General features: G+C 41.4%; 13 protein-coding genes and 2 long non-coding RNA genes across 45 annotated transcripts in view; 5 read left to right on the top strand and 10 right to left on the bottom strand.

Annotated features, from left to right (window-relative positions):
* Positions 1 to 59531: 59531 nt before the first annotated feature.
* TOMM20 (translocase of outer mitochondrial membrane 20) lies at positions 59532 to 66846 on the bottom strand. 2 transcript variants are annotated; one of them, XM_083830086.1, is made up of 5 exons: positions 66595 to 66846; positions 62268 to 62314; positions 61463 to 61544; positions 61043 to 61185; positions 59532 to 59944 (listed from the first exon to the last, which is right to left on the bottom strand). In XM_083830086.1, exons 1-5 carry the CDS (start codon positions 66716 to 66718, stop codon positions 59900 to 59902), a joined length of 441 nt encoding a protein of 146 aa, XP_083686212.1. In that variant the 5' UTR covers positions 66719 to 66846; the 3' UTR covers positions 59532 to 59899. The 2 variants fall into 2 exon arrangements, with proteins under 2 accessions (XP_083686212.1, XP_083686213.1); XM_083830087.1 differs by lacking the exon at positions 66595 to 66846 and adding an exon at positions 65046 to 65136.
* Positions 66847 to 67096: 250 nt separating this feature from the next.
* RBM34 (RNA binding motif protein 34) lies at positions 67097 to 74425 on the bottom strand. Its single transcript, XM_083830078.1, has 11 exons — positions 74323 to 74425; positions 74073 to 74202; positions 73337 to 73476; positions 72061 to 72265; positions 71403 to 71462; positions 70778 to 70821; positions 70227 to 70310; positions 69975 to 70038; positions 69849 to 69891; positions 68158 to 68276; positions 67097 to 67438 (listed from the first exon to the last, which is right to left on the bottom strand). Exons 1-11 carry the CDS (start codon positions 74358 to 74360, stop codon positions 67163 to 67165), a joined length of 1203 nt encoding a protein of 400 aa, XP_083686204.1. The 5' UTR covers positions 74361 to 74425; the 3' UTR covers positions 67097 to 67162.
* A 1731-nt stretch (positions 74426 to 76156) lies between these two features.
* On the bottom strand, positions 76157 to 163688 carry ARID4B (AT-rich interaction domain 4B). Of its 3 annotated transcripts, none has more exons than XM_083830072.1 (24): positions 163367 to 163688; positions 162298 to 162359; positions 133826 to 133936; positions 129129 to 129194; positions 128437 to 128527; positions 124104 to 124183; positions 122108 to 122199; positions 119857 to 119995; positions 116333 to 116412; positions 115293 to 115366; positions 114329 to 114474; positions 109480 to 109552; positions 108872 to 108966; positions 107692 to 107789; positions 107206 to 107473; positions 106013 to 106185; positions 96379 to 96627; positions 89472 to 89556; positions 88427 to 88619; positions 86154 to 87362; positions 84144 to 84257; positions 81346 to 81561; positions 78954 to 79100; positions 76157 to 77931 (listed from the first exon to the last, which is right to left on the bottom strand). In XM_083830072.1, exons 2-24 carry the CDS (start codon positions 162301 to 162303, stop codon positions 77801 to 77803), a joined length of 3936 nt encoding a protein of 1311 aa, XP_083686198.1. In that variant the 5' UTR covers positions 162304 to 162359; positions 163367 to 163688; the 3' UTR covers positions 76157 to 77800. The 3 variants fall into 3 exon arrangements, with proteins under 3 accessions (XP_083686198.1, XP_083686197.1, XP_083686199.1); XM_083830071.1 differs by having other exon boundaries at positions 119857 to 119965; positions 163367 to 163663; XM_083830073.1 differs by lacking the exon at positions 96379 to 96627 and having other exon boundaries at positions 163367 to 163663.
* Positions 163689 to 163986: 298 nt separating this feature from the next.
* On the top strand, positions 163987 to 183188 carry GGPS1 (geranylgeranyl diphosphate synthase 1). 4 transcript variants are annotated; one of them, XM_083830080.1, is made up of 4 exons: positions 163987 to 164145; positions 167902 to 167994; positions 177213 to 177283; positions 182057 to 183188. In XM_083830080.1, exons 2-4 carry the CDS (start codon positions 167928 to 167930, stop codon positions 182816 to 182818), a joined length of 900 nt encoding a protein of 299 aa, XP_083686206.1. In that variant the 5' UTR covers positions 163987 to 164145; positions 167902 to 167927; the 3' UTR covers positions 182819 to 183188. The 4 variants fall into 4 exon arrangements, with proteins under 4 accessions (XP_083686206.1, XP_083686208.1, XP_083686205.1 ...); XM_083830079.1 differs by having other exon boundaries at positions 164133 to 164326; XM_083830081.1 differs by lacking the exon at positions 163987 to 164145 and adding an exon at positions 164358 to 165926.
* A 6349-nt stretch (positions 183189 to 189537) lies between these two features.
* LOC310897001 lies at positions 189538 to 191951 on the bottom strand. The gene is made up of 2 exons (XR_014581971.1): positions 191345 to 191951; positions 189538 to 189710 (listed from the first exon to the last, which is right to left on the bottom strand). It is a non-coding gene; the product is annotated as an uncharacterized lncRNA (long non-coding RNA).
* Positions 191952 to 191961: 10 nt separating this feature from the next.
* Positions 191962 to 215225, top strand: TBCE (tubulin folding cofactor E). Its single transcript, XM_083830074.1, has 16 exons — positions 191962 to 192272; positions 193844 to 193928; positions 202593 to 202782; positions 204923 to 205007; positions 205724 to 205823; positions 207232 to 207334; positions 208247 to 208323; positions 208631 to 208726; positions 210100 to 210164; positions 210254 to 210318; positions 210788 to 210940; positions 211389 to 211542; positions 212060 to 212128; positions 213108 to 213167; positions 214526 to 214617; positions 214861 to 215225. The coding sequence occupies exons 1-16, from the start codon at positions 191984 to 191986 to the stop codon at positions 214951 to 214953; spliced, it is 1776 nt and encodes a 591-aa protein (XP_083686200.1). The 5' UTR covers positions 191962 to 191983; the 3' UTR covers positions 214954 to 215225.
* B3GALNT2 (beta-1,3-N-acetylgalactosaminyltransferase 2) lies at positions 213722 to 245807 on the bottom strand. 3 transcript variants are annotated; one of them, XM_083830076.1, is made up of 12 exons: positions 245560 to 245807; positions 235085 to 235232; positions 233692 to 233792; positions 232379 to 232572; positions 230734 to 230829; positions 225047 to 225157; positions 224384 to 224462; positions 222972 to 223152; positions 221161 to 221286; positions 217202 to 217361; positions 216760 to 216816; positions 213722 to 216388 (listed from the first exon to the last, which is right to left on the bottom strand). In XM_083830076.1, exons 1-12 carry the CDS (start codon positions 245660 to 245662, stop codon positions 216254 to 216256), a joined length of 1491 nt encoding a protein of 496 aa, XP_083686202.1. In that variant the 5' UTR covers positions 245663 to 245807; the 3' UTR covers positions 213722 to 216253. The 3 variants fall into 3 exon arrangements, with proteins under 3 accessions (XP_083686202.1, XP_083686203.1, XP_083686201.1); XM_083830077.1 differs by having other exon boundaries at positions 222972 to 223155; positions 235085 to 235178; positions 245560 to 245805; XM_083830075.1 differs by having other exon boundaries at positions 222972 to 223155; positions 245560 to 245805.
* Positions 245808 to 258149: 12342 nt separating this feature from the next.
* GNG4 (G protein subunit gamma 4) lies at positions 258150 to 271206 on the bottom strand. 3 transcript variants are annotated; one of them, XM_083830084.1, is made up of 4 exons: positions 270987 to 271102; positions 265197 to 265278; positions 264946 to 265051; positions 258150 to 258826 (listed from the first exon to the last, which is right to left on the bottom strand). In XM_083830084.1, exons 3-4 carry the CDS (start codon positions 265039 to 265041, stop codon positions 258698 to 258700), a joined length of 225 nt encoding a protein of 74 aa, XP_083686210.1. In that variant the 5' UTR covers positions 265042 to 265051; positions 265197 to 265278; positions 270987 to 271102; the 3' UTR covers positions 258150 to 258697. The 3 variants fall into 3 exon arrangements, with proteins under 3 accessions (XP_083686210.1, XP_083686209.1, XP_083686211.1); XM_083830083.1 differs by lacking the exon at positions 265197 to 265278 and having other exon boundaries at positions 270987 to 271206; XM_083830085.1 differs by lacking the exons at positions 265197 to 265278; positions 270987 to 271102 and adding an exon at positions 270652 to 270832.
* Positions 271207 to 273217: 2011 nt separating this feature from the next.
* On the bottom strand, positions 273218 to 358273 carry LYST (lysosomal trafficking regulator). Of its 3 annotated transcripts, none has more exons than XM_083830070.1 (53): positions 358247 to 358273; positions 341853 to 341937; positions 340378 to 340576; positions 337560 to 337650; positions 332929 to 335011; positions 330330 to 331356; positions 328600 to 328761; positions 327781 to 327937; positions 326333 to 326559; positions 324921 to 324987; positions 323960 to 324069; positions 322529 to 322952; positions 321246 to 321390; positions 320317 to 320490; positions 319582 to 319742; positions 317974 to 318164; positions 316278 to 316523; positions 314517 to 314690; positions 313425 to 313574; positions 312641 to 312778; positions 311707 to 311905; positions 309981 to 310112; positions 307019 to 307643; positions 306369 to 306546; positions 305427 to 305596; positions 304143 to 304373; positions 303021 to 303187; positions 302386 to 302538; positions 300774 to 300965; positions 299998 to 300176; positions 298625 to 298831; positions 297140 to 297316; positions 296591 to 296667; positions 295522 to 295710; positions 294635 to 294780; positions 294463 to 294559; positions 293755 to 293816; positions 293302 to 293357; positions 292104 to 292256; positions 291526 to 291770; positions 290790 to 290856; positions 289382 to 289538; positions 288842 to 288982; positions 288256 to 288473; positions 286601 to 286831; positions 285298 to 285487; positions 282577 to 282713; positions 281677 to 281775; positions 278979 to 279118; positions 278604 to 278701; positions 276871 to 277027; positions 276588 to 276659; positions 273218 to 275308 (listed from the first exon to the last, which is right to left on the bottom strand). In XM_083830070.1, exons 3-53 carry the CDS (start codon positions 340567 to 340569, stop codon positions 275170 to 275172), a joined length of 11400 nt encoding a protein of 3799 aa, XP_083686196.1. In that variant the 5' UTR covers positions 340570 to 340576; positions 341853 to 341937; positions 358247 to 358273; the 3' UTR covers positions 273218 to 275169. The 3 variants fall into 3 exon arrangements, with proteins under 3 accessions (XP_083686196.1, XP_083686194.1, XP_083686195.1); XM_083830068.1 differs by lacking the exon at positions 358247 to 358273 and adding an exon at positions 358085 to 358220; XM_083830069.1 differs by lacking the exon at positions 358247 to 358273 and adding an exon at positions 357728 to 357829.
* Positions 358274 to 360719: 2446 nt separating this feature from the next.
* Positions 360720 to 393251, bottom strand: LOC310897600. Its single transcript, XR_014582413.1, has 4 exons — positions 388535 to 393251; positions 365046 to 367546; positions 363280 to 364774; positions 360720 to 362790 (listed from the first exon to the last, which is right to left on the bottom strand). It is a non-coding gene; the product is annotated as an uncharacterized lncRNA (long non-coding RNA).
* A 5311-nt stretch (positions 393252 to 398562) lies between these two features.
* On the bottom strand, positions 398563 to 459907 carry NID1 (nidogen 1). Of its 8 annotated transcripts, none has more exons than XM_083828109.1 (23): positions 459605 to 459907; positions 455142 to 455441; positions 453767 to 453996; positions 452737 to 453161; positions 451555 to 451704; positions 450046 to 450297; positions 448739 to 448939; positions 446881 to 447126; positions 445818 to 445961; positions 444159 to 444287; positions 440776 to 440919; positions 439908 to 440030; positions 432435 to 432659; positions 431652 to 431824; positions 429541 to 429667; positions 424459 to 424630; positions 422336 to 422493; positions 420783 to 420906; positions 419556 to 419668; positions 412705 to 417983; positions 406932 to 410911; positions 404815 to 406188; positions 398563 to 401402 (listed from the first exon to the last, which is right to left on the bottom strand). In XM_083828109.1, exons 1-20 carry the CDS (start codon positions 459845 to 459847, stop codon positions 417862 to 417864), a joined length of 3801 nt encoding a protein of 1266 aa, XP_083684235.1. In that variant the 5' UTR covers positions 459848 to 459907; the 3' UTR covers positions 398563 to 401402; positions 404815 to 406188; positions 406932 to 410911; positions 412705 to 417861. The 8 variants fall into 8 exon arrangements, with proteins under 8 accessions (XP_083684235.1, XP_083684237.1, XP_083684236.1 ...); XM_083828111.1 differs by having other exon boundaries at positions 406932 to 407029; positions 410755 to 417983; XM_083828110.1 differs by having other exon boundaries at positions 410755 to 417983.
* A 20103-nt stretch (positions 459908 to 480010) lies between these two features.
* GPR137B (G protein-coupled receptor 137B) lies at positions 480011 to 504690 on the top strand. The gene is given in 9 exon segments (XM_083828138.1): positions 480011 to 480082; positions 480084 to 480104; positions 480106 to 480552; positions 489291 to 489340; positions 494288 to 494510; positions 498283 to 498436; positions 500298 to 500422; positions 502932 to 503056; positions 504084 to 504690. Coding segments are annotated over 9 exon segments (1314 nt in total). The 5' UTR covers positions 480011 to 480025; the 3' UTR covers positions 504196 to 504690.
* Positions 504691 to 506871: 2181 nt separating this feature from the next.
* On the bottom strand, positions 506872 to 539681 carry ERO1B (endoplasmic reticulum oxidoreductase 1 beta). 3 transcript variants are annotated; one of them, XM_083828135.1, is made up of 16 exons: positions 539380 to 539681; positions 535314 to 535433; positions 531962 to 532045; positions 530615 to 530656; positions 523399 to 523481; positions 521450 to 521523; positions 518725 to 518845; positions 518593 to 518639; positions 517810 to 517821; positions 515906 to 515932; positions 515223 to 515315; positions 514813 to 515059; positions 513950 to 514019; positions 512698 to 512784; positions 511322 to 511455; positions 506872 to 510470 (listed from the first exon to the last, which is right to left on the bottom strand). In XM_083828135.1, exons 1-16 carry the CDS (start codon positions 539461 to 539463, stop codon positions 510410 to 510412), a joined length of 1386 nt encoding a protein of 461 aa, XP_083684261.1. In that variant the 5' UTR covers positions 539464 to 539681; the 3' UTR covers positions 506872 to 510409. The 3 variants fall into 3 exon arrangements, with proteins under 3 accessions (XP_083684261.1, XP_083684263.1, XP_083684262.1); XM_083828137.1 differs by lacking the exon at positions 517810 to 517821; XM_083828136.1 differs by lacking the exons at positions 515906 to 515932; positions 517810 to 517821 and having other exon boundaries at positions 515223 to 515348.
* Positions 539682 to 539847: 166 nt separating this feature from the next.
* EDARADD (EDAR associated via death domain) lies at positions 539848 to 565549 on the top strand. 6 transcript variants are annotated; one of them, XM_083828148.1, is made up of 7 exons: positions 539848 to 539997; positions 540517 to 540630; positions 552042 to 552103; positions 553684 to 553723; positions 556792 to 556880; positions 559907 to 559952; positions 562483 to 565549. In XM_083828148.1, the coding sequence occupies exons 3-7, from the start codon at positions 552101 to 552103 to the stop codon at positions 562857 to 562859; spliced, it is 555 nt and encodes a 184-aa protein (XP_083684274.1). In that variant the 5' UTR covers positions 539848 to 539997; positions 540517 to 540630; positions 552042 to 552100; the 3' UTR covers positions 562860 to 565549. The 6 variants fall into 6 exon arrangements, with proteins under 6 accessions (XP_083684274.1, XP_083684272.1, XP_083684273.1 ...); XM_083828146.1 differs by having other exon boundaries at positions 552045 to 552103; XM_083828147.1 differs by having other exon boundaries at positions 539914 to 540676; positions 552045 to 552103.
* Positions 565550 to 566927: 1378 nt separating this feature from the next.
* Positions 566928 to 576716, top strand: part of LGALS8 (galectin 8) — a 12273-nt gene continuing 2484 nt past the window's right edge. Inside the window, exons 1-7 of one of the 5 annotated variants that reach the window (XM_083828141.1) lie at positions 566928 to 566949; positions 569390 to 569526; positions 572638 to 572726; positions 573440 to 573650; positions 574308 to 574424; positions 575723 to 575779; positions 575855 to 575881. In XM_083828141.1, the coding sequence (XP_083684267.1) occupies positions 569485 to 569526; positions 572638 to 572726; positions 573440 to 573650; positions 574308 to 574424; positions 575723 to 575779; positions 575855 to 575881 (543 nt within the window). In that variant the 5' untranslated portion in view covers positions 566928 to 566949; positions 569390 to 569484. Of the gene's footprint in view, positions 566950 to 567015; positions 567174 to 569373; positions 569527 to 572637; positions 572727 to 573439; positions 573651 to 574307; positions 574425 to 575722; positions 575780 to 575854; positions 575882 to 576716 lie in introns of those variants that run through there. The other 4 variants (XM_083828139.1, XM_083828142.1, XM_083828143.1 and 1 more) reach the window with 4 other exon arrangements.

Genomic DNA, 576716 nt, shown 5'->3' on the forward strand with positions numbered 1-576716 from the left:
AGCTTTCAATTTTAATCACAAATTATTTTCATGGCAGCCCACAGTAAAATTAAAACAAGTGTCACAAGACAAAGAGGCCTTACTTCGGTTTACAAGTTTCATGCAACATCCTTTGGGGGTTCAATTCCAGGAAAAGCAAATCGGCAGCTCAGATAAAGCCGATGCAGCTCTGAGCTCCGCGAGCACGGGGTGCCATTGGCTCCTCGCGCACTGCGGTGCGAGCGAGCGGTTAGCTGCACATGCCGGTGCCTCCGGCTGGTACAGGCAGTGGTTTGCATGTGGCTGTGTCCAGGGGTGCGCTTTTATAAACGTCACCACAGGTAGCACATCCCTCCCTCTGGCTGACCAATCCTGGCAGGCAAGTCGCTTACAAACAGCTTATGCCAGGCTCCCCGGTACCAGCGGGGTAGGCCGGGTGACCAAGCTATGTCGATGGCTAGGAGTCTGCCCGTGTTCCCATCCATACAGACCTGTGCTCGCCCTGTGGTCTGGGTGCTACCTGGCACCCTGAGGTCTCCCCTCAGACACCCTCTCCTCTGCAGGTGATGGGTTATTTTTCAGAAGTCAGGCACTGGAATGGGTTGCCCAGGGAGGTGGTGGAGTCACTGTCCCTGGGGGTGTTCAAGGAAAGGTTGGAGGTGGTGCTTAGGGACATGGCTTAGTGGGTGACATTGGTGGTAGGGTGATGGTTGGACCAGATCAGCTGAGCACACCCTCAGCAGGCGACTTGCTCTGGCTGATGCACAGAGAGCTCCCTCCCTCCCCAAAAAGCCTCTCCAGACAATGCCAGACGGAGTGCCCGTTTTGCGGACTCTCACATAATCCGTTTTTCCTGCAAAAGCAACAGAGCAGCATGGGTTTCGGCAGTGAGCACACCAGTGCTCTGCCTGGGCTCCATCCCGCTCACAGCATCTCAGCTCCCCCAGTGCTCGTCGATCAGCAGAAGCGAGGCTCCACCTCACCTCATCCCTTTTCCCACTCTGTTCCTGGTGGCTACCAAGGGCAGATGTTTGTACCTCCCTCTTCCCAAAAATACAGTGGGAACGTTCCTTGCATGCTGGAAGTGTCCTCAGCCTGGGAGGTGTCCTCAGCAAAACAGGGCCACCGAGCCCAGTGCTGCAGGGCAGAGGGAAGCAAATGGCAGAGAGGAGCAACAGGGATGGATTTTCACCCACACCCCACAGCCATGATCACCAAACCTTCGAGATAAGTGAAAAATTCATGCACCACTTGGAGGTCCCATTTAATCCACCTCAGCCCAAAGGAAAGCTTTGAACCTGGGCTTCAAATCATGCTACCTGCTAGACAAGAAAGGCATTAAGAACGAGCAGGATTGAGCAGAAGAAGCAAAGAAGGCTGCTTTGGACACTCCAGTGAGCTTCCAGTCTCTTCCCTAGCAGAGAAGGTCAGCGAGGCTGCAGACTGGACCACCAGTATAGCTGAATTTTTCCCACTAATTGTAGTTTCCACTGGCACAAAATCATGGAATCGTAGAATATCCCGCTTTGGAAGGGACCCACAAGGTCATCGAGACATACTCTATGTTAATACATTCCACTTGCATTAAAATCACATCACCTTCTTTTATTTTTTGTGTTTTTATTATAGAATATAAATTAAAATGTCCAAAACAAAACAAAAAAAAAAAGTAATTCCAAAATGAAATTCTGAAATAAAGTGCCTCGTTCCAACCAGACAAAAAGGGAGCATTTCATACAAAATAATTTGGTCTGTATATTTTTCTAAACAAAATTGTATCACAACCAATGCAATCCTATCAAGACCATTTGTATTTATAAAATGGTATTTTTGCAATAAAAAAATATACTTTGGCAAAGCGTTCAGCTGGCTTTATTAGCATCATTAAGAATCCTCTCGCATTTCCTTATTTTTCAGCAGCTAGCGAGGAGGTATGTTCAGAATTTCATTGTTTGAAAATGAGGCAATAAATAAAATAAAAAATAAAGAGTAATTTGTACTCCCATAATGGCTTCCTCTCCAAAGCTTCGAAGCAGTTTACAAAAAAAAAAAAAAAAAAGAAGAAAAAAAAAACAACATGATTTAACTGCCCCTCTTGTAATGTAGTTATTCCCCCTTTTCATAGCTGGGAAAAACATCTCTTGAGAGAATCTCTGCTCATTTCAGATGTCTGCGTTCAGAGAGCCAGGAGCCTGATTTACCACGGTTTATTGTGCTTAGACTCAGTGAATACGGTAGGTGCTCAGTATTTCTAGCAATAAGACCACAGGCATCTCAAGGCAGCTCTCCCAAACTGCTGGAATCTGCTGGCGATCTGGAGTGAATGTGGAAAGCTGGAAGCTGAGCCCATGTCCCCCAGCCCCAGGCTTCTCTCCAGATCCCAGGACGCAGCAGGCCAGAGGCAGTGCTTGCTACCTTGCACTAGCTTTTCCAAACACAGATGGGATGGATATTTTGTGCGTTTTATTAAGCAGGAAGAAGTGCTCTATGCAGAACCACGTTAATTGCTTGACCGGCTCGGTTCTCTTTTGCCCTTTGCTCTTTTTCCATTGCATTCCTGTTGGTCTACATTTAAAGACAGAGGAGAATTCCTGGTATTTAAAAACTTTTTAATGTTTTCTGGTGCCAAATATGACAGACATCTATGCAGTTATGGAGAAGGCAGGAAAGCAGGGCTGGTTCTGGGGAAGAAATGTTTCTTTCATTTCCTTCCCTCTCTAATGTTGGTGGATATTAATTTTAAACCTTGCTGGCACTCCACCATAAGGAGAGTGAAAGATCTTGTTCTTTCATCCAAACCAGTATCAAATCGGTGTAGCTCTACATTTAAAGCAACCCCACCAAGTCATTTAGTCCCAAAAAGGACGACGGCTTTCATGGCAACACAGAATTTGCCATATTATATGTAGTGGACGACAGGATCACAAGTCTTACTGCTTTATTCCAGAAGTGGCCCATACTTCATCCTGTGCTTCAGAGAAGGATGAAAGGCCTCCATAACGCATCCTAAACATAACCATATGGAAACATCTTGTAGAATTTTAAAAAGCATAAGCAAATAGGGTCCTACAGAAATACTAGGAAACTGTGGCATTCATTTCTGAAATCTCAGAGGGATTAACGGAGCGATTATACTGCCCATAGTTTCCTACAGCAGGGAAGCATTCTTCTGCTGTATTCCACACACAGTGACGAGGAGGACTTTTCGGCACAGAAAACACAGGACAGAATGCAAAAATATCCCGGTGCCCAAACCTGCCAAAAATCAAACCCTTAACCTGTTTGCAATGGAGGCAGTCCTGGATCGGGTCTGTACCTTCAGCGTTGTACAATGACAGTAGCCATAAAGATTCAGAATGAGCACGAGGACCGGTGAGGCCATTAATAACCGTAATAAATGCTGTTCTGCATGAGGAAAACACTTACCCAAGGAATAAAAACAATCATTTTAGAATACGTTATGTCCTCTGTGAAATTCCCACCGCATTTGCACAACGCCACGGCAATTAAGGAGCATCTCCCCGTGCCAGCGAGCAGGCTGCCGTCCCCCCGTGCTGCCAGATGTTGCTCGGGGCATCGGGAGGGCTCCGAACAGGGCTGCTCCTGCCCGTCAGAGCCCCCACGTTGCCTCTCCTGCTCACACCTTCTCCCCCCCCGGGTGGTAAACACAGCTCTCGCTTTGCCAGCTGGTGGGGTTACTCCTTTGCGGGACAGCCTCGCGGGCCGGCGTGCTGCTGCCGAGGTGCTGCAGGGTGTTGCACAGCTCAGAAACCAGCCACGGTTGTGTAATGATAGCCTACCGCCGCCAGCCAACTGAGGACTGTGTCAGGCCGGCACGAAAACAAGCCTGGGAGCTAAAGGAGGGAAGATTAAAGCAAAGAAGCAGCATGTTTTTTAATTGTGCCTTAGAATTTCTAATCTAGTTAATGGCCCTTCTAGCCCATCTTGTGTAAAGAAACGAGCATGTGGCATGTACTGAAGGAGGATCAACACTGACACACCGACAGATGCGCTTATTGGCACAAGAGACTTGATTATTTCTTGGACTGGGTTTTTTTACTTGCAAGCTAGCCAGCAGCAACTTGCTTTTTTGGAGGGGAAGGGAAGGATCAAACAATCGCTGCAGAGGGATATTAGTTCCCTGGCACTCAATCTTCTTCCATTATAGACTCTTTGCTCAAACAAGAGACAATGCTGCCGTTCCTTCCCCCTGACTCACTGGCAACCCTTTATCCATCTCTGTTTTGCTGCTTTGGAGATTTTTTTGGCAGGAGCCTGATCAGCCTAGCCTGCCTTTTTATCCTCTGTCTCTGCACTTCCAACACTTGTGTGTCCTTCATCGTTCCCCTGAGCTCCTCCGTGCAGTGGAGGACTGCAAGTTACCAAAGTACCCAAAAGTTAAACACAGCCAGCTTGATACCGCGCAGTTTTTCACGCCTGCTTGAGGAGTACACCGAGGGAACACCGTGGCAAAGCCCCCTGAGCACGTGTGGACCCATGCAGTGAGCGGCTGTCCGACAGGAGGGACTCAGCTAAGGGCTGACAGCACGCAGAGGAGAGCCAGGTCTCAGAAGAGCCGTCCCACTGGTGACGGAGAGCTGCCCGCGGGAGGGAGACCAGAGGAATTCGGGATGACCGAATCCTGGGTTGCTGGAAGGGGGGGGTTGCAAAACCCCCTGGAGCCTGGCCAGGACACCGGAGGCAATGTCTCAACAAACAGCACTCGAGGAGGCACGGGAGCTTTCACCATGCTTGTGCCCTGCTGCCGTTCTCAGGTTTTTCCCAGCATCCAAGCTAGATGTTAGCAGAGGCGGACTCACACACACCTCCTGCCTAGAGCACAGCTCTACTGCCATGGGACTGTGCTTCTCGTTAAGCCTTTTCCTCCTTTCCCTCTCCTTCCCTTCCCTTCTCCCACACACCGCACTGCTGTGCCCTGTCCCCGGCTGCCTCGCCTTCACCCTGCCCAGCGGGTGAATCCCCACCACTTCCCTAAAGCAAACAGACAGGAATGCCCCCAGCCAAAACCCTCTTAACCCAGAGGGGCAAACCCAGCGAGGAAGAGAGCAATTCACGCACCTACAGGTGAGACTGCCATCAAATATCTGCATAGGAAAGAGGCTAGCCACTTGAAGGGGTGAGAAATAGGGGCACCCATGTCACTGCCCCCCAGGGGCCAGCCAGCCCCCCACGGTGTGGGTGCACAGGTCCCACATTTGCCCCATCTGTCTGCATCGAAAACTGCAGGCATGAATGGCAGCAAAACCATCATCCTTCCTGCAGGCCGAGCAGGGGGCACCAGCTCTCCACCAGCCCTGCAGACCCAGACCCCTGGCTCAGCTCCCGCCCCCACAGAGGCAGGACAGCCCATCCTTGGCCACCAGCCCGCTTGAATCTGGGTCCTTCAGGTCCAAAGCAAGTAACTGCTGGTTCCTGGTGGGGCTGGGGAGTGACCAATGGGGCCAGGAGCAAAACCAGACTGGAGGCTTCAAGCCTGAGTGGCCTGAGGAGGGGGAGAAGGAGGAGGAGGAGGAGGAGAGGAGGAGGAAGAGGAAGGAAACACCATTCTCCAGAGAAGGAGTGCAGCAGGGGTAGCAGAAAGCACACAATCAGGTTCATGGTTGCCAGTAAAAACGGTTCCCTATGAACTTAAGAGATCCTTTCTTGTGCCAGCCATAACTAGCTTCAGCCTCCTGGTGACTCCTGGTGCTCACCCAGAGGTACACTTTCATTTGCACAAACCCAGGGACAGCCACACATCTTGAGATCGCAAAATGATGTGGATTGAAAAGCCCCAAAAAGCTGATTCCTGCCTCAGCGGGGACACTGCTCTCCAGAAATATAGAATATTCCTCCCAAAGCTCCCTGACAGACATGAGTCCATCGGGGGGAAAGGATAAGCTGGACAGTAAAATAGTGTAACTGTCTGTTAATGCCATTCGGGATGCTGTTGAAAGAATTTTGGAACAACCGTGAGACTTTTTGGATGCTCAAACACTGAATGAGTCAAAAAATCATCTGTGTCCTACAGAGAAACATTTTAGAAAACAAAGCAGTTGGCTTCTAGCAACATGATGTAACCTTGGTTTTTCCTCCCCTTATTGTAAGTGCATCTCTGGGTGTTTGCTTTTAAAGCTGTATCCATTAATAATGTGCCTTTATATTTATTTAGAGATATGTCAAACAAGGAGCGCTTATCCGTAGCCCCAGGCAACCCAACAATTTTAATATATAAACAGCTATATAAATGAGTCTTATAATTGTCCAACAAAAGCTTCAGCAACAAAGAATCCCATCTGCGCACCGTCTCTTCTCAGGATGCTCAAAATTCAGCATCCACTTCAGCAGCCAAGGAGAATAAATAAGCTTTCCAAGGGAACCAGCTCAGGTTATTACAGACCAAATGAAGGAACAAGGTGTTTGTCTTTTTTTAACTTAAAAAAAAATAATAATCAGAAATGGAAAAACATGGGCCAGATTTTCAAGCAAACTCGACACATTGCCTGCCTAAATTACCCTCACATGCAAGTGCATGAAAATGCATCGTTCCCCTGGTCATTTGCCTGAACTGCATCCACATTTTCCTCAGATGCCTCCTTGAGCACGACACAACACGCATGAGCAGCCTCCCCAGCCTCTCAGAAATCAGAGCATGGGCACGCTGGTGGGAACAGAGGAAACACCTGCATTCCTCTGCAGCAAAAACGCAGCCAAAATAATGATGAGTCTGAGTGAAGCCTGACTGAACGTAAAGGTCAGGGTGCCGGGACGTGGCAGAGCGCAGGGGGTTCCTCACGAAGCTTGGCAGGGGGGATCCTTATCCCCTTATGCTTTTTACATGCATTTCAGCTGGGGAAAAAAAAGCCAAGTGAAAATAAGCAACCATTTTTGGCTTCTGCTGCAGTCCTTAGGTGGGGGACTAAGCACCGCTGGTTACCCGTTAGCTTTACCTATAGCCGCAGGGCGCGTAGCAGGGCTGCAGGAGGTGACAGCACATCTGTCCTCCATGGGCATTAAACATGCCCTGTGTAGGGCCAGCCGCTGCTTCAGGCCAAACCCTGCTCTCCTGCTCTCTTCCGGCCAGCCCAGAGCTGGGGGATCCCCTGTTTTCTGTGGGGAGTTGCCACTGATGTCCCAGGGGAGCACCACGCGCCAGAGGAGAGCGCCGACAAGGATGCTCTTCCTATGATCCGAAAGCCTCTTTTCCTAGCTGGGAGCTGCATGTGAAAACATTATAACAAAGCACCGCAAGAGAGAAAGGGAGGAAAGCCCTCAAGAGCTCAGTTCAGACGCCTTCATGTTTTAATCCTCCCCCCTCCTCCTGTCCAATGCCCAAAGGAAAAAATAACGAGCTTGGAAGGGCCCTTCCCAGCGCGAATCCCCGCTCCTCCCTTCCGGCTCCCCCCTCCAGAGGAAAAGCCCTTTGAAGGCCTCCTTGGGGGCGGAGGTGAGGATGTCTGCTTTGCCTCTCCGCGTGCTGCTCTTCCTCTCCTGGCTCTTCTGGCACCCACGGAGGAACAAGGCAGGGCTGGAGCCCGGTCCTGCCGCTGGAGCCCCCGGCCCCCTCCCCACCGCCTTTCTGCCCCTCGCTCGGGCTCCCACAAACAAATCCCTGTTCAGAGCAGCATCGCAGCGCGCTCAACTTGTCCCCAAGTGCAACCCTTCGAGTCTGAACAGCTCTGCTGGCTCCTGCCTTGGGCAAGGTTTCAGTTTCCCTGTGGCTTGATGACGTGATTTGGGCAGGATTTATGAGGCTTACAAAAAAGCACAATTAAATCTAATGGGCAATGGAGGGGATTTTTTTTCCTTGCTCTCTTTTCATTGCTGGCTTCTAGGACCAAGGCAATGAGTTGGCAAAAGCATGCCATGTTGGCCGGAGCCTGAATTTCTAGCCAAAAAACTTTGCTCCAAGCCCAGTTAAATTAATTTCCTAAAGTTTTTTAAATATTTTCTGTAAGCTGGCTGAGAAGCCACTGACGTTTTGGTTGAATAGCAATCAGGATACAGTGCTCGGGATCCTTATGGACCAAGCGCGTCGCGGCTGCATCTCCACCACAGCCTGCAGCCTGAGAGGAAAGCAGCTTCACGGCAATGCCTCGGGAGGTACAGAGATGTGAGGGGGAGGCTGAAATGTCCTCTCCGTGGGGAGAGGAGCTGGAGCTGTCCCTTAGGGAAAGGACACGTGCCACGTGCTCAGAGAAGGGACGAACCCAAACCGAGAGGAAGGAGCGTGGCCTTGACTGGAAACCATGCACACTGAGAAAGGCGAAGCCTCGATCCCAGCTTTGCACTTTTACCCCCGTCCAATAACTAATAACTTGCCGTTTTGGAACCGGTTCAGCTGTGTCATTTCAGGTAAGGCAGGCTGTTGTTTTCGAGGCACCGGCGCTGTAAATCCCCGAGGAGGAGGGTCCCCACAGGGGTCAGGCCTCACACGTGCTCGTCCACCCGCACGTGCACCATGTGCCTCACTTTCTCCTGTGGAAACTTAAATTCAGCTCTCATGTGCTGCTTTTCTTACTCCAAAACAAAGGTCAAACAGAAAGCACGCAGCTTGGTTTTATCTGTGGAGAAATGCAGCCATCACGCTTTCCAAAAACATCAGCAAATTCTGTGCAGCCCGGGCCGGACCCTTCAGCAAAAAAGTGCGCTTTGCCCAGGTGCTTGGCTGGCAACGCAAGGAGGGTGGCAGCCCACTCAGATTATGTACTTATTTCTTGGTACATCACTGAAAAAGAGTGAGGGGGAAAAAAAAAAAAGAAAAAAAAAAAAAACAAACTTCAGCCTAGCACAAGAGGAAATGAAAAGGGAAACTTTGAGATTTCTCATCTCTCCAGAAAGCCCCGCGGCCGGTTGCAGAACTTTGTCATCACAACTGCTCGGCCTGCGGTTCGCAGCACCACGATCCCGGCAGGCTTTGCACCAGCTCAATCATTATATCAATAAGGAAGTACAATCACTTAACCACAAAGCCAGTTTCTTTTCTAAGCCCTCATGTTGCCTTAGAAGGTTTTTAAACAAGACGCTTTCCTGTTTTTGAAACCTGGGCATCCGTATGGTTTGCAGGTTACTCAAACAACCTTATCATTTGAAGCAACCCTGGCATGAATTTCAAAACTGCTCACTGCGGTGCTCCCCTCCCCTCTCCACACATATCTATTTACTCACAGGGATCCTTATTTACAGTGTCTTCTTGCCAACTGCTGACACAGAAGAAAAAAACCCTTGGTTACACATTAAGCTTTATCGTTGGATTGTTTGTGCCAGACAGTGTCCAAACACGGCTCGCTGACTGACCTCACCTTCGGGCCGGCCACACAGGAGGGAAATGTCTGTCACGAGCCTCTTGCAGGGGCAGGGCTCCCTTCTCACCACCGCCGTGTTAGTCCCCCTCTCACCTTCATCTGGCCTACACGGGCCGTTCAAGGAGCACGCAGTTTTGTTTTCAGAACACGCAATGGGGTAGAGCTTGTTCCTTGCAAGACTGTTCAAGGAGGAATTACCAGAAGGAGAGAGGTGCTGGCAAATGTGAGGCACAGCGAGGGCTGTCTGTAGGAAAAATCCTGACCTAAAATTTATACAGCGTGCAAGTCAAAGCCAATTATTCTACTGAAAACGGGAAAACAAAGAGGACCGTGATACAAGAATGAGCTGTGCAGAGGATCTGGAAAATCCAGAAATTAGCTTCAATATGCCTGTTTTGCACAGCAGCTTTGGAAAGATCTGCCAAACGTAACAGTTTCATTTGACAGTCATCTTCTGGCTTAACTTCTGAGCTGGCCGGTGGCCATTTCGTATTGCACAATAAATGCCTGCAAAATTAATCATAAACTCCCTGCCTGGAACTCCCAGTGCTGCTCTCCTGAAGGGTACCTGCAGGCTCTCAGACGCACTGCCAGCAGCTCCACGTCTGTTTTCATTAATGGCCCAGCCAGCCAGGACAAACCGTCACAAAAACAACCCATGAACTTTATTCTTCCTCTCCTGCCTCTGCACTCTGCTGGCCAAGCCACCTACCTTTGCATATGCTTCATGGCACCCACATGACGGTGGTGGCACAGGCACGCATCTGAGCCTCACACTATGCAGCCTTCCTTGTCACAGTTAACACTCAGCTTGTGAGGAAAGTCATGCGATCAGGGCCAAAGAACCGAGAGCTGCCTTCTGAAGTAGATACCCCGATCCTCTTGGTGGAGTACATTTACAAGCACTGCCTCAGGAAGGGTGCAACAACATCCCGGTGCTGCAGTACTGCCCGAATGCCCCACTTCTGCCAGAGGGCTCCGGCTCCAGCAGCTTCAAACCTGCAGGGGCCTCCATGCGGAAGCCTCCAGGACCAGGGTGCAGACTTGCTGTGCAGTTTTTTCTGTGAATCTAATTGAATTGTTCATTTGGGAAACGAAAAAAAAAAAAAAGAAAGAATGAATTGCATTCCGGTTATTTTAATTAGTTCCTCCTATTTAGTGCTCCTTGCCAACAGACTAAATTGAATTGATCACACAAACGCCCCAGCAAAATACAAAGAAACCAAGTAGGATTTAAACATCTCCAGAAGAGAGAAAGAATGTATTTTCCTAACATCCCCCAAACCTACTTAATAACAAAACACTAAGGAATAAAATAAATGTGATTAAAACCAGAGATAGCAAGCAGCACACATTTTATTGCTATGTTTTCACTTCTTATTTCTTTTTAACAAGGATAAAAATTAACTTGTGCAACCTCAGCCAGGAAGTGAGTGGATCTTTGAACTCTGCCATCTGGCTAGTGGAATCTGTATTTTCGCCGCCTCGGGTTACAGGTTAATCCTGCCAATTCTGATTATTTGTAGAGGTAGCTGGCCTCTCAGAAGCTTTTATAGTCCCTGTCATGGAGAAGGCTGCTGCTGAGCAAAACATATGCACAAATCGCTGGGGTTATTGTGGCAGGGACATTGAGGAGGGAGGAGAGGAAAAGAGAAAAACCACCACCATCAAAAAAAAAAAAAAAAAAAGGACGCCAACAGTTCTGGCTAATCTAAAATTATCCTTTTCATTACAAGAGAAGACGTTGCAACATGCGCTAGCGCCTTTGCCTCACCCTGCAAGTCAGCACAGACAGGAAGGCTGCGCGCGCCCCGCTCGTGGTGGAAGCCGAGCTCGAGCATGCCCAGCAGCTGGGGAGCCCCACGTGATGACAACAGCATCCAGCTCCATCTGGTGATGTGCTCCGGCCCCCCCGGGCACTTTTCCATCTAGCCTTGCAAGCAGCTGGATCAATTTACTCTAGCCTACGGTGCACTGCACAGGCACAGACTGAAATTATTACTCATGGAAATCCCCTCTGTTTCAGCGCTTTGAACAAGGCATCAGGTAGCTTTCAAGCTCCTGACAATTAATGGCCTTTGGTGGAGGGAGAGCAGCGCAAACACGCTGGAAGCTATGGGTTTCAAAACAGCTTGCTTAGTTTCTAGTAAATTAAAGGGAGTGGGTGGTTGAGGCACACAGTAATATTATCCAGTGCAGTGTGGTCTTCATTGACGTCAGCCGGACATTTTTTTCTCTTTCTCTCTGTCTGCCTGAAAGAGGCACGGGGAGGTTAGCTTTGTGACAACAGCATGGCTCACACGGCCCGGAGAACCTCCAGGTTTCCATCAACAAGGCCGGAGCACAGATGCTACCGTACGGCAAATTAGCAATACGAAAATATATGCAAGTCATTTCAGACGAGGAAAAAAGCTGCTGGAAACAGAAATCATGAGGGCTTACTGTACGTATCTCTCTTCATGTTGCATGATTAACTGTTCTGACTAAGACAACGCTCTTCCTGTGGCTAAGAACACATCCTCCTCTCAGATTTTGCTTGAAATAGCATATTTGACCATGACCCCTCCCCACAACTACTGTGCCCGTCCCAGCGTAGTTTTGTGGTGTCTATGACTGTGTTTTCTTAGTGTCACAGATCTCGTTGTTTTTCTCTGAGGCCTCCGCACTGTAGGCTGGATTCATCGTACAATAGCTGCCAGCCTCGCATTGAAAGTATGCCAAGAAGTTCAGCAGAAATTTTTTCTGATGCTCGCAGCAAACTTCTGGAAATGTGATTTCTGTGTGTGAGCATGCGCAGGGATGCGCTTGCAATGTTTTCGTGCACCACTACTTGTATACTAAATAAAAGCTGGCTGGTCAGCAAATAAAAGGATGCACAACAGTGAAGAAAAGTGTTGCAGGTAGGAAAACAGACCCACCCCAGGCCCCAGATACCATATTCCCAATGAAATACAACACTGCAGTGCCTACATTTTCTGTGTGGGAAAAGAAAGAAAAAAAAGAAAAAAAGAAACACAAAGAATATTCAGGCCAGAAATTTTTTAGGGTCACAAAAGACAAAGGGGACTTCTTTATAACAAAAATGTGTACTAAAGCTGCTCTGCCAGGTTCTGACTCAACACAGACACATGCATACTTGTCAAAGTGGAAGATTTTTCCAGTAATCTAGTGGACTGAATGAGCTCATCGTGACCCACTGAGCAAGTTTTCTTAATACTCATTTTGAGCAAGGGAACGGCTTTGACTGGTGTTTGCACTCACTTGACTTTTCCCCTCTTCCCAAACTTTTGTTCCTTTCATAAACCACCCTTTCCATCAGGCTTTTCTTACTAAAGAGCCATTTTTTCCTCAGTGGGGCCATGGAACCTAAGTAAATATCCTTGAACCATCAAAAACCAGCTGCATTAATGAAACAACACCGCAGGCACTGTTGAATTGCAGAATCACCAAGACAAGCAAGGGAAAAGAGGGTTGTCCAGGGAAGCTGAGGTGTGTGGTCATTCCCCACAACCCCACAAAGACAGACAGTAGGACACCATGCAGACGGATGAGGGGTACGTATGAAAGTGGAAGATCATGACTCACTGCAAACAAACTACATGGCCTTTGACTTTGGCACCTTCTTGTCCTTTCATGTCCCCAACTACTGATTTCCTTGTGGTCATCTGTGCAGCCTGGTGCCACTCTGCCTGCTCTTCTGAGGGGCTTTTTTGGATGCTTTCTTAAACTATGAAACTGAAATTTGAGGGTATGCACGCTGCTGCAAACATTGAGGAAAAGGTCTTGAACGAAGTCATATTTGGCAGGGAAACTACAATTCCCTTGGGGCCACAGCCACAGGCTGGGCCTTGCTGTGAACTCCGCACCGCCTCGCGCTCCTGCCTTCGGGGAACTAGTCACAGATCGCTGCAGATAAGCGTTGCACAACACCCATCTGCTCTGCAGAGGTGCCTTCTGAGGTCCCTCGGACTGAGCTGTCCCTCAGGATTCATTCTCAGCCTTTATCAGTGCATTTTGGAGAAAAAAAAAAAAAAGCAAACACAGGGAATTAGGAGCTGCCCACAGTTATGAATCCGCAAGGTGGTGCCCACAGGTTAACACAGCCTGTATCCCCAAGCTGCTGCTCCTCAGCGTTAGCCACCAACCCATGCTCCCTTCTTGCACCGTCTCATCAAGGCCCGTGCATCAGTGCCCCAGCTGAGTGTGCCCAAAACTCAGCTGTGGCCGTAACGGCCCCCAGCGCCATTTGCCCAGCCAGGGTAGATGAGGCTGAAAGGAAATCCACAGGGGTTCTCCAGTTCTACTTTTCAGCTGTGTTTTGAAATATGGTCAAGCCCTGGCCACGCCGATCTGCAGAGCTATCTTCGGACAGCATTTGGTCACCGCACCACGTGAAAGCAGAGCTCAAGCCCAGGTTTTATGTTCTAAGTAAGGATGAGAAAAATAGCCCGGCTTGTTCAGTTGGGGCTGAGGCTGCCAACGTACAGTGGTTTCGTGACACAGGCTCTGGCGGCAGCTGCCAGCTCGTTTCGCACCAGCCACCAAACAGCCAACAGCAGCCATGGGTCTGAGCCCCCCACCCTGCAAAGGTGGGCGCAAGACCTTCGTGTGCAGCAGTGCCCTGTCACCCCCTGGATAAATGTGAGTGGAAATGTTAAAGGTCCCGTGAGCCTGTCCCCTGGAAAACGTCTTTTGTGGTCGCCTCCAATGAACTCTGGTGCGAGGCACGCAGCTGTGGAGGGCTGCACATCTCACCCTGTAACCAGACCCTTCCTTACAGAAACGCTATGAATTGTTATGACCATTGCTCTCATCCTTTACAGAGCCGGCAGCGAGATTTCCAAGATAGTATTTTTGTGCCCAAATAAAGGTCAGGGTTCCAGCTATGATAAATCAGGGCCGGTTAGTGGGCAGGTTCAGCTGACAGAGTCATCTGATCTGCGCAGCTGTGCATGAGCCCTGAACCAGTTCCCTTCTCGTGTCCTTTTCAGGCCAGGCACAAAGCTCGGGGACATCTGTTAGTTCCTGAATTACAGCGTGCAGGCAGTAACGGACGTGCCCTGCTCTGGTGAGCCTGTGTTTGTTATTTTCTAGGCTTTGCATCGGCTGCGCACACACAGCTGGACCGCACCTTCCGGTCACTGAGCCTGCCGCATGCAGCTGCTGGAGTGAATGGAGAGATCGTGAGTGTGCGGCTACCCTACCAAAAAATAAAAATAAAGGAAGACATTTGCATTTCCTCTTTTCTGTCTTGCTAAATCCTTCCCTTCGAGAAATTATGCAAAGCTCTGCTGAAGCAGCACCGTACCTGCCACGAGCGCGGCAGGCACAGCCCCGGGGAGGCTCCGAGTCACCCCGTGCACCTCCATGCCGCCCACATCACCTGGAAAACTTCACAGCATTCCAAGGACAGCCAAAAGCTTTGCTCTGTCAGCCCAACGCACAGGTTGCGTGCCAGAGGGACGCAGCCAGCAATGCCGTGGTGCTGCTCACACCCAGCAGAAGCGCCCTGGGACCTGGGACAGCCGCAGGAGCCCTGTTGGCATTCATTTCTGCAGGAATACGGCATCAGCCTGCGTCCTGCTGAGTCCCCCTGCCCTGCTGCCCTCGCCCCTGGGGTTGCTTGCACATCCCTGCAGGAAGACCTCTGCCCATTGCACTGGCACTGAATCATCACCAGCAACGGCCGCTCGCCCCGGCAGGAAACCGCAGGGTGCCAGACCTTGCGCGGGCGCGCTGCCGTGCCTGGCCGCCCCGGCTGATGACACCGCCGGGACAAGTTGGGCCCTGCCACCGAAATCTGCCGCCCCCCCCCCCTCAAGGTTCCCTGGAAAGCTGCATCACTGTGACCTTTTCAGAGAAATCTGTCCCCAAGTTTGGGCTCCCCACACTTAAGCATGTTCCTTGTAAGCTATTTGGGTCTGCTTAAAAGAAACAGTAAAAAGTCCCAGAGACTCAGAAATTGTAAAGACACAGTGGAAAAAAAAAAAAAGAAAAAAAAAGAAAAAAGAAAAAAAACCTTAGAGCATGTGAGCACCTCTCCCAGCCATACACAAATCGCTTCCATATTTCATAAGTTTTGAACAGCAGGCATATAAGCTTTGTAAATCAGTGAGTCTGGCCCTGAAGTCATCCAAAACTCGTGATCAAACACTTCTGAGTATTTGAGATGCAGGCGACATCAGTCTCCAAAGGGTTCCTTCATCTAAGTCAGCGAAAAGGTATGAATTTTTATCGCAGAACAGCAGAGGCCCTGGAAACTTGTGCAAAGAAACACGATGCAAAATGGCGACACCCACACACAGTCCCCTCAGCATAAACAAGAAGCAAAACAGCCTCCATTTTCCGTACCTGAGGCTTGAAGTGACCCGTCTGAACCGTGCACAAAAACTCCACGGCCTGTGATGTCCCAGTTCCAGGAACAAAATCTGTCCCTCAGTCTCAGTGCCCTCAGCCCCATGGCACCCGCAGCCCTCTCACCCCGGCTGCAGGCGGCAGGCATGGTGCGGGCGTGAGGCTGAGGCCTGCTGCCCTCTGCGTACTTCCACAGCCCCCCTTGCCGTGGTGAGGGGTGGGCTTCTGCCAGCACTGCTGGACTGCTGCCAGCCACACTTCGGTGTGTTGGTGTCGCCTGGCACCATTTCAAGGCACTGTCCCAGAAGGCCGGACCCTGGCCACTACCAGGGGAGCCCAGGTTTGCTCACTTCCAGCAGTGGTCACAAGTGTGGCATCTCCAAGAGCCAGTCATGCAGCCCAATAGGAGCAGATCTGTGGGGGCAAAGCACCTGCGACAGAGGACCTGACATCGATGTAGCACGCAGGCTGGGGGGTTACTTCGGACAAACTGCATCTGGCCCTGTGGGCTGTGCTGGGAAGCAGTCAGGGTGCTCCTGGAGAGCATCTTCCAGATTGGTCTCCTGCACAAGGAATGAAGCCCATGTACTCTGGGACCACCCCACAGGGTGGTCCAAAGCAGAATACACGGGAACAACAAGGAGGTGCACCCCAAACCAGAGTGCTTGCCCCACCGCTGCCAGCCCCACCACTTCCCTCTGCCACGCAAGACAGGAGGCAGGAGCAGGAGCATGCTGTGGCACGGGCTGCCCTATCCTCCACGAGGAGACGGTGGCTGCAGGGGCTGGCGTGCGGCCTGGGCAGCTCCAGCCAAGAGCTGCGAGAAGGATATGAAACCTCGTCATTGTGAAAGCAGGAGGTGACAGTTCATGCTACGGCAAGGGGCTCCGGGGTGGTTTCACCATCAGCACGAGAGGCACGGCCATCTCCACCGGCCAGGGCAGCTACGGCACTGCCAGGATATCCCCCTCCAGGACTCAGCACCCAGCTCACCGCTGGGAGATAACACCCTTGAGGCTGTGGGGCTGAGGCTGAGATGCCTCCTGGCAGGAGAGCACCAGGGTTAGGTTTAAGGAGGGAGCAGTACTTCGTCTGAAGCATTGTCACAGTAGTAGGAGCAGATACCCTGTGGTTAGGCAACTACCTTAAAATCATTCTCAAGTGAGGCTCGGATAAAAACGGAAGTCTCAATTTATAAAATCCAGACTAAGCAGCAGTTGCAGAAGTTTATGGGACCTGTCCATATAGAACAGCAAAGATCCTGATGCCTCTACCTGCCTGGCACGCTCAGCCTGCAGCACCCACGCACGACACCTGATGCTTTCCCAGCTGCGTCCCCATTCATGTGCCACCTGGTTTCCTAAGCTGTCCTGGGACCTCCTGGGACAGTCCACACCTCCAGACATAAAAGGTTTCTCCTTTCCATCACACCACTCTCCAGCTGCACAGACCTGGTGTCTGGTTAGTGCCCTCAGGCATGCTGGAATAGGGCAGTTGCAGAGAAAAACGTGTTGGACTGAAACAGGGTAGGAAATATTGGTCAGTCACAGGGCATAAATATTTAAGAACATGCATCAAAGCAATGCAATGAGGATGAAAGGGATTAATGCTTTGTTTTTGGAGACCTACAGGACTTGCCATGTATTTGGCTTTATAGGAAAGCACAAAGACAGGAAGATAAAGGCAGACACTCGTGACAGGGACGGTGATGTAAAATCAGGAAGGTGCCAGGCAGGGCTAGTTGTGAGTGTCATGAAAACAGCAGGGCCATCTCAAGCAGCCAGATGCCCATGAAATGTTATTTTTGGACACCACTTCAGAACCGAGCTAGAGGGAAGTGTGACATTTACTGAGTCGCCTCCACCACTTCCTGCAACACCTGGAGCTTACTCTAAGGGCTCTCATTTAGATACTGAGAATTTGCTCACTGCTCAGGCTGAAAATAACACAGTTTACTTTCATTTTTTTCTGCAAAGCTCTGCTGAAACCATGAGTTGTGATGCAACAGTCTCCAGTGCAGATCCCGCCACCATGTGCTGTTCACACGGCATGATGAAAGAGGGATTTAACAGCCGTCAGTTATCTGTGGCTTTTCCCAGGAGGTCACCAGCAGCGTGTTACCGCGTCCTCCTTGGATCCAGCAACCAGCTATAAGACTTTCTTTTTCAAAGCCGCCTGAACTGTGCTGCATCCTGAACCCCAGTTGAGCTTCTCGCCGTTTCCTCTGACTGCACAGTGAGCTGTGGCCTCCCCAACCCCAAGCACATGCAGCAGTGCCTGCAGCATAAGCTGAAACTGTTTCGAAGGACAACTCTGAGCCTCTGCCTCCGTGAAGGGCCACTTGGCTCTCTGGTGGCCCTGCCTGCTCCTGCCAGAGCCCTCCGGGGGGGTCCGAGTGCACAGCTCTGAAATGCAAGCAACTCCCATGAGGAGATGAAAAGAAAACCCAATCCTAGTTTTTAAATAGATATATTTATTTGGTTTCATTTTTTTATTTATTCCTATTCATTTCTTCTGCTTTCAAACATTCCCCTTGCTGGGAATGTGAAACTCTGATGAATTCATAGTGTATGAAACCATTTGGCTTTAACCCCTCACCTCTGTTTTGATTTTTAGTCTATTAATAGGGAAAGAACAGATTTTCCACCTTGGTATTAGAGAAATTGCACAGCGTTTCACACACATCTGATTCAGAAACATTTGCAGGGTTTCTTTCAGAAGCCAAAGCTGGATAACAAACATTTTGGCCTTACGGAGACATAATCTTTCATTAAATATAGTCATGGCTGCAGAGGATCAGCCACTGAAACCCGCAGGCAGGGCAGCTATTGAAACAACTGCTCGGACAGGATATGACATGTGAATGTTTAGTCTGTGTGGGGGAAAAAAAAAAAAAAAGAAACAAGGAAAAATAGAAAAAAGTCATCAAATCCTAACTTCTGGCGAACGGCCAAGAGTTTTTCGTACCGTGTGGAAATGTTGAAGGTGAAAGAGGAGCAGGGTTTCTCCTCATGCACCACCCTGGCCTGTGAAGCGGTGCGTGCGGAAGGACTCTGGGCCGCAGAGGCGCGGGTGCCCGCGCAGCCACGCACGTGTCCCGCTCGTTTTCCTGCACCGCCACAGAGCCCATAGCACGAGTGAGGGATCTCACACGCCTGTTCCAAGCTCACCCCGCCCTGACCTGGTCTGCCCCAGGATCCTGCCCGTGGGGAGCTGCCTGTGGTAACAGGACATTGAACAAAGGGTATTTGCGCATCCTCTGCTTCTGCACCGGAGGGCCTGCAGAGCTACCTGACGTGCTCTCCAAGAAGCCAAGGTGCAGGAAGTCAGCCAGCTAGCCGAGCACAGGATCCAAGGGAAACCGGACAACAGGAATCCTTTAGAAATGAGCATTCAGGTCATGGGGGTGCAAAGTCTAACGGGCTATAAGTGAGGCTTGGCCACAGAATTGCGGGGAAAGGATGAAAAACATTCCTTTCTTATGAAATACACAATTTCCTCATAGGCAATTCCACTTTAGAGTTGGGTGGGAGTAAAAAGCACAAGGCTGTCTGAAGAGAGCTGCAAAACCACACTGCTCAGCCTGTGCGTTTTGATCACAGCCCCCCTGAGACCTGCTGCGGAGCGGCCCTGCTGCATGGCAGTGCAACGAGGGAAGAGCGCTCGCGGAGCGAAGAGCAAACCTGCTGGTGCGGAGACTTTGTAAACGCTCCAGCTGCTCCGGTGCTTTGGGCAGAATCTAAATGTGAGGGGAGAGTTCGGTTGTTTTAAATCTCCCCTTGGTTGCTTTAGTCTGCGATAGTGACTAAAAGGCACGGAGAAATGTAATATGGACAAAAGTTTGCCTATTAAAAATGAATAAATCATCGTTGTGTGGAGCCTCCAGGGCCTCAGAGGTTTCATACAGGTATACAACTGGACATTCAGCGCTGAAAAATGAGGCTGGGCAGAGCAGAACAAAATTATCTTCTTTCCAGCTGGACCTATTTTGCAGCCTGTCAGTCTGCCATGCTGAACGGGAGAGAGGAAAAACCAGTTGTGACGTGTACCCAACTAAGATCTTCCGATCAATTTTTTTTTTTTCTTCTCTTTCTACTGGTAAACCTGGGAATTATGTGTAGCCAGCCCTTGAAAATCCAGTGCAGGTGAAGGTTGTTCGTGAAACATGATGAGGAGAGGGCTGTTGTGTACGATTGTGCTTCCTTTCTCGTGGGCCTGGCTGGAAGAGGCATGCTGCACCTTTAATGGAAGATGAGATTAATCACCGAGGAGATGCAGATGCAAGAAAGAGGGTCTCTTGAGGAGCTTGCAGCTGCATTTCCATTCCACCCCTAGCCCAGCACCTGCCCCACAGGTCTGCAGGGACCTGAAATACGTGGAGCTGCAGGGGCAGGGCTGGGTGCTGGAGTCGGAAAGTGCCTTCCATGCTGGGAAGGCTCTCGTCCACCACCGTGTTCTTCACAAAACTGCAAGAAATGGTAATTTATAGTAAATCCTTCCTGATTAAAGACCATAAAGCTCTGTAGTTAATCAAGCTGATTAAACGAATCAAACTTGTTAAGAATGGTTTTATCAAAACATTTACATTTCTGCAGAGCAGAGATTCATTTGCCTTTGCATTGCAAAATACACAGGTTGCCATGAGAGGATGAAGAAGAGGGCTGGGAACATTAACCATGTGAAACGCCAAGCCGCCTCCCCCCGTCTCTCCCGGTGTTCATTTAAACAAAGGGACTCCCCAGGCCATTAATTTCGTCACCCTGCCGGGTATCTTCTAACTTCTGGAAACAGAGACCTCGCTTACCCACAGCAAGAGGCTTTCCTCACACACGGGGACTTCATCGCCAAGCCAAAGTGCTGCAGAAGGTCCTGTGGGGGCAGAACCCCTTTCCTAACCCATGGTGTCCCCCCATGGCAAGCGTCCAAGCAGCGTGGTGGCCTCCTCTCTCAGGTCTGTAGAAGAAACATGTCTCGTAGAGTACACAACACAAACATTTCCATAGCTGTCTGGAAGATTAAAGTAACTTAGCTAGGAATCCGTTCCTTCTATATAAATCTGCTCAGCTTCAGTCCCAGCAGAGATAGGCCCAATAAAGGCCTTGGCTGCCTAACTTCTAAATTTAGACACTCAAACCTCCTCTTCAGCTGTCACCTAACCCTGGCGAGGCATTCCTCTGTGGGGCACCAAAACTAAGGTCCCTCCGACATCTTACGTCCTTCAGAGCAGAGCTGAGCAGGTGGTGGCGAGGTCCCACGTAGCTGCACCACCTCAGGACCCACCACCGATGTGTCCCCCAGGAGCCTCACCTGGCAGGGCTGAGCTGGCCACACTGTGCACGGATAGACTGACCTGTGAGGGCTGGCCACAGACAGAGCCAGCATCCAGGGTTTTATCGTGGAGGGAGAAGGGCATCTCTCACAGCCCACCACACCTACTTTAGGATCGGGAAGCAACCTGTGGAGGTGGCTGACTGGAGGACAAGTGCTGATGGAGGGACTTACGCTGAACACCTCACTTCTTGGCAGCTGCAGTACAGTGGTCCTCCAATATTCCCAGAGACATGGACCCAACGGGATAAGGAACCACGTCCAGGAGCAGGGTGTCAAACCCCACAGCAGCAGGCACGCCTGTCTGCCGGCACAGCAGCCATCACGGGCAGTCAGGGACCTGCACACAGGTGGTTTTCAGGTCCCTCTCAAATACTTAGCCCACTTCACTGATGGGCTTTCTTTGCTGCTGCTGCCTGCTGATATCCACCAACTGGAAGGCAGTGCTGCGTCTGCCCCGCGCTGTCCTGCACCGTGAGGACTTGAACAGTGAGACCGCAGGAGCCAGGCTAAAGCGACAGTGGGAAAGTGCCTCCCCTTTTCTCTCCAAGAGCATGTTCCAGGGGAAGATCTGCAGATTCAGCATCTTACAGCCAGTTCTGCTAAGGCAAAGACAAACTTGGCATCGGCACTCTATCTTCCATGCCATATGCTTTATTCATTCGAGAGTTGTTTTTCCTGCAGGGGAGGGCGGATTGGCAGGTATGGAAAGAAATTCATTAAAATAACTTTGGCTGGTTCTTCATGCTGGCCACCATCTCCGTTTTGATTTTTAATTCTCATGCCCAGAACAATCCTGAAACAAAGACATCCTCTCTGGGAGCATGACAGATACTCGCAAAAGGAGTGTCCGAAAGGCTGTGCTCCTTGGGCTACAGCTCATGGCTGCTGTATTTCTAAAGAGAGTGGTAGAAACCAAGAGGTTGATAATAAAAGTCACACGTATTATGAAACCACATACACTGACACGCAGTGCAACAACCTGGGCATTGGTAAAGGTACCTTATCTGCTTATGTGCAAGCCACTTGCCTCGTTTTGCAACAACAGGTTTCTCGGAGAATGTTTGCACTGAGTTACCTATTCCATTTTGCACTGCTTGCCAGATAAATGGGATCCTTTTCAATGGAAAAACAGACATTTGATTATTTTAGGTTCAGGGATTCTGGCCAATTTCTCCCCAAAGTGGCTAGGGCTGAATAGCCGAAGAAAATGTATGCACTTAAACTTAATGGGGCTTAAACACTGCAAGTAACAACACAGAAAGGGACAGAAGCCTGAGGGGCAGCAGAAATCTCCAGGACCAGGACTTTAATACTCAGAGAAACTGCCAGAGGTCTTGATAGCAGCCATTGTGAATGTATGTGCATGTTCTGCTCTTTAAATGTACACATTATTTTCAGTTTAAAAGCTTGCATTCATTCTCAGATTTCTGTGATCTTTCTGCACCAAATGGCTTCCAGGTCTCTCCATAGGCTGTAGTCAGTTTTTATTCACCCCTATAAAACAAAGATTTAAAGGATTCAGACCTCAAAAGGAGAAAAATTAACATGACAGCCACAGGCAAACCGGGTTGGCTCCCACAGCTTTGGAGCAGCTTCCAGTTCCCTGCTTAAGGCAATGGTACTGGGAACTGCCTGCAGAACCCCCTTTGCCTCTGCCTTCTCCTGGCTGGGAGGTTAGGTCCAAAACCCAGTGGATTTTCACCTCTGTTGCCTGCAGGAAAGAAGTAGCTCAAAAGGCTTCTTAAGGAAAATAAAATCTGCATGGACATCTTAGTGAATGCTCTTCAAGCAGCATGTGTTTTGCAGCCTGGGCTTGTGTGTCACTTGCAGACTACCTTGAAATTGGCTTCTTTCATGTCCTAATGCACTTGGAATATAAAGATGAAGCATCACCTGCACACACAAAGTGCATATGTCATTCCAAAGCTTTCACCCATCCAAACGCTCAGCTCTTAAAACCCCTGCCTGAGCTGAGGCAGAGCACATCAGTGCCCAGGACAGCAGAGGGCTGGGCAGAGCCTTGCTCTCCATTTCCAAGCCCCGTCCCTTGCTCACAGCCACAGCACCCATCAGCCTGTCGAGTGCAGAGTGCTGTGAGTACCCAGTGGGGCTGTAAATGAGAAGAAATCCTTTCCCAGGCTGCAGAAATAACAACCTGCAAAGCATTTCTTTTTCCGAAAGGATCATTTTGGATTTAGTAACGAGGAAGGGAAGAGTGCCTGAGCTTTGGTTTCTTGTTATGATTTCAGTCTCATAAACAATCTTTCTGAGATAGGGGATTGGGAAGGAAAACAGCATCTAAAAGCTCCTGCCCGGAATGTGGGCAATGCAAGGAAACACATTTGGACAAATAACCTGCAGCAGCTGCTGAAAAGGGCCTAGCACAGGGATAAGAGTAGGCAGCGAATTAGATGCTGGTTTATAAAATAAGATGGCCTGATTTTGACTTGCAGAGAGGTGAAGAGCATCATACAAAAGAGCAGAAGGAAGATGGTTCCTCCCTCTGCAGGCACTCGCATGCCAAAGAGATATTGGCAAACTGGGTGGTGTTCAGTACAGAACAACAACTGAATCACTAAAGGAAAGATTAAATAACAAAATATTGCAGTTTGGGTGAATAAATCCCTAAGAGGCTGATACAATCATTTGAAGGTATCAACATTCAGGGGCGAGTGCTGTTTACACAGCTCCCCATGAAGCGTAGAGAGAAAGGAAAACTCTTCTTCCTGCAGAGAAACGCGGAGGGGCAGCGAGTGCTGCCAGCCCCGTCACCCTCTGAACCCCAAACCCAGCCCCTGCTGGGTGCAGAGGCTGTGGGGTGAGGGGGCTGCATCCCCTGGGCCGCTCGTGGTGACAGTGACGAGGGCTCGGAGCAGAGCCACACTGTGCTGCACCAGCACCGCCACCCCCTGCACCTCCTCCTTCCACGGACAAGGGTCTGGTCCTGCTCCCCTGCTGCATTGCAAATATCTGGGTGCCCTCATGAGCAGAGGTGGGCTCTGTCCATGAGGTGGGCTCTGTCCATGAGACGGGCTTACCAGGGGTCAGCAGTGGGTGGCGAGAGGTCCTCCTTCGAGATCGACCACTGATCAGGGGCTGGTCTTCTGGAAGAAGCCCCTCGGATGCTCCATGCCTGCTCTCTATGGAGAAGGACGGCGCTGATCAGCACATTAAGCCTGAGGCCTCCACACGTTGTGCCTCCAGCCCCAGCTGCCTCCCCGCTGGCCGATTTTGACACCGGCAGGATTGTGGATGTTACGCTGGAAGTGCACAAGGCACAGCTGGGTTTGTTATTTGTGCTACGTGTAACACACGTGCATGCAGCTAGACACGGCCAAGCTCCCACCAATAGCTTAGGACACGTGTTTGAAGTTTTTCCCTCTCCTTTTCCCACGAATGTGAGGGAAAGACAAATCCCATGTGTTTCTCTTCATGTTTTACCATCGTTTGCCCGTACCACACAGCTACCCAAAGGGGTAGTGGTGAGATATCACGAGGACAAGTACATCTTTCCTTCTGGAGCCATCCACAGTGCCAAAGTGTCATTTTGCCCTGTGAGCGCTGCCTGCAGTTAAAATTGGTTAACGCATCCTATTAATGACTGCTTTCCGTTACTCACAGCTTTGCCAAAGCTCAGTTGCTCGAGCTGAAATACTCTGTGCTGGAAGTCTGCCTCAGGCGGGCTCTTTTGGTAATTTTTAGTTAAAATAATTCAACTGTCTCCCAGAATGAGATTAGCAAGATATATGTTAGCTTGCTCTGTTCAAACAGAGAGATTAAGTGCCTCGGTCTTCAGAGACCGGCACTGGTACTTAGCCAGGGAAGGGGGATCTGCCTTTGCGATCGTTGGAAGTTTCCCCACCTGTGCCCAAGGTACTCGCTGCACACACCTTCACTCTGCACGTGCCTGACGGGGGCTTGCTCGAGCTTGGCAGGTGATTTATCCGAGGGCTGCTCTGGTCGTGCTCCAGCCCAGGGATGCGGAGCAGAGAGCGATGCAGTCGGCATCACCAAGCGCTGCTGGGGTCCTGCCTCCGGAGCAGAGTAACCGGGAGTGCTAGCAGACCATCAGCCTGCGCTGAGGGAGCAGGCAGGATGGTCGCAGCCCTTGCCGGTGGGCTCCCCGTGCTTTTGCTGACAACAGAGGGCTGCCACGCGGCAGAAATCCCTGGGTCTGCCGCATCCGATGCTCTGCAGGAGGTACAGCCTGGTGGGGCGAGATACCCCCAGACCTGCCTCCTCCTGCTCCTCCTCGCCCCTCCAGCCTGCCTTCTGCCTCAGCCCAGCTCCCACGTCCAGCTCCACGCCTGCCGCCTGTCCCCTGCCCTGGCTCGCGCTGCACCTCGGCCCTCCCCGTACTCAACCGGCCCTCCCCTGCATTGCACAGGCAGCACCCGAGAGCATCTCCAGGCTCTGGTCCCCAGCAGGGCAGCGCCCCTGTCCCGCAGAAACCTTTCATCTCAAAGAGCAGCCGCTCCTCACCCACGGCGCGGGGCTGCAGCACGCCTACTGCGCGCGAGTCAGCGATTTAGCCGCCAGACTTGAACAAGTCTCCACTGAACAAAAGTGCCTTCAGAGAATCCAGCTCCTACCTCTAAGAGGTTTCTGTTGAGTGCCTGAGATCTGAGGCTGTTGGGTTTTTTCCTAAGGTTTCTTAGCTCAAGTTTTTTTTTCCCCTGTGAAGAACAACCAAAGGCACATTCCTGATATCTGCCAAATCTCAAGTCTCTGCTCCAAAGGCAGAAAGTGCTAGGGCTTCTCAACTGATCGTTTTAAGAACATGTTTGAATATGAAGAAAGAAAAATGTTTCTCTCATCTCTTTCTTGTAAGCAAGCAAAAACACTTTTGCTGAAGCTTCCCAAACGCATTCAGACCGAGACCGATACCCAGCACAGAACATGTCAGCGGAGCGGTGAGCTGCTGAGGTCTGCAGGCCTTGTAGGCAGGTAAACATTTGGTCTTACAACAAGAAACACTGGGCAGCCTCAAAAACAGAGAGAGGCACCAAAGTTGTCGATCACATGCCGTTTAATCTGAAATTGTGCTGAGCCAGGAGCGGAGATGAACAGACAATGGGTGACTTGCTGGAAACCCCCCGGATTCGGGACTGCCTTTGCAGTTGACGAGAAGGCCTGGGTGAGCGCGGCGGTGGCCCTGGCAGAGCAGCGAGGGGGCAGAGCCCTGCTGGGACCAAGAGGCAGCCTGGGCTCAGCCGTGCACCCCCCACAAGGTCCCTCCTGCCAAAACAGGTCCTCTTGCCTGCCCCACAGTCCCTTCGGGGCGCCCCAGCTCCCCCCATGTGGCACCTGCCAAATTTCCCCTCTCCCGGCTCCACAGACAGCTTTGCCCACCGCCGACCCCAGGCGATGGCACGTCACACTGCCGCTCATCGTGCCCCTCTTCCACGGCCGTGCCACGACGCCATGAGAACAGGAACACGCTCGGTTGCTGATTTTTGCTGACAGCCGACAGAAAGGAGCAGAGGGGGCAGTGCAGGGAGGAAGGCACGGGGGTGTTTTTCTTTCTGTGCTTTTGATTTTGCCTGGGAAGTCCAGAAAAGCTGCCACTGCCTCGTGCAAGGCAGCAGGGCCGGGTGGGCAGCCCACGAGCCCGGCACTGCAGCACGAGGTGCGGTGGCCATGCTCCATGCAGGGAGCCCATGTGCATGGTTTCATGCAAAATAAATTAATAAATAAATAAATGAATAATCCATCCTCCTCACTCGTTTCTGCTCTCCAACCCCTCCCCATGTGTCTTCTGCCATTCTACCTCCCGCTCCTTTCCCCTCTCCACGCTTTCCATCCCCGTGGAGCAGGACCAGCACACCACGTGCCGATGAGCAGCGTGCAAGGCAGGGCTGCAGCAAACGCCTCGCCAAGCCCAGCCAGCGGCCCCGGCGCCCCTTCCTCCCCCCTGCCAAGTTCACACGGTTTAGTATGCGAGCTTCCTGCCGCCTGCCCAGTCAGCTCGCTATTCATAGGCAAACTGCACTCCTCCGTTTGGCTCCCGAAGAAGAATAAGTATAAAAAGCACTGAACGTCTCGCTGCTGAGCCAGCAGGAAACTCAAACTGCTCCGAGCATGGGAACCAAGAGAACCGCTGCGGCTAGCACAACAGGTATTGTTTGGGAGGAAATCCCTGCAGCAGACACAACTGCCTACGCACACACACATACACTTAATACATATATGTATGTGCTTAGTAAGGGTACAGAAAAGGGGAAGGCTGAGGAAGTGCAAGCGGGCTGAAGAATAGATCAGCAGTTATGTCCAAGGCAGGGTAAGAGAGCTGCTCAGCCAAGCCAAACAGCTGCCTCACTATCCCCGTAACTGATCTGTGAACCATGGGGGAGCTCAGGGCAAAGCGATGTCTCTGGGCTTGGTCTCTTGACCTCGGTTCTTGACAGGTCTTGCTGTGTGCCTGGTTTTGTTTGCATCAGGAGTGAGCTCATGAAGCAAATCTCCCAGCTGTGCGCACTTGCCATGTTTCGATTGCCATTGGGGAGTGTGTGTTTTTTTTTTTAGCTGGATTCCTCTTGAACAAAACGAAAGCAGAAGGTGGGCTCCAGGGGTGCACCTCCTGCACTCCAGCCACTAATGAACATCCAGTCCTTGGGAACCAGGACAGAGGTACCTGATGTAAATCCCCGGACACAGCAAATCCTCAGCACCAGACATCTGCCTCTAGAGATCTGTTCCCACTGCATCACACCAACTGCTAACATAGACACAGTCTGTCCATGTTAAAATGGAGTGAAAAAAAAAAAAAAAGAAAAAAAAAAAAAGAGAAGGAAGAAGAAGAAGCTTGAATTAAATAATTTCGTTTTTCACCAAAAAGGGAATAAAAGCTGTGGTTAAACAGCTCACAAACCCCATATTCACAAGGAGTCCTAACATTTGAGTTTGACAAGACTATGGTGATCTAGAAGCATCTGAACGATACCTGCCTTAAGGTCTTTCTGGACAGAGATACTCTCAGGAAATAAATCCAAGAACAACAGGTCATCCCACCCAACTCAGCATCCCCTGCAGCCATTTCGAGGAGCAACAGCTGTGAAAACCTCAGGTAAGACAATGTGTGACCCCACATCTCGTGACCATAAGGAGATGGCTAGAAGAGCAACACACATGCCTTGGAAAGTGAGAAAGCAAGCAGAATGAAAGAGCCAAGCCTCAAGTCAACATTAAAACATGCCAGTGACAGATCACCCGTATAGGATTGATCTTTGTTTCCCAAATACTCCAGACTGAATGGTGTTATGAAGACCACCAGCCAGAAGCTCAGCATTTACGTACAGCCACACATCTGAACTGCCCTAACCTTTCTGCATCAGGATTTTACTCTCTGGAGTCAGCTGTGAAAGTCAGATCTGGACTGAGATCCAACGTCCTCAAACGGCTCCTTTTGGGGGAGAAGAGGGGAGTTGGCCCGGGGTTGTGTCCTAGCCCCTCTCTATTCACAGGACTAGGTGAAGGAGCATCTGTGCAACTGAGGTCATTCCTTTCATAACGTTAGCCAGTTTAGGGGTAGGAAAACTCAATGCAGTCTTGTTTTGGATAAACACCAAAAAGCATTTTGGGAATCTGGCCGAAACAAGTTGATTCTCCAGAGTCCATAACACAAGTGGAAAATGTGGGTAAGAGCTTACCTCTGCTATTAGCAGCTTTCCTGTAAAAGGTTTTTCCTGTGCTGTATGGGAGCTCCGAGGTACGTGGGGGCCTGTGCAGTGCCCCCTCTCTGGAAACCCACTGCAAAGTCAGGAGCTTGCTCGGGGGAGGAGGACCTGAGCTCTCATCCCCAGGCTCCCAGAGAAGTCCCTGCAAAATGCCCGCAGCTAACACCATGCAAAATGCCCTCAGACCCCTGCAGGTCCTGATGAGCATTCAGGGGCTGAGCATTCAGGGGCTGAGCAGGGGGCAAGGCAGCTGGTTTGTGCACAGATAGGCCGGGATGTACAGAGACTGAGCAGCCAAATGGAGTCAAGAATGGAAAAGTGCTCAGCCCTTCCTGGCAGAAGGGACAGTGCAGGAGATGTCAGGCTGTCCCACCAGAGCTCCTCCTTGCCACCACCACCTGGAAGAACACAAAGCAGTGCCCGGGGAGCAGCAGCACCTTGATTGCCTAGCTTGCCAGCAGCACAGACAGCCATGACCAGGTCCCGGCTGGCAGCCGACGGGATGTCTGTCAGCAGCGCCAGGGAGAAAGGCCCCGCGTGTTTGCCGGTGTTTGTTAGGGGAGCCCAAGTCAGGGAACAAAACTGCGGAGCAAGACAATACTTCTAATTCGAAGGGGAACATTTCTTCCTCCATTAATTATTTCCCATGCTATTCCTGGCGGTGACCTTCGCTGGGAAGGAAAAAAAAAATCCCATTTGTTTATGTATCTTTTATCCAATTTCCTATACTAAAGCCTCTGGCTAGAATGAGTCACATTTATACCAGCTATCACATTATATTATGCTCTATTGGTGCTGCTACCTGTCTTCCCTTCCTCACCATTAGGGTTTGTTAGCATTAGAACAGGCAATTTGCAGCTACATTTAAAGATTACCTGCCTCGGCGGTGGTGCCCATCTGTGGAAGTAATACCATGAGGATTACATTCGAGGCTGTTGGCAAGCCGCCCCGGCTTGAAGGGAAATCATCCTGCTTCTGTGCAGGGAAGCATTTGCCTGTTGCAGAGCAGGTGCCTCTTCTCTGGCTGCTCACAATGAAATCCTTGGTGTACACCACTGGCCCCTCATGCAGCCACTCACCCACTTAGAGCTTTCTAGTGGGGCGACCCTCATGGTTCTCCTTCGGCATCAGCCCAAGCTCCTCCTCCAAGCAATGTACAGGGTTGGGAAGGAGCTCCAGCATGGAAAGTTCTACAAGTCACCTTCCCATTTACACCCCTCCTAGAGGACTTCCCACGGAAGCAAGTGAGCTGGTCCTTGGTCTCCCATTTCATTTACACTTTTTTCTTCCTCTGCTGTATAAATGATGGCTGAAACACACACATGCTCACAAAGCATCATCACCTTTCACATAAGGGGCACTTGCACGCAGGTTAGCTCCCAGACATATTTCTTGTTTTTTTCCATTGTGCATTTGGACTGTGGCAATGGTTGAAATCTCCTGTCAAAACTGAAGCCATGCCATGCCCAAAGATGCAGAAATGCCCAGGCAGCCCTATAACTGAAATGCTTCTAGCCTAAAAGTGAAGTTGGCAAAAGTCTAAAAGAAAAATGGTATCATTAGGGGTTGTAACATAACACAGTACCTGGAAAAGAGGTTGATCTTCATCCCACAGAATCCCCTGGAGTCCTAGTCAAAATGCAAGCATGCCAAAGAGACTGAACATTTTACTCAGACCCATCTTTTTGTATCCCACACAAATGTTGCAGTTATGCTTCCTCCATTGCCAAGAAACCCATGACGTGCAGCACGATGATGGGACAAATGCTGGTTCCAAATTCAGGGCTGAGGACTCATCCATTTCTGATGCTCATGGCATCCCAGGTAAGCCCGTGAAGTACGTACAAAATTCTTTTTTTAAGCAAAACAGCATCATGTACCTTAGTGTAAAAGCAACTGAACTATGGCAAATTGCAACAAGAGTGGCAAAAAGCAGGAGGGAAGGAAAACTTAAGGGTACTATATAAAAGTATTTTTATTCTGCTGGCATCCATGGAAGAGGCCATGGTCTGGAAAGGGCAAAATGTTTTCAACAGTCATTGTTCTTGCCAGTGCAGGTCTACTTGCTTTTCTGTGACGTGAGAACTAATCACTGTGCTTGAGGTAAACCACTTTCAGGTATCAAATTAAACAAATAAACCAATAAGGCACAAGAAAATAAGTAAGGTTTTTTTTTCTTTAAATTTACTGCTGCTGCTGCTTTCATTATACCACAGGCATGGAATATTTTCAGTACCTTTTCCTTATCTGGAAATAATAGATATGCACTACCTTCTGATGCAAAACCACCTCTTGACATTTGTAAGCTTTGTTGATAGAGGAAAGGAGGCACACAGGACCTCCTAAGCAAGATTTTATTCACAGGTACAAATCTTTATTCAGTGATGAATGAATCCTTTCAGAAATGCTAATATCAGCACTTACACAGCGTGGCCAAAGTAAACAGCAAACGGTTGGTTCATTATTCTTTTTGGATCCTTTGCCAATTTGCAGTTCTTCAGAATTAGTGTTGAAAAAGGCACTGTTTTGTTGGAAAAGAATGAAAATGCATTTCTGAACTAAACTCTACTGATGGGAATAGATGACGCACCAGCCCCAAGAGAGGGCTTCCCTGTGAACCCGACCAGGGTGAGAGGAGGAGGGGCAGTAAGGAGATGGAGCATTTCGATAACTTGGATCATATCTGACTGCTTGCATTCCCCCAGGAGATTTACTACTACTTCTGAAAGCAGCAGCCAAAAATATGCTTTGATGTATCTTTTATCTAGGGCTATCTAAATACCATCTTGATAAATTGCATTTGCGCAATTGAAGCACTGAAACAGAGAGGGTTTATGTTCCCCCTTCTACCATAGGCTCTTGGTGTGTCCTTGGAGAGGCAATAGGGATTGGTGTGCCTTATGAGTTGCAGTAAACTGGAAGCTGGCAAATGTCCCAATTTTCAAGAAGGGTAAGAAAGAAGACCCTGGTAATTACAGGTCTGTCAGTCTCACTTCAGTGCCTGGTAAAATTACAGAGAAGATTATTCTGGGAGTTACTGAAAAACACTTGAAAGACAACAGTCATTGGTCATAGTCAACACAGGTTCACAAGGGGACAGTGCTGTTTAACAAACTTATTTTCCTTTTATGACAAGGTTACCCATCTAGCTGACCAAGGGAAGCCAGTAGATGTGATCTTTTTGGATTTCAGCAAAGCTTTCAGTATTGGTTCTCACAGTATCCTTCTGGACAAAATGTCCAGCATACAGCTAGACAAATACAAAATACGACAGGTGAACAATTGTCTGATGGGTTGGGTTCAAAGGGTTATAGTAAATGGGGTTACACCAGGCTGGCAGCCAGTTACTAGTGGGGTTCCCCAGGGCTCCATTTTTGAGCCAGTTCTCTTTAATGTTTTTATAAAAGATCTGGACACAGGACTGGAATACATACTCAGTAAGTTTGCAGATAATAGTAAATTAGGAGGAGCTGCTGACTCCCTTGCAGGAAGAGAGGCCTTGCAGAGCGATCTTAACAAATTAGAGGGCTGGGCAATTACCAACCACAAGAAGTTTAACAAGAGCAAGTGCTGGATTCTGCAACTGGGAAAGGACAACCCTGGCTATACGTACAGGCTGAGGGACAAGAGTGTCCAAAGGAGGGCTACAAAGATAAAGGATCTAGAGGGCAAGATGTATGAGCAGCAGCTGAGGTCCCTTGGTTTGCTCAGCCCAGAGCAGAGCAGGCTGAGGGGAGGCCTCATGGCGGCCTGCAGCTCCCTCACGAGGGGAGCGGAGGGGCAGGCGCTGAGCTCTGCTCTCTGGGGACAGCGACAGGACCTGAGCATGGAGCTGTGTCAGGGGAGGTTCAGGCTGGATGCTAGGAAAAAGGTCTTCACCGAGAGGGTGGTTGGGTACGGGAGTAGGTTGCCCAGGGCTGTGGTAGCACCAAGCCTGTCAGAGTTCAAAAAGCATTTAAACTCTCTCAGATGTATGGTTTAATTTTAGATAGTCCTGTAGTGACCAAGGAGCTGGACTTGATGATCCTTGCGGGTCCCTTTCAGCTCAGGATATTCTGTAACTCACCTGGGCCCCTGCCAGCCAAGCGGGGGAGAAACCACTTCCCTGCATGGCCAGCTGGAAGGAAGCTGTGCATCGTGAGATGGACAGCTCCTGCAACACTGAGTCCTCCTGAAACCAATGAAAACAAATTGACACTACTCAGATGCTAGCCGCCCTAAAATTAATCATATGATTCACTAGGAAACAAATTCTTCAGTTTAAAAGTTACCAGCAACAGTTGTCTCTTCTGGGCCTACTGCTCCCACAGAAGAGCCAAATAAAAGACCATTTGAAAGGTCATTGCTCGTTTTAACGTAAAGCAACTGGCTTTGCTTTGACTGCAGAGGAATGTGACTTAAATTAGGCCGGCTGACTGTGCTGAAGAGGATTACAGTTTCTCACATGTTCCTTAGCATAGCCCAACCACGGATGGTGACCTCTCTGGCTAAAACCATAGGAGGACATTCAACCCTGCCCTTGGGTATTTGCGCCCCTGAAGAGAAAATAGATGGAAACGGAGTTGCCAGAAGAAGCTATTGAGGGCATCAACAGGATTCCAGCAAAAAACCCAACTTCCTCAGATCAAAGAGGATGATTATTTCTCATTCTTCACCTTCCTCTGCCCTCAGGTAACTGAGTGCTGCTGGATTCAGCTGGGGAAGAAAGGGGGATGGAGCAGGAAGAGGTGATCTTTTTTGTTAAGGGAACATATACAACAAATAACAGCTGCAAAGGCTCCCCGGGGTATTGAAGACATTATAATTCGGGGGTTTTCTTCCCCAAATCAGACTTTAATGGGAAGCAACTTTCACCCTTTCTAAAGGAGCACTCTATACAGTAAGCTTGTTAAGCTTGGAAAGTGCTTTAGGAGCCCCTGGGATGAAAGGTGCTCTAGGAATGAAAGCTGATATTTACGATTATTGCTTGAAAGGAACAGAGAGGAACACTAATGTAAAATATGAATGGCTGCTAGTGCTAAAAAACGTGTTGTTGACTTTGTGCCAGGGAAGATAGTTCCAGCTCTCCAACCTGGATGACAAGGATTTAGGAGGTGCAAGAAGTGGAAGAGACTCCTGCAAATAACAGCAAACACCAACAGGCGTGATATGTAGGGCAAATAGGTGTCTTGTGGGTTTTTCTTTTCTTCCTCCTAAAGTGCAGGCCATATGATCTCTTTCACCCCAACTCAACCATCCAAAACAGGCACCCATTAACCACTACAGTAAGTACTGCTGCCCTGCACTCCTTTTAAAGGAGGAACCTCCTGATCCCTTAGGACAGAAGGGGAGAGACATATCCTTTGCAAGTGATCATATGTAATGGATTGGCCTGAGTAGACTCATATCTAATCTCACTTAACGTACTACAAAGCAGAATCAACTCCAGACTAATGTAAATTAAACTTCTCTGTTTTAGAAAGCTATGAGAGAAGACAATAAGGCTATCATGCTCTGCTCCTGCAAACACTACCTGTACGCTCTCAGCTTGCATAAATCTCTTCTGCTGATTTCACACTGGGCATCTGGCTCCCTGCTGGAGCACTCCACAGCTCTCAGGGAGGATGTTTTTCCATACAGTACCGGTACTGAGAAATCTTCTCCTTAGTCTGCAGGTCTTCCATTTTTTCCCTGACAAAAGCTAAAAGAAAATCCTTAGAAAGATTTCTGCTTCTTCAGTTCTTCAAAAACAAGCTCAGAAGTGACTGCAGAAGAAACCTTCACAGCAAAAACCCACAGGATCTCAAGAAGTGATTTTTTTTTAAATATAGCAGAGAACACAGCATGCACAAGAGGCTGAAAGCTAATACATACCATACACATTTAAATTAGATATAAGGTGCCTTTTTTTTTTTTAACAAGTGAGTGTGATTAACCACAGCAATGAATTATCAAAAAAGGCTGCCTTCTCCAGATCTCAGGCTTCAAATGAAGATGGGATGCCTTTCAGATGCACACTGTCTCTAGGGACAGAGAGTCCATGCATTATCGCCCTACCCAGGCTGGCAATCCTCTAGATCACTCTGGGCAAGTCTGTAAACCCCTCCATGCACCATTTTCATACTTACTAACATGCATACGCCACTTGCCAGCTAGGATAGCCCTGTGAAAACTTGCCCTGGGTCACTGGAGCCATGCCTCCCACTCTGGAGAAGCAGTTTCACCGAACCAACACCAAAGGGACTGGATGTACCAGCAGCCCCTTGCTGGTGCACAGCCACCGCGCTGGTGCAGCGTAAAGGGAGCGAAGGGAAAAACCCCCAAGAGCCCCGTGCAGTGTGTACTGCTGCTCACAACTCCTTGCACCCCAGCAGGGACTGGGGTGCAGGGCACTCCTGCCAGCTCCTCTCCCTCCACGCTGTTCCCGTTTTAGGCACAGCCTAATGCTGATGAGTCTGTATTAGAAATAACAGAAAGTCCTTGGCCTTTTTTTTTTTTCTTTTCCTTTTCCCTGGAGCTATTTAGGCCAGCTCTGGCTGATCGTGCTTTCTAACTTAGACTCAGTCACTGCCATGGCAACCATTTCAACACGCAGTTCACAGACTGCCTCTGAGATGTACAGCCCCTCTGAGAAACACGTACACCTTGATGCTTCACGAGAGGCATTAAGAGAGGAGAACTATCATCTGCTACACTGACACATTTTTTTCTACCGTCTTACCTCTGGCAGCTCTGAATAGCTCATCACTTCTGTCCCCATTCCCTCCCCCCAAAATAGGTTCTTTAAAAATTGGCACAGATTTATGAAGATGAAAGAGAAAGGTGTAGGAAGGGAAATGCACTTGGAAATTCCACTCTCTGGCATCCAAACTCACCCGTGCAAGAATGCGGCAAAGCCTGTCCTATTGCTGCTTTGAAGGAAATCCTGTTTTGCTCTGTTGTGTCACCATGGAAAGGGAGAAAGCTTCTGGGGCTTGCTTTCGGTTTTGCTCAAACCCCAGGAGAGATGGCAGCCAGGAAGCAGGGTGGGTGCTGCTCTTCCCTGTTTGCAAAATATTCCGGCTGTTTACAAACACAACTGTCCTGCAGCATGCAAAACCAGATCTGTGCTTGTCCACATGCAGGGAGCAAGACTCAGACGGCACCGGCAAAGCATCTGTCTGGAACATTTGCACCCACTTTCCCAACTGCCAGCTCCGAGGACCTTGCTCAATATCGAGTAACTAGGTTTGCTTTTGACTAGACGTGATGCCTGGTCCTGACACCCGGCTGGCAGAGGAAGGTGCTGCAGCGAGGTGCTGCACCGTGTCTGCCGTGCTGGTTACCAGCCACAGATCATTTATTCTGCTCACACGTAACATGCTCTTCTCCCCGGTGCAGTCAGAGAGGAGGCTCTGACTGCTAGCATCGCAGTATAAAAAAAATCCTTATTCATTTCTGTATGTAATTGTGGCTGCCCTGTGGAAGAACCTGACTGCACATCTTGAATGTTTTCTTTTATGTGCTTATGTGTGTAGGTTTCAAATACATATGTATATAGTGCGTGTAGTGTCATGCTGACCCTGATCAGGTGTAATTACACCATCTGTTCCTTTCTTCCCACCTTTTTCTGCATTTATATCACTGTCCACTGTCAGCTTCTTGTGGCCAGCAGCCACAAGCAAGACCTGACCCCACCCTACCACCTACTTGCCATTAGGCAAGAAAAATGCTTCTGCTACTGACCAAGGGAGAGGAGAAATCCAGGTGCACCCACAAACAAACACAAGTCAGTGCACCCAAAGTAACCTGGGTGAAACCTCTGATTTCAGTTTGAATGTACCGCCCAGTCCCCTGATGTCAGCCATAAGAGAGCACCCTCAAACACGATTCTTCACACTGCTATTTTCTGTAGGAACAAAATTTGACAGAGACAGACCAGAGACAGCAGCAGTCCCTAAGGCAGGCAGATAAATCTGAACCAGTAGGTAAATAATATATTGCACTTGCCTTTGCCCTGTTATTTTAATGCATGCACATGCAGGCACACACGCTATTTCATAAGCCCTGCATATGCACTTCTCAATCAAGTATCACTTATATATACCATCTTCCACTGAAATCAAACCTCTGAGATGGCTGAAGTTAGGAAACACGTAGTATGCTCAGAGAGAAACATCATGTATAGTCTAGCAAATCTCGGGGACTTCTCGACTGCGAATAGACTGCCTGGGGGACCCAGAGCCTCAGCTGTCCTTTCTAATCTGCTACCTAAAGTCAAGACCAAGGTTGGCAGGAGGAAAATATAGGACACAAGCTTTTAGCCCACATATTTTAACGTTAATGCATTCCTGTAACTATAATAAGCACGGACAAAATTATGATAGCTGTGAGACTGGGAATACTGTCTTTATGGCATGTGTATACCATTGGCCTGATACTTCACCGAGTCAAACTCCTACAAATCACTGCAATGACTTTTGCCACACTCCACTTTCCCAGCGTGTCCTCTTCTGGCAGCCTCTCACTCCTCTGTGCATAAGGAAGTACTCTTAGCCCTTGTTAGAGAGGGCACAGGGACAATGGCTAGAAGTGAAGCTGGAAGAGTCTTCCCTTTCCCATATCCCACATAAGGTAACTTGTAACAGACAGACTGGCAGCATCTAGAGCAGAAAATCAAAGCAGTGAACCAGGGCACAGGCAGAGGAACTCGGCCGTCCCTACCTCCAGCCCTCAGCACAGCTCTGGACAGTTTTTGCCCAGGCCACCAAATGCTCCCCACAGCATTCCCAAGCACAGTTCAGGAGTTAGCATGGGTAAGGGACTGCCCCAGTGGGTAGTTTGTATGTGGCCACGGGATTTAGGAGGGCACGAGGGTTTATCTGTACCACCGCGGACGGTGTTCTTCAGCCAGAGCGCAGCTCCTGCCCCTGCCACCCTACTAGCACAGACACCGCCGTTACACCCACGTGCCACCAAGGCCTGTGCCTCGGGCTTCAGCCAGCCACCCAGTTGACCTGCCTCTGTTTTGATGAAACTGGGACACGTCCCTGAGCCAGCTGCGCAAACTCTCTCCTCCACTTTGCTCCAGTGCAAAGTCCAATGAGCCAACTTCAGCTACAGGTGGCTCGGACCGGCACGCTTGACGCTGTAGAGGAGAAGTGGAGAAGTGCTGACAGAGTCCGTGCCACCCCCCAGCTGGGCACCGAACCTTCCCGGGCAGCATCTCACCCTGCTTTGCCCCACCAGCACAAAGCCCACCGGCTGAGCTTAACCCTCAGTGGCTCCTGGGCGTACCTGAGTCATAGACAGGGGTCAAGCGGTGCTGTGCTTCCTGATGGCCAGGCCAGCCGTTCAGGCTGGTCACAGGTCCACCCTTCCTCTCTTCTGTGAACATAAACCACACCATTCAATGGCAGGAGAGCAGCAACGTTCGCTTATTTTGTTTTCACGCAGCAGTCTAGGCAGCGTGGCTTCTTCTCTCCACGGTACCGAGTTGAGGAAAGCCGTGCAGAAACCCACATCGTGCACTCTGCCCATTTGCTTTGGAATCCAGTGTTAGGAGTTGTCCTGCTTTCCGTCAGGAAATTTAGAGGATGTTTCTTACTTGTACTTACAAAATACCAAGGTCCTGTTATGCTCCAAGGGAGGGCGCTGGCACGGGCGAGAGCTCAGGACTGTTCCACTGGGGCAATTCCCATCTTCCCAAGCATATCAGCAGAGATTGCAGACAAAAGCAAACATTGCAAAAATCTGTTTGAGTTAAAGCACAGAAACTGCTTGAGTGGGTTTTAACCCTTTTTCTTCTTCCTAATAATGAGCTTTTTCTTTTTTTTTTTTTTTTTACAAGCACGCTCCTGGAATGAGAAGCCTCATAGTTTGGGGATATGTTCACGCTGGGAACATTCACGTGACCTTTCAGATCACATTCCTCCTATTTATAAGAGTATTAGTCATCAGCTTAGAGAGCAGAACTAATACCATGTTTGTTAAATGACTAAATGTGCACTATGAATAACCAGCGGTGGGTATTTAAAACCACAGCTCTATCCAAGAGCACACAGAGAATCCACAGCTAGCACATGTTTAGACAAAGTGCAAATAATAACACTGCACGTAAAATACATCTGAAAGGCAGTTTGAAGGCAGTTCCCCCGCAGGAAACAAGGGCTAAATTCACTGAATAGATTGTTTTCCAGAGATAGCTCACCTAGTTATCCATATAGCAGAGCTGGCAACAGAGCATGACAGCTGAGGAATGAAATGCGATGGAGCACAACTCCCCTGTGCTGGAGCCTGGCCACGACGCTACGCAGAAAATGTCGGGAGCGTCCTGCTGTAAGTTTGCAACTCTGTCACTGGCAACCCCGAGGTTTAGGAGCTCTGAATAATGCCCAACTTGCTAACTAACATTGCTCAACTTAGCTTGAGGGAAAGCGCAATACAAACCGTGTTCACTATTAGCCCCGACACGTTTGCAAGTCCCAGCCAATGTGAGCAAGCTTTCCACATCCCAGGCCCTACCAGTGCCTGCAGCACGCTGCCACAAGCACTATCAGTTCCTGGGGCAGGAGGCATGGCACCTGCCAGGCACCCAGGGCTTCCCTGCTCTGTGTGTGCTGTGTGGGAAGCACTTTGCAGAATGAGATGAATGCAGTCAGTGCACTCGGACCACTCTGGTGAAACCAAACGAGAGCAGGTATCTGGCAGGAGCACATCTGGAGGAGAGGAAGAGTGAAGGACAAAGACATGGGAGGAACAGGAAGGTGGAAAGTACAGACAGCACCATGAAAAATGGAGAGAGACAGCAAGCTACGTGCGCTCCCTAAAGGGAACACAAGCACACTGGGGCTGTGAGAGCTCCAGGTTTCTGACGGGGGGATAAGTGGAAGTGGGAATACCGGTGCAAGGAATTTAGGAGGACTCTGAAGAATGATGTGCTGTAACACGAAGAACTGCAGGACCTGAGCTCCCACCTGCTCCTCAGTTTAGTGCTGATGTCCAGTGAGGCACTGCCACGCTGCATGGGATGGCGTTGTGAGGACACTGGGGCACCTGGGTGCACCACGCTCCTGGCCAAACCTTCCTGGGGCGAGGACAGACATTACCAGCAAGAGGCACGTGGCTGCAGCCACGTGGCAGCTTCAGGGAGCCGCCCCCTGCCAGCAAACCTTTGTGGTGTCAACACAGCCAGAGGGAAGAAAACGCCACGCTGCAGGCCGCGGCCGAAAGGCTTGGTGGGAGCGTGGCAGCTAAAGGTGCAAATATCACTTCCTTATTGCAGCCTCCGCGAGCGGCCCTGCCTGTGCAACACAGACGATGTTTTGAATGGCAGTGAATCATCTTGTAATCACGGCTGGTGTGTCCCGGCCTCGGTGTATCACCAGGCCCTCCTCTGGGTCAAGCAATCACTTGAGGGTGAATCATCGCCGCACAGGTTTCTCCTGGCGCAGGCGGGCACGGCAGCGAGCAGAGCTGCCTGCAGCCTGCATCAGCCAGGCCGACCGAACGGGCTCTCACCGTCCTGCCCCGCAGCCCAGGGGGCCCACGGGGCTGCTGCCTGCGGTGAAGTATCACGGACCCGGCAGCACGGAGAGCCCCGCAGACGATGTGCTGGGCTGGGCTCTGGGCAGGAGTCAGGCAGCAAACCACTAACCGCCGAAGTGATCACTGTTTCTTCAAAACCTGCTCGCCTGTCACAAGGTTGGCGCTTCTCCAGGTTAGATCAGTGTCGGCAGCGAGCCGGGGACCCCCGTCACAGAATCACTGAGGCCAGGAGGGACCCGAGGAGGTCACCTGGTCCGGGACCCCACTCCAAGCCAGGCTGTGAGCGCCCCGCTACTTGTCCAAGGTCTGAAACACCAACACTGCAGAGAAGGGAACCCCATGCAAGCCAAGGGAGCACGTCCAGGTATGGGGCCCAGCCGAAGAGAGAGCACGAAGGGAGAAAACAGCAGCGCCAGGTAGTACCAGAGGGCTGCAGGACAGACAGAATAAACTGAGGGGAAGAGCAGCAAAACCATCGGGGGAAGGACAGACAGCACGTTTGCTTTTTCTGCAGACAAAATGGAGGCTGGAAGGGTGGCATGCGGGCACTTCTGCTTTCTCCCTGCTCGCTGCACGTGCCGCAGGGCTCCTGCAGCACGAAGGAGCCACCTCCTGACACCAGCGAAGCCCAGGCTGCTGGACGGGGCAGCCAGGCCTGGCCCCACCTCGCCTGCCCAGCCCTCGGGAGGCTGGAGGCAAGGGGTAACCCTCACTCGTGTCTGGGCCAGGTGGGGGAAGGGTTTGCCAGGTCTCACCCCCACCCTGTTGCTAATATCAAGTAATAATAGTATTTAGCACTTCCATAATTACCTTTGCACTCTGGTATCACAGGCACAGCTGAATTGGAAGTCATTAAGATCATTATAATGGGCTTCAGTGGATCCTTTCAGTTGGAGGCATTATTTAGCCAGGCCTCATTTTCGTGGTTATATCTGAATAAGCACTATGCATTGAGGTGAGGTTCACAGATGAGACACTCCTGCATAAAGGCAGTCTCCTACTTGCAAAAGCAGAGTAATGTCATTATGCATCATGTTTCACCAGACTTCAAAATGCCGAGGAAGGTAAGTCAGGTTGTAACCAGCTCCACCTATGACTTGTAAGAGCTGCGAGGCTCTTCCCATGGACTGGCACTTGGGAAAGGTCTGCTGTGAGCTCCTACACATGGCAGTCATTTCTCAGCAGCCGCCGTTCTGGAGGCTTTGGCTGGTCAATACAAGTAGCCACCACAAGCAGGTGTCAGCTCAGCAGTTCTTCCCCTCTTGGTAAGGAGGAAGGAGCAGGAGGCCAGCAGCCCTGGGAGCACCTTGCACGGGGAACAGGAGAAGCGTGCTGACCCAGTGAAGGTGCTGGCAGAGAGCTGGGCTGCTGCCCTGAGCTCAGGCGGAGGGGCACATGGACATGAGACAGTGCTGGACTGGCTGCTGCTGGGGCTGGTGAGCAGAAGTGTGGTCAGGGCCCCCTGGCAAAGAGGGACCTACTGATCCTACGTCTATTCTTGGGCATGCTTCTTTGTATGGCCTTTAAATAAGGAAGTATTAAGTGCCCCTTTAATTGTGGGCACCTCATTTCCCTGTTCAGAAATGCAAATAAAGGCACTTAACTTCTCCCATTTTTGTTTGTCGTTTATATTTTGGCTGGGAATCCCTTGGGAAAACATCAAGGGTTTCTAGGTGTTCCTGTCTTATTAATAATAAAAGTAATGTGCTGGTTTTGTCATTAGAGAAGAAGGAAATGTTAGCAGACGGAACAAGCACTTGTACTGCAATTTCTTATGTTTAGAAAAAGAACAAAAAGATAATGGAGCGTAAGACTTTGACCAAGAGCAAAGGTAAAATCACAGCGGCTGACTCAGTGCAACAGAAAGGACTTAACATAGTTGGCAACATTTCAGCCTTCTCAGGAACTTGAACATGGGAATATGTTAAAAGCAGTATAACATATCCACAATACCAGCATGAAAATAAAGGTAACTGTTAGGCAAAAGCATTATTTTCAATAGTATGAAAGTATTTCTAGCACAAGCACAAACTTGGGTTTGTTTGTTGGTATTCAGTTACTGTCAACATTGCAAATAAGTACAACCAACCCAGAGAATCCAGCCCTGCACCGCTGTCCCCAAACACAGAGAAAATGTCAGTTGCTCTCCTAATGTTCTTGTGACTGAACTGTTCAATCCATTCCCCAGAAACAAGTGAAAACACAAGACCCAAACAAGCTTCAGTGCAGTTTAGAAATGCAGCTGAGGCACAAAGCTGCAGCTCTACTTGAAGACAAGCTAGCTGTTATAGAAAAAATATAAAAACCATCGAAAAGCAGTGATATTTCCTGAGCTCTGGCTGTATCTACACTGTAAAGGAGTTTCCCATGCTGTTTCCTTAATTAGCACAAATATGCTGACAACCTTCTCCATGCTGAAATCAAGCCATAGGCCACTAAAAAGTTTATCTATCTGTGCATCCAAATTTACCACGTGCTGAGCCGACATGTTCCAATGCTGTAATCAGTACCCAGATTATAACATAGCTTTGTCATGCATCCAGTTGCTGCAACAGACTTTGATGTCCCAATATGAAACCTATTTGTCCTGCAGTCAGCAAATACAGAAAGTGCCAATATATACATTCGATGTTTTGCAGGTGCTGGGACTGTGTGCTGGCACTTACTGGATCATGTTGACCACCGCGTGAATTTAAAAATATGACCCAGTTGAATTAGAGAAATAGCATGATCTGAAGGCCAGATTCTAATCTTATTTAATCTGAAATAAACATGGAATAACTCATTCGGCATCCAGTAATTTACTCTGGTTTCACCATGGAGTGATCAAGGCCACTGTTATCTCTTTACACAGTTTGACCTGAGTTTAGTCCTGTCAACAGGACATGTTATAATACGATCATGCGGCAGTCAAACAGAAAAGACAGCATGCCAATACGGTAAATATTGTAGTACCAGCCCTGGGGAAGAGTTTAGCAACCTTGTGACAGGTAGGGTTTAAATGTGTGAACCCTGAGCCTCGCTCCCGAGACAATTTTTGCTTTGTTGGTAATGCAGCTGGCAGGACTAATTCCAAAAGCAATTTATGCCTGGCCAGCTCATAGCTAATTCTGAGTGAAAGCTGTGACAGCTAACGCTGTTTCCTCCCGGCCAAGGCAGCCAATTTTCTGGGACTGGTTCGGTAAGGTTGCTGCCTGCTGCCTGGACAGGGCCCTGCAATGTGCGGGTGTGACCGGTCGGAGCCCTCCTCCCAGCCCCAGCTGTCCTGCAGCGGTGCTCCCCCGGCGCCCTGCACCGCGGCTTCCAGGAATCCACCTCCGTTGCTGCTGGTCTGTGGCGTCACGGCCCAGATCTTCCCAGAATCGCTTGGCACCGGCGTGGCCAGACAGCATGGCAGGTGGCCCTGCCAACAGAGCTGCTGCTTGGAAAATCTGCCCTGTGGACGTAAGCTGAGCATCTCACCATCACCCGCTGTACCTCTTTTAGCTGGATACAAGGTCACAGTTGTGAGAGTAACATCAATGTGTCTTTGATGACAATGACATACATTACCCATAGTTTCTTGCCAAAAAGAAAAAGAATGCCAGAAAGTGATGCCCCGTGAAGAACAAATTAGATCTCATCCTGTATCCCTTCACCCTCAGAGAAGGGCTTTGAATGTCACTGACTTCGGAGCTGAAACTGTCACCCGGCCCACAACGAATGAAGCCAGGGTGACAGCTAGATTCGTTGCCTGCCTGCTGAGGGAGCTGTTTTCTTCCCTGTTTTATTTCAGGCCATTTTATCCGTTTCAATAATTGCTCTTCAGTACCACAGAGCAGCTTTAGGACACAAACTTGATGCCATGCTGAGATGAAATCCGAAACTACTGGAAGCCCGGGCCTAGGCAGAGCAAGTTGCATGATTCAGTAATGCAGACTAAGCCGAGCAGAGTCTCCTCTTCCCAACCCCATTCCTTCTCCCTGAAAGACAGTTTGCATGTTTTACCCGAATGGAAGCCCCAACCTACGCATCAAGAAAACTTGCCTGCTCTGGGCTGTGCGTCAGCACGAGCCAGAGGCTGTAAGTCAGACAGCAAGCAGGCAGTCAGCTCACTCAGGAAGGCTTCCCCGAGGTTCCCCATTGTGCTAAAGCAGCAGAAAAAAAAACATTCACCCCAAGACTGACATACCTTTGCCTCCCACGGAGCTCAGTACAGATCACGATTGCTCATATTTAGAGAACAGAACCCTGCAAGCCTAATATCATTTACACTGGTTTTACATGGGTTTCTTTGCCTCCTTTGGAAATACCCCATCTTTCTTTGGTGTTGCCAAGATCAAACCTGGCTCAGTCAGCAACTCTGAGCACTGTTAAGATCTGAGTCTTTCTTCCCCGAGAAAAGGCCAAAAGCTGCTCTTCCTCTCGCTCAGTTACTTCCCACCAAAAACATAGTTTGAGAAGCTCACAACAGGAAGGCACAGGCAGCTTGGAGCCTGCAGACCATTCACTGAACACAGGCAAGCGCCACACAAACTTGCCCCGCAGCCCCACTGCTGGTGGGCCTGACCAGGAGGAACCACCAACACAAGTGAAAGCTTCCACAGTCCCCTTTCTCTGGAGGGTTTCTGCTGCACTGCCATGGCTAAACTGATGATTTAGGATGTTGAGGTCTTCCCCTCTAGAAATAACTCCATAAGCACCACACTTGGCACGTACTGCACTGGAGCTGGCATCCTGTTTTCTAGCCCTTGCCATGGCAGCTTAAAAGAAGTTTCAGCCCGCGCCCTGGTTATAAACTCAGCTCAGAAAAACACCAGGTTTTAGTTTGCTGGCAGAAGGCCAACAGGCCTGACCTTGATCATTAGCTGTACAGGCATTACACTAAAGAACTAGAGTGCTAAGACAGAAAATGCACAAGACTGATGGCTTGAGAGCAGTCCAGGCCCATTTCTTACCCCACGGGCAATGCTGTGACCAGTGAACATACCACGACATGCTACACAGGGAAAATCTCCTTCCCTGACAGTGCGCAACCCTGTGCTGTGGTACAAGCCTGGAGCAAGGATGTACAGAGAGCTTTGGAGGCAGGATTGCTCATTTATTTATCACAAAACTCAGATGAAGTTGTACGACTTATATTGCTATAGGGCAAGGAGTGGAGGCAGACAGACAGACTTTTTACATTTCCAGTAGACTCATTTTAGCAACTGATGACATATGGGAACAGGATTCTCCAAATTTCCCTTAGCTCAAGAAAATGAACTCATATTTCCCCATGTCTCATTAGTTCTGCAGTCAGCTCCTGAACCTAGTCAGGCGCTATTTAAAGCCCCAGGCCCCATATGCCTCTCAGCTAGTTCTTCCCTGTGCCTTGCCCCCAAAGGGAACAAGACCCTAGTTTTGGGAAATCATTTTCCATAGAAGCTGGCTGAAACGTCTCTGTTCTTCCCCCAGAAATTAGGTGTGTCTAGAGCGAGGGGCTTGAATTTACCAGATCTCAAAGAAATAAGCTGCTTATGCAGGTGAAATTTGATAGAGATAGTGGAAATAAATGGCAGCTCGATATTTGAGGAGTTTCTGTACGCTGTTTCGCTTGCGTCTACTAGTCCACAGGTGCCCTACAAGCTAAAGATATTTCAGCTGACTTGTTTTTTCATGCCACCCTCACACATTTCTAAAAGCATCTCTGCAGATCACATGCCAGCAGGTACTGACTTGCTTGCACACAGCCCTTGCAGTGACTGTGCCGCACACACGCTGCGCAGGTGAGCCCTGCAATGCTGCCTGTGGATGCGGAGCCATCGCCCCACCCGCGCGGTCACGTTCTCCTCCGCGTAACCCCTGGTACGGCCCTGCGCAACGCCCGGCTGCTTTCAGATGGAAGCCTGCTCTCCCTCTCCTCCGCCCCTCTGAGCTCAGCAATCGGGAGCACGGAGGAAAACTCGTGGCCACGTAAGCTCGGGATGAGCAAACAGCCAGCCCACGCTCTGTCCGGCAGCGCTGATGCCAGGTTACGCGGGGACATGGCAGCAGAGCCCACATACCGCTGCTGGGCTGCGAGCACTTCAGATCCGACTGACTCGACTCAGGAGACCGAAATATAAACAGTACTTTTCTGGGAGGAGCGGCTCGCATCCAAATACTCCCCCATCTTAGTCACAGGTTGAAATAAATAAATAAACAGAGGCCTACTAATCTCGCAGCTGGCCCGCTCGCAGCCATGTGACTGGCGCCAGCCCGCACCCTGAGGTGAAATATGGGCCCAAAGGCCGGCTCCTGGCTTCGGGCAGCCCAATGGCACAGGCGGGACGTGAGGCAGCCCCTAACTGGGCAGGCGTAAGGGAACACCCACCCGGCAGAAGGCAGAGCCCAGCTGCACGCCACCTGCTCCATCGCACTTACATCAGGGAAATACTGAGGGGGGCCAGGACGCATTTAACCTAGAAATCCTCCTGTGACCACGTGGACCCGAGGTGAAGCAGAGCAGACCCGGGGCCGCTCTCCATCCCGCGCAGAGCAAAGGAAGCAGGGGCCACCGCGCTGTGGGGACCGGGGGACCAGGAGGATGGAGGCGATGGCTGCCTCCTTCCTCATCCCTCGGTGAGTGCTGGGAGCCAGGAGGGAACCGTGGGGCAGCATCAGTCCAGATTTGCTCTGCTTCTTGTCCTCCTTCCCGCAGCATCTGCAGTACGGAGAGCTAAGCGGACCTTGGGTCAGCACAGCACAGCACTCACTGTGCTGCCTCGTGCGCTGCGAGTCTGGCCCAAGCTCCCGCGCGTGCATGAAACACAATCCCGGCATCAAATGTATTCCTCCTCTTAATCCAAGCTAGAAATGGTTCCTCAGCCTACAACCTCACTAGGCTACATTAAAACATCTAAGTATAACCAGGAATGCAGCTGGAGGAAAACTTCAGGACATTTAAGCATAGGGTGAGCAACCACGAACATATATTTTTATAAGAGCTATCCCAATGGGCTCCGAGAGCTAAGTACAGTATATCTGCCTGTTGCTAATTATATTTACTGTGGTTTTTTTTTCATGCTGAAGATGAGTCAGAAAAAGAAAAAAGTCCTTTATTGTTGTGGAAGCAGAAGGATGTCTCCTGAGGGTGTATGTAATGCACTACTGTCACGGCATGACAATGGAAAAACTGACTGCTGAGCCAACCAAACCCCCATAAATACCTAATGATATCTCTTCTGGCCCAGATTTCCTGCAAGTCGGTGCCTGAACTGCATACAGAATGACAATCAATATGAAAGGATCTCTCTTCTCAACAGAGGCAGAATTTAAGAGCCCAGCTGAGCATTATATTCCCGTTCATACAAAGAGATCCTTTCAGAAGTCTGTCACAATAACCTAAAGGTGGTGATCCAGCAAAAACACTACCAGGCCTCTCCTCACCCTCTCCTCAACGCCTCCCACCATTAACACGGAGAACTGGCTTCAACGAGCAGGCATCATTATTAATTACAGCATTGTTATGCAAACAAAGCGTGCCTAGAGATGCATCAGGTCTGCATTCACATGGGACAAGAGCAAAATCTTCTTCCTTTTTCTTCCTCTTCTTCTGGCGTGGGTAACTCCACCACCTCGTTTAATCAGCTTGGAAGGCGGCCGAGCCAAGCACCTGACCCAGTTATAGGTATGTGCACAGGGACAGCGAGCCCATTGTGAGAAAACAAGGCCTTAGCACATTTCTCTGGCCGCCTGCCAGCCTCAGCACATTGGGCAAGTGACTCTGCCCGGCCACCGCGGTTACATCAGTCACCACCACCTCCCTGGATGTCATGGCACAGGAAGCGGCTGCCAGGAGAGAGCGAGGCAGCCACTGGGTTTTGAAACTGGCTTTCCAAAAAAACATTACAACACCCTTGCTGATTTCCAGTGGGTTTGTTCAGTTCCTCCCTTCCCGTGGAGACCACACGGATGTTGAAAGGGCATTTCACCCTGCCATCGAAAGGCAGGCTTTTGGGGCCGTTTCCCAGTTTACAGCGAGGGCCAGAACCAAACTCACAAGCTGCTATTTAGGGGAAAGAAACACAGATACACTTTTATTTTTTTGCAGAGAGCAAGAGTCTGTGCTGCTCCTTCCCAGCACAACCGGGAGGCAGGGCTGGAAGGCTCCTTCCCAGTGACTACAAAGCCCCCGCTGACCTCTTCCCCCTGCCCTGCTCCCCGCAGGCAGCTCAGACGGGTGCTCCCTGCCTTCCTGAGGCACCGGGTCCCAGAGGCGCAGGCTGGGACTGACAGCACCAGGGATGCGCGCGCCGCCTCGGACAAGGCTGGCTGGAGCAGCGCCGCTGGCAGAGCCCACAGCCAAATTCCACCCTCGGCTATTGCCCAAATGTAAATTTAGGGCAACTCCCCTCCACAGCGGTGACCCGGGACTTGTCCTGTGGGAGGGAGCAGAGCAGAATTTGGACAAAGAGATGGTGCTTTAGGACAACCATTCAGGGCTCGGGTGTGAGCACAATCACCTTATAAGAGAGCAAAATTGGCAAATGAAAATATTGCTCCTGGCACGCGAGTACTTCCATATTGATTCAACACTTAAAAATGCACTGAAGTGCGGATGCCCTTTCTTCAAACCCTCCAGCAAATTCACTTTCTCTCTTGGCACTCTCTCTCTCTCCTCACTCCTCAGCTAGTTTACCCTGATGGCAACAGCTCCTACCTACATCAGCTTCTCAACTGCTGGACCCCGCTGATCTCTGTGCTGCCTCCTCTCGTTCCCTTTTCTGCTTCACCTCCTATTTAAAGTGCTTCTAGAGGAGGAGCTGAAAGTTCTCCCCTTCCAAAACAACTGCTCTGCAACATAATACACCACAGGCCTGATTATCCTAGCGAAAGTAGGGAGAAATCCTTGCTGAGGTCTTGGTCTGGGAGGGGACACACAGTCATGCCTCACGCTGCTCACCTGCCCTGGCCCTGCCTGCCCTGGGACAGGAGCCCCTGCAGGACTGCAAGCTGGCCAAGTCGGGGTAGCTGTTCTCAAGTCAGAGGCTCCGCAACGATTATTTGGCTTCAACATATCATATGACTTTGTTCTTCGAGTTACATTTTAACTGAGAAAGTTTAACAAGTATGACTTATGGGCTTCTAAAATTGGCAGCAGAAAAATGAGCTGAGGAAGTCATGGAAAAAAACCACAAGCGAAGCCATTCCATGTTATGCACAATTTCTGGGCTCTTTTTCCAATCTTCTGTTTTTTTGGACGGTGGAAAATATTTTCCAGCTACACAGGCCTGGCCTCACTGAGTACGTATTTATGCCAAGTTTATAAAAAGCAGCTGCAGACAGGGTTGAATGAAAGGATTACACTGCTGTCTGTCTTCCAGAAGGTGCTTCAGTTCACACCCTGTCCCACAGAGTGAGGCTCGTTTCTCAAATCTCCACGAATTTACGTAAAGAGGGACAAAATTTGAGCCTTGCAATAAGAACAAGTATGGCTGTGCATGTGAACGGGCATGGGTGTATGCATATCTACCTACCGAGCTAGCAGTGGTTCCTAGCTGCTGCTGTTTTGGGCTTTCAGTGCTAGAAGTTTACCACTGTTCCTCAGACCTCTTTGCACCCTGCAGCCCAGTCCATCTTCCATGAATACAGTGATGGGGAGAGGCCTTCCAGGCTCAGGACCCTGGTTTTGGTGTACAGCTGCCGCCTGCTTCACGTATACCTGCTCTCAAGCTGCTCCCGCTGAAATTCAGGCTTCACCAACCTCACGTACACCGAGGCTGCCAGGTTTTGAGTCCAAGAGGGATCACTGTAATCATGCAGCCTGACCTCCTCCACAGCACACTGCCACAGAATTTCAATCTGGAGCCTGCACAGCGGAGGCATAACCTTAATTTTCAGCCGTGTCTTGTCAGAGCCTTGGCCTGATACACCAGTCAGCAGAGGAGAGTTACAAATAATTCTTCACTCTCCTAAGCAGAATAGCTCCAGGGGAGGGGGGGAGGGCTGCAGGGAGGACACAAAATGAAAGTAAATGGAAATAGAAAAGGTAAGGTAGGTGGTAAACTGCAGATCGTATATTACAGATCCGTACCCTGCTGTTTTTGCAGTCGAGTATCTTAGAATAACAGCACTGAGAACGACAGCGTTACATCAGGAATATCGGTCAAGACAATATTTCCTGGCAATTGTTTGAGAAATGCTTTTCTCACAGCTAATTGCTCCCAAGAGGCTGTGTTTTCTCTGTTTTTAGAAGGCGAGCGATTAAGAAAGAAGGTTTTTAAACCTCTGCACCCTGCTGTGGGACAAAGAACTAAGGGGGGGAAAAAAAAGGCAAAAAGAAAGAAAAGAGAGAGGCACAACAGCTGTAATGTTCTATGAAATGATTTTGTTCTGTTCTCTTGCCGGGGTGGTGGGTGCAATCATCAGTTTGGCAGAGATAAATACAGAAAAGCAAGAATGTTACAGGGACGGGGAGCCCCAGCTCGCAGAGTACCACATTGCCATCTAGCGGCACAGGCTCTGGCCGGCCCGAGCACCTGGGGCTCTGCAGGCTTCCACAGCTCTGCCCCCGTGCCTGTGTGCGCAGCAGGCACCTATGTGAAAATGGGGCCGAGTTTCCTTTCAGCGCTTTACAGCCGAGCTGGACAACTGCAAAACTGCTCGGTCTATAAACGGTAGGTGTAGGGAGGCGAGGCGAAAAGGGAAAAATGCCCCCAAGAGGAAGTTTAAGACCAACTTGGCTTTGCTGTGAAAAGCTGGTGTTTACACCGAGGCCTGCAGATTCGTGTTGCCCACTGCTGCCACACACAGAGCTACAGCAGCCTCATCACGTTCTCTGATTGTCGTATGGAAGTCTGCAGCAAGACAACGGGTTGGCAGGAACTACCTTGTTCCAAGGTGACGGGCACGAATCTAGAGCTGATGCCTTATACCCAACCGCATCGGACCAAATACCTCAGCACCACGTGCTCTGACGCTAGCCCCTACGGTTTAACTCCATTAAGTGCCTCGCTGATGACACACTTCCTTTTTATTCTGAAATGAACACAAGTGTTAGCCTCTCAACACTGAAAAAAGAAAAGCCAAAAAAGTCCCTCAAAGAACAAAAGAAAGGCACTCAACCTTTGGAAGACACCCAGCAAATTGATTATTTTGTGTGACCTTCACGTGGCAAGTTGAAAAGAAAAAGCAGCTTGGTCCATGTGAATTCTGATGTTCACTGCGAGATGTGAAGCTGGAAAGTTCCGGCCACAGCAGAACCCCGCTTATCTAGGAAGCAAAACCAGTCCTAGTGCCTGAACTCCACCAGAAGAGACCATCATTTTGGGGAGCAATGGAAGAAGCCTTGCATCAGGAATCCAAGACCGCCCACAGAACTCTGCCTTTTGGCAAAGTGCTTTCTGCTCTTGCACTTCCCACTGGAAATATATGACCACTATCGCACCTTAAATGAGATGAAAGGTGATTAGCAGAAGATTGCATTTGGCCCTGGCGCGAGGAATGGTATGTCTAGCTAATCATTAGCTCCGTGTCTTTGGTCCCTGGATCCCGTGAGGCTTCCCCGGAGCACAGCTGTTCTGTTTATGCCCTAAATAGCCATATTAATGAAGGTGATATTCTGTCATAGTAGCAAAAATAGCCTTCTTTGCAAAGAAAGGAAAATGCAGTTAAGTTCCCCAAAACAAATATAATGCATGCTGCTCCAGTAAATCAGTCTTACAGCAGCCCTTCCTCAAAAGCCCAGAGGGAGAACATATAGGAATACTTTGATGACTACGAATGCTACAATGACCTATGAATACTTTGTAGAGTATTTACAAAGTCCCTCCTGAATCAATCAACAGCAGAGGTTATGTTGTCACCCCCTGAGATCAAGCATGCAAGATCTGGAACATAACCAGAAGTTGGGGAGGCAGAATTTGAACAGTAAATTTTAAAAAAGGTGAGGTCATGAAGGAACCTGAGCCTGAGCCACTGCTGGTTGTGAGACTGCAATCCGTTTTCTTAAAACTTTTATTTAAAATCAGGGAGACACCTGCTTTTATCGAAAACATGCTGCCCAAGGTAGGAGACATTGACTAGAAAAAGATCTACAGCATGATGACAGATATTACCAGGCCTGCTGGAAGCTTCTGAGGGCAGCCCAGCATTCTCTCCTCTGAGACTTGGCAGAGTCTCATAACAAACACCATCCTGGAAACAACGAAAATGAAGGGAGGGATTCTACAGAGAAGTCAGTTGTTTTCTCTGCTTTGCATTTTACGACAAAAAGCATGGGAAGAATACTGCCCTAGTATCGATAAATTCCATCCTAGGGCCTCTGTGTGCTCTAGAAAACCAATTTAAATTATCAGCACTTACTTCCATGGTTGCCCAGAGAAGCCAAGGTACCGAAGTGCTTAGTCCAAGCTCTCACTAAGAACCAGACAGCCTGTTGGTTCGTGAAGGTGGCAGGTCACACCAGCCTGATATCTGACCTTCTGCCCATAGCACACAGCCAGCTCCTTTCAGGCATATACTTCTGTCCTTCCCAGGTACCATCTCAAAAGCAGAAAAAGGAGGATACAGCCATCCTGGTCAACAGATAACACCTGCTCTGACCACGAGGCTTTTGAGTGCCAGAAGTAAGTTTTAAGAAGGCCGCTTTATTTTTAAGGATGGGCCAACTAGCCAAGACTGGGCTACAACTTTCTCACAGTAAGTACCCCTCCAGTTTTCAAACATTTCATCAGGTCCTCATGCATTTTCAGTTTGTGATCCAACATATAAGATGGATGTTGGCTCACTGCACTGCTTTCTGATCTGTATGCTTTATTTATGCTTGCTTAATACCTATGTCCCAGCTTTCCTTTTTGCATGATGGGGTTGCCAAATTTAAGACACTATGGCATAGACTGATTAGTAGCTTTTGACAACACAGTCACAGTTCCTTTTGAAGTTGCTACCAAACAGCTAGCCAAATTTTTTGAAAGATTGCTGCTTACATTTGCAATGCAGAAGCTGCTTACAAATTGCAGGAATGCCAGCAGAATAATTAACCCAGTGCTGACAGTCCGTGTTACTTTATTGCAGTTTGAGGGGGGTTGTGCTTCAGATCTTTTCAGCCATAAAGAGTGTCTAATCCTTTGGTGTTTCAGTAGGTTTCATTATTTACAAGCAAGTCTACAGTTGGCTGAGGTCTGATTTTTCCTACTTTTACTCAACCAGTCTAAAAATAACGTGATGTAGAAAAGGAGCAAGTTTTAGAGCTTTGTACACAATTCAGACCAACAACACACCCACCCAGTAACTACCAAACCAATCAGACTATCCTAAACCTTACCTTATCCCTCCATGTGTCACTGTCCCAAAGTCCTGATCTTGATTGCTTAGGTTTCCATGAGGAAGGGACCATGCAGGGTAAGTTACAGGATCAGGACGGCAGACTGCGAGCTTGCAGAAGCACAGACTTCATCTTGGCAGATTCTTCAGAGTGCCACACACATCTCTGCTGATACAGAAGTAATAATAATATTTTCATGCTAAAAATTCTGCCAGCGCTAACGGCCAGTAGATGACATCCCTACAGAGAAGTTAAAAAGGACCCTTGGTCTTGTCAGACAACTTCTAACATAAGCCAAGGGGGCTGATGTTAAAGCTCAGGACTTTAGATGGAGAGATAAAAGCACACGAAATGTAAAACAAATAGCAACCCCTCACGGTTATGCAAATTCAGCCGAGTGTCACGGCAAACACCCAACCTGGAGGAACTTGATAAACATGGGGGCTGCAACCTGGGGACAGACAGGGCTTCTCTTCTTTATATATGCAAAAGCTTCCATGTCCTGAACTCTAGGAGCTGGGAGTCTTCACTGCGGTAACTTACAGGACCGGGCAGTTACATAACGTCAGGTCAACGCGTGGCGAAAGTAAATTTCCGTCAAAACCAAACATCGTTCCCACCGATAACGAGACACTGCTAGGAATCGATTAGGCATGTACTATCAGTTAGAAACACCACAGGAGACTTTCTCAAAGAACGTGCTTGCTCAGGAATCCCTTTTCTCCATTTCTCTGTTTAATTAGTCATTGCATTATAATTAACAAATCCATGCAATAATCATTGTCATTTTAATCATCACAGCAGAAAGTACATTACTTCTAATTAAACAATATTAAATACAACAAAAGATGCTAACCAGGTTGTTTCAGAGCTCCAGGAAATGCTCTTTTACATACGTGCCAAAACAGGCAAAGTTTAGTTTGTTACAGCAAATTTCTGTATCTTCCAGGCTACCTTACAGGGTGTAACACATCCAGATTGACCTAGGGAAGGAGGAGAAGCCTGGTGTGCAGAGACGATATCTTTTATTGAACAGCTCTACTTCTCTAGGTACTTGCTATGTTTTAAGCAGACTCCTAAGTATTTTTAATAACCAGTTAAATGCCCAGAAATATGTTGACTGACAACTACAGAGGCTGAAAACTTCCATTTACGTATACAGCACCAACATACACTTTCCCCTGCAAACACACCCCAAGAAGCACAGAGAAACCACTTCTGAAGCGCGGGAATAGTTAAGATTTGGTCACAAGCCAAGGTGCCACTATGCTACAAAGAGCTGCCTCCTCGGCATCAGAGAGGCCCCACCAGCTCACTTCATGTCAGCTACGGGATTGCCACAGCGCAAGGAGATTTTGCCATCTTAGGCTGAATTTCAACCAGCAACAAAACCGCATCCCATTACCAACTTATAACATCTTACCCCTTTTCTATTTTTTTTTTTAGGGGGTGGGAATAGCCCTCCTCTCACAGCCCATCTCAGACAGTGCAACTCCAGGCTTAAGCTGGAGAATTTCTCCTCCACCCCTACTGCAGGTAACAGGAGCTCTCCTTTCACTCCTTTTTCAAAGCTCATTCAGAAAAACTACACCTGGGCAGGGGGAACTCAGCTCTGACATGCCGGGGAAGGAGATGCAGTTGCGTGTTGCAGAGCTTAAGCTGCACAATGTAGCTGGTTTATCTATATACCTGGTTTGGGTTGAGGGATGGAAGGGAAACCTTTCTCTTCATGTAACCACAACAAACAAAACACACAGGATTTAAAGTGCCAAAATTAGGTATCGGTAGAAACATCTGCCACTGCTGCCCCAGTGACCCTGTCTCATACACCGCACCAAATTTGTCTGGACAAAATGCTGCATTGCATCACCCCACGAGACGCAAAGATTCTTAAAATCAGGATTTTGCAGGGCAAGCTTGCACAGACAACGTGCAAAACTGCCCTCTGCTGTTTAGATTCAGACCTGCTCCAATAAACGATAGCGTGAGCAAATTCGGATTTTATAGTCACGAGGGTCCAAGCTGTGAAAAGATGCAGAACTAGCCGGCAGAAGCTGTTTTCTGCCTCCATGCAGAGTAGAAATTTCATGCTTGGAAGCCACTCAAACTGTCTCACAGCACGGACCGTCCAGGCGGATTTACAGGCTGCAGCAACGCCGTTCTAGCTGCAACACTGCCCCATTCAGCAACCACCAGAGCGGGCGAGCACTAACGGACATCCCAAAGGTAAGGAGTCAAGAACATCCTCAGTGTGCAAGGGAAACGCTGGTAATCGTCAGCGAGGGCTGCAGGACATGCATTTATTAACCCATGAAATCAAGGCCTGACCTTTACAGAACAGGAACTGGAAGGACATCTGTGTAGTCCAAAGCTTATAGCACACAGAACTTGTGAGAACTCGTGATTATCAGGTTACAGCAGTGATCAGAAAACACAGAGTAGTGACCTTACCGAAAGATAGTAAATAATCTGCAAAGCGAGCACCTGTATGTCCCTATTGCAGGGAAAGAAGGGAAAACCCTGACTTTTTTTTTTAAGCACAAATGGAAAGCTCTGTACTTTGAAAAAATTGCCCATTGTTAAGTTCTAGTCTAGACGGTTGGGTACAGAAACACGGCACAAGGGCCAGCTGCTCTCTGTGGCTTCACTCACGCATTCACACACAGCACGCGGCGATTCCTGCCCTCTGAGAACAGCTTCAGATGTCCACACCTTCTCTGGGAAGCTCTGTTTGGGTACAACTGCAGAAAGCAAGTAGTTACCTCCACCACAAACTCAGTTTCTGGAGTGGCTATGATGAAAGCTACTCCAGTCTTTATGAACGAAGCACAGGTTTCAGCTCTCTGCAAGACACTCTTTGGGTCAGATCTGACTGCTGTGCAGACAGGCTGTTTTTTTGGTCACTGCCCAAATGAGACCATAACCTACACTGGACAGAGTAAACACGCAAATTGAAAAACAAAGCAAGATTTAGGTACAACAGAAGCCTTGAAGAAATGATTCTCTTCACATCAACCCTTTTCATATCTGTATATGTTTAAAAACTCAGAAGCTTGGGTGTACAGTACAACGTGCCTTTGAAATACTCACTAAAAGCACTTAGTGACCACTTCAAAGATTCCCTTGAAGTTTCACTCATATTAATTTTAACACAATGGTCATGCAGGGCCAGTGTCAAGCCTAAGAGACTTTAAACAGACCATCAACAGATGTACAAATAGAATTTTAGAAAGATTCTTCTGGGTGCATAAATAGCTTGAGCTTTGATGATGACTGGCTGGCTGGCTGCCTCCTACACAGCAGGGCTGGGACTTCTCCATTTTTCAAGTTAAAGGCAACAATATTATTCTGTCATTCCCCAGGGTAAGGAAATTAGGGCCAGATGATTCAGTGTGTGCCTGATCACTCTGGTTTTGGATTCGATCCCATTATCTAAAAAACTTAATGGTGAGACATCAAACAAAGGTAGTCCTGCATGATCATAAAACTAGCTGTTTTTTGTTGGTTTTGGGGTTTTTTTTTGGCTATAAAAGCTGCCTGAGAAGCCCATAACTGATGACAGGAGACTTCTCAACATAAAACTAACAGACCTCTGATCTCCTTTATGAGGAATCCTTTGAGGGGAGAGCCACAGAATGGAGGACGGCTCTTCTCTGGGAGAAAGAATAGTAGCTTTACCTGCAGTGAAGATTACAGATATTATCACCAGGAACTCTGAGCTCACCAGCAGCAAATCCTGCAATAGTTCATGTCCACCTTTTTTTAATTTTGCACAGGCAAAAAGAAAGAGTATTATTATGCACAGCTAAATGCAACAACATCCATCAGTACCACTGCACTTCCAGTGACCGGCTCCTTAGCTTATGTCTGAAACCAGTCCTAAGTTACAGCCTCCTACATCTGCGGGCTGTGCATGCTAGCGACACCAGTGGCAGCCCGCCACTGTTGGAGAAACAGCAAATTCCCATTCTAGACAGTATCTTCAAGTCTTCACAGTTTGTAGAGTTTTAGCTCATCAGATTTTGGAAACAAAAAAAACTAAGCCTTAGTAAAAGGATTCAACATCCCCACCCTATCAGACAAGGCACTCAAATCAGGTGTCAGAGCTTCCATTAGCTTACTAAGCAAGTACTTTTGGATTATAAGATTTGCGACTGTATCTGTACTTCTTAAGGCTTCATTTAAAACTACGTTATCTGAAATATCTAACTTTTCAGGATCAAGAAAACTAAAAAGGTTTAGAGTAACATGGGTGTCTAAAACAATTATTAAAGCAATGAACATTTGCAAACACAATCAGACAATCATCAAGTCTTCCATCAAAATCAAAGAACTGACATACAGATGTGCTAAAATATACTTAGTTCAGGAAAGCATTGCTGTAAGCTAAACCGTGAATTCAAACTGGCAACATTATACCAGAGCGTAGAAAGCTATTCGGGTTTGAAGGAAGGGTATCTTACGCTGTTTGGGTTTTAAGGCAGTTTGATTTACCTTGCATTTAAAAGATGAACAAAAAAGATATTACACTGAAATGACCACCGCCAGCAAGGATAGAAGGTAAATATGGGAACAGTTCTGACAGCATAATCTACGAATTTTTCCTAACTCTTCAAATTAAGAAGTAAAAGGCAAACTCCTCCAAAAAGCCCAAATGCACCGCATAAACACAGAACCTGCTGCAACTTTTTAGTTTTTTTATTAAATATTTTAGGTGCAGAATAACTTTGTCCCTCTAAACCAAAGAAAAGAGGAAAACAGTCATCGTCACCTGAAGATTACGGCTACTATGTTTTACCTCTACCTTATGCTACCTGAACAACTCAAGCACAACAGAAAGACTAAATTACAGCCGGCTATTCTAGAAGTTTTTGTTCATACCAGCCATGAGCCCCAGTATTTGTCCCACTACAGAAATTTTCAACAGCAGCTGAAATCTTGGGACACTCTATTTTCACGGGGTTAGTGGGGAAATATCTCCATAACAAATTGAATTGTCCAATCTGACAGACTCAGCAAAAGTCATTTGCACTCCTAAACTCTGGTGTCTGACTGCTAGATGACCACGAACTATCCACTCAACCTCTCAAAAATTCCGTACTAAGCAATTTCTGAAACTTTGAGACCTGTTTTGGAAGAATCTGCCTTTACAGAAACTTAAAGCAGGCTGAAATGAGACAGAAATAAATGGAAATGTTAACTAAAGTGCATTCAGAATATCGCTTCTGTTTGGACTACACCATCTAGTACCTTACTAGTAATGTATTGGCATCACAATCACAAACTGTCAGCTGGTCTGTAGGACAAACACCCTAAAGCTAAGTCACCGTGCTGAAATGTAAAGCTACATTTTTAATTGTTTCTTCTGCCACCTGAGTGGCCGTAGCACAAAACCAGAAAGTGGTAGAAGCTAGTCTGCTTTAATTTGAAATTTAGAGCATCCTACCCATGGAAAACGAGCACGAGTATTCTTTTGAAAGCACATTTGAGTCTATATGTTATTTGTCTCCTTTTCACTGTGTACTGAATCTTTACATGTTTCTAATTCCAGTAGCTTTAGCTAGTTTAGCCTGTTTATCAACATCTTACCTGTGTTACTTGTATCAGTCCAAAAATTTTAAAGGCAAGTGCCAAAGACTGTTAACAACCGTTTTCTATGGTCTTGAAAACTAGAGACTGAAATGTTAATTATCTTATAAAATGTTTCAGGCTTTCGGAAAACCAATCATTGTGCTCTTAAAATCTTTCCAAGGTTCTACTCCTAGCAGCTTTATTTCAGACACCTGCACTAACAGAGCTTTCCTGTTGGGCAGATACAGTTTTGCCTTGCATCACAACAGGTGTTATCGCACCTGACAAACAGATGTGTCATTCTTTCTGCAGCCAGTCACCTAGTACCATTCTGATTTGCATCTCTTTTTAAAGTGACCAGCTACAGCTTTAATGATCACACACCTATTTTTTTTTGAGAAATTACACGAGGTTTTTAATTAAAAGCATTGGAAGACCAGCCATAACATTAAAAATAAATTTTAATGTTAAGTCATTTTTAGATCATTTGCTCTGACACCCAAATGTTCTGAAATTTAAAGTAGTACTATAGGGACACACAAGTGCAGATAAATCTTTATTGCCATAACTTTGCTTTGTTTTTTTCAAAAATGAGCATTGGGTTTTCAATAGGTTGTAGTTTTATGTCTTTATATGTACAACATTACAACTGCATATTTTAATAATGAAGTTAGTGATACTTTGATAACTCAACACAGTGTATTTATAAAATGAATTCTTATCAAAATACACTTTTCACTGGGGTAATAAATAAAATCCTGCGAAACCCACCTACACAAAGTTAATTTTAACTCTGGTAGAACCCGATGTGGTACACAGTCCATTAACTATTATGTTTGCCCCTTTATCCCCCTACTGATGCTCATCTTCTGGGGTAAGAAAACACTTTTTCCCCCTGTTGTGGTGTGACCTCATTCAACATCATCTTCAGCCAAGCACTGTGCACTTACAATTCTCTGTAAGAAGGAGAAAAACTCATTCACAATTACATAAAATTGACAGTAGGCAACTGATTATCAACAACGTAATTTTACACTGAAAATTAAGCAGTGTAACTACTGAGCAAACTGATTAATCTGTTAAAAATTGTAATCTATTTGACAAAAGGTTTTGAAGCCAGTTCTGTAGAAATTATATACCGTGCAATACCAACCAAAGCCAAAGTCAGATAAATAATATCTTGTCAGCCTCAAGTGATGACCTCTGTGTGGTTTTTGGCACTGTTCTCTCATGAAACTTTTTTGCTCCATTGCTTCCCCAGACCTTTACATCTTGTGTATCCGGTGCTTTTCAGTGCTAACGATATGGACCTTAACCTGAAACGTTACCAGGCCTGAGCTGTAACGACAGCTGACTGATAAACAGCACTGAGTCTCTGCCTTACGTGAGGTAACATCACGAGGGAGCTCCCTTGCACTTCCAGAAGGCAAAACTTCTATTATTTATTTTAGAACAGACTCGCTTGCTAGCATATTATCAACATTACTTGCACAGTACCACAGTTTAAAAAGAGAGGGCATTTTACACACCTAGCTACCAGCACTTTTGTTATCAGGAACGCCACTAAGCTTCCAAAACTGTCATGTGGTATTAGTTAACATCCCGTGTTGACAGCTGGCCCAGAAGCAATAGTGTAGCAGAAACAACAGATCCATTCTGATAGACTTTTATAGCACTTACAGGTACTTATATGTAATTAAAAAACTGAAAATCAAGACCCAGTGCAAGAAAGGTATCGCTTTTCTGACATGCGACTTCTATCTGGAAAACAGTGGATCTGCTTATACACTAAGATGCCTGTAGATGTCTCTGCTTTGGAAGAGCTTACCATACCCTATGCATAAGAAAAGTTTTCCGTTTTGCCCTGCTTGCTATCAATGCTGCATGATATCTTCATAAATATTTTTAAATGTTTTAGGTTAAAGACCTTCTTTTAATCTAACTGAACTATACAAAAACCACGTTACCAAAAACAATACTCAAGGCTGATGTAGTTGATGACAGAAGAAGTTTAATTAGTTTTCAACCTCAACAACGGGGAATGTTTCACATACCTGGCTTATTGTAGGGAGCTTAGTTAGAAGCATCTGAAACACTGGTGGTGGAAGAGTCTGCTGTAGAACTTGTAGTAGCTGCTGCGGCTGTCCACACACAGCAATGGCATTGGTCAAGTGATCAACACCTTTCTCATATTCACCTGCACGACAAATCATGTTTTGAAATCAAACTTCTTCCAAAGGATGAAGTATTTACATAAAGCATTCATCAACAGTGCATTACTTAGAATCAATCTGTGCGTTTCTTTTCTCCTCCCTTGTTGACGCTTCTCAACACAGAAGGTTAGAAACGAGCAACCAGATTTTCTTAGCTAAATCTGACTCCCAAAAGACCTTAGTGTACAGAAATCATTTTCTAGAAAAAATTAAGAAAAATTATTTTTACAACTTACCCTTCAAAAAAATTTATGCTATTACCTTGAGCTAGTAGTTCCTCGCCAAGCTGGATCTCCTCAAGAAAAAACTTCTGAACTGCTTCAGCATCTTTCAGATCAGGCAACTGTAACACACACAGTAAAACTGAAGCTGGCCCTTAAACATTAGTTAATAATTTAGCAGAAAACATTCTCAACTGAAACCAAACATGCGCAACCACACTTTTACACTGAAACTCACAAAATAAATTAAAAGTATCACCATCAAGTTAAACTTACGCAGAATGTTTTTGAAAATCAGACTCAAGTCTCAAACCACTGCATCGCGCATTCACAGAGGGACAGAGTCCGAAATACCTCTACTCAGTTTATTATGTATAAAGTTTCATAGCAAATAAAAATTCTAAGTAATGTTCATTGCAACTATTAAAATCAGTTAAGATATATTTAACTCTTCTTAAAGGATCCATTGGCAATAAGGAAAAAGAGAAGCAGGTCAAATTCTTACAGCAAAAAACTCCCAAATTCAGCTGTAGCTGTATCCCATCAATGGCTTTTAAATCTGAGAAGTACTTATGGGCATACTACAAAGAGGAAAACACCTTCAAGTCACACAGGAAATGTTATACTTTCTAGTACTAGGCCTCTATTTCACTTGAAAAGGGAACAATCGTTTCATATGGTTATTTGTGAAATTTTAAAAATATCTAAAGACTGCATATTTGCAGAAGTGTTTGTAATGCCAGAGCTGAAACAGACAAGCTACCCTTTAAACAAATTTCACAAATAAACCTGGTATAAATGAAACATCTTTCAAAATAGCACTGCGTTATTGAGCACAGTATTACCTTGGAAAGCCCTGCTCTCTCTTTGGCAAGCTTCTGTTTCTTCCTTCCTGTAAGAATAAAAATATCATATGTTTTTAATTTGCAATTTAAAAAGTCTTCAGATTATAGTTCTAAACAGTGAACAAGTCAAAGTTATTTTCGAAATAAGAAACGGGGAACATATTCCAAGCACTGAAGACTGAACACAAGATTGCAACCCACTCTCTGCAACAGAATATTATTTAGAGGCCTAAGGAGGGCTGGCGCTGACACACGGACTCAAAACAACAGTCCTTCTGGTGGCTTTGGTACACACCAACCGCACAGGGCCTGTAGGAGGGCATACCTCGTGCGCTACACAAGCGCTGGGAAGTAAAGGGAACCAGACTAACACAAGATTTCTCTACGTGACTTTCTAGCAACCACGAGACACGGAAGAGCCGCTATCTAACCTTGAGCCGCTTTCGCTTGGAAATACACGGAGCACCACCAAGAGAAGCTTTAGCAGGTGGCAGCACATACGTGTACTTTCCCAGCTGTTTCGCAATAGCACGGGCTTGGGAACTAGTCAAAGAGGTGGCAGCATCTCACCACCCTGCTGCAAAAGCCATACGAACGCATACGTTCCTGAAATTAAATACCCAAGGAGAGCAAATGTTTACAGATGGAACAAACATTTACAGACTTAATCATCCAACCTGAAGGCATAACGTTGATCTGCAACAGAAAACTGTAGCACTCCAGCACAACTAGTGTAATTAAAATGATATATCGCTTGCTTTTAATGCAGTTAGGCAGGTATAGCAATACTTTATGGCAGCAGTTATTCATGCCAAGAATAATTGTCCCAATATAATTACCGCAATTCGAGGGATTTTCTTAGAATATTTTTTGTCATTTGGTTCATCAACTGAAGTAATTACACCAACGTAACTTTTAAATGCAACCCGTGGTTAAATAACTGTACTCTTACTATTTGTCCTCAAAGTCTGCTCTGTGAACACCTACACTGATGAAGAAGAGCTGTCACACAGTCCTGATTTGTCTTCTGAGACACTTTCACACGCTGGAAACACTTCCAAGTAATATGACTGCAAGTTTTAATGGTTAAGAATTTGAGACTGTCCACATGAAGGACACAATCAGGAACCCCTTCCCTAGCACTGACAATGCGATGTCTGAAATTTATGGACTAGGTCAAGCATGCTTTTTATAAAGGGAATTCATGTTTTAACTACGTGGATCACCCCTGTATTTTCTATGATGCCCTAATAACCTTTCGTACTTCAGTTTCTACAATATGTTGACCTGTGTATACTATTCTGCAACATCATACACAGCAGTATTTTGTGTCATACAGAATCCTAGCTCAGTACAATTAAATGATTATAATTGTTTGCAATATTAAAGACAAATTTGTCTTTTGAAAGTTTTGAAAGTGCCTTCGGTTGGCCCACTTCAAGTTTGTGTAACTTAATGCTTTAGGAAAACTTGAAACTGCACTATACCATATACAGGCATGCCAGTTTTCCTAATACACTCAGTCTCAAAGATGAAATCAAAATGAGGAAAAGAAATACAACTGGAATGTTTCACTATAAAAATAAGCCACAGTGCAGCTGTAGTGCATTCAGGAAAAACATCATTGAAAGTACACAAGGAAACTGTGCTTTCTTGACAATTTCTAAAAATTACATCTACTATCAGTCACCAGGTTAAGCATTCAGAGATAAAGAAATAAGGACATACACTGGCAACTACAAATTTTTAATAAAAGCTTTTGACTGCTGATCACAAACGTATGAAATCACACACTTTAACCAAAGACTAATGTAGAAGAGTGTTAAGAATCGCCAAGATTCTAAGATTTAACATCATTGATCTACAGAATTTTTGAGGTCTGACTACCGTGCAATTTTTCTTACTTTTTTTTAAAAATGTGTTTTACAGGGCTTTTTATAAGTTCACTAGCTAAAAGAATTAAAAAAAAAAAAATAGCTCTGAAGTATATGCAGGAATTCCTCCCACACTAGTTTCCAAAACTAAATTTAAAATATCTTCAGAACAAGAGCCAAAAGTTACATTTAAAATACATCAGAAAAAAGCAGTGGCTCAGGGAAGGAGGGAGAAAGAAGAGCAACTTTCTGTTTTACCTCAAGGATCTGCAAGAAAAGGAAAAACCTCCTTCTTTTCTAAAGACATCATTGCAATCTAAAAAGGGGAGGGACAAAGCCTTAGCCATCTTCCACGCAAGGAACTTTAGGTGCAACAGAGATCCACGTGCACCCATCCAAAACCAGCTCTCAAACAGCACGGGACTCGCAGGTTTTTCAGGCACAGCTCTTGCGTATGGGAAAAAATGTTTCAAATGCAAACCAGCAGACAACCTGATGCTCGGGCATGATTTGCAAAAATCCCGAGCTGCACCAGCAGCTTCGTGACCAGTCCCACAGCACCGACCCAAATCTCTTTGCCTCTCTGGCTCCCAGCTGTGAAGCCTGCCTCCTGTGCTCCTCTCTCTCAGGGGAGCACAGCAGGCAGAAGGTGCCCCGAGCCCCAGCTGAACCATGAGACCCTACCTGCACGCAGAGCAGTTGCGCTTCGTGTATTCAGGAACAAGAACAGTAAACACATGTAAAATCTTATCATCTTAAACTAAAGCTGCAGAAACTAGCCAGCTCCAGATGTTCACAGCATTACAATCTTCTGGTCCCAAGATTAAATACAATTAAGTATCAGAACTAGGAACACAATTAAAATAAGAGCACTATACCTACTAAATAAGCAAGATTAAGACACCTGGAAAACCGAAGTCCACGCATTCTTGGAGACTCCCTTTTTTTTTTTTCCTGAAACCTGAATCCAGGCACTTCATTTTTACTATGGGATTTCCCAACGCAGTCTTTAGCCCTAGCACAGCCCAAACAAAAGGATGTAAAATGTAACTGGGATAGCAAAATAGTATCAGATCTTCCTTTGTCTGCCAGTGTTTGAACAAATAGAACCTGCAATCGGATGACACACAGGAGCCCTGGTCCCTCTTGAAGTTTGGTGACACTGCATTACAGAGGCTGAAGAGCAATCTTTTCCTAAAAATGCTTATCCGCTCTAAAGATGGTTTCCACATTTTTTTAATACAATGCTCCCGCTGTTGCCTGAGAAGCAGTACATCCTCATCCAAGGAATGGCTGCTGCACCGGACCCTGCTTTTGCCAAAAATTTCAGACTGAGCATTACCATCCAACGGCAAAAATGCTGTAACGATCTGGTCACTGATAACACTACAGAAGCATCCAAACTGCACAAACAGTTACAGTATTACGTCCTGAATATTATCTAAAGCCTTACTACTAGAAGCAGCCCAGTGTGTCATGCTGAAGGATCTGAGGTCTTTCAGTTAAGTCCTCCAAATAACAGCCACCTCTTACCAAACCACTTTTAAAGAAAAAGTAAGTTCTTAATCCCAGCAAGGCCCCCAGCACAATTTTTAGAGCCAGCCTAAGGTTTATTCAGAATGTTACTTGGCAGAAGCCCACCTAATGAAAACAACAGGATGCAAAAATCACTTTCGATGTTTCTGTAAGAAATCTTATGTAACGCAGTATCCTCTCTTCTACACGGCCGATTACACTGTCGAAACCTAGATTTCTGCTGTGAGCCAAACACCAGCTCACTATACTAAAAACTGCCAGCGTCTGCCTTGCACTACAGGGTGAGAAGTGCTGGGAGGCCACACCGCCGCCGTGCTGCCGTGGTGCTCCCCGCGTGAGCGCTGCCTCTTCCATCGATGAGGCTGCAGTCGTGTCGGGTTTGCTTGTGGGAAGTTTACCTCGGTAGTCGTTTCTGGCAACTGCAGCAATTTCTGCTCGGCTCAGTCGTTACAGGGTGACCACCCTTACTGCCACGGCAGGAAGGACCCAGCACGCGGCCTGGGCGCCTCGGGGAGCTGACGCAGCCGCACGCAGGAAGCCCACGGCCGCCGAGACGCGGAACCAGTGTCGAGGACGTGAAATAACGGGGAGCCACGGGCGGGGAGCCCCACGTTTTGGATGGATCCCCGTTTTCCTCTGGCATTCGTTCTTATCCTGGCGGCCAGCACCGAGGCCACCAGGAGGGTTAGGAATGCGGCGGGTGCGAGCTGCACCACTACCCCCCCCCCCCCCCCATCGGGGCCCCCCGCGCTGCAGGCGGCGGTGCCTCAGGACGCCCCCCGCCCCCCCTCCTCCCCCGCCGCCGTTTCCCGCCGGCGGGAGGGCGCCGCGCGGCCGCCACGTGCCGGGCCTGGGCGGGAAGGGCCGCAACGGCGGGGCGGCGCCGCCAGCGCCCGTTGCGCGGTGCGGACACTCACGCTCCCGCAGCCGGCTCTTGAAGTTGGGGTCGCTGCGCCGCTTGCGGTCGAAGTAGATGCAGTACCCGATGAAGAGCGCCCCGCAGAGCCCCGCGGCGATGGCGCTGGTCCTGCCCACCATCATGGCGCGGCGCCCACGGACGGCCCCGCCGGCCCCGCCGAGCTCCGCAGGCACCTTGGGCCGGGCGGGCAGCGGAAGGCGACGCCGCGACGCGCTTCCGCCGCCTCACCCCGCGTCATCGGCCGCCGCCGCCCCGCCCCGCCACGCATGCGCGGCCGGCGGGCTCCGGGCGGCGCCGGGGGCGGGTGGCGGAGCGGCCGCGGGCGGGCGGGGCCCCGCACCCTGACGGGCAGCTCGCAGGGACGGCCCCACGCACCGGGGGGATGGGGGGGGCACGGCCCCGTGTCCGTACTGCAGACACCGCTCGCCCTCAGGAGCCCAAAGCCCGGAGGCTGCAGCCGGGGTGAAGGCTGACAGCAGCCGCGGCACCGCACCAAACGCCTCTGTTCACAGGTTTTATTAAAAACACGCCACGGCTTTACACGCCTCGCTGGGCTGTGCGACAGGCTATTTGTTTTTCCCAACTTTCTTCTTGGTAACGCTTTTTTTCAGTCTCTTTGTTTTGGTGCTCTTTTTTGACGGGACTGCCTTTTCACCCACAAACGAGTTGTTAGAGACGCCCTTGGTTTTTGACGCGGCGCGAGCTCTGTCCTTAGGGCCACGCGGCTGGTTTGGAGCTCGCTGCGGGGCTTTCCCCTTCTCAACGCAGCGCTTCACTCGCACCTTCCTTCCCATCAGATCGGAGTCGTTGAGTTTCAGAGCGAGATGCACGGCATCCGTATTCTACGAGAACAGACATCCGCCTTAACAGCAGCGTGCTTCCAGCTGATGACTTCCAAACAAACGGCTGCCTTTCCTTAATCCCCGTAGGCAGGGTTTTACAGCTGAGAGCACCCAAACTGCTCCTTTTACTAAACAACAGGCATCTCTGCTCAGAAACACGAGCACACCTACACAGCCTGTGCACCGAGGCATACATTCTTGAAAATGAGCTCTGAAACAGCTTACACAAGTTGTGAAAGACAGACAGAAAGAAGGAGAAACTGGTAAAAAAGGTCTTGGGCTGCAGGAGATAAACTAAGGAAGATGAGGCCGGGAGAAAAGTACGAGAAAGCCAGCCATACAGAACCTAAATGGGCAGAACTAGCCACAGAACTGGCAGGAGAAAAGAATTCCACTTATATTTTGAAACATAAGAAATGGGAGAATGTTGCAGATACGCCAAGTGAACTCATCTTTTCCTCCTTTAAATCTTTCCCTTAAAGGTCATTTCTTTAACCCCAATATTTTGTAGCTTTTCTTTGTACTTTACCTAAAATAGTTTGCTTTGCATGTGCTTCCAGGGAACTGGTCTTCCAAGCTACTTTTAAGGTAAAAACCAATGCTACCATGTATCATCGTATACATATCCAAAATAGCAAAAGGTCAGAAAAGGCCATAAAAGCAAATCCCAGCTCAGATTTTGAAGTGCCCAGTGTCCTGAGCACGCCATACATACGTACCTCGAAGAGAATGTAGCCAAAGCCCTTCCCCATGCCGGTCTGCCTGTCTCTCACAATTCGCACTGCTACCACATCTCCGCAGTCAGCAAAGTGTTCTCTCACGGCATCATCGCTGATGTCTGCAGGCAAGCATGATAAAACAGACGTCTCCTCAATCAAAGAGACAACTTTAAAAGCCTGGCCCACATCCAAATATTTTATATTTACCAATTTAGGTACACTATATATATATTTAGATAGAAAATTTTATGTATCAGTGCATAAGTATTGGCGGTTCAGAAAAATACCAGCCAGTTAACAATGCAGACTTTATAAAGGGCTGTTTGCTTTGACACTCACTGATTCGCTAGCTTTGAAGTGTACAATACAAATCACAAAGGAGAATGAAGGCAAAGAACAAAAGATTTTTTTAAAAATAATTTCATTTATGATTTGAAAATACTGGAAATTAAGATTCAAGCAACATTTTTGTAGTTCCTTCTTATGCCAGAATCTATTTCTAAGAGTTAATAACTGATGACACCGAGCTTCAGCTGGCAGTTCTTGAAGCCTAACGCTCACTGACCTGGACAGGGGAGATGGGATTAATACTACCGAGCCTCACGTGTGGCCATTACCAGCATTCTCAGTCTCATACTTTTGCAACCAGAAAGGCATGGTTTAGTACTGTTACATCACACCTGGGTTACTCTCTTTTCTGTACAGCTACACTTCACCCTGTGTAAGTCCCTTTACACAGCCATAATCACATCTGTGCTACGGGAGGGTCTGAATTTAACGGTACAGGTTTAGCTGCAACAATGGGACGTCAGTGTGCCGAGAACAGTTCAAGGTGCTGAAGTCATTTCCAGAGCACTGCGAACGTCCAAACTGTTCTTTTCTGCAGGAGGCACGGGAGCACAGACAGCACTGACACAAGCTGCACACAGCAGAGTAATGTCACCAAACTCAGATTTATCACCTCTCAGATTTTCAGGCAGGTCACATTTTAGGCTGAAGCCCCAAATCCATCTATTTCAGCACGACCATGAGCAGTATGTGACACTGGTTCTGTGTCAGGTCATCAGCGCGGGACATGCCTTCACCCTGCATACTTACACACCCACACCATCCCAAAGCAAGACGCTCATCCCAAGCATCCCGACTCCATCAATACCCTCGTGCGGACCACACCGGACAGCGATCCCTTCACCTACTCAGAAGCAGCTGAATACTCATTAAGCACTCACCCGAACCGTACAGCAAGCCCCTCCGCAACAACCCATTGCCAACAGCTGCCGGGACAGAGCCACTCATCTTGTGGCTCACAGACAGCATCAAGACTAGCCCTAACTATGTGTCGTTTGGAAGAGGTTCACAAACAAGTTCCAGCGCACATCTGACGGTTTATTAAGCTATGGCTCTATGCAGTTCGGTCATATTTACGGAACATCTAGTAATGACGAGAAATAAAAGTGCTTGTAGTTCTACAAATGTAACAGAAGAAAACAATTCATCTGCAGCACTTGCTGGAAACTTACCCCATTAGGTGTTTTAGTCAAAATATAAAAGTACTGTTTTAAAAATTCCAGTAAGTGATATTTAGCTACCTAAACAAGATACCCTGAAACAACAATAAATTAAGAAAATCCTAATGTCAACATATTCCAAAAAGTGTTAAATAATGAGGTATGAAAATCCATTTTACTTACCATATGAGAGATTTCCCAAGAATACAGAACGTTTATTGTCATGCTAAAGAAAACAAGGAAGAGGTAAGACGCTATGTTATTTGTTATAGCAAAAAACAGAAAATGACTTTCAGACACACTACTCACCAAACTGTTTTTTGATGCAATGTCAACTCTGATGTGAAATCCGCTAGCAATTTCTGTTCCGTTTCTTTTGGAGTCAAAAGAAAAAGGTAATATTTAATTTACAAGGTCCTTGCACAGTATTCTTCCACAAGCAAATTTACTTTCTAAGTTTGAAAAAAAATATATTTTAATTCAAGCAAAAGAGAGGAGGCAGTTTAAATTTATCCTTTCACACTCTGCACTTGCAACATGAGGACCAAAACCAAGACTTACTTTTTTAGAGCTTTAATGGCGTCACATTCTTCCTTAAATACAACATAAGCATTAATGTACTTCACTTTAGGGTGAATCTTACGCCTGGAACAGGAAAAAGACACACATTTAAATAATTCTGAGATATTGTGCAGCACACAAGCACTTCCTGTTAAACATGTTTATATCTCCTCTGTTTTGCACACAGGAGCAAACTGAATTCTCTTAAAGGTTGAGAAGCTCCTTATGTCCAAGGAAGTCCCATTGTACATCTTGGCTTCTATTTGCACCCAGATTGAGCGTCCTCAGTGCAGAAATACACACAAAGGAATTAAAGACAATTTCTGCACTTATATTTTCGCAAGGAGGTAGGCAACCTAACAATTAATTACTTACTGCTATACTGGGCACATAATTCCTTTTTACTTCTCAAAAAACTTGCATACACACAAAGGTAATTTCAAAAGTCAAAGAAACAAAAGAAAAAAATGAATATAGCTAAATATGTAAGAACATTTAAAAATCATTTTTGCCTTAAAAAATAAAGCATGAAACTCACAAGCAGAACCTACTTTATTGCTGCTAACTTTTTGGATAAAGTGTCTTCTGCTGGAACCTTTAAAATAAAAAGAGCTTATGTTAACTGGCCCCAGTGTCAATTTATCTCAAATGTTTGCTCTCAAAGAAGAAGTCAAAGAGGTTCCATTCCCACCCAGAGTAATAAAGCCAGTACACGGAGCAGATGATGTAAATGGCTATTCTCAGAGACGATCTAGAAACACCTCAAAATTACATAGCTGGCTTTAACCTGATCTGCTATGTTTCTTGAGTTCCAAGACAATTATCTTCAACTGTTTTACCCAGTACAGTGAGTCACAATCAATATTCCTTAGCTCCTGTAATTTAAGAACACCTAAACAATACCTTAGTTAACCCCCCAGTAATACAGGCATACTGCTGGGACAGAAAATACAGCTCCGATCGTACAAACTGCTGTTACACGATGAGTACAATGTGATGAAAGGAAAGACGCACCTGTGGTGCCTCTCCAAGTGGTAAAGTCTCCAAGGCTTCTTCTAATGGTAAAATGTACCCACCCAAACCTGCTTCTGAATTAATAAGTGTACAACCCTTATGAACACTATCCTGTAAGGTCACAAAAGTAAATACCATGTAACCTCGGAAGAAATAACGTACCACAGAACGGAATCGAATGGATTCTATTTGTCCATATTCTTTAAAAAGAGATTTCAGCATCTGAAAGGAAAACATTACAGATATTCAATGTATTTCTGCATCCTGATAACAACAATTACTGTTGAACACTTACTTATTAGTAAGATTTTTACACTATTTTTATTTCAATCATACAAGGTATGTTACTGGGCTACTAAAAATAAACAAGCTTCTGTGTTTCCTGTGGCAGCATCTTATTTTACAGACTGACAAAACTGAATTCACACCCCTAAGTATAAATTTAGGTATAGGAAGGTATAAATTTAAAATATTTTACGCAACCATCTGAAGTATTATTTATATTCAAAATTAGAAGCAGATTCAAGCTTTGTACTTGCAGTTCTCATTTATTAAGTAATATTTAATTGAAAAAGAAATCAACCAAAAGAAATCTTCTACTTAAGAAAGAGCAACTGCAGCCACTGCTGTAAAAAGCTCAACCCCAGTAAACCAGAAGAGGCTGCCTCTAATGGCTTCTGATGAGCGTTATTTCCTACTTTCACAAAAAGCAATTTTAGTCACAAGCACGTATGTGTTCTCATGAGGAAACATTCCCTTAAACTAAGGTAACTTTCACAAGCCTTTTCATTCTTTCAGCTGCCAGAATCCACTCACGTACCTGAGCAGTGGAGTTGACAGGTAGGTTTCCAACAAACACTGTTCTTTTGTTTTTTATCATTTCTTCTGCCTCATTTTTTTTCTTTTGTTGTTTTAGAGTTTCTGAATTAACACCACTTTTGGCAATGGCACGAGAAGCCCGTTTCACTTTGCTTTGAAATAGTTTTTGCTCCTCTTCTTCATCTGCCTGTTCTAAAGCACTCTCCCTTTTCAGAAAAAGACAAGCAAATTATAATTGATGGGGAAAAAAACAGGACATTTGAGGTAAAAGAACTGAAGCCTCCAAGACAGGAATTTTAACTTAAAATTTTAAATGATTATGTTCAACGTAAAATTTCAAACATTTTTGCCTATTATGCATTACATAAACATAGTTTTCTATAATATGGAACGGTCAGGTATCTGCTGCCCCAGAGCATGGGGCACGGAGCACTATTATGTGTAATTAAGAAAGAATTCAGAAGTACATTGTTTTGTTTAAAAATGAAGGGAAAGAAATCATCTTTGTACACCAGAAATAAGAAAACATTTTATTCTTTCTGGCATCCACAGCACTCACAACAATCTTTTGGGATCCATCACTAACAGATTTCTACACAAACTTGCCAAAACAGCATGAACAATAACCAAGAAGGCTACTGGCATGAAAACAACAAAGAAATTATTTTGTTTCTTGGGCATGAAAAATGCAACAGTATCAGAGACATGGTATTAGCCTCAAGAGCTATAACCAAACGAACGTCAATATGCAGGAACTGAACAGAGACTAGCTTCCCGCTTGAGTCGACAGCACCTCGCTTGCCCTGCATGTTTAAGGGAACGGACAGCTACCAACAGAGCAGCTCTGCATCGCAGCAGAAGCCAGCACTAAGGACAATGAGCTCTGGCTGCACCTTGCTCTTACTGAAAACACCTCTGCTCCTTTGCCTGCAGGACTGCTGGATAAAGGCAACTACAGCTCGAAAGCATCACCTCGTACCAGAGAGGACAACAGTATCTACATCTCCACCCTACAGCCCTGTTAGCTCTCTAACAGCAGTTCTGCATTCCACAGACCTAGGACCTACCTCTGACAAGAAGCTGAAGTATTTATCACCTTCTGGTGCAAGCTATGGGACGCTGCCACAAGCTTCTTCAAAGCCATCTTCTTAAACTCAAGGTTGAGATTAACAGTAGACTAAAACTTTCTTGTTTCACTAAACTTGTAATGTTATGATTAATCTAGATGGATTTTTTTCTTTAATCCTACTTTAAGAAGGTATCACCTATTCACCTACCTGTTTGCCAACTTTTTCCCTGCTTTTGAAAGTTCCTTTTTTCTTGTTTTCTTCACTTTTATAGGAGGTTCTTGCCTGTTAGATGAGCTCTGATCTTCTGATGCTTTCTCCACTTCTGGACGCTTTCTCTTCTTATTTTCCTTAAAAAAAGTTAAAAGAAATTAACTTGAAAAACAAAATTCCTACGATTATTGTATGAGTTATGATTTATTCAGAACGCTACTAAGCGAAGGCATTAACTGTGCAAGAAGAGGTGCTTCCTGCATCCAGACCTGTCACCCACGCTCCCTCGTGGCAGCGTTTCTACCCTGTTGGAATCACCACGACGGCTGCTTGTGGTGAAATCAGCAGGAGGGGTTGTGCTCCAACAAGTCGCCCCGTCTGACCACAGGAAGGCGGTGTAAGCCACCTGACCCCCTTGGGAAAGCGCCTGCCGCGCTGCCCGGCCAGCACACGAGGTCTGTAGCTGTACAGCGCGAGGAAGCACGGCACAGAGCAGACCTGCGCTCCGCGGGGGCTGGACGCGGTGCTTAGGGACACGGTTCAGTGGGTGACAGCGGTAGCAGGGGGTCGGTTGGACCAGGTGATCTTGGCGGTCTTTTCCGACCCTAACAATCCTACGACAAACCCTGTGGCGCCCGTCGCCGCCACACAAACACGCCGCCACACAAACACGCCGCCACACCAAGGCGCCCCCAGCAAGCCGCCCGGCTCCCACCCCCGTGGAGGAACTCACCCTGGGCACGGCCACCAGCACGGGCGGCGGGGCGGCGGCGCGGAAGAGGCTGTCCAGCGGCCGCGCCGCCGCCCCGGTGCCGGGGAAGAGGCTGCCGAGCACCTGCCCCACCACGTACTCGCCGCCGGCCCTGCGCGGGAGGGGAGCGGCGTTAACGGCCGCCGCCAACGGCCAACGGCCGCCGCGCGAGCGGCTGAGGGGGGGGGGGGAAGGGGAGGGGAGGGGGGGGGTAAGGCGCGCGCTGACGCACCCGGGCAACGGCTCCGCGGCTCCCCGGGACGCCGCCATGGCTGCGGCGAGTCGAAGGGCTGGGGGGTGCGTCACTTCCGGCGGGAGGGGGCGGAGCCGCGAGGGGGAAGATGGCGGGGGGGCGGCGTGAGGGGCGGGGGGGCGGCAGGCAGTGACGGGGTTATGGAAGGGGCAGGGCCCTGGGCAGCTGGCCGAAATAGGTACCTTATGGGGATCTTTTCCCACAGCTTTTCTTCCTAAAGCATGACTTCAATGCTACAAGGCGCGACAGCAATAAGGACGGAGCAGAAAACCGCACGCCACGTAAAGGCTGAAGGGGCCGCTGCAAAGGGGCAGCGGGGGCTGCCCTGCGCGCGTTGGCCTGTCAGGTCTGCCTCACGGGTCAGCACGGCCCGAACCATCGAAACACCAAAAGTACCCTGGAGACGCGTTCAGCTGACTGCTAGCGGAGACGTGTAATTGCTGACGCGCGACAAAAGGCACAGACAGGCTCCAGGAGCTCGGAGTTTGAGGCAGAGAAGGAAATGGGATGGCGTGACAGGAACTGCACAGCACACCCGCGGCTATTCTCAGCGTGACCAAACACGAGGCACAGCACACATCTGTCACCCAGCCGAGGCGTGAAGCCTAAGCAAGGGGTAGTTTTGCCTCTAAGGTCACCCTCGGAGCAGGCACTCCAGGGTACAGGTACGTGTTCTCGCTCAGCTTTAAGCACAGTGTGACTGCCGAGCAGGAAGCGCACCCATGCTTAAGCTGCATTGCAATATACCACCCGAAAAGAAGCTCAGATTTCACTTACTGGAAACTTGGACAAATTTGCCTAGCTAAACAGCCTGGCAAAGGAATCTTCATTTGTAACCACCGGGACATAAGTAACACAAACCATTTGCAAACACTTCACAGAAGAGGTGCAATATAAAACACCCAGAGCTGATTTTGATGACTCATTAAACCGCACGCAAGACACACAAAATTAAACAATCCCTGTAATAAAGAACAGCAAAAATCCCTATTTATGCAAAAACTTTCAACTTAATTTAGCAGTGGGGAAGCTAGGGGAGGTGGCTGATGAGGAGCCTCTCCACTATTCCATTTTACAGAAGTAAACAAACCCCCCCAGAGAGCAGGAGTGAATGACTTGTATCAAAGTGAAAGTGCTGGCACTGAGACAGGCTGACCCAGAACCAGCAGCGAGGGGGAGGCTGAGTGCACTCAGTTGCCCAAATGCAGTTTCCAGTCACATCACCGGCTGCGCCTCCTGGGACTGCAGGCAGAACTGAACTACTACAACTCTGATTTCTGTATTATTAAAAAATTACTCCCAGCAGTCTCAGATCACTGCTCATTATGAACCAAGTGTCCAAAGCTTATCAGTCATTTATCATCCTCACTGGTAATCCATCATTTTGCAGGTGCAACAGTATTTTGGTCAGCTGAATGAAGGCCAGGTGTGGTATAAGCAGATATAACTAAAGACTTCATTCACGTTTCACTTCTACCGTATCAGAACTTAACCAGTTATTAGAAGTCAGCAAGTATCTCCAGGAGCTCTCTTATTCATTGCCAAGCTACCTGAATTAACACGAACCAAAGCTCATCTTTATTTCAACTGATTCCGCTTTAATGATGTCAATGGGCGAAGCTCTCCTGTTCTGCTGAAAGAGATTAATTTGAGCCCACTGCTAAGAGGAAAACAGGGCCAATGTACCTGGTCTATCTCATTTTCGTATGGTTATTAGCAAATGGTATTTGATATGGTGTAAACTAATTCTGCAGCTTGGTGTCACTTCAAATGAACACATTACAGTTACTTAATTAAACTGTTAGAAACAAAATCAGGGATTCACAAACTATGGCATTTTATTTCAGAGGCCTTTGCTTACATTTGTACAATATATTACATAATTCTCCATTTTCTGCAGAACCTAATATATATTTTATAGCTTTTTTCTATAAGCTTTTCCTTCAATGTTTGTCAACAAATTTTTACAGTCCTGTACAATTCTGAATACTTTGAAACCATTTTCAATAAAATCAGTTAACCTTAAGCACACACTACGAAGACTGAAAATGCTTTTCTTAGAAAAGTCAAATGTAAAGGATTCTGACACTCTAGCATCTACAAACAAAATGCTTTGAATTCTTACATGTTGTATTGCCAGAAAACAAAGAAAAACATGCCAGCCCCTATTTCCCCAGCCAAAAGAAGTACACAGAACTACAATTAAAACAGTAAAACAATCTGTACAATAAAGTACTGTGTATTAACAGTGCCAGGTATTAAATAGCTTGAATGAACACTTCCGCAATATACAAATGTCTTACAAAGGTATATAATTAACAGGAGAGAGCTTGGGATTCATACAACATAAAATCAATACAAGTGAAAACAGTTTGAAGTTGGTTTTGGAATTTGTACAAGGCATTTAAAAAATTAAATGTCTACCACTCAGCTAGCTATTTATTTTAAAAACAACTACCCTTTTGTGGCAGTGTTCATATCAGCAACCACAAATTATAACCTCACACCTTACTCGGTCTTGAAGTCCTCTCCTTGAAGCTCGTAATAAAATAAGCATTACAAATGAAATATTTGTTGCTTTAAGGGAAAAGAAACATTTACAAGAAAACACAAAAATATAACTGTTATAATCCATTATGAATAAATATACACTTTAAACTGGCTAAATACAATCTTTATACATTAAGATTTAATACAGTTTGTTAGCCATTTTCTTCCTTTTTCATAATGTATTTTATCAAAATTAAAAAAAAATACTGTTTTATAGAAAAATGGCAAAGTACAGTAGTTTCATTCCAATTAACGGGCCATTAAAACCCAGAGTAACCTATTTAAGCCTAATTCAAACCTGTAAACATTAGTCAGTTTTGTTTGTTTGTTTTTAAAGGAATCCTTGTATTTGGTTATCAGGACTGATGTCAAACATCCTAACTGCAGGTTTTGAATTGAATACATGTGCTTGACGTATACAATTAAGCCACTATAAGGTGACTTAGCAGTTAAAAAACAATTAGCTTGTACAAATGAAAATAGGTTCAATATTTGTCATAAATAAATGGAAAAATATCAAATGTTCCAGCTTTAACAAAATACCAGGGAATACATGTACAGTAAGCCTTACCACATTTATTTAGATCAACCCAACAACTATATGCTTATTGTACTGTCTCTACAGGCAGTGAACAGCCTCCATTTGCCACAGTGGAAGGCCTTCGAGTCACTGGACTTACAATTCCCAGACAAGTTGGAAACAATTATTGCTTGAGGAAAAGCAGTTTGTTGTACTTTTTCTTCATAAAAGTGCACTTAAGTGCAAAGTTAGCTTGTCAAGAAACAACTTTAAATACAAAATAGTGCTTGTCTGAATTTTGTGCCACTGTGCAGTATAAAAAAAATCAAAAAAAAAGAGTGGCCCTCAGCAGCCATTAAGTGCAAAGTGCTTTGGCAAGTCCTGCTGTCACCTGCACTCAACTGACATTCCATTCTGTGATGAACTGGACATAGATGGCTCTGCTAACGTTAACATAACCGCAGCCGTAATGGAACTAGAGGAAGGTGATGAGGAGGAAGATGACGTAGTAGCAGCACCTGCACGGGAACGACAAGACACAGGTTTCACAAATTTACAAATTAAGCAGTAAAAAGGTTTACCCATTCAGTGACAAGGACTTGTGTATGCTGACTCCAGCATCTCATGTGTAATAATTAAAAATACCTCTGTTTCCTAGCTGTTGTGGGCAATACTCCGAAAGACAAGTTAGGCTAGGTGCAAGAAAGCACAACATTGCCCCTTGCAGCCCTGGTTCACTAATCACCCAGACAGAGGATGCCAGAAGCCATTCCTCCCCACGAGCACACTGAACAGCTCCCTTTTCTCCGCAAATGTGCGCTGGCAGGGCCTTGTCCCAGCACTGAACCTGCCCAGACAGACGGCTCTGGCAACCAAGCAGCAACTGCAGTGCCCATATAAAGGCTGCAGCACCCCTGAGTCTTACTATACGTGGCATTTCAGCCTCTTATAATCAGTGTGCAGTTAAATATGCAGATAAAATGAGATGTGAAGAAAATCTTCTTAATGCTGTCAGAAGCAGGAACACTAGAACATTACTTACAGAAATAAAACAGCTTCAGGGGAACAAGAGAGTTTACTTGATGGTTTCCTTTAGACTCAAATCACTTATGCTAAGGTGAGAGCCTTAACTAGACACAAGAAATATTATAGTAAGCTGTAGTACAAGTTGAAGAAAAGTAATATTATTCAGAACCTCAAGATGCTTTGTCCACAGCTTAGAAAAGTTTATTAAACTCATTTTTTCCCGTGTAAAGTAGCTCTGCTTAAATAAAATAGATTGCCTGCCTTTTAATGTGCCGTGTCCCCCCCCCCCCCCCAGGTTTAGTTAAATATCACTGAATACCTGAATTATATCTTCTAAAGATAATAAAATAATCATATACAGTGTTTAAAATAAAATTACATGGAAAAATAACACAACCAAACCCAGACTCCTAATGGCACACATCTTCCTAAAAAATATCCAATTCTTACCTACACCTTAATAGCATGACATGTGACAGCCCTCTCAAAGAAGTAGTTATGTCCCAGCACTTACTTTCCCGCTCCTTTTTCTTTAAGCGCTTTCTTCTTCGGTCAATGGAAGCCACCTCAGATTTTAAGGACAGGTAATGTTTCCTGATTTCCTGCAATTTTTCTTGAAGAACAGTTATGCGTTCTGCACTAGTCAAATTTTCCAAGTCAGCTGTAAATTAAACAATCTCTGTTAATTACTGTATTGCAGCACTTCCAAAAGCTTCTTGAACATCAGTGAAGTGAGAAGTACTCAAATCTTACTGACATGCTTTGACACAGCAGACAGCACATCCAAACACAGCAACAGCAACTGCTGTTTATTACCACAAACATTTATTTTTTTTAAGTGATACCACCAACAGATGCACTATTTTTTTAATAAAGGGAGTAGGAGGAGAAAATGCATACATTCCTCTCCACAAAGGAGTGGCAAATAAATAGAGACATAGTGGAAACATAGGGGCCAAAATAAGCTTTGAGCCTGTTGCTCTGAGTCCTTGCTAGAGCTCTGTTTGATCTAATACACCAGGAAGGTCAGTCTTGCCTGACTTGCCTTGCTCTTTACAAAACAAACACGTTACAACAGGAGTTAGAAGAGCTGTGGGTTGGTTCTCATCTAAATCCATGGCATATGGGCCATAAGGTACAACGAGATCAGGTCTCTTCTCTCCAGTATCTCATGTGGGGACATGGACACAGGCAGCAGAGGAGCTGCATTCAGGCTGTTCCCAGCTGGGAGCTCTTCCCAGTGTGGCGCACACCTGCGGGGAGCCCAGCCAGGAAGAACCACCTGGGTCCAGTCCCCTTCAGCCACAGGTAAGCCGTGCTGTACACACTCCATTCAAAGACATTTAAGAATCATTTAATACATTGTGGGCCACATGAAGCTAGCACCAAAGGACCAAAAGCCACAACTGTATTAGGCTGTGGGGAGATGAGGGAAGCTCACATTCTGCAAATATCCTGTGCCCTGCAGCAGCAGGAAATGCATTAAATAGCACTCCAAAATCCAACCTGTTTCCTGCCAAGCAGAGTTAACAGGTGCAATGTAACAAAGGTAGACAGGAAGGAGAAAAAGCTCTTTAAGTATGTTACACAAGGAAACTGCCCGATGAATCTCAGCAGGCTGAAAGTGACAATACGGGCAGTATTACACAGTCTGGAAGAACTGGAGAATGTAAGTTGGCTGTGAGGAAGAACTAGGAGAAACATTCTTTCAATGTAAGAGTAACAGAGACTCCAGGCAGGAGAAGAAAATGTGGAGTCAGATTCTCTCAGCACAGAAATAGCTGGTGAAGGGGAGAATTCCCTAGGCATGAAGGAACACTGCTAGCAAAAAAATGTCAGCAGAAGCGCGTGCACAATGTGCTGTACTAGCTTGTTCCTGTTCCTACATTACAGAAGGAGCAGCAGCCTTCATGCAGCCTGCGACTGATCGCAGCAGAGCAGAACAGAGCATAATGCTCTGAGAGCTTCAGAAACCTGACACATGCTAAGGTCATCTGTGAATATTGAATGAGATATTATGGATTATTTTAAGAAGCCATTTAAATCACTCGTGTCACACAGCTTCAATTTGACCTTTAAAAGCAAAGAGAAAGTAACTCACACAATGCTATACATGTTTATGGTTGGTAGTAAGGAGAACAGTTTATTGCTGACTAGACAAACTCCTAGATGCTGAGAAAGAGGGCTAAAAATAAAGTTTTTGTTTTAACAATCCTTTTTTCAATTGCTTGCTGATCATTATATGGAAGAAGAAGGCTTATCTAGTCATCTAGTATTTTGTCATATTTATTTTTTCTTCCCATTGCAAGTAGTGCTGCGATAGCGTACACACGCAGGCAATGAAGAAGTTGCACTAATAGCACTGAAGCTACTGTGACGCTTTTCGGATTGGTAAATGTGTGATCCCCTTCAATGCTGTGCTCAGCACCACCTATATGTGTACCTGCAGCTGACTGCACAAACACACTGCAAGTTCTTATTATTAGAAACAGTAAACGTGTCCTGGTTCATTAGGGCAAAAGGGAAGGAAAAAGTTACAAATCAATCACTCAAATGCCTGAACAACAACTGGAGAATGAGGAGTAAAACAAGGAAGCATCAACACAAGCAGCACATACAGTGAGTAACATTCATGCCTGAGGGAGAGGTCAACACAGGCTGGCAAGAACAGTAAGTCAGCGCAGAAGCTGTATCTAAAAACAGTATTGGAAAAGTGGGATATAGGCAATTTCTTGAATTGCAATTGCAAGTCAAACAAAAAATTAAAATCAGGATTTATGCCAAAATTGAGCAAACTAAGGATAGAATATTTTTCAGGAAAAAGGCAAAAAACCCGCAAAACTTAACAAGTCCTCTTACTCTATTCTCCAAGACCACACTGAGCATGTTTTTTAGAAAATACTTACACATTTGGAAACTCCATTTGTAAACTTTAGGCAAACGATTATTCTGTTCTTTGAGATCAGACTCCTTCTCTCCATTTTTCCCACATTTTCCTGGAGATTGTGTTCTTGCAGGTGATTTGGTTTGGTGAGATTTCATGCCAGTAGAAACTGATTTTGCTGGCTGAGACTTGGACAGACTTTCACCAGCAGATAGTTCTTCACTATCACTGCTGTTTGCTGAAGAAACAAGATGACAGGTTACAAAATAAATACCTTCCTGCCCAAACCAAAGCTTATCAGAAGCTACCTCTGCGCTAATTTCCATTAAAAGCAGTTTATCTGACTGAAATCCTTTTACCTTAAAATGACATAATCTACCTGATATAGAAGCTTATCACACAACCCTTTGCATCACAAGCATCAGAGGACGAGCCAACAAAACAGGCAGTCATAAGGTGGAGCCTTTCTAATTCTGGCATACTGTGAAAGGGAAACCTTGCACAGGTAACACTGTCCAGTCAGTTGCTCTGCAGGTAGATTCAGAACTATTACGTAGACTTACAGGAACCAAGTCCTGCAGAGCTAGATACAAGTATCAGACTGTAGCTCCACAACCACCCTGAATACTGACAAGCGTGTTGCTGACAGTGCGTGTGCATGAACCTGGAGGAACATGGACAGACTTCTCAGATGAAGATTCTTGCATAAGATCCCAACTACTCTGGGTCTGTGTAGCAAAGATATATTCTACTCTGAATGGTTCAAGACAGCATCACACTTTTTCTTTAGGGGTACATCCATGAATATGCTACCTCCATTAGAAAATAAGGCAAAGAGGCAGTGCAGCATGTCAGTGTAGGTGCAAAAATTATCCACATATTTACTGGGGCTACACTTCCTTCTTTTTGTAAAAACAGTTAGGAAGACTGATGATGATGTCCTATTTCCTGATTTTTTTTTTTTTAAATATTGTTTTCTTGATATATGCAAAGCTCTATCCAGTTTTAGAGGTGAGCAATCCTGGGGCAGGGATGTAACACAAAAGAGAATAAACAATTGTCCTCTTCCTTAGCCTTATGTCACCTTTATTTTTAGGTTTTCAGAGCTAAAATGACTAGTAAGTCTGAATTTATGTAACATTATCTATAAAAAAGTCCTCAGATACAACGTTCTAGTTCTTTAATTGCAGAGAAACATCTTCAACTGACTGAAAACAGAAGAACCTGACCTCACAATAAAATCACCAACTATAAAGCAACAGGCTCAACTGAACACTTTTCCAATCAAACTGCCCAAAGAATAACAACAAAATAATCTAAAATATGAAATTCATGAGGAATGATTAAAAGGATGATGGGTTGTTTAGCTTTATAAAAGTAAACCTGGAGTGGAAGCAGGGGCAAGAAATAATTCAACATACATCTAGTGAAGCACTGGAATAAAATGCCTAGGGAAGCTGCAGAATCTCTATCGTTAGGATTGTTTTTAAAAATATGTTCAAAGTAATATTTAATCAAGAGAACCTTATGCCTCGCTTGGTATCGACTGAAAACCTCTCTTGGTTCTGTTCTTTATGATCTAGTTACCTACAAGAGCAGCTTTATCTAGTATACCTGCATTTTGCAAAAAGCGTTTTTTGCTTATGACTGACTCCACATTATATCTTTTTATTGCCTTTCTCACAGCAGTGCCTCACGTCTAACAAAAAGAAATGCATACATCTGCCAAGCACTGTACACAGTACAAGAAACAATCCTAGGCTTGAAGTGCTTGCATCCTGACAAAGACACAGGTCAAGAAACAGGGATAAATTCGCCGGATCAAAGGGAACAAGGACAAAGATACACGTGGTGCATTAGTTCCTGCAAATTCTGTTTTGTTACTTTAACAGATGGGGTTAAGGAAGGAAGAAAGATTACAGTAGAAAATTAGTGAAATGGAATGAAAAAGGCTAAGAGAATGTGAAGAGAAGGTCAATGAACATGAAAGGTGGGTAGAGCGAATACAAGAATCATACCAGAAAGTACAGACTTAGTAAAAGGTGTTAAAAGAAAGTAAAAAACAGAAAAAAGATATCTTTAAAAAAACAAAACAAGAAAACCCATCACAGTTGTCCTGCTTGCTTTATTCTCTAGCTGACTGTCCACTGCTTTTTATTTTTTATTATTGACTAACAGTGGGATGAGACAGTAATTGATTTTGCTGTCTCCTGAACACGTATGCATTGGTCTGTCATACAGCTCTGCATTTATTAAGCCTCTCTTCACGAGCACTGTAGTTTCTACTCCAATTAGCTTCTACAACCAAAAAGAAGTTTTATGATTTACTGAAGATGTAACAGATGACAGAAAAGAGAGCCTATATTCCTCTGGAATTATTGATATATTTGTTACTGGAGGAGAGATTAACTTGTAAAACACATCCTGCAGAAAATACAACATACAGTTTCATCCAGGTCCCAGTCTCCCATCTAGAACACAAGATCATCATGCCACAGAAGTTACGTGATTTTTTTTTTCCCCTGTGGTAACGAGGACACCAGCCCTAGCAGGTGTGAAATGCTAACTCAGTCTTCCTGAATTACAAGATTTTAATCTCTAAGAAATAGGTCCAGAAAAGACACAATACATTTAAAAACAATTTAGCATTCAGCAAAAACAGTTTATTCATTTACTCAGTGTTAAGAATTCCCTGATGAGAGCATTCTGTACTTAAAATACATTATATGCAACAAAATACATATTGGTCTTATTTCCCGACTTCTCCTGTGATTCTTAAAAGAAATGACATTTCACTTCACAGTGAACTGCTGTACTTACTAGTTTTACTCTTCTTTTTGTTGTTCACAGAAGATGTTTTGTGGCTTCTTTTCTGCTTTTTTGAGGAGCTGCCTCCTCCCTGAGCATCTTTAAGTCTCTTTTGGCCTGCACAGACTATGATTGAAAGAGGGAAAAAAAACAGTAAATACTCAAAGTCTCAGAAAAACACTTCAAAGCTTAAGTTTATAGACAAGGCAACAGTTCCTGTCTACACTTAAAACAGCTCGCCTTTCTACTTATACTGAAGAGAGAAGGTAAAGGAAGATGGAAAGCAGACAAAATATCTTGGTTAGAGTACACATGAAAGATGATTCCAAATGACTTTTTTCTTGTGTGCTATCAGAATTTCCCTTGAACCACATGGAATATAATTTAGCATATTAAGTTTCTCAAATAAATGTGTGCATTTAAGAACTATTGGAACTGAAACATGTTGGTAAAAGTCTGTCACACTTGAACACGCTTGGAAGCTGTGAGAAAATGAAACTATCATTTATCATCAGTAATTACATTAATTATGTTAAAAATCTTAGAAAATGTTAAAAAACATAAGGCAACAAAAATTAGGCTAAAAAAAAGAAGGCAAACAAAAAAAGGAAAGTCTACTGGTATTTGTAACTACAATGGGGAAAAAGTAGGAAAGGAAAATAAGAATTTTAGTACACCTGTTAAAAGAGCAAGTTTTAAGACTTGTTCAGATGTTGTTCCACAACCTCCTGATTTGCAGTTAAAAGTGCCTCCTGTAACAAACCTTTTAAATTAAGAAACTGTAAGCTCACCCAATTTTCTAAAACAGCCAGCATGCTGACAAAATCAGAGAGGAAGTCTAATGCATGTAGAAGTAATAATGTGCAATTGTGTGAGAAAGTAATATTGTACAATAGTGTTAAAAAAGAACTTATAACAAGAAAAAGCTTCTTGATTTCATGTGCCAATCATTTCCTTTTATACAAAAAAAAGTTGTAAGCCTACATATCTATAGATTGCCTGGCAAAGTATTACCAGCTTATTTACTGAGGGCTACAAATTCACCTCTTCCAAACTCTCTCCTCTGTTTAAGAGAACACACTGCATTCTTTCAAAAGAACAGTTCAGCAAAAACAGTATCATAAAAGTAGCACACCTTAAGGGCATTTTGAGAAAATTCAGTTAATTATTTTTATCTCAATGAGAACCAAAACCTGTGGAGATCAAGAAATTACTTCTGCCATCTCAGGACTATATTCAGACATTTTTTTTTCCTTTGGATTAATAACTTTTAGGCAGGTTAACAGTTTTAAAAGCAACTGTACTTTTGATGGAACTATGAAACTGTCACTGAATCCCACACAAAAAAAACCTGTTGGATCCAGTCTTGCAAATAGTTAAAAACCAGACAATACATTGACATGACACACAAGCAATAATTGAGTTTAATATCCTTTATATTCTAGTAGCCTCAGGATGGGAATTTCAATCTGCAAAATCATATCTGAAAGTGAAATATTGCTAATAAGGTCAATATTTGTGATCGTGGGTTCTTTTTGTTTGTTTGTTTTTTTTAAGATTAATTTCGTAACATGCAAGTTTGAAATGGCTGCCTAAGCATGCAATGATTGGCACTATTCTTCCCCTGAAAAATCAGCTTTAAGAAAGTCAAAATTTTATTTAAGAAACCAGAATCTTCTACTTGCAAGCAAGGTATTTTTAAAATGCATCCAGCTTGCTACAATAAATTTTTCCTACATGATGTATTACAGTTCACTCTGGGCTTTTATTGCCACCTCTGGTATAAACTTTATTCCTCATTAAAACCACTATAATTCTTACTATCAGGCCAAGAAAGTTCCTAACAGATTCTTTTATTCACTAGGTGATTAAGCCATTTCCACAGATTTGAAGTAGGCAGCTGGCTACTACTTCCTCCAACAACTTTCCAGCAGTGTAACCATAGCAGAATGAAGATACACCAGCAACACAAAAACGAGAGATGGTTAGGTTGAAGACACCTTTGTTTCCCCTTTTGTTTACCTTTCTCAGTATGCTCTGGCTCTGGTTGATTACTACTACTGGAGCTGACGCTGGCATCAAAACCTGTTGGAGAAATATTTCCCTCGGACTGGAGGTCTTGCAGCTCCCCTGCAACACTGTCCACCTCTATTGTGCTATCGGTTTCGCTTTTAATGCTTCGTATCTCTTCTTGATTTGGTGGCAATGTCTCTGACACAGTGACACTGGACTGATGCCTACTCTCTGTTACAGTTACAGATGAAGGTGATTCCGGAGTCGTGGGAGGAGTATTAAGCACTGAATTGCTGCCACTGCTTGGAAATTCAACTTTCTTTTCACCCATTTCAGGTGGTTTTTCCTCAACAGGTTTAACGTCTGCACTAGCTGGCAAAGGTTTTTCAAGTTCCGAGCTAGGCAAAGAAATGTCTTCTTCTGCAAGAGTCTGAAGCTGCTCCTCTGCTGCAGCATCCTCAGGAGCAGCGTGCGGAGGGGAGGCAGCAGCTTCAGTGTCAGAGTCCGAGAACAGTTCCTTCAACGTTTTCTTCGGCCACTGTCCCTGAATACTTGACCAGACATCTTTTCGATCCTTTGCTCTGGTATTCTGAAGTCTTTCATCAGAGTTATTTAGAAGCTTTATCCTTTTCTCTGCCACTTCAGAAAATCCTGAGTAGAAAGTACCTGTCCGTAAAGACTTCCTTTTCTCCTCTAATCCATTGTACTTTTTAGTGGGAGTGATTTTCACCTTAGACTTGTCTTCCTCATCTTCATCTGAGGAGCTGTTACTGCTGTTTTCTAAGCTAAGGGAATCTTTGTTTTTGGACTTCTCATCCTTCCTATTAGGCGACACAGTCTTTAAAGATTCCTCTGTGACACAGTATCTTCGTTTACCACGTTTTACCTGTGGTTTTGCTGTTTTATCCACTACCTCCTTTTTTACCTCCTTTCTCTTCTTTGTGGCTTCATCTTCTCCATCAGAGTCGGTATCTTCAGATAATTCTTCCATCTCTTTTCGCAGTCTTTCAGGAGACTTGGAACCTGACTTGGGCACTACTGCATCTGTCAGAGTTTTAGCTTCTTCTGGAAGGGCTGAACTGCTCTGTTCTTCTTTTAGACACAATTCATTTTTATCTTGGCTCACAGCTTCGTGTTGAGATTCCTCTTTGCCATCAGCGTGTACATTCTGGGCACTTTGGTCATCTTCCTGCTCACTGTCATCAGAACTTTCAGAAGCTGGTTAAAAATAAAATTTAAAAAAAGTTTGTCTTGATTCCTGTTACAAATACTACTAGAAAAAAATAAAGAAAACAGTACAGATATGAACTCATCCTAAAGGCAATTCTAGTAGTACACGGTTTAAAGTGTACACTAGAAAGACTTCAGAGATTATTCTTGTTCTATTAGAATGTACAATGGCTAAATTAGGAACCAGGAAAATTCTGCATATAGAACATCTCCAGGAATTTCTTCCAAGGAGGTTCCCTAATTTCTGAAGGGGTAGAGAAAGCAGAGGGCAACAGCTTTCACTTAAATAATGTTGGTTATAAATCCAAACAATACGAACTTCTTCATAATAAACCTAAACAGAAATTGAAAGTGCCAAATTATATTTATTTTTTGTAATGAGTTACAAATACTGCCATTGCATGCCTTTTTTCCAAAGTCCAAAACAGGTTAAGAGAGTACTTTTTCCCTGAAGAATCCACAGTCTAAAAGGACAGAATAACAGAGACAGTGGAGAGTATATCTAACAAACCCATCTGGTAACCAGCCTGGAAAAATGAACTGAATGCAATAGCAAAAGGCACTTGCAGAACTATGTAGACTCTGAGAGGGAAGACAAAAGAGAGAAAATTCAAGGTCAGGAATAAAGAAACTGAGAAAAGAAAAAAAGGTATAATGGAAAAGGAAACCAGCAGACATGCTGAAAGGACACCTAGCTTTATTAATTCCACTTTTCAAGGTGAAAAAAATTCATGGAGTTTTAAAAGTTACATAAATCAGAACTTAGGAATTTAGAAATAACACAGGAAGCCAAAATGCTTTGCTGTATATCAAAGAAAAACATGGAGAAACAGAATGAAATTCTTAAGACTGTTAATATACACCGGATCCACAATACCCGTTTTCAGAAAAGGTGAATGCTGCTTTTGTTCATGGGTTATTTCTGAAAATGATGTTATAATGAAAGCAACAGCCAGACTCAGAGGCGTACAGTTGCATCATTTGCTCTACACCATCGTTTACTGCCCTTTAAAGGCAATTTTATGAAGTTTGAAAAAGTTTACATGCAATACCTTGAAGCCCATTAATGATAGAAGTAATTTCCATTGATTTAACAGGAGCTTGCTCAGTATTTTTGGCTTCAGCGCTGTCAAGCTTGGACCCAGTCTCAGGTGATGTGCTGGTATGAAAGGGTGGTTTTGACAAACGTCGCAATTTACAATTTTTAGGAGAATACTTCTCTTCCTTCTCTTTGTCGGTTTTATTCTGTGTGAACGAAAAGATGAAAAACTCTTTAATTTGAGCATACATCTTAACACAGAATATAGTCAAGCCATGCTTACAGCTATCTTGAACACTCAACCTGAAAAGACAAGCTTTCCTCTTTGTCGAAAAGCCTAGACATACCTTTCTACGACCCATGCTGAGATATTTATACCAAGGACAGGAACTTTGTCAATGCTAACACAAAGGTGAAAGCAAACACAGCCAGCGATCTCAGAGCAGCGGCACCGCAGGATGCCAGGCTGGACAGTGACAAGTGTGGGAGGGCAGGGTTATGACACGCCACTCTATCACAGGGCACAAGGAGCTCTAGAACAAGACTCAGGTTCCAGAAGTGCCATGGTGCTGGAGGGGAAGAGGAGGAGCGCTGACAGAGGAGCAGCAGAAGGAAAAGCTTCCTTGTATCCCACTGTCCAAAGAATATATCATAACCTAAGCCTACAATATATCATAACCTAAGCTTTAAAGGAGTGGCTTTTGAAAGAAACGCTGTTAAGTAAAATTGTAGTCACATACAAATGGACTCATCATAGGTTTGCTCTACGGAATCAGGATAAGGAGCTCCTAAATTCTGCCTCCCAGAGTTGGCTCCAGCACTGATGGATCCTCTTTTGTTTTAAGTACATACTTCAATCCCACAAGAAACACAGGAAAGAGAAGCTTCCCTTCCCATCCTCCACATGAAAGAACAAACCGCAATGAAAGAAGTTTTAGTTTTTACCATCAAGCATTTACCATTATGCCTAACAAAAGGTTAGAAATGCGTGTGAGTATTTAAGAATACTTTAAACCAAAGTTGGGGGAGAACTAGGAAGAAGAAGGGAGAGAAGCTACCTTTATTTTCTTTCGATGCTTAATTTTTGGTACATTTTTGTCAGCTGGTCTCACTATCTTGTCTGCCTTTATCCACTCATCATACCTAAAAACAGAAAAAAAATACACATTTATGGTTTTAAGCAAACAACCACAACACTATAAAAGAAATGAATGGAGATAAAATGCTAGCAATATAAAAATGGAATTTAATTAAGGCATCATTAGTATACTTTTCAGTATGTAGAGCTTAAGCTAAGGTTCAATTCTTTACATGCTTGGACATATAGAACAAAGTTTTCTCATGCTGATGGGCAGGAGTCAAAGCTAGCACTTACACAGTCTGCATCAATCAACAGGAAACCCAGGTATATAGGTAAAACAAACTACCAGAATGTTAATTCTGTATGGATCTCTAAGAGAAATACTTGGTATATATGCTGTAAAACCCTAACAATAAAATAAATTCTTACTACTATATAAAATATGACCAGTAACAAAAACAACCCTTTCCAGCCTGACTATCTGAGAAGTGATCTTTTGAGTAGCTGACACTTGGGAATCACTAACTCTTAACACTAACGCTTTTCAACTCCTTTTCAGGTGTTTCCTTCTATATCAGAATTATTCTAGACAATATACAACTGCTCTCTTATCTTCTAAAGCTGGCCATGTTAAATACAAACATCAGACCAGAGAAATACGTTCTCAGTAAGAATATACTTTACACATGGAACTGTACTTCCCAGTTTCATTGCATATTTCTGAGAAACTGCAAGAATCAATGCAAAAAAAAAGTAAACATCGTTTGCTGTCCTACTTCAACTGTGAAATCCATGACTATCTGAATAAGAAATAGCTCAGTTAAAAACTAGTATGTATTTCACTTTCGCCTCAGCGTATAGCCATACAGATTTTGAGCCCTTGAGGTAAACAAGAGAATGGAGGGGAAGAAACCAACTAACCAAAAACACACGCAGAGAACTAGCACAAAATGGAGCTGAACATAATGCACTCATGGCCATGCTGGTTTCCCAGCTGGACTTACTTGACCACCAATTTGATATACAAAGGCTGCTGATAGAGGCCCAATTCAGCTTCTGTGCAACTACTGCCAATTATATGTACGATACAGATGAATAAATTAAAAAGGATTATTACCAAAAAAGTGTACCAAGTTTCCAACTCACTTTCCTGCATATTCTAAGTTAAGACCTAAGCAAGGGATTCCAGAAACTAAATACTGTATTTTATAGCTTAAATTTCACATTATAATGCAGTGAAAAAGGAACACCTCAGAAAACAACACAGAAAGGAGAAATTATAATTATCTTCAGAGTCAGCAGTAGTCTCTGACAAACCGTTTTCCAAAACATTTTTCCTTTTTCCCTGAGCAACAACAACAAAAACACAAATCACATAATTAACAGCAGCCCCTGCAGACTACAGCATACTGAAATTACCTATGCTCCTGCAGATACAGGTGTAGTTGTAAGGTTATACCAGGTGACATGTACGTGGATATGCTCAGGTTTCTCACCAAAACCTAAAGGAAACTCTTCAGATCTAGGCCTGATAAGAGTAGATTCATAATCATGGTGGTTTCAAGTCAGAGTTGCCATCTCAGATTTTGAATAGTGGCTCACATCCCTCCTTACCGCAGGACTACCTTGAAAAAACACACAGCCTTGGATATCCTGCCTCATACCCACAAAGAAGAGCCAGCAGGTGCTTGTTTGTTGCATACAGGGTAAGGAAGGGGACATACGGAGGGAACACCCCCCCCAGGGGAGCACCCTCACCGGGCTGCAGATGATGCCCGTGTCTGCCAAAGTGGTCGAGACCTTCAAGATTGCCACTGCCCTTTTCCTGCCCCCTTTGGTGTGGCTGGAGCAAAGTACAGCACATGGCTGGCCTGCTTTGTGCTGATACCCACTCTACCCCCAGAACATGGTTAGCAAGCTGCATTTTCTCCCATCCCACAGCCTTCCTAAAGACTGGGGTGCCCTCAGATTCCCACGACATAAATAGATAGGGAAGGGAGGATGCAGCACATAAGGATGTTAGACTTCGGGGCATCAAGCCTGGTGACCGTTAATAAAAGCAGAAAGAACATCTGAATGTACCATGTTATTTTAATGAAAGGCAGTGGATTTGGTATGGAAAAAACTATTTCTGTGAGATTGTGAGAAACTGTACTTGAAACAATCTTTCCTCAAGTCAAAGACGTGCTTTCATAAAGGCACAATGCTGAACAGACTGCAAAACGGGTTTCACGATCCACATAAATATTAAGATTTCATTAGGCCTAAATGCATACAGGAAAAGAGCACTAGGGGTGGACAAATGCACAGGGGAAAGCAATTATTCTCGCTGTGCCCTTTCTACCTCAGTTACGTTGCCACAATAAACCATTTGTTTTCTTATTGAAAATGCATACCGCGAGTGAATACAACCTTCCACGTAGGCAAAGCGTGGGTACTGCACGTACAGTGCTTCAGATTAGCTGCACTGCCTGCTCGGGCAACAGCTGATAGACCAGGGGCGTGCTGAAGTGATGGAGGAAGGCAAATGCAGAGAAATACAAGAGTACCTGTAGACACCACAGATCTTAAACGTTACATATTAGAAGCAGTAGTCACAACCCATCTCAAGGAGCACAAATGGAAAAATCTGTGTTTGTGACTGTCCTGGCCAGAATCTATCCTGCTCTGCTCCTTGCTGCACCTGGAACAGCGGTCAGAGCCTGCACGGAGCTCCAGCATCTCAGAAACCATGACCCTGCTCTGGGGAAGTCAGACACCCAAATTCATTCCTCTGCATGGCACAGGCTCCATTCGCTGCTCACATGTCGGTTGCATAGTTTGCCTAAGCAGTGACAACTGTCAGCAAGCTCAAACAGATCTTGCAAGCAGAATGCATCCAAAGCCACAGCCAACAGCCTGATCAAATTACAGTTTCCTCAGCTTCATGATGGAGAAGCAACCTTAAAACTCTGCAGGGCATCAGGTACCAAGCTGCACCCGAACAATACACAAGTCAGGCTAGAGTCTTTCTGTATAGAACTGCACCTTATTAAAAGAGAAAAAATTAAATCTCTCATTTCATCACTAATTTTGCCTTAGACAGTCTGCTCACAAACCAAAAGAAAAAGAGAAAAAATCATTCAAGTTTTTCATCTCTCATTACATGAAGTAAGTGCTTCCCAAAGATCTGTTTTGTTTCTTCTACATTTGCTTACCTCAACTCCCAAAAACAAACAGCTGGGTGTCACAGGGAAAGGAGGTAAGATGAGGAAGTGTTCCTAAATGAGTTTGCACAGAGTTGCTAGAAAAATAAATAAATAAGCCCTAACATACTCTCAGAGATAGCATGGTCAATCCTCCACAGCAGTACTAGAGAGGAAACAAGGAAAAAAGCATACTTTCCCAGCCTCTAGGTTTATACTAGCAAAGGTGCTACTTTGTCAGGAAGACAAGTGACCTCAAGGAACTAGTAAGCCTTAGCAAGTTCACTGAGAAGCTCCACTCTGCTGTCTGTGCCTGCTAACACAGAGGAATTAAATGTTTTCTTTTACTGCAACCAAAGAAATGAGGAGATTAGTCTGGTATCAAAAATTTGGAATATGAGATGAGAGCTCCAGTTTTTATTTACTTAGTTTTTAATGTCTCCTCCCATGCATGGCTACACAACTTCTTTACTTCCAGTGGCTGACTGTTCAGTACAAATTTTGTACCTTGGGAATGCTTCAACAAATCAAGACAAAAGTAACATTTCATGTTCATATTTCTGAAGGAAATTAACAAAAAAGCTGAAAATAATAAAACTTAGTTTTAAACCTTTGGTATATTTAAGAAAAATGTATCTTACGTTGTGCCATTGACAGAGTTAAAGCAACAAACTCATTTTGAACATGCACCCTCTGTTTCCCATTACTGGAACATGCTGCAGAAGAAATTCATCTCAAAAGCTTATACAATGAATTTTTCCCTGCACTGGCAGCCAAAAACTAAAATTACAACAGAAGGAACTGGCACTGGAGGCTCCAGAGAAGTTTTAGTTTCATATAACCCATGCGTAATTCAGAACATAACTATCCTTTCTTAGAAGGCAACAAAATACAGTTTATCACATGCTAACCAGAAGGCTCTCGTGAGAGAATGTAAGAAGTTCTCTAACAGGGTAGAAATCTTTACCATTCCCTTTCACTACAAGTCAGGCCTCACTGCATGCTGCCTTTCTTCACCTTTATTAGAAACACGTTATCACCTGAATCCCATGAGCTGACAAGATCCTTTAGCATGAAGTGGTATAGCTATACACTGCTGTCAAATTCTATTCCAATTCCACATGTTCTAGGTACTATATTGAAAAAAGTTTCACAGTGATTAGTATCACTTGTTCTAGAAAGTTTAATAAAATAATGAAAGCTACTAAAAGCTACCAAATTTACCAAATTCCATTCCAAGTACCCCAAAGTACGTGCACAGGCATGCATGCACACAACTATTCTGAATTCCAGACTGATACTGAAGTTACCTTGTGATAAGAAACATCAGTAGTTAGTTAAGATTCTCACAGGTTTGGAAGAACAGATCATTAAACGGCATACTGATCAAAGGGGGAAACAGGAAAGCTGACCTTAAAGGATAGGAGGCTGACAGAATTAAGAACCCTGAATGCAAAATTCAGTACATGCCATGACCTAATGCTACAGCACTTGCTGCTGCTGGATGCTACAAATGGGGGCTTGCTATAGCAAATAAGGAGAGGAAGGAATTACAACCTACTCCAGAAAAGCAGTTACTTTCCCAGGTTATGACCGAAAGCCAAATCTTCAAGTTATCACATCACACAAGATGTGTCTTCACGTAACTAAAATATCAAAGTGTTTAGATGCTGCCTTAAGCTCAGACTTACTGTCAGATCAAACAATTTAAATCTGTTTATTTTAATTAAATTAGCCATATTGAACAGAGTCCATACGCGGTCCCACAGATAAATGTCAACCACTGGTATCTTTTTCAGTGAAGAGAATCCTGTCCCCCAGCCCCTTTCAGAGGGCTCTTTTGGAACCCCAGGTAAGAACATAAATGCAAGTCCTGCTACCAGAAAAAACAAACAACCCTTTTTACCTCTCAAATGAGTACAAAGTTTGCCAAAAATGCCTTTTTTTTTTAATTAAATATATCCTAGTTAGAGAAAGAATACCTCAAACATTAATCTGTGTATATATTTAGAATGCAAGGTTAAAAAAACAATCTTGATTTGTCCTTTAATAACCAGAACGTTGGGTTCTCCAAGATGAAGACTCATTCTCAACTTCTCATTTCTTCAGATATAAAGTGGCACTGATCAAATGAAACTCTGATCATCTCATCCCATAGCATGTATTTAATATTTTCTCAAAAAAGGAAAATAACTTCTATGTTTATATATGAATTGCAAAAGAAGAGTTTTGGGAATATAAAAAAATTCTTTGAACGCTATACAGTGATACTCAGTGAACAGAGCATAAATTTCATCAACTTATGCTCCTAAGGCAAGTCCTTTCCAGCAATGACTGAAGAGCTAGTCACTCCAAATCCTACCTTGAGCAGGCTGCATCTCCCCTAGTACCTCAATATTTTAAGGCTCAGGCTTTATAGCCCACTGTGCTTACAAATGCTGCCTGAAGTCAGTGTATGTGAAAGATACATTGATCTACAGGAATATATGTAGATCAAAATTCTGCAAAAACATTGTTATCAAAATGCAAAATATTGAGATGTCACTCCTCAGCTGTGGCTTAGGTGGCTCTGGAAATCACCAGGCATAGATGCAGACAGGTATATTCAAGTGAGGGAGAGAAGTATTATGCTTCTGTAACCACGACCTTTACTAGCAGATCTTGCTAGCAGTGACTAAGTGAGATTTGTCCTGCCCTTCTGGGCAGAGGTAGGGTGGTAATCAAAGTCCAGATGACAGTAGGTCATAAGAGCCTCATATTGAAGATAGAAGAGGGGAAGGAAAAAACAAAACAGCAACAACAACAAATCAACCAAAAAAATGCTATAAGGGATCTGCCTCAGACCTTTTTTTTTTTTTTTTTTAAAAAAAAGAAGCTCTATAAACACAGTAATAAAGTTTTAAAGATGACAGCTGAGGACAATGAGCAGATACATTGAAACTGAGGAAAAAAAGCAGAAGACTGAATAATTGGCTTAAAAGCCACTAAGAAGCTTTGGTATTCTCCTACTGTTGTCCAAGTTTCTTCAAGTTTTAAATTGCAAAAAAAAAAGTGGTCTTAAATGGCAAAAGTGTATTAATGCTTCAATTTATTTCTATTAATGCTATATTAAAGAAATCTAAAAACATATAAACCTGAATATACTAAGAAAAGCATAAGAAGGCACTGGGGTAAGAAGAGTCTTGTTTTTAAGTTTGAGGCAGCCAGGGACAGGTGGGAAATGAGACCTGAATGAAACGCAATTATTTGCTGCACACTAATTTGCCATCAAGAATCTTGTGCTTTTCTTGTTAAATACCATACTGCTAACGTACTCTGCTGCTCTGAGAAGAGTGTGTATATAGACTCAGTTAAGTGCACTAATCAAATATTGTGTAAGATAAAATTGGCTTAAGAGAATCCAGAGGAGGAATTTATGAAAGAGTGGGCTGTCGCTTGTTGTATGGGGAGGTTTAAAAATAAGACAGTGAAGGAAGCCTTCCCTGAACAAGTCATTTTAAGATGATTTTCTAAATAACTGAAGTATTGCATTTATACAATGCTAAAAATTTAATAGTTTCATACAGTATAATGCCCTTCACAGAACACCAATACTGAATGGTTAGGACTCTAGATCTCTGTATTAATTTGGTTTTTAAAATACAGAGGAGTATTTTAGAAGTAATTCAAGAAGTAATCACTAACTAAAACTCAAGTTACCTCACGTTCCATCCACAGTAGTGCACCAAGTAAAGGACTTCTCCACCTTCGATGTCAGAATCTTTAATACTAGCTTCATACATTTTTTGATTTTTCCCTCTTCCATACCGCACTTGGACTTTCATGCCTGGTGGATAGCATTCAAACTCTTCTTCGTCATTGTTATTGTTGTCTTCTTCCTCCTCCTCCTCCTCTTCCTCCTCCTCTGCTTCTTCTTCATCTTCATCTTCTTCCTTATTCGTGTCATCTCTTGAAAGGTTTAAAAAATTGTAGAGTTAATATGAGATACTTCATAAGCTTTTCAGTTCCAAACCACATATATTGATAAATATTGTGGATGCATTAGAGACTGGGAAACAGCAGGCTCCAAATATGTGAAACTGCACTACTTGAGAGTAATATCAGCAAAATAAGATACAGTAATACACACAAAATCCAGTGATTGTAAGGTGCAAAAATGACTGAAGTTTTCTAAGTTTCTCTCACTACAAAAAGAAAAAAAGTAATCCATCAGAATCTGTATGAGAAGTTGTTCAAACTCATCTTTATACGATCCTTCATGCAGTCCCTTTCAGTATCATTTTTTCCTGTTCAAACTCATCCTTCTCAATATAGAGAAAACTTCCTGAGTTCTTCCTGAATTCTGTTTTTCAACCTAAATGTTTTTACAAGCCCTTCTTGAAACTTGCTTCCCCCAAAAAAACCTTGCTCTTTTATAATCAATTCTATCTCAACACTTTGAGGTGAAAGCAACCAAAACCAGATTTTAGGCAAAAAATAAAATTGAGTAATAATAAATAATAAAAAACTACATGAGATTATTTAGCAAATCAAGAAACCTGCACTGATTTATGACCTTGCCAATTATGCCAAAAGTCTGCCAAATGTAAATCCAACTTGCATTTAATTTTTATATAAGTACACAAGCAGGTATTTCACTATTATAAAGTCACTATTTTCAAAACTAAACTAGTTTTAAATACATGCTTAGAAATTTAGACCAATTTTCAGAAGCACTAAGAACCCACAAATCTTGCTGGTCCCCTGTCAGCTATGGGCTGCTCAGTAGTTCTGAAAATTATCTCCAGCTGGCTTAGAGATGCAGACAAAATCACAGAAGTTAACGTGGAAAGCATCTTTTAATCTTAAATAGCCTTACAAAACATTATTGGCCATCACACAGCTCTAATCCCACTCTGTGCAACACAAAACAGATCAGGGCTGCTTACTAAATTCGTAATAACCACCGACCACTAATAATTGAAAACCTGGGACATGGAACAGGACTTTTGGATGTATTACAAACTGGGTAAGAAGAGGTAAGTGCTGCTCCACATCCAATTCACACCCTAATTTAAGTTAACCTCACAAATACAAATGTTTTTAATAATCCAAATTTCTCCATGAAATTTTTAGTAGAAAATACTCAAGAAAAAACAAGCTTTATCTCTGTGAAAGGATGAAATAGCATTTTAATTATTCAAATGCTTCTTATTAGAAGTAAAATTGCATTGTTATCTGATTAGCTGTCAAAAGGGAATTCAAGACAATAAGCTAAATCCAGCTCTAGTATAACCACAATGATTTAATGAAATTACTTCAAAACTGAATGTTACTATGTATACATATGCATACACCATGAGACAGATGCTAAAACTCCTGCTCTTGGTGCATTAACTACATCAAATAGTAGAAAATACATCTATTAAGTTTTATGTTACGTGGACCAAACAGTATGGTTCTGTAAGGTCAAAGCCTGTTATATACTTTCAGGGGGGTACTCTGCTACTGAAGCTAAAACCACCAGAGTTAAAATCTGCAACATAAATGGATGAGCTTTGAAAGCTCACTTCACCCACTTAATCTCCACTGCACACCATGTGGCAAAATCCACTTCCCAAGAAATCACTGAGAAAACTCCTCAAAGGCTATAGTGAAAAAGTTCTGAACACAATTCCACCACAAAAAAAGCATCACTCAAATTTAAATGCTCTTAAATTATACTCTCTGCTGCAATAAACCGAAGTTCCTAGCTAATTTCAGCTTAACAGTTATTGTCATTCAAAAGCTAAGAGCCATCGCTGCTCAGAGGACAAGATAAGCTCATGATTTCCCATTACTGAAAAGACTTTTCAGAAGTACAAAAAATTTTGCCATATATATTTATATTTTTTCCCCCCAAGGACCAGTGGTACAATCCTTGAACGATGTTTGTGAAGAAAGGCATGCCTATGAGGGAGATTCAGGACTTCCCAGAGACTGGCAATTACGGTGCCAGGGGCTCTTTTGGAACCTGAACAAGTCTGGAGTCTCTCTCACCATAAACACCTCACGACTTCCTTGGTGTCTCAACAGATTATTTTATTTTACTTTTGTAAAGACTCATGACAGTACCAGGACTTCTCTGGAAGAAGTGTGAAACTCTTATTGTGAACTTGTGTAACTTGGATGAGCTAGCAGATGTGGAGAGCAGGCTGTACACAGGTGGAGGGAAATGTCAGGAAAAGAAATAGAAGCTGAGATGGTTGCAATTTTTTTTTAAAAGCCCATTCTAAGGAGTGATTTGGTTAGCACTCATACACTGGAGATTCTAGGAAACCAAACAAAAGCAAAGAACATTCATCATTTTGGAGCAGAAAAACCTGTGTACTCACATAGCTCCTGGAACAAAAAAAGCACATTCCAATGGTTGCAAGGAAGAAAAGATATCTTGTTTTACAAGGCCATAAAAAGCTCAAACCTGGCAGCGCAGACGAAGGAGAAGTCACGACTGCCATGAAACGGAGGTTTGTAAGAGAAAATTGTGATTGTAGCCATCCAGCATGCACAGCAGTAACCTCATTTGTCCATTTATATATGCACATGAGAACATCACATTTCTTTTAACGCTGTTTAGTCAAAATTAAAAAAGCAAAAGAAAGACACAAGCCTCTTGGCAGCACACAATAATTGCCAACTTAAAATATTTAAGTAACAAAGAAACCAAGCAGTATTTGCCACAAAGCTGCAACAATCTGAACGGCCCAAGCAGCAGCTGATGGAACAAGACAGCAGCAGATGTGCATGCATACTGTACAAGAGACACAGGAATACAAGTGTAACTGGGTTCCAGAAATCAAGAGTACCGGAAAGCTTATCAGGAGGACAAAGAAGCATTTGCAATTCCAACTGCGGACCAAAGCATACCCTCACCCCATCTCCCACCGACGGGGAGCAAAAACCTTCGAGAAGCAGGCAATACAGATTAGAACGCACCACTAACGAATAACGAAGTAAAACCATTAAAGCGTTCAGATCATACAAATATTGCGTATCATTAGATCCAAAGGACATTCTGAAATGGTTAAAGGGCTGAAAATAGTTCAAGCATCCAAAAATCCACATACAGCAGGTACTTCTTGCTCAGGGGAGAGATTTATCACCAACAAGACCATAAAACAAGGAAGTACATCAACATACACACACGTTGCTAGCTGCAAGAGTTTGTGTGCTGTCACATGACAAAAGGAGCTGCCGTGCCAGGCAAATGTATTCCACCCCGTGGTCACCCACACACACACACAGCCTTGAGGCAGGGTGCACCTGCCCTGGGACCCCAGACCTGCCAGCACCCCCTTTTTACTGGGAACCTGGCCCTACCCGCACGCGCCTCCCCTGCCGCACCAGTGCTCCCACAGCAGGTGAGACAGCAAAAGCAGCATTTTTTCAGGGGTTATGCTAAAACTTGAGGAAGCAACATTATTTCAATTATTGGTTCAATTAAGTCATTACAGTTAATTGAACCACTAGCAAAAATAAACTCCAGTGTAATTGACGCTTCAGTTCAGCAATTAGCTTCTATTTTTGTGTTTTCTCCCTCCCCGCCTTTCTCTCATCCTAGAGGATTATTTAACCTCTACCTCACAAAACACGGAGCTGGAAATGTCAGGTCTTCATCCTCTGACTTTCTTAATCACAGCTGGATTACAATGCCCTGAAGTATTAAGGCAGAGAAGCCATTAGGGCCTGTTCTTTTGTCATGACACCAGAACCTCCTATTTAATTCACAAAATTAACAAAGCCAAAAAAAAGACCACCAATAATTTTCTTCCCTGGGAAGTTGCAAAGAAAAACCTAAAAATACAGGCTCCAAGGTCCAAGGGCTTCTGTCTATACTCACTGAAAATGCAAACAAACGTGTGGCTGTGGCCCATCACTGAGGGAAGGGGAAAGGCACTGACTTGGTCTGAATCACACAGCAGAAGAGTTTGGTGTGCTGCAGCCATGCACTGTGAAAAATGTTTTCCTCTACTGCTATGGAGAGGACGAATGTAAGAACCTCATGTTACTGCTCCTAATCGTTTAACCAAGTTTCTAAGGAACTCGGAAACGTTTATTGAAAGGGTAATGGATGGTTCGACGTCTGGCTGGGGAACGCAGCACTTTCCATTTTTATAGCTCTAGTTCACACACAGCTTGAGCAGCGACTATTTGATGAACAGTTAAAGGCTCACCCACACACATTTGTCTCAGTGACAGCTACCGTGGCTAATAACCTCCGCAGTGACCAGCAGCTGTGTAAGATGGGATGACGGAACCGCTTTTTCCACATCCAAGAAGCCTCCCTCCCATCCGGGGCGAGGCAAACATAGGACTGGGACATTTACACTGCTCCTGCCCGCACTGTTACTGTGCCACTAGCAGTTTGTTGCACTACGAAAAGCAGGCAACACACAGATGGATGCATCAGTGCATATTCTATAGTCAGAAAAAAATTAGTTTCTCAAAACATGACTACACAAAAACTTTTCTCAATATAGTTGGCAGCCAGAACACACAAATATAACACGCATTGCAAGAAGAGCACAGAAATATGTTCCTATAAATGAAGCTACGCAAGTACACTTCTTATAAATGCATCTCTGCACACACACCAACAGTCTGAGATTCAGAACAGATGTTCACACCAACTGTGCAAGGAACAAGATGCATTTTGCTCCCTACTGCAAAGCTAAATAAATAATCAATTCCATACAACCCCAAAGCTATCGCAATATCTACTGCTCAGCACTAATCCAGAAGCCAGAAGAGATGCCTTCTGTAGCAAATCTCCTCTCCAAACCACTTTAACCTTCCTGCTGACATTCCAGGTTCCCCACCACGCAGCTCTGATGCGCCATTTTAACAGATAAGGACTTGAAGACGCTGCCTCTACCAATCTGCTGTTATGTCAAATGGAGCTGCTGGCTGTTACGTAACCTTGTTGTAAATCACGTTCAGAAAATCCTCATCAAGTGTTTCCAGAAAATTTCCCCCCCAAACGCACAAATAAAAGCCCTCTCCCAGCACAGGCATAGCATGTACTCACCCTAACCTGCTAAGGTGGTAAACCCTACAAAAACCCTTCATGTGAACCAACGCCCATCCTAACACAGCTCTCAGCTCCTGCTTTTATTATTCCCAGCTCCTCGCCAGTGCTTACAGGGGGAAAATGCCACTACTGCTACTATGTAATGCATAAGAGATCAAAGATCATGACTTCTTCCTTGAATTTGCATGAATGGTTTAACCCCGTCCAAGATTATTAGCCAAAGAGGCTTAGCTCTTAGCATTTTCTCCTTTTGATACCGTCACAACAGGATGGTCCAGATTCCCAGGAAACCACACAGACAATACCCAAACACGGCAATGAGGCAACCAGAAGCATTTAGGCTTCTAGATCATATTTTAGAGCACATGCTCATGCATTCCTTGAACGAATCCAAAAAGCAGGCGGTTTAAGGACCAAGAGAATGAAAACACCAGAACAGCCTTCTTGCAACCTTTCCACACCGCAGAGATCACTTCAAAAATCTTGCCTGGTCACCTCAAAAATCAAAGTATTACCAACATACAAGTCTGATGTGACTTTAAAAAAAAAAATCAGTCTTCCAAATTCTGAGCACTTAATCTTTCCCTTCACTATAGCATTCCTGAGAGTGGCCCATCTGTCCCAGATGCTTAAACCACTTACGAAAAAACAACACACACACAACACTCAGCATTAATCACCTGGGAAAAAAGTTTCTTGCTAATAGTTGTTAATTAGCAATTAACCTGCCCTTCAGTTCAAACTGCATCCACTGTGAAGTTTTCAAAGACTCTCTTAATTTTATTAGCAAAAAAAATGTGTTTTTTATTTTTGTTGTTGTTTTGTATTTTAAACTCCACCAGACTCCCAGCCTCAGTCTCTTGGGAACATGTTCAACTGCCTACAAAGCTCACGGTGCGGAAAAGCACCTCTCCGTTTTGCATTTGTTGGCTTTGGCTCAAGTCTTGGATTAGTTACAGTAGTTAATGTTAGAGGCTACAAAGAAATCTGCACCAAACATCGAACGTTGCATCGGAAGACCAGTACTTCCGACACAAGTTTACAAGGAGCTTCAGAAGAAGGAGGATCTAAATTTTTCTTATTTGTTGGCTAAAAAAGAATGTGTATCAGGAAAAGATGTGCTTACAAAGCCATTTTTGTAAACATCTCTCTCTCGGACAGACCCACAAGAAATAACACATTGCAAAAAGAAACCACATCTCCTAAAGCCATCCAACAGCAGCTGAGCACTAAGCTGGCCTTTTTGCACTGATTTTTATGACTTTAAGTCTCACAAAACACTACAGAGCCCGCGCAATTCCACTGGCCACACAAGAACCGGAAAAGCATATACAAAAATAAACAGAATGAGGGGTAAGCTGCCTCTGACACTGTTCTCAGCGTTCATGGATCTGCAAGTAGGTGAGACATGCACTCCGTGGAAGAGAGAAAGAGAAGCACACTCAGTCCTTTCTTTCTCTTCATCGTACTGCTAAACGCTGTGCAGCAGGGACTGCAGGATTAGTGTGGTAGCAATGTGCTATCTGAAGGGATTCAGACACGTAGCATTGCAAAGAGACAGAGCCTCTTGGGGAAAACAACCAAAAACCACTGCAACTCCAGCTTCCAGGAGTAATTCCTGAGATCTCAAAGCTGGGAATTGGATCCAGTCCATCGGCAAAAATTCTGCACATAACCCAGAAGCTTTCCCAACCTCCTACATCTATATGAAAAGAAGCTACATGAAAGATCTATTTATAGGATATCTATCCTAGAGATATAAATTCAGTAACTCCACGAGTTTGCCTTATCAAATATTAGATTGCATGTCTCTGGCTATTTGGTTAGCCCTATGAAAGACAGATAGTCCATATTTTAAAAATCAATTTCAGAAATACACTGAGGAAAGAGAGTCAGTCCACGGTGATTTTTTTTGTGTATGCAGCTTTCCATCTGCAAAAAAAGTTGTATTTTAGTTCACCAAAGAACCACAGCACTTTTCCCCCTTTATAGCTTTTACCGTTTCCATACTATAAAACTGGGGGGGGGGGCAATATCTGTCTAGTGCAACATCCCTTTTGTGCTTATACCATAAAGCCATTTTATTTTTATTTTAAGTATTTAAGATGTCAGCATCATTTCTTAAAACCATTTAAAGGTTATAGGAAGTACAAAATCCTATCAGTCTCTAGGAAAAACAACAAAAGAAATCAAGTTTATGGCACTACTACAGTCTCAGCATTTGTAAGTTGTAGTACTGACTGCTACGAGTCTTTCATGTTAGTATATTTAAATTACTCCACGAAAACATATCCTCAACAATGACCGTATCATCATCTACATCTATTTTTAGAGCTGTTTTCTACTCTATTTTAAGCAGCTCATTACAATCTTTCATGAATCACAATAGCAAAATACTAGTTCAAAGAGTTTGTACTGAATGAGTACAAAGAAGCAGAGAGAAAAGAACTAACTGAATTACCATCAGATGAATTGAGGAAAATTAAGAGGAAATGCCTTTTTATAAAGGAAAAACTAAGAAAAGCCACAACATTTTTATTGTCATAAATGATCCAAATGGACATGAGTCAGAATAACAATTAAAAAACACAATAAATGGTTATGAAAAGCAAATGCAGATTATAATTGTACTTACTTTTCTATAGCAGTGTGGTATGTTTTAAGCCACTCTACTTTCCAAATACATCAACACTGAATAACACCACAGATGTGTGTACACACACAATTTAGGAATCTTTAAAAAACTGTTTTCTATTCTATGCTATTCTCTCAGCAGCGCAAAGATTTCCATTTAATTTGAAAGTAACATGGTAAATTAGACTAAGAATTTTGAAAATTCAGCAAACCTGCTACAGTACCACTTCTCTAGTACATCTTAAAAATGACATGTAAAATTCCAACAACCAGTCTTTTAGAAAAAAGACATTCACCTAGGATACAAATAAAATCACACACAGAAAAGGCTCTTCTACTGAGTTAGGCAAGCCTGATTCTTTTTTGTTCTGCATTTGAGTCATACAATTTTCCAGCAAAATTTCACTGAAAATAGGTAAGACGACAAACATTTTACTGAAGGACCCTTTCAGAATCTGTTATGTGGAAACCAAAACCCTCAGTAAAATTAAAAAAAACACTATTACAAATGAACTTGGAAATCAACACAGTGAACTACATCAGTTCTGTTAAAACTTAATGGGACAGAACAAGCAATAAGAGTTACTGATACTTGGACTGATATTCTGATACTGTAACTGATACTCAGAAGACAGTTGATCTACTAAATCTAGCAGAGATCAGAGGAATGAACAAGAGAATTAGCAGTCAGGTAACAGCTAGTATTAAATTAAAAAAAAAAAACATCCCAAGACAGACTGCTGCAAAAAGATAAAAAGGTGTCATTACCTGCTTTCCCTCTTACAATAGCTTCTCCTTTAAAGATCTGCTATTGTTTTCAGCTGCAGATGAGATACTCAATTTAGAAAGACCTTTCATGTGATCCCTAACAGCCATCTTTGTGTTCTTACTCACTTGAAATCGTATTGTACATGGGTCCTAATTGTAAGAATATAAACTTAAGACACTTGGGATTAGTGAGAACTATATTCTGTTTTAAACTTTTTTTTTTAAACACAGCTATCAAAAGACACTTATTTTTATTTTTCTGCACTGAAAAATGCAAATCTGAAGATTCCATAACAGAAGTCACCTGCACACATTTCATCCACTGAAGTAACAGGGACAGTAAGGATCACGTAACCAATCTCCTACTTCCAAAACTTAATGTCTAAAGTACTGCACAAGTGTCTCTTGCCAGTAGCATCCCCTCTCAAAGACAAAGCTATCACTAAATGATGTAAGGTACTTCTCTCTTTTTCCCACGTTACCAGAACACATCACTGTCCAAGAACAAAAACTGGTACTGAAGTTAAATAGAAAAATACTACTCATAATGAATGCCGTATTTTTGTCCTAAGTGAGATTGATACATCCTCTTGCTTGTCCAGCTTTTAAGTATTTATGCCTGGACATTGTAAAAGCTTTTATATAAAGCTTTTTTTTTTTTTTTTTTTTTTTACACATTTCTATTTTTTATTTCTAATTGGACTCACCAACTTCAACGACGCTAACCATAAGAAAGTTAGGATCACAGTTAGGATCACACGGGTCTTTAGAAGACAAGGCTAATTTACAAGAGGGATGTCTGATTCAAAGTTCAAACTACAAGAGTAAAACATAACGAGTACACATCAGATGTCTCATCTGATTATAAACAGAGCAACTTACCCTGATTTTTCTTTTTCTTCAGCCTCCGTATTTGCAACAGGATTTTCCATTTCTTTGATCTTTTCTTCTTCTTTATCTTCTGCTTTGGTTTCATCTTCAGTTTTGATTACATTTAAGTCCTTTTCTTGATCAGGCTGAATATGCGCAGAATCTGGCAAATTTTTTCTGTTTCCCTAGGATAGTAAGACCTTCAGTTAATTCACAAGGCCAAATAAAAATATAAAGTATTTTAAAAAAGGCAGACAAAACACACTGAAGTTATTACGAGCAGGGAAAAAAACAACTAGAGTCTAGAACTCTTTCTAAAATTACAGAATTTCCACTGGTTTTATTTCTGAAATTCTCAACCCAAGTATAACAGGCTTCAGAGCTGCAGCCAGTCTCCTAGGTAGCTTTGCAATAGTGATAAAAGCAAGCAACTCTTAGACCTGAAACTGCAGAGAAATCTCTTACATCAACACTTGACAAGGTATGCCTGCACTGAGGATGCAGAAATATCGACACTGGTGTTCACTCCCGAGTAACAGCAGATAGACCAGGACCGGCTGCCACTCGCACACAGAAGCATTACAGCTGCATCACACACTGACTTGAAGAGCTACACTGTTTCCAGAGCAAACTGCTAAGCCTGCACCGTACAGCACTTCAGCTTACCACCTTGTGTTTCCTTCACTAAAATCACTGAGTCAACACTGGATTTTGAAAAGGTAAAAAAAACATTTGCCTCTTTGGACCGCTGAACTACATGAGATCACTGTGTAGATCGTGTGGCCCAGATCTTTGTAGAACTCCACTAGTTTCATTGGATTGGTGAAGTATATGCAAGATGTAAGAGGGCTTAAAAGCCTGGCCCAACACAAAATGAAATCAGCACTGAAGGTAACCGTGAGCATGCATTACCCAGATCAGGATACAGCTGCATGCTAACTCGTCTCCATTTGACCTGGGAGGGACACAAACAGGTGGAACACTGCAGCTGCTTCCTAGCAAGTCAAACATTTTGAGATCAGAAACCTCTAAAAACAGGCACCTACGGATAAATATACCCTAACCTGTTGCCCTAAATTTATTTTACAGCATGTTTTTGTCTTGTTTTAAATCCATTACAGAGATTTCAATCTTAACACAGATTATTATCAACACACTACCTGACTTTATCAACCGGATATAATATGAACATAAGAGTATTTTACCGTAACAGTGGGCTTATCATTTTCTTTACTTTCATTATCATTCTCAGCTAGCTTTTTTTCTTCTTGTTGCACTGCTGCTACTTCTTCTTGCTTGCGCTCCTCCTTATCCGCTTTTATTTCTTTTACATCCTGCTCTGGATCTTCACGCATCTTCAATTCTTTTTCTTTTTCGCAGTCTTTACAAGGCTTGCTTGTCACTTTCTCTGGTAATGCCATTTGAAATTCAATATTTGCTGAGGTACAATACTCTTCAAAGCCGTAGAGATATCTTTAAAAAAAAAAAAAGAAAAAGCTTCTGATAAGCAAGTTTCTTTCAAGAAAGACCATGCTACCTAGCAGAAGCTTAAAAGGAACAATATGTTTTGTAGCTTACAAAGACTGCACTTATAACCAAAAGTACAGAATTTATGTATATTGCCACCACCATGAGATCACTATTTCTTTCTAGAGCTTTTTTAGCACACACTTCAAAACTTTCCTACTTACTTTTTGTATGCACATTTAACATTATATCCTGCAGCTGAATTCAACACAGGAATTCCAAGATCTTGATAAACTTGCTTCCACACTGCTCCACTTTCAATCTATTAGAGAAAATAAAATAATGGTTGCTCAATTAACTCACTGACACACAAAAGACTAAGCTGACAACATCTACAATTTTGTATAATAATTATATTTAATTTCCTGTGATCTATAAAATCAGTACTTATCACATACTATTTCACTGTAACACAAACCGTAGGCTACTGTAACTACTTAAAGCAAGCTAGCATTTCTGCATTTCAGTAAGCCATAGCTGGCCTTTCTCTCCAGGTGGTAATAAAAGAAAGGAAAAAATACAAAGATCAGTATGTCATTCTTATTTTAAGGGAATTCTTAACTATGACAGCTAGAATTTTAATTAAATTGGAAATAAAAAGTCTCATTTAAAGCATTAGCAATACTCAGTCCTGGCAGTACTGCAGCAGACACGCTAGCTATTAGTCTTACATTACGCCTCTAATACGCTCTTTGGTGTCAGAGCTTGATGACAATATGACATGCTAATTTCTCACCATCTGTGAAGGTAAAGCAGATATACTGCTATAACCAAGTACAATACCCTCTACTGTCCATTGGTAAGGTGGCACTGCACAGACATACCTCCTTAACCAACAGGCTAGATTTAAGGGAAGTAGCCCAAAGCAGAATCTGCTTGGCCAAGAATTCCACATGCCACAGTTACTGCTCCAAGACCAACTCTACCAAACCCACTCAGCATTTTCCTCTATATATTGCCCCAAATTGACAGGGGTTAAGGGTCTCATATCTAACCTTAACTTAGATTACTTGCCTTTGAGATTTTATTGAGCAGAAACTCTTTCACCTTCTGAGGAACAGCTTTATCAGACAGGCAATTATTGAAATCTCACAGAAACATACAAGCTGGCTGATTTTATGCAGCAGTAATTAAATATACTGAGTAGACAATTTATTTAGAATATAACTAGTTTGTTTCCTGTTAACATGTGCTTTTCAGAGCTACAGTGTATCCTAGACAGCTGTAGGATTCCATTTTAATATGTCTGAAGTTCCTGTATCAGATTCTTCTTTATTACCACTTAAACAAAAATAACACCCCCAGATTTTATAGATCTGGAATACTCATCATACTAATACTCACATTATCAAATCCTCCAAGCTTGTGTACAAGTCTGAACAATTTGAAGAGATTCAAATTTCTATATCCTAGTACAGGTCGTTTGTTAATAGGAGTCCCTGTAAAGAAAGACAGTTATTAAAATGTTTTGCAATATCTTTTTCATAACAACATGAAATCCACACCATATACACTACTATGCTATTAAATACTGTAAACTTTCTGACCACCTTATGCATCTGCTTTTTTCTCTTTGTGAAACGAGAAAAAACTCAAGAGCTTTAATAACCCATTTTCTCATACTTCAGTAATATAAAAAATTCATACATATGCATTCCTCCATATATTACTGAGTATGTACAAATGATGTAACTATTCTTTGTACTTGTATTATACGTACTTTGTTTCACTCATTGAAACCGTTACATCTACACGTACAAGTATTGTCCTGGGAAGGGACAGAGTCAAGGGACAGACTGTTACCTTCTAAATAGAGGGGAAGCCAGGAGCAAGGAATGCAATCTGTTTCCAAAAATGAACCGCAATGTAACTAGCTTACAGACTCAAGTCTAAGTACTGCTAAGCAATCCCTCTGTCTTCAGCTTCTACAAGTCAAACACAGAATTGCCTACCCCTGTCTTCCATAAACTTGTATAATTGCTGCAGAAAGTTCTCTCTTTCTTCGGGAAAAGGCTCTATTTCCTCCTGTTTAGGAAAAAAAAGAACAAACATATCACCATTTTGAGTCCTCATTAAAAAAACACTGCAGTGATTAGTTTAGGTTCAAATATTCAAGTTTGTTTTACTGTAGTCAGCAACACAATACTGTAAAGAGTAACATGGCCTCAGTGCTATGCTACATGGAAGTAATTTTTACATATTACAAACAGCTTTACAAAATATGTAAGACGGTATCTGTAAAGATCCATCTGAAATTGGATTTTTGATGAATCAGTGCCATAAATATCATAAATACCATAAATCAAGATGTATTCTCAATGTTGTTCCTATATGCAGAAAGTCTGGAAGATATCAGTATTAATGATCAAGAGATTTTATGAGATCTCTCTATTTCTTCTGCAATTTAAGCAATTTCTCAATGCTTGGATGCACTAGGTGACTTTCAAGGATGAAATGAAAGATTAAAATTGTGCTTGCACTTTCTTGGGAGTTCTAATCCACAGCACTGACAAACCGCAGCCAATGACACTGCATGCATGCTGCCATGAGGTACCAGCTGAACGCGTGGTGAGCGGGATCAATCCTAGAACTGAAATAACAATGGATATTTTGGATGTTCAGTTTGTCACGCTAACAAATCTGTGTTAGGTTTACTTAAATTAATTAACAGTGGGGTTTTGTAACAAAGCACTAGTGTTTAATTTCCTTAGGAAATACCATTTGCCACAACCAGCTGCAACAAAACCCTAATACCATAATCAGAATTCTTAGAAATTGATGACTAAGCTACTTCAAAACAACACACTGAATACAAGTTGGTTAATTTTTTGCCTGCTTTTTTTTTTTTTTTTTAAATATTATCTGTAAGCTTCCAAAAAGTAACTAATAAAACCTAAAATAGTTTACACTCACGTTTCACAAGCAAAAGTGAAGGAAACACTGCTAGCAAGCAAACGATTCAAGTTGTTATCATAAAAAGTTGAAAGTGACCACAGAGAACAAATGACTTGAATTTATATTTTAAGGTGGCAGGCAGGCATGTGGGACAGATGCAGGGAAGTGTTGTGGGTGTTATGTTTGTTTTTAAATCTCAAATGACACGTATTTGGAAAGGACTTGTACCAGCATACTCTGGACTATGGTGAAGAGATCAAGAGGACCTACATGGGATTTTCACATTCCTCAACAAGTGACCACTTGCCATAAAAAAAAGCAGTCCCACAACACATTTAGGGGATGGAAGATGGGGAGAGGGGAAAGCACTGAACTTAGGAAATCCAAAGCTTTTAAGAAGCAAATGTATAGTTTTCAAATACTAGGGGAACTAAAATACAGGTGATGAAAAGGCTGGATGTAACACTGCTGCTCTTTCCTCACCATAAGACGCAATGGCTGAAAAATACTCTTCTATCTCAGATGTGCTCACTCACGAGGTGCCAGAATGCCAACTAGATACTCCTTATTAATTTTCCCAAAACAGAACACATCAGCTTTCTAAGAAAGTGTGCTAAGGGGTAAGCTTAAGACCCTGTGTACCTTTGAAAAGAACTTTCACTTTCTCAGAATCTTTACAGAAATTGATACATGCTACATACCATGATGATAAACTGTTAGTCATCTCCAAACATTTACGAATCTCTTAAATAATCACTGAGTACATGACAAGGCTTCCTAGACAATGGTTTGAGGCAGGTATGTCATACTCTTGCCATCTTTATTTCCAAGTTAGACAACAGCACTATCAGGTTACTCTGTATCCCCTGATGTATTTGTCCATCTCACAAAGGACAAAAAAATGGCTTATATGCCCAATAATGAAATCCGTAATAAAAAGCAACGTGCTTTAAGCAGCATATAAAATTCACACGGTATTGTAACGCAGTACTAGGGAAGAGAAGGTCCTTCTCAATCCTTCTGGCTACTATCATATTCAGTAAAGGAAAGGGAAACAGCTTGCCATTCTGTTCCGTTAGGAAAAAATACAGAAAAGAAGGCAACTCATCTCTTTTGTAGAGAGGATTTGCATGTCTTCTCCTATGACAGCATCTATATGTGAAGCCTGGGACAATGTAAGTAAGAGCATGGGGGTGCGGGGGGACGAGTTTTCATGTCCTGGAAAGCACTAGGGCAATCTGCAGGTGGATTTAAAAAAAATGCTCCGTAAAGAAGCAGCCCACAAGTACTGTTTAAGAAGAGATGTTGCTTGATAGCCAGGACGTTAGAGAGACAACCTACTAAAATCAGAGAGAAGGCTGTTTCTGCAGAAACAGAAAAGACTTTTAAAAACCTCCTACTTCAGCAGATGATTGAAACAATAGATACCAGAGAAGAAATTATCACAAGAGCTGTCATAGTTAGGTCCCAAAATATTTAGCTAAGATGAGATCTTCATGTCTAGCACATGGAAAGACTAGCTCGTACAACATTGCAGACAACTAAGAGCAGCTATAGAGAAAGCTCTGAAACTGCCTCTCCAAAGAGAAAGGGTACAAGGTCATACACTTTCAAACCACATAGCTAAAAAGATAGCGTTTTTTTTCACCTAAAATAAGTAGAGATGGAATGATTGCTATATGACGACTATATGTCAACCTGCACAGGTAAAAATCTACTTACATTCATCATGCCCATGGCTGGACATAAACCTGCTCTGGAAGTTTAAGAATTGCACTGGTCTGACAGAAGTAACCCCCCTTGCTTCTCAAAATATCAGAGCATAAACTCCAGCAAACTCGACTATACAACTTTTGATCAGAGCTGGCTGATCTCCTGTAAGCTTAGAGAACAGGCAGAATGAACTCATGAGCATGGAAAGGTGGCAAAGTTTTTACCTCACACTTCGCGGCCTCCCTAAAATAAAGAAGTGAATGAAAGCTGGAGCATCGGTATGCCAGAGCCACAATTTCCAGGGATGATGTGGTCAGAGAAAGACTATGACAAGCATTGATCAACCATCTCCTTGAATATTCCACTACAGTTGGAATTTCAGTTTACTACTTCAGTTGTCAGTTGCATAACAGATTAGAGGAAGAGCTCTTGAACCTTAGTGAGAGGAAAAAAAAAAGTGATCATAGAGGGAGACAGACTGAGTACCCTCACAAAATATGCAGGATGTAAAAGACTCTAAAGTCCCTCTTCCAGCTTCACTGCCAGCCGTGAAATAAAGCTCTTTCCAGTAATTTTCTTCTTGTCATTGTTTTTTCTGGACCTAAGACTGGGAGAACAGGTAGTTAGAAAAACAAGCATGAGGTAGCACTCCATATTTCCTGTACAAAGGACAAAGGTGGAAGAGGAGTGCACAGGCTCCATGCTTTGACTGAAAGCTCTTCTTCTTTACATCAGGGTAGCCAGAGTAGTAGTGATCCTTCAGTAAACCACGATAAAAGAAAGGTACAATAAATCAGATTTCTTGGTAGTTATTTGAAAGTTTCACAATCTCTCACCATTTCCTTTTCACCACTAGCAAACCAGTAAATTCCGTTTCTTGCAGTTAAAAGCAGAGAGTGAAAGAACAACACAAGCTGCTTGCAATTTCTGCTTTGCAAGAGGACCCACAGCTATGGGCTTGGCAAAGCAATTTGAGAGTATAAAACAGTGAGGGAGAAAGGGAACAACTACAGGGTGACAGACACACAGAGGAAAAAGACAACAACAGCATGACCATGCCAGCCTACTTTGGTTTACTTTTCAAAAATGCTAAGAGCACGGGTCAGGAACAACAGCTTAGAGATGCCTCCTCAGATATTGTTCCTGTGTAAAAGGTAGCAAACTTCCCTGTGTCTTGGAACGTGTGATAAATCAGATACATACTGTGGTAATAGCTCTATAGCCAGTAAAAGAGTTTATCATTGTTTATGTGAGCAATTATTTACAGTAGTGCTAAAATCATGCACTGAACTTAATCCATTTCCACAAAGGGGAAAAGAAATCAACATCGTCATAATATCTAATAGGCCTGAGATAAGATAAACCACAAAGGGAAACTACACTCTTGTGCATACTACAACGCACTCATCAGTTATAACAGAAAGGCAATGTTTTATTCAGATGGAGAGTGACCTAAGAATTCGAAACCCATCTGGGCCACATTCAGAAATGTGATGTTCTGCATTGGTGAAAAAGAAAAAGAACACCTTTGCTTTTCAATACTGAAACAGTATTATGCAAAGAAAAGGCCTGTCTACCTTTGCATAAAGTTGTATGATTTAATTGCTGATGTTTTCAAAAGACAATAGAAAGAGTTCTTTGCTTTAAAGTTCCCAAAACGTACCACATATCCTTCCTCAGGAACAACCGAAGTATTTTTTAGTTACACAGATCTTCCCAACTGAAAGACTATTGCACCTTTAATAGGTAGCAGGTAAGTTCTATTAGAAAATACTTACAAGTAAAGGAAACCTTTCCTTCTTTTAGAAAAACAATATGCATGTGACAGCACACATCAATAGCTATCCTTCACCCTGCTCAGTCCCCAGCAGGTAGTGCAACCCTTCCACCACTGCCTTAAGATCAGCATGGGAAAAACTGCAAAACAGGATCAGCCTCCGAGCTTCAATTTCTATTTTTTGTTAGTTCCCACTGGCACAGTCTTTTGACTACACGTGCTTTTTGCTTAGTGAATCAAAAATATTTGTTAGACTTCGATATTTTCACGTTAACTGGTCTTTGTTAAACAGAGATTTTAAAAGCTGAGAAACAAAAGTGTTGCCTATGTTAAGATATTATATGCTGCCAAAATAAATATTAGCCTTGCTAATTTGTGTCAGGTGTGTATCTATGCTATTTGCTAACTTCACTTGCCTCTTCCTCACTGCTGTTATCCTCTTTTTCTTTTTCATCTTCTTCCTCCTCCTCAGCTTCACTGCTGGAGCTGTCTTCTTTCAATTCTGTTTTCCAATTACTAGGAACAGTTCTGTTTTTATGAAACTCAAGGGCTTGGTCAAAAGCTGTAAGAGGACAAGCCTTTGTTAATACTGCAGGAAGAATCAATTTCAGCAAATCTTTTAATCAAAAAAAAAAAAGTAGTTGAGAGGAAGACTGCTAATGAACTGTTCCACCCCCAAATTAAAAGAACCTCAATATAATCCCCATTGCCCATCGTTATTTGTCTTACCCAGTCAAACCAGCTTTGTCTTTTCTGCACATCAAATTACTCAGAGCTATTATTAGGATTATTACCATGTTAGTAACTACACATGCAAACAAGGACCTTATGTATTAGGCCATACATTAATACTTGAAAGAATTCTTGTTTCAACAGCTGTACACTGTGGTTTACGTACATTAAACAGGGAGAAGGAGAAGGAAGAGGAAATGAACACAAACCCATTTTAAGAGTTCCATCACACAAACTTAAGCTTTCAAGTGAGTTTACAATTCCAGTTTCTTGACAGTGCATAAAGATACCTGTCTCAAACCTACGAGTATTATGGTACAAATAGTTCTAAGAAGGTCTAACACAACAGACCAAATACTAAATAACCTATAAAGCCAGCATGCACTGTACAATTACATCCTTCATTTGGCACGTCTGTGTTTAAAACAAGATAAAGTGTTTTTTCTTGTTCTTTGAAGAAAATTGATCCTCTAGGCTTTCAGTAACGTTTACCTTCAAGATATATAGGATCCTTTTCTGTAACATAATTTAAGCTTTTTTTTTTAAAAAAAACACAAACCTATTTTATACAAGTTTGGTTCAATTTACATTACAAAGTAAGCAGGCACACACACAGACATCACTTTTCATAAGAAAATATATTTTTACCTTGTTTTAACAAAGCATCAGGCTTTGGGGAAGTTTCGCTAATCTCCCGGACATCTTTTCTTGGCACAGAAACACTAGATAATTTAGAAAAACATTGAAAAAAATATTAAAATAACACAAAGCACTTTTTAATTTCTACCGCAACTATACCCAAAGAAACCAATCTGAACAGGAACTTGGGCTTGGGGAGAGAGGGCAGGGGGAAACCTACACACACTTGACTGCACACACACTTATGTGCATTTCTGCAGTGACGTGCATTGATGCATAAGTAACTGTCAAATGGAACAGGAAAGTGATAGCCTAGACTTAGTAACTAAACTACAGTGAAACTGTTAAATATTTCAGTATCTTTTCTGCAAAAGCATTCTGTTAAACCAAGCCAAGGAGAATAAATAGCTGGAGCTTTTTAAACATGAACTAAAACCCAGAAAAAAGAATTGACATATATCAAGCTTCCTCCCTGACCAATATGAGTTTAAGAATATAAAGCTTCCTATTCTATTGTATGTCCCATACAATTTGGTTTTCTAGGTTTCCCTGTCTTATTTCTTCATTTGAATATCACATCTCTTTTCCAAAAACATGATAATATGCAGCTGTAGTCTATACTGAGACAAACATATACCTTTCTACCTCAAAAAAGTAATTCTGTGCACACACACATACATACCACAAACAGACATCTTTCCATGGCTGGATAAACCCATGGCCACATCTCTGAAAAGCAGTGCCCTGTTCCAACCAGAGCAGGAAAAATAGGCTCAAGCTGTTCTCAAAGTCACGAAATACTGCTTTGTTTGCCACAGTTGTAACAATGAAATTAAAACTAATATAGATTTATGTACTTTGTTGTTAACAACGGGATGCAAGGCTAATTCTGTCACCATGTAGGCCATTGACAGTTTTCTAAACTTTAGAAAAATCTTCACAGAAACTTTTTGAACTGATGTTATTAATACTTTACCCAGCATATCTCATACTATGTTTCCCTCAACTGGGAGGCATTTTATTTAATCAACCTCTACATTCCTACTCACAATTTGCCATCCTTGAAAGAGCGAACGAGAATATTGTCTTTTTTCACTGCAATATCATCACTACAATCTGGACAAACCACCTGCAAAGATATTACAAACACAGTTTAGAGAGAAAAAGGAGTAACAGGAGAGCAACAGTATTTACCAATGCTTCTCAAAAATATTTTGGGCTCATTTCTCTTCAGCAACACCGAGATGAGAGCAATTGTGACCCCTCATAACACAGAAGTGATAGCCTCCTGAAATTACTGAATGTAGATGTCCATGCTTGCTTCCTGAAGGGAACTGGCTGCTGCTGCCAGAGACATGAAAAAACAACCTCCTCACAAACACGAAGTACCTGCCATGTCACCAAGGCTGACTCTACTACTCATCCTAGACGGACCGGAGTTTCACCAAATGCTGCCACCTGAGTTAGAGACCTCTTCTGAAAAATTTCCGAAATTGCAAGGATATCACAACCCACAGTTTGGGGAAGGGGGGAGGACACCACAAACCTTGCAGGATTTACGAAATGCAACTTTGTAAGAGGAGAATTCATAAGTTACCTACCTAGAAAAGTGTTTCAAGTACATACATTATGATAGGCTGTTTAAATCAAAGAGTAGATTAATCAAGTCTAGCACTGAGACAACATATTAATTACTTGTTGCAGTTTTATAAGCTATTTGAAATGTGCTAAACTAGTATAAAAGTCACTAATTTAAAAACTTCAGGAATTTAATAATATACATTACTTATTGAAATTTCAAACTTTGAGAACAGAAAAGCAGTCCTTTCCATCTCTTAAAACTTTTATAGTTCCCTAAAAGTTAAGAAAATTCCAGCTGCTATGAAACCCTAAGGAGCAGCAAATTACCAGAGCCCTAATTTAGTCCTGGTAAATGCCTCCTCTCTTGTACCAATTGCTTCCAGTCTTATTTTTTCCATCAAACACATGAAAGATGCTACGTGATAGATTGTCATCTTCCTTCTTACATAGGTCACCAGCCACGGTGTTTTACATGTTAGAGTCAAAAGCTCCAATTGATCTGGAAACAGTTGTTAATCATACAGCACAGCCTAAACAGCATTGAAGTTTTAGCAGTCAGAAATTCTTTCACAAGTTGAAAAGCCACTTAACACTATCTCACCTAGTACCATACATCAAGCAACATCATCTCTATTTTGCCTGAATCAAGTTTTCTTAATTTCCTTGCAAAACAAAATCCACTGCATTCACAGGAGGATGACAGAGATGATCCTATGTAAGCTCAATTTTCTGAAAATGCTGCAAAGAAGATTTCCTCACTGCACCTTCCAGAAGCCTTCAGGTATATATTAAAACCCAGCAAAACTATAAAGCTTACCAAATCACACTATCTCACATGAGGAGCAAATACCAGGCCTTTTTAAAATTACAATTAGCTGTTGCTGCCAAAAAACACCACACAAAAGAAACCACCCACATAACCAAAAAATACATGCAGGATTAAACCAACGTAGCCACCAAAGATTTAGAAAATATATAAACCAAATTTAAACCTCTATGGTTTTAGATTGTAATTTATAAATGTATCTGGCTATAGGACTGATATCCAAAGTAATCAGTTCCTACTACTAATCTTGACTGTTCTTCACTGTAAAAGGTTTAGACTAATTCCCGAACTTTCCACATTTGTGCGGCTTGTACAACATCCATGTGTTGTAACATAAACCATCTCTGTCCACAGTATCAATAACAGTGAAATATTTTGTGGATACATATTCTTCAGAACATTAAGCCTGCATTTTCATTTCATTATTCCCATAGTTCACAGAAGCACAGTTAGCCACACCATAACATTTAAGCAAAACCAGTCGGTAACAAAATACAATTACTTTGTTGATAAAGTGCAGGTAATCACTTATAAGGCAAAAGAATGGAGAGGCACAGCTAGAAGGGGGGGAGGAAGGTGTTTGGGGCATAGATCTATTCCCTGGCGTAACCTTTCAGGTTACATACAGTACGATGTTTATTTGCAGCGCTATAAACCTGATTACTAAAGTAACAGTTAATCTAGGATAAGCTATTTCAGAGTTAACAAGCTCCATCCTCAAACTTCCTCCTCCTACTACTTCTCATTCATTCCAGGAAACTCCACAGAGAACAAGCTATTCCATTCTCCAAATGACAGCTAAAGAAGGAACAGGGTGTATCTTTAAGTACTCCTTGGGAGAATAAGCAACAGTTCAGTTAATCTCTAAGGTCTGACCCCCAGCTATCCTGATTAGTAGCTCTACTCCATGCATTTAGAATGGCTAACAGGGCCTACCATGGAAACTGCTCTCAGTTACGTGCATGACCAGAAGGACCAAGCCAACAGCGTGACACAAAACACGTCAGCATAACTGACCACTGCTCAAAGTACAGCTGCGTTCGGTACCAACCAGGAAGGAGGGGATATTGCACCAATTTGGACGACAGCCTTCAGGAAAGAAACAGCTCGATTTTCTTGTCTATTACTGCAAATTTCTGTTAAAGCTCCCTTTCATTAACGTGGCACCTCCTTGCCACATATACTGCCCTCTCCCTTGCTGTAAAAGGAGCTTTAATGACTCATTCTCTCCCACCAACTTTCCAAAGGGAATCCTGCTGAAAAGCTTCTGGACTGCATTACGAGACACAGGAGGTGATGAGTAGAAAGTTACAGCTGAGAGATACTGCACACACTACAAAGAGTTAAATGCTACAGCAGCAGCATTTCAAAGTCTGAGCACAAGTCTTCCCAAAATTAGATAAAACATTTTCAGCAGTGAAGTTCTCATTGCCAGGGAGAAGTTATTCAAGTATTTGAAATTAATAATATATAAATGAAAAAGCCTAGTACTGGAGGTACCGCATATGGAAATACATTAATTTCTAAATGTATAAGTCAGTCTACATATAATCCTTAGACTAACAGTGATTTTTTTTTGTTTACTTTTTAACAAATAAACCTGTAGTAAGTGTCTTTAAAATAAATAAAAACATTTAAGATTTGTACTAAAAGACTCTGGCACTATTTTAAAGGAATTCATTGGCAATTCTCTATTACCTACCTAAAGCAAAAAAAAAAGAATAAAATCAAATGTTTTTAATCAAATAGGTTTACACTGGAACTAGAAAAATAATGTCTACCTAATTACTAAACTTTCCATCTTTTTTGTTCTCATACTTTCTCCCTTGATAAAACCAGGCAATTCAGAAAAACTATATACGATGGCATAGGTAAAAAAAAAACACTCAAATATTATTTCAGTGGTACTACTCAACACACTGTCGAGCTGGAAGTAGGCCAGCTAGTTCTGGCTGTTTGGAAGAAGTAAAGCCATTTATCAATGACTACGTAAATAAATGCATTCACATGCACAGCATTTCCTTTGACTACTATGACATTCAAATTTTAAGAAACATACTAACATTATAGATGAACCCACTGAAGAGGAAAAACAACACCTTTATTTAATGCCTAGCAAATGCATTAAATTCTTTGCAAAATTAAAAATAAAGATGAAAGTCTTACCAAGGCTGGAAACCACAGAGCTTTCTTTTTATCCACACTGAAGCAGTCCACACACACAACTTTTCCTAGTAACTCATCGCTTTGCTTCCTATCATCTTCATCTTCATCGCTGGAAGAGGATGAAGATTCTTCTTCAGGACTAAATGACAGAAAAAGACTTAAAACTCAACTGCTCAAATCTTATCTACTATAATTAGAGGTGAACCAGAGCTAACTATCTAAGAAGCATAAATGATAGTGACTTGAATTGAATGGTATTTTAAGATAAACGTGAACAAAAATATTTATAGGGACATAAAATTTTATTTTTAACTATAAAAGTATTCATAATACCAAAATATTACAACCTCAGAAAACCACTGTCTGGACATTCAAAACTAATTCTGAACAGTGTTTCACTAGGACAAAAATACTGTGGTAACTGTAGTTTTGGACCATCATTAAGTGGAAATGATCCCCCCCCCCCCCCCTTTAATGTCTCTTTGTACTTTAACAGCCATAGTCTATAAACCTGCTGTCATCTGTCATACAGAAGACAAAGTTATTCTGAGAGAGGACAGATCTGTGAAGAAACATCAGCTACAAAGATAAATAGCAAGAAGAAAAAAAGTTGTTTATTTATCCTGAAACGGTCTGAGTGGGTGGGTGTGTTCAAAGATCTGCAGTGATACATTTCAATGAGTGCTTCAATTTCACATTGAAAAAAGTAGATGGGCCAAGGCACAAACATATTTTGATTCCAAGAAGGTTCCAGCTCATTTTTTGGCTGTTCCAGTAGAAAGTCACACCTGATTTTCACCATATGTGGACTCAAAATGTAGAAGACTACTCCAACTAAAATTTCATGCAACCAATTAAAAATATTCAGCACCCCTGGCTATATATAAACACATTATGTGTATTCTTCTCTTCTGTTATTATTATTTGACTATTTCTTTAGACTACTCACTTTGAAGGTTAATTCTCAGAAAATACACAGCATGTTCAATAAGCATATAATGCAGAATTTTAAAAGCTATCTTCCATTTTTCATATAACTACTTTTGTGCAAAAAGCTCAATATTAACAGAAGACTCACAGTTAGCATTTGCGTAATGGATGACAGCTGTTTTATAGCCTAAACTGAATTACTGTTTTATTTTACCCACCTCAATTTTACATCATCTGCAGCGCTCATAAATAAAAGGATTTTTTCCCCCAAACATCCTTTTTTAAAAGTATTTATTTCTTTTAAAACACAGTATAAAAAAGTCTTTCAAGGCTGCTTCTTGGGGTTTGAGAATCTCTTGTGGGAAGAGAACAAAGCTGAAGACAAGAAAAAGCCAGGACTACCTTAGAGAGTCTACAACCTAGCTCAGTTCACCAGCATCTTGTACAATTTGTCTTTTTACCCAGTTTGGTCAGTATGAACCATAAGATAAAAATAAGCATCCTGTTTCTGCCATAACAACATCCTGTGTAGTTAGGTAAACAGAGAAGACAACAACTCAGAGACACCAAGGAAGCTGCAATCATGTCTGCTGTGATACGTGCCAGCTTATTCAATCTTTCTCCTTCAGTACAGCAGAACAGTAAATCAATATTCAAGTAAGTTTGTATCACCTGTACAAATACAGAGCAATATTTATGATCAAAAAGACAAAGCAATGAAGGATAATCCAAGCATGACAACTCCCTTTTTATCCCTGTCACTACTACCTCAAAACTTTAAAAACAAGAGCAAGAGCAGAGTCAATTGAGCATTTCATAATGATTCTTCAAGATCACAACCACCAAGAACTCTGGAACCCAGGAAATCAAATCATTACTCTTGATCTTGTTTCTTTGTTGTTGTTGTTTTATTTTTTCTATCTGTAAGCTTTGCTCCAAACCATAACATTGTTCATCTATTTCTAAAAGCCCTTCAAAGACCTTACAATGAGAAACCAAAAGATACCAGGAGGATTCCAGTGCCTTCTACAAAGACCTCACATCAGCTAGAAAAAAAAACTGTGTTGCAATGGCTTTAGTTTAAGTCCAAGAGATTGTCTCCACTCACTTGTCAATACCTGCCACTATTTCAAATACTGATCCCATGAAGACTTGCAATTCTTGCATGCACTAATACAGGGAAAACTGACTTTCAGTCTGAGTGCTGAACAACACTTTTCATATAGCTTGCTCTTTTTTGAATATATGACTAATAATAAAAATAATAAATACTGGGAACTTCAGAATTGGGTAAGAGCACAGACAAAGACATTAAACTTACATGTGATTGGATCTCCTTCCCCTGTTTGTTTTCTTTCCTATAACAGGAGTCCCAAAGTGTTCAGGATTTGTGAGTGGAAGCTGATCTAATGTCTGTTGAAATGAAAAAAATACATGTTTATACACACTAAAAAAAATTGCAAAGTTATTGTCCAAAACATAAGTTCGGACAACTTGGTTAAAGTAATTTTTGTCAATACAGAGACTGTCTCATTACAAAAGTACTTTTAAAAACAGTGATGTTTCTGCTGTAACAACGCATTGTGTGTGTCAGCAAGGCTACTAGAACATCAACAGAAGGACCTCACAGACCTCCAGTATCTTCTTCAAGGCTGCTGTTACCTGTTTAAAAGAGTCATTCCAAATTTGAAGGCTGCTGGTACACAGATTTTTTTCGGTACCATAAGCACCTCTTTTCATTCTTTGAAAGGTGGCATAAAGTCCTCCAAAATAAACACGTTCCTCTCAATTACACTTCTGAGTTTTGTGTGAATTTTTAAATGTGAAACATCTACTAGAATCTCAAGCATCTTCCGCACCAGGCAGACCTGAACTCAATAGATATAATAAAATTGGCTTTTTAAATCTTGAAGTAAATTACTTGTGAGCATGGCAGACACCCTAACAGATCCTGTAAACAATGTGAAATCAGAGATCAAGCTAAAGCAGTATCACAACAAGATAATCGCGTGACATCAGTCTAATTGCAAGAGAAGTTGGAGCTGCAATTTTCCCTGCTAAGTAGCTTTACAATCATGAGGTAATTATTAGAAACACACAACATGCCCTTCATTGAGAGTTGGTGACAATGAATTGCTTATCAGCAACTTTTATCAAGACATCAAAAACTATGATAAGAATGATCATAAAATGAAAGTAACAGGAGTCACCTGAACATAAGGTTTCTTTCAAACTGACGAAATAATCTGAACTGACTCTTGTTCTGCCAGCTGGGTTGCAGATCTATCTATCTATACACACATACATATACACACACTGAAATTTTCAACCCACTTACTATAAAGTAAAACTCCTGAATCCACATTAAAATAGTATTTTTGTAACTGAAGCAGCCTGATTTTCAGGCATGCTGATCATTAGTAACAAGGAATTAATGGGAGAAACAATGCAATCTTTAAAATTCTGGTATTTATATCTGAATCCAGATTCAGGCTTCCACTCAGGCACTCTTTAGATTTGCCTAATCCTGATTTACCATTCTAGAAGGTATCTGAACCTTTACAAGAATGCAGAAAGTAGGCAAGAAGCTAAGCTGACTACAATAACAAAGAATACTTACACAGAAAAAAAAACACCTTACTGCAGTAGCTTTCCAATAAGCTAGCATGTTTACATAAATCCGCCCATCAGTCCAGATTGTGTTACATAATAAAGATGAAAAGGCCTTATTCCGAAGTTTGAACTATTTAAAATTTGCTACAAATATCTGCATACTTAAGACACAGACCTCCCTTAAGACATGAAACAGCTTTAAAATACTGATAAACGCCTTCAAATCAACAGGTAACAGCAACTTACGATTTACCTAAGAAAAAACCACGGACCTTTCAAGTTTATTGGCTATCATGAAGTTACAATCACTTAAAAATCCGTAAGAACTTAAAAATATCTAAAGATGTACATTTACTATGTACCATTTGTGATTTTTTGCAATGAATACTTACAGATATTTTTAAATTTGTAAAGCAAAGTAGTTATGTGATTGCTGCCTTTTATGTAATCCCCAATCCACGGACCATTAATAATATAAAAGTGATAGATGTGAAACGTTGATTTTCTTTGTTAACTTACACAGTTTGGTGAAATTCAACTATATAACTTGGTTTAAAAAGAAAGCCATACCCTGTAGGCTATATTTTACATAATCACCATTTTTAGTAGCATGGATGTACACAACATACTGAAGACTGAATTACTAAAAATATATCACTTTAAATTTTTCCAAATTAGAAATTGTATTAAAATTCTTCAATTACCTCACTTTCAGCAAAATGTCGCTCTCCTTTTAAGCACAGCGAAGAACGCCTAAGAGTCTTCTCATCACCATCATCAAATACTGTCACCATGTAAGAAGCGAGGCAAGGGGGAAAAAAGATTTGATCTTTATTTTTTTTTTTAAAAAAAAATCAGGATATTAGTAATCAATTACTTTAAGTGTCAGAAAGAATGAGATAAGATCTTCCTGTAGCCAGGCCTTACAAAGCTGTACCTGGATACTACTACATATCCAGTAAAGCATTTGCACAGACTGGCCAAATATTTAAGCTGCTGGCTCACTGTAGTTACTCCATGCTTGTACTTGTTAAATGGAATCTTAACTAATCAGTAGTTAAGCACATACAATTTATAGACCAGCACACAAAAATAAAAATCAATACAAGCTAGAAATGAAAAACAACTCTTAGCATTTTCAATTTTTACAGAACGTTATTTCAAAACCAGAATTCCTACAATCCTCAACTGGAAGCTACACTTACTGCTGAGAAACACAGACTGACATATGGAGAAAAAAAATTTACAGTTCAATGTTATTTGAAAGTTCAGCATTTCTCCCTGCTGACCTCATTCAGCTAACCTGTAAAACAGCAGCGATAACAGCCTAATGAGGATGACAACAAACTGGTCAAAGAACAATCATCAAAATCAGGTGTTGTAAGAACTGTGGAGCTCCTGGCTTCTTGGCTCCATGCTACTTCTGCTGTCACCAGGCTTTATTATCTCTAGCAACTGAGCAAGGTCAACTGGAAAGAAGTTTGTACAATTGGCTTCAGCTACGTACTTCTTCCATTTAAATCCAGAAATACATCGCACACATTCAAGGTGGTATCTTTAGAAGTCGATAAACTGGTCATATAAAAAGTAAACTTTTATCAAGTTTACTACAGGTACTTAACGGATGAAAACTTGGTGACAAGTTTTAACTCAGGTAATGCTTGCACTGTTCAGTGAGACAAGAACTGACTTCCTCTCCGGCCCCCAACGGTGATGACAATTATATTCTTGTCCCCGCACTGCAGTGACCTTGAAGACTTTTGGGGGCAGGAAAACAACCCCAAGATTAGATTAAAAAGATTAAATTAAATGTTAAAGTTTCAGCAAGTTCTTAACATGTCTCCTTCACCTTCATTCAAACTTTCTCTTCTGTCAACAGTGTCTGAATCAGGCTCAGCAGTAATCTCATTAAAATTCAATCATGTGGTAGAAAACTAAAAATACATAAACACTCTGACAAACAAGAGCCAAAATAACAGTGTTCAGAGAATGGCTGTCAACCAGCAAAAGATGCCTGGCAAGATCAGAACTTAGTTTTCAGCCATGTCTGACTATCAAATAGTGGGTGCCATACTCTAGTTTTAACATCTATTAAATACATATATATACACACACGCAAAACTCCCAACCATTATTTATTTGATATAAAAGAAACTCTTAACTAGTTCTGAGATCTTTTTTCACCCTTATATAATGCAGTACTATTGATGAACAAAGAAAAACTACCCCTTATGACTACCATTCTTTGTTTTTACACTGCAGTAATTGTTGAGTACAGTATAGTGATAAAATAACAACTATAGATGCACATCTGAAACTTCAGTATTTGTTGAAGAAGTATTAAGGGCAAGAACTGCACAACAGAATACACAGATTTTCTGAGCTGCATCTCAAATGGTCAACATATAATTGAGCCCTCCCTTTGTTAAGGGAAGTAGAAGGCAACAGGTTCCTAATTCAGTTTGTGTTAATTAACGTAACTGAGTCTCCTTACATAATGAGAGCTTAAAAGAAGTCTATCCTCTTCAAGGGATAAGCTGACTACTATTCAGAACTAGGTAGGTAGCCAGGTTATATATCCCGAGTGGTAATCTGCTTGTGGCCTCTTCCCTGCCAGAGGGATCCTTAATCTTTTTCCATAACACAAATACATTCAACCAAAAAGCTTCATCCGCCTGAAAGACTTGTGCAGACAGTATAGCACCGATGGCTTTAATGCATATGACGTTCAAATCTAATGGGGGCATTCTCAAAGCAGTCTACTGAGCAGACATACAAATGTGTATTGCATTGTAAAACACCAAACCTGAAACTGCAAGAAAAAAGCAGCAAGGTAATGACAAAAAGAGTGCGAAAGGAGGCGAGACTACTGCACGTGTACAATTCCACATTTTTAGTAAAGCGATATTACATTTTTTTTCCTCACAGTAAACAATGAGTTTAAGTGTTAAGAGTATCGCAAACTTTCTGAAGACACGTTTGAATAATGGAATAGTATCAAGTTACCAGGATTAGTATACCTTGTGCTTCTTGACAAATTTTTACAGGACAGGCAAATAAATTATGCACACCGTGTACACAGATAACTTTGCCCATGCTAAAGGCTATACTGGTTACTGGTAGCTTGTTGGTTTTTTGTTTGTTTTAAATTAATTCCCATCTTCCTTTTGTAAGAGAGAAATAGCACGAAAAAAACTTACAAGTGAACTCACGTACAATTTCTATTTAGACAACCTAAATAATTTAGTGTTAAGAGAGTCTTCAAGCAGACACAAAACGGTTATCCTAAATTTCACACACTACTGCTGCAGTGGCACAAATGGTAATACATTAACAACTTCAGGAACGCTACTACTTCAGATCTGTCCTTCCACAAAGTTTTGTGTAGTTTGTTTTGTTTTAATCAAAACAAAGTAACTTTATTCATAAAATCATTAATAGCGCAAATAATTTGATACTTCTCAGCAAGCGCTGCAATTACATTAGATAAATCTGCTGGCTAAGAAGCATGCTAATTCTGAAATTTGGTAAATGCCAACTAGCCCTTGAAGCAGGACTTTCACTCAGACCTGCAAAGTCATCACGGTCTGCAAGGTAATTTCAAACCCATTCCAGTCACCCTCCTGACAAAGATTATTCTAATCATCCACTGCTAGAGTCAATTCTCTCTTAAAGTGCATTACACAGTCAGCAGCTGTGATGCTTTTACTGATTCTGCAAGGTCAACATGCTTTTGTCTACTTTTATCTACAAAATAAGGTTTTTAGTCTCAACACTTACATCTCTTCTTCCTCTTTCTCAGACGCAGAATTATTGGCAGTCGTACTTTGATTTACAAAAAAACACATGACACCAACTTTCAGAATTTAATCTGCACTGACTCCTATCTTTTTCTTTTTGCTGAACCGTTAACCTCATGCTTTCTCAGAAGCATAAGCATGGACGTACAACAGAGATCTAACACCAGCTATACCATTTTGTTCTTTAAAGTTCTCACATCTGATCTACCTCTATACTAATTATCAGAACTAACTATGATGTCAGTTTCTGTCTTTATACCCCATGTTTCAACCCATCCTAGCCTGGTCTCTCCTTTACTTATATAGCCTACTTCTCCAACAGGAAAACAAGTATTTTCTGCAGCACTTACCTGGAAGACTGTATCTAAACTCACAGCTCTATTCCTTTCTAAAAGGACTAAGGCTAGGGAAAGTTAGTTTTTCCCTAGCTGTTCAACAGCACTTTCGCAGTAACAACCCTTAGTATCTTGTTACAAATAAATCTTGCTAAGGTTTCAAGACCTTGTCTTCATCTTCCCAAGTCCTGGTTATCTATCCAGGAGACGAATAAACAACTTCAAGAAACAGGTCACTTCCTACAATAGCTTTAAAATTACCAGTGCACAGACGGAATATATGTTATCATTCTACCACTGACCAGTTCTCCCCAAGATTTATCTACTGGTACATAGCATTAAAGGGTAAACCCATTTCTCTAAAACCTATGGAAAAATAAATAAATAAATAGATCCAAGGTTTGCTTGTTGGCGCATGGATACATCATCTAAAGCCTGAAATGTCATATTCTAGGATAGGCAAAATGAATAGGAAAAAAAACGAAAAAAACACCAAAAAAAAGCTGTATCTCTGGTTTCACAGGAGTGGTTGTCAGGGCAAAGTCTAAAAGTAGGGAAAAGTATGTATTGCAATTTGAATTGTGCAAATGTGTGTGACAACATACTTTGCTTCAGAATATTTAATAAGAGCATATTAAATACCTAAACAGTACCCAATTATACAGCAGCTCACTAAGTCTGTATCTTACATCCTAATTTCACCTTGTGGTGGGTGAAGTTTCTTATAAAAACCCAAAATAAGAAATTTTGATTTTTTTTTTTTAAATGCAAACTTTGAATGCTTATGTAAGGGTCTTCAAAAAATTTCTCTCACCTTGTTTAAGACACGTCCAAGAAAAATACAGGTTACTGGCTTAATTTAAGTCACGAGTTTTATTCAAATACATAATTATTTCTCTTACCTACAGTGTACCAACTTGCATCTGTTAATTTGTTGATCACTGCTTCCTGGTAAGTTCCATCTGGATTCTTCACTTCCACAACAGTTCCCACCTAAAATGTAAAAGCCACTTAGCACCAGACAGGTTCTAAAACAGACAATGAAGTTTACACTTCTGTATTCAGCAAACAGAGTTAATTTCTATAGGCTTCGTTAAATATACCACACCTTTTCAATTTCATTTGAATCTGTTTGTACTCCTTAAAACTTCTTTTTTTTCATTCCACTAAAATAAGCCAACTAACTGAGCTGATTATTTCCTGCCAGCAGGTGGGGAACAAGAACCAATCTGAGTGATGTCATTCTCTTGTATAAGAGCTTGCCCATCAAATCCTCCAGCCGAGTTTTCCAAAGCAACAGTAACTAAAAATCAGAGCCAGCCAAACTTCTTAGCTTTAAGGCCAAGAAGAACAAAGAGGCTTGCATCAGCCAGTATGCTGTATCCCCTTTAACTACAGAGGAAAAAGTTAACATGAAAAGGAAGCATATACCAACGTTAGCTTTGCAGCATTACCTTTTATGCTTCACAAAACTATCTGGCCTAAGTAATAAAATGAACCTTCCTCTTTCACCTCATACTACACATGCACATTTACTTCAAATGCTGAAGAATGCTTTTCAAAGTGTTCACAAAATATAAAACAAATGTATTACCTTTAAGGGACCCTTTATGTGGTCATCCTGCACTTCCACTGTTGAAGAATCATGTCTAAAAGTTACCTAAAAAAATATATAAATCAACTGACAATCACTTGATACAATTGAGCAGCATAAGCACATGCAATGTCAATAGCCCTTCCCTTACTCTCATCACACAATCAGTCACCACAATCATTCCACTTGCTGAAACTTTCATTCATATATTTTAGAAACAACAGGAAACAATTTCTTAGTTACCAAAACTGTTTTTACCTTTCACAAGACCTATTACCACCAAAGGAACTGACAAACAATAGTTTACCAACAATGTTTAACAGCTCAAAACAATATTTGCACATCTGTTAATGATTTGAATTGTACTGTTCTAGGACCACAGCAAAAAAAGGATGAAGTTTCAGAACTTATGAGCATAAATAACTGTGCAGAAACATTTACATTTCAATGCTCTGAAACCAAACAGTTTTAGCACCTGTATCTAAACCCATATCATGGTGCATTTTTTTGCTACTGCGGCTGGTTGAAGTGCATTTTCTTCACATACTGCTGAAAGACCTGTATGAAAACATACAGGGCACGGCTGTCAACTGAACAAAATGAAAAACCCAAACAGAATGCTCCAGTTTTTCAGTTAACGTCAGCCTAGCCATTGAGATGCTAGTAACTGGAAATAAATGTCCGGATTGCTAAATTTTCATTCTTCCAAAACTTAAGTAAAGCCTGCAAGCATTTCCGAGGCATTTCCACAAGTCATTGGCTGTGTCTTTAACCCAGCACACACTGTCAGGAAAATATAAACTGGAAATTCAAATTTATGATTAATATTACCTGCAGCATCTGATACAGATATTGATCATTCATTTCACTCTGAACTAACTTGATCACACACTAAGTCAAAGGATCGATGCACCTGAAGTTTTTTTGTTTTTTTTTTTTATCCCCACTCTGGTTTTAAAATTCAGGGAAACCCTGAGAAAACTCTGGCATTACATATATATATATACATTTTATTAACACACACAAATGATGTTCTAAAGCTCGCCAGAGCACACTTGTTTAAGTGTATGATGTTTTATTTAGTACTCACAATAGCTAACAGTAATACTACATTAAGTTGGAGAACTTGGTTCACAAGGGTGCCCAAAGTTATGTTCTCGCTATAGCTGAGGTTTCCTGTGCAGAACACAGTGATGGTGAAGTTCGCTTCAGAACAGATACTGTTTTCTAACACCACTTCTCTTACTTTGAATCCTCAAGAGTTAAGTTTAGGAGTTTTGTAAGCCTTGACAGAAGCAAACAGTTGAGAATAGCACCTAAGACCAGGACTGAGGAAAGCCTACCTTGACTGGCTGATTAAAAAATAAACACACTACAATGCTTTACTACCCTCAAGGTGTTACTTCATGAAGTAGTTATCTCGTCCATCTTCTGTTAAAACCACAGCAATACCTACTGAAAGTATGTTCTTTTTAGAGCTGCATCATCCTACCTACGGATGGTAAATACTTCCTGTCTGACAGACAGACACAAGTCATACTTTGTAAACTGAAAGCCACACAGAAGATTCTGGACAGGGATTAACAGAGCAAGGGCCAACCTTCTGAACTTCAGCCTGATGGGGATTTATCTAGAAATCAAAAGTTCAAAGTTTAGATGCAAAATAATCCGACACCTGTGGTCACTCAGACGAAACAACCAGTGTATCAATTCTGATTTAGAGGCAACTGGTTTAATTAACTTTCTGTAATTATCTTTAATGTGTTTCACAGCATAAAGAAACTCTATCCAAAACCATGAGCCAGCCACAGTGTACTACAAAAGAAAGAAGAACACATCAAATTACTATTATGTACTCCTGCACATTTTCTCTTTTTAAAAGGCTTATTGGGAACGTGCCTCTTTTTCAAGAGATTTTGATACCAACAGTTTTCACTTCCTGAGATTTCCAAACATATTTTTAAAAGTTAAAAAAAAAAATTTACTGGGTATTAGCAGAAATCAGATCTGACCAGCAGGTCATCACACTGTTTAGATTCGGGTGGAATTTCCCTTTTCTTCACCTTCCTGAAATGAGGGTCCTGGTAAGGCTCTATGTAGCAGATGCTCTGCTACTTTCTATTTAATGAAGACAGACTCTGAAAACAGTTTCTTCTGAAATTTCTGTGCAGGGTACCCAAATAAAACTGGTGGGTGGGGATGATGGTGCTAATTGTGTTTTAGAGTACACTGTCAAAATAAACTGGTTTAAATAACTAAGAGAAGCTCTAACTGATCCTATGAAGAGGGAGTGGCCTACCAGTAACACCAGAAGTTGCATTCTTTAGTCAAATTTGTAGTGTCCTCAAAACTTTTCATGAGTCCAGGCAACTCTCAGTTTTACTCCTTTACATGGCAATGTGTGTAATGAAGATACGCTGTTTAATGTAAAGTTCTTTACCATGTAAGTGTGAAGTATGGCATCTATTGATAATGAAGTGTTACACACATTGCACTTGAGTTGCATTAAATAAAAGTTACTAAATTATGTTGCTGATGGAAGAGTCATTATGAAGGCACACCTCAAAATATTCCAGGAAGCAGTATTTGACAGATGAAGAAAGCAAGTAAAAGGTGAAGTAATTAAGTGTATTTTACTTTCCTAAAGATGACAAAACTTGACACCGAGGAAAAAAAAAATGTTGCTACCCTCCTTTCTCAGAGCAACTATTTTTGAAACTTAAATGAAAGGGTCAAACTAAAATTTCTCTTATGAAGTTAACTGAATTTTTGGCAACTAAGAGGGAGCTCCCAATACAAAGAAGACTAAGATATATAGTGTGTTGGGGCCAGGAAAACGTCTGTTAAACAAGTGGAAAATAAATGTAGCAGATAAACTATCAAAATTCCAAAGTACAGTTGATAGTAAGAATTCTGCTTAGACCAATACTGGAGAAAGCTTGCACCCTCCAGAAAGAGGAAAAAATTAAGGGGTCACTGTTAAGTTTAGGGATGATACACTACTGGTGCAGGACAATCAGAATGAAGAGATATTGATACTGTACTCACAGACAAAACAACAACAACAAAAAACCCACACCAAACCACAAACCATGACACCACAACACACATTACTCTACAAAGGAGTAACTGTACAGGTGCTTAACTGCCCTAAGTTATGCAGTAACAGATAGTGAAGGCTCCCTCTCTCTCTTCCACCTCCTGCAAGACTTTAGACACAGCCTCCACAAGCAATTCAGACTGAAAATTCAGTTACACTTCAGGATCTTGCTGCAAAACATTGCAGTCACCAAGCTGCGAGTAAATCCATACAAAAATATTTCTCAATGGACACCACAAAAGTGCAAGTGGCCATCTAAGAATAAGAAGGTGGGCTGAAAGTCCTCTAAAGTGCTGGTAGTAGTTAGGACTTCACCAATCTGTGCACAACACAATTCCTGTACTTAAATACTGACACTTCACACCTAAATACCAGTACTTAATAGCTTAAATTCAATGGTGCTGTAAAACATAAACCAGCTCATGCTGTTAATAGCTATGACTAATGAAATGAGAAGACCACTCATTTGCTCTAAAGGCTTTTTAAAGACGTCAGATTTAAGACTAGCATCTTCTCATCACGGTCAACATTAATCATCACATAAGTGACAATATCCTTCCCATCAGGGCTTTTGGAGGCAGTCTGCCCTTACACATAGTATAGGCAAAATTGGCCATAGCATGAGGGCAGGTTCAAGCCCTGCACGACAATTTATAATGGAGACTCTCCTATAACATGTTACCTCCACTCACAGGGCACACGTTTTTCACTTATTTTTATAGTAGATAAGAAAAATACTCTGCCAGTATAACTGTGTTGCAGAGCAACAATATAATTTCTTTTTTATAAGTACTTTTGATCCTTGCCCTGATATATCTCTGTATAAGGTTAAGAGGTGGAGCAGAAAAGTAGTACCTGCTCCCAAATTAGAAGCTTTTAGGGCAACACTATCCAAACTGAAATCTAAGGACTTTTTACAGCAAGGACTTACTGCAAAATAAAAACAAGCTAAAATATTTTTTAATATTCCTAAATGAACAAACAACAAATAACCAGACAAACAACTTTAAATTCCCAATGGGTGTTAAAACGTCTCTTACATTCCCTCCCCACAATTTTTATTTCTACTGCATGTGGCTTATATTGATTCAGTCAGTCATTAACTAGAAACTGTAAAGATTAGGTGAGATTCCCTGCTTGCTATTCCGTAGGACTTAATATGCCAAGTCTTTGCTGAAAGACAGCAGGACTTCATCTTATTCCTGAAGCATTATGTAGTTGCCTCTGCAAAATGGCAGTGACCTGAGCTCCTGAAGTAAAAGAAACGATATTAAATCTACTTTTGAGAAGCTTTATCTATTTCCCAAAGACATTGTTCCATACATAAACCTACATTTGTCATTTTACAGCAACTACGTTAAAGTCAGCCTATGGCACTGAAGGCCACAGATCCTGATGGCAGACAGATGACAAAGCAGTGAAGGAAACATAATGTATCTAATTGCATGGGGAAACGTGTGGGGGAATCCCTCCCAACCCCATAACAAAAACACACTTATTGTTATTGTAAAGGCTGTGCTGCCAATCTCCAAGAAAAGGACTACGTGGAACATACATTACTTCTTTTCCCAAAAGTATTTGCAGGAAAAGCACATACCTTGACTTTGACAAGTCTTTTTGCTGTCTTGATCTTGGCTTCACAGAAGGCTCCTCTATACTTAGCGCTCACATCAGTGCCCACTGTGAGATAGGGAGGCTCATCAATGGCCTGGAACAGAAAGGAAAACAACTGTTTTTTAATTGCTGGCTGCTGGCAATACAGCTATCATCGTCACGCTAGCTTTTTGTGGACAGTGTTACAAAACAGCTCCATAAAACTTAACCTGACAGCATATGTGTATCCCAGCAGTAGAAACACAGAGTGCAGCACTAAACTCATGCAACGACTACCGTAAATATAATAATCTGACACCACGGTTGTCTGCAACAAGTCACCACATAAACCTCCAACCTCTGCACCACCGGGGGATGCTGCAGGCAGCCAGCCCTGCTCTAATGGTGAAGGCCAACCAAGCGTTTCCACCTTCTCCTATAATTGCCTCAAGATTTGAGGCATCTCTTGAAGACAGTGGCGTTTGTTTTATTTCTCTCAAATACTAATCAAAAATGAGCCTGATTTAAGTAGAACATTTCTGGAGAGACTTTTTTTTTTTTTTTTACTCTTGAATAAAGTAAATTATGTGGATGGATGCTTGCCAGGAGCGTGTCCTGAGGGACAGAGTACAGCAGGAGAATGGTGATAGAATGAATCCACAACAAAAGTGAAGGGCCCAGACAAAGGAATAGGTTCTGCAATGAGCAACAGGAGGAACAGGTAACACCCAAATAGGGAAACAGAAGAAGGGAAATAAACGTTCTGGGGACATGGGTAGAACAAGAGTCCGATTAGCATGAGTGGGCTCAGGAAGGCTGTGTTCCTTCAGAGGAGGTCCATCTCCTCTCACCCAACCTCTCGTAGTGTCAGCTGGGGGAGGAGGTAGCAGAACCACCTCTCCGGATCACTTTGTAGAAGCTGGGTCAGAAGACAGAAGGCAGGGTAAATGAGAAACAGCAATGAGCTACAGCTCCAAGAGCTGCAGGCCTCCATGCAGCCCTAAATAACAACTGTGGAGAGAGATCTAAGCCCTTGCCTAAGCCCACGTGATGTCTATGCACCCCTAAAGATTCAGGCACAGATTACAAGAGGCAACGCTGGCACATCTAGGCTCTCTGCAGGAAGAATATGGAGATAACACAGTGCTCTACAGCTCTCCAAGCTACTGTTGAGGCTGTGCATGTCCCTGGGTGTTTGCACCCAACAGCAGGTAGCTCCCCCTGGCTGTTTCCAGCTCTGACAGGACACAAGTAAAGGCAGGCAAGTAGGTACCTGGATGCTTCAATGTCTGTCTTCCGGAAATGTAAGTTTTGCCAAACTTGAAGCCCAGTGACATGAGCTGCTACAATGTTAACTCCGTACTAATAACATTTTATCTTGACTCTTCATTCAAGTCTAACACTCATTTTCAGGTAATAAAATATATTACAGAATACTAGAAGATTGTCACCAATATACTCCGTCAAGATCATCAGAAACATGAATGCTCTAATGAATCCCAGCCCCCCTTCTCCCTCTCCACATGCATGCTTGACTGCACTAGAGTAGTATATCCATGAACACATATCCATTTCTATTACAGATTTAGTAACAATAAAATTCAACTGAGATTAAGTAGGTAGCTGTTAACAACGCTGGGATTCAGAAATTCATTTCCTTCTGTAACAGTGCAAATATAGTACTTGCCTTCAAGGCAGGCTGAAGTGCTTTACTTACTCCTCCTGGAAGGATGCTGAGACAGGGACTCAGATGGTGATAAACTTGATTTTGCTTAGTGCTCTCAGTAGATCAATTGACTGTTTCACACAACATAAATCTGAACAGTGGAAAACAGTCAGATTCTCTTGCAAAGTTAGTAAAGCTCTACGAGGGGAGCATCCTCCTGATCTCCCCATTCCTTAGTGAAGAAACTCTTCAACACTACGATGCTGATAGTCTTTCATGTCAGTTATCTTCTAAACTTCATAGGAAGTATAGACTATCGAGATTATTTTAAGACAGATCGCTCCAAGCACGCTTGTAGCTAGAATTCTCCTACAAACACACACTGCAAGAGCTGGTTGTGTCAGTACCAGTCTATACCTCCCAATACAGCCAAGCAAATGATCTCAAGGATGATCTCGAGGACAGTCTCATAATGTTAGGTTTAGCTTACGGAAAATAAAAAATGCCTTTTCTTCACTACTACTGAATCTTAATTAAAAAAATAAAAATAAAGAGAAGAGAGACATTTTGAAGCTCCAGTCTTTGTTTGGAAGTCTATGGATGAGAAACAGGCAACTCCACAATCATCAACAAACTTCAAAATAGGATTTCAATTTCTTTTTTATGAAGAGTTTAATCAATACAACTAGTGATTAACTTATCATTATTATGGCTTACTTTTAAAAGTTTCTTCCAAAAAGAACATTCATGTGAGGAACGAACATCTGCAAGAATTGATCTCTGTTACTCCCCCAGAAGTTAATTTTGATCCTTAGTCTAAACCTCCTGAAGCTACTGTTACAATGGTTAACTCCTTTCACTGGCATTAGTTAATATTTAGCACTGTAAATAGAGTAATTGTGAGGAATGCCAAACATGGACCATTTGCTTAACCACTGTAGGTACGTACTAGAAATACAGTATCAGAGTGGCTTTGACATAAATATTTATACCAGTGAAATACACTTCTTTATTAACCACTATGAATCATTTAGACATTTTAAAGTATCCAATTGCCATTGGAAATCTTTAATGGATGCACCTAGGAAAGCGTTCTGTGATTTTAGCATTCCACTGAAAGATGTGTTAAATGATTTTTTTCCCCCTAAATCGCCTAACTGAACTTTTCAAAATACCTCCCTCATTCTGGTTGATAGTATCAGCTGAAAACGGCAAATTAAAACAACCAGCAAGATGTGATGCGTGACAGAGAATGCAAACTCAACATGCAAACAGCGACGATCAAAGCCTGGCATCCGTTTCATCTAATCCGTGCTGCGACTTTGTCATTTTCACCAGCTCCAGATGAGTCACCTGTTCTCAAACAGGTTTCAGTCAATTCCACCAAAATTAGACGGAGATTAAAAATAAGCACGCGGCTATTTTTACCTTCCTGTTATTCCTTCTCGGCTTTGTGCTTACGCCATTTAATCGACACCCTCACACCCAGAGCCAATGCATCCCCGCCCGTTTCACTCTGACACGCTTTGGCAGGACGTGCTTTCAGTCTCTTTGCTTCCCAGCGCCCGCTACCAGAGACACACCGCGCACGTTACAAGGCGGCTGCCAGCTGAGAACGTGCTCCGGCAACCTCGGACCAGGGGCACCCTGAAATCAGCGCCGCCGCCTCCGCCAGGGGAAGGAGGAGAGGCAGCCCCGGCAGGCGAGGCTCCGTCTGCAGACGAGGACGTTGGCGGCCCCAGCATCTCGGGCGCCGGCACCGGAGCCGCCGAGGGGCCGGCAGCAGGCGGCGGTGGCGGGGCGGGCCGGGCCCTGCGGCTTTAAGAGCGGCGCCGGGAGGAGGGGCCGGCGCCGCCAAGCTGCCAGAAGTTTCTGGCGGCCCGCGGCGGGTGGCCGGGGGCTCGCCGCCGCGCTCGGCCCGGCCCCGTGAGGCGGCCCCGGGGAGGGCTCCCGGCCGCTCCCGCCCGGCTAACGCGGGGCTCTGGGGGGGTACCCAGCCTCCTGCAGAGCAATGGCCCCCAAAATTCTGATTGTCAGCCGTTTAAGTGCTGGCTCCGTGTTTTTACATACCCCTCAAGGCTGTTCCAGGGCTCGGTTGGACGGGTCTTCTTTTTTTTTTTTTTTTTCTGGACGTTTTGGTATTTTCCGTCTACGTGGGATGAAATCATCCTCACACCTCTTTCAGCCGTGCTGCATGACTGTGCTGGAATTCCTTTGCGAGGTCTGTCATGCCATGCAGCAGCTGATAAAGCTTCTTTACATTGTCCTCTGCCTCTAAGTGCTTCTAATACACCGTGTGCGAATGCATTATTTCTATCTCCTAATCTGTATTCCTCTGCACCGCACACAGGATGTTCCAAGTAAACCACATGAAAACAAGATTAAGCATTCAATCTAGAAACACAGCAGACACGCTTAGGAGGAAAGCCTGCAGGACTGCTTTCAGATTAATATGCCAGGAGAAAGCTGGGCCTGTACCTTCCCCCTTGGTCTCTCTGACAAAGTTTGCAAGAAGCCAGGATTGCATCTTGTATTAAACATTCAAAACGCAGGGCCTATCCACTTTACAAAGCTCCCAAATCAGGAAACCAATGAAACATATTCAAGAAAGCAAAAAACCACAAACTACTAAAAAGTAATGACTGGTTTTAGTTTTCAAATGGAAATCTAACATGTTTGTTTTCAATAACCAAGGTTTACAGAAAGCCTGTTAAAGGCCTTCTCCCCTGCCAGGAACCCAAATTAATTCTTTAGGTTAAAAAAAAAAAAAGCTCAATACCTTACTTTTTTTTTTCCTTGTTCATATTAAGCAACAGAAACAATGGAAATACTTTTCTACCCTCCACGCTCTATTTAAAAGTTCTCTTTCAGAAGTGCTCTCTCATGGTTTGTGCATCTGCCCTATTTCCAGATGGAAGCACCCAGTTTGCCAGCAGGACCATCACACACGTTACTATTCCAACTGCAGTCAGCCACAGTCCCCCAAAGTAGCATTAACAACCAACCAGTCATACCCCACTACTTCAGAGCAAAATCCAGCCAGATCCTTAAAGCTTCTCATGGCCAAAGTTTCACGTGGCTGATGACAAACCCCTGTTCCGTCCTGCAGAATTAGCAGCACCCTAAAGCCAGTCAACAAGGGGTCAAAAAGTTCGGGGGCAACGATGGCTTGAAAAACCTCAGATTTCAGAAGAACAGCATTTGGGGGTAACAAGGGTAAATCCAGCTTCACACAGACAATTTTTGAAGAAACATTTTCATGAAAATCAGGAAAAAACACAAAACATTAAAACACTTTCTCCCCACTTACTAAGATACTTAACTTCACTGAAGATTACAGCTAAGATTATTTGCTTAAATATTTTCAAACTGCCTTAAGTTCCACCCAGCAGCAAAGACCTGCCCACACACTGCAGAATCAGGCTCTTAAATAACCAAAATCACGGAGTGTGAGCAAAGAGTTGCATTCTTAATTACAAACTCAACCTGTTGTGGTTGGGAGGACAGTCAACTGCCACTCAGGCAGCAGCCACTCAGGAAAAGCCTATTACTGTGCCATATTTAATGTACTCAATTTGACAGATAACCTAAGCTGATTTCAAATACATTCCTCCTATCCTCAGAGCAACACGTTTCTGAAAAATTCTAAAAACCTTTCTAAAAAAACCTGTTACTGAGGCACGTAACTGCTCAGAGAGGAATGCAACATTTGAAAAAAAAAAAAAGAAAAAGACTGAAGCCAAGAAGACTTAAAAAGAACACTGCAACAGGAAGTAGGATTAATTTTTCTGGAAACTTGCAAGCTACAGCACAGAATGAAGGGCAGTGCTGTTCTTTTATATGGAAAGGCTATTACGTGAAAGCACAAGGGGAAGAGAGAGGTTTAGGCAAATTTACTTCTGGCTTGATTTTTTTTTTTTTTTTGGTTGCTGTTGTAAAGTTCTGAGAAAGACGAATCTAGGAATTTTGAGGTTTATGAAGAAAGCTACTCAATGCTATCAATGTCTTACCGGCAAATCAAAATTCGGATAACAACATCAAGATCAAACTGAACACTTTTCCAATCAAAGGAGAGGAGCAGAGAGGCTTTTTGTAGTGAAACTTGTTTCAACTGAGAATCTACAGGAAGTTTCAAATAACACCTCACCAGTCTCGTAAGCAAACATCATACAACTGTGGCAAACAGGTTTTTTCATATTTTTATTTACTAAGGTGGAAGTTAGCAGCAGCTAGTGGCCAGATGTCTGGAAGTTATAAACCAACCTCTGATAGCTTTAGTGTTCTTGAAAAGTGCAAAGGGAAGATTTCCTTTATTTCAAGTTATCCGGTTACATGAGTTCCACACCTAGCTTATTCACAATTCTCAAAGACTTGAAAAGACACAAAAGCTGATTTTCTTCTCCAAATAAAAATGAGCTATGTAGAAAAGATTTACAAATAGTAAGATCACAAAGGACCTAGAGACTCAAACCAAGAGGTTTAATCCAGTAACAACAGGCAATATTCCTTTTTAATACATCTGTCTTAAATGCAAAATGAGTTTTCTGTATTAATTCGTGTAAAGTTAGATTTCTATGGAACTAATAACCCTGTTACTTTTTTTTTTTAAACTCTGCTAAATTGATATAGAATTGTACAAATAATTTAACTCAACACAGAAAATGAAAAATAGTTCAAAGAAAAGGATTCAAAAATCAGTCTATCCTAATTATACCCAAAGAGCAACTACATTCTCCATCCAGAAATTTAATGAGTAGTGTCATTTCCAAACACTTAAAGTTTAAATTCTCATTTTATTCTAAACAGCAATTCCATAAAGATGACTATGCCTAAAAGAAAAAAAAAAACACACACAATGAATGGAATCATTGAATTCTGATTCTGTTTCCAACTTGCCCACAGACTTCCTCCACATCCATGCAACCCAGCAGGTACACACCAGCTTTCAAGTCTGCAAAATGTGGCTCATGCATATCTTACCCAAAGGGGAGTAGGGATTTGACGTTTATACAGTACTTTGAGACATCAGAATGGAAATCTGTATTCATTTTTTCCCCATCAATATAGCATATCACTCTATAAGAATGTTTTATTTAATCAATACTCCAGAACCAATTGTACTGTCCAAAACTAATCCCACTTCTTTTAAATTCCTCATGTAGGTCTCTTCTCTAGTTCTACATTGCCAAAAGACCACATGAAGGAAAGACATTTCAAATGTCTGCTCCACTGTTTATCCTGCTGAATCTAAAATCTTTGTTCAAGTCAATCATCGCCATAGCTACCAGATTGCAATTCTCTGTAAGGTTTAACTAAATATTCTAAATATTTAATAAACTAAATACTCTATTAGCATTAGAGTGCAGTACTGCAAATGGTCCAACTTCACTAATTTTGGTCCGCCACGCTTTTTTGCAACTTCTGTATATCCCAAGTGAAGTCTGAGCATTGTTTCTGCATATGTAAAGATGAAAAAAGTAATAACTAACTTCTAAAAGGAACTTCTCAAAAGAAGATTTCTCTTTTAGTCACTGATACTTTAATGACTGTTCTGATTTCATGTGTTTCAGAACAAGAATCAAAAAGGTATTCAAATATGATGAATTTTAGGAAAAAAATGTGTATATATATATAAATTACATGTTTGTTATTAGATGGTAAAATAATTTAGTAATAATGTTGTCCTTGATATCTGTTTTACATTTGAACACTAGTTAAAGTCTCTCTCTTGGCAAACACTTTTTTCCAACTAAAAGTTAAAAGCTTCAGATAATGCTTAGAAGCATTATTTACATTATTAGATCTGGGTAACTTGCCTCAGTTTTAAAAGCATGCCACAAATCTGTCTAGAAATGCTGTTTAAAGTGTGGAAAACTTGGGATGTTTCAAAGGATTGAAAAGAAGAGAAGCTAATGATATGCTTGTGTTCCAAATTGACTGGAACAAAGATTTGATAGTTTAATCAAACAAACTAGTCCAGGTTGTTCCCAAGCAACATAATGAAGTGACTAATATAGAACTACGTGGAGCCAGAAAAATCAACAGTCAATAAAATCAATTAAAAAGCCACCTTTTCTAAAACAATTTGATAATTCTTTGGCAATATTTCTAGTTCCAATCAAAGACAATTTAATTATTGTTTTCTTTTTAATAAGTTAGTTCTTAAAAATTCAGTGCAACAGTATACAAAACAGTGAAATCTATAAATGTGGAAGGAATTGTTTGTATTCTACAGCAAACCTATCTGAGATTACAAAAATGCTGTCATTTTGGTCGAGAGAAAAGATGACAATGCTTTCAGATAAAATAATGAATCCGATGGCAGGAACAGGAACGGCAAACAGAAATTAAAATCAGATCCTTATCTAAGGATGTCGCTTCCCCCACACACACACTGAAACTGTACTATATTAAGCATCTGTTTATTATCATCTACTTTTGAAATATTTTGTTGCCCAAAACTTTGAGCACAAATTCATACCAAGTTGAAAAACAGAGCCTTAAAAAAAAGGCCATAAACCATGGCTGCCTCTTCTTCAAACGCAAAAGAAAATGTCTTGCCTTGGTTTATTTCCATACTTAGAACAATTCTTCCTAAACTAATCATTGGCAAGGAGGGGGGGTTAGGGAGAGAATAGGGGGATTTATTTTTATTCATAGATTAGAACAGAAAGGCAAAGTTGAAGGAATGACATGTACTAATTCAAATTTCTAGAACATTGATCCAAGTCAAGTCACTAACTACAGCTATGGTTTCCTTCAATTTGTAACGTTTAAAGATGTTTTGATAAAATTATACTCTGAAATCCTATGCATTTAAGATGCTATTCTATACTTATATGAAATGCAGCTTGTACAGATCATGACTGTAGCTGATCTGTAAAGCAGTATAAAGCATTTTTTCTTAACATCACATTAAAAAGTAAAACTGTCACAGAATTACACATTACTTAGGTGAAAATTCACATGTAGCATTTCAATTTTGGTGTTGCCATTCTTGCTAACTAGGAGAATGTCAAACAAGTATCAGAAGTAGTGTCAAAGCTACATGCAACTGTCAACCAACGCAAAACTAAAAATATAAATAGGAAACAAAGTGAAGATACAGCATATCTTTCCTACTGATTAATCAATCCATCCTAAAGACAGATTACCTGTTAAGTTACAGATCCACACATGGAAGCTATGCACAAATGCAAACATTCAGGAACTAGGAACACACATATAGTCACTGCACTGTCATCAACAGAAAACATGCCCATAGCAGACAGCCATTGTATACCACCATGCTTTCGGTAGGTTCTGGTGTACAGTTGGCTAATGCCATACAGCAACACAAGAAATTATGGGGGAGGGGGGGTGTTCATGCTCCCTCAACTGCTGCCTTGTCAGCTGATGTCAAATTGCCAGCCAGGGACAGGACGTTCAGGAACAAAATGAGTTTAAAAAATACCTACAGTGAGACTACAATAACTTAATCTAACCAATTTATTGGAGACTAAATTCAGATGGATGAGATCCTTGGTAACAAGAAACAAACTTAATTACACATAAAAGGTTATCAAGGCCATTCCTCTTGGCAGGATAATTTTAACTGTATTATTCATAACAGATGTCTGTCAAATCTATTCTTAAACTCAGGAGTGAATATTCCACACTCTCTGTAGGCAGTATATTCCACTGCTTATTATTTCCATAATATCGTCCACATTTTCTCCGCCACTCTTATTTTATGTCTTATCAATATTGCATATGGAGGCCAGCGTGCTTCTACTTTCTTTGCAGCTTTCATATTTAAAGATACACCTCCTTAGAGTAATTTCATCTCTAAAAGAAAAAAAAAGTTCTTGTATGCATTTTAATTAGGGACTGTGTTTTTTAGGCACCCTGTATTTCTAAACGCTTTCGTCTGAGGCCTGTTTAAATCAGCTCCCATCTTTCCTGAAGTCCTGTGCTCAAAACCAGATGCAGTGTTCCGGGTACGGCCTAACTGATAGCAAGAGACGCTAACAGGCTATTTTGCACAGTTTGCAAATGGTATTTTTACTTTCCAGCATGACATTTGCCTTTTTGGCAAGGCTGTGGTATTGCCTCACATTCCATTTATTTTTGGCTATTGTCTTCCCCAGAACTACCCCCGAGGGGAGGAGGAAAGAGGATGCAGCACGTTTCCATTTCCAATAGCAGCGAACTGTTAATGTGGCACATACCGTGCCATGAAACTCTAGCAAGTGTGCTGACTTGATGGCTCCCCAGCTTAGCCTGTTGGCTGTCTTCAATCCTAGACACTAAGACTTTAGGCTGAAAGGCAACTAGTGCAAAGCCCTAGACTCTACGTCCCCAGGACCCTGGCTTGCTGAATGAAGCACCCAGTTTGTTCCTGCACTGGATAAGGAGTGCAGCAAACCCTGGGCACAGCCACCTTGAAGGAAATGGGATGCTCAAAGGAGTCGTGAGTGCTTGCAGATGGGTCTTGTGCTAAGCACCCAAAAGGTGCTACCCTGCTTTGTGCAGTCCTGGACCTGACTGGTCCTCTTTCTGCCCACGTTCACAGTAACAGAGTAGGCTTCTGCAGAGCCCTGCCTCTTACTTCGAAGCATCGCAAACACCCACGTGTTAGCCAGCTACAGTCCTTCACCAAATTCACCCTGTAGTGCCTGGCCACTCTTTCATCGTGCAGGAGAGAAGCGACGCTGGAAGGTTCTTTAATCTTGCTGTCTAGAGCATTATGAAATCCCATGGCTGCAGGATGAACAGGGCTTCTAGGTTTAAAAGAGGAAGTTAATAATTTGTGTAGCTAGGTACTTGAAGAGATCGTAAGGGATGAAATAAAGATTTAAAGCCTTGAAGACACAGAATAAAGTCTTACTAAATATATGCTGAAGGAATGCAAAAGTGAAGCTCAAATTAGTAGTTCAGACTAAACCTAATCTGGCTCTAGTTATTGACAGTCAAATTCTGACTCAGCAAAAAACTCCTATAATTAAGACATTGTGATAAAGGCAGCTACAGAACAGGAAGGGCTTCTGAAGTGTTCTCTGTGCTTTTAAAGATTGTGTGATTTACACTACGTACAAAATAGCCAATCAAAGAGATCAGGAAAAACCATTCTATCCTTCTCTAGCAAAAGAAATACCAGCTTTACCACTTCTGATACGTGCTGATGTGTATCAAAACTCATCCTTCCACCCCCAGGCACTTGTGTGATGTCTCAGACAGACAGGAAGCATGCACACGGTTTCATCTGTTTAGAGCTCAACTTACTTATCACAATACTAATTTTAAAAATACACTATACACAACTCTGCTGAGCAGCAATCTGTTCACTTCTTCAGTTTCGAAAGCTGAACTGTTGCAGTCAGTCCCCGCTTCCTCTCGACAAATTAACTAGGCCAAAGCTGGCTGCCTTGTCCTCACATTCATTGCTCTGAAATCCTGCAATCTTGTGGCTATTACAGCTGTGGTTTCTTAGCCTCGAAGGCATCCCATTATAATGGATTAGAATTTCATAATGCATTTTCCTGAATACTTACCAAAAAAAACTGGTAACATAGCTTGTACTTAATACAGTTACTTATTAGATTTCTGAAATAGCAATATTCATAATGCTTTATCTGTTAAAAGCATAGAATAGGCCCTTTAGTTAAACTCGGGAGAGAAGAGAAATGGGGACTATTACAGAAAAAGGAATCTGATTTTAAGTGAGAAATGACTAACATACACAGTTGCTGCTGTATTTGCAACCCAAAGTACACAACTACCTGTATAAGAAACAAAATATGATTTTTTTTCTCTTCTGTAGAGCTGTATGAGCTGACAAAATAAAAAGCCCAAAGTAAAGCATCACAACAGTCCTGAATGTTACAGAACTGATAGGAAATTTCTAAAAACTTAACGGGTTTTGTGCCAGTTCTGTCCTTATAAAGCGTGGCTTCTTTAAGCTAAAAATCAAATGCAACAGAACTGTTCTGAAAGCAAGTTACACTGATTCTCTTGCTTGTTCCTGGTAAGTCAACCATCATCAGGATGCAGTTGTGGTCATTACGCAAAGTCAGAAAACCAGCTTCGTAATAATGGTTAAACCAATTCAGTCCTTTATTCTTAAAGTCACAAAGGCAAGGATAAATTCTAAAATCTCCGTCTACCTGAGGAGGAGCGGAAAAAAAAAGAAACCGTCAAAACCAAAGTGTTCTTAAACATTCAAAGTTGGTGACAGGCGTTACCTACTGCCAACAGTAGTTCTTGTAGTAGTTCATACAAAACTTGAGGAGTACAAAATGACCACCAACCCAAAACGGGATAACAGCAACTTGTTGCCATTACTTTTGTTAAGCTACAGTTTTCCACCACTCTACTGAGTTGAATCATTTAACTGTCTGATCACACACCAGAGCTAACAAAGTAGGAGAAGAGTAGCCAGTGGGTAAGCCAACATCTCAAAATTCCACAATCACTGTTCAGAATTTGTAAGGTTCTTGCAAAAATAGCAAAAACATAGAAACTTATGAAAACAGAAAATATTCTTCCTCATCATTTACCTTTTCATTACACTCTAGATTTCTATTTTTTTTCCCCTACAAAAATTAAATGTCTGAAGCCACTGGCTGAATGAGGGAGAAGAGACATGTACCACATGACTTGATTTTTTATTTTAAGTAGCTAGATAATCAAGCAACCTACCTCTTCCTCAGATAATTCCACTAAACTAGTTTTCATTCCTCTGTGCAAGTCAGAGATTTGGGCATCTACAAACAGCTTTCAGTCCAACATCTCCACTGAACTCCTGAAGTGGCTTTAAACTGTCTGAAAGCACTTCAGTACTGGAGTACATGCAAGGTCAAACGCAAGTTTGTATTCAAAGTCTAATCTACTTGGATAACACTCAAAAAAACAGTTTATGTTAAGTTTTATATCCATTGCACGCTATTTGCAAACAAAGCAGGTATTAGCTTTTCCAGTGAAACATTTTTTCAGATGAAAAATATCGATCTACCTGGGCGGCCTGTGGGAATAGACTGAGTGCTGATTCTTATATATATGTAATTTTTAATATGGAACTAGCAAAGTACCGTTATCACCATATTATAAAACCAAACAAAATATTTTTAATAATCTGTTTTTGTAAAATAAGAAGTCCAAAATAAACTGAGAACTGATTTCAAAATGAATTTTTTTTTAAATTCAGAATTTCCCACAAAATAGGAATTGGACTTAATTCAGCTTACAGACAGGATCAGTCCTGTCAAAACTAACAATATATTTGGTCTGACATCCCAGGGGTATGAAGTTTAACAGCTGGACTACAGAGAACTTCTACCAAGATGATGACCAGCGTTGAGACAATCTTTAAGACGTTTAAGAAGCAGAGACCTACAAAAGACCAAGAAAACTCTCCAGAACCCTACCACTGGACAAGCATCCAAACCAGTCACTGCCTTGCACAGGGAAGGATAAAGATTAACTGCATTGAGCTTTAACAGCCATGGCAGCTGCCAAAGTGCGCTGGATCCAGAAAGCCTTGGTTTCAGCTTACCTCCATAATGACAAAGAGATAAAAATATGAGAAAACATATTCCTTCAGTTGTCTCCTGGGTTCTGCAGGGATCTGCTCTGGGGAGCCCATGAGCACTGTATGACCCAGCACAGCACCTGCACTCCCAGACATGCTATGGTCACAGGAACACGGCTCTGCACGCTTCTTCCCTCCCCTTCACAGAGAGGTACCCCATGCCTGACACTGCTATAAAAAAAGAAAACAACTGAAGACTAAATATCACTACACATAATCCAACCCACTGAGCAGCTCTGCAGAACTGCCCTCAAATTTCCTTGCTGGCTCCAGCAGATCTGGGAGACACAGACCAACAGTCTTCCTTTCCAGCTCAGTACCAGCAATAACTTTTAAGAATTACAGTTTGCAAAACAGCCAAATTCAAGTATTTTTCCATTTGTTTTGGAAGATCTCTGAATTCAACTAGATATACCCTAAACTGTAGGCTTTTCCTTAAGTTTCAGTGTAACTGAATCCTCATTTGGAACATTTTGAGGGATCCTCACTGCTGAGCTAGCCTCACATCCCTACTCAGTAACCTGCTCTGCTTTAGACTCCAGAGGGAAACGTTACACAAGAGCTAAAAAAGTGCATCTCGTTTGGGTAAAACAACTAATACACAAAGAGCGTAATAGTTTGGCTTAAAAATACTTAGCCCTTATATTTGGCTTTTCTTGAATTCCCTTTGCCACAATTGGACGTTTGAAGCAGTTAACACAACAGAGCGAAACTGGAATGAAATTCAAAGGCAAATAAGCCAATAAAATAAACCTTTTAAAGAACTGCAGATAATGGTTGATTTTCTAGAAACTAAAATATATACCTATGGGGGGAAGTATATAAATAAACATCACCCTGACCACTATTACTTCTGCAGTGCAAGTTTTGGCACGTGGATATTAAAAGCACTATTCTTTACAGGTGTATCTGTACCACATGCTTTGCAAGCTCAGGGAAGCAATTCTTCCCCCATCCCAAAGTAAAGACTTCACTAGCCAGTTTCCCCAAAACACATTTATTTTCATATCCCATTAACACACAAGATCCTTGGATCCATCAGAAACAGGACATGAGAGACTGTGCAAGCAAAAAAAAAATGCTTGTTACTTCTTCCTCTAATTCTAGCTGGGGGGAAAACATTCACATCACTAGACAATTGTATGCCTATGGGATACTCCTGCTGTCCAAACAAGTGCTGCTTCAGTTATTTCTGTCCCAGGTTCAGTACACTGCTACAATACTTTAAATTTCAAAAATGCTTTTTCAATAGAAAGATTTCCACAGATCTCCAGAGCTTGCGGTATAACGCATGCTGCAGAAGCCTTCCTCTGATATTTTAACTAATGATTCCAGGTATTCCACGTGGTACATTCTAGATTTATTTTTCAGTGTCTTCTGCAGACCATTCCTTCCTATGTTTTTTTCCCTTCTGCACTGAAGAAATATTGATTTTTCTCTCCAAGCTTCCTATAAAGAGGGTTATTTTTCTAATAAACGATTATTTCATTTAAAATCACATTAGTTAAGACACTAATAGCACACACTAACAGCATACACTAACTATACATATAGAAAACATCAGTAGTACTTTAAGCTTAGTACAGCAGTGATCGCATCGATCTTCTTACAATGTTTGGAGTACATTCTACCCCACTTGAACTGCCTATAAGCCCTGCTACAATACAAGTAGGTGTATCTATAAGGGAAGATATTACTTACACCTTTCAAAACAGTCAAATAATTCTTCAGTTTCCCCTCTAAGCAAGAAAGAGGAGGGGAAGAAAACACACAAATTTAAGGTACCTATGACTCTGTATGCAGAAAAAGGGATAAATAAATACATGCAAGTAAATGCATTTACAAAAGGACAGTTGCATTATGCAAAGTTTTTTCAAACTTTTCTATGTACTGATTTTGATCCCAAATTCTAAGAGAGCTAGAGGCTACTGAATAACTAACAGACCTAGGTATATCTTCGCAGATCAGAACAGATCTTCACAGGTCTTCAGCAAAACACCAGGCACCCACAGAAAACTGGTTGAAAACCACTGCTTTAAGACACTCAGAAGACAGCTTTTGGAGCTAGGCACAAGCAGAGTTGAAGAGAAGTGAAATCTGAGCATACTACACACATACTTGCACTATTCAGAAGTGCCCAAGCAGCACTGACACAGATCCAAATCAAGTTTAGCCTGCTGCTCCTGAAAAATGGCTGGGTAAGCTCCCGGTCAGGGGATCAGTTAAGAGCACAGCTCTATACATAACCAGCTCTCTGAGCCTGGAAGAACAAAGAAATAGAATTGTCTTCTGTTAGGTTTATTAGTGTTTTCTTAAACCAGCATCTATTGGGCCACTGCTGGCATATTCACAACCTTGCAGAATATGGATGTGTCAACTAATCAGGGCATGGAAAGTAGCTTAGCTGGGGCAGCACAGAAATTAGTAAAGTATTTTACCTAAAAAAAAAAAAAATGGAGAAAATTATAACCCATGCTGAGCTTGTACTCTGACAGCTCGACCATCTCCACATAGCACAGGCATCTCTGCAGAACACTGCACTTTAAACGTCCCAGGAGAAGAAACAAGTGAACCTGAAGTTATCCCAAAAGAAATCCCAGTGCCTCTTTCTCAAATCGTAGCACAAAACAACCCATAACTCAGATCAACTTCTGACTAAGCTACTGTGAGTGATGTTCAAAGGGCCTTGCTGTGGCAGAATATTCTACTGAACAAACTGTTTTCAGTACTGTAGTATTTTGCCATAAAAGTACAGACAATTATTTTTATAGTGCAATTTTCTTTCAGAAGGATGGTTCCTCAAACTGTTAAGTAAGTTTTAACTCAACCATTATTTATTTTCATGCAATTGAAGAAAACAACTCTCCCCATGAATGCTCAGAGAGCAGAGGAGGAGGGAAAAAATAAAAATAACCTCCAATAGATTAACTCCTCCAAATGAATCAAATAATTCATATTTCAAACTTCACTTCTTATGTGAGTTTAAAGAAAGAATCAAGAATCAAATCTAACTTTTGCATTCCTCTCCCCAGTTTGTAGCCTCCTAAATACATACTATATCCTGTGCTTCTTGAAGGGTTGTCCTGGCGTGCTCTCGGGGCACAGACCTCCTCAACACATAGCCAATTTCAACAGCCAGACAAGCAAAGAGAAAAACGTTTCTCCACACATCTCAGTAAAGCTCGTTCTACCAGTGGTCAGTTGTGTGATCACCCAGTTGAAACAAGAACTACCCAGGGACCTATCCACAGCCTTGCATACAGCACGCACTTCCTACAGCTCTTTAACTACACTACTTATAACGGGATGAAAATCTATTCCCGCGTCCATGTCGGTTCAGAGTGAAGCAAACTGATTTTGAGTCTCAAAAAAGTTCCGAAATAAACTGAACGCATCCTACGTGCATTTCACCTTACAAACGAAGTTAGACTTCCAACACACTCAGATGCTCTGAACAAAACACTGGCTTAAATTTTTCACAGAGGCTCTGACCAGTATCAGTACCAGTGGTCTTTCAAGTGTTCTTATCCTTACAAAGAAAATTAGCATACAGAGAGGTAAATCTGTAAGTACAAGAGCCTTCTACTGGAAAAGCAAATGATTCTTTCAGATCCACCTGCCAAGGTCTGTGGTAAGGCTTCGGGAAGTACAAAGCCACGCATGTTACCTGCATATCCCACTCTGCATGTACTAATAGAAATAAATGTCAGGTCCATGTCTTCCTTCAGAAGATATGATGTAACTCAGTACAATTTTACATGGGTTTACAATGTAAAAAAAATTTAATATTTCAGTTAGATCCCTTTACAAAGGGATCTAACCCCATAAAAACTACAGTGTTTCTTTAGGTATACTCTTCTGTGAATTAATTTTATTAGTTTCCTAACTTGTGGGAACACAATTCCTAACTTGAACAAATCCAGCGTTAAGTGCATATATAAATTCCCCACATATCTCAACGCATTTTCAGAAACTACTACTGACAAAATATTTCTGCTTGGTCGGAAGCGAAGATATTACATGAAAGTTGCACATTTCTCTTTTCATCCCTCCCCACAACAGCATTTGTCTTCCAGACAGTGGAAGTTCTCCATCTAAATGCAAAGAGTTCAGTATTCAAGCTTTGGGCTTGTGAGAGGAGGCTAGGGGTTTTAAAAAGGAGACTAGACATAAACAACAAAGCAATAACCAAATCAGAGATGCAGGCTTTTCCAGTTCAACTCCCTTCTACTACTTGAAAACCCTTTCAAGGATTTTCCATAGGTGAAATATCTGTAGCAAACGAAGAACACATACATTAAAAGTAACGCAGATGCTTTTTTTAGAAAAATAATTAACCACTTAAAGGCAAGTTTAAAAAGAGAATCATCAAGTACTGCATACTTTTGAATAGCTTTAACATAGCTTAGATGCAAGTGTGCTACGCAGAAAAATGAAAATTCCACCTTAGTGCTGTACGAACAGTGTATGTAAGCAGCTAATATTGAACGAGGGTACCTTTCAAAAGTATGTGTCCTGAAGAACATTAAGTGCTTGGTTCATACCTTTTATCTCATTTAATTACCCAGAATGCTAGAGCTTCTTTGGCTACTCATTGCTGCACCTGTTTCCAAAACATCTTCAGCTGGCTGAGCCTGTGACTAATGGCAGCCATTTCCAGGGAGGGGCTATTTAAGGAAAGATCCTTGCTACAATTCCACAAAACTGTCTGACATACTGAGGAATAGAGAGTACTTTTTTTTTTTTAAGTTGCACAGGTGATATAAGACTATATTCACTGCTTTTAAATGTGCTGAAGCTATTCTGTAAAGCCCAGTTATTTATTAAAGTCTTTAAGCCTCTTATACTAAAACCTTCATTTTTTTTAGCCTCTTTTCTAAAAGTAACACTTAGGATTACTGAAGTGAAAGAGAAAAATAGTCTATCCAGGTCTACCGCATCTCAACAATTTTACCGTTGCTGCCCACACGAAACCGCGCCCTGTGCTCAGGAGTTCAACGGGAGGCACCCCACGAGGTCCCCAGGACAACGCGGCTTTCTCGCAGTGCCCACCAGTAAAACACCTGTGTGCCTGCCAAATCCACAGGTTACGCTGTCAGCGACATACCTCAACGAAACTGTTATTACTTACTTTTATGACCAACAACAGGCGGTGGTGGTGTTTTTTTTCCCCAAGCTTAGGAAGATAATGAGTGAGGGAGAAATCCTGAAACACACGGCTCTGAGCCCTAATCTTCTGGTAGTACCGTGGGACTGATCAGCCCACTCTCACCCTTGCTTTCGCAGGAACACTGCACATCACCGCTGCCAGCAGCAGCACACCTGGCTACCAGGTCTGCAGAGGCCCTCCCAAGCCATCGGCACGTGCCCAGGGCCTCCTTCGGGTGCTGGGCTGGGAGATGGGTCAGCGGGCACAACGCCTGCGGGAGGAGAAACTGCCGGGTAAAGGAAAAGATGCTGCGGTTCCTTTGCAGCCAAGGAGTTGTCTTGTAAGCACGGGGCATTTGCAGATGGCATTCCAGTATTTCAGGGTATTATTTTTTCTTCCAGAGTTTAATTTTGAACAAGCATCATGAGGATATAGATACAGCTACAGCAGTAAGGCAGCAAAGACCTGGAACTGTATCCGGAGCCACATGGAGTGGAGCACCCAAAGCTTACCGCTTTTTTTGACATTTCTCTGACAAAACAACAAAAACTGATTTGTTTCCTTAGAAATCCAACTGAGTAAATGCACTGCTCACACACAGAGCAACTCCATCAGACCAGCTTAAGTATCATGAAAGATCTTTATGTCCCATAATAGATGCTATGTTTGATAGTTATTGTCAGGCTGTAATTAAGATTTTATTGCACCATTGCAAATATTCAGTTAAGTGCTGTTGCACAACAAGTTCTTCCAGTCAGAAACAGGTACGATTGTTCTCCATTTTAATGCAAAACTGTACTTAAAAGTCTACTTACTTTACTGAACTGAAATCAGTGACACTGAAGGGATACAAACATCTATGTGTGTGTATATTCCCTAGCAAAAACCAGCCCTGCTCTCATTTAAAGATGACCTACTACCACCCGAGTTGCTATCCAGGCACTACTAATGCCACATATATTACCAATGGAGAAATAAAATCTTTCCTCGGGGGATACACACGTACCTCTTTTTCATTTTTACACTATTATTATGCTGTCATCAAAAGAGATTTTTTCTCACTATATGGAATGTAAAGTAACCCATTCAGTTCACTTGCCTCTAAAAACCTGAATCACCCTACACCAGTAGGTGTATATATAGAAATATATACACTGGTTTGCCCAACAAAAGTCAACATATGAAATCAGTAAGAGATTTATTTTAATACAGTGAAGTTTGTTTAACATCAATCCATACATTTTGGCTACCAGCAGGCAAAGTAAACTGAAATCAGAATATCAGCTCAACAGCCAAAGAATTATCAACAAATAAAATCTGACTTACTGCAGACAGACATCTAGCATCCATACTAATACTTTCTGGAAATTAATGTTGAATTATTCCAGGGAACACGGTTAAAACAATAGCCCCAACAACCCCTTCCAAGATGGATCAAGAATAGACTCTTTTCACATTCCAGCCCACGTACATAACACTGTCCACCATCAGGCAACATCATCTTTTGTACTCCGTGATTTTTAGGAACATAAAAGCCATATTAGTAATCTGTAAGTAAAGGAATAAATGCAAATTTAAATGTCTTCTAACCTGTCCAGCATAGCAGAAAATAGGCATGACGTTTCCACAGAGAAGACACAAACATCATAAATTTATCCAAATCATGTCCTGTAGGTAAATGCATGCGGACTGTCATTATAAAGTTCTGCAAGAACACCTCAGAATGAGTCTGCATCCACAAAATGGAAATTACTTCAAGTGGAATTTTTTTCTCCCTCTTCATCTCTGTTCCAGACAGCAATGCATTGGGGTACATATCATACTCCGATCTTTAAACTATAATGTGGTCTTACTTATGCCAAAGTACTTCAGTATTTTCTTTGATGCCCAGCTAGCATGACAACCTTACGAAGAAATAATAGAGGAAACTTATAAAATTATTGCTATGTTTTCAAAAGCACTTTTATAGTTATGGAAGCAAAAAAGTAATAATTATTTATCATTTCTGAGTTTAGAGATTTAATTTGGGGTAACATTGGTTTAATATCACAGCATCATCTACCTTTCAATAAGCAGTGCAGCAAAAGTAGAGTCAAAACACATATTCCATTAGAAATTCCTGAATTCTGAAATGCAAGTATAACATCTACTGATTTCCAAAACGTCTCAACCCTTTATTATTTCTCACAGAAAGAGAAGTCATATTAACTCAAGTGTCACAGCATTAACAAAGATTAAGCTAATGTTCTTTTACTGATACACTCACACAAGGTATTGTGAGGTCTATCTTCCACCATTATAAATTAATTTAAAGCATTCTTTGTGACCTCAGAACCACATATGCTACATTCATCTTTAAGAAAACAGGAAGCAGGCTATTTTAAATATACAAATAAGAGATTTAGCACTAACAGCCTCCTGATGAGAGAATAGCTGGAAATCTAAAGGAAAAAATTATCACTGTGGATCAGGTTGCCCTGCCACAAACTGAAACATTTTTTTCAGATCAGAAGAGAATGTGAAAAACAAACAAGCAAGAAAATTACTCCCTATTATGTTATTTATTACCAGCTGAAAGCTTCTATCAGACACATTTGGATCAGAATTTTGCTTTAGTCAAATTACTTTTCGCCACCCTTAAAAGGACCAACATAAACAATGAACAATAATGTGTCAGAAGGGTGTCTAAGAGGGAAAGGGGGAAGGATCCGAGACAAAAGCTCAAGGAGAGCCCCAGTTCTCCAAAAATAAAGTATTAAATGTCCAAATTTTTGCACCAAGTTTCTGGTAATAAGCAGAAGGTGTCATATGCCTTACTTACTCCTACTGTCTCCAACTGGCGTAACTCCTGACCGTCACCGAGTCTCCACTAACCCACCCACAAATATATGGGCCTTTTTAACATTGAAAGAATCAAAGCCTTGACTTTCATTCCCTCATCAAAGTAAGACTAGTATAATTTCTCCCCAGATTATTGTTTCCAACTGTTTTTATTTGGAATAAGAGTAGCACAACCTTCCCTCCGCAGGTAAAAATACCTATTGTCAGGAGGTATTAACATAGATGCTAGTTCCCCGAAGGTTGTCACCTTTACAGGATAGGAATTTAATATTTTTGAATCTTGTTCTGCAGGAAATTATATACCAACTCTTCCTCCAGTTTGGGGAAAAAAGCGAAGACGACACTATTATTAATGATATTTTTTCCAAGCATTGAATAAAGTCTTGTAATGGGGGAGGGAAGGACAGACATGACAGGGGAAGTAAAGCTTAAGATGGCTTCCTCAAAGAAAGACTTAAAATATTTTCTTTTTCTGTGTCAAATTCTAACTCTGCTTAAAATCACCCCATCTTTTGAACTTGACATCAGTGTTTATCATAGCAAAATTAAGTTTTATTAATCACCTTCAAAGCGCATCACCAATTCCATTTAGTGTTTTAAACTCAACACCTTCTAGAAAACATGGACTTCAAGCCTCTGGAAAAGTGCACTGTTCTAGCTAGTAAGCAAGCCTAGTAAGCAAGCCTAGAAAAACCTCTATGACAATTTCCAAAACATTTAGCCTCGTGACTACAAACTGCTAACTTGGCAGATGGATGGGGAAGAAGGTGTGTTCACAAGCAGTTTAAGGCACTCCCAATCAGTCTGGGTGCACTTCTGCTTTCCTCTCCCTCCTTCCTCTGTCCAAATGTTAGGGAACAGACAGGTCATGCTGCTGTAGCTGAGGAGTATATATACTTGATTGTTGAGTTAATTTCAGTTTGATTCAGTTTACCTCAGGACCAGACAAATGGTGCTGGCACAAAGGAAAGCACGAATCAACAGCCAAGAGTGGAAGAGGAAGACAAGACTGTATTCCTTCACTGACTGTACAAACTTAATTTGGCAAACTGCTTATGAAAACAAGAACTTTGAGGTAGGTTGTTAGGGGACTAGCCAACGGATTCAACAATGAGAAAAAGATCAGGCTCGCTCTCCTGCTGAAGAACCCCGAGTGTTATTCACCAGTTAGTCCAACCAGTGGGATCTGCTCGACAACAGAGATCTAGAGAGCTGGTACGTCTGCATCACAGTTAGCTTAAATCACAGCCGATGAGCGCTCTCTAAATAGCATGCTACTCAGGGTGGTCTGCAGAAGTCACCATAAAGGCTATGCAATTTGGGAGTTCTAGATGCCTAGAGGTCTTTTCTTCAGCATACTGACCCACAGAGCACTGCCTCAAAGACAACAGCAACAGGAGCAAATGATAACTCCACGTTAACTGGAGATGCCTACGGCTTTTGCTCGCAGCAAGGCAAGTACCTTCTCACAGTTGGGTATGACTTTCTGCTTACCTCATAACAAAAACCTGCACGGTACTCCCCACGGGGTCAGGGAAGCCCACAGCAGGGCTCTGTATGCAACTGCGGTTAATATATTCTAAATCAGGAAGCCACTGGTGTGCGGTGGTCGCACGTAACGCAGGCTGGTGGCGTCAGCCCTCGTTCTCCACAGGTAACTCAGCAACACCCTCCACCACCCTGCCTTGACAGTCTCACAGCTGTGAGACCTTTCCAGAGCTTGCCTACAAACACTTCTTGCTAAACAGGTCAAGACTGCTTTACACGCTGGCTTCCAAGCTAAAAAAAAAAAAAAAAAGCACACAATACACACAATAGCTCTTTCTTGAATTTCTTCCCTGGTTCAAACTATTATTCAGAAAGAAAATAGCCATCTTGTCAAGGATAGAATATCAAAGTAGCTTGCAGTCTTTTCCATACTTGGATCCCTTGAAAAATCCTCTCATTAACCAATTAAATATATATATATATATGTGATTTTACATCAAAACCTTATTAAATAATTGTTCTAACATGTTTTTAATCACTAAACATTTACTTTATGCATAGGGCTAAACAAGTTTTCTTATTTCCCTGGAGGCCTGTTGAAACCTCCTAAAAGTCTTTAAAAATCCATTGCACGGGCTAATATCCAGAGAGCAGTAGCAAGCACGGTAACTGGACAGCCCTGGAAGCGCTAAATAGGAAAGGCCGAAGAGAAATATTTGTTACTGAAGCGTATCAACTAAAAAGCAAGCAGCACTACAAACCCCAACTCACTAACATTTCCCAGCTGTGACCTGAATCATACTTCAGACAGGAGCAGTTCGAGACTTACTCAGATTTGTGCACTTTTGTAAAAATAGCTGAAAGGCCCATTGTAGTAACTAGAACTGCAGAGAAGCTACTAGTGCATTTCACAATGGGTTAACCACTTCCAAGTACGTACAGAACTGATAAACAATCTAGCATTTGGATGTATCACATTAGGGTGCCGAGGAAATTTAGACTCCGTATCTTCCCATAAAATCTACGTTACCTTTTCCAAATGAGATCTCAAACGCTCCATATTTTTTATTTTTCAGCCTATTATAAAACCATTCACTTCTAAGAAAAAAAAAAAAAGTGTGTATCTGTAGGATTTGAACAAAAGATTGCAACCAGTTTGCAGCAGTGGTATGCATCATGTCCACCTTTCTGGAATTCATCCCTTTTTCAGTTTACATGACCAGTGAAACACTCAGACCAAGTATTTGTATTTGACAGTGCTTGTAAGGCTTCATACATCAAAAAGATTGCACTTTGTTTTGAAAGACCTCTCAACTAGAATGCAGAATTTCTTTAAAAATACATACCAAGTGTATCTATCACAGCGTACTTCTGCACTAGATGTATACAACACTGAATAAGCGTCCTAAAATGTCTAGCGAAGGTCTGCATATTCATTATTCTGTCTGCTAACATTTTTCTTAGCATCCTGATGCAGTAGTTACGCTGCTATGAGACTGTTGATCCAAAAACCCTTCACCAACTTGGAAGACAATAATACAAGCAAATCAACTTTTCCTGTTGCTATAATTTATTACGACTTTGGTCTTCTCAGTCTAACGGCCTTCTTTCCCACCAAGTAGTCTGATTAACTTTGGAGTCCTTATCAACACACGCAACTACCAAACAGACACATACTAAACATGCAGATTTGAATTCCAGACTTCCATGTTGTTCAGCCGCTGTAAAATATACTAAGATTAGCATTTCAAAAGTGCAAATATCCCATTTCAAAATAGCTTAGATTATTCCAACATGACTTGTAATTGCTTGGTGCAAGTGGTGTTTGCTTTCCTTTCTACATAATTATGCAAGCATGAGGAAGTCAATAACTGCCTCTGATCACTTGTTCAAACTGGAACATCAGGACAGAATTTAAGATCATTTTTCATCGTGCAAAAACAAATGACAGGGGAAAAACACCTCCTCAGACTTACCTGTTTTCCTACCTCCAACACAAGAACTACTCTAATGGTACTTACTCCTCCTCTGTAAGTGCCCTTTTCTGAGGAAATTCAAATAGTTAACTAGAAAGTGAAAGGTCACCACCTTCCATGATTAGTTGCCAGCCTGCATAAGAGCAACAGGACTTTCAGCTGACTCGCACTCGAAGTTGGAAATTAAAGACTGAAAAATGTACTAGATACTTTGCTTTTGTCCTCTGCCACACTGGCAGAGAACAAGAGCAGCAGACTGACTGGCTTTAAGTGAAAGTGGTTACAGCATCAGTGTGCAGCAATTGTCTCCATGTAGAGATGGAGAGGTCACTAGGAATACTACTGAAACCAAAATGTAAATTCGTAATGAATTAAAAACAAACAAGAAAACACACCACGAACTGTACACAGAGCTTCCTTCGTCAGTGTGACAAACGCACTCAGAAACACCTAGAGCTACCAAAGAGAAATACCTACCATCACTAATATTTCATACTTCGAAGACTGAAAAACATTAACACACAAATAACTTAAAAACATTTAAACCATCATTCCAGACCACTTTATTTACAGTGTATTGCTCTAGCTTCTGTGACGTTTGCTATTTTTATTGCCAGTCAGCACTGAACTTTTTAACTACAGTGGGTATACTACCTTCATTCACATATTTAAATTTCAAGCAAATTCTATAGTAGATGTTTAAAAATCTCATGAGCATTTAGTGTTTAGTACAAATCATGATCAAAACTGAGTTTGTACGTGTTTCTTTCTTTAACAGCAAAGACTCTGCTTTCCTGGAATTTATTTCCTGACTTCAGGAAAAAAAAATAAAAACAAACCGTAATAATGTTTTTATATGCACTTTGCAATCTACTTAGTAGGTACTAATTTGATGGCACGCAATTAGTTTTTAAATAATCAAAACGATTCTGCAAGCTTCCAAAGCACATGGAACGCAAAAAGACATTATGCAGAAAGTACCCAAGTTCAATAAGAAAAAAAAAAATCACTCCACCATACGAGTCGTCCTAGCTGTTATCTACACAAGTGTATTAATGACTATCAGAGGTACTTCAATACAAGAAAAAGACAGATTTAGTAGAGCATCACAACAACATGCATGATTTTCCCAAGATTTGTTTACTCCTTGTAAGATATACTTCAATATATTTTAAGACTGTCTCCAAATGGTCTTTGCAGCCCATAGAAGGCCTACGTAACAGGCTAAAGTTACTAATTTATACAAGGGACTTTATCAACTTGAATTAAGTTGGCTTACTGTGGGGAGAACAATTATGCCGGCAGCTTTGGAGGTGGCAATGGCTTAGCAGGCAGCGCCCCTCTGCTGTCTCAGAGGGTTCCGAAAGGCAAGATGACAACTGACTTACAGCTTTCCATCAGTACGACTTGGCACTCTTCCTAAATATACCTCGCTGTGTTTTACAAAGCATGATAAACATTCTATCTATAGTACACAGATTGAAAAAATGAGTCAGTAAAGCTACGTGAGGTGTTCAAGTTCACCCACAGAGACAAAGAGAAGGAGCCCAGTTCTAACGCTTCGTGCACTGGGACACACCACCCTCCGCACCCGAAAAAACTACCAAGGCACCAACTGAAACCGGGGCCTCAGTTGTGCAGTCTGCAGCCACCAGACTCAAACTAAGACCGGGCCTTAAAGCATTAAATTCTCTGTGTGCTGAAGTGTCCTTGAGGAATACTCTTCCAATAACTTAAAAAAAAAAAAAAAAGGCACACAAAAACACAGCCATATTTAAACAGTATCTCGATCCAATACAGTCAATGTTACTTTGTGCAATACCAACAGAAAGCCAGTAATTTTCCTAAGCCTTCTCCCTTGCTGCTTCTTATTGGACTAACTTGTATCCTTGCAGGCTTAGCAAATTAATTGCAAATTTAAGCCAGGCAGAAAGTCATGCTGAACTGCATTATGCCCAAAATCTTAAAAAATGGTATTGGAAAGACGGTTGAATCTTAGAAATTTCTCTTGGGCTATGATTCCATTAAAAGTTTCATTGTAACACGTAAATACAGTTTCCATGTAATGAATTACAGATTAACCCCAGTTAACAGTACAAGGCACAGTAAATAAAGTACTTGGAGCTATCTCAAGCATATATAAATGTAATGCTACACACAAATTACAAAAATCATGGACTTAAAATCAGCATTTGAACACCCTGGCAGAAATTGTCCAGATTTTAAAAATAAATAAAAATGCAGCAACAGCAGAAGTCTTACAGAAGGATAAGTACACTGGGGCCTTTTTTTTTCCCCTTAAATATGACTCTATTAACAGGTTTCTGCATGTTACTTAAAATTTGAGCATTTGTTACACGTTCAATTCAGCCTGAAGTGGGGCATTATCATTATCTCACAGAACACTTTGTATTCCCACTTACGATCCGACCTCCTCATCCTCCCATCCATCTAGCCACACTTATATGGCTCTATAACCGGAGTATCTGAGCCTAATCTCTATGGTAACTGTACGATCTGTTTACACGGAAAAAAGAATATTAGAAATGTATGTAAATTTAGCTGTCATTTAAATAAGTGTTTTTCCTTCTGAGGTTAAAAAAAAAAAAAAAGCTCTCTAGCTCTCTATACTGCCTCCTATTTCTCTTGCTTCCATCTCCTACAACCCCAGCAGGCAATGAGCCACATTTGGAAAGCTCCGTATCACACTACATCGACAGCCTGTTGTTGTAAATTCATATAGTTTACTTTTAATGAGGAAGAGACATGATGCAGTATTTTAGATCTTAATGATTACTTAAGAAAAAGCATAAAGTGCAATTAAAACTTGATTTTTTTAAAAGATAGTGTCATTAAGTCACCAAAGGGGAAGAAAAAAACAACACACATGCTGAACCTTTAACAGCTCTATAGAAAGACTTAGCTTGCTGCTCAGCAGCTCAGATCCATCTAGAAATTAAAACGATCCGTACCATTTACCATTTCCAGCTGTAAATGCAGCTTTTAGTACATATTTTACATAAGACTCACTGACAGACAGTAGCATAACTCTAACAGTGCAAGAACCCATATACAGACTGCTCTTCTTTATTAAAAAATACCGATGAGATGATGTTCCACAGGTTTTAACAATTATTTTTGATAATATTTGTGGTATTTTGAAGCAAGGTTTACCGCAGCCCAGCAAGACCAAGAGCTGAATTACAGATCCTGGGGGGGGGGGGGCTACAGCAACACAGACAGCAGCTCAGGTGAGCCATCCTCAGCAAAACGACAAAAAGGCTAGCGAAGCCAGCTGTTCCTAACTATTTTGGGGTACGCAGATCCTTTCCGCACAGAGCAAATCACGCTATTCCGCTGACACGCTTTGTTTCCTGTAACGCTTGCCCGACGCATGAAAAAGAAAGAGACGAGAAAGGCTCGGGGGGAAAAAAACGAGCTGCGACGATGCACGCGAATGCTGCGCGGCACCGGGAGGAAAGCCGGAGCGGGTCGGAAAGCCTTCCTGCGCCTTCCAGCCATCGCTCCGCTGCGGAGCCGCTCTCCCGGGCGATCCTCCCCGATCGCCTCCGGATTACGGGAGCCAAACTCCGGCGACTTTGCCGAGCGGCCCCGCTCCCCCACGCCAGGCAGCCATGTCCTCCTCCACCGGGGGGGAGCACCCCGGGACGGACTGACCGACCGACCGACCGACCGGACAGACAGACCGACAGACCGACCGCCGGACATTCCCTCACGGACATTTCCTCCCCCCCCCACCCCCCGTCCCCGCGTACGAGCGCTTTACCTTCATGATGAGCTCAGGCTGCGGTAAAAGCCTCGGCGGGGGCTGAGCGGCCGAGGCCGGACCTGGAATTTAAAACAAAGCGCTGAGGCACCGGGCGGGGGAGGGGAGGCGGGGCCGGCGGCGGCGAGCGGAGAGGGGGGCTCCGGGGCCGGGGGGGGGGGGGAGTAAAGGAGGGGGGGGGCCGCTCCCCGAGCCCCCCCCGCCCCCGTTCCGCCGCTGCCCCGCTCCCCCCCCGCGCCCCTCCCCGGCCGCTGCCTCGCCGCCCGCCGCCGCCGCTGACGCCATTTCTGTCAGAGGAGGAGAAACTTGCCACAACAACAACCCGCCGCCGGCCTCCCGCCGCACGGCGCTTCGGCTGCGGGGGCACACACGGCCTCGGGGCCGCCCCCCCCGGGGGGCTGCAGCCCCCTCACCGGCCGCCGAGAGGAGAAGGGGTGGGGGGGGGCACGTTCCTCTCAGCGCCGGGACCCCCCGCACTTGGCGGCGGGGGGGGAGGAGGGGAGGGGAGGCCCTGCCTCCATTGTACGAGGAAGAGTGCGGGCAGCAGGCTGGGGGGGGAGGACCCCGGGGGGGGGGGGGGGGGGAATCTGGGGGGGGCACCGCTTTTGTAAGGGGCTGCGGCTCCGGATCGCGGCGGCTCCTCCCCCCTCCCCTTCGTTCCCCCCCCCCCCCCCAAATAAAAGCAAAGCGCTGACTCCGCGGCCGGAGTTTTCAGCAGCAACAGCCGCAACTCCGCGGCTGGGGGCCGGGCGGGGGGAGGGACGCGGCGGAGGGGAAGAAAAGGAAGAAGAAGAAAAGAAGGGAGCGGGGGGGGGGGGGGGGAAGAGGGGCCCGACCTGCTCGGCAGGGGGGGCTCGGTGCCCGCCGGCGGAGGGGGGCAGGCGGCTCCCGATCGCCCTCGCCCCGCCGCCGGGCGCCGAGGCTCGGCGAGTCCCGCCGCAGCCGCGCTGCGAGCAGAGAAAAACAACCGCCCGCCGCCCCCCCGCCTGCACGCCCGGCCCCCCCCCGCCGCCCTCCGCCCGCCGCCGCCGCGGGGCCCGGGGCTCGCTCCCCGCCCGGCCGCCGGTACCTTTGTTCCGCGGCGCCCGCCCGCGACTCCCCCGACCCGCGGCGGGGGGGAGGGAAGGGAACGGGGCGAAGCCGCCGCCTCCTCCTCCTCCTCCTCCTCCTGCTGCTGCTGCTGCTGGTGCTCGCGGCTCCCCCTCGGGCGGCCTCGGCCCCCGCTCCGCCAACGGCTGGGCTCGCGCGGCGGGGCCGACCCGTGCCGCCCGCACCCGGGCGCGGACGCGGAGCCGGCGGCGCTGAGCGCTGGGCTCCGAGCCTCTCGCTCCCCCTCCCCCTCCCGCACCGACCGCCCGACTGACTGACTGACGGCCGGACGGGCCGGGCCACGCCCCTCTCCCCGCCTACCTCCATTGGGCCCCGGCCCGCACGGCCCGCCCTCCCTCCGGCCCCATTGGCCGCCGCGTCGGAAATACTGACGTCATTTTTCTCCACTTCTATGGAAACTGAGACTCGGCGCCGAGGAGGCTCACGGGTAACGCAGTCCTCCCCCGCCGCCCGCCCCGCTTCCCCCAGCGAGCGGCCGCTCGGCGCGAACTACACATCCCAGGGTGCACCGCGCGCGGCCGCCGCGCGGGGCCGGGGCCCCAGCCGAATGCTAATGGCAGGAGGGGGCTGGGCCGGCGCGTGCGCGGTGCGGCTCCGGTGGCGCATTTTCCCCCAAGAGGGGAAGGTGGCGCCCGGCGGGGCGGAAGGGGGCGGTGCTCCTCCATCGCCGCCTGCCTCCCGCCGGGACCCGGGCGGGGCGGGGCGGGGCGGGGCTGTTCGGGCTGGCGGCGGCGTGAGGTGAGCGGCGGGAGCTGGGGTCGTTCCCGAAAGGGGGGAGCCGGGGCTGGCGGCGCCGGCTCGGGAGGGGGTCCCGGGGGGGGGTCCCCTCGCCCTAAAATGGCGCTGGGGAGCCGGGCACGGGCGGGCTCCGAGCCTCGCCCCCAGCCCCGTGCCGGCCCCGGAGGGCTCCGCCGGTTAGGTGAGTGCCGGGGCTGGGAGCCCTGGTGGTCCTTGAGCCCGTACGCGTCCCGTAAGGGGTCTGGGTGCGCCCGCTGGGGCGCAGCTCGCCCTGCGGACCCCTCCCGGGCTCTGCTCCCCTCGGGCTGGGGGCTGCGTGCGCTGAGTGCTGGGGCAGGGCTCCTCTGGGGGCTGCCCGCTGCGGGTCTCTGCCCCTCGGGGCTGTGCTCGCCTTCTGGGCAGGTGTGCTGCCGCTGGGGCTGCTGCTGTTTAAGGCAGCTTGTTAGGCGTGTGTTGTCCTGGAGAGCCCCTGTCATCTCCATCCCTCCCTCCCCAAACTGGGGGACTTCTGTAGAGTGGGAGGGATGGGGTGAAACGCTTTTTTACGAAGCCCCAAAGTGAGGATGCTTCTTGGCACATAACCTGGAGTTAATATTGCTTAGCTCCTCGCACAGGCCACAGCTCCAGGCATTGTCTTAGAGTAGTTTCCTCTTCTGGAAGACAATGCCCCCATCTTCTTTGTGTTCTTAACGAGATCACCAGAGATAAGGCTTGTTGCAGCGCCGTGGGCTGGCTGTTGTGGTTGCGGGGCACATGCCCCAAGCAGCTCTTCTGCGTGCTTGTTTGGGGCTGCTGAGAAATAACCAAAAGAGACGTGAGCCTTGCGTGAGTTGAGATGCAGGAAGTGTGTGTGCTGGTCTGAAAGGAAACCGAACGAAGCGAAATGGCCTGAGCTGCTTTAATCTTCTGAATAAACACACATGCAGTCGTTCCTGCCGCTTTCACTAACAAAAGGCCTCACATTCCCTTTCACTTGCTGTTTGTTGTCTTGCGATTTCTCTTTTTACTAGAAGGGGTTGACTAACATCTTGTCTGTAAGTGCCTTGAGGAAACTTTCCTCAACAGCTAAACTTCTGTAGTAAATTGGTTGGTTATTTGGGCAGGAAACCCTTCATACCAAGCACTTTCCATTGAGCGTTAAATGTGATGACTTCACTAATATTTCTGTTCTTTGTACAGTCTCATGCTTCATGGTATTCCGGCATATAGGCCTTTATAGGTGCCTTCATTTAGATATCTTTATCGAGTGTCCCTTTCTTCTATAAGTTTTGGGGCAGTTCTGCTCGCCATTCTTGTTTTGGTGGGTGTATAAGACGTGTAGGTATCTTATGAGGGATCACACTTTTTCTCTTTTCCTTAGCAGAGGTTAGTCAAGTCATTTGCAGGTAGCATAACAGCCCAGGAAAGCTTAACTGAAGTGATTTCAGTGAAGCTGCCACCACTGTCCATTAGACCTCTTTTGCTTTATTTAAAAACAAAAATGAAGCTCAACTGTAAGCTGTAATGCTTTTCTGCTTTAATAATAAAAAAGTCTTGGCACTTGTGGGAAAAGTGCCTGATTAATTTTTCTTGCGTTAAGCAGCGTTTTGGAGGATTCCTATTAGTACTGCCTGAAAGGTAGATTTAGTTTGCTGTGTAATACTAGCCAATTTTCAGTTTGGATGGGGATTTTTGAGTACTGTGTTAGTGGCCTACAGACAGGGAAGAAACCTCCTCGTTCCCTGAGGGGAGAGGAAGAACTCTAACATTTACTTCTAAGAAGTTTGTCAAGGCACTGGCGGGTGAGTAATCTTCACATTCTTTGTTTTGTGCTGCTACAATGTGTGCTAACTGCCCAACGCTTGTAGGAACAGTGTCAGTGAGAAACTCTCACAGAGAAGGAATTCCAACCCCGACATCTCCCAACATCTAAACCATCCGTGTGGCTTCTTGATGAATAATCATCATGGGAGGGTGGCTAACTTGATAGTGTCTCTGTATGTCCAACTCTGAGCATCTCTTTCTCCTTAAAACATCTGAGGATGGGCTGTGATGAGCTTTTTTAATTTCACTTCCTCACTGAAGTCCTTTGAGACTTATCCTTGATGTGCAGGGGTACAATTTTACAGCTGGAGTTCTCAGTGGCAGTCCTAGCTTGAAAGCAGTTCCTATCTCTGAAGCTATACCAATAAGGTGAGAACAACAGGGAGCTGAGGGTGTCAGATAAGCCCGGCTTAGATTAGTGTGGCTTGACAACCCATTGTGGTGGTACACCACAGAGTAGGATGGAAAGGCTGTAATTCTTACTGCGGTGTTACTGCTAAAAAACTATGCAAAGCTTTCCAGAAAGGTGCGGTCTTAGAAGCATTTCAGTAGCAACTGTGTTTGCTTAAATAGCATTTCTTGCCTCTGAAGTGTTGATAAATTGGGTTAACATATGCAGCGAACCAAATAAAGGGATTGATCCCAACCTAAGCTTCGCAAGCAGTTACTGATGCAGATTAGTTCCCAAGTTTGTACTGCTACAAATATTTGTGGGTCCAGAGGGTGGGAGTGGGACCCATAGGCAAGAACTGATGGAGCTGCCACCGGAAGGGAAAACCCCAGAGTGTTGAGGAATACCAGCTGGTCTAAGTAGCTTAAGGGGAAGCGATGACTGTAATACTGATCCTTTGAGTTGTTGATGGGAAACCTATTGCTGGACTCAGGAGGAGTGGAATATACTGTATTTCACTCATGTCAACCACTCCTTTTAATGTACCAACATTAAGAATGCACCTGTCTGTACTTCTAAAGTCACTTTAAAATAATTATTTTTATCGGTAACTTATAAAACTACTTAATTGCTCCAAGAGGGGGGAAAAATGCATTCTTTCCTGGATGCTAGCTAAACAGCTGAGAAATGATGCCGAAGTAGCATGAGGCGTTACGCTACTGCTGCAGTTCCTGTCTTAAAATGACATTAGAAGAATTGTTTTGAGCTGCTGTATCTGCAGTGCAGCAAGGAAGGCTAGAGGTGAAAGGAGAGAGAATCCATTATAGGAAACAGTCTGGAAAAAAAAAATGCAAATATGGATGACCATATGGATGTGAACTAGAAAACAATCAATAGATAATTGTTGAGCTATGAAGGGAGTGGATCTTAAAAGATTTACTATGAGAGTATGACGTATGTAGTACATAGGAAAGCGTGTGCAGATGTCTGTATGCTTAAAGAGTGGTAGGTAAGCAGTGCATTCCTGTTCCAAAACATCCATCATGATGAAGCATTCTGTCAAAAAGCTCAAGCTAGTGTTCAGCTTGTTTAGGTTGCCTTGGAGTAAGGTGTAGTTTCTGCTCTTAGGCATCTGCACTTTTGTGCGGGGAAACTGCTTAGGGAGGTTCGATCGTATTGTATGAGGTTTTGTATATACTGACTGTCTTCTCTAAAGCCTTATAGTGGAGCTCCATTGTTGTGAATGCTGATGTCTGAAATATTTCTCTATCGTCTGAGCCCTCTAATATATACAAAAGTCAAAGTAAGCTAAAAGGCTAGGAGTTGGCTTAAGCTATTCATGAATAATTAAAGAAACCTGTATTTAAAACATGCTTGCTTCTTGTCTAAATGCCATCCGGGAAACTTTTTGTATAGTAAAGGTAGTAGTCACCATCATGTTCAAAACTGTAGTACATGCACCTAGCCTAGAGGTCATTAACTTTTTATATTTGTATGCTCCTTTATTTTGTTAATTCAACATTTTTTCTTTTAAATAGTGTTCACAATCCTTTCTTTAACAGTGAACTACCTCTTATCAAATAAAGACATGGATAGGATGGATGAAACATCTAAAAGAATCCTAGAGCCATACCAGTATTTACTTCAATTACCAGGTAAGTTTGCTTTTACTCTTTTAAAAATCAAAACTGTTTTTCTAACATCATTTTTTTTTCCTAGGAAACATACACCAAGAAGTTTATCCATTCTTGATTTGTGGACTTGAGAGTAATTAAAAATACTGAAAAGTGTTAGTTTTGTTTTTCTTTCTCTTGTAAAACTATCATTTTAGTGAAACTGGTGCAGTAGCACCTGAGCCTGTCTGTTGCAGCACAGATAGTCATCTTGCATTTGCTCTGTCTTCCATTCAGAGTTGCTGACTTGCTACTTACTGAAACTGATAAGGGCAAGCACTGAAGACTTGATTCTGTTTTTGAAGAATGAAACATTGCCAGCCCAAAGTTTATCTGCTTGCTGTACTAGACTTGATGGATTGTGTGTATATGTTTTAAATAGCTGCTTTTATGTTGTTTCTTCACCCTGGTATGTGTAGAGCCAGGCTTGATTTTGGTCAATTTTGGCTGTCCCTGGATTGCTTCACTTGCCAGAGGGTCTGCCAGTCCTTGTGTAGTGTTAGGTCAGTAGCAACACATTGAGATAAAGTTTCTCTTCTTGAATAGCAGCGATATTAGCAGAATGCAGTTTGATAGAGAATTAATGTATGGGCATGCCAACTAGAAGCCTCTGTTCAACTTGTATCAAATACTGGGGGAACTAACAAATATACGGAATTTAATAAATATTTAAGGAAAGTAACTCTGACCAAAATGATATCTGACTGGGGATAGGAGACCTATCTAGACAAACAGCATAACTAATCACAGGTACAGTACTAACTGGCTTTGTACATCTGCAACAAGACCTGTATTATCAGCAGGGTGGGTCTTTAGCCCATGTGTATTGACGTTCATTATTCATCTTTACAAATATCAGGAGCATCTTGTCTACATTAATGATTGCATGGTCTTGGCAGCTAGTACTGTTTGAGTTGAAAAAGTAGAGAAGGAAAGAATTTGGCAGTAACACTTCTTTTTATAATGCCAGAAAGTTTTTCCTGTTTCCTCACAGTATTTTCCATTTTATGTGAAACCAGGTGGTGATTTTGCTAGAAGACTTATTTGAGAATCAATCTATGATATTCCAGAGAGCTTTCTAAGAGCTGGTCCTGAAGAAACTTCTCCAACACCACCTTAAAGGAGGGTTTTTGTTTGGTTTGTTTATCTGACATAAACACGATATATCATAACCCCTCTGTTTTAGCTGCTTTTTATTCTTTTTAAGAAATTGTAGCTGCTGGGAGAAAAAGGCTCAGTTACCTAGTAGCAAATATACATGAGATAAAGTGCCAAGACAAAGAAAACAATCTTCTGTAGGCATAAGTGCTTGACTAATAGCTCTTCAATTAGCTTTCACTTTAAATGATGCATCTGGTTTAACCTTCCCACCTTCATTCCTGTGGCTAAATTCCTGTACTTCATTGTGTGTTCAACCCTGTATTCCGATGGCTTATAAAGTTATATTGATGAGCAGTGCAAGCACTCTGTCCTGTCCTGCTAAAGTATTATAAATCTGGTTGTCCACTGAAACATATCGATCTCTTGTTAATTTATGCTTTGGGGAAGGTGAGAGACAAGATACACCGTGTAGGAATGGTGTCGTGATTTGGAATGGAAGAATTCTCCTAAGGTGGACAGGTAAAAGTTGTGTGCCTGTGGAAAGCTGTTATGGAGTAACGGTGGAAGCGGTAAGTGTTCATAATCATATAGCTGGATGCTTACTGTTTTCTGAAATGTTGGCTTTGCCCTAAGTCAGCTATGCCAAACACAGATCAGTAGGAGCCAGCTACTTGTGTGAGCCTTGGCATCGGTATAAGCACCGATGCTTGGTGAAGGGAAAAATGAGACATATGCTAGCAGTTCATAATTAGGGTGGAGCCCAGATGAGATGCCTGAGCTAATCTAACAAGCTTTTGCTGAAAGAGGTGGTTTAATTCCATCTTCCTTCTGGCAGTATTCTCCTGCATCTTAACTCATGCCAGTTCTCAGCTCACTAACCAGATGATTAGGTAGTATCAATCGCCTAACCTGCTGGAAAACTTGACAGGCAGAATAGTTATCTTTTGTCCAGTCTGAGGAGTGGCACAAGGGTGAGGCCAAAGAGCTGTTTCTCTCTTGGATCACCTGGAGCTCTGAGAGGCTTCTGGAGAAAGCGCAGTTCGGTCAGATATGTACAATTATGGCCCTTCAATATCCAGTTGCTTATCTTGTAGGACCAGTTGAAAAACAGTCTCCAAGTGGTTTAGTAACCTGTTAAAACTTGAATGCAGTTAGATGCATATTGAAACTCTTACATAAAGAAGAATTGTGTAACTGTATTGAGATGGTTTTAAAAGTGTCTGCTAATGTTGCCTGTGTTGTAAGAATGCACACTTCTATAGTGATGTTAAGGGTTAATCTCTCAAAACAAGAGAAACTTGATTATTTTGCTTGCCATTAATGAAATAGGACTTTAATGGTAACTGAGGTGATACTTAGAAGTCAAAGAAACAGACAAGCTTGAGTTTATGACACTAGGCTAGAAAAACTACTGGGCTTAAGTCTTTTTTTTTCTGTGTTGCTATTTTAACGATTAGTATGCTAATGATGGAATAAGCGTTAATTAACAGAATTTAGTGCCTGGGAGAGCATACATCTTGAAACAGTAACTTTTCTTGTAAAACATTTCAGTAGGTGAACATAAAATTGCCATACTGGTTTATACCAGTGCTCTGCTGAGTCTAGTATTCTGCCCTTTACTTGGGTAAACAAAGTGCAATAAGCAGAAATAAATTTCACAAATGCCAGTAATGTGGTTTATCTTAAATTCACGCAGATGAGGAAGAATCTTTCATCTCTGAGTAGCTGAGTTAACAGCAGTAGCTGTTTTTTGCAGCCCTAAGGAGTATATGGGCTTGCTATTGAAAAGGATAGATTCTGATCCTACTCACAACTCTGTATCTTTCCTTTCATGTGCATTGCTGTTGTCCTCGCTTCAGTCTTTCGTGGTCTTGCTTAGCTTGTTAAACAATCAAGACTGGCTTTTGGTCTTTTTTCACCTTTTTCTGCTCAGTTGTTGAACTTAACCAGCTTGGTGAAGGAGTTTTGAAGGATCAGTAGCAAAACTAAGGTGATGCTTTACTTTGACAGTAGCCTGTCAAACTTACCAAAACATATTTTTTTAATAGCATCTACGTTTTTCCTCACTCTTCTGATATCCTCTAAAAGAGAATACAGCTAGCAGGCACCCAACAGATGTAGCTGTCTGCACAGCAGTTCATGTAGAAGGAGACCAGAAACTGAGAACATGGTACGTGCACTTACAAATGGTGGTGATATGCCACAGGGCATGATCTCTACCACTGGAGCAAATGCACCTTACACATCAGGGGCCTCAGTCGAGCTGTGTTCCTGAGGGAGGTGGCATCTCTCCAGGTCTTGTACTGCAGAGATAACTGTGGAGATGCCTAGGAATCCCACTGGGCCAGGAGAAAGTAAAAGAAAGAAAAAGGAAGTTCCAGCCCCCAAAAGATATGTATAATGGTGGAAAACACTAAGCAAAGGAGCAGTAGTAGAGGTTCAGCAGGCTGCACAGTATCAGAAATAACTAGGAGATTGACAGAATGTTTTGGAGGCCCGTTCAGGTTCAAGACCCTGAATACATTGAAGGAGGGGCAAGAAGAGTGCCTATCAGGTTGGAAAATGGAGACTTTCACAATGGTGAAAGCTGGGAGCTCATGGCTTCTGGCACCAGGAGAGATTCCTGTTCATTATGAAGAATTGTCAGGTAAGTTTAGTGCACCGGAAGAAAACAAATGGCTAGAACTGCGTATGGCACAGCTTCAGACTGACAGCAAGTGCTAGTAGTGGGGAGGCTGCCGCCTGCAGGGGACAGAGGCCACTGTCTAGCTGTTATCTTCAAAAGGCTTGCTGCTTCTGGACAGGTTGGGTCAGGGATGTTCTGGAGAGACTAGTAAGGGGTATTTCATCCTCAGGCTACTGAACCCTGCACCTCTTCCACTTCAGCACTAGTGAATATATGTGGGGGATACCTGGAGCTTATCAAACATACTACATGGCTTTTGGAGTGAGGGATGGGCACAGGAGACCAAGTGTTTTTTCTCCTTGATCCTTGAGCTCTTCTCTCCTCCTCCCCTATTCAAGAAGAATAAGCAGATCCTTTCTGTTAACGACCAGTTAGTTGCACAGCTGATATTAACAGTAGGGATTTGGGTTTTATGATCATGGGACTCCTTTTGTGCATCAAGGACTACAAGGAGGAGGTGGGATCCACCAACCTAAGTTGGCACTGGCTGACTGACCTGATGAGAAGATATTTAAATCAGAAGTGATAACGGAAGAATAAGACTACCCAAAATAAAGTAAGGAAATGATGAACTGGCAAGCAAAGGGTATAATCTGATGTGGACAAGAGACCTTGTAATTAACAGAACAAAGCTGATGGGAGTCCCCCCCCAGATGTATGCGTTCAAATAAGGAAGTGATAACAGGGTAATGTGATGCAGGAAGCTCTCACTTTTTTTCTAGGGTATCTGTAGTACTGGGTGACTCTCAAGTGCCTGTACACAAATGCATGAGGAATAAATAGGAGAAGTTAGGTGTCTGCATGCAGCTGCAGGGCTGTGATTTCATTGGTATATTGAATGTGGAATAGCCAGAGACCTGCAGATGGATATGGACTTTCTAGAAAGGCTGGGATGGCAAAGAATGGGAATTGCCTTTTTATGTGAAAGAGCAGCTGAATTGCACAGAGTTCTGCCTTGGATTAGATTAACCCATAAACACCCAACAGGCTCAAGATCAGAGGGCACATTGATATGGGTGACACTACGGTGGGCCTATGTTATAGGCCATCTGATCAGGAAGAAGTAAATGAAGCCTCCAGACAACTGGAAGAAGCCTCATTCACAGGCCCTTGTCCTCATGAGAGACTTCTACCTCAATAGGTAGTAGAAGAAGCAATGCAGCAGGGCACAGGCAATCCCAGAGGTTTCTGGAATGCATCAAGGACCGATGAGTTGATGAGGGAAGGCGTTTTGCTGGACTTCACGCTTTGAAAACAAAGAATTGGTTGGGATGTGAAGGCTGGGGGCAGCTGTGTCTGTGACCACGGGATGGTGGAATTCAGGATCCTGAGAGGCGGAAACAATGCAAAAAGCAGAATCACAGCCCTGGACTAGTTAACCCTATTTTGAACAGGGTGGGAGTTTGAGCTAGACAGTCCTACAGTGGCCATAATCTGTCCCAAGTGGCTGCCCAGGTTTAATGGGATGGGCCTGCTCTTTTTGCCTGCGTGCCTGCAGTTCACGTGTGCTGGCTGTAGTGTTCTTGTAGCTGTGTGGGGAGGCCTGCTCAGGGACCCATTTAGCCCTAACCCATCAGAGGACAGAGCTAAACATGGAAGTGCACAATGTAGCTGAGGTACTATAATAGCTTGCTTCATCCGTAAGGGTGATGCCCCCTTTCCCCCAGCTCTCAGCATCTGCTGCTTAGCCTCTACTGACTCTGGCAGACCTGCTTTATAAGCTGACTCAGTACATAAAGCTGGCAGAAAGCTAGCCTAGCAAAAAGCAGTCAGCTTTCTGCTGGGGTAATGAGTTGAATTAGCTTAGTGAGGCTCTAATGAGGGTTAGGTTAATAGTCCCTCTGCTCTTCCCCATGCTGTTCGATCCATTTCACATACCCTCACTCTAAGTGGGGTGCTGCCTTAAGGGCATAGTTTGAGGTCACTTTAATGCAGCATGTGTAAAGAAATACTGATCAGCAGCCTGTCCAGAGCAGGAGGTCTATGAGCTTTGGGTTTGTACTCTGTCAGGAGAACAATCATATAGATATAAACACGTGTAGTCGGTTTGATTTTAGAGAAGTGTCTCTTATCTGATTAAATAGGTGGGAGGGATTGTCCTCAGTGTGACCTCTCTAATTTAACTGAATCTTTGTTTCTAGGATAATGATTTTACATTCTTATAAAGAGTTTTTGTCAGAGTGGATCTATTATGTTTGAAATATTTTTCTTACCTTATTTTCCACCCTGCATTACTAAGGAGAAAATAAGTTTTGCGTAGTTTTTGCTTGATTAGGGCAGTATTGGGATCTTAAGCAGATCAAACAATGCATTTAGCATAAATTTGTTAAAAAGCTGTTGCAGTACTGTCTATAATTATGGCTGGGTACAGAAGGCAGAAGAACTTTGGAAGTTGGATCTGGGTAGTCTTCAGTTGTACAAGAGTCTGCTTAGACTAGTCAAGAGGGTAGTGACACATAACAGTGGAAAAAGTGAGTAATTTTGGTGGTGTTAAGTTTTACTCTCAGTTTTTTTAAGATGGCCTTTATCTATAGGCCATCTAGTCTGAAGGGAGGGCTGGAGGCCAGGAATGGAGCCTTCCTGTCTGAAGTGTTGAAGGGGTTTGGTCTCTAGTCATCATAGCGTGACTGTAGGCATAAAACATGCATACGGAAAATTGCTTTAACATCAAATAGACCTGGTGGGATTGACTTCAGAACAAGATACAATAGCATTTATGAAGCAATAATGGGGCTCACAAAAGCAAATCTGCACCTGTAAAAGGAAAGATTAATGCTTCACTATACGGATAGTGTTCTTTTCCTTTAATAGTCAGTGTCTAGACAGCCTCACTAGTACATGGTAGACAAGTCTAACAACTCAAATGCAGTCTATACTGAGGAGCTAAATGGCTAAATCCACTGTGTATATATTAACAGTCCATTTAGATTACATGCTAGTAGTTATGTACCTCATGATGAAATAAAACTTGTTACTGAATATCTAGCACTCCGTAGGTGTATTTTCTAGGAAATGTATTTAGAAAAACAGAATTAGCTTGCCTAATGCTTATATTGATTCAACAGCTACTCTTTTTCTTAATCCAGAAGTGAGCAAACAGCTGTAGATGAGGTATGCTTTCTTAATGTGATATTATCTCTGACTAGTTTTCTTTATGGATGTACTAAAATACTTGTTTACATGTACCTGGCAAGTTGTACAATTTGGCAGATGTCTGTAACAGTTACACTCAATACTTGAGTGATTATTTCCTCCTCAGTTAACTCATGCAATTATTATTTAAAAAAAAGTTGAGCCTTTGATGCAGGGAGTCTTGACCCTGCTTTGTGCAGTACTTGGTGGTCATGAATATGCAGTAAGACGGGGAACAGATTTGGCCAAAACCTAATCTACCCACATGGTGGGTGGGAAGGAAAGAAGAGGAACAAAGTCTGAATGTTGGTAGTATTTCAAATCCTTGACATCTGCAGGAGCTATTGCTGTCAGAAGCAGATCTGACTTGAACTAGTGATGGTGCTTAGCTAATGTAAGATATTTTAAAACTCTTGGGTGCTACTCTAATTTTGCATTCAAACTTGACCTCTGGTTACCCATGTTAAAATGGTGAACTTAAGTCAGTGAATTATTGATTTAAATACACAGTTTAAAAAAAAAAACAGAACTAGATACTTATTGTCCTGATAGAGAATAAGCCTGGCATGAGAAACTTAAGATATCTGTTGTGCTATTTCAGAAACAAAGTAATCCCTCCCTCCTGCAAAAAGCTATTAGTATTTGAAACTGAATAGAGAAAACAAAAATTGAGAATGTGAGCCAAAGGCAGTGTATGTCCAGGTAAAAGTGCCCCTTTCCATAGGGCACAGCCAGAAGCCAAAGCTCTTGGGAAAGAAATGCTTTTTCATTAGTCACTTCTGTCACCATCACCTTTTGGTTTTTGTTAGGAAATAGTGAAAAGTCTTTGAGAACCGAGCAAAAATTGAAGCCCTTTGAACAAATGCGGATGGTTACCACCCCCCACTACAGAACCCGAACCACAAACCTGTTGCTTACATCTTGGTGGCTTGATTAGTAGGAGAGGAGAAATCCCGTCTGATTTCTCTACAGTATATGATTGCAAGTGAATCTATCGGCGTTAGTTATTCTGTTCTGTGCATGCTGGTCGCACAGCAATAGAGAGAAGCCTTGGGGAAAGATTCAGATGTTGTAACTTCTTCAGTGCTGCGGGCAGGACGGCATCATTAATGTGAGGGCTGATATTGCGGAATCATTCTTAGGTTATCTCTCTCAGTAGGTCTTGGAGTAATATGGAACCCGCTATCTAGGTTGCACTGCTTTGAGGTTTGCTGGAAACTGCTTCCAGAAACCTTGTTGATACAAGCTATGTATGCAAGCTCTTTGTGTCAACATATTTTGCTGTTATTCGAAGATCTTAAGCTCAGCTGAGCTTCTTAAAGTTTGAAGCTGCACAGCCCGTGTGGGTAGAGAATGACTGATCAATATGAAATTGTTCAATAAAGATCAATAGACACACTGGATAAATATTTGTATACGACCCTTAGCGATTTATTAAAGAAAGCTTGCATCAATAATTTATAGGCAAGATTAACTTGTTAACATAGGCTAACTTATTTTAAAATCAACTCCTTCAGGTAAAATGTATCTGGAATGAAGAGTAACACTTATTTTAACACCAAATTTGTACCTGTAATCTTGTCTTTCGTTCTTCTGAAGAAGGTGACGGCCTGGTTCTCTGCCAAACTAGAGTTGGCAAAAGCAGAATGTCCCGTTATGAATAGGTGAACTTCTAGAGTATAAGATAAATATCTGAAATCTTGGAATGTTCTATTCTGTTCAGAAGTAGATTGTTTAGAGTTATTTAATAAGTATGTCGCATGTCACTTTGTCTTTACAAAGTCAGTAGCAAATGAAGAGTACTACAGTAGAAAGACTTGACAATGGAGAGGAAATAAATATTCAGCAAATACACATCTTCAACAAATAATGAATCAAAGTTTTTCCAAAGTTCTTTGAAACTTTCTAATCCTACACAAAGTCAACATGCCTGGCAAACTAGAACTTGCTTTCAGAGGTAGCAAGCTGATCTATACAGGTTACTGACAGACTGTTTTCAAGATCACTTTCTGATTAAACTGCCAAAGCTAAATAGTAACATGTAAATACGTGCTTTATAGTATCGTTTATGTATATTATTGTGAAATGTTTCCAACAATCAGCAACTTGAGTTTTAATGTTTATACAGTGAGGAAAACAAGCTACAAACTTACTGTAATATATTTTACCCTTTCAAGTGGTTATGCTTATCATCTTGCTGCTCTCAAATCAGTTACAGTTCTTAAGACAAATTGTTGTCTAATAATGAACTTCATGTGATTTTGTTTTTTTCTAACTGTAGGTAAGCAAGTGAGAACCAAACTGTCACAGGCCTTTAATCACTGGCTGAACGTTCCAGAAGATAAGATACAGGTACTAGCTAATTATTTTTAAAGGGCTGTTATCTTTCTTCCAAGAATATCAGTAGCATTGTTCTTAATGTGTTTAAGACTTCTGATAATTTATGCTACATAATTATCAAATATGAAGTACAGCTTCAGCAAAATAACTAGTGCAAAGCTTTGGCTGTGGTGGAATACTGAGGAAACAATTTCTGCAGTTTGTCTTGTGTAGAACAGTTACTGCTTTTCAAGTGTACTCAACCTTTTGAATTGTGGATGAGCAGCTGCTATTGTTACCCACTTTGGTTATTAACAATGAGTTTTCCATGACTTATGAAAGAACCTAGATAGTTACCTTGTAAGCTTCACATAGTGATTGAGAATAAGCTCTTACTATTTTGACACAAGAATATCAAAGCCAGCAGTCAAGTGAACTTCATAAACCACTTGTTCTGGACTTTTAGGTGGACTTCTTACACAGTCTAGAGTCCTTACTTTCTATTGGGAAACATTTGACCAGGAATATTCATTTTTTTCCCCTGTTGAACAGATCTGTGCAAGATGCATAGCTGTGTGTTTAAACACTGGCTTGTAAAATGCAAAATTACCCTTTTGCTTCGACTATAGTTTCAACCAAACTGCTTATTTAGGGTGCGAAAGGTACTCTATATCCAAGGTAATGTAAGGAATTAAAGTAACCCATTATGGTGGTTGGTAGTTTTTTTGTTGTTTTTGTTGTTTTTGACATTTACCTGGTCCCTAGCTAATTTCATTAATGGTCAGGCAGGCCATTAGTGTTTGAAGGATCCCTCTTTAGGGTAGCTTGTGTCATACTTCATAGTCCTTGAGTAGCAAAATGGCTTAAGTAATTTAAACAGTGAAGGAACAGGCTGCATTAGTCTCCTAGTAATTTTATTTTTTTCAACCTTGTGCGTTGTGGTGGATTCACCCTGATGAACACCTAACCTCTACTGCAACTGTGCTCTCACTCCCACCCCCCCCAAAAGGAAGAGGAAAAGAAATGCAATGGAAAAGGGCTCCAGGGCTAAGATAAGGACAGGGAGATCGCTCACCAATTATCTTCACAGGCAAAACAGACTCAATGTAGGGAAAATAACATAATTTATTGCCTATTACTAACAGACCAGAGCAGTGAGAAACTAAAAGCAAACTAAAATAACCTTCTCCCCCCATCCATCTTCTACCTCCTGCTCCTGAGTGGCACAGGGGAATGGGGTTGTGGTCAGTCCATAACACTTAATCATCTGCTGCTCCTCCACGGTCACTCCCTGCTCCTGTTCCACGTGGGGTCTCCCTCCCACGGGATGCCGTCCTTCCCGAACTGAGCCTGCGGGGGCTGCCCACAGGCAGCAGCTCTTCAAGAACTGCACCCACACGGCTCCGTACCACGGGGTCCATCCCCCAGGAGCAAACTGCTCCAGCACGGGTCCCCCACGGGCGGCAGCTCCCCCCAGACCCCCTGCTCCTGCGTGGGCTCCTCTCCACGGGCTGCAGCTCCGGCCCGGGGCCTGCTCCTGCGGGGGCTTCTCCATGGGCCGCAGCCTCCTCCAGGCCACATCCACCTGCTCCACCAGGGGCTCCTCCACGGGCTGCAGCGTGGAGATCTGCTCCGTGTGGGACCCATGGGCTGCAGGGGGACAGCCTGCTCCACCAGGGGCCTCTCCACAGGCCGCAGGGGAACTGCTGCTGCCTGCCTGGAGCACCTCCTGCCCTCCCACTGCAGTGACCTTGGGGGTCTGCAGGACTGGTTCTGTTTTCTCACTCCTCACTCTCCTGGCTGCTGTTGCACAGCAGTTTTTTCCCTTAAATCTGTTCTGCCAGAGGCACAACCAGCATCATTTGTTGGCTCAGCTGTGGCTGAATCCGTTTTGGAGCCAGCTGGAGCTGGCTGTTACCTAACATGGGGCAGGTCCTTGGCACTTCTCAGAGGCCACCCCTGCAGCCCTCCTGCTGCCAAGCCCTTGTCACATAAATCCAGTATATCCATATAACTCTTTAGCCAGATTTATTCTGGTTTCCAGTTAGACAAATGTATTATAGCAACCTGTGTACTTGTATGCATGGGTTTAGTCTAAAATCATAGATCAAAATTCAAATTGGCAGGAGTCTCTAGTAGTTATCTAGGTCAAACCTGCTCAAAGAAGGACTTGTTCCATAGCTGCTTCAGGCTTCTGAGAGCCTTGCTGAGTCTTGAAAATCTGACTGCAGCCTCTCAGGGCACCTCTTCCAATGCTGAATCCCTTTCATGATAAGTTTTCCATTATGGCCTACTGGAATCTCTTGCACTGCAGTCTGCAGTTATAGCCTCTTACCCTTTGGTGAGCACCAGTGATGATGGGAGTCCGTTGTCTTTCTAGCACTATAGGTAATTAAAGCTGCAGTACCACAGTGTGAACAGAAGTAACCAGTTCTACCTGTCACTTCTAAACAGATAGTCACGTAACCATTATTGAAAATTTAGACCACTTATTTTAGTTATCTTTATGAAGAAAACTGATGCTTTAATGTCTCCTTTACCACTTAAGTGGTTTATGATTCTCTGAGTCACCTCAGGACAAAAACAAGACCCTGTCATCTTTGAATCTTGCTGAAATTGTTACAGCTTTTGTCTATAATTGTACTCATTTTAATAATGTAAGGTTGTTGAAGTCTGGGCGATTGCCTGTCATCTTTCTGACATCTCTTGTAATCTTAAGTCTTTCCAGTTGTCTTGCAGCCTGACTCCATTCCAGTTACTTGTATTCTATTAAAAATCTGAATTTTGGTATTATTTATCTTCACGTAGTTTATCTAGATGAATAGAGTTGAGGCTACTGTTCCTTGGTTCTAAGCTTTACTATTGGCTACCATCATTTTACTATTTTCTCAGCCACATGGTCTCTTTTCTACCTACTGCATCCTTAGTGCTCATCTTACGCTGCACTGAGACACTTCAGCTTTTTGAGTTAGAGAATACAGCATCTGTCAGATCGACTTTCTTCTAAGACAGCACTGAAATGGCCTGGCACAGGGCCAAGTAAAATTTAAAGCTATTGCAGGTAAGAAGGTAGAAATCTGTGTGTTGAAAGTGGTATTGCAGCAGTCACAGATTAGATGGGCTTGGGTTGTAAAAAAGCATAGTGCTCTGTGTTGGTCTTCTGCTTTCATTACGAAGAGCAGTCTTACTCATTTCCTCAGGCATTTCCTGATATCTTCTAGAAAATAAGCTTTTTCTGCTGTCTAAACTTCTTCCTGCCTCACTTCCAACCTTAAAGCATTTCTGACACTGCTTTTCCTTATGAAAGTTCACAAAATAATTCAAACAGTCATGAAGCACTATTTAAGTTACTTCAATTCAACCTTAAACGTCTAGAAGCTTTAAGAGTTCACAGAACTGAAAGTGGTATGAAATATGCTAACAAGAAGTGCTAGAGTAGGCTCATCCGATGAATTCACTGGGAAACTTTCCTGATAGTATTGAAAATGACATAATGGACTAAACCAATATTCAGAAAAATAGGCATTGCAAAGTTGTTTTTTATGATTACTGTCCTTCCTGATTTTAAAGTTAGTGGGCAACAATGTACCTTTACAGGTCAAAGTAGTCCTCACTTCTAACTCCTAGATGAGTCATTAGTACTTAAGTAGCTTGTTTTTACAGTTGTTATCTTGGACAAACAAACAATTAGATCGCAGGATTTCAGTTTTTAACCTTTGGGGACAGTGGTCACTGAGCACTAAGTGGCTTGCTGCTGAAGAAATGCTTGCAGCAGCAAAGTCCCTCTTAATGCTTCCTACAGCACCCACCAAGTACAAACATACTAGCTATTTGCTACTGTTTAAATGATGGCCTTAATGGGTTTTAGAAGCAGTTGTTTTGATGAGTGCATGTTGCTAGCAAGTATGACTGGCTCAGTAGCTTCAAAATTATATCTTTATCAGATGTGTTTTTTGCAGTGAGTTTATACCATATGCAGTTTTACATGTTCAGATTTCCATTTAAGCAGGTGCTGAATATACCTGTTGCTTGCATAGGAGCTCTGCAATGAAAACCATACACAGGCTTTAAGCTCTTGTTGAAGTGTCCTGCTTTGGAACTGTTTGTTGAATGTAGTCAGCCCCACGCTTGATGTTGTGAATAGCTTATTGAGTACCTCAGCTGGTGCATGATTTTGGTCTGTCAAGTGTAACAAGTGTGTTTAAGAAGCTTTCCCAAAAGTTGTAGATACTGCCTTTCTACCAGGAATTTTCCAAATGAGGTTTTGGAGAACAGCCAATGTCCTTTAGGAACTCAGCACTAAAGATAACTACACAAAGTTTGGGGAAAGAAAGATGAAAAATCTGGTTCTCAAAACAAGGTACACTTGACAGATGTGTTCACAGATGACACTTGACATTCTTAAGAACTGTCTCTGGCATATTTCAAATTAGTAAACCTAGACTTGTCACAACATCATGTTTCTTCTCTTTGCTTTATTTGTGTTTCTAATATGTTACTGTGTGGCTCCTAGACAATGGCCTATTTTAGGACTGTAGCAACAATGGAGAGGAGTAGGCATGTGGAAAGGCTTTGTGGAGTAAATTGACATAGTGTCTTTTGTGATCAGATTCAGTGGTCCAGGACTAAATGGCAAACTGGATGACTAAGTGAATCATAAAACTAACAGTAAGAACAAGTGGTCTAATGGGGAGCCTTGGTAACAAAGAATATCATGCTTTAAAACTTTTCCTGTTGTAAATAAAATCTCTCAAAACTGGAGGTTAAATTGCAGCGGGAGATACTAATTTTCTCTTCTTGTAATAGGTTATCATTGAAGTGACAGAGATGTTGCACAATGCAAGCCTGCTTGTGGATGATATTGAAGATAACTCAAAGCTACGACGGGGCTTTCCAGTGGCTCACAGTATCTATGGAATTCCATCAGTAATCAACTGTGCTAATTATGTGTATTTCCTTGGCTTAGAGAAGGTTTTAACCCTTGATCACCCAGATGCTGTTAAAGTTTTTACCCGCCAGCTACTGGAACTCCATAAAGGTCAAGGCTTGGATATTTACTGGAGGGATACTTACACCTGTCCTACAGAAGCTGAATACAAAGCTATGGTACTACAAAAGACAGGTGGTCTCTTTGGATTGGCTGTAGGCCTTATGCAGCTCTTCTCGAATTATAAAGAGGACTTAAAACCACTTCTTAACACACTTGGTCTCTTCTTCCAAATAAGAGATGACTATGCCAACTTGCACTCCAAAGAATATAGTGAAAACAAGAGTTTTTGTGAAGACTTAACTGAGGGCAAGTTCTCATTCCCAACCATTCATGCGATTTGGTCAAAACCTGAAAGTACTCAGGTGCAAAACATTTTACGCCAAAGGACAGAAAACATAGATATAAAAAAATACTGTGTGCATTACCTGGAAAACGTGGGTTCATTTGAGTATACTCGGAACACATTAAAAGAGCTTGAATCTGAAGCCTATAAACAAATTGAATCGCTAGGGGGAAACCCTGAGCTTGTAGCACTAGTTGAACAGCTGAGCAAAATGTTCAAAGAAACAGAAAATTAATAAATTTGTCTCCTGGGGGAGAATGGAAGCTTTTTAAAATGGGAAAATAACTAGATTATCTGAAAGGTGTAATAATCAGCCTCACTTAAAACTACTTGTGTTGCCACATTACAGAAATTATGTTGAAACCAATTTGGTCTCTGAGTATTGTGATATATCCTATTATCTATATGGTTTTAATTGTAACTGCTTGCAGATGGCTTTGTTAAAGCATATGTACTAGAACAAACAAGTTCTGAATCCATGTGATCTTTACACAATCATTGGCATTACTTCAGCCCTGGAGCTCTCATAGGTTATGGTGCATATTCAGCCAGGCTACTGTAGGTTTCTGCCTGAAATTCCATATTAAATTAAGTTTGATTAACCTGAGTGGCTTGTGTGTTTTTAAGCAATGCTCTAGTAAACCAAAATTTGCAATGTTAAATAACAAAAGATACTTGCAACCAGAATGCATGTATACAAGTGTTGCATTGTAAATACAAGTTACAATTGTGAAGATCAGATGGATCTTCACTTAATCCTAATGTGAATATCCTGTACGGTGTCTGAGAATATTTTCAGGGGAATACAAATTGTGGAAAATATTTTTTATCCAAGTGAGACTAATGTTTAGACTGAACTGTTAGCTTTATAGAGACTTCTGCTTCACTTGGGAAGAATGTTCTATCGCATCAGAAAAGCATGAATTTGCCACTGATTCCAGCTCTGTTGTGAATAACTTTGATTGCCTGGTTTTAGATTTTTAAGCTGTCAAATATTTTGTAGCCTGGGACTTAAATCTATGCATTAGATCTCAAACATGTAGCTGCAAATAGCAACGTAGTAAGGTGCTATTAGGAATGGTATGAGATTGACAGCAGGTAACTTTTAAGACACTGATTGGTGCAGGTCTCTTTAATCTCTGCTTTTGAGGGGGGTTCTCCAGGAGTTGATTCATAATTCATACTGTGTCTATGTTCTGATTTTGTGTCAGGAGGCATGTTATAGGTTTCTCAGTAGGGACAAATTTTGTAACTTTTGGCTAAAACAAAGTACAGTATTTTGTTTTACAAGCTGTAATACTACTTCAGTTTTGTTAATTGCTTAAATGTTGGTTTTGAAATGATGTACACAGGCATGCCTGCATTGAACTGAGAACTAGATTAGAGGGGTGGCCTGGTAAGTGACAAAAATCTCTGCTTGTGTGTACACACACAGAGAAATGTGTTTCTTGGCTGGGCTGGCTTTAACCAGGTTCAGTTTCTTTAGTCTTCACAGCCGTATGTGGTTTTGCTCTGATGTAGGTTCAGATCAAAGGTGGGACTGATGCTATCAGCAGTGTTTTTAAGCTGATAACACACTCTCAAAAGAAATGGCCAGAGGTGTACTTGGCTTCTAACAGCTGAAGGGTAGTTATGTGTATGTGTTCACTTACTGTACCTGGAAAACAGGGAGAGTCATTACCTCAACCCAACTAACAGAAGAAGGCTGCTATAATGTCTTCCTTTGGCAAGGCTTGGGATTCTTCCAAGAGTGTTCAAGCATGAAAAAATTCAGGATGACTGCTTTTAGTCAGAGACATTACGTAGTTATAGATGATAGCTTGTACCTTCTATCTGCATGCTGAGGAGGGATCTCTCTCTGCCCTATGATTAAGCACAGAAAGTGGCCTTTTCACTGCGTGGACCTGGTTGTCAGGATTGACTAGCTTAAAGTTGAAGGGTATCTTTTATTTAATGTTAATGACAGTGACTGTATTTCCTCTTAATTTGTAGTGCTTAGTAGTAAGCCTGTACATTCTTACTATTTTATGGAAATTTAGTATTTTATGGAAAAATACCATCTGCAGCAAAGTGCAATGTTTATTTTGTGCCATGTCTTATGAGTTTCTAAGCACTGTTGCAACTGATGTTGAATGGTGGAGAGATGAAAAAACGTCAGGAGAATTTCCTAGTCTTACTGTGTAAGACATCTTTAGGCCGACTAGGATATTATGGCTATAGATACAGTGCAAGGTGCACTTAGTGCCATTTCATTTTTGTTCAGTTGCTGGATGTAAATAGTTGTGTAATCAAACTTTCTTGATGAAGTAGGGTTTTTTATTTTAAAACTTTTTTTCTACCATGTGAGATTTCTGCTGTGTAGTCAGTTCTTTGGTTTATTCTGGCAACTCCTTCCAGTATTTAATACTGTATCTTGCCAAAACATGCATCCATTAACTTAAGAGTAGGTACACTGGAAGCTTTCCAGCTATGGGCCCTTTAAACCACAGACAGGTAAGAAGAGAAAAGTACCCCCGAAAAAGGCAGCTGGACCAACAAGAAACCATGCAGCTCTCTCCTGCTGTTCTGTCTGGTATTTTGATACCAGGCTTTTGATACCAGTAGTCAAAGCATTTTCTGAAGGTGTATCTTAACAATACTCCACTTCTGAGCATTTTGCTCTGGCTAGAATAAATCAAAACCTTTCAGGATTTTTCTTAATGTATTCAGAAGCTGCAAAGGCTAGACTCATTCCCTTGCATTTCGTAAGCCAGTAAAGCATCATTAAGCATAGTCAAGGCAGATTTTATATTTGGTGCCAGAAGAGATGCTGTATCCTCATCTACATTCTCCAGTATTGGCCGTGGTACAAGCTCCTGGTGTTCAGCCATGTTAGGTAAATAACTTCCTTGAAGCAGCATGAGAGTTGTCTTTGGCTGCAGAATTCATTTAGTTGTGTCAGTGCATTTCTCAGGGGTTGGATGTCACATCTGTCTTTGCCTCTTACATGGTTGATGTTACCTGCATCAATTGTAATGCAAATCGTATCACTTCAGGACCTCCCTGAGTAGATAGCTTGTCTTCTGCCTTTCCCTTTGAGCTCAGGCTGTTCTATGAACCCACTAAGAGCAACTTTGTATGTATCAGCCAGCTGCTGACACAACCACTCATTTCCACACCAACCCTCAAAGTCGAATGTTGAAACTTACTGAGTACCTCAGTAAAGTTTCTTTCTGTAAGTACCACTCACCTTGTTTCAGTGACTGAACTGAGAAGTTTCTACTCCTGAGGCCACAGAAGCTGTCTCTCTGTACTCTCTGCTTCAATACTGCACTATTCTGGAGATGCCTACAGCTAATGTAACCCTTAGTAAAGCAACCTTGTAATTACTGTTCCTGTGGAAGATGCAAACTCTTACCTCTAGGTAAATGTGTGAAGGCTACTGCATGAACTCGTTACTGAGACAGTAAAAGTACTTTGAAATGTGTGGTCTTTGTGCATTATTATTTTCCTTTCCCTCAGAAGCCATCAAGAGCAACTTGAGAGTTTCATAGTTGAGTGCATAAGGTACGGTGTGATTGGCATGGTATCTACTCCTGTTCTTGAACAGAGCATAAAGGAGGTCTGGCACCTTCTCTGTGAACATTATGAAGATTTAAAAAAAAAAAAAAGTGCCACCGCATGAAAATTTCTATGTTCATTATAAATACACACACACACACTAAGCATCTCCAATAACTTCAGTTACTAATAAAGCTTTTTGATAACCTCTGATGCTAATTTTTCTTCTACATTGGTATGTTGAGCAAACTGTATATTCTACAGAAAGTCAGCTGTTTTCATGTTTTGCAGTTAGGGTAGGTAGTAATCCAGTTCAGGCTATAGAAATAAGACTATTTTACAGGAGTTTAAGAATTCCTAACTGTTATCTTTCACAATTCACATCTAACCCCAACCCCCAACCTACTTAATTAGCTGTCCTCTTACTACTTTGATTTTCTTATATTAACTTTTCATGTTAGGTTAGTATACATATTTTTTGTAAGAAGCTAAGCTTCAGAATTCTACAGGGGGTCAAAGATGCTATAAGGAAAATCTTATAAAATTGCAGTGTACCTCCCAGGTCACAAAGAAATGACCATACAAAAGCGAAAGCTATCCTTTTTCCACTCAATAAACCCTTCTTCTGCACTTTCATGCGAATGTCTCTTAAGTTCACCCTTTAAGCCCAAAGGGCATTTTCTGTACTTAATTTGACTTACTGTCAGGGAGGCACATACAGTAGGTGTTCAAATGAACTTCAGCAAACATTTCCTTCTACTTCTGTTCTGCTGTGCTAAAGGTGCTATGCTACTTAGTGATCCTCTTGCCTTTATGCTTTACTAAGGGTTCCTATTCTTTACCGTTACTCTCTGTAACAGACAAATTCTGAACCCACAACCCATCATTCACTGCAGAACAAGTGCTTTAGAATCTACTCTTTCCCAAATTTCTTCTAGAGCAAGGAGATACCTTTGCTGTTTGGTTAAAACATGTAGTTGCTATTATTTATGCTCACCAGTATTCTCCTGTAAGTCTGTTTCTTGGTAATTGTTATTTACATTTCCCTGTTCCTGTAATTGTGATAGAAATGCTACTTTGCACCATGTTATATACAAATCTAGTTCTTTCTTCCAGCCTAGCTCTAAAAAGAACTTTATTAATGAGAAGTGAGGAAAAGCTTAATCTGCAAAGCAAACATAAATTTATGTAAAACAGAGTGGGAGGAATGAGATGGCAAGAGAAATTAATTAGAAATGGTAGAGGTCGGGATCTGATAAATATTAGATTTAATACTTAATATTGAGTGAGTCTGTAATTTGAGATGTGATAGTTATTACTGATGTGATTAGCAGCTGATGTCTGTGCAGACATGAGCTTTTAAAGCTAGCGGTAAAAGGCCTTACAACTGTAACCTAGCTTGTTAGATTTTGTATTCCGTCTTTTCCAAGTTTACTTTCCCCAGTGATTTATCCACAGCTTTAGTTTTGTATTTTTATTTGCCTTCCACAAACAAAGACTTAAATTTAGGGTGTGGAAAATACACTTTGATGTTTCTAAAAATGTTCATGGCAGTGGGAAAGAAACAGTATTTCTTTAAGCCTTCACCTCGATGGTTGATTTTGCTAATTATTAAGTACCTAAATGCCTCTATGTGCTGTGGAAATTTCCTACATTAATGGCTTCTTTCCCCAGTTTTTGTTAAAATGCTACCATTATGGTGTAAAAGCATGGGTTTGTGTATGTTTTCCCACCTTTTTATATAAAAATTGATTCGAAATCAAATGCTTCTAGCACTGAATTGAGCCAGGCTTTTATTCACGTACAAGAGCTATATGGGCATCTGTTGCTCCTAGTTCTGTCTTAATATCATCGTGTTATGTTTCAGGTTTGATATTTACTATGCTCTTTGTATTATTTGCTCAGTACGTGCATTGTAATTCTCTTCCTTCCTCAGCTATATTTCTGGTTTGCTACTAATGCCATAGCACACATGATACTGTCAAACTCCTTTTTGATCCTGGACAAAATAGCCTGATTTGCTTCTGAAACTGTAAATCTTGGCTCATCCTATGCCATTACAAAGGTAATCCAAGATTTTCTGCAATCTTGAAATGGAAGAAACTTTTTTTTTTCCAAGAAGCTAAAGCATTTAACATTTTATGTTGCCATTTTCCATGTAGTTGGAGCTTCTTTACCTCTCCCACCCATCTGCCTTTTAACACTTAATTTGCTTTTGTGGTATCACTCATTATAAGCCTTTCCATGAAAGGTTAACTTGCTAACCAGGGAGAAGAGGATGGGTTGTTGTTGTTTGTTTGTTTGTTTTTCTTGGTCTAGGTTAATGAATTATTCTACTCAGCAAAAGCCTGATGAATGCCAAAGCTGGCAGGTGGATGAGGCCGAAGCAGAGCCAAGGAAAGGATTTGAGAGAATAAGAATAGGCCATTTTAGGCTCCTGAGGCTGCCTCGTGTAATTTCACCTTGTTTTACAGCATCTCATTCACTTTGTTAGGAAAAGCAAAAGTGCGTGTTCAGTTTTCCTGAGCTTCCCTTTTTGCTTTCCGAATGTAATGCAAGAGATACTAGAGTTATAAATGACTTATTCTGATGGTTATGTAAATAACTTGCATATATTACTAAAAGTACAGATAAAACAAAGAGTACATTGTTTCCCTAGCTTGAAGAATAGAAAAATTGTTAGAAAATTACAGTAATTGAACAATCTGTTACATGCTGACTTGATTTGATCATTACCTCACATTAACATCCTTCCTGGATGGCTTCTATTAGACCTCACCACCAGCGTTCACCTTTTCTGCAGCAATTTCTTTTAAATGACTTCAGAAGGCAACTTGGTGAGGAGGTGACAAAATAAATAATTGTTTTGATGCTGACTTACTGGCTTTTTTTTAAACTAACAGAGTAAATCTAAGTGCTCATATTTTTCTTTACTAGCTTCATGTACACATTCATGCTTGTCACTGAGGCTAGTGATTCAGCTGGTGTGGCTGGGAATAATCCGTGATTCATGAATCCACTTCCATTCAAGTGTATGACCTGCAAAGTTTATAGTTAGGCATTTGCTGAGCAGTTTAGTTTACTACACCATAGAGAGCCATGGGAGATAACTCCCAAGAAAGCCTAACATGACACTTCCAGGGATAGTGCTACATGACCTGATATGAGTAACTCTGATATGAAGAGAAATCCTAGATAATTTTCTGCTCAAAAACAATCTGTGAAAATACTCTTTACTCCCTTGGAAATGTGAATTACATGACATGGTGCCAGTTAGCACATGTATCTTCTCTGGATCACAGTGGATTATTTTCACACTTCATAAAGTTTCAGTTGTTATTTCTGGACCATATGGTAAAAGTTGCTTAATGATTAAAGTAATAACTGAAGCCCATAAAAAAGGGGAGGAAGAAAAATGGTAAACTTTTTTTTTATGCTGTTTTGAAATGCATACAAAAGATGGCCTGTTGTCTTGCTGTAGTCTAGCATATGTTAGCCTGCAGTGAACTTCTGTTAACTGAGGGAGGCACGACAACTCTGCATCGACTTCAGTTATTAAGCACTCAGGCGCATGTGGCATCAAGGTCCTGTGAACAAATCAAAGGGAGAAAAATGAAAGTGCTTGCAAGAAAGAAAAATAGTTCTTTAAAAATAGAACTTCAGATAATTGTGAAGTTAATGCACAGAGACATAGAACTAAAGCCACGGAAAACTGTAGGATTTAACTGAAGAACCTATTGCTACTTACGTTCTCTTTTTGTGGGTGGGATGGGACAGTGCTACACAGCCTGATGTGAAAACACAGTAAAAAAGTAAAACACGCTAAAAACCTTTTGAAGGAATTGTCATTGCTATTCCCAGAAATGTAAAAAGTGTGCTTTAAACCCATTTTCTTGCATTTCAAGTCAACCAAAATGAATGTTAAAGAAATTGTGAAGAAAGATCTTTTACTTAGGCACGTATAAAATGCGGAGCTTGTAAGTCTAGTAAAAGGTGAAAATGTTGCATTGGTCTGGTTGTTTTATTTGCATTGTCCTGTTTCTGATCAAATAAAACCAAGTATGTTGGACGAACTGTACCTGTTTGTTGATTATAGTGCTGAAACAGAAGAAACAATAAGTAGAAAGAAATAGAGTAAACAGGAAGTTATGCTATTTTCAGCATCATCATAGAAATACTAAATACAGAAATACAGCAATACACGTATAGGTTCTCAGACTGCCTGAATTGTCTATAAACATGCTGTTAGGGTCAAAAAGATGGTGAAAAATATTGTTTTAAACACTTTTCCTGACGTGCAGGAAAGAAGTGTAAGATCACTTACTCTTCCATTCTGGCCAATTAATATTCAGCATACTGAGTGCTGTTCCAAATAAATATGTAATTTAGGAAAACAGCCTGACAATAATTCGTAAGGATTAATAAAAATATTGCAACTGGCTTTGCAGTACTATTAATAATGAAGTTAAGGATGTTCCACATTGTTGGGACTGCTGTTGGAAACACAGTAGGGGAATGTTGAGAAAGAAATTTGCAGGAGGGGGAAGGAAATAGAGCAGAGGGCACATTCCCTTTACAAGAACATATACTGCTAGTACTGCAACTGCTGCATAGAGTAGCATCCAGCTACAAAACTGAGCAGGACAGTGCAATGTATTGCTCTGTAGGCGTGTGAAAGAAAGTAATTTTTACTAAACATTTTGACTTTTTTATTTAGTTGTTTTAAAGGTCAAAACTCTTGATGTAAGTGAAAACCCAAAGAAGCCATAAAAGCCAAAAGAAAAGTGATTGGTTACAATTACAGGTCTGGCCACCCCGATTCCTTTCTGACAGAAAATGCCTTTTCTTTGGTGATTCAGACAAGCATATCTGATAAAGAAACAAAGCAAAAGTAACTCTATTTCACACTAATAACCAGGACGGAGCTCAACTCCTCACACTAATATACACTTTCAGGTTTGCACTCAGGAGCGGTGAATGAGTCAGAAATGGAGAGCAAGAGGACTTAGTGCTACTGCTTTTGCTGTCATCCTGGTACCACGGTCTGTGTGTGGGTAGCTTCGGCACCGCTGAAAACTGGATGGCCTTGCTCCGAGGGTGCCCTCTGTGGGAGATGACGGGGCACAGGAACCAGGTGAGAGGGCAACACCACCAAAGGTGTCGAAGATGGAGTTAGACTCCCCCCCCAGAGATATTAGGTGGCCTAGGAAAACTCACCTACCTCTGGCAAAGAAGGCTTTTAGGTGAAGGCACAAAGATCTTCACTGGCAGGCCCCTGTGGGGAGCAGCTGCTTTCTGCCACACAGTTCAGTGCGGCTGCAATACACTGCTGTTATCAAATGCCTGTAATCAACATCGCAGAACCAGGCTTGCCGTGTGCGGAACTGCTTCATGCCAGGTCACGAAGGCCAAGCCCCCGTGCCAAGAGGTCTGCGCCAGGAGGGCCCAGCGCTGTCTCCCTGCAGAGCACCCCAGCCGGGCAGCCTGTCCTGTCCTGTCCTGTCCTGTCCTCCTTCCCTTCCTCCTGTCCTGTCCTCCTCCCTCCTCTGTGCTCCGCCTGCCTCGCCCTTGTGCTGAGCAATGCCTGTCACTTCCTCCTTCCAGCCCCCGCTTTGCTCCGAAAGCCACCCGCTCAATGTCAATGGTGGGTGCCTGTCGGCCTGTGCTGCCTGGCACTGCTTTTTTGCCCTTTTCTTTTGCATTTTTTTTCTTTTTTTGCATTGCTTTCCTTGCAAACGAACTCCACGCGGAAAACCTCGCCTTGCCGAACTACACTACCCATAACGCCACACGGCGCCGGCGCCTCGCCCCTTTCACCCGCGAAGGCGACTCGGGCAGGGCCGGAGCCGGGGGCGGGCCAATGGCGGCCGCGGCGGGGCGGGGCGGGGCGGGGCGGGGCGGGCGCTGCCAGTCTGCGCAGCGCGGAAGGCGCCGGGGCCTGCAGGCGCTGCGTGCGCTGCTCCTACTGCTGCTGCTGCTGGCGCTGCGTGCGCTGCCGGCGCTGCGTGCCCTGCCGGCGCTGCGTGCGCTGCCCCTGCCGCTGCCCGCCATGAGCGGCCGCCTGCCCGCCGAGGCGCTGGGGCGCAGGGTGCTGTGCGGCACGGAGCGGGCGACCGTGCGGTACGTCGGCGGCCTGCCTGCCGCGGCGGGTAGGTGGGCGGCACCGGGGCGCTCCTCGGTGGCTGTTAACCAACCCCTAGCCCTCGGAAGTCTGTGGTTGTCGGTTTAGAAGTCCGAGTTGCCGCGAGGGTGGGGCGGCTGCTGGCGCCTGGGGGAGGATAGAGGAGGCAAGAGAGGTGGCCGGGGACCTGTAGGCTCATCAGCCTCACCTGAGAGCCCGCAAAGGTCATGGAGCTCGTGCCCCGGGGATACATTTCCAGATGTGTGAGGGGCAAAATGGTAGCTGGGGATGCTTGTCAGAAGGGACAGGTCCTTCTTGGCCAACCCGGATACCCTTGTGATGATAGGACAGGGAGTGTGGACAAACCAAATGGGGGATATAGTATCCCTTGACTTTAATACGGCTTTTTATGCTTTCTCTAATAAAAAATTAATTTGGAAGCTAGGTGAATACAAGGCAGATGGAAGGACTGTTAAGTGGGTTGAAAGTCCGCAGGTCTGTCAAGCAGAAGTGTGGTAGTCAATGACATGACATCTGGCTGATATCTGGTAACATACAGGTAACCCAGAAGTAAATTCTGGGGTCTGTATTGTTCAACATCATTGTCAGTGTCATGGGTAATGAACGGAGATCACCCTCAACTGACTGGTGTAACAAAAACCAACCCACTTAACAGCCCTTCTTGTTACAGCCTTGTATTTATCTAGCTTCCAAGTTAAAACCCAAATCACCCTTAACTGGCTGATGTAACAAAAAGCAGAACTGCAATCCAGAGCAAGCTTTACAAACTTTAGGAGTGGGCCTAAGAAATTCAAGGGGTATGAATTTTTGCATGTAGTGTGAAATAAACCCATGTATTGCACTAATAACCTACAGGATGTGTTGTAAAGCACTTGGGAGGTAAGATGGCTGCTGTGATGGATATGAACCAACAGTGAGCTCTTGTCACAAGCGAGATGTGCATTGGACTGGGTTACCTTGGAATGCTGAACATGGCCAACAAACTAAGGGAAGCTGTTGTCTCCCCTCTGAGGACAAAGGTTTTAGATAAGGTTGCACTTGGAATAATGTGTCTGGTTCAGGTCATCCCAGTTCAAGAGGGATGCGGATAAACTGGAGAGAATCCAGTGGAGGGCTGCCAGGGGGGTCAAGGACATGGGCAACGTGTCTTGTGAAGAGAGGTTGAGGGAGCTGGGCTTGGTTAGCGTGGTAAAGAAGGGAAGTTAGGTGGCATCAAATAGTTGTCTATGGGCGTTTGAAAAATGGATGCAAAGATGATAGAGCCAAATTCTTTTATAACAAGGAGCAACAGCCACAAACTGTGTCTTGAAAGGTTCAGATTGGACAGCAGGAAAATCTTTTTCCCTACAAAAATAACATGGCTGGAATAGGCTGCCCAGAGAGGTTGGAATCTCTTTTCTTGGAGATTTTCAAGAGCTGGCTCGGTAGAGACTTAACTGTCTAACCTGATCTAGGGCTGGTCATAATCTCCTGCTTTGAGAGGGAAGGTTAGGCTAGATGAACTTCAGAGGTTTGTTCCATAATGTTTCTATGGCTATAATGCCTTACATTTGAAAATGTATCTACCGTATTTTTCAGGAATTTGGCTTGGAGTGGAATGGGATGATCCTCAGAGAGGAAAACATGATGGTACCTACGAAGGAACACAGTATTTTAAATGCAGGTGAGTTGATTCCCATTGTTAACATGTCCCGCGTATTAGCAATATGGTTATGCCCTTTGTCAATTTCTCAGGCAAATCCTGTTGTTATCAATTGGCTGATATTTAAAAAATAAATTAATTTGAATGCTGTGACCACCTGTGCCAGCTCTTGCATTGTTATTGATCCAGTTGTAGGGATTAGACTATGGTAAACAGTCGGAAAATACAAGTTGTGGTTTCAGAGGTGGGTAATGAAATGTGATTTTTTGGATGTTGTTAGTCTTACCTTAGTAGGCCTTTATCTTCTACTTCAGTAAGAAAGCCAGTATGTCCTACTTACCTTTCTTATGTAAGTGAAGTATTGGTCTGTATTAACTGTCTCAGATACAGTTTTGTTTTGGATTTAAGATAACTTGCACGCGTATTGTTAAGAGAAAATACTGAGTAACTGATAATGATTGGATGATACTTGTACCACTCAGTTACTGTTAAGTAAGTTCACTTGTGTTTAATGCATGCAAAACACAGTGTAGCTGTGTGGACTTCTATTTTTATTTAATTAGTATATGCATACATTAAATATAATATTGAAGACTCAAGCACTTAACATGTTTGAAATTGGGGAATGCAGGACTCCAGGGCAAACAGCTGCAAGCTGTTGATTGCCCTGTCAGGGGACACTGCAGCTGCTGAAAGTTTGGGTTAAAGAAAATACCTGGGTGAATTCATAGAAGAGAAGTCCATCAATGACTCTCAAATACTCACTGGACTGCTAGCTCAGTAAGTTCCAGAGCAGACAGTTGGTGAAGGATAAGAGAATACTCTGAGGCTGTATCATTAAAATACTTGCCTTGCTTTCACATTTTTCCCAACCACTTTCTATTGGCTGCTTTTGGAGAAAGGGTGCGGCATTACGTGGATGTTTGTTCTGACCAATGGATCAGAGCCGATCTTATATTAATGAGACAAAATGGAGACAAGATTTATACGTCTTTTTTGTCTTCCTCTTATGTTCCCAGGCTGGTAGTAACTGTAAAAGGTCAGTTTGATTACTATTTGTTACAAACTTTGTGACTGCTCATTCAGGTAAAATAAATCTAATATGAATCAAATTCTGTGACAGTGAACACTTACATTTTCGAAAGCCTTCAATTCATTCTGAAGGAAAATGACAAAAGAAAATAAGTTGTCTGTGGTCTTGCTTTAGGATGTGTGTTTGCTTTGGTTTGTTGGAAAATGTAAGACATCTCTGAAATTAATTCCTTGTGTTAATTATTTTGAGAAAATTAAAGTCATTGATGAGAAGATAAGCAAATTGTCTTTTCTCCAACTTGCATGTGAATGAAACTCATAAGACTAGCTGAATGAAGTCAGTCCAAAGATTTGTCTGACAATGGCTAATAGCAGATGACTGCAAGAGCGTGAAAGAACAAGAAAAGTATGTAGCAACAGTCTTGCTAGCTTTAGCTAGACATGGTTCAAAGACTTTTCTGAGCTTGAGGTAGCATATTTGTATATCTATTTTGCTCTCAATGGATGATTCAACGGAAAGAACTCTTTTATGTGAATTTCCTCCAAAAGAATAATTAAAAACATGTAGTCATGCTGCATGTGTTTGCTAACTCTAGAGCATGTGTTTTCAGCTTGTGGAAACTGTAATTGTTTCCATTTTTATGAGCAGATGAGTCTTGGCACCTTCTCCAAACTGAATTATAGCTCTATGATATGGAAGGGACTGAGAACTGTACTGTTGCTGTATGTCACATAGAAGAAAAAGAACTGAGATCAAAATTATTATTTCTATATTGTGGAAAAAAGTCTTCTATTGGCTGAAATATCTCCAGGGGGACAAATGGAATACACTGAGGTAGCAGAAGAGGCTTCTGTACTTGGGTCAAGACCTGATAGTAGTTCCAGGCCTGTTAGAGAATATACTCTGCTATCAGTTCACATGAAAGTTGTTCTCAAGCCAGCAAGCAGAGCTGTTTGGTCTCAGACTAAATCAACAGAATTTACCTATTAAATAATTCAAAACTAAGAAGTAGCTATTTTGAAATCCTTTCTGGGAATACTCTCTGCCACCCTTAGCCAAACAGGGAAGAGGTAGATTGTGTTCAGTAGTGCAAATCAGAATTCTTAGTCTGTGTCTTCTTAACTTCCACATTTGTGCATGGTGGGAGCCCTGGAGACCTCATTATGAGAAAATGAGATGATAACATAAAATATGGTCTTTGGAAAAAAACGAAGAAATATGAGAACTGATTCACTAGGTACAAGGAAAAAAAAAGACAAAAATAAGGTGAGGCTTAAGGAGGATAAGGATATTTTTGATGGAAGAGAAGAAATTCAACATTCCTGGATTTTTCCTAGCTAAAGAATAGAAAACTATGGTCTTTAGACAACAGTGTCTTCTGAATTTGTTAGCAGAAGTTCCTTTTTAAATGCCTTGAATTCAATTGAAGCAGTTTCCAAGGTAAAGGTGGTTATTTTCTGCAGTACGGGAAATAATAGAAGTAATCATTAGTATGCTCCCAGGAAACATGAGCTCAGAGAATGCACTCAATTTGTGTTGTAAAAAATCTGCTTTCTGAATGAAACTGCACATATCCATAACAACTTTAAATGTAGTGATATTTGAATATGTTGTTCATACAATAGCTGTTCTTTGTATTCTGCTTTCTGGAGTATGTCTGAAGATTAAGAGAACAGACATAACTTTCTGTATAAATGAATGCCTTATTTTGTCAAGAAGATGGTTTAAAAAAAAAAAAACAAAACAAAACACCAAAACCTCCAAGTATCAACTCTATTTTTTTATCAAACAATAGTAGTAAATTTTTACATTGTTTCTTTTATAATGAGTATATATACATATATAAGAATAAATAAAACTTCTATGTTTTTTATATATATATATACATATATAATCAAACCTTATCAGTAGTATCCTTTGCTTAGAAGCCTGCTTCTCTAACTCCTTGAATTCTGATAAGCAAAAGCAGCTGATGGAGTACCTTAAACTGTAAACAAATGCAATGAAAAGAAAAGTTTTTATTTTTAATTCTTCCTAAGGTAATTTTGAAAGGGGTGCTTTTTAAAAAAAATAAATCTTTCACAGTGATGTTTCAAGATGACATCACAAGAAGAAAACAAAACTGAATATGAAATTTTCCTTACCGAAGGATCTTCTTAGTAGACCTCATTTGGATAAATCAGTGGGTCTGCAGACAGCTATATGTAGCCTTTGGAGTATGTTTTTTGGAAACACCATCTAAACCCATATGTTTCATGGCAATATGTATGTCTGAATCATATATTATGTGATATGGATTCAACTTCATAAGAATCTGAGAACCAAAGAACAACACAGCAGTGCTTCAAAAGTATGCAGACATCATGAGCATGTTCATCAAATCTGGAGTAGCTGGAAATGACAGTGCATACTCTAGTGGCATTTTTTTGATTCTTCTTCCTGATAATAAAGTCTTGTTTCCTAATAACTGAGGAAGCTATTATTTTACCTGTCAGCTGCACTAGTGTATCATGTAATAAAGTAAGCTGTGTTCTACAGCGCCTCGAGGGAAAGGAGAGGTGAATAATCAAGCCTTAAAGCAGTGTTAAAATGTACACACAGTGATGAACTGCTTTCAAAATGAAGTTCTGGTCGCACACCCCCTTTCCCACAGTGACACGCGTGTCCTGCCCTGGCAGGTGTGGGTTACAGGGGCAGGCACCTGCCCTGGGCCGGCGAGTCCCCTAGGTGCGCGCACCTCCTCAGGGAGACGCGGGCACTCCAGCTTTCATGTCCCTGCATTGCTTCCTGCAGTCTGCTGGTGCGTCTGCAGGTAGGAGGCACCCCCAGGTTCCCACCTCCATGTTGAGATGTCGGGCATACAGTTTGCTCCCCACCACGTCCATTCTCTCGCTGGGCACAGGCTCACCTCAGCACCTGACCGCGGGCAGCTCTGTCTGGCCTGGGGAGGCCTGGGGAGAGGTCGGGCTGCTGGCAGGGTGACTTGGCAGCTTCAGACTGGGTCTTGACTGCTGGTCTCATACCCTCTTCCCTCTCCCCCCAGGTACAGATGTTTAGGTTTCTTTTATGCTTCCTTTCAAGCCAAGTCTTACCCCCCCACCCTGATTCTCCCCCCCCAGAAAAAGTCTCTGTGTAATTCCCTGGTTACTGCTAAATCTGGCAGAAAGGTCATCTTCCTCCTTAACCGTACGGGGTTTTTGGACAGACATCCTCTCAGACAGTTTCAGGTATCCCATTCACACACAGTGTTTACACGTGCATGGCTGTTTTAGCAGCTGGTTTTTATCCACACCATTTTGCTGGGGAGATGTTTGGATTCCCCTGTGCTAGCTGACATACTTCTCTGCTTACCACATGAGCTGGGAGTGGCGTCCTGTTTTACCACACAGAGTTGATTCACAATTGGAAGGGATGTGTTCTTTCCTGCTAAAGAATAGCTTTGTTCTTTACAGAGGAATCCTGATTTTATTTGATTTGATTAAGAGCAGTGTGCTGTGCCGAGTGGGCATCCGCGTTGGGCCGGCATCAATATGGTGGCCTGTACCAAAAACAAACCCACAACCTTGGCGTTATCAGCTGATGCTATTGCTAGAAGTATTGACCCCATGAAATTGTCACCTCTTTCCCCAGGGTTGCCTTTCAGAGGAGGACAGAGAAAAGGAGGAAAGTGCAGTAACTGTAAAACTTGCTTCTGTGATGCGTTCAGCCAGGCAGAATTGCAACTGCTTCTCAGCTCTTCAGGACTTGTTTTTTTCCCTTTGCTTTATTTTCTTCTGGTGGGAATTTTGACTGTATATTTTTGTAGTCCTGAAATGCCAAGCTAGCCTTGCAAAGGCATTACATGTTTTCAGTTTCTTCTTCAATGAATTTTATCAGTTTTGAGGGGCATGTTTTTAAATTTACAGACAGCACTTGTGACCATCAGCTGTTACTGTTTGCATGGCATTTATGTTCCTGCCTAAAAAAAAAAAAGATCTGGTTATATTAAATTAGGCTCTCTCTCCTTCAGGAATGACAGATTCACCTCCAGGAATATCTGCTTAGAACACAAACAAATTCTTCAAATACAGGGAGATGTCAATCTCATTTTAGTGTCTATGGAGAAAAAGCAACTTAATAAGGGGAGCGTGCATTCCCAAGATTCCTTTTAGCCTCCAGAGATCTCAGATAGGAAATTTGGATTGTTTCACTGTGTGGTGCTCTACCCAGCTGAGATTTCTGCTCTCTGCTGGCAATGGAAGGGTGTTGAAACAAAACTGCTGGCCCTAACCATTATTCAAATGTGTCATGTGCACCAGCAGAGCCTTCAGATGAGCATCTGGAGCTGCAGATGTCGTGGTTTTATTTTTTTTCTTTCCTTGTTTTGTGGAAGCTGAGACAGCTTTCATGTCTGTGTGACTGAGGTAAACTTATGAGAACTTCAGTTACTTGCTGATGTTTGCAAAGCTTCAGCTGTACAGTCAGGAACTTGATACACCATAGCAGATTAGTCCTGGGTGTCGCTTACAAACCTTGTTTGATGTCACAGCTATCACAGTCTCTATTCAAAAACAAATTGGAAGGGCTTTCTTTACCAAAGTGTGTAGATTCTTCTGAAAAGAAGTCTGATCTATTGAGGACCTTCCCCTTAAAGAAAAAGACCTCTTTAGAGTTCATCCAGACAAGATAGGCACGGATTCAAACAGCTCTAATTGGTGACACCCTCTGATCCGTGCGGTGTGTGTGCCTCCAGCCATGGTTATAATTGCCTTGAGGTAGTTGTTGCGAAACAGCCAGTCCTGAGCAAAGAAACCCTTCCATCTACCTTTACCATCCAGGCAGATAAAGCTGAGAGCTCTCCTTGGCTGAGAGGCATGCTCAAACGTGTACCTGTTGGCAGAGCACAGCTTACGTACAGCTGTGTTGTACTTCGGGCACTGAGACGTGCACGTGTGTGACATCCACTGGCATGTGAAGAGCCATCATGTACCTGTGATGGTAGGCAGTACTGCTACTTTGTTCTTCATCATCAAAGAAGAATGATGCCAGATATTTATTTTTTTTCCCCCCAGGGAAATGGTTAAACAGCGGAAACTGATAGCTTACCTGAATTTTAATGAGTATCCTTCAAGGGCCCTGAGCATGCTAGCAGATGGGCTGTATTGCTTCAGGCTACTGAGTTGGGAATAGAAAGTGCCCTACAAACTGTCTTCTGAGATTGGGGTCAACCTTCCTATTTTAAAAGTCAGTAAGAAGTGTCACTCACTCGCCAGAGCCAGGTGGTTGCCAGAGCCCCACTTGGGCATATTCCAGATTTTCTGTTTAAGGAGCTGGGGTGTGTCCACGCCACTTCATTTCTGTGCGGTGCATTGTCCTGGTTCTTGGACCTTTTGCACACATCAGGGCAAAATCCCTGTTCTCTGACTTCCAAACACTCGGCTTAGGTCAGGTTGATGATTAGTACTCATATCGTACCATCTAATGGTGTGCACACTGGGTGACTCCTTGGGTTAGGAATTACCTGCTTGTTTCTCAGTTGCGGAGACTGACGGCTGATAGGTGTGCTTCTTCACGAGTCCAGGCGCTGTACGTCAGTTGTATGATACATACATGTGGCTTGTACAGCTCGTACTCCCTAGTGTGAAACTTAATACAGGCAGTGTGTTTTAGGGAAAACAACAGGTAAGTGACCTCTCTCCTTGAACATGTAGTCATTTTGCCTGAAAATAGGTTCTTATTGCAGCATCTCCTTTTCTGTCCTTCTCTGTGACAGTTCTTTAAAAAGTAGATCAAATTAGTAAAATAGAACTGAAAAAGAAACTTAGTCTGTGGAATGGATTTGAGTATATATTTGAGTGCAGAGGAATAGAGATGACAAAATGGGAAGAGTCGAGGTGATAGGAAAAGGGATAGCAGATTTTGAAATAAACATACAGCAGGATCTAGGGTAAACTACAGGTAAACAGAACAAGAAACGTTATTTATGGAGACCCTAGTGGAATCTTGCAGCATCTGCCATCTACAAAGCTGTTTAACTTAAGTAAATGCAAGTGTAGGAGTGATGTACGTCACGTGTAAGTGATGTTATAATTAAGGAGTGGAAATGTGATCTTTTGTTTAAAGAAGTATTGTTAAGAAGAAGTCACATAATTTTTACATTAGAGGAAATTTGACATTTGAACTAAGCAAATGTTTGCAAACTATGAAGAACTTCAAAGAAATGGAAGGAAAGGCTTAAGAGAAGTTTACTAGATCAAAAATGTCGGTAATTGAAAATGCCTGTTGAATATGAATATACACACTGGCTTTACATTCTCTGGGTAAAAATGCCTTTCTGCATGTTTTGTAACCATTGTACTCTAAATTTAGTTGCTACAAAACTAGACTGAAAATTGTTTTTAAGTAAATAATATGTTGGTTCTATCTGGTTCTTTAATTATGATATGAGAGTACTTAAATAAATACTAGAAATGTTAATGAATAAAACTGGCACAGACAATTTCCAGTACTGATCTTTTAATGAAAATGTGAATATGAGGTGCCAAAGCTATTCCATCTACTTGCAATAGGTCCATAGGATTCATGGCCTCTAGTTACTGTTTTTCTGAGAGAATTTTGGACTCTGTAGAGTTGATGATGTATATTATGGTTTGCTAATGAGCCACTTGACGTTTACATGCTGTTTTGAAAAGAGGAGTTTTATTTACGTAAGTGGTTTCATCCTCCTGAGTACTTTCCAACCAAAGTCAGTGCTCTTCTCAGCTGGAAGGCAGGCAGGTAATCATAACTACCAATTTTCTTCCTGCTGTTTTCTGGCTGATCCTCCTATCAGATGCTCCATCTGTTCTGTGATACCATTCCCACAACTTGTCTTTGCCAGTTCATCCTACTGTTTCCTTTCTAGTTTTGATAGAAATTGTCAAAGCAATTGCATGGCAAGAAATTGCCATGTGTTTTTGAGCTCAAGGGAAAACTAAGAAACTTCATAGGACTCTGTAGAATGTGCATTAGCCAGGTAATTTTGTTGAATATTCACTTTCAAAATTCTACCAAGTTAGTATTAGATTTTTTTTTTTTTTAAGTTTGAGTTAGTATAACAAGAGGTACAATTTGCATTTGATGTCATTTGACAAAGCTGCATTCTCTTAGAATTATGAGTGAATTATTCAAGTGAAATATAGTGAGGGAATGCTGACTATTCTGATTCCTCTCTTCTTCCTACTATTCTGAGTATTCCTCAGCCTTAAGCTGAGCTAAGGCTCCAGACAAGTTTGTCATATGATTTAGGTATGTTTGTGTTTGTCCATAGGTAGAAACTTATTTTCTGGGAAAACTCAGTTCACAGTGAGTTTGGAAACAATGGAACGGTTATTCCTGATAATGGCACTGACATGGTAATCTCGATGTGTAAGCACGTTTGGAGATGTGGTACTTCAGTTCTCATAGCATCTCACAGCGCCAACTCGCTGGGTCAAACGCTGTCAATGATACTTTGCAAGTCTTGCCTGGTTTTGCTGAGTGGGAGTGGTGCTCTAAAATTAGCCTGTAAAATTTCCCTTTGACTGCTTTGGTTCGTGGTATTTTTAATAAAGTAATAATCAGTACTTTTTATACTTTCTTAGTTTATCATTCCTTTGATAACTTTTCACTGTTTCCTGGCTGTTCTTTTCTAGGCATCCCAGAGGAGGATCATTTATCCGGCCAAACAAGGCAAATTTTGGAGTAGATTTTCTCACTGCAGTAAAGGACCGATATGGGTTGAAGGAGCAAGATGTTCAAAATGGGACAAAGAATACATTAGTATTGGGAAAGAAGACCGTGGAACTTATTGGCATGGATTCTATTGCAGAACAACAAAGGCAAGTGTGTTATATCAAAATCTAGGATACATTGCTGTTCAACCATAAGGAAAGAAAGATTATATGTTCCTCAAAGACTAGGGTAATTATTCCATAGTTCTTGGAGTACTGTTTCCTCTAAGAACATTCAAGAAAGTTGGTGATGAATTATAAGGTTATTTGAAATTTCTGATACTGATTGTATAATTTTACATGATATACTTTATCTGATGTGATTGTAAGCTACTGCCAAAAGAGATAACCTTACTTATTCCCTTTCTCTGTGTCTGCTGTTTACTTGAACATGAGATCTGGTGTTACGGAACCAAAAGGTGAACTGGTTCAGCTCATTGATCTAGTATGAAACCATTCTTTGTTTTCTGGGTTAGTTTTCCATTGGGTCAGTGAATTGGCTCAAATCGTACAGCAACCACATAGCTGCCAAATCGGAAAACTCTAGGAGAATGCATAGAGGGAAACAGGTACATTTCTCTTTTGGCAGCAGCTGGTAATTAGACTGGATTAGGTGAAATGGCAGGCTTTCTTTAGGCCCCTAAACTTACTCTGAAATTTCGTGTTAAATTAGTCAAGATCTTGCACACAAACTACATTCAAGTAACTTGGGTCTACAAATACTGCCATTCTTTATCATGTTGGTACATTTTTATTTTAGTGTGGCATTACGGCAGGACAGAGAACAGGTTCCTGCCGATGATAAATGATAAATATCATGTTATTGAGATGGAGAACAAATTTCATACAATAGACAATTGCAAATACAGTGTTTTTGCTTGAGATTTCAATGAATGGATGGTAAACTGAAGATTTGGATAGCACACAGTTAAGATGATCTGCATATCATCAGTAATGTCTTTTATAACCTTATGTTTACCTATACACTTTGGTGGTCCTTTTAAAAATGATGGATTTTTATATTTTCTGAGTATTGTACAGTATTTCTTGTTTCATCTTTGTTTAATCATATCAGCACTGACTATGTAACTAAGAGAAGGAAAGCAGAAAGTCACTGTACTGCTAGTAAAGATGTCTTTCAGTCAGTTCATGTCAATGCTCATTTATCTAGGAGGCTAAGAAAAAAATAAATAACATAATGATGTGTAGTAGACTGCAGTTCTAATGACCTCCACCACCAGAGAGGTAACAGCTCAGTAGGTGGCAGTTTCCTCTCTGGGACCACTGATGTACTCCCTTTGCCTCCCATAACATACTTATCAGTAAAAAAAAATCCCTCATTTTTTTTTTTTAAAGTTATATAAAGAATGCTCAAATAACTTAGAACCCCTTGCAGAAAGTATTACCAAAACCAAGTTTAACTTGGAAACTCTAACTAAATTCCATTTTGCATAGCTACAGTTTGTTTTATGACTCTTTTTTTACAGTTGGGTAAGTATCAGTTGTTGTTGTTGTTTTTTTTTGTGAGGAGGCAGAGGAGAGGGGAGTGAAGGGAAAGAGGAAGGTGGGGGAAAAGTAAGAAATCGTGATTCAACCAGACCTACTTTGCAGTATGAGAATCCAAGGAAGTATAAATATCCAAGAAAGATACCAAAATGTTCAGTGCTAATTCATAGCATCATCTAGGTTGGAAAAGACCTCTAAATCATCAAGTCCAACCGTTAACCTAGCGCTGCCAAGTCTACCACCAAACCATGTCCCTAAGCACCACGTGTACGTGTCCTTTGAAGACCTTCAGGGATGGTGACTCAACCACTTCCCTTGGCAGCCTGTTCCAGTGCCTCACAACCTTTTCAGTGAATAATTTTTTCCTAATATCCAACCTAAACCTCCCCTGGTTAACTTGAGGTTGTTTCCTTTTGTCCTATTGCTTGTCACCTGGGAGAAGAGACCTACCCCCACCCCACTACAGCCTCCTTTGAGGTAGCTGTAGAGAGCACTAAGGTCTCCCCTGAGCCTCCCTTTCTCAAGGCTAAACCACCCCAGCCCCCTCAGCTGCTCCCCATAAGACTTGCTCTCTAGACCCTTCACCAACTTCGTTGCCTGTCTTTGGACACACTCCAGCAATTCCAAGTTCTAAAGGAGGTATTTATGAAAAAAATATTATTTGGTTGTAATAGCCAGGTGTTTATATAATGTGCTTATTTCTGTTCAAAGATAACTTAACAGAATGTTCTTTCTCATTTAGCCAGCTGAACCTACTGGTAGATATCTCGGTGCGTGAGTGTGCAGTGAGCCATGCTGGTCAGAAAGAGGAAATCAGCAGAACATGTGGTAGTATCCTTTTTTGAAGGTGCTATATAATATGATACCACAAAAAGTATATATTTTAGCATTCCAAGTGTTCACTTCAAAGAATGAGGAACTGTATTTGTATCCTTTTATTACAAAAAAAAAAGTTTAAAACCATAGTTTATGTTTGGAAGCTTATTTCAGTGCTTGCAGAGTTAAAATGTAGAAGCCTACAACTTTTGAGAAGGAATGCAGACTGGATGAAAATAGCAATGTTGTCATAGGTTGCTACTGTGACTGCAGTTCCAGACGTTTCCAGCAACGCGATTTTTTAAATTTTACTCTAGAATAGATAACCACATAAAAATACAATCGATAGGTTCTGTAGGTACCCCAGGTGTCAAATACGTAAGAAATAATGTATTAAGTATACTGCATGTTGTAGCTATATTAGAGAAACAGAAAGCATATTTGTTCATTTGTAAGGATTGGTAAGAATTCCCGTCAGCACAAAAATTAATCCATTTTTAGATTTATAAAGTTAAGCTCTCTTAAGTCATTTTCGTACCACAGAGCAATGTACCACAGAGCAATTTGCTGTAACTGAGTGGTAGTACCTCTTAGGGCAAACAAACGTATTCTATTTCTGCTTATTTGATTAAAAACAAAACAAAAACAAAAAACAAAACCCACCCTAATTCTACTGTCTGAAAAAGGAAGTTCAGATTTGAGATGATTCTTTTCTTAATATGAAATTTCAGATATCAGACATATAAATCTATCAAAAAATCTGTTGTCATCTTGGGATACGGTCACAGATATTGCTTCTCAAGTTCCAAATCTGGAAACACTTAATATCAGGTATATTCATATTTGGGTTTCTGTACCTTTGGGGGTAGGGACAAAAAAGAAGAGGCTCTTTTAGATACGAGGTCAGCTTTCGTAAGATAATTGAATGCCTCAGTACTGGTTTTAATTGGAGCTAAGTTTTTAAATACTTTTTTTTATCATTATGTCCTTAAACAACAAATACATATGGTCGTGTATGTGATCTCTGTTGTCCTATTACCAGCTTCGAAAGCCTTCATTGTGCAGTACACACAATGCAGCTAAAATAATTTTAAAGTGATGTAAGCTAAATTGAAATAAATGCCATGTTAGTATAATAACGATGCGAGCACAATTTTTGTATTTATTTTTATAGATAAAGTGACAAAAACAATTTTTAAATAGTTGTAGGTGTTCCATTTTCTTCAATATTTTGCACTGAACAGGTGTTGCAACCTGGGTGCTATTTGTAAAATTAGGATCTAACTTTGCATGAAGCATACGTAGTCATTTGTTATTATCAGCATACGTGAGAATACGGGAAATTTATTTTAATTTATTAGAATAATTATTTCATTTTAGCATTGCTGAGAAGTGTGGCCTAGGCTAACGGGTTTTCAGAAGTTATTTGTGATTTATTTGTGATAAAAGTGGAATGTAAAATGGAAATGATGGTGGAACTTGAAGCTTATGACTACAAACTGAAATAGTTTGAATTTGTTTTTTTATTGTTTTGGCCTTCTGTTAAGAGTTTATTTTAAAAAAGAAAGACATTACCAAGTAAGTCTGTTAATGAATTTTTTGTGCAAGGAATGTTGGAAGAATAAAATTGATTACCTTTCCACCAGCTCTCTCAGAGCTTGTTTAAACGGGAAAAAATTACTTACAAATATGTAAGTATAACTGCATCGAGAGATTTTTTTGTCTTAATATACAGGTAGATCATACTTCAAGAAAGAAACAAAAATGTCTTTGGGGGGCAGGTTAAGAAAGCTAGTTTGAAGTCTCCAGTTTTGAATCTTTTAACTATTTGATAGTGATATTTTTGTTATCGACAGTGGGTATCACATCCTTTTGTTTTACATACATTTTGTTTCAATCTAAATAGCTTCAATCAACACTAAGGAGTTTAAGCCCCAAATCAGAGTTTGTTTCATTTAATATTAATGAAAGTCATTCTTTTCACATTCAAAATTTAAGGAAAGAAAAGGGGAGGGAAGCCATAGATGAATAAATATGCATTTGTGAATTGGGAAAGTAAATAAGGAAAAAAGTTTGAATATAAATAATATTTTGTAATATTTTTAAATATGTGAAACAATGTCAGTGATTTTAAAAAAATTGCTTACATTATTTTTGTACTTCCTACATAATTCCAAATTAGTGACTTAAATAATTGTGTTTATTTAAGTTTATGGTGATAATTATTCTTTTTACACAGTGAAAACAAAATGAAATTTCCATCTACATCAATTTCTGTATGTAATGTATTTTCAAAACTGAAGATTCTGGCACTTAATCAGACTGAGATAACATGGACAGAGGTAATGACCTTCTTGATTTTGTTTTTATTTATATTGGTAGGTTTTAAAACATGTAAAGCACATTAAATATTTATACATTATATTCTTCTTCTGAAGTGTAATCATCCTCAGAAAAGGTGCTGTGACTTAACTGTATTTGTTGGAAATGTAAGTTATATTGGCACTGGAGTCTAATGAAAAAATGTTTAACTTCATTTACATTTTTAAATTAACGAGTCAAGATTAAGCAGTTTGAAGTAAAATTTAATTTCACGTTCCAAAGGTTGAAAACTATTTGTTTCCTTGTACTTAGTAAAAGTTTATCTATATTTTAATGCATATATATGCATACAAATGCATATATACAAATGCAAAGAGAAAGAACATAGGTCAGTATGACATGAAATACTTGTTTTGGCATCACTTTGCATCAACATGAGATTGGCTTAGTATCTTTGCATCTACAGAAAATGCTTGAAATACATGATACCTAGTTACATGCAACACAGGCACAGCACAGAATAAACAAAGCTTTGACTTGTTTTCAGGGACTGAAACGTGCAAACATTTAAATGATTCTATTCTAACATCTTGTTTCATTAAGGATGAAGTCCTGTTGTTAAATACGTTAGCAGCGGGCTGTTTTGGGGCTATAGGGCCTATGAAGCCCATCTCAGTAGTGCTGTCTTCCAAGTTTGGAACCACAAATTGTGTGGCTGTGCAGAACCCCTTTGATTTCATCTGTGCTAGTAGACCTAGACACAGGAAAGCACCAGCTGGAAGAAAAGGAGGGGTAGGCAATCTCCAGTAGTTATTTCTGGTTTTGAAACCTACGATTTGTTTTGAACATGTTCTGAGGAAATCTGCATAAAGTGTAATCTCTGGAATAATTTTTCTCAACTTCTGTTATATTAAATTAAGTTTTGCTCTTAGGTCCTTGTTTGTGCTCGAGGATGGCCAGCAGTTGAAGAGTTGTACCTTACTTCCAATAATATTACAGTTTTGGAAAGGTAAGATAAGTAACGTACATGAGCTTTTTGTGACTGATGTTCTGCGAAGTTATATAGTAGATAGAGCTACGTTCCTGTAATGTTCGCATTACCATGACATAATTGTAAAATAAATGGTGCAAGCTTCATGTGGTGTACTTCAAAACATTTAAATAAGTAGGCAATTATTTGCATGCAGTTATATGCCTAGAAAATTAGTGTTTTCATTAAAAATAACTTTAAATATTCTTATTTATTTATTTATTTTATGTTTGTTTGGTGCGGGTTTGTTGATTTTGTTTGTTTGTTTGTTTTTTCAATGTGGCAGGCCTGATAATGTCCTGCAGACCCTGAAATTGTTAGACCTCTCAGACAACCAGTTACTGGATGGAAATCAGCTGCATCAGATAGCACATCTCCCCAGGTAGCTGTTAAACAAATTTGCTGGAAATTCTTTGTTTTGTTCTTATTCATCTTCATAGTTTTTGTTAATGGAAATATGATCATTTTTATGTTGCATGGAAGGTTTATGGAATCTTGAAATGGAAGCATTTTGCCCTCTTGAGGAGAGTAACTGCATTATTTAATTGAGCTATATTAATATAATCTTTTTTTTTATTATTTTTTTTATAAGGAAGACATTCTTAAGCTGTTTGTTATTAGATTTTTATTATATACTTATGAAACTAAAGTGATTTATCACATTACTAAGTTCTGTATATATTCGTATGTACACCTTTGTATCCAAGATAAAAGGACTGGAGTTTTTCTAGTCTGGCAAAGTAAAAGAGATGCAGAAGTGGCTTTTTAGGAAAAATTTTCTGACCACGACAGTGTCATAGAGGTTCATTAGTAGCTGCACAGCCATCTCGTGGTTGTTTGAGTCTGCAGAACGCTGGTGGACAGGTTGTTGGCAGGTGTTACTCCTGAGACTGGCACATCAAAGATCATCGGTGATGGGCAATTTCCAAGAGCAGTTTACACCCATGCTCTCTACCCATTTGTCTTTTGTAAAGAAAGCAAAATACAGTGAGTTTGGAGGGAGTTGGCAATAATTCTCCTGCTTCTCTGTCATCTGCTTGCGATTGTTAACTATGGTGAAGGTTACAGTTGTTACTCTACTGGTAGTGTGTCACTATGTTTATATTGGCGTGTCCCCTGCACAAGGACTCTGTTTGGAATTTTCAGTGCTTTTTGAGGGTAGGTTAAAAACTTTGAAAGATGTGTGCTTCAAATTCTATTTTTAAAAAAAGAAAAAAGTATAATTTTCATACTGCGTAACATAAATGTATTTTCGCTTTATTAAATGAATGTGGTGGTACCCTTTACACAGATTCTTCTGCTTTACTGTACACTCAGTAGCAATGTCTTTATGGTATTTATGGGCTTGAACTATGATTTGCTGCTCTGGGGGTTATCCAGGGAAAGTAGTGTTCCTTCGTTTTAAGAGCACCTCAGTTCCAGTGAATGGAATATTGTGGGACAAATGAAATAGAGTTGTTAATTTGCAGAATTATTATCTTGAGCTGTATGCCAAAATAGCAGCCATGAGGAATTAACAGCCTATTTTTAAAAAATTATATGGCAAATCACACCATTTAAATCCAGGAGTTATTTTGAAAGCTTGAAATTATTGTACTTATTCCTTGAAAAAAAAGTATTCTCTGAAGTGTGGGTACTATCTATAAAATTGCTATTCATGATGCCAAAAGTTTATTAGATCTTTGTTTAAAATTTTTTTTTAACAAAAAATGTTCTGTACCAATTACAGTAATCATTGTATCTATTAAATTTCAGATTAGAACAGCTAATACTTAGAAACACTGGAATATCTTCCATACACTTTCCTGATAGTGAATTTGGTATGTAAAAGAAGCAATTTATTTATAGTTTTATAATTCTGTTTATTTAAAGTTTTCATTATTGTCTGTAAACTTATTCTTTTTCCTAGGACACAAGACTAAAATGTTTCCTTCATTAAAACGCCTTGCAATAAATGACAATAAAATATCGCAGGTAGGTTAGATTGTGATGGTTTTGCATTTTGTATATACATCTATCTTTTTTTAAGAGTAATTCACAGTTTGCTATTTTAATTTTTTTTGATTGCTTGCATAAGATCTTGAGACATCTACTGAATTCTTTGATCACCACAGAGGGATGATTTAGAATTTTAAAAGATTCTTGGCATCTCGGTTAAACAGGTTTGTGGTAGTTAGTCCTATCCCTCCTCTACCTCATAATTCTTCTTGTGGAATTCTAATGATCTAAAATGCTGAGTAGTCCCTGGTCTGTTTAGTTTTTTAATTAATTAAATTTAATGCAATTCATAGCTAACTGAACAGGATGAAAGTACTTGGTTCTGCTGACCAAAAGAACAGTTTCTTTCATGGTCATTGTACAGGAAAAGTCGATGTTACTGTTTATTGTTCTGAAATGAAGTATGCTTTATGTTTTCTCAAAAGACTGTTCCCCTCCATTTCAGTGGTCATCAATCAATGAGCTTGAGAAACTGCCAAGTTTGCGGTCACTGCAGTGTCACAATAACCCTTTGATGGACACAGAGAAGAACCCAGAGACCCTGAGACAGCTAATTATTGCCAAGATAAGTCAACTGGAGGTTTTGAACAAGTCTGAGGTACGTGATGCATCAACAAATTGCATGAGTCTACAGAAAAATTGTTTTTAAATCATTGCCGTAGGAATTTATTTCTCATCTTCTTTTAAGATTGTGTTCAGAAAAGTAAAGTACTGATTATTCCATCGCCTTTAGCATAAAAGAGGGCAGAAACAGCATCTGTTCTGTAGCTACAAAAAATATCTGCATCATAATACAAGTTAACGTCTTGGCTTAGATACTCATCTATGGATCAGACAGTACATAGAGGTACAGAGCTCATAAGATTCTTAATAGCTTTAAAATGTACTGAATTTATGGATCAGTTAGTACTTAGAAATGGGGTTTGTAAGCTTATTGGTAGTGCTAACATGTACTGAAGTGATTGTAAGGGTCAGTGTCATGAAATAGATTTTCTTTTCTGGAAAGTCGTATCATTTTATTGTGCTCCGTTCCCGTGTCAGTACAGATCCTTCCTGCTGAAAGAAAAGGAGCAGAGCTTGATTATCGCAAAATATTTGGAAAAGAGTGGCTAGCAGCTGGCGGGAATTGGAACCCAGAGAGAAACAAACCGAGTGAAGAATTTCGTGCTGCCCATCCCCGATACGCAGCACTTTGCCTTAGTGAGTACAAGTAAAACGAGCATTTCCTCACTTCTGGCATTGCAGTAGCACTAGTTTTTTCTCTCTTCAGTTTGCTTCCCTTCCTCCTGATGCTTTTCTCTGTGCTCCTCCTGCCTTAGAAAGCCCACCTGTAGGCAGGCCTGCACACGACTGGCTTTTGCTGCTGTGGGGCAGCTGCACGGTGCTGCTGCTTCGTAACCTGTGCTCACTGCTTCAGCTGACATCTGCGAGCACCTGCCCCAGAACCCTACTGGTGCAGCACCGGGGGCTCTTGGAAGTGGGAGTGTTAGGCAGCACCTCCACCTGCCTGCCGCCTGCTCCGCTCCCTCCTAAATTGCACATTTCAGTGTTTTTATACAGTGTTTCTGCTGCTTTGTGCGCAGCATCCCAGCTGCTGTGGGAGCTGAGGCAGCAGGCTTGTGCCCGATCCAGCACCGTCACTACTGCTTATCTTAGGGCTACTGTTGGGTTTTAGTCTCAGAACTGATCACATCAATGCGCGCTTTCCTTCACACAGAATATGGTGCACCTGAAGAAGGAGAACTGAAGGGACAACAGCCTTTGACTCTGAAAAATCAGCTTCTGAGTAAGAGCCCAGAAATGGTCAAAATTATTCTTTCTGCATTTGAAATATTTTATAAATTTTGTGGTTAGGGAGAACAAAGGGTTCAGAAGCCTCTGAGAGGTCACAGGGTTGCAGCATGTAATTCTGTTTTCTAAAAAATAAAGCGTTATCAGTGAGTTTGACTAGATACCTGCTTCTCTGTACTCCATCTCCTTTCCTCCCTATACCCAACCTGAATTATTTTCTTAAATAAGACTTAATGAGGAATAGATATATTTAGTGCTCTATTCTCACAGTCTCAATGACTTTTCCACAGAAAAGATTTGAGATTTTAACCTTAACAGCTGAATTGTTTTCTGATTTTTTTTTGTTAGCTTCTTAATTTTAGGACAGTCAAGAAAATTACAGCTAGCTTTGGTATTTGGGGCTGTTTACATATTTAAGCTAGATTAACATCCCAGATGTACAAAGTCACTTAGCTTTGTTTCCCATTTGATAGAATTGATCATTTTTTACTCCCTGTCCAAAATAGTATTTTAAGGCACTTAAATTTTAAGGTTTAGATGGAAGACTAAATAGAACAAGGAATGTAGTTGGCTAGACATACTAGAAACTTTTCTTAAGGGGTCTTAATTTCTAGTTATTTTTTTTAAAGTTAATAATTTCCTCAAAGTATGTTTGTATTATATTTTTAAGACAGTTTAAAGCAGGTTTTTGACCTGGATTAGGCAGTTTTAAATTTTACTGCAGGTTACTTTTATAAGTTAACTAGAACTGAAGCATTTTTAGGTAAACTTACAAAGGACAAAAATGAAAAATTAATTTTAATTTTTTAGAGAACAACTAAATGCTATCATAGCTGCTCAGACACAGGCTTTGTTGTAATTTTTTGAGAAGATCAGGTTGGGGGGGAATTGTATAAAAACAGACTAGAAAGTCTTTGTGCTTCTGACAGAATAGGGCTTACCTTATTCACTAATGCTTCACTGTTCTCCTTAAGCTTTGACAATTAAATGTCCTGACAAACCTGAACAGAAGCCAGTAGAAAAAAAGCTACCAGGTAAGACGTCTTCTCTCTTGTTTCAGCAGGTGATTTGTAGCTCCTTTTGAAATAACTGTAATAGAGAATGACAGCTGCCTCTCGCTTTGTCAGCTTCTGAAGATTCTGTCATATAAAGGAATGACAAAGGTAGAACGCATTTGAGAAAGTCATTATTTTTCTGACCTTCACCCAGTTACTTACTTTCAGTCCAGTTTGAAAATTGAAAGTTGATGCTTGTGTTACCATGTGTGCTGCTGGTTTCACAGTTAATGTGTATGAGGCAATCAAAGGCTAATTAATGGGTATGAACTGGTGGATGTATTTGCGCAGTAACAAGAACACGAAGTGGTAAGAGCCAACTATGTAGTCTGCAGTTCTAGATATTTAGGTCTAATATCTTACAAATTACTATAAATTACGTTAGAAATCTGATTCTGACCTGTATCAAATTTGTCTTTTGTGAAATTTTAGTGCCTGTAGTGTCTACTAAAATGAACAAATGTTGTTCTAAATCAAACTGAAGTCTCAGAGATGTATCAGAATGTTGTCTGAAAGAACAGACTTACACGAACTTTATTCTAAAATAAAAATCACATTTATTATCACAAGTTGCATAAAATCAGATAGATACAGCTTTTACAAAAACGTTTGATAGAAAAATATTTGTCTAAGTACAATGTGTGGTATTACAGGAATAACTCACTATTGCTGTGCCTTTAGGTAAAGCTTCAAAAGAAGTAAAAGTTCAACCAAAATATTAAGTATATCTATTGCAAACACAGGTATCACCTCTGGAACAAACTACATTTACTCATTCAAGATCCATTACAAAAAATATCCTGCCATGTAACTGACTTCATAATAGAAACTGCTATACAACTCTGCTGGCAATTTGGTTGGGATAAGTTAATGTAGCAATATTTCTAAGAATGGCACTAGTTCCACAGTGACATTCATTTATTTGTGCTGGGAAAGCCAATTCCTGGTATGAAAACTTCAAGGAACAGTTACCAGATGCAGGTAGACAGAACTTGACTGGTACATGTCCCAAAGGTCACTTAGTTTAGCGTGTAGCAAATTCAAACTCAAAAAAGGCAAATTATGAAGCCGTAACACTTTAATTTGGCATGTGGGATCAAAACGCTTCAAATGTAGTAGCTTATTCTTGTCTGACCCACCAGAGATTGAACCGTTTTCAATTTGACATTAGCAGTTATCATTTCAGGTACAAAATACATTATTGCAGTGTTAGAACTGAAGCAGCAATACAGCCTTTCACTGTTGCTATGAGCAAGTATAGCTGAATAACTGGTACTTCGCTACAGCTCAGTGGTAGCAGCATTTTTCTAACCACTTGGTTTCTTTCCCTTTTCCAGAGTCCATGACTATTCAAAGGGTCAAAGGATTGCTCTATCGCCTACTTAAAATTCCTGGTTCGGAACTGAAACTGTCCTACGAAAGTTCTAAAGTGAGTTAAAATTAGGTAATTCAGCAACAAAATACTTCATGCTGCTAAAGGTCACTAGCATGTTCTAAAATACTACCTAATGAAATTGATTTCACTTAAGGAGGGCAGTCTTCCTGCTGTTAATTTAGGACCTGATTCAATGCCTGATCCTCCCTGACTGCAACTGCCTGATCTAAATTTGGTTTGCAGTAACAGAGGTCTGGTAAGACTTAAACTGAAATCTTTTTTCCTTTCTTATTCTAGCTGGCAGGAAAAGAAGTTGAACTAGACAATGACTTAAAGCCTTTGCAATTTTACTCAATTGAAAATGGAGACTGTGTGCTAGTACGGTGGTAACAAGGAGCTCCCTTGATAGACTGAAGGCAAAACCAAGACGGGAACTGCAGAAGAGTTACGGACTGCCTGCAGACAGCGTGTACAACATGTGCCTGAACACCTATGGGAGAACACGAATTTCATACATGGCACCAGAGCACTATACAATAATACTTCCAGCTCCTAAACTTAGTAATTAATCTTTATGAAGGCCTTTGCTTTTGATTGAAGTGTCTTATGTGGGAGATACCAAATAGTGCTTAAAGTCTTCAATTAAATAAAACTCGAGGTAACCCTTTTGCCAATATTTTATACTACCTTCCCACTGCAGTGGTGAGAATTTGTTTGTATGGAACTGATACATGATCTGGTTGTGATGTCCTCACTTGTAATAGCTCTAGGACAAAATTAGTGCGGCACTGAAATAGGCTACTTGCGCTGTTTTCACCTACTTCCAAAGATCCTAAAGCAAAGAAGTGAAAAACAGCAGTAATTGTAGAAGTATCTACACAGCCTTATTTAAGTATTTAAGTATTTAAGGTCAAAATCTGACAAACCTTAATTCTACCTGCAGAGTTAACATACCACGGTGTAAGTCAGTTCTCAGTATACTGCAAGGCATTGATATTTCGTTTACATTCTTTAGTGTGCAGTTCCTCAATCTTATTTTACTTTCACTTGTGTACCACCAACTTCATACATGACAACACACTGAGCTACCAGAAAAACCTCTTAGTCAGGCTAAGTTTGCAGTACTTCAAGATTTGGTATAAGCAAACTTTGATTTATTTTTTTTAAAATATATATATATCTAAGGTGATAATGGTATAAACAAACTAAACCTAACAAATCCCAAACCCTAGCTGTCCCAGCCCCTGCACAGATGAGAGCAACCCCTCAAACTGCATAGAACCTGCTGCAGCAAGACTTACCAGACGCCCTGGTACTAAGCACAGCTCTCCAGTGGATCCTGGAACAGCTCTATACAGAGTTAAATCAGTAGTACTTTAATTTACAAAAAACAGGCTAGTTGGCATTCGTATGTGCATTTATTAATTACAAGTAGGTCTTTGACTTTATATAAAAAGGAAACTGTTTATTTTAAACATTTTGGTTTTTGTCAGATCAACATCTATACTATAGAAAATGAATAGTATCAGTCCACTTGTAATTATCAAAAGGGATGTGCAAATATTGTTACGCTTTAGTTGAAACCCAGCATTAAAAGATACCTTAATATTCTGTATTATTCCAAGAAGGAATCCCGATGTACACTTTTCCATCCTTATTATACGCTACCCTGTTTTCCAAGGCAAGTTCCTCATCTTTCCTCACATCTACAAGGATCTCCGCACAGCTCCTTTACTCTCCAGAGCTCTCTCAGTTCCTGGGGAGAATACTGAGGGGAAGACAGCATACCACTCTCACATGCCTTCTCACACAACCAGAGACTATCCTGTTAGAGAGACAACAATTTCAGTAGTTCTTAGAAAGAATTCAGCGCTCAACAAACTTTACTTCCAAGAATCAGGTCTTCATTGTTTATAGCAATACATTTTGCACACAAAGGTCACCAACTAGAGGCATACTTCCCTTTCTGAGCTGCTAGAGCTATTCAAAGAACTTGCAGTTAGGGGATGGAGGGTGGTTTTGCGTTTTTTTGTTTGTTTGTTTTAAATACATTTTAACAAGTGTTTTCTGGATTTTGATCCAATGGCTGTTTCAATTTTTGTAAAAAGAAAACATGATCCCCCTATTTTATTTTTGCTACTTAGAGCAACAGTCATGATCTCTTCCCATAAGATTTGAAAATTTCTGCAGACTTACTTGGTATCGCTTGGGTCCTATAGCTGCCATCCAGATGCCCATGCTCACATCTTCACCCTGAGACAACACGTGGAAAAAAAAAGATTATCACCAGGAGAGCATGAAGCACGTACCTGCACTAAAAAGGCAACTACAAAAAGCTATGCCTGAGTAGCTTACAGGTGTCCAATTAATCCTCCCCACCTTTTCTGTGATAAAATTGTTTTCACAGGGAAGACAGTACTAAAACAAGATTATCACACCAGATTCTCAGTCCAAAACAGCTGTGATTTGAGCTGGAGCAGACACTAAGCATAGTGACCAAAAGCACTGCCAAAAGCTGAAGCATCAGCTGGGAGACCCCGACACTAACACTCGAGCTGCGTTCTTTCCCACTCATCCAGTGGGCACGCTGCTCCCCAAACCAGTTTAAGATAGAAGAACCGAAGCAAAGCTGTAATACCTGGTAAGTCTTTAATCTTTCAGAGTTGCTTGCCAGCCACTGAACGATGTCTTTGGAGATGACATAGCCGGACCCACAAGCAAAGGCTGGATACGCAGGACTTGGGTACTCCAGCTCTTGCCACTTCCCAGTTCGATCAACTGCCCAATTTAGTCTGAAACTGAAGAGCACGTTAGACCTGTGAGATGTTTGTACAAAGCCCTCCGAGAAACCTATAAACACAGCTACCCACTGAAGTAACAATAATAATAAGCAATACTAAGGGGAAGAAGTAGGAGTTCAGATAACCTCATTTCTCTAGAGCACATATCTAATTCAGCACAACACCTGAAAGTGCAATTATTGTCTGGTTTTGATCTTGAGGAGGGTCTCAGAATCAAACACAACACTGACAGTTGGGTCTTTGACGTGTCTGCACCACTGCTATGTTTCGGTCCAGACAAGCGTGAACATCACTGTGTAGGTTCTCTGACAACCACGTCTGTGCCCAATCCCCTTTGGTTACAGCACCACACGAAGTCAGTGCCCCCAGCAGGCATGCAGTTACAGCAGTGTGACACAGCCCATCTTCCTCAGAAAACCTGGGGCTGCTTAAACAGGAAGCAAGACAAAGTACTGGATTTTTATACACTACCAAAAATAGCCATGCTAGACCAAATTTCTACCAAGAAAACTTAGTCATGATTACAGCAGATGAGACCATCTTATCTTTCGGAAAGGGATGCCAGACCTGGCTTTATTTTCTCACCGCTGATTTGCTTCTGAAGCTTTCGGGGAGCCACCACCTTCTCTAGCTATTTTCCAAATGAAACTCAACCAAGCGGATGTTCAACAAAGGCTGCCATCGCTGAACTACAAACACCGTCCTGGCAGTTTACTTCCCTAGGGAACGTTTTATTTACTACTAGATGCACGCAGAAAGCCAGAAGCGCAGCCTGCACAGTCCCATTCCCAGCCCGCGTGGCAGAAGTTTGGCACGCTGTCACAGCACGCAGCCCTGCTGCCCCTGTTAGGCTGCTGTGCCTGCTTGTGCTGTTCAGGAACAGGCTGGGATCACGCTCCTCTCACCTTACAATCTAACTGGCATAACTGTGTCGATGCAGCAGGTTCTCCCTGCTTTTTGCAAACGGGTTCAAGCATTGCTGAATTTAGTCGTCAGCATAAGAAGCTAAAACCTTTAGTGAGCTACGAAGAACTGCCACCTCAGAACCAGCCCCTCACAGCGAGGAGTTAGAGCAGAGTGGCAGACCTGCTATCAGACCTTACATCACAGCTGAAGCTGACGCATTAAAGCACCCAGCAGGTAAGCCACAGCCGATGCCCAGATCCACTTCAGACTCTGTATCCTCCGCTCTAGCGAGTCACAGCAGGAGGGGTGTAGCCCCCTACAAACTGAGGGGTACCTGCCTTGCTAATCACTTCATATTCCTGAGTGATTTCAGCTTTATTCATTATATCTCACGCTTGTCTTACCGGAAGACTACAACCATTAGAGAATTTATGCTGAAGACATTACCGGTACAGAAAAGGTTTTGTCCAACTCTTTCCCTCACAGCATGACTTGTCTCTTCCTTTTAAGTGACCTAATAAAATGACTTCATACTTTAACACGCTTTCTACAGCAAGACTCAGCAACGTTCATTTTTCAGTCTGCAGAAGAAAGCATTGTGAATCCTCCTGATTTCATATAATGGCTATTTGAAGGCAAACCTAGAAGTCTGGTACTAGAATATGAAGCATGTTACACTCAACAGTGTATCTTACACCGCAGAGAAAGCGAGGACTGTATTACAAATGAAACAGATCTTCATGGAAATCTTCAGATACCTGGAATATTTTGGTCTAACTAAGGTCAAGAAAAAGCACCATTCTGAACTCCCATTGCTTTTTACAACATGGTGGATGAGCCAACTTCAGTGAATCGCCTTTTCGTTTACAGCATTCACATCGGACTCAGTCCCTTCAGAAACAGCTTGGTATTTTCTACCCGTATCATAAAATCTGGTCATTTGCAGACATGACAGGCAGAATTATCTGTGAATGACTAGTCTTTTGACTGCAGCTTTAAAAGAACAGAAGAGCAGTAACTAAGAAAGGCATCTTCTCTCTAAGATGACATGCAGTTCTGGAGTAGGATCCCTAGATTATTTGCTTTTCTAACCATGCAGTCCTGAAACACTCTAAATTAACTAAAAAAGCTTTTTAAATGATGACTTAAAAATAGCGAATAAAACCACCATGCAATATGAAGTGTCGGACAAAAAAGGACCATTAACAGATAGCACACTTAAGTACTGCTCCATCCAAAGTGCCCCAGCTCCCAGCTTCATTGAGATCTCATTGTTTCTACAAAATGCCAGAGTAAGCCGGCAATTTCAGAATTCATGAGGACTCTGATCAGTCTCTCTAAGAATGATAGAATTTATCAAGTATTAACAGATTAAAGAAGCACTGGGCAACAAACGAGACACTCGTCTAAACTAGAGAGAGCTTAATAAGGAAGTCTAGGTGAAGAATGCAAAGTTTGATTTCTCAGAGGAGCAGAAGGAAGGGAGACCGCCAATAAAGCCGCATCAAGAGCCAGATACATTAACTGCTTTATCATCTGCTCAGGAAGTCAAGGACTCCACACACCAGAAACAGCTCCCTGAAAAGCCTAACTGCATTTAATTTGCACTTTGACCGATGTTCAAATCTGAAGATACAAGATGTCACAGAGCTGAAAGGTAGGAGAGCATGGGGGATTCCCTGAAGCCACTCAGAAGGCTCCTGTACACTCAGCCGGTACCCAGAAAGCTGAACAACCATCCAGAAACCTCTGGCCAAGAAACAGGCCCATGGCAGGCAGCAATGCAAAGGGATGCACAGGTGGGAGACCAAGGAGAAGGACAATCTCTTCGGTATCAGAACCTCGGGTCTTACAGCCAAAAACACACTCCAGAAGAAATTTCCCTACAGCAGCTGGAACAGCTGCCCAGGCAGCTTACCTCTAGCTCAATTTTTCCTTTTGCAAGTTGGTTTCCACCGAGTGGATTCAAGTTCTCGACCTCCTACCTTGCTAGAACGAACCCAACTTCAATATTCAATATTAGTTTTACCTTGTGGAAAGGTAGTCTCAAGAAAATCTAACAGGCAATTTGCCCTTTGGTTGTACACAGGCTAGCGACCACATGCCCACCACTCAGATCACTGAGACCATCACGACAGCCAGCTATACCCCCCACGTTTACACTTCACTCAGTCACCTTACAAGTCATCAACAGTCAGTACCAAATGTGTGAAGCGAGACACCTTGAGCAGCAAAGGACAGCTCTTCCGTAAGCTGATGGCAACAGAAAGACGCGTTGTGCCTCTGCACTACATTGGGTGCAGCGTAGCAACGCGTTCCATGGATGGAAGGGGAAAGATGGGCTATGTTGATCCTCCGAGTTACTTGCAGACTAGTGAACTTCACTCAGGAATTCATTAATCAGACAGCAGGAGAAGAGACAGCAATGCCTGACATTCAGACTTCAAACTAATGTGCAGGCTATAAAGTCAGTTTTGTTTCTTCTGTTTACCCCATTTCCCCAGGCATCCAGCCACGTCACAGTGGCTTCAGAGAAAGTAATGTTGACAGTTTTAGCATTTACTCACATTTTAACTTTCTTGTACTACTGTAATACTTTTATTTACTTAAGTACCAAAACAAAGACATATACATACAACATATTTTAAAAACTAGGTAAGGTACACAGCAAGTTCAATCTATTGTAGAAGAACATTCTGGAACATCTATGTAAACTATTGATTTCTATATTCTAAGATTCAAAGTGCTACATGTACAAAAGTCCTGCTTTTTATAACTACCTTACAAGTGCGGAAGAGGGGAACCCACATAAAAAAAAAAAGTCTTAGCGCAGTAAACCATTCACTAAAGACAGTTTCTCTTAAAAACAAAAAGAAAATATATAACTCACTTTCCCCACCAAATGTTTGGCCTGTCCAATTTCTTCTGCATTATCCTATTAAAAACAGCCTCCAAATCAATGTAACAGTCGTCATCCGTCTTCAGCAACAAATCAAAACTCGTTGTTTCAACTGTCCTGTAGCCAAAAAGAAAAGCGATGAGATGCTGAGCTGTGTAGCCCATGGACTACAATTTTGTAACAAAACACTCCACAAGGGTTTTTAGCAAAGCAGAGTGGGAAGGAAGAGGTAAGGAAAAATATTCCCTCCCTCAACTTTTAAATGGTTTCCCTATCGACTAAGGTATAGATGCAGCTGCATCCTATTTTGATGGATTTATATATCCATCCTTATAGCATGGATTTGTGTAAAAGCTGAAGAAACTTGCAGTTTTGTTCTCCAGGACAGATGGTGGATTTACTAATTAATCTGTCTTAAACAGTATTGACCTCAGAAGGATGTGAATGCCTGGTGATGACGGCAGCACAGCTGTTAAAAGCCAATGGCTACATGTTAGGAGTCTATTCTTCAGGAAGAGACAGATCAAGGGCAGTACAGCTGTAGGGGCTTGTATGGAACATCTGTGGAAAGAAACTTGGTACATAGGCTTCCTCAGGAAAGCTCACTTCTAATATGTAAAAAAGAAAAATTTATCTGTCTGAAATACTTTAATATCTGTCACTTGTAAAATAATCAAAGAAGCTCAAGATTCTAGGAATTATTCCTTGGTTTATTCAAACATTGTTTTAAAGGGTAATTTCACTTAGCCAGAAAGGCATTTTCCTTAAGCTTTTTATTACTAAATCCTGAAGATTTTGTTAACCTGTAAGAAGTGATCACTGAGATCTTAGTCTTGACATTTAAACTGCCTTTTTAGAATTCAAAGCATGTTTCAGTTTTCAATTACATTCTTACCCATGAAATTTGTTAAATAAATGTGTAATCTTACAAGCAACTAAAACTGTCAGCTGTATTTCTTACTCTGTACCAATTAATTGAAGTGATTGTCTCAGAATAATGAGAATACTTGCAACTTAGAGGTAATAACTTACTAGATTTACTGCAGATAATATAACGCAGTATGGAAATTCTTTCTCTCACCCTTCCTTCCCCCCTTTACACAAAAGCTCCCTCTACCCTTCCCCTCTATCCAGCACTGCTGAGGCCACAGCTGAAGGACTGCCTCCAGTTCTGGGCTCCTCAGTACAAAAAGAGACAAGGGTGTACTGGATGGAGAGAGTCTGGTGCAGGGCCACTAAGATGACTTGGGGCTGGAGCACCTCTCCTGTGAGGAAAGACAGAGCTGGGACTGTTCAGCCTGGAGAAGAGGAGGCTCAGGGAGGATCACATCAACATCTACAAATACCTGAAGGTAAGGTGTAAAATCGACTGAGCCTGGCTACTTTCAGTGGTTCCCAGTGACGCAACAAGAGGCAATGGCCACAAACCAAAACACAAAGTTTACAAGGTGGCCAAAAGCCATCCTTTCGAAGACTAAAGCTGCTAGTTTTCAGTTAGAAACAAATTAAAAGAAATTCAAGGACACATGACAATTTTGACACCTAGAATCTGAGAGCAGAAGTCTGTTTTGCCAGGTCACACTTATTTGAGACACCAAGGGTGAGCATCCAAGAAATACAGATCTCATTATTTTATTCATAAGATACACTATGTGCCCCAAAATTGAGAGAAACACAACTTAATGAAAGAAATCACATTACATATGCATTTTGTGGAAGCTGTTGGATGATGTAACATGCTGGATTATCTTACACTACAAACGACGCCAATCACAAGAGAAAATGCTGTCTTTTCACCTTACCATCGGTAGAAGTTCAGTAGTTTGGCTGGAACATTTCTGTAAGTGTCAATAACATCTACAAAAACAATATCATCGTAGGTACTGCTTTCTTCCTTCAGTAAAGTATCTTCTCTTTCAAGACTTTTTAAATGACTTGTAAACCTTTCTGGGCGAGTATGGAGGCTTTTTAAAAGAGCATCACCTTCTGAAAGAAACAGCACCCATCATTAAACAAAGATGCGTATCTACATAAGAGTTTACACATTTCTCTTGGATCATACGCAATATACTGAAAAAGCAAATCTGAAAAGGTGTGTTCAATGAAATTATGAAAATCCTACAATTAATTCACGAATTTATATTAGGTCAAAAGTTGCAGAATAACAAAAAAGTAAGTTTACATAAGGTCTGATACAGATTATATAGTCTTTAAAGTAAAAAAAAAAAAAAAAAATACTCCTTTTCAGTAACACAACGATTCAACTTTATAAAATTGTTTAGTATAAAGAGCTGTCCACTCTTACCAGCAGATTAGAAAAGCTATTGTTATATAAAACCCAAAACAAACAAAAATATCCTGTTCTAAATATAACCAAACTGGCATTGCTTTGATATAGGCAGTCCCTGCTGAACTTCATCACATAACTGACCATGGGTAAAAGCTAAAAAGATCTTGAAGGAATAGCGAACTTCTTGGTAAGATGATAGTTTGCAGTACTGAAGAACTTTTCACAGACAGGATGGATGGGCCTTAGCACCCCTCAGTTTATGTTCCTACACAAATGACAAGATGACAGGACTGCTCAATTTTATCTGCTACACCTAGCTACAAAAACAGGAATAACACTCTCAAACTCATTGCTTGTGTTAGCTACGGCAGGGAGATGAGAATACATGACAGGGCTGTGTGTCCAAAATCCTATACCTTGGAAAGGGCTCCTACAGGGTCTCTGAACGTTCCACTGAAATAGGTATAAAACAGCAGCAAAAGTGGTGAAAAAGCAAGCTATTTTAGGTAATGGCTGTTTGTCAGTTGTTAATAATAAATATTATAACACAAATTCTGGAAGTAGCAGGACTGGAACAAATATGAATGTTACCCAGGAAAAATGTTCTGAGGGCCACATTTCAGAGCATTTTTAAACTTGGGTTTGGGTAACAGAAAACAAGGGCAGAGAAGACATTGCAGTTGAAAATGCTACTCCTGTTAATAAAAAAACAATGGGATTAAAGTCAATTGGAGTGGCTGACAAAGGGTAAGCAAAGAAACCATATCAGGACACTGACACTGGACATTAAAAAAAAAGATTATTTTTAGCAGAAACAATTAAGCTGATGGGGTTCATAGAGAACATGAATTTTACACTCAAAAAAGTATTTTAAAGTTCCTTTTTTATCATAATGTCAAATGTGATACTGTTTTGCAGACTTACCTTGAATAGTGTAGATAAAACCACCTGCTACACCCTCCACACCTTCTGTGAGTTCATGTGGCAATGACCCTTCCCCTGCCTGTTAAAGACAGATTAACGGAAAGAAATAAATTAGTTCGTCTGTCGTTAGTGACCCATTTTCCTCTGATTTTAAGGTGTGAAGTTTTCTGGAAACTGAGAATAAAGTAAGTTGAAAGCAATTCTGAACACCTGAGACTACATCATCTGTTTTTCCCCATATGAATTCCAACCTGCATAATGAAAGACTAAGATTTTTAACTGTAATGTTTTGGGTCATTTTTAAAAGTTTCACTTAAAACTAGTGGCACCACGAACACAAAGCCACAGCAGCACTCCATACCTCAATTACACTTATTTCATCACCTACTAAAACTTTAAGAAAAAGTAGTTTTGGAGATGAGAGTAAAATGTAAAGTTTTTCTGGCTAAACTACAACAGCACAGCGTGTTTAAGTATGCAAACTTTTGACAGAAAAAAAAACACAGTCCTTTTCCCAGGCAGAGCAAAACTGTGCTATGAGACAAGAGGAGAAGCCCAACTGAATTCATGTTTCATGGAGAAACACAGGAAAGCAAAGTGCTAAATACGTGAGACTTCTGGGAAAAATGGAAACATGGTGGAAGGGAAGGTGAGCTGACTCACCGTAATGATCCTGAAAACACCCCCTCCATCATTCACCGTCACTTTGTGAAGGTTTCTTGAAACAAGACCCTGAAGATCCTGGCTTTCCCACACAATGGTACCTTCAAAACTCTGTTAAGAGAGCATAACATTGTTACACAGGTATTTAAAAGACTTTAAAGGATGAAAATCAAACAGTTGTTGGTTTTTTAATTTTAAAATAATCAACTTCACAAAATGGATAGCTTCACCACGCAACATGAATGTTTTACTTACACTTCAAAAAAGTCAGATAAAAGAAATACATCTGCGAAACTCAGTAACACTATCGTGCTTTTAGGACTAATCATGAATCTGCATTAAGAACATTAAACTTTTAACAGGAATCTACTGTAAAAGCCTTTGGCTTTTTAATATCATTAAGATGGCATTCAAATGTGAACTGACTTTTTTTTTTTAAATCAAATACAGAATACTACATTACAAATAGAATATGTTAAAATAGATTTGGAAATAAGTGCTGCTTTTTAGTTATCTGTCAAAACCAGAGATCAGAGACACGGTCCTGACATCAGCAAAACTCAAACAAAAACAGTTCCACCTTTATCCTAGCAAAGCTGCCACAAGCTCCTGTAGGAGAGTCACAGAACTCTGGCCTCACATCTTGGCAGGTAGGGAAAGGAGGAGAAAAACAAGTAAATCTCTTTAAAACTTTCTATTTTTAACTCTCAATTTAAGTTATATTACTGCATTTTTTAATATATTTTTTCTTGCATTTAAAAGCATTTCATTTCAACTTGAAACTAATCCCCCTAACAGTCCAACCTATTTCAGGTAAGACTTTCCTGAAGACCCCTGAGAACATGCAAAAGGACAAATGGTATGTTGAACAGCTAAGAATAGTGGCAGTATCATTATATTTTTCTATTTTCCCAAAGCAATCTCACCCTTATCAAGGGTGTATGGAGCAGCTGTGGGGCTATTACACTCCTGGCTGCTAAATGAGTGCATTCAGTTTTGTTTCTCCCAGTTTCATAGGAAAAACACTGGTAAATGGTGTGGACCTCAGAACAGAGAAATGACTTACAGAATCATTAGGGTTGGAAAAGACCTCCAAGATCACCTGGTCCAACCACCCCCTACCACCAATGTCACCCACTAAACCATGTCCCTAAGCACCACGTCCAACTTCTCCTTGAACACCCCCAGGGACGGTGACCCCACCACCTCCCTGGGCAACCTGTTCCAGTGCCTGACTGCTCTTTCTGAGAAGAAATGTCTCCTCATGGCCAACCTGAACCTCCCCTGGCGCAACTTGAGGCCATTCCCTCTAGTCCTGTCACTAGTTACCTGTGAGAAGAGGCCGACCCCCAGCTCCCCACACCTTCCTTTCAGGTAGCTGTAGAGAGCAATAAGGTCTGCCCTGAGCCTCCTCTTCTCCAGACCAAACACCCCCAGTTCCCTCAGCCGCTCCTCACAGGACTTGTGTCCCAGGCCCTTCACCAGCTTTGTAGCCCTCCTCTGGACATGCTCCAGGACCTCGATGTCCTTCTTGTAGTGAGGGCACAAATTCTTGTTTCAAGTACTTGTAGTTACATCTCTCTGTTGCTGTCCAAAGTCTGTTTACTTGTACTAGCCTCTCAGCTTTTTCCCATTTCAGCTTCCTTGTACTTCAGAAAACTTCTCCAGAAGCTCTTCAGTTACTAACCATGACGTCCAGCTTACAGTACAGCTTAACTCGTTGCTTGTCTCCAGAAGTACGTCTTAACACATCTGCAGCAGTCTTGGTATTTAATTAGAGCAGCATATTTCAGAAGGTTCTCATCTATTATTTATAATGCCAGCTTTATAATAATGTAGTCAGTGTTTATTCAAGCCTGATTTGCATGTTCAGTATCTGCCCCTTGCTTCTTTAATTACATCATAGAATGACAGAATGGCTCGGCTTGGAAGGGACTTCAAAGTTCACCCAGTTCCAACCCCTTTGCCCTGATCAGGGACACCTCCCACTAGATCAGGTTGCCCAGGGCCCCATCCAACCTGGCCTCGAACCTGGCCAGGGATGGGGCATCCACAGCTTCTCTGGGCAGCCTGTTCCAGTGCCTCACCACCCTCTGAGTGAAGAATTTCCACCTAACATCTAATCTCCTCTCTTTCAGTTTAAAACCATCCCCCCTTGTCCTATCACTATCTGCCCAAGCCCTTCATCTCTTTTTATAAGCCCCATTTAAGTACTGAAAAGCTGCCATGAGGTCTCCCCGGAGCCTTCTGTTCTTCAGGCTGAACACCCCCAAATCTCCAGGACTCTGTAGATTTGTTAGATCTGTGTCAGAATTGCTGAAGTTTTATCTTCCAAATGAGAAATAAGAGGTCTGTGTACATTAACAAGTGATGAAGAGGACCTCACCAAATGCCTGCTGTGTATTTGTGTTTCTGTAAGCAACAGCTGTAAATTATGGATTGAAAACTTTGTGCAATATCAAGCCCTAAGTCCAAGAGGTATTGAACTGTACTGAAGCAGGCTAGGAAGCAGTTGTTAGCTTTAAATTATGTAATGGAATAAGCTGCATTTTCAAGAAGAAAACCCCAAACAGAAAGACAGGCTTCTACATATTTCTTCAAAAATATCTCTGTGAAGGGATAAAACACCAGATTTAGAATAAAATCTAAGGTAGGACTTCAAGGTACAGTAAAATGCAGTTCTGGCACTTGTTCCAGGAATACCAACAATTGGCTACAGTCACTGTATCAAAGTGTTGTGATTAACAAGACAGAAAGCTGCACAGTGGTCAAGTAAGATGACATGCTAGCGATTTGCCAGAGCGTGGGTTCAGGAAGATGTCATTTGTCACGATCAGCATTGCTATTGCAAATGGACCACCACTGAGACATTTTTTAGTGTCAGGACCCCTAAACACCCCGCACACTAAAACCCATACATACAATTTCTTCATCTGTAGTGGCTTTCATCTACCATTCTTTTTTTTTTTTTCTTGCAGTAGAGACTGGGCTTTATTTAATCCCACTTATGTGGTTTCTATACAGACACAACCTTTGTTAAGTTGTTTTAAGTAAGGCTGTAAGTCCTTTCACTTTTCAGCAACCAGAAACATTAAAGTTCTTACCACTGAGTATTACTGACACTCACTTCAAACATGTACCAAGAGTTTTAAACAGTTATTACCCGTGAACCCTGAATGCAAGGTGTTCTAAAGCTGCAAACTATCATTACTTTCCAGGTTGAGAGACTTGTAAGCAAATTTTCTAATTACTTTAGCCTTCAGCTATTCTTACTCTAAGCTGTTTAATGGAAGCCGCGGCCTAAAAATGCTGAAAGCAAAGCACTAGTGGCACACCTGAGACTACATCATCTGTTTTTCCCCATTTAAATTCCAACCTTGTTGCTGCCAGAATGCAGCAGCAATTACAGTGAATACCGAACAGGTGTACTGACATAATGTAGCCCTGCCAAACTCCCTTCCTGATGTTAAACAGTGCTGTCCTTTTTGTTTCTCCAACTACGCCCCATTAGTAGCACTGAACACATAAGGCACAGAGCCCCATTTTCACACAAGTGGCCTGTGGCTTTTTGTCAACAGAAGTGCATCGCTAAGACTTGGCTGCAAGAGCCCCACGTACAAGGTTTAGTTATCTGCCAGTAGTTCTGCTCTTCTGCGCTTTCAGTCCTTGCAAAGCTGAATGATCAGTTCTGTCTTTGGCAATCTGGCCTGCCAGATGCTTATTCTAACGCTGTGTTTCCCTCTCTTTCCCCCCGATGAGGAAAAAGAGCAGCACGTCAGCTGGAAGATGAATGAAGTTCTTCAGCAGTCTGTACAAGCCATTACTTCGTGAAGGTGCAAGGACAGAGAATAGATATTGTCTCAGAAACCATCTTTTGACAATTAAACTGTTCACTAAATTTACTGCTCTCAAACAAGTAGGCAGGAACGTGTGGGCGTTCTATCTCTTCTGAATCATCGTGTATGCTTCAGCATCTTAAGTATCAGAGAAGACTACATGCTGTGCATAAACCCTATTAATCTACATTAGAAACATCATGTTATCCTGTAAGCATTCAGCGGATGACATATATCAGATTAAGGTTGCCCACACAAAGAAATATATGAATACTAATATCCCCTTTCTAAATGAAATACTTCCCATCTGCCTTTCATGAAAAATGCCATCAGTTATAGCTAAATTACAACTGCCTAGAATTTTAGTAACTCGGAACAAAGTCTTACAGGAAAAGACTTACATGTTATATTAGCAAGTTACTGGAGGAGCAAAATGTTTAGAAATTGTTTAAGATGACAAACCAATTCATCAGCTGCGGAGTTTCCTTAAGAAGAACAGGTTTCCAAATGCAGTCATTTGTATAAAGCCAGAGGAATTAACTGGGGAGTAAACTGGCCCCAAATGTCTTCCCCTCCCCTTCAGTCTTCTCTCTCACTCCGTTCTTTCATAAAACATTTAATATCTTCCACAATAAAACAACCCAGACCACAGACAACTTACAGAAATAGCAGCAAAGGCCCAGTAATTTGAATAATATTTAAATGAAGAGAAACAGCCTAAAATGGAAGCTTATTTAAAGAGATATTGGGAGTCCACCAGGAAAAACTCCTTGTACCTGAGAGCATCTACTGAACTGGAATTCTCATTCCGAGTCAACTTGTATTCATTAAACCTTCACTGTAACAATATCAGGATTTTTTTCCTACTTATATTCTGTTTCTTCCTGCTTAATAATTTTCCTTCCTAAGCAGCCACAACTATAGCTCTATACCAAATCCCAGCCCTAGGACTCCACCTCCTAAATGCAAAAAGGATCAACCAACCAAAAAAAAACAAAACTTTATAGTCTGCCTTGATAGCTTAGCTAAGGGTTTCTAGGCAGGTTTCTCAGGACAATTGAAAATGCTAAAGCTGTTATTACTGCCCAGAAAGCAGTATTTCCCCAAAGTTCTGAGCAGCTGTTGACAAGTTTTGAAACCCCAAATATCAGCCTCTGTGACACATACTCCATCTGCTATTTCACATGTAGATCCTACCAAAAACCTCCTTGAAGCCTTCTTGCATGGCTCAATGAAGGAACAATATCCCCACCGCTGCTGTCAGACATGGAACAACCAAAATTTCAGAAACCCTAAGTATCTCAACTATGTGCATCTCAGCTATGACTATTCAACTCATACTGTCATTGCAATCATAACACACAATATGTTGCTGTTGTGTCCAAGGCATCAGAACCAGAAACCTCTTTTCCACCTGTTCTGTAGAAATCTGTGCCAGCCTATCCTCTATATCTCTTGTACTAATGTCAGAAAAAGCAGGAGGCAGAAAGAATTGTCCCATTCTCCGGTAAACTTTCCCACACAACCTAAGCAGGTACAATTTTCACTCAGAAAGCAAAAAAAGTTTCCACAATACTGAAATTGCTACTGATTGCCAAGTTGTGGGTTTGGTTTTTTGTTTGTTTTTGTTTGTTTTGTTTTTTAAAATCACTTTGTATTTTCATTTTTCTTTATAACTACTGGTGATGATGAGATGATAAAAAAAATCTGGACTTCAGCATATCCCCCCAAATACCACTCTAGAGGTTTTTGTTTCGCCTTTTTTCACTGCCTCAAGCAAAGGCCAGTTTTACCCGTCAGTCTCTCTGACAGATTTGAAAGATCTGCAAGCACTTCTGATACTGCACATACCTCTGGCAAAATGAACTGCTCTACTGGCTTGTACCACAACCTGTTCACTTGCACTCCACAGCTTGGCGGGCTAAAGCGGGCACTGAAGAGAGCTTCCTGTGAATAACAACAACAACAAAAACACATTGCAAGGACTGTGAGATTATACAAATCTTGATCATCTCAGTTACAATGGAAACAGACTTATTGATTGTATACAACTTATACAATTTTCTTCTCAAGACAGTCTCACAGAGTGCACAGAATTCAAGTGTTGGGCTGAGATGGCGGAAGCAAGCAACAATGGAACAAGAGTGCAAGTTCAGCTACAACCCAGCCAACACAGCACGTCATCTGGAAGACTCAGCATCCTAGATAACAGATTAAAAAAAATCTTCTGTTTATATAGCTGACTACTATTAAATGCAACAGAGGACGCTGACCCCTAAAACTTAATTGTGACTACATTAAATAGGCCACCAAACAGTTCTTAGATGGTAACATGCGAAATAAAGATGCTGCATTGCCTGATTCCCAATCTGCAGAAAACAGTCTCCAAGCTTTCCTAAGATCATAATTCTTCACCTGCACTGTAAGCAAAAAGCTAATGCAGATCAAGTTATTAGGTTGTCAACATTTACTATTCTACCATTTTGCAAACAAAAACATGATTATAGTATACTTTTTTTTTTGCATTGTAAAACTAACTCTTTGGATGTCCATCATAAAAGCCATACCTCAGTATATTTTCTGTACTTAATTATTAACTTAAATTTAAAATTCTTTCTGTATTATTGTCAGAAGTCTTTACATTTGCCCATCAAGTTATTAGAAGAGATAAATACAATATACTAAATGCAATGAACACCACAGGATCACAGAATGGCTGACGTGGGAAGGGACCTCTAGAGCCCACCTGGTCCAAGATCACTGCTCAAGCAGGGCCATCCAGAGCAGGCTGCCCAGGATCATGCTCAGGGGGCTTTTGAATTTTTCCAAGGAGGGAGACTCCACAACCTCTCCGGGCATCCTATCCCAGTGCTCCATCACCTGCACAGTAAAGAAGTGCTTCCTAATGATGCTCAATCATTTTTTTCCCTCCATGTTTTCATTCCACAAGCACTAATCTAGCCTATTACACCCTAACTGAGATTGGGACTGGGAGGAATTATCACTGAAGTTTGATTACTACCTGTAAAAAACCAACAATTTCTAGAAAAGTCAAAATGTCTTGCCAGAGGACAGACAAGAAGAAATTACAGCTATACTGCATCTCTTTGTCTCAAAGGCAATGTGTCTTTCTGTGAATGCGTTTTAAATATGTTTAATAGTTTATTTTTTATTCCTTAATACCTATCAATATTTCAGAATCTCATATGTAATCAAAATTGTATATTTGAATTAGATATTAGTGTTCTTTCAGAAAGCATTTCAATTAATTCATAGTACTTTGTGAATTTATTTTTTTCTACCCATCTGGGATATATATAGCTGTGAAATAAGAATTTATGATGCAGCAGAAGAAAAATATAATTCATATGCTTGCCAGTTAAGTACTTCTCTTCTAAATCATCAACACAGCATGTTGCTTTCTGTAAGAATTTAGTCCACAATAAAGAGACAATATGCCTTAATTCACTCTCAAACGATAACTACAATACTCCACCTCATGTTCTGCCTGGTACAGTTTGACGGTGATGTTCCTCTGGAATCCCACCCCATCGGCCTCATAAAATACCCCAAGACTGGTAATGACAATGGGGTAAAGTACACGAAAGTTCACACTGACAATTCTGTCCTCAGATAGCACAGAAGGTACGTCCTCAGGGAGACTGAATGCTTCAATTTCCTGATTCAAAGCTGTATGAAAAAAGAAAAGACAGATAATGTGAGAAGATTCCATAGTCCTGGAACTGGATAAACAGAAATCACACTAAATACACACAACGCATGCTGATTAATTAGCACGGCTGGCAAGTGCACAAGGATAACTAAATACTGGAGGAGAAGAAAAGACAACTGACTGCAGACTGCAGTAAGGAGAAACTCAAAGCAATGCAGCAGTTTGCAGGTTACCAGCAATTGCAAGGCAATGCCTATATATCCACAGAGAGAAGACTAGAAACACAATAAATCCACAGAGGGAAGACAAAAATTCTATTTGATTGCATGAATTTCTGTATATTAATATATTAAAATAACTACATACCAAAACGGCATACACCTCCACCTTATTTGGCTGCCTGTTTTTTGGCATTATGCCCTCCCCTAAGCCCTGAGGTACGGTTTATTCTCAGGAGGTTGGCTAAGCAGTGGCTGTTGCCATTCAAAGACAAAGTAGCGGATGTTTCATGTTACTGTAAATCCTGGCTTAAGGGCTAGACAGTCCCTAGTTAACTCTTAATTAAAGAGCAAAAATAAATTTGGGAAAAAAAAAAGGTGACAGGAATAAATTTATAGTTTTAGTTCAGGTGTTTTTGTAAGGCAGCATTTCATTTTTCCCCATTGTACTTTACCTAATTGTTCCCGTTCTACAGCAAGATCTGGAAAATCTGTCAGCCAGACTTGATGAAAACTCGATTCACCAACACAAAAGTTCGTCTGACACTCAGGACCCCTTTCCCAGCCGTGCTACTCTGTTCATATATGTTACTGGACTGGGTAATTCCAGCTCTCCCCAGCTTCTTTTTACACAGGGATAACAGTAGAAACATATACTGCATGGGAGACCATTCCTTGACACAAGGAGAATGCAAATTCATTAGAATTCAATGGCCTCCCCTTCAGACCCTGAAAGGTCTCTCCTTTTCACACCCATACTTGGCTCTTTCAGGAACGTTACACAACTGTCATGACAGCAAGTTCTAGGTGAAGTTCATTTTCAAGACTAGCTCTCTCAGTTAAGCACACCAAATTACTCTCATAGAAGGTTACTAGTTGTAGTTCAGACCACCGGATTTTAAAAGTTAGCTTCTGTACCTGGGTTACTGATGTTCAGAAGTTTGCAGGAATAGGGGTCTTCTCTGTCCTCCACTGGCACAGCACAACCACGCGCACCTATTATAAACTTCACAAGGACACTAAAATAATTTGGTTTTATTAACACCAGTTCTCTTCCCTCCTCCCTCCACCCGCAGTAAACTTATTTCATCACAATGGCATGTCTTTCACAGGATTAAGATTTTGAACTCCTTAAAATCAGCAGTGAGGGTCTCTATGCAGAGCAACCACACGCACCCCTGCATGGGGGCTCAATTCCAAACCCACATGAGCCTTTCACACCTTTTACATGAGGGCACAGGAATACCAGCAACGGGATTCAAGACAGACAATACAGTAAGAAGAGAAAGTCCTGTCTTTCCCTGCCTCGTTCTGTTACTTAATTCAAATCTGGTTAAATATTCTGCATTCAAAAGGCAATAAATGAGGTAATACTAAAAAAGACACGATAGCACCAAGGGAGGGACAGGGACTCCAGAGTACTCGCTACAATGAAATGTCTCAGCTTTGGGTTGTAGTTGAACAACAGGTTGCTCCTTACAGCCCCGGTGCTGCATTCAGGAGACACCTTATGCCTCCACCTTAGCATCCACCTTAGCCTAGTCTTTCAATTACCAGCTAAATATCAAATTCCTCAAATTCCACATAGGCTATGAAAGATCACGTTTTTAGATGACTGAAGCAGCCGTGCTTCACTCCAAACCGCACATTGACACCGAATTTGTGAACAGTAAATGGCTTTCAGTGCAAGGCAGGTACCAAGAGGTGAGGCCTATCGAGATGACAACGTTTACGGGAACGAACTGCAGCAGAACTTCCTCAGCAGAAAGAGACCGACTGGTCTGCAGACTGCCAGGTCTACGCAAGCAACGAGGAAGGGTTCTGCTGGTCACTCACACTGCAGCTATTTGGGATACCTGGTTCAGTGGGAAATAAACTGAAACTCTACAGCTGAAGCTGTTGCAAAAGATTTTGTGGTTCTCTCACCAAATACGACCCTGCTTGCTTCAAGTATCCTGAATTACTAAGTATTTTGAAGCATACACTGCAACACAAAATAGGGAGTCCTACACATCACTAATGAATAATGGCAATTCATTGCAAGAACAAATAGCAGCAAGCAGTTGAACAGTTAGAAGTTTCTGAATACAGTTGAACAATTAAAATTACTTCTATAAAAAATATTTCCAGCCCAGAATAAGGAGTTTTATTTAGAACTAAGCAGATTTAAAAAACGATCAGAGCATAAAATGTTCACAAATGAAGCAAAGAAAAAAAGAAATACTTTCCAAAAAATTATTAAATCAAGATATTTGTGCATTATATTCTTTTCTCCTCAAAGCCCCAAAAAATACAAAACACTAAAGATTACCGTTGGCTTAGTGCAGGATGTCGTTTCAAGTGCTTGAACCAAGTGTTCCTTATAACACTGCGCAGTTCATGATTGTGTCGGGCTGACAAAACACCTACAACAACATCATAATGTTTCAACTTCCACTGAGGAAAGAAGGCCAGTGGACCTAGAAGTATAAAGTGACAACAGATTTATTACATGCACACATTACCACAAGTCTGAGTTGCAAGCAAGAATTAAAATACACATCAAAAGTAAGAGGAGCGGGTACCTGGAACACCGAAAAACAAGAGGTAGAATTACTATTGCATTCTTGGTTCAGAATCAGGAAAACATTTTCAACACATCAAAACCTTCCCGAGCAATCTGAGAAAACTCTACTGCAATGAACTAAACGAGTCACTGCAGGAAAACAAAACCTAGAAAGCGTCACACACAAAGCAGGCAAGAATGTAAGCCTTGGTTTTCATTGACACCATTCTTTAAGCACTTGCCTGCCTGTTGTCTGAGCAAACTGCCCCCTGAGAAATTGCTCTTGCTCTTTTTCCTCAAGCCATCGGAAACCTTATAGGCAAGACACAAGGTCCTGCTGTCCGCTCTGCAAAAAAGAGATTTCAGACCTTCTGCTTGTTTGTTGATACCTCCTGCAGCACCATTCGTCCTAAAGTCTGGGGGCTTGGCATTGCTGGTACCAGGCCCTCACTGTTACAACTCACCATTATTCTATCTTGAAAAAAATATTTAAATAAAGCCCATCAGACTCAGAAATACACCAATTTTCCCTCCATTTCTTCTTAAAGCTGCTGGACCCCCCTGCTTCACCATTTCACTCTTGTATGTTAAGGTCAATCGCTCCTAGCCTTCTGAAGCTGCACACCACTCTGCCTTCACGCAGGGTATTACATCCCTACACAGAGGAATGCTCTGGCTTTAGTCATAGCTGGGTGTCACAGCCAATTCTTGTAATCCATGATTTAGCCTGTGCTGTTTTAATTTAGAGATCACGAAAGCTGGACTTGCTTTAAAGCAAGACTGTCACTAGATAGAAACCTGAGGAGCTGTGACTTGGCGCCTGCGAACAGCCTGGCGAGTAGCTGAAGTGAATCTGCATAGTTCAATTTGTCCGACACTCTGGAGTTAAGAGGAGGATTTATATTTAGCTCTAGCAAAACATTGCTTTCATCTCATCTCACTAAACTTATTTTTCATTAGGCAGCAGATAAAGAAAACAAATGTAAATGCGAAGGTCCTCTAAACTACCGCATACAGCACAGACGAGATTTTTTTTTCTAATCTAATTTTAAAGAGACCAAAAATATTTCCAAGTCTGTATTGTGTACTCCCACTAGAAAGTGAGTTATTATCCAGATTCCACTTTCTGTGCCAGCTTCCACTTTCTCCACTTTGAAAGGGGGAAGATGGATGGGTCTCGTTACAGGGCCCCGCAGCTCCGTCAGGAGATCCACGCCGCAGCTCGTCCGGCCTCAGAGCCTGCCTCCAGCCTGCACTGCAGCCCCAAGAGGCCTCGTCCTGCGCTGAATCCACATCAAGAGACCTCGGAGGAACATCTTTTAGCTCTAGGGCTTATTGAGAATGGCTTGCACCCAACTCCCCAGACCCAAGGCCAAGCAAAACAGTGCTCTGCCACCGGTTCTCAGGAGGGAACAAGAGCAGGGCAAGCAGGGAGTGATGTTTCCAGAGGCAAACCTTTCCCAGTCTATTTCCCACTAAGTACTTAGTTCTAAGCATGTAGACACTGATTTTCAGGAAAAAAAGGTTTAAGTTCCATAATTATTTAAAGGAATCTGTACTGACATGTACAAGCTTATTGATAACTTAAGCTGCACATTAACCTATAAAGCGAACTATACATCGGCTTATGCTCAAAAGGAATTAAAACCCAGGCAGTAGGCCACTATTTCCATTCTTCAGTACCAGTTTTCACTGAAGTCAATTGTTATCTCTCTTATAAAAAGAACGGATTGAATTGGTGGCAAGGTTCGGGAATATGATTTGTTTGCTGATATTGCTCTATAAAACATCTGAAGAAACTTGTGAATTGAACACATCATTCAATCCGAACACAATTTAGCCTTCCAGTGTGCTGGTAAGTACCGACTACCCAGAGCCTCTGCATGTCTTCAGAGGCCACTATATATTGAAGATCTGCCAGGACTCCACAGCAGAGGTATATGATACAGCCACACATTTGTAAGACTACAACATTATAACAAATTCTCCTATAGTCTCATAGCTCTTTCTCACACACCCCATTTCTTTCTAGGCTCTCCTTCCGTCCTTTGATTATTCTTCAAACTGCCTCTGCAGCCTTAGCTGCAAGCTCTCCGATATAAACCTCAGGAGGACTAACATGTTTGTAGACTGCATATTAGGCATGGTTTACACAGATTCGTTCTTTAAAATATCACTTATAATTCAAAGCAGAGCAATTTCATTAAACTAAAATTTAAGAAAAACAAAACTATGAGCAGAGGTCTGTAGGTTGACTGGACTCTGAATACCATAAGTTGGCTTAAATCAATTTAAAAAAAAATAGCTACTTGAATAAAAAAATTGTACTTTCACTCAGTTTATATTTTAAAATGAGTGAAGCTTTTTCTGAGGAACCATTCATGTGGAAACAGCATTAATGTAACAGATGCTTCAGAATTAATACCCTACTGCTATTAGAACAGACAGCTTTCTCTTGTTTTAGGCCATCTTCAGCCTTAGTAAGGTAGCATTACAGCAATCCATACTCAGAAGATTGTCTTTTCTGTCCCACAGGTTATGCCATTTTACTTTTAATACCTTTGAAAATGGAAAAAAGAAAAACAAGAAAGAAAGCAAGACAGATTACTTTTGCAAAAATCTGACGAATAAGCTCCCAACTTGTTAGCAGAGGTTTCTACTTCTGACTGAAAAGCAGTAATAACACTTGTTAAACTTTCAGGAAAACAGATTGAGATGTCTCTCTCTTGAACTAGTACTATCAAAAAAGAGGGAGACAGTCGGAGACAAAGGAATAAAAGGAGGAGGCTATTATTCACTTATAAAGACAATTCAGATATGTGCATGTACATGATCTGATGTAGCAGAAGTTTAGAGAACATGCTGACCTCCAAGTCAATAGTAACAAAGTATTTATACAAGCAATCAATACTTGCCACTGGGGACCAAGGTGAATTATCACATATTATATTCTCATGCATTCTTAGACCAACATTTTAAATGATAATAATAGGCTTAATATATATATATACAAAATACATTGCTCTTAACCTAGCACTGATTGTGCAAAATTACAAGGGGTAATGACTTTAAACTAAAAGAGGGGAGATTTACATCAGATGTTAGTAGGAAATTCCTCATTCAGAGGGTGGTGAGGCACTGGCACAGGCTGCCCAGAGAAGCTGTGGGTGCCCCATCGCTGGAAGTGCTCAAGACCAGGTTGGATGAGGCCCTGGGCAACCTGATCTAGTGGGTGGCATCCCTGCTCATGGCAGGGGGGCTGGAACTGGATGATCTTTGAGGTCCCTTCCAACCCAAGCCATTCTGAGATTCTATGATAATTAAGCCTTTAATATTTCCAGTTCCAAAAGCAAAGGAAAACCTGTGAATTTTGTGGTTTCTGAAGATGTGGGAAGCAGGTCACCAGAAGCCTAAACCCAGCTATGCTATTAGCTTTCTGCATGATCCAGTGTATGTCTCTTCCCCCTTCTGTTGTTCACACTTTCCATTTGCTTAACAGAGAAAGTACCTTACAGGGATGTGGCCACTAGCTTACTAACTGTGAAAAGCTATATAGGAAAAAACAAAACAACAACAACAAAAATTGGGTATCACATTCCTTGAGAAATCCTAGATGTGTCTTTAACTGAAGGGATGCAGAAGGAGGAGAAACATTTCCGATTAAAAGGCCATGCTACCATTAGTTGCCTTGCTTTTGAATTCTTATTGTCTTAAAGCTGCATCTCAGATGCATCAAGCAGCCCAAGACTTCTCTGTGGAGCGTATGTAGCCAAATGGCAATGCCTACCCCACACCGGGTGCTGCATCTGGCACAAACAGCTTTCACTTTGCTCTTTTGCTTAAGCTGGTTACCCCACAGCAAAGACTACAAAAACAGGAATGGAGGCAGCCCCCTCTCAGCTGCTGAGATCCACTTACAAATGGATCTTGACAAATTAGAGAGCTGGGCAATCACCAACCACAAGACATTTAACAAGAGCAAGTGCTGGATTCTGCACCTGGGATGGGGCAACCCTGGCTGTATGTACAGACTGGAGGAGAAGAGGCTGGAGAGCAGCCCCGCAGAAAGGGAGATGGGGGTTCTGGTGGACAGCAAGGCAGGGAGGTGGGTAGGGGAGGCCTCATGGCGGCCTGCAGCTCCCTCACGAGGGGAGCGGAGGGGCAGGCGCTGAGCTCTGCTCTCTGGGGACAGCGACAGGACCCGAGGGAACGGCATGGGGCTGGGACAGGGGAGGGTCAGGCTGGGGGTTAGGGAAAGGTTCTGCACCCAGAGGGTGGTCGGGCACTGGGACAGGCTCCCCAGGGCAGTGGTCACGGCACCGAGCCTGACAGAGTTCAAGAAGCCTTTGGACAAGGCTCTCAGACATCTGACTTTTGGGTGGTCCTTTGGGGACCCAGGAGTTGGACTCAATGACCCTTGTGGGTCCCTTCCAGCTTGGGATATTCTCTGCTCCTATGATTTAATTCTGCACAGCAACCATAATGAGTATTTCTGTCAGCACCAGGACTGGCAGAAGTCCCATCTGCCAGCCTTGTATCAGATGGTTAATCAGCTCTTACTGAAGCTTTCCTTAGGCTGGGGTATTTGTAAGGACACGCTCCCGTACAATTCTCTGATGTCTGACCACACATGTATTTCTATTAGCGCAGTTGTTCACCTCAGCATGACCTACCATAAGCTTTCACAGGATTTTTAGTCAACAATTTTCACGAAACCAGGGGAAAACGCGTCTTTGGGACCTCCACCTGTCTGTCAAGCTTGACAAAGAACTACCAACTAATTAAAGTCAGGGAGAGACACAGGAAGGGGTAAATAAATGCATACAGAGAGCACAAAGCTGTGCCCTTGGAGGACAAGACTAAAGACACAGAAGTTTGTCTCCTGCGGAGTTGACCACGGTAAGAGATCCCTCCTGGCAGGCAGTCTGCTGGCCCTAATCAGATTTTAACCACCTCAACCGCTGTCAAAGGCTCCAGAAGTTTTTCAAAATCCCAAACTACAAATATTAGCATGCATCTCTCCTTCCTGTGAGACTGACTCTCAAGTAAAATGTCAAGTCAAGCTGTTAATTATATTTACTGCCATTAGAAGGAGATGAAAAGATTGAGAGATCATTTAGCTTGATTTTGTCAATAAACAAAGTAAATGTGATCTTGCTGCACATATCTCCATTGATGAGTCCCCTAACAACTACTAAATCTGCCAGGTGTTTTCAGTCAAGTCTGACAAATAGCACAGGCCCCGAAGTGTTTCAGTTCCTACATGTTTCATGGAACCAGACTGGATAGCAAAGGGACTCCTTGTTGGTGCTTCCACTGAAAGACACGGCCGTGTAGGCTTCCTTGTACTATCAGGCACCAGAAAACCTCCAGCAGCAACTGCTAGAATAAGAGAGCTCCACAAAAAGCTGGGTTTTGTATCTTCTGCTAAGCATGCAGCTATTCTCTTTTTAAAAAAACAATTAATGGAATTAAGTAGGCCAGTCAGAAGTTATTAAGAATATTCTAAACTAAGCCACTTCACAAAATAAGACTAAAAAGGACCCCACACACCAAACCCACATATTCCAGGTGTTATCTCTGCCTATTCTTATGACTTTGCAACCATATCCCTGTTTTTAAATGCCTTTCTCTTCTGTGCTGCTTTGTAAAAGGTCCAAACAAACACGGAGGAAGGAATTAACTGAATATAAAGAAGGTTTGTATTCACAGAGTGCTGACACATGCAGAAAAAGAACAAACCAAAGAGCAAAAGCAGCTCTCCCCCCAACTCTAATCTTCTTCACTTGAAGTAATCTGCTATAGCTCATCTGCATTACAGGTTCCTGTGCAAGCAGAGCTACATGACCTCACTGCAGGACCTACTTTATACCACAGCTAAAAATCAACAAGATGTGCACCCCGGTTGCTGCAGGAGCACAGTGCTCCTTGACACAGACAAGCCTTTAGACAAGCTTTTAAGCAAGCTTTACAGAAACCTCTGTAGGCAGAAGATTTATTTTTTTTTACATCAACAGCATTCCCTTAAGGAAATAGAACAGCGGGGTCCTTCAAAGTTGGAAAGCAGCAGTAGTAATACTGGCTGGATGACGGTGCTCTAAACAACATTAATGATATAGCACTTGCACACTTCCAGACAAATCTGGGAACAATGTGCCAAGCATCAGAAGTGTAGATGCAAAAGGAACAAAGCAAATCCTTTTTTCAACACCTAAACTGATGTGCATCTTCTGGAAGCACAACACCTTTATCTTTGAAAAGTAAATTAGCAATCTTTGGTGACATGGAACAAAAGCCTGCTCCCAGAGAAAGCTGCTTGCCCCCTTCTGGCTGTTCTAGTCAGTGGGCAATTTAGAAGAGAATGGGTAAAGACCTTCCTTCAGTCACAAGCCTCGCTGCCCAGCTCTGGCAGAACCTGGACTCTTTGGCCCTTGCTTCAATGCCAAAATGCATTAAAAAATACAGCTCCAATGTTGTTCATCAGTAGTTTGCAATGCATCAGGCAGAATAACTGCAAGTTGAAAAAAATCCCAAGTCAGTTGCCAAATATTGGATTTTTGTCAACTATTTCAGGCCCATCAAAGGTGAGGGACTTGTTTCTGTTTGGGATGGTCCATCCCTGCAGAACAACGTTCTAGTAAGATCTTATTGATCAAGGCTGGGGAACAACTTGCATTTTAGGCAGAACTGCACAGCTGCTGCCACTGCCAAACGTGACCTGTTGCCAGCAGGTTTCAGTTTCCAAGGCCATCACACTAATTAGTCTTAGCATGCCTACAAAAGATGAAATACCTTAATGACCAAGCAATGTACAAACTGTATATTGGCAGACAGGGTCATAACAGATCTCAAGAACACCTTAAGAAAGTATGACTTTTTGGCAGAAATTCTCCTTGTGGAGCTAAGTATTATTCATAGCCTCAGGGGTTGTTTCTACATTTTGTTGTCTTAGTACTGAAAAGCCAAAAGCAGGTTAAGCTCTCCCTCCTCTCTCACGTACGCAGGTTAGTCCATGCAGGACACAGCCCTAATTCTGCAAGGTAAATCACTAAATGCCAGCCTCACCAACCCTGTATGCGGTTCCATTAGGCCAGTGCTGGAGAAAGTACGTGCTGAACCACAGGACAACAGATGGCACACAAGCAGTTTCTAGAAAATGGCATTTCTTAATCTGTTCCATAATTATTCAGACTGACTCTTAACATAACCAAAAGGGTCAAGTTTTAGCTGCCGCACACCCTCAGAAATATAACAGGAATTATGTTTGAAAGGGCATTACCCTCAGCAGAGAAGTAGCACATTATATTGAGTGTGTGGGGCTTTTGATTAGGTACAGTAACTGAAGCCCTACAATTCATAATTTCCTACTCAGTACGACTCACACCATCAATTAAAACCTACAATTAGCAATGAAGCAATAAATCCACATGGAGTGCGAAAAGCAGGTCTGTCTGTTCTTTCTCAAGTTTCTGAGGTCATTTTATAATTAGCTTTTATCTAAGATTTTTACAAAAATTAACTAAAGCTTCCTACCCACGAACTTCCTTTGGATAGCACCTGTTTGTAACCAGTTAGACTTCAATTAAACCTAAAAGCATGTTCTTGCACAAGTCTTGCTCAGAAGTGTGAATTACAGTCCCATTAGCTGATAAATAAAAAGAGAGCAGAGAGCCACCGAAGTCAGGACACCAAGGCAACGGTCAGTGCCTTTGGTCTCAGAACCGATCCTATTTATTTTCCCAGTTAATGAGCACGGCGTACACGAAGTATACTGTCTTCTGTGACACCAAGGTGAAAGTCATCATGAACACAGAGGAAGTCTGAACACCACACAGTGAGAGATAGATGGATGACTCCAAGGGCCAAAGCATGCAGGCAGGCCTTTCAGATGGGGCAGTCAGGAAAAGGGTTTTATTAAAGGAGGCACTTCCAGGAGGAGGAGAAGCAGTAGAAGGAATGAGCAGAGACTGGAATATGAATTATTGTCTATAGATCAGGTGACTTTAGATGTAAACAACAAGAATTCACTGCTACGACGACTAGAAGCAGAAAGCCTATTTTACCAGTAGAAATTATAAGTACCTGGCTTATCCAGCTTAGGAAAACAAAGACTTAAAACAGGTACCTTTGCTCTCTGTGGTTGCACGATAAGACGTGTAGTTGAAGGAGGAGAAAGACCCTTGCAGCTGAAAGGCTTAAGCACAGAAGGGCATAAACCAATTACAAGCAAGTTTAGGCCAGAAATGAGGAAACATTTCTAAGTAGGACCATAAGCTTCTGGAACAGCCCCTTCCAAAGAACACTTGAATCCGAGTGAACAAATAAAAAGCAACTTCGACACTTCACTAAATAAATATAGGCTGCCTAGCTGCCATTTTAAGGCAAAGATCGAGAGTTGCTTATTAGAAAGGGTGAGCTGAATTGACAATTTTGATGTCTATTCCAATCTTGTGTTAATAAGTTGAACGTGTCGAGGTAAATAATCATTAAACGGGTTGTCAGCTTCTTAATAGCAATTTCCATTCTGTGCGTGTGTGCAATAATTATTGAGAGTGGAATTATACTTCTTAAAAAAAAAAAAAGAGATGTACTATTGCTTTTGACCTATGCTGGTAGCTGTTTTTGCAACTGTTGAGACACAGGCAAATGACATATGAGGTGTACACAAATAATGCATTTTTATGCCACTGCTACTGTGAAACACTGTCCTGTGATCAAATTGAATTCTTATTCATACCAGTGACTGCAGGCAGTATGTAATAAAGAACAACTGCAGTAGGAAAAAAGAAAAAGAAAGATCAAGAAAGTCAATAATGAAACATGCCTGGCTTTATCAGGTAATTCCCGATCTTCTTAAATAGTCTCAAATTCAAGAAGTATTTTAATAAATAGGGACATCTCACTCTTGTATACTCATTTATTAATGTTCCTAAAACACTCTGAATAGTAAAAAATATAGTACAGAAGACATCAGAGATAAAAGAGGTCCCTTAGCTCATCCTCCTTTCTTCTGCCAAGGCAGCCATACCTGCAGCTTGTACACTTCGCAGTGTTTTGTGAGGACTCAGGGCAGACTCTTCCTTAAATTATAATGCGAAGATCGAGTCTATGGAGAGACAGCTCATGTATCATCTTGAGCATTTTCCTATGGATGATGGAAGTTCTATTTTTATACAAAGCATCAGTTTGTCTCTCCTCGGTGTCAATACATTGCTCAATAGGCTACAACTCAATAACCCTTGCACAACCAAAATGTACGCTTACTTTTACTCTATTAAAAATGTACTTTTAAAAAAAATAATAATATAGTTGTCATTATTGAGTTCAACATAGTTTCACAGTAACAAGCAAAAACTCCAATAACAAGTGCAGGTAACAGTGAATCCCTGAGGAGTAAAGCTCCTTCCCCGCTTCCCCAACCGAGAAACTTCTGGATTTTCTTATAAATCTCAGCAGAAAATGCCATCGTGAGACTCAGTGTTGCCGATTCCAACTCCAGACCAACGCACCGAAGTTAGAAAGGCAGCACCACGGAGGAAGGACAAGAGGGCAGTCCACACAACCCAAAGGCACTCGCTCGGGGCTCCGAACAACTCCGGCTCTTTCAGGATCCGAGTGCCACGCCACTCATCTGCTAGATGGCCACAACACAGAGCGACACCTGCGCAGCCCCGCAGCCCTTGGGCTCCCCACATCCCCCGGCCTTGCCCCTTTGCCGATCACCACTGGAAACCAGCAGACAGGCTCCTGCTCGCTCGCAGCTGACGCTGTGCCGGGAGCAGAAGTGGCCCTGGTGCGTGGCTTTGTTACTGAACGGGCTGCCGGGCCCCTGCACAGAGCCCTAGGCAGACCTCAAAAAAAAAAAAGAAAAAGAAAAAAAAGAACCCAGTATTCCCCCACCGGGTTCCAGGCACCCTGTAAAAAGAGCCCCTCGGTGTCCCCAGACGGCATCCCCGGGCGCCTGACCGAAGTTTCTCTCCCAGCTCGTTTCCCACACTCGCGCGGACTCGCGGCCCGAAGCGCAGGAGCCGCGTCACGCAGCGCCCAGCCCCGGCCTCGGGGCTCTGGTCCCGCTGGGGCCGGACCGCGCCCGCCTTGGGGCCGGGGTCCCCCCCGCCGCTCCCCCTTTGAGATCAGCCCAATTTCAGCCCCCGGGCGCCCCGCTCGCTGCCTACCCCCCCCCCCCCCCCCGCAGCCCGTTAACCGGCCGCAGCCCCGTCCCCTCGCCGCCCCTTCCCTACCTGCCGCCTGCCTCCCGGGGCCGCCGGGGCAGCCGAGCAGCAGCCAGAGGTGCAGCGCGACCCCGACCGCACAGGGGCACAGCAGCACCAGCCAGTTTCGCATTGGCCGCCGCCGCCGCCTCCTCCTCCGCCGCCGCCGGCCCCTTCCCCTCCGCGCCGGCCTCTCCCGGCGCCGCCGGGGCTCCGGGCAGGCTCGGCCGAGCGCGGCTCCTCCCTGCTCGGCCGGGCAGGGCCGGGCCGGGCCGGGCCGGGCGGCGCTGCCCCGCGGCCGCCGGGAGCTGCAGTCCCGCCCCGGCCCCAGCGGGCGGCGGCGGCGGGGGCGGCGGCGGCGGCCGCCTACAGCCCCCACAATGCCGCGGGGCGGCCCCGGGAGGCCGAGGGGAGCGGGGCCGGGGCCGCCGCGCACGGCGGGGCCGCTCCGGGGGGGAGGTGCCGGGGGAGGTGCCCTCAGCGCCCCGCTCCGCGCTGCGGCTCTGAGCGTGGCACCGGGACGCAAAAGGAGCGGCGATGCGAGATAGTTGTGTGACGGCGCCGAGGAGGGGCAGCCTGAGGGTGCTTGGACCCTTCCAGGCTGATCCCGTCCTGTCACCGTCCGCTGGGCACCCTCACGCCCCCCTGCCGGCCCCCGCGGCCATCCCAGCGGGGACACCCTCTGCTTCTGGGGAGGAGAGAGTGGGGATGGACACTGTAGGTGTTCCAAGCTCCCAGAGTGACTGACTCCGTTTTAGCTCAGCATCTGGTCATCCCTTGGTGGCAGCTGGGTCCTGCCATGCTGTTGATTGTGTGGCCGAGCAGCCTCGAGGTCCTGCAGGACGGTCACAGCTCTACGAATGACTTCTGGCTGTGCTTGGACCATAAGGGGCTCAGCAGAGGCTTAAAGCTCTTCATGATTTTCATTCCTGCACCCAGCATAGCTCAGAAAAACTAGGAAAACAACCTTCCCGGTTATTTTTTGTTTGTGGAACACAGTTATCTGCAGCATGTCCCTCATTATCTGCAGCATGTCCCTCTCAAGAAGTTATGCTGTAATAACAAAATCGCTTTCCAGAACAATCCTTTAATAATCCAATAATGGCAAGAGAGTGCTTCACTTTGGCGAAGAACAGCATCGACATTAACAGCACTCAAGCACAGTTGTGCTTCTGAGTGGAATATTTTATTCCAGCAAGGAATATGTTAGTTGGCTAAAGTCTCCTGGGAGATTTTAGACCATCAAGGTGTCATTACTGCGACAGGACGATGGCCAAGAAGTGATGGTAACATTCATATTCCTGAGAAAGTGTGTTAGGAGATGTTAACAGTCCAAGATCAGTCTTGCCTCTTACCTTCAACCACCACTTTCTGAAGTTGGATAGCTGGACTGAACAGCCAAGAGGGTAACCGTCTGCAGAACATCACTCTGGTTAAATAGATTTCGATAATATGAGATGAAGGAGAACACGAGTTTATTGGCGCTTTAAGAAAGTATTTGTCTCTGTGGCCCTTTTGAACACAAATAGCAAAGACAAATGTTTCCTTGTCCTTGTGCAGAGTGAATCTACCTGAAAAAGTGATGTGGATAAATAAGCTTCTCAGAAGTTAAAGCATAAACTGGAAGTTATTGTGTAACAGCTGAAAGGCTTAAATTAACGCTTGCTGATGGTATTCTAGCAGAAACACATAATCTAGTAATAGAACTGTATGAAGTATAATTAAAAGAAAGGATTGAGTTTTTAGGAAAAGAAGACTAATTCTGTTTTTGAAAATCCTCAAGCTGTGGAAATGATTGGAAATGCTTAAAGTCCTTTTGCGCAGCTTAATTAAAATTCATTCTTCAACTGGAGTGAGATATTGGAAGGAAAATCAATGACTTCAACCGACATACATTGGGTTTAAACTGAAAAAAAATAATAAAAAGTGTTGGAAATACATCAGCTTTATTTTGTTTGCATACGTGAGCGTGTTTAATATGCATTTGAGTGTATATTTGTCAGGAAATAATAGTACTAGGAAAAGTATATTACACAAATTTGCCATTTGGTATTAATCACTATTTACACTTCACTTGCCTGTCAGCAGGGTCAGCTGCAGAAATAAAAACCGGTGCAACTGCTAATATTCCTATACCTTTGCCTGTTTTCCTTGTACTTAATGTTAGGTTCCCTCACATCAGTTCACTCCAGACCAGGCAAACTGATGTGGAGCTAATTTATAAACCTGTCCAGGAGTGATACTTACCTGCAGACAAAACAGAGGACTCAATTCCTTAATACCTTGCTTTATATACAAGAATATACCAACAATGTGTCATTTACTCAAAAATATACCACTTTCATTCTGTGCCTTCTGGGCAGACTTACTCTTCTAATGTTACAGACTCAGGTTGTCCCTCTGGCACACAAAGGCATGACGTGTTGGGCACTAGAGCTGGAGAGTGGAGACAGAAATTTCTTTCATGAATACTGGAACCAAAGTTATGTAGCAGAGTTAGCCAGTCTGTAGCATTCAGTTTTTTAATGATTGTGGTCCTAATTATTGCCCTGAGCAGGCAATAATTCTCATAACCTAAGCAGATTCACCATGTGTATTGAAGAATTATAAATCTTTTTCTTTCCTTCCTTAGGATCTCTAAAATAAACAGATTTTGCTTATTTTCCCAGATGGAAGAGATGTTTCCCTGCCTCCCCTTTCACTTTCTGATCAGGATAAAGAACAGACACAGGCAAGTCCTTAGACTCCTCAGCTTGTGCTATTAATGCAGTCAGTATCTTTGGGGTCTCCTGAGGACAGACAAAGGAACTCCTGTGACAACTGAGCTCTGGAAAGCAGGCTGTCTTTCTGCAGGGCCTGCCAGCTCATATAATTAGCAGCAGCAAAGCAAAGTCAACAGTATGTGACCAGGCAACTCTAAGTACCATGATGGACAGGTATGAAAAGCGACATGATTAGAAAGCTTTGGACAGCACACAGTGTGCAACTGATGTGGTATCAGGCCTGTACTTATTTGTACACTGGATAGAAGCAAGAATCTAACAGGGTTTTGCCCAGGGCTATTTTCCTTAATAGTCTCCTAAGGGAGACTTACTAGACACTTAAAAAAAAAATCCAGATACGTTTCTGACTACTGATTCTACTCTGTGCTCCTTTATTAAGAGATTCAAAGAGCTAAAAAGGTAAAAAAAAAGTCAGGATTTCCTTTACAGAAACCATATTGACCAGACTCTTTCCACAGTGGTGGCGAAATGCTTCAGGGCCTGGCTGTAATAGAACTAAATCTTGCAATCCCTTCATGCCGGTTGATAATAGCCTGTAGTTAGGATCTGTAAGAATCACCAGAACTAGAGCAGTGTGGAGTGTCATGAGTTGCACTGTTTTTGTTTTGTTGTTTTTTTAAGGCTGCCCAGTGATTCCCAATTGAAGAATGAACTTTCTTGAAGCTATTCCACACTGTAGCTGTTTGGGTTGAAGGTTGTGGTGACAATGACCTGTTTCACATGGAAGTGTTTGGTAAGTTTCAGCTAAAATAATTTAATAATTTCTAAAAAATTAAGGATGTTACCTAAGAACATCAATAAAATAAAAAAGTACTCGTTTCCTATGAAATTGTCTATTATTTTGCGTGCCCCCTTTTTTAGTGGTTAGCATCCTTGTGTCCATTTATAGCAGTCCCTTTAAGCTTTGCTGATTTATGTCAGCAGAAGAGTGTTGTAACTTCTCTTCTTTCCTGATGTTTTCTATGCAGAACTTTTAACCATTTTGGCAAATGGATCTCATTTGTGGCAGGAGCCACAGTTTAGACCAACTTCTCTGAGGTCCAAGAATATTCTGTAGGGTCTTCCTTTCACTGGCATTGCAAGAACCTGGCAACCAAAACAGCTCTCGCATTATATTCAAAGACGTTCCAGCTATCCTCATCTCACTTCACTTTATGGAAAGGTGCAGCTTTACATTTCATTTCCTCTCACAAAGTGGTCTCATGAGCATCCTAGTGGATGACCAAGTCACCATGCGTTATTATAGAGAGGGATAAATTAGAATATCCTTGTCATCTTTTGAAAAGAAGAGGCTGGTCAGTTTGATTTTGTTTATCGGGCCCAGCCTAACCTGCACAAGAATTCATAACTACCATACAAAATTGTCTCACAGGACATCACAGTTATCCAAACTTATCAATACAGCAATGATAATTTTCGCATTCTTAGTTGACTCCTTGTCATGATCATGACAATCAAAAATAGAAATGGACTCAAAACTGCCTATATGATAGCAGTTAAATATTGACAGGCACATCTCAGGGAGCAAACAGGAATGTCTTGCAGAAATTTGGAACAGCCTGAAATATCCAATAATCAGGCAACAGCCAGCTGGTGGGGTCAGTTACTTCATGTGTAGCTAACAAGTAGCTATTTTTAACAAGTGGTACAAAGGCTTGAGTATATGGATATAAAAGAGAGTAAGGTTTCAGGAAGTCCTGCTGAAACTTATGACAGCAAATACACTTTTAAATCACATGGCTGGTAAAGAGGTAAGCTGTTTGGGGGATTAAAAGGCAGATAGGCCACATGCTATTAATCATTTTATTATCTATCATTGGACTGATAATATGCAGGCTATTTTTCAATAAGAAAATAAAATAAAAATAATAAAATAAAATAAAATAAAATAAAATAAAATAAAATAAAATAAAATAAAATAAAATAAAATAAAAATTACATGATTGGGTGCTCTTTTCACCTTGTGATTCTTACAGTGCTATAGAATAGATATACTCTGCTGGAAAATGCACAAGATGGCATTTGTTGCAGAAGATGCGAGGTAAATGAGGTAGGACCATGAAAGAAACAGTGTTACAAGGCTAAAGTATCTTCATTGCTTCTCAGGAGAATTAGATTCATCATTGCTTCTGTGTCATGGCATAAAAATCACAAAACTAAACATTGAACGTTGCTTTATTCACTCAATTTCTGGGCACTCAGCTTGCAAAAGTCACTCCAGTTTGTAGAGTCAAGGATTCAAGCTGAAGCCTGAATAAATGGGAACATTGTTTTATATGCTGAAAGAGCTAAGTACTCTGAAGAGGCAGGTACTGGCAATTTCACCCCTCCTGTTGAGGCCCTTGCCTCAGCTTCCCACTATAAGATAGGAATAGTTCCACCCTCTCATTCCTCCAGGACACTGTGGAGACGCTTTGTGAAGCAATCAGTCATGAGCACCACAGAGAAGCTCATCAAGGACTAGTTCTACACTGAAAGCAGAATTTGTGAGTAAATCAAGCCTGGGGCTACACAATGAATAAAGACACCAAAATAGCATTGAATAACTGCTCATTAACTGAGCATTGCCTATACTGTGCCTTGTGGGAATTCCTGCAATGAAAATGTGTAATAGTAGTGCATACAAATGAGAGAGGCAAATGGAAGATGCATAAGCAAATTTAACTGACATTTCTTAAATGAGTGCATAACTTAGCTACTTTAATGATCTTTTAATGTATTTTTCTGTTTATTCAGATCTGTTTAAATATCCATAAATGTGTTCACATCTTGTTGCAAGTATTTTATTAGCTGGTATGGGCAGAACTGTAAAGAAATATAATCATTTGTACAGCCTTTGGATTATTGTTGAATAGATATTTCACAGCTGATCTCTATCGCTATTTTCCAGAACCTGAAGCAAACATACCAAAACAAAACATACGTGTTTTGTTGGACTCGATGATCCTTATGGGTCCCTTCCAACTTGGGATATTCTATGATTCTATGATTCTATGTACAGTCTGACAAAAAAGAAAATGCCTCAAAGAGGCTATTATCTATGACAATCCTTATATTCTCAGAATTTTCATTTAGGATTTTTTTTTCATAAGAATCTTACCATCTGAAGTTTTTTCTCTTGATCTTCTATGGATATGACTAACATATTCATACATCAGTACTTCAGATACATATACTGGAAATCTGTGTGTTGTGTTCTGATGAATATGACAAAAGATTATGGTGTGCTCTCCAGGGAAACCTCTCAGATAAGAACCAGTTCAAGAACCATGGAAATGAGCAGCCTGTGCAACAAGAATATTAAGAACAATTTTACAGCCAAAAGTCAAGTGAGCCACACTTGCCAGAGAGATGCTGTTATGCTGTAAAGATCATTAAAGTCAATGTGATTTGAAAGGTTTTTAAAAAGTCACAATGGTTCTTTTCTACAAATATAAATTTAACAAAAGGTTTGGGTCATTCTTTCACTGAAAAAAAAGAAACAACAATAGTGCATCTCTTTAAAGCATGCTGTACAAAGAATAAAGGGCTGCCATACACAGCCTAAAGTTCAAAGACATAACAGGGTATGGTACAGCAAGAGGATACGTAATGAATAGATTTTTACACCATACCCAGTACATTTTCAGTGAAATGCTGTTCTAAGTGTAAGCAGTGGCCTAAGTTCTCTCCTGTCTGTATACTTACTCTGTGGCATATGAGAAAGTATTTGGCCTAGACTCCAATAACTTGGAAAAAAATAACTTGGAAAAAAAAACCAGCCTTAAATGAATAAATAAATTAAAACAAGCCAACAACAACAACCAAAGCAGTACTCAGGAGCAAAGATTAAACATGAATGAATAATAGAGCAATCAGTCACAGTTCTGCAAAGAAGAAGGAAAGCAGGATAGATTATTAGTAGCTCACAGTACTGGGGGTCCACTTCAGTCCTAGAGCCAGGACTTACTGCAGTTTGCAGTCATGTAGGGAGGAAAGTGACAAAGATATAAGTGGTGGCACAACTGGCCACACTCAGGAAGAGACACCTGGGTAACATTTCAAATCGGAAAAATAAATACAAGAAGGGAGTACACAGCAACTCCTACTGGTACACCCAAAGATTGCCACAAGTTTTTAATTGTTTATTTTATGACCTATTTAACCAAATGGTTTATATGACTTCCATCTTTTCCTAAACTGAGGAGTCTGGAACTGAACTGTGAGGTTGAACCACATCTCAGAAGTAATATGGGCACAGGTGATACCTTACTGAATGCAGACCATGAAAACTGAAGGGCCTGCTTTCTGTTTCTGACAGTACATGTATTAATTTAAAATCCACTTTTAAGGTCATTCAAGCTGAGGCTTGGTATTTGTTTCCATTTCAGCCGACTGTTTATCACTTTATCAGTAGGTGGCAGTAATAGACGATCCTGTGCAATTTCTGCTTCATAAAAGGAGTCTGGGAAAGAAAACAGCCTATTTTAGGGTAAAGCTGCTCACAAATGTGAATGGTAAAAATGCACTTGACAAGCGCATACACACAACTTCCTCTAACAGACATAAAATTTCTTCCCATACCAGTTCTGGTATTTTTGGATGTGCTTAATATAATCATACTATAAAGTTGAATTAAATTAGATGCACAATATTTATTTTAAATATAATTTTCTCTAAAGATTAAATATGCAGATGCCTTTAACATTTCATATAACATTTATATACATTTATATACTCAATGTAATGACTTAAACTAATTATTATTACTTTTCAAAACAAGAAACCTTCATTTCTTAGGAACCAGCCCTTCACCCAGCTTTTCTCTAGTCTTCATGAAGAAGCACATCCAGATTCTGATGCGACCCCCAAAGGTGAGAGATAACCACAGCATTTTCTAGGATAATATGTATACAGATTTTTATCTCTATTCAACAAAGAGATAGGAAAAATTATATGTTGTCCTCCCAAAGTGCATCTTTTCTTACTCCTTTGACACAAGAAAATCAACTGGATAAAGAATTGCTGCATTAATGTTCCAGACTTTTATATGCACCTTTACAGACCATTGTTCCTAAAGTGTCCTTTCCTTCTGCTAGGGTTAATCATATTGTAAGTTGCTGCAACAAAATGCCATTGTACCATTAGTCCCTGACACATTCTTTGTTATGATGCCCCTCTGAACGAGTTAACCAGTTGGTAATACCTCCTGCATTTACCTTGGTGTCAGTGACAGCAAAGTCTGTATTTATTTTAATCTGTATTGTGAGCTAGAATAGCTTAATTTAAATTTACCTTCATTTGTTCTTCTTCCTTCGTATTTTTGTAGAGCCTAGCTTAGAAATCCTACCTGTTAGCAGTAGCCAAGCAGCCTGCTACTAATTTAGTACATGGTATAGGGAGCAAAGAAGAGGAATTTGATATATAATAGAGAAGGAAATAATTTCAGTATTGAAAAGATGACATTTTAAATTCAATATAAACCAAGAAGGTTAATCTAAGGAACGCAAAACAGCCAGCCCACAGATGGTATTGATACATTATAATTTACCATTAATCCTCCCTTGGGAAGTCCTATTTCATCAGTCGCAAACATGCAGATAAAATGAAGAAAGGCTTGCTAACAAAACGCCAGAAAGTTCTTGAATCTGACTTGTGTTCCAAGTTTCTCATTCCACGAGATGACAGCAACAACTCTCACCGTTAACAGCGAGCATGCATTGTTTTCTGGGCCTGAAATACAGAATGACAAATCTAATGGCATATGAAATAAAACTCAGAGAGAGATGAGTACAAAACTAGGAGAGTAACAGGCCTGGTCTTGTTCTCACTCAAGTTGCTGGAAATCAAATCAGAGAGTCTGATGAAAATAAAAACTCTTTGCTTCTGCCCATATTACTTCTGCCTCCTACCTTACTGTTGGACAAAGCCATGTTTTAGTGGACTTTTTTTTTCTTTTTTTGAAAACACATTGTACTTCATGAAATAATATGGATTTATTTTTAGAAGAATGTTCAAGAACTTTTAGATATTTCTGTGTAGAGTTTGAGGTAAAATGTTTGAGCATGAAACTCAAATATCAATAGCAGATTATGTAAACCATCTCAAATGTCAAAGCAGCAAAAATATAATAATGACAAAGATATTTTATGGTTTGGAAGGGTTAGAGGAAAAGACATTCTTTAAAACGTTGATTTGTGGATCAAGTTGACATAAAAAAATGATGCCCTTTTCTTCAGAGAGTCAATATTTTGATGGTGTTCTAAAATAAAAACGTATATTCCTGTGTGATCCAAAGATGGTAACATTATTTTGAACTGCTGATCTTCCAAGTCCCTTTTCTTTTTTCTTTTCTTTCTTTCTTTTCTTTCTTTCTTTTTTCTTTTCTTTTCTTTTTTCTTTTCTTTTCTTTTTTCTTTTCTTTTCTTTTCTTTTCTTTTCTTTTCTTTTCTTTTCTTTTCTTTTCTTTTCTTTTCTTTTCTTTTCTTTTCTTTTCTTTTCTTTTCTTTTCTTTTCTTTTCTTTTCTTTTCTTTTCTTTTCTTTTCTTTTCTTTTCTTTTCTTTTCTTTTCTTTTTTCTTCTCTTCTCTTCTCTTCTCTTCTCTTCTCTTCTCTTCTCTTCTCTTCTTTTCTTTTCTTTTCTTTTCTCTTCTTCTCTTCTCTTCTCTTCTCTTCTCTTCTCTTCTCTTCTCTTCTCTTCTCTTCTCTTCTCTTCTCTTCTCTTTTCTTTTCTTTTCTTCTCTTTTCTTTTCTTCTCTTTTCTTTTCTTCTCTTTTCTTTTCTTCTCTTTTCTTTTCTTCTCTTTTCTTCTCTTTTCTTTTCTTCTCTTTTCTTTTCTTCTCTTTTCTTTTCTTCTCTTTTCTTTTCTTCTCTTTTCTTTTCTTCTCTTTTCTTCTCTTCTCTTCTCTTTTCTTTTCTTTTCTTTTCTTTTCTTTTCTTTTCTTTTCTTTTCTTTTCTTTTCTTTTCTTTTCTTTTCTTTTCTTTTCTTTTCTTTTCTTTTCTTTTCTTTTCTTTTCTTTTCTTCTCTTCTCTTCTCTTCTCTTCTCTTCTCTTCTCTTCTCTTCTCTTCTCTTCTCTTTTCTCTTTTTTCTCTTTTCTCTTCTCTTCTCTTCTCTTCTCTTCTCTTCTCTTCTCTTTTTTCTTTTTCTTTTTCTTTTCATTCAAATTAGCAATTTGCCAATAGAATATATTCATACGAGGAACTAGTAAATAAGGCACAATGCCACTGGAGAAAGCTGTCCTGTTTTCCAACACAGTGTTATGCTTATACAATTTAACTTCTTAAAATATAAAAGGTTCAATATGGTCACAACTACTTCAAGAAAAGTTTTGGCGAAAAGCCTGAAGTCCAAACCCATCACAGTCACCTCGTCTGAGTAACGCTGGATTTTTGCAAATACAGCTCTTAAAATGAGTGATGCTCAAAGCTAGTGTGAAATGTTTCAATCTCAAGACCTCAGACGCTAATTGGAAACAGAAAGCACGCTATTTGCAGCACTGTAATAAGCTGTGGCAATTTTATTATTTTCGATGGGAATGTTAATGATGAGCCACAAATGCAAGTTCTTACAAAGCCTCTGAGAATAACGCTGCGTGCCCTATATTCCCCTCCCTTGCTGTTCCAGTTAAAACCATACATGCGGAAGGACAAATGAAAATGTTGCCATGGTGATCAGCGCAGCTACCAAATCATTTACCATGTAGGAAGGATTCCCTAAAGAACCTTATTAAGCATTTTGTTACTCCATTTTAACAAATGTTTTCAGAAAGCCATTTTTATTTCACTGTCAAGGAAATAGCTACTCCGTCAGCTAAAGCCTATTTCTCTACCCTCCAAGATAAAGCCAAGCACGCCATGTGTCGGGAAATATTCTTGTTACAAGTTAGGAATAGGAATCTTAAACTGAGAAGTTTTAAATGGGAATCCGGATACAACCTAAATAAAACAAGACCTAGTCATGACATTTGAATGTTTGTTTTCAGAATATGCGTTGAAGCATCTCTGTGCCTATTACACTACTGATATCTTCAGTTGGCAAATTAAAAAAGAAACCTTTACATGAAAGGAATCATGAAACTCAGTTACAAGGAATATATTCTTTTACAATATTACTCTAATGTGATAAAAATGTTGTTTTTTTACAATAATATTACGTTATATAAATTAACATGCAGATTTTGTGTTAGCAGAGCTGGTAAATGAGCTAGCCTGCAGCAGAGCCCCAGTCCAAATCCATCTGTCTTGCGTGGCTAGAGGGGTAGCTGGATGCAGGCGGCCAGGTCATGTTATCCGAGTTGGTTGGCAAAGAAAACTAAACGTGTCCAATGAAGCCATCTTGTATTTCTGCTGCACATAACAGTACACAATGAACACTGATCGAAACAAAAACACGTTCAAAGGTAAGAATATGCACTTTGAGCTAATTACAAAAAGCTTCATTTAACAAACTGCCATTTTTAGCATCTAAATTCGGCATTGAAGTATCCCAAGACCCTCAATTCCTCAGCTAGTTTTTGCCTTGCAGGTACTTAAGGCACTCAAGGCATCCAAGTTTCTGCACACGAGGTGTGCTACGTTACGGATGGCTGTTCAGAGCCTCAGTTCATTCAGAGTAATGGAAATTTCTGACAAAATTCTCCTCCCACTTAACTTTTGAGGCTGACTTCACACACGTGTTTTCACAGAGTGGAATTTCCATTGTATTGACATACCATACATATAAAGTAGAGAACTGAGGGACCTCTCCTAATATATCAGACCAGAGAGAAGCTTTCAATTCATTTTTGAAGAGAATTAAATAAATAAATAAGAAGTAAATAATGTAACAGTAGTTTCCATCAGATGCCTTGATTGATATTAATTGTACTTAATAAATACTGATCATTCATACTCCGTATCTCATTCTTTTCCTGTAGCTACACTTGTGGTTTTACCCTGCTGGGAAGCTGAACTCCACCACAACCACTCTCTTCATCCCCCTCCTCAAAGAACAAAAGGGAGAAAATACAGTGGAAAGGGCTCGAGAGTTGAGATAATGACAGGGAGATCACTTACCAATTATCATCACGAGCAAAACAGACTCAAGGTAGGGAGATTATTACCTATCGCTTCTGCTCCAGCACCTGGAGCTCCTCCTGCCTTCCTTCTTCACCGACCTTGGTGTCCGCAGAGCTGTTTCTCACTCCTCTCTCCCAGCTGCTGTTGCACAGCAGTTTTTTCCCTTTCTTAAACCTGCTCTCCCAGAGGCCCACCCAGCATCGCTCATGGCTGGGCTCTGGCCAGCGGTGGGTCCCTTCTGGAGCTGGCTGGAGCTGGCTCTGATCTGACATGGGGCAGCTGCTGGGCTCTGCTCACAGAGGCCACCCCTGCAGCCCCCTGCTACCAAAACCTTGCCACGTAAACCCAGTACATCACTTTAGACAAAGCCGGAAGAAAAAACCTCCCCGAACCCTCCAAATTACTTGCTGATAACTTCTCTCATGACAAGTCTGTGGCTGCAGAACAAACAAACTCAGTGGCTGTTGACAGCACTGTTCTTGATGCGTATTCTAGAACAACCTTCTTTTACCATTGCTCTCCATCCCCATAAAGTCTTGCTCTCATGAGTGAAGGCATGTAGAGTGCTGCTTAGGAACTGTAATCCCCCCTTCCTGTACTGATCAGGGCAGAACTTACACCCTTCACTAAGCCTCTCAGGAACAGCTGATATATTACGGTTCCATTTCCTTTCTAAAATAATTGAAATCACTATCATTCAAAATAAGATGCAAGCAGCCACGTTTTTCCAGTTTTATTGATGGAGAACTCGTATGTAACTGTGTATTTTCACTTTGCTTGTACTGACAGTGCTGCTAAGGTTGTTTTTGTAGTCAAGTTTATTACAGTCTTCACGAAACATATTTATAAACATCACTTACTGTATAAGACTGATCATTCCAAACATTGTAAATCACCAGCATTTCTTCCTAAACAATGCTACTTGCGGAAAGGTCACACTACTCTTTTTAGATACAAATTTGTAAAGGCAAATGAATTAATTCACCTTCCAAAGGAAATAAGAATGTTAAAAATAGCTTCAGAGTCGGTATGACTCATTTAGGTCTCAGAAAAATCTATGACTGGCAAAGATATCTACAATATGATACTGTACTCAATACTTTCATTAAGACCCAAATAATCTTTATGAAAACTGAAATTAAACTTGTGCATTGGTCTGAAAGATAAGGATTACCTTGATTTTTTTTTTTAGGATTCTTTTACTTATTTATACCAGAAAATGCACTACCTTCTAAAAATATTGTAACTCTAGGCTAAGTATTGATATCTGAGGAAAATATGCTAAAACCAATAGCATGCACCACCGATACCAAATTTTAACATAAGATATTTTTAATTGGAAACTGACTCAAAGGATAGTACAAAAGAGTTTCTTCTCCCTGAAGGGATTTTCAGATGCAGGTACTGGAATAATAAGGGGATCTTCTCCAATATGAGCATCACAGTATGCCAATAAATCTGCTGCAGCCTTGGATACCTAGTAGAGAAGAAAGAACAATTATAACACTTAAATCTGAACCAAGTGGCATTGCATAAATATTCTTCATATAACATATAATACCGGAAACTCGTAAAATAGCAAACTGGTTTATTCTTCTTTACATTACTAGTAACCACAGCTCTGAATTTGTGCTGCTAAGATGTATGCCTTGTAATCCTTATACACATTTTACCTAACATAGCGACAAGGGATAGTATTGATTTATATGACTCATATTCTGCTGTTCCTCTCCATCAGAAGCAAGGTCAGGAGCATATACTCAGTGAAACATCTATCTACTAATAGTTCATAAGCAATATCAATTCTCCTTGAAGCACGTCTTTGTAGAGGCCTTCTGCCTCAGCTCTTATTCCCAGGCATTAAAGCAGCAAAGTTGGATGGTTCCCCACAGACTCCTTCTACCCTTTCCTCCTCTAGATGTGGAGAAAAAAAAGGTCTTTAGGCACATGACCGTGGAATTAAAAAAAAATAAAAATAAATCAGGAGCAAGACGTGGTAATCATTTCTCATAGCTCCCATTTAAGCTAAAATTGTTCTCTTCAGTGAAGTCAAATATCTTGTATTTAGTAAGTTGTTGTAAGTAAAGCTTTAGTCATCACATTAAACTTGCTCTTTACATTAATACTTGCAGGCTTCTAAAATAAACAATTCTAAGGTCTCCAAATTCTGAATTCTGGCTTATGCTTACTGAAAAGTCCTATAGAAATGTAACAGTGTGTTGACATTCAAGATATTTTGCAAGAAATGAAAAATGAAAATATTTCAGCTCTAGATGAAATCTTGAAACCTTTGCAACTTTGTGCCTTAAGAATATTGGTGATATTAGGCCACTGTGATTTTTTTTCAAGGACTTAGGATATATACATGAATTATTTTTGTTCATTTCTGTTTTGTTAGCAAAATATTTACAACTATCTGTATCTCTTTGCTTTGTTTAATTATTGTGTTTCCAATATTATAATAGAGTTGAAAAAAGGAGATAGCCTTCACAAAGAAGTCTTTTCTCTGAGCACCAGGAGAGATTCTCATCAGTCAAACACTGACGTGAGCATGTTTGCACAACTACAGTAAAAAGGAAAAATAAATCTGATTTCTGGTATTCTTCTGACAGGTGTGTCACCACCACTGTTAGCTTTAGCTTCCCCACACCCTGCCTGCTTTGGTAGAAGTCCAGCCCATAGTAAGCTTCAGATTAGACCTATGAAGTCAATGGGTGTTGGATCACGATTCACACAAATTTAAATTAGCTTCCCAAAGGAAATAAGTGACTTTCTATCTTTAAAATCCACTAAAACAGGCCTTTGTAGGATGCTTAAACCCTGTAAGTTCTTACGGTTGGCATCCCAGTATCTCCTAGCTGAGGAAGCAGGGCTGTTTATGTTACTTAGAATTTGTTGGCTCTTGAATTAGCTCGTGAGACAAAAGGGTGGGCAGAAACACTACGGATGAACAATAGATCGCTGGGCCAATACAAAGCTGAAGACTGAGAACAAAACCGAGCAAATCAGCTGGCAAAGTTATCCAGAAGGGCCAGTGCTTCTGAAAAGAGAAGCGGGACAAGCAAAAGCAGTAGAGACAGACTTCAAATACAATGACAAAGTTTTAATTATTTTCAGACATTCTTCAATTAGCTACTTGCTAAGCAATGACAAAGGACTGAGATTAAGGGCATGTCTAGAGTCAGAGATAGAATTATAATGGCCAAACTGAAAGCTTGGGCATGCTATCATATTCCCAATTTCCATTCAAATTTACTTGTGAATTCTTAAAAAGCAGATTCTCCAGAGAGAGGCACAATGTGACTTACTATGAAATTAGTATCAAGCCCCAAAAGATCAGAAGACAGCAAAGATGCTTTTCTTTGCTAATGGCCTACGCTGGCCTCAGGAAAACATAACCTAGCATAGAATGCATCCCCTGAAGGAGAGGTTAGCGTGTTTCCAGTAACTGCAGGAGGAATGTGTACTTTCAGGTAATGACATTCACCAGAATATTCATAATTATTTAACATATGCATTTTCACTTTTCTATTGTCTTTCAAGCTCAGCTGCATCTCTCAAGTTAAAGTAGTTCTATGCTTTAATTGACTTCTTTGGTCCTGAACTCTCTTTCACTCAAACAGAGCAAGTTAAATTCAGAGCCACAAAAAACTCAATGACATTTACCGTGTTACATCATCATAAACTTTACTGCCACAAAATCTAATGGAGACCTACTCTAATTCTCTGGGTCCCTGAGAATAGGTTTATTAAAGACACTCAGCACATTCATCTTCAATTATTAAGGTACTGAATAAGTTATTTTATTTTATTCATGAAACCAACAATCATTCTAAACAGGCTGATCCTACACGAGCAGAGAACCAATGCTGGACTTCAGCAGAGTGACCTTCCCATAACTATCATGCTTGTTTCACCTATGGATATGCAGCGTCAGCCCAGGAATATTCTTTTTGTTCAGTCAAAGAGAAGCACAATTTCAACTGTCAATCCTAGAAGGGGTAAGTCCAGCAATTTCATTGTTTCTCTACATATCACCGTGCTTTGACATCATACAGCAATGAAAAGGATTTTCACTAGCAAAAATGCAACCATTTTTTATATTTAACTTATACTCTACTGAGCAGGTAGGAATGCAAACCATTATGAAGCAGAGCAAGCACCTTCTTCAACATCAGGGTGTTTAATTCACAAATTAGTTTGCTTTCAGACAAGCCATACTACAATTTAGTGGAAAGCAAACCTGCAACAAGAAACTGAGGAACATGATCACATTTCAGCGCGTTGTCACAAACTAAACCTCCCAGCCTGTACTAGGCCATGCACTTTCATCCTTTAAAAAAAGGGTTGGGGAGGAGAAATCCTCCCATTGGGATTCCAGCAATTGTGAAACTGAATTATGGCATTTCTTCACTTAAACTGGCATAGCTCATGCTCATGCAGTGGAAAAAATGACCACTTACTGTGGAGAGTTAAGTTAGATGATCACACTGCATCAGCAATGAAAACATTGCCAGTGTTGCTCCCAGCCACAGGAACCAAATTTGGAACCGTGGCCAAAAAGACGCCAAATATAACGTTGCCTCCAGTGTGTTTCCTGCTCAGTATTATTATTCAGAACAACAGTGGCAGAAGACCTCTGCATTACGCATTGCATTACAGCTGCAGCAGAGACAGATAGCTTTTTTAGCATATGTCAGCACACACAGGTTGCCTAATGGCCAATGCTGTGGTTTGTTACCATAGGAAATAATATGCTTCCTGCCCTATTTCTATCATGGAGGGAGTTAAATGAAGGCCAGTCCATCACAGCTTCTATTCACCTTTAGGCTTACTTGGAGCCGAATGTTGGTGGGCAGTTCCAGAACAGCTTTTGCCAAGACTTAAAGTAAAAGCATCTGATTTGAATATCCAAAGGAAACTAACACACATTTATCATTTCAGCTCACCTACGCAATACAGCTTGGTCTGCAGATTTAAAGCAATTTATACATACTGCAGAAGTGGCTAAAAAAAATCAGACTCCAGTTTGATTGATGAGTTCTAACAGCAAGTTAGCATTTCATTTTAAAAAATATTTTAAAATGTATAGATAGAGGGGGTAGAGTATATCTGTATCCTGTATTACACTGATCTCACATTTTATACAATTATTTTTATTCTGTGCAATGACAAATACATCAGGTTGTCAAACTACTGAAAGGAAGAAATAAAAGAACAACAAATGCCCAACCCTGATGCTTTGAAGAATTAGTCTCAGGAGGACAGTGGAATTTTACCATTACATTTCAGAATAACAGAGGTGATAAAAACAGCCAAAGTTAGAACACAATCCCGTTAGCTGCGCTAATAATTACAAGCTTCAATGACAGGGCAAAATGCTGCAATTACTATGTCTGTCTTGTCATGGATTGTGACTAATTACCATCTTTGCTATGACACCCACTCTGCTTATCCTTTACATCTAAAACAAAGATTCACACCCATTTATTGCCAACCCCACCACTTATCTCCCAACACCATTCAGAAACAGTTGGGGATATTTTCTACCTTCTTAAAGAAAAAAGAAAATGGAATAATAGCTGATACACCACGATGCTTAGTGTCAGAGCACTCCTCCTCGCTTTTCTGCTTGTGAAGGGAAGATTAAGTAGTGCTTTATTCTTGGGACAACTGTGATAAAGCACCAGTATTATCTTTGCTTTCTCAACTTCACTGCTAGTATCTTTGGTAGACGCATTATTCTACCAGTCATGAGGCCATTTTTCATCTGATTTCATTTCATGTTTTCTAGCTTGGAATCCGCACCTCCTGCCTTCTACTTACTTCATTATAATTCCAGCCATTCCTTCTGCAGGGAAGGAAGACAGCTTCAATTTACGATCCTTTGGGGATTCTCATTCTCAAGGTCTACAAAAACCCACCATGGTAATACTCCTTCCAGCCACCAAACTGTACACCAATAACTTCATCCTCCCCGTATAAGTTGTCCTGTTTCTTTCACACCTCAGCAGTGACTTGTCTTTGTGGAACCTCAAAACATCGCATTGCTTGCTGCTCTGAGTGGCTACAGGATTTTTAAATCAGTTGAAAAAATCGAGCACACAGCGGGGAATGGGCAACTATAAATGTACTTCTAACTACAAAATTTTAATTGAGCAGACCCAACTGTTGCTGGTTACAGAAACTACAAAGTGCCTCTGTAGTAGAAAAATGAGCTGGAACTTCTAATTTCCCTGGTAAATAATGCAGGCACCTGGAAAATTTCCTTTTTCATGTTAACAACGTGGTCTTGTCTACTTGGGGAATAACCACTTGGTTACAGCAACTTGCAAAACAGTGTCTAATTAAGTTATTTGGAAACGACTGATCTTTTGTTAAATGTCTACTAGTTTAAGCCGTTGCAAAACAACGTTGCAACAGCAGGGAAAAAAAAAAAAGGAAATTGGTTCCTTTCTCTACCTTTACAGCTATGATCTGAGAACTCAAATCTCCTGATGAAACCATTTGAAGTCTCTTGCCAAAATTCACCTATACTGAAGCACACACTTGACTATTTCAAAGATTAGAGGACAAAGCAGATCTTGAGGAAATAAGGAAACCAACCAAGCTCTTTTCACAATACCTCATACGCTTGTTCAAAGACATACCAGAAATCAAGACCAAACATCTGCAAATCATATCTAGTTTGTGTTAGTGTCCCATATACTTTAGTTATATGTTAGTTATACATTATTGTAGAATATATTTTGGAATACTGAAACACATTAGATTTTCTTTGGTGCCTTTTGTGGTCCCAAACTGAAATGTAAAACAATTCCACTTCGAAGTTATCTGGTTTTTAGGTCTACTACATATGCCAATAACTGTGTTCTTTTTAATTAAACTCACTGCAAAAATATCCTGTGTCTTTCTTACATATGTAATTAAGAACATCATTATACATCTAACAAATGAAGCTATCTGCAGAACCGAGCTAATGATTCGGTATGTGAAAGTTATAATTTGATTATATAAAAGCAAGTTTAAGACGATCTACTGAGTATCAACAATTTTAAATTACAATAAAGTGGCCCACATTTTTCCAACCCTTTCCTCTGCCACTCATTCACACCCTTTCCTTCTTGTCAGTTCTGTTCACGCAGCTGTGATGTGGCCTAAATCAGGGGACCAACTCAACTCAAAACTAACCCGGAGGGCTACACTGGAAAGGCAGAGCCACACGAAAGGAAACAAATACCTGTCCTTGTGAGTATACATCTATAATGTAACGAACTTGTCAGGATGCTCTACAAGACAGAAACCATAGCTATGCAAATTCAATGGTCTAGCAAAACACTGCTAAGAACTGAAACAAAATGTAGCAACTGAAATTTACATTTTCATATAAGCAAGACTGACTACTCATGTCAATTGCACTAATATTTCTGAGTTATAAATAGTCGTTTTAATTAATGAGTTTATGAGCTGATACTGCCTTATAACTCAACACAGAATTTTGATTTCAGCTGATCCAGTCTTTTGGGATTATTAAAGGTAGGCTGTACCACAAAGCAGTGAGTGCATTCAAAATATCGACAAAAAGTCAAAGTTTACCTTCATTCTGTCCATGTATGCTTCCATTTTCAATTGCTCCACGGCTTTCCTGGCTTGAGATATACTGGTTGTACTGTTCGACATTAATTCCTTCATTTTGTTTTCCCTGGAAGAGGCAAAGTTGAGACAATTTAAAAGTACAGCTAGCACATACACCAATTACTGATAAGACAGTTACTGAAATTAACCAGTGCCCCCACACCACCACATTGACACTGCCAGGCTGTAGGTTATAACCACAAATCAGATACCATTTCTATCTGTTCTCTTGTTCAGTAGCACCTGATTGCATCACAGATTTGCATCGTTGACTGCAACCACTCATCCTGGATTCTGCAAACAACATATAGATGTAGATTACACTGCCAGTATTCCAGTGCAGAAATTGTCACCCTGGTTCAGAACGCCGCGCCAGAACACTGTTCCCAAACAGACCCCGCAGTCATCATGCAGTTTGGCTCCATACCCCAATTATACCCAGTCACATGAGAACAAGTCCAGAAATGTGCACGATGAGACTGAATGCCACACTGATCTCAGCAGGCATCAGAAACAGAGATATTTAAGGTGGGAAAAAAAATCAATATTATGACTATAAAGGTAAGTAGTTTAGAAATGAAGAAACTGAGATTGAGAAGAAATGATGCTGTGGTTTCCAAATTTTTCTTGCAGGTCTCCAATGAAGTAAAAAGACAACTAAAAACATGTACAGTATGGTATGTTACACCAAACTGAATGCACTATTTTTAAAGAGATCTGCAGCTCTTGGGAAACTAACCTGTTGGATTCCAGATTAAGCAAAGAAGTTGTGCAGAATGACTTTGGTACTTTTGCCCTTGCTTTTTAGTGTTTCCTTTGGCAACGTGCAGATTCAGAGACAACATCCCAAGTCCTGCTTGCATGGGAATTTAATAGTTTGGAGTTACTCACTGAGGAATACTTAGGTATCAAGGTTATTGAGTGTTAAAAAAACAATAAACAAAAGCAAAGGGATTGCTTTTGTAATTGTCAGTCTGATAGTTTACAAATCTGAGAAAATACTACCATGTTTCTAAACTGAAATGAGCATGGTTCATATGGGACTGACATGGGCAAGCATGGATATCTGCCTTGACGAATTGACAGGAACTCCAGACCTGTACCTCTGCTCATCCTCGACCTCCCACTTCGCTGTTTCACATAGAGCTGTCACTTACTCGAGGCTTTTCCAGCATACCCGTGCCTCTTCCTATCCGTCAGGGAAAGAAAAAGTGCACCGCAGAAGGCACTGCTGGGTGCAAAGTGCAGAAGTGCACTAAAGAAAGCGCTGCTGGGTGTGGCTGTAGCTGCAGCCCATGAGGCCAAGGCAGATGTCCCACACCTGGTTCAAGGAGCTACAGCATGCCCTGAAATCCATTGGGATTGCAATTAAGGATGTGATGGCCGTATGCACCAGTTTTAAGGTCTGGCAGTGGTTTAATCCAAAGGATTTGGGAACCACTGAGGTAAGACCTATTGAGAAAGCCTTGGGCAGAGTGAGGCGGTGATCAGGGAACGGGTGACGTAGAGGGAGCAGAAGAGGAACGAGTCTCTGTGCTGAAGCCCCTGCAGTTCATGGCTAAGCAGTTTAAGCCGTTTTCTCTGCCCTCAGGTGTCCTGGAGCAGCGGCGTTTTAGGAGAAGTCTCCTTGTCCACAGATACTGAGACATAAGAAAACAATTATTGCCTGATGTACACATCACGGCATGAGCTGGTCGAAGGGACACCTAATTACGGTACGTCAGTGTTTCAGTGGTTTTCTTGCATTGATACTCCCTAAGGAGCCAGTCTCAAAACGACTGCTTCCCGCTTATTTTTTGGACAAGCAGTGAACATCTATAACTACACAAATTTCCCTTCCTGAAACTCAATAGCTTACCTAATCCAATAACCAGGGGATGAGATATAAACAAGAAATTAAGTATGACACAGCAAATACTCCTGTAAACAAAAATGACATATACGATGTCTTCAGCGTTTTTGCGTCAATAGAAGAACACAATCCAGAGCACATAAGGATTGGAGGAAGAACTTCTCAACTGATTGGATCTCACAAAACACTCACATTCAGCGACAAGGCAAAGATAGCTGTTACTTCTTTCTGGAATTGTTAGTCTGTGCTGTAAATAGGATGGAAGAATACAAATATGATGGTTCGCCATCTCTGGTTCACCATGCTCAGCACTAATTTGAAAGAATATGACAACCTTTTTTAGTACTTGTACGAGCTCAGGTAGTAGAAATGCTACCTTAAATTATATTGTGTGCCAAAATAAAACAGGAGCTTTAATATACGCAAGTACAAAGAACATGTTTTCTGTACGTGTGTGTTTCTTCAATGGACCTCAAATTTCTTCCTGAACTGCACTCTAGCTAAAATTGTGTTAGACCGCAGGAGGTTTTTTCCCCCCTCTTTGCCTTTGTTTACAATCTGCTAACTCATATTCCTCACGAGGTACAGGATTAAATACACATGGAGGAGCTGCCTTAGCATAAAATGCCCAGTACAAAACCCACAACCACCCAGCCAGCCTCCAAACAATTTTCGGATGTGTTTTGCCTTGCAGTGGACAAGCAGGAAGGCTCCCAGGCAGTCACAAGAGCAGGAGGAACTGAATTATAGCTCATCTCTCATATTTTTCTTTGACCCACCCCCCCAGCTTTTAAGCTATAAAGACAAGAGTAAACACATTCATCTTTGTTTACAAAATGATACCCCCTCCAAGTATAAATCATTTAAATTTTGTTATCATCCCCATGGCTAGACTAATAATGACCACAGAGATGAAAAATCAAAGCTAAGTGAAGTACAGAGCCATGTCTTCATGTGCACAGCAAAGTCCAGAGGCAAATTAGAAATTTGATTTTGAATAATACAGTTCAATTAAAGTGAATTGAGTAACTGAAACTCCATGAACCATCTAGAGAATTCCAGATCTCCCCGGCTTTTCTGGTAATTCACTCAAACCATAAAAGTTATACACATTAGAACCAGAAAATTTGAGTGTTTCTAGTAATTCCAGGTGTTTTTTAAGCATCTACTGAATAAGGGATTCAGTGATGACCATAATGGAATTCTGAAAAGTCTATTAGGCACAAAAATGTTTAAAATAATCCAAACCCTATTTTCGCAAACAATGCCACGAACATCATAATACATCCGTACCTATATTCCGATTCAACAAAGCGGGGGGGCGAAATATGTAGCTACTTTGGTAAATTATTTCATGGTATCAGAAAATAATCAGATTAAGAGGTTTTATAAAAAAAAAAAAATTAAAAAAGAAAACCATCTGGCCACAGGTGTTTCATCCACTGGAGAAAATTTTCATTTTTCCATCGTAAGAGGTTTGTTTATGCCCTAAGGCACAAACATTTGCTCTGTTCCAAAGCCTGCTCCTACCCTGACCTTTACACACACCTCAATATTTAACTACTGTATTTCTGGGAGTGCTTAGCATCCATTTAAGTATCCAATCTCTTTTTTTTCATATGTCAGTTCTGGTTCTAGAACTTCATAAGGCAGATTTATCCTGTTTCACATTTCACTTACTTGGCTAAATACACCTCTGACTTCCCTCATGATACACAAATAAAGTACGCACTGGCATATCAGTTATGACCCTATCAGATATTAGGTGGTGTTGACAATCCGAATAGTTCCAACTCTCAAACCTGACAGTGATGAGCCGGCTCGGCTGTCCTAGTGGATAAAGCTTTGGCTGAGACCTGCTCCTGTGCTCCTTAGGACCTACAATATTCTTTAACAACCATGCACTCAATATTCTTTAATGAACTAACACTGTTACTTAGAAATAAAGCTCTGGAGAGAAAAGAAATTTTAATAACAAGACAGTTGATCGCATACCCTTTCTCTGAAGGCTCAGTCTCTGGAATCTGAGGAACCCCCTTTGCCAGACACAGTGCTGTGGGATCTCCGTCCTGGTGCTCCCCCCGAGCCTGCAGCTGATGAACAGCCCCAGCCCTGCTCCGAGCATTCAGGTATTCTCAGGGACAGCACAGCAAGGTTTGTGTCCTGCATGGCAGCAGCCTACATGGCTACTTCTCCCCATCGTTTCAATTACCTACAAAGCCTCAAACCAGAAATTACTCAGCTGGGTTCATGATGTTCATTCCTGCTTGTTTTTCCAGCAGCCCCCTATTAGGTTAGATCGATACATAGGTACACGGGCTCTGATAATCACCCTAGTTACAGTAACCCTGCTGTGATCAGACTATGCGCAGTCTACATGTTACCGGCGCATGCCAGCGGTCCTAGATCACACAGGAGCTCATTTATGCAGTATATTTTTATGCAGCGCACCGAGTTCACCGGTCTGGTCTCAGTGACTCCTTTCTTTACGGGGAGCGCTCATTGCATTAACAAACGACAGCGACAGCCCCTGCACGGCCCTTTTTGGCCAAGCAGTTTCTGTAGGATGGCACACCGTGTTGGCCAGCCATTTCCAAATGCATCGCTCCTGAAAGCTGCGTGGTGACAGCCCCCCGTCCCATCCGGCTGAGGGGGCTTTGACTGTTTGCTTGACCTTTTTACCTGATATGAACTCCGTCATTTTTTTGCTGGGTACAGTTAACTGATTTGTGCCAAAGATTTTAATCTCCGGGGCTCATAAAAACGCTTGTGAAGAGCAACTTTTCTTTGTTTTCAGAACAGACAGTACCTGACAGCGCTTCAAAGGCCAAGTTATCTCCTGATAACCCAGGAAGTTACATATTTGCAGGAACAATTTGACCTTGCATAGCTAAGAGGTGCAACATACATTTACCAAACTTTACTAATACTTATTAGTAAAATACAGAGTCTGAAATACTGTGTAACATGTAAGCAAAATGTAGTTTCAAGCTCTTCAGTATAGACTTCTGTGAGGAATGGGATGAAAAGCTGCAGGCCAAATTTTCCCCCTTACCCTTCCGAGTACAGTCGTAAAACACCATACCAAAAGGGTGCACTGTAAACTTAATCTAAAAAGCCCCACACCCAACTGTTGCATTCTCTTTTCTTTCAACAATCTAAAGAGTGCTAACTGTTCTGGTACCGTCTGCAGCTTCTGGGATTCACCCCTCTGAAGAGCACCTTCCACACGAGCTCTGTAGACCACACAGCACAGCAGAAACATTAACCCAATCACGCAGTCAGTCCCAATGACATTTGAGGGAATAGTCCCTGAACCAAACAGGATAGCGAAACCAATTCTAAATTGCAGAAAGATCCCCGTACGAATTTATCCACCTGCAAACACACCAGGAATATAAACAGCACCGTTTCCAGCCTTGTGGCTGTTTGATGCCAAACTGACAGGAAGGAATTTCAGGGGTAACTCCATCCACTCCAAAGGTGCTCAGCAGCGTCAGCAGAAATCATGAGACTAACGGCAAGACTGCTCTTCACGGATAGACTCATCATTCCATACATACATCAACTTCACAGATAACTGCTGACCACGTAACTGCAAAACAGCCAAACTTCAAGAGCTCGGTTTACACCTAACATAGTGCTGAACCCCATCCAACCGTCAAGCTCCACAAATTCTTGTCAGCGTGCCCGCGTGTTTTATAAGCGAGCATCACCTTGCTTCTGGGCGTATGACCCCTGCACAGGTAGTGGCACTTGGGCACCGCGCACACCCAGCCCCGAGCAAATTGCCAGAGGACAGGGGAGAGACCTACCTACGGGTTTGCTTCCTCGGCTAAGTTTGAGATAGCTGTGAACTTTTAAAGAAATATATGAGGAAAGTCGACTATCGCAGTTAAACCCCGTCTAAAACGTGCTGGCCCGGACTGTAGGGGAGCAGAGCAGGGGAGCGGCTCGGAGAAGCGCCACCCCCCAGCAGCAGCGCTCGCTTCCCAAGTTGCGCGGCGATGCGGGGCCCGACCCCCGACCCCCGACCCTCGGGCCCCGGCCTTGCAGCGCCCCGGGGCAGCCCCAGGAGGCACCGCAGCGGTGCCCAGAGCCACCTCCGACCCGCCCCGTCCCCAAGCCCCTCCGGCCCCAGCGGCAGAACCTGGCTTGTGCCGCCCGGCGCTCCCCGCGCTGCTCCCGGCGGCGACGAGCGGAGCTGGGTCCCGGCAGGCGAAGCCCCGGGCCGCCGGGCGGGCAATGCCGCGGGGAGGCGCGGCCGGCGGCGGAGGCTCGGCCCGATCCCGCTAGATCCCGCCCGATCCCGCTCGGTCCCGCCCGATGCCAGGCTCCCGGGGCTGCCGAGGCTCCTCCCGCCCCGCGGCACATGGCGGGGCGGCGCCCTGAGGCGCTGAGGGGCGGCAGCGCGGCCCCGGCGCCGGGCGGGAAGGCGGCGGTGAGGGGGAGGCAGCGCTGGGGTGGCTCAAATAATGATAGTATAGGAACAGATACTGCACGGTGTATTTACTGGGAGATTCTAACATATCTAAAAGATATGGGGGAAAACAGTTGCCTTGAAGCACATTTGTTGTGCCTGGTGCCTGCTAGTCTACGCAACTAGCCTCTAATGACGGTAATGCAGACATTATTCAATTGTGTTGGAGACTTAAGATCTTTGAATTTTTCTTTAAAGGTGGCTTGCAAGCTGGAAATAGGGAGCAAGCTTATGCTTTTGTTTGACTTTCTACCAGGTAGCCCAACAAAGTGGAAGATTGTAATCAGAGCAGTCACATACTTAATCCTCTTTCAAGAGCGACCCACCTGAATTGTGAAACACACAGCGCAGCCTATTACAGAAACCCAGATGTAAAACCAGTGGCTTTCTGACCTCACCCAGTGCAGCAAACAGCAAGTAACTCTGCATCTTACTAGCACAGAGGTCATTTGTCAGCAGTTTTAACTGAATATCATGTCAAAGAAAATGCTGTCAGTACCTCTGCAAGCTCAACTAATGCAGAGTAATGCTCTTAAGGCAAACAGCAGCTTTAAGACATTGTCTTACATTATCATTGTAGAGTAGCAGCATATGTCTTGTGACTTTTTTCCATATGTGAGAAAAAATCCAGTACAGCTTTAAGCAAAAAGCATGGAGAAAGTCCTATTTGGACTCATTCCACACACACAAAAAAGGCTAACATTTCCAGTTTTACATTCTACAGAGTTTCACCTTACTTTATCTGGGTATTTCTTGGCACTGGAATTACACCCTTTTGTCTATACTGTTGTGGACTACCCTGATTTGAAGGTAAACTGAATTTGCAAAACTTGTTAGTTACAAAACCAGGGGGCACTCCCCTCCCCCCTCCCTTCCCCACTCTCTAGAGGCTTTTTTCCCCTCCCACAAAATGCACAGTAGATCAAATAGTAACTCAAGAAATCCTGAAAGACTCTTGCTCAGTATGCAGAACAGATTTATTTATTTAAATCAACTGTCTTCAAGGATAGGGTTTAAATGCAAAGATCTTTAAAGTAGATATTTCAGGCTCCAAACTGAAACTTTTTAATCTCCTCACAGAATTCCACACCCTTGCCAAAACATTTTTATCCCATTTGATTCAGTTTCAGTTCACTTAGTTTTCTACTGATTCTTTCATTCCTTCTATTAATTATAATGGGTTTGTAATGGGTTTGTTCTAAACACTGGATATTGATTGAACCCAAAGTTCCCTTTCCCAGTAGTGGTTTGGAGACTTGCTCTCCTCTCCCCGCTACAAGTGAACATCTGGCTACTGCCTGGCCTTCTCTTTCTCACTATACATCTTCAGAGAGATCCCCAGATTCGCCACAGAAATCAGATCCTGTGTGCTGTCAGATAGGCCTTGCCACATGAATCTGTCCCAGACCTTGGCTTCCAACAGCAGTACCTTTGCACCCTCTGCCAGAACCCTACCAGAGATCCCACTCTTCACTTCCCACCAGCACTCTCTTCCTTCCCGTAGTGATCTTTCTTTGCTCCATGAATCCAGAGAGGAGTTGCTGCTTTTCCACCTTTCCTCAGCTCAACTAAGTTTTCAAAAAGAAGTGGATGGCTGGGAAGATGGAAAAAATGTCTGTTTAGGGACATCAAATTTTAGCCTCACATCCCCGGAGAAGGAGGGACACGTGCACACCTGTGCAGAGTAACACACCTCAGGTTTCCCACTTCCACTCTCATAGCCCCCCTCCTTCAGTTTAGCAGCCACATAATGTAGTCCACACAAACAGAACTTCCCCACTTTGAGTATTTTAAAAGATGAAAGACCTGAGAACCAGCAAAAATGAAATTGGAGCAAAGCAATCAAGAGATGCCTGAAAGAAGAGAGGTGAAACTACGCCAAAACCATGGTTCTACCCATCTCAGTTTGATACAAAGATCTGTTTATTTCCCAACAATGTGACAGTGTATACAAAGACAGTGTGGAATGTGACATTTACAGAAGTTTCAGTACATCATGCACATATACTATTGCAATGTTACTTTAATAGTTCCAGAATGTTAAGCTGAATAAATATTCCTTGCTTCCAAAAAATCTTAGATTTTTACATAAAAATATATTATATTGCACTCTTTACAAGGCCAGCAATTTTGCATATTGATTTGTAACAAGTGGAATTCTACCTTAGAAAAATAAGCCTTTGTGAGCAACACCCCAAATCAAGGAGCACGAAAGCACCCCCAAACCACGATATTTGTATTTTGTCTCTTAAATAAAGCACATCACTTCAACATGAGCCAAGAAGCTTTTCAGTCTGCATTTGGACCTTACATTAACATTTAGACAGTAAAAAACATGACTAAAGCCATCCCATACAATGCCACGACAATATATGCAGTTTAAAACTCAGTTCATACAGCCCCTTGCTTAATCGAACTACACATCAGCCTTTGTTGTCACGGACCGACAAGACTTGAAGATTTTCTGGTTTGAAAAGTTCAAATCAGGAAGTCGCAAGAATTTCTGTATAGACCATTTGGAATTTTAGAAAGAAGTGTACAGATTTCTTGTGTGCATGCTTTCCATAGTGTGACAATTTCATATACAGCATTTGGAAGGCAGGTGAACCTTTAACATAAGACAGGAGTTTGTATGGCAATAGGGGAGTATGTCGATGAGAAAGCAAAGCTATTCAGAAGAAAAATGGAACTACATTAGATTTGTGTAGCATTCTCATGTTTTCCCATTCACATGACTAGCAGGCATCATTCATGGTGTCAGTCAGGTTTAGAGGTCCTAAACATCAACTGAAACGTTAGGTTTTGATCTGGCCTAAGAAATCAAATTTGTTAAGCCTTTAACAATTGAGGCTTTTTTCCTCTCAAAAATAGCACCTAGGAATAAATAGCATATTTGCAGAGCATATCTGTATAAACTGTTCTGAATTACCTGATGCCCATGGACATGGATTTAAACATTTGGATTCATACATTTCACAGTGTATTGAAGTTCAATGACACCGGGAATAGGAACAGGAATAGGAATCTGTGCCTTCTCTAATGCCTTTTTTAGAGCTCCAGAAAATAAGCTGCGTGTGTATAGTGTATATGCAGTCTGCCACAAAATCACATAGCTTGGTGCTACAAATTTAGGGAGTTAATCCCACATGGAAAAAAAAAAACAAAACACAATGTAACTATTGCTTCATGATGCTATGAGGTGTCTGCCCATCATTAAGACAAATATTTTGTCTGTTGTAAAGACTTATGCCATCTGAACAGAAAAGACAGCAAAAGTTACTAAGAAAGATAAATCAAAAATTTCCAACATTACAATACCATAAGATGGTGCTAAAAGCACCTACTAAGTTCTTTGCTTCTCAAAAAAAGCAATTTTGAATCATCTTGGATTTTTGAGTTTTCGGTCACTTATCCCGGAGCTAACTACACCGCCATTAACTAATCAGATATACATATGCTGACATTTTAATAAATATTTACAGAACTTCACACTGCTGATATTTTACAGCATCAGAGGGAAATAAACATTACTGATTCAATTTTTGAAATACTTGTTTCCAAGAAGTGATTTAAAAAAATATTACATTTTATATTGCAGCATTTTGACTTGTAGATTAGAGCATTTATACACCACTGCTGGTATTGGAGTATACAACTAGAGCCTCCTGGTGACCTTGATAGGCTTCAAGTTTGCGCATGCACAGAATTTTACAACCGCCTCAGACTGTTCTTTTTTAAAATCTAGAGACATTCTAGAGACATTCAAACTATTTCAAAATCCAGTTCAATAAGATTCTGTAATCTATTTTGGATTTAAAGTGCATCAGAGACACGAGTTAGCAGCAAGAAGTCATCACCCAGCTGCATAGCTGCTAAGGAATGAGTAGAACATGGGTAACTTCAGGCGCTGCTGGTCCTTGCGACACCAAGCTATAACGTTTCCATCACTGTTAGCTGTGAACAAGTGATGTCCATCACAGGAAAATGTAAGGCTGGAAAACAAGAGGAAAATCTATTTTTATATCAGATTTGGCTATTCAAAATGCTAGAAGACAAAAATTAGTTACGAGAGACCCAGTGCATGCATTAACACAGTAATGTTTGCACATAGCTGGCTGCTCAGCTTTGTAACGAAACAGGCTGAACCACAGCTTCATCCAGCACTTCAACGTGCCATATAATTTAGTACTCATTTATTTGCAGCATCAGAAGAAGTAGGCTGCCCCTTCTATCTCTGAAAGAAAGGCTTTTCAGCACAGAACAATACCCTCTGAACTTACTGGCTGACAAAAGCAAAAATTAAATCACAGCACAGGACTTGGTTCAGTTGGGCATTCCTTGAGCTATAATGGTACTGACGCCCTTCGGTCATGCCGTTGGTAATGTTAGAGAGTATGAGGGTAAGCATTCATTTTCTGTCACATGTAAGCAGAAAACTAAGTTAGTTAATAGCTCTTAAATTTTACTACCAACAAGCTTTCTGAAATATGCTTCTTAGCAGTTATTGCCATGCTGTTATTTATCAGATGGTTTTCATTTCTAGAAAATAGTGATTAGTAGTTTGGATTTTAAATGTTTCAGTAATGGTCACAACAAAATTCTTCAAAGTGATTTGTACCACACTAACATGAACTCGATAAAGTTTTGGCAGAACCCTACAAGACCTCTGTGCAGGGTACTGTACCTCTAGGGATAAAGATTCCATCCTTTGACTGTGTTCTGAAAGCATGTTGGCATGAGAATAATTCTGCTTATATAAACCCTCCAGGGAACTCTAGTAGGCAAAATTACATAAGCACTCTAAAATGGCAGCTGCCACGCTTCTGAGTCTCCTTCACTCCTTTCTCTGTTTTCCTCCAGTATCAGAAAATGGTCAGGGGAAAATGCAGTCCTTTCATTTATTTCTGAGGGAAGAAAATACTCTTCTATTTGAGTTTGCTGACATTAAGATATTATCTCCTGATTTTTGAACAGATTCTGTGGAAAAATATTAAACTTAATAAGAAGGGTAGTATTGTTCAGCTCTCAAGGGAATCCTGCTAATTTCTATCTGCTAACAGCAGAACCTAGTTATTACTGTCATTACAAATACAGTACACTTGTGCTCATTTTGCTTTCATGAATAATTAGTAGGATTGCATGGCTCTTTTTAAACATGGGTGTTCACCTCTTGTCTTCATGTCAAATCCATTTTCAATACTACAGGCTATTTTTCTTGGTTTTGTTTTCCAAGAAAAAAATCCATTTACTGTATATTTAAAATCTGTTTACCTTACAATAGGTTTGGCTGACTTGGAAAATGTTATTTCCCGTACTGGCTTCAAGTCCCATGTACTCCACAGTCTGAAAGAAAAATCATTTTTCCTTCACATTTATCTCTGTAATTATTTCAGTGATAAACACAATGAGTTTAGCAACTACCTAATATTATAAACTGGACAACAGCTTGTCCACCTTCTTTAAATATCATACTGATTGTTTGGCTACATGCTATCGAACCACGAACTTAAGTTATAAAGCATTTTACTGACTAAAACAAGTTTCAAATGCTTACCTTACAACTCCGTTTTCAAGCCCCCCTGCAATCACATTGACAGATACTCCTTCAGGCTGGTTAGAGAAAGCAACAGAGCAAATACTTTCCCTGCAGTGTACGTGTCCCACGAGATCACCGTTAACTGTCCAAAGTCTCAAATCACTACCCCCTCCAACTGTAAGAGAACACAGCACATCAGTATTAAGAGAGAAATCTGTACCAGAGTTAGGTCTACGCAACAGAATATTTAGCCATATTTATAGCCACTGCAAAAACGATTCAGAAGACATCGTATCTACGGAATGCTGTACTTTAAAAATGAATTCATGTAGTATTTTGTATGACCAATGTTCATGTATTAAAAAGGAAATCATACTATCTTCTTTAAACTGCTTTCTCATACCCTGGCTTGCATTTAAGCAAAATACTTGAAATACTAAGTGCAAGTAGCTTACCTGGTTATCTGGCATGATATACATGTATATATATATAGTGTGTATATATATAGGTTATATATATATAATATATATATAAGTAATGATAACCCAGCTACTGCTTTGTCTTGAAAGGGATTGAAACATGTCCTTTACCAATTAAAGAATACAATATTTTCCAGCAGAAGTTGGCTTAAGAGCTACAGAAATGGATGAGTTGTAAGTCTCCATGTCAGTCTGAAACCTAAACACAATGTTTCTGAAACCCCCAGAATAATTTCCCCTTATTTTTTAATACTATAAACTGTGCTATCTTGCCTTTTTTCCCCCTTCAGATTTGGAACAGCATTAGTTTTAATTCAGTCTATGGAGACCTACAGTAAGGAAAGCTGGCTAAAAGATATGTCATTATGTAAGACCTATCTTACTCCAGGCATAACAAAGGGAACTGGCTCAAGCAAAATTAGAATTCAGTCAACGACCATATGGATTAACAAAGTTAAGCTCTCTTCCTTCATATTCTGTACTTCTTGGATCAACAGAAGAAAATTGGCATTTCGATGGAACCTATTACCCAACCCCCATGTCAAGTTAACAGATAAAGTACACACAGGTATTCTTATAGACATCAACATAGTGTGAGGTCTCTGACTTGGCCCCGCTTGTGTTGTAGCACACAGGCAGTCTTTGAGTCACTGAGCACCCTGAATTATACTCAAAAAGATCTTAATGCCCTAGTCCAGGAACAGCACTATATGGGAAATACAATATAAAAAACCTGCTCTAAAATAAGATTAGGCCGTAAGGCAGGGGCAGAATTATTTTCTTCTGTAGGAGCCCTAATACAAATACCTACTCCACCTTTATTATAGCTGTCGTTCCTCTTTGTTATATGCTGGTTTAAAGCAAAGCCAATCTGGTTGCTTCTAGCAATATGGAAACATTTAAATTAAGTGATGAACAAAAATCCTGTTACTCAGCAATGCACTGTACTCCCCTTAAGATCTGTACCTGTAACAACAAATGCCTGTAAAAATGAAAAGCAACTTCACAGAACTTAGGTCTCCCAGAAATCTGTTCAAATTTCAAGTCCTTATCAAGAGACCAAGCTGTTTGCTTCCCTAACTCTCCATTTCACTCTAACACCTGCCTAATAATTTCTGGAGAAATTCATATGCTAGTATGTAAAAAAAACAGAAAAGCACTCCTATTTGACCAAAAGCATCCTCAGATGATTAATACATACTCAACCAATATAAAAGCAAGTCTCATGATTAATCTGGTCTACAAGTTAGAAGCCTTGACTGCCAGATATACCTGAATCACAAACTGTTGCAATATCACCAGTTGTCTCACTAGCTGAAACTGCCGTCACAGGACTCTTGTGTCCAGACAGACTCTGGACATAGCACAGCCTAAAAAAAATAGAGAGCAAAAAACCTAAAGTTCAGATTAAATCATTTTTGAAGAACCTTTTCTACATTTAAGACATTCATTTCAACAAACACTCTGCATAATGTTATTTTTCATTTTCATTCTAGAATTCCTGCATATTTCATGTAAAAAAACAGTAAGTTGGCCTTCACATGAAAGATATGCATGAAATAAACTCAGTTAACATTGAAGTGTAAAGATATCAAAACGTTGGAAAACAAGTACTTAAAATGTTGCCAGTTACATATATACTCGTACCTGTTCAAATCCCATATAATGCAGGTTCCATCTTTGCTGACGCTTATCATTATACTGTACGGTTTGCACACAAACAAGCTTGTTATCTCTGCTGTGTGACCATACAGATGGACTTGTGACTCCATTTCTATTTCTGAAGGCTGAAAAAGAGCAAGATGAAACAAAATCATCAAACTAAGATTTTAATGTCTATTTTCTGAAAAGGATAAACCCTAGGGACAAGTTTAATTCTTGGGTTTCCAAAGATGATTCCCTTTTACCATGATCACTTTAGAATATTGTTATTGATTTATTACCCCCAATGTTTTTACAGTGATATGCCGTATGCATCAATAACATTCAACTTTTTCTTCCAGTGCTCTACTCTAAGCAAACATTTTGACGTAATTCGGTAACTTCAAGAGAAACTCTTCTGCTGTCAACTAAACACCTTGAAATCAGCTGGTCTGCTTTGTGCAAGACTGCTGTTTTTCCATGGTAGAGAAATGACAACCTCAGTATTTCAGTATTGAGGCAGTAATTTGAAATAAAGACAGAAAATCTAGCTCTGCAGTTAATACTACTGAACAACAAACAAAAGCAGCAAGTTGACCACCAAATAAGACAACTTATTCAAATTATGTAATATGAAACAATTCAGACGTCTTGAAAACGGTGTTAGCTGAAGGAGCTGCTTAATCAGAATACTAATGCTGTAAGAAAGCCCGCTGTACAGAGATTATTCTAATCTTTGTAAAAATGAACATTTCTCTGCTATGTTTCCTTGCACATCAGAGCACGTTGTAGGCCTGCTATACTTATCCTGTACCCTCAAACAAAAATAGACAAAAAACTTTAAAGTAGCGATAGACAGAAGAAAAATACACTTAACTATTTGTTTTTCTGTGCTAAAAGGGGACAATTTAAGCTGTAATGCTGCAAGAGTCAATACAGTTTAAGACATTTTTATAACATTCAAAGTAGTATTTCCTTTTTTTTTTTTTTTAACCACCTTAAAGACTAAGAAAAAAGCATCTGACAACATGGAGCTATGCTTTGGATTCTGACAACATGGCTCTTCAGATTCCTATGCTGACAACAGCAATGACAATGACATGATACCCACATTATGCCTATGCATGAATCAGGGCAAAATAGTCATGTTTCAAGCACTGTGTTATAACAGACTGTTCACTTTATCACTGAACAGCTGACAAAATGCATACAGAACAGATGCTAGGAAGCACATTTGCATTCCCTGCAGCCCTGACTTGGGTAACTGACTCCACAACAGGAGCTACAAAGTTGGCATCAAGGTCAACCTGCCTGAGGCATGTAAAACTGACAACGCTGAGGAATTCAGCAAAGAGTCTCAAACAACATCTGTGCAGCTAAACAAAAAAAAATCACTTGTTTCTAGGAAATGTAGAGAACTTGATCATAAGCCTACTACTGGAGTTTCTTTTCCGCATGTCAGATGGCGAACAGACTGAATTTCTATTTTAGTACTTTTTTTTTTTTTAATTTCCTTAGAACTGGAATACAAGTCCCAGTATAAGTTATTTACAAGCTTTCTATTGTGGTGAGCAGTTAAGGTGTTTGACTTAAGATCCAACTGACTTAAGCTGGTAGGCTTCAAGTTCTACTTAAACTTTTAAAATCAAAGCCGGTGAGCTCAGGAAGCTTGAGTTGCAGATCACCAGAAATTGAAAGAAAGCCAAGGAAGCAATTGCAGTATGTTCACGTTCTTCCCAGTCTAAGCATCTGCTGTTTGCCACTGTTGCAAGTGGCAGCAGACTGGGTAGGCAGAGCAGATCATACCAAACCTCCCCCTAGCCCAGCCTAATGTAGTAATTCAAGAGCATCTATAGTACAATAATACAAACGTGTTTGCCAATACCTGTATCAAGCTAAATTTGATAAATCAGTTGGGTTGTTGCTATGGATAATCACACAGGCATGCCTGAAAATGTCTGTCAAGAATGTTACAAACTTTGTTAAAACTATGAAAACGAGTAAAAATTACTGTTAGAGAAAATCAGACAAGCTCCAAAACTCAGTCTGAATCAAAAGATGAATTTTAAGTTCTGTTTGTATTTTCATACCATGCTTATAACCACATAGTATCTAGGAGATTTCTTCTAGTATCTCAGCACCTTCCACTAGCACGTTGAGGAATGTAACTTATTACTTCCCTCCACACCGCTTTCCCCCTCAGGAATATGACAAAGTGATGAGGCTTAGCAGTTAGTATATACATTGTGGTGACTCTCTCTGGTGTAAACACCTCCTGCATTTGAAATGTTGTTTACTTTGTGGTAATGCACATTCTAGTTCCATTTAAGGTTTTGAAAGGCTGACTCTTTCACAGGAAAAAATACCCCCAAATTTAGAGAGCTTTCCATGTGCCAGAACGCTTCAACTCCAAGCCCTAGCCTGAACTGAAAGCTCTGTGTAAATCAGTTACACATCCAGATGGTGAGGGCCAACTAGAGGCTAGCAACGCATGAAAACAAGAACATAAACCACACAATATGAAGAAAAAAATATTTTACTATGTCAAAGAGGAGCCTTCAAAAATAAATACTAACCAAGCACTTGATCTTTTTAGTAAAAGTCCTGAATATAACATTCCCCTTCTCTCACTTTCCCTGTTTAAAAAAGGCTGTAAGAGCTAATAGCTAAACCCTAAATATCAGCTCTGCCCAACAGAACTTACCGTATTGCTCGTGAATCTGTTCATATATGCTGTGATGACACCAGACTTACTACCTGTGAAAAGCTGACAGCTGTCTGGGACCCAAGCACAACTGGTTACCTTGGAAAGACAAAAAGCCAGAAAAAAATTAGAACAGGAACTGCTATTGTCATTATGCCATAGCACTTGGTCCAAGTGATTTCTATTGGTTATCCTAAGAAAAGCCATGTAAATACTTAAGCTAAAGAAGAAATCCAGGAGTTAAAGATATATCTGCTTTACGTCATATTTACTATGACTCCAGAAACAAAGCAGAAAATGCTGCATTGCCCTGAGCTCACAGCCAAAGAGCACAGTGAATTTTTGCAGATTTCTAGATCTACAACCACATCGACCAGAGTATTTTCAGTAAAGTCTCAAACAACATTGAAGTGAAACAGAAGTTATACAGAGTTCTTCAACAATCTTTTAGGCAATCTTTTTTTCTTTTTCCCCCAGAGGAATCAAACTATAGTGGAATTCTACTTCCAGTGAGGCGCATCTATAATTTTTCCTTGTTTTCAATTTTTCTTGGTACAGAATTTAGCTTTCATAAATTCACACCAATAATCCACAGAAGAGAAAAGCTACAAAAATCAAATGCATTCAGAAGGGATCTTTGCCTAATACATGAACACATCCAGGAACAATATCCACTGGAGCAATGAGGGACCCATGCCAATGAAAGAGAATCCAACAGACTAGAATGAAAACATTGGACAACTGCATAAAGTTGTGCTTGGATGCTATCTCCCCAAAATAAGAATTCTTGCTTGCTATAGGCTTTGCAAAAAATGAAAGCAAGAGTAATTACTGCCACATCAAGCCACTGCATAGTTAAACTAGTAATATTCAATTGAAGACCGAGAGACTGATTTTTACCTGATGGAACTGTGAACTCTGGATAAAATTTACTGGAGGTTCACTCTGCTTGCTTTTCAGTCGTAAAATGTTATCAGCATATCCCCAGCTCAGGATAGCTGACCACTGAATATCAGTGCTATGCATACTTCTCACACCTGAAGGAAGGCATATAGAATTCTGTGTCATATGCAACCAAAGGGTTTATCACTTTGTTAGTCAATAATAAAAAATAAGGTCTGTGTTTTATTACCAGCTAGAATATAGAAAGTGATTTCAAAATAAGATGCTTTCTGCTAGTACATTACAAATGAAGACAGCCTACAAATGAATACAGTGTTTTTTTCAGAGACTATGTAAACGTTCAGCATTCTCCAAAAACAGCTAGAAAGCTGAACAAAGCTTTTGAAGCAGCATTGCATCTAGTAGGAATGGAGAAAAAGGGATGTTGACAGTACTTCCCAGACAGAGAAATAATTACTACTTATTACTTCTTTGAAGAGTATTACTTTTTTCACCTGAAGCCTTCAACAGAATTTATAAATCTTTCACTAGGACATTACAAAGGAAAAAAGTCATGAGAACCTGTTTACACATTATCAATTAGAATCCCTTCAAGAAGTTTACCTGAGAGCAGCAGATCCTTCACCTCTGCTTTTTACTGCTAACTTTCCTCATTCATTACCTCTAAAACTTGTTTTTAATTATCCCTTCCATTGCCACATATTCTTTTCCTGTTTTTCAGTTCATTTTGGACTGAATCTGCTGGTAAGTTCTAAAGTTAAAGCTTCATGCTTCAGTCACCTTAATGAAAAATAACTTAATTACTGGATGCCTATAGGTAGTTTTGAAAATTACAAAGGAAATCCATCTGCCAGGAAAGATATTGCCGCCTTTGCCTCAGTCTTTAGCGGCAATACCGGTTGTTCTCCGGACACCCAGTGCCCTGAGCTGGTGGAAGGGGATGGGGAGCAGGATGTGGCCTTCGCTATCCATGAGGAAATGGTTGGCGACCTGCTACGGAGCTTGGATGTGCGCAAGTCGATGGGGCCGGATGGGATCCACCCAAGGGTACTGAGAGAACTGGCGGAGGAGCTGGCCGAGCCGCTTTCCATCATTTATCGGCAGTCCTGGCTATCAGGGGAGGTCCCAGTCGACTGGCGGCTAGCCAATGTGACGCCCATCTATAAGAAGGGCCGGAGGGCAGACCCGGGGAACTATAGGCCTGTCAGTTTGACCTCAGTGCCGGGGAAGCTCATGGAGCAGATTATCTTGAGGGTCATCACGCGGCACTTGCAGGGCAAGCAGGCGATCAGGCCCAGTCAGCATGGGTTTATGAAAGGCAGGTCCTGCTTGACGAACCTGATCTCCTTCTATGACCAAGTGACGCGCTTGGTGGATGAGGGAAAGGCTGTGGACGTGGTCTACCTTGACCTCAGTAAGGCTTTTGACACCGTTCCCCACAACATTCTCCTCGAGAAACTGGCTGCTCGGGGCTTGGACTGGCGTACGCTTCGCTGGGTTAGAAACTGGCTGGATGGCCGGGCCCAGAGAGTTGTGGTGAATGGAGTCAAATCTGGTTGGAGGCCGGTCACTAGTGGAGTCCCCCAGGGCTCGGTACTGGGGCCGGTCCTCTTTAATATCTTTATCCATGATCTGGATGAGGGCGTCCAGTGCACCCTCAGTAAGTTTGCAGACGACACCAAGCTAAGTGCGTGTGTCGATCTGCTCGAGGGCAGGAAGGCTCTGCAGGAGGATCTGGATAGGCTGGAGCGATGGGCTGAGGTCAACTGCATGAAGTTCAACAAGGCCAAGTGCCGGGTCCTGCACCTGGGCTGCAACAACCCCAAGCAGAGCTACAGGCTGGGAGATGAGTGGCTGGAAAGCTGCCTGGCCGAGAAGGACCTGGGAGTATTGGTGGATAGTCGGCTGAATATGAGCCAGCAGTGTGCTCAGGTGGCCAAGAAGGCCAACGGCATCCTGGCCTGTATAAGAAGCAGTGTGGCCAGCAGGTCGAGGGAAGTGATTGTGCCCCTGTACTCGGCTCTGGTGAGGCCGCACCTCGAGTACTGTGTTCAGTTCTGGGCCCCTCGCTACAGGAAGGACATGGACGTGCTCGAGCGAGTCCAGAGAAGGGCGACCAAGCTTGTGAGGGGTCTGGAGAACAAGTCTTACGAGGAGCGGCTGAGGGAGCTGGGCTTGTTCAGCCTGGAGAAGAGGAGGCTCAGGGGCGACCTCATCGCTCTCTACAGTTACCTGAAAGGAGGCTGTAAAGAGGTGGGGGTTGGTCTATTCTCCCACGTGCCTAGTGACAGGACGAGGGGGAATGGGCTAAAGTTGCGACAGGGGAGTTTTAGGTTGGATGTTAGGAAGTACTTCTTTACCGAAAGGGTTATTAAGCATTGGAACGGGCTGCCCAGGGAGGTGGTGGAGTCACCATCCCTGGAGGTCTTTAAAAGACGTTTAGATGTAGAGCTTAGGGATATGGTTTTGTGGAGTACTTAGTGTTAGGTCGGAGGTTGGACTCGATGATCTTGAGGTCTCTTCCAACCTAGAGAAATCTGTGAATCTGTGAATATACATGTGGAAGCTGTTCTTGGATGTAATAAATCAATTTAAATCAATCTTCAGCAAAAGACTAAATGTGGAAAATTTACTGGGGGATAGTAGCATTAGATTTACAGATATTATGGTTCTGTTTTGCATGTGTTGTGCATGTAGAGAATAATCACAAATCCATACCTTGCTCCTTGCTATATATCATCAAAAGGCAAAACTTGCGGGACAGACCACATATAGCTTTAGTTGGTAAAGCTTGCAGAGAGCCAAACCTTTCTCCATGTGGCTGGCTAAAACAGACAACAGGATCTGGAGCACTTGGGGAACCAACATATTCTCCCCACTTCAAGCCTTTTATCCATGGCAATGGACTCTAAAACAAGCACAAATATGGTTCAAATTAAAAATGTCATAAAAACTATTCAGAAAAATATTTCATTAGGAAGGGAGAAGAATCATTCATATCACATTCCCATAAACAACCACACACCTGTCCTACACGACGTGAAAAAGTAGAGGACAAAGCAGCACAGTAAGCATTTACCTACTCTAGGTTTGCATATAGAATCCAGAATTTGTTGAAGGCATAAAACTAATACCCATTTTCTATAACCAACTTAAATTCAGGTCTATCTTACTTTATGACATAAAACAGTGAAAAATATTTTCATGGATTTGTAATATCATTTCATTCATTTTCTATATTATCTTTACAATGCAAACATGGGCAGTAACTTGCAGTTTAAGGAACAGTCACTGAAGTGTTTAGTAATAAGAACAATCTGGTGGGCACCTGATCTTTTTGGTACCAAAGGCCATCAGGTATCTTGATCAACAGAACAAGAGGATTGCTACATCTAAGTGCAAATGTACATGCAAGTCTAAATTAAATGTAAAAAAATCATAGAAACTGAAGGACAAAAAAGGTTATTGAGGATATGATAAAAAGCACTGATAAGTTAAAAAATAAGGCCTCGTAAAACCTTAGACCAGGCAAATTATAGATACTTCAGATAAAGTATTATTCTGTTGACAGTTGTTAGAAGCAGAGGTACCTCTGGAACGCCTTGTCTGTGGTAATATACCCTGCATAATTCCCAGAGAAGAACTTAAGTGTGCAGTGACAGTTATTACGTGAGATAACTGGATGCTGGGATAAAGGAGGTATAGAAGGAAGAAAGCAAGAACCACATTTATTTTGGTATACTACACAAGGAGGGACAAAACTCATATATGCCAGTCTAGCCCCTCTCTGGTGAGGATGAATGGTATGCTGAGTAGTGCCTCTATGAAGTGGCAAGCCTTGCCAGTGGCAGTAGGAAGGGATGAGGGAAGGGTCTGGAGAATGAAATGGATGCAATTCCAGTAATATTATTCTGAAGGTGAAAGAGTATCTATTCTCCATTACTCAACTTTAAATATTAAGGGTACAACAGTTACAGTATATGAATGTTAACTGAACCATTTTGCAAACAAAATGACATACTGGATATATTATTTCTTTGGTGTGCTCTCTGGTCTCTCTGAAAGCAAACTGCACGAGTAACCCCATGGCAGCAGGAAGCTCTCCTTCCATGATGAGCCTGGATCCAGGTCTGCTAACATGTGCTGTATGGAATAGCTGGCGAGGCGTTTGCCCATATGTTTTTATCATCGTTTCAAGAGCTCTTCTCTGAACAGGATCCTCAACAGCAGAAACATCCATCCCAAAATAGGTCTAGATAGGAGAAATGAAAGGAGGGGTGAGAATGAGCTTGTCCAATATTTCTTTGCGAAAGATTTCTAAACACACATGCAAATTTAAGAGTTGGACCCATCAGTTCTTCAGCTGGACTGGAATCCATCCCATAATGGCTATCCTGAATAAGGAGCCCGAGAACAGCAACCTTTTCAGCTCTTCTTTACTGCAGATAACTACCACCTTGAGACTTATCATCTGAGCTTTTCCTACATGTATTCCACAATTAATTTCAGTCAAAGGTTTTCTCAGCAGACTTTTACTAATCTGTGTGAAAGCTGAAGAGTTGCTGATGATAAACAAAAAAGCTTTGTGTACGTCTTTACAATTAATTTATTAAAGCTCTGGTTTGAAATGGGAGGGAGGAAGAATCTCTATATTCCAGAGAAGTGGGAATTCTTCTCTACTTTTCTTTCTTCATAATTAACCATGTCTCTAATTGAGTACCACATCCTTTTCATCAGTTGCACTGACAAATGCCTTCACTGCTCACTTGAAAAAAGTGAATGCATTTACACAAATTTAATGTTTTAAGTTGCAGAAAATAACTAAATCAGTACTTAAGCACAAGAAAGGAAAGGGAAGCAAAGCATTTGGATGGGTACTTAGAAAGTAAAAGCCACCACTACCAAACATGACTGCTGTTAGCTCCTCCAACAACTATGGAACACATAGAAAGCGCATATCCACTTGAAACCAGGACTGCTGGGCTGACCAAGCCTTGTGATAGTAATGATTGAAGCTAATGACTGAAGCTTAAAAAATATATATATTTAAATCTGAGATGTCAGTGTCATAGTAAGTCAGTGATGACACTCTGGAAGACTTCATGTTAATGAAGACTTACTTGACTCTTCTGAAATTTAACTTACTGGAAGAGAAATGCTTATTAGAGAGGCAAAAAAAAGATTTTTATATATATATAGTCTATTTTATATATATAGAAATCTTGTTTTTATATATATATATATATATAAATAAAAGGGAAGAATACAAATACTGAGCACAAGAGAAAATGAACTATTTTAATCTTACCAGAACCTGCAGCAGAGTCTGCCTAAATTTAAGGCTTCTTTTCTATGAGAAGGAATTAGACCCTACAAACAGCTACAAACACCAAGCCTGTATACCACTGCAAACAACTAACTTTTGAGAAGGTGTAAGGTGTAAACCCCGTACCTGATCATTCCTTATACCCATCTCTAGGCAAGAAAGATAAATTCACACACTAGTTCCTGGGATCTTCTCAGTTCTGCTTAAAGCCTTTTCTTATTCTTTAACATTTTGTAAGCAAGTGAACTTGCTCCATGCTGGACGTTCTCCACGCAAGTTAGACTGAACTTTTCCCCCATTAAGTTACTAAGTACAATGAACAAACATGCAACTTGATAATAAATACTTACTGCAGGATGAAAGACATTAATGGCCTGAACAGAGGCTTTGCCTTTTTGTTTATAACCAAACACCAAGTCAATCCAGTGACAGATTGTCTGGGAAACATGATCAGACTCCAGAGCCTGACGATGGATCAAGATGAACAGACGAGGGTCATTACGAGCCCAAGGTGGAAGATTAACATGGTTAACTCTGTCACCATTTTGGCGTACTCCAAAATCAAAACCTAGAAGCATGGGAGTAAATGTTCCAACATTTTAGTTTATAGTGAGTTCAAAGGAGGGTTTTTATGAAGGCTAACTATTAAGCACAGTTATTGCTAATCAGCCAAGCAGCACCCTTACTCAATCCCCTCACACACATTCAATCAGATAAATGGGAAACACTCCTTGGCAGCTTGGAAAGAGTTTAAGAAATTTCCCTTATGTCCTACATAACAGCTTTTGTAGCATAACCTATAAATTCATGCCAGATTTCTCCCACATATCTACTACTTAGCATATTCAATCATGGGATATGAGTGTTCTCAGTTTCAACCCAGACTCAACCCTCTGGCTGTTTTGGGTATATATTTTTGGTATCCTCATAGTATACCTTCTCTGTTAACTAGAAAGTCTGGAAGGTAGAAAAATTCTGGGATAAGTTCCTTTACATCAGTCATCGATTCATACGAAGAGAGGCGCCACGTTGTATTGGTAGAGTGAAAAGTTCTGTCTGGGATGTCAAAACTTTGATCTGTAAGGAAATCCAAACCAAATTTGTAACATCAACGATGGACATAAAAACACCTGCACATCCACAACTTCAAGAAGTTTACTGCTCTGGAATTAGCTGAGAACATTTAGAATTTGTCCACCTTGATTACTAAGTGTAAAACAAGGACTGGAAGTCAAATATGGTATATGTTTAGAATAAAAAGCTGAGCTAAAGTATAAACAAATACGATATACAGCTCTATCCTCTAGCTTGATAATTTCAGAATAGGTCTATTGTGTAAGCACATCAGATTTAATTTTAGTGATCTCAGCTATTTGGAATTGATACTATGCTAAACAAGAGTTACATACAGATTTCCTGGGTTGCTGAGACAAGATTCAGATGCGAAAGACAAGTGAAAGCAAAAAGTAATCTTACCTTGATATGCTAAAAACATCTTAGTAAAAGGCGGCAGCCTCACTAGGAAATGAAGCACAGTTCCACTGTTGGAATAATGAGATCCATAGTGATATGGTTGGACAGGGGGCATTGGATCATCCTCCCGTGCTCCTTTACGGTACTCTTCTTCTAAGTACTAGAAAAGTAGTGGGGAAAAATATCAGAAACCTCCTACTTAAACTTCAACACAGACAGCTTGCTTTTATCATCAAGTCTAATTGCTGAGATCACTTAGTATTTCAACACTTCAGCTCCTCAAAAACCTGAGATATGCCCAACACCATCACTTTTTTATAGAAGACTTCCACCATCAACACCTACTACAGTAAACAACTTTTCTGAAGTAACCATTCAGTTTTACCACCTACCATTCAAATAGTATTCCAGCAATTGTTCTGAATGCCCATTCAAAGTAAGTCACTGTCTTCTAAGAAAAACCTTGTAAATTTTCTTCGCAGTTCAACTCCATTTTGCAGGTATTTAACTGGACTCTTAACTTATAGAAAAGACAGGCAGTTTGGCACTTTACAGAAGCCATGAAAATGCTGTGCTAACACTAGAAAAATAAGGGACAATCCTATTCCCTGCATTCTAGTAACAAAAGTAAAATCTTGCCTACTTTGTTTAGGAGTAACACGAACTTTTAGAGGAACAATACATTTACAAGTGCTTTAGAATCAAATAGACTGTGTCCAGAGACATGTGACCACTTTTACAATACAGCTAGGGATCAAAGTCTCGAGTTAGTTTAACTGACTTGCTGTCTGTTATTACTTTTGCATTTTTTTCCCTTTTATAACACTACAGAGAAATTGTACAGTCTTTTCAATATTGCAAATACTGTTTTTTTTTCCATGTAAATAATATCATAGACCATTTCAAAAGACATAAGGTTTAAGGTCCAGATACAAATGCTTTCCAGCCCCAGCAGTTTATTTCCTACACCCTTAAAAAGGCAGAAAAACAAAAAACTCTAAAGAGCATAATAATCTTAACAGTCCAAGTTAAAATAGTGGAGTACTTGAGGGGAAATAGTTTTTCAGTTATCTAACAAAAACATTAGCCACAAGTTTAATTGAAACCATGTCAGTGAAAAAGCAATAATACATCTTCCTGATCTTTAGAGATCTTTAAATATGTATGTTCAGGTGTAAGACCATACTAATTTAACCTCCTAAGCAGTACCACATGGAAAGAATAAATTGATTTATGACATCAGGTACAGGAACAATCACAGGTTCCAAACAAAAAAGAAATCTCAGGAAAGATAACACACTGGAGATGACAATTCCATAAACAAAATACTGTGTGTCCTCTTATCGTTACATATTTTTAAAAGCCTCCGTATTTATACATAGGAAAGACAAAAAGCAGGTATCTTAGTTACCTTGTAAGTATCTACGTAACGATCCTCTTTTTCTTTGGACTGCACAGCTATTGGTTTGACCAGATTTCTGTAACAGAAGTAGCACCCATATCTTGTCATTTTATAAATGATCTTTGATTCACACCATTTAATGCATCATTACGAATATGGAAAAAATCACACAAAGGACAAGCAAAACAGCATTTTATAAGAGTTCAGAAAATAAAACGGACACTTCCAGTTAGTGCTATGAAGGCAAACTTCACAGGCTGCCCATAGCATACTAACAGGCTAGCAAGTGCACTCAAAGTACCTCTGTCAAATCAGAAGCATTTAAAAGCAAAGACTTTGTGCATTAATGTCAAAAGCAGCTTAACAGGAATTTATTATGGTGGGACAATTCATGTGGATCTATTTACAGTTAAGGCAATATTATTTTGTAATTGGCCAATTTTTTATGGTATTATTTTCTTCTGTTTGATTTTTTGCTATTTGGCCTGGTAGTCTTTAGTCATAAATTTAAACATATGGCTTTTATTTAAAATCAATGAACTATCATTATCACTTTACAACAGTAGGTAAGTCCAATCTATGACATCCTGTGAATATATACTCACACCACTAGGTATTTTATTTAAATATCCTTGAACAGTTGCATTCATGTATATGCAAGACTTAATACAATGAAGTTAAATAGCTACACTGAATAGTCAGTTTGAGTATTTGGAAATAACCAGTTCCAAACATTTCATATTACCTATATACTGATGGATCATTTAGGTCCAGTGTTTCATTGGTGTAGTCAGAAAGTATAAAGGGAAATACTGGATATTGCATGAGATCATTGAAGGAACGTCCCGCATGTTTGTTTAAATGAGTCAGGTACTCAAAGTTAGTAATCTGTCCTGTGCACCACAGGTGGGTCAAAGCAGTAATGTTTCCATACTCCAAAAGATTAGGCAAATTGTTAGTTAAGATGTTGTGGTACACATCATCACGGACCTAAAAGAAAAATACCATAGATTTAATCATATAGTTTTAAATGCTTCAAAAAAAACAAAGCTTAGTAAGTTTCTCACAAATTCCCAGAGATCTATTATAACAGAGTAATGTTTAGCATTACTAAGATTTCTTTAACATCTTAATACAAAGATGTGTTTTACACCATGATTTTGTCTGTCTAGAAGCATAGCTAAGCAGAGTTTTTTCCAAAGATATTAAGCAGAATTGATTATTAGTTCATGCAACAGATCTCCTTAAAAACTAATACATGAACATGTTATGAAGGCACGGCAAAATTCTTTGATGTATTATTACGCATTGGTGCCACGTTACCTTTGTATTATCAAAAGCCAAGAGTAAAGTTCTGCCATTTGTTAGAAATATTTCCACAGCGTTGTCTCTTAGCTGCCACCAGCGCTTATGAACTTCCTTAATTTCCTCATAGGTCCAAGAAAATGATGCTGGTTCAGTTTCTCCATGAAAACTCTGAGGAAGATGCAATTGAAAAGTTAACCTAAAAAGTAGGTTTTCCAAACAAGCAACTTTTCTTCAGTGAGACCAGTTTATAACCATAGAGCATATCATAAAGCAAACTTGGAAAATTTTGCTGTGATGCTTTAAGACATTCTTGTGACTTTTTTCATAGATTTTTCCCATCCTCCCCTCTCCTCAAGGCAATCACGTATACTTCTCACAGCCACATCAGTACCCTATCCAGCACTCCAGACCAAATATACTTTCACTAGCACCTAAACTAACATATTGGACAGCCAGAGTGAGCAAAGCTTTGCCATGAATCCCAGTTCTGCCAGTTCTACAAAGAACAAAGCAGTAAAACAGCAAAACAGCTGGTAGCATCTTAAACCACAGGAGTTGTGTTTAGTGAATGCAAGGAGGAGCTCCCTGAAAATACTGTAGGACTTTCAGTAGCATAACCCCTAGCTCAATAATTTTCTTAAATGCCTGTTGGACATACAAAGTTGAATTAGGTAATACATCAGAGCCTTTGTATATCAGAAAGATAAAGTCAGCTTCTATTTCCTGCATAAAACATTTTTTTCTTATATAGGATAAGGGGGAGGGGGGTCAAGATTAGAACATCCTATGTAATGAAAAATTCAGGTAACAGATACTGTATTCAGGTAACAGATGGTGTAAGAATACAGCACAATTCATACATTTGGTAGTCTCTATACATCACAGTGATCCAGCTTCCATTAAGTTATTTCAGATGCAGGCTAGAGCAAGTTCTGTACATTTAGCGTAATGGACAGAAGTTGCAAAAGACTCCCAGTCCACAATTTCCTCCCCAGCCCCAAGTTGCTGGATTTCCTCTTCCCTGTTTTCTGCTACTATCACTGACACCGCAGCCAGGCACAACAGGAACACTGAACCCAAACTAATCAGTTTCACTGGTCTTGTCCATAGACACATAACTCTAGCACTCAGCAATCTCAGTGACAGTAGACAAAAGCTAGTCACTGTCACAGTTTGGAAAAGTTAAGTATGGACAGCGTGCTCTAATACTTACAGTATGTTCAATCGTGTCTGAAGCATTGTCCTCAACAAAATACATGCCACATTTCCCTGCAGGAAGAAATAGTTGCAAAAAGGTATCATGATATTACCATTTGTATACCGCACCTTAATTCATACAAACATTTAGCATCTAGGTGTTAAGAAAACTAAGAACAGTACCTGGACAAGACAGTACTTGGCTGACATGGAACTTATTCCACAACTTTTGGCAAGTACCATGCAACTTTAAAACTAACTACAATCCAAACACCACTCATGCAAATGCCAAAACTGATCTATAAAATATATTATACATGAAAAGTCAATCAACAGTTTGGTTACTTAGCAGTAACATTCCTCATAACATATTCAAGAACAAAAATGTTCTTTAAAAATTCAGCCAAGTATACACACACAGCAGAAATCGTAGACATGGATATTTATGAGAACCGGGAGTTCTACTTACCCAGCAACAGTTCACCAGCAGTCTCTCTAGAAGGTGCTACACTGATGCATCTTCGATTAACTCTGAAAGAATTCCAAGAGTAGTATTGCTTACTTTTGGCGTGTACCTAAAACTAACAGCCTCAAAGGCTACAACTGAAGGACTATGACCCAAAAGGTTCAAATCCCAAGGAGGTAAAGAAAACGGAACCTCAACTCTAGACTTGCACGCAACTGTATCTGTATTTAATTTATTGCATTGTATGTTCTCCGCAGTCATTTTAGGTAGGATTAGACCCTGCAATGGGTAGTAAATTAACACAACTATAGAGTTGTATAACAATCATAAAAGCAAGGAAGACGAAAGAACGATTTGCTTTTGAACACTGATGGAAAGAACTATGAGATCTAGTTGCACTGCCTGTCCTGAATATATAAGCAACAAATAAGTAAAGAAATACCATCAGACTGTCCCACAGAATACCCTTATCCCTTTATTACACCAGACACTATATGCTTTTAGTGATTTTTGACATCACGGAGACTTTTAAGTGTCAGAAAACCTACATATTGGTAGCTCTGATCCCTTGTGCATGTAGCAAGAAAACACCTTCAATTTGACAATAGTCTCTCAACAAACATTAAGAGAATTGAGTAAGGTGAGACAAAGCGAGGACTTATTTGGGGTAGGAAAAAGTGAAAAAGGGAGGTAAATCTTATCAAAAATTACCTTATATGTTCACTTGCAGCTTTGTCCTTAACAGTTGAAGAATGAGAAGAATGTGTTTTGTCTTCAAATAGGTAAGATAATGGAGGTTTTATCATGCCTATTAAAAAAACAACTAATAAGACACTAGTATTCATTATTATTCAGATCTACTCTTATGAGAGGTTATAATTACCTTCCTGCTTCTGTCTGTCTGGAAGAAGGTATTTATTTGGAATAGTTAAGTAGCACCTCTGCAAGCGCCGCCTCTCTCTGTTTGGGCCCTCTGTTGGATCCAGTTGCCAAGAAGTTGGGTAATAGACTGGGTCATACCAGAGTGCTCTGAAAAATCAAGATATGAAAAATCAAGATATATATAGAGCCTAGAAGTAGAGGCAGTATATATTGTTATTCATTCAGTTTTTGTTTAAATGGCAGAGACAGAAGTTCCATGGTAGTAGCACTGGATAGATTTTCTGCAACAAAATTAAGACGGAATATTTATTTTCATGTAGTTTATTTTCATGGGCTATGACACTGACTTGCTCATTATGAACTACTACTGTAAGACTGCACTTAGAGTTACTAATTCTGATGAAAATAGCAATATGATGTGTCCAATGCAGTATTATTCTGAAAACTCAGCTATTAGAAAATTCAGTTCAGCAGTGGTAACAGCACCGTTGTTTAATTTCTTGTCAAGAGTTAACATCTTGCTCTATGAAGATTAGAGAACACAGTAGCTGGATACTAGAGGGAATGACATGAAAAATATTTTGTTTCTTTCTCAGTATAATGTAAAATATTAAAAACTTCATAATATTCTTCATTCTATTTAACACAGCAAAAATGTGACTGACAAGAAAACAAAACTGTCTCAGTAACAAAAATACTGCTTGGCTACCCACCCTAAAAAAAACACGAAGGAAAATCAAGAGTATTTTACAGACCTTTAACGAGATGAATAAATTACAATGATTTACTTTTGCTAACGTCGTCTACATACCAAGCACTTCTAAGTAGTATGAAGTGCACATCAGGCAGTAAGCATCTCCCCCTCTCTCAGATGAGAGAACAACTTACCGGTCATGTGTAAGCTGCTGAACAAGTTCCTGCCAATGTCTGCTGGCACTGAGCTCTGCCTTATACATCCCCCTGATGTGCTGGATAACTTTCTTCCTTTCCATTCCTTGTGATAGAGAGACAGCTTGTGTGATGTCTCCAGCTATTTTGGAGATGTCTTTAGATTTTGTATCCAGACGTTGAAAGAGACTGAGGGAAAAGGAATCATGTTTTAAAATGTCAAATCACACTGAGAAGGGAAGGCAAAACAGCAAGAAATCCATATAAAATGCAATCTGTTTGGCACTGGATATCTGTAGTTCTTGTTATAGCAGCTACAGAGCAACACGGCCTATATTCATGCTGCTTCTTAGCCTTAACAAAAAGATGATTGCAACCAAAGACAAGAAAAAACAATCGGAAGATCAATTTATACACATTAATATTGTGTGCTTTCATTACAATAAAACCCTTTAGAACAGTAATTTACTACTGCTCATATTTCTTAAGTTATTTAACATCGTGAAGTCTTGTTGCTTATCTGGACAGACTTGACTAAGTTGACCTTTACAGACAGCTACAGTTGCCTTCATTAAAGCACACTGTGTGTACATCTCAGCTGACTTTATGGTATGGCCTGGAATGTACCTGGAAAGAACCTCTTGGTCTACTACAAGCTATTTCAATTTGTGTTACATTAAGCACCAGCCTGCAGAGCTCATAAAAATAATTCACAGATACTTGCTGAATATTATATTGTATTCACTGAAGATGAGGGTTAGTTGCAAGGAAGTTATGTTTAGAAGATCACAGCAAGAGGCAAGCTGATTGGACACATACAATGGCTGTAAAACTGGGGGTGAAATTCCAAATATGCAAAAAAGTACATACTCTCAAGATTATACAACCTACCCAAATGAATATACCCACAATCAAGCTGTTTATATAATAGTAATATAGCTGAAAGCTCCTATCCACGTTAATTTCAAAAATCCCACACATTTAATAATCACAGAGGTAACGGCAATGGTGTTGCCAAGCAGACAGCATTCTAAGGAAGCTCTTGCAGCCCCTTCAAGAAACCACTTACTTTTGTCGATTATTAGCCATTGTTTTCTCCCAGGCAGCTTTGTTCACACCTTCTTCCATCTCATACTTCTTCTGATCCTGAACAGAAGTTTTATGTTATTTCTCCAAGCTCAGAAAAAAAGGAAGCAGATGCTAAAGTATATGCCCATTTGAAAAAAAGACTGGTAGAAAAATCACTGTCCTGATACCTTCCCACCATTTAAAACCAAGTCTTCACTTTAGCTGTCATTTTAATATAAAACTACATCTAAATTTATTTTTTGCAGAAAACCAGAAAAAATCATTTTTCTCCAGGCAAGGAAGTACTAGTAACTTATTGTGAGCTCTCACTTTTGCTTTAAGTAATATGCTTAACCAAGTATCAAAAAAATGAGCTTGCTGTGAAGTGTGAGCATGTTACAGAAATATTCATAACTCAATGTCAACAAACATAAGCCATGCTCAAAGCAAACAAAACCACTGTCTTCATTAAAACTCCATCCCCATATAATAAATAGATAGTTGTCTTAAGTATAACTAGTTTTTGAAGTAAAGTTTTTTATTCACAAACCTCTTTCAAAGCTTTTATTAAATCTGGTTTGGGTCGTGTGCTCAGAGGAATGCATTTATAGCCACAACATTTTAAAGTATTCACAAAGTCTCCTGCTGCTAGTTGTTGTTCTTTGGTCATTTCATCATTGTGATTGTGCATTAACTCACATAAATATAGCACTAATTTAGGTCCATGCTAAAAGACAAAAAGAAGGGAGGGCGAGAGCAGAGGTATGGTCATTCTTAATTGTAAAATACAACACTGAACTTTTTTCTTCCTCCAACTATATTCGCTTTTCTGGTAAGCCTGGACAGGTTTCTTCTACGTTTTCCTGTAATTTAAAGCTTTGATGTCCAAAGACAAGCTGTTATAGAACTGGAAAGAACATGCTGAATTTAATCCTCCACATTATAGTTCCCCCCCAGCATCTTGTGACTTTTTAAATGGCTTACATGAGAGATAAGTTGCTTTTTCAAATACTCTTGCAATCTCGTCTACGCTTCAGGAAATAGGTGGCAGTGGCTCCTAATTTTACCTTGTTTGATTAGCCAAATTTGAATAGACAAATAATGAAGTTAAGCAGACAGAGGCAATAAACACACTCCACATGGACACACCAGAAGCCACTGTTAGCATATGAACTACTACTGGTCAAAGTGTTGATTTAATTCAATAATGTTCATATGATAATAAGTAAGCATCACAGGTTCATTCAGTAAGTACTTTCTCTCCTTAGCATATAGAGACTCAAACTGTGGCACATCTTATTTCATTTATCTCATGCTTGCAGCTCCCTAAAGATCTCAAACGGAAATGCTCCTGTCCAATTACAACTCATAAAAAATGCTTTCTCTCAAACTTGCAGTACACACACAATCTGTTATGGGGCATAATCAAAAATGTTTTTTCCTGATAAACCCAGAAATGCAGCGACAAGCTGTTCAGCTATTTGAGTTACAATAACACAGAGTACATAATTGCACTTTAAGAGTAAAGGCTAAAGAAAAATAGTGCTTTGCTTAAAGAACAGCAGTGCTTTGATTGATGACTGCTGTCCTCTTAAACTATAGTGGCAATCAGTTCTTACAAGTTTCAGAAAGTCTACAGTTAGAGTTCCAAGACAAGGATAATCCCTCATTATTCTACTTTTTCAGGGCATATCAACTTCAGGCATCTTCAGTCAAATCCTTCATGTTAAAACTAGCATCACCTTTTGTTTCGGCATTGCACAGGAGATGTGATGTTTGATGCACTACACAGTTAACATATCCCATAATCAGCAATAATCACCCTTTGCCTCTTACGAAGCTATCTACCTTCAGGACAATATAGTAATTGCAGAGATGCATGCAGGCATTTTATATGATGTGACTGTCATTATGCCATGTGTCACTAAAATAGCAGTGAACAACTTCAGCCACACGGTTCTAGATAACTGTACAATTTAAACCAGAAATGCAAACCCAAGTTCCACAGGCTTTTCTCAAACACTCTTGAGCTTACTTGCAAAGTTGGGCTAAGACAGTCACGCATAATCTCTTGATGGTTCACTTCATGGAGCAACTCCAAAGCCTGCTTTCTTTCTTGTAGTGGTCTTGCTGGAGACAAGATGTGCACAAGAAGCCTCCCAAGTTGTGTACGGAAAGTGTCCTTACATGACAAGAGGATTCTCTTCCACTGCTGCTTGGGTGCATTCATTCTGCTGGTACCCTAAGTGAAGGGACATTATTATTATTATTTTTTATTTTTTTTAAGTCTTCTCAGTGAGATAGGACTTCCTTTTACCAGATTTCTTTACATTGCAAAACAAACTTACTGTTAAAAGCAATGTAAAAGCAATAAATGACTTCTCCACCAAAAATGGTGTTTAAACTTATTTTACTGAATTCTTATTTATTAGAAAGCACTCTACTAAAAATAAAAGGATTTCCTTTTCTAATACGATAATTATTTTCCCTTGATCTGCCAATATCAGCAATGCAGCTCCTAGCTAAACTGGATGCTCAGTTAGAAAGACTATACAACAATCTAGAAGATTAACATCATAACAGAAGGTTTAAAAATCAAAGGGGTTTTGTTTAATACATAGCTCTCATGTTAATCACTAGTTTCAGAATAATGGATTACTTCATACAAGGTTAGAAACTGGGCATTTGATTGAGGTGCTGGAGCTCAAAGGAATCAGTAGTCTTTGAAAAACTCTACAAGTAAGGCATGATGGGAAGACCCCACAAACTTGATTTTCCAGAATTAGGGAGAAAGTTAGCTTGAGCTACTTTTTAAAAGATGACTTCAGAGAAATAAAGATGCAAGAAGCAACAAGTTAGTTTTTCCAATATAATCATTTCAAATTACTCAAGTGAAAGCTAGTCATCTTGGAAACACTGACAGGCTAACAACTGTATGATAGAAAAGAAACTCTGACCCTTGTCAATAATTAAAAAGGTTTGCCACCCTAGTTACATCACCAGTATTGTTTACATTTATATTGTATACAAATCACTCAAATTCTCCTTTTTATGCATCATCTGTGGATACATAGCAGACCTCCCCTTTTATAGCATCCAGAAACATACCTCAAGATTTAAGGGGAGAAACAAAGTTGTTGGCTACACAGCCAACATTCGACCTTTGCATACTCATTCAAGAATCAGAATTTTGCCAAGTGTTATGGTTAAATCAGGACAGATGCATTTATTATTTCACAACTTTCGGGTAACTGGGAAGCTGAACAGTTTTTAACAATGCGTCAGCTGAACTGAGAGAGGCAGCAAGGAAAACATTTTATGCCTAAAGCTTTCTGTCTATAAAAGTTCCTACTAAATGAACCTTATGAAATATGCTCTAATGGGGAAAACATCTAATTAGTAACTTACAAGGGATAGTTTGATTCCTTCCACCAACATTTTGAACATGTCTTTCAGAAAAGGATTTGTTCTGTTAGGCAGTTCTTGCTGGTTTTCTTCCTCAGGAACTTCCAGCTGGGATGCTGAAAGTCTGCTTTGACTTGTGGTTTCTGTTATACCCAGTACATCAAGACACTCTTCAGTAGATGCTTAAATTTTAAAAGGCACAAATAGGTCAGTACCATCTCAACCAAACTAATCCCATGTTCCTTCAAGTGGCATTAAATCAAATATCATCTTTACCCCATTGTTTTAAGTATCAACCTGTACTCTTTATTTCAATTCCCTTAGGTACCAGTTCATTCAGCATTTACAATCATGGAGCAGTTCAATTCTTTGTCCCACTTGCTAAACTCTTGCTTCTGTGGAATTTTAACTAACCCTCAAAGTCATCATGTCTTGCTAACAAATTTAGCCGTTTCACAGAAACATGCAAACTGATGAATTTTAAAAGAGAAACTAAGAGCTCCCTTTGCCAGACTTAGGTCTTCAAGTCATAATTCAGACAGCTTAGATGAACTGATGTAGAACTACAATAGCTAGTTCAGTTCATTCAGATACTCAGATTTGATTGTCAGTTATGTAATACGGACAGACAAATTACTGAGAGTTTGATGTTTTTATAGTTAATTCCATTAAGCCAATATCAACAGCATTACATTCTTTAACACAAACTCTCCAAAAGCAAGTATTGATTTTTCATATGGCACTGCACTGGCAAAACAGAAATGCACAAAAAATCGTACCTAAATAAATGAGTCTGTTAACGGCTAGGACAGTTAGCCTCTGTAATCTTTGTACAAATTCAGTCTCGGTGGCTTGGATAGGATGTTCTTGACTCATTCTTCGTTGCATCATCATGTTGAACTCCTCACTTGCTACTGAACGCATTTTCATCAGCAGAGCATCAGACTGAGCGAGTGAAAATTTTCTGGAACCTTGAAGCAGAGAAACATTAATAGCATCCTACTGAAACACAAATTCATCATTCAATTACTGCTTTTATCCAAAGATTTTGCATCATTTCAGAAAATCAAGCATTTGAAATATGCTAATATTAAAGGGAAAGAGTGTCATTTGAGTGTTTGCCACTTGCTTTTAAGACGTTTTATATTTAAAAACATACAAAACTGAAGAAACGGCACCATAAAATGAGTTAGTCTCAAGATCAGGTTTATTGTGCAACTTATGTATTATTGTGCAAAATAAAAAGTCACTCATTCCATTTTCACTGTGAAGTTATGATTAAGGGTTGCAATAGTTTTTAATATGGTATTACTCACTTTTAATATCAGAAGCTAACTACCAACACAACTGAGAAGTCACTATATTAACAGCATATAAACAAATGCATTTTGTACCACACGAGAACTATTTCTATCTTACCGGAATACTACTTGGAAAAACAATTCTTGAAATGAACTGCTGAGCATTGACCGTACTTGATTCTTTTCTAAATAACTACAACCACACACATACCCTTGGTGCCTTACTAGATTCACTCACAAGTATTTTCACTGTATTTACTGGACTGATGGAGAGGAGTCTCATAGGCTGACCATATTACGAAAAAGGTTTCCATAGAAAACAAGGAATAAAAGATTTTTTTTAAACAACTGGAATGCATCAGGTTTTTAAATTGTATCTTCTACAAGTCTTAAACGCAGCTTCATTTAAATGCAACATACAAATTAAAGTTTCAGCCAGAAGACTCCAAAAGCTTTAAAGAATGATTCACAAACCATCCAATACAGAGATAGTATTATTGTTAAACATAGAACTGTACAAATGTTTTACGAAAATTTCCATGGTAGAATCCAGCTCCCTCATGTTCCCAACTGAATTTGCAGTGCCAGATGTTACTTCCGGATAATCACTAATTAAAAGCTGTGCAACAGTGCAATCCCCACATTGTAGCTGCATTCAAGTTAGAAGCACTTTTTTTTGGTATTTCATTACTACTGTGAAGTTAGGTACTATGAATTACCTTTAAAATGTTTTTACTATGCAACTTTTCAATTGATATTCTCTTCCAAAGAAGGCAGTACCTGCCTTTAGAGACTAATGAGAAAGTGAACTGAAGTTTCAATTTCATACCCCCATTCTCCCCTTGTAATACAAAACCAAGTTTAAAATGGGTATGTTACACTGTTCTAAAATGTATTAATATATAAAGCCAATAAATCATTATGTATTTTAGAGCAGTGTAATCTATACCCATTTTGAACTTGTGTTTTCATAGAAAAAGCAAAACAACAGGTCTCTTTTGTAGTATCACTAAAATTAGAGATCAAAAGTAGATATTTCATTAGTAACACAGAGATAAGAGTACAAGTATATTACACTTTTGCTACTCACCAGCAATCCCTTTACGCTTTTGAAACATTGCACGATGTGGTGCAGATAGGGATGGGACTGATCCAGCCTGCTCCTGAGCATCTTGGTTTGCTGTAGTTTTTATCAATTCAATAGCCGCTTGAAGAACTCTTAACTGCAAAGCAACTGCCATATCTACAGAAAGAGGCATATAAAGACCAAATGACATGATTTGTTTACAAGTCTTCAAGAATTTTTTCCATATGTTTGTTAGAAGTAAAAGAAAACAGTGTCAGAGGTAAAATTCTTGATTCCAACAAGTCACGTTGAAAGTCATCTTATCGTTATACAAATGCATATGGTACTAAAGTGAGTTCTCACAGAGAAGCCATAAAATTTAATTACTAAAAAATAAGCTCAATGAAACTTTACAGAAGGTTTCTATTTAAACATCCCAATTGAATTGTTATGGTCATTGTTCATTCATATCAGCAGTACACAATTCTTTACCACAAGGCAGGCTTCCAAGGAAGAGTAGTACTTTGAGAACCACTTAAAAGAAGATTCATCACCAAAAAACGTCCCTTCACCCTCAACTGGAATAGTAAACAAAGATCAGTGGGGAATGGATTTACTTCTCCAGTCCTGTGACCCCCAAAAATAAGCAAATAACTTACTTTGCATTCTTGCATTTTTACTGTTTTGAAGATGACCCAGCAGCACAATGAGGTCTTCAATAACACGAAAATATTGTGAACCCGAGGAGCTGCAGGCATGAATTGCAACTGCTACCAGCAACTGTTGTATGTCGCATGCAAGCAACTTGTAGTCATTCAGTGGAATGCTGCAAAGTTGTAATCAGAAACATGACAATTCTAGTAGATATAACCTGTAAGACCACCCATTACTATTGCTCTTGCTACTTCTGCCAGCCATAGCTACTATATTGTATTTCATATGAAATTATTACTTCTGAAGGTATTACTGCTATAGGCCATAAAATTGTAATCTAAGACTTTTTTCAGCCTTAACTTTTGCAAATTGAATGCCTGGAAAATCTTTGAGATAGTGTAACATTAGGATTGTAGAGATGTTTTACTGGAAAAGTTTTTTTTTTTTTAAATGAGATTTATAAGTTAAAGAACAGGTCTGAATCCTAAATTTCTCAAAAGGGAGTCTCAAGAAATTCAATTCAATCTCTTTGTGTAACTATGCTGAATTAAAACTATTGGATGATAAAGGAAATCTGGTTACTTCTTTAGCATATGAACTAATGAAATAAAGGCGCAAAAACCCCACCTTTCCTTCCTTTACTGTATAAAGTTTCTTCAGTAAGTACAGAATATTTTTAATTAAATCATTTGAACCACTCAGAACCTCAAATATTAAAAACAGGCAGCACAGGAGGGAAGCTTCTGCGGTTCTGACATTGTCAATAGATATGGCAGAATGCTACCATCTCCTGGGCCTTTATCTTACTTTCGGGAGAGTTGTATTAGGACAAACATCTGAAGTGCACACAGTATAACAAACTTGCATTTTGAAATGTCTTTTCACCTGAAAATTTACAGTAATCAAAGGATACTTTACAACCAGTGTATTCTATTGTTTAAACTAATTATCTAAACACTAACTTTCATTTGGAGGTATAGTTAAAAGCTGAAGACTTCAAAAGCAGTTTATTTTGTACATGTTCACTACACATTTTAAAAAATTAAATAAGGATACTATATACTTCAGTTTTTGCTGCTCTAAAGGTTGTGCCTGGGTTATTTCATAGCAACAGATAAAGTACTCACTTTGTTTCCAGTCCATTAAGAGCAGCCAGTGTATTACACAACACATACAGCAAACCATTATCAAGCAGCAGGTCTGCAACTTTTGAGCAGGAATTTATAATTTGCAGCAGGAGACAGAAGCAGTTATGCAGCAGAACATTATCGTACAAAGAGTTCTCTATTAGACCCAGGACAGGAATGACACACCATTTTTGAAAAAGTCCAACATTCTTGACATCTTCCAGATCAAATCTATTGAAATAAACACAAGTCAGTCTAACGTCTTTACATAGCAACCTAGTATATGCAGCTATTATAATTAATAATATATTATTAATGCTGGAATACCAGTCTACACTAGCACTTTGGCAAAGATGTAGATACCAATTTCTTACATTTCATTGCAGTACCACAGAAAACAAGAGCAAAATAAAACACTTCGTAAGGAAACAAAGTATCTAAAAGCATATGTAGTACTTCACCTTACTACAAATGATCTTTTATGATGAAATTTAACAGGAACATTTTTGGAGTGAAGACCATGCCAACAGGCAGAAGCCATTTGGTTACAAATCCCGCAAAGAAGGCAACTGGAAAGGAGCTTTTTTGAAGATTTATGCACTGCTTGCTGACTGTAGTTGGATGCGTGTCCTCCCTGTACAATCATTAAGTAGTCAAACTAATTCTGAAATATATAAATTGCTTAGCAAGTCTGCTCGAAGGTAATCTGTTCCTGCCAATATGGGGTAGCTCATCAGTTCAAGTAAATAGCACTACTGTCATGTTAGCCCTAAAGAAAAACAGGGATTTACAACCAGCACCAATCCAAGGAAACAACTAGCATCAAGCTTTTTCCTTAATCACTTTCTAAAGTCCAGTAGCAGCAACCTAGTGATCACTGTTCAAAATTCCCAAGGATAGAAATCAGAGTTTCACATAAGATCAGAGAAGAACAGGATGAGTTAAACTGAGTAAATTCAGTTTACAGTAAACAGTAAATTCAAAGTGCAAAGGCCTTTGAGGTCCTCTGAAGTGCTGAAGGTTTAGAACATCCCAGCTGACAGCACCCATGAGATGAAGTTGTTTATCAAAAGCTTAAGGACCATACAATAGCTTTAAGTGGTTTAATGCACTTGAAAAATGTTAAAGCAGCAGCAAAACATGTAAAATATTTGAAGAACTTTGCTTTATGGAAGGAAGAAAATAGTACTTAGGAAGCTATTACATCTTTGCCTTCAGCAAGAAACTGCACTACTTTTAGTTCAAATGTTAAGTTACAGGATACAAAAACAAAGCATTACTTACTCTTCATCCAAGCCAACAGAGCGGCCAAAGAGCATTTCCAAAAAGCATTCTACAACTTCCTGAGTCCCCTGGTGAAGGTAGAGCTGGTTAGCAAGCAAGGAGAAGCCACGATTCTTTAGGAATTTCTCCTTCTGCTCCCTCCTTGCTCTGTTGAAATATGCATCCAACAACTAAAAATAAATACATAATTACAATATAAGATGTAAATATTTAACAACCTGCCTAAAAGTTTAGTTCTTGCCTACGATTTAAACAGTTTGAAATCAATTATTTTTAAAATTCCAGATTAAAAACTAATTGTTTTTACATTGCAACTCTGGTCTAAACTGCCTTGCTACACTCATCACAGCTGAATTTAATTATTTTTTAAACTCCAAAGACTATTTTAGGTTCCTATTCAAGTTCAAGGGAGATGAAGTCACATACATAACAGGTACAGAACCACAGAATGGTTTGGGTTGAAGCAGCATTTAAGATCATCTAGTTCAAGCCCCCCACACACTCCCCCTACCATAGGCAGGGACACGCAGGGACACCTCCCGCTAGACCAGGTTGCTCAAAGCTTCTTCCAGCCTGACTTTGAACATTTCCACAGTTTCTCTGGGCTACCTGTTCTAGTCTCTCACCACCCTTATCATAAAAAGATTTATTCCTCTATATCTAGTCTAAATCTACAGATACATTCAAACTTTGTGTATTAAGCCTTCCATCCTAGCGTGTAAGCTCTCTGGCTTAGATCACAAACTATATTTATCTGTTGAAAGATTCTTTTGGCTTGGTGGTGTTTTGTTTCAAACCATGGGGGTGGAAACAGATTTTAAAATTCAGAAGTCCACAAAAATGAAGAAATTGTTAGTATTTTTTATTTTGCTTTTGTGTTTCTGACAAAATAAGCTAACAACTAGCTGACTTTTTAGTTGAACACATTTTATATTGGCCTACTTTAATGACGCCTTGCTGTATGAGAGGAGATGGGTGGTTCACAAGAACTACGAGATAATCAGGTTGGATAAGTTTGTCCATCACATCTTCCAGCATGACATCTGGTAATATTAGGAGAACTCCACGCAAGAGGTCATATAATCCACAACAGACAAGCACAATGCAGTCTTCTGTACATCTGAACACAAAGAAATGCATTTTACCTCAGTTTGTCTACAACAGGAAACCTTAAGAAATGCGTAACTGTTGGTTACTATTCGGGTGGACAGAGTGGGGGGATTTGGCAAATGTTTAACCAATAGTTCTATTACCACTCTTTACTAATATCTACTTTTGACAATAAATAACAAGAGTGTAATGTGACCAGAATGACTACATAGGTTTTTGGGGAGCTACCATAACGAGTTCACACTTCTACTGTAGGTAGTATAAAAATCCCCAATGTTAAGAGTTTTCTATGTAAATGTCAAATTTGAAACAGTATAATTCTGTAGACTACTAAGAGCTTAATGAATTGGTTTATTACAGCCACTAAAAACATACCCTTAATTTTTCAGACTTATTTATGTAGGATAGTAATCAAGAACATTGTGAAATTAAAGACTTCCCTGATATACTGAGCTACTGTTGATTTATTTTTATCTTCTTACCTCTCATCAGAGCTTTCATATGTTTTTCGGGTATTCTCAGTAGATGAGGAAAAAGCAAGACTCTCCCATTCTTCAGGAAGTACATTCTTGTCAGCAAAGCTTGGCCAGCGAGCAATGGCTGATGACCCTCCATGAACAGAAAATGCTAAGCCCAACCCTGCAAAATTACTCTGACTCTTCTGAAGTGAAGTCAGTCCTCTCAGATGGTCTGGACGACGCAGCAACGGCTCAGCTGCAGCACCACCTTCATTACATTTCAGGTCCACATCTGCTTCTTTACTCTCATTTTCAGATAACTCCTCTTCTTTTGGAATGTCTTCAAATGTTTCAACAGATGTTAACTCTGAGTCACAAACTGTTTTTGCAGACTCACAACTGCTAAGCAAGTCTTCTTGTACTCTTTTTATGTTTTCAGAATGTCTTACAAAACCAGTTTTACCCTGAAGATCAATGTAGTCATGCTTGCCAATATTCTGCAGGTCATCAATGCTCCTTCCCAATCTTTCAATTAGTCTTTTTTGATGTACTTGAGGTGACCAAGTAGGAGATGCTGGTAAGCTTTTGCATAGCCGTTTAGGTACTTGATAGCTTATCTCCTGCTGTACAGTAGCTTTGGAAATGTTTCCTAGAGAAATAAGGGTATCTTCAGCTTTGTTTATTGCACTCAAAACGTGCTTTTCCCTCACTGTTACATTCCATGTGCAAATACAGCAATGTCCAAACTAGTCTTATGCAGCAAAATTGATTTAAAAACTGGCATAGCTCAGATTTGGCCAAGTGATCAAGTAGAGATACTAAGCTATTATGCACCCAAAAGCTTGGCAAGTCATGGATAAATCTGAAAGATGCATGAACTGCAAAATAGTTTTTGCATGTAAGCGGAAGTTCCCCAGATTTACATTCTGATCCTCTCAACCAACCCTCAATAGGAATTTATTCGGAATCACAGAACCACTGAGGGTGGAAAGCACCTCTGGAAACTGCTAGTCCAACCTCTTCTGTTCAAAGCAAATTCAAAGCATAGGTTGCTCTTATCTCTTTTGTAAGAGGCCCAATCTACCAACATGTTTCAGTGGATACTAGCAAACTGCTCACCTACTAGTTTTAACCTTTTTGCACCAAGGCATTACATGTACTTCAGATCTGTAATGAATTACTGAATGTTTTATTTAGCATAGTAGTCTGCTTCTAAGGGCACATTTTAGCCTGAAGCAGTCCTACTTACATAGCACATTACAGATGTCACCCATAACATTTTCAAGAGGGAAAGCAGTAAGTATGCCAGCCTGGTAGAGGATGCCTGCTGGTAGTTTAGGAATAGGAGACTGAGTTGGAAATATTTTGAAAACTATCCACTAGTTAGTACTAGGGCAATAGTTTTGACTAGTACTGATGCAATGACGATGCATCAGAACATTTTTGTGAATCATATATAACATACAGAGAACATATGAGTACATATACACATGCATACACAAATACACTCAGCTAGACTGAGCTGCCCTGTACATAATAGAAAGGATCCATATAGCTGCAGTCTTATAGCCAAGCTTACACACATTTGCAGATACTGTATACAACTGCAAACCCACAAGTATAAAATTGTCTAACAAGAATGCCATTTGAAATATTTTATCTAAATTTAAAAAATTAAATTCATAATCACAACAAACACCTACTTTCACAAAAATTTATGATGAGCATTCCTCTGGCACACATGAATAGTCTTCATTCAAGTACAACAGTTTAGTACTATTGATATGAAAAAGTACTGTTTAGAAGAATACGATTTCATATATCATCTAAATATGGGAGAATGACCAACTCTGTACACAACTCTGTGGTCTGCTCTTTATATCACTGCATTCAGTAAAAGATTTAAACTAAGTATTTCAACTCAGTGTTCAAAAACTATTTGATTTCCTAAGCAAAGCACCAACAAGACACCAATTGTACAAGTATTAAGTTGGTTTATACTGAGTATAGCTAACTCTTACACAATCTGAAATATACTGCAGTTAAATCCAAGATCAGAGTCATCTTCCATTCCTGTTTTGTATATACTGACAAACTTGCTTAGACCATGCATTTTTATTTGGAAGATATTTCTCATTGTTGAAGAGTTTAAAGGCTTAAGCATAAGTTACGTTTTATCTTTCATTTCACAGGTGGTTTGTCAATTGTACATGCAAATCTGTGTGAAGTGTGATTAAGAAATTATCCAATAAGGCTGAAAATACCACACTGGGACAACAAGCTAACTGACAAGTTACCAGTGTAAACTAGTAAATTTACACTACTTCAATATCTATAGTAGATTTTCTACAGTAGATTTCCGCTACTTCAACATCTGTAGTAGAGGAATTCAAAACTGATTAAAGCAGCAATTTTCACAGCCCTTGACTGGCTTAGCATGCTATATAATGAGACTGTTTCAAGAAAGCTATTCACTCTTAATTTATATAAAGCATGTAAAGAACAAGTTATACCTTGGTTCTCATCTTCTCTCACGTAGGGGCAGTATATATACCTGCCGTATAACTAAATGCCAATATTTTAATACTAAATTTAGATGAGATTAAAAATTATGCACAATTAAAGCACCAGCTTAATACCTTCCACACAGTCAAGATAGATGCCTATAGCTTACTATTTTAACTATTGTCTAGTTAAGGCATTCTCATATTTATCTAGCAAGCCTGTATAACAAAAGAATTTGATTAGCTGTCCCACTTCACTGCCTGAGCTATCAGCATAGCAATTTTTCTCAACCTGAGAAAAAAGAGCAGTTGAGGCAGCCTGTTGCATTCAATTCAATTCTTACTCTGCTGTTCAGACACCAAACTCTGAGGGGTGATGGTGGCAGTAGGGTCTTAGTAAGAAAAACGTGGGAAAGTAACACTTTAAAGAACTTTACAAAGAACTGTCAATGTCATTATGTGTTATTCCAGCATTGATTTACCTTCCAGTGGTAAAGCTGCAAAACCAGTTGGAGTTGTAACCACAAACGCTGAACTGTCTACTGACTTCCCACCACTGCTGGAATTTCTCAGGTACATAAGGGATTCAACTTTCTCCTGAAAAATTTTGCCATCTAGAAGGAAAAGGGGAGAAGTTACATAAAAGCTTAGTAAGTTCACATTCTTGATATACTAAAATTCATATCCAGGTTACATTTAAGTTGATCACTATAGGCTAGTGAGAAATGCTTGACTCACTAGCATCTGAGGAAAAAATTTGAGAACAACTTTTGTTGTTTATTTTAGTAATGTACCTTCAAATTTTACTTTGGAACACTGAAAATATTAAGCTGTTCTAGAGTAATTATCTTTAAAGATGGTCCTTACATGCATACAGCTAGTAATAAATAACATGGACTTTTTCCCATGTCAAGACAGATGACTGTTCAGGTTCATCTAATAAAGCTCTAAGTATTAAAAAAATGGGTTCTACTTTTACTCAATTTTACATCTATTTATTTTACAGGATAGATAAGAAATACAACCATACTGTCTTTGGAAAGACACCAGTTACTAAAACTGGATGTACACAGGCACCTGCATCAGAAGAAAAATTTTCTAACTGGTCAAATTTTCAATCTTTGCATAGTTTACAGCTGAAGTCATACAATGCTAATGTTAATCTTGTTATTATGTTGCTAAATGCCAAAACATTCAACAAGCAGCAATGTTTACATAGAAACGGCAGGAAAACGCTTCCTAATTGTAATTTATATCTGGAAACAGCTTGGTTGCAGTTTTCATTGACTTAAGTTTATAATTTACATGGAAAATTCTACAAACATTATAGGACTCTTGTGGTATGATGCTCTGTTCTGTTCATCTCCCTAGGTGAACTTTCTGTTAGAAGTTTTATTTATATTGGAATTCCTGATAGATTCTCAGAAATGACCAGTTTTTGTTTTTTTTTGGTTTTTTTTTTTTTTTTTAAATGAGACAGCCTTTCATAACAAATTTGCATTGTAGGCCTACTGACAGCTGCTTCAGATCAGCTTCATCTGAGTTCTAGTTTTAAGCATTTGCATACAGCAGCAATAATTGAAATCCTGTGAGGTACACTAATAAATGGAATTGGGCAACCTTCAGCATTTTTTAAACCTGTAGTGCAGAATTACTTTTACTTAACTTGGTATCTGTGATATAAAAGCAAATACACACTATGAAACACTCCAGCTAAACTTTTTCACTAGAACCCCAATTACCTAAATAATGATGTTGTGTTTCTTGGAAAGAGATGCTCAACATGAATGCATCATTGGTGTGTTATAGTCCTCTGAGCCCAAGCTTCTGATGCTGCAAAAGCAGATATATCTAGGACTTATCAAATTTGCATGCATTCATAGGTATCATGTCTCTACAGGCAACTGTTATGTATTACATCTAGCAGCATCAAACTTTCAAGAAAATTTAAGACAAACACCAGGGCCATTATCTGTAGCTCTAGACAGAAGAAAGCTCTCCTAGCAAACCAAGCAGTCTAACTAGAATGTCTTTCAATACAGTGAAATACTTTAAGTCAGTAATTTTGTAAATAAAGTTACGATATAGCAACCAAAAAAAGATATTTAGAGAGCAGTAGTCTATAACAGTGGTACATACATTTATATACACACACACCTCAGTAGAATTTTATCTTAATTTCCATTTCTAGTTAAACGCAATATCTACCTATGTGCAGTGAAAAGTAGAAGTTGGTAGGATTGTGACAAACATATGTATTAGTGGGAGGGTGAACGGCTAAGAGGAAATTGAAGATCAGTGTCAGCAATTCCAGGTCTGGGGGAGATCCAAGCACTTCTTCAATTATTTTCACAAATGACCTACAAACCTCCCGAGGCAGGGATGCAAGGTGCCCTTCTTTATGCTCCTAGAAAGAAAGAGCAGTACAACTAAGTTATTTGCATTTTTAATTTGACAGTTTAACTATCATGCTATACCAAGAGAACAAACAGGTATGAAGGCAGTTAGAGAAACACTTTTTCATTTCAGATCTAATTGCCTTCAGATTGAGGAAAAAAATCTTAGCTCATTAAAAAGTCTGCAGAGATTTCAGTAAGATTTTGGTCATCACTAATTAGGGACATGCTTCTGAAAATACACGAAGACAGTTCGTGTCATGTTTAACTTGTGTGATTTCAAAGAAGGTTATTACTAAAGCATAAAGGTACTAGTTTTTAAGGACAGAGAGGCAGGTGGTAACGTTCTCGTATGACCCAGATATATTTATCAGTAATGAGGACTTGATTATAATGATAAAACTAGTGAGATGCATCTTAGGTCTGCACAAAAGGTTCACAATTCGTTTCAGCTCCTCCTCATGCATGGATTTTACCAGTAAGCTAGTGTCTAGGCTTTCAACTAGTAGCATATGGCTAAAACCACTTGTTCCTTCTGTCCATCAGTAAAAACAGCATTGTGCTCTCATTAGGGAACTGTATCAGTTTACAGCAACAGTGCCTGTTGTAGAAGATGAAAGCGGTCTGGAAGCACAGAGGACAGTCTACTGCGTTAATTTTTTCCTATAGCATGCAGTTCCATATTTTTTCAGTACGTAAAACTGAGTACTTGCCAAGCACAAAATAGGATTTCAAACTAGAATTACCTGCAGAACCTGGCAAGTTAACAGGAAGTGATGTACCACTTGAGCTTTCAACAGCTGTTTAATGTTAAACATCTGGTGGTGGTGGTTAGCTCTGATAAGGATTTCTAGAGCTGCTAACAGAGTTTCCCAAACACCTTGCTGAAAAACAAAGAACAGGAACATAGCTTAAAATCTATTGCTGAATCTATCCTGAGAATAAAAACAATTAACAGATAAGGAACATTGTCAAATTAACTTAGTTTTGCAGCTGTGAAAAAGATTAAATGATTGCAAACAGTCAGGTCAGAAGCAGAAACCATCAGAAAAGTTATGCTCATTACAAATTAAGAGTTTGCAATTAATCACATTCTAGTGATTAAAGCTACAAAAGAAGATACATCTTAAAATAAAGGATACACAAAATGTGTTTTAGGTAACATCAGATGGTTATTTTCAAGTTCGTTTGTTTTTTTAATTCCAGGGGGAAGCAGAAGGTTTTCCTCAGTCATACCAAATTTCTCTTGGAAACTTGTTGGAATGGATGAAAAACAATCCATTCAACTAACAAGTAATTTACATACACTACATCTGTAGATTTTAATACACTAAGGCAGCCTGCAACATTGATACTGGGTTGATACTGGGAGCTAGAAGCTACTACCAGCTATTTAAAGAAAAATAAGGACCATTAATTTTTAGATGTCAGTAACTACTAAAGTTTCCTAACCGGAGAGATTCATTTCAGAGGTCATAACACTTGTTAAATTTGGCTTTCAGACAATCTTTCCAAAAAGAAAGTAGTTACCTTTGCTTTAGACCATATCTTCCAGTCAAGCAGTAGCTTTTCTAACAATTGAACATCTTGGATAACTGCTGTAGAATCTGTGTCAAGCATGAATTGCCCATTCTCATTTATATACAGAATCTCACCACTGCAGCATCCTTCAAGGAGAGTCTTAAAGAAGCAGAGAAGGGAATTTAGAATAACCACAAAACAGAACAGTTGTCCTATCAGATTTATCAAAAACCTTTAAAGACACATCAACCTCGTGGCAGGGAAGGCACAAATCTACCTGGCCAACTTGCAAAATAATTTGAGTTTAGTAACCTCACTGGATGCGTTTTAGATTGTCATAACACGAGTACACAATTTTTGAAAAAAGTCAGGTGTTTTGAGTACAAAATAGACATTTTTGAAAGACACTTTTGATCGCCTTGATCAGGACTTTTCAAGTGAAGCTTCATGACTTGAAAATTACAGTCACACCTAAGCTCTTAAATTGCAGTAAGCTCAGCCTGTATTTTATTCAAAGAATTTTGTCTTCCAAGAGATACCAGTCCGAGACTGACTGTTCTTCTCCCCATATATACATCAAAATACTTCTACTAGGTGTTCTCATGATCACTGTACAACTAGATTTCTCATTAAAAGCAAACTTCTCAAAGAGTTATTGCCAAGATGCTTCAGATAACCAGCAGTTCATTTATTTAAAGATGCACTAGCACACTTCTTGCCACTTATCCATCTTACAGCATGATGGTACAAATAGAACAAGGTTCATTCACTGCACAGAAGTTTCTCTACCTGGCAACTATATCTAAAAACAAAAATAGAATCCAACTTGCTGTTAATTGCTTAGGAGTTAAAGTTTACTTGCAAGTCTTTGCCCTCAGAGCATTTTTCCAATCCCCTTTGAAATCAGGATCTTTCAACATTTCCTTTTTCTCTGCTCACCCACCAGTAGTTTCTAGTTCAAGACAAAACAATCCTGGACTGAACTGGCTCCAAATCACTGTTCTACTTTCGCAAAGACAGTTTCTGATGTAGAACTAAAGTCATGGAGAAGTTTTAAATTTGTGCTAGCTTTAACAGCATCAGGTTTAAAGAATGCTCTACCTTCAGCATGCAAAATCCAACAATGCATTTTGGTTTGATCAACACTCGATGAATCATGGAATAACCATTACAATTTTTCATCTCCTGTATTCTCTGTTGATTGTATTTTGTTAAAGACAGTATAAGTTGCAGTGCTAAAGCTTGAGTGTCTTCACAGCTGCTGATCTCTACAACCTGAAAAAGCAAGTTTAACAGAACACTTTATGTGAGAAACATTTAGAAAAAAAAGCCTTAGAAATGATTTGTGGTAGTCTTAAACCATAACTTCTGGATTAAAGACTGTCAGATGACATACATAACCATTTTTGAATATGTATGCATATTCAGTGAGGAAGCTGCAGGCCCTGCCATGAGGCCTCCCCTCAGCCTCCTCTGCTCTGGGCTGAACAAACCAAGGGACCTCAGCTGCTCCTCATAAATCTTGCCCTCTAGACCTTTCACCATCATCATAGCCCTCCTCTGGATGCTCTCATAGTTCTGCCTTTTATTTTTCAATTTGCTTAAACTTTTAATTTAAGGTTCCTGGTGGCATAGACTACTCCAGCATGTGATTGGAAGTGTCTAGATACAAGTTTTATTTAGTCCATAAAAAGACAATTTGATAGATGAAGACAGACCATCCTCCACTGTTCACCTCTAAGAATTCTTGCAGCCCAAGAAGAATTTTTTTAAAAACTGAAAATGTAGAAGGAAATCTCACATGAACATAATTTCAATTCCTACAGGTGTTCTTGCTGCATAGCAGTTCATGCTGCTGCACTTAGTTATACAAATGTATGCTAGCATTTCCAATCATTTCTAGATTGGAAATAGCATTTCCCATCTATTGTTTGCTTTACTAATGCAAATAAGGGTCTATAGCAGGATCTGCAGCATGTACTTGGCACAAACATGTATTACATAGTACCACAAATTTGAGGATTTTCTCCTCAGATTTCACTATGTTAAAATTTAGCAGGCAGTATCTCCATAACTAGAAGTCTCAACACCTGTCTCTAGTTTAACATGCACTGGTTAATCTCCATATGTACTTTTGAGAAAACTGTTTCCACAGTGGCATACAAAACACATTTTAGGTCTGCATTAGTATCCTGAGGGAACTAACACTTCAGAGACTCCTAGCATGGATATTTGGCTTTCCACATACAGGCCCTAGTAAAGCAGTAATTAAGTTAAGCTTCATAGCCTTAGTATTTTGGAAATTAAGATTTCTTGGACAGGTTAAGCCGTGAACATGGCTAACAGCTAAAATACTTCCTTTCAAAAAAAGCTCTCAACTTATTAGATAAAAGGTCTGCACACTATGTAGTTATACACATCTTCACACTTGCATTATGAATATCCCGTGTTTCATGTGTTAGAGATGCAATACATTTAAGGACCTTTAAAAATATTAATCAATACTCAGACTTTAAAATTAGAAACCAAAAAAATATGGCCAGCTCTACAATACTCCTAAAAGTAAGTTATTTTGACATTTAGAAGCCCCATCTGTAAATCAGAACACATCTTGTACATACCAGCTGTTTTATAAAAAGCATTATATAATTCAATTAAGCTTCCTGTTTAAGACAACCTTATGATGCACTCTTAGAACAGATTCCTTCCACAAATTTCCTTTAAAACGAAAAAATTATCACATGCAGACTTGTAATTAACATGAATTAGGTGGCTGAAATATGTTACTTGCTACCCAAGATCAAAGGAAAACTTTATACAGGAAAACATATGCATGCATTCCCCCTCCTCCAGCTCCCTTACCCTAGCAAAGAGGAAAACAAATGCACCAGTTCCTCCAATTTCATGTAGTATACCCTGGAGAGTTTTATATTCGACAGGCTGAAGTGTTTTCAGGTGATGAGAATCCAATACATTGCTCTGAACTTCTTTTAAACTGAAGGGTCTCTGAGAAGGAACAGTCTTCACTTGACCTTTCAGTCTAATAACAGGTTCATATATGGTATACTGACCAGGACAGCACGTGGTATAAACAACAGCAAGACTTTCCTGAAATAATAGAGGTTTATTAGCCAAAAATGTAAGATATTTGAACCGATTTAATTAAAAGAACATACAGACACCTAACAGCAAGTAGCAGCAACTTAAGCAATTCATTTCTGCTTTACCATTAGTATGCACTAAGTTTTGTACAAACACTCATGTACTAAAATGCAACAGAACTCCTAAATTTTAGGAAATCTTTGTGATAGTGTTTTCTTAACTTCCTTGGCTGTAACTAAAAAACATACACCAAGGATCAGCTTTCTGTTATCACCTGAAAAACAACCACAACTATTTTGCAAAAAATGTGACAAATTTGAATGAAAATAAACATACCAAAATATTAGAAAGGGAAACAAATTTGCCTAAAAGTGGAAGAATGACCAAGTCCAAAATAGAAAGTAACTGCTATTTTTCAAAATATCTCCAAAACATTTAGTTTTAAGTCAGTTCTTCAATCAGTTTTACCATTAGTAAAAGGGTGTCAATAGAAGATTTATACATAATTTATACATAAGGCTACAGAAGTTGTTTTTACTGATGAAGAGACTAGACCAAAAAAATCAAAGCTCCTATCAGAAGTAACCAACTCATTTTCACAGAAAATGAAAATTGACTGTGTCTATTTATTTCAAATAGAGGCTAAAATAGAGTAATTACATTTAAGGCATTTGTTCTATGCAAAAGTACAGGGATGAATTTTTCACTTGAACATATAGCTTTACTCTGGTTACTCAGTGTAGTACCAGTTAGTTTACCAATTGGTACTTATGTTTACATGGACTACATCCAGAAAGATCCTTTGCCTAAAGCTACAGAGTTGCTGTAGAACTATATCAGAAAATTCCCTCTAGTGGGAACAATTCATACAACAGGAGTTACCTGCATGAAGACAATTTTCCAAATGTAATAGAATTCTCCAAATGTAATATAAATAAAATTTTTATTTTTTTTCTAACATAACTAATATTTACAACCGCATGCATCAGGGAAGACAAAAAAAACTAAGATCTGCTAGCTGGAAGATGACCATTCAGTCAGGCTTTCAGCTCTCAACACCACAGAAGGATTGGGATGAAGTTTTTTGCTTCCTGTTAAAGCCATACATCCTATCTTCCCTGTTTTAATGCTAAAAAGTTAAGCTAAGCTGTTCTTCGCTACCTCTATGCTAATGAGCTGAACAGCTACCCATTAATCCTAGGACAGGTACTTAAAACACCTCTAGAGGTGCCTGCTTCTCAGACAAACAAAATATATATCAAGATGAACTCTACACAGGGTATACAGTGCAACTCCCACTGAAATAAGTGGGAAGACCCCTGCAGTAATGTTAATGAGAACTGAATCTGCTCCTGCCAGCTTTTAGGAAGTAAAACATTTTAGGAGGCAGCAGAAAGTTTCCCAGGTTTTTAATCAGTTCTAGGAGATTAGGAACCATTTTTAAGTAGAACCTTACAATTAAAGGTCCAACATCCACTTCCTTTTTTGCCATGAAGAGCTCCTTAATTTGTTCACATTGTAGAATATCTTTACTTATGTACTTAGAGCATTCAGTCAACGTTTTGCCATATTTACAAGGCATTACAGACGTGAAGTCTGGTCCACACGTGTATAAGTAAAATGCTTCCTCTGGTCCAATCTTTGCACCTAAAACACAAAAAGGACATTAACTTCTAAGTATATATTAAAGCAAAGTTTATACCTTGACTAGTAGGCTTAAGAAGAAAGGCTCTCTTTGCAGGACCTGCTGATCAGAAACAACCAGTGAAGTCCAGCACTAACTACTGTAAACCAGTGACTTCTGCCACATCATAGGCCTGATTATTCAGTTCTGTTGTCTTAATTTAATACAGACAGTTTTCCTGATTTGTTCTCAGTTGCCTTTGGCACTGAATTAATCAATTACACTGCTTTTTTTTAACTGAAGAGTCATCTATCCAAGCCTACTCAGTTCTCAAAGAATAGCACGATTGCAGATAGTAAGAACATGCTACAACACCATGGAGAGTTGATTAGAGTGACTCAAGGATCCAATAATAATAGTTCATTACAACCAACAGGTAGAAAAAAGTATAGAAAATAAAAAGGTCAAATGACATTGTCTAGAAAGTGAAGGAAGGGTATCCCTCAAGTCACCTGTTTGTGAGAACGCATCTTCAAATGAAGCATCTCTTATCAGTTGCTTAAGACTGCAGAAGGACTGAAGTCTATGATGTTTGGGTACATGACAGCTGGATTGCTGTATATCCATTGTTCTCTGGATACACCAATTATACTGGCTGTAGCCAACTCAGACCATAGAGATTCACCAGGTGGAGCTTACATTTAGAACAAGCATCTCACTGCCTGCCCAAATATGCCGTCTCTACACAGACAGCACATAAGACACACCACGCACCCCAGCAGACTGATTTCAAGTGTACTGTAGTTCTCGCTAGACCACTACACATGAAGAAATGCCAGAATTATAATCAGCAGAATTCAAGTCTTTGGGGCTAACCAAACACACAGAAGTCCCGAACAAAACCTTCTGAAGGGGAAGAGAATTATATTTCCAAGAAAACCCTAGAGTAACTTCAGCAGTTTCAGAAATAAGCATGTTTAACATAAGGCATTTAGTGGTTTGGATTTATTTTTCTTAAATATGCTTCAAGTAATTTGAAATTAGTAATTTAGAAGCAGGTATATGAAATCTGTTTTCCAGTTGGCAGAGACTGAGTGCTTTAAGAAAAAGCAGAGCAAATATTCCCATCTCTTCCCCCTCTCTCCCTCCCCCCCCCAGTGTATTATTTAAAGAAATTTTTAAGATCACTGAAGTAACTGGAATTGCCAGCTACAGATCAAAAAAAGACAGACAGACAATAGTGGGAGAAGCAGAAGGACACATTAGGAAGTACTCAATACTGAAATGTTTGCTTACTTCCTCCCTAATACATTGCAGTTGTAAATAATGTATTGTTGCTTTTACTGTAATAAGTGGCATTGTTAAGAAACAAGGTTAGGTCTTTGATCAGGAAGGAGGAAATAAAGACTTATGCAAGAAAAACAAAGCATACAAAAGTACCATTAAAGAGAAGCAGATTTCCAAGATCCCATCTGCCTGACAATCGAAGCAATTCTTCCTGAGATGATGTACAGTGGCCAATCATACAAAATGTTTTATTACTGTCGGATGACAAGCTTGATTTCCTTGGTAGTGCATAATCTAAGTTGATCTCACATTTCCTAAAAATAAAGTGTAAGCGATCAAAATTGCTACCTCAAGTAGTCAGCTTAGACTTAAAATAAATTTTAATATTTAGTAGATGAGAAGCCATGTAGTTATTGACATTAAATTACTGAAGTCATCTTCAACTTCTAGGCACCTTGAAACTCAGTTATATAATGGCATATATATTTAAATACTGCACAGGACAGAAGAAAAGAGAGTTAACAGCTAGTTTTGCCATAAAGTTCCTCCTCCCCTCTTACCTCAGTGAAGAAGCAACCGTACACAAGCTATACACACACACCTGAACGGTTATAGCCAACTTTCAAAATAGCAGTTTTTCAAGAATTTCTACTACTCCTAGAAAAAAAATGCTTTTTAAAAATCTATTCCTGGAATAGTGAATTCCTGGAAGTGAAAGACAACCCTGTCCTACACTCCCATTTTCCCCCTCCCCCCCCCCACACAAAAAAAACCCACTACTTCTCAACCATAACTTCAGCCTGCACTGAAGTAGCACAGATGCTTTCTTATCAAATAATTGATATGTTTTTAAGAAAAAGACGTAGATGTAACTAGTGTACATTTTACCTCTGACCAGAAACCCACAACAACAGCTTTCCATGGATATTTTTCTTGCCTTCTGGCAGCTGTAAATATGTTATTGCCAAATGTTGCCACCTGCCCACAAGGAAAACATTCTCTGGAGATTCAGCCTGTGCCAGAAGACCTGCTTTCATCTCATCATTTGGATCCATGCACATACTATGAGAACAGAAAATGGAAAACAAGTGTTTTCAAGTTTGCATTTTCAGCCCCAAATATGCATTTTATCAGTCACTTTGTGGTTTCATTTCTCATCTTTCACATATAACTTTTTAGATCACAGAATTATTTATTTAGAATGCTCAGCATAATCTATGCAAATATATTGTTTCACCTTAGTTATTTAACTTGCTTGCATGAATCTACTTGCATTTTAGATTAGGATAATATCTGTATTTTACAAAGAAGTTCAGTTCACTAAAAAATGCAAATTCTTTGAACCCTATGAAATAAAGTGCGCTAAAATTCAGGCTTTAGTTATGTTTTAAGGATCTAGGAAGTGAAATAATGCTAAGATGTGTTCAGAAGATTAAGATGAGGATTATCATAGCTATTAAGAATTTTCACACCTGAGGTATGAAAATCTACAGCTACAAAAGCTTTTGCCTATATTCATGCATTTACTGTGTCACTTTATTAATACCTGGTCACCTTGCATTACACTCTTTATGGCTAATCTTGCAACTAACTTAGGGCAAGTATCTGTATCTATCTATATGAAACATGCAAGACCTGAGATGTAATAGTCCTGTAGATTTGTATACAATATACTTCACTTGATGTTTCCAGCATGTACAATTGCTCTACTGTAAAAATTAGTTTTCTATTCTACAGCAGCATTCTCTGTAAGCTGCTACTAGAAGTTAGATAGGACAACATGTTTACAAGGCGACTTTTGGACTAATACACCATACCGAAATATGAAAGCTCCAGTGTTCAAGTCTGCCCAGATTTGTATCATCAATGCTTTGGAACCCAATGAAATTATATGAATGCAGCCATCTTCAACAAGTTTGTCTCCCATGCTTAGGTATTCCATTCCTATAGACTTGGTTTCTTCTAGAAATATAAGCATGTTTATAAACAATTACAACACAATTCATTTTTTAGCAAGCTAAAATGTGCATTTTTCTTCAGAGACTTAGGTCTTTTGTGTATTGAAACAGAGGTTAACATTAAGCACTTGGTATGTTTTTGTTTGGAATCAGATAAACCCACTAAACATGTATACATTCTAATTCAATAATAGTTTTAACATGCCATTTCCTGTGTTGACCTAGCAGTCTCAGTGCACCAAGTCTTTAGACTTGGTTCTTTACAAATCATACTACCCTTTAAACATGATTTTGCATCTGGTATTTTTGTTTGGCTTTGTGAAGCCAAAGTAGAGGCCTTTTAACAAAAGCAGTTCTAGTAAGTTCCAAGATTCAGCCCCCCAACAGTTTTTTTCAACTGCATTGAATAAAAGCACAGTAGACAGCATCCCAAGTGTTGTGACTGGGAAGCATTTTAAATACCTCAAGGAATTTTTCCTCTTATAAACTATAATCCAAGAGATCCAGCTCAAAACAGTTTGGGAGCTAGCAAGTCTTAAAAAAAATTATAGAGAAGTGTTTTTACAGCTACTGGTATTTATAACAGCACACAGGGAAATTTAGAGGATTTACACTGAGTCAGCCTCAGGCTCTTGATGGATTTGAAACACCTTTTAAGTAACAGTTCCAGTATTTAAATCCTAAATCAAAAAGATTTAGTAGCTCTCTATTAAAGAGAAAGAACACAAAAGCCACAACACAAAAGCCATTTGCTTCATCAACATGAGACCAATTAAATATGACAGTCTTCTCCCGTGATCTTTCAGCTGCAGCATTGAATATTTCCTTCAACATAACACAAAGCAGAATAAAGACATTTTACTGAATTTAAAAATTCAATAAAAACACCACATTTTGAAGGAAGTAGACATAAATCTAACAAAGATAAAACACTTCTAGCTTAGTTAAGTAAAAATCTCTAGCTTAGTTCTTAAGTATATCTTGCAGTACACAAAGAACAATCAGAAAGGCTATTATCACTTCTGTTTAATATTCATCATAAGAAAAAAGTGCAACCCTTTGCATATGACATCAATTAGTAATAAAAAATAAAACAGAATCCCTTGGTGCTACCTACATAGAAACACGTACTATATCCTCACCTGTGCTATCAAAGCTGTTCTCTCTTACAGAGAAGAGTCTGCTTCTTTTCTTGATTTTCTTCCCCTTTTCTGTTGAATTTTCTGTTTCATGAACACACTCCAGATGAAACCACAATGAGACACTGAAGCCTTCAGACATGTGTGGCCAACAGTTCTGTCCAACTAAAGGCAAGTGAATTGGGGCTACATGCCAAGAAGAAAGCAGCTGGTGACTCAAATTTTCACCATCTGCCTCTTTCTTATTCTGTGAAAATTTTGCTCTTTTTACTAGTCCAACAGTTTTGCTGTTGAAAGTGCCAGCAGATTTTTGTGAAGAACTGCTACTCAAATTTGTGCCATACAGTAAAGGGAAAGCAAGGTATTGCAACGGGTTCACATAAATATTAGTTTCTATAATCTTCAATACACCCTTAAGCAGTATCTCCTAGAAGAAATAAACCAAACAAGTAAGTAAGAATCAAACTGTTTAATACCATGTACTCAAGCATCATCTCTTCACTACACAGAACCCCACTCTTCCTTTAAATTTGGATTCATGGTTTTCCCAACATAGGTGGACTTAGATATCCAAACTGAGACACAGTTACAACAGTAAGTAGCTAGATCAGACTGTGGCCCAACAGTTGTGGGGATTTAGTTACAGCAGATCAATCTTCAAGTTACAATGCCTAGGAATTAGCTGAACCACTGTAGGTGGCCATTGTGCGGTCTTACCTCACATTTCTGACATGCTAGAATAGAAGATTAATTTACACCTCAAAAAAAGACCACACCTTTTACTCCCTGTTTGAGGGAGTGTGAGTGCACACACAGGCCATCCCTTTGTTATTGCATAATCAAGCAGCAAAACTACCTGAGCCCTTAGGTCAATGTTTCCCTAGGTACATAGCTAATTATTGCAAGCTACCGTTGAAAGATTGACTTATTTCCCAGGTTGGTGATATTTTATGTTCCACAATAATGCTTAATTTCCTTCCGTGTGTTTTTCTGTACAGACTCCCACACAAACCAACTGTTAGTTATTTTAGCCCACACAAGGAGTAGATTCCAGTGTTAGACAAACCAACTTAAGTCAGTATTGAAAGTAATTCCTGCTGTTAAAGCAGCACCCATTCCTGAAATAGAAATGCTTTATAACTAAGGGAAAGACTTCACATTTTGCAGTATTACAATAATCTGTCATCTATAACCATGATGTCCATCTGCTTAAGACAAGTCCTGTTTTCTTGTGCTAAAGAAAGGAGTTTCTAGTATATTCAACAACAGGCTTCAAAATCCTCTCATTTCTCTCCAATTTCCCTATCATATTTTGAAAATAACTTATTTCAACAACGACCATCACTCTTAAAAAGTCCTTATTTCCCAAAATACTTAGGCACAAAAGGATCCTTTTTTCCTTCTCAATTTTGTAATGTGCTACTGAATACATACCGTACAAGGCGTCTTCTCCAAAAATATCCTTAGGAGAAGAGTGAGCTCTTCTGAACTTATTTGTGAGCTCATCAAAGAAACTAGCAGGTCTACCAGCACCACCTGACATGCTAAAAATAAAGAGAAAATATTCTTGAAGAGTAATTTTGAAAAACTTTATAAATTTATATTTGATACAACTATGATAAAAAATTAACTTGGAATTCAGTGTTTTGTGAAAAGATTTCGAACTCAGGAAGCAGCAATGATTACAAGATGAATTCTACAGTGACCTACCTACTTCCTGACACTACTAGCATTTAAAGATCCATTGAACAAATTTAGATCACTACGGCAAGTTGGGCGTCCAGGTTTGCAAAACAGTCTGAAAATCTAGGAAACCTATCGTCTAGATTGCAAAGGTTCTCCCCACAGAGCCAGGGATTAAGTCCTGGGATGGTTTACAGAATTTCCTGCTGTGGAACAACCTCATTCAGTGAGCTACCTTAGGACAAGCTTTTACTTTGCTTCCACTTTCTTGGATTAGCTAGAGTATTTTCTGACTAGATAAACACAATCAAGATAGTACTAAATGTTGGGTTATAAAGAAATTTGAAATAAAAGCTTATGTTGTGATGGAGTCAGATTTAATCAGTGAGCTAAGTGCTATTTTTCCCAAGTAGTGTTTGTTAACATTGTCATCCTAGGTTTGTGGTTTCAATTATTCTGTTCAGATCTGGCAGAACGTGCATAAATAACAGTTTCTACTAGCTCAGAAATAGCCCTGTATTTACACAAATTAGATATCCGTCACAAGTTAGAGACAGCTGCATCCATTCACACGTGCCAATGAATTCACTTTGTAATGTTTTTTTTTGAATGTGAATTCACAATGTTTTGCAACTCGGTTGACAGCTAAAAAATTGGAGCTATTTACATTAAGTTATAAAAAGTGTTCAAGTAACCTAGACTCTGTACTCACCATGAAAACTAGATTCTGTTTGTGTCAGTATGTTCATAAATCCTCCCAAGATGTGTTTAACAGCACCCTGTTCAAAAAAATACAGGGGAAAATGTCACATCTCAAGAATACGCACCAGCTCAAAGTAGTAACAAGTATTTTTTTTTCAAACAGTTCTTATGCACTGTTGATTTAAGTAAAAAATAATTCTAGTTGATTCACATTGTTTTTTTATTTGCTAATGAGCATGCTTTCATGATTACAGTTCAATTGCATCATATCAGAAAGACACTGAAATCCAGATGATTCGAGAAAGAATCCTTTACCACTATCCATTCAGCAACTGAGAACTACTCCCTTGTGTTCTCACCCAGAACAGAATTAAAAAATTTGACGGGTTGTGACAAAACACAACATGTTGGTATATAGAGATGCAATATTGAAAGCAAATTTAACCTTTCCCCAACCTTTTTGTGCAAGGCTATTTTAAAGAGTAATTAGAAAGTCAGTCATTTTCTTAAGAGCAACATCCTTCAGAAATGCAATCTTAAATAATGTTACCCAAAAGTCTCTTAAGTATATTCAAAGTTTCTAAACTGGTTAGTTCAGTAGATATATACTTGCTTTTCTAAAAACACACTGAAAGTAAAAAATATTAGTGTATTAAGTTGTTTCACATGCTGAAGTTCAGAGAAATATGTACTAGTGATTTAAAGCTAGTAATTCACACAATGACTTGAAGTACCAAAATAGAACATTTTCTTCCCACTTTAGCCTCTTCTCCTGCTTTCAGATTAACCTGTAAGCACTAACTTCACTTCATCAAATTATTATATAACACTAAGCTTAGATTACGTATATTTTTTATGCAAAATAAGTTTACTAAAGCTTAGTTATTTAAAAGCAAAACAACAAGCTAGCCCTCAGAAATTCAAAATTACCACAAAGACATCAACATGTGCTTAACTGATTTATATAAACTTACAAGGAGCAAGAGTGAAATATTTTTCAGGCATAGCATTGAAAGTTTCTAAAAGTACAGTACAAAATATACATGTATCAAACATGTATATACATATATACTTTATTTGCTTTTTTTGTTTTCTGTATTCAGTAGCTTGATGGTTTCTAAAACCACACGCAGAGCTTTCATTATTGAACAGTTTTGATGAAAAACAACTGTGAAACTCAAAAGCTCTGTAGGTCAGCTGTCTTTCAATACATTAGTTAAGTATAGTTTCTTGTAATTTTTAATGCAATGCAGCTTTATTGGCAATATCAGTCCTTTACATTGTTTCAGGTCTTACCAAATGCCATAACAACATGTAATAATATTTCTGAGTTCACCTTATTAGCTATACCATTACTATAGAACTGAATAAAGGAAAATATTACATTTCTGAAGTGTTGCATTTGTTTAATAACATTTTTACCTGTTCTATAAGTACAGTGGCATTCCTCTCCTTCTGGCTGACAATTTCCAGGCAGCTTTGGAATACATGAGCAAGCACATCTAAACTTGCATTACCAGCTGAGAGCAAGTTTAATTCTAACATGCAGATTTCAGGATATATTAATTCTCCTTGATTGATGTGTTCAGTTAGGTCATTAAAATAACCTGAAGGATCAGTACACCCTGGTTCTGCCTTCACATCTGCTCCTGAAAGAAGACAGTCTTACTGAAAATTACTCAGATAAATACATTTTGCAAGACTTAAGTAGCACATCCAAGGACATACTTTCTCTAATCTTCTCAAAGGTACAAAACAAAAATTGGTCACTAGCATATCAGCAGTTTTTCAGAAGTTAGTAGAGCCTTCTATTCTGCTTCACATTTTCATATTTTCCTGCCAATACATAAGGCAAAGATGCAGTTTCTCCCATTACATGTTCTTGAACTACATGCCTTCATTTCCTGGGAACTACACATGCACACAGCAATGATGAAATACGCCTCAAAATATGACAGTAAAACTCTGTGCATAAGAACCTCAGCACATGAGAACCTGAGCTTCTATAAAGAACTATGAGCTTGCCAAGAAAGGACATTAATTTAAATGATCCTTTTTTATGTTAAAAGATTGGGGGAGACAGTTGTTTAGTGATGTAACTCAGGAAGTATGCATGGCAGAATATCTCTACAACAATCAAGAACCAAACATTTAAGCCCCCCTCTTACAACTTGGTGAGACTTTAAAACATGTCACAAAACTGGTATGATTTGGTACAGACATATGCTACCTCAAAGTGTTTCACAGAAATATTTCAGTTTGAATTTTTAATTTAGAAATGCTTCTAAAATGCTGTATACACTTCTCTAGGTCACTACTGATAAAGCCTAGTCATACAGGTAAACAGTAATAGTGAAATGCAGTTCTATTAGCTGCCATTACAGTTCATGCTGACCTCATACCAAAATATAAGTATCTAGGTGTTCAGCACAAAAAAATGTGTTCAAAGTTACACAAAAAAGTAAAACGTGCATATCGATTGTTGAATGAAAACAGGTAAGACTAGACTATGCACTTTTTAGCAACTATGAAACTACATAAAATTTTGAACCTTGATTTATAAACTGCCTCCTGATAAGCATCTCTGGAGAAAACTGCTTCTAGATCACAAATACACTTCAGCAAAGACAACCCAACATGACTTCAGAGCAAGAAACACATAGACCAGGACAGAAACAGTTGTTTTAACACTCAGTGTAAAGACATATCTCTCCAAACGTAACTGGATCCTACCAGAACTAGAACACCTTAGCTATCTGTATCTGTAAAAGGCCTCCGATGCACACCCTATTTTTGTACATCTTAAAAAGACTAGCAAGCCTGGCTATGTTGTAAAGACTGCTTTGCATATTCACAAAGTTCAAATTTACCTTCATCCTTGGTTTCACTGTCATCAGGGTTACTTTCACTATCTGCTTCATACCCTTCCTCTTCAGCAAAAAGTTTAAGGCTACAGCACTGTGATTCTTCAGCTTCTTCAGAAATATCTCCAGGTTGTGACAAAGGCTCCTTTTCAGTGTAATGTGTCTGTTTAACACACCAAACAAATTTACCATCTTAGTTCAGAAAAGAAAGTAGCTTAGAACCTTCCAGAACCTTTCTTCATGCCGATCGGGAAAAGAAAAAAACAGATGACATACTTTCAAGAAACCTGAGATTCTTTCTAAGGATACTTCATTCTTACATAGAAAATGGATTCTGCAAAAATAATTTTTTATTGCTAGCTACCCAAAGTTTTGAGAAATGGGCAGTCAATGCATTAAGAAAAAATGTTGCTGCAAAAATCACCATAAGTTAAGATTTTGACATCCACTCTTCAGTGAAGGTATGTCTGCAGCCCCTGACAGGAGTGAACATCCACCTTCTGATGCTCTCCTCTGAGAGTTTTTCCATTCCCTGCTACAGAATGGAAGAGTGAGGAGAACTTTATGTGTTTCTATAAAGTATAATATAGCTTGCTCCTTTTTGGGGGACATGACTCATTTCAGAGCAGCTAATGTAAGGAGCATACGAATAACCATCATTCAACTTAAACACATTAGAATCAGAGATTTCATTTTCAACAACCACAACAACCAAACACTTAAACATTCTATCATTTAAAAACACAGACCTAAACAACATAAACAAGATCTGGCAAACCTTGCAGTATTTAGAATTAGACTATGTATTTAATCGGTGTTTCATACCTTTTCTATTTTTTCTTCAGAACGATCCAGATCAGCAGAAAAAGAGCCCAACGCAACACGGAGCAGTGAATCAAATAGAGGCTTTGCCAAGGCAGTTTCTAGCACTTTTGACTGAGCAAGCTGTTCTCTTATTTGGAGCAAGATATCATCCACACAAGCATTCTACAGTTTGGAAGAGACAAACATTTTGATTCACGTTATTCTGTTTCAGCTAACTAAAATAGTCCACTATTCCCATTTAAGAACTTCCTTCCACCTACACTGGTTAGATTTCCCAGCTAGAACTACCAGGCTTCACTGAGGTCTCCTGCGGTAACAAAGACTTGTCATGTTTGCCACGACAAAGATTTAGTAGTTTAAGCAATCTGCATATGGAAAAATCCAGGCAACTTGCTGTTTCCTAAAAAAGCGAAAGCACTATGGTTCAAAAATAAATGCCTCTAAAACAGTTTTAAGTGCAGAGTGCATATAGACCACACCACATTACTATTACTAGATAGGTTAACAAGATCAAGGGTGACAAGACCAACTTAAGGAAAACAACAAGTGGCCCAGAAAAAACACCTATTTCTAGTTCTCACCTGTACCTACTTCCTCCTGCTTTTACAGTGAACTGCCAAGTACAATTCAAGATGACCATCAAAATAAAGCACAGCAAAGGTGTCTTCCATGAATCAACAGCTTTTGGTGGTATGCTGAATTAATTCACCTCTAAAGCTTAAATAACTGTTTCTTCGGGTGTCTTAAGTATCTGTGCCCTCTAATACTCCTTTCCTCAAGCACCATGCTCTGCTCAGCATTTTCATCAAAAACATTACACGCAAGGTACTGCATACAATTCATGTCTTCCCTACGCAACAATCCTTCCATCTCACCTCTGTCACACATTATCCAGTGAAGACCCTTTCAGAAAAGAAGTCTCTCTCACCATTCTCACACATCAGCTTAGACAGCCGCCATAGAGCATGGACTAGACAAAAGAACTACACAGAAAAAAAAGTAGAAAGAGCAGGCCATACCCAACCAGAAAAAAAATTGCCAGCAATTTACAGTAGTCAACATCTACTATTGCATTTATGGGCCAAGGAAACCATCCCTTTCCTCCAGTCAGGACCATCTTAGGCTACAGAAGAAAAAAATCCATCTGCTAAGATCAATCTTCTCTCGGACTCAAGATGCATTAACCCAGAACAGAGCATATGATGTTCAGTTCAGCCCTTAGCCACACTAACCATGTTGGCTCAAACTGTAATAGACAAATGAAAAAAATGGAAATACAATTCAAGAAGCCACAAAGGTAAAAATATCCAGGCTGGATTATTCTGCCATTCTACAACATTCTCCCTCAGCCTCTGAGAAAGCAGAAACTGGCACGAACACGGATCCAACCCAAAAGAGCAGAAGACAAAGAGACGCAGGGTACAAATCAGTATTTTACTGGGTACAGAAAAAGGGAAACAAGTTGACACAAGGGGAGATGCCTTCCCAGAAACAGCAACTGCCAGTTTGTCCGTCTGCTTACTCCCACTCCTTCACGCCTGCTGACCACTACCACCAACTACAACGCCTACACTTAAACAGTACACTTGACACATGACACATATTATGGTACCAGAGTAAGAACAAACCTTCTTTAATCTCCAAAAGAAGAATTCTGACTGAATTATTGTTAAAGTAATACCATACGTAACAAATATGAGTAAGATAAACTAAGGGAAGTTACACAGTACCTGGTGAAAAACCTCCCCTTCCATCTTCTGCTGGATGGTGCTTGCACTGTGTAGACAAATTGTCAGCAGAGCTTCCAGAAGTCTGATACCCTGAAGTGCCCATTCAGTATCTTCTCTTACAGAAGTCTTAATCTCTTCAAGATTTGCAACTGATGTAACCGAAGCATGTTCCCTACTCACAGAGATGTCACAAGAGACACACTCAGGCATCAGCTGTTCTGCACCAGCAAGATGGTCAGCACTACTGAGCTCTGATTGTGTCATCTCCCTGCTCTTAGGGAACTGAACAGCGTCATCCTTGTTGAGACGGTCAGCACAAGGACTCCCATGTGAACTTTTGCTTTCACTCAGTACTTTCTCCTTTTTGTCTTGTTCCTTCTCATTTTTTGCAAGTTTCTGAATTATGAGGATGAGTAGTCTATGGCATGCTTCAAAGCCTCTAAGTCTATGGAACTGTCTCTGGAAAACTGAGCTATAGAAATAGATGCAACGACACACAGACCAGATATCTGCAGCCCGGTGAATGTGTTCCGGGGAGGGCAAAGTAAGGCTTTCCAGTGACAGAAACGGTAATTTGTGGCCCAACGGTTCACTGGCTGTACTATCATATCCTGATGTATCTTCAGAGTCATTAGCTGAATCCAGATCACCATCTGCTTCTTTACTTACACATAAAAAAGCAACACAGAGGAATAGGTTTATTGTGTTAACATGAATGTCTTGACTCTCAAACTTTTTCTTTTTGGGGTAAGCCTCTTTCAGGCCAGCATAAAACTTGCTCAGGCTTTGGGGCACTTCTGAAACAATGTGCTGGCTACAAAGAGCTGCAGGCAATTCAGGCATAGACGTCTGATGTTCACTGTTGAGGTCTTCTAGTTCTGGCATTGCTTGTTCTTTCTGCTGATCACCAAGACAGAGTATCAAAGTCTCTAACACTTTCAAAGAATAGCTTCTTAAAGTATCTAAGTAGTTTAACTCAGTCATTTGATTCACTCCATTACAACTCAGAAACAAGTTCCTAATTATCCTGTGAGAGAAAGCATAAGAGTTACCTCATAAAAGGAACATTTAACATTGTAAGACCTCATGAGCTATTCATAAGATGAGATACCCAAAAATAATCCTCTGGTCCACACTTAAGTAACACCAAGGACAGATGACATTTACAGTAATTGCTGTAAGTATCCCACCTCAGGAATGTGATGGGAAAATTCCATCTCTTTTTGGTAAGATACAATGTAGGAAATAACATTGGTTAACCACTAAAACACAGACCACAGATATACGATATTCAAAGCATTAAAAAAGGTGTTTAACTCTATAACATGCATTTTGGTGGTACTTCCACCTAACTTTTTATTAGCAACTGTAGCTAGTCAATATCCCCATGTCTTTCACATCTGTGACTTCACTAGAAAGTAGCGAATCTCTCAAACTTGAGATCTTAAATAGACATAGCTAGTAAAGTGTGTTAACAGTTGTAAAAACACTCGAATTGTATCTGAAATACATTTGAAGCACAGCTTTGTAGGACTGTTGTACCAGAAAGTTCAATATTAAAAAATTGGGGGGGAATTTCCAAGTATATTTTTCCATTCTTTCTACTCTCCACATATTACATTGAATTCAAACAGTTTGAAGTAAGGATCTAAGTTTCTTAATGTACTATGTTGGCTTGCAGACATCCACCTTCCCTACTCTCCATCTTCCTTTCTGAAGCATCAGCTTTCACTGTAACTGAGATAAGCACTCTAGAATGAAATAAGTCATGTACTGACTTGTATATATACAAGTTTTAGGCCAGTGGTAGATAAGATACCTTAAAGGTTTTTTGTTTGTTTTATAAATCTAAACTAATTCTCTTATCTCTTTGCCACAAAGGGCTTTTCACTACATGCTTCTTCAGAAATTGATAGTTGGACTGTTTAGATAAGGATAAATGTTAGAAATGTATTAGGCAAGCCTTCATGAACATTGGAATGCTAGTCTATTCTTCATAACCATCTCAGGTAACCCTATTAAATTCATTTCAGTTTATCAAGACTCCAACAGAAATGATCAGAAACTTTAATGGAAAAAAGGACACATTCCTATTAATAAACACAAATGGAAATTTATTCAACAGCTACTTGATTGACTCCACAATAAATAGGGAATTTATTTCATTTCTTAGAAGAATGTTATTCTCCTTTTAAACCATTTTAAATGATTAGTGTTCTGTAAACATTAGAAAAACGGAAACAGATCAGAAAATTTAGTGGTTTAATTAACACAGAAAAGTGACATGTTCAGCATTCCTGACTCACTTCAGCATGAGGAATTAAGAGGCAAAGAGTATGTCACAAAGACTGTTTCTACATGCTTTCATGCTTTGTTTTGACTTGTTAGAGGCCATGGCCCATCACTGCAGAACCCTCATTTGGTATGGCTTATGAATATAGGAGTAAATCTTGTTTTGATCTTGTGTCCCACCTCCCCCCAATATCCAAAGCAGACTACTGTCCAAAAAAGGTTTGTGTCCTACTCGGTGACAAATATATAAAACTTTGTACTACATAAATAGCATCTTTTCCCACTAATAAGCAGAAAATCAACCAACCTGGATTTAAGCAACGCAGGGAGTGTCTGCAAATAAATCTGGAGTACTTCATAAGGCAAGCACTGGCTATGGTAACTGCACGTGTGTTTATCAGCTGTAGTTATTCCCACTTGTTGAGCATGGCAAGCTAGCTCAACCCCTTTCTGAAGCACTGGATTATAAATAGAGTTATATAGTTTCCATTGGACCACTGCATTTCCCTTTTGGATTAAGTGGCAGATATGGCTTGCAATCTGCATGCCACGTAGTTTGTCTTCTTCAAAAACAACGTCCCGATAAGCCTCTAATGCAGCCCATCTCAGTAACATATCTTCAGATCCACTGCTAGGCAGAATTCCCTGAACTCTGCAAGAGGAACTAGATGCAAGACCGGCATCATTAGAGTTGCCTTGCAAGGCATCTTCCAACTGAGAAAGCTGATCACAATCAACAGTACATATATTGCATGATGCCTGTAAAATTTTTGGAGAAACTTCTGCTCCACCCAGCTGATCCAATATAAACTTGTTAAGGATGTTCAGTATGTGCTGTTGAAAGTTTTTTAATATTGGTAACTTGGAAGCATGAAGCAATGGGACAATCACAGATTTTGGGTCCATACAACAGCATATTCCTACATTATGTACACCCGAGAGAATCTGAACACAAGTACTGCTCAAAGAAACTTGCTGCAACAAGTGCAAACACTGGTGTGCACAAACAGCAATGCAACAGCATCTGTCAGGATAATGAACTTCTCCATCAGCTGCCTCGAAGGGATTTTTGGAAGCTTGGTTTTTAAAAGCAGACACAGAAAGCCCGGAGAGATCCCTGTGGTGATGCATGAAGTGAGAGTACTCACATCGTCTGTGCCGCTTTCTTGTACACATTGATTGATGGAGCTGCTCTGATTTCACTTTTTTGACAGTGCTGATTATTTTCAAGATGCTGTTGATAAGGGCTTTCAGATGCTCTGAGGCCTCCCCAGTTACTCCTTCATTCTTCATACACAGCCATTCCATTTGAAGTACTGTTATTTCAAACAGCTTAAATCCCTGATGCTGTATGAACTCATGAACCAGATCTATAGCTTGGCTAAAGTAGAATGGATTAGAGGCTGCACTCTGTAAGCAGCAGATCAAAATCTGCAAGACTCCTTCTATAACCTCAGGTAGAAGCAAAGCTCTGTGATGATATCTAGAAAATACAAAGTCATCCTGAACCGGCTGCTGTAGTGTTTTCTTGTACCCTGGAACGAAAGGATCAGGTTGCTTTTCTAAGCAAATTCTGATTTTTAATGCTGCTTTAAGTAAGTCTGTTAAATTTCTTCGTAAATTGTCAGGCATTGTTTCTGTATTGCTAATATCTAAAGACATAAGATGCAGTACAGTTCGAAAGAGCATCCTTTGGATCAAAGCCACAGGTTCTTCTGTCCACCCTGCAGAAACTACTTCATTTTCTGTGTTACTTACATTGCAACAGTCTCCAAATCCTGACAAGAATTCAGTTAATGTGGGCACCACACTAGCTGAAAGAGCAGAACTGTGATTCAAACTAATATCAAATTTGCACACCTTCTCCAACAGTGACAATAATACATGGCATAGGTCAAAAGGAGAGTTATCCGTGTTGCTCTCAACAATTCCTGCAGCTGGCTCATTCAAAATCTCTGGGTTGAGCTCATGTGCTGGAGTAATTTGGCTGGAGTCTTCTAGATTAGGGGCATCGAGATTAGAATTTGGTACCGTTTCAGCAGGTAAGTAGTCACTTCTACCTACAAGGTAGCTTTCCCTAACCGGATACGTTAAAAAAGGCTGCAGGAACTGGGAGCGTCTGTGTTTCATCATTACAGTAGTCTTGTCATCAGAATTGCCCTCTGAATCTGAAGTGGACAGCTGAGATCTTCTCGCATCTCGCACAGAGTAACGATGGGTGGTTTTGCGCACATGTCCACTTTTTCGAGATCGAGGATTTAGTTTTACAGAAGCCTGAAGAGACGAACGAGTGCTTCCATCTAATCCTAGTTTTTCCTGAGTAGATTTCACGGAACTTGAATTGTTCTCTTTGGTCAGGCATATGTCTACTGTAGAGGGTATATTAAAACCTATAGCAACAGAAAAACAAAGGAACATTAAAGAAACATTCAGGAAAATTATGTTAAAAACAAAAATAGGAAATACTTCAATACTTTTGCTTCAAAAATATGAAAGAAATTTGTATTTTAATAGACCATTTTTTTTGCCTATGTCTGACATCTACAGGCATGTACTAAGTCAGTAAACAACTGACATTTAGGAACAATACTGGCTTACTTTTAAAGCCTAGACAGCAGAGTTAATTTTTCAATTAGGGATAGACAAAAACGTGCTAGAGTTTCCCAGAACTTATTTGTAGGCACTGCTATTCCTTTCCCTTAAAATATAAGGTTTTATCAAGAACATGAAAGGACTGTTTGAGGAGCAAGGGGAAGAAAACGTAGTTTGAAAAAAAATTTTTGGCTGTTACAGATAAGATATAGAGAAACAAAACCATAATCCATTAGTTACACTCAGTTCAACTTCAGTTAACTTACACTAATACAGCAGTAATAAAATATTAATCAGCAAGATACCAACTCTGAGATCTCTTATTGCTTAGCTGTGGAAGCAGTTTTAGGCAGTAACACAAGTAATATTTACTGTGTGCATACCATTTTATGTGTTCTAAGTCTCACAATAATCATTCTGAAACAACCTCATCCCACAACAATGAAAAAAGCTTCTCTAAAGGGGAGAAAAAAGGTCTTCAATTTGATGACTTACTGTTGCTTTATGCATCTCAGCTGCTTTAGGAGCTGAGTGCCTTCACTCATAGCCCTCTTATAAGAACATATGAAAAACAGCTGAGAGTATTCGTGGTAATAGGGAAAAAATACCTACTTAGAAATATTGCATATCTTTAAGTATACAGGCCTCAATCACTTCAGCTTTAATTGTTCCAAACAAAAGCAACAGGCAAAAGTTGTAGACTTACTGCAATAATCAGGACAAGAAGATGGAAAGGAGTACTGATTAAGGTGTGGAATGTTCCCACAAAAGCCAAGTCAAGACTGAACACCTTTCAGCTACTCAGTATAAAATGGCAAATATAAAATTTAAGTCTGATTCAATTGGCAAGATGACTTTGAAGAATAAAATACAAGTTTTTCCAGTTCTCTTGTACTGGTAGATTCAGACCATAATTTGAAAAAGCAGGTGGAGAAGATTGGTTGTGCTCTTGGATAAAGTCCATTATCATTTCTGATTAATGTCACAATGGTATCTGGATGCCTTGGGCAATAGAATACCTAGCATAAAACAACTGCAAACATTCATCATCCAGTAAGTTCAGTATTTAAAAAAATGTGATAGTTAACAGTAACACCTCACCACCCCAAAAAAAAAAACAAAGCCCCAAAAGCCCACACTACAGATACAACCATTAAACTGAAAGAAAAGTGCTTCCATGTGCAAGAATGACTGTTCCTTGCTGCTTCACAGTCATAGTTCCTTAAGGATCATCTCTTTTGGAGGCAGGAAGTTAATTAAAAGTACTTTACAAAATAAAGAGTATTTTCTTTCACAGAAAGAAAAAAGTTACCTAATACAGATGGGTCAAGATATATTTTATTTCAGACCAAGGAAACCCAGCTCTTGGTGTACAACTGAATACAGCATCTTTACTGCATCAGTAATATAAGACAGAAGCTTGTAGTAGGAAAAATCGTGCATTATGCAAAGTGCAAAACCAATACATCTTATCCTATTAAAACACCAGCATTTTAAACTAAACTGGAAGAGTCAGTAAGCTATCATGAGACCAAGATGTTTCTTTAATTCAATCATGCTTCCAGGACCATGGAAGAAAGATGCAAGCAGGGTAGTTAATTACATGAAAGTAATATGAAGCTTGCATTTTAAATACCTTAAGTCTCCAAATATTAACAAAGCTTTAGATTCACAGGACTTGCAAATTGCAGAGAGCACTGGGAAAGCTTCAGGTGGGAATCCTGAGGAATCCTTTCAAACAAACCATTTTTTCATTTGTTTCATCATCTGTTTTATCCTCTAAGAAAGCAAACAAATGCAAAAGCCCCCCCAGAAAATGAAGTTGACAGTCATTTCCTGGTTCACTTCTTGTGAAGGCTTATCTTGTATCACCCCTTTAACTTCTTTATTTTTTATCGTACCTTTTAGTTCTTTAATTTGCTTTAAACTGATTCTTCAGCAGTTGAACTCCCGTGATTTAATTCCTGTTAGCACATCAGTTTTTCTGACACAGAACATCCAGCTAAGAAACGCAACCTGAGTCTGTTCATCATTATAGTATTTTTCTATTTTCAGAGCCTACCTCCTTACCATTTCATCGCACTTATACTCTGTCTGATATTAATTAGTCTTTAAGCCTATTCTCTTTTTCAATTTCAGTAAAGTCTTTCTTACCCTACCTCTGATCACTCTACAGTGCCAGCATGTATCACTTTAAGAACCAGTTTTTCCTCCTACCTCACCATGAAACATTTCCACCTCCATGAAAATATCACACTCTTTCAAATTCCTTTCCTCTGTAGTAATACACAAATACAATGCATCACTTTTTTCTAGGTCCTTAATACCATAACTCATAAAATTTACCTATTGCTTTTTCTTCTTGGACAGGGATTTTCCACACCAGCGGCAAAAGTGACAGAAGAAGAGTCAGAAGTTCTTCCCGACATGTCAGCTCCTATGTTAGAAACAAAACAAATAAGCTTTTGTACTTTTTTCCTGAATAATCTTCAGGTTTATTTTTAAAAGCTATAAACGTTCAGTTCCCTAAGCCCTTCTTCTGTTTTATGCAGTGGAAAAATTACCTAACCACCAAGAGTGCTACAATCATTACCTGCAGCCAATAAGAAAGCATCTAAGATATTTATTATGCTTCTGAAAAAAAATCAAACAGGAAAACCAGGAAAGAAAAGTCAAAAGCAAGTAACTAGTTGATTTAGTCAAAGTCAACATGAAGCTCGGGAAAAGTTCGAAGTTTCTGTAGTTACAGAAATACAAGTTAAGAGAACTATAAGTTAAGAGAACTTTATGTGATGCTTTCTACTTTATCCAGACCAACACATTTAAACCAATGAAAAACTTACACTTATCAAGTGATGTTTTTGACTCACAATGAAAAGGTAAAAATATAAGAAAGAAGATAGATGATTCTTAATTCAGAAAACAGATTACTTACTAAAATACCTCAAAATCCTACTTGGATTTTAAGACTTCAACTCTAAGAATTTTAATGCAGACAAACAGTAGAAGGTACAGAACTCTAACAATTAATTTCCTCATTGCTGTGCATCACTACCAGTGTGGTTTCAGTCCTAAAGATCAAGAAATCCCACCTTTTTCCTCTTCAAAAAAGTCTGACTTGACCATTTTGGTAGTTACCACAATTCAGGGATATGCAGTGAAAGGAACATCTTTACCCAAATGTTCAAGGTAGCAATGAAATTAAGATGTGTGAAGATAAACAACTTTGAGTAAGCTTGTTAACAAAGTGTTGTGACTTCTTACCAATCTGCTTTCAGTTGAAGCCTAGAATTTAAGAGTGACTTGAAATGTTCGTACACACCTTTATTTACACAGATTTTGGATTCAGAGTCCTTAGAAACACATTTGCAAATGTTAGAAGACAGGACAAAAGTAAAAAACCTGTTAACATGCTATCTACTTAAACATTTTAATAGATTAAGTATTCAGAGTACTTCTTGCTAAAGTTTTAAGCAATTACACAGCTAAGCTACTGAAGTCAATAGGTAAAATGAATTACAGCTTGCAAAGCAGCATCAGCTACTTCCGCATACATATATCTAAATTTCTTCATGCTAGCTTATTCACTTGGTTTGGTTCAACAAACACCTCACTGATAAATCACCTGGTATTTCACAGAAAAAAAAGTGTTCCTTTGAATGAAACCAACTGAAATAGTTCAAGCTTGAACATTCCAAAGACTGAATCAGAAACATGTCCATCAATAACCTGTCCTGGTTCCGGTTAGGACAGAGTTAATTTTTCCTCATAGTAGCTGGTAGGGTGCTATGTTTTGGATTAGGATGAGAAGAGCGCTGATAACATGCTGATGTTTTAATTGTTGCAGAGCAGTGTTTACACCAGGCCAAGGACTTTTCGGCTTCTCGCTCTGTCCTGCCAGCGAGCAGGCTGGGGGTGCAGCAGGAGCTGGGAGGGGACAGACCCAGGACAGCTGACCCAAACTGGCCAAAGGGGTATTCCATACCATCTGACATCATGCTAAACAATATATAGGGGTGGCTGGCCGGGGTGGGGGGCCGGCTGCTCGGGGATAGGCTGGGCATCGGTCAGCGGGTGGTGAGCAATTGCATTGTGCATCACTTGTTTCTTACACATTATTATTATTAATACTATTATTATTATCACTATTATTATTATTATTGTTATTATTATATTCCTGTCTTAATAAACTGTCTTTATCTCAACTCACCGGCTTCACTTTCCCGTTTCTCTCCCCCATCCCAGAGAGGGAGGGGGGAGGGTGAGCGAATGGCTGTGTGGTGTTTAGCTGCCGGCCGGGTTAAACCACAACATAACCCCACTACAAACTAGATTGATAATTGAAGTTCCATTTTATTAGATCCACTTTTACAAAGTGACTTGTATTTGCTTTCTTGTTCCCCACCTCTTTTCGTTCTTGGATGGAAAGTAGAGAACTACTAAACAGTACAACAAATAAGATGGGGAAGAACAAAGCAAATACGTTTCAATCAAGTTCTCTGAATAGGCAAAGCTTAGTAAGATTTTGGAGCCTTTTCTTGAAATTACACCATCAGTGAAGGATGGTGGCAGTTAGGAAAGAAGGATTGACTTTTTTTAAAAAAAACTCTACAGTTATGGCATATATGGGATTCTGGGATAGACTCTAAATAGGACAACTCAAATATCAATCATCCATACACATGACAGTCAACAAGAAACTATCCTCAGAATTTTTGTTGAAAGATGCATGACACTCCTCTCCCCATTGCCCCCCAAAAATGAAAGATGCTTGTTACTTAATCTTATTTTACTACTTTAAACTAGAAGAACCTTCTCAAAGTAACAACTGCGTGTCAACTGCAGATTCCCTAAAAAGACTCATTCCTTTCAAAAATTCTAACCTATTGCTTCTTTCCACCCAGCTGCTGCACTCAAGTTTTACACATGGCTTAACTAATCAAAAGTTTAATAGCCACCACTATCATCTGGCGAAGTTATATTAGCTATTTTTTGTTCTTGGTGAAGGACAGAATGTAGTTGCAACTTATCCTTCTAAACTTCTAGTCTAATTAACTTGCACACACACAAGAAGGGCAAGAAAACCAGTACCACGAATACAAGCCAGACAAACCCCTTCAAAACAACACAAAAAGGTTTATAATGAGGTAAGAAAAACTATTACCTGATCAATACTGGAGTTCAGTGTGGTAAGCAAAATAAACCCACGGCCTTGAACTAAGTATTGTCCCAGCGCTGCCATATGAGTTTCTTCCTCTTCATCTTCCTTGGCCTCTGCCCTCTGGACCACCGCATTGCACAGTCTGTTGACATCCGTCAAAAATTCCCGTGCCAGTGAGTTACTGGCACTGCTCATGTCTGAGCTGTAATTAGAGGGAAGTACAGAAATTAAATACTACAGAAAATGCATTCCTTACGGAAAATAGAGGGGGGAGAGAAGAGCATTTCTTCACTATCTGTCCACTTCCCAAACATGAAAGATTTGAAGGACTGAGGAATCAATATACCAATATAAGGTAGAAACGAATAGGAAAGATAAGCATTGAGAATTTATTTCAGTGAGACTTTAGCTAACAGCTGATTATTCCAAACACTCATTTTATAAATCTAACATGTGAAGCCCATGATACACAGCATTCCTTCACATTGCATAAATGAAAGTTAATTACTTAATTTCACTTTTTAAAAAAAAGGCGAGATGTGACCTTCAATCTTCATCTGCTTCTAAAATGCATTTAAACTAAAAAATACAGGGACAACAGGTAGCTATTAAACAGAATTTATAGGAAATCCATTCTTAAATATTTTATTAGGAGACATTATCTTCTACCCTGTTATATATTCAAGTAATATACATCTTGCTTCAAGGGAAAAAAGGAAAAAATAGTGAATTAAGATAAATGTGGGAACCTTATAAATATAATGCTTTAGACTTACCCCCAACAGTGTTTCCCCTCAAACAAAATCAACTGAGTGGGTGGCAATCACTACTATTATGTACACAATTCAAGATACTGATTCTGCTGTGCATGTTCAGGAGAAAATACTAAAAGCATTGATACTGACTCCTAAACTAATTTTACTTTACATAATGCACACAAGGCACTCATATGCTTTGCATATCCACTCTTATTAAATAATTTAAGTTTTATCTTACACTACAGTTTTTCAGTTGGTCAGCACTAGTATATGCTGAGAAGTTTAAAACAAACAAAAGCCAAAGGAAATGCAAGTAAGCTATAGAAAACTGATTAGATCATTGATGAAGGCAAGACAAAAAAGATCTGTGATAGCAACTACAGAAACAAGAATATTTAATCCATATAAAACCCATTTAATGAATACTACAGCATATTTAACTCTTTATTTTTATGTAAACAGTTGAAGTAAAATCTTCAAAACTCAAATATTTTCATAACATCCAAGCACAGAACTTCCATGAAGGGGGACAAATGACTTAAGATCATTGAAATGTAGCAGAAAGATTAATACTGCCCGATCAGGAAACATTTACAAACAAGTAAAAAATAAGGTAGGAAAGAACAAGTTTGTGAGTAATAATAGAACAAAAAGCTTCTTTCAGTGGCAAGACTGAATATTTATACATATGACATTCTCTGTAACAGAAAATATTCTTACCAGAATTACTTCACTAGCTTAACACATTTATCATCTATTTGGAAGGAAAAGTAGATATATTCCAGAAATGCCACCCTTGGTTCACCTGTTTGAAAAGCAAAAAAATGCATTATATTTAATAAGCAATTTCTTTGTTTCTAAAATGCATTTTATGATAGCTATTTGTAGTTCATGAAAATTCCTTGAGTTTTGAGCTTTAAAGCTCTTATTTCTATTTTTAGCTTATGACTCTGTATAACCAAAACTCTGTTACAGAGAAAAACTGGTGCACGCAGGGTAAGTTAACATAATAAAGTTCATTAGTTTTGAAAATATAAAATGTGCTAGGTATTCAAGTTTAAACATCTTCCTCTAGAAGCAGTATCTTTTTTTTTTTTTTAAGTGATGACTCTCCACATGGATAATACTTTAAGCACTTGCAGCTCTATATACAAGTGATGGAGAATCTGAATTATGCATTTACATCGGCACCTGACTGCACTTCAAACCAGTCCTTTTCTTTTGCCCTGACAGATATCCAAATCATTATTACCCTAATCACTGGAAAAGAGGTAGTTAATAAAATTGGAAGAGAACAGTATTGTATATGCTTTACTCTTCGTAGAACCCACTGAAGTAATGTAAGAGTTCCATCCTCCCTCCCCATGCCTGACTGCTGTGAGAAGAAATTGTCTCCTCATTTCCACCCTGAACCTCCCCCGGCACAACTTGAGGCCATTCCCTCTAGTCCTGTCACTAGTTACCTGTGAGAAGAGGCCGACCCCCAGCTCCCCAGACCTTCCTTTCAGGTAGCTGTAGAGAGCAATAAGGGCTCCCCGAGCCTCCTCTTCTCCAGACCAAACACCCCCAGTTCCCTCAGCTGCTCCTCACAGGACTTGTGTCCCAGGCCCTTCACCAGCTTCGTAGTCCTTCTCTGGACACGCTCCAGGGCCTCGATGTCCTTCTTGTAGCGAGGGGTCCACAGCTGAACACAGCACTCAAGGTGCGGCCTCACCAGAGCTGAGTACAGGGGGATGATCAACTCCCTGGCCCTGCTGGCTACACTATTCCTGATACAAGCCAGGATGCCGTTGGCCTTCTTGGCCACCTGGGCACACTGCTGGCTCATGTTCAGGCGAGTGCCAGCCAACACCCCCAGATCCTCTTCCTCTGCACAGCTTTCCAGCCACTCTGCCTTAAACCTGTAGAATTGCATGGGGTTGTTGTGGCCAAAGTGCAGGACCCGGCATTTGGCCTCGTTGAATCTGATCCCATTGGCCTCTGCCCATCAATCCAACTTGTCCAGGTCACAAATTAATGTTTAAACTGAACCCAATTTCTATCAGTCTTGACATTTTCACAAGCTGCATCTATTAGCACATCAGACATACACAGATGAGCTGTCCAATCACACATTTACTGAAACATCCACAAATTGGGGTGCCAATGCTGAAAGCCAATCTAAACATTAAAACCTCATTCTCTAGAAGTGATTAAGAGCCAGAAATGCATTTGCCATCAGCGGGAACATGAAAGCTCAACACCAAGAAAAGACTGAAAAAACATTCAACTATAAAGGTCTCTACGTGAATGCTCCAAAACCACTTATAGTCCATATCTCCCTTCCCCCCCCCCCCCCCCCCCCGCCGCCATTCCCCTTAATTCAGGGATAGAAAAGCAAAAAAAAAAGAGAAAGATCATGACTGTAGTAATCAGGTGGCAATTAAATGAAAACTTCAGCTTTATCTTTACGATTGTGATGGAGTATGTGCATTGAACACACCTCCTGCCTCCCCAGGCAAGCTTGTAGTAATTGGCCCACCTTTGAGTGCTTGGAGCAGCACATTTCAACTCAAGCCTCACAGAAAACCTTCTTATCCATACAGCCTGTGTTCATAACTCATTGCAACTACAGCAATAATAGCCTAGGCAACTCATGGTTTTTGTGCACTAGACTTTATTAGAAGACGTAAAAGACACACTGTTCTCCATATTTCAGTGTCCTTCTTTCAGAAGCTTTACTCTCCAAGTTTTCTGCATTGCTTGCACCGTTCCATGGATTTAAGTTGCAATACTCTAACAAAAGATTTTCAACATCACTTGTAAGATAAAACACTGTTTTGTTAACACTAATGCAAAAAGACATGAAGCATGCCATCTTAACGGAGAATTTCATACACAATTGCTAAGAACGTGAGATGCTGTTATTCTAAAGCACAGAAAAAAAATTTGGGCTATCATGCAGGACAAAGCAGTTCTGTTTAGAAGGAATCATTTCAACTAGTGCTAGCTGCTTATTTATACCCATTTCTTTCCCTGCAATTCAGTCCTGAAACAGACTGACACCACACGTCTATGGAAATGCCGTTTCAGATCACCTCAATATTCAGCCTGTATGGAAGGCAAAGAATAAAGCAAAATCAAGTAAGAAATAATTAAGAACTTTCCAGAAAAGTTGCATACGCAGAGCAAGCCTTCTTTCCTTTTGTGTTGTTTCCTGACCAGTCATCTAAGCCCTTAAAGCATAGCGCTTTTAAAACAAACTCACTGAACAACTTGCCTCACTGATGTTGTAACAAAGCGAGTGCTCCACGGAGGGTTTTTTTTCCTTCCCCAAAAACAAACAACAAATCCACCCACATCCTAACGTTTCAGCCTGCTTATCACTTTCTCTTTCTGTTGCAGATAGTGGTATATTGACACTTCATCCCACACAGCATGGCATTTCCTCTTACTCTGAGAAAGTATGCCAACTAACTTGCTCTAAGGAGGAACTACTCTACTGCAGTATTTTTGTTTTAAGATGACATCTTTAATTGCTGTGATGCCTGGCAGTATGGAAGCAGACACTGTACCAAGTACCAGTAGCAAGGTAGAGTGTCTTAGCTTGTCTTTGGATTTCAGAGAGATTGTGTAGGTGAAATAAAAATCACAGATGAACAAGACCATAAGAGAACAGCAAGAAGACTACCAAAATCTTGGTTCACCAGTGCTGTATACAATCCTAATGGGACAGTTACGGAATATACAGTGTGTCAGGGCTTCGCATTGCTAGCCCTGAAAAAAATGCACATCCTTAAATTCCATACCACCCTCTAGAATATGATCTCATTTTATTTGAGGTGTTCTTTATGAATAGTAACCACATCTGAAAGGAAAAAATCCTCAAGCATTAAAGAGAATAAATCATTTAAGCTGTGAATGACCTGATATGCAAATATAATCTCTTCACATCTATCTTTATATCATCCTTAATTCAATTCCTATCAGTTCTGCCTTTAGCCCCTTCCTGTGCCAGCTCTCAGGGGATGCACTTTCTATTTACTGTTGTGGTATAGATATAAATATACATATAAATATAGTATTGTACTTTACCTGCAATTGAAACTTGTAGTTTCTCTGGACTTTACTTCATTTTTATGAAGTTGCTCATCAGTTGAGCATTTTAAAGTATAGGAATGCCTTACACTTCAGTGGGCTTTGTATCTTCAAAAGAAAATATCAAAAGCTTTCTTGAAATAATTTAAACCACAATGGAACTTAAAAATAATACCAGTTGTTCAGCGTTGAATACCAAATCATGAATATACTAACTTTATACAGCGCTAATGATTAGGTATTATCTCCAACATCGCTACAATGTGAGGGAATGATGAAAATGCAAAGAAGCTCATGGCCAGGACTAGTATTCTGCATGAGAGTGAACTCTGTCTTTGAGTTGGCTGTGCTTTCAGCAATACATTGCCCAGAAATATCTGAAAAGTCTAGTAACACAATAAAAAGTACCAATTAGCAAATTACTATAGCAACACTGCAATGAAATACTATAGTAAGTCAAATGAAATCAAAATGCTCTAACATTAATTCACAATTACTTTCTGTAACTGCTGTCCAACAGCTACCGCAACGGTAAGAGACAAGGTGGAAAGTTTGGTGGTGGTCTCCAGTTCACACAAGAGCCTAAATTACTGCTCTGAAAAACCCACCTCCTCTCAGGCCTTTTAATTTTTATATTAATTTTACAGTACTAGCAAAGAACAAGAACAGAAAACTATTTCAGTCTCCTGTTTCTTATGAAGTGGATATCAGAACTTCTGCAAATTGCTTGTTAGTAACTGCCAGTCTAAAATGACCACGCTACTGAGTGCTATCCATACAACTGCATGGCCCAGCTAGAGTGCCTGAGTAAAGCAAAGTTACACGTACCTGAGGTGTGCATGACATACATGAGCCACCTGTAAGCCTTCATTTCCTGTAGCCCACTTATCTTCAATAAAAGCAACCAATCTTGTATACAGGGTTATATGCTTTTAGCCCTGTTATACATTGCACTAAAGGAGCAATAGCCTTGTTTGTAAGAAAAAAAATCAACTTATGAGAAGTTACCTTATGGGCTATTCAAACACGAGTAGAATGTTTGGCACATGCAGCTGTTAATTTGTTTACCTTCCCTAGTTTTCTGTTCCAGATAAGAGAGAAACATTGACTAAGCTTTACACAAAGGCATGGCTGCGAGTCCTTTTGAGTACGGAGTACAATGAAGTTGCATTGTCAGTAGGTATGAAAATTAACACTTGGAAAAACGCTATTTATATAAGCCATTGTACAATACAGTTATTTCTGGTCTCAAATTCTAAAATTGGAACTGTTTTACTCATTCTCTGGAATAAAACATATGGGAATGAGTCACTACTGGCCAATAAAAGCTATGTTTACATTGTACTCATTCCATTCAATAAATACTTGTCCCGGTCTTCTTGCCTGTACTTAACCTTTTCACTTCGTCGAATATGCTTGTGACCTCTTCCGTGATTTTAACATTAATGTGATTATATTAGCAATGATTTTCAGGTTTACTTTGAAGGTAAACTTTCAATTTAAGCTCTGTTTTTTGTTAGCAAAGGACAACAGGTATGGTGAAGAGCACCAGCACATCACTGACAGAGACACTAACAGGCTTGCGCAATTGTAACACACACATTGCCAGGTTTATTACAGAAACTGTTTATCTTGGTAGCAGCAGACACCAAAATTGACTCCTTGGTGGTGAAATGCAAGTAAAGCTTGAAGCTAATGTATTGCAGAAATTAGCATTCTTCCTTTTGTTATTTTGATATTATTCCAAACTTTAAACAGGCTAGAAATGAATACCCAACTGGCACTGTCAAAATGGGCTATGAAACAGGAGCCATATGCTGTCCCTTACGAAAACAGCACCTGTAATTCAAGCAGAGCATCAACAGAAAACTTGAGAGGCTTTCATTTTCATGCCTTGTTTTTTACAAATGCAAGGCAATCAGCCAGAAGTGTAGCTTAAAAGCAGGCAGCGAACATTTGCTAACCATCCAACAACACTGATATTCAAAAACAGGAGCAAACAAGTGAAAACAAGACAGCTCAAGTACAGCTCATTCTCAAAACAGACATACCAGACAAGGCTCTAGCTCTGCAAAAGACCTCCTGCTTACTCCTTATTTCCAGCCACTTCCTGCTCTAACCTTTGCTCTCACTTATTAGCTATCTGGGGGGGGGGGGTCACAAAAGCAGACAAACTATGAAAATACATTAAGGCAACATTGTTCCAGCCATTAAGCTGCACATGAAAAGCAGCTTCGTAATATACAGAAGCTATCATAAGGCAACTGCAGGTGGATGTCAATTTCCTTGGCATGGTTTGATGCCTGGCAGTCCTTTATTTCATTAAGGACTTCAGAAACTGGCTTTTAGTCTTCTGCAAAATCCACTAGACCACTAATATTGCCAAAGACGTTATTCAGACTCTCTCCCCAACATAAAGTGAAAAAATGCTTAGCATATTTGGAACAATAATATACACACTCTCTCCTTAACTGACCAGGGAAAAGTACATCAAGTTCATTATATGATAAACAGGTATTACTGCAATAAACACTGTAAGGTATGCTGAGATCTTCAGAGCAATAGCACTGCTGTACACACAAGTGTTTGTGCATGTATAATCTTACTACTGCCGCTTTCACGTAAAGTCAGAAGTGTATGCAGCTCCCTTCTCACTTACGTGGGACGCTCGCCTTGAAACACCACAAGACAAAGCCCTGCTTCTACACACATCTTAAGCCTCCTATAAACGTAGTCTACTTATGTTCTGCTGCGTAGATATTAAAATCAAATTTAAGCAGTGAAGCTCAATGTTTATACAACCTTGGAATCTGGGAATTAGATTTCTACTACTAAGTGGATGTGAAAGCACTTCATCTTATACTGAAAAAAGCTCAGAATTCTAGGGAATTAAAATATCTGTGCTTTCTGAAAAAGACAGTCGATAAATAAAAATGCTCCTTTTAATATGGTGTACAGCCAGCAATCCATGTCACAGTGCTTCCTAAATGAGTCATTTCAGTTGTTGAACAGATATACCAAGGAAAAAGACGATCAAGATCAGACAAATGCTATGCTAAATTCAGCCACACTAAGGAAATAGGCACTTTCCAAAATACCTACCACATGTGTATAAACAAGTCAGAAAACCTATAATCAGCAATATACCTAAGGCTACAGGTACCTAGAGATATATGAAATGACATTAGATGTCCAGGCAAGTCGACTTCGCAGTTTCAGAAGTGTCATTCTTCTGATTGGGATACAGATCTGTGAAATGCCACAGAACGTGAGGAAGTAAAGACAGACAAAAAGCCTTTCCTTATTCCCAAATCATCATTTGCCATATATTTTCATGCCTCAGTGGTTTAGTGGTGGGCGTGGTTGGGTTTTTTTTGGGGGGGGGGGGGGGGGGGGGGGGGGGAGTTGTTTCAACAGTTGGAAAAATTAAACTCACAGGTAACTGGGCACAGAATTTGTTTCAGATTTAACTCCAGCAGATGCAGTTTAAGTTACTTCTAAAAAATATGCTGTCTAAGTAAAGTATAATCCAGTTTCTGGGATACATTCTGACTTGTACTCTGCCCAACAAGACTACTACTACAATCTCAAAAATCTCCAGCACAATTATTTTTAACAGCACCTCTGAATGAATGATAGAAGCACAAATCAAAATGGTATAACCGATTAATACATACACAATGTTCTTGTTTACATATAAAAAACATTTCCTTCAAGAATTTCCAAAGTATAACTTTACGACACTACTTCCATTCTACAAACTCCAATTTACGTCCTTAGCATTTCTGCTGCATACATTTTGTTACGTATCAGTCCCCTGAGCAGAAAACCTGCTAATGGCCATGAAATGCATCAGCTTGTTCTATCAGCTCCAAACAACCAGTTTCTAATTAATTAGCTGCCAGTGACTATAAAAGGATTGTAACTACAAGCTGCACATAGGGGACTGGAAATCAAGCCAAGAACAACAGTGAGGTATAATAAATTGCTCTAAGGAGGTTGCACAACCAGGGAGAACCAAAACCAAAAGAGAACTTGGCAAGAAAATAGCAGGTGATAAGGGATCTGAGTACCCAGAAAGGAAACCAGCTCACATGCAACCTAAATGCAGACTTGTCCGCATACAAGCAATGCACCAGAAATATACAAACTGTATGCTCAGACCTCTAAAACATCACACAAATAAAACTAACTCCAAAGGTTAAAAAACAATCATTAAATTAAAGATTCTGAAATCCACCATGATGAAACTACTGGGAAAACTTAGGATTTCAGCAATTGTCTTAGTCTACTAGTGCCTCCTGTACAAGGGTACGGCAGAGGCCAAGCATGTTATTCAAACCCAGCCCTCACGTTTTCTAAAGCATGCTAACACAGCCCACTCATCTTAGTTCCTCCTGTGTGTTAGTTGTCTTCTCTGCCACCACATCTGCAAGCTAACACCTCCTCCCGGAGCACAGAAAACAGCTTCCCATGTCTTCCATGAAATTCCTTGCATAATTCCATATAGTACATTTAGTTAATTGTTCTTTGTCAGGGGAGTCATTTTTATAAACCATCTCATTAAGGCTAATCCAGTGAATTTTGATGCATCACAGGCTACTGAAGTGTTCACAGCAGTGAAACACAGACCTCTTTTAAACAACATTTAACTCAAGCTACAGCATTTTACCCAACTTGACCATGAAGCATTCATGTCATGATTTGTTGTTCAAGTCTACTTCCAAAGAAATGCATTACCTGTTTAACTCATGACAGAACTTTTACAAGTAGAGTTTATTATGTTGCTGTAATTTCAAGATACTTAAAAAGTGAATGTTAAACTTAAGACATATGGCACCTGCAAATCCTACTCACAATTCATATTTACTCTTTGGAAAGTACTATAATCTTGGAGACTAGAATTAAGTGTCAACTCTCCATTTGTAGAACACATCCAAAACCGATTATATTTCCCTTCCCCTTTCTTACATGATGGTAAAATCTGTTAGTAGAAAAGCAGAATGCTTTAGTATTTCAGTTTTGTCTTGTCACAGGTTTTCCACACATAAATACCTACCTGACATATATGACCCTTACTTGGAAAAAGTACTAGATACGAGTAAGAACCCTTAGTGTAGGATTTTAAAAAGCATCCCCTGTAATGAGGAGCTATGCAAGCTGCCATAATGGAGTGGAGCAGTGCAATGCTAACTGTGCTAAAAAGAAGGCACAAGAGATTAAGTGATCAGTGCAAGGAAAATTTTTCTTGCTGAAATTCAGCAGGTTGTGATCAGGTTCTGCCTTGCGCTACAAAGATCTGTATCCTTTTACAAGTTAGAATATCAGCAACTGTTCCCCCCTTTTGAGTCTGAATGAAATAGCACTGATACAGTAAACAGCAAGGAGTCCCTCAGCTTATCTGCATATCAAAAGTGCTTTGAGACAGCTTCTCAACTCAACATGGAATTTTGTTTAGTCATCAACCAATGTGAAACACCTGGGCATGCAATCTTGGTAAGCCTGCAATCAGGTTAGAGAAGATGAGTCATCGAGAAGATAAAAGTACAGCACTGATGAAAAGACAGGCTCCCAAACAACCACCTACACGCAAGTCACGCATTAACACTGTACATAGTATATGCTAGGCATAAGTTATGCTTAGCTTGTGGTTTTATACTATTCAAAACAGTAACTATAGCCACATTGTCAGCCACGTTATATGCATTCCAGTTCATTTAATTGTACATATTTCAGACCAGCACATGCAGGTACGGAGGACAAACATTCCTTAGAGTAGGCACAGTGAACGCTGTAGGTTTTCAGAGATAATCACTGCTACATGAACTGTGTTAAAAACAAGTATGCTTGCTGTCACGGAGACTGGCTAAAATGCTCCAGAGAAGAATACCACCGTGCTGTTACCAATACCATGAAAATGCTTGAGACAAGCTTGGCTACCACAGTCAGAGAAGACAAGAACCTGTTCAGGATCTTATCTCAAGTGCCAGAAGACAATGTCTGTAAGGAGCACATGGTACTAGAGAAAGGAACTGATACATACGCCAACAGAACTCATGTAGGAAAAAAAAAACTATGAAAGACTACTAAGTTATTTCAAAAGAAGACCAGAGGATGAAGAACTTGAATAAAACATTCAACAGTGAAAAGGCTGAAGTTGCGAGGCTACCAAGTAACCCATGTTTGGAACACTTAGTACTATACAAGTTCTTCACCAAATTAAAAGATAACCAAGTAATACTCCAAAATGTGTTCCTCCAAGCTTTGTATTTGATAAACACCCCTCAAGATATAAGAGAGCAAGTCTTGACAGCCGTGGTTGCGCAGTGATGACTAACTCTGAAGATGAAGACTACATTCCACTCTAAACAGCAACAGGAAAGAAACAGTCTACTACAGTACTACAGAGGTCAAGCCGGAAGTTCAGGACCTCTCCAGCAGAAAGCCCACAGCGATGAGCCCCTGCAAAGCTAACCTGCCTTTGAGAACATCCTCCTGCATTATTTGGCTGTACAGCACATACTGTGGTCTCCAGTGCAACCAGGGAAAAATGCTGCAGTTGTGACCACACTGCAAGTACACAGAACACACGGCATCTACCTGGAGACGATTTTAAACAACAAATGTCATCCTGACACAAATCGAAGTGCGATGTGGAAGACCATGCGCGCTTCTCTGTAACCTGTGAGATTATACATTTTGATTGCACCAAAATACTCACAGACGGAAGAAGCAAAAAGAGTTGAGCAGCACCTTGAGGCACTCTTGCTGAAGCAACGAGTAAAGGCTATTCCTGAAACTGAAAGCTTGGTAGTTAGAGGATTAGAACTAGAAAGCAAAGCGCTGAAGATAAACTTGGCCATTGCGTCTAAAGTACTCACCACGAGCAGTTCAATAAGAGAAGATGGTCAATGATCAGAGTTAAAGAGGTCATTAACGTGCAGAAGACACACTGCTTCTGGGATTTTAAAACCAGTCCGTGAAATCCGTATTTTCTAGTAGTAATCACATGGGGACAAGACAGCAAGTAGCAATCTGAAGCTAATATGAGAAAATAGCATTTCCCAGAATAGACTCTCACGCTGCTGTTCCAGTTAAGCTCAGTGTGCCAGCTTCTTTGCAAAGCACAAGCAGCATCAGTTGCTTTTGGGGGCCTGACCCTGTACCTCTCCCAGGCTTTAGAGCAAAGGGAAACAAACTGGCCTGTGAACACCCTTGCCTAACCAGCAAGAGAACTACAGCCAGAAGGAGTCACACAACATCTCACTTCAGGTAACTTTTCTCCAGTGGAAATGCAAGTTGGGAACAAATCAGATTTTTGTTTTATTCTTGACATTAAACTTCAAGAAGAAACTTCAAAGCACTCAAAAATTAGTCAAGTACTGCAACACAAACTATAATCAATGATTATACTTTACTTCATATAATAATGACTAAGTGTGAAGTTTCCCAATATACCTACTAGCAAATAGACAAATATTTTAAAAAATTCTGAAACACTCTAGGAAACCATAAAGCCATTCAAAATACTAAAACCAGTCAAACTTTAAGATGTCCCCCAAACTACAGAAACCCATCACATGTACACACAAACAAGACTTGAAACTGTTATAACAGTTTAGAAAGTGAATGAAGTGTGGCAGATGAAGACTAGATATACAGTGTAGTAGTATTTCTGGTAACCAGACGTCACATGCAAATTTTTTTTTCTGCAAATGCCAGGGATTTCACAGGACTCCAATAATGAAAGTGCCTTTGTAACTAAAGTAACTTAAGCTTTTAAAATAGTTTCTAATAAATTTAGGACCACCTTTTGGAAGTAAAGATACCCATGTAGAATTTCACCTAGATACCCAGATACATAAAAGTTTTCCTTCGATTTTTCATTATTTGAACTATAAATCAAGAGTGAAACTACACTCTTCTTCCTTACATTTGAGAGATGCAGCTAATGCAAAGGCACATACGTACACTAGGTAGCTACACGTTAGGTTTTATAGTCTGACAATTTTGTTTCATTTTCTCTAAAGCAAACCATAAGAATGTTTGCCCCTAATTTGAGATTAGGATTGTTAGCCTCTTTCATCTTCTATTAAAAATAGAATAGGAAGTTGATACTTTTTAATAAATTATCTAAGCCTATTTTAGTGTCAATTACTGACTCAAAGCTACAAAAATCTACAAAAAAACCTCCTGAAATATAGCATAAGTTTGTTGTACTTTTATTGATTCCTGAAACACTACAAATGCTCAAAAATATTTCCTTAAATCTTTATATTTTCCTTGCTAATTCACTCTTTGCCAGAATTAAGACACAAACTATTCATCCCTTCACAGTGCCATTTCTATCATTCATTCCTAATCTGGTTAGTAGAGTAAGACTTAACCATAGTGTTGATTACCAAGGTTAACAGATCAAGTTAGATGTTTTTGCCATTCATCCCGCTCAAGAAGATAAATCTTCAGGAAATGTCTCCACAATACTAGAGAGGAATGGATAAAGTCATTTGCTGAAACAGAATTGTACAAAATTCAAAGTTTTAATGCTACCACTACCTGGCAATTCCCTTCTACATTTCATCTCCTCACTTCCCAGTTTTCTCTTAGGAAAGCAGACAGGCTTCTCTCTACGGTGAGAAGTCCAAAGAACCAGGTGCCCACCCACTCTTGGTGCTTCATGCACGCATACTTTCCCTCACAGCACAATGATGCTTGTAACTGCAGTCAAGAAGCTTACCTGGGGGTGGAGGAAAAGAGGGAAAAGAACAAATAAACGTGGGAATTAACCGAGATTGTTAGAATGGTTGAGCAACTGCCTGACACAGACACAGCCACAGCCTTGCAGACAACAGTCTTCCAGCACTGCTCCCTGCTTTTGCCCCCCACATCCCCACTACCCCACGCTCCAGGCTATCAAAGCGCAGGCCGGTTCTTTCACAGGGCACCAGGAAGTGATTCGTGGAGTCCCTCCACTCCACGTGGCTCAAAGCGCTGTGCAAACAAGAGCTGCAGGAGGTAAGCCCCAGAAGTCTGCAGAGAACTACACAAGTTCAGAAGTGCACAAGACAACGGTTTCAGTGCTTATGTACCACATGGCCCGTGCAAAATCACACCCGCAGTAGCAGCAGGCAGTAGTGAGCTACGTATGGGGAGGTAGAGGGCTGAGAAGTCTAAGAAGCAGAGCACAGACACAGAAAATGACAAATGAAATATGCAGTGGTGACTTCAAAAGGCCTACTGTAACTTCAATATGCAGGAAACCAAAATGTAATAGCTGTTTCAGCACGTATCAAGAAATAGTACTGTTCCCGGACTCCACTGCATGGACTACAGCATTACATACCTACCCCTTCTTCAACATACATAAGCTGATTAATTGTGTTACATTGTTCTGCTTTGCACTTACCCTCAGCATTGGATTTAAGCTGTCTACCTGCAGAGCACAGCACTCTACAAGTCACACTAGCGAGACCCATGACTCTACCCTAATAGTTAGTGCCAAAAGCCTAGCTTCCCAGAAAAATGGGATTTTAATCAGACCCCAGGCTGTAAGCATAAGCCATTACAGCTGACAGTTTATATCAAGAAAAACCTCTTCCACCAGGACTACACATGACATCCTTTTCTCTCTCCCCTTCCCCTTCACACATCCAGCCTTGTTTCTGCACACTGTTTTATCTGGAGGCAAGACAATCACTAATGAACTAATTTCAACATGTCACTGAAAGGCATGCTGAAATGCAGCATCTGAATGAGAAGTGAAGGGAAAAAAAAGTCTCAGTCTACTAAACACCACAGTGCTTTATTGGTTCCTCCCAAGTAACCTCAGAAACTCAGGCAGATATCCTGCTCTGCCTAAGGGGGAGTCCCCACCTCCTGAGGAGCGGCTCAGCCCATCCGCAGCTCCCTGCTAGCGAGGCATGGCTATTCCTTCCCAGCAATTCTTCCTTTCCTCTTCCACCAGCACTGCTGGCCCACTCAGTTTCTTGATGCAATCCATGTCCACAGGTTTGCAGAAAACTTTTTTTCCAGCTGGCTTATTTTTGTGTTAAATTGCCATGCAGAGGTCAGCCGCTGGCAGAAAGGGGGAAAAGGCAGGAGGCAGATCCCCCCACAGCAGCAACAAGCTGCTTGATCAGCTCAGGCAAACCAGAACCACAACAACAGAAAAACAAGTGCCCACAGATCCTTCTCCCTGCTTGACACGACTTAAAACAGGTATATCTCCTTCAGAACAGTGGTATCACAGGAGCTGATAGCTCTGATGATACCCACTCAATTACGTGATCCTATCTAATCTTCATCATATAACAGTGTGCAAGAGTGACTGACACTCACAACCATCTCCAACTGGAAGAGGTAAAACATAACCATAGGCATATACAGAGTCCTCCCTCCCTGCATATTACAATCCTTTTAAAACACTAAAATCTTTTTTTGCTTTGTTTTAAAAAGGAACACCCTGAAGATGACCCAAATTAACAACATCCAGTAGTGGCATCCCAGGCAGCAGCTGGTGCAGTTCTCCACTGAGGAAGCCCACGGAGCCTGATGCCTCCTCAGAGAAGGATAAAACAGACCTTGGTGAGGGCTGATGACAGCTGTTTACTCCAATGAACCTTAATTTGTCTGCAGAAGGCAAGTGAGAGCATTTTCAGCAGCAAGTGCTTCCTGGTGCAACAGAATCCTCTTACAACATAATCTTTTCACCCTGTTTTCCCTCAGCTCCCTTCTACCCACAGAAGACAGGAACCATTTTTTTGCTTCAGAATTCCTTCTCTGTGCAATATTACCTATTTGAAAAGACTGCTATGACAACAGCAAAATTCTTCAAATACACAGGATTCCTAAGTCTCCGCACAAGCTACAAAGGTGTACAGTTGTACATTAATAAGGATGCACCATGGACTATGAAAGAAATCACTGACAAAAAATCAGAACTGGTAACTGCCTGAAGCATCTGTTAATATTCATACTGCTTGCTCGTGCTCTTTGAGCTCAACTCCAAAGCTAAATAAAAGCAGCAACATACTTTTCCTAAGTGTTAAGAATGTACAGTTTCTCTTTCCTAATGTTTAGGTATCAAGTGTTTTACTTTCCAACACTGCTACTGTTCAAGGTGCTTAAAGTCTCTTCTTACTGTCTAGAACAGCACTACAAACTGATACAGGGGCACAGGAAAAGCCTACACAGGACTAAGAGAAACAAAGAAGCAAAAGGAAGCATTTAAGAATCCTTATTAAATGGTTGCTGAACTAACGGAAAAGTCTTATAACAATTATTCAACATTTTAAAGATAAAAGGGGTCTCTGAGTAAAGTAACACTGATGGTGGAGGGAGAACAGGAAGGAGTGACATTAAACAAGCTCCTCTGAAGAAATCCATATGCAGCCTTATGAACTGAGTGACAAGTGACTTCCTGAGGTCTCATTTACTTTTAACCTTGGTTTTGGAAGTACAGCGTTGAAAGCTATTTGCTTCTAGCTTGCAAGAATCTCTGTCTAAAACATGAGGAAGAAAGAACAGAATTAGAACACCACATGAAAAGGCTGATCTCTTCTCAACTATAACAATATATGAAAGCCTTCTCATTCTTCCTTCTCTTGGTATTTTAAATGTCCAACAGAAACTCTCAGAGGCACCAAACAGCAAGTCTCCCAAGGTACCTAAGAGGATACTTTATTCTTTGCACTGTTGGCGATGGTCTGTCAGCCTACAGTTAAAGAAAAAAAAAAAAGATGACTGATGACTCCTTACCATCCTGCAGCCCCACTATGATAAGCTCTCCTTGCAGACATTGTCTCGTGTCCAAGCAAGCAACCTCAACCAGAATATGTCAACAGACATACCTCTACTATCAATATTTCCTCCAGAAAGGGTTAAACGTTCCAGACATCTCTCCCCTGCTGCCTAGCAAAAGACCACGATACACATGACTAAAACAGACCTCCTCGCTGCTTTTAGGCCAAAGGCTACCCCAGCACGCCGCAGGCAGCGGCAGGATCCTGTTGGTGACACAAGGCTGCGTCACTGACTCCGACTTTCTCCAGATGCTTTCATAGAAGCCTTCCTGATTCACGTGGCACCACAACCAGAAAAAGCGCCTCCCGTCCAGATTTTCTCCTCCAGCCAGTTTCCATTTATAACCGCGCTAGATGCTCTCCCGGCTCCTAGCTCACCGCACGATGCTCCTCCTGAGCTCCTTCAGCCGCTCTGCCTCCTCTTACACAAGAGGCTTTGCCCTCAGCTCCAGCGAAGCACCTGCTGCCCCCGCTATCTCTACAGATAAGAGGCAGCTCTCGGTTCACCCCGGGATACCGGGCATTACCCGATCCCGAGGTATTTTCCCCCAGAGGAGCATCCCATCCCATCCCATCCCATCCCATCCCATCCCGGCACGCCACCCGCCACCTCAGAGCACCACGGGAGCCCCGCCGCTGCCCACAGCGGGCACTGCAACAACACCGCAGCGCCCGGGAGCGGGAGCGGGGGGCACGGCGGGGCGCGGCTGCCCTTACCGGGGCCCGCCGGGCAGGACCGGGGAGACCCAGCGCGCGCGGGGGCCGTTAAACGGCCGCCCCTCGAGCCACCGGGAGGGCGGAGCCACCGCCGCCGCCGGGCCCCGGGGCTGGCCCCGCCCCTCTCGCGCGGCCCGGCCCGGGGCGGCCCCTCCCGGGAGCCCCGCGGCGGGCAGGGCCCCGCCCGCTCCTCCGCCGCCGCCGCCGCCGCCTCTTCCGCCTCCCGCTGCCCGGGCCCAGCGGCACCGAGGCACCGGCCGCCGGAGGGACCCGCCTGCCCCGAGCGCCGGGGCCTGGGCCCGCCGAGCCCTCCGCACGCCGAGGCGGCGCTGCCCCGCCGCCCGCCGCCGCCCTTACCCGCTCCTCGCTCCGGCAGAGCCGGCGCGCCCGGCCGCCCGCGCCGCTCTTATCCCGCCGCCGGCCTCCCGGCAGCCCGTGGCGGGAGGGCCCGGCCCGGCCCCGCCGCGCCGCCCGCCCCCGTCGCCATGGCAACGCCCGCCCCGCCCCGCCCCGCCCCACCTGACGCCGCCGCTCCCGCTCCGCCGCCACCGGCGCGCGGAAGAGGGAAGGGGGGGGGGGGGGGCGGTGTCACGCGCGCGCCGCAGCCAATCGGCGGCGCCGCCTGGGTGACCGGCGGGGAGGGGGGGGGGGAAGCCGTCGGGGCGGGGCGTGCGGTCGGGGCCACGCCCACTCCCCGACAGGCCCCGCCCGTTCCCGGGAGCCAGGCCCCCGCGGGGCAGCGTCGGCCCGGCCCGGCCCCCGCCCCCCGTTCCCCTTCAGACCCCGTGCGGATGAACCCCGCGTGCAGCGAGGGAACCGCGGCGCTGGGCGCACCCTCCCCGGGAGGCCGACTGGCAAGGCCGGGCCACTTATTAGCTGTCTGCAAGGGGCAGCAATCCGTCACAGGCCGTGTTAACAGGCGCACGCTCTGTATATTGACATGTCCGTGCATATGTGCCCTTACCCTCAGCCTGCCCCGGTCTGACAAGCCCTTCTTGTGCCTCAAAACCAGGCAAAGGCACGCAGGGTGCTCAGATGGCCTTACTGTAACGCACCCCCCTCGCGCCTCTCCCTGGTGCATTGCCCCCCTGCTCCCAGACCTCTGCCACTGCTCCTGGTTGAGGACTTTACCCGGCTTCAACTCATATTAGCGCTCCATTTGCTCTCTGGTTGCCTGCTGGCTACCACAATAGCAAATTGGTTTTGTAAAGCTAAGGTCAGGGTGCTGACAAGGGTTACCCAATGCACAGGGAAAGCTTCGGACACCAGGCCCCATGGCCCACCTGCCACAGTGTAGTACGCAAGGCGACAGCTTCACACAGACATCCGGGAGTCTGCGCCCAGGGAAGGGCACCAGCGGTGCAGGGCACGAGGAGGAGGGTGCCATTCTCTGGGCGCAAACTCCCGAACGTCTGTATGAAGCCCCTGCGCTTCCTGCAGCCCAGGAGAAAGAGAAGTCTTCTTTACCTCTCAACCAGAGCTTCCTGTTTACCGGAAAGCAGAGATACCGCTGCTTTATCAGTCTTTCAGATCCTGCTGAAGCAAGACCATGCCTGTGCGTCCCTCCGCCATGCTGGCAGCAGCCGGTTTCTCCTCTGGCAGAGGTTCCTGCCGTGCCGTGAAACTCGTGCCCACCAGTAACTACTTCAAGGCTTATCACTTGTCCCCCTGCTGCTGGCCAGCTTCCCCCGGCAGGAGGTGCAGTACAGAGCCAGCAGGATGCTCAGAGTTGCACGTTGTTTTTGGTTTTCTCAAGACCAGAGAAACGAGGTGGCCTGTACTTGTCATTGTGGTGGTGTATGGCAGAATTTAAGCAGCAGCAATGGAAAGGAAGATGGCCAGATCAGAAGTACAACAATACATCAACTCGCCCTTGGAATATCAACTTTGGTATTCCAAGAATAGAAGCATTTCGGACTGATAACTTTTACTGAAACTGTGAGTTTTCAGATGAGAAGTGGCCTCCACATGTGAATACTTGAGTGATTTTTGCAAGGCTTCTATTGCAGTCTTTGGAAGAGAAGATGGTCATAGCCTATACTGAAATGCCCTGAAACGGCTCTCATGTACATGCTATAAAAAGATTATAAACTGTTTGGAATAATAATAAAAAATATATATTGAGAAGGGTAAGTAAATGAAATTAAAGATTTTATCAGAACATTAATGTTCTTCTCTCTAGAATGCTTGAAAGTGCGACCTATCTTTCAGATATGTGGATTTTCTTTAATTACAATAATTAAAGCTCCTGCTGATATGGCAGCATGCCTGCTGTTCAGTTTGAAATGGGAGTTTTACCATAAAATACTATGCACGAGGGAATTGATTCTGAATTCATGTACGTCAATATAAATTTGCAGCAGCTCCATTAAAGTGAGTAACATGACCCCAGTTCATGCCTCAATAACTTTAAATCAAGTCTAGTTCTTTGTATCAACATTAATTCACTGCTGACTCCCTCTATTTTACAGGCATCATCTGAATCTCTCTTGAATCTGTAAGGTTTTTCAGCAGAATTCTTCCTAAATTGTAGTATTCTGCTATAATTCTCCCTCCTCTGCAAACATGCAGGTGGTACTAACATGGAAAACAAGCAAGATACAAGACGATGAATGGCATTTTCCTCTTGTTGCCTTGAACAACAGAATGAGCCCGCACCGCTGATACCCGCACAGGTAGCATCAGTACTCATATTCTTTAGTATGCGGTGTTAATGTTCACAGGCAGTGGATTTAAATCAGTGGTTCCAAAATTTTAGGGGTCAATGGGCCACTATCCTATTCCAGAACATCCTAAGTACCCACCACATGTTTTGTAAGCCACTGTCTGCTCTCGTCATCAAAGTTTCAGCTGAAAACAAAGGCAATGTAAGGCCCAGATTTTGTGGGCCATTTCCACAGTCACATTCTCTCTCTCTTTCTTTTCTAATGCCTATTTAGCTGTCTAGGAAAATTTACCTGTGTTTTAATGGTATAATAAAGTCACTAATAAAAACTGTGGAGTGATACATACAATATGTGAGATGGCTTGAAACCACCATCTTAAATCAGAGAGGTTTTTGGAAAGGACATCTTAGCTCAGATTTGCAGAGGATGAATATTGGTCTGTTTTCCCAAGGAAGCACCATACTCCACTTTTTCCTATGCTACTGTAAAAAATCTGAAAGAGTGAGAAAAATGGTAAAGTAGTTTTGCACTTGGGGAATCAAAGAATGGTCTGAGAGATTCATTAAAATAACACGTGAGTTTAACTGTTGATATTGTAAAGTGTGTATATTGTGAGAAGCAGTCTGTGAGTTGATGCACTTCCAGATGAATGTTGGAGGAGGCAGCTGTAGAGCAAATTCAAGGAAACACAAAGCCAGGCTGGTTGTGCTTCATGCCTGAGTTCTTCATTTTTTAATAGCTGACTGTAGTGGTATAGAAATGGGAGAAAACAAAAATATTATTTAATGGGTAGAGCACAAAGACAAAAATAAATGAGCTTAAATGGTTCCAAAAGGATCTGAAAGCACAGAAGCTCTGGGAAGCCTTCTCTTGTTGCTCAGGCTTGCCTGCTGCAAGCAGGGCTGGATTCCCAGTGGTGCCTGACTCGTCACTGCAGTAGTTCCTGGCCAGCTCAAAGCTGACATCAGGATGTCTTTACTGGTGGTTCTAGTTGCAGTTTGCAGAAGAGATGAGCAGGTAGCCAGAGAGCCTGGCTGTAGCACACTGCATGATCCCTACATTTGTCCTATGTGTAGGCTCTATGAATCAGCGAGTCTAGTTTGACCAGCCTTGGCTTTGCCGCTTGGAAGGGATTTCTCCAGTTTAAAGTTTACTTTAAAACACTTGAGGTAAATTGCTTATCGCGTTGTAGGCTGAATTAGAAGTAAAATGCCTTTAGTGTGGTGAGTTTGAATGATATAAGAAAATTTGATTGAAATCAATTTCTATAGGAATGATTAAAGCTAGAATAATTCACACTACAAAGACTGAGAGAAGCCAAATGAGAAATGCAAATAATATAATAGGATGAATGCATATATACAGCACTTTGAGCTTTAATATGCACCTTCTCTTGGCTCCCAAACGTATGAACCACACCAGATCATCACCTCATACAGTTACACATTGTCATGTGTCGGTAACAACGTCTACAGCCCAGTCCCCATTGTACAGTAAATAAACAGGCAAAGGATGAGCTCCTGAGCTGAGCCAGCAAAGCTGAGGTGAAATCTGAGGAAAATCAGCAAAGGTAGATGCTCACTGTTTACACAGACGGTTCTCTGTTGGTGCTTAACACCACCTTCAGCTCTGGCACAGGAGATGAATTTGGCAGGAAGAATGATGATGCAGGGAAAGCAACCGGGTGCACTAGAGCCAGCGTGAACAGCACACAGGGCCTGCTTTGTCTGTCCTGGAACAAACACGGCTCTTGAAGCAGCCCCTGGGACAACGCTCAGCCTTTGTGCCTTTTTGCCTTTCTGTAGGAGGCACTTTCTCCAGATTAGCATTCTCGGACAGACACTAGCCCTGGAGACACTGCAGGCCACAAAGCTAGATTTCAGATGCTCTCACTTCCCCACAGGCAGCAGCAGCCTCCGCAACAGCCTGGGCTGTCCTGACAGGAACGTGTCCATTCCCCTCCACACTTGCCTGTGTTTTCTGTTCTTTCTCCAAATGTCTCCAGAATTGCTCCAAGTCACGCATTTGATGCCATGAAGTAGCTTACAGAAAGAGAACATAACATTGATTCGAGGCAAGGAATTGAGCCAGTTTTGCAGGTTTTTGTAACGCGGCAAAGCTCCGCAGGTATTTAGTTGCATTAAATAATTCAGCGGGGTGGCTGTCTGAAGTGCAACAGTTTCTTTTTTCCACATGAAAGGTGATTCACGATTGGAATGCTTCAGACACATATCCAGCAACCGGCACAGACTTTTTTAGAAACATACGCATTTCTGGAACCAGAGACTAGCTCCCAGCACCCCTCCAGGCCCTCTGCCAGATCTTCTCATTCTCTGATGATAAGGCCAAATCCTGTTCGCAGTTTTGTCAGCGTTTACTGCTTTCAGCAGAGTCACCCTGGAGTCATTGTGGTGTAAAAGGGTTTGCTACGATCTTCAGTGTTTCCCCACCCCACACACACCTCCCCAGACCTTCCCCACCAGCACGGCCCTCAGCGCTGACCTGACACACGAGCCGGCACACAAACCCCCGGGCACAGACATCACTCCCACTTCTGACCAGTCCCTGACAAGCACCACAATACGTGCAGCAGCTGCTACTCACTCACTCCTGGTTCTTTGGTCCTCATGCCAGATGTGGAGCCTCTCAGGATCCCCACCACCAGGCTGCAAACCTCTCCAGAAACCACCCATGGCAGCGCCCCAGCCACCTCCCCTCAGGCTGGTTTTCCTGTACCTCGTCCCACAGGACACCCTGGCACGAGGCACAAGGGAATGGCCCTCCTTGGTGTCATCTTCCTGTCATCGATCTTCCCCATCTCTATGCAGTTCACCCTTCCCTTGGAAATGAGGCATTACTCCAGGGAATAAAACCTGCAGGGCATACCTGGTTTCCTCAGAGAGCTGGAGCTACAAAGCAAGGGGACAGTGGCACAGAGTTACACAGGTATCCTCCTTCTGGGGACTCCTCTGCTAGCTCTGGATACGGACCCAGTCGGAGTGATGCTGCATCTGCACAAGCTGCTGCAGTGAAGCCTTGGAGTTTCTGTGGGATGAAATCACAGCTTCCTTGCTGCTGTGCTCTGGCTCCATTTCAGCTTCACATAAGCAGCCTTTTCTGCAGACGTTTGGAATTTGGAGATTGCTTTGTTTTGCTTTTGTTTGGGTCAAAATAATAATAAAAAATAAAGCAAAGAAAGATGAAAAGAAAGACATCCAGGCTTTTACTATCAGTGGCATGGGGGGGATGAATAAAAAATGCAGACAGCTACAAAGATTGTGCTAAGTGGTGCAAGAGGCCAAAAGCTTTCCAATATGCCATTCTATTGTGTTCGCTTGAGTATTGCATACAGGCATATCAAAAGGGAACAGTTCAGCCTTAAGGCAAAATTCATGAACTGAGAAGACTGTCTGAAGAACTCAAAACTCTGTCTAGTTTTGCCAAAAAGCTTTCAATGAGCAAATCTGAACTGATTTTCAAATAAAAGTTTCTGGTTTCCAATTTGATGCTATTTCTCTAATCACAGCATTAAAAAATAAAAGGGTCATCAAACCGTGCAACTCAAAATCTGCAGCTGCAACTCTGAGCCTGTAATTTTAGATGTCTCTTTTTGAATTTCCATTTCCATAACATCTGTAAGGACAGCAAGGCCAGGATCCCCTTCTGCTAGTCGTAATAAAGAAATTATGTTTGTTCTAAACCACCAGATTTACTTGATCTATGTGTGAGTGCATACAGTTGCATAGGCATCAACCAACTCTTTTGTGGCTAACACTGGCATGCTATTTTCAGCTAAAGAGGAAGAGACCCAGAGCTATGACCTCTTGCGGACATTGCTCTGATCTTGCTCTGTGACCATGATGGCAGCTGCCAGGTGCCAAAAGCACCGCTGGAGTGCAGAGGTGGGCAGCAATCCCTCGCTCATTGTGTGCCTTCCCAAGTGCTTAGCTGAGAGGTGCCCATGCAATGCTTGTTTGTCTCACAAAGTCACAAAGTCAGCCTTTTAAACTGCTTCCTGGAGCTCCTCTGCCACATATTACCAGGCTAATTTACCCATTGGTCTCAATACACTGAATTACCTCTTATGAGTTCTTCCATCAGTGCAATATGGTCTTGGGATTTGCCACTAATATTTGCTGGGTAAGTTCATTTTTCTACATCCCGCAGTCATACCTACACCTCAGGGTGCTGAGCCTGAGTGCTGGGAAGGGAGTGCTGGTGCTCATCTGGTCTTGCGTCCGGCTGGATCAGCCCACTGACACAGCTGAAAAACAATCTGCTGCTTTTCTAGGGCAAGTTTTCAACCAGATCAGCTTGCTGACTTGCTTGATGGTATAGTCATGAGTATTGTGCCAGCACAAGGGAGGAGGGGGGCATACACCTGCAAGATAAAGGGTAGCACCATCCCTTTTGATTTCAGCCTCATAAGCCACTCCATGAAAGCAAGCCTTACCGAGTATTCTCTGAATAACCTCCGTGCAGGCTAAGTGCAGTTGTATGGTGCTGGATTCTGCATCTACAGTCAGCAGGCCCACATCACCTTAGTTTTAGAGCGGTCACTCCAAATATATGGTTGTCTGAGGGGGAACTCAAGCACTCAAGCATGCTCTGTGTCTGTAGCAGTTTGTATAAAGGAAGAGGATAAAACTCACCATCAGTGCAATGTTGCTGGAAACATGTAATCACTATTTAATTTGACTTCTCAATTTTGGAAAGTTCTTGGAAAGTCTCCAGGCATAAATGTACTTCTTGTTCTTATACCAACAGAAAGCTTCTTCTCAGTTTCAGGGAGACAAAACCTGGCACAGGAGGCAATGAAATACTATAACAGAATTCGGAGTCTGACACAGAAACCTAAAATAATCCCTTCATTAGTGCTGTGGCATCTTCCTGTCATAAAATGACTGACAAATCTGTCATAATGCCTGAGCATTTATGAAAAAATTGATGGCTCTTTAGAGTTTTTCTTAGAAATTCGACATCTGCAGTAATCCCTAGGCATGAGATTTCTCTGATCTAAGTTCATTCCCCTGTAAATTAGATGCGCAATCTAAAGCAACATTCCTATGTGGTCAGTGGGGACAGATAGGAACCAAAAGACAAATTATTCCGTCCTAAAAGGGGTTTGAAGCATTAATGGAATGAACTGGCCCCTGAAAACGCTCCTCTCCCTCTCTCTCCACTAACTATGGAAGGAGCCTAGGCAACTGCCCTAAAGTGACTGAAGTTAGGCTAGATGCAACCCATCCTTGGTTCTTCTAGGCTCAATTTGAACCCACACACGTGTATGTGTTGTGGGCAAACTTACGCTACAAACCAGCTACTTGAGTACATGCCTCCATCTTCCCCAAAAGAGGCCCTGAAAGCATGCAGGCATGTTCAGAAAGTGTCTAGTGATAACCAGCAAAGAGTCCATGCTATGACAACATCCTCAGGATTCCCTGTTTTTCTGGTGAACTGCAACAGTGCTGTGAAGTTGTGCATGCTCGAGCTGAGTGACAATTGCTTATACTGCTTTAAACATCTGGAGGCTCTAGCCGCAGACAGTGCTCCATCACAGTACAAGCTGTGCACACAAACACTCCCTGTTACAGGGAATGTGTGACATATGGGTTCCAGGCTATAGTCTTGTAGAGCATTTTAATGATTTTTATGATTAACACAAAGTTGATGTGTGTTTACATGTGCCACTTTTCTTTGGCTTTTGTAACCCCTAAGCTATGCGTCCTACCAGAGTCCCTACGGTTGCAGCAGCCAGCCCTTTAAAAACCTCTCCTTCCCTTTTGTTATAGCCTAAGGGCCAAAACTGCAAAGTGACCTCGATAGGTTTAAGTAGGAGGAAGCTTAGAATCAATGAAAAGGCATGAGAAAGTCATGCACAAAGGGGGCTGATACAGGAGCAGGGGTGCAGAAGGCCAAAGGCAGGGTGGTGTTCAGCTCCTGCTCGCTCTGTGTGTGCCCAGCAGCCCGGGAGACTGGCACAGCCACCTGGTGAAGGTTCAGCAGTCCGCAGTACCGTAAGGTCTGGAAATGCTCTTCTGGCAGAGTACAACAGCATCAGGCTTTCAGGTCTTCCTGCGTTCCGTACAGAGTCAGTTTGTCACTTCCTGGCTCACGTCCAGATAAGACATAAATCCTAACATGATCACAATTTTAAACAAGACACTTCTGCTTGGACCAGATTGCAAGTACGTGCAATTTGGGAACAGAAAAGCCTAAATGCTGCACACACTCAGCACAGAAGTGACACCCTGTACATGGCCTGTGTGTGTCACAGCTGACGGCGATGGAGTCGGATTGATGGAAATGGCTTCCTTCAGGCAGAACAGTCCTGTTGCTATGCCATTTCTGAGCCCTCTGCTTACTTCTGTTACTGGAAATGACTTACATCGGTTTCTAAATCTGTCTCTATTGATTAGCACTTAGTGAGTGGCTGCATGGCTGAATATAATGATCATGACTCCCACGCCTTTTGTTATTCCTGATGCACAGAAGATTGTTCTTTCCTTTTTTAGTTGCAGGATGTTCTTGTTATCTCAGCTTAGGGTTGTGCATACCTCATAGCCCATGGTATTTAGGAGTTGCTTTTAAACTATTTTATGCTGGCAACAAATGGGGGGAAAAAAAAGGGAAGAAGTGCATATTGCTAATTTTGAATGAAGCTATGACTATCTTCCAAAACGTTAAGGAGGTATAAAACATCACATAGCTCATCAGTTGTTATTGCACTAGGTATTTTACTGGCTATCTTTATTACTGAAAATGCTTGGGTTTCCTACAAGCATATTCATTACACTTACAGATTATTTTGGTTTACACTGCTTTTAAGTCTATGCTTTGACTGAAATATAAACTTGATCTTTCATCAGAGGAGTCCATTAATATTTGCCTTTACATGCAGTCATTGCAAATATCACATTATACAGTCACCACTACCTGGCAAGCTGCTGGATCCTCTCTGTAGTGATTTCTTGACTGTGGCATTGTACTTTTGGTGCTACTATGATTATAGCTCTAAATAACTTTTACTTAGCTCATGCATTCCAGCTCCTCTTCTGAGGAAAACTTGATATCAGATGTCAATTATTAGTAAATATAAATTAATTCGGCCATTTTCTTCAGCACAAAAAACAGTCATCCAAGTAAGAGTTAGCTGAAAACACAAGTAAAATTATGCATGATTACACAAGTGGTCAAAAGTACTTCTCAAATTTTGTTGTATAAGTTCAGGAAGACTCTCAGCTAAGACAGTAACAATAACTCCAGTGTAGTTCAGTGAAAAGAGAGTACACAGACCATTATGGTATGTAATTTGTCCGGTCATGCAATATTCATGTCCTAGCCTTTTCCACAACAGCCCTGTAATGTCTGCATCACCACGGGTCAGTGTCAGTTACGGTTCTCTAGGGTTTGCTGGGGGGGATTAAGCTGATAGTTCAAGCTCCTATTGAGGTTTCTTGAAGAGCTCATCTATCTGCTCTGGTGTACCATTCACCTCTGTGTCAACACGTCGCAGAAGTGCCTGGCACACGTCTCAGGGTGGCCTCACTCCTGTGCTTCTTGTCAAACTGGTGGAGCTGTGGTGCGGCAGCGCCAAGCTCCTCATAAGGGCACAGATACACTCATCTCCTCATCCAGCACTTCTGCAGTTGCTATTCTTCATTTTGGGACTAGGGAACGACAGTTTATGATCAGGGTCTGAATCTAAAAGAGGTTGCAAAGACCCGTTTCAAGCACAGCATGGATCCAACCCACCAGACTGCCATTCAAAGGTATCTGACAACAACATCATGAATTTGGGGAGCCATCTTCAAGTCTCTGGCTCTCCCTACATGGTTCTGGGGTGTCACAGACACCTCATCACCTCAGCTGTCTCTTAACTGTCCATGACCAGCAGAGAAGGAAAGCTGATCATTCACCTTCATCCTTCAGTGGAGAAAATGACTTAAAACTGTTGCTGGCACTGGGGGACTGAGTGGAGTAGCCCAGCAGATATAACAGTACTCCGTCACCTCATGCTGTACAACATGGCTCCCATTTGAAAACATGAGGCTACTGCTACAAGTAGCTGCAGCTGGTGTCCAAGTGACCACAGCTATAAACAGAACGGATATGAACACCGTGGACACAGAAGAAGGATGCTTGCATCTGAGTGCTTGCTGTGCACAAGTGAGGTCAGTTTTGCTCCCAGTAGTGCTGACCTGACGGGTGAGTTCTTGAATACAGATTTTCACAGGGCATCATTGGACACCAGAGGCTCTTTCCTGTGGCATGCACTTTGCATACCAGCTGCTTTAACACATCCCCATGCTGAACACATTTAGGAACACATGCTTCAGATGTCACAAAAAGTGCCACCTCTGTACCACCAATATTGTCCTGGCCAGTCACAGCAATACTAGGCCCTTTGAGAAAGCTAGATGTCTGTTCATGTTAAGACAAAATCTCCAAGATATGGACGAGGAAGATTACAAAAAATAGAAGATAATACCAACATAGACAGCCGATGCTGATTCAGCTGCAACATACAACAATTTTTGGTCCTTCTTTCAAGAATGCTAATCTTTATCTTGGCAGGCTGATATACAAACCACAATCACAGGATACACAAATGACTCATCCCGGAGGGCTCTGCTTCTTCAGTGCCAATGCAATACTCTGCCTAAAACACATAAATGCAGAACATCTCTGAAGAGTCGACAAAGGCTGGGACAGGTATCCTCTGCTGCGTGCTCCACTGCTCTCACAGCAGTCTCCCCTGACCCTGTTTATACTTTAACAGCTCTTAGTTCTGCTTGTAGGACTGTAATAGAAACACAGTGTAACTCAGTCACAGATGCAGGCTGTCATTTCTATAAAATGGCCAGAATCAAAGTGTGCACCTTCAGGGGGAGACCCACTCTGAAAGGAGACGCTAAGAAAATTCCATTCCTTATCTTCACCCTGATCTACAAGAAACACAAGAAACCACCTGCATCTTTAAACTTAATACTTAAACAATTTACAGTGAAAGAGGTACATTTTTGCTTCATTTCTTTCCTTTTTTTTCCTTTTTTTTTTTTTCTACTTTTAATACTAAAATAGGAGGAAGGATGGTCATGATTGTTGTCACAGGCTACAAGTCAGGAGATCAGTTTTTTGAAGTTTTCCTTGGTAGCTTTAGTCTCTGTTCACCTTAGGAAAGACAGGGTGACATTCTTCCTCAGCCTACAGGACTGTAAGAACTTTTAAGATGCAAAAAATGCTTTCAAGATCTCTGCCCACAAAGACAAATCTCTAATGTGGCAAGGCCCTCGATTTTACAAGCAAAGTTTTCACAAACGAACCACTTTGGTCTGAAAAGGAAGGCCTATAATGCAGAAATGAAAGGCAGAAACGTGTATGTTAGTGATTGGAGGGAAAGGGCAAGCCTGTAATTCTTTCACTGTGGACCAGATGTTCCAGGTCTGTGGAACCATCTGTGCACTTCTACCACAGAAATCAGTGTCAGGGATGATGAAGACAGCCCAGGTTGTGATCAACGCTGGGGAAATGTTGTTTATACACAGGATCTATCCAGAAAGCCCTTTGGAGACAACGCAGTAGATTATCATTGCCTGTTGTTAATCTGATCAGTCAAACCAAGACCTCCCATGTGTAGGGGGACACATGTCTCCATGGAAATGTGTCAGTGTGTCCTCTTCCCTAGACGTTATCCATCCTTCATGCCTAGAAGAAGGCTGAATATAGGTTAGTGATCTAACTTTCCTTTATGCCCTTGCTGCAGTTTTCCTGAGAGCCATTGCCCTCCAAGGTTTGGCTCACAGACCTATATTGAACCATACATCACCATGCAGGATTCCCTCCTGTCATCAAGCAGCAGTTGCACGTAAAAGGCAGATCTTGTGAATAAGGCTTAACTACCACCAATATGAAATATAGGGAATAGATCACTGCACACTCTCCTATACTAAACAAACATTTCAATTACAATATTATTTTCTTTTCACACTTCCTGTAATATTCCTCAATTGTTGGTCCAATTGTTCCTTGACTAGGTCTTTGAATTGTTCTTTCAACAGACCTGCAAAAGCTCAGAAGCATCTGTGATATAAAAAATATCAGATTTAAAACCTCATGGTTGGATCAAATCTGGGGTATCTAGGTCTAGTTACATTTCCAGCAGAAAATTTGACTAAATGAGTGAACTCTATACATAAAAATAAATATCGCTTAGTTATAAGTACATAATGTATACAAGTAAATAATATATATAAGTAAATAACTTATCTTGCTTGGAATAAGCATCCAGTGGCATACCAATTGGCACATGGCTCACCTATGAGATGCCATTTTGAGGTCATGGTCATGTAAATACAAAAAAGATGGTTCCCAAATATATTACAGGAACAAACACGGGAAGCTGAAGCAGAAAGGGCTTCAGTCTGTGACAGCCCTGTTCGTCAGAAAGCAGCCAGCCCTGAGAGCGAGTGCTGGCTGCCGCGAGCTGTTGGAAACTTCGGAGAAGGCAGGCTGTGGCAGGAAATAAAAAAGCACATTGAATAAATCACTTGATGCTCTGATTAAGAGGCATGGGACTGTATATCATGTGATAGTTAAAGCTGTAAGCTCCAGCCTCAAATATATTATTTGGTACATGAATGGTTTGAATGGGCAGATGGTATTCATGAGCAGGATTACTATTTCTAGCAAAACAGGTCAAACCAAGTCACTTAGAAATGGAATTAAAATTTAAAGATCATTATCTCTGAAGGTGTGTGATTTTTTTTAAACAGAGGTAATGAATCGGGCTTAAGCTCATTATAATCGCACCATTTACAACAAGAACTCATCCTGTGTAACAGAGAAATGCTTTGCCTTTGTTTCCTTTCTGTCAGTTAACTACCCATGCATTTTCCAGTATGACATTTGTCTCCAAATAAGAAGGGCTCAGCTGGCTGGTACTGACCAGAAGCATTGATTTCCCTAAACTACCCAAGAAGGCCAGAGGCTGAGTGACATAGTGAAGCGAATAAAAGCAAGTGCCACGAGTAAAGCACGGCTCACATATGGCAGCGCCTGCCTTTCTGAACAGCGTCAGGCCTGACTCTGCACTGGTGTTTGTGGTAGCCCACACTTCGATGGCCGTCCGGCCTGCCACCCGAGGCAGGGCCTGCCGCAGGCTGCATGGGCCGCTCAGGGAGGAGACACTGCCCCAGGAGGGTGGGAACCGTAAAAATCAACCCTATGGCAGAAGTATAGGACTGGCGTAGGGCCCACACTGCTTCCCTGACGGCAACAAGGGGAAAAGACTGCTGCCTCCAGTTGCTGGCTGGTCAGGAGCGGAGGTTCCAGTGGCCCCTCAAAAAAACTGATCTGGCATGGAGGGAGGGGAAGTGGCTGACAGCCAGGCAGCTGCCTACAGGGGAAACACAACAAGCCTGTGCACTGCCCCTGAGAAGGACTGGAGGATGCTCTGGGAATGGTCTCAGGGAAGGAGGGGTCCTGCTGCCTTTTCTACATGAGCATTAGCCCTTTGGGACAATCACTCATGGAGACATTCTTTGCCATAAGGCCCCCAAACTCCAGCACATTAGCAAGACTATAATAATCAGGAAAATTAGGACCCCTCTCTTCTCCTCACTGTGCTGCTCAGCACCTGCTCAGTCCTGGGAGAGTCTCCAAATTGCTTCAGCACTGGCTGACACCAGGCTCCCAAGGCAAGCCTGGGGAGTCTCACCTGAGCCTGAGTCTTGCCCCAGAAGCCTGGAGACGGTGCCCCAAAAGCAGTGCTCCAACAGGCTGGGCCAGCCAGAGCTGCTGGAAGAGGCAGGCAGCTCCCTCACCCCTGGGCAGGGGAGGCAACAGCCTCATAAACCCGAGCAGAAGGAGGCCACCAGCCTGGGACAGCTCTGCTCGCTGGCGAGAAACAGGGTGGCTCGTCCCTGCTCCTCCCATGCCAGCGCTGAATCACCAGACCCAGGAGCATGAGGAGATCGTGCCTGGGGCTATCACCCATCTTGGGCAAGTAATCAACAAGATTCTTGCTCCACTGACTAGGAAGGCAGAGCATGGAGGAGCGTGGAGCTGCAGGAGAGCTGCGGTGTGGGAAAAGGAGGGGGGTGAAGACTCAGTGGAGTTGTCACAGAAATGGCTGCTGTTTGAAGAAGGTGCTCATAACCCAACAGCTCTCATATATACACCTGTGAGCTCTGATTTCAGCTAGGTCTTCAGACAGTGTCTCCAACAGTCAAAATCACAAATTTATTACCTCCATATGGGAGGGAGGACACTGCCATCCACATACAGGGATGTTTAAGCAACACAAAGAGGGTTCGGATTGGAAAGGGACCTTTGTGTGGTGGCAGTGCAGAACCTCCTAACAGCCTTTGCTCCAAGGGCCTTGCACTGCACATAGATTCACTGGTAAAAAGGAGGGGGAGAGAGGAGGCAAGAGAACACTACAGTTTTACATGGGGCGGGAAAGGAAGGCCTGTGGGAAACAAAGGCTGAAGATGGCAAACCACAGGAGAAGAACAAATAAAAGAAGAGGCAGTGAAGGTGGCTGGAAGTGAAGGGACAGGATTGAATGGATGGCAAAGAGTTTGTTTTGCTGGTCGATCTGCAGAGGAGGTGACCAGGGACACAGGTCCCGCGCAAGCGCATCAGCTGGCTTTCCCCAGCTGCTCTAGCTTAAATGCAGTCCCTGCAGCAGCCAGCTCTGCTGCGGGTGCCAGAGACACAGAGCCTGCTAGGTGCAGAGCAGATGTCGATCAGCATGACCCTGAAAAGCAAGATTGTATTAGATCAGTATCACACAAATTACTGTGCCAGAAGGTGCAAGCAATGACATATTTTGACAGATTGCTATATACATATAAAGAGATAGCTCAGCTGACAATGCAGAGATACGGCTCATTCTGCGATGATTTTTTTCCAGGCCTGACCCTTCTGCAACTAATCAAAGTGTGATGCGTGTTTCGTCTGCTCGTGCCCACATACAAATTTAAGACGTGTGATTTTAACACTTGTTATGATTATGAGAAACACCAAACGGAAGCTTTTGGAAAGTAAAGCTGCGTGCTTAACCACAAGACACACACAGCGTTAAGTGGAGCCTCCAGTGTGCCTCATTCAGCCCCAGGGGTGGCAGGGCCTGGGGGAGGCACTCGGTTCCCCCGTCACCAGCACCCATCTTGTTCTCTGCGCTGTCTTTCAGCAGCTGCAGCAAAACCTGGCAGCTCTGGTGACATGCAGCATGTTGGATGGCCAGTGGCAGCTCTTCACACTTCAGCTAAAGGACATTTATTGATTCTGTGTCTCTTGTGTCTCCTTTTTTTTTTTTTTTAATAAGCTGGAGAGTGAGTTACAGAGAGCAGGAACTGCCAGAGGGAAACTGGTGACATTCCTGTCTGGCTCCTGGGAATCCAGCTTGTAAGCAAATATATAAGGATCTGAATCAAAGTGCCCTCATTTGGAGTTGTAAACAGGATTTAAATGCTGCATAAGCCTTGTGACTTCTCTTTTGAGTTCTGCCATCCATAATTCATTATTTGTTGCATGTGACTCATCGGTTAAATCATATGCGTTTTTTGTGCTACGCACTTGCCTGCTAGTGAGTTTATCTAAAACTGTGTATGAAAAAAACCTCCCTGAAATTTGAGTAAAAAGAAACACTTTTGGCAAATGTTCATAGAAAATGAAAGGAAAACGGAAGTAGATCCAGTGTAAGTGAAGACAGATCTTGAATGGGTAAAAGATTTGAAAATTATTTATTTTGGTTTTCATTCAAGTCAAGCTGAGCCAATTTACCCGGAGAGATATGAGGCACATCAGATACAAAGGCCATGTCAGGTAGGGACAAACTTCTCTTTTATCATGTTATGTGGTCAGTTGCTGAGCTGTAATTTGAACTGTAGATCAAGTAAACATAGCAAAGACACAAAGCATTAGCCAGGCTCCAGTAAGCGCAGATCCTGAGAGTCAGTTTCCAAACTTTCCAGTTTGTGGTATCAGATATCATAAGCCTTACATCCATTCTTGTGGAAGGATTCAGTGTTCTAAAGGGAACCGAAGAATGCCAGGGACCATTTACCGTTTGTAGGTAATAAGGTCTGCTTGCTCCCTTTGCCTCTTTCCTCCCTTTAGCAGATTTAATTTGTAACTTCTTGCTGGTCACTTCTGCCAGTACCTTTACCTGACAGCCCCCAGCAAAGGAGCAGTATGTGCTGGTATAGTGGGTTTACGTGGCAAGGTTTTGGTAGCAGGGGGCCATAGAGGTGGCCACGTAAACCCACTACAGCTGGTTTGGCCCCAGCCTTTCAGAGGGATTCAGAATAACTTGAGCTTCACAGACACTGCACAGGCACATCCTCATTCAGACTGAGGTGTCGTCACCAGATCTTAATGCTGAAGTGGTTCAGAGAGGCTTTAGTATAAAGAAGCACCAGGCTCCATTCAGCAGCGTGGCTGGCATGCAAATGAAAGATAAATAAATGACAACCTGTTAGAGCTTCAGCTTGCAGAGAGTCAAGTAACTCTCGGAAAGTATTTGGCACTTTCCATTTCAGGTAATTTCCAGGGAAGCTGAGAGATTTCAGTGCTGCTCCATCACTTGTAATGGTGAACTCTGGCCATGACCCATGCAGCCCTTGGCTTTTCTGTGGCAGATAAATAGAGGTCCTGGGCGCTCCAGCCTCTGAAACATTGCTGATTAATTCCAAGGCCTTCTCTGTTTTGTTTGAGGATTAAATTCTCATTTTCAAGAATAAATGTCCTAATGAAAACCTCTTTTTCTCCATCTCCATGGTGCAGGCAATGTGTTAGCCTATATGGCTAGTGTATGCTATAGAGATTACTGACAGGGCAAAGGTCATAAATTTAGTGGCATCTACTATACACACAGAGGAAAAAGTTCTACTTATTGTCCCTGTTTTTAATATCTGTACTGATTTATGCTAGCCGGCCAGGTTCATTGAGCAGAGGTGCATTTATCAAAGCTGATGTGTTTATTTAAGTGAATATTTACATACGTACTTCCATAGCAGCTGTGTTCATGACAGACTAAGTATCATCAGACTAACAGACCAAACGGAGCACAATATGAGGCAAAAATAATTCGCCATGCTGTGCTGTCCTGCCATCACAGGACTCCTATCATGTCCTTTAGTCACTTTGATACTCTTCACATGCAAGTAGCTTACCAAAATGTTGGCACTTTTACGTCAGTTCTTCTCAAAGAGCTTATGTCTGTGCACCTCTCTTGGGCTTGGGCTCTCTAAGCAGGACTTGCTGTGGTGCCAGCAAGTCTCTGGGGCCATGCAAAGCCTCCAGCTTTGCAGAGCTTCCAGCCTCCACGTTCTGTGGCCAGGACAGTCATCTGCCTGCACAGGAGCCACCACCAGGTCTGGGCTCACCTATGGAAGAAGTGGGCTGGCAGGTCAGCCTCTGGTTAGGACACTCCTTTCCTCTCCACTGTGGAAAGCTGTAGCACTGGCTGTGTGCTACACTTCAGGACGAGTTGCTTGAGATTTCACATCCCCTAAGTGCAATTGCATAGACAGAAGAACCCAGTCACCAAGCAGGAGTGCAGCTCAAGGGACATAGATTTAACAGCACCCAGTGGAGGTGCATTATTAAACTGATACAAACTTAATAAACAGAAGAGCTGCTAATTATCTAAAGGAGTTAAGCAATGAAAAGTGGCAGAAAGCCAAGCAACAATATTGAGTCTTCGTAATGCAAAAGGAAGCTATCCAGCAAATCCGCAGTTCATAATATGAGAGAGAGGAAGAGATGGATACCATAAAAGATGATGATTTGCATGTTATTAGTAATCCTTTCATGATTTTTTTATTGAAGCTATTTATATAAATCAAGTAGATGGAGGATCGTCACAGAAGTCATACTGTTTTTAAAATGTACTTGGGAAGCCAAGTGATCCTCCTTCAGAATTTAAAAAAAAAGAAAAAAAGAAAAAAAAAGAAAAAAAAAAGGCTCTGAAAGTATTTAAAAAATGAAAGTGTGAACTACTTTCCTTTAGCCTGCCATGCTCCACAATTACTGTATGAGGAGAACAAGCAAATTGTTCCAGGAAAGGGAGAAGACCCTGCAGGAGATGACCATTGCTCACCTGCTTGTGCCTCTGGCTCCTGGGAGCCCAAAGCACCGGGGCGAGCTGCTGCCTGGGCTGGAGATGAAGGCTCCCGGGGACCAGGCCGCCAGCAGCCCACAGACCAGCACCGAGACAGGAGCCAGCGGCTGCCCTTCCCCTCCTGCAGAAGAGGACACACACGGGGGTTCAGTGGTCTCTCAGACCTCAAGCCTGCCAAGACGGGACCCATATTAGCACAAACACTGCTGCCACGCACAGGGCTAGCACAAACACAGCACACACTGTGGCTGGCTCTGAGAAGCTGAACGCCTCACTGCTGCAAAGGCAGAGGACAAAGCGGGCGTTAATACGCAGCCACCAGCACCTACGCAGTGACCATAACCAAAGCAGCCATCTTCTTCAGAGGTGAGGCTGAAGTGGAGATAATTACCACACCCTAGGGCCACATCCTAGTGCAAACCAGTTCTTTTCTTGGTCTGTCATCAATAGATTTAGTGTTTGCATAACAAAAGTGTCTGGTCAACACAGCCACATGCAGACCCAGGTGTCCCAGAGTCCAGGGCTCTCTAGCACATGCTGTTACTGCCACCACAAGTGCGGGCAGGCAAGGAAGAAATCAAACCTGCCACAACCAAAGTGAATTTTGTCCTCACATAACACCATTTTTGGAAGAAGTCACTCCAAGCAATCTCCCTTGCCTGTGTCACTTGTGCAGTGGGTCAAGAGGCCTCGCACACTGCTTGTGGCACCCTGCCTGCTCCTGCCTGGGATCTGTCTGTGCGCGCATGTGGCATCACACTTCACTTTAAAAATTGCTCTAATTGTGCTCTCTGTGAAATATATCATTAACAATTTTCCCAGTCTTGTCACCAACTTGGTTAACGATTAATAGGATCACTCTTCACAAAGTCCTCGAAGTGCATGTGAGCACAAGAGGCGACATTTTTCCCTTCAGTAAACCAGGCTCTGCGCTTCAAGGATGCGGGTGATCAGCTGCAGACTGTGAAAATGCTTCTCCATTTGCACACACGAACTAGAAATATTTAACTCATTGCTTTATGCAAAACTACAAGAGGCCTTGGGCAGCTCTTTTGTACTCTGACATAAATTCTGTGAGGAATGAGGAGCTTTACGTGGTGTTTTTATGAACTATGTTTATGCTTCTCCAGCTTGCAATGTGCTGCTGGCAAGGGAGAGGCAGGAAAGTAGTTAATCACTAGCCTTTACTGTAGAAAATGAACTGTGGGCAAACAGTACATGGGGCAGGCTGGTGCGAAATGGCCTGTCAGGAGCTGAATGGGCTGTTTTCCTGAGGGAGAAGCACCATGGTGAAGACAACAGAAGGTCCACTAGCTGAGGAGTAATTTCAGAAGTTAAAATTTTGAAAGGACAAAGCATAGGAGGCAAGAATGCTTACGAAGAGGCACACAGAGGGACAGAAAACAGCGGGATGAATCTGGGAAAAGCAAAGCATGCTGCGTAGCTGCTCCTGCAGCTTTAGACAATCTGAAATTTGCCCTGGCCCTCTAATCAAAGGGCACTGGCAGCTATGTTCAGGAACATAAATGCTGGCTTGTTGTGAAGAGGGAGCTGCATCACTACAATTATTTCTGATAGCACTGCTTGCCCAGAAGGTAAGTGCCTTAAAAACAGACTCCTTGGCATGTCCCCAGCAATGAGTAAGAGCTTGACTCACAGACCTGGTCTTGAAGGATCGTTTGGACCTACCCTATAAAGAAGCTACTTTGTCTCTTGATTTAGGGTTTAATTGGAGAGACTGTAAACAGGCTGGGATCTTGAGATGAAACTGCAACTTCTTCTTCCCTGAGAAGGAGCCTATCACAAAAGTCTTCTTCCTCCCTTCCTCCTCCCCTGGCCCTGTGCCACCAAGCCCCTGGGCCGCACTGGCCTGGGGAAGGTCCCAGGAGCAGGAGGGGTACCAGGGCCAAGGGAGGGATGCGGAGAGGAAGGAAGGCCTCTCCTTCTGGTGGTGGGCAGGTGTTGCAACCGCTTAGTCACAACGTGCAACTTCGGGTGCTGAGAAATGTACAAATGCTTGGGTAAACGTACAAACAACACAGTGTGGGGCACGGGGAAATCACTTCTTCCTCCAGCTGCCGTACACCGAGGTCATGCAGAACTGGTGTGAGAGAGGCTTGACTTTTCAGCTGCGGGCTCCATGCCAAGCCCAAAGCGAGACACCACCATAAAACAATTAATAATTTGGAAACTGAAATTATCCCTTCAAGAGAGCTCTCACCCCGTGTGAGTGGCCTGCCCCCGGCAGGAGGTATCACCCTCGTTTCCTGCCCTCACACCGCCAGCGGCCTGCGCGCCCAGCGCAAAGTGCCAAGCAAGACCCTGTGTGTTTTAAGTATAACGGGTGTTGAAGCTGTATTTACAACTTGCTTGGGAAAAAAAAAAAGATGAAAAAAAAAACAAAAGCAACCAACGGTGAGGTTTCACAGGTAGTAAAATGAGCAGATGCAATTAAAAATGCATACTGAACCCAGAGAGAAAGCTGGTGCCTCTTTCATACAGTGCGTCGTCCTAGCCATAACACAGAGCAGGTATTTAGCATTCAGAACAGAAAAGAATAAATAAGGTTAGAGGCAAAAAAGCCACAAAGATCCATTTTACATCTAGAAGACGCAGGCAATAAAGCCGTGACTCACCCTTAACAAATCCATCTGCTATTTTGTGACTAATGCATTAAATTATATAATTCACTCATGTCCTTCTCTTAGGTTTTTACTAAAGGCCATTTGCTGAATTACAGTTAGAGATAGCAAAATGAAGTGAAAAAGCAGGGCCTTTTAGAGAAAGGGAAGCAATCAGCACTAATGGATTTATTGTGCAAAAGCCTATGTGGTTGAAAAACCACGCACGTACACACACATCTGGCTGCTTCAGCTGTTGGCGGAGTCGTAATATAGCTTGCTGATGCCAAACAAAAATCCATACTAATACAATTCTGTATTTATCCATTATTATAATGTAGATGTCAAGATATTAACCACAAACGTAGCAACAACGGAAAACAAACAGCTAGGTTTTCCAAGAGAAAGTTAAATTTAAATGTAGGTTAACCAAAGTCCACGCTAAACAACTTAGCTAACAGACTGGCAAGGCTTACTTACTGCGTCGCAGAGGAACTGTTCCAACATTTGCAATGACAACAGTGGGGACATCGCTTCCAAAAGAAAAGAAAAGCTCTTTCCCTCTCTGACCCAGAACTCTGGCCCCTACACATTGGTCAGAAGCGCGTGTGTCTTTGTTAGTACATGTAATCAGCATTTTCAGAACAAGAGCATACTTCAAGAAATTATAACTTTAGCAATAGAGTTCGGGATACGTAACTACCAAATCTTTATCTAAAAGTCTATAAAAAGAAAAGTTTTGAGGAGAATAAGTAGATAGAAATTGACAGATAGGCTTGCCTTATGTAAACAAGCTAAATCTTTGTCCAGCAACACACCTGAGCCAAGCCAATCATGCTTAAAATGACACATTTAGGAAAACATTTGCTTAGGGCCTGCAAGAAAGAGGAACCATTAAGCTGAACTCTGGGTGCAGTACATGAATGTTGGGATGTGATACCAGTGCTTGGAATTATTTAGCTTCCCTTCATTCTGTCCATTCTGGTACTTTTCATGCTCTAAAGCTGTCTTAGCCACACCATCACTAGTTTCATAATATTGGATTATCTTTCATAAAAGTCCAGCTGTTGCCTTCATGTGGTCAATGAAGAAACTCCACTTCCCTTTTGAAAATTACTCATATCCTCAGAGTTGCACATCAAAGCATGGAAAAATGAAAGCCCTAAAGTCTCCGAAAACAGAAAGCTAAAAGAGAAATGAATATTAAGTATTTACAGAAACACTGGGAGTTTTTAAGCAAATGTCATTATTTTCTATAGGGAGACTGATTCCTGGTTTGCAGGGCCCTGCTATTTATATAGAGAGAAGCTTAAGCAGCCTTTGAGAAGGCTCCAATAAATGGGAGCTAAATGATTTTTTGTATTCGGAGGCCTGTTGACATTACGTGCAATACAGCAAGAATTTTCCACAAGAAAGATAGCCGATGACACATGTCCATTTTCTAAAAGATGAGAATTTACCATAAATATATATTTCCTTAAAGGCTGCAAAGTCTTGAAGACATTAGGTTCATTTACATTTCAAATTGTTAAACATTTGGTTGTGCTTTCAAAATATACAAGATTTTTTTTTTCTCTGAAATTCTTCTTCCTACTCACCAGCACTGGTCGGCAGAGGTTATCAGAGAAAAGCTTTGAGAAGATTTCAACCTCTGATTATTGCTTTTTAAATATAATATCGTTATATTTATAACAATGGGTTATATTATTATTATATTTATAACTGTTATATTTAAAAATCACATTTTTTTTCAAGAGAAAGCTCTTGAAAAAAAAAATCACTATGCTTTCAAAATTCATGTTGAGAAGTGATCCTGAGTAATGACTTTAAAAAGTAATGTTTTGCAACCAAATTTAAAAATTCCTTACAGATGGCACAGTTATTCCCTGATTACTTGTGACCACACCATGAATAGAATGGGACCCTATGGGAAAAATAAATGAGTAATAGATTGTCGGCTTTAATGGGAAGATTGCATTTTCAATGGCTTATTTGCAAGGAAATGGGTTAGAAACCACTTTTGAAAGGATAAGTGAGATCATTTTACACATTTCTTCAAACCAAAGGCGTTGCGTGGAAGCATGTCTTGCAAGCGTGCAGTGTCTGACTCTGACAACAACTTTGGACACCCACAGAATTTGCCTCTTTTAGATCAGCATGGTACATTTAACACAACAAGACACAAAATGAGAAGGAGGATATATTCATTTCAGCAAAGAGTGGGCAAGTTGAGATGAGTTAAATGAAGCTATGACTCTATGCATGGTATACATTAATTGTGGGCTCTGCCTGGAAAATAAAAGATGACTCTGTTTACCCAACATTTATATAACATCCTTCCTCATTAAGAGTTCATTAACAGCATCAGTCACTGAAATCACAAGGAGAGGGAATAAAACACCCAAGTCCATTTTAACCTGCTAATTAGCTGGGCAATCTGATTAGACATTCACAACAGCTGTTGCCTTCTTGGGGGTTTCAGTGCTCAGCTGTGGAAACAAATGCACACTGCAATACATTAAAAGAAAGAAAAAGCACATTTGGGGGGATTAAAAAACAACAGCTCAGAGATGGGAAAGTTTCATGAAGGCACGGCATACATAAACCTGCACCATTAAAATTGTGCTTGGTTTTCCTGAGGGGCATCTGGAACAGAGAACATCCCTTGCTGCTACATGATTTACTTCCCTGACAGAGAGCACTGAGTGCTTTCCTGAATCACAGCCATATCAGGTTTTACTGCATACTGCAATTCTTTGTTTCTTTTATAATTATCAGATAGGATTTGCACATTTGGCCTTTGTTGCCCCTGAAGACAAGGGGAGCCATAATATTGATTTCAAGGGGAGACAAGCATTGGCAGCTTTTCCATCCATAGTAAATACATGCATGCAAACACATGCCATCCTAGGCTCCAATTACTTAGTTAAAAGTTAAATGTATAGGAAAACAGTACGTCTTTAACAACTCCTTTCTTCTTGCTCTCCATGAAAAGATAACCAATAACAACACTGATTTCAATTTCCTGTGTTGTCTTCAGACATCAGCTCTTATGCCACTACTGCTGCAGAGAACCAGGTGCTGTTATAACTCCTGTGCAACTACCTAGAATGAGAGGATTTTTTGACCAAGAAGGCTTCGAACCTGAGGTCCTTAGAGGGATTGTGAACTTCATTTATTTTTCCTTGCAAACGGGGTGACAAATTCAACTTCTCTGTTCACTGCTGGTGAGGAAACGTGACAACACGAAGCCAAAAACCAGAAACCAGCTATAGTGCACACCACACAATGTTGATAGCATACTGCTTCTAACATCGTTTTAGAAGTGATCTGTTCGTGTTGTGCTGGCTTTTATGTCTTAGCTGTGCAGGACGTAGATTTCATGCCTGTTCCAGAGGGAGCATGAGTCACCATAACGTGATCCAAGTCTACCTTCCCTCCCCCCCGATGATCACAGTTTCCAGTACATCATTTTCATGCCATCCCTTAGTAGTAACTGGAGATCGACCACTGAAAAATTCTGCAATCCCAGCTCTTCAGGCAAGACCATACAGCTGGCGAGTCACATTTACTCCAAGCATCTCTAATTAATGAGCAGGGTTGGAATCCAGTAAACATGTTAGAATGGCAGATGAGTTCCGAAATCACAGCCCTAACCACTGTCCTTCTGTGACAGCTCCCAGAGAGAAGACACGTCCATTCATTCCTCGTTGGTCAAACAGAAGTCAGAAAGGACAATGCTTTGGCAGTCAAAAGAGCAATGTTTTGTCCCTAGAGTTAGGGACTGTGGCTTTTAAAAACAAGCTTGTGAAAGAGTTTGACATTTCTCCAATATTATCAAATTCATTATGTATTAACATCAGAGGCTCAGAGAGCTTGTCAATCTGTTTGTTGGTTTGTTTTTAATGTCTTGGTTGTAAATTACTCATTCGACAGGCTGAAAAATGTTAAAGTAGTAGTTTCTGTACAAAAAAAAATGCCAAATTATTTCTAGAATGAGAATATAAGAGCTGAATATTATTTGGTTTCTTTCCCCACAGAGAACAGAAATACCTGTGAGCACTGTTATCCTTTCTGTTCCTGACAGATTTAGCATCCTTGTCTAATAATGCACGTGCTAACAGCTAACGCTAACGCTGGCTAACAGCAGCACCTTGCAGTGAGCTTTGAACTGAGGTCCCTGTGAGGATGAATAAAGCAGAACTGAAGACAGAGATCTTGCTAAGATACTGAAAGGAAACCTAGGCAATAGAAAAGCCATTTTCTAAAAGCAAGCAATTAGTAGTATATTAAACTGTTTAGATAGTATTCACAATAGGACAACGCAAGGCAGCTCATCCCCACAAAGCAGCTCTCAGGAAGAGGGGGAGCGGCCCCAAAGACATTTCCAGCAGTCAAGATTGCAATTCCTCTGAGGTATTTCTCTGCCGAAGCTGGCTCTGGAGGTGGTGCATGGCAGATCCAGAACATCCCGTCTCAGACATGAACAACCACGTCAGTCACGCCAAGACTTCCTGATTCCAGGCAGAAGGCGTGCTAATGCTGGATTGCTTAGGCTGTCAAAGATGTCTCTAAGCATGCTGTCCCAGTCTCTGCAGGAGAATGCAGCAAACTGAGGCAATAACATCTGTCTTTTTCTCCATTGTGGAAGTAGGAGACGTTGTGAACCAAAAACGTCTTGAAAGAGAAACAGTAAAACATGGGAAGAGAGATAGGGCTACACGCCAAGATAAGTTACCTGGAGCCCCCCTCTGTGTGTTTGTATCCAGCAAACCAAAACATGCGTGGCTCTGCTACCCGTGGCTCTCTGCTAACCCCATAGTTGCGGTTGTCTTTCTGCTGTCAACAATTCACTGGAAATCCAGATTTTACTCTGCTAGTCACAGAGACAAATGAACAGAGATTTGGGCTCTTGAAGAGCTTCCCCAGTTCCATCCACACTTCCTGTGCTAAGGCTAGAAGCAGCACTGGTTGTTCATGAGGTGAATGAACACCTTTCTGGCTATCTGATGAAAAAGTTCAGCGGGGCCTTGAAATATACCAAATGACAAACATCTATGAATGAAATGAAAAACATCTATGCAGAAACAAAATTAAACCAAACTAGAAAACGCAAAATGAATGGGAGACAAAGTTGGGCACAATTAATTTTTTTCCCATTTGCACAAATAATGTGTTCTTTCTTCTGAAAATAAGTTTTAGCATTTTTGAAATGCAACATTTTCTGTTCATTAACCATTCACTACACTGAACATTTTAGTATATCCCCTAGAACATTTTAATATACCACCTGACAAGAAGGAGGGAAAACCAGAGCATTTTAGTAAAAAAGAAAGCACAGAGCAGTTTCCAATGACTGAAGCAACAAATGAACACCCGCCTCAGAGCTGCAAGCCTGCAATGGTGTAATCTTTCCTGGAGACTGCTGCTACATTGTACAGTATAAAGAAAAAAAGACAACACGGGGAAGATTGTGAACACAAGATTTTATCAGCCTAGATAGGTTGCTGATTAGATAGGAAGACCTTTGACTATAAATTGTTCCTTTCAGCTCTGCGTGAGTAATGGACACAATTCTTCCTTTCTGTGCACCAGCTGAACAGGAAGCCACTCACTTTGTTTCACTTGGTTGATTCAGATTCTGCAGAGAGCAGAAGTTGGTCAGATGTGAGTCATTCTGTTTGCCTCCTGCTGTCAGCCCCAGGAGGAAAGCCTCTCTGCTGCTGCACCACCTGAACTTCTGAAGAACCACAGTTGTTAAAAAACATTGAACCTTGGAGACCCAAGACAGTCAATCCTGAGGTTTCACACAAGACAGAGGAATAGAAGGACTAACTCCAGAGGGAGCAGTGAGAAGCAAAGGTACTGATATGCTGGTAGTGGTCTTCCCACCAGGGTAGAGGCAGACTGACAGCACAGTGTAGGGAAGCTCATTTTGCAATTGTTCCCCAGCTCATCCTCACCGAGCCCGAGCCATCAGGCCATGGTCCGTGCACACCACTCCATCACCAGAAGATCCAGATGAAGAGGTTCCTACACCCAGATAATCATCCCTTCCTCTGCAGCAGCATGTGAAGCCGTGTCACCAGTACAAGTTCTGCCAGGCACAATTTAACATCCCATCACACAAACAGCTTAATCAGCAGAAGCAGGGAATATATTAAGGCAGTATTGGCATCAAATGTTTGTAACGTGAGAATCCATTCTCAGCTACTCTGCAGTGTAACTCTGTGCAGCTCCAAAATCTTATTGGGTTGCCACTCACATTTTACAAGCTAATTCGAGAAAAATTTGCTTGGATAGCAGTTTATTTGAATCAGCGCTTCAATGAAAGGAAGCACTCCAGTGCTATCAATGAGCTTCTACTCTCAAGCATGAAATGCACAGTACACGTATTTTATTAAAGCTTAATACTACTTCTTTCTCTTCCTTTATTCCATGGAAAGTATTTTCTTTATCCACAGACTTTGGACTCTGATTTTTATTGACAGGGAGTTACTAGTGCTTTGAATTTTATTCATTTGAAAACAGATGATACTATTAAACACGTTATGCCTAACATACTGAGCACTGTTAAATCAAATGAAAAAGATCTCGGAAAGAAGAATTGGTTAAATTCTCAGGGTAGCTAATGCTATTAAACTATTGGATGTGGACGGATCACTACAAATGGAGTTATGTAACTGCAACATTTAAGAAAGAATAATAACCTCATTCTACTATTTCCTTTATGTGTGAAGTGACTGCAGTTTTGTATTCCTGCTTTATAAAAGAATCTCTTTGAAAGTCATACTGGAACTAAAACATTATATACACGGCTGCAGAAGAGGAAAGTCTTGTGATGTATGACCTTCAGCATTGTATATAATCTGCCATGCTTTAGGAGATCTTGGCTTGCTTCTAAAATGAATGGCTTCTATGCATGACTTTAGCATGAACATCACTTAAAATTACCGTGCAGACTGTCTCGGTATACACCACTGACTCCTAAGAGTTGCGATCTGTCTCTTCTCAACCAGATGAATGTCAGACCATTAGAAATCCCTGTTTCTCTATTCTGTTGAAAGCACACAGAGGTTTTGGCCTCAGTGAAGAAAATGCTTCTTCAACCTCTCTGCCATACATGAAAATGTAGACAGAAAAAAGAAATTACAAATGCTGTAAAAACACGAGCAAATCCTTCAAAACTGTGGAAGACACTGCTTCCACGTGTGCTACATGTTGTACCCATAGCCATAAACCCACAGCTCTACTTAGCTGGCTGCTGGGAGAAGGTGGACTCAAGCTGGGTCTGAGCAGGTCACAAGGGGCAGATGGGCTGTTATTTGTCAGGTCTTAGGTAAGGGTGTTCAAACTGAGAAGTACAGACGTACATGAGACAGTGCTTTGTCCCTGGATCTCTTTGGCTTCCATAAACAGGCCTTCAAACCCATGCAGCAGAAACAGTGAATCTGTGAGCATGGCCAGGGCGCTTCAGGTTCCTACATGGCAGAAGTCCTACTGCGCAGGTCAGCAGTTCTGCTGGCTGACAGCCAAGACCACCTCCAATTACCTGCGAGACAACCAAGTGTGCAGAAAGAAGGTGGGTTGCAAAGGTCTCAGCTGCACTTCTGACTGTCCTGCAAGGGGTGTATGAACATCACTAAAGAAGTCCAAAAGCATATGGGACTTAACCAGCTGGTAGGTAGAGCTTCACATGCCTTGATTACTGTATAAATGTTGAATAGAACACATTTTTCTGCAAGTTTTTCTTTCTTTCTTTTTTTTTTTTCTCTCCATACAGAGCTTGGCCCAATTACTTTTCTGAAGTTGGATACCAAAGTCCCTCTCCTACAAATGCAGAGTCAAAAGATGCAAAAGAAGGATGAGCAGAGAAGAGCACAGCAGTGGAGGTGCCCTCAAGGCATATCAAGGGGCTGCTCTGTCAGCAAGTGACAAGCCTCCCCCAGCTCAGCAGAGTTGATTGTGCAATTTTCTTCTGGCCATAATGTTTCTGTGGTAAGCACATCTGCACATTAACCACTAACTCTTTCTGTGTCATTGAACAACAAGAGAGTGGACAACAACACTTTTCTTCTTAACTCTTTATCTCTACTAATGGGAATGCATGGCTGGACTATTGGTGAGACAGCTTGTCTTGAGCCGGAACAGGAAGCAGAAGAAAGAGTCTTACACTCTGAAGCAGAAACAGTGCACATACTATATAGCTGACCTCTACCACCCACTATCAGTAAACAGTAGCTTGAGACAAAAGCATATTTCTGAAGAAATCCCCCATAACCTTTTTTTGAAATGAAGAGCTGTGAGTTCACAAAGTGCAACTCTTTTCTTCCTCTTCCTTTTTGCCCTCTGTGTACATCACCATTGACATTTTCTGACTATCTGCAAGCAGACTTGCATGCAAAGCACTTTTCACATTGAGGTTAAAGATGGATATCATAGGAAATGTAAATTTTTTTAGATAAGAAGCAGTAAACCAGATTTGAAGTACTGCATGAGAAATCCTAAAGTTTCAGTAACCAGCAAGACACAATACTACTCAAGAAAGATGTTGTCCCACATGGTACCAAGCCAAATTTGTAATGACATACATAGATAATGAGAAGAAACATGATGCAATTCAGTATGCCATTATCACATACATATAATCAACAGCGTATCTGCAAATAGACATGCTATGTGTTTTGTTCAAAAACCATGTGGTTTTGTTCTCTCTCTTCATTTCCCCTACGGAAAATAAAAATAAAATTGTGATTCTACTTCCAAACTCCTATCCTAAGTAGTTTTGGTTAGTAAAAACCACCCATTAAACCACCCAAGAAACATTAACTGTTTTCCTCTCTAAAAGTAATAAGCACTCTATTGATATTTGGCATAGTACAAGGTAAACGTTACCTGATTTCTTTTAAATATTAAAAGTACATCAGGATCTCTGAAGAATTATCTATCTAAACATGCCGGTGACTTAAATCCCGAGTTTCTTTACAGCAGCTCACAGTTTATTAGAGAATTACAAATACGTTGGAAAAGTTGATAAGGTGAAAAGTTGCATAGGCTAAAAAAATGAATTCCTTTGTTAGAAACTTGAACTGCTCCTATTGTCCCAACAGGTATTATGCATTCAAGTTAATAGACAAGAGGATTCTCCTGAGTAGCTAAGGTAGCTACACAAAGAGACTGAGTCACGTGGAGCATGCAACTGACTAGTCATTTTATGTATATATTTCATATCTGATCTTACAGAAGAACCAGACAGACATGTACATGCAGATTTCACATCCTTACCCCCAGCAAAGTTAAAGGAAAACGCAAAAGCAGCCCTGGTACAGGACATACGTACTCACCACATTGGGGAAAAAACAAAACCAACAACAACTTAAGTGCAAACCTGAAATGATCAGGATTTAGTAACGTCCACTGGAAGCTCTCAAACAGAAATTCCTCCAACGCATGACACTCAGAGAGTCAACTGGACTAGAAGGAGATAAACTCTTCTCTAACGTTAGCAAGGGCTCTAGGCAAGGAGCCCGAGGAGAAAAGTAGAAAAGTTATACCCACATAGATCCCTCTTCCCCCATCATTAGTAAGACTGTGGGCTGCACCACAAACAGTCTGCATTTCTAGCTGCTCAGAGTGCTGCAGGGGAGCTGGCTGCCAGCAGAGAGGAAGCTGCTGGCAGCGTCTGACCTGACCAGATCAGAGGGTAAAGCTTATGAATCATCTTCATTGATTCGGATATTAGGTTTGCACTGTAGAAAAGAAGGATTCTCACCCATTCTATGCTGTAAGAAGAAAATTAAAGGGTAAGCCTGATGAAGGATAAGCAGTAAGAGTTCCTCATGCAGGTACTTGTTAAAGAAAAGAAGAAACAATATGAAAGTGGTTGATCACAATGAACGTTTTCTTAAACTAGAAATTGTTTATCAGTGCTCAGCACCATGGTCAGTTTTAGTTTGATAAATCCATGCAGTTTTAGAAACTTAAGAGATTTATGTTTTCATTCATGAATTCCATACCTTGACCAACAACAGCTGCTGGTATTTTTTTGGACTGAAAGTTCCCCGGTTTCATTCTCACTGAAAATTACAAGCTCAATAAATTACCTGCAACACCACAGTTTAGAAGACAGAACAGAAAAGCTTTCTGATCCTTGTCAGGTATAGGAATACAGAAGCTCTGGGTTTCTCTGAGAGTTTTCCATCAGGCTGAGCTGGGGGTCAGTGCTTCAAAAGGAATGACCAGGAGACAGAGCAAGAGCAAAGAGGCCCTCAACTGCCCAGGCTGAGATTTATCACCCCCTTCAGAATTCTTCTGGAGAAGAAGCAAGTAGAAAAGGATAGCAAAAAGGAAACAATAATGGCAAATCTCCTCAAAGAAACAATCAACAGCTGTGCCTGTAGACTGCCTGGAGGCATGGGTGTTTGTAGCATTTACCCTCCCTTCTTGCTTCGAAGGTACAAGAGAGATTGCTGTGCAGTTTATCATCTGTCAGTTTTCAGGGTGAGACCTTAATAACAGGAACCTTTTTTCTTCTACACAGACAGGAACTATCTGGTGGTATTTCCATAACAGCTAAAGGTTTTCCAGTGCCCTGAAGTACATGTTTTTGGCTTCTGCCCTCTGCCACAGAATGACTCCAGAAACACTGTGTTGTGGGTGAACAGGATCTTGCTGTACTGCCTGTGAAGCCAAAGTTAATATTCCCATTTTGTCTCTGTAGAAATGACAGAGAGCCAATTTCAACACCTCCTCCAAGTTGATGGTTTTAATACTGAAATGTGAAAAGGTCAAGAAGCTCCATGCTTTAGGGATTAAACCATGCTATAGGGATTAAACTAGTCCCAGTGTTTGATGTTCAAGAGAAAATCGTTATAGAAATGAGTTACCCCACACCCACCCATTGCTTCTGCTTCATCTCCAGCCCCCACTGTCAGGAGCAGAACAGCCGAGTAAAGAAGCTGCTGGACTGGACTCAGTACGGCAACTCGCAGGAGAGGCTTTGCATGTGTGGGAAGCGTTGTTCACTAACAACTGGCGTAAATCAGTGTCAACGACATCATACAACCGAAAATGACGTCCATCAGGCTGCCTGCTTGCCTGCAGACAGGCCATCTGTTTTAGTCAAGGGCACCGGAGGCTTAAGTCAAAGCCCACTGAAGTTATCGGAAAGATTCCCATGAATCGTTGACTTTGACTCATCTGTAGCTTATACAGTGCACGAAATGTCAGGCTCACAAACTGCACTCTGTAAGCAAGACAGCTAAAGCTCAAAGAAAATACAAAGAAGCAGTCAGTTCTCCCACGCCACTATATGTCAGGATTTGATCTGCTGAAGCTATCGCAGAGGTAGTAATGTAAAGCAGGTGCAGGTAAAATGGACAGAAAATTCAGAGCTGGTACATGCTGCTGGGGTGACAAAAGGAGAAAACAAAAGCTTCTCAGAAAATAAAACCATTTATGTTCTCATATTTCTGGGGGATGCTACCATCAGTAGGGATGTGCCTAAAATGTCATTACGATGGTGCACCTAAAGAGAAAACAAGGGCTGTAATGCCTGAGGAAATCAAACACCCCAGGAAAGGTGGGAGGAAAGAGCGGCTGAAATAACATCAAGACCAGGCAGAATTCAACGGGAGAGTGACATAAAAATAGCCAGCTCTATCTGTGGATTCAAATTGCCTTCTTAAAAACAACAGTGCTTTTCTTTCCCACTCTTCTATAAAAGGACCCAATTCCCTGCATGGAGCTCCCACTGAAGTCAGCATGAGTCACTCAGACAGACTGCTTGGAAGTACGTCCCCAGGAGAGCTAATTATTGCATATATTATAACGAGCTCGCAGAAGAGGTTTTATAAACACCTGCCACTGTTTCACCATCTCCAGTTCAGGAAGCAGAACAACTGTCAGCCTAAATGACGTGGTTTGGTACTTTCCACTAACTCTGAAAGAAAAGATATAAAGAGCCCAACTTAATGACACCTTCACCTTGAAAGATATTTTCGGGTAAAACCTGCATTGTAAAAAGCATGCTAATTTAACCTTCAGTGCCTCATACGAACATACAGCAGTTAGGACCTCTTCTGTCGCTTTATGGACAAGAACAACAAAAAAAATAACCAAAAAGCCCCAAGGGCTGAATTTCACCCTTTGGACCTGCATAAAAAAAAAAAAAACACTCCATCAGATATGATGGTTCAGCAGAACTTGAACAGATGAGGAACATAAAATTTGATGTTATAAAAACAGTGGAACAGAAAGGAGGTTTTACGAGGGGTAATGCTTATGTGCTGTACTCCATAGCTTAAAGCATCTGTTGGCCTGAAATTGAACATGACTGGAAAACAAGTTTATGACTACAATCTGTCCTGTCTGCAAAGACTTATTTACGTGTGTTATTTAGGGACCTTTTAAAGCATGAATTGGACTGCAATTTAGTCAAGAACTGAGTAAACAAATCCTCATGTGGACATAAGCCTCATATGTGAGGACTGAGCTTTCTGTCGCAGCATCAGCAATGGCAGAGTCTCTGTGACAAACCAGAGCCTTTAATTCTTTACTCAAAGGCCTGCAGTAGAGGACACCAACTCTTGTTTTGCAATTTCTACTCCTGAGAAGTAGAGACAGAGCAAACAAATAGTATGTTTTTACTTTCTTATTCCCAGGGTAAGATCAAAGGATTAGAAACAAACAAAAGGAAACGGACTTCAGAGATCAGAGAGGGAAAAGGTGCAGTGAAAACCTCAAGCAGAACACCTAATCTCAGAATAAAACTGTGGGATTGGCAGCAGAATTTTTCTGGATTACCGGTTATTTATGTGCCTCATATTCAAGCATCCCTTCTCAAGTAAAACAAAAGGTGAGACAGGGAATAGGGATCATATGATTTTTTTTTGCAGGCTGACATTTCTCGGGGTCCACCAGTTGTTTTGTGCAGTCCCTCCTTTTGTACACTTTCATCAAAACGTATCAGAGGAAGATGCATCTACACACCTGTGTCCAGTACAGCTTGCCCTTTAGGCTGTGTAGGCTCCCATATGCAAAGCAGAGCTCATTGAGCAGAGCAAGGCAACAGGACAGAGTGACTGGCTCATTACAAATATTCACACTGCTCTATTAAGTTGTCGTGAACTTTAACTTCTGGACAGTTTTATCTTTTCAACAGTTTTATCTTTACCAGTAGCAAAACAATTCAAGAAGGAAATGCAGCAAACTGGAACTCGGTACATAAATGGAACAGGAAACACAGTCAAGGACTAGGATTACTGTGGATGCTGCCTTTTGCTGATGGTCACTTTAGGCTTAGCCATGCTAGCTTGAAAAAACACTGACCTGAACAAAATACATGATTTGCTTTCTGTTTTATCCAAACTCTCTTTGGAGTCTTTCCTATATCCACACATTCTGACAGTGTAAATGAGAAACGATTCCAACATAATCAACAGATATTAACTAGAATAAACAAAACTGGAATAAAGCTCAGAAAAGGAGTAGCTGTATACACCCCTTAGCGTATCCCCAGCGCTGCAGCCTATGGTGTCCTTCCCAACACTGGTCACTACCTAGAGCTCCACACTTTCCATCTGGCACCGACTCAAAATCCTGCTAGTAAAGAAAAGCGTCTTCCCTGTTCCAGGAAACTCCCTGGACAGAGCAGGCTGGGTTACAATTCAGAACTAGTTATTTCCTATAAAAAACATTAGTAGACCTGAAGTGTCTCAATTTAAAAGGATTCTTCAACAAAAGTTTTGCTCAGCACTGGATAGCAGGAATCTCAGATGCCTTGCTATATTTATTACTGCTTACCCAATCCATATACCTCAAAATTACCTGGGAAAGCACTGATCAGACATTATCTGGATAAACTGGAAGAACTCCAAGTCCTATCAGAAATATTGCACTGGCCGCACCTAGTATTTTGTGACTATATTTATAGGATGGGGATATAGAAACATTTAATAAGGAAAAAACACCCTCTTATTATGGCTTAACCAATTCAGAAATTATAGAGTATATACTCACGCTGCTTGAAAGACTGTCTGACGTGGCCTGTCTGAGCAAAGATGGCTGAAGCTGATTTTCTTCCCCCTTAGTCCCAGTTGTTTTAATTCCCCCCCCAACACACTTGCTTTTACAGCAGAAGGGATGCAATGACATAGGACACTCAGCTGAGCCAGGCTGGGCACATCTGGGATGATGGATGATGGGACTATTGCCATGCTGCAGCAATCTTGCAGAAAGCCCTGCACATGAATGCCACTGAGTGAGGCACTGCCTGCATGAGGCTTTTCCAGAACAGCGAAGAGAAATGAATGACTCACGCTCAAGAAAAATGAATTCATGCTGGAAGGGGTGCACAGAAGGATGTCAGGCATCTCAGAGTACCTTCTAAAAAGAAACAGGCAGCTATTGCTATTGCTTGTTTGCTCTAACAGAGTCTGAGAGGACATATGATCAGGACATATGACAGGACATATGAGGACATATCAGGACATATGAGGACATATGACCTCAGTAAGGCTTTTGACACCGTTCCCCACAACATTCTCCTCGAGAAACTGGCTGCTCGGGGCTTGGACTGGCGTACGCTTCGCTGGGTTAGAAACTGGCTGGATGGCCGGGCCCAGAGAGTTGTGGTGAATGGAGTCAAATCTGGTTGGAGGCCGGTCACTAGTGGAGTCCCCCAGGGCTCGGTACTGGGGCCGGTCCTCTTTAATATCTTTATCGATGACCTGGATGAGGGCGTCCAGTGCACCCTCAGTAAGTTTGCAGACGACACCGAGCTAAGTGCGTGTGTCGATCTGCTCGAGGGCAGGAAGGCTCTGCAGGAGGATCTGGATAGGCTGGAGCGATGGGCTGGTGTCAACTGCATGAAGTTCAACAAGGCCAAGTGCCGGGTCCTGCACCTGGGCTGCAACAACCCCAAGCAGAGCTACAGGCTGGGAGATGAGTGGCTGGAAAGCTGCCTGGCCGAGAAGGACCTGGGAGTATTGGTGGATAGTCGGCTGAATATGAGCCAGCAGTGTGCTCAGGTGGCCAAGAAGGCCAACGGCATCCTGGCCTGTATAAGAAGCAGTGTGGCCAGCAGGTCGAGGGAAGTGATTGTGCCCCTGTACTCGGCTCTGGTGAGGCCGCACCTCGAGTACTGTGTTCAGTTTTGGGCCCCTCGCTACAGGAAGGACATGGACGTGCTCGAGCGAGTCCAGAGAAGGGCGACCAAGCTGGTGAGGGGTCTGGAGAACAAGTCTTACGAGGAGCGGCTGAGGGAGCTGGGCTTGTTCAGCCTGGAGAAGAGGAGGCTCAGGGGTGACCTCATCGCTCTCTACAGTTACCTGAAAGGAGGCTGTAGAGAGGTGGGGGTTGGTCTATTCTCCCACGTGCCTGGTGACAGGACGAGGGGGAATGGGCTAAAGTTGCGACAGGGGAGTTTTAGGTTGGATGTTAGGAAGTACTTCTTTACCGAAAGGGTTATTAAGCATTGGAACGGGCTGCCCAGGGAGGTGGTGGAGTCACCATCCCTGGAGGTCTTTAAAAGACGTTTAGATGTAGAGCTTAGGGATATGGTTTAGTGGAGTACTTAGTGTTAGGTCGGAGGTTGGACTCGATGATCTTGAGGTCTCTTCCAACCTAGAGAAATCTGTGAATCTGTGAATCACTTCCTGGACACATACTGGAAGGAAACAAAGAGGGAGGAAAGAGGGGTTTAAGCAATGGGATAACACTGGCACAAGGACACGTGGTTGTGAACCAGCCACATACAAATTTAGACTGGATTTAGATGATTATTTCTGCCTGTCAATAAGGTAATTCTCTGGAACAGACTTCCAGGCAGAAACTTTGGCTGCAAAAGAAGCCTAATCAGTTTTAAGATGAAGCTTGATAAATCTGTTTAAGGGATAACAAGACAAAGCTGCCTGCAACAGCAGACAACTAGGCTCCATGTTTTAGGAGATCCCTCCAAGTGCTGAGCTGCCAGACAAATGTTCAGAACTTCTCTAAATGACCACTCTCTTAAGTCAGGAATACAGCACCATGGCAGAAATCTGGAACCTCTCTTTGTCAGAGAAACAGAAATGCTGGAATGGGGGGGAAAATAAAGGTTAGGGCAGCTATCTCAGTGTTGTTCAGCTGCTGGCTCAAGGACCAGTGGTGATCCTGCAGAAGGAAACTTTTTCAAATGTTTTCTTCTTTGAACTACACCCCCATTCAGTTGGCACAGCTATTTCAACAGCCAGCCAACGATTCCTGCCTGATGGAGAAATGTGGCCGAAACCTTAGGAGACGTGAAAAGCCAAGGCTGAAGTGGAACAGAATTCATTGCAACAGCTTCCTATGCTGGGCAGTCCTGGGCAGGAACCACAACTCCTCTCCCATGGAAGATTTTAGATTTATTTTATTTTATTCTGAACTAGAAGAAATGGAGATAGATGGTTTATCCATGTGAAAAAAATCCTTCGCAAAGATGCAGTGCCAGACGAATTAGAGAGCTGGACCTTCTCACCCAGGCAGCTCTGATGGCTCCATGGTGCTCTGCGTGACCTTGGCTGTGGGGACACCAGTGACCTGGGACACTGAGTGCCTGTCGTGTTGGTGGGTCCCAGGCGGCCACCAGGCAGATGGTCTAACTGCTGGACAGAACAGCGTGCTAGAGGGAAAAAAAAAATATATATCAGCCTGTTGCGTTTTGTTGCATGTTTTGCTGGAATTAACATTTTCACTACATGTTCCTTTGCTCTAATTTTGCTTCCATAGGGAAGCTGTTCATGAGAAGCTCCCTGACTAGCCCTGATGTCACTGCTGGCTGTCGCCAGTACAGAGCAGCACTGAGGTTATTTCACAGATCTGAGCTTCTCTCCGCCTGCAATGTTTGAATCTCTCAAGTTGAACCTGAACATTGGCATTCATCATGCCTTTCTTCAAGGAAGTGACAGCAGTTGCTGTATTTTACTGATTTTTTGCTGGTGGTTTTTTTTTTTTTTCCCCAACATATTTTACTGATACAAATTCTCTAACTTAAGTCGATTTCATTGCAGCTCTTTTGGGAGATTTGCTGGGAAGCACAGTGCTGTCCTGGGACCCATACACTGGAGATTGCACAGGGCCTAGATGCCTCAATGCAGATGCATCTCAGTAGCATGTTAGCACCTACGAGCTCTAAGAGAAATTGAGACAAGAATAGCAGCTTCCTTGAAAAGCTGTTCTCTAGTAACCCAGAAATGTATTTGGCACAATGCCATCCCAGGGGGTACATCTCACAATGTTTGGACAGATCATACCACATTTCTGTTCATTTTGCTCTTTCATTGCATGGGAGGCACAGGGCTTCGCTCCCAAAGCTTGTTTGTTCATCCTTTTGTTCTGCTAACACTTGACTTTCTGAACCTTCTGCACTTCCTGGTGCTGTCTTTCAAATCCCCAATCACCACATGTTTTACTGGGAACTTTCAAGGTGACGTCCCTTTATAGTGTAAGCATCAAGGCTGAAGTTCTGCAGTTGCAGGTCCTGCTCAGCCCACCCTGCCTGTCCCTGCCTCAGGTTGGACACAGTCCCAGCTGGGGGAAGAAAGCCAAGCTGTGTTGATACACTACCACCTAGTGGTAAATTCTGCTCCCAGCCACACTGCCACGGTGTGCTTTGTGACCGTGCTAGGTCCTCAGACCCTCAGACGTCTGATCTTCATCCGAGGGTTTCAAGGTGAAGCCTTGGGCAGGGTCATTGCTTGTGCTGTGTCCGGGCACTGCTCAAGCAGGTTTTCTCGCTGATGCTGCTCCTTCATTTGGCCACCAGGAAAAGCAGTTTCAATTCTCGACATTGCTTTTTGGTAAATTGGCTGCCCACCCCTTAGAGAGCTCTGCCTTTGCAAACCATCAGTCCTTCCACTAGGGACCTGCAGAGGTGGACCTTCAGCCACCACCTGCAAAACCAAAACCAGCAACACCAGCTCAGAAAGTGCCCTGGCTCATGAACTTACCTGCTAACAGTTAATTGGCCTATAATTAGTTCTGCCAGGGAATCTAGCAGGTAAAACTAGATAAACCAACTTTGAAAAGCTGTGTTTAGTCATTGTATAGTTATCCTAATGTACTGGCTGTGCGTACACCAATGGTGGAATGAACAGCTAGGGCATCTTTTTGACCTGCAGCTACCACAGAGGTGGCACAAAGTCTGTTTGCCCTGGCTGGTTAATGTGGGGGGGTCTTCAACACCCTCATCCTGGCCTGTGTCAGTCCACTACAACCTCATCTCATCAGAGGGCCATTTCTTCTTTCCCTTAAACCAGGATTGCAAAGAACAAAGGAAGCAGAACACATCATGATCCTGCGCTGACTCAAGGAGTTCAAAATGCTTCAGAAAAGTGTAACAAAACTTATACCATCAATACAACTCAAGCCCTGCACAATGTACATATCTGTACACACACAAATTTGTGCACAGTCAGCTTTTAATCTCATGCCACCGGATTGCTTTGTATCTTATTATGCCTTCCGCAGTAATTATTAGAGATCTGCATGATTAGCAGAGATAACGGACACACCTGTATTCAAATTCCTGCATATTAACCAAATGTGTCAGACTTGCTTCCACCAGAAGGTTGCCTTCATAAAAAGTAACGCTTTAACATAAAGGCAGTGGTTAAGACACAGAAATACTGCTTATGGCTTTCTGCACGAATGTAAGAACGCAGCAAATTTTATAAATACAAGAGGTACAAAGTGTGTCCCTTGTCCCCTGCCAGAGCTCAGTACTTACATGAAGCACCAGAGCAGTGTCTGCTAACAGTGCTTGCAGAGGTCATTTACATAAGGAAGCTTACCATTATACTATGATTGTGCCAAAATACCTGAGAAAAAAATATTTGGAAGAACAGCCATCATTCCCCCATCTCCTTTTTTATTTATTTTTTACATCTCTTCTCAAATGTCCATGGAGTCTGCTAGACTTGTATAATGAGATAATGAGAGCACTCTATGCTGTTGTTGTTCCTGCAAAGTCATGCTCCTAATTTTTTAAAGGGAAGTTACTATGCCTTTAAACAATTCACCGTCTCCTGATGCTTTGCAAAGAACACCCAAAATGGAAGAAGTTAACAGCCTGCAATAAAGCCCTTGGATATTCTTTTGCCATAACTCAAACTTCACAGAAAGATCATAAACCACCAGAGCAAAAGCCGACACTAAGAAATATCATCAGCTGAAGGAAAGGCTTATCATATAACATAATTCTCTCAAAAGCAGGCCTTACTCCAGAAGGCATGGGAAACGTACCAAGTAGAAGTCACTGTAACATTTTAACCTTTATCAATTTCTGAAGGTTTAAGAATGCTATGCCTTATTCCAATGCTATGTAGACCCTGAGAAACCAGACATTAGGGTGTTATAAATTAGTTCTGGTAGAAATCATTCCTGACACATCGTGGGTAAGGTAGATCGAATTTCAATTTATTTGAGCATTTCAGCAAGCAGCGATAAGTAAAAGAGTGCTGGGCGGCCGGGGAGTCTCCTGCTCCACCAACGGCGCACAACTAAGCCCGCCAGAGTCTCGATTTATAGCCTGGTAGTTCCGGGTTTAGTGGCACATCCTGGTGTCTTCTACGACTGCGCGGCCTGTTGCTAGGGGGTCTTCGTCAGTCCTCTGGTGGTCGTGGGGATGAAGATCGTCGTCTTCCACTGCGTTGGGGTCATGACTTTGCTGCGATATGTGTGTTCTCATGCGAGGGGGAATGCCATTTTGCCCGTATTTGGAGCTGGTTTCTGCTGCAATTGTTAACTTAACAGGAAATTCCCATACTTGTTTTTTTCCTTCGACAGGATATTGGGGGTATAAGCAGTCAACCGTTGAAAACCTCCCATCAGCAATATTTAATGAACAAACAAGGCTTTACCCATTACAATCCCCCCTTTTTCTCTGTATCATTTTGTTCATTAAATCTATTCAGTTCTAATTGACTCAGGATTAATGTTTCCTCCAGTATGGATCTATCGTTTATCGATTCGTACTTTGTCCTCATAAGCATCAGATGAGCAGCCTCCAATCTACCTTTAACAATAGCTATGACTTTGTTAAGGATACAAGGACCAAACGTTAGTCCTAGGGTTAATAAAATCAGCGGGCCAGCTATTGTTGACAACAGAGTGGTGAGCCACGGCGAGTGATTATACCAGGACTCGTACCAGATTTGCTGGGCCTCCCGTTCTCTTTTTCTCCTTTCCAATCCTTCTCTAAGTTTGGTCATGGTATCCCTCACAATTCCAGTATGATCAGCATATACACAACATTCCTCCTTGAGTGCGGCGCACAACCCTCCTTGTTGTAAATACAATAAATCTAGTCCTCTGCAATTCTGTAATACCACTTCAGATAACGATCTTATAGATTTTTCTAAAGCACTGATAGATTTTTCAATTCTGGCCAAGTCTTCATCCACAGCCGCTCTCAGAGAGGTGATCTCTTTCCCTTGTTTGATTAACGAGGCAACCCCTGTGCCTACCCCTGCACCCCCCCAAATTATTAGGGTAGCCACTGTCAATGTGGAAATTGGTTCCCGTTTTGTCAAATGGTGTTGATTGATCTGATTGTCATACATGAAACTCTCTGGGTGGTAGAGTATCTTTGGGACGATTATTACTTGAACACAGAATTCTACAGACTCATCAAACAAGTCCAGGGATAGACAAGGGGTAACTCCCATCTTTGAGCATACCCACCTAGCATTCTCTGCTGGTAATAACCATTTCACTGTTTTTTTTGTACTTCCAACCTTAGTTTGATTTGCACACAAGTGCATTTTATCGGGCGGGACTTGTCCCACACATCTCCCCTTCCCAGTCACTTGGGTCATCATTATGCCCTGACTCTCTTTCCCCTATGTACATTGCGAGGGATTGGATCCATTTACCCGCCGGGCCTTCTCATTGACCCCTACAGCTTCGTAAAAGGGTGGCCTTACCCCATAACAGAGCCAGCACCGCTCAGCCAGGTTAGGGTTGGTAGCATTTAACAGTTGGTAGCTTACTTGCATGAATTTCCACAGGGAATTTTCCCCATTGTCGTTCTCGAGATTCTAGACAATGGTGTCCTTATTAACAGCAAAATTTCTAGTATTATTCTTGATACCCTCTCCATCCAAGCTTGGGTTCAATACCGGGTTGGGTCCCACCGATTCAGGTTCCAGTGGTACGGCCTCCTTTTTTATAAATATTAGACCTCCTCTATCGACTCCAGGTTCCCAATATCTTACACCCCATGTTTTCCCCATAAACCAGGCTGGGTCGGTTGGATCCGTTATATTTACATACAGTTGTTCGCAATCTCCATAGGGCATCCGGATCCCTCCGCTCCAGTCTCGGCTTGGAGGCCTACATCCGTAGGGTCCATATCCTACAGTTAGGAACTTATCCCTCCCAGCTCCTGGACTCCAATCTGAAGCAATTGTTTCACAACCCCAATAAGGACAATAGTAGGAGTTGGGATAATTGCAGTATCTCCTTCCTGGGTTCGAGCTGGGGCAGAGGTAGAAACCTATTTGGTTCAGACACGGGCTTATGGGTGCCAGTTGACAAAGGGATGTGAGAAAACTTGGTGCACCCGCCGTAGTTACTTGGTTAATGATAACTTGGTCCTCCCACCTAATTAAACTCCACTTAAAGGGCTGGTGGGAATATCCCTGGTCGGCCCCAGCCGGACAGGGGATAATCAATAGGAGAGGTAGTGCCAACATACACCAGAAGGGCAACGTCCTTTTATAATTCTGGGGAGGCGGCTTTGAGTTATGGTGGGTACTAGGGCGGTTTATTCGGCCGGACTCCATCATCTCAAATAGGGGTGGGTACCAAATAACTCTCCCCACTGTTGTACCCCTCTGCCTCGCCCGCCTACTTGGTTGCCTCAAGCAGCGGGGTTCACTTTCTTTGCGGCAGCAAGGGTAATCTTCAGGTGCCTAGGTACCGATTTCCCTGTTCCAGCCACTCCCAGTCCCAGTTACTCACCCCTCCTTAGGCGCGTTACCCTTCTGATGTATGGGTCTTGGTACATTAAGGAATTTCCCTTCCTCTACTTCCCAGTTTCGTTTACAGTGAACCTATTATTCCTTAGAGAAGGTTACCGATCATACAATTATGATTTCACTCATCAGTCCCTTTTCGCATGGTCAGTCTCAAGTCTCCGGGTCGGCTGGTCACTCTCCACCGTTCCTCCGGTATCGGTCCTTTAACTCGGCTGGCGTGAGTCCATCATTTCTCGGCTGTCCAGACAGCTGTGTCTGTGGGAAGTAGAACAAAGTAGGGTCCTTCCCAACGAGGAGTTAAAGAGGTCTCTTTCCAGGATTTTATCAGAACCTGGTCTCCTGGTTTGATCCTGCGTATGGCCATCTCTGGGGGGGGGGGGCGTTGTACTACTCCTTTTGCTGCAGGATCCCCCTTATATTGTGAGGTGACAATACCCTCAGTTCGCCCCCAAAGGTGATTTTATGCGTTTCTTCCACCAAGAGCGCAGCCGCGATCACTGCCTGGAGACAGGTGGGCCATCCCCTACTCACGGGGTCCAAAAGTTTAGAAAGATATCCCACGGGTTTCTTTTTCCCTGCCCAGTCTTGAGTTAAGACCCCGAACGCTGTCCCCTTCTCTACGTTGATAAATAGATAAAAGGGTCTCTTCACATCGGGTAAATTTAACACAGGAGCGTTCACTAAATCCATTTTTACGTCTGTCAGGCCTTGCTCATCACTTTGGCTCCATTTCATTAATCCTTCACCAACCAGTTTCTGATACAAAAACATCACCTTACTACTATAATTTTCAATCCATTGCCGACAATATCCTAACAATCCCAGCAGCTGCCTACCTTGTCTTTTGCTTTTTGGCGCTTGTAGTGACAAAATCCCATTTACTCGTTCGGGGTCTAGTTTCTTAGTGCCCTTACTTAGCCAATGTCCTAAATATTTCACCTCTTCCTCCGTGAACTGTAATTTTGACTTTGATACTTTTAGTCCCTTTAAGATCAAGAAGTTTAGTAGCTTGGTACTTTCTGTCCTGACTGCCTCCTGACTCTCTCCTGCTAACAGGAAATCATCCACATATTGGACTAAGGTTACTTCAGGATTTGGTTCATAGTTCTCTAATACTTGTTCTAATGCCTGACCGAATAGATTTGGTGATTCCGTGAATCCTTGGGGAAGCACGGTCCATCTTAATTGTTGTTTCTGATGGGTTGCAGGATCTTCCCACTCGAAGGCGAAATAATCCCTGCATTCCCTTTTTAAAGGACATGCCCAAAATGCATCTTTTAGGTCTATGACACTATACCATTTCTGCGCTGGGGACACCTGGCTTAGCAAGGTATGTGGGTTCGCTACTACAGGAAATCTGGTTATTGTTCTTTTGTTGACCTCCCTCAAGTCTTGGACTAGCCGATAAGAGCCATCAGATTTCTTGATAGGTAATATAGGAGTGTTATGAGGTGACATGCAAGTCTCCAGTAATCCCTGTTGTAGTAGCCTCTTGATTACTGGTTGCAGCCCCTCCCTGCCTTCTTAAGACATTGGGTATTGTTTTACCCTGATAGGATTCCTGATAGTGACTTCAAAGGGACTAATATCTAAACGGCCTACTGATTTGGGAGAATACCACACCTCAGGGTTTATTTTTGCCTCGTCCTCTACAGTGAGGGCATATAATTTAACCTCAATTCCTTTATTTTTTACCTCCAAATTAATTTTTAGCTTAACCATTAAGTCTCTTCCCAGCAGGTTATATTCAGCTTCTGGTACTAATAAGAAGGATCCTGTGCAACTTTGGGCTGGGGTCTCTATTTTCACCCCCTTTATTATGGAGACCCTAAAGGGCTCTCCTTTTGCTCCTATCACCTGTAATTTTTCCGAGGAAGGTTGACATCCCCGGGGTACCATTTGGACAGTCGATCCAGAGTCCACAAGGAACTCCACTTCTTGATGCTGGGGACCTAACTTCAATTTTACCAAGGGCTCCGTTATACCAGAAATCCCCAGTAGATGGAGCCCCTGACTCCCCTAATCTTTAAACATTCGCTCATCTTGTAAGCGTTTTCTGCAGTCCTTTTTCATGTGTCCCTTCTTTTGGCAATAAAAACATTCTATCTGTCTTAGATCCCTCTGGTCACTCTGGCTCCTCAGAGGTCTTTTTCGTGGTAGCGGAACACCCTTCGGGCGAGGGGGGGGGGCCTTTTTTTCCTTCCCAGACCGCTGCCACTAGAATCCTGGCCTGCCTTTTATGAATCTCCTCTTCGCACATATACCTTCTGAGCTTCTCTCAGCAGTTCATCCATCCCTCTATCCTGCCAATCCTCTAATTTTTCTAATTTCTGCCTGATATACCCCCATGATTTTGCCACAAATTGCGTTTTTAACAAGGCCTGTCCCACTGGTGTACCGGGGTCCAGTCCCGAATAAAGCTGGAGGTTCTTCCTTAATCTCTCCAGCCATTCTGTGGGAGTTTCATCCTTCTTCTGATATTCACTAAAGACCTTATTTACATTTTGTCCTCTAGGGACTGACTCCCTTATACCTTGTACAATAATAGTCCTTAAATCCTGCATATGACCCCTATCTTGTTCATTTTGGTTATTCCAGTTAGGCCTCTGTAGGGGCCATTTAAGACCTCCCGCAGGACCCTGCTGGTGTTGCTGGTCCCAGATTCGCATTCCAGCCCTCCGGATCATACTCATTTCTTCTGCAGTGAATAATATACCTAAAATGGCCTGGAGTTCTTCCCAGGTGTAAACATTAGGCCCCAAAAATTGGTCTACTCGCTCAGAGACTCCAAGAGGATCTTCTAAGAGATTTCCCATTTCCTTCTTGAATTCTCTGACGTCTCCCATATTTAGGGGGATGGAGACGTATCCCATACCGGGTTGGGGCCCTCCCATTGCAGCCTCTCTTAGGGGATATAGTCTACCCTTACCCTCTCGATTTCTAGTTTGGCTCCTAGTTACCCGTCTAGTTCCCCGAGGGGTGTCCGTGGCCGAATCAGAGTCAGTATGGTAACCCAGAGCTGGGGGGGGTGGGGCTGGAGGTTGCGGAGGAGGGGGTATATAAGGGGGGGGGTGAAAGTGGGACTTCTTCCTCATTCTGTTCATTCTTTTTCCTCCCCCCTTTTTCTCTTAATGGGTATAAGTTGGCTCGGGTCTCAGATCCTATCCATAAGTGTGCATACTCACTCTCCTCTAGGCTGAAAGGCTCCTTTGAATTCACATAAAGGTTTAGAGCCTGACAGATCCATTCCTCAAAGGACCCAAACACGGGCCAATATAATGGGTGAGCCCCTAATTTGCTTCCCACCCCAGACTTCCATACAATAATGTATCATCTTAACTTTATCCTTACCCCGCCTAGAGGGGTAATCGTTCCAATGTTTAATCATTAACCCTAACGGGCTCCCTGGTGGTATCGGAGGCAACCTAGCCTTGGGTTCCAACCCACCCATGGGACCAGAAGACTTGCTCTTCTTCTGTCCCATCTTCCAGAGTGCCTTCACACACACACACAGTCTTCGCCTCCCGTTCGTGGCCCAGTCCCTCGCGGGAGGTGGGAACCGCACTACCAGGGAGTCCGCACTCGCTTCGTCCTCGACTGGACGTCTCACACAGGCACACTCTGGGCTTCGCAACCCCAACCGAACAGATAACCGGCCTATACTTACTCACTCCTGAGTCTTCGTTCGGAGCTTCGTGCACGAAGATTAAGGGGTTACCAGTTATTTATTTACTTATCGCTGGAACTTTAGGTTCGTCGGTAGGGGTGCGTTAGCTTGGGGACCTCCAGACAGGGACCGCAGAATCAGCAGGGCGTGCCTCCCCTGGGAGGGATCCAGCCAAGCTACCACTATCCGAGTCACGGAACCAATTTGTTATAAATTAGTTCTGGTAGAAATCATTCCTGACACATCGTGGGTAAGGTAGATCGAATTTCAATTTATTTGAGCATTTCAGCAAGCAGCGATAAGTAAAAGAGTGCTGGGCGGCCGGGGAGTCTCCTGCTCCACCAACGGCGCACAACTAAGCCCGCCAGAGTCTCGATTTATAGCCTGGTAGTTCCGGGTTTAGTGGCACATCCTGGTGTCTTCTACGACTGCGCGGCCTGTTGCTAGGGGGTCTTCGTCAGTCCTCTGGTGGTCGTGGGGATGAAGATCGTCGTCTTCCACTGCGTTGGGGTCATGTCTTTGCTGCGATATGTGTGTTCTCATGCGAGGGGGAATGCCATTTTGCCCGTATTTGGAGCTGGTTTCTGCTGCAATTGTTAACTTAACAGGAAATTCCCATACTTGTTTTTTTCCTTCGACAGGATATTGGGGGTATAAGCAGTCAACCGTTGAAAACCTCCCATCAGCAATATTTAATGAACAAACAAGGCTTTACCCATTACAAGGGGGTACATGAAAAATGGCCCTTCTTTCTGTACCAAAATACAGATATTAAGACCTTTCTGCAAAAAACAAGTGTCTCGCCAGTACAAAACATGATATCAGATTCTGCTCCCTTGATTTGTCAGCGTGAATACACACAGTTGCAGAGCACTGCCATTTGCTACTGAGATGAGGCACCTGAGTTCTGGCTTTAAGTATTTCCTCTTTGACTAAAATTCACTCTTTCCTCTTTTTTTTTTTTTTTTCTAGATAGATTTTAAAACTGGAAGTGTGAAAGAAGCATTAACTCTCCCACCAGCCAAAATATGTGGTAAAAACATCAAATAGCACAGAGCTCTAACCTCAGCATTCCTTGGAAGGGAGGAAGTAGAGAATTCTTTGCAGAAGTGCTTGACATTTTGTTTCAGCTGATTTCACAACTCTGCAATTTTTCTTCTTTTAATTCCCCTTCTCCAGGGATCACAGCCCACTAGTTGGGGATTGCAGAGAACTATGGGGCAAGTATTGTTCAGGAGCTCTTTATGTAAAGTATTTTCTGAAGCTGAGACTGCCTTTTGCATATGCAGGCTGTGTAAGAATGTTTCCATTTGTGGGATCCATTTCACAGGAAGGTAAGTCCTTTTCAAATTCCCAGAGATGGGTTGTACAGGACTGGAGAAGAAGAGAAACATTTAACATCTCAAATCTAACATCTCAAATTCTGTATTGACCTGAATTACAGTGCATCCTAAACACATTAGCAGATAGCTTTCCCTGTCACTTATTCTGGATTATATCAAACTACTTAAGATGCTAAATCAAACCTATTACTTATGTCTTTGTTCCATAGCCACTAAATACATGATCTTTTAAGCCTTTTGATCCTCCTATTGTACAACTCCTCCACTAACTTCCTTTAGTGATGCTTATGTGATTTTTACTGCTGCATTCAGGTAATCTCACAGTGCTTAGCCCTGCCTGCTACAACACCTCGATGTCTGCAGACTTTCACAATGAAAACAAAACACCAGTTGTGGACCTGTGTCCTGCAGGGTCAGGACACAACAGCCGTCTCTCTTCTGAAGCCTCCCCCTTTGTCCTGCCAAATGCTCCCTCCATCCAGCCATATCATCATTCAAGGAGATAATTAACGCTGCCAAACTTGTCACCCAAACTTGTTAACCACATGCTTTGGCAACTCACCTACTCCTCCCTGATCCAGATGGCCCTTCTGGGTTGCCTGAACTATCATAGGTACTCCTCTTGATTCTTCCTCTCACCACCCTCAGGTTTAACCCTCTCTTACCAATTTCTTGTCCTTTCTTCCAAAAAAACTTTCACAGCCTAGTTCTGCCCTAGCAAGAGGCCAATTCTTTATTTCTCTTCCAGAGCTTTCACACGGCCTCCCATGTTACCCGAGAAAAACCTTCCTCTTGCAAGCCACTAAATCCACCGCTGCTGTACTGCTGAGCTCCTCTTCAAAACCAGGTCCTTCCCGAATGCATCCTGGTAGCTGCAGCCCAATAACAGAGGTAAACTGAGATTCCTGGACATATTTTTTTTACCTGTTTCTGTTTACTTCCCCCCGAGCTGTTCCCAGAGGCTGTATTTTAAGGTGCTTTGAGTAAAGATGGGTGTAAGCTATGATACTTAATAAAGATTTCAAGTTTGCTCCAGGAGTTACATGGATCCCAACTTTTCATGTGGTTCATTAGAGCTACTGGAAAAGGCAAGGGCTATCTACTGGGTTTTCTGATATATGACTTTTGGGGCGAGACCCCTCATCATCTCTTTACACATTTTGTGTACAGCCTGCCTGTTAAAACACACGTTGAGGCAGAGATTCATGCCGAGCTTTCTGTGCATAGCCTAAAGCTAAGTATAAGGGTCTTTTCATAAAGGAGAATGAGATCCAGCTGTCAAGTGTTGGATTTCAGCCTGTCTCTGAAGTTAGTGCATTGCACTGGAATTCACACTTCCTGAATGCCACTTTCACATTTGGATGATGTACACTAGCAGCTGGTCTGTTTTTTATCAGACAGATCTTTTTTATTGTCAGCAGCACTGATATTAGATGCCAGTTTAAGATCTTTGGGCTTCTAAACAGCAACCTTGTCTTGAATGTGAATGTCTTGAAGTGAATGTTTGTCGTAAGATGCAGCAAGGAATTGAAATACACTGATAACAGGTGGTGATCTATGGGTGTTGAGAAAACAGCTCCAGGGAGCAAGATGCAAAATCCTTATCACCTTCCTGTGTTTGAAAGAAATACGGGTTTTAGAGAAGAGGGTCATGAATTTCAAGTTTTCTTCTGTTCAGTTTTACCTTCTTCTGACAATTATTTATTCTTGTCTAAAAGTCCTTGCAGACTTCAGGAAAAGAAAGGACATATCACTGCTCTCAGTTTTAGTGCCTACTAACAATATATAACAACTCCACATAATTAAGCTTGAGATTTGTTCTTAATTATTAAGTTCACCTTTATTCTACTGGGAAGAAAGCAATACAAGGACGCCATACTATCAGCCAAGAGCCTCCACTAGTTATCAGTCAAGCTGTATAGCCAACACAAAATGAATCTATTAGCATCCTGCTTGCAGTGCACTAGCAAAAAGTCAAAAAAAGTAATACCTTATTTGCAAAAAAGGGGGAAATGGTATCAAATGGCTTAACAACTTTTTGATTGTATAAAAAACAACCAAAACAAACACTGAACTATCTTCTGCCTTTTTAGACACTGCGCTCTCCAGAACAGCTGAATATTTGGGGTTTTAAGAAAATATTAGGGAATGCCTGTGTTGCAAATATTAAGACAAACTTTCCTTGCCATTTCATTCTTAAGCACTGAAAGAGACCATGCTTTTAAATCAGAGCAGAAAAAAACAACAAAGCAAATAAAACACAAAACAAAACCACCACCCCACATACACACACATAGAGCTAGGAAGTAACTGATTTCAAATACATTACTGAATTTTACACTTCAGACTACTCCTAAACAAGATACCAATCGGTGGTATGCATTGGAAAACCATTTCAAATGATAAATGCACTGGGAATGGTAGCACACTACTGACAGATGATTTGGCAAGAAGCTGACTTCTAATTTCCTGAATTTGTGAATCATTACAAGTAATACATTTTCGTTCTGATCACAAAAGATCCTCAGCAAGAAGACTCAACATTTTGCTCACCATAAACACTTGAATAAACTTCAAAGAGTGGATCAACATATGGCTGTAATCAGATTATTTTTGACCTTGTGCCACTAGCTGGTGTCCAGTTACATCACCACACCTGCACGAATCAAAAACCAACATCCAAGACTGCTGAATGCTCGCTCTTACAGCTTTTGCTGATATTTGGGGTAAGCCTCTTTCCCGGGAGATTTGGCTTTTCAAGTCTTATTTTTGATCTCTGTATCATCTTCTAAACTGGGAAAGATGAAGTCTTTGATGTGGATTCTTGCATAAACAGAAGCAATGAACTACACAGCCCCTAACTGCAAATAAAAAAAGGCTAGCCAAGGCTGAAGAAATGTAAAATGTCCTTTTTAAAAGTAAGGGGGAAATGGAAAGGAGCAATTCAGGGAGCAAACACCATCACCACTGTTCAACCAAGCAAGCAATAAGGATTAAGAAAGCTGGTGTGGAAAAAAAATGAAACCCTTCCTGTGTGTTGGGCAGCTTTATATGTGGTCTTGTATCTCTCATTTGAGAGCTACAGTAAAGCTATTATTATGTGAGGACAAATGCAGGACAAAGACAGTAAGAGAGCATTGAAGAAAAACAGTCAAATAACACTATAAATAAATAAAACTATAAAATTCAATTATTCAAAGAGGTAGGATCCAGGCACCAGTGTGCACTGGGAAGAAGCATTTTCTCCTTCTGCTTTACTTCTCTTTTACCCATATAATTAAACATGAGGACAAGCCTGGAAAATATGCAATGCTTCACTCTGCCCCCAGCTGCTAACACAGCAGGCACCAGGGGGCCTCAGTCGTTCACTACCAAGCCAACGAGGGCACAGTAACTCTTTATGAGCTGAGTTAAGGCACTTCAAAGTCCTTATTTAGCAAGAATATAAACAAAGCCCTCAAGGAAAATGAGGAAGGAGCAATGGAAAAAGGGCATCACAGCTGATCTGTATAGAAATCTGCAGTAAAATGGCTAGAAAATGTGACTCCAGCTGAGTTGTGCTATTTGCATGGCAAGTCTCCGAAAGCATGCATGGTTCCAACACAAGAAAACAACAACAAATTACTTCAGTGTCACAGCAGGGAAAGGAGTGATTTATAGCTGAACAAAACCAAGAACTAGCTTGAGACCTTTTGATTAGCTCTAGTGAGAGATAAGGACAGGTGATTAGAGCTACCCATGTTGCTTGTAAGGGAAGCTCAAGTCGGAGATGAAACCCATGACTTCAGGGCAGCTTGACTGCAATTTAAAAGAGCACTCTTTCATGTCTTCTCAAAGTGATCCCTGCACAGACAAGCAGAAATTAGCCTTACCCTGTAAGAGCATTACAAACCAGTGTGCCCACCACGAGGGATGTCAGTCAGATTACATGCAGTCGTTCTCCTACAGACCTTGGGTTTAAAACCGTTGAGCGTACTCTAAAACATCCAAAAGCTGTGTTCTGCCTTGCTTGGCAAACAGCGTAATTCGAAGGAGTTCACATTTTCTGCAGAACTACCTTGATTTTACTTGTTTGTTTTGATATAAAAGACTAGAATTAGACCCAAGTGAGTTGTTGTAAGGAGACTACCCAGCAAACTAACAGGGCTGCAGGACCCAGGCAATTACAAAGAGCCAAAAAAACCTGCTCTGATGCCCAGTCTCTTTTTCATTTGATGCAGCTGCAGCTGGATGCATCTTGGAGTTCCAGTCAGCACACCAGTCCCAAGATACAAAGAACAAATGATTTTCTCTTGCTCAACACTGGGAAGCCTCTCAACCCGTGAGGACGGACAAGCACTTAAAGAAACTCTACTTGAAGGCTTTCACTTCAGAATCAGTAATTTTACCTGGCCACCAGACATGCTGAATCAGAAATTACTGTAAATTAAATGATACTAGGCAATTTTGTATTAACAAAATGATACCTAATCCATATACAACACTGTGGCTAACCTGAGGATGATAAATAACCACCGAACTGCACAGTTTAACTAATGATATCATAGAGTACTTAAATTTTTATACGTTGTTTGTATTACCCTACTTGATGACATACCTTGATACCAAGGATTAAATTTGGTGAGCTGCCTGAAGGCATATTGCATTCAGCTGTAATTTGCTCCTGAATGATATCCTGTAACTGTACTGACTGTCTTAAGCATCTCACCAGCACGTGGGACCAGGAGCAACTCAGAACGGAACCAATGGACAATCTGAAATCCAGACAGATACAGAAAATGAGACCCTATCTCTCACACAGCCTTCCACTACACATGACCATTTATTTCCACATTCAGTACTGTACTTTAGATTGCTATATTAATCATTATGTTTGTATTATACCTTGTCAGTCTTCAAAGTGTCAGAATCTTTAATTTAAATGTTTCACAAGGCTCCCTTTCCTGTGACAGCACCAATCCTAACTTCATTTCAATGTAATATAAATCTGCTAGATGAAGGTCCTTCTTGCACCATCAATCTTACGAGGAAACGCTGGGCTTCAGGACTTCAGCACTGAAATGGGTCAGTACTGAGATGCTGCCCAAAGAGAAGGCAGCACCTCCGTCTTCAGAGATTTCAGAAGTTGATCAGACAAGATCATGAGTAATCTGCTCCTGCATGGAAGTTGGTCTGGCCTTGAGCAGGGCTTTGGACTTGACACACTGCAGAGGTTCCTTCCAGTCTAAATACACTTAAGCTAAATTTTGGGCGAAAAATTATACTGTGTGTTAAGTCTTTTTATTTGATTTCTAGAGTCAAGGTTATTAAGGGTCATGTGTAAAAGATCTGAGGCTTTCGGAGAAAACATTGTTCCTGATAAAATCTTTGAATAAATTTTTAATGTGTTCCCTAGCTGTTTTACATTTGTTGTTCATTAGGCAATGTCTTAAGGAGTTTTTTATACTAGAACATGCTGCTCTTCCCTCTGCAATTCTTCATTCAAGTAAAAATCAAGCTGAAAATGAAAAGTACAAATTGCGTAACTGTAAGAGCATAGAGTTCTCAGAGCACCAGAGAACAAATGAGCCTAAAGCTTCTTGCTTCACTAGTAGTAAAATACTGTACCAGGACAAATGTGTAATTTACATACGTTTTCAGACTCTAATGGCTGCCGCTGAGAGATGACAATCCAGCAGACAAACTAAGACCTGGTCGGGCAAATGTAAGTACTGCCAACTTGTATTCACAAAGTTTGGATCCCAGGGAACACCCAGTGGGGACTGAGATTTCACAGGGAGCACATCAATCTCTGGCAGCACTTCCCCTGAGAGAAACAATTTCCTCCTCTTTGTCTTAATCTATGGTTAACATTCAAAACATCTTTCCTGGCCAAGTCCAGACTCCTACATCCATAGAATTAGCAGTAAAATCTATCAGACAGAGGAGTGTAAGTCACAGACAACTGGAGTAAAGCACGGCCCTCTGACGCTGCTGGAAGTTGCTCCTGCCATGGCAGAGCACAGATGTGTCTACCTGGAAAAGATACATCACGCCAAACCTTTAGCCCAGGACCAAATGCATTTTATTTAACTGCTACAGAGGCCATACCAGACTTCACCCTTATCAGTTGGGTGCTTGGAGATAAGTCAGGACTTAGACTGAAACAAATGCAAAGATCATTGGTTCTTCAGGTTAAGCTCAGCTAAAAATGCCTATGTGGCATGTCACTGTGAAAACTGAGTTACAAGGCTTCTAGGTTAACACAGACACCGACTGCAGCACATCAATCTCTCATTGTTTTGAAGAAGTCAGTGACATGGCTGCACTGCCATTTGGAAGCCAAGAACCTAGAAAGCTATTTTGTTTCCAAGAAAAAAAAAAAAAAGCTGTGGTTTGCCATTCAAACGCCAAGACTTTGGAGACTATGGAGAAAAGGACAACAGGCCTCTCAGATACACAATTAAAGTGCAATCACTTAAAAAATACATGAAATACATCTACTCAATGGTTAACAACCACTAAAACAGCCTCTAATACACTGCTAGAGAAACAATCTCATGCTTACAAATGTATCGTCAGGTTGCAGGCTTACAGGTTGCCCAGAGAAGTGGATGCCCCATCCCTGGAAGTGTTCAAGGCGAGGCTGGATGGGGCTTTGGGCAACCTGGTCTGGTGGGAGGTGTCCCTGAAGCCTGGGGACAGACCAGTGCTTTGTAGCTCTGGCTCTTTTCTGCCGTCTGCTCAGGTTTCTCCTCTGCATAAAGCAGGGAAGAGAGGCGAGAAGAACAAAGCCTTGTGCTCTTGAGTTTCATGTTCAAGCAGAATTGGATGTGGGATCTCACAGTTTAGCCTGCAATGCCCCAAGAGAGTGCTGTGGTCAGTGGGAAATTCTGGTACTAGGGGGAAAAGAGACTTGAAAGGTTTCTAAAATCTACTGTAACTCAGTGATTCTGTGGCTTCATCTCCCTTGCCCTACCCCCTGCGGTGTACTGACCACAAAGGCATTAAAACCTTCATGCTAATTGCTCCTCCCACCTCCCAAACTTCCCACACATCACCATCCACTGCCTCAAAATCTGTCTCTCCTTCAGTTGCCTTTCACCACAATTGTGCTTTCTCCATAACCCTACACTCAGCTCCTGGGAGGATTTCCATTGCCATCCCCAGTACTGCGGCACAAGTTCCTGGGTCAGACCTGCAGCTGCCACAAGGCACGCCCCGCCAACATCTGTGCAGCAGGCAGCGCTTCTCTCATGTCGCAGGCCCTGCATTACACAACTACCCTGTGTGCCCCGTGTGTGTTCCAGACGCCCCGCTGTGTAGGAAACACTGCCTGCCCAGAGCAAAGGGACCACAAACTGAATTGGCTTTGGTGCATGCTTAAAACAAAGAAGCCAAAGGCTGAAATACACCATTTGGGCTAATTGCGAGACTAGCAGCTTTCCCCCATTTGTCAGCTCCAGAATTTTTCACCCAAAAAAAGAGCATCAAATGTTACTGCAGCTCCTCCTGCTTTGCCACAAAGCAGCAGGGAAGCCCACTCGCTGCACCGGCAGCTGAGCATCATGTTAGTTAAGCAAAGCTCCAGAGTCTTCAGTATTTATATCTGTAGGAAAAAATATTCAAATCTTTCCCCTATTTTAATGACAGACTATCCTAAACTTATTTATTGGATAAAGGACAGATTTCATATGCAGCAGAATTTAAATAAAGAAGGTGACTCAGTTTTTTAATGAACAAACTGCTGTCAGATCCCCAGCTGGGGACTTGCATACTGGACATAATATTCAGTACTTACAGACAGACCAAGCAGGGGGTGTCTCACAACTGTATTCTCTATAACCATATGCGTTTCACAACCCTTTTTTTTTTTTCCTTCAGCAAGATCTCCAAGCAATACACTGTGAAATCCTACACAAGAAATGGTTTCCACTTAACCATAGGTTAAACTGATGCACTGTGACACTGTCATCGAGGGGCCCTTACTCCCTACTAATCATTTGTCGTTCTTCATTATATGCCTGCAAGTTAAAAATCTAATATGTTGTGACAAAATTGTGCAACTGGAGAACTGCACAGTAAGCTGTTTGCCAGCTTGGAACAATACTGGACAGGATGCTGGGTTTCAGCAAGCCACACTGGACTTTAACCATGAGGAAAAAGTTCTTTAGAAGTTAATAGGTGAGTAAAGTAGGCTTTTCAAACACCCTTCAGATGCAAAGGTGGCTGAACCATCCCGTCAATTCATCAGGGAGTCGATACTACTTTCAGCTTGCAACTTTTTACATCATTGCTAAACATTAATAACGGTGTTACCGTTTAATATCTTACGTGTGATGGAAGATCTAAACAGAAGAATTTCAAAAAACATTTAACTTACCTCTGCAAAAGTCTCGAGTATTTTGTTTTTCATTTAACCATCGAAGGAGTTGTTCTCCTTCCCAGGAAAACTTGTGAATCTCCATTTTTTTTTGTAGCAAAAAGAAGGGTGAATTGTAATTACATTTAATCATTTCCTCAAACACGACAGCAAGACTGACATGATTACCAATCCCAGCTTTTAATAACAACTTATTTTTAATAATTAAAGAAATCCCATTTTCCAATACCTTTTTAACCCAAAGCACAGTGTAAAACATAACTGAAATATACTTGTGCCTGAGCAAGACTACAACAGTCAGACACCAATAAGCAGCAATCAGGACAGGAATTGGGTAAGTGAATTAGATCTGGGTCAGCATGAGAAAGCCCTGTGTTATAAAAAGATGTCATTAACTGTCTATGCTTAGATAGAGGAAATCACATCTGCTATGTCCCATTCAAAACACTTGTGAACATTTAACTAAAAAAAATATGATAGACACAAGACAGATCCCCTGGAATGGCCAATAGCAAATCTGAAAGGCTGATTCCTCCCCGCACCGTGACTAAAATGAGGAACTCAATACCACAGAATACTTTAGAGGCCAAAGATTTAGCAAGATTCAGTGAGAAAGCAAGAATTTATAGGAATAAAGAAACGTCAGTGTCATGACCCAGAGCACACTCCCACCACTAGCAGCTCAGCTGCTTGCACAAGGCCAGCTGGCTGAGAGGATGTACGAAGAAAACGCAAAGCAACCCCAGCAGAGGCTTGTCCTCAAACAGCTCTGCTGGGAGGCCTCACTGAGGGCAACCTCCTTCCCTTGAAGGCTGCTCTTTAGCTGAGGCTCTCACCCTGAGCCTCGCCTGAGCTGTGCCACAGCCATGCACGCTATTGATCCAGACCCTGGCCACCAGACCAACCCACCAGCTTGACCGCAGGCCTGCCTCATCATTACAGATTTGCCTGGCAATCACTGGTGCTCATCACTGCATCCAGACCTGACCCTGGCCCTGACGTACTGTAGCAGTAAAAGTGTAAGAGTTAAACCTCAGCATCGCCACCTCCAACAGGCCCCATTGCTTAGCTTCCTCCTTGCCTTGCAGGCACAGCACACCCGTAGCCACACACACACACACACAGCCTGCAGCAACAAAGCACCCCCATCATTCTCAAACTCTGCACCCAGGGCACATTTGAAGAGAGGGATAAATTCTGGCCGTCACTTCCTCTACTCCCTGCCCTGTATTTCCACCAGTGCAGAAGACTGACATACGGTGTAACTGAATTATGTTTACCCAACAAAGTTGAACACAAGTTAACAACCAGTAAAAAGTCTGTGTCATCCAAGTCACAGAACAGAGGAAATTTTATGTTCTTTTAGTGCTCTCCCATTTGTTTTACATAAAAGTATCCTACGGGCTTTAAAATACAAAATCTCCAACAGCACTTTCTCCCCTATACGGTTGCATCATCAACAGATATGAGAGTTAGTTAAAACCCAGAAATCTATAGGAAAAGAGATTTGAGACACCATATGAGAGTTAGTTAAAACCCAGAAATCTATAGGAAAAGAGATTTGAGACACCACGTACCATATTCCTTCTGCAGGTAGGACTTTTTTTTTTTTCTAACAGAAAATTAAAAAAAAAACAACATTTTTATTGACTGTACTGTAGATATCTGTACAGAGTGTAAACTTTAATATTTCACCAGATATGTGAACAATTCTGGAGAAAGAATTATCAAGCACCTTCATTTCAACACATCTTTGATATTTACAGTAAGACATTCCTGATTAAGTGTATGAGTAAAATGATTTAAAAGTTATAAAAAGTTATACAAAAAATCTTTAAAATGTTTACATTGCTATTTTTATGATAAATATACAATTAGAGAGGAAGATGCCACAGTTAAGACTGTGGCTCTGTATGAAGCTTAATTGGCTCTCTAGGAAGCCTTACTGTAGTGTCTGAAGAGGGAATAGGGAAACAGGGGTGTTAACAGCTTACTGCTCAGATCACATTACTGTGAAATGTGTGTTGACAGAAGTAGGCTTGCACATAAGCTTCCTTCCCAATACAAAATGTAGAAGATAAACTTCACTCTTGGCTTTGTACTACTACTTTGACATTAAGAATATGAATTTTGATTTTGCCTCCCATCTCCAAACTCATTTGTGATGTTGAAAACATGCTACAATTTTGCTTAGACTTTCAACATACCTTTTTGCTGTTACTGAACACTGGCACACAAATGGGGCATCACCACCTTTTGTCTTTTAAGCACCAAGACACAGCTGACCTTTCTGGAAATGAGATTTTTAACTCTCATGTTTCTCGTCACCTATGACAAGGCATGATGTGGCTAGCTTAAGAAGAAAGATAGCTATGACGAAGTTCTAAGATCATTCTCAAGCTCATAGAATCAAACATAGAAATATTATTTTTAAACTTCTCAGGAAACAAATATGACTTTCTCTCTTTAAAAAAAAACCAAACACCTCCAAATGAATCAACATCCATTCTTTGATGAACTATCAGCAATTGAGATCTATGTCTAAAGTTTGTTTAGTGGATTTTAGGAAACTACTCCAGAATCCACATCAGACAGAATTAAAATAAATCTCTCAAAATCCAGCAAAAACTTCAAATACATCCACTAAGCAGTGCTGACTATCAATCAAGAATCACATGCTGTGGAAAGGGATCATGAGGTTAGTGAGAACTATCCTTACAGCATGTGGATAAAGTATTTCTGCAACACAAGAATCAAAAATTTAGATTCAAGTTTTGAAAGTGTAAAGACTAGTAGTGGGAATGAATGGAGTTAGGCATTATATCTGTGATATTACTGGGCGTTCCCACCCACATCTATTCATCCTTGGGAATCTCTGGCTGCTTCTCTGCTAAAGATACAGCCCAGTCACGTATGTGATCACACATGTGAAGGGCTAAGCACACCATACCACTGTGCAGATAAATGCTGCATGCTTCGAGGTAGAACCCAGTCTCAGAATCCCACCATCCTTTACTCCATTCTATATTCAGTACTTTAATTTTGTCAGGACACACTTCCTCCTAGCCTAGCACAGGTGCAACTAAGGCCTCTACGTTTAAATTTAAAAGCACGAAGGTAGTATTACAGGGAATAAGGTACAGTTGGACCCAAGCTGGCTAGCTCTGTCTTGCCTAACTGCTACAAAACAGTCATTGCCTGTGTGTGTCTGCATACATGCATTGTTGCTTGCTGTCAGCAGCACGCAGCATTTATCTTTAGGGCCTGATTGTATTTATAGAAGTGAATTGTTTACATCACATTTCCAAAAAGTGCCTGCCACTGGAAAGCTTGTTTTAATGCTCAGTTTCTTTCTATACAATCCACTCCAACTGTGTTGTCAGGGCAGCGGCAAGTACGGCCTCCTGGGGTAGCCAGGCAGAGGTGAGTACAACCACCATTATTCACTGAGCAGTAATTGTGTCCTGAAAGAGAAGAGATGTAAAATGTTGAAGAACAGCAAAAACAAACCCACAAAAAATCCAAAACACGTGTACAGAAAAAGCATAGATTTTGTGACTGCACTGGAGAAACAAAGTCAGAACGAGACAGACTGAAACAAAACTATGCTTTGGGGAGATGGAATTCATCATATCCCCTGTGTTAGCTTCAGATATTCCCCTCAAAGTAAGGTCCAGATATAAGGACAGAGCAGGAGAGGCAACATGGAAAAAAATAATCTGTTTCTGAAATGTACTTCATAAATTGGCCGAGCGGTCACACACATTAGAATGAAGAGAGGGTGAGTGAGGAAACAGGGGAAACGCAACATATGAGGACCAAATCTACAGGGCTACAGGATGTCATTCCTGGAGAGCACCCATTACAAAAACATTGAGGAATGATTCGTGAAAACAAAATAATATTGGGGGTATGGGGAGGAATGAATTAATGTTGAGGGTAAAACGAAAGAGATCTACAAGCAGTGGGTTTTGAGGGCAAAGGTATCAGTCAGAGAAGGAGGAAAAACACTTGAAATCGACCTATGATGAGACAGAAATGATGCCAAGGTTACTAACTTTATACGCGTTTAGTTAGTGCACACAGTGTTATTTTGCTATACAGTGCCTATCACTATGGAACTATTAACTTGTTAATAGTTAACCACTAGTTAATAATTAACTAGTCAACCAAATGATTAATGATATTAACTAGTACTAATAAAATAACTGGTTTCTTAGTTACGATATTCATATGCATTTTTTTAATGCTCTAAGCCATGTATGCGATTAAGTTATATTTTTACTATACATGTTGAGTAATTTGAGTGGAAACTATCTTAAGATTTTTTTTAGGCCTGAAGTTAAAATACCACAACTCCTGTAATTCTAGCCACATCGTAATAACAAAAGAGTGAACTCATCTCCTAACTGTGATTTGATAAGAAGAACATAACTGAACTGTGGTATTGCTTCCCGAAGAACAAATGGTTATTTCAAGGTTATCAACTTCCTCTCTTCCCAGCTTCACAAGGGTTTTTTCAATAAAGTAGCTGAAAAACTTAACATTCAACAGAACAGAAAGACCAGTCCACCCACTCTACCACCTGCTGTTTTCTGAACATTCTCATTTTAAAATCACCAATCAAGGATGAAAGACCATGATATTTCTATAGTTCAAAGTTTATGTTCTATAGTTCAAAGTTTTTTTAAAAAAGTAAATAAGCTCTAACTACAAATATAGTATTCGATTTAGATGATGACAAGACAGCAGCTTTTGCCATGTCAGATTTTCATCTTGATCATACACCTGTCCTTCCATAAAGGAAAGAACAGGCCCCTTCTCTCCCTGTTCTGGTTTGATATGGCAACCACAATAACTGCTTCTATAAAAACAACACATACATATGTGATTTTTAGTAATTCAAAGACACAAATCTAAGCAATAACTAGATTTAAATAACCATCTATATCAGTTGGAAGCCTTTCAGTGGGAGCTGCTACTAAGCTCATTTACAGGCTAAGGTGTTGCGCATCTGGAAAAAAAATGAGGATTACCTCCTGGGCACTGAGCAAAGGCTGTAGTGATTCCATAGAGACGGGAGCGCTTGTGAGGCTGGAAGTTATCATTTTCTATCGAAACCATGCGATCCACTGCTACAACAGCATCCCTGCCACATACAAGAGAAAGTGATGTGTAAGTACAGGGAAAAACAAAACAAATCAAAAAAAAAAAAAAGAAAGAGATCTGGAAGTGCTTTATTTTGACTAATAGGAAGTGATGCCAGAAAAAAAATCCACCAAGACCTCAGCTTTCATGGACAACTCAAGTACATCACAGCCCTCACGCTAGGCAGCAAAAGGAGCTTACTCTTATTGGAGGTACTTCCAACACAGGAGATGTCCCTCTACAGGAACACTTCTGGTAGTAGTTTTGACACATTGCATATCCTGCCCCTCCAAAATGTTCTGTGACATAGACTACATAGATACTACACATAATGATTACGGACAATGTTGTGTTTCAGATGAAGCATTTTATCTGAAAGGAATACAGCTGGTCATAAGTAATTTTTTTTCCCTAGAAACAAGAGAGCACTCAAGACGACACAACTGCAACACAGTTTCTTAAGTACCCAGAATAGCATTTCCCAGCTATTAGGTTCTAGCTTAGAAATAATCATGCTCATTAATAGCTCTTCTTGCTGCAATTGATGGAATCAGTTGTATACAAATTTGAACATAAGCCCACATAACCATTTACCTCAAAAGAAAATACTATGTATTTCCAGAAAAACATCCAGCACACATATTTTAAATATATAAACTCTAAAGTCTCAATCATTTTTCAATGTTTTAGTTCACTTGCAACAAAGAGCGCCACCAAGACAGTACAAGTGTCTTCTTATTTCTGGTTGAACAGTCAGATAACATTGAGCATGGAAGGCCTTGAGTGACTAATTTCTGTCCTCTACAATGCAGCAAGTACAGCCATAAGGAAAACATGTTAACTCCCACTCCTTTCCCAAAAGTGTTCAGTGCTAAAAGCATTTTCTTAGAGGACAAACCAATATGCTGAAAAAAAAGAAAACTCGGTTAACTGGCAACATCAATACATCAACTCTGCAGATTCACTCCGCCCTGCAACAGCTATTGCCAGGAGAAAAAAAAGAAAAAAAGAAATGTGTGAGAGGTCACACATGAGAAATGCAGCAAATACTTCAGTTCCTATGAGACAGGAAAACAGAATAAAGCATTCCATAATTCCTTTAGCAGATAACATACCTGCGCCAGTCTGTGTAGTATAAATTCTTCCCATAGCTTGTAACACTAAAAGGATACTGAATTCCTTCAACAATCTTTCGTCGACCAAACTGATTAGGGTTCATGCATTCCAGTTTCTTTGTACCTGCATGTAGTGAAACAATTCAGTTTATTCAAAAACAAGACCAAGAGGGCTCTCAAGGGATATAAAGGGTAAGTGTAAGCATGCAAGCATAAACAGAATAAAACTTCCTGGAAGTCTTTCAGTTTGCTGCTTAGACAAAGCCCTTCCCATGCCAAATTGCCACACGTGCCAAAGACTGGATGGCAAAGTACTCTAGTGCTAATGTAATTAGCACAGCACCTAACTTACTGGAACACAAACATCCAGTACAGCTGTGACTTTGCCCACATGTTGAAACTCTTGGTACAGAAACCAGCATCCTCAGGCTGGGGTAGAAGCTGACAGAAAGTCTCCTCCATTCTGGAGGGATCCTTCAGCCACTAGCCAAGTTCCACCTCCTCTGGAAGGCATTTTTCAAGTTGAGTTTGGTAAACACGTTCCCAAAAAGCTTGATGGGTTGGGCCATGAAGACCCATGTGTCCATGAAGACCCTCCATGCAGGAGGAACATCCAACTTATCGATGCAAAAAGGGTGTTAAAAGGTCTAGCTCTAAGTCTACTACACACCTCGGAAACAGGCTAGAGAACGTAAACACCCATAGATTTTTCTTAAGTAGTGGGTTTCAAAATTAAGAGAAAAAGGGATAAGAGACTAATCTGAGAACAAAAGAAGAAGAGAGGAAAAAAGAAAGACAGCACAAGGAGAAACATATGAAGGCTGGAGAAATTCTCTTACAGTGAAAGAGAGAGCTTGATCTTTTTAATTTATCAGTAACTTGAAAGGTGACTTGAAGTATAAAAGGACATCCATAGGAAGAGATCTCTGGCAGAATCTACAGTGGGAAAGACAGCAGGATGGCAAAAAAGAACAGTTGAAATGAGGATTAAAAGCATGCTTTTTTTTTTTTTTTTTTTGAACGGGTAAGACACTGGCAGGAAACCAGCAATGTGTCAATGACAGAATTTCATCTCTTGATCTCTAAATACAGTATGAATTGCTTTTTCAAGGGTTGCTTCAGTCAAATATAAGCCAGGCTTTACCTTACAACAGGTTACAGGGCTTAGAACAATAATGCCAAGGTGATGTTCTGTAGATTAGACAGATCAGTGTTCTTTTCTGGTCTTAAACTATCATCTATGAAAACAAAACTTCCCCAAAGGCCTAAATACTATCTAAACATAAAGCCACATGCAAGACACACAGATATAAACCTGCTGCATCCCTGGAAAATCTTCTGGTCAGAATTAAAGTCTTTGAGCTTACAGCCTCTAATGTGAACTCAACAGTGGTCATATGAACAAGTACAGTGAGATTATTAAAGCCAAAAAGCAAGGTATGAAATCTAAGACTTAGCCCAAAGAGCTATAAGTATTAATTGGCTGGGCATCCTTTCAGGATTGGACAATTATTATACTACTATTATGAAGATAGATTTCAACACCTATTTACCTGCATCTACCCAACACAGCATTGAGGAATAAGGATCAAATGTCAGCCCATTTGGTAATCCCAGATCATCCTTAACGAGTATTTTCCTGTTTGTGCCATCCATGTATGAGGTTTCAATTTTAGGAGCTTCTCTGTTCCAGTCAGTCCAGTACAAGTTTCTTAAGAGGAAGAAAAAGGCAAAAATTAAAACAGTGACTGATCTCAAAGGATTGTTGTAATCAAGGAAAACAGTAAAAACACAGAAATAACACCATCATCCCCAGATTAGTTAAATCCATAGGAAGGACCACACTGCCCTTGGATATGGAAGCAACAAAAGAATAGTGAAGATATGTCAAATGTTATACTCCCATTAAAAACTAAGAAAGACAAGCACACACACAAGGAGAAATGCTTTTTCTATATCATTTAGGTTATGTGCAAGATGCCAGGCAAAACCACCTCTACTGCAACAGTTCTGTGGACTGGTCAAAACATACATCCCTAACACTCCTCCTCACCAGCCGTCACGTCTGCTCAGGTTAAACAGCAGCAGCATTTGGCACGCATTTGTGGAATTCATTCAAAATTACATTTTTCTTGTCAGCATACTAAGCAGTATGCAATGGAAGTGATCAGAGCAGACTATGGTCAGAGGAGAACCCCAGAGAAGGCCGTAAATTCACTGATACTTTATTATTAATGGTCATTGGTTAGCAGTGGTTTTTTTTCCTTGAATATACTTTCTGGGTCTGAGAATTTAGAGGGTCCCTCAATGCAAGCACCTTTGCTTTTTTTATCCCTAAACCTACCTAACAACATCTGCTATGAGACAGAAGCCAGACCCCAGAGCCCTACGCTGTCAGGGGGTTTCTGCATGGAACTGGTCTCCCCTCAGTCTCATTATGCTTGTGCCTCTCCCTTTCCCTCACGCTATGAAGTGCGTTTCTTTTTCCTTACTCTGCTGTCACTTGATGCACATGCACAGATGTTTTCATCCCACAATTATGTGACATATAGGAAATGTTTATTTTATGTTACGTGAATGCAAGAAGTCAATGCTATTACTTTTCCATTTAATTTTTGTCACTCAAATTTTTAAGTGCCATATGCATTCTTTCTCGCTACAAACATTGTTTGCAAACATCTGGAATGAGGATGCTCTTCCAAAACCTCCCCCTGAGCAATATGCTACATTTGTTCATAAATTAATTGTCATGTAAGAGCATTTCAAATGGCTATTATATCAATTAAGCAAACATTTAGTACAGCTTTGCAGCAATTCATGACTGAAATGAAAGTTTCTTTGCTTCTAAGCTTCTGAGTTTTTTGACTGAATTCTCTTCTCAGTAGCAGCCAGGTTACAGAAAGTTGCACCACAAAAATAGCAGGCAAGGTCAGACATTAATCAACAGGCATCCAGCATTAGTAGTTCTAATTTTCCCTATATTTCTTCAAATATTCATGGGTTAAAAAAAATGTCAACAGATTAAAGACTACATAAAAGTACATACAGTACCATTTTTACAGACTGAAACCATAGCCTGAAAACATTTACACTTGCCTACTAATACCTCACTTAGCTATTTCTGTGACTGCTCTCTTTTTAAAATATGAAGTTATCTGCTTCTTCAAATAAAAGCCTTATAGGACCTCTCAAACTGACAGAAGTGAAAATGATGACATAATGAAAATAATGACACTCTACAAGTTTTCAAAGAAGGAACACTGTACAATAAAAATGGTTGTCATGATGGAAATTAAAATATCAAATTGATTCATCTAGTACTTTAGTCCAGTAATCTTACAAAAAACATATTTTAGATAAGGGCAGTGCTTGTCATCCTGCAAACAATGTACTGAAAGCAAGGTACAAACAAGTATTGGACAAATCTCTCATCAAAATATTGTGGTATTACCTAGCGGGCATTTTAGAAGTTTTATTTCAAGCCTACTACTCAGACACAGGACATGTGTGGGTTGTTCCATTTTTGTTCATTGTTTTAAGGAACTATAGTCCTGTTATTGTCTACAGACAGCCTAATACATGGACACAGAGTATACACTGCTGTTAAATAAATAAATGCATAAATCTATTCTATAAAACCAAGCTTTGCATGTATATTTTGAAAAGGCATCCGTACCCTCTCACAGGATCCACAACAATTGCTCTGGGGTTCACCAGGCCAGTGTCAAAAAGGATGCGACGCTGGCGCCCATCCAGCCTAGCCACTTCTATTCTATCGAGTTGGGAGTCAGTCCAGAAGATGTTGCGACCCAGATGATCTACAGCTATCCCCTCAGGGCTTCCCAAGTCTGCAAGAGAACAGAAAAAATCATGCCTAGACATTATATCTTGTACCAATATACAACATCGGCCTCATAAGCATTCTCAGCTCTTAAAAGAGAAGTTTTCTTTCAGTTTTCTGGCTGTGGTCCAACAAAAGCCACTTTGCATCATTTGGAAGAGGAATATGAATTTTGCCTTATGAAGTTTAAATACACAGAACTTTTATAAACACAAAGAGCCCTTGGAGATGTGTCTGATATATAAATAAAAGATCTATCTGTAATCAGAGAAGGACAGCAAACGCAGTGCCAATAAACACAACAAAGATGACTTGTTTATGTTACTACTGGACATGGATTTTCAAGAACGTTGCCCTGAAATGCAACTGATCTGTAATCGGCTGGGGCACTGCAGTGCCTCATTGGTGCAGGGATGGCAAAATAGCATAACAGCTAGGCAGCAGCTTCCCCAGTTCTTCATTTCTTGCACTCTCTGGGTGTTGATTTACTAGGTTAATAAAACAGCTAATGCAGCTAGGTTACACCATGAGAGCTGCACACCCCTCTGATCACTACCAAGGTGCCCAAGTGCTAGCTAGCCGAAACTGCTGTCTAACATCACAGCCTTGCCAGTCAGCCTCCTTTTCAGGACAGTAGGGTTTCAACACCCTGTGGTGTTTTACAGGTCACGTTTAACACCTTAGCCCCCTGTGCAGGGGAACAACAAGCTCTATACCAAGACTTGAGGACTGTTAGGAGGGCAAGAAGAGTATTTGCATTAGCAAGGCCTAATGAAGCAAATGGTTTGACCAAACAAGCAAGACCATTGATAAGCAGTAAACAGAAACATTTTACAACCTAGAGCTCTACACCTTTTAGAGTAGGTTCCTGCCTTCTCAAAGACCTTCCTTCCCACCTCCAACAAGGTCCCCTTCACTCTCCAAGCGTTGGTGCTTCCTTTCCCATCCTCACACCTTTGAACTTTGGCTTTTCCTTGGCACTTACACAGGAACAAGTAAAGCAGTTTGACTTGGGTTAAAGCAGAGTGAGGGAATTCCCAGCTTGATAGCTTTTTCCCCAAACCTCCCCCGGCCCACGTTTCCCTTCTTGTGAGCACCTCCTTTATAAAAGCCATGGATTTCACCTGTATTTCAGTCAGGGTTACAGCACAGACAGCCTGAATTGTTAAGACACTCATGCTTCATGTCTTATGTTACGCTGGGCTAGAATACAACTTATTCTACCCTCCTTAGCAAGTCAGGATCTAGAATAGATTTTAAAACTTTTAATATTGCCCCCTCTTTGGTACTGGGGGATGTTGCACTCCTCTGAGAACTGGATTTTATACGAAGTTTAGCAAATGCAATACGTAAAGATAACCAAGCTCAAAGGACTAGAGATAATGATGTTAGCTAACTGACGGAATTTAGATCCACTTCTTTGTTTTTGCACAGCAACCCTTTTTGGAACATGTTTTAGAACTGTATGTGCGCAGATTTTCTTGGACAGTTAGTTGTTCCAAAAGCAACAGGAAACAACAGATAATGACCTACTGCTTTAGCATTAGTAATTTCTAACTCACATGAAGGATGCAGAATAAATATATGGCACTTGGAAGTTTAATTCAGCCACTGTTGAAAAGCTGCCTTACACTCTTCAAGGTTCATTGAAATAGAGTAGGCAGGTTGTGCAGGATGTAGTGAAGCCAAAGACAGGTACAAATCAATTTTATTCCGAATTCAGTTCCAAAAGCAATAAAGAATTGCATGTGATCACTCCCCAGAATAGGCAGTGGCCCTTCATACCAGCCATCTGTCATAGATTTTTTTCAAATGCAGATCCACACATCATTTGAATGTACAGGAATGAGGGTATGTGGCAAGCTAGCCTTCTGTTAATTCTCAGGTTTATTTGCTGATAGCCATTAAACAAACAGATCGCAACACAAACTGCCTTTCTGGAGAAAAGGCATTTGGTCCAGAACACCAGACAGAGATACAATTTTGCTGTGAACAACAGTTACACGGCAGACTAAACAGCCTCTACTCTCTCATCAGGGTGGATTAAACTTAACCTGAACACATCATTTTAGATGTATGTTCATTGCTGAAAAGCTGGAAAAGATTAATTAAGATATAGTCTTTCAAGAGGCACAAATGTGTTCCTGCTACATTGTCATCAGGCCTGATACAGTCACAGGCTCTACCCCTGGGAAACAGACATAGACACATACAGCTGATATAATTTAGGCAATCACTACAAAGAGGGAAGCTCTACTTCCTGACCTGCCTACACAGCTGCAGAGCTCAGAAAGCCTCCAAAGGCTATACAGCTGCAGGAATAGATGAGAACTGGATGGAGCATCACAATAAAACATGTTTCTGCAAAGCAACTCAACTTGGATCGCAAGAACTTAAAAAATAATAACAAAAAAAGTGCATTCCACAAAAATACACATGAACAGAAGAACGCAGCAAGCAGCTGTAGCTCTCCTGAGGAAAAAGACAAATATCAAAACAAAACAAAATAATAGTTTATGACAAGACTCTCATGAGTTTTCTGAGAGTGAGGCATTTTTCCCATTTCCTGAAATTTTAAAGTTTCAGTTTTGGACAGCATTGAGATACTCAAATACTGAATATTCAGCCTTATATTGTTCTGATTCCTTATCAAACCAGTTAACATTTCACAGAAAGTAAAGAGCATAGCACTGCTCAACATCTCTTCAGGAATGCCACACACATCGTACGGGGACAACAGGACAACAGAAATCACGAGATGTGTCTTTACACACACAATACTTTTTGTAGCAGATCAAAAAAATGAAGTTTCCACATGGCATCATTACATTGTAAGCACCTTGAATTACTTAAAATAATAAAATTGAGTTGAAAGTCTTCACTAATCTTCCTAAAATACTGTACACACTGCAAGACTTTTAATGCATGCACACACTCTAGCATTAGAGAGACCAATTTAAATCTATACAAAATCTTTAGCAGTAGCAATTTCCCTCACTTTTAAAAAGTGCAGAATCTGAGGAAATACTTGAATAGTGGAATTTGGAAATCCTTGCCCCACTGAATCTGTATTTATACAAGCACATGCTTGCACTATGGGTCAGAATCCCTTTTAGATTGAATGTGTTGGAATGAAAAAGAAGTCCTACAAATACCTCAGCCATCAAGTTGTACAGAAATACCATAGTTGCTACTGCGGTTAGGGATGGCTTTAAGCCCTCCCTTATCCCTTCCCAGGACAATGGCAAGATCCCGGCTGCTCCCCCCTCTCCACTGCCCCTGAGAGCCTGAATGGAGCCCCAGCAAACTGGCTATTCTGAAGCACGTACTCCAGGCAGAGATACTTAAACAGATAAAGAAAACCAAAGCAAGATTATTGTAAAGTTTTAAAACTGGTTGATCATTTTGCCAAGTCAACTTCCTAAACTTTAGTGACAACAGTTGAAAAAGATCAAAAGCAAGGGCCACCTGCTCCAGTGACTTGACTTTACAGGTGTTCTACAATCCTGAGGATACGTGTGCATGCAAAAAGTGCCGCTAGCTATTTTTGCCCCTTTTTTTTTTTTTTTGGGGGGGGGGGGGGGGGGGGCGTTCGCTAAACCTGTCCTTTCCCTTAACCTTTTTTTTTTTTTTTTTTTTAAGAAAAGTTTTCATATTGTAGATGGGCAGGCTTACACTCACTGTTCTAATGAAAACAAACACAAACTGCACTGAGCAACAGAGACCTGGGGGAAAAAATAGAAGAACAGGACATAATGTTTAAAAGCACCAACCCCACATTACCCTCTAGCCCAATTCTTGAAGCCTCAAGCAGGTCCAAGGGTGAGAACTGAATGAGACTAGTTTTACTGGTTCTTACTTTACAACTTAACTGGGAGACAAGGAAACTCGCAGCTGAAACAGTTTCTAGCCACCTTTCAGCTGTTCAGTCCCCAAGCCCATGAACAGAGAGCAGGGGTTCTCCTCTTCAGCCTCCCTGCTCATCCGTTACTCCCCAGCACAACAGACAGCTGACAGGCAGAGAGAAGGAGAGAAAATGCTTAAAGAAAACCAAATCTCAGCCAGTCAAAAGATTACCTACCTTGCTTGCCAGAACAAAATCAGAGTGACACCCACAGATAGTATTCAACGTGAGCATACCAAAATATGAGATCTTTCTGCAACTCTTCAGTCAGCTTTAGTTTTGATTGTGTCCACTAGTCATTCAACAGAAAGCTGACAACCCATCATCCTCCATTTCAAATCACAAATGGCACCAGCCATTTACTGCTACCCTTGTTACTATCTTTTACTCATTCAATAAGAAGCTGTCAGTCCAGCAGAGAACCATCCCTCAGTTCTCCCAGCAAGCCTATTCTTTGCAAAGAACTTCAAAAAGCATTTTGAAAATCCAGCTACATTATACTTACTGAATCACCTTTATTTGCACAACCACTGACTGTTGAAAAGCTTTCATAGATATATAAGGCACGACTACCCTGTGTTAAAACCAGCAAAACCCTAAATCAACTGTTAACATCATGTTTATTTATGCTTTTTCCTTCTTCATGTATTTACATCTTGTAGGCATTGCATCATTGTAAGCATGAATAACGTCTCTATTTACAGCAATCTGAGCTTAGTCTACCCGTATGTTCCAGCCTGCTCTTGTGCACTTCTGGACTTAAAATTAGTTTATATAAAGAGATCAGACTTCTCACTTATCTCAGTAGTGGAAAGGCAATGAAGTGCTACTGCACAGGAAATGGATTTTTTTTTTCATTTTACATTAACCAGGTTTTCTGGTTATTGTTTATCAAAATAGCACTCACTTGTGATGCTACAGCTCAGGCAACAACTGGGAATTATAGATTATTAAACTCGTGTCTCTAATACCATTACTAGGAGGTAGCAAGACAAAGAACTTAGTCCTGTTACCTGTTTTGATGATGGTTGTTGGCTCCCCACCATGCAGGCTAGCTCTGCTGATCGAAGGGCCACTGATGTCTGTCCAATAAACCATCTTGTCCATGCAATCATAAGCAACTCCAATAATAACTTTGTCCTGTTGTTCAACAAGCAAATTAGGTCAGCTTATGCTAAACAAAACAAACAACAACAACGACAACAAAAGTATTTGCCAGCAGGTCAAAGTCTCAAGCCTGAAAAAACAAAATTCTTGGGAAGAGGTGAGAGATGGAGAAGACAGGCAGAAAAAAGGACAGTATGGGAAGTCATCATAGTGTAGCTTAGAATAATACTTTTAGTTGCAAGTTCCTTCTAACTAGCAGTCACCATTCACTGTTCTCTTACTCCAATGAAGCACTGTAGATATTAATACTGACCTGTTGGTCTTACTTCTATAATTTCTTCTGCATATCCATTTAAAGAAAATTCATGATAATATCTTACTTTTTTATTCCTCATCTGCTTTTTTCCCTCTTATCCTTTCCCTTCAAGGGCAGAACAATGACTTTATCAAATCTGACTGCTGTTCTGCATATTCATTAATCCATGCACAATGGCTGTGTTTTAGCACTTAACTTACATAGCATTAATTGACATAAAGTTACAGCAAAGTGAGTTCTTAAAATAAAAAATAGTTGAATGAAATACTCCATAAATCAATCATTCTGTTGGAATAAATATGCTCAGGGACAAGGAAGCAATTTTCTGGGCAAGAAAAGATAGGGCTTAAGTTTGAGTTCAGAGTGGAAACTCTTTTCTCCAAACAAATGAATGGCATTTTCTGGGTAAAACACTAATTTTGTATGGATTACTGAGTCAATTTCTTTTTTATTTGTAACTTAAGATTCTCATTCATCGGATGGAAAATGAAAAGGATCAGCAACTTCTTACAAAGATGGTCCAAGAACATGCATTAGAACAGAGATGGACTTATTTTTGAGCCTACATTATTGCTGTAGGGTACTAAACAGTCTAAATGTCTCCACACTGTCACCTAAATACACAACACTGAGATAGCACAAAACAAAGACAATACTGCGTGCAGAAATCGAGAGTTTAACTGAAGTTTTAATGAAGAGTTGCATCTTGTCTTTTGGAAGCTCTTTCCTGATGATGGTTCTAATTACTCCATTTAAGCTAGACCCAGTAAGTAATGAGACTAGCTGACAAGGATTCAGAATTGTTTCTCTATATCAGCTTAACTACCCACAGTATTTTCTTTAAAGCATTGCTGCAACAGTGCTTTGGACAAGAGACAAAAGCTTGATTTTGCCGTTGCATCACAGCACAGTTTGTGGTACTGTGTACTTAACTGAATCTGGGTAATTTAGTCAGTATCTCATCTATTAGGCCAGCATGCTACCTGGTGCTGTTATCTTTTATAAATACACTAATACTAGAATGAAAACAGAAATCCCAAGCTTCAGGCAAAATAAATGAATGTGATGAAATTGGAAGTGGAAAAAGTTTGTGCATGTCACAGGTGATGGAAAAGATACATTCTCAGCATCAGGGATTCATTTTCAAGGAAAAATGATTCTCAAGATAGTAGTAAGAAGTGTGGGAAAAGGATTTACCACCCACTGGGGCTGCACATGGAAAAGGAAGCAAGAAAAAAAATCTATATATCTGTAGCCAAGAATGCTGAGAACTGACTGAGAACATGAAGAGATTAAGACTTATGACAAAATTTTGAGGGCATAAGAGGAAAACTCCATATACTGCTTTTGTAGGTCTCCTGCATTTTTATACCACAGCCAGAAATGAATAGAAAGCCAATGAAAGTGTAAGGGTAGGAGTGTTTATATCATGAGCTGTTGGAAACACATAAGATCACAAATATTAGATTTTTATCTTATGATCTATTCTTTAAAGGCAAATATTTTTTTCTATAGCTTGGTTTTTCTGAGTAGTCAGGTCAAGAATTTTCAGTGACAAAGTGACAGGTTACTGAAATTCTAATGAAGAATAAAAATTGAATTTGGAACTTCAATTATCAAATGACATAGAAGACAAACATTCACTTTGATCTTTGCTGCAGCTCTTCCAAGACACGTGGAATTTTATAGTAGGTTACTTACTGGAATATGCAAGAGTGCTTTTGCACCGTTTTTCTTCATATTGTTTCCCTCTAGTGGAACATGCTCAATTTTCCCACTTTGGGCAAAGAGCAAGTGTGTTCCTGGAGGCAGAGGTATCGTGTCTGGTCGAACAGAGGGCCCAATAGCAACAGGAGGAGCAGCTGTGCTCAGACCTTGTTCATAGAGAAAGAAACAGATGGAAAAAAATGAGCTTGTACGGCATAACAAGGCCTCTTGTTATTTGCAGATACAATTACAGCCAGGCTTCTTAGAAGGAAACAGCCCTATAAGTAGACACTAATAACTATAATCTGATGCAGAGAGCTTCTCATTTTTTTCCCTTGGCTGACAGAGAAGGAGCAATTGACATAAAAGGTCATTTCATGTTCAACTCTGTAATTGCTTGTTCCATCAAATGTTCAAAATCTTATTTTGCAGTTCAAGTGAGGAAGACGTAAGAAGGAACATCTTTCATTTCCTGAAACAACAACCAGTTACCACACATTTGTAGCTGCCACAGCTCCCTGAGGGCTGAAACTATAGAGGCCTCTCACAGTTTCAAGGCACAAAAGAAATCAGAAAACCATCTTTCTTAATCAGTGGCACACCACAGCTGTCCAGATGCCCTGGCTGAAGGAAAAGCATATGCTAGAGTTGTCAAAGGGCTGGGACAACAGAAGTCTGCACTGCTCCAAGTCAGTGCTATATGTCAGGGGCCCCGTATTTGGAGACGGTGCACTTCAGCAGAGAGACACACAAAAGACAAGTGCTTCAGCCACTTACATGGTGGTTGAACTCCTGGGCCACTTCTGGTGCCATCAATCTCATTTCCATCCCTATCCACACACCAGCAATATCCAGTGTTGGAATGGCACTGAGTGGGCAGGTAATTGCCATGCTCATCACACTGAGGAACGAACTGAGCCACTCTCATCTCTCTTTGGAAGAAGGCGCCCCCGCTTGCAAGAGCTACTTCTTGCTCATGCTGACATCTGGTCTTTTCCACTCCTGTGAAAAAAAAACAGACTGGTGAATACTTCTGTTTTAACTAATAACTCTGTTCCACTAACAGTTACTATGCACTGACGATTTAAAACACGAGTATTCTCACCACTGGAGGAACATTGTTACAAACTTTAAAGGCATATACCTTCAGTGCACCTTCAGAAAGTCTGTCCTATGTAAATTTAACACATTCGCCTTAACTTCACATCATTTCAAATATCTTTCACTGGGTAATGTAAAACAGAACAAGGAGCTCCCCTGCAGCTTCCTACATCGAAAGGTCACAGACAATGTTTTCCAGCTTCTGTTTTTCTCCTAGAAGCACATTAGCAAGAACATTCTGTCCGACTTGGGACCCCCCAAAGTCTACTTGTTTGGCAAATACCCATGGGCCTTAAAATATGAGTAATTAGCCAGACCATACAGTGGGTAAAGTATTTTTTTTTTGTAATGCTAAAAGTTGAGTTTCCCTTCAGAGGCATAAGAGAAAATCAGGACACAAGGCAGATGCTGAGTTCTCTATGGAGCCTAGGAAGCAAGTCAACTCTTTGCTCTGATGCATAATAGCTTTTTAAAGCTCTGGCATCACGTTTGAGCCCTCATTTGATATTTTAGACTTACAAGAGGAACTGCAGGAACAGTTTGCCCAGTGCCTGACAAAGCATGGAAGTGAGGCTATACTGAAAACAGGAATACTACTATGCATACTGATAAACATGTGATACACAGTGGCCACACCAAACGCTTATGTGTTGCTACAGAGGTTACAGAAGAAGACTAACTTTACAGTTTATCAGGAGATAAAGGGATTCATTTCTTTTGTTTTCAAGTTTACAAAGCAGTCTGGACTGAAGAATTAATCTCTGTTGCGCAATAGGGAATGTCATCTAGATCAACATATCCTTTCAGATATGAAAGAGCATAGTGAAATTAAGAGAATGCCATAAAAATAACATTCTTCCTTCTCTGCACAAAGAAATCTGGGTCACTTTTACCTTACACTTGAGACTCATAAAGGAGTCTTGCACAATGGGAAAGACTTCTAATTCCGGGGAGTATCTTCCTGCTGTCAGTGATTTCTACAGACAGCTAGAAATACTTACCACAGTCTGTCTGATGAAGAGGTTGAATATTACACTTTCTTCTTTTTACATTGCCTGGTGGACAGCCTAGACCCAGCCCAGCTGAGCTAGAATCTAATCCCATGTGCCTACAGACTATCATGGTGTAACAGTCGCACAAATATCGAAAAATAAAGGGGGGGGATTTTTTTTATTAGTATTATTTAAACCAGTTATGCAAGCAAAAGCTTTGGAGAAGTTTCATGCACCTGGACACAATTAAAGCAATACAAATGTCTGGAGAACAGCTCAGTCCAAGCAAATAAAATATTTGGCCTCAGCTTTAGTGTGGGTGGTGAAAGGCCTTGAGTCAACCTACAAAGTCAAACACTGAAGGAAAAACTCCATTATCTCAAATTTTGTTTATAGTACTCAAAATACCATGCAGGTAAAAGAAATGTTGATTCCAGTAGGATAGTTTTATCACATTTTTTTTTAATCTAATTACACGCATCATTCATGAGAGAAAGCAGGAAGGAATACAGGGTATTAGTAAACTGACCCTCCCTGCTTCTGTTCTGCAATGCATTCGTGCCATCCTTTGAGACACTATTAGCTCCTCCTAAGTGGGATACAAGAGCTAATGTAGAAGCTGGTCAGTTTTCCTTCCTGTCCCAACTCCCAGAATTAGAGAAACTCAAACAGATTAATCTAGCCTGTTAATTTTTAAAAAATAATAATTTTATGAAAAGGAGTTAACAAATATAAAGTATACAAAGGAGCGTACGTACTCCCAGCTTGGACTCAACTGTTACACATAAAATATACTGGAGTTATTGGGAACATGAAATACCAATGCCTGCTCAAATTTCAAAAACAATGCTCACATTTAAATCTACAGACTTTATACAGGAATACTTAAGGAAGCTTTGAAGAGTGGTCATATTGGAATGATCAAAACCAATCTCACAAACGCCTTGGTTATGCAATTATCCCCACCAAAGGAAAGAGATTAGTCAACCAAATTAGTTTCCAAAATCAGAATCCTGTTTCTAGAAGGCAGAGTATATGATTTCAGAGTATATGATTTGTTCTTTCTAAAGATCCAGACATGCCAGCTGGTTGGGATAATCTACTCATAGTGCTTACACAGTCATACATTTTACTCAGAGTGCTTAAGAAAATAAAAGATGGCTTAATTTTGCAAGCTTTAAATTGTGTTAATTAACTGTCTGAAATGAGGCTAGCTATAATGCAGTCTGAAAGATGAGATTCACACAGTAAATAAAGCTTTGGTGATCTAACAATACAAGTTAGACAAAACATATAGCAAGAATTGGCACGTATTTAGGTCGTACAAAGGCTACTTTGTAAGCCAGCTTTCAGACACAGACAGGGCTAGTAAGTTTCCTTTCCTTCAGTGCATCAGCCTAAATGAGAAGGTTCCTTAGAGCTCCTCCTTTAATACCCATACAGTAATATTTCATCTAGTTAAGGCTCTTCAGTGATACAGGACAATTAACACTAGAGGAGTTCTCTGGTCTCTTGACTCTTATGTGAGGAAAATTTCCATTAACTACTCCAAGAACTAAGAGCAAATAATGCTTAACTGCTGTAACCTGTGCCATTACATCTACTACCATACTTGTTTGTAGCAACTGGAAAATGAAGCATGCCTTTTCCAAGGTTCCGCGACCTCCTCACTAGGTAAACTGAGCTCACTAAAATCAACAAGTGGATTCACAGTCAAATGGAAAGTTACTCTTCATGGGAGATACTGTGTACATCATCCTCTAAAGACAGAGACTTGTCTTGGAAAATGACAACCCAGGAAAGCTGACAGCAGATAAGCAGCTCAGTGTGAACACCAAGCTAAGTCCTGTTGGGATTGTGAGGGGGTATCAATAAGAATTCAGCAGATACACAGGGAACACCATGCAGGTATAGAGAAGCAAAGTTATTACATGATTCAAGGAATAGTGGGTCCAACTCTGGTACCCAGAGTTCAAAAGAACAGTGAAAAATTGAAGGAGCATACAGAAGGGAGCTCTGAGGAGAGAGGCTGTAGTAAGAACGTAGTGAGAACAGAGAAGAAAGGCTGCTGAAGAAGTGATGCTCCACGGACCACAGCACACCCAAGGCAGACTAGATACGTGAAAGGGTGCATCCTGAACTCAAGCTAAATGAATACCCTTTCTCAGAAAAATAAAATTGCAATTTAATGTTTTCGGCATTTTTTCCAGTTGTTTTATCAACTACCACTAGCAACACAGAATTTAAAAGTCACTGAAGAATACCACAGAACTTGAAAAAATGAACTGGAAATAGCACAGATACTGAAAGTGGACCGGATGAAAAATATACACCTACACTTTCCCAACATAAGCCAAAAAAAAAAAGGCATATGCAAATATTCAAAGTCTCTTTTAGTTATAAAGGAAAGATCTTGTGGCGGCACTGCAGAAGATAATTTATGGACTTTTTCAAAAAAGATGGAGGCCGAGAAAACAGCATGAGAAACAGGGATGTATGGGCCTTCTTCCCTTCCACTTTGTAAGAGAGATTACAGCCTGGTATACTATATTAAATTCAATTCACATTCAGAAAATTTTCAAGATCTGATATAACTACTCAAACAGGTTTTCATTCACAAGCTAAAGACAGAAAAGTGATTTAAAACTGTGACCAGTATGCAACCGAAGAGTACTTGTTTATTTCTTATGTGGATCACTTTATTCCCCACATATCACAAAGAGTTATGCTGGCACTTTTAACTGCTGTTCTCAGACATTGCCAGAAAAGGAAGAGGAAAGACAAAACAACACACTTCCCTTTGTCCATTCACTTTGCATTGCAATCCTTCACTTCCAGTGCTGCTCTGTAAGTGCATTTCTCGTGTGAAACAGATGGTATGCAGAGGACCACTGAATGGCTCTTAATGGTCAGACCCCCTGTCCAATAATCTAGACTTGTGTCTGTTTAGTAAACAGTGTCTGGGGTCTGCAGGGGTAGAAACACTCAGACATCTGGTTTTTGAAATGGAAAAATGAAGCGTGAGGAAATAATGAAGTGCAGACATTCTTAATAGCTGTGAGCAGCGGGGCATTCCAGCATCGTTAACTCTTTCATTAACCTGCTGGTTTACTCCTACCACATCCACTCACATACAACTCAAATCCATCTTACTTGTTAAGGCTGCTTGCTACAAGAGTTGCTCTTCCCAGTGGTAAGATTCAACTGCATGCTCCACGTAATAATGAAGACTCCACACAAGCAAGCAATTGTACACGTTGTTCAGAAAAGGACAGGAAAAAGAACAGAGTATTTGGACGAATGAAACTTTCCATGCTGTTAACAACCAGGAAAGACTTCAGTGACTTGACTGAGGCTAACAAGATCAAAACCTTAGTGGGTAAAAAGGGAAGAAAGGCTCTCTAATAACATCTGAATACAATGGACTCTTTTCTGCAATCTCCATCCTGAAGCAACTTACTTTACAAATTGGGTGCTAAAGTAAACTAAGCTGCTTTTTGCTAGGCTTCAGAAAGTATTTTGATTCTAACTACTGGCAGTGATTAGCAGTCGGATATATCCATTTTAAAAGCACTAAAGCTTTAGCAATAAATGACATCCCAGGGGCAGCTATTGTTCTATTAACTTTCAAAGAAGGGAGGAGTAGCTAACTTTGTTATCAACGCTCCCATTGCTGCAGGCCAGCAAGGCAACACAGATGCTCTGCCCATTAGTCAGGGTTCAGCAAAAGTGAGACTTCTTATCTATAAAGCTGGGGGGAGGGTGGGTTTTGTTTGTTTGTGGGGTTTTTTTGGTTTTTTTTTTTTTTTTTTTACTCCTGCTTAAAGAATTTCGTGAGCAGAACCAATTGATGCAAGTGTTTCTAAAGCACGTCTTCTACTGGTAGTACAAAACCACATGAAAAAACAAAAACAACAAAAAAACATATTAACCAATTAACAAAACCTGGCCGATCCCCACCCACTAGAACAGTAGACACAACTAAACTCTCCAAAACACTTTTTTGTTACCATTAAAGCCCTGACTTTGAGACATCCCCATTCAAGCTACATTTGTGTTGAGTGTGGAAAAATCACGAAGCATCCAGGATAAGTAGTAATAACAATATTAAGTTAGTACAAAATACTAGTCTGTACTTAGCAGTTTAGTAGACACACTGTGAAAAGGTGTTTTTCCCAAAACAAACAAACAAAAAAAACAACAACTCAAGTATGCTATCATATACACTCAGAAGAAATTAAATATGCCTCGGTAATAGAGCTAATTGGTTAAATTCAAGTAACAGCCTACCGAATCATAGAATCACAGAATGGTTTGGGTTGGAATGGACATTAAAGACCATTTAATTCCATCCCCCCTGCCAGGGGCAGGGACACCTCCCACCAGATCAGGTTGCCCAAAGCCCCATCCAGCCTGGCCTTGAGCACTTCCAGGGATGGGGCATCCACAGCTTCTCTGGGCAGCTTGTTCCAGGGCCTCACCACCCAAAATCACCGGCCTGAGCTACAAAGGGGCATGTGCCAGACATGAACACAGTATTTCTGCCTCTGCAATTGTTCTTGAAGAACTGGAAGCTCTAAGGTTTGATTTTGCTTCGAGCTACTCACATCAAGTTTCTTCTCTAGGAGTAAAAATCCTACTTTTATCAGCAGGTTCGTTGCTAAATATTTTAACATTGGTCAGAAACACTGAGTAGTTCTACATTCATCTGGCACTAAAAGAAAAATATGCATGGACATTCATGATGAGAAGTACGTTGAAAATAATACTGGAAGACTCACATACAGTTGCAAAAGCTTGAGCTTCAGAATTGAACACTGCAAAAGCTCCTACAATTTGCCTATGATAGTGAAGTCTACAGACATTGGATGGTTTGACATAGTACGTGCTGTTGAGTGCACGATGAAGCCATGCAAATATGATCTAAAACCAGAAATCACCTTGTGATTTTTTATGCCTCTCCTATATAAGTTACCCTTTGCCTTTTTTGTTTTGAGGCATTAGCATCGTACCATGCAAAAACGTCAGAACTTCAAATTAGGGAAGACAGTAGCAAAAAGGAAAAAAATTAAGTTTCAGCAACACATCAGATAGTGATACTGTGTCATGCAGACAAGCACTTTTAAGGGAGCACATCAATCATTTAAAAAAACCAGCTTTGAATCATCAAATACTTTGGATATCATTAAGACACAGTGCAGAAGCTGGTTTATAAAGACAGCTTTTCCTTCTTCAGTCATACTGCTTTTTTTTGTTTCTTTTCCCTTTGGCTACATGCCCTTTTTACTCTTGGCTGCACATTTTGACTTTTAGTCTATGGAGAGGTGCAGGGTGGTCTGTAGCCCAACAGCAAGAATCTCAGAAGCAGGGGAAGTGCGTTCAAATGTACTCAGATGGTAGGTTTTATGTATTTCCTGGATGAAAGCATTCAACGTTGTGCAAAACTTGAGTGCTATCACCTAGGTTTGTCATGCTTTTGAATTGAAGTAACTCTAACAATGCTACTTTGTGCCTTATGGTTCCTTACTAAATATATATATTTTAGCATGCCTACAAGATCAGGAGTTATATACTTCAAGACTCAAACCACAATGCAAGAACAGAAGTGTGGAAGGATAAAGAACTTTCTGCTAAATAGAGAACAAACTGGGTAAGTACAGAAACATCTAAGAGAGCTAGAAACTGGAGTTAGTCTTTCTGGATTCTCACTGGCTATACTTGGAATGTAGGTATCTGGATCTCAGTGAATTCCAGATACGTTCGTCTCATCCTTCGCTTTTCTCCTGTAATGCTACATTTAGTTTACATTACCAACAGTTCCATGTTTTATGATACATGACTGCTGCATATGCAAAACAAAATCAATCTGTTGTCAAACCATCACATAAGGCAACTTCTAAAGATAGCATCATCTTTGGGCTGAGAACTGCTTGGGGTAGACAAACAAAACCTAAAACAGGATACTGAGCAGGAAAAGTGGTAATAGTCAAGATATAGACTTTGGCACAAACCTGATGCAATTCAGAACCTGAGAGACTTGAGAAAGAACGAAGTCCCCGGTGAGACAATTTGTTCTATAGAGAAGGCAAACTATCATATAACCTCCAGTTCTCCAATTATATTCCCTGTCCAACTTTCAAGAACTGTAAAATTTTACCTCCTAATACACACTGGAAACCATCCCCACGATAACCTGCCTTACACTGGCAGCTGAAGGACCCAGGAGTGTTGTAGCAGAAAGCATCAGGATGACAGCGGCCCTGTTGACATTCGTCTGTATCTGTAAAATAAAAGACCAGTCTTAGATAAACATACCTCATGATGAAAGATAGCTTACAAGTCAGAGTGAGGAATTAAAGTGCAAATCTGGCTTATTAGTTTCAGGCTTCTATTTTAGGACATAGGAGTAGAATTACAGACCTTTGGAAGAATACAGAAATGCAAAGAGGAAAAAAGCATGCATGTATTTTAGATTCTGCCTTCCAGGAAATCCCTCTACCATGCTACTCTGATGGGTAACTGGCACTGTTAATTCACACAGTATTTAATAGGTTTCTTTCTCCATGTTTCTCAAGGAAAAGACTTAAAAACAAAGCAAGAGAGGTAGGATTTGGCTAGCAAGGTTTACAAGATGTTTTTAGGTAAGGCTGCTCTCCCACTACACTCCAATTGACATGAAACACAGCATAACATTTTTGCAGATTCTGAATTCTGAGCACTATGTGATTCCCTCTTAGTAACATAAACCAATACAGTTCAAACAATTCCAGCAGATGAGGATCTCATCTCCTAACTGCAGCTGCCGCAAAAATTGGGGCTACCTCACCTCAGACTTTCTGTAGCACAAATATTGAAGAGTGAATTCAAAAGTGCAGGGAAAAAAGAACAAGAGCTTTCAGTGCTTGCCTGCAGGACTCAAACTACAAACTTTCCTATTTTAAATCAGAAGCAACTATAGGAGATTGCAGTGACCAGCCAAGTTGTGCAATAAAGTGTAAGAAAACACAACAAATGGTACTACCCACCCTCACAGGCACGCCCGTCTCCAGAGAAGCCAGGGAGGCACGTGCAGATGTAGGCAGAGCCACCAGTGTACACACACTGAGCACGCTGAGGAATGTCACAACCATGTGTGCCTGTCTGACAGTGGTTTACGGCATATTCAACAGCTGCAGGTTAGATGTACAAGAGAGTGAAAGTTTGAATTTTCTTCCACAAAGCTGAAGCTTGTAATACATTTGTAGAGAGAGAAGAACAGCTGTGAAAGCACAGAGAAGAGAAAGGAGACAAGGAAACTATGTTTTGCTCTGGGGGCTGCTGTTGTTTTCCCCCCAAGACCTTTCCTTTCGCTGATGTTAAACCTTACTAGCGTTTCATAAGCGACTTACTGTCTTCTAGCACCTCATAAATGCTTGTTGATTTAGAGCAGGGGAGAAAGGCTACCACAGCCACAGATCCTAATATCCATGCCAGTTTTGTTTATAAACTGGAAACCTCACTGAAGAAATGTAAGGCATCTCACAAAGGCACCTCACATGTTAGCTGAGTAGCCAGTTCACTGCGCTGGGAATTACTAGATATCCTGCTACACTAACCTAGCACTGACCCAGGGCTGTCATCACTTGGCTACGGATAGGAGCCGTGACTCATTCAATAAGAGATAAACACATTTGTCAACTATTGGAGAGATTTTGACCAACTGTGGCAGCTGGGACCAGTCCTGCAGCTTTCCACAGCTTTCTCAACGCTGGCAGCCGTGACTCTGAAGGTACTACACTGCTTTTTATACAAATCTATTCCAGGTAAGGCAGAGTTTCAGCAGCTCTTTCTTATGTCGAAGAAGAAGAAAAGAAACCAAGGTATTTAAAAAAGAAAGAGGCAAAATACTACAAAAATGTTGTATACATTTATATATGTGAAGTACACAAGTTCACAGCATGCGCATCTAGGAACAGACTTCCAGCTGCTGTAACAGGGTCCACTGAGGCTTTCTTTATGCAGTTCTTCCTAGGAACTTACAGGGGACCAGCACCAGACTCCACAATGCTCCTTTCATCGCAGTACACAGATGGAAACTACCACAGTACCGGCAGGGAAAAAAACACTAAAATATACCATCAAAGCCAGAACTGAAAACAGGCATTTTCTTCATTTCTCTGGAGAAGACGACACCACTGTTAGAATAATTTCTATCTGTTCTGCTTGATGAAGTAATCTATTTAGAATTAAGCATTTTAAATGCTTAAGTTCTAGAGCTGGAATTTCTAGGGAGTCCCCCAGTCCTCAGTGGGCTAATTGGAAGACAGGATTCACTTAAAACTCTCCTTAAGCTGTTTGCTGAGTCACACAGCTGGTATGAAAAAGCTGCAATTCCAGAAAAGCTGAGGCAGAGTGGGTAGCCCAGAGCAAGCCACACAAGCACAAAGAGGGTAGCTGTTGCATTTTCTGAGATTCAGGTTGTTCACAGGCTGTAAACCCATAGACGGGGAACAAGATTACCATGGCATTTATTTTCACTCTGTTGGGAAACTACGGATCATCTTCCGCCCCCTGCATCTTATGGATGCAAAGTTTCTTTTCGATTGAAGGAAGGGATCATGCTGAAGTCCTTCAAGCTAGGTAAGGAGCCACTTGGCACTTGTTACAAGCATGACACATCAATTTCATGGAAAAGCGGTAGAGTGAAACCAGCAAGGCCACGGCTGGAGAGAAGAACATCCTCCTTCAGGTCAAGGTGACTAAAGGGTAGTGGTGGTTATAATGGAAAGAATATAAAGCTGCGCTTCCATATCTGACCCCATCCTTTCCTGTGTTGTGGAAAAAGTTGCCTTTTTCCAACTGTTCTGCAAGAAAGGAATAGGCTCAGTGTACACTGAGTGGACATGAATGGTAATTCCTACTGGACAGAGGAATGGGGCTTGTGACTGGCTGGATGGCTGCACTCAGAGTTCTGGTCAACAGCTCCATGTCCAAGTGAAGATCGGTAATGAGCGGTGTTCCTCAGGGGTCGGTCTGGGGACTGGCACTGTTTAGTCTCTTTGTCAAAGACATGGTCAGCGGGAGCGAGTGCACCCTCAGCAAGTCACCCTCAGCAAGTTTGCTGATGACACCAAGCTGTGTGGTGCAGTCAGCATGCTGGAGGGAAGGGACCTGGACAGGCTTGAGAGTGGTGCTGTGAGTACCTCATGGAGTTCAACAAGGCCAAGCGCAAGGTCCTGCATCTGGACTGAGGCAATCCCAAGCACAAATACAGGCTTGGCAGAGAATGGATTGAGAGCAGCCCTGAGGAGAAGGACCTGGGGGTGCTGCTTGATGAGAAGCTTGACACGAGCCAGCAATGTGCGCTTACAGCCCTGAAAGCCAACCGTATCCTGGGCTGCATCAAAAGTAGCATGGCCAGCAGGTCGAGGGAAGCGATTCTCCCCCTCTGCTCTGCGCTCTCGAGACTCCACGTGGAGCCCTACATTCAGCTCTGGGGCCCCCCGCACAAGAAGGACATGAAAGCATTAGAACAAGTCCAGAGGAGACCAAGAAATCAAAGGGCTGGAGCGGCTGAAGCAACGAAGACAGGCTGAGGTAGCTGGGGTTGTTCAGCCTGGAGAAGAGAAGGCTCTGGTGAGACCTTACAGTGGCCTTCCAGTACCTAAAAAGAACCTGCAGGAAAACTGGGGAGGAACTCTTTGTTAGGGGGTGTAGTGATAGGACAAAGGGTAATGTTTTTTAAACTAAAAAAGGATAGATTTAGATTAGATAATAGGAAGAAATTCTTTACTGTGAGGGTCATGAGGCGCTAGAACAAGCTGCCTAGAGAAGTTGTGGATCAACACAACCAATGATAAGAGAACGTGTAGTTTTTTTTAACGATGCGATGGTTTGTCCCTTGATATCAGGTATGGAGACCAAAAAAAGACAAAGTTTACTGTCAATTAGCTTTGAAACAAAGAAACAAAACTTCAAATCCCCAAAAGCCAAGGGGTAAGACAACAGAAAATAATTTACAGCCATGGTGCAGAAAAGGCAGTACCTCATGTTGAGAGTGAGACACTGTGAAATAAAGACAAATTAGTAACTGCTCACTTCAATTTTTGTTCTTTTACAAATTGGAATTTTACTTCTATGTGAAATCTACAACTAAGACACAGTACAAAAAAGACAGAAGCATTCCATTATTTTTCCATTTGGAAACATTTTAATTGGGGAATTTTTATGAGATGGAAACAAAGTACTTCAGGCACCTTCTTCAGTTACCTAATGGATTGTAGTCACTAACTGTAGAACAAACCCCTAAATTCAATTCATGTTAGAAGCCAGCATATATCCTAGAAGGTGCGTTCTGTTTCTGTGAGACAAATCACAGCCTGAAAGCCAGTGTTTTAATCACGGTGTTTTTAAGAAATTTGAAACTCACCAACACAAGTCTGTCCATCTGCTGCAAACTGGTATCCATCTACACACTCACATCGGTACGTTCCTGGCTGGTTATTGCAAACTGCATTGCTGCCACATAGAGCTGGTTGCTCTGAACATTCATCAACATCTAGAATATTGTAAGGATTCCCGTTATTACAAATATGTATTTAATACTGATACCAAAACAAAAAAACAACAACAAAAAAAAACCTGCGCAACTGTTAAATAATAGCAGGCTTGAGTATTTAATCCACATCTTGGATAGACCATACCTCTTAGAAGGTACTGGTAACCTGAAAATCATTTTCAGGTAACTGTGGCCCCAGCTAAACTGCACAAAAACACAACCTGAAGAGATTCTATAGTGGAGTAGTAAGAGGAAGGCCAGGAAATCAGAGAAGGAGGAAACACTGTGAAAGAAAACACAGGCTACAAGGTGACCAGCAGCAGTGATGACTACTTGGCGAGCAGAACTTTAGGAAAGACTCCTTCTGTAGTTATCCATATATTAAAACCTAACGCATTAAAAAGAACTTGCACGTTATTCCTAAAGACAGTAAATGGCAAACAATTGATGTGCACTATTATGTTAAAATATGGATTGAACTAATACTGGGGATATAACCTTTACATTTGATCTAAAATACGTATTTTTGATCTTATATACCGTAACTAGTTTATATGGCAAAAGATTTAATTAACTCCAAAAGCTCACTGTTTACTTATATTAATATACATACACATAAAAGAGGTAGAGATCACAAGTTCAGAAGCTAAAGTGACCTAAGATTTTATTAAACTGTGCAGCCTAACAGTCACCAACTGAAGTTTAGTTCACCTTAAGAGCATGTCTGGAAAAAATCAAAATCTTAAAGTAAGCAGGAGGCCTCTCTGAAGTTTCTACTATGACCTGGGGCATGCAAAATAGATTGAAATATGAAAAAGAAGGAAACTTCGTACTGCAAAGCAATCTAGCTTTGTCAACCTAACAACACATTTCATTGACAAGAAGATAAATAAAGACATGGAGCTTTCAACTTTTTCAGTAGCTCTTACAAAGCATCTCGAAAAACTGTCAAATGTTACAAAAAGAAGATCTTAGGCAGAAGAAACACTGTACACAGCTAAGAAAAAATCTTCGCTGAAGAGCAAGACAAAGATAATGCATCTTCAAGCATTTCAACCCTGGATCCTAAAGACTTGGACAGAAGGAATTTTCAAAGCATACCTTAAAAAAGATTATTTCAGTGGGTTCCATGTACCTGTGCTCTGTATGCATGTTACACATGCAATTCCTCATTGCCCTCAAGAACTTTTAATTTAGTTGACTCATTTTAACCAGAATTTGCAGAACAGTACATTTCTCACAGCTAAGTTCCCACAAGTTTTATGAAAAGAGCAACTATGTAAGAAGCTTTCTAAGCTAAAAAAAACATACCCAGGTTTGACTCTCCAAGACAGTGAATTAATTAATCACTTAATTACAAAAACTTAATTAATCAGATTGTTCAGTTACCCCAGCATCCCTCTAACCTATTGTTCCCCAAACCAGCCTCTTAGGTCGATTCATTCTGACCCCTCAAACCAAGGGTCTATACGTCCCAAGCAAACCAAATTCTACGTTAGCTGTCATTTTGAAATGAAAATCTTCTGATACCATAACAAACGTTTCCATCTCCACGGAAGCCAATTGAACATTCACAGAAGAAACGATTTCCAGTTCCTGGACGACATATTGCATTGGTGTCACAATTATGGGTACCCGTGTAGCAAGGATTTCGGTTAATATCAGCAGAACCATCTGACAAGAAAGATCACATTCAGACATAAGAACTCTACCCAAATAATAAGACTCAGGTAAGGCCCAGAAGGAGTTTGCTTTTGGCATACATTAAACAACAAAAAAAAAAAGCATGTTTTGCACTAGAAAGGAGACTTGCAGGAGATATGCAGGACATGTAATCTCAAATGACAGTAACACCTGTATTCCTTGTAACTTCTGCAAAGGACTGTTGAGGTCTTTTTGTGTGTGTATTATTTTTTAAATGCTTCTTCCAGCCACTAGCCTAGACCCAAAGTGTGATTAACAGCTTGTTTTGTTCATTTAAATTTGCAGAACTTTATTTTTGGAACAAACAAAAGTGAGCATAGTCCTTTCTGTACTTATCTGGCATGCATTTTCAAAATTCTCCTTTGTTTTTTGTTTTTCTTCCTGATATTAGCACATACAAACTAGAACTGTTCTAGAAAGTACATTTCATAGGCTTCCTACCTCACAACTAACGTGCCTTGTTTCAAGATAACCTACGGAAACTATTGTTTTTTTAATGGTAGATCTTAATCCCCTCTTTTGCCCTTTACCCTGACAATACAAAAATATCATTAACAGAAGAACTACGTAGTAGCTACTAAGGAAAAATGACACATCCCATGTATCTAAGCAGCAATGGATTCAAGCTAGTATTTTGGGAGTATCTCAAGGAATTAGACACACACTCCACTGAATTTCAGAAGCAGATAATTACTTAAATATCATTCCCCAAGTAAAACACAAACTTTCAACAGTCCCATTTCTATTCTTAATTGATGAGCCCAGATCTGGCGACTAATGCAACTAATTTAATTCATTAATGCCCAGCTAATGCAGGCTAAAAGAACATAAAAGCATGCTTTTAATTACTCACAATAGAGGGAAAAAAAGATTTCTAATTCATACATACCGCTGATTGGGCCGATGGAATTACTCATAGCGTATCGCAGAATTTGCTCATCTCTGTTATACAGGACAAATACACTGTCCACTGAGAGCTGCTGAGTAGCAGAAGTAGCATGTAACGACTCATCATGAATGCATTCATCAAAGGAGATGGTCTGTCGCCACTGATAGGCACCTGTGTATGTGGAAGCAACCCCATCCCTTTCTGGCTCTGTCACTGTGTACTCTCGGGTGGATGAGGAAGTGATCACTGCAAAATGGCAACAAGAACATGGATCAGAACAGAAATCAAAAATGCTGCGCCCAATTAGCATCTGAACACATTCTCATGCAAAGGAATAGGTACTGGATGAGGTTTGTTCTGTTCTCAGTGCAGCATTCAGGGACAAGACACATAATTTGTCTTGACGTAATTAAAAATTGAAATTTACTTTGTGGGCTGCCAGGTAATGAAAAGAAAAATTAACTCGGGAAACTCAGAAGTTTCTTTAGATGAAACTGCATAATGGATCTGTAAGCCGAGAAGGAGAAGAGCCTCATCACCAGCACCAAACTACACCCACTTTAAGTTCATTGCCATCTACTGGTCTTGGATTTTGAGTCCTGAAGATGACATGTCTGAGAGCCCTTGTACTCTCCACAGCAGTTTTCCATATTGTGAAAAAATCTGACCATTATTCTTCAAAGCAGATCTAGGCTTGCAGATCCTCCCACCTACAGAAAGTTCCTTTGAATTCCACTAGTCTTCAAACGGACAGCAGTATATCAATCCATTTACAACAGTTGGCAAAAGCTGGGTTTCTGCTGTTTAAATAATGGTCCATCAGATATGCCATAGGACAGCGGAAGGACAGCTATTCGGTTGCTGGTAAATCAAACCCAGCCTGAAGGATGCCTCCTCCCAGGCAAAGCAGCAAGAGGGGCTCAGCACTGGATACCAAAGCCAGGCACCAGCAGACATAGCGCAGCGATGATGCAACTACACCACTTTCAGCTATCTCTAGCAATCAAAGCGTGCCAAGTACCATCAGAGCAAAGTGCTGTCTCTCTAATAATTAGATGCACTTGGGTTTAGGTACCATTTGCTGCTTCCCCTTTACTGCTCTTTTGATGGCGGGGTTGTCTGGCTGGAAGGAACATTACAACCTCGCTTTGTTTTTGCTGGGTTGAGACATCCATAATAAAGAAAGGATTATCCCATTGTAAATGGTGAAATGAATGGATCTCTTACCAAATCTCAGAGTCTTAGATCAGGAAGTAAGAGAAGTACTGAAGAGACAATGGAGAAAATTGCTAAGGGAATTAAGAGCATCCTAACTTTCTGGTCAGTTGTTTAAATTCAGCTCAAATAATACTGACCAATGCTTGTTACTAACAGAAGGCATGGTCATTGAAGTGCAGCTTAGCCCACACATACTGGTAAATTACTCGTTTGCATGGTCTCATTAGACAAGAACAAAGCCCATTTCATGACAACATTACTACAAATAGGTCTACAAATAGGTATACCAGTTTGGCTCCTACTGGAGAGCTGTGGACCCTACAAAAAGCTTTGCAATTTGTACGACTGTCATTGGCAGTATAAAAATAAGACCAATAAAAAATGGAACATCAGCACAAACAATAGTTGAAAGTTAAACTCGTTTTTTTTTCAATAAAAATATGAGAAATATTTGCATTGTCCCACTCAAAATCCACCTTCTTTTGGGACCCATTCCTAAGAGGCAAAAAGCAGCTTTCTGTAAATAAATGTCATAAGCACACCCTTTAAGAAGGTAATAAAATCATGTTTTTCAGGTTGTCTTACTCTCCACGATGAGAAATGTGCACTTGTATATCATTTCCTTCTTAAGAAAACTTACCAGAACTAGAAGTGTGATAGAGTTCAGTGTATGGTTCAATATGAACTGATGCACCAGAGGGGATCTCAGGTATTCTGCCCTCCATTTCTGTGCTGATAGTAAGGTGACCGTGCTCATCAATTCCACTGAATTTCTGCTTTATAACCAGCTTCTCATTGTTGCCAAGAAAAGTAACTTCTGTTTGCCGTGTAAACTCGCCACCTATAGAAACAGTATTAGTTAAACCACTTTGCACTGGTTTCTGAATCCTTCTATTCACCATAACCACTTGTACCAGATAATAAAAATAACTATTTTCTGCAAGCAAGCTTTGATGTGGCACAATTACTAATGTTTTGGGTCCCTACAGAAATAACTTCCAGAGGTATATTTATAACTGAAACTCTCACTTCATAAACACAGAACATGCTAAACTGCAAGTAATCCTGATGAAGCAGGGTTTGTTGTTTTTTTTTGTTTGTTTTTTTTTGTTTTTTTTTTAAAAAGGAGAATGAAAATCAACCAAACATGTTCAGACAAAACTAAAAATATTCAGTCTTATCCTATCAGTTAAAGTAGTATATGAGTTGTACATTTTAGAGAATATATCCATTAGGAATACAGTCAGTTAAAAATAAAATCCCACACATCTGTTTCTAAATCAAAACCAAGTGAAATGTATGTTGTAAATTCTGGAACAAACTTAAAGTACACAATATAAAAAAAAATCCCCAAATAATAAGTTAAGTTCATAGTGCAGGGCTGTAAAGGATAAAATTTAAAAAAGAAACACATGTTCTTCGAGAACAGATTGGACCTACAGCTTGAATTCATGTGCACAAACAAGTAGATAAGGCCCTGGACACTTATGAAAAGCTGTAATTGTGAGCTGGGGTTTCCTTCAAGTAAGTTAGCAAAATCATTTGCCTCTCATGTAGCATTTGCTTCCATTAAGAAATTTAGACCTTCGCTAGGTCAGATTTCCATTGTGTTTTGCTTCATTGGCACAATCAAGCAATTAATATATTATACTTCACATAGATGTAGGGGCAGTTTTTTTTTTTCTGCAGCTCTTTACTCTTAAGTACCAAAAATGAGATACTTTTTAATAATCTTTTTCTTGTACAGGAACTGGCCAATCCATTCTTCTCCAAGAGACTTACATGCTTGCGAACAAGTTGTAAAATAAAAAGCCCAATATCTAAACAATAAGTTTATAAAGCAATCAGCTTTCAGCTCAGAATAAATAGATTTTCATCCTATATTCCTTCTAGATACACATTTCTTAACTCAAGACGGAGGAATAAATATTTTAATTTAAAAGTTACCAGTAACGCTGAATCCATTTTTATATCCTTGCTGTTCCACAGCAAACATCCATCCTATTATACCTCCAATAGAGGCAAGAGGCAATAAAGAATACCCCAAGGTCTCCGGGATTGTGCTGATAGCAGTGTAGGCACGTCCTTGGTTCATCACAACGTAGGAGTGGAGATCAGTGTTCTCAAATGTAACTGGCACAGGGTTATTTCCTACAAAGATTCTTCCTTTGACTTTCCCATTGACTCTCTGAGGGGAACCTGGCAAATCAATGCAAGGCATCAGAAGAAAATGACAGTTCTCAAATACTCTGCAAGGAATGTGTTCAGAGCATGCACTATGTTCAAAGATGTTAGTGTCAAAATGAATGACAAACAAATGCTCACTGAATTCAAATGACAGGAAACTGCACAGAAGCAGTATGTCAGTTTGCTTACATGTGTATTGTCATTATACAGATTACTAAACAGCCAAAATTGCCGAAAGAGATGCCCTTTACCCTCATTAACAATTTTTCCTCCAAGGACAACTCCACAAACAGACTCTGCTGTTGCACTATCTCTGACAGTAAGAGGCACTTCACTTTTTCACTTGAATATGACACTTCATATCAATTTCTAGTGAAAGTAAATTTGCTCTTTCCATGCCACCCAGAAGGCTGACACCCGTAGGTTTTCAGAGTAATCTGACTACTGACCTTTAGAGAAAATTTGTTTTGAGACTGTTTTACAGAAGTAGTTACTTTGGTTTACTACTTTTATTCTGTATACAGTATCCTAAATACACTCAAATTTAAGTTGAATTACCATCAGATGCTTTTTTTTTTCTTCCCTCTGGAAAACTCAGATGTATGAACTGGAAGCTGAGCAGTAGGTTTTACTTTCTTGCCTTATACAACACAAAGTTTGCAGTCAGCTATTTCAGTTATTGACATGCATCTATACCCTGAGTCAAGTCACTATGAGGATTACAAGTGTGTACATAAGAAATTCCTTTATGGATCCTACACAGGAACAAAGTTTAAATGGGTATCTAACAAAAATCTGGCAGATTAGCCCCTTAGTAAAGGAGCTTAAGAATCAGACAAAGAGGAGCCATGCTCTTCACTTTGATGATCAGAGTTAATTTGTTCATCCCCTTTATACTGTCCATTTCTGGAGTGGGGATCAAATCAGGTTATGAAACTCTGGAACTTGACAGCTACTTCTAGCAATAACACTGGATGCTGTGCTATCTATTAAATTGTGTCAGTTACATAAGAAATTGCTAGAAAGTCATCTTAAAAATGCATAATTCATATACTTAACTATCTAAAATTATTTGCTCCATTTAGAAACAAACAAAAACACATTTTAGAAAGCATAGCTCACTTAAAATACCTTTTAAATTGTCTCTAGTGGTAAGCTTTTCAGGAAACATTTAACCACGTCTTTTTTTAACTTTTCAAAACAGGTCACCTCATTCAAGCATGCCACATGCAATTGCTTCATATGCACCCAATTTTCAAAAAAAGTTACCTTCTGCTACACATTGTCTGCCGTTTCCTTTGTAACCAGCAATACAACTGCAACAAAATCCATTGGGGTAATCTTTGCAAATAGCATGAACAGAGCACTGGTGGCGATTGTTAGCACAGGTCTGTTGGACATCTGTGTGGTAGCGGAACACTGCAGAAAGTAAGACCAGACACTTACTTTTTTTGTAATTACTATAGTATTCACATGCCCCTGGTTCAGTTTCAGAGCATCGCTACACTCATTTAATCAGGGGTTTTCTTCACATTTTGTCTTCAAGGAAAACAATCAATTATAATTCATTTTTTTTGCTAACGTTGGAATATGTAAGTAACAGTCCACTGTTTTCCAGAAAACATCAGGGTTTCACATGCTTAGTTCTACTGAATTCACTGGATCTACGCAGTTAAGCTGTCTTGGTGAAACTAAACACAATATTTTACCTGCCGTTGCTTCCAAACCAAAGGAAAATTGAACCTTTCCAACCTCAGAACAAAATATCAGTACAATACCTAGGAGCATGCACCACACACACACACTAATCCTAGTTGGTTGAACCTATTATTTCACAGAGAAATGCTCACATCTGCTTCTTGAAACAACATCTGGGTAGTCAGTCACACTGTTTTGAATTTTCTATAAACAACTCCTCAGAAGTTAGAATTGCAAATACTAGCCTTGTAAAACTTGAGCCAATATTTTTAGCCAATGATCTTTACAGCAGTCATTATTCCCAACCTTTATTAAATCACCTGTATTCAAGTAACACATCCAGGAAAGGAAAAAAAAACAACCAGGTTTCAATAGAACCCATCATAAGATCTTTACCAGGAACAGCTGCTTAATGAAGCTAATAAATTCAGATCATATCTTTAAAAACAGTCCTGGACAAAAAGACATGGAGAAATCAGTTCCATAAATTATGGGTCAACTTTAGGAATACCACTAGCCTTATGGGAAGCTTTCCTTAGGAGAGATTCCAGTTCCCCAGACACTGTAAACTTGCTCTCCTGTAAGCCTGACCACAGGATTAGTTCACTAGACTGGCAGGATGGGATTCTGAGGTGACATCCAGGGTTAACTGCCTCAACGAGCAATGCAAACTTCTTAAAAGTGCCCAGATCTTCTGAATCCTTTTACAGCCTATCCAACTTAGCAGGAACCAAGCTGTACAAAAGACCTTACCGATACCAGTTTCATCAAATTCTTCCACATCTATGACCTGGGGTTCCTGCGGTGGGAACTGCTGGGCCGGGAACTGGCGAGGTGGAGCTTTTGCTGTTGGAAAATCTTGATGACTGTAAAAAGACTCAGTTGAAGGTGTTCCTGTTATATCTTGGTATGAAGTTACCAAGTCTTCCGCAGCTAACTGAGGAACGCTATACGTCACGTGCTGATCCTCTTCTATACTGTCCATACTGCTGGTGACATACTGTTGTCTTATTTCAGTGGAGCCATAGTCTGACATAAATGGTTTTGAGGTCATCTCCTGGTCTTGTTCACTGGACTCTAGGCTCTCCAGAACATTGCTGATCTTGGCGGGCACAATACTGTCAGATGAGCTACCAATCTCAAACACCCAGACTCCTTTCTTCCCAGCATTGCTGCTTCTATCAAAGAGAAGTGTATGCCAAATCAGAATGGTCAAGTGCAAGTTGTGGTATTTTTATGCTACACAAAATGTAATACTTCACTAAGAAATATCAAGACAAACTGTTCGATTACATAATCAACATAGTACTACACAAGTACAGTTTATTCAGCTACAAAATTCCACTGACAATTTGGATAGCATTTTTTCACCACGTTCAGAGCTCTCTTCTTGACTCCAAAGAGGTGGAAACAGAAGGACGTATTTGAGTCACAAAGGTCTCGCTAACACTTGTTAGAACTTTCTAACCTACTCCCTTTCCTTCTTGTTCACTTTTTTTTAATCCCCCCAAAAAGACTGCCCATGAAAGAATATAAAGAGTTAGTCTTAAGTGGTCCTATCTTCAGAAGAGCTAAGTAAACAGAAGCTCCTAGCAGGGACAACAGAACTCTATGAACTTTTGAAAATTACACCAACGTCCTTATATTCTTCAAGAGAATGAATATTTATCCGTGGCAGACTTTGCGAATTTTTAAACGCAACTTATTTCTCATTGACTCATGCTACAATTAAGAAAAATGTGGAAATCCTGCAGGTTTTCTTGAGAAGTTTAAAAAAGCATACTTGTGCAAGTTTCTAATGCTGTCTTCATCATTAGCGATGATATTGTAGGATCCCGGCTTTTCCCAGAAGTAGTAGTTTGTGGAGGCTTGACTAAAGCCAACCATAGCAGGAATCTTCCCATCATCATTCTTGGAGTATGTACTATAGAACTGCAAACTGTCTTCTGGGTAAAGGAAAATAGCATAGGAACTGGAATCGGATGAGGCTAAAACAGCCTGGAATGTGTTTCTCTGTGGGGAAAAAAAATAAAACAGACAATAGAATGACTTTTTTCTTTTTAAACACAAAGTCAAAATCTGAATTTCCATAACACATAATGAATGCATCATGTATTACTAGGAAAAAAAATCAGTATTATGCAAACTTATGTTTTGCTCAGGCAGTTTTACATTTGGCATGCATAAATATTAAACAGAAAGAGGAAAGTTAAATCATTAAGGAAGTAGCCATCTCCTTAAAATAAAAGGCAATGGGCTAGACTAAATAAAAAGATGTAGAAAAGTGGCATGAGTATATTTGTAAACAGAATATTTAAAGAAGAGTTCAATTTGCATGTTGCTGCAAATGTCTGTTGCTGTGGGAACACTCCTACACACTGTAGGAACCGTCATTACAGTACCTCAGACATCAGCTGTTCATTGATATAACAGTGCAGAATCATTACCGTGAAAACAATGGTTGCGTCAAGCTAGGTGCAAGAAATTAATCTTTGACAAAAGAAGACCTGCTAAATTGTGGTAATGTTCTCAGCTTCATACATTGCCGAGCAGGCTCATCAATTAGGATAATTACAATGCATGAAGTTACAAACATCAGAAATCTTCACAAGATAGTACCTAACAGGACTTAAAAAGCAAAAAGAAAAGGGAAATGGATTGCAAATAATACAAAAAGTAACCTCTAACTGCTTCTTCATTCAATACTTGCTACAAAGTATGGGCTTTTTGTTAATGCAAGGTCAACTCTCTGAACTGGATTCACAGTCTGAAGTTCTTATTAGTCCTTATCAGATTTTAGATAGTTTGATATCAAATTGACTTAGTAGTCTTGAACAATTCAAGCCAAATGGATTGTATTCCACAGCTGGAGGGCAGGACATGTACAACTATTTCAGTTATTATCGCATCACACTTAACATTTGGTATGGGAATGTCAGGGAATAGAAAGAAATCAGCTACTAAGGTTCAAGCATTTTTCTCTGAATGAATAACACTAAAATTAAAAAATCTGGTAAAAATTGTGCAAACTCCTCCTTTGCTACAGCCTTTTCAACACAAGAACGCAAGGAATTCAAGCCTTCAAAACAACAGGTTACGGTGTTACACATCAACTGAACGTGTGTCCAACTTGTCTCAAAGCTCTGATTAACATTCACCTTTTCTTCCAAAGTAGGATCTTCTCCAGGTCCCTGGTAAGGAGCCACAAGCTTCCAGGTAACAATAACAACACTGCTGGGTTCGAAAGTGGTCTCAGGAAACCCCCTTTTGATGTAGTCTGATGCAAGTTTCAAGACCTCTGAGGATGAATCTTCTCTGTAATACACATTTCCACGTCCATCTGTTGTATCCAGATCAGCCATAAAGGGAGCAATAGCCCCAAAACTGACAGGGAATTGACCAAGATATTTTTCCTCATTTGAGGGTTCATTCACTGCGATAATCCCATTAGTGGCAACCTAATAAAAAGTAGAAATTGTAAGGTGAATACTGTTCATATGCCTGTCTCCCACACTTATGTGCTCTAGATCACAATATTTTCATTGCATTTCTAAAAGAAATTGAGTCAGAAGTCAGCCTCGTATTTGTAAAGCAATGAAATTTTGCAAGCTTCCTTTTCAAGAAACAGGTGTACTTTACAGATTGACCGACCTTTTTCCCCTAGAAAAAAGGGATTTTAGCCATTTACATTTCAGATCCTTATTGCCTCTTCTAACAGACATCCACATCCAGCACATTTCACAAGTTCCCAAGTCTTTCTCAGACCAAGACCCAATGCAACCCCATTGCGAGCCTGTCACGCGTTGTGCGCAGACTCTCACTGACGACCAAAAGCTCGTCTCCTTTTTAGCTGTCACTCTTGCAGAGCAGCTTTACAACAGCATTACCAGGGATGATAAAGATGAAGCCAACTGTTACGTTTTTGTTAAGCAGTGAGCTAGACTCTTACCTGGATGCATATCTACTAGGTCAGTGAGAGGTAGCTGGTCAGTGAGCTGATGACTTGCAGGCAACCACCTCTGCCTCTGGCCATGTTTCCAGAGGTGTATGGCACTGTGTGAATCAGCCACGAATTTCCAAGTGCTTGACTCCCCAGCAAGAGGGCACGCCAGACTGCCTGCAGGCAGCCAGGCACTTCCAAGCCCACAGCTGCTGGCACGCATGCCAATGGCTCACAAAGGGGCAGAGGTCCCAAAACTGGCATCACGAGCCATGAAACTACACCAGCTGCCTCTCAAACCTTTATCTTGCTTGCAGGGACTCCTACGTGTCCAAGAAGAACAAGCCACCACTGGGTCTCCTCACATGGTCAAGACATACACAGCACTACACAATCTTTGTGACCAGACCCAGACCTCAGGGCCATCTAGCCCAGCAGGCTGTGCCCCCCGCTGTACCTGCATTACAATACCTTTGGGTTCAGCAGAACACAAAGCACGCTCTTCTCCAGCCAGCCTCTGTCCACGTGCAGCTCAAGGGATTCCCTGTGGTTAGACTGTTTACTCATCCTCAGTGGATCTCCTTCAAGTATTTGTTAAGTCTTCCTTTCGACATCTCTAAACTTTATCCATACACAAAATCCTTTAAAAAGCAATCCCTGACTCATACCCTGAGGTCTCTCCTGTTTTTGTTTGTTTTCAGTCTGGCTGCCCACTTCATTTTATGGTCCCTAGTTTTTGTATGGGGACATATGGTCAAATCCTACCCAATCTCTCCCCTAGTTTAATTTCTCCTCCAGAATGAAGACCCCTAGCCTAATCTGCTTGCTAAGACATTTTTGCAAGGAGACACACTCCATCTTTAAAGTACGAATTTAGAGTCGAGTCAAAGAATTTCTCTTCCCTCTTGCTTATGGCTTTTGCACACAAGTGTTCCTACTCCCTCTCTAAATCATCTTGTGAGAGATGACTTGTATTCAAAATATTTCAAACAAATTCCATGCTCTTCGTCAGATTGGGTGTGTGCAAACTTTAAGCCTGCCTGGTCCCCCATGTATGGCAGAGATTAAAATACCAACGTGAGAAAATACGATCAGAACTAGGTAATATTACAGAACAAATTAGTGGGTAGAAGAAATGACCTAACATTTGGTCTTTCCCTTGTCATCCATTGGGGGATATGCATCTGACTACTCATTTTATATCTTCCTAAGACTTAAATGCAACAAGTAATTTAATTAAGGGGATGCAGAAATGCCAGCCATTTTCATTCTATGTTTATAGTTTATAAATGAGATGGTTCAGTTATAAATGTTCAGGGACTGTTTGGTTGCTAGTACTCTATCACCAAGAAAACATTTGCAAGCTATTAAGTGAAAATAAATACACCAGCTGAGCATTTTGTGAAGAGATTTTAGTGTAGAGAAAGAACATCCATCGTTACTAAAAATGCTTTTCGTTTTCAGATTTAACGATACAGTTACATCTACACAGATAGCAAGTATCATGATTTAACTTTACCCTGTTCCTTTTAATCTCACACTGACAGCTTAAAGTATAAATCCCAAAATACAGAGAAGTAACTCAGAGTAAGCACTGGGTTTCATTAAAGCATCGTTCCTGTCAAATGGGAAAGGAAAAGAAGAAAAGCATCAGGTGGGCGTTGTCTAAAGACCAGCTGTACTGTACATCTTTCCTTTTAGGGTATAATTCTATTTAAATTGACAGGAACTAACACGGATGTATTTTTAGCATGTCCAACTTCTGGATTACACACATAGCTAACATACATTCATAGTCTGTCACAGAACAAATCACACACACTCTGTTATGGTCCTAACTTGAAAAACTAAGTGAGGAGAAGGAGCTAAAAAGTAACTAAGTACTTCTACTGACAGAAAAAAAATATAATACAAAAAAAGTTTCAGGCAAATGAAGTATTTTTTTTCCCTGGCCAGTTGCCAGGCATTTTAAGGACATGAATATTTCTGAAGAAAAAAAGAGTTTAACAATCGAATTTATTTGTATAACAAAGTGCCTGTAGACCTACAACATCACAGCTTTCTAATATAAAGATGAAAGATTATTAATTTAGTAAGTTAATAAAATTACCCAGTTACATCGTGCCAATCTTGAGTTAACGGACTCTGATTCTTCCCCCAGAGGAAGATATCTCCACTCCTCTAGCTTTTCCACATCAATGAGCTCTAGTGTAAACTGAAAAAGTCTTCATAGAAGTGTGTCACTAAAACAAATAGATCAGTATGGGCTACTGACAGGATCCAATGTTATAAACCTGGCACAGGAAAACACTTTATTCTCCTTGAATATGTCTTCTGAAGATTATTGTATGTGAAAATCTAATGTTTCAATTTGTATTGAGTAAAAGTTCTCTCTCCTGGCTATGAAAAGAAAAAGTTTTGTTGCTAGGGATTTTATGACAAGTTGATAATAAAGACTCATTCCTCACAAGTCCTTGCCTTCCCATTTGTATGTAGACCTGATTCAAACAACTCAGCTTCCCAGTGACTGGAAAAATAGAGAAAAACCCACATGAATTTTCAACTGATTGATGATGAAACTTGCAAAAATCATGTGCTCAAAAATTAGGATAAGCTTATCACATACATTTATAAACTTGGTAATATTTACTATCCGCTAGAAATATCTGAGTAAATTCTGCTTACCAAATAACATCATAAAGCTTGTAAGTACTCACTGCCAATATGCAAAATTGGGTACCGCGTGAAGGTGCATTTAAGACTGCTCAGTACATTCCTTTAACGCGTATACTTCTTCTTTCCCGACTCCCATACACTTTGTGCCATGCTTCTGTTTCACAATACTTGTGACAGATTAAATGCAACACAAAAGCCTCTTGGTATTAGGTAGACCGATATAAAATACCATTCATTACCAGACTTGGCCAATCCGAGAATTGCCTTTCCTCACTAACCGGGCTGAAGGAGCCCTAGGATTGATTCTGGAAGTGCCTCTACATTGTCCCAGACCAGAACTAGCCCTGAAATCACTGTGGTTTTATGGCACGGGCCAGTAACGAGAGCATTAAGCTAGAGAAGCCTCGTGGTGCTACCCAACCTACCGTCCCCTTCTGTCCCTTATCGGGCACGTTCCTCGCTATCTCGCCCCTCAGCGACTGGACACACAGCCCGGCTCTGTCTGTGCCTCTCAAAGGGCAGTTCTGACTTGGGCTGGCTAATCAGTGACCAAGCGCGAGAAGCCAAGACAATGCCCGAAAGGCTCCAACTGACGGCTGGGCTCCTCTTCCTACCAGTGAATTATCTCTCCCTGCCTCTTCACAACGCCCACTTTCTCACGTAGGCATCCCTCGGTATTTTGGGTTTCTGACGTGATTTCGGGACTTATCTAGGTAGGGACAGTGCGGGCAACGAGCAGGAGCACGGCTTCGGCGGTGCCGCGATCCGGCGTTCCCCGGCGCGGGGGAACTACACGCTTCGCACGCCTACAGCCGCAGCCCGGAAGGCATGACAGGGTGCGAAGCTTTCCCAGCATCTCCGCGAAAAACCGCCCCAGCAGCCAACCCTCAGCCTCACGGCGTTACAGCGCGTTAATCCCTCTGCCCAGCGGGCCGGGTTTCAACCTTAGAAATCTAAAACCCGCCGCTGCCCCGCCGCAGGGCTCTCCCAAAAGCCCGCACTCACGTGTAGGGAGGGCACGGCCGTCCCGTAGAAGCGCAGCGCCCTGCTCAGCTCCAGCGCCGCCGAGCGCGAATCGTCGCCGTGCTCCAGCGCCGCGTCGCCGTGCCCCGGGCCGTGAGGCAGCAGCAGCGGCTCGGGATGGGGCTGGGGCTGCAGCGCCGGGGCGGGAAGGAGCGGGCCGGGGAGCGCCATGGCAGCGGCCAGGGCCAGCAGCGCCCAGGGCGGGCAGCGCGGCGCGGCGCCCATGGCTGGCGGCTCCCGGGGAGGCGGCGGTGGCGCGGCCCCGCCGCTATAAGCGCGGGCGGGCGGGGGGCGGGGGGCGGGGAGCGGGCTGAGGCGGGGAGCCGCCGAGAAGTTGTGTGAGGGGGGGAACGGGGGAAGCCCTGCGTGAAGGGAGCTCGACGCCGGGTGGTTATCGGCAGGGACAAATAATAATAATAATAAAGAAATACGCCCAAACGTCTATTGTAGAGTACATCTGTCAACGCTAGAGCGTCACCGACTGTAAAGCAAAACTCACGGAGCAGCCTGAAAACGGAACTTCACTGATGGTGAGGTGCATAGAAATCTGTATACAGAGCAGCCCCTGACTACATCTTCCTACTTCACAGCCTAGTCCTGCCACCAAGAAACACCCAGAATCAGCTGAAGAATGGATAAATTTCATATTCTTTCCTAAAGTTTCCAAGCAAAGACATTTCTAGAGAACACCAGTGTTTTAAATCTTTAATTAAATCTTTAAATCTTCAAATTAAATCTTTAATCCTTAATTCAAATTAAATCATTTCAATTAAATTTTTAATCATTAATTCAAATTAAATCTTTAAATCATTAAATCTTGTCCAGAGAAGTGTATGCCGTGATATTTCCCCAGAATGCCGACAGCAGAGAATCGCCTGAGGGGAAGCAGCTGAAACCCTACTCACATGCTTTTTACATGACTTCTTACTTGCCTTTAAACACCCGCTCCTTCCATTTCTCTCATTTTCCCCAGTCAGTCTCATCCGATTTCTCCCGTTTTCTTCCCGAGAAGCCCTCCCTCCACACGACCCAGCTCATTCTGTACTTTCACCTGCACCTTCTCCCTGTATTTTCACAGCCCATTAAATGGTAACCAGTAACAGCAACAGCTCCTTGCCCAAGTTAAGTGTGCACACTCAAATACGACGGAATGCCTTCACCATAAAATCACCCTTTCTTTCTAACCTCCTCTATTCAGCATAAGACTACTTTCAAACCTACAGAAGGTAAGGACAAGATGTGTTTGTGGAACGCAGCTCCATAGCAAAGAGAAAACCTAAATCAAACCCCAAAACACCTCCAGAACCCCATATATACACTCACAACATAAAAATGTAACTTCTGTTAGGCTTGAAGTTTTCCATAGCCACATTCTTCGACACAAAATTCAACCTGAGCCAGAGGGAGATAAAAGCATATATATGAAAAAAAAATCTGAGGATAACATTTTCCTGCCAGATTTCTATGATTTCCTAGTATTATGTCCAGAATTTGGAGGATGAGGACCACTGGGAAGCCAGAAACTTCTTGTAGTAAATCTGAAATTGATTTGAAGGCTGGAGAGCTAAATGTATACATCTGGATATTTAAAACAGAGTAATAACAATGTTATGGTAAATCCTCTGTCCATGAGTCAGTACATTGTGATTGTTTAGTCTGTTTTGGGGTTAAGAGGATTGCGGTGTTTCTGTTGAATAAGTTTACCTTGTATGTTGCTCCCACAGTGATGAGTAATGAGAACTGTTATTTCTCAGACCAAAAAATATTTTATTTAAGCTGTCTTTCCTAGCATCTTCAATAATGACCTGAAAAAGTGATGGAGAAGCATGTTTACATATGTTGTAATTATTTGTGAGATATTAATTTCTAATGCCAAGAAGAATGGAGAATGCAAAATACTGTGATTTTAGATGGGAAGAAATATATTCAGAGGCAAACTGGAGTAATACCAGCTATCTCCAGGATATCACCATGCAAAATCTTCCAAACATAGCTATTAAATGCCAAGAACGTTGCATTTTCAATGGATAACAAACCAGACATGGCAGCGGTTTACAAAGCAATGTGGCCCCCAGAGATCAAGTACAAGACAAGAGCAGGTTTTACTGAGTAATTAGGATGTAAGTGACCTTTTCTACAGAGAGGTGATGACACTGCTTTTCCAGAGATTGCTTGCGAAATCAGAGATCTCAAGAAAAGTGCACTATGGGAGAGAACTGAGCAAGACATTTAAAAAGATCAGAGGACCGGAGGGAGCAGCATACAAAGCATTATTAAAGAGCTGAACTATGCACTTGCCTAAATGATAACGAGGGGGAGATTTGATTTCCATCTGCCATCAAGGATATGAAGTGTCTTCCATTCAAGTATCTGAAGGGTGCTACCATTAGAGGGAGGAATTGGATGAGTGCGTTTAAGGAATACAGATAACTGAGGATTAAAATGACTAAATGACACCACAAAACCAAATAGCAGAAAATGTTTCCTTACCATGGGGTCCATTTTTGGAAAAAACAGAGATTATGCATAGTGGAAGCAGAATGACAGAAAGCTTTAAATAGTCCTATTCCAGATTGATTGGATTACTGTAAGGAATAATTCTGTATTTGATCCTGGGACAAGATAGCCTCTCAGATTTTTTCCTTGAGTTTTTATGTTGATATGGTACTGAAATAACTCACAGGTATGCACGCCTGTATATTTGAAAATTTCCACTGCCTACACGTGAAAAGATGCAGAAAAGAGGACTGCAGATACGGTTTTTGTGTGATCCTCCTGACCATCCCAACCTTCTCCCCAGGTTCTTTGAGTAGAAAAGGGGAGCTAGAGGGTCCCCGTTGCTGTCTTGACTGGAAGAAGGAAAGTAGTGACCTGGGCTGCTCATGATAACCTTCAGCTGTCCAAAGATGAGGAAGCATTCCAGCAGATGGATCATCAAAAGACAGAGTAACCATGCGGTAATAAGCTGGGAAGAACTGAGCATTTGGGATAATGACAGGAAAGAAGAGGACCGAGGTCTGCTGGGAAGGAGCATTTTTTGAGAGAGAAGGTCATGGGAATCTGAAGGTCACAAGCAAAGGCAAAGCTTGCAGGAAGATCATGGAGTGAGCACCATGAATTTAAATCACTCCAAAACTTAAAGTTTGTTGTTCAGTAGAGTGGAACATTAAGAGTTTCCCTCTAAATGAGCCTATATTGTTACGGAGGTCACACGATTTAGGAACAATTTCCAAATAGGACATTTTGCAGCAGAACTCTCTACAGAAGGAGACTGATTTTGAAGCAGTGCTAGATGATCTTGAGAAGAGATGAACGTGGCAGGCCCTCTGCATCAGTGAAGGGTACAAAAGATTGTGAACTGCCTTCTGTTTCTCTCACGTGGAGATCTTACAGGGCAAGAAAAGGACAACTTCCTTGGGAATTCATATCCTGTGCTGGAGGGCAGCTGGGCAGCCATGGGGATGTGCAACAGTGGGCCAGTGACCTGGTCAGTACAGAAGAGAGAGACTGCTGGGATGTAATGGTGAGCAGCAGTAACACTGGTCACTGCCTGCAGCAGGGGATGAAGCAAGGGAGAAGAAATAGCTCTCAGCCACTTCCTGAGTCCGCTGCTTGGAGAGACTGCTTACATTTCTAGGGTTACCTCCATCCACTTATTTATCTTAGAACTGATAGCTGTATCAAAAAGGGACAGAATAAAATCATCATGGAGGATGTTACACAGAGACGTTGTGCTTACACAGATGCAGGAACACTTTCCTTCGTCCTGGTCTATAACCTAGGAAAAACAAGATGGAAAATGGAACAGAAAAATACCAGTGTCACCCATCTGTCATGTAGCCACATGAAAAATATGACACTCTTTATCATTTTGTTTTTGATACTTTATCAAAAAATCCTTCTTACAGCCTATAGCCTCAAGTATCTCAAGAACGGAGTTTCTAATCCAGGAGAAATACTAAAACTTCTCTGTAGTAATACAGTTGGAATAGGGAAAGCAGGTACATAGCTGGTCTCCTATTTAAATTTTGAGCTAACTATTCCAAGTCTTACTGTTTTGTTGTTATCTAAAAGTTTTAGCTTTGTGCAACAAAAGTCTCCAGGCAGACACTAGGAACTGGCTTCAAACTTGTAAAAACACACAGGAGACGGGAAGACAAAAGGTATGACCAGTTCCTCACATATGTAAAATAAATAAATAAATAAAGGAACATTGTTTTTAAACAATGGGAATAGAATATGGAAAAGTGATTTGACTGGTACAGGAAGACAGATATGGAGAAGGTATCTTTTATCTCCTGTCTACTCTGAGACTTAAGAAATATCTACTCTGCCTCACTTACATCTTACTGTGTCAGACTTCAGAGCAGAGAGAGCAAACACAGGGAAAATATATCCTGTAGCCTGGTGATGAGATGGCATTTAATGCATTTCTTGCTAAACCACCACTTCAGATTAAACATGCACCCAAACCAATTTAGCATTGCTGTATTTTGCATTCTGTTTTACTGGGGCGTCCAGAATTTCACTGCAGTGAATGCGAATTTCGGTTGTATGTGGGATACAAAAAAGGTGTTGCACTGAGTCCCTGCAGCAAAGCCTCTAGATGGCAATCAAGAAGGAAAGAGGGGGCTAGTGGTAGCTAGAAATTCAATTACAAATGATTAGTATAGAAGCTCAGCCTTAACTTTTCCATGAACATTGAAAAGGGCTAATAAAGTCTGAAACTCTGGCACAGTTTCCCGTGACAGCCAAGCTATTATCTCACACCCTGCTCTTTGTGTCTGTAGAGCATCCAGCCTCATGGAGCCTGGCCATGCCTAGACTCTCTGCTTCTGAGACTAACACCATTTGTAATAATTACTATTAGAAAAAAAAAAAAGAAAGTACATGATTTCTCAGATGAGTCTAAACAACCATGACGAGTTAACAAGGACACTTAATAAATTTTTCCCTAGCATGATCAGATGATCTCTTTTAGAAGGAAAAGGACTTATTTTGGAAACTGATTTTCTGAAGTGGAACCCATCACATAAGCCAGTGAAACTCACCAACCAAGGAGAGCATATTACCTTGAGTAGCTGTGAATAAAACAGAGAAACCAATTTTCAGGAAGGGTAAATGATGCTGTGGTGCAGTAAAGACCAATTGTTTTCATCACTGTTTTTAAAACCAAGACCAGGTAAGGGAAAAATTATTTAAGTTAGCACTTATTCTTGTTAATTAAAATCAGATTGTGGTTCATCTTTACATGTAGAATAGTTGTGAAAGCCCTGCACAGATGAAGAACAAAAGTTCCCTAATTAAGCCCATGCTTGGCAGGACTGAACACTAGGGGTTAATATTTCTTCAAATGAGGTTGCTTGTAACTTCAAGAATTTACTATGCATTTTTAACCTGAAAGCCTAATTTTTATGCTTGTAGATAAAAATGTTTAAAATCAGTTGGACATAATGTCTATAGTGGGCTGTAATATGCCACACATCTATAATGCTGAAAGAGTATTTTTCTCTCTTTCTCTCTCTCTCTTTTTTTTTTTTTTTTAACTGCATAAAGCCTGTGAATTATCCTCTGGCCTGAAACAGTCCAGATCCAAAAACCAGGAGTAATTCCATGAATTGCAGCTGACCTAAGGACTTACATTGCTGTTCACTTGGAATCTGCAGACTAATATAAACAGTAGCCCACTCATTTCTTCCCAAACATAGTTGAGTGTTTTAGCGTAGGATGTACCACTAGCTTTGTCACAGAGCAACAATAAAATGTGAGGATCTGCGCTAAAGCAACTCTGCACAGAAACAATCATGTTGCCCCTGGGAAAAGAGGCAGTATGTGCAAGCGCTAGGGTTGATGCAATAACTTATTCATTGGAGGAGTGACAGCATAGGAGCAAAAGCAGGAACTCTTTTTTTTCTCTGCAAGAGGCTGCTGAGAACAGACCCTGTGTGTAGTCTATGCTCCCAATTAAAAGAAAGACAGGGTGTGATCCCTAAGGCCACATAGCAAGGGCTGGATTGTGTCCAGACGGCTAACCCCAAGATCTCGATGGCCGTGTCCACACTACTTAGCATTTGGCCCGTGAGCTCTGCTGAGTTACTGTAGCCCTAGGAAACAACAAATATTTTTTGGTATTTCTTTTTCCAGTACATACTGTCAAAGATAAAGAGAACAATTATACACCAGTGGTTTAGTTACAGCATGAAACTGAGGGTATGCCACATGAGAGGATGTGCAGGTATTTGAAATTGCAAAGCCTTTGCGTTAGCTTTGGAAGATTGCTTAGGGCCAAGAACAAAGCCTGGTCTAGGCTTGTGCGTGACTGCCTTTTGAGCGTGGTCCTTGGAGCAAACTGTCCCCAGGCTGCTCCTGTGCTTTGTCTGGGAAAGAGCCACTTGGAGAGGCAGGAAATCAGCTAACATCTAAGCAATTTGGATACTCACAGGCCCAGCACTAGGAGAAATCCTGGTCCCCTCTCATTTAGCACTATAGACGTACCTGTGTATCTGGAGCCTCCTTCTCAGAGGCATATTTTAAGTTTTTCTAGGGGCAGCAATACTCTTACAATAGGAAAAAAGTTATACTTGCAAAAGAAAAGGTTACCAAGACCTTTTTCAAGTAATTACTTGGTTCTGTTGCTCATGACTGGACTTCCATCTAAGCAATTTTTGTCTTGCCTTCTCTCCTCTTTAACACCCTGTGAGCTCTCTGAACCTACCGTAACATCCTCCTCCTTCACCTACTCTCCACAAGAGCCTTCAACTCTGTACCGGTATGTTCTTCTTAGTTTCCTTCCTCGTCTTTTTCCAGAACAGGCTTTTATTAACCTTTTGGGATCTTAGGGCTGACCCGCTTTATGGCTCATTGACCAGTTCTCATTCCTTGAGTTCTTTCTTAGAGAAACTCATGCCTGTTTCCCTTTAATTGCAAAATCTTTTACGATTCTCTCAAACTTCCTGCGTGAAAAATATTTGAATGTTTTCCAGCGTCACAGATCTTTCAAACCCCACTTTTGCCAGCATGGGTAATTCTTAGTTACAAGTAAGGGTCCTAAACTAAAGGAAGTGACTTAGGAAGGAAAAAGTATTATCTAAAATAAAATAATCTAAATCTGGCTCTTAATTCTCTAGTTTCTCATTAAATACGACAATTTTTGTAAACGCATCAAAGGTGTTTAATGCACTTTTCTCTTAAAACGATGAAGCAGTCCAGCAACCCCACTTATCTCTAGAGCCATTAAATACAATACAAGACTACCATTTGTATATTGACCAATGTGTACACAGCTTATATGTTGTGAAAATATTTGGAAACACAATTATTGGAAACAAACAATGTGGAAGAAATGTGTATTACACTAGACATAGATTTTAATAAAGTGACTGATTTCTGTGGATGTACTGATATTTACATTTTCACCATCTGAGCAGGGATTCTAAGTTGTGAAGAATGAGCCACAGCCTTTGAACAAACAAGCTCATTGTGTTCTTCCTGAGGGAAATCTGCTGCCCTCTGCTTCTTCCATGGTAGCGAATACAATTCAGTCATTTAAGTACGCAGCACAGGACTTTGCCCATCCAAAATGTAAGTATTTTCTGCAGCTTATTCCCTGCAGCAGCACTAAAGTACAAAGCAGATTTTCATCCAGCAATCATGGTGCAATAGTCTCGACAGAACTCCTCATTACTACCGTGTTAAGTCTCAAAACCTCTCCTGCTGACTTAAGAAACATTATTTTTCCACTTCACAGATAGAAAAATGAAAGCACCGAAGGAATACAGCTTGTCCACCTGGCAAATCAGAAGACAGGCAGGAAACTCAGTGGAGATTTCCTGACAACCAGAAGCAGCTTTCTGAAGTGGAGCAGATTGTGTTTCTTCTCAAGACAAATGCCAGTTTCAACTAATAGTAGTCTCTGTGGGTATCCAGAGAGTGAAGTTTTGTAGTTATTCTTAATGCTCAGGAGCTTCTGGAAAGCTCACCAACTTCAGATATTCAAGCGGCTACCACATGGCAGAAACGGACAAAAAAATCATAAGTAAAATTTAGAGTTAGTTTTTTTTAAGGTGAATATGTAATGAAGAATTCTGCTGGTGGCTGGCACATTCAGCCTTACTGCAGGGGTGTATGACTGGTAAGTTACAGCTCAGCAAGCACAGAAAGACACAAAGCTTTTGCAATAGTTCCCATATTATGTAGTGGAAGAATTAAAAGGTTGGTCTTAAATATCTACAAGCTGTTTCTGATCTCCATAAATTGTGACATAACTTTGAAAACAGGAAATATGCTTCAGAGTAAAGTAAAACAAACAGGCTGATTTAACACAACAGCAGCAGCAAATCACCCCTGACAGCGCAGTATTTTTCAAATACCCATCTGTCCAAAGACAGCAAAGTACAAAGATAGCAGCATTAGATTAGAGACGAACTTCTGCTTGGAACAATTCTCTCCTGAATAGCACCTCACCTTTAAAGTCTCCACGACATCAGGCCCATTTTACATGGCAAACTATGACCAAAATTAACCTTGTTGTCGTGTTTGATAATGCTCATTTTCACATACTTGCCAGCATGCTCTACACATTTCGTGTATCTAAGTGTTCTCAAAAACTTGGAAGAATTCCTGCTTGAGCATTTGCAAACTCGGGGTTTATATTTAGCATCGTATGTATTACATGTACAGAAGAATTTAAGTACATTACTCTTATTATTTCACTGCCACTTACTCTGATAACTTTTTCTATTTACTAAGATTTTTGAACATTTCCTACAGCATGCTATATGGTTTTCTCAGTTCCTGACTTAAACTGAAATCCCACCATTTTTTTCAGCCTCATCTAAGGACAGGACCTTTGCCATTTCCAAAGACCCCATTTTTACAGAACATGTTTTTCCCCTCTGGTACCAGATATAACCAGCTGTTGCATGCATTGCTTCACCAGAGTAGCTGAGCTGTTACTCCCAGCATGTGAACCAGCTGCTTTCAGCTGCTGCTAGCTGTGCTGGAGCCAGACCCAGAGCTGAGAATAAGCCTGCTGGACTTCCACTGGCCTCAGCAACCTCACTCCTTACTTTGAGGAGGATGTCTTTTTTCAATTGAGAAGGAACAAACCAGGGTAGGGACAGAATGGATTTCGAAGAGGAGTCAAATGAGGATGGAGTAAGAAGGTGGGAAAGAGAAAGAGAACCTGAGCCTTTTGAGTCAGAGGATACAAAGATAAAATCTGATATTGCCAGGGTCTGTGCATGCATATTATGCCATTCACTTTAAGAAGGCTGATCTCATACTAACAGCAAGCAGAAGAAAAAAACATGGGCTATCCAGTCCTGAAGAAAAACAAGCAGGAGGTGGAGCGCTCCCAAACAATGCATACACTCCCAGTCCTACCAAATGAAACCCAAGGTTTGCTGATCCTGCTGGTCTTCACACCCTGCACAAAAACAAACAAACAAACAGATCTCTTCTTTGACTGAAGATCTCACTTATCTCCAGCAAAGCTCAGCTAAGAAGAGTGAATTCTCAAAATGAGTGTCTGCTGGGCACGAAGGAAGAAACGCTGCCAATCAGTAATAAGCACGGATGTTTGAAAAAGGAAAAGAACAGGCATCCTTGACTCCCTAGGCACAAGTAAGGCACTGGTGCTGGTCCAAGGAGCAAATCATATAATTTCATTTAATTTCCTTCTGTCTTCAGACACCATTCAGTGAGTGTTAAACAGTTCCTGGCATTGCAGGGTTTTTCTTTAGGATATCTGGCAAACTGAAGACATAGTGAAGCAGATGCTGAGGGCTCCAGAAGGTTTTTCCCTGACAGAGGTCCAACATCTGTGAAGTCAACCAAGAAATGCTCCAAGCATATGCTATTCAATATACACAGGCTACAATATATGATACTTTTAACACTGTATACCTTGCAACCTCTAAAAGGTGGCTTTTCAAAGTTAGCACCAGGATTGCTTGAAAGCAGTAAAGCAGCTACAACTACCACGAGGGAAGCAAAAGCTCCCCACAAAAGATGTATCTATGCAGCCAACACTTATGCTAAAGGAGGTAAACCCCTGTTGTGCAACTCTGCAGAAGCTTCAGAAATGCTTCAAAACAGAAACAGAGCTCAGACAAATGCAAACTGCTAGCACGACAGACTGAGTCCAGTGGCCAATGAAAACCTCTCTGCTGTAGTTTCAAGCCATCCTTTGAAAGTGAGACAAACAACTGACTCCTACCACGCAGCTTTTTGATACTGCAAATTCTTTCTCAATGGCCCCATGTACTAGACACAGATGCTCAGCTCATTGGGATAAGCTTAGCCTCCAAATCTGTACAGGGCGCAAGCTTGGTGCTTGAGAGCACAGACCCCATCTTTTCACGGTATTTGTTGTGCATAGCAGCTGCATCCTGGCTCATGTCCTCCATAAAGACCTCCAGGACTGCCTGAACTTCCTTGTACATTACACAAGATACCTTCTACACCGCCCTGGCAAGCCCTGCAGGAGGTGGCTGACTCACTTATCTTCCCATTGCTGTTTTGCAGAATCTTTTGGTGGCACTTGGCATCCCCTGTCTGAGCCCACAGCCACCCTTTCTGTCACCAGGCCAGCATTCGGGCTAGCCTGCAGCAAGGAGCTAACAAGAGAGCTGGCAACACACTACTGCAGCAGGACCGCGGTTACTTAGCTCAGCTCCGTGCTCACAACTAAGAAAGCCATTCCCTTCCTGCTCCACCCCATCGCACCACAGCTATCACCCTGTCTTTCAGGCTGGAGATGGTGCTCACTGCCACCGGTTAGTAGTTACTTGGCAGGCTGTCGAGGCTTTGGTGGGTAGGAGTTTGCAAGGATCTGGTGGAAGGAGAAGGGCAAAACTGTACACCAGCACACCGCTTGTCCCAGTACAAGGCTGCTCTCAGCTCCTTTTCAGCACGCTGCAGGACAGAGAAGTAGCAGCAGCACCCTCAGCTGGTCCCTGCCATAAAGGCACCTGCAGTAAACAGGCTGCTGGGAGCTGCCGCTAGACCTGTTATGTTAAATCGAGAGATGTATATAGCTTTTTACTAAACACAGCAATCATTCATTTCCTTTGTAAGCGGCTGCAGCTGCCTCCAGTCACTATACACATACATCATTTAGAGGCAGGAGCAGTGATGTGTAAGCTCAAGCATAGTATGAGCACATAATTATAATGTTAATAAGTACAGATTATGCTTCCATATATGAAAAAGTAAATTTCCCAAACAGGTGAATGTTAACTAGTGCTTTAATTACAGTATCAACTTTACTTGGGAGACTGTAATGAAAAATTAAATTATAGGTATTATCGTCTTTTTTCTCCAAGTTTTCTGACCGATGGATATGTGTAAAATTCAAACAAAACCAGAACAATCTAAGTGACTTCTCTCCTCACTGTGCACAAAGAAGACAGGGTACATGACAGTTTGCATAATTTTTTCTTTAATTTTATCCAGAAGTAAATAGTGACTCTCGGTGATTAAGCCCGTTGTAATTTGTTTCTTCTGTGCTGATCTCACTGAATTATTGATCTAAAAACTTGATTTTGTGTAGCAATATACGGTGGTACGCAATAATAAAGACACATGCAGATATGGAAAAAAACAAGTCAGGAAACCTTTGCTGCTTTGTGTATTCTTAGAAGAGCTATGTAATAGTAAATGCCTACCCAAGCCTATATATATCGCCAAGTCTGGAAAAAATGTAGTAGCAAGGATGTGAAAAGATGTCACTAGGTTCTTCTTTGATACATATCATTCCACGCTCAGAGCATCTTTTAGGAATAAAGGTGTTTGTCTTCCAAAGAAGATACTTGTCAGAAGAAGATAAACAAAATGTCCATATCAGAAATAATCGTCTATCTAAACTAGCTCCTGATCTGACTACATAGTCAATATGTATTTTCTTCTCAAAAAATCAATACTTAGCATGACATATGAAATGGACCCCTGGTGTCAGCAACCTGCTGAACAACTGCAGACAAGCAGTCCAATATGACTACCCCAGCAAGCTGTATCAGTTAGCTAAAGTCACCTTTGATTTTAGCTTTGTCAGTTATCCCACTGACGAAGGTGTCTTTAATGCGTTTCTCTCATTTAAATTGGCAAAGAAGGGGATGCATATCTCAAAATGTTTCATACAGATTCATCAGAATTAAATTTGGCTGCTCTGTTTCTTTCATTAAGGTATTTAGATTTTTTAAAATATATTTTTCTATTCATTAATCAAATGGCCATACTACATTTGCCTGAGATTTAGTCCTTTTCTTTTTTAATCTGAGCCATCAAAACATGAAAAATAAAACAAAAGATAGAAGTTCTGATGAAACATCCTCTGCATGGCATAGTTAAGAGGAAACACAGCTGCATACAGGAACACATCTCTTAAAATATTTTAACAGCAAAAATGATTGATGCCTTCTTACTGCATGCTGTCCGTTCTATAAGAGGATTGGAAATCTGCCCTTGTATTATACTGGATTTTGCTCCAAAATAAACTACAACCAGCACAGCTGGAGGTGATAGAAGTACGTCCAGGGTAAATACCTACTCCCTGCCCTCCATCCCAGCTGTTCAATCATTCTGTCCTCCCTCCATTCACAGCATGTATGTAGCACTGGACAGCTTCTACCCTCTCTCTGCAAAGCTCCCCATCTCTCCTCATCCTGTGCTTACTAAAAGCCCCTTGATGATGCTCAGGCCAAGAATCCCAAACAGCCTGTAGTTACAAAGAGCTGAAGTGCCCTTATGCAAACCCTTATTTTACCAAATCCCAGTTCTTATATATCTTACACTCTACAAACAGCCACATTACTTTGAAACAACCCAGAACACTTGTTGCACTCTCCACTCTGTCCTTTGAATGAAGCAGGAACCTTGGGGGCAAAGAGTCGCTAAAAAACACTGAAAAACACTTGCAAAGGGGTTTGAATGAAGTTTGCAGTGACAACCTTAATTACACTCTTTCCTAAATTTTAAACAGTTAGTTTATTTTTATTCTGTAAATATGCTTATTTAATAAACTTACACGGACACAGGTATATGAAAAGAATTGAAAAAGACAAAGTTATTGCTATGTTGGTATCTTCAAGCAACTTGCTTCTGAGAGTTTTAGAGAAATCTCCCCAAAGTTAAGGGATCTGCATAGTACTTACTTTCTTCAAGCAGAGATTTTCTTTGATGTAGTTCCTGCAGTAACATCTGCAGCTCTATTTGTTCGAACTCTTTTATCTTTCTTTCACTATTCTCTCTTTCCACACTTCTACAGTTCTCTGCTCTGTTCTATCCACTAAGCCAAATTTTCCAGCTGGGGCATTTGAAGTTTAATGCATTCAAAGCTCTGTCACAGTATAAACAAACATAAACAGTCTGCACAATCGTTAAACTCATGAAGTGATCCTCTTTTCTTTTACTGTGTTAGAAGCAGAAGTAGTTCCGTTTAGAAGCATATGATATATTCTTGACCTTTTCCCCAAACAAAAGCAACATTTTGTTAAATAAGCTACCGGTGACTATTTTTCACATATTTTAATGATGTTAAGGAGGATGAGATACAGCTCAATTTCTGCCCCTGAGTCACAGCTTATGAACACATAAATTCCTTTAGAAGTAAAAAGAACAAAAAAGGGGGTTATTTTGATCACTGCTTTGCAAGAAAAAGTAAATCTGGAAAAGCTGCTGGTCTAACAGGAAGCTGCCCGTCTGAAAGCAGCGAGCTTAAGGGCACGAAGCTGTGTAATGTCTTCTGTCTCTTCCAGGAGAATTTTATGCAGAAAACAGACATCTTTACAGGCAATACGAAATAATAATAAAAAGAACAGATGTCCTCGGGACACGCAAAGTCAGAGGAAAGAAGAAAGCTGTGATCTCTTTCTGGTCAGCCCGGCTGCTAAGGGGGGTGAGCAGAGCCCACGGGGCTCGGGCTCTGCCGTCATTTTTCAGCCCAAGCTGTGACGCTTGCCACGCAATGCCTGAGCACAGATTGAAAAAAAAATAAACACGAGAGGAATTTAAAGCCATCGATTCGCTGCTGGTGTTCCTCGTTCTCCTCTCACGAAGCGCTGCCCAGCCTTCCGCAGAGCCCGCAGCCCGGCCCACGCCGCCCTGTCCCGCTGGGAGGCGCCATGGTGCCGCGGCGGTGGCCGGGGCGGCGCCGCCATTTTGGTGGCGGTACCAGAGAGGAGACCGCTCCCTGTGGGCTCACCGGCCTCCTTCAGTCCCCTCATGGCCACGGCTTTTCCGTACGTGGCCCTGCACCTGAGGCTTCTCCCTGAGCAGGTGGGCAGGGGGAGGCAGTGAAGGAACCTTCCCTGCCCCGTGGCTAATGGAGGCTTAGCTGGTGGCCCAAGCTGAGGGGTCCCAGGCTGCCTTCACCTCCCTGCTGATGGAGATGGTGAGGGCGCAGCTTGGCCCGGGGGCTGTAGGAGCCCTCCTCACATCACCCTAGCTCTCCTCCATTCCTCTGCATTGAACCTCCCCGAGGAGCAAATAGCCAGTGGCCTGGGCAAGCCAGCTGGCAGCAGGACAGCAATAGCATAAATGCATACCTACAAACACGCAATACAGCATACAAAACATACATGCATATGGAGGAAGGAGGGGTGCTGTTGGCCGAGTCCTCTGTGTCAGATTTTGAATGCGCATTTGTTGTGAAGGTTTGTTTACTCTTTGGTTTTAGCTTTCAAGTTACATTGGTCTCTCAGGTCCTTGCAGATGTCTTAAGTACAGATTCACTGGTAATCACAGAAACCTCATACTTCAGGAATCCAACCCTGAGCAGTAGGTTTGACCTGTAGTTCAGGAGTTCTGTACAGAGCTACATCACCTTGAAACCCCAGACACAATCCTTGCTTCCAGACAGACTGGTTGCCCCTTCCTGCCCTGTTTTTATATCCCAGAAAGGCCAGACTGGAGTTCTGCAGGCCTCTCACCAACGAAAATGTCTTCATCACTATTCCAAGGCCAGTGCTACAGCTGAAAAGTTTCTCCTGCACACATTCAGCAAGATTCCGGACCTTTTTCTTCCACAGCTGGACTTCAGCTGTTTGAACTACCAGATAATCAGGGCTGAAGCAGGTGATTTCTAACATGTGGGTCTTTATTAGCTGTGAGCCAGATGCTTCATATTGCTTGAGTATTAGAAGCCAAGGAAAGAAAATAAATTAATTTCCTTTACTAGATGTGTCTAAAGCCATCCCTGTTTAAATGGGCTTTTCTTCTCAAGGTTCTTACGAAGAGAAGAAACATTCCCCGCCAGGATGTGTGGTAGATGATACAAAATGGCAGACACTGGAACAAGTGATCCTTAGCACTCAATCTACCTCCCTCTTTTTTCAGTCCACATACAGTCCCTTTTCCAGTCAGCTCATACCCAGCTGACTGAAATATCTAAGGGGATTCCCACTGAAGAGATACTCAGCTGCTTTAGTTCCTCTTGTAAGGGTTTTTTCCTGTGGGGGGTGGGAAGGGGTGCAAAGAATGGGATAAACCTTAAAGCAGAGGAAGCAGTGAAGGCTAGCAGAGGGGAGGATATATACTACTTGAGCTAACGTTGATTTAAAGTATCTGTCTGAGTTATCGAGGCATCCAGGAAGCTGAAGGCCATAAAGACCTATTTAAACAGTGAAAAGCAAGAAATTCTTCTCAGTGATTTATAATCTCAGATCTGCAGATTGCTGAGTCTTCTTTTAAGCTCCAAGGAACGTGCAACATGGACAGAAATTTCAGGGTTTTCAAGACTTCTTTCATGTCTGGAATGCAGACGGCATCTTCAAGCTTGGATCTGCTCTTATTGCACATTGTGCAATGGGGAAGTCTGCAGAAGAGCCTGAAATCAGTTTATAACCACCTAATAGAGCCAAAACTCCAAAATGAAACAGACTCAGAAGCTTAGAAGTTCTCATATTTCTGGTTCACAGAATCTGTCTGTTTCCGTCTTCCACTGAGTAACATTTAATTCTAGAAAATTTTCTTCTGGTCAGGTATTGACTGAAGTTATCAGACCACTTTTTTTTTTTTTTTTTCCTATTGAGCTACTTTTATTACTCTGTTTAGTGTGTGAGGGTGAAGTCCTGCCTTTGGTAATGCATAGGCATTACTTTATTTGAAGCCAGTGGAAGCTTTGGCTGCCTTAAGGATTATAGGTTAGGGCCCTACATTTGTACTGTTGTACGCCACTATATGACCTAAATGAGATTAGAATAATAAATCCTGATTTATTATGAGGGCTTTATTTAGACATGTTTTGAATATGAGGTCTGTGTCAGGATTAATAACGATATCTAGCATGCCCCAGCATAAAGCTCAACAATGAAAGGACATTTTTTCCCTTGAGAGCACCGGTTCCCAGCCCTCTATTTGCTTTTTGTCAGAGTTGCTAAATGTTGAATGGCACAGAGATGCTGGATCCCAAAGGCAGTGACGTAGGCCATGACTTGGAGATAAGCCCACAATGAGCGAAGGACAGAATTATCCCATCAGCAGCATTTTCCATGCCTAAGTAATCATGCTTTGCAATGCAGTAGCATTCAAAAAAGCTTCCAATATAAGGTTTTTGGAATCCAGAGACAAATGATAAATTACATTTTCAGGATTTCCTGGTTAATTCATCCGTTGTGTTGAGCAGGCACTAGCTTACTTACCCTGTAGTTAAATCAGATTCCCAAACCCGTTAAAAAGAAAGGTCCATTCTTTTCAGCATCCTGGCCACCATCTCTCATCAGGAAACCCGATATCTTGTCATGTTGTGCACCAAATTGCAGTGACCTTAGTATTAGACACAGAGGGTGTGTGCTTATGCAAAACAGTTAAATTTGTCCAGCCTAATAGCCACACTACTAAAGGCTTCAGAGGAATTTGCCTTTCCAAGTAGTTATTTAACCAGAACTGGGGAAAAAATGAAGTCAGTGAACTGCAAAGATGTGGGCTGGTATTCCTGTGGGACACAGAATAAGAAAGAGGACTTTTAAGTGTTGTGGCAAATTCAGGTGAATTAAATCAACATGAAATCCACAGGATCTTTACCTTTTCTCTAAGTCCTAGTACTCCCACTCTCCGTCAGCTTGTTGACTGATCTTGTTCGACAGCAGGTTTCTGTCCCACTTGTTCATGGAGTAGATTCTTTACTCAGTACTCCAGATGCAAACCACAAGAACCAGGTATTGTAAGAAACACAATCCAAGAAATCAGGAAACCCTAAAAGGATGAAAAGCCTCCCAGTATAACTGAGGACAAAATCTCTGAACTGCTGTGGTAGAGAATCAAATATGAAGATGGTTCAGGATCTAACAAAATGTAAAATTACTTTTTTTTTTTTTATTCTCTTCACTTCCTAGAAGTGCTCCTTTCTAAAACACTTCTTAAAGTATACACTAGGTAGTGAGAGTCTTTGGGTGCAGAGCGGCACATACTGATTCACTTACAGTGTTGCCAGCAAATTCTTTAAATTCAAGTGACATCAAAGATGAAAACCCTAGACTTCTCTGTTCAGGAGCAGGGCAGCACTTCAGCTTGCAGAATCCAGATACTTTATGTTATCTACTTTTGATCATTTCAGGTCAAATAGCAGTGTGACAGCCTAGCTAAGCAACTTTTTGAGCCCTCAAGCTCCACTCAAGTTTATTCCCTTGGACACTGACCCTTCGAAAGAAAACAGTAACACAAACAAATCCTCTGGAGTTGCCCAACATCCCTAGACAGCAGGAGCGTGATGAAGACCAAGCAGTAGCTGAACTTCTTAAGAGCTGGAGATCTGCGCGGGAAGTTTGGTCTGTTCAGTTTCTCATAATGCTGCGATGCAGAGTTTCCCAGCCAACCTTTGCGCACTTTTTGGCCAGGACACAAATCTGTGATGCTGTCTGTGAAACCGCTGTTCTTTGCAGTCCCTTTGAACACCCGACCAAGGGAGCAGCAGCTCTCCTTGTTTACAGCATGCTGGCCATGAGTTGTGAGTTGGCAGTCATATCCACAGGGGGAGTAAAGGAAAAAGGCACTTTGTTGGGTGGAAATGGGCTTCTGCTTCTCTGTACATTTTATACTATGTGCATGTGGCAATTAGCAAATCCTTGTGGTTTTGCTGATGTCACATCATGGAAGCCTTCACCCTCATTTAGCAGGTTAAAGTCTTATAGCACAAGCTTGAACTGTTGTTATAAGTCACTGATAAAAAGCTATAGCGGGCTCATGGCCGACACAGGTTAATGTTAGCCACAAGCATAATCAGAAAGTTTGTGCTGAGAGCAGAGAGGTGGTGTGCAACCCGCTGAATTTATTATCACTGTACTCTGGCCTCTAGATAGTGGGGGTTGTGGAGCACTGGGGTTGTGGAGAGCAAGGAATGTGTAAGGCAGGCCTATTAGTGGAACTGGGAAAGGCTAGGAAGAGGTTTTCCTTGTCCTCTAGAAGGAAGCATGTATCCATCTAGGGGAGACGTTTTCCTGGTCTGGGAGACAGAGCCTTCTATAGTATGTATTGAAATACTTTTTATTGTACTTATTCTGTTTGTTGTACCTATTATCTAAACTCCTGTCCAGCCATTTATCTTACCCATCTTTGCCTAATGAATGTGACAGTCTGAGTACAGACAGCTTCACTAACAAACTTCCTTCAGTAACTGCTCAGTTTTCTGTGTTCTACCCTGGTATTGAGTCAGTTTTACACTTTTTTTTCTTTTTTTTTTTTTCTTTTCTGGGAAATATGCAGGATCTAGGAACAGGTGCTAATTTAAAACAAAGTCCAAGTTATGTTGAAGTCATAAAATTCTCCTTCCCTGCAAGCTATAACATATCTCTGTATATGTATATGATTCTTAGTGTTTTGACATTTCTTATCCTCACTCCTCTTTCCCATCCCTCACTGTGTCTTCTGTGTGTTTCTGTATTTAGTTCGTCCAACAGAGCCACCCGGGGCTGTGTACCACCCTGCTTCCATGGGCTGCTCATCCAGCATTCCCAAAGCTGGCTGCTCCCGGTAAGGTTCTTAATGTCATCTCCGGGCACCTTAGGAGAAGTGGCCTGAGTTACAGAAACAGTGAGAACCCACAGATCTCTTTCCAGTCAATGGGATCTGAGTTTGCTTGGCACCTTTAAAATCAAACCACTTATATTTCAGTACCTAAGCGTGGATTTTGGGGCATAGTTTTAAGTGGCCAGTGTGGGTATTTTTAGGGCAGGATGGGCTTTGCTTACAAATCTTTTGAAGGCATTATCCAAACTTATATGCACTGTATTTATATTAATAAGCACAATTATAATAATTGCCTTTTTCAACAAAATAGTAGTTTTGAACCCCTGTTATGGCAAGGCATTAATAATTTAAATAATTACCTTAGTTAGTACTCTGTGCCAGTATCAGCATCTCCCTTTTTGTCCTGAACATAGTGTTAGCCTTTCCTACATGGACTTTCACTGAAGAAACCTTTTTTTAACTGGGGTCCTCCCCGGGGATTGTTCCAGGTAACAAAGCAATTCTTGTAGTCAGCTTACTATAAATGATAGAACAGAACAGATCATGGCAGCGCTCCTGCCGCTGTATGGTTATCTCTCATGAAAACTTGTTATTCACTTGTATATGACGCTATACATGACCTAGAGATACGTTAAGCATTTCCACCATGCTGCAAAGATCTAAACCACTAAGTTTCAGTTCTCGCTTCTCACCCCATGAGTCAAACCCAGCAGGCTGCAATAGCACCTATTAATTTATAGACTTAATCCCAAGGGCACATCTGCACGCTTGGGAGAAGGCGTGTCTGGTCAGCTGTTGCCACAGCGATGGCACAAATAGGCAACAACCAAGAAGAAAAGAACCTGTAGCTGCATGTATGCTTTGGTGAATTTGGGTATTTAGGGGGTTTTATTTGTTCCCGTACACAGCATATTTGGAAGCCTTATGTGCTTTTTTTCCCATTCTAATTAAAAGTCTTTTGTTAGAAGAAAAATAAGATATTAGATGTGTTAGATATGCTGTGCAAATTTTGCATTTTGCTATAAACATAAAGGTTTCTGCAATGCAGAGCTGAACTGTTACAGGTTATTACAGTAGTTTGAATTTCATGAGGAGGTTAGGTGCTTAAAGTTATTCCTAATAAAATGCAGCTAAATAAAGTACTTGTTAAATGTGAAACAAGGCAAAAAATCCTACAAAGATAGCATGTGGCTGTCACTGGGAAAATGCTCAGTACCTGCTTCTTACAGAAAATAGAACATTACTTAAATAATTTAAAATCCAGGTTATTTTCAGTAGGAAAATAAATCAGCAGCAAACCACTTAAGGACTGGTGCATTTCTTTCTTTCCTGAGGATGGTAGAGATTCGTGCACAGACATCAGCAAAGGGCAGCTTTCTGAGCTGTTCCCTGCCAATTGCTGACAAAGGCAGTCCTAATGAATCATTCTGAATTGTGATCATGTGCTACCAGCCCACAGTGAGCTGCCAAAGAGGAAGTGCAGCTTGTTTTCTTTCATTTTCTTGATTCCTATGCTGTAGGAAGATGAAAGGAGAAGGAGGAGGAGGCAACAGCGGCAGCCAAACTTAATAAATAATTCTGACGATTCCAGATATCAAATGGAGGCCCCTGAGTGGGACCCACTGAAAAATGACACCCTTCCGCCGACCCTGACGCCAGCTGTCCCTCCGTATGTGAAGTTGGGCCTGACCATTGTATATACGGTTTTTTATTCACTTCTTTTTGTGTTCATCTACGTTCAGCTCTGGCTGGTCCTGCACTACAGGCACAAGAGGTTCAGTTACCAGACTGTCTTTCTGTTTCTGTGCTTGTTTTGGGCCTCTCTTAGGACTGTGCTCTTTTCATTTTACTTCAAAGACTTTGTCACAGCAAATTCTCTCAGCCCCTTCATCTTCTGGCTTCTCTATTGCTTCCCAGTCTGCCTCCAGTTTTTCACCCTGACCCTGATGAATCTTTACTTCACGCAGGTAAGCAACAGATATTGGGTTGATTAAATCTGACAGAATGATAAAGCATTGTTTTGTAAGATTCGTGCGAAAGATGTAATTTCCTAATGTACTTTGGCAAGGCAAAAAGCATATTTCAAGTTATTTAGCTGGGAATTTTAACTTTTGATCTCGGTGCAAGTGATCAGTTTACAGTGAGACGGGAGCCTAAAGTGATCATTTCAGGAATGGCAAATAATATATCTACTGTCCATTAAATAGGTGTCATTTGATTTAAAGGTAGGAAAAAATCATATAGGAGAGCTTGAAGGCCGGATAACCAAAATGCCATTCTGTTATTATTCTTTATTATTGTTCTTACTGCTGTTATTAAACCTCAGAAGCCTCCTGGCTTAGCAGACCTTGATCTCTGTGTGCTACCAGAATTGTAATTTGTAATTTTGCAGGCAAACACCCCCCCCTCGTTTTTTCATAAGTTGACTAAAATATTTCTCAGTGAGATTTCTGTGCTGTGTATCAACAATTGAAAGTGTAGATCGACTCCTGTCGCAGGCTTACGTTCCTATAATGATCCGTATTAAAAATAGCACTGAGTCTGGGCCCCGGTAAGTGCTGGTTGCTGTACAGAGGTACATACTCGCTCTGTTTCAAGGACACCGTGATGTAAAGGTGAATTAGCCGTGTAGGGGGGTGAAGGGAACAGTTTCTCTGTATCAGTAAGGGGCCTTGAGAATATATCTGTGCTACAGACAGCTAAGAAGCCAGGTGAATGAGGGTGCACAGAGCTCCGTGTTGCTGCAGTTAGATTTGCTTGGAAGTATTTATGGTGAGCTTGGGTATCTCATCACTGGGCTGCAGGACGGGATGTTGGCATGCTGAGGCACAGAAAGGCTGCTGGGCTTGCCTGAGATCTCACAAGAAGCTTGCAGGAGTGCAGGGGTTGTGTTCAGTATCTCCTCAATCCCACTACAGTGCCCGGAGCAGGAAGCCCAGCCTGCCCTCGGCTGACCCTTGTCAAGGGCAGCTTTCCCAGTGCAGGGGTGGCTTGGCCAGGGGAGCACCAGCCAGCCCCGGGGCACCCCCAGGCAGCGCTCGGGATGTTCTGCGTGTTGCTGTGTGCCCCTCGTGGCACCAGCTCAGTGCCTGGGTTTGGATGCTTCTGGAGTGCCTGCAGCGCTTACCGGGGCCCTGTAGTGATACAGGCCTGCGAGTCCTGAACAGCCACGCTGTAGAGGTCGGGCTGCTTGTGAGAGCTGCTCTCCCAGAGCTGAAAAAGCGGGGATTGGAAGTGTGAAAGCTGTAAGAGGATCACCTGAGCTGCAGAGGGTATTACATACTTAGAACCACGTACATAGTTGTGCGCTTAGGTTTGCTTTTCTGGATTCAGTGGCTGAAATGCCTGTAACTCACCCGCTCCGCTCCCCAGGACTTGAGATGCATTAAAGGATTACAGGAACCTTTCATCTACATGCTGCTCAAATCTGGCTCAGGCATGTAATGACCTATGCTTTATCCCACGGCATTAGAGAATGGTGCAGCTCCCCAGGGGCAAACGTCCATCATCACGCAGTCCGTCACCATCACAGCAGCCGGGACTAAACCATAGCCCTGAGTGAGATTCTTCCCTCAGACACGCAGGTAGGGCTGCGGTGGAGGTCTGGAGGCAGAGTGCAGCATCTTGGCCCTCACCCAAGAGCAGCCAAGGCTGAAGGGAGCCCAGAGCACGCATGGCAGGCTGCACTCTGTGCATTAGGGTGCCAGCTCCGAGTGGCTGATTGCTGTGAGCAACCGATTCCTCTTGTCGGTGGAAGAAGTAAGAAAGGAGCACACGGAACGCACAGATATGTCCTTTTAACTTATTTTTGGCATTGCTGCCTGATATTACTACGGAAGTATGAGACGCTAGTTGGAAACACACAGAATGCTAAGGCTATTGGTTCTGCCTTTGACACAATTTCTGCTTTGTCACCGTGAGTCCTCACAATCTTCCTCTGAGCCCCTGTATAAAAGGACCTAATAGTTACCTGTCTTGAAGAGCTGTTGTGAGGCTTTGGAAACATTATTTGCTTTGACTTTCAGAGTTTGTGCTATGTGTCATAATCTTTAAAGATTGTGAGCCACTGTAGACTGGCATATTATTAGCAGTGTTGTTTGCTTTAGAGCTGGTTGCTCCCATTGAAATCTTATCTCAAATATCTCTCTAGCCAAAACAAAGCCTGAAGAAATATAAGCACAGCCACTGTAGAAATATAATGTAGGACACAGAATCAGTGCACGTATTTTTAATTCACTGTTATTAATTCTCTATTTCTAAACATTAAAAGGTGGTTTGGCTTGAAATTCAGCATCTTCTTAAGACTATATGTTTAATGTGCATCTAGCTTTCCACAGTAGGCAAGCAAGAACTAGTGTGAAAGGGGTGGGGAGAGAGAATTTTGTTTTCAGTAATACCTTATAACTTCACAGACCTGTTCAGAAGCAACATTTACCCTTTTTTCTCTCGAAGGAAGGAAAGAAAAGTCTGCAGCTGTGTCTCGTTGCATGAAAGCCATGCTGTTTAACTGATGCTTAGCTTCAAGAAAAAAAGTGTTCTACGTGTGGTATGGGGACAGAGTATAGGGAGAGACCTCATGGGTCTCAGGACTTTGCAGGTGTTTACCTGCTGCCCAGCACCCAGCATTTCTAAATGTGGCACTGCTAAGAAAACCTCGAGACGCAGAGGTGAGAAGAAAAAATGATTCCAAAAAGATTGCAAGTGCTCCTGGCCCAACAGAGAAACTCATTTGGCAAGTGCCTGAGGGCATTTTTTAGAATAATGAGCACCTTTGAACTTGACAGAAAGTTAGCCACAACTATTCTCTTTTTAATAGGTATCCCAAAGCAATGAGGACACAAATTTGGACTGCTTCTTATGTGTAGGAAGACAAATAAGCCAAGATGGCGTTAGCACAGCAGGGGTTATTCCCAGCCTTGGGCATCACCATCAGCAGATACAGAGGAAGCTAATGCACTGGGCAGGTTGCTAAACCAGGGGACCTGTAGCCGAAAGAAAAGCTACAATCAAGATAGTTTTGACTCAGAACAACTCCTGAGAGTTGAGAGTTACTCTTTGGGTTGAGAGTCAAGTTCAGGGTCCTTCACCATGGTCTTGATGGCAGAATAAAAACGGTGCTCTAGAAAAGGCTTGTGTAATATTACCTGCTCTCAGAAATCACATACTGCAGCAAATACTTGTGATTGCTAATGAGAAACATAAATTTCTTAGAATTTATTGGTTTATAAAGTCTATGAATTTATAAATTCATCATCCTGTCTTCTAAAGGAGAAAAATAATGTTAACTACCCTCTCAGGGCAACCCTCTGTCTCCTTAGAAATGATTAAAGTAAATCTCAAGTGAAGAAGAGATCCATCCCCGACCCATCAGATAGAGCTGAAGTGTGCATTTCCACCTGCAGAGACCGAAAAGCCCACAGATACATTTGCCTCACACCTGCACCTCCCACGGGTGTATTTTGGCTGCTTAATAAAGCAAAGGCTGCACATGGGCAAATAACGTATTTTCCACTTCAGCTGAATTCAGACAGCGAGGATCCCAGGACTCGAGCAGTCTTTTTTTTACGTCCTGCTTAGCCAAAGCTCCCATTCTTCCCTGCCCCTGACAGGAGGAGACTGAGCGGAGTCCTCAGGCTTTACAGTCAGCGCTGAGGGCAGAAGTTTAAATAAGCTCTGGGAAATAAAATAAAAAGTTGTCTTTTTTGGTATGGAGGTTGGCAAAGAAGGGCTCTCTTCACTTTGCTCTGTTTCAGGCTTTACATTTTCCTGGGGAGCAGGATACAAACGAAGGAGGAGGCAGGCTAGCATGGAGGGTTACAGACTCAAAACACAAGGTCAAGGCTGTGAGCCATCGGTGATGCTGGAAATCCCAGTGCTCCTCTGTGGCCAGGCACAGTGAGCCACTTGGTGGGCTGCGGGTTTAACCACTAGGTTGGGAACTTCTCCAGGACCTGGAGAAGGTGGTGCTGAGTTGAAGAACTGTGGGGCTGTATAGCTGGAGGAGGGCTGGTAGGTGGTTTTACCTCTCCGTCCTCCTCCGTAACCATCTTCCCTTTTCTCTGGCACTCGGATTGAGGAGCTTACCCTGCCTCCCAGGCAGGGCTGATAACATCAGGGACTTTCAAATGAGGAGAAATTGTGCAGAGTAAGGCAGTTCAGAGAGGAGCAGGCCATGCTGGAAGTGCCTGGCAGGGTGGGGTAAAACCTGCATGAGGCTGTCAGAGAGGCTGCCTGTATCTCAGTGGAACAGGGGTACGTGTTATCTGTGAAGGAAATTAAGAGGGCTTCTTATGCTCTAATTACTCTGGACAGGATTTTAACAGTAATACCACCAGTGAGAGAACAGAGAGGGCTTTTTATTTAGGAGAAGTGTTTATTTTTTAATAAATATTAATACACTGTATTTTATAAAGCTTGCTATTTGCAGCATGCTTCAGATGTACGCAGAGCTACAAAAGAGTCCAATTAGAGATGGTGAAGCATCAGCAAATATGTTTGGCTTAAAACATTACCCTTTGGATCTGTAGGAGACAAACTGAAACTGCAGACTGGCTGGCTCTCAGCATCTGACATGGAGAACGGCATCATTTGGTTTGGATGATAATTGGATGGGAGAGTACAGATGAGAGCTTGCTGTGACCGCCAGCCCCACGATGGTCCCTGTCCCTTGTTTCTGCCAGCTCACCTCAGGCTGACTGTGGCAGGGGTCTTGTTGCTCCTGTCAGTAGGCTTTACAAAGCAGGTAGAGCTTAGGGAGTAGAGGGAGAACTTGGCATATTTGGGGGGATCTGGTCCAAATGTAGGAACATCTAACATGAAAGAACCAACATGGGAGAAAGAGAGAGAAAGCAAGATGGGCCTGGGACTGGAAAATACACGGCAGAGGAGAGGTGTACACACTGACGGTCAGGAGCTCTGGGAGGTTGTGGCCTATTTTCAGGGTGCAAAGAAGTTTGCACAGAGTGTGACAGAGGGAGAGAGGGGCAGCGGTGAAAAGGACTGGGAAGGAAAAGAACACGCTGTGCTCCACGTATAGTTCTTTGAAACGAGGACTGGTAAATAAAGCTGAACTTCATTCCTCTGCAGAGGGCCGGCTTGAGACATATGCAAGCACTTAGCACATACCTGAGGCTTTGTGGTGAGCTGAGGCTCCTGGAAAAGTGAATTGATCAGCCAGACCTGGAGGTATGCTGGAGGTTTGTGCCAGTGTTCACATCAGCTCAGCTAAATCGGCATGAATTGAGAATGGGTCCAGTGAGATTTTATTTTAGTTTTTCTTTTGTTCTGGGAGCATGTAACTTGGCTTTGACACCTGTTTCATTGATTCTTACAGGCCCAGAGTGGTTCCTGATGTTGCTTTCATTACCCGTAGCTGGAACCCCCTGAAGTTTCAGCAGCCTGGCCCTGTCTGCCTGCCCGGCAGCTCCACGGAGCTCCCTGCAGCCAAGCTGCTGAGGGACTCCTGTGCCATCCCCAGCTCTGCTGCTGGGGGCTGGTAGAATGCCTTTAAGGTCAGCTGTTTACATCACTTGTTGCAACAGAGGAATTTTCCCTGGCTGTATTAAGGGCTTTTTTGGAGTCCTTTTGTACCGCTGCCCTTTTATATGCCAGACATATACCTCAGGGGAGTAGAGGAGGGAGTGTGAGAATCTCATTTGAGGTTTCCAATCCTTCAACAAAAAAGAAAGAGTCAAAACAAGGAATTTCTCCTTAAAAAAAAAGAAAATAAAAGTGAAAGGGAAAAAAAATAAGAAGAAAAAGTAGTCCTTTGGACATTGGAAAATCAGCAAGGAATTGCACTGAGTTTTCCTGGTTCCTATTCGTCCTGGGGTTCTCTGAAAGGCCTCTTTTTAAAAGTCTGCCTTCTGCTTGCTGCTTAATCTGTTCATAGGAAAAGCCTGGTTTGCTCTGGTTTGCTGGAAGACTTGCTAAGATGACTCAGATACTGACTGGAAGCTTTCTCAACACTGTTGCAGGGAGGGGCCATTGAGCAACCAGTCTTTTCTTCCAGGGTGCTCTTGAGTTAAATGAGTGCTAAACACAAAGAGCTGAACCCACACATCTAAGGTATATTGAGATCAGCTTCAGACATCCCTACTGCCACTGAACAGCCCTTTATTCTGTGACAGTCATCCCGCTTCCAGCGAAGTTCCTCATGACATAAGGTACCATCAGTGTAAGCAAAGGTGGCAGAACGTGGCTGCCTGTGTGTCTGTTTAGCAGTGACTTTGTACGAATGCCCGTGCCTTGTACTAAAGCTTTCATTCAATGTAGCATCCATTTTCAGTTTAGTATCAATTTTCTTTCTTTATGGTCATTTTGCTCTGATAGAATTCAGAAGCGTTTGCCTGCTGGGACAGCTCCACCAAACGCAGGATCACAATCGCACAGCTGTTCCAGCAGCCTCACATCTGGAGATGTTGCCGTGCATTTTATCAGCAGCAGGAACGTCACGCTTTATTTTTTGATAAGTTAGCCATGGAGCCTTTCCTGAGTGGGACAGCCTTGGAGTGCTTGACGTGAAAGTAGCTCTCTGTGACATTATAGGGGTGGCTGGATCCTTTTTGGGGAAGCACAGGAGATGGCATTCAGGAACTTGTGAACTTCCCAGGCTTTGTGGACCCAGCACAACTCATTGCCCACCGTGAATTGTCTCGTGCAATTCTTTGCACAGGCTCTGAACACCTCTGTTCAGTGCTCCTCCTGTCAAAATTAACGGTACAGCATGGGTGAGTAAGTGCTACTCAGCACAGGTGAGGATTGTGGAATGGCCCTAGAGACAAGTTTTACTTGTTTAATTTCAGTGAGCTCAGGAATCTGCTCCCTCCCCACTTGCCCATGGTGTTTTCCAGAATAAACAGGGTAGGTAACATACCTAGTACAAAAAGCATACGGAAAGGATTTTGAACCCCAACTCTTCTCTAAAAGCCTGACAGCTCCTCTTTGTGCACCACAGGAACACAGAACATTCACAAGCCTCTTATACCTCTCCTCTAGGTAGCAAATAAGTAAATCAACATAAAACGTGTTCCTGAATTCCTGTGAGAATTGATCTGGGAATTTGGAGAATGAATCCCCAAAATCTTCTATAAGGGATGCTGCCAGAGATGTTAACTACTTGAAAACAGTGTCAATGGTTGCAGAATATTTTTAGAGGTTTCCCTCCCCCAGTGTTTCAATTTTATTCTCAGCTGTTATTTTTCTAAGGCCTACTGAAAGGCTCGGTCCTCTCTGCTGGTTCAGCTAGTCCTAAGCAGACCGATGTGTCATAAAAATAATTTCCAAGTCAAGGCAGCTGCTTGTGGTGAATAGCAGTTAAATGACAAGTTGTTCCAGGAGCGCTGGAACAAGCAAAGCCTGATTTTCTCCAGATCTGTGTCTCATGCTTGACTTTGAGCTGTGAGCGAGGCTGCTTCCGTAACTGGGGCACTTCTTGTGGTGCTTTGCTATGCAGCCTCTCATACCTGCATATGATGTGTGGGGTCATTAGGCAGGATTCTCCTCACATCAGATGCACTTAGAGGGGTCCCTTACTTCTGTTGGGTCATTGATTTACAGGAGGGCGATAAAAGGATCGTGTCTTTGACACTTATTTTGCTGTCTGTTCTCTGACCAGAGTATTTTGAGATTAGTGGGGGGACAGATAAACAGGTTGTCAGGCCAGACACATGCCTGTACATACCTAGTGATCATGTCATTCCTGTTTCCTTGGGAAAGCATGGTAATCATAGCAAATATTATGCAAGCTGCACTAAAGGGCATGCAAAACCAAATTAAATGGATAAAGCAGGGTGGCTTGAGAAGAAATCAATTAGGAAGCAGCCCACAGAAAGTCATGCAGCATGATTTTTGGTAATTCTAGCAACCAGTGGGCTTCAGTGTTGGTTGCTGAGCTTAAATGAACCTTTATAAAGTTTTATAAACTGACAGTGTTTAGTAACCGTATTAGCTTATGAAAGAGCAGTGGTACTTACCTACATTTGCTTTTAATAAATAAGATACAAAATATGCTAATATATTTTTGTATAATTTCTGATGGTGGTTAAACACCTGTGACTGATACCACCTACCTACATTGTGGAAAATGTGTCAGTATTTTGTCTCTTCTGTTTCAGCAAGGTAACTATTTTGCCTGAGCTCTCTCTGTAAAAATACGTACTGCTCTGTTAGTGAGCAGACGGTCAGTAGAAGCCAAATAAACCTCAGAGTAAAACAATTCCTTTGGTTCTCGATGGCATCCTTTTGGCAATGCAACGTAGGTACAACCTTACATACCCGATTTCAGGCCAGGGCACTACGGTGAGCTTTTGATGTCATTAAAGCATCTGACCCCATAAGCCAGCATGAGCTGGTGCGTGTGAGAGACGTACTGATAGGATGTGCAAGAGCCTAATAATTACTTACCTCTTTGATTATACTGGCTCTTGTATAAAAGCTGGTATAAAACCTTATTCCCAAGCCAGAATAAGTAAAACTAATGGTGGATACAATTTGTATACAAGTACATCATAATCTCTTGCTGAGTGGTTTTAATACTTTGTTTATAGCTTGCCTGCCACAGATAAGCCATAAATGCAAATCTATTGTGTAAAGAAACCTATCATTACATTTCACGTGACGTGTGAGGCAGGATTCCTGCGGATCACAGTGTTTTTCTTTACTCATGTGTATTCTAGGTCTGATGCAATATTTTTCTGCTTTGCAGGTGATTTTCAAGGCTAAATCAAAATATTCCCCAGAGCTACTGAAATACAGGTAAGAACTGTGCAAGTATTTGTTATGGTAAAGAAAAGTAGCCATGTACTTTGAGAAACACTACATCTCTGATAATTTCGGGTGCTCATATCTCTGCTACTCATATTTAAATACCAGTGTTTATGATGATGATTCTGAGGCCATCTTCTTCCTTTGACTTTTCAAAGTCTGTGTCATTTCCCAACACAAGCACCATTTTCAGACAGTCACGTATTTCAAAGGCAAATATTTCAAATACAAGCAGAAAATGTTGACCCTGGTGATTTGTCTACAAAATTTGTTTTGCCTATGTGTTCTTAAATAAAAGCTTTGTGTGTTAGGTGAATCCAGATCCAGCACTTTGGTAAAGGTAGCAGGCTGATGTATTCATTGTGATAGGAAAGAGTGAGACTGGTTATTTCTCAGCCCAGAAGTGAGGTCAGTGGTAATAAAAGACTCCAAAGTTTTGGGAAGCTGAGAGAAGTGTTATGAAGGGGAGGAGCTAGAGAGAACGAGTTCAACATGATGATGTGTTTGGGAGCTCACAGATAGCTTCCCACAACTCCATAGAGTTGAGGCTATGGTAGCTCTGCATTTAGGTGGTGAGATCTGTTTGGGGTCTTGTTTGAGCAGGAGGGATTGTCAGGAGTTCCCTGAAAGCTCCCTGAAAGGCATAAATGTCCAGAAAGCTGAGGAAGAACTCAATAAATTAATGTTTACTGTGGCAATGCCTAAAACTTTCAGACAGGGGCAATGTTGTTTAGGTAGGGTGAGAGAGCAAGGGAGGTTGTCTCCTTCCTAAACAAAAGTATACAGTTTGAAGTCAGGATAGGAAAGCAGAGTAATTTGCAACTGAAATCTGACCCCTTATTTGCTGACTGTTCAGGAGAACGTGGTGCTGTATCAACAGGTCAGACATTCATATTGTCCTTGCCCTGGACAGTGTGTTATCTGGCTGGGTTTTGACACAGCTGGAGCAGCTATCACCTGGAGCAAGTGCATGAGGGACAGAGACGTGAGAGACATGTTTGGCAGAATGGCAGGACAATGAGAGCAGGCTTGGGGTGAGTTGTGCAGCTGGTAAGCAGTGAGGGTATGAGACAGGCAAGGTGTGGAGGCTGACTGAGGGATGGGGACTCCGAGCAGCTGATGCAGAAACAGTGAGGATGAGAACAGAGAGGCTGCATCTGTTTTGGTGGCCCCAGGAATGCTTCCAAGCTAGTGGGTCTGTGCGCATACCTTGGCTGCGTCCCAAACCTCAAGGGGCAAGAGCCAGATGCTCCCTGGTGAGCGCTGCGGCATACAAATACCTTCATCCCCCTTTGGGCTCTGGTTTCTGTGGGAAGGAAATCCAGGAGTGTGGGCTGGCAGACAAGCACAGCACGCACCATCCAGCCCCCATCGCAAGTGACAGAGCGTGCCTGTCCCTGATGGTACACATAGCCAGGAGGAATAAGGAGGAAGGCTTTGCACAACACCTGAGCTGTAGATTCTGCTGGTATAGGGAAACTCTGTGAACATGTTCCTGGCTGGCTTTAAAGGTGAGAGAGGGACTTTGAACCTTGTCTGTTAGTAGCATTTGTGGCAAGGCTTTATTTATAAAAAATGCATGAAAAGTTCTTTCTGCAAGCAAAGGGAGTTTCTAAGCTTGTGATATTTGTCCAGTGTCTATGAAGTGACCACATTACTGTGGGCAGTGTTTCTCATGTACAGACTACTCTGCTCTCAACAGATCTATGCCCGCCCTGGCTCTTGCCTACTGCATTTCTAACACAGGTCACTCTTGGATCTGGTCTAGCCTTTTGCCTCTTATTCAGCTCTCTTGGTAAAGGACTACAGTAGTATCTTGTTTTAATATCTAGAACGATTAGCATGAATGTGGTTAGCCTGTGTAAAAGAGCCTAATAAATGAAGCCGACCTCATTTCCTTTCTTATAGAGGGCAGCTGAAGTGGTGTAAATACATGCACACCTGCAGCAGAGGTCCTGTATCTTAATTATAACAGGCTAGTGAAAGATGGATGATTTGGGCCTTCATACAAGGGTGGAGTTTATACTTACTGAATTTGATCTTTCTTCTTTTCTTTTTGATTTTTTCACATTTTTTTAATAAGTGGCAGACCATATTGCCTGATGTTGTCATTTCTGTAGCATGGCAGAAATGGATAATGGCAACATACGCAGGTCAGCAGAGAGGTAGGGCTGCAGTCTGTATGTTGACAAAGGTCTCAGAAATCAGAATCATTTCAGATAAGGGAAAAATTGATGAAATCCTACCAGAGAGCTGGAATCTTAAGTAAGCTTTACTCAGCATAGCCTTCATGATATTAGTCACTGTAGCAAAAGATCTCACGGCCAAGCCTGTGCTAGCCCAGCTTCATATTTAAAGTCTCCTTCTGCATCTCCCTGGGCTTGGGGAGTTCTTACAGTCCCTGGGTTTGAATGAGGCTTGCTGTGCTGTGTGTGCATGTGTTGTAGACACGAGCCTCAGACGCTGTATGGTTTCTGAGGAAACCACATACAGAATGTAGTAGTTTCACACAGATTTTCTCATTAAACAAGGCAAAATTCACTGCATTCAGCTGAAGTTTGGTGTTAAGCTCAAAGAAAAACTTCAGAGGTGCGTCCAGCTTGACACAAAAAAAACAAAGAGAACAACCTGACATGTGCCTTCCCTGGCCAAGCCAGATTACACACAGCTCCTCTTAAGGGACTAGCCTCAGTATGGGGATTATGCACAACAGGCTGTTAGAACAGTTGCTGGTGTAATGTGGAAGCACCTCTCCTGTCCAGCTTTCTGAAAAAAAAATGCTTATTTATACCTTGTAGGTGCCCATGTAGTTGAAATGTAGGGACGCATTCTGCCTTTAAGTGAGGCTGTAATGTTTTCTGCAGCTGCACAGACCCTAAAACTGCCCGGAGAGACACAGCCTACATCTCCATCAGTGCTTATTCAGAGGTTCAGCAACAATGCTTCCTTTGTCAAAACAGGCAGCCGTTTCCCCAGCCACATCATGTTAATAAGGGGGATGGAAGCTCATTATGTGAAGAGCTGCACAACCGACTGGCCATGACAGCTCACACTGGTACATATGGGAGTGTGTGGGCATGAGAGCATGACAGTGCTTTGCTGGTGGTGTTTTTTTGGCTAAAACCTGTGAAGGAGGAGCACAGTCTGGAAGCTTCTCAGCCTTGATGGTTGTGAGCCAGCATCTGGGGCATGCAGGCTGCACTGAAGCAGAAGGTCCCTCTGACTAAGCTGAGCACAAAGACTGCGCGTACTTACTGTCCCACACATAGGCAGTGTGTAAGGGCATATCTTTCCTCCTCAGCCCCAAACCCACAAATATATTTTACTTGCACTGCAATGGGGGAACCATACGGGTGGGGGGGGAGCAAATAGGCTGTGGGAGGGCAAGGAAAGGAAGACACCTGACCATAACGTAAAGACTTTTGAAATATTAATAAAATCTGTAAAGGTTCCACCACTTCAACTAGGAGCTGCATCCTCCAAAGGAAGCAGTGTGAGAGAGGAGAAGCTTCAGGACTGTGAGGTTTAAAGGAGCTACCCCTTGTGTATCCTAAGAACAGAGCCCTGCCCTGGAAGATTAAGAATGAGCACAATCTTCCCCCCCCCAGAGGGAATTTCCATGACTGGCAAGGAAAAGACAGCAGACTTGCTCACTGCCAGATAGAGCTGGGGAGAAGGGCATTGATTCATAAACACAAGCAGAGGATTACAGGCTTTCATTTCTCCCTGTTACACATCTAAAAGGTCTCAAAGGTGTACCCCTTCCTTTCCTGCCCTCTGAAAAGAAGCCGGCTACGCTTGTGTTTTGTGGCTGGGTTGGTACTGTCCTAAAACGATATGGACGTGTGAAAGAGAATTATCATAACTGGGCGAAAGTACTTTTGAACAATACCAATTTGATTCTTCAGAGACAATCTGTATGTTTGCTATCAGCCAAATTCAAGATTCTCAGCAGGCATGAAGGGCTGTGACCAAAACCTCATGTTCTGTGACTATAGATTATAAACCTTATCAGAAATTGCCTCGGTCAACAACGATAATGAAGTAAGCAAACACTTAAAATGGAAATGTGTTTCTTTTTATTCTTTTTTTTTTTTTTTTAATGAAAAACTCCGCAGCTGTGTGTAGGAGTAAAGAGAAGCAGCCTTCCTTGAGTATATGGTATACTTACATTGCAGGTATCACTGCTGGGTAGGTAGGAAAAAAAACAAATGGGGAAAACCAGTCCAACTGCTAGGCTCCTGACACATGCCTGTTCCAGCTCTGCTCCCATGGTTGTGCAAACAAACCCTTTGCCTGGCATAGATGGCAAAATACCAACCCATAATCAATGTGCATATTTAAATTTCTCTCAAGAGGCTGCCCATAACCAAGATAATTAGGAAAAGGGACAGAAAAAGATGCCGGGGATCCAATAACTCAGAGTTTTTCTACATTTCCCTAATTTAATGTGAAATCTGTCTACAAAGACTGGCAGCGATGTTTTTCATGGCAGTGATGATGTAGTAAAACCAGGATTAAAACCCCCCTTTCCAGCCAACTCGACCTTTTGTGAGGTTTCTCCTGTCAGCAAATAGTCAGAGGGTTTGTGCTGTATGTGAAGTGCATGCCTTAAGAAAGTACACGTGTATTTAAATGATTTGTAAGATGTGCCACAGTATTTCTGCTGCAAACACTTTTCCAAGTTTTGTTGCTTGACATTAGTTTCTTTACTTACTGCTTGTTCTACAACTGCCAAAAAAAAAAAAAAAGGCTTGAAACAAGCTGTGTTCATCTCTCCAGCAGTCTAGAGCACTTTGATTTTGCCTTGGGTGGCTGGTCACTCTGTCAGCCGTGGCAGCCCAAGTGTGGCTTTCAGTGCTCGGAGTGCAACTTCCATCTCATGACTGACACTTGCTGAACGATGTCGCTAAAACTGTTTTCTCCTCACTCTCCCAGGTTGCCCCTCTACCTGGCTTCTCTTTTCATAAGTCTCCTCTTCCTCTTGGTGAATTTAACATGTGCAGTGTTGGTGAGGACACAGAACTCAGAGAGAAAAGTCATTGTCTCTGTCCGGGTGGCAATTAATGACACGTTGTTTGTGCTGTGTGCTGTTTCACTCTCCATCTGCCTGTATAAGATTTCCAAGATGTCTTTAGCCAACATTTACTTGGAGTCCAAGGTAAGGTACATTTTCAGTTCCTTTTAAAGTACCTTCTGAGAGACGTGGGCAGTGCAAAGCGAAGGCACAAAACTCTGTTGATCCCCCAAGAGCTAGAGGCCTTAGACTTCACAGCTTACACTTGGTTGTCCATCCTGCTCAATAAATTGATTAAATACTAAGTGGTAGCAAGGGTGCTTTTGGCTAACACCAGAGACCCCAAAATACCTGTCGTTAGGACAGAGTTTACAGATCTACTGGCTGGAGTTTCTCACAGCTGTTCTTCAGCTGGATACTGCTTTCTCCAGAACCATGTCCGATGACCACTTCATTTCAGTACTGCTACATAGAGGTGGGCTGTACTTCAGGATCAGCTTGTCAAATTATTGACTGATTAATTTAAATGTTTAAGGTAGCAGCGTGCTGAATGTAAGCCAGAAAAAGGAATATGAATCTCCCTTTATAAATTTGCTTCCTGTCCTACAGATAGTAAGAATGTGTTTTAGAAGACTTAATGCATTAGAAATTCATCCAGGTGGGGAGAAGGAGGAAAAATCTCCTACCACTCTACAAAATGTTCTTTCAAGAATTTTCGTTAGGTTCACAGCTTTGGTCAAAGGGCTGGTTTCATAGGTGACGTGATAAAAGGTAGCAGTGTTTGTCATAAAATCAGTGATGATGTTTTGTATCTATACATAATGACACAGGGCTTTGTATTCACAGTACATGGTTACATCTTAAAGTAAATTATTAGTTTAACCAATAGAGCATTACCACTACAAACCTTCCAAAAATGTAAGTTTCAGCTGCTAGTTAGAAAATCCTACAATAAAATCCATCTCTCCATTTAGTTAATCAGATGAGAGGAATACTTTTCCTGTTTAACCAAATCTGGCGGTACTGCACAACAACTGAAAGTTCATGGCTGAACAGAAGATTTAAAAACACAGCTTAGTTTGTTTTGTTACTTTCAAGTCTGTCATTTGCTGACCAAAGGGCATGGGCAATGGATTATTTTTACTAGTAAGAAAAGTTTTTCTACTGCTGCAAATCACAGAAGCGTAAATCTCTGTAACAAAGCCGTGTTAACCTACAAGAGGCTTTGGTGGATTACTTTGTTCCATTTCCTCCTTCTGCTGGGAACCGATCTTCTTTACTTCAAGCTATTTCACAAAAAGCAAACAAACTCTAGCATTGCTGCGAAGAGGAAAAGACAGGACACTCAGCCGATGAAAGTCTGAACGTGGAAATGAGAATTAAAGAGCACTTTGCTCTTTTCTGCTGAACTGAGATGGGAGTCCTTCTGGGGAACTCCAATAGGATTTCACTGCACATACTTCGGGATACAGAAGGCTGGAGCCAGTGGTGAAAAAACATCCTGGTTTAATCTGTGACCGCCGTGCCGAAAAAACTAGCTAAAGAAGAAGAATCCCTTCTTTGTGGTGATACGACAGAAGTATCACCGGAGATAATGTCCGGGGTGCGTGTAGATAGGGATTGGTACCGGCAGCCTTTTATTTGCATCTCCCTTCTGCCTGCACGTACCTTCTGACCACGGGTGAAATCACTGTTGGAGATGCTGCATTCACCCTCATGATGCGGCGTGGGGGTCAGACCTGGCTCTCCAGCCGTGGCCCCGCCGTGAGGTGTGAGGTGCCGACTCGGCTCGGTTCTCTGCTGGCCAGAGGCAACCTGTGCTGGGGCTCTACCAGCCTGGGGCTCCCTCTGTCTTCTACAGGGACACCTTCTGGCTCTACTCGTATCTCTGCGATCTCCCTTCCCCAAGCCACCACATATATTTGACCGGCAGTGAAAGCAGGACAATTTTATCCCTTTTTTTGCACTTGGTGGTAGAGTTTGCTAAAGCTGCAGCACATTCAGCTATTAAAGAAAGCATATTTATTTAAGAACGACAGCCATATGGGGAAACCGGTATAGGGAAATGCCGACCCCATTCTGCTCTTCACTTCTGTTTTTGAACGCCACCACCGAAGGGGATGAGGTATGCGCCCGTCAGCAGCTTCCCTCAGCTCGCTCGCCCTGGGTTTCCATGGCAGCGCCGCTGCTCGTGCAGGAGGAGAACAGAGAAGTGCCCAGCAAACGTTTCCTCTTTCTGGCATTGCCTGCTTGCTCGTCTCGCCACAGCTTTCACCGCTGCGTGCCGGGTGCCTGGGTCCCATTCCCACACAGCAGCAGGCGCCCGGCTCGCCCCCGACATCGCTGCAGGTTGTGGCCTGGTCGGCAGCACTGCCTCCCACAGCGTTTTGAGCGGGAAGTCAGGCAGAGAGATTGACTGCGCTGGGGATTTTGTAACACCCCTGAGCCTGACCGTTCTCTGAATCGGTGTTTTTTGCTGGGGAAACACACAAGCTCGTTTCCTGCACGCTTCTCTGACAAGTCCCTGAGCTCCTTTTTACTGACTCTCCTCGGGGATGACCCAGGCTGAGGAGCTTGGCTGGCGGAGCCGCAGGGACAGCAGCCGCCAGCACAGCAGAGGCGCCCTGAAGGTCAGGGATTCAGGACGTGGTGACTCGGTGACTTTCCCTGACGCTTCAGCAGCCGGTTGTGTTATGTCTGTGCTCCACCTGCCACAGCTCTCTGGAGCTCTGCTCCTGGGCTGCAGACCTGGAAGCAGAGCGTTTGAGCGGAGGGGACAGGGTGTAGGCCCGCCTGTCTCCTGCACTGCTGTGAGAGGTCCTGTGGCAGGAGGAGCAGCTTCCCTCTTGGCTTAGCTATCCCAGATAGATGAGAGGAGCCCATTTGCATGGTGTGGGTCTCTGCCAGGAGAGGGAGGGCTAGTGAAGCAAATGGCTGCAAGGTGTTTTGCTCCCCTGAAGTGTGGCATTCCTATAGCATTCCTCTTTTGGCTGTGAAAAGCACTATTGCAGAGCTGGCTGCACAGAATTTACGTCGAGTTTCTTCCTTCAGAGGCAGTCCCATTTTGGTACATCTGCTGCCTCCACAGTCAGTCTCACACTGCTCCCTGTAGCCATGGCTCCTTGATTCCTTCCTTTGGAAGTTGGTGCTGCTGCTGCAACTCCTGTGCTGATCCCTCAGCCCCCTGCATCCTGCATACAGTGGCCAGGATGTCATGTCACACTTGTTCCTCGCACTGGATGAGGCTCTGACCTTTGCTTCGACCATTTCCTTCTCTAGGGCTCAGGAGCTGTCTTGACTCCACACTTGCAGTCTCGTTCCTCCCCTTGTGCCCAGTGTCCCACTCCCAGCCTGCCCTGCCATGGTCACTCTGCCCGTAGGCTGCGCTTCCTCTTTGTCTCCTCTGTGTTGACTTTAGGTAAGGCAGGATGTTCTGTTCCTGTCTGGGCTGTGTTTTACTGCTGACTCCTATGATCTGCTCAGTACTTAGAAGGAGAAATAAATAGGTGCACAGCAAGCAGTTGTAAAAAGATGTAAGGTTGCATCATGCTAGTAGTCAGCACCTGATATAGGATGCTTGATAGCTAGTGCACAGCTGGAAGCTGATTTATCCTGCTCCATCTGATACCAAGTGTTCTCTTGCACTGCCATTGCTGTAAAAAATAGATTCATACAACAGTCACAGGAGTTAGTCACAGCCCATCTTGGTAGGGGCTGGAATTGCTACCATTCCCTGGAAACCACCATGCTGGTAAAATATAGGAATACACATAGTATAGGATGTGCTGATCAAAGAGGGAAAGAGAAAATCAATCTCCTTAGGCAAAGTAGCGTGACAACCCCCTGAAGTCCATGCAAAGCGATGTTCCTGTCAACTTCCCATGTAAATAATAACCTATGTTTAATTCTCTTCCAGGGCTCATCTGTGTGTCAGGTGACAAGTATAGGAGTGACTGTTATACTACTTTATACCTCACGAGCCTGTTACAATTTGTTCATCTTATCATTTTCCCAAACCAAGAAAGTCAATTCTTTTGATTATGATTGGTACAACGTATCAGATCAGGCAAGTATGAAAATATTTGCTAATGAGAAAAACTCATTCTGCATGTGACGGCTGATTTCCTAAATGATATGGCAAGAGGCAATAATATATTAAAATTCTATTGCTTTTTTTCTTTTATTTGATGCACTAGGATTGTTTTGCTCTAGGAATACAAAGAAAGGAGGGAAAAAACATTACTGAAAGAAAAACTGTTAATTAAATCAATCTTTTATAGTGTGTATTTTATTTACTTTGATCTTATTCAAAAAAATCCTTTTATTAAAAAAAAAACACAGGTATTTTGTTCATTAGAAAGAATGTACTGTGGTTGGAGGAGAAAAACAGTGCTTGATTCCACTGACATGCTAAGTTCTAAAGTAATCGTCAGTTCTCCCATTGCCATCTAGTGCTGTGGAGTTATTATTTACCATAATTCTGTCAGTACCGTGACACCTTCTGTACGTTTAGGTTCAGACTATGATTCCTCTCAACTTTTAATTGAGACATCAATTAAAATGACAATTCAGGTTGGAAAGTAGGAGTGGTAAAAAAAATGAAGGAAATAAGCAGGTGATTCTTCTTTGAATTTTGTGAAATGTGGGCATCCAACTCCTTTCTCTACTCTGAAGCTTGTAGGTAGGTCCCAGTAGTTTTCCATCTCTGTCAAGGCTCAGCAAAATGGAAGGCCTGGGTCTGGACCATGAATAAATATTTTTTTGCCCCAGAACCCCAGACACATGGTGTCATCCCACCACCCCAGCAAGCACCTGCTGAGCAGAAGCAGTGTTCCCAGCCATTCAGGCACCTTGTAGTACCAGGCTAGCCTAGCAAACCTGGAGCCATTATCAGTTCTTTGTTGAGCAGTAGATAAAATTGTAAATAAGATGTAGGTAAACAGCAGGGGAAGATTGCCCAGAGGTTCTCATTAGGAGTTGCTTGAGCAGGGTTTGTCAGGGGATCACTAATCTCCCCTGCTGCTGTGTGGTTAAGAGGAGAGCAGCTAGGTGGTACCACTCTGTGTAATTAGAAGACACAAGTTTCGAATGGAAGGGCACTAGGCTGTGATTCACCTCCCGAATCCAGCTTTTACCTCCCTGTTACTGTGGCCTGCAGTGGCTGCTGCTGACCCCTTGCAGGGGCTGGAAATCTATGGCCAGAGTATTGGGTCCAGTTTCCCTGCTGGAGGCCATGGTTGTTACTAGGGAGCTGACTGAGATGCTTTAGGCCATATTGTGGCACTGCCTCAGCTCACCTGTCAGAAACATTGCCCTTTTTTCATCTGTACAAAGCACACAAAAGGGCAGGATTTGCCCTCTGCAACTATGGTGAACAGCAGAAGGAAATCTAGAGCGGTATTCAAAGCTAATGCTAGAGTAACAGCATGGTTATTCAAGCTAAAAACATGCACCAATTTGAAGGGATCCAAGCATGAATTTTAAAGGTCACATTGCCAGCAATGCCCTTGAAGACCTGGGCATTGAGTGTTCCTTCATGTGTTATTCCCAGCTCGGAAAGGACTAGAAAACTAGTTTCCCATTACGTCATTTTTATCACTTTCTTCCCAGTCTAAGAGCCTAGCCTGCCAAGCAGCCACTGAACTTTGATTTTCCTGAAGAAAAGATAGAGGGATGAGAAAGAGGGAGGAGAGGAGGTAGAAGGAAAGGGAAAGCATGTACCCAGCAACATAGAATATTGATTTTTTTTTTTTTTTTTAGTATTCCTTTAATAATTAACCAGGTTAATCCAGCTTTACTGGATAGAGTTTCTGGCTACATTGCTCAGTCACTTAAGTATAGGTCTTCATAAGAAGACATGTTGCCTCTTGCACCTTCTAAGCAAGCCGCAATTTCTGTGAACATTTTTCTCTTTGACTTCTCAACAGGCAGATCTGAAATGTCAGCTGGGAGATGCAGGTTACATAGTGTTCGGAGTGATCCTTTTCATCTGGGAGCTCCTGCCTACTTCCTTGGTGGTGTATTTCTTCCGTGTCCGAAACCCTACAAAAGATCTAGTGAGTGAAATCTGTTAATACATTTGGTAGTGTGATGTCCTGGCAGGTCTGGCCTGGCAGGTCTGGAGGGCTCAGTTTCTGAAGGAACTTTTGCTTTTTTATGTTTTAACTTATCTTTTCCAAGGTGTCCTCAGCAGAATAAAAGCAACCCAATCTTACCACTTCGTTATGCCAAGTCCTCATGAGAAAATCTCATCGTATTTACCAAGAAGAAATGGTATTTCTTGGGCAATTTACCTTAAGAAACAGTAATCTTAAATTTAGGGACATCTTCCTTTTGGGTTAATATGGCACCGTACTGGAGTCAGTGAAAAAGAAGTCAGCTTGTTACTCAAACCTGGCATCTCTCGTTACATACAGAGCTGTGAAAATGATTCTGTGCTAACTGTTCAATGGCATATATGAAATAGATTGAATTCTTCAAGCTTTGTGCCTGCTGAATTGTTTCTATGTCAAAAGCCAATAGCCACAGTAAGCGCTAGCTGCCATTTTTGTTTCCTATTTCAGCAGAATAGAGAATAAGGTGTGAGTTGTAAGGGTAACCCCCTCTAAGTACTCTTAATATCTAGGCAATTAATAGATGATCTATCATTTAATAGATGTAGGCAACACTCCCAGGTTAGCATAGGATATGCTGGTTGACAGGTACATGGGGAATATCAGCCTTACACTAGGATTACCCAGGTAATGTTTCTGTAGGCCAATCCAGTCAACAGCTACTATTCCCCCAAGGAAGACATAAATGGTAAATTCACACGGAAGAGAAGCAATTCATGTTTTTTTTTTTTTTAGAGGAAACCATGATTTTTATCCTCACACAGAGATTTCAGAGATAATGATAAAGCCAAACTGAGTGAGGAAGTAACAAACCCTCACTTCAATAAAGCCCTTCTTACTGTTTGCGTGAGATACTGATTTCACACTAGAAACCTACCTGTTAGCCAGTGTCCATCAAAGAAAAAAAGGAAAAATCCCAGACCATCTCCTGCTTAGGAGTTAGCCAGGATAACTGCAAAGAGAGGAAATGAAACTTTTTACTTTTGGTGCTGCTCTTCTATAAAGTGACTTCAGAGAGAACTGCAAACGATGTTAGAAAGAAAAACCAAGGCGGCTCGGTAGCAAGGCAAAACTGAACTTCAATGCAAATAGGCCACAAGAGGGAGACCAAGGGCCACAGGACTTTGTCTAACATGGTCAGTAGACTATTAGAGCAGTTAAGTAGTAGAAAATGCTCCTTGGTAGAAAATACTTGCTCAGAAAGCATGGGATTTGAATTAAAACAAACTTCTTTTAGGTAAATAATAATAATAAAAAAACCTGAACTCTGATTTATCAGAAATCCAAAATGTTCTTTATTTGCGATAAGGAAGCTTACCAATGAACAGTTGTGCTTTGGTTTTATGCTTCATTCAGGACTTCAGAAACAAAGTTTGAGTAGAGGGAGCCTGCCTTCAGCACTGTTCAATGTAAAACTCCACGTGACAGATGACACAGCCTGGATTGCGCGAGTTGCCTGTGTGCTTTGGTGCTGCCATAGGGTAACTGCAGTGCTTGGTCCTCTGCCTTGCCATACCTTCACCAAGACCAATGTTGGAAATGGGGAGATGACAGAAATTGACCTATTTTTAGTTCATTTCTATCAAAGACACTTAACATCTAAAATATAGCAGGAGGTTAAACTGCTCTCCTACTGAAGGCCAAGGAGAAGACATCATCCTGGCTTATCCGTGGGTGCAAGGAATCCTGTTCCCTGGAGATACAAGCAGTGGATGAGTCAAAGAGGCTCAGCTGGGTCCTAGACGTCCCTATGCACTGTTTTCAGAATCATATGGACCTTTAGAATCTCGTGCACTTTCCATTTTGATTCATAGGGAAATAAAGGCAAAATGCTTTGTAAATTAGGGTGTTGCAGGTACACCTCATTCCCTGTTTTAGCAAGGGACATTTCCTTGGTATTTGGTCCTCACAGCACTGAGTAGTGAAATTGCTGAGGGCAGTCCCAGCGAGCCTTTCAGTTGCAGTTTCATGAAGCAGGGTGCCAAGGTTCAGCACGATCAGCTCCTGAGGCAAGGGAGGGAACGGTAGGAGGAGGGTTACAAACAGGGATGGGGACTAAAACCAAATCTCTTTAGATTCTTTAATGTCCTGCAGTTCCTCAGCTGGTTTCCTACAGCTCACTTCAAGCCAACTGGCTAAAAGCATAAAGCATCCAGGACAGAAAATTCAGCTGACAGGCTGAACACATCCTGGAGGGTGGCTTCAGAAATGGGTCATATCTGTTAGCTGGAAGGCAGGAAGAGGAAAAACTGTTAAGATCACAAGACTATCACTATGGTAGTAGAGAAAAAAAAACAGAAAATACAAAAATATTTCTATTGTCTACAGCAAATTGAAAATTACCTGTTTTATCTTGGAATCCAGGAGGTAAATTTCCAGTGACAACTTCTAGAAGAGAGGCACCAAGCAGTTTGTGTGTTGCAAATACTGACTGAGGTTTCCCTTCCCTCAGGCCAACGCAGGAATGGTCCCAAGTCATGGCTTCAATCCCAGATCTTATTTCTTTGACAACCCTCGCAGATACGACAGCGATGACGATCTGGCATGGAATATTGCACCGCAGGGAGCCCAGGGCAGGTAAGATACAACAGGTAGTATCTGGATTCCCATAGCAGAAACAGCTGGAGGAGAAGGAAGCCACACACTGCAGAATAATGTAGATTGTCAAGCTCCAGTTTTTGCATAAATGGTAGAGGGTGAGGGGGAAGCTGATGTGGCAGCACTGAATGACTGTAGGGATCCAAGGACCCCACAGAGACTACAAGGATGCAACAGGTGTGTCCTTGTGTAAGTGTGTCCAAGTGCAAGGAGCTGCATCTGGGTCAGGGCGACCCCGGACAGGAGCACAGACTGGGAGAAGAACTCGTTGAGAGCAGCCCTGTGGCCTTGGGGGTTCTAGTGGACAAAAAGCTCGACATCAGCCAGCAGTGCGCCAGAAAGCCAACTGCATCCTGGGCTGCATCAAAAGCAGCGTGGCCAGCAGGGTGAGGGAGGCGATTGTCCCCCTCTGCTCTGCCCTCGTGAAGCCCCACCTGGAGCACTGCATGTAGCTCTGGGGCCCCCAGCGCAGGAAGGACAGGGACTTGTTGGAGAAAGTCCAGAGGAAGCCGCAAGGATGACCAGAGGGCTGGAGCACCTCTCCGATGAATAAAGGCTGAGAGAGTTGGGGTTGTTTAGCCTCATGCTACTCATGGGAGTAGAGCCAGTACACCAGAGCTGCTGACCAAATCCAGGCCCCTTGTGTGCAGACACAGGTTTAGCTCTGTCACTGATGGTCCATAGCAGCGATAGGATTTGGCATGGAGTAGAAGCACTAACAGTACAACACTAATATTGTCAACCACCTTCTGGATTAGCAAAGCAGAAAGGGTAGAATCTTCACTGAACTAGAAGAATCAGGAAACAGGTAATGAGTAATGAGTCAAGAATGCTTGGGTTGAAATATTTGCCAGATAAGAAACAAACCACAGCCTGAAGTGGCTGGGGTTTTATTTTGCACTTCAGTGTGAGAAGCGCACCTGTGGAACTGCATTTTGCACACAGTAACTAGCCAGGCATTTACAGAACCACCCTGCCCATCACTAATTTCTGTTTTCTTTTTAAGCTTCTCTCCAGACTACTACGACTGGGGCCATCAGAACAACAGCTTCATGGCTTACATCGGATCCCTCCAACAAGAGGCAGCACTGGACACAGAGCGGCCAAGCCCTATATAACTTCAGTCAACTACAGCATTCCAGGACATTCCAATATTAAAACAGATGTTCTGAAAAACAAAGCTTAGCAATTCTTCGTCACGCTTTGGTTTTTAGAAGTGTTCCTATGCACAGATAAATGAAGAACTTGTCTTTGCCACAAGCTTTTCACAGGTTAAGAAAGTGTAAGCTAATGATTTAAACTTTGAAGACTGTTTAATTAATACCTTGTTCTAAGCCATGATATTTTTGGCTTTGAATAGAGTTGTTAGGGTATAATTTAATCATTTTATGCTCATTTTAAAGGAGCAAATTTCATGAAGGTAAATGGCAATTATTTTCTAAGTATTTTTATTTTTACACTGTATTAGGTTAGAAATATGTGATTATGATGAATATACTGTAAACACATGGAAAGGTTGCTCAAATGCATGACAGTAGGGATTCTTACATGCACGTAACAGCCTGTAAGGGAAAAATGTCAACTCCATTAAATATTGTCTTTTGAAGTTATTACTACATTCTTGGAGCACAATTTACTCTGGATCATCACTGCTTTCTCAATGTGGCAAGATAGTTGGAGACTAATAATATCTATGCACTAGTTACGATCTCAAAACACTGAATTCCTCTAAAAATAGAGAAATTTTATCTTCTCAGCAGCTGTAGAAACAGTCTTAGAATGGAAGAGAGAGTTACCTGCTCTGTGAAACAGGCTGAAAACCTCTAAGTCTGAAAAATTAAAGCTACGTGATCAGTTCTGTCAATCCGTTCTAGGTATTTTATGTAGAAGAGTGATTGAAATGCCTAGTCAATGAGCAGAGAGATGAATACATGTAATAATCCTTATTTTAATACAGTAAGTCTAGTCCTCCTTCTAGTCTTCTAGATAGGGAGAGATATCACTGGTTTGTTAAAACATGTTATTTATAAGGAATCCATCTGAACTCTATGATATTGTTAGATAAGATCTTCATTCCGTTGGAAAAAGGAGCACTGCAAGATGCACTGACATCCTGAAGCTCATGGCCCTGTTAGAAAGCAGCTTGAGAGACAACCTGAAAACGTGGAATAAAGCTGCCAGTAGCAGCAGCTAGGGGAAGGAGAAATTACACACCACAAACATAGCAAATCTACAGCACAAGTCTTACCAACAAAGGGGAGATAATGGAAGTTTTGGGGGAAACTAGAAGGCGCAACATAACCAGTTGCAGTACCAAAGTTGAACAGCTATTTTATAAACTTTAAGTGAGGTAATGCTAGTCTTTAGTACATTTACTAATTGAAAATGTTCATAAAGATTAAATGCTAACTTTGCAACACTCTGAACAAAGAATTTTATACAGAAGTTTACACAGAAGTGTAAGATTCTGCTCCCAAGAGGACTGTGAGAGGGGAAAAAATCCTTCCAGAGAAATCCAGGCTTGAGTTGAAGCCTCTGGATTCAACGCCAGGAAGTTTCTAACGAACACCCTCCGCTTTGACACAGTGCTCAGCCCCACAGGGCACCTCCCCTCCTGTGAGGGCACTCTGCCTCACCTGCCCCAGCATCTGTGGGGACGTTCTGACTTGAAGTCACATCTCAAACTGAAAACACAACCACCACCTCTGAGCTACCGTTACTGTCAATGAATTAATCCCATACTGCTAAATTGAAGGACAAAACGGCTGTTGTTAAAAGCATATATGGTGCCCGCCTTCTCTCTGAGACAAACAGTAAACTGCTCCGCTGGTGGACAAGCAGGTACTGCTTCCCACCGCAGCACCTCTTCCAAGTTGGTGTGAGCACGTTCTTACTGTTTTCACCCACGAATCATAAGCACTCCTGGTTACATTAAAAACTTAAATTTCCCCAAAGGTGGTTGTTATGCCAGGTTGGAATGGGAGCCCTGTGGAGTTCTATCATGTTTGAACAAAACTGCTTGAAAGTCTTAGTGCAAAGAAAATCTGCAGGAATTGCATTTTCTTCACAGTAGATATAGCTGCTCTGCAAAAATTTAATTAGGAGAATTCTGCCCTTAAAGCAAGCTTAATCCCTATGCTGCTGTATGCAGAAAAGATGACTATAGCCATAGTAACAAATGAAATACTCTCAAATACAACAGGTTTAGATGAAAATTTCAAAGGTAAGTAACAGAATTATCACCGGTATAACAGGTACTTAGTCACATCAACCGAGGACGAAATGGGTGTATATCAATAACCAAACGGGTAGTAAGGTAACTCATTAAATACATGCATGGAATGAAACGAAGCTGAGGAAGCCTTCTAGGGGTAATAATTTCACGTGAAGAACCCCACTGTGTTAACCAGCCATAAAAAAGGAATTATAGAAGTTTTTACAAGCCATACTGAGAAGGGGAAAGAACAGACCAAACTTACTTTCAAAATAAGCTTTTTGCCTCTTAATACAGTGGGACTTAGCCAGTGGCTAAATTTAGCCATATTCACACAGAAACATTTTAATTCTGCCACACGGATTTCTAATGCACTGGTACATGGCAGATGCAGCGTCAATAGCAGCAGATACGCAATAGCCTTTCTATGAAAATCCAGAGGTTACATTTAGCTTTTAAACTGAATTAAAGTGATAATGGAATCTTGCTCATCATCTTATGCTTAAACGACTGACATGTAAACAATTTACATTGTGTGATTTCTAAAGCATAGTTGAAAAAATTGTACTCACAAAAAATATAGCAGAAAATATTTTAATTTGTATTTTATAGATTCAAACATAGCAAAGATTCAGAAGTGTTTAGATATCAGTAAGCAGTTCCAACATGGATTTTGATTTTAATAAATATTACATTTTAACAGGCTAGATATAGGAAGGAATTGTGAAGTGATGAATTGCCGGATTGCTAGTTTATAAACATAAGCATCTAGATTATTTACAACATATTACAGGTAATTTCCCATGAAAGCACAAAGCAAGGTCAGATAAAGGTGACCCAATCATCAAAACACAACTCTAGAAAGTGTGGCACAGTATTTCATGCATATACAATGACATATAGCACAAATCACCAGCTGAAGTAGGAACACACTTCTTATTCCAGTTTACATAATCTGTATACTTCACTGTTTTAAAACTGCATTCTCACCTTCCTTCTCTGGCACTTTGGAGCAAGTTGTTCAGCAACAGTGCCCTACATTTTGCCTATGCAGTTTGGACCAAGTCTTTTAATGTTTCACTCAAGTGCTTATGACTTCAGAATGATGAAACATTTGTCTTTGTCTTCTTGCTACCTCTGTGATTACAATCATTGTGTCATTTGTACAAGGAAATGTAATTTTACTCTGAAATGAATGGCAGACAATGTTGACAAGCTGATCTCCAATAGGCTGGAATTTAAAATAGTTTACAGCTCAGGGACAGTGTAACTAACCTTATTCTTCAGTATAAAAACAGATCTGTAATTGTATGTTACATTAAGTTTCAGAAAAAGACCTATGTCATCCAACTCACATGGCAAAACCTCATAGGCAGCATAGTCACAGAATGTACATCAAATACTGTAAAAAAAATAGGTGACAGGAAATTTGTTTCAACTAGATTTGTAAAAGGAAAAAAATCTCATATTTCTACAACAGTGAAGTGAAATGCCTTCCATATTTGATCACCAAGTGAGATGTACCTTCAAATGCAACAGAACCTCTCTGTACACAGAACTACCTGTTTCAGTTGCACTCCTGTTTTTTATTACAATGCAAAGGAAAAGAAGAAAAACTTCCGATCTTTTTGTCCTCACACAATGGTAAGAACCTTGCCGGATTGTGCCAATGAAATGTCTACGGAGCAGGTGGGCAGGATCTGTATGTCTGAATCTCTCGCTTGTCCCATAAGCAAGTATATGACGCTAGCATGTGATGCTGCTTCAGTGTCCATGGATTTTAGCCAGGCACAGGTGGAAGAAAAGAATAAACTGCATACCCAGAAGGTTGGAAGCAATCCACTTTCTTCAAAAAGCAAGGTGAGGGGGAAAGGAAAAACTATCTATTCTGAGACTCAGGTCCTTCCTGGTGCCATTGTAGACTTTTTTTAGCTAGAAAATCCTGCCTAATGCTTTAGGCACTATGATATATAATACAGTTAAAACTAAGCTGTACAGGATTCTTCACACGAGTGAGCCTACAGGTTCTAGCCCTTGCAGGTCAACCCGAAACAGAAGAAATAAATGGCCAGCTGAAAAATAATACATTCCTTCAATATATATATAACTCAGAAGACTTCGATACTCAGGGCATACATAACTCGTTTGACCAAACACGGCTGTTCACATTAAAGCAAAGACCTAGATTTTCATTTCAGTTGAATACAGAAAAGAAACTCCAGGGTGCAAATTACGGTATCCTAGAGTATACAAATACCAACCTTAGAAAAGGTCAGGCAAATCCACCTTGAAATCAGCTGCTCTCCTCCACTAACCAGAAAGGGAGCCCATGGTGACTTGCTCAGACATGGGTGCCCACAAAAGCACGAGAGGCTGCTGCGTAAGAACGTAACATCCCCAGGCTGGCGTTACCTTTCTCGTTATAACATCACATTGATTTTATCTACTGGCTTGTAGAGGAAGTACAGACTGGACAGTTGCCAATTTGTGCAACTACCACTTTTTTTCTTTCATTTATCTTACCCCAGTTTGACTCAAGAGGGTTTACTTTCTCAGGAAACAGTACTCTTATTATAAGTGCCAGCACAATAGTCTCATTTCCAGTCTGGTAGAAATTTGAGGCTTGTCTAGAAATGAAGGACATAGAGCATATTCCATCTTTCAGGAAAATCTCCACTGTGAAGGACCACATTATGGAAGCCAGTATCGTTACAATAAATAATATAAACAGGTCACTAAAGATCTGGTAGAGTGAAAAATGTTTAAGAGCACTTTATTTGCTGAAAATTTTTAAAAAATAACAAAAAAGGTATCTACACTGTACCAGCACTTCCTACATTCATAACTCCTAACTATACTTTGAAATACGCTGGTTTTAAAAAAACAAAATTACTTCATTTTAAATTTAAACCAACATTTGGTTACTACTAATCAGTAGTACTGCTTCTGAATTATGTCTTTGTCAATGATAAATTATCACTGACATTTGTGGACTGTGATTACACAAGTAGTTTCATATTTTATGAAAGTTACATTATTAACATACCCGTTTTATTACGTTGAATATCCTTTTTAAGAAGGTACAGTTAGGGATTGCATAGATAGAGTATGTGATATTAAATGTCAGTATGATTATGAATTTTAAAAAGCCTTTTTTAAAGTGACTATAAAAAGTTTTTTCTTTTTGCACTGACCTTTTAATGCACCACTAAAACATAAACCATTACAAGCAAATCTAATTCCACTGCTCAAAGAGCAATATGTGCTATTTTTAATATCTTAGACATTAAAAGGACAATTTCTGGAGACTGAATTTGTGATTACCATCCAGAAGATCAAACGGACTAGATGCAAACCTGACTGACAGACTTAGCTAGCAATGCTCCACTAGTCATCTCTCCATGCCCTTCCCTCTGACCCCTGAAGTGAATGTAGGTAGCCAAGGGTCAAGAAGCCAAGAAGAGTCACTTACAACTGTGCTGTATCAGAGAGAAGGTGGTTATTTTAAAGAAAATAGGAACTTGCAAAAAGCAACACGTAAGGAAAAAAATTGATGTCAGCATATTTCAAAGGAGCTTGGTACAAAGTAAGATTTTCTGTTCAGTAAATTTCCTATTTTTAAAAGTTTTGTAACTACAGTAAGAATACAGAACTCAACAAGAGCCCTATCTCCTTTTCTGGCTTTACTTTTAGACAGCCAGAATCAGCATACTCAGTCCTCAGAACTTACTGAAGCTCAGTACTGGGGAGAGGTGAGGGATGAACCACCTCACTTAGGACCGGCCAAGTCAGGATCGAGGTACCTGTGTTTTCATATAAAACAACTGTCTCAAAGACAAGAAAATAAAGAAAATGTATGATGTGTCAGTACAATAGAACTGTGAGCAGAGAACTTAGAAAATTAAACAGATTAGCATAATTTACACATTTAAAAACTATATACTTCATTCATAAATATCTTCTCTAATTAACAACCATTCCTAGTTTAAACATAAATATTCAAGTTGGTATTTGATTTTACTTTTTATCAGTTCATGCGAGTCCTGTAAGGATCAGTTCCTTCTGCTCAATGCAGTCCTGTAAATGGTCTTCACTAATGGTTTGTGCAAAGGCCTTCATTACCTAGTTCGTTGCAATAAAACTTTAAAATTCTGCAACTCTTTTATACTTGTGGAAAGCCTGCAAAACAAAAAAAAACCTAAATGTTAGTAGGTCAACTGTGACAAGAAGTGCAAACCACCGTCTTCTGTGGGAGCTTTTTTTTTCCAATAGAAAAAACGCTACACAATTCTGTTCCAAATGTTAACACTTAGTATACTACTTTCCCCTCAAAAGATCTATCTGTCTCTCCACTACATTTAACATGTTACAGGGATTAAAGTTTGGATATATTTTAAATAGTCCTGATTTCATTAAAGATCTAACCAGAGCTAATGTTAAGTGAATTCTTTTAAACAGAAATAATTATGTTCAAGATCAGATGAATTAGCACAATAAAGACACATTCTACAAATCCTTTAAAGCTGTTAAGTTTTACATCACCATTTGAAGAGGTAAAGTTTTTGTTGTTCCCTCCAAAATTAATCACTAGTTTTTAAACAAACAATTACATCATACCCCCAAATCCCAAAACTTAAGGGCTAAATGACAGCATTGAAAAAAGAAACCCTCAAATATTTTTCCTCCTTTTCAGGTATACATGTTTAAAACAGAAATACAAAGTGTACTTCTGGAAGAGCTGTAGTTATCATTCAAGAAGCAGGAGACAGTCTAATGCTTAAGACATTTAAGAGTCTTAAGGAATTCATGAGATTAGAGACAAAGACTGAGTTAGGTCCCAACACAAAATGACAAAGGTTAATAATCAGTACTCCACACGCTGTTTGATGGCACTGGGTTTATCCGTATCACTAAGAATAATTCAGTCTTTAAGAGCTACATCTACATGCCTTTTCCACAGACCTTGAGTGTTGACACTGAAATTTTACTTTTTTAAAAAAAAACAAACTACACAAATCACAAAATCTTACCTTCCAAAGGCATTTACAAGAGCAACTATTTCTTGACGTGTGAGTTGAAAACCTTTTGATGGACTGTTCTCAGGAAGGTTCTGTATTTCTTTCTCAGAAAATAAAATCTTCAGAGCAGTTCCTAAGCCTTGAGTCTACAAGAAAATCCAGGTGTTTTAATGCCAATAAGGTCACTCTTTTCAACTCAGAAAGAAAAACATTAAAATGTTAACTACCGATGCGTGCAAAATATATAATTCTTTTATACTGACACTGCCTCAACCCAAATAGCTATACACAATCCAGGACACCAATGCAAACACATGCCACCAACTGCATACCAAGTTCATTCCCTTATTTAAGAATATTTGTTTCCTCAGGTATACTTTAAATCCTTATGGTTTTAACTTTTCTTTCCCATCTCTTTTCTTCTTAGCCACACTAGACGCATAAAAAACCATGACTGTCACAACACCTTCAGCCCTTCCCCACTACATTAGATGCCTCAGGGTTGTGGGATCTGTCAGATCAGGCCTCCCATTTCCTTCTCTTCCCCCCCTCTTCCAGATCAAGCTAGGTTTTTGTAATGAGGTGTCACAACACTTTTTTACTTCCCCCATCTCCAGTCCCAGTGGCAGACCTTTTATGGTTTTTTTTTTTTTTAATATAAAATTGGGGCTGAAACTATATCAGAAGCAGCTAATCTTGTTCCCCCTTTTAATCAGTTTGAGGAAATGACTGGATTTTGACAGTGGTTGAGATTGGCCGCAACGAAAAGGAAATCCATCCCTATTTCATTTTGCACAAGAAGAAAGTGGTAATAGATCAGAAGTATCAACTGGTAGAGAATAGGCAGAACTTCAGAAATTTAGCAGAGACCACTACATTTTTGGTGTTAGGAATTTATGAGATCTGAACCCTGATAAACTTAATGCTATACAACAGTACCATATAGTAGGCACCCGGAATTACCAACTGTTCTCAGTCTACACAATATTACCCTCAAGGGTTAAGAACTTGTTCTCAGTAAAATAAAGATACGTCTCCAGAAACGGATTGTTTTTCAGTTGTCAGCTTTACTGTGCATCTTGCAGTATTTTATAATGGTGAAAATCTGAATTACTTGTTTTTCTTATGGCTCAATTTATGGAGTTAAAAGCTCATTAAGCAAGCGGAGTATTTCGAGGAAGGCTTCCCACAGGTGATTCTACAAGATTTTACATTGAATTATCTGCTCTAAACCAAAATAATTTTTGAGAACACAAATAACAGACAGCTCTTGACCAAAAATGAACGATATTGAACAAAAACAATCAATAACTGCTTGTTTGAAAGTAAACTAAACACACGTCTATTTTTTAATATAGAGGTAAGGATATCAAAGACCTAAACTGTACCTGCAGTTTGCCCCACAACCTGCATTTGTCACATCCAACACAATCCATTATGCGAGATATGTTCTTGAAGTGCAGTCTGAACTCTTCCTAGCAGTTAAAAACAAAGGTAAAAAAGGTAAATTTAAAGTATCTCTTAGCTTTACAACGAGTCATTTAGTACCACTAGAATATCAATCCTCTGTTACTAAAATTGAGCAAACCCATTACCATACAGGGTCAGGCTATAATAGAAGTCCACATATACCCAGAATTTTGTTTCCAAGCCTTTGCTAATAGTTGATGCCTTGAAAAACAAAACTATAGGACATGCAGAATACCACTGGAAACTCAGCATACAGAACATAATCAACTTGCTCAAAAATTTCTGAGCTGTTATGTGTGTCACTGTCCAATTTTAATTCCATTAAGTTATTCAAATCCTTTTTGAACCAACCTGCATTTTGGACAACAAGGCAAAAAAGTGACAACTCACAAAAGGCATTTCCTACCCAAAACTACAGGCAGATTGTTGCTTTGCAGCATCAGTCAGGGTGGAAGCAATTACAGTACAGAACTAATTAATGTTATCTATATTAAATATTTAAGGTCAGGAAAACGCTAGCAGGACTGATAAACTACTGGTACCACCTTTCAAAAAGCATTCTTTTTAATACTGATCATAAAAAAAATCCAATGCTACTACTGAAATAAGTATTTGAATACTTACTAATATTTTTTAACAGACCTTTACTGCTATGAGCCACACTCCAGTTGTGGAATTACAGCACACAGCAACCTGAACAACAACACTGATAGTTTCTAGATAGTAACAGCATTCACATTAGGATCGTGTGTCAGAGAACTATACTTTCGTAATGTTAAGTTCATATTCTAGTTCACCAAAATGTGCATAGATTACCCACCTGGTTTCTAACCAAACATCACTTTTTTTATTGGAGGAGATGCCTATGTGAAGCTGATACTCTATTTAAATAACAATTTGCTTGCATTACTAATACCATATCAACTCATTGACCTCACAGCACAGTCCCAATTAGAGATCTTAGTCTGCTTGACTTGGCACAACACCTTGAATTCAAGTATTGTAAAGGAGATTAAGAGGCCTCAGATACAATTCTGTAAGATGATGTCATACCTGCCTTTTCTAGTCTTCCTGCCATTAGCATTATGCTGCTGAGAGAGGTTTTTCAAAAATAACACAACTTAATTCCAAAACGGATATTTTGGATGTTTATTAGAAAAGTAGCTTCACCTTTAATGACTTGGCTCCTTTTTTATCTCCAGCAAACATGGACTTTTCATCAAAGTGCATATGGAAGGACCTAATAAAGACACAATACAAAAAACTTAACAACCCCAGTGTGAACTACAGTGTACCGTCAAGCAGCTGTTACAGTTTAAGATGTTTTTCATAGTTCCTACTTGTTCCATTTCGAAGATATCCTTCAAATTTCAAATTGTTGCTATTCAAAAATTTACTAAATGGTATCGACTTTACCATTCAATCACTATAGCCTGTAAACAGTTACCATTTTCTGGAGAATGTTCTTCATCTCCATTAAGACTTCATTCTAATACAAATTGAGATTGTCTTACTATTTGCCTTTCAGTTCATCAGTTGTCTGACCACATCTCAAATACCTAACATGACTATGCCTAGAGGCAACAGATGAAGCCATGCAGCATGCAACTGACCACAAAAATTAGTGAGAAGATAAGCAAAGGAATTGGACTGAAGAGCCTTACAGAACGACCAGAAGGAAGAAGGATAAGCATAAGAGAAATGCAGAATTACTCACTAAAAATTAGAAGAATATATGTAGCATTTTCCTTTTCAAAACAGATCACGCATCTTACACTGAAGGATCAGAAATAAGCCACAAATGGGGAGTAGCTCAGGGTGGTGGTTTTTTTTCCACCCCCTTTAAAAGATTCACATATTCAAGCCTCAGAAAACCATCTCTCATCCTGTCAAATACACAAATTTCTCTTCTTCCCCACTATTTTATTTCCTCATGTCACTCTTCCTTGTTCTATCCTGTCAAGTCATCTATTCTCACTGAAGAGCATAACTGAGAGTTTCAAGCTATTGATAAAAAAAACCTCATGCCTTACTTTGTATCCCTGAAGATTTCTAGTAAGAGTGCTTTAGATTCAGCATCCTCATGGCCATTTCCAGTGTAAAGGTCAACAACTGAACGCTCGAAGTATGGTGCAACCTTTGATAAAGCACGCAGCTCTATCAAATACAAGAAATATAAATTTTTAAGCCTTCTTGGTCCTTCTCCTTTTGTTTCAATAGGGTCAAAGCGGCGAGTGAACTCTTTAACATTTGGTCCCCAGCTAGGCTTCCCCCAGGTTTCTAAATAGAAGAAAAAAGGAGGGGTGGAGCTTAAGATCATATTTGGAAAATAGAACAAAACAGACAAGAACCAAGTATACACAAAAAATATTTCAGAAAGAAAATAAATACATGCTACAGATGTAGTAATCCATTCATCAACTTTACCCAGTCTTAAAATTACCTTCAAGAAGATAATTGGCACACAGATGCAAGTTGATGCTAGCATGAAGCCCAGAAATGAGTTTATAGAACACTCTTTTCTCAAGGCAAAGACCTGTTGAGGAAAAAGAGAAAAGCAAATCCCAAACTAAATACTGGAAACAATGTATTAAAATTAATACATCTTGACATGTCACTGAGGCATGTCTGCACCATTTAACTTTCAAGAGTTACAGTTACAGCACTTGATCATTATTTCTAGCAGCACATCCAGTAAGTTCTTATATCCGTCTTAGGAAAAGTACACCGCTTATTTTTGTACATAAAGTACCACCAAGAATGACATTTAACATTTCTTTCTTGGTGTTTCAGCGTTTCTAATAAATGCAGTCAAACAACTATCTGGTCAATTAGCACAGATAAATTGGCACACAAAAATAAGATGCTTACATTGTTTGAACAATAGATTTAAAACAGTCTTTAATTTTGACAGTCTGGAAACCAGAACTATACTGTGACCCATCCTAGTGAGAATTAAATCTGTCATCAAATTAGAGTTGTGTTCTTCTAGGAAGACATCAAAACCACACAGCTTTAAGGCACTGGAAAACAGTTACACTATGAAAGTATTTGGAGATAGTAAAAATACTACTGTGTTGTTTCTAGTGAATTTAAATGATATTAACCCCACCCCAAGAGAATTACCTTCTAGCCATGTGTAGAAAGATTCCCCTGTAAATAGATAATATATAGTTTAATTAAGAGTATTCATTTTTTATCATTATAGTACCTTTACATTACGATGTGTACTAACACTAGCTGCCATCTGGACATAAAGCTAAATAATTTAACTATTAAAGTGAGGATAGACACTGAAGTGGCTAAACTTTGAGGTTAGTTTAAATCTGTTGGGGCCAGAATAAGAGAAATACAAGAATAAGCGTAACTAAGCTACTAGCGAGGGCATTCAACATCAAGTATAAGCCCAATTACATGCACTAGTGGTTGAAAATATGGCGAAGAAATATAATTGAGCAAACAGGAGTATCTGTGGAAAGGTATCTCATTTACATTCCCTGCATCCATCTATGATCATGTATTTTAAAGAAGTCACTTTAAGAACATTTATTTCCAAGAGCAAAGGAACTACTAAATCTTGGTTTCCAACAGACACCAGCCTAGATTCCCTGGGTTTAACAGAACGGGTGAGAGTCCAGAGTCAAATACCGCACTACCAAACTTAGTGTTGGTTATACCAGTTCTTTACTGGACATATTCTTAGACTAAACCTACAGAGAAATTATGCTACTACTAAGTTTCAGTAGATGCAGCTTCATGTCAGTAACAGTACCCTTTCTGCACTACTTTTCTACTTTGGACATGATTAACAACAACCAAAAAAAGGCAATCAATCCCTGTGCTCATATTCAAGCAGAGAAACACTTAAGACAAAGGTATGGAATTCTGTCATCTCACAAGACATCTAATCAATCTGTCAAACTTGGTACAAATAGTAACACAAGCTCTAAAGCCTCACAATTTAAGAAAAAAGATCTGCTGAGCAAAACCAGCTGAAAAATTTAAATTAGCACAAAAAGCAACTGTATACTAATTGATCATAAGCATTACCACCAAGGTAGTGCTTTAAAGCACTATTAGCTTTTTAACAGTTAATAGAAAAAGTGAACATTACTCATTCCATAAGACAAAAGTAAAACATTCATTACTACCTCTAAACAATGATTCTCTGGAAAGTCAGTATCAATTAAATTGAAAGCAGAAGAAAACCCTATAGTGATTTCACAATGACTTCCCAGAGTTCCTTCTCTGTTACGCACAATAATTAATTCATGTCTTTGAAACATAAGGAGGGGGAAAACATCCTACCTACTTCTTTAATCCTAGCCCATAAAGCATCTTCTCTATAAGCATTACTTCTATGGATACAAAAGACAGCTTCTTTTGCTCAACAGGTCACAGGAAATAACTAGTAATTGACATATAAACAAAAAACCACCAGAACACTTTTCTGCTTTGATATTACTGCCTCTACTATTTTTTTTTTTAAACTAGCACTTCCATCTTTCCTCTGCATCATAACTGATAACCTTTACCTTTAACTGCTACTGTCTGAAGGTTTCCAGAAGCATTAGAGCTTTTGCCTGAGAGATCTGAGTAACCAAAAAGAGTATCTCACTGTAGACAGACCCAATGCTTTCTCGCCTCAGCCTCTCCCCACCTTCCTGGCAAAAAAGCAAATGAACACCTGTCCCTCTTCTTTTAGGGGATCTGACATCAATATCAATGGGGCTCTGGAAGAGACCCAAGAATCCTTTATACATCTCCACTTGTCTTGGAAACAGCATTATCACAGCAACTGTTCGAAAGATAAGAACCAGTAACACAACTCCATTTTGCTCTTATTCACCCCTTCCCCTACTCGACCTGAAAGGATTGTACCAATAAAAACATTTTCTGAATAACCAATTATCTTCATAAAAACAAAATGTTCCTGGCCTCTAATGCTACAGCAGTAATGCAAATAAAAAGTTCAAAACTGTACAATGCTTGCTTAATTGCTGCAGGTCAAGCAAAATAAGATAACTTACCATCATCTCCTCCTGGAGGGGTGGGGGTGAGAGAAATAAAAATCCATGAGTATTAAAAACATTTTCACAGCAAAGCAGTAATGAAACACAGGCTTTACTATAAAAACTTAAGAAGTGCAAGAAACTTATTTAATCTCCCAGAAAACAATCTATTTTCCATCCTCTTCTCCCTCAAGACAACCTGAGACTAGACACTTTATTATAAATAGAGACACTAAATTTAAACACTTAGTAGCAGTTGATTTATATGCTCTTGAAAGCCACTTTTAAGCTTCAGAAAGACAGTAAAGAAATCTTGTTCTCCAGTTCACATTGCTCAATGATCTGACCACTGCTTTTCTCTGGAAATTCTAATCCATGAGTTAAGCTACTCTTGCAATTCTTTTTAGTTGTATATACCACTAATGTATTACCTCACTGTTTGTAATTACCAAAATCCCTCTTGAGTTTCTAGTGTCTGGTGTTGTTTTCTAAGTACTTTTTTTTTTTTTTTTAAATGGGAAATGAGACACTGACAGGGGAAAGCTGATTCACTTAGAACATAGTGTTACAGTTCTCAGTTTTGATTTGAAAATTTAAAACTCAAGTCATTGGCATATTTTTTTAAGTCTACCTTTTTAAGTCATATTTTTAAGTCTAGATATTGAAAGTTGACAAAGGCCTCTACATAGGAAATTTAAAAAGCAGAAAAATAATATTCTTCGGTCTGTAGGTGTGCTATCACACTGCAAAGTCACTATGTTAAAAGAATTGCATTAAAAAAATAAAATAGAAAAGACCCACCCCTACTAGGTGCCAGTGGATTTAAAGGGCGATAGACAGATCGAGGCCTAGAAAATAAATTAGAAAGTGCAAAATCAGTTTTAAGCTAAATCAAAGCACAGGTATAAAAATAGGCTTCTCCCTCCTGATTACTTGAAGCAGTTTTCTTCATAGATGCTGTTCCACACTCTCCAAGCAGAGGGCCCTTTGTAGCCAGTGTAACGTTCTGGGTTCAGCAGCAAATCCACGTACTGTGCATCTGGAGACCTCTCATCTAAGTAAGAATATGTAACAAAAGGTTTCGAACTGATCATTTAAAAATACTTAAAAAGCCACAGGACTACATATAAATAAGATGTCTGATATAATGCTATTATTTCTCCAGCTGGATTCTAAATCCTCTGTACACAGAAATACAGCAATATAGTTACTAAGCAGAAAACCCCAAAGAACATAATCTATTCCACAGTCTCTTATGCTGCCAAAATCTCCACAATGTCTGAACACTTCCAAGTGGCTTCTTCAACTCTGCCATAAACACTTGTCACGCAGTGTGTTCTCCTGCCATATACTTAGACATAAACAGTGTTTTGTTTTAAACAGGCTTCAAACTCAGGATTTAATCATTCAGCAGTATTCAGTGTGAAGAAGGGGAGAGAAGATTTGCTTTTTTGAAATGGGTATGCCGCTAAGGGGGCTCCTTAATACCTGGAAGATTTATTTATTAGCGAAATCACTTATTCCTCAAATAATCCTTGTATGCTGGCACAAAGTATGGATCCTACTGCTTAATCAAACAAACTCAGCATATCCCAGGACACATCGTTGGTTACAGCACAAAACAGTACTTAAACAGCATTTGAAAAAGTTGCATTCTCATTTCTCATCTCGCTTCAAATTCTGGCAACATACCCAAACTAAATAGCTAAACAGCGCTCTTTCTGCTTGAAAACTCTATTATTCTTACTCTGTCCATACAAACTGGACTAAGTTTTCCAGTTACAATCAGTAAAAAGCAGGAAGCACTCCCTCCCCTTCTCTTTGAAATTCCAGGTCAGTAACAAATCATGCTTAAGACCTGCATACAGTACAAGGCAGAAGTCCATGGACTCATTCTTAGGAATAGCCCAAGCAGCGCAACTGCTCAGATGTTGAAAAAAACCAAAAAACAAAGAAAGAAGGGAAACTGCTCTGAAAAGAAGAGATGATCCTGCACGAGCAGTTAAGCATCGCTTCAGCAGTAGCAGCAAAAACAAAGAAAAGAGACATACAAGACACAAGAACACAGTGAGTGCCAGATGGAACAATGTCAAATTACAACTTGATTTCTTTGACAACATGGCTAACCCAAGCAGTTCCTACACTTCCTGGTCACTTCAGCTCTCCACTTCGTTCTCATTATCCACATACAGCTGAGTCTGTGGGGCAGCACAACAGAAAGATGGAAAACCAACTTAGACTAAGAATTTTTTTTCTCCAGCCATATCAATTCCCTTATCTACCCTATCCTTAAACCCAACAAAACACTAGTAAAAAGTAAAACTGAAGATGTAGCTTTGTGCTACAGCTGAGTGAAGTAAGGGCTCTGACATCACCAGGAAGAGAGGTAATGAAGAGAAAAACAGTTTCTCCCTCCTCCCTGTCACTCCCAGTGCAGTTTTCTTCTCTCTCACCTCTCCCTGCACCAGCTCAGGGACTCACCTAACAAGACAGTTCACCCCATCAGTCTGGGAGATGGAAAGGAGATGTCAGCTTTCCTGGTATTCAACTAAACTGCAATCAGCTTACCATGCAGTGAGAAGCATGCCACAGCCAGTGCAAAAAAAAAAAAAAGCACTGGAAGCACACAGTTGAGGGTAGCACATCATCTTTCAGCAGGGCACAAAGTAGGGAGATGGTATCAGAACTACTTAAGCTAGTATTACTTCTAAAAGAAATGCTCCTAAACTATACCTATCCCAACTGAGTCCTCTCAAAAATGTGAGTGTGCAGCCTGAAGACAGCAGAGACGACAGCAGCTTATTGCACAGAACAGCTCAGATCTACATTAACGCTCACCAAGTATGTATTACAGAAACAGTTCGTACAGAAAGTTTCACAGATAAGATGCAGTACAAGTGCTCAAAGAGAACCGCAATTGCTAAGTCTACTACAGCTACTACTTTCTCAGGTGACACCAAGTATTAGTCTAAAGGTAGATTAAAATGTCTTGCACAATGCCTTAACAGCATAGAAAACTTACTATGGTATTTAATAAAAATGCTTTTAGCAGCCTTCCTTGAATATGACAATTCTCATGTTTATCTGAAAAATACTCCTTTAAGCTTTGAATGTTACACGCAAATAAGACGACTCACATGTGGAGCAGAGGAAAGACAATTTAGCATCCTAATGTTTTAACAAAGTCTTTACAAATAAAGTTGAATTTAGTGCAGAGATCGTTTGAAATAGCAAGGCTGGAAGAACATTATCATCCCAAGCATGGACGACAGAACAGCAACAAAAATAGTATGGTAGTAAGAAGCTGAATCAAGTGCAAGTATTTGTCTTAGATTTGTGCCAGGTACATCTCCTGTGATAAGCAGCTTTTTTCTTTTTCTTTTTTTTTAATAAAAAGGCTAAATCCCTCACATTTAAGTTATTTCTGTAAAAGTCTCCTGTCCACTTACTAGCAGGAGGTAACAATAAATGTAGACTACTAAGTGCTCCTTGTACAAACTGCATTCTCTGTATGTAAGATGATATGAACTGTCACATGCCTGCTTACCACAAAATTAAAACCTTTAAAAAATGGTTATTGGTAGAGCAGCTGTAATCTTCTGTGTTGTTAAGAGACAGTAAATAAAACAAACACTCTGAAAAAGCTTAAATATTTTACCATCAAGTTCACAAAAATGATCCTGTGAATCATCGTATCTTGCCCAGTCAATGAAAGCCTCCTTACTTTGGTTACTGAGGGGAAGAAAATACATTTCGTTTTAAACTTTTAAATAAACAAGGTCAACAAGAGCTACTCAAAGAACACAATCAACACAGTAATTAACTTGGAATTGAAATCCAAATTACTTTACCTGGCACACTAGAATACATGGCACTACCATTAGCTGCACAGAGATTCAAGCAGGCATCAACTTTTAAAAGTTAATTTCATGTCAGATACCAAGACAGATTTCACCATCATTATTTTAACAAACTACACTGGCAGTGACTTCTCTCCCTTCAGTAAAAGCTTGGTAAAATAATTCCATAGCACATTTTTAACACTTTCTCAAGTACTTCAGCAGCTGTCTGTTCAGGAAAAAAAGATCTTATTTTCTTAACCTGTACTTTCAAAGCGATCTACAATACTTAGCCTTGCTTCTGAGTGGGAGGCTGGACTTCTAAAGGCCTGTTCCAGGCTAAACTACTCTAAGAATGATGTAAGTCTTCTAAACAACATTACTCAGCTCACCCTAGCAACTTCAATTACTTTGAAGTTCTCTCACTGTGAAACACAAGCAGTGCCACGAGCTGAATGCTTCCTTCTACGCATATGTGCAGCACAGAACTACCAATGCCACACTACTGACAGTAAAATGTAAGCAACATTAAAACGGGAACCCTGTTCCAGTAAAGTCCCTGGAAATACTGAAAACAACCTATTTCATTTGACCAGATTAGTACTAGCTCAATTCTACAGCTGCAAATCTTTAACAAGATACACCTTTAACCTTTTGCCAACTCACAATAGGAGACTATACTTAGCAATGGGCAAGGAGCCTTAAAACTTCCCTGATGTCCTTCTCTAGTAATTGTGGGCAGACAAGATTTGATAGCCACGAGAAACACAGTTTATAAAGGAAAATAACCCTAAACCATGAGGATTTTGCACTTCTAGGTATAGAATTGGAAGGTTTGCCTACAAAGCAGGATCCTTTACCTGACCTCTGCCAGCTTTAATCAACTGCCCTAATCTGATACCAGGCCTTCTCTTTAGCTTTCTGTACACGTACTCAGCCTCATTCTTTCATCCTACAGAAGTGGAAGAGTGTTAATAGCTTATTTCCCCCAAAACACCTGGACAAATGCTCTACTCAGTTTGGTTTAAGACACTACGTATCAAGCAGCAGCATTTGCCTTCCCCCTCTTCAAATTGCTGTCCCATTTTGTTTCTAGGCAGGAAAGTCTCTACATTTTCATCAGGTAGAACTGCTGAAATCTATGGCCAAAGGTGCCACACCTCTCCAACAACAGTGATCAACTGATTTTTCTATTGCTACTTCTTAAATGTGAGGTATCTAATCAACTGCAAGTTTTTCTAAGTGCTTTCTTATGTAGGGGCAGCACTATCCTGCAGAGTTCTTCCCACCCAACCATGACTGTGCCATGCAATAAGCAAGATCAGGGAATTGATGGAAGCTAAAAATAACTTTGCCAACAAAAATAACTCACAAGCTCCCTGATCTGGTTCACTGAATGATCACAAACAGGCACGTCAGTGTAACAGAGGGACAGAGCAGGACAGAACTCCTTAATCCAGCACAGTCATCAAGAACAAAGAAGGTTGATACTTGTAAAATGTAGAAAAAGCACGTTCATTTGCAAACTTTCTTCATCTCTTGATGCTGTAAGATTTCAAATAAAATCACAGTATACTTTTTTTTAAAAAAAGGAAAGAGCCTACCTAACACTTTTACCTTGAGATGTTCTTGCATCATTTCACATTTACTTTTTAATGGGCTATGGAAGAATGACGAACAAAAACCAGCACATTGCAAAAACAAGACAGACAAAAAGAAATGCCCCTTTGTTAGTATTTTTATACTACTGTTGTAAATCACAGCATACCTTAAGGTACTGTTAACTGCTCCCAGTTTGTTAGCTTGCTCACAATCTTCCAATTCTTTGGAGTGATTTGCTGCTTTTGAATACTGTAAGAAAGGTCACATTCAACATGTAAGTAAGTGAAATAAAATTTACTGAAAGCAGGTGATGTGAGAAGTATTTCTAAGCTTAGCATTGAATCTGACACTATTAGGGAAAAATCCTTACATTCTGGAAGTGGCAAGTAACTTTGGAACACTTTTTTTTTTCCACTTAATTTTGTCAGTCTATTTTCACCCTGTGCTTTCAACTGCCACAGAAAATTCAGCTGTGTCAGATTTTCTTTTTTTTAATAGAGTTCTGAAATATTTCTGATACTTATTTACATTCTTGTGAACTGACTTTGGAATACAAGCAATGGGATAGCTGTAAACTTAACTTGGGGTATGATTATGCTTGCTAAACACAAGGTTTGTCCATCATTCCTGTGGGAAAGATTATCAGTTTTGGCCACTTTCCCCATCATGTTTTATTTAATCTTATTCACTAGAATGATTTAGATAATGCACAGGTCTGGAAGTGAGGTCTTTTGATCTGGACTCAAACTGATTGTTTCAAAGCCAGGACTGAAGTCTTTAAGCGGAATGCCAATTCTAAGCTTTATTTTTTTAATGTAATCCAGTGAAACAGAAGCTGTTTTCCTTATCGTCTTGCTAATAGAAGAATTAAATGAAATTCCCTTATTCTACAGTAATATGCTGATGTCAGCAGGAAATCTGTTAGCTTGTCAGCTTATAGCTCAAAAAAACCCTTCTGTTTTACAACATAATACAGTATCAGCACCCTCCTAAAAGATAAACAAACCCAATTTCCTCTTTTGTTTGTTTTACAGACAGAGCCTTTGGTTTACACAGATTTTTACCTTATCACAGCCTTTAAGAAATACGGAAAGTGATTTGATGTTAGGCAACTGATAGCTTTTTATAAAGCTAAACTGCTGGCTTCTCTTACTCTGGGGCACATACTGACAGGAAGGATTACTATCCAAAATAAAAATAGAAATTAAAGACTTGAGTCAACCCTTCAGAAACAGCAAGCAATAATTGTAATAACAGAAGTTTTAAAAGAAAGAGGATAGCATTTTTTTTTGAGGATGGATTTGTGGTGAAGATGTCATACTCCAGTTATTTCCTACCTATATTTAGAAAAGCTGCAGGATTTTTACCTGCAATGCACATACCTTGATATTTCTCGAAAGAAAAATTACAATTGTTTAGATAAGTAGGCAGGACAACCTACTTTAAAATTACACTTGCACTTTTACAACCCCTAAAAATGTTAATCACAGAAATTAAACACTGGCAAGGTCTTCACACTACATTTTGTACTTAATGATAAAAGGATTTATTCAACTCTAAATGATAGTTAACATTTTATGAAACTTAAACTAAAATATTTAATAGGTTATACACAATAGAGAAGTCTTTCACTATGCTGTTTTTCTTTTTAACATGGTCATAGTTTTAATCTTTTAATACAGTGGTAATTCTGCCCATCACAACTGGAATGCTGTTACTGAAGAGAAGCCTGAAAGGGTTATTAAGTGCCCTTTATCCTTGAGGGTTCTGTACGTGGATAACAAATGTCCATCTTCCAGGTTCAAGGCTTGTGTCATCTGAAAGAGAACAGTTAACTCCTCCCTTCCAAAAAGGGAGTATTTGTCAAAGACAAAGGCACACGGGAATAAACAGGTAGCCTCCTCCGAAAAGGCTGAGCTATCTGTGATCCACGTTCTAGATTTGACAAGGCACGCCTGCATAACCTTGCCTCAAACTTTTCAGTAAATGGTAAAGTTTGTGAGAAAGCTATGAGTAAATGTGTAGACTGGAGCCAAGCAACATGCAAGTAAGACTGCCAACAGAGGTAAGATCATTGATATGTGGATATGCAGCAGCTCAAGGATTTAAGAACAAAAGCTCTTGAATCACTTGAAAAGGTATGAAATCATTATTGAAAATGTGAGAATATTACAACTGAGCACCCCACACCAAGAAGGAAGGGAGGTTAGCACTTGCCCACCTGACAGCTACCAAGCAAGCAAAACTTATTAGATACCTCATCACACCAATATTAATGCTTAGCCTAAAAGCTTGCTAGTCCAAGCTATCCAATGTGCACATTAGCCAGTTACTTTCATGTCATCTATACAGCTTGCAGTCTCTTGGCACACTCCAGAAGTCACCTACAACCACCACGGGAAGAAGGATTATAAAAAATCTTGCATGTGATGCCCTGTATTATCCACTAACAACAGAAGGCTTACTTTGAGGAAGGAGATGAAAGCCTACTGACAACAACATTCATTTTAGAGAGTGTTTTTACAGGTTTCATATTAGCTCTTGCATCAAGCAACCACATGTTCCAACAGAGCAAAACAAACCTGTGCTTTTGTGGTAGGACAGATGAGTAACGGGCCCTTCCACTCACTTGTAAATATGGAAGATGAGTCCAAGTACACACACAGAAACATGAACGATGTTATGAAAACTTGTTGCGATGAAATTCAGAGGAATGTGGTGGGTTGACACTGGCCAGCAATTAAGCATCCACTGGTCACTTGCTCACTGCCCCTCTCAGCCCCCCCGCCAAGGTGGGGGAAGAAAGAGTTGGATGAGCAAAAATGAGGACTAGTGGCTTGAGATAAAGGCGGATTACAAAGTGATAGAGCGGAAAACAAACAAATACAAAGTCATGCAAAGGCAATCACTTGCCAACTCCAAGAAACAGACTGAAGTCCAGTTGGAAAGAAACAGGTCCTTTGGACAGCCTACCTGCCTACGCCAACTAGGTTATGCTGAGCATGTTGTTGTATCACTTTGGTTAGTTCAGGTCAGCTATCCCAGCTGCATCCCCTCCCAGCCTCTTGGCCACCCCATACCTGTTCTCTTGGGGGCCTGAGAGAAGAGCAGAGAGATCAACAGGGAAAATCTCGGCCTGCAAGCACTGTTCAGCAATAGCTAAAAAGTGCTTTGTTATCAACACAGCTTTAGTCATGAATCCAAAATACAGCACCATATGTGACTGCTATGAAATAAGCTACAAACAGCAAAACCTACTGAATACCAAAGGAGTGAAAGAGATTAAGAAGACATTGTTAGGGGACTTGCCTGCAACAAATATTTACCCTAGACAGAGCTTCTTGCTCAATTTTCTAGAAATTGCTAGGTGTGAGGCTCATTCTTTCACACCAATGGTTATTAAATGGAAAAATGTGAACAGAGATGCACCTGACCTAGAATGAATGAAACAGATACTGCTGATGAAATAACATACTGAGATGAACATTCAAGACTAAAGTGTTTCCAGGCTTCACTATTTTCCAGTGTTTAACAGCAGCTATGCAACCTCCTTTGCTCTTAGACCAAAGACCCGCTGCTGGCCAGAGCCGACCTAATGAGTGACACTGGTTGGGCCCCTCTGAGTGCAGATTTAAGGGCAAAAACAACTGCTTTGCAACAGCAGCTGGGAGAGTGAGGAGCAATACACAGCCCTGCAGACCCCCAGGTCAGTGCAGCAGGAGGTGCTCCAGGCAGGCAGCAGCAGTTCCCCTGCGGCCTGTGGCGAGGCCCCTGGTGGAGCAGGCTGTCCCCCTGCAGCCCATGGGTCCCACACGGAGCAGATCTCCACGCTGCAGCCCGTGGAGGAGCCCCCGGTGGAGCAGGTGGATGTGGCCTGGAGGAGGCTGCGGCCCATGGAGAGCCCCCGCAGGAGCAGGCCCCGGAGCAGCAGGAGGAGCTGCAGCCCGTGGAGAGGAGCCTGTGGCAGAGCAGCTCACGCCTGAAGAACTGCACCCTGTGGCACGGACTCGTGCTAGAGTGGTTTTTGAAGAACTGCAGCTAACAGGAAGCCCACATACGATCAGCTCAGGAAGGAGGGCATCCCATGGAAGGGATCCCGTGCTGGAGTGGGGGCAGAGAGTGAGGAGGAAGAAGCAGCAACAACGAAGTGTTATGGATTGTCTGCAACCCCCACTCCCCCGTGCAGCTCAGAGGGAGGAACAAAACATTTTTAGTTTACTTTTAGTTCTCCCTCATCTGTTATCAATTGGCAATAAACTAATCTTTCCAAAGTTGAGCCTGTTTTGCCCAAAATGGTAATTCTCATGGGATTTCCCTACCCTTATCAAGAAAAAATAAAAAGACTGGTTGAGATAGTTTCTTGCCCTGTCCTCTGAGGACCAGGAACACAACAGTGGTATGCTGGTGCTTAGCTACCTCCTGGTGTTACGCCACCAGCCTATTACCCAAAAATGTTTTCACTACTCAACTGAAGTAGAACTATAGAAAGTAAAACTACTTTGTGACTTTCCAGCACCATCTGAAGAAGCTTACATTGGTGCCAAGAATTTAAAAAGAGATCCTCTGTTGCTAACTGCACTTCTGTGAAGATGCTGTAGAAGCGTAACGCTGGTCTTTGTGCCTAGATGATCTTCCAAATGCAGAACTGTTCTCCCCGCAGTAATTAAGAAACCACAAAATAAAAAACAGAAGAATAACAAAAAAACCAGACCAACCAACAACAAGAAACCCTTGGCAAAAAAAAAGCCTTCTGCCTAGAACAAGGCAAAAGCCACAGAAGTGTGAAATACAGCTACAAGTTTAGCAGTTCCTCTACATTAGGAGAGATGCACAATAGGAAACTGTGCAGAAGCCCAGCACTTAAGTCACAGAAGACTTCTCCACAGAATTCTACCCTGAGTTTATGTACCCCAGAGTGTAACTTGCATTATTTAAAGATGTCTTCAGATGTTTTCACCTTTCTAAGTCAGACATGATCAGGACAAAAGAGAAGAATTGGTTTTCCTCTGGGGACATACTTGTCCACTTTCTTTAAAACAGTGTTTTAAGGATAATCCACAAGATACCAGACTTTCTCAAAAGGACCAAGCACATGCACAGTATTTGCATAGTCCTTGAAACAAAATATCCATACCAAGATGAGTTTGATGCTTCCTTAAAAAGGGATATTAAAGGAGATTCCCCATTTTTAATTGGCTTCAAAAAAGAATTTTAACCACAAGATGTATGGAAATGGCGTAATATTTCTGTCAGTCCCAATGACATCTTTCCTGCAGACAAGAAGCAGATATAAACTCCTTGGTTCTACAACTGATTAAAGTGGCAGAATTGCTGTACTTCCAGTACTGTAGCTGCTTGCAACAACCTGCAAGGCAATTCAAAGGAAACAACTGTACCACATATACAAGCAAATGATAGCTCCCTGAAGAAGTTTTCACTCTTCCTTTATTGTAGGGAAAAAAGTGGCTGATATTTCCCTTTTTAAGTCCAACTCAACGTCATTATGTTAAGTAGCATCTTAAGAACACCATTCTCTTTAGTTACTAATTAACATCTTCATTATGGCTCTCAGGATTAATCAGAAGGCTCAAATACCTACTTAAAGGATCTTTAAAGACTAAGTTTTAGAAGAGATGAAGTTAGAATGCCTGTAAGAGTCATAATGGTATTTCAGTAGTCAGTTTCTTTACTTGGAAGAAAAGAAACTTTACTTTCTTACATTTGGAAAAGAACAGTCAATGAAAAAAACTCACAAAAGACTTGCCAGCTAAAACTCAAGATCTGTACAGAGAAAGTGCTGAAGTTTTCCCCGAACAACTACTGTGTACGCTGAAACACATTCAGTCATGTCCCTGAGACAGAAGTTTTTCTCTGACCACCGGAAGCCTTTAAGCGAAGGGGCACACTTCAGAGTGAGCTTGCCACTACATACATGTAAACAGGAAATGAGACTTCCTCTTGAGCTAAAGCTTGGACAGACTTGTTGCAATGTTCAAGACAGGACAAATTACTCCGTGATAGCTCTCAGCTACCTTCGGTGATCTTTTGTTGGATATAATTTAAACCTAATACCAACAGTCATTTATGATACAGTAAGTTACACTGAGGTGAAATATGCAGTAACTATGGCTGTCCAGTGAGGTGGAAAGTGCTGGGAAGGATGGAGATAGAGTTAAGCAAGAAACACAGTGAAGTTTTAGTTGTTGCAGAGCAGCAATTACAGTAAGGCAAGGACTTTTCAGCTTCTCACACTGCCCTGCCAGCAAGGAGGCTGCAGGTGCATGAGGAGCTGGGAGGAGACAGAACCAGGACAGCTGACCCAAACCAGACAAAGGGATGTCCCATAGCATGGTGTCATGCTGAGCAATTAATATGGGATGGCAGGGACCGCTGCTTGGGAACAGGCTGGGCATCAGTCAGGAGGTGGCGAGCAATCATGTTGCACATCACTTGCTTTGTACATTATTATCGTCATCATCCTCTTCCTTTTCTGTCCTATTAAAGTGTCTCATCTCAACCCTCGAGGTTTTACTTTTTTCTCCCCTCCCGATTCTCTCCCCATCCCATCAGAGGTCAGTGGGGTGAGGCAACAGCTGTGTGGTGCTTAGCTGTCAGCCAGGTTAAACCACACCAGGCATTCATTTTTAAGATTTCACATTTGGGCCCCATGGGTACTATTATCCAATCTACTGCTAAAACCTTTATTCTTGGCACTGTGTTTAGGATTTGGGAATGGGAGGTTTGTCTTTTTGCTCTGACCTCTTTTCTAGGCATATATATAATCTCCTTTACTTTCTTGGCTGTGCTAAGATCACTTGATGATCTAAGAAGGTTGGCTTGGACAAAAGCAAGCGAAAACCAACAGCACAGACTACTTAAGCTGGCACAGATGACTTAAGCCTACATCAACTTAAGGCTAATGAGCTGTTCAAGATTAGATGCATCAAAACTACATATAAATGTTCACCTTGTTTGGATTATTACAGGTTGTGTTTATATACAATTCTTACAAAAAAACTGCACTGCTATTCATCCCAGCCTATAGCTTCATAGAAGGTGGCCTATACTCAGTAAGGAACAAAGAATTTTACATCAGGCATTTGGTGGCCATGTGTTGCTGTCCCTCCTGGTTATTCACTGATTCCATCTGTACCAAGTCTCATGCTGTTAAGACTCAGAATGGTGCAATGGTACCAGCAACATCAGGAACACTGTTACTCACACAACAGAAAATGCAAAGCCGCATACAGGAACTGGTCAGTTACATTAACAATTGCATCACTATGCCAAGACTGAAGATTTGCAATAAAAAGCCACACATCTACTGTAATGTTAAGATTACAACAAATGAGATGGAACTTAGAAAATAAATGACTACTTACTTTATTAGAGCTCCCAGCTTTAATTCCGACAGGTATTTTGCTCTAAAAGCAAAAATAATTCAGTTTTTATACTGCTCCTAGAAACAATTATGCTTGATGTAGAAATATTTAATTCCTAGATTTACAGGAGGCCAAACCACACTTGTTTTACATAATTCGCTTGTTCCTTTCCTTCCTTGGATTTATTCAAAACAGTGCTACATCTTTGACAGACTTAGAATTATTTATATTAGTGGTAAAATGATTAAGACCTTAGACTACTTTCATTATATTTCTTCTTTAGAAATAGTTGTCACCCTTTTACTTAAATTTAACTAGATTCATTAGTAAAAATTCTAAACTAATATGAATTTTGTTAGCTGATGACTGATTAGAAGTATAGATCAGCCTTATAACTGAACTTTGATATAGTTAAAGAATCGGTATATTCTTCAGAATAGTTAAAAGCCTGCCAAAAACAATTTGCCATTTCTCAAAAGCCAAGGGAAGACTACCTTTTCTCTGAATATGCAGGCTTTCCAAACAGGCTAAGAACCAATCTCCTATGCCTTCTGAAAACCCAAGCTGTACATTATATACCTGCCCCGATCAGTTACTTGGGTGACAACAAAGTGCCAGTTACTGTAAGCTCTAGTGTCTGACATGAAGTGTTATAAAAGTGACACTAAACATTGGAAGTGTCTTGCAGTTTACAAAATCAGGTGTTTTTTCAAACTATTGTTTTTCATCACTGCTTGTTGAATCCTTGTTGAATGTGTTAAGTCACTGCACAGAAGACTTAGTAAATCCAAGGAAACAAAGACCTAGACTCAATGCTACAAATACACTGTTGGGACTTTGTATACACGAGAACCTTAATCACACCTACCCCCAGTCTCTAAATATTAGAAAATAAGATGAGAATGACTACCTCTAGGAATCATTTTCTCCCCCACAGGTAAGTTACCTATTTTACAGTTGTGTTTATTTTGAAAGAATGAATGTATCAGTGTCAGAGATTTTGTCTAAGATAGTCTTGATTTTATCAGAGAGCTGAATCAAGCTACACGTGGATTGGAATACATAGCTATAACTGCTGACATTCTAATAATTATTATAGCACTTCACTTACATTCTGTGCTACCATTTCCTTGAGGACATTATACAGCCTGTCTGGAAAAGAGATTTATTCTAAATGAGAGGAAATAACAGAACTATGTTTACTTACCATTGGAACTATGAAGTATGTTTTTACAAAGGTTTTAAGTTTACTATAGCAGAAAGTACAGCATACAGTATTACTCACTGAAAATAAGCAAACTGCTTAGTCAAATGTCCCTTTTCTATTTTATGTTATTTGATCCATACCTCAGGACAAGGCTCTACATGACAATCTTTGATAGAACAATGGCCATCGTCAGCCCAGAATGGACACGGTCTCTTCAGATTGACCTAAACACACAAAAACCAAAGGTTACAATCAATATTATTTAAGGCAACTTTTAAAACAGAGAGCTCCCAGTATCAAGTCCTTTCAAATTAAAGAACGATACAAAGAAAAGGGTTAAATTTAGTACTGACATACATACATTGAACTAATCTCCCTCAGAATACAGAAGCTGAAGCTTGGCGCATTGGAGTTGTTAATAATGGTCTGCAAACGGACACATACACAGAATATTAAAGCCCAAATTAAATCTGTCACTGTTAATGTAACTTAAAAGCAGTAAATAAACTGCTAAAAAGGCAAATCAGACACAGCTATAAAATGGCTGTACTTAATTAGTTGTATTTGTACTAAACTGATCAAGGAAATATATTTCATGGAAGACAGGAACTAGTACAGAAGTTTATAGTTCAAATTAAATGCTTGAAGGATTTCAGATTCCAAGCAGTAAAAATAGACAAATCATTACTACACTTCATTGCTCTAGTCAAGGAATAATGGGTATCAAAATAGTAATGGATTTAAATTAAAGAGTTGATGTTGTACAAGTATAAATAACAAAGAGAAACCACTTCAGAAACATTACCAGCAAATCCTGTCATGCTTTCTTGTCAATGATCCTATTTGTCATCAAATGGCAGAACACTATATATACTAGTATCTACTACATAGCAAGAGACTCAAACACTTTGCGATTACATTTCATGTGGATTGTCAATATGAAAGTCAGTTTAAAAAAACGTTTTGCATTAGCCATATATACACACAGACATACATGTGATAACACACACTTGGACCTCATCGTTCCTACACTGAAGACTACAGACTGAACATTTTCTTGTATGATCAACCAGAAACACTATGGAAATACACCATCTTTGAAACCTAAAATTACAAGTAAAATACAAAACATTTACTCTCAGCAGTTATCACTATTTTTGGACAAAAATACAGAAACAGTTTTACAACTTTCAAAGTAAAAAAAAGCTATTGTTTCTCAGTTTTCCTTTAGCAAAGCCTATACTAGTTTCCTTCAGTTTATAAATATTATCCAAAGATATTAAACTGAAGTCACTACTTAACCTCAAATCATTTAAGTAAGTTATTTGATATATTACTTTATATTTGAAGCTCTTCTTGCAGATATTTAAGTCTGCAGTTGGACACAGCAAGAGTTCTAATAAAACGCACTGTAAAATTAAGCCTAATACTCCAAGGACGGCATCAAGTCCTTGAACAATTTCAACACAAACTTAAGAATTAAAAACACGCTCAGAAATATTATTTAGGTCTACACATCTTAAGCCAGAAAACTAATCCATATGCTAGCTCATGGGAAAAGACACATACAAGCTGTACAACAAATGGAGTCGTACACTGTAACAGAATTCCTGTTGTAACTCATCACTACCACCACAGTGAGAGCTGGTACACAAAACATGCCCTCCCACCGATTTCTACCAAAAAAGCACACCGAAACCAGCTAATATTGTTAGGATACAACCTTCTTCAAAGTAAACCCTAACACACTTATGCAGTCATGAGGGCCAGCATGCAGTCCACCCATTGCTACACAGTATTTAGTAATTATAGAAAAGAATTGGTCAGAAAATCAAGCTGAATAAATAATTTGGGAAGTTTTTCATCCTTTCCCTTCTGAATAAGCAGCAGTTTTTTTTGTCCCCGCTCAGAATCAAGGAAGTGCTATGGAGTCAGTGCATAACTGGTATTGATTAAAGTACAAGGACTGTACAACCTCAGTTGGGCTCACAAGTGTGTTTTGTGTGTGAGCACAGATATTGCTTAGTTACTTGGACCTTGCATCTTCCTATCTGTTAGTAATATCAGTAATGCAAAAAAGCTTCAACTCCTGACTATCGCCCAGCTCTGTGTGTTAACACACCGCATTTTGCTGTCTCAATTCTCTACCCACTGGAAGAATATACCTATCCACTGAGGGTGAATCAATAATACAGATAGATTCCAACATGATTTGAAGTATTGGTTTGGCGTCTGTCATGCAGGAAAATTGTAAGCATTAACTACTGTTTGTACACTCAAGCATACACTCCTTTTGATGAAATCAAAACTGCATGAAAGATGAGGTAGGATTATAACAAACCGTGATTCACAGACTGCTATTGAAATTAAGATAAAACCTGAATTTGCAGGACAAAATTACTGTTGTATAGTTTGTACAAAACCTTGTATACATGCTAGCCCTCTCTTTGAGTTCAATCTTCCTGTTGCCTCTAGAGAAACTAATTAACAGAACCAAGTAATATTTTCCCTCAGGTTGCATATACCTTACTTCTCCTGAAAACTCAAGTTAGAACTGCATCATGTAGCAGGAGGAAATTCAGGATGAAGTTACACATTATTGCTCGCTCAGACTACAAAGGGAAGACACTAGTGCTTCTCCTTTCTCACATTTATAACCCCATCTTACATTAACTTAATACTTGCCTGATCCCAGACCAAGTAAATAAGTTGCTACATCCTGAAAAAAAAACCAAAAAATCCTGAAAAATCTACCAGGTTAAATGGAAGCGCTGGCATAACACGCAGTCAGACAAGGCCAAGATATAAAAGCAAAGAAGAAACAGGGATGGCCTGCTCTGAAGAGGAACCTCTTTTTTTTTTTTTTCTCTCCAGTGTCAGGTAACCATCTGATGAGCTCAGACAAAACGTAACTTCATTTTCAAGCTAAACATATCTGAAAATAAACATATCTGAAAATAAAAGTCTTATTTTGCTCAGAGTCTAACAGAGAGAAAACAATTGTTGAAAGACTTAAGTGGTATCACAGACCAATTGAAAATTTGTTCCTATTTTTCGAAGAAATAAAAGCTCTCTAGATAGCAAACAGTAACATCAGAACTAAGCTGATAAGAAAAGGAAATCATCGTAATATTTCAATTTCAAATTATACCAGTTACTTGGAAGACAAGTGCTGCATGCTGTCAGAAAGTTGCTAATATACAACCCTTTCCCAGATGTAGGTGTCTGAAGACATTGCCTTGAAAATTACCACTTATATGTTGAATGAAAACAGTAAATTTGCTGTCACTGACTCCAGGATTAACAGACCAAACACAAGACCTCTTACCAGTATAACTTCCAGGGACTGAAAACCTGCTATAACCAAACAAAAGAACTGTACATTTCTAAAAGACAATTTAATGCAGCCAAGTCGGTTGGTTTTCTCAGTAACCCTCCCTGTATTTTATGGATTTCATTTAAATTATTCAGGGAAAAAGTCACTAATTGTACCTTGTAATATCTGAAGTAATCACGTTCTTGCAGTTTCTGTATTTTGGGGAAGATCTTGAACGTATTGAAGTCATCGATGCTTTCTATGTCACATAAGCAATCATCTAGGACTCCTGTGAGCTATAAAAAAATACATTGGATTGATTTTTAATCAAGAAATGCAGCATTAACTGTGGAAAAATCCTCTAAAAAGATGACAGTCAAAAGAAATAGTAGCAAAATGAAATTCCGCAGCAAATAATTTATTTCTCATTATGTAACATACTTTACACACCCAAAATTGGAAAATAACCGACCTTTGCACTTTTTAGCTTAAATCCACCTTCAAACACAATGCTGAATCAATGTTGGACTACCATTTTGAGCCCTGAAATTTGTTTTGACGGATTCAACGTATAGAACATTCTACAGAACGAGCAGCAAGATTTTCCAAACTACAAATACGCATTATCTTAGCACAGAATTGCATACCAAGTATTCAACTAACGAGCATGCAATAGAAGGATTCCCCCAAAAACACAACTATGCACTGTTATCCTATCTTTTTCATTTCTTCTTAAAAGTACAAAAAATTCCAGATAGTTTCTTTAGCAGTATGGGAGAAAGGGGCATGGGTACTTTTGTGCCCAAGAAGTTAGTAACTTCACAGTTAAATTCTGCAAACAAATACAGATGTCTGCACCTGGTTTTGCTAATACTACAAGGCTGTAAACCTATCATGAAATTAAGTCGGAACTTCCCAGGCTCCATCACTCCTGTGCCAGGACCACAAGCTTGCTGGCACTGAACTAGCCCAGGACTGCCCCTGCAAAAAAGCGTGCACAAGTGCCGAGGAAGCCCAAGTGCTGCCAGCACAGGAGAGGAAGTAGCACTGTGCAAGCAGCAAAGAGAGGCCCCAACAACTGAGCAGATTAAGCTACGGCAAGAGTTTTGCTAGGAACCTCACAGTGCCTTAATGAAAGATAGGAACAGTAAAAACATGATTCTATGAACATTTGTGACATAAATTTAATGAAATCTCAACTACTCCTCAGCTTCTTCACCAAATAGAAGCACCTTTGAAAGGCCTTTCAAAGGTACATTTGAAGGCTTTGGTCCATATCTAAATGAATGCAATCAAGCACTGCTGCTAACTACTACTATTCTTCAGCCAGATGTGAAATTTGTCAGCATAACCGATGGCCTAGAAAGCAAATAAAATAGGAAAGCCTGCATATTTTGTATCTTGTGTAGGCTTAGAACTTCTCACTACTAAAAGGTTGTGTGCAAAAGGAGAAGAAAAACATTGTGTTTTTTTCTCCATAGATTTCACAGCTAGATGAGATGAGGTTATGAAATCGTCTCATCTGTTTTATGCATGATAAATCACTCCACTACTTTACAGCAAAGATACCATTATATAACCAAGCTTGATATAAAAAAAAGTCACCAGAAACCACACTGTAGACTTCTGCTCTTACGAAGCAGAAAGGAGGCCCAGGAAGTGGATTCCCCACCACCCCAAGAGAATACAGCGAGGTTATGGCAATAAAACATTTTAGTAGGAAATTCCCCTTCTATAGATCTTACTTTCCCTGATACACTAAATAGGCTGTCACAATTCTGCAGAGTAGTTACAGTAGTGAAGTAAAACTCATTTAAGGGAAACAACTTCACCCCAAGTCTTCCATGCTGTTACACTTGCTTTTGTTAATGTTATTTAACTTCAAACCTGCGCAAACAGCTCTGGAAGACTGTATTCATTAACAGGCTTTTAAAAAGCCTAAAGACCTCACAACCCACACGACTGCCAACTTCTAAGTGAGAATACAGAGGTTATTATTGATATTTACAGAAGTAAAACATCCATGCATTTTAATTTATAATGATTTCATTGCAAAACTCAACTTTTCTCATCAATCACACATGCATAAAGTAATTTGGCCATCTTTACAGGTAACACCTTACCACTAACAAACGGCAGTACATTCTGCTAAAATATAAAAAGGCAAAAAAAAAGGTAACTCAACATTTTGCTCAAATATTCAGCTATATTAACAGGATAACTACCTGAAGAATAACAACACATTAAGATGAAAGCAGAGTGAGGAGGAGCTGAGAAATTTTCTTTGGACTTAAAGATGAGGAGTAGGAAATAATTCTGATGCTCGCCTCCCACTGCTTATAAAAATATTTAGACCATCCTTGCAAAACCAAAAATGCTCTAGGGGAAAATGTTCCCAATCAACACGCTGTACTTACATGCAGTATCAAATACCCACGGAAAATAAAGCTGCAGTCCTTTATTTAACTAAGTGAACTAACTGAAGTTACACCTTCGCCAGATGTCTCTGACAACACATTGACTCTAAGAACACCTTTCAAAACGCAGTGCGTTTTACTCAGAAGAATAAAAAGCGCCGAGAATAATCCACCCCCCAAACTAGAAGAGGGCTCAAATTTTTAAGAGAAAAACTAACGTAGAGTAGCAAGAACAAGCAAGCGAAACTCTATTTCCTTGTCATAAGCTTTACAAACCGGAGCAGTTGGCTCCCTGAATACATAAAATTGGAAAAAAAAAAAAAAAGCAATGTTTCCTTGGAAGGCATGTTCTAAAATTAAACTATGCTGTATATGTACCAAAATACAATTTACAAAGTCATTTAACAGCACATATGAAAAGCCAATACTGCACAGGAGCGGAGTCAGCTCATGGCACGCTAACTCCAGCCGCCCTTGTCATTAGTGCCGGTGAAGTCTTCAGTGCTCCGACTTGCTTAATGACAGATCACTAAGAAAATGCACAAAACTGCTTTGTTTGTCAGCACCTGGATCTGCCAGTGAATTTTCAATGCGAAGGCATGAAAATAAGAACAACATATTGCACAGTTAACACTACCTATTGCACGACCTACTTTGCTATTCACACAACTCATTTTTTGCCCTTTTAAACTGAGCTGCACTAGTTAACTTAAACCACAAGTACACAGTCAAACTGTACTGGAAGTTAGCACAACTTTTCTTACCGTGGCCAAGTATCAGGCTTCCTTTTAATCTATCAATTACTTTGAACTTTACGATAAACTCTAGAAGCATTAGCCTAACATAAGTGTGATCAAAGTCAGACACAGACTAGTTTCTATTCCTTGTTTCTAATATGCTTATCAAAGTATTTCCACATATTAAAATTAGTTTAGTTTTTGTACAACTATCAGCTGTACTGGAGACGGCAAACTTCTCCAAGATAAATTGAGCTTTCACACAAAAAGGTCGGTGTTTAACCTGCATCGATGAAACACCAGCCAAGTGTACTCAGCACTTCAACGTTATCAGAAGCCTGAACAAGTGCATATACTAACAAGCAGCATATTTACACAAACAACCTTATTAGTGCTATCAGGTTGCTGCACTTTAATTGCTTCAACAATTAGAAGACCACCTGGGACACCGCTTTGTTCCTTACCGCTTTACTCTGCCATGGCTGCAGAACAAGAGCAAAACTACAGGTAATACAACTCCAAGGACTAATGGGCAGCTTATCTTTCCTCGGCGCAAGTCGAACTGTAGCTGTTTAAACTCTCAGTACAATGTAATAACAGTCCTACGAAATAGCCGTCTCTCTGCCAAGCGCCGTGAGAAAGCCACGACACTTTAATACCTGCGTTAAGGGCTCCAATTAAGTTAGCGCTTTGTTTCGCTAGGACAGCTGTTAGGTAAGGGATTTTTTTAAGCCTCAGACAACTTCAAGTTACAACCCAAAAACGTGCAGCAAGGTTTCTGAGCTAGGCTACTCGCCGCCTTAGGCGGTCAGCCACACAGCAGCAGATGAAGCCCAGAAGACGCAGTAAGCACAGCCTTGGACCCCAGAAGCGCTCTGCTCCACGTGCTCGTTCCTCAGAGCGTTTTCGTGCGGGCTCGCCGCGACGCCCGGGGCCGAGCCGCAACCCTCCCCTCCCCGACACGGGGCTGCCCTGCCCCGCCGGCTCCCTCGGGACGGCGCTGCCCGGAGGCCGAGGGCCGAAGCCGTGACGGAGCCCCTCCCGCCGGCCCCCCCCGGCCGCCCGCTCCCCCCCGCCGCGGCTCCCACCTGGGCCTCCGCCGTGAGGACGCAGCCGAGCGCCGCCAGCAGCCGCAGCGCCGCCCCGCTCCGGCCGGCCCCGCCGCCGCTCATGCTGCTCCCGCCGCTCCGCTCCGCCCGGCCGCGGCCACACGAAGCGGGCGAGGCTCGGCAAAGCGGCGGCGGCGGCGTCTCCCCCTGCCCGCCGCGCCCGCAGCCGGAGCCGTCGGGCGGGGGCGCCGCGCTCGCCTCGCCTCGCCTCACCCCGCCTCAGCCCCAGCGCGCACCGTCCCCTCGCGCAGCAACCGCCGCCCGCGCGGCCGCCCGGCTGCCAGCCCGCCGCGCAGCGTGCCGGGACATGTAGGTTGCGCGCGCGCGACGCCCTCCTCCGGCTACTCCTCCTCCTAGCGCTCCTGCTCCTGCTCCTGCTGCCGCTGCTGCTCCTCCTGCTCCTCCTCCCGCCGCCGTCCAATGGGAGCGGACCACGCGCGCCTCCAAAACAAGCGGCGGGCGGGCGGGCGGCTGCGGCTGCTGCGTGTATGAGGGGGCGCGGGCGGCGGTTGGCGGCCGTTAGCCGCTGACCGGCCGCTGCGTGGCAGGAGCCAGCGGCACGACCAAGGGCAGCCCGCACGCCTGGCGTGAACGGGGGCGAGTAATCAGGGGCGAGTAATGGGGAGGGAAGGTTTGATTATTTATTTATTTATTTTTCCTCAGGTTAAACTGTTTCTCTAAGCAGAGCTTCTTGGTAAGAAGCCGTCGATATTACGAAGGGAACACTTCCCCACATCCCCTACTGAAAGACAGGAAATAAGAGTTTACCTCGTCTCATTTTTTTTACCTGTACCCTTTGAGAGCAACACCGAAAGCTGACGAAAAAGCTTTACAGTAGTCATTCACTGGCTTTAATTTTTTTTTTTTTATTTTAATTTCAGTTGTAGACAAAAATAGAAGCACAGGCTCCTGTGTAGCAAGTGAAAGCCCGCAGGACGAGAAGGCACTTCCAGGTGCAGGTTCACCTCACAGCTGGGCTAAGGAAATCCTGAGTGGCCTTGAGAGGCAGTCCTCTAGCTCCCTCTCCTCCTTGTTCCCCACCCTATAGCAATCCTGAAGCTGCATGGTAAATTAATTCACAAGGTACTTGAACCGTTTTATTTATTTATTTTTCAGGTATAGTTTTCTGCCAGAGCAGCCTGCTGAGCTGACACACGTTATGGCTGCTTCATCACTCAGTCTGATCAGGGGAAGAGGCCAGGTCACGCATCCGGAGAGGAAGAAGAGAGGGTAGGATTGTCCCTTCTGGTATCTGCTTACTGATAGATCAGTTTAGGTACACCTAATTATATTATTATTTATTATTTATTAAGTATTTGCTGGTCCCTTAGGGTGTACTGGTTGGCAGTTGAGAGGCTGAAAGCTGTTATATTACATCAGTTGAATTTGTGAAGCTTTGCTTTGCCAATAGCTGTGGGAACTGATCTAAAACTTACTGCTGCTTCTTTTCAGTTCCTTTTAAGTGCTTTAAAAAAAAAAAAAAGCTCAGAAACAAACAGTCTTTGGTTCCCAACCGTTATCTACATGGCTGTAATTCATTTGCAGACTTGCAAAAGTTCATATTTTTGTGGAAAACCATGAGTATTGCCCTGATTTCATGTGCAAGGTTGCTGGAACTAGGATTCTGTTTTTCATCCATCCGTTAACCCAGGTTCGTCTCATATCCACTCTGTTAAAGGAGAATATTCTTTTACTGGAGTATGGAGACAGGCACTAAGGTCAGGGAAACTATTTTTGTGAGCTTAAAAGTTTTTAAATTGGGCATGATTATTTACATTTAATTACAAATTCAAGATAGTTTTCCATTATCTTTATCCTTAAGTACCAGTATGTGACAATTTTTTGCATTGCTGAAAATGGCTTAAAAAGGTGAAGGTCTGATAGCTATGAATTCCAGAGAACGTGAAATGAAGTAGGCAGTAGTTTTATAGTTTGGTCACTGAGAGAAGATGTAACCGTTCTTTCCTTTCCTTTCTGGAGTGCAGACAGTAGACATAAAATTTGGGAAGGATGAAATAATTTATGCCTACTTTCAGCAACAATGGACCAATATATTTGCTAGATATTTGAGAAAAAATGGCAGAAGAGCTAATGCTGATGTTTACATTGCCACAACTGGCTCGCACTGTTGCTACTCCATGACTTATTGCAAGTAGTTTGTATTTCTCACAAAGATATGGTTTCTGTTTGGTAGATCCAGGTGAATTCACTGTATTTGTTTTAATTTTATAGGTTTGATTCTGGAGCACAATTTTAATAATGATTAATAAAACAAAAAAACACCTTAGAGGTACCAAGTGCTTGCAACTGCCACACACCTGCACTATATATGAGACTATGCAAATTAGATGTAAACTCCCGTATTTTCCAAGTCAGTGTTCACTCAGTTGTTAGTTCAGAACATTTTATGTGAGTTACAGAAAATATTTTTTCTTCACCTCCAACAGTCTAATCCTGCTTGCGTTGAAAGTCAGCAACAGTTTAGTTTTTGACTGCAGTGTCAGCAGCATAAAGTGTTGGCTGTAGAAGTGTACAGAGTAATTGTAAGACAAAAACAAAATAAATTCCTTACATAGTAATTTTAAGACCAAAAAAAAATCCTTATTTGCATATGTATTTACTGTATCAGCTGAATTTTGCTTACTTCAGTTTTCTAAACTCTATTCTTATATTTTTGTGTCAATTTCAACCTATGGATGTTATTTTGGTAGAGGAATGAAGCGTGGAAAAAAATTCTAACAGAATTTCTTTGTGAAATCAGTTTCAGGGAAACATCTGCAGGAGAAATGGTATTATGATTGCAAACAATGTTACACAATTGGGAATATGTGCTAAGCCCCTTTCCTTTAAAGAAACTTGCTGTGATGTTACAGTATTTTAGCAGGGGCTGAGGCAGGCCTTGCTGGGCAGACGGTTAATCATGTCTTCTATCCAAATAGTTTACAGCATGCTGGGTTCATGAAGAGAGCCTGGTATATATATTTAATTTTTCAAGGTATATGTGTGTTGCTTAGCATAAGAACAAGCATCTTCTATGATTTCACAACGTGCATTGCTGGTAAAAATGTTTTCTTTGCAAGCTCTAATATTTTCTTTCTGTCTGCATGCAGAGAACACAGGAACTGAAAACATTATTCTGTAGTAGTAAATAAGAGTTAAATAACACACATCAGAGTCACCTCTTCTCCATCACAGCATAGTTCTCTAGAGTGGACAGAGCTCTGCGCCCACAGAGAGTAGCAGGAAGCCTTATAATGGATGCAACAGATCTGCAATTACATGGACTCCCTGGCCAAACTTGCTTTTGGCTTTCAGGGAGGGCACAGTGGGAAATGGTACTGATAAAGTTCTGCCACTTTTCTTCTGTTAGTTCACTTGGTGCCTTTTGGTCAGGTCTTATTTGCCTGAATTGAGCTCATGCACTCTGGTTGTACACAGAATTTGTGTGTGGTCATCTGCCATGTAAAAATGTATCTTAGAAATTATTACACTTAAGTGAGCAAACAGACAAAATGAGGTGGCTTCACATTTCACCTTACAAGAAGCTTGGTAAATCACAGCTGCTTTGCCAAGTTCGTGAACTAGATTTCAGTAACCTGACACATGGCTTTCTGGAAATTTTTTGCCCTTGAAACTTTTGCCTTTACTTATTTATTTTTCCAAATTAACATTTGAATGACTCATTTCTAAAATTAGCAAAAGTAAACCAGAGGAATCAATACGTCACAAATTCCTGTTCAAGTCTGGCAAACACCAGCAGTGAGAGTGCAGTGTCTGTTGGGCAATGGAGTATCTTATGGTATACTAACTATGAAGATCTGAGGATGCAGCAAGGCAACAACTTTTGGTAAAACATCTGATCTAAGTACAAAAAGCAGACAAGATGTGGGGCATGTGAGTTCTGTGGTCCATTAGGACCACTACAGCTGAAGGACCTGTACACCCGAAAACCTGTTTTTTTCCAGCTGTGTCATTAGGCCTACTACAAGTTCTTAAATCTCTTTGCAGAGAAGCTGCAGGTGCCCCATCCCTGGAGGTGCTTAAGGCCAGGCTGGATGGGGCTTTGGGCAGCCTGGTCTGGTGGGAGGTGTCCCTGCCCGTGGCAGGGGGCTGGAACCAGGTGGTCTTTAAGGTCCCTTCCAACCCAAACCATTCTGTGATTCCATATCCTGTTCTCACCTACTGGTGTCTGTTGCAAGTAATTTTTCAAAGTACCCACGGATGTCTAGATAAGCAAGAGAAATACGAGGACTACAGCCTGTAAATGGACAAAACAGTAGGTCCAATGCGATAAAGTGATAAAAAGGGAAATTGCTAATATAAAAATAGCATACAGCAACATCTTCACAATAAGTATAAGAAAAAGGGAAAAAAAGAATTAAGTAAAAATAAAAAATAGCAAAGTATAAAAGGGGAGCATGCAAAAAAAAATGTTTTTGTAGGTGATGGAAAAATTAACTACACAGCTATGCACCTGTATCTTGATTCCTATGTTTCCTGTGTATGTATTACTGCTGAATGCTTACAAAGTGCTTTGTGTCGTGTATGACAGCATCACCTCAGTCAAAAGAGCAGATGTAAAGTAGTCCCTGATGGCTTACTGTCATTCCTGTAGTACCTGTCATTTCTGAAGAAGGAATATTAAAGAAATGACTCTACTGACTATGTCAAAATTCTGAATATAGCAGGTGCAGATGAACGTAAGTAATCTGTTTCCAAAAACACCCCAAGATTTGTGCACTTTGTGTGTGTGTGCTTATCTGTCAACAAACCTGATGGTGCGGTAGAGGTCTCAACTAAATTACTGTATGTTCCATGAAAACAAGCAGCCAGGCAGGAAACTAATGCCCCTTCAGAGGGGATAAGCTGCAGCCTAAGCCAGTCATATTACACTCAGATTCAATATTTTCATCCAGAGAAAGCAAAGTTTCACTGTTTCTGTGGCTTGTGTTTGACTTGGACACAGCACAGCCCCCGGAGTGGTGGGAACATTCCCGTATCGTGCAGGCCTATAAGGCAAACAGATTATCCGTGGGCTTACATAAGGTGGTCTAGGTACGTCATTTCTTATCTTTTCTCCATATAGTGTTGTTACTGTCAAATAAATGTCTAAATTGTGACATTCCTATGCAACTGTAAAAGAACAGACCAATATAATCACTGGCAAAGAAAGTAATTTTAACTTTTTAGCTGCTGGTTAATTATTCCTACTCCAAAACAGCCTGAGAGCTTTAACAAACTGGTCTTGCAATGTATTGAAGCTGCTGACAGTTGAAAGCTATAGAAGGAATACCTGGAAAAGAAAATGCCAGGATACATTTCCTAACTACTGAAATATGCTCGAGATGAAGAGTTTATGTTGAAACAGTAGTATTCTATACAATAAAAACTCCCTTAAAGATTCTTGAAATGTACAAAGCAAATGAAGAAGAATAAAAAAGGTCGCCTCACGGTACTGGCAAGCCCACAGCTAGCATCATTGTTAGCAACTCCTCTCAGTGAGGGGAAGATTATCATTTCATTATGTCAGTGGTGTGGCAAAAAAAACAGTGAGGATCAGTTAGAAGGAAGTTTTATAATATTTTTTGGGGGGGAGTTAGCAGTAATATTTTACTGGACAGGAATATATTCTCCATGGGAGGGAAAAAGTTTCATCTGCAATCTTGTGCTCAGAAGACAAGAAACCCCTTTGTCAGTGTGAGTTGTTATTTCAAACACCAAGCTAACTGGCAATCTGTTATATTACCAGATAATTTGAAGACCTTTGGGAAAAGTTCTGTCCTCATCAAAGTTTTGTTTGGTTTAGGGCTGGGGAAGGGAAGAGAGGAGGCAAGTGTAGCCTTGGTTTGTAAAAACACAATTTAGGAACATTCATTTCATATTTGAGTGTAAATTTACAAAACCCTGAACTCTTTACATTATCATTAGTTGCACTGAATTTAGCAGCTTACAGGGTTGCAGCAAGATAAGATATAGGTTGTCCTTAATACAAAAATTTGGTTAGAGAGCTAATCTGCTGTTTTAGAGAATGCCATTGCTTATAGTTATCTTACTGGTTTTTTTAATTTTTGTGATATGGCTGTATTTGGTTTTGACAAAATATTTTCTGTTTTTCTTGACTGGTCATTTACTTAAGTAGCAAAGATCTTTGTGTATCTCATTAAAGTATGACACAAGAACAGGCATGTAACAGCCAAATGAATCTGTACTGTTGACAGTGCACTAGAGATATTTACATGTAACTGCAGAATCTTCTTTAAGTACTAAGTAAAAAACGTTAAATTATGATGACTAACCTAGGTTTTGAGGCAGTAATGTTGTCTAGACTATTGGCCTCTATTACCAAATTCCATTATTTTAAAGAGTACTTTACAAATAACTGTAAAAAAAAAAAAACCCACACGATTTTTAACAGCATTAATCAGTTTTGACTGCTGGTACAAGTGTTTCTCTGATAGAATTATTCTGTTATTGTTTAATAAAATTATTTCTGAATACTAACGTGGGAAGATTTCAGGGTGTAAGTTATCATAACTGTACATGCCATGTTCTTGGTAAAACCTGGCTTAGCCCCTAACACCAATGATTAAAATGTTTTCATAGTTTACAGCCACCTGTGTAACAATAGTACCCTAGGGATATTTTGAAGGATGTTAATGGATACATTTTTATATAGCTTATACACATATTCCTGGAATGTGTTAGTAGTCACTGACCGTATCTGCTTCTGGGGTTAAGACCAGTGGTCTTCAAACAGCACACAGTGACAATATATATGTGCAGGTCTTCGGGGCAGATATGGTACTCATTTTGTTGAGGCATAAGCTTGGCAAGTTTAAAGCACAGAGAATTACTAGCTCTGCTGTGGCTTTGTCACAGCTTACAATTACAGGAGCAGCTCCAATTGTTACTCCAGCATTTCTGCAGATCTCAGTTGGTAGTAGTACATTTTCTCCGCAGTCTCAGCCTAATTATCCATCACCAAAAACATTGCCTCTCTAAGGAAATCCAGGGCAACCTACAGAATCAGCAATTTTATTTCTAATTGGGCTCAGGGTTACCCTTTCAACATAAGAAATGCCTCCCTTTGGGAATGAGTTTCAGTAGTAACATGGAAGCAGTCAGTCAATCCATACAGTGAACAGCAAGACTCAAATGCTAGACCTAAAAAAACAAAACAAAAAAAGTTTATCTGGTGGTTTTTTTTTTTTACCTATTATGAATGAGAGAAATATTAGTGATCTGTTAGCTCTACCTTGCAATTAGGATTTCTATATGCAGAGAGAGAAAGATGTGTACGTGTTTGCGTGTGTGTAAGACTCAAAGGCAAAAACTCCATATATGTCAGGCCATAAAAGTTATGTCACCATAAAAGTTATCCTCACAAAAACTTCTTTCCTGAGAATTCACAATTTCACAATTAACAGAATTATTGAAAACACAAAAATTCCAGGTATTAGCAAAAATCCAGATAGCAGCATGAGCTGCTGTTTTAATTTATATTCTGAATATGAGTAACTTAATCATTCTGACATTTTTTTAAATTTGTAAAATGCATGAGATAGAAAATAAACTCTGCAGGAGCACTCAGTTTGTAATGTTTTCCGGACCAAGGCTACTTCTAGTTCATCCAGCGTAAGTCGGTTGCCAGAGGTGAAACTCTGCTCTGGTGAGGCCAGACCTTGAGTACTGTGTTAACTTTGGGCCCCTCACTACAAGGACATCGAGGTCCTGAAGCATGTCCAGAGGAGGGCTACAAAGCTGGTGAAGGGCCTGGGACACAAGTCCTGTGAGGAGCGGCTGAGGGAACTGGGGGTGTTTGGTCTGGAGAAGAGGAGGCTCAGGGCAGACCTTATTGCTCTCTACAGCTACCTGAAAGGAAGGTGTGGGGAGCTGGGGGTCGGCCTCTTCTCACAGGTAACTAGTGACAGGACTAGAGGGAATGGCCTCAAGTTGTGTCAGGGGAGGTTCAGGTTGGAAATGAGGAGACATGTCTTCTCAGAAAGAGCAGTCAGGCACTGGAACAGGTTGCCCAGGGAGGTGGTGGAGTCACCGTCCTTGGGGGTGTTCAAGGAAAGGTTGGACGTGGTGCTTAGGGACATGGTTTAGTGGGTGACATTGGTGGTAGGGTGGTGGTTGGACACCAGGTGATCTTGAAGGTCTCTTCCAACCCCAATGATTCTATGATTTGGCTATGAAGTGACCTCACTGATGACAGGAAAAGGCAGCTAACGCACAAATGTAGCCTGTGAATTGGCAAGCTGACCAAATTCAGTTCTGCTCGTTTCTTTTGTCTGTATTGTACAATAAGTAACTATCTGATCTTTCCTATTTAGAACCTGACTTTATGCATGGACCCCATTTAAGAAGTTTGCATTACTGTAAGCATAGCGAAGCCCTAAGTGAGAGAATGCGGCTGAGGTGGCAGTGGGGACCTAAAGCGATGCTACCAAAGCACTGGGCATCAGCCCGGTATCGGAGGTGCCTGTGGTGCAAGAGGCCGGCCTCCGGCTGCCTGCCAGACCCGGTGCGCTCTGTGCCGGGGCTCCTCAGCCCCGTCCCGGCGTGGGCTCGGCGAGCCGGGGTCGCCCCGCTCCTCCTCCGCGCCCCGCCGAGCGCCTCCCGGGCCGCCCGGCGCCTACCTGCGGCAGGAAGGGGGCGGCGCGGCGCGGGGCGGCGGTTCCGGGCACGTCGGCGGGCGCCGCTCGCTCCTCGTGCTGCGCCCCCATGGCCGCGCCGCGGGACCCGCTGCCCCCGGGTGAGGACGCGGCGCGGACGGGACGGGAGCGGGGCGGGGCGGGGTGGGATGGGGCGGGCGGTGGCGGCCCCCCCGCGGCCGCTCCCTGCCCCTGCGGCCGCTCCCGGCCGCCGCGGGGTCGCCACGGGCGCTGCGGCCCGCGGAGCGCGGCTTGGTCCGTGCCCCGAGCCGGGCACCGCCGCCCTCCGGAGCCCCGAGGGGAGCCCGGCCCGGCAGGGATTAAAAAAACAAAAACTCGAGGGGCTGTCGGCTGCTCCCTTCCCCCCCCGCACGCTAATTAAGCTCGGGAATAATTTATCATGGGCCGCGCTGGTGTGATTTAGTGCAACTTGTCTTGTCAAGCCTGCTCCGGCGTTTAGGGTGTTAGTCGGGCTTGCTAGCAGCGCCTTAAAAAGCCTTTCGTTATCTTTCTTTTTTTTTTGAGATCCCAGACTCTGCGTGGTTAGCAAGGCAACACTTCTTAACTGGCGTGGCTAATGCCACTTGCAACTTCGGAGTGCCTTTTCTCAGGTGTCTCATGCTTTTTCTCAGGCCTGCCAGTTTTAACTTACCTGTCCGCTCATGCAGCGACAGAGAGTTGAGTAGTGAAGAGTAAACAAAAACGCTCAAGCTTACAAGCTTGCTGCTCAAGCTTTAGATTTTTTTCAGAGAACTGAATATTCCAGTGTAACTTGCTGTCTTTCCTCGTCTTACTCAAATCTGAAATTAATGTGCTTCCTGTCAAAACACGGTTGTTGATTTGTGTTTAATCAAGGGGTTCATCTCAAGTTGGGGTGATCACTTTGAGTTGTACTTTGAATGCGTATGTCCTGTGTTGGTGTGAAAGAAGTCTTCTGCGGGTGTGGTTGGGTTACAGAAGACGGTAGGCCTTACATTCTTCACTCACTGCTGGTGGTGTCCAGGTTACATTGCAGGGAAAAAACGTAGCAGGGGAATGCTGTATCCACTACGTGGTGCTTTGTGAACCTCTGCCTGCTTAAAGGTCAGAATTCTAGGGTCTCAGAAACTCGCCTTCAGGCTTCCTTCCCATACACAGACAAAGAGCAGAGGTAGGGCTGGAAATTTGCAGGTGTGTGAGTAAAACTGACGCTGTTCACACCGCTCTCGGTGCACAGCGCAGCATCCCTGTTAGGGTAGCAGTACCAAACAAACTGTGCTATCGGGCACGAGCTGGCTGCTCCCTTGTAGGCTGCTTGTGCTGGACAGGCTCGGGCAGAAGAGCCTCGAAAGCTGCTGGGCAGCTGGCTTCAGGTGCTGGGAGCAGAAGGGAGCCTTGGGAGCAACCACTGAACCTGACCTATGTGGGTCTGGGTCGATTCACATGAGAATTGTGGGGAGGTAAATGCACACCAGTGGCTCAATGCTGTCAGTGGGGAGCATGGTGATAGTGAGTTTTTTGAAGGATCCCAGAAAATGATGTTATTAAGCTGTCTGTCAAGGTAACTGAAATCAGGTGGCCTGCACTGAGTAGTCAGATGATATCTGTATTTCCCGTCAGCCTTTCAACATGCAAAACTGTGGATGAGATAAACAGAGAACTTTCCTCCCTGCAGTTCTATGCACCTGTATCCAGGTGTATGAAATGAATTGCAGACTACTGTTGGAGATAAGTGTGGGAAGGAGAGAGGGGACATGGCATTTTAATTGCCTTATTCACAATTAAGCATTAAGTCTGTGGTTCTCTAATTATCCACCAACTACCAGTGGTCAACGAGACCGTGGTGACTCATCTGCAGCCAGCATACAGAGCATTCATTCGTAGGTACAAATCCTCATACGTGTTCATGCTGCCTGTAGAAAACGTTGGAAACTGGTTGTGCTCTGCAGCCTAAAAAAAACAGAGAATTGGAGTTCTTCATAAAGAACTAGAAAAACAAGCGGGAAGGAATTTAGGCATAGGGAAAGCAATACAGTTTTTAAATAATAGTTTCCGGGATGGATAAGAAAGAAAGGTGCAAGTCAGTTTGCAGTTGGTGTGTTTCTGTGTGAGACCTAGAAAGCAGGAGTCAGTTAAAGCCACCACCCAGTACCCTGTCACCTCTTGTAGGGTCACCCTGGGGTCTGCCAAGGCCTCATTCCAAATCCCCGTATTTTCAGACCTTCACCCATTCGCTCAGTGCTTCCCTCTGGATCGTGGAAAGTAAATAATTGCTGGTGTCGCAATCTACCTTGGAGGTGTAACGGCAATAGGGGAGGAAGCTTTCTGTAGTTACAGTAGCCACAGAGGTTCACCAGGGCATTGATCTTTTGGGGAGTCTGCTTTCATCTACATTAAGGTTCCCCTTAAATTATGAGGGCAAAAGAAAGTGTTTTTGATTTATTTTTTTTAATTGCAGCCAAAAACTTGTAAGGAATAGTTGTAAGCCTCCAGAATAAACAGAGTAATCCCTTTGCTAAGGGATTTGTTGGGTCTTCACTGACAGTAGAAGGAACAGTGAGACTTTGGATGTCTTTGGCTTTGCTTGGCTCCCTGTGCCTCCTCATTTTTCTGCTCTCCTTTGCAGGGTGTGTCCTCTCTTTGCCTCAGCTTCGTCTGCAGCTCCACAGCACACAGTTCCCACCTGAATCCTCTGCTTTTGGCCCAACTCTAGCAGCACCTTACTCCAGCTTATTGTCAGACTCCTATCCCAGTCTGACTCTCACCCTCTCTGCATTCAAGTTGGGAAGCTTATGGCCATTTGTGCTGGCCCCTGCCGTCAGGGCAGGCTTCATGCAGAGCGACCATGTTTCTGGATGCCATGTTTCTGGAGCAGGGATTTAATTCTGAACAGGGCATGTGCGACTGCAGTATGGCGTTTTGGATTGGTTTCCTCTTTTGGATGTGTCTTCCTAAACTTTGTGCTGCAGTGTGCTCATAGGAAATTTAATAGAGCTTTGCCTTTTAAAAATGTTTAACACACCTGTGTGCAGAGGATGTGCTCTAGCCTCGTGGAACTGCTAAATTTGAGTTAAAATAGGGTTGGTGTAACTTCAGTGCTGTTTGGGGGCTCAGTGTTTATACTGTGCATTTTTATTTCTGTATTTGTGAGGAGAAAAAGATAGTCACTGAATACTGATTTGAAGCACATCTTTCTGGTTGAGGCTGAAAGCATTGTGGTGAGTATAGGAGTGAGAGTGACAAAAATGGAGTGAAAATCCTATCACATCACTTAAAATGCTTTTCATAGTTTTTGAAAACATGATACTTAGCAACGGAACAGATCTTCTGTGAGGGATGGAGATGAAGGCGCTAAATGAAGGAGCACTGTTGTGAATCCTGGCTTGTATATGAGATTTGTTTCAGGTTCTCTCTACACTTTTGGTCACTATTCCACTATTATTTGTCAATTTAGACATCAGTGTAGAGGGGTTGACAGTTAACGATTCACCTGCAAGTGCTTTGAAGATTTATTTTTGTATGCTTTTGATGTTAATATAATTGAAGTTTATGATTCAATTGTATAAAAATAATTGATGTTTACCTCAAATGGGGCAGTGGATATGTTTACTGTTTGAATTATTCTTTTAAGGAAAAAATGGAGTGCTGCCACTTGGAGAACAAAACTTACCTTTTAGCAGATGTGTTGGATTTTACTCTTTACTGCTGAATCGCCTTATGATTTATTTATTTATTTTTACTAAAAATAATTCAGAATTTTCATTTCAGTCCATCTTTTGTTAGCTTAGAGTTGGATTTCCCTGTTGCACATAGTTTCTCATCCTTGTGGTAGTATCTTGGACGTTTTCTAGCTTGTCATGTTTTCTTGTGTAAATGAAGCTTGACATAATGCATGTAATGGCAGTGTAGCTATGGTTTGCCTTGGTCAGACAAATATTCAAAATGTGAATTCCCAGACAGAAATATTTTGAGGATTATGCATCGATAAAACTTACTTATTTCCAGCAGATCACGGAGCAAAAGAGCCAGTAGAGGATACAGATCCAAGCACTCTTTCCTTAACAATGGTACGTGTTTTTGCTCTAACAAAGTTAAAATCATTATAGTTCTCTACAGTTTTGCAATGCAGAAATGAGTAAAATATTTAAGAAACTCAAACCATGTGTGTATATATATAGGGTTTTGCTTATCTGTATAATTGTGTTAACTTACTAACCCTGTACATTTAAAATGTGAATAAAAAAAAATGGCAATAGGTGTATGAGCTGAGTTGGGTGGTATCAGCTGAGCTGTCCATTGGTTAGCCTTTAGAGAAGCTATGACTAACATTTTTTTCATTTAATAGAAAAAAAGAGATTGGTGCAGACCTTCTTCTGTCTGTATGGGTTGGAAGAAAACCCAGCTAAGGCTTAAAATGTAGATTGTATTAAGTTGTTATTCCTTCCTGTACCTATTTTGTCTGATGAGTTCAGGTGATGGAAAGATACAACCAAAAGCCGGTGACTTACAGCTGACATGGGTAGACCTAGGGAGAGACCAAACAGTGCTCTCTAGTGCTTGCTGACAGAGTAACACCATTTATGACAAACCTTTGTGTCGTACTATAAGCATGCCAATGTTATGCTGGAACAAGGCCTGTATCAGGTAAAGGGAATATGAAATTCTGAAAAGATTTGTAAGGGGAGTTCTTTTTAAAGTTGCTATGGATTACTTCCTGTGGGGAGAAGTAACAGTGCTGTGTAGCCAAGAGAAAACCGTTCTCTAATGCAGTTATATAAACAGATTCAAATGCTCTGGTTTATTTTGTGGATGGTGTCTGAACAAGCTATTGCTTTCCCTTGGTGCTTTCTTCTCATTTTGAAGCTTTGCAACAGGGAATCAGCAAGAAACTTGGAAAATGTCACTTTAAATGCTGATCCTTCCCTAGAATCCATTATTGCAGCCTGCGTTAGCAGGCTTTTATAAAATATACAGGCTTCTGTGACTGGTTTTGTTAATAGACTAAGTTAGAAGCTGTTCTTTTTTGCTAAGGGGGATGTTTAAAAGGTGGGGAAAAGTTTGAAAACAGATGCAAGTTTGCTTATCCCTACCACCTTAAATTAATATGTCTTTAATCTGTGTGCTTGGTTATCAACTTGTACAAAATGTTTCACCTATTTTTATGTAAAGATAGGGGTCATAGGGAAGGAGGTGGATTTTAGGTTTAGTAGCAAGTTATAACAGATGCCTGAAAATGAGTAGCTATCTTTTAATAAAGGTATAATATCATTTTAATAAAGGTTTATGTCTGTTAAAAGAGTTTTTGAAATCATCTCTGTTACTCTTCATTTGCATTACCTTTTCTAGATTGCTATCTCGCTTTTTAAATGCAAAATTTCTTTTCCAATCTCTGCTTCTTCACTGAACTGTAATACCTTTAAAAATACTGTAGCAAACCCAAAAGCTATTACTTTTGCATGCAGTGATCAGTAGCAGTGGTGGTATCTCAATTTCTGCATAAGAAGCACAGTACTCTATCTGACAGTAGATAGATCAACTAGTAGCAATTTTAGAGATACAACTATAATTATGCAGTTTTTATATACTCTTTCTCCAGCAGAATTACACTCAAGATAACAAACATTTGTCTCTTGCCTTTTTGTGACAGACTGAAAAATATCCCGTCCAAGATACAGGAGTACCTAAAGGTAAGCACTGTGAATTTTGTCTTTTAGGTTGTGTGTCATAAATCTGTGTTGTTATACACAGTAAGATCATCCGTGTTATCCAGGAGATTGAAATACTCTTATTTTTTCCTAGACGTTTATATTCTAAATGTAATGTGTCATCTTCTATGTTTTAAGGTCAGTAGAGGTTAGTAGAGTATTATAGGTTCTGAATTTTTCTGCCCAGGTTTAGTTCCGATCTGAAAGTCACAGCTATCTTAAGAAGATCTTGACTCAACATGCAAGGAAAATATAGTGGTGCCGCCAAAAAAACAGTGTTCAGAGAACAGAGGATAGAGATAAAATAATGTTAAAACGTGGCTTTGAAGAGATTACTGGTGCCTTCAGATTATCAGAAATATAATCCAGAAATACCTTGTAGTTCTCTTGCCTCCAATTGCATTCCCAGCCCTATAACCAGTTAACTCTTTATGCCATCTTTACCTTGAGCAGCAGGTACGAATACCACTCAGTTTGGAACCTGTCACGTCCTGTGCAGGTTCTGTATTGCACTCAAGTCAAATACTTTAGGCTGTGTCAATATCCTTTTTATGGATTCCTTGACACATGTAGTGTTGTTTTTTGTTATCCCTGTCTTTGCCATTGGCCGGATCTCCTTTGATAAGTACTGTGCAGCTGAAGTGTTCTGCACACTGCATTGCACAGCAAGCCAGCACTGGGGCAGACACAAGAAACAAGGCAGAAGCTAGTCACAATGGAAACTTTGCTGAGGAGTGTGGGCAATACACCACTAGGGTTAAAGAAAGGTTAGAGGGTTATTTTGGGGGCTTAAGGGATCCAGCCAGAGAAAATGAGCATCTTCTCAGAAGTGCTCAGTGGAGAATTAGAATGTGGGATGAAAACTAATTTGAAATTATTAATTGCGTTCTGTTTCATTGCAATCAGGTGGTTTGTTCCTTCAGAACTGTTCACTAATATTAAAGAAATTTCTCTGCAATGTTCTTTTCTTCTTCATATTCTTAATTCCACCCATGACATTAGGTCTCCCTCAGAATTAATTAGATAAATTCCTACATTTCTAATATTGCCAAACTTGTTTGAAATCCACTATTGTGTGTTTTAAATGCATTTAATTTAAAAAGGAAAGCTGAAAGGGAGTGGAAATCAGTGCTTTTTGTAGAAAGGAGATGGACTTGGTGTACTTTTAATTTTTTAATTTACACTCTTGCCAAGTGTGAAGAGATGTAAATAGTAACATAGCTTGAAAAGATGTAAGTACTAATATAGCTTGACATTTCCTCTTTAGAGTAGGAAGTGTTAAAAATACCTCTTAATTCTCTGTTCATTTCCGGAATCTCATTTTTTTTTAATTATTACTCTCGTTTTTTATGTTTCTTGACTTTATTTTTCAAAGTATGTCTTCCTTACTATGGATTTTGAAACTTGCATGATATCAGTGCTAGATAGTTCCTTATGTGATAACTTCTCAGTTTGCTCAATGAGAATGTATTTTCATAACTCTTTCTATAAAAATATAGACTGAGAAATACGAGCCTGTGAGCTAAAAAAAATGTCACAGATGTGCAGGCCTGATTGCGTGTAATGCAAAATTCTGTTTGCTTCAGATTTAATGGTTGAATAAACAGTACATTGGCCTTGAGGAGTGGGGGGAAAGTTTTGTTCCTTTTTTGCTCAATTAATTAAGGGACCATTTGGGGACCTAACTTACCCAAGGTCTTAGCACCCTCTACTGATGATGAATTAAAGGTGAGTTGAGTGAGCTTCTCATCTTGCAGGATTAGGCTTAATGTTTGCATCATGCTTTGACTATAATTCCGCTTCCACTCAAATCCTGAACAAATTCAGCACGTAGTGTTTTCACACAAATAAAGTGGAATTTTGATGCCAATAGGTACCTTTTTCAACCAGACTTTTGGGGGATTTTTTTCCTTGTCTCTGGACCTATGGTTGTAAAGAAAAAAGATGATGCGTATTAAACATTTACCCTGCTGGCAGTGGAATGCTATTTGGCTTTTAATTTCAGCAGTCTTATAAAAGAAGAAAAAGGGGAGAACCATGGTTTCTTTATTTTTTTTTCTTCACAAGTGTAAGGTTGACTTCTTTGATTCAGATGAATTTCTTAAGTGAGATAAGGAAATAGTCTTCTTTCTGTTACCTGACAATTCATAAAAGTAATAGCAGTTCTTCTATGAGATCATACCTCTTAAACAGCAAGAAGAAATGTACTTGTACTACAGATGCAGTCTCCACCATGGAGTGTTTAGATATGTGTAGAATATAACCTCTTTTAAGCTCCTGTTAACGGTTAGTCAGCACCTGACCCATGGGATTTGTGCAGATGGTTTGATAATGAGGCCCTTATTAATCATGCAGAGTGAAAATTTCTGTTTGCATGGGGTTCACAGAGGGTTTATGCATTCCTTGTATCCCATTTTGAGGGCTGAAGCGAATCTTGAAAGGTAATCAGTTTGTGTAGTATTGGGGAATGTTGTGCTTTTCAATGCATTACCAAGGCAGGTGATAAATTCACTTTGAAACAGATTATTTTAGTGTTTCAGGAAATTCCTGTGTAGTAGGGATAAGTAGGATGAGCCTAATTCACAAAGAGGCAGAAGAAAAAGTACACATTTATGTAGTACATATTTCAACAGTGATCATTATAATTGTGATGAGAAAAGCAAAGCAAAAAGGATTATACTGACTTGTAACAGTCTTCTTGAGTCTGCTTTGATGTATTGGCTCAGTTAATATTCTCTTGGTACTATTCCTGGTCAGCTTTCTGAAAGAATATAACTCTTGCCTCAAAAACAGCATGACGGTTGTTTCTTAAACACTAATACACTAATATTTGATCTCTGCAAGGGTTGTTTTTCTTCACACAATCATGGACTGCATGACTGTTGTGGTCACTACCAGTTTATTGGTTTGGGCTTTTTAATCCTGCATCTCCCAGTGACTGATCATGATGTGGAGTTATAGGTGTCCAGCATACAAAATTTAATGCATGTTTGATAGTCTTTAAGTTTGTATTTGGGTGGAAGACCAGTTTCTCACAATCTTTGTCTTAGATGAGGAATACCTAACAGATCAAGTAACATTGGAAATTGCATCTGTGAACATCCGGAGTCTTACGTCAGATACTGGCCTAGTCCAACAGGTAAGAAAAAATGATATCTGTATGTAAATTAAGTTATTGTTGCTAATTAAATGTTAACAACTGAGTATGTTTTCAGACTGTATGTAGAGAGCACAGAATTACTCAATAAAATTGACCAGAAATAGGCTCCCTTTTCCAGAGTTCAATGAAGTGAGCTTTTGAGGAGAAAAGTAAAAGAAAGGCTAAATAATTATTAATGTTTGCTTTGTAGTTTAACTAGGCTTTCATTAGCAGTAGATGCTTTGAAGAAGAGCCAATGCAGAGTTTAGGCTTTGTCATGCATGCTCTCCCTCTTCCCTGCTGAAAATAGAGCCAGAGCAGAGAATAAGTAAAGGAGGCTGAATCCCAGGTTTTGGACTCCTTGTGTCTTGTCCTAGGGAGGCATTTGATTGTTCTGCTTTGACTTTGGGACACTGCTCTATCCATAGTGGAAATACTCCCCACTGAGTGTTAAGTCTTAGGTTGCCATAGGGTGGGCCGTGCTGAGTGACCGCCATGGTTACCGTGATGCTCCATGGTTACCATCTTTCAGGTGAATGTTATTTCCTGAATTTCAAATTGATTCTCTTTGGGTTGAGCAGAAAACTTGGAGAAGAGAAATGAATGAGCAGTGTCCAGCGAGAAGAAGAATTAAAAGGAGTTCCTTATGCCAGAGTCCCAGCTGACTTTCATCAAACAAACATGGGTTTGGTATGCATTTCACAGATGATGGAGGTAACTGTCTCATTCCCATCATCAAGAAGAGAGCATTTGTTGCCCAATTAGAGTTACTATAAAGATACTTCAGCATACTAGGCTGTTAATAGTACTACGGAGCTGGAAAAATTTCTGCTTATTTTCAGACTGTGCATAGGCTTATAGCTTTGATTAAACCTGTAGAAGTTGATTGAGTTTTAACTGTAGGCAAAAAATACTTTTACCTAATACCTTCATTTTATGGACAGTGACAGTACATTGTCTTATTGCAATTACATTACAAGAAAATAATCTTGACTAAACCTGGGTGCATTTGGCTTGACAAAAGTGAATAATAACTGATCAGTACCAATACCAATTTTGGAAACATATGAATGACACAGGTAAGTATCCGAAGTATTTCTTTGTACTTGTTGCAGTACTAGTCACTCCTGTTATTTTTGTCGTGAGACATGAGTATAATGGCATCTCTAAGAGGCATTTAGGTATTAGCTTTCACCATGAACCTGGAACTTTCATGAATTCACAAAGTCTGGAAAAAGTTATTGAAGCTCAGGACAACAACTGAGCTATTGTAAACTAAGTGAAAAATACCTACCACTTTTCCTTTTTTTTTTTTTCTTCCCTTCTCTTTTGTTTTGTTTGTTTGTTCCTCTTTAAACAGAGACCTGAGAAGGCTGATCTGTGATGGGCAACTGCTTGTTCTCCCAATAGCTTACCTTTCTGGGGATTTGTTCCTCAAGACTCAATACTGTTCTACTTTGAAAGAATTAGAGGAAATGGAGACAATGGCTTTAATTGGGATTTCCATATCTAATTTTTCTTGAACTTTGGGTGCTCACGTGGCAAAAAGGCCAAGATCATAAATTTAAAAACCTCTGTCCAAGGAAGGCTCATGTGGTGTCACTGGAAAAGCAGACTACTAGAAGATAATGGCAAGGATGATTCTGTTACAAGCGGCATGTGCAACCTCAGATCTCTTCTGAGCAGAGATCAGTCGTTGTGGGATGATTTGAAGTTGTACACATGTCCTTGCGGTTTCCAGGGAAGAAAGAAATGCTGAAAACAACATGCACATTTTTCCTTTCCTGACGAAGTGTTTAAATATTTTGGGGATAACGTGCCTTATTGATCACTGGACTCTGCATGTATGTATGTTCACTACATCAGCTGAAATTACCTATTTTTAGTGAATTTCCTAGTACAAAAGGTTTAGTAGGTAGGAATAGACTGGTGGTCTTGTGTTTGCATGCACAGCTTGCAAAATGCTAAGAAGCTTGCTGTGATATTTTTGAAAGAATAACGCAATACAAAAATCAACAATGCTTTATTGCAGTTATCTAAGGGGAAAATCCCCTTCTGCTTTCATCTTTAAATCCTCAATAGAAGAAAGCTATTTCATCTGGTTCCACACCCGCATAGATTAAGTACGGGCAGCTGCAGTTTCCTACAGTCCTAGGATCAAGGTGCTGTACTTCCAGTTTTTAGATGTTGCTTTCTAAATAGTAGAATTGAAGTGTTAAAACGTGTGTTGTAGTCTCAAGCTGCTGAATATTTTTGCTGTATTTAATTTGTGGACAAAAAGCCCCGGAGGGAATGTTTGGTTCAAACAGGAGGATGGTTAGATGTGAGCCAGCAGAAATGTTCAAGCCCACCTGCTGTCCAGAAAAAATCTCTATGTATGTGAAGAAGTTTGTAAAAGAGCGCCTGCACTTTCACTAGATCAATGAAGCATTCCCTTACTGTTGCATGTTACAGGCAAAGATCTCAGGTTTCTCATTATAAAACTTTTAAATCTTCTTAATCAAACCATATGAATTATTGAACAGCTTTGTACATGTCAGCAAAAAAAAAAACAAAAGCTATTTTTCAAGTGTACAGTATGAACAGTATTTCATGACTGTGTACAGTGAGGTCACCTTGTAAGAACTGGTAAGTGCCCAGACTATAATTTTTCAAACAGTGAGGGCTGTAATTGGCGTTAACAACAGTCAAATAAGGAAAACTAAACAAAAGTGAAAAATGTGGACAGGAGGAAGGAGGGAATAAGAGCATATTATTCAAAAGATGTAACCCCATAGCATATGATTAATAAGGATGACATTCTTCAGTAGATAAAACCATCCAGGCTGTTTTGTGAACCAAAAACATAAAAATGCTGCCTGAAAAGTCTGCATATTGTCAGTAATTTCTCATACCACGTATGTTCCCTGTCTGACAGGTAGCTTGGGATTCTTCTAAGTAATCTCCTGCCACTTATAAATTAGTCAAATAGTTATTCTGGTGTTCAAATACATTGTTTTGATTTATATTTATTCTCTGCTTTGTAGCCAGAAAACAAAGACACGCAAAACCATACTGATGAATCACTTTCAGGTAATATATCAGCTTTACTCTTCTACATATTTTATTCCTATATTTTCTTTGAGAGGACTTTATTAAAAACTGCTATTCATCGTAACCTAGAACTTCCTGGATAATCAATGCTTGTGCTCATTTCATTACCAGTGTCATTTACAGCTACCTCTGTTTTAAAGGGGCTGGTGATCAATAATGCAAACCATACAAAATACGTAAGTTAGGCTGTCCAAATGCATCTAGTACATCCACTTCTGAAAGAAATCTGTAAACAGCTATTTGGAGAGAGCAGAAGCTGGCTGTGCGGGCTTATCCCGTAGTGGTTTGAGCTCAGCCGGAGGCAGGCTGAGGGGTGGTGGCCAGTATACAGCCCAGTTGATTTAACAGCGAAGAACTGTAAATCAACATTTAGTAAAGAAGCTTGTCGTGTCATGTAACGTTAAGATAATGCAGTTAGGTAGGTAGGTAGGTCATCATTTTATCCAATGCAAGGCATCTTAGAAAACAAGGATTCTGTATAACCCTATTGATAATCTAGTACAGCAAGTACCAGAAGCAGGTATCTACAAGAAGCAGGTCGGTTTAGTTTTGTTTACCTGTAGTTGAGCCCTTTGCTTTCTTTACCCTTTCTTCCCTACTTCTGTTGGAGGATAAAACATACTCTGGCATCCTTGCAAAGCAAAATAAGATGAAATTAGATAGGGCGTTCTCCTGCCCTTTGAGCTCAGTCAGAACTTTGATAGGTTTACATTCATTTTGCCTTGTCAGTGTAAGTAAATCCTACTATGAGTGAAGCGAGCAAGTTTTGTCTCACTTCAGTAAGAGTTTAGAGTGCACAAGAAGAACAGAATACCTAATATATACATTTCTTAGGGGACAGCTGTGAGGCCTCTGGAATACCTGAGAGCAAAGATGTTACCAGAACATGCTTCCCTTTAAAAGGGAATCTAAGCATTTGTATGAAGTTATTTGTCTGCAGCAGTGTTGTTGCGGCACGTCCGAACTTGTTGAAAACTTAAGAAGTTTGCTTTGGCCTACTTCAAAAAGCAAGCTGATGAGCAAGCATTACAAAAATAACAATAGCCTGTTCTTCCCGTAAAAACAAACAAACAAACAAAAAACCAAAGCGCACGCAGAAGCTATGTTCAGCTCAGCTGCTTTCATCAGCATCAATATTCAGCATAAAAAGTCACTTTCTGAAGGTCTTTCTGGAATTTTCACACAATCTTACAATAATTACTGCGAATGGAGAAAAAAAAGAAACTAACACATGATGTTATCTGTAAGAGTAGGCGGCACTGACTGCCAGATTTGCCCTTTCCTAGGGATACAGTTCAGGTCTCTTGACCTGGCACTGATCCAGCACTTATACATCAGAGTCACTGATTTATTTATTCACAGTCATTTGACACCAAAACACTCTCATTGTTTTTAACCAATCTTTTGATCTATATCAGTTTTCTTATTGTAGCATTCCTTTTTCAGTGAGTTTCATCCTAAGTAAGATTATAGTTACTTCCCTATTTCATGCTCTACAATGAGGCCAGAGGGCAGAGGTTTTAGGAAGTGCTTCTAGGCTGCATCCATTATCTACTTCTCTTTGGACATATCAAATTCTCCCTGCCTTCAAAAAGTGCTATTTAGGGTCATATCTGCAGCTGACATGCTGAAACAATGCCCTAGACTACTGCAGTGCTAAAGGTCTTAGTATTTAACTAGAACCATGGCTAGAACTGTTTTCTGTATGCTTTTACAGGTTATTAATACATAGTATATAGTATAGTCTGATAGCACGGCATTGTTCTCGGCACTGGGCAGATACTGTGTGGAGGAAACCTCTAAATGGCAATTTTTGATATTTCATGTAGAATTTGGAACATATCACCACCTACTTCCAGCAACTCGATATTCTTATTTTTCTACATGTGGAGGAGTACGCTCTCTATTTCCTTCTATAGTGTACATTTAAAATAGGCTTGCTTGACATAACAGTGACAATGTTTATTCTAAGAGCCCTTACAAAACAAAGGAAAACAAAATATTTCTACTTTGTCATCATGTAAAGATTCTCCTGGTGCACATATTTCATATTGTTATGAAAGCAGCAGCTCCGAAGTGTAAAACCTTTGCCTTGATCCTGCAACATATTTATACAAGACGCATGTAATGTGCACATACTCCTGTTGGTGATGTGTGTAGGGGTTATGGCAGATTGAAGGACGCGAGGTAGTTCCCAAAAAAGAAAAATGGAATATCCCAGCTTACACTGGAAGGAACTGCACATCTTTTCTGTAAGAGGATAAATATGATGCTTTCAAAAATACTGTCCTTTTGATTATAGCCCATGAACATAGCCAAGAGAAGTTTTAGAAAGTTAATTTTATGAGTACTTCATAAGGAAAGGCATTAATATGCCACTATTCTGACTTTTTCAGAAATGATTCTGAGAAATGTAATGCTCTTCAAACATTTGTGCTTTTACATTTGTTTTTGGTAAAGCCACAGCAACAGATCCTAACTTCTCTTCATGTAATGGTTTTAACTGCAGATCTCAAGAAAAGCTGCAAAGAAAATGGCACCTGCTCCTTGTGCTTATTTCGTGCACCGACCATCAGTGACATGCTCAATGATGAAGACTTGTTGTACACAGTGAGGCTAAAGCTGGATCCCTGCCATCCAACTGTGAAAAACTGGAGAAACTTAGCAAGCAAGTGGGGGATGACTTATGATGAATTGTGTTTCCTTGAACAGAAGCCCCAGAGTCCTACCTTGGAGTTCTTGCTACGGAATAGCGACAGGACTGTGGAGCAGCTGATTGAGCTCTGTAAATTTTATAAGAGAATTGATGTTGTGAAAGTGCTGCTGAAATGGGTGGAGGAGGAATGGCCCAAGAGAGGAAACAGAAATTACCAGAATGACTTGTAGGTCAAAGAAGGTTTAGTCATTGCTTGTTAAATGTTGGGACTAGCTGCCACTAGTAGATGGGAAGCTTCCCTTGTGAGAGGCAGAATCTGTACGGACAGATTGACAGTTCGTATACTGTGTAAGCTTTATGTACTGTATACACATATATATGGTCTGTGCCCTCAGGGTTGCAAAGATAACCTTTCAGAAGTGGATGGAATAATGCAGGTTGTGTTCTTGAGTCTGCAAATGCTTCCGAAGCAGCAGAAGAATGAAAAACCTAGACCTCTGGTTTTACTGCAGCAGTTGCAAACCATGTCAGTTGTGTGTTGCTGTTGGGGAAGCCCCAGTTAGAAGGCAAGTCTGCCTTTCTGGCAGCCCTTCCACAACTTTTGTGTGTTTTACCTGTTAGAAGATGAGAGGGTGTTTTTTTTTTGTCTGTTTGCGTTTTTTTTGTTCTGTTTGTTTTTGTTTTTTGTTCTTTTTTTTTTTTTAAGCTTTATGACACTGTTTTTGGCACAGGAACACCTCAGTGTTCCAAGTAGCAGTTTGGATTTGCATATTTGAATTAATTCAATGTTTGAACATCACATTCAAGTGGCAAAATTAAGTTTTGAATTTCTTTTACAAACAAGACTAGACACTGAAGTAATTGTATACTTATACATCATAGGGCGTATATTTGCTGTGAAGAAATCATGCAATTCAGAGAGACTTTCCAGACCATAACTTTAGGGATTAAAAAGAAAAAAACAACACAGGAGAAGAAAACAAAACACAATTAAAATGTTTGATATTTAAAATTAGTTTTCATAGTTTTGAAGAAACTTCACTACGAGTATTCTTATCTGTTTGTCTCAAATGTCTCTCATTTTGCAGTGTGAGGTGACAGCAAATGCCTCACCAACAGTATATCCTTAGTTTTGAGTATAACTTTCCTGTTTGTGAACTGTGGTTTTCTTCAGAGTCCTTCTGTGGGCTGACCTACTTTCTGTCCTATACCAAAGTAGTTGCACACTTGCATGAAACTAGCACAAGTTTATGTATTGATTAAAGCCACTCTAGTGGGAAATTCACAGGTGGATTCACCTACAGCCTATGTGGATGGTTATTAAAGCACTCTATGGGTTTAGACTGATGTATCTCAAGGGATTTTGATACTCTGAATTACACTGTTTACATTCAAAATATTTTTAGAAATTGTTTGTCTTCCTTCCGTTCTTCTGTTTTCTAATGTCATTTTAAAAAACCAAAAAACTCCTGAAAAATCAATTATATCATAGGCTGTATAAAGTAGACAATACTAATATGTAAATAGGTGTAGATACCAAAGCAATGGTGAACAGTGTTTCAGGATGTTTGGCAAAACTAGAATGAGGTACAGGTTGATGCACTTCTTACCTCTCTCAAGTAGAAATGACCAATTAAGAATTAGTAGCAAAGCTGAGGGAAGTCTAAGTAAGGTTGCATTCTGAGTTTCTTTCAGAGAACGAAAAGGGACTTCTAGTAATATTTATACCATAGATACTGAGGGATGTGGTTACAGAAGAGCTAAATGTAAAGACTAACATTTTCAATTTCAGGCACTAGCTCTGGGGATGATATAAATTAGCTTTGCTGCAATGACTTCAAGAAACTGAAGATCTAGTTTCAAAGTGAAATAAGTGCCCTAAATTTGAGTTTGATTATTTATTATTTTTTTTTAAACCTTGTAGAAGACTGGAGTTTTGTCAACTTTGTTTTTTAATCTTTCCTCAGAAAAGTTGCAGCTCTTCAGAACAGCAAGTTTTCTAGACATATTTTAAAGCGGAAGTTGTATTGCTCATTTTTGTAGGAGCTGCAGTTCAAATGTCTCACATTCCTCTTCTGTGAACAGAGGTTTCCTGATAGAGGTGTGTGAACTCTTAACTTTTGTAACTTTTTTTCTGTCTTTAGTTAGGGGCTTTCAAATCAGCTTTGAGGGGTGCTGCTGTGGCTGGGCTCTCTGCTATTTTCAGCTCATACAGAGGCATCCACTGTGTACGTGCAAATAGCTCGTGCAGCTTGTCCAGCATAATCCCCATAGCTTGGGCCTACCACAACTACCAGAAGTTGTTCTTCTGAGTGATAAGTGCTGGCATGTGTGCCAACAGCTTTTCTCTACTGTTACACACCATAGCTGTATGTGTGTGGTAGTGTAGTATGCTTTGCTGTGGTAAATCCAGTCCAGCAAGAAGTCTGGCTGGAGCCCTCGCATGACGACTCGCAATGGGAACACAAAATGATGCAGTGGCATTTCTGAATCAAGACGTCCTGCTGAAATACCCCTTTTCCTGTTTTCTGGCTAAAATTTGTAAGGTTTTGAACCAACACTGTTGTTTAATGGAAAAGAATTCTGATCCTGTGAAGCTCTTGAAAAATCAACATCAGTTCCAATGATTCATCATAAAAACAAAGCTGCTTTTGAGAGTTCATATGTGGATTCCATGTAAATTCAGCACTGAAGGTTGAAAATGTTAGCCTTAATCTTCATTACACACTGGATTACTAATTTGTATACTTGAAATATTTTTTTCCTTTTTGTATGGCATGAGTTGAGGTGTACACATTTTTTTTTTTAGTTTTGTATCTATTTACAAGATACTGGGTCTGAGTGTTCAATTTAAGTATTCTTATATCTTCTGATGTAATGTATACTACATTTAGAAGAAATATAGATTATCCATTTTCAATTTTATTGTATTTGTTTTTATTTCTTGCAGCTAGGAAAACAGCTGTTTTCCTTCTCACCAGCCACCTTGGAACTACTTATCTACTTATAGCTCTACTACATAGGACAACTAATTATCAATTAGTTGTGCTGTGTAAGAATATCTTATATGCAAGATCCATAGCTTCTTAGATTACCGATGATTGCAGCAGATACTGCTGTTGAAGAAAGGAAGATGCACTTATTTTCCATATGGGAAAAAGAAGAATATATTGTGATAAGACAATGAACAAGGCCGTTTATCTAGAAAACATGCAATAGAGTTACGAACTACAGAGAGGTGTAGAACCTACACTGGGTGGACTCTTCCTGAGTTAATAATTAATCTGATAACAAAGGTTAGAGAATCATGTGGACATTGTAAAGGCTCTGCTAGACTACCGATTTTGTTCCATTATGTTTCTTCTATTCCCACACTGGCCCTGCTCTTCCTTTATGGATTGCCATTTTTTGGCTGCCATCTCTGTGCCTGCAGGATAATCAGTGGCCTTTTCCACCCATTTTAGCTTCATGAAGACGTCCAAACTACTCTATTCTTTAGTTTTTGCAGCTTTATCTAAGAGATAGTCAGCTTACTGACTGTTCTTCAGCACCATTGGTACAGTCCTGTGCTCCACGAGCATTTAATTTTGCTGTGAGGCCAACTGTGTATGGGGCATCCCTGAAAAATCGGACTGACAGTATCCAGTTGCCTTTTACGGGTTTTGGGCTGTCCTTTGGAAGCCCACCATAAAGGATAGGGTAATCAGTGTGGCCCAGGGCGCTTGCATGGAAGCATTTGTATGGAAACTCAAAACTCACTTATTCCTGAAGCACTACTGAGTAGCAGAGCTGCAGTTCAGGCTGGGAACTGAGTGCAAGAGACTGCTTATTTTTCACTCTCGAGCTGACTGCCTCCCACAGATCCAAGTCAAGCTGTAAGCAAGTGGAAAAAATGTAAATTCGGCCTTATAGTAGTGTAAGTTAGGGTAACACTATTGACGTGTGGTCAGACATAGTTGGAAGTTACCAGACAGCAGGATTGTGTAAACAAGGTCCAAGAAAGTTCATGACATTTGTACTAATTTAAAGATCAGCCTACTAATGTATTTTTTTTACAGCATATCACGGTCTTCTGCCCTTGAAGCAGAAGTGAATAGTTATTCACAACATTTCAGACATCTTTTAAGTCGTCAGTTTTGGACAGTAATAAAAGCAGGCTTTTTGCTACCATCCGATTACAGACAGTGCTCGAAGCCCAGTGTGACTGAAAGGCATCCTTCCCCAAGCAATCTTTTACGTGAGCCCTTGATGCGAACGAGTCCTTCGGCTCTGATACGGCCTGATGTGTCCTCCCAGCAGCGGTCCTGCAGCTCCTAGCAGGTGGGTGTGCTACGGTATGGGTTGCTGTGCCCGAGTACCCTCCTGACCGCCACACCGGGCGCTGCGCCGCCCCCGGAGCCGCCCCAGCCCCGCCGCGGCCGGGCGCTGGCAGCGGGCGGAAGCCGTTGGGCCGGGCCGCCGGCCGGTGACGCCGCGGGGCGGGTGCGAAATGGCGGCCGCGGCCGGCGTCAGCCCGGCGGCGTCAGCTCGCTGCTAGGTGCCGGGTGAGTCGGGCGCCAGGGTGGGCTGCGGGCAGGGGGTGAGGGGTGGGCGTCCCCCCGCGTCTGTCTGTCTGTCTGTCTGTCTGTCTGTCCGTCCGTGGTGAGAGGACGGGGCTCCCCGGGGCGCCCCGAGGCGGAAGCGACCCGGGGTTGGGGCTTCGGTCCCGGGGAGGCTGCTGCCGGTCGCCCCGCGGCTCCGGGGGCTGGAGCCTTGGGTTGCTGGCCGGGGGTGGGACGGTGTCACTGCTGGTTAGGGTTTGACTGTCTGCAAACGCCAGGCGGTAGCTTGCTCGCTTTTTTCCTCCCTCCCCTCCAGAAGCCATGTCTGCCTTAGTATGGGATCCAGCCCGAATTATAAAGCCCCGCCGGACTTTTCTAGAGGAAGAAATTTTCTGTGGGTCATAGGGCGATAGCGTAATAGCAGTTGTCCTTGCTGTTTCCTTTTTTTTTATTTTTTCCCTTCTGAACTGTGCAGTGTGTGAGATATCAGGGCAGTATACGTATCTGTTTCAATTCTGAACATGTAGTTGGGGAACCTTATCTTAGTGTTGCAGAATTGGAGGGGACCCACAAGGATCATCGAGTCCAACTCCTGGGTCCCCAGAGGACAACCCAAAAAATCAGACTCCCTCATGTTCACTGACAGCAGTTCTGTGATAGAATGTTACAGCAGAACCCCGCATTTCCTTACCCAAAACCTGCGTGGCCAAACACAGCCTGACTCGCAGCTTCCCCTCGTCACTGTGACCCTTTCCATAAAACATACAAACAAATCGCTTTGCCACACTGCCCCTCGTCTGCCAGGATCAACAAGGGTGGGCAGAAGAGCTCAGGCATGTGCTGCTAGATCCTAGAGGCCGTCCTGTCGGTCCTCTTTCGGTAAGGTGCCGATCGCAGTCGCAAACCAAGGGAAGCTCAGTAAGCAGGCTGCTGGGCACAGGGTTTAGGTCTGGGTTTTGTTTCTTTGGTCTGCTCTTAGACTTGTCAATGTTGTAGTCAGAATTCTTGCTTGCTTTGGTCTTGAGTTCCTAATTTTAAAAATGAAAATACTGGAATTTGCCTGCCTTGGCACATTCCTGTTGTGAATTGATGGTGGTATCCCAAGGGGCATATCAAAAGGGGCAAAACATTTGCATGGTGTAAGCTGGGCATATAACACCTTGTGTTCTCTGAAATGCGCTCTAGACCCTGATCATAAGGAGAATTACTGGCCCAAGTCTCCCACAGAATTAGCCAGATGTTGCAGTGGTCTGCACTGCTGAATCATTGCAGAAGGTTAATCCCAGGTCTCTGTGGAATCGGTCACAGACTTTTTATTTACTTACTTTTTATGTGGCTAGCAATTTTCACACAACAACAATACTAAAACCGTCTCCTTTGTCTTTTTCCCTGCCTGCCACTTTTCACCACCCCGTTGGCTTGCTACCATAAGATATTTCTCCAGAATATGCAAGAAATAATTGCCTAGCGGTTTTGAAGTTGGCCCATGATTTTTGGTCACTTTGTTAGAAGATTTGATGAAATTACATTTGAAGAAATTACATTTGAAGAAATTACAGTGTAGCTGGATATACTCATAAGGTGTTTTTTTCTTTCCTTATTAGGTCTGTGCATTTAATGCAGGTTTTACAGACTCCTGTAGTTGTTTGTGGAGTTCAGGGATTGTGTGTGGTGGAGGAAGAAATAGAAAACACTCTGTGCTTCCGTGCTGTGTCTTTGGCTGGTGTCTCTTATCTGTATGTAAGATAAAACTGGAAAAAGCAAGTTCAGCCCCTAGGGCTTGTTGCCCTTGAGCAACCTTGGAATAGCACAGGAATTGGTAAAAGAAAGAGAAATGGCTGTTTACTTCAGAAAAATGTGTTTGTGCTTTGTCTTTTCACAGTCTACAGGCAGGTGTCAGCTGCAAATGGACAGTTGATGGTCATCGAGTTATCAGTGTTGACCTGTGCAATAATGGTATTTACGTGGGATTCTGCCTCAGTATACATGATCTCAGGAAGCAGCTGATAAAATTGTGTATTTATGTGCACTGTCCCTTCCTAGGGTGGCATGTTTTGTCTTTAACCAAGCTTCTAACTTTGATATTTCGAAACTCCATCAAATTTGTTGGAAATATGGTTGCATTTTTTCTTGTAGGTTTTAAAATTATACCTTGGAGGGTTTCACTTCCTGTAGTGTCACTTTGTTTCTTTCTGATTAAAAGTTTTGGCTTTTCAAAGGGATCCCTGCTTTGGTGCAGCCAGATCAGCGAACCTCTAAATACTCTCTACAGTGATCACTGCAGGACTGACAGACTTAAACTGGAGGAGGGAAGATGATGTCCTTGGATGGGCCGCAGAAGAAAATCATTAACCCGGTAACTTTTCAACTATGTCAACAACTTCTCCCTCAGGAAATGGGATTTTGCTATTTTATGCCAGTAGTTAGCAAAGCACTCCTGCTGTTTTGTACAGTGAGGGGTGTTACTGAGAGCTCTTGGCGTTGCTCAGATATTTGAGGAAGAACCTCAGGGATTGCTCTGGTATTCTCTAGTATTTCTCTAGTATTCTCATGCTCAGGGACAGTGGCCTCATGTCAGCATGAGGAATGGACCGGAGCTGTACTTTTCATTGTCTATTTAAAAATGTAGTTCTTTTGAGTCTGCAGGAGATGGTATTTTAATGTTCTGCCAAAAATACCAAAGTCTGTAAAGAGACTGTGGAGGGTACAATACCACATACCTGCACAGGACTTCCTTGTCTATTATAGCTTGTCATTGATACAGTCCAGTGCCCTCAGAGTGTCTGATTGTTCAGTCCTGCTGCTTGCTCGTTGCTTGCAAAGTGGATAGACTTAATGGATGATGGGGGAGTAGATTCAGCTTTCTTTACAAGAATCACAGAATCATTTATGTTGTAAAAGGCCATCATCAAGTCCAACCGTAATCCAGTTTGGAGAGGAGGGAAGGCTGTGTGGAGATCAACTAGAAGCTGGAAGGACTGAATTGGAAAAGGAATAGTAGGATGGAAGTTATAGGTAGGGATTTTGGAGCCTAATTTTGGTGGGGGAGGAGAGGAGGTGTGAAGAGGAGGTAGAGGAGGTGTATAGGTGAAATTCTCTGTGTAAGGAAAAGAGGAAGACTTCAGCAGAACTGCATGGCTGCAAGGGGACTGATGAGTGCGGTGGGTAACAAGACCAGGCTGGAGAATACAGAGGGATAAAACTAGGGCTTAGTGCTCAAGAGCCTAGGATGGAAATAAGAGTGATTATTTGGGATTGGAATGTGGAGAGAGAGGTGGGACAGATTGCGCAGATGATCTCAGGACAGCCTTTGGGCAAGGTCCTGAACAGCCCTCTGTAGCTGACCTTGCTTTGAGGAAGGCATTGAGCTAGAGATGCCAGAGGTATTTCCAAACCTCTGCTGCTTCTTCTGAACAAGCTGAAGGGAAAGAATTGGGGTTTGTAGTGCAAGTGGGGAGATCAGCAAAGCGGACTGTGCCCGTGACAGCAAACGAAACAGGAGCTAATTGTCTGTTCTTCGTATATGCGTCATACTGCTTTGCTGTTTGTACAAAGTCTCTTTAACTGGCTGGTTCAGTCATTGATGGACTATGTGAGCTGTTGCATGTGTGATGCTCATTGAGCTATAGCTTCAGACTTGCTGTTCAGCTGTATGTGTACCTGTGTGAAGCCACCATATGAGTTCAGTAGCTCTGTGAATATTTCAGTGTTTGAACGAATCATTCCTTAAGTTGCAAAACTGAAGAGCTTTTTGAATAAACTTTTATCTTAGGTGTATTTCTTCACTAATGGACTGTTCTGAATCATGCAGAAAATCCTGCTTTCCCCTTTATGTCCTTTACTCAACCCTGTTGCATTAAAGGGTAAGGAAGTTTGGCAGGACCTAAACCCCTTTGCATTCCAGCTTGCGCTCAGATATCAGAGGGGCTGGGGGCGGCTGGGCTTAGGTTCTGAGCGATGCCCAATTCAGCACTATAAGTCTGGTGACATTCAGTATACTGAATTACCACGATCATGGATGCCAAAATAGCATGATACACCTTCAGTCTGGTAGATTAATGACTGGTGGCATTTACTGAAGCAACAGGAGTACAGGTTCTTTTCTGATGGGACAGCTGTCAGCTACCCAGCAAGGTGGATGAAAGTTGTGTTATCACAGCCCTCTTCTCTGTAAGACCATTATCTGTCGTCTCATTTATGAAAACTGGCAGATATTGGAAGCAACGTGATCTTTGAGATAGCTCAAACTGGGCTGATGTTGTCCAGTTGGCTTCAAAGGAAACTTTAGGAGGTTTTTAAGAGAGCTGGGATGATGATGGATCCTGTGGTATCACATGCATTGCTCTTAACGGGTGAGGAAAAACTAGCAAGAGTCTTGAGATGTGAAGAAATGACAGGCACGTCCCATGATGACAGAACCTCATTAAGTCTGTAGTATTACACCCAGGAAGTGCTCTGTTATGGCCACGCAGATTCCATGTCTGAGCTTCTGAAGAACAGGTGGCCAACATCCCTTTCTATTACATGCTTCCTTCTGGATGTAAAGAATGCAGTCTTAGATCTTTCCTCACAGAAGAGTCTCATCATCTTCCAGTTTTCTGTTATGGTGCTCCCTTTTGTCCCTGAAATTCTGGGTGCTTCAGCTGGTGGTCAAGGTAGGGCTCCCATCAGCATGTCTGAACCTTTGCTGTGGAGCCATTTTGGGGTGTTTGAGGCTTTTATTTTAGCTGACATGTCCCCATATCTGGTTTAACAACACCTACCATGTTGCCATTTCAGTTCAGCATAATGTACATGCGTGACCTTCCCAAGCTGTTGATAAGGATGAGAAAATAGGGTAGGCTTGGAGATAGACTGCATGCTGCTGTTATCCTAAAGACTAAGACCCCTGAGCAGGGCTAGTTCAGTGCACCTTGCCGTTCCCAGCTCATTAGGATATTTTGTAGTGTATGTTGTGCTGTTCATATTAAGATGCAACTCTGCTCTCTGCCATAGTCGCTTCTTTTCCCATTGCTGTTTTTCACAAGGGAGCAAGAACAAGCAAAAAGGCAGCTGCTCTAGTCCGGTGTTAAAAAGCTTGTGGAAGGTGCCTCCTGCTACCGGCAAAGGACTGACTGTTGTCAGACCTTGGCAATGACCTAGTTTGAAGTGAATCTTCTTTTATTAAAAATGAGGCAATAAAATATTGCCATTATTCTTTTCAGAGCTAGAATGAAGGCCGTAACTGTTTATTTTAATGTTGTCTGAGAAGCTTGGTCTACAGTGACAAAAATCTGTTTTTTATCTTTCTGTTGTGGCAGGTATTTAATGCGTTTCTAGTGTTTCTTTTAAATGAGATGCTAGTTGTCTTTCTTTTAATATGCTAGAGCACCACTTAATTGAGTATTAGAATATGATTTTAAAAACTATGTATTTTGCTTCCATCACAAAATGTTATTTCTATCTTTTTTTTCCCTCCTTCTTCTAGGTCATTCCGTATATTGGGACAATTCTTGGTGGCCTTGTTCCTGGAGAGCTGATTGTGATACACGGGAGTGTTCCTGATGATGCAGACAGGTAGTTACTACAGTATCACTTCTTGAAATGTCAACAGGTGAACAAGCATGTAATGAACAAACTTTTTTTAGGGAACCTATTTGGGATAGTAAACAAAGGCTTGATTTAAATCCTTGTGATCGTGTCACAGTGAATACAGTGAATTAAGTGCTTAATGAAAGTTTTATGATGAACACTGGAGGATAAACTGATTTTTGCTTTCTGCTGATCCTCTCTCCTCTGTTTGTGCTTTGCCTGCTTTGGCATTTTTTCCCTGTCATAGCATATATCTGTTTGTCTGAAGAGGTTATCTGAGACTAACAAAAGTGGTAACTGGATGTGTCACTTGAAGGAATTAGCTTACAGCTGGGATGAGGAGGTGTGAGCTAGTGCTCACACCAAGTATGGAGGTTCTGTTCCCTGACTTCCTGACATGGCCCAAGGTGCATTTGGTTATTTTGCTGAAGCAGAATGGAGGGAAGGTGGTGAATGCAGTGAGGTGATATGAGTGATGAGCATTGAGTAAATGCTTAAATATTGTAATTCATTGCAATAAATCACGAGAAAACCTTTCATAAATATACAGAAGTTGGATGGATATATTTTTTCGTTATCCAATAACTCATTCCATCTGCATGTTCTGGGGTTCATCAGTAAAACACAAGTGTATTGAACTTGTAGGTCATTTCTTGACAGACTGAGCTGAGTGTGGTTTGTCTTATTTTTATGTTTAGGTTCCAGGTGGATTTACAGTGTGGCAGTAGTATAAAGCCTCGAGCTGATGTGGCCTTTCATTTCAACCCTCGCTTCAAAAGGTCTGGCTGCATTGTTTGCAACACACTGGAGAGGGAAAAATGGGGCTGGGAAGAGATCACCTATGAGATGCCTTTTCAAAAAGGGAAGTCATTTGAGGTTGCCATCATGATTTTAAAGGATAAATTCCAGGTGAGTTTGCGTTGACCCTTGTTCAACTCGAGGGGCCTTATTGGCCGGTTGTCAGGCCAATAAACGAGAGGCATTTTGCATACAAACAGTATAACTGGAAGCCGTGGTTTCTGTTTCGTAGGTACAGTCTGATTACAGAAAAGTTTACGAGCTTTTTTTTAAAGAGGTGCTAAGCAGATCAGACCTCTCAGTTTGCATGGTTCCCTTCAAAGCTGCATGAGTAGACAAGTACCTGTCTGGCACAGCTAATGGCTATTCCACCCTCCCATTCTTACCTGCAAGGGCTGACCGTAACAGTAAACCTGTTTTGTGAATAGTGTAGGACAGTATTTCCTCCCTCTTGGAGGAAACAAGTGCGACACAGTTCTCTTGCTCTGTTAGATTGCAATAATAGATTCTATTAGGTTGGTAAAACCACATTCATAAGCGGTCAGGGAATAAAAACAAAGGGTGTGAAAGGTAAATAAATCGAATAAATCTCCCTCACAGTAATGGAAAGAGAGGCTGTTTCATAGATGATCTGAACTTAGTTGCTCTGAAGTTTCCAGGACACTCCCAGCTCCTGTACCAAAGCACCGTAAAACAGCTGCATGCATACAATTTGATACCTGGATGGTGTTTAATGTGATTCTCCTATTTTTTTCCCTATCCCTTTAGGTGACTGTAAACAAGAAGCACTTGCTGCTCTACAATCACAGAATTAGCCTTCAAAGAATAGATACTCTGGGAATATCTGGCAAAGTGCACATCAAAAGTATAGAGTTTGTTTCCAATGTAAGTGTTATTGACAGGTGACTGTCAAGATTCAGTTTCTTTGTCTTGCTAAACTACAGAGTAAAAAAAAAAGCATCTACACAGTCTAATTTCGGTAACAAGGGATTTCCTCCCCACTCCTTCCTCTCAGCTCCTAGCTCTGCTGGAGAAAGTAAGCCAATGGAGTGGAATTGAACAGTTTGTTTTCTCCCCATGCAGAGGGTGAGAGCCTTCTGATGGGAAAAGGTGAGAGAGCAGAAACGGAAGGTGGTAATTAACCGGGGAGGTACAGAATTCAAATGACTTGTCCCTCTCTTCTTCCTTCCTGCCACTCACTGAGGCAGCCTACCTGCTTCTGTGTAACATTCTGTCTCCTCTGTGCGGTTATCAGTACGTCGTGGGCAGAGCTTGGGTCTCTTGCTGCCAAACATCAGGTCTGACTCGGAGCAGCAGACTAATAAACTGTTTTGAAGGAAGGTGGAGATTTGGGCCTGGACAAAATAGGGTCCAAGCTTTAAAGATATGTCTACTCACTGATTGTTTGTAAAGCATGTGTGCAGACTTTTTTATGGGCCCTGTCACTTGGCCTTGGATATGTTGCTGCAGAAATGGTGCTTCAAAGCTATTTGAGTCCCGTTGTGGAGGACTGACTTCAAGAATTGCTTGGAGGCAAGGAGGTGCCGTAGGTTGGTTTCTGTCCCAAGCACAAAACAGAGTTGCTTTACTCTGTGGATGCAGGTGCTGAATCCTCTGGGGAAGAAAGGAGGGGAGCAGGGTGGTTGTTTCCTTTTTGTCTGTACTTCCAGTGTGTACTCTTCTGAGGAGGAAGACGGAGGTTATATTGAAATAAACAAGATGAAGATACAGTCTGCCAGGGCTAGGCAGGAATTTTATCTGTGCATGGCCACGTTGTTCATATGATACACAGTGGGAAGGGACAGGGATGCAGGCGGCTGCCTAGAATCCCAAGGCCCCCCTCTGCCCCATCTCTGGGTGACCTGCACTGCTGATACTCCTACCCTGGTGAGGAAAGCTGAGTGGATATCCTCAGATGCTAAGGGTTAAGAGTGCTCCAACTGTAAAATAAGGATTCAAACTATAATGAGGTAGCCTTTGGAAAACTCGATTTGTCTTTCAGCAATTGATTTTCAGGACTTTTCCCTGGTTTGTAGGGCTTTGGCTATCTTTTTCTTCACCATAGTCCTAGGTTTCCACGTTAACAATTTACACTTCAAAGCAGCACAGATCCGTTACGTTTCTAACACACCTTTATGTTCTGTGGTGCTAGCAATGACATCTAAATATCTCTTTTTCTGCAGTCTGTACAAGGCTCACAGCCATCATCTCTAGGAGTAACAAAGATAAGCACAGAAAATGTACGTATGTTTGTAGAAGACTGAGTCTCCCAGTTGTCTGAAAAACTAGTTAATTATGTTTGTTTTCTTTTCTAGGGGGAAATGCCAGATGGTTCACAATTCGTAAGTGTCTCAGGTAGACTTATAGCAAATGTGGATAAAAAAAAGAAATAAAAACTTCTCAATTATTCAAGAAAAAATATGCACAGTACAAAGGACTTGAGAATCTACTGGGAAATGATCAGCAGTGAGGTTTTGTAGAGATCAGCCCTCTTTCCTGCTGCTAGTAAGCGTGAGGCTATTTCTTAAGAGATACAGAAAACCCAAAGAGATAAGCACGGCATCCACAGCCATGAACAGAGGAATAAAAAGTGGGGTACCTGAAGCTTTAAAGGACCAAATCACATCAAAATAAGATGTGATGCTTATTTGTTCAAATAAGCATGCTTAGTTTTCATGACTTCAGGGAATACCTGCAAAACAAGCTTGTGTTTAAAAGCATTCTGCAGTTGTATTAAGCCAGGCGGCCTTACGTTAATGCGTGTATCTCAGACCTTGTCTGGCTACATCTTCCTCCTGGTGACTGAGCCATGCTTACCCTGCGCGTACTTCATCTAGTGTGAGTCTTATTTTCTAAAGCATAGCAAGCTATCAGAGAGGAGAGGTCAGTGTGTCTGTACCTGAACGACTGTGTGATGCAAATTTAAATCAGTGCAGAGTTTCATGCTGCTTATAGTATGTTTACTCAAACCAGTTGGCAACTCTCAAATGCATTAAGTTGTGCATTGGAATGTCTGGTGCCAGATCAAGCTTCGGTTTCCTCAAGACACTTTTTTGGTGCTTACAAGCGGCATGACTCTGGATTAAGGCCTGTATAGTGGTGGCAGAAATAGCAGTAAGTGATGTTTATTTTGAACACAAGTTTCTAGTTAAAAAAAAAAATTAAAAAATGACTTTG

This window comes from Anser anser (assembly GCF_964211835.1).
Source record: "Anser anser genome assembly, chromosome: 3".
Lineage (NCBI taxonomy): Eukaryota > Metazoa > Chordata > Aves > Anseriformes > Anatidae > Anser > Anser anser.

Coding starts and splice junctions, on each gene's coding strand:
- ARID4B (XM_083830072.1), bottom strand. Junction 124,184..128,436: donor TGCAAGTTGGTACACTGTAG/GTAAGAGAAATA, acceptor ACATGGTGACAG/TATTTGATGATGGTGATGAG. Junction 122,200..124,103: donor GACATTTTGCTGAAAGTGAG/GTAATTGAAGAA, acceptor TCATTTCAACAG/ACATTAGATCAGCTTCCACT.
- ERO1B (XM_083828135.1), bottom strand. CDS start 539,463: ATGAGCGGCGGCGGGGCCGGCCGGAGCGGGGCGGCGCTGCGGCTGCTG. Junction 523,482..530,614: donor AAGCTGGGAGCTCTAATAAA/GTAAGTAGTCAT, acceptor CCTTTCTTACAG/TATTCAAAAGCAGCAAATCA. Junction 515,316..515,905: donor TTTCTACACATGGCTAGAAG/GTAATTCTCTTG, acceptor TTTCCTCAACAG/GTCTTTGCCTTGAGAAAAGA.
- LYST (XM_083830070.1), bottom strand. CDS start 340,569: ATGAGCAGTGCCAGTAACTCACTGGCACGGGAATTTTTGACGGATGTC. Junction 324,070..324,920: donor AACAGAATCTAGTTTTCATG/GTGAGTACAGAG, acceptor CTTTATTTTTAG/CATGTCAGGTGGTGCTGGTA. Junction 294,560..294,634: donor AGACAGACAGAAGCAGGAAG/GTAATTATAACC, acceptor TTTTTTTAATAG/GCATGATAAAACCTCCATTA.
- NID1 (XM_083828109.1), bottom strand. CDS start 459,847: ATGGGCGCCGCGCCGCGCTGCCCGCCCTGGGCGCTGCTGGCCCTGGCC. Junction 447,127..448,738: donor CTATCACACTTCTAGTTCTG/GTAAGTTTTCTT, acceptor GCCATTTTGCAG/TGATCACTTCCTCATCCACC. Junction 422,494..424,458: donor GTTGTGGATCCTGTGAGAGG/GTACGGATGCCT, acceptor CTTCCTCTTAAG/AAACTTGTACTGGACTGACT.
- EDARADD (XM_083828144.1), top strand. CDS start 548,128: ATGGCCGCGCCGCGGGACCCGCTGCCCCCGG. Junction 553,724..556,791: donor AGATACAGGAGTACCTAAAG/GTAAGCACTGTG, acceptor TCTTTGTCTTAG/ATGAGGAATACCTAACAGAT. Junction 559,953..562,482: donor TACTGATGAATCACTTTCAG/GTAATATATCAG, acceptor TTTTAACTGCAG/ATCTCAAGAAAAGCTGCAAA.
- B3GALNT2 (XM_083830075.1), bottom strand. CDS start 245,662: ATGCGAAACTGGCTGGTGCTGCTGTGCCCCTGTGCGGTCGGGGTCGCG. Junction 230,830..232,378: donor TGTACCAGGCAGAACATGAG/GTGGAGTATTGT, acceptor TGTTATTCACAG/GAAGCTCTCTTCAGTGCCCG. Junction 217,362..221,160: donor CCAAACATTTGGTGGGGAAA/GTGAGTTATATA, acceptor CGTGCTCTTCAG/TTTCAGACTAAATTGGGCAG.
- GNG4 (XM_083830083.1), bottom strand. CDS start 265,041: ATGAAGGAATTAATGTCGAACAGTACAACCAGTATATCTCAAGCCAGG. Junction 258,827..264,945: donor CATACATGGACAGAATGAAG/GTAAACTTTGAC, acceptor CTTCTCTACTAG/GTATCCAAGGCTGCAGCAGA.
- RBM34 (XM_083830078.1), bottom strand. CDS start 74,360: ATGGCGGCGTCCCGGGGAGCCGCGGAGCCGTTGCCCGG. Junction 72,266..73,336: donor GGGAAAAAGTTGGCAAACAG/GTAGGTGAATAG, acceptor TTTTCTGAAAAG/GGAGAGTGCTTTAGAACAGG. Junction 70,039..70,226: donor GCCATTAAAGCTCTAAAAAA/GTAAGTCTTGGT, acceptor TGACTCCAAAAG/AAACGGAACAGAAATTGCTA.
- TBCE (XM_083830074.1), top strand. CDS start 191,984: ATGGCGGCCGCGGCGGGGCGGGGCGGGGCGGGGCGGGGCGGGCGCTGC. Junction 205,008..205,723: donor AATCAGCAGAACATGTGGTA/GTATCCTTTTTT, acceptor ATGAAATTTCAG/ATATCAGACATATAAATCTA. Junction 208,727..210,099: donor CAGATAGCACATCTCCCCAG/GTAGCTGTTAAA, acceptor ATTAAATTTCAG/ATTAGAACAGCTAATACTTA.
- TOMM20 (XM_083830086.1), bottom strand. CDS start 66,718: ATGATGGTGGGCAGGACCAGCGCCATCGCCGCGGGGCTCTGCGGGGCG. Junction 61,186..61,462: donor CGAGGAACTACTAGCTCAAG/GTAATAGCATAA, acceptor TTTGTCGTGCAG/GTGAATATGAGAAAGGTGTT. Junction 59,945..61,042: donor AGCTCCCTACAATAAGCCAG/GTATGTGAAACA, acceptor TCCTTCTTACAG/AGAATTGTAAGTGCACAGTG.
- GGPS1 (XM_083830079.1), top strand. CDS start 164,245: ATGGCGCTGGGGAGCCGGGCACGGGCGGGCTCCGAGCCTCGCCCCCAG. Junction 167,995..177,212: donor GTATTTACTTCAATTACCAG/GTAAGTTTGCTT, acceptor TTCTAACTGTAG/GTAAGCAAGTGAGAACCAAA. Junction 177,284..182,056: donor TTCCAGAAGATAAGATACAG/GTACTAGCTAAT, acceptor TTCTTGTAATAG/GTTATCATTGAAGTGACAGA.